This window comes from Amblyomma americanum, chromosome 7 (assembly GCF_052857255.1).
Source record: "Amblyomma americanum isolate KBUSLIRL-KWMA chromosome 7, ASM5285725v1, whole genome shotgun sequence".
Classification (NCBI taxonomy): domain Eukaryota; kingdom Metazoa; phylum Arthropoda; class Arachnida; order Ixodida; family Ixodidae; genus Amblyomma; species Amblyomma americanum.
Window position 1 is genome coordinate 146,627,776 of NC_135503.1, and position 498,590 is coordinate 147,126,365.

The 498,590-nt window shown below is 47.1% G+C and overlaps 5 protein-coding genes, 2 long non-coding RNA genes, 17 other non-coding genes and 3 pseudogenes across 26 annotated transcripts; 5 read left to right on the plus strand and 22 right to left on the minus strand.

Annotated features, from left to right (window-relative positions):
* Positions 1–47,591: 47,591 nt before the first annotated feature.
* On the minus strand, positions 47,592–66,616 carry LOC144097519 (thiol S-methyltransferase TMT1B-like). Its single transcript, XM_077630222.1, has 3 exons — positions 66,212–66,616; positions 52,721–52,870; positions 47,592–47,825 (listed from the first exon to the last, which is right to left on the minus strand). Exons 1-3 carry the CDS (start codon positions 66,605–66,607, stop codon positions 47,592–47,594), a joined length of 780 nt encoding a protein of 259 aa, XP_077486348.1. The 5' UTR covers positions 66,608–66,616.
* Positions 66,617–124,719: 58,103 nt separating this feature from the next.
* On the minus strand, positions 124,720–124,801 carry TRNAS-AGA (transfer RNA serine (anticodon AGA)). Its single transcript has one exon. It is a non-coding gene; the product is annotated as a tRNA-Ser (tRNA).
* A 2,361-nt stretch (positions 124,802–127,162) lies between these two features.
* TRNAS-AGA (transfer RNA serine (anticodon AGA)) lies at positions 127,163–127,244 on the minus strand. The gene has a single exon. It is a non-coding gene; the product is annotated as a tRNA-Ser (tRNA).
* Positions 127,245–132,154: 4,910 nt separating this feature from the next.
* Positions 132,155–132,236, minus strand: TRNAS-AGA (transfer RNA serine (anticodon AGA)). The gene has a single exon. It is a non-coding gene; the product is annotated as a tRNA-Ser (tRNA).
* Positions 132,237–132,325: 89 nt separating this feature from the next.
* Positions 132,326–132,407, minus strand: TRNAS-AGA (transfer RNA serine (anticodon AGA)). Its single transcript has one exon. It is a non-coding gene; the product is annotated as a tRNA-Ser (tRNA).
* Positions 132,408–144,925: 12,518 nt separating this feature from the next.
* On the minus strand, positions 144,926–145,007 carry TRNAS-AGA (transfer RNA serine (anticodon AGA)). The gene has a single exon. It is a non-coding gene; the product is annotated as a tRNA-Ser (tRNA).
* Positions 145,008–148,689: 3,682 nt separating this feature from the next.
* LOC144098156 (uncharacterized) lies at positions 148,690–149,880 on the minus strand. The gene has a single exon (XM_077630683.1). It carries the CDS (start codon positions 149,878–149,880, stop codon positions 148,690–148,692), a length of 1,191 nt encoding a protein of 396 aa, XP_077486809.1.
* A 142-nt stretch (positions 149,881–150,022) lies between these two features.
* TRNAT-UGU (transfer RNA threonine (anticodon UGU)) lies at positions 150,023–150,104 on the minus strand. The gene has a single exon. It is a non-coding gene; the product is annotated as a tRNA-Thr (tRNA).
* Positions 150,105–150,239: 135 nt separating this feature from the next.
* On the minus strand, positions 150,240–154,030 carry LOC144098158 (uncharacterized; annotated as a pseudogene).
* A 724-nt stretch (positions 154,031–154,754) lies between these two features.
* Positions 154,755–156,925, minus strand: LOC144098159 (uncharacterized; annotated as a pseudogene).
* TRNAS-AGA (transfer RNA serine (anticodon AGA)) lies at positions 155,443–155,524 on the minus strand. Its single transcript has one exon. It is a non-coding gene; the product is annotated as a tRNA-Ser (tRNA).
* Positions 156,926–161,348: 4,423 nt separating the features above from the next.
* Positions 161,349–161,430, minus strand: TRNAS-AGA (transfer RNA serine (anticodon AGA)). The gene has a single exon. It is a non-coding gene; the product is annotated as a tRNA-Ser (tRNA).
* Positions 161,431–170,524: 9,094 nt separating this feature from the next.
* TRNAS-AGA (transfer RNA serine (anticodon AGA)) lies at positions 170,525–170,606 on the minus strand. Its single transcript has one exon. It is a non-coding gene; the product is annotated as a tRNA-Ser (tRNA).
* Positions 170,607–170,692: 86 nt separating this feature from the next.
* On the minus strand, positions 170,693–170,774 carry TRNAS-AGA (transfer RNA serine (anticodon AGA)). The gene has a single exon. It is a non-coding gene; the product is annotated as a tRNA-Ser (tRNA).
* An 89-nt stretch (positions 170,775–170,863) lies between these two features.
* On the minus strand, positions 170,864–170,945 carry TRNAS-AGA (transfer RNA serine (anticodon AGA)). Its single transcript has one exon. It is a non-coding gene; the product is annotated as a tRNA-Ser (tRNA).
* Positions 170,946–173,653: 2,708 nt separating this feature from the next.
* On the minus strand, positions 173,654–173,735 carry TRNAS-AGA (transfer RNA serine (anticodon AGA)). Its single transcript has one exon. It is a non-coding gene; the product is annotated as a tRNA-Ser (tRNA).
* Positions 173,736–173,958: 223 nt separating this feature from the next.
* Positions 173,959–174,988, minus strand: LOC144097520 (uncharacterized; annotated as a pseudogene).
* A 5,677-nt stretch (positions 174,989–180,665) lies between these two features.
* Positions 180,666–180,751, minus strand: TRNAS-AGA (transfer RNA serine (anticodon AGA)). The gene has a single exon. It is a non-coding gene; the product is annotated as a tRNA-Ser (tRNA).
* An 89-nt stretch (positions 180,752–180,840) lies between these two features.
* Positions 180,841–180,922, minus strand: TRNAS-AGA (transfer RNA serine (anticodon AGA)). Its single transcript has one exon. It is a non-coding gene; the product is annotated as a tRNA-Ser (tRNA).
* An 88-nt stretch (positions 180,923–181,010) lies between these two features.
* Positions 181,011–181,092, minus strand: TRNAS-AGA (transfer RNA serine (anticodon AGA)). Its single transcript has one exon. It is a non-coding gene; the product is annotated as a tRNA-Ser (tRNA).
* Positions 181,093–205,940: 24,848 nt separating this feature from the next.
* Positions 205,941–290,801, minus strand: HDAC11 (Histone deacetylase 11). Of its 2 annotated transcripts, none has more exons than XM_077629495.1 (10): positions 290,670–290,801; positions 285,676–285,905; positions 280,654–280,754; positions 276,376–276,492; positions 271,198–271,377; positions 267,875–267,971; positions 262,577–262,646; positions 258,220–258,329; positions 208,132–208,316; positions 205,941–206,228 (listed from the first exon to the last, which is right to left on the minus strand). In XM_077629495.1, the coding sequence occupies exons 2-10, from the start codon at positions 285,863–285,865 to the stop codon at positions 206,199–206,201; spliced, it is 1,080 nt and encodes a 359-aa protein (XP_077485621.1). In that variant the 5' UTR covers positions 285,866–285,905; positions 290,670–290,801; the 3' UTR covers positions 205,941–206,198. The 2 variants fall into 2 exon arrangements, with proteins under 2 accessions (XP_077485621.1, XP_077485620.1); XM_077629494.1 differs by having other exon boundaries at positions 290,666–290,792.
* Positions 217,943–226,023, minus strand: LOC144096663 (uncharacterized). The gene is made up of 6 exons (XM_077629497.1): positions 225,852–226,023; positions 225,067–225,230; positions 224,209–224,338; positions 223,525–223,668; positions 221,320–221,754; positions 217,943–219,318 (listed from the first exon to the last, which is right to left on the minus strand). The coding sequence occupies exons 1-4, from the start codon at positions 226,011–226,013 to the stop codon at positions 223,615–223,617; spliced, it is 510 nt and encodes a 169-aa protein (XP_077485623.1). The 5' UTR covers positions 226,014–226,023; the 3' UTR covers positions 217,943–219,318; positions 221,320–221,754; positions 223,525–223,614.
* Positions 253,672–253,743, plus strand: TRNAW-CCA (transfer RNA tryptophan (anticodon CCA)). The gene has a single exon. It is a non-coding gene; the product is annotated as a tRNA-Trp (tRNA).
* On the plus strand, positions 254,106–254,177 carry TRNAW-CCA (transfer RNA tryptophan (anticodon CCA)). Its single transcript has one exon. It is a non-coding gene; the product is annotated as a tRNA-Trp (tRNA).
* Positions 290,802–291,013: 212 nt separating the features above from the next.
* On the plus strand, positions 291,014–456,178 carry LOC144096664 (uncharacterized). Of its 2 annotated transcripts, none has more exons than XM_077629498.1 (15): positions 291,014–291,189; positions 302,758–303,428; positions 313,332–313,381; positions 316,764–317,106; positions 331,681–331,858; positions 350,111–350,207; positions 352,385–352,482; positions 367,226–367,259; positions 370,840–370,976; positions 389,765–389,984; positions 400,406–400,528; positions 426,478–426,592; positions 435,415–435,487; positions 436,598–436,731; positions 456,004–456,178. In XM_077629498.1, exons 2-15 carry the CDS (start codon positions 302,772–302,774, stop codon positions 456,109–456,111), a joined length of 2,367 nt encoding a protein of 788 aa, XP_077485624.1. In that variant the 5' UTR covers positions 291,014–291,189; positions 302,758–302,771; the 3' UTR covers positions 456,112–456,178. The 2 variants fall into 2 exon arrangements, with proteins under 2 accessions (XP_077485624.1, XP_077485625.1); XM_077629499.1 differs by lacking the exon at positions 291,014–291,189 and adding an exon at positions 291,995–292,096.
* A 6,109-nt stretch (positions 456,179–462,287) lies between these two features.
* LOC144098160 (uncharacterized) lies at positions 462,288–470,090 on the plus strand. The gene is made up of 3 exons (XR_013307137.1): positions 462,288–462,871; positions 462,952–463,043; positions 470,084–470,090. It is a non-coding gene; the product is annotated as an uncharacterized LOC144098160 (long non-coding RNA).
* Positions 470,091–480,572: 10,482 nt separating this feature from the next.
* LOC144097521 (uncharacterized) lies at positions 480,573–481,768 on the plus strand. The gene is made up of 3 exons (XR_013307040.1): positions 480,573–481,191; positions 481,261–481,468; positions 481,594–481,768. It is a non-coding gene; the product is annotated as an uncharacterized LOC144097521 (long non-coding RNA).
* The last annotated feature ends 16,822 nt before the right edge of the window (positions 481,769–498,590 follow it).

Consider the following 498,590-nt stretch of genomic DNA (forward strand, 5'->3'; position numbering starts at 1 on the left):
GAGACTTGAAGCTCGGCTGGTTGTGATTACTGCTCTGGCATTTGATGTTAATTCTTTATTTCCGACGTGCAAAGCTCATAGTCGATAGTAAGATGAAAGAGTTTTCTGTATAGGAACGCACTGAACAAAGCACATAAAATCTTCGGTTCGCTAATGCATAATATGTAGGAAAAGTAGTATTGACTCTAAGGTAGGAAAGACAAAATGCAAAGGCTGCTTAAGCCCGCCACCAAAAACACCTTTCAGGCTACAAAATTTTATAAGTCATAAACCTTCGATGAAGCAGTGTATTTTGGGAATAGTGCACTGAAACTGCGTTGCGGGTTGCAAGAAAAAATAATTCAACTACCACTATACCTGTTTCTATGAAATTTAAGTCATATTTTCAGTATCTTATTATACGTATCGCTCATGAAACGAGGCGTCCGCCCTTTTAATAATAATAATAATAATTGGTTTTTTGGGGGAAAGGAAATGGAGCAGTATCTGTCTCATATATCGTTGGACACCTGAACCGCGCCGTATGGGAAGGGATAAGGGAGGGAGTGAAAGAAGAAAGGAAGAAATAGGTGCCGTAGTGGAGGGCTCCGGATTAATTTCGACCACCTGGGGATCTTTAACGTGCACTGAAATCGCACAGCACGCGGGCGCCTTAGCGTTTTTCTTCCATAAAAATGCAGCCGCCGCGGTCGGGTTCGAACCCGCATTTTTAAAGATGCAAAATGCAAAAACGCACGTCCTGCGCCTTGATGTCATTGTAAGTTAATGAACCCCAGGTGGTGGAAATTTATTCTTAACATTGAATATCGTCGAATCTTCCATAGTCAATGTAAAATAGATTTTGGATGTTAAAGCCCACTTAGCATAATATAACATTCGCTGCATATAAATGGGATGAGATAGAGCAATAAACAAGATGCATTTTTAAACACGTATGCATTCTTTAGCCAGAGCTGCGAATCTCATATCACGAACGTGTTACAACAGTTAGTTCGCGAAGTTTGGAGTTAACGTTAAAAATTTATTTCTTGCTCGTGTTCTTTCTTTTTGTGCGTATTTTTTCTTCCCTGGCCGACATGGATAATATGGTCATACCCTTTAAGAAACGCATCAGAAGCGGACGGGACAGATTACTGGTAGTGAAGCTCACTTATATAAATCGCACTAAGTCTACTGGCGACCCGTACCAGTACAACATTCTATTTTCCCGCATAGCTGCGTTACGTTACCCCACATGAGACATCCCTAAACGCCGTCAGCACTCGTTTTACAAAGCCTAGTACAATCAAAATCACGTGTCAAATGGAAGCCTTAAGCTTCGACATACTACGCCAACTAACAACATGACCGCCTATGGACGGCGCCGTAAATTTTCGGAACTCTTCATTGCCCGACAGTCACCGTGCAGAAAGGAAGCGAAGGCAGTCCAAAAAAAAAACGCAGCCGTCTTCGCGACTCCTGGACTTCAAGTCGAACTTGCGGACATCCATTTGTTCGTTTTGCTCTTTTTCTGTGTTGTTTCTCGCAGTTCAGCCCCCAAAAAGTGTCATGGGGAGAAAAGCGTCATCTTTTGAGCACTTAAACTCAAAAATCTCTCACCATTTACCAATGTAAGCTTCACATCTCTCGTCATTTACCAACGCGACAACGTGATATTTGTGACTTTAACCCTCTCCCCTTTCGTCAAGGAACCAATTTGACAAAATATTCGTGCTTCTTTCGCCGAATAAGCGTAGAAGGTGCATTCTTCAGAGAAGCCCTTTTAGCATCTCTCGAATGGATCAGGCGCATAAAAATAAGTAAATATTGATGCTTGGCTATTGCTTCTGTGCATGCTTTCTTCTTTCGCATAAATCGTTGTCACATTTTGCAGTGACAGTGAAAATACTGACCGAATTGCTTGCAGAAAAAAAATCGCTAAAAAACTCGACGAAGTTGAATTCAAGCTTAAAAGTGTTGAGGCAACAGCATTTGCAATTACAGAAGGTATAGAACTGTTCAAACTTGAAAGAACTGCTCGCTCTATGTATAGTGACCTAACTGAACTAGAAGCCCGATCCCGGCGAAGCATCATTGTGTTTTTTATGCTGGGAAACGAAGGAAAAACGGCACACAATTTGACCAAAAAGGGCGGTTCACAGCCTCTTTAGAAAAAGCCTTGGCGTAATTGTTTCTTCCGCTGAACCAATTCATAGATTCAGCCGCAAACAGCTCGGCAAAAAAAGATCTGAAATTTTAAAGCTGAGTGACCTCCGCAAAAATATGTCAATATTTGTGAACTGCCGCAGGCTAAATCAGAAAACGCTTTCGATTTCAGCCCCAAAAATATTAAAATGACACACGCTCTGGAAGAGCAGTCCGGAATGTAGAAACATTGGTGCTAAAGCCTCGTTGGTTTACGACAGAATAAAAATTCATGGCAAACTGTTTAAACGGGATGGTACGGGGAATAAAGCGGTACTCGCTAAATAGCCTGACGGTAGCCTGAAGCAGCTAATTGCAGCAGTTACTATACAAGCGCTGTGGGGCCTAAACCTTAATTTAAGTAGCGTTGTGAATAAATCTGCAAATTTGCAAAGCATGACTCTCAACAAGAAACCAAGATATTATTATTATTATTATTATTATTATTATTATTATTATTATTATTATTATTATTATTATTATTATTATTATTATTATTATTATTATTATTATTAACATGGCGCCCAGTAAGGACGCATGTGTGCTGTGCTCCCGCCCGTTTTTTGGTAAGCAGCAGTTTTTTCGTTGTGCCGACTGCAACAAACGTGTACACGCGAAGTGTGTCACTTGGAGTGACGACGAGCTGCAGCTTTTGAAGTCCGGCTCGCGACCATTCATGTGCAATCTGTGTTTGTCGTCTTGCGGCGGTGCTAAGCCTAGCGACGGTGGCGAGTCAGCGGCTGCATTCCTTTCTTCCACGGCCCACCAGCCCCATCACCCGACCGACCCGACCGGTTCCCTCACTTCCTCCCCGACGGGCGAACCTGGCGGTGCGCTTGCCCGACCCGACCGGTTCCCTCACTTCCTCCCCGACGGGCGAACCTGGCGGTGCGCTTGCCTCCCTTCGGGCTCTCCTCCTCGACGCACTTGAGGGAATCTCGTTTCTGAGCGACGAGGTCGCCCAGCAGCGGGAGGAGAACGAGCGCCTTCGTGGTGACAACTCGCGGGCGCTCGCTCTCCAGGCCGAGGTCGTTGCCTCTCTGCGGGCTGATGTTCGCAGCTTACGCGAGGAGCTTGCGAGGCGCCCTGCTTCATCGCAGCGTGATCCGCCTTTCGTCGAGCCCCTGTCCGCGAGCAGTCCTTCCCGTATGTTCCAGCCATCCAAGAGCTACTCTGCTGCCCTTCACAGTGGGATGGCACCCGTTGATTTGGCCACCTGCCCGACATCTGTATCTGTTCCCCCACTTATAGTTAATTCGCCTGAGGCGCAGAAGAAGCACCGAAGCCCAGCCATCACTGGCTCGTCGAGCTCATCCAGTCTGAACGTCGCCAGACCTCAAAAGCGCCCGAAGGCTATTTTCGTCTCCAAGCTGTGCCCTGAGACAACGTCGGCTGATCTGACGAACCATCTGAAGTGCGTGAACGTCACCCCCATTTCCTGCCGGCAGTTGAAAACGAAATATGAATCCTACTCGTCCTTCTACCTCACAGTCAGCGCGGAATTTTACGATCAGCTTGTTGACCCTTCGATGTGGCCTACGGGCTGCATCTTCAAGGCTTTTCGTGGAAAGCTCCTGGATTGTATGTTGCATCCTTCCGAGCTGACGGTTGATCGCAGTCAACCTTGACTTGGATATATATTACCAAAATGCCCGAGGTCTTCGGACTAAGGGACCTGTATTTTTTTCCAATGCATTAGCCTCTTGTTATTCGGCTGTTGTAATTACTGAGACCTGGCTGTCTAGCGAAGTTAACTCAGGTGACTTCTTTCCTAATAACTATTCTGTTTTTCGAAGTGACCGCCCTGAATCAGCTTCTAAACAAAAGGGAGGGGGAGTGCTCATTGCTATTGACAGTTCCGTGCAGTGCGTTCGGCGTTCCGACCTGGAAACCATCGAAGAATCTGTCTGGTTAGAGCTCACTTTAACTCGACATCAAAAACTCTTACTGGCAGCTTTCTATATTTCCCCTAATCTGCCTCCTCCTGCCTACAATGATGTACTACATTCTACTGAATATGTTATCACTTCTCATAGCAAGCACAAACTGCTCATTTTAGGGGATTTTAATACTCCAGGTATTAACTGGAATACCTTTACATATTCACACAACAATCATTATGTAGTTAGTAAGTGCAACCGGCTTTTAGATTTCATAGCTTTTAACACCTTGCAGCAACACAATTTAATTGAAAACTGTTGTGGTAATGTTCTTGACATTTGTTTATCTAATTTTGAAAATGTTCGAGTCTCGTCATCCGACACCTCACTTACTCGCTGTGACAAATTTCATCCTCCAATTCTAATAACGGCTTCGGTTTCGGTCCCACCTTCTGCTAATTCAAATCGTGCGGGGAACTTCCCCCGTTTCGCTTACGCACTTGGCGACTATGTTGGTCTCTTCGGTTTCTTCTCTTCTGTCGACTGGTCCGTTTTAAACGAAATCAGCGATGTTGACGAACAAGTCAGTCGCTTCACTGAAATAGTTCTCAATGGTATGCGCCAGTACATACCTGTGCACACTCCTACTCGCAGCAAGTTTCCGTTCTGGTTTTCCAAGGAACTTAGAACAGCGCTGAAACTTAAGAAGCGGGCCCACCATAAAGCGAAACGCCCTGGGCTGGATACATAGGCGGATGAATTTCGCCGCTTGCGTTCCCTTTGCAAACGCCTGTACAAGCGGGATCATGAGTCCTATCTTGAATATTTAGAGAATAGTGCCTCTAATCGTCCTACTGAATTCTGGCGATACGTTCGCAAGCGTTCGAATAAATCTGATAGTCATATTCACTTAGTTGACTCTCATGGGAATGAAATTCGGAATGTCGCTGACGGCATTGCTCAACACTTTTCCTCCGTGTACAAATCTCCACGTTGCGATTCCGTATGCCTTCCAGCTGGCGCACATAATTCCGTTCTTCTCGACGAGAAGTTAGTAAGTGAGAGTCTTAAGTGTTTGAAACCATCGTTGTCCCCTGGACCTGATGGCATTCCAGCCGCCATAATAAAAGCCTTCAATAGTACCTTCGTCCCTGTTTTAACCACGATATTTAATAACTGTTCGAAAAATTCTGCCTTTCCCCGCGTGTGGAAAACGGCGCGTGTTTTCCCTGTCTTCAAATCAGGAAACAAATCTGATGTTTCGAACTACCGCCCCATTTCTCTTCTTTGTGCAACCTCTAAGCTTTTTGAATTAGCTTTGCACAAAGTACTTTCCTTCCACCTCAAAAATGTAATCATTCATAATCAGCATGGTTTCATAAAAGGTCGTTCTACTACAACTAAGCTTGTGACTTTTATGACGTATACATCAGCTGAAGTCCTTCAGAGGAGTCAGGTAGACGCTGTGTACTGTGATTTGAGCAAAGCTTTCGACGTTGTTACTCACTCATTACTTCTTCAAAACCTTCTGCTGCTTGAGATCGACGTTTCAATTGTAGCCCTCCTACGCAACTATCTTCTTGATCGGTCCTGCTTTGTCAGTGTAAAAGGACAGACCTCATTTGTTTACACTCCAAACAGCGGAGTTCCTCAGGGCTCGGCATTAGGCCCGCTTCTGTTCTCTGTTTTTATCAATGACGTTTCCTCCGTGGTCAAAAACTCCTCATTTCTCCTTTATGCGGACGATATAAAAATGTTCAAGGCAATACATACCCTTCACGATTGCTTGTCATTGCAATCGGACATATCCGCCTTCTCTGATTGGTGCTTGAAGAATGGGCTCACTCTCAATTCATCTAAAACCAAGGTTGTCTCATTTACGCGTAAAACGCACAGTCTTCTCTACTCTTATTCTGTTAATGGTAGGCCGCTGCCCAGGGTTGATGAAATTAATGACCTCGGCGTACTTTTCGACCGTAGCCTCAGCTTCTCCTCTCATACAAAACGCATTGCTCTACGGGCTATGCGTACACTCGGCTTCATCTGCAGGCTTTCGAGAAAGTTTCGAGCCCCACTACCTTTCTTAAAGCTCTACCTCTCCATACGCTTGCCGCTTTTGGAATATGCGTCTGTTGTTTGGAACGGCACTTGCCAGTCGAACTGTGAAAAAATTGATAGAGTTCAGCAAACGTTTTTACGCATATTTCAACATCGGTTTTCTTGCAAAACTTCCAGCTCTCGTCCCAGACGGAGTAACTCACTGCAGCTTCCTTCTCTTAGCTGCCGTCGCGTGAGGGCAGATATAATTTTCCTGTATAAACTTCTTCATGGTCACATTCTATGCCCTCAGCTCCTAGCGCGTATCCTTTTGCGTGTACCGCGACAGAGCATAAGGGAATTCATACCATTCCAAGTTTCTGCGCTCCTGCTCTCCCTCTCCCCTCTGGACAGAATGCAAAAGCTGTTTAATTCTCTTTGTCCCCACCTTGATATATTCGAAAATTCTCTCCCTTCCTTTATATTGGATGTCCGTGACGTTCCACTTTGAGCATTCTTTTTCTCATACATAACTTCCCCTGTCATGCATTTCGTCTTTACTACACTTGTGCATATGCACCGGTATTATATTATTTTTTTTTCTCCTTAATTGTTCATCACGTGTACTTGTTTTCATTAATATTATTTCTTTAATACTGTGTACTCACGCCTGATTGTCTGTAACGCGTTCACTAATTACATTTCTTATTGTGTATGATTGTATTTATAGCTTGTATTTCAGAGGTTTCTTATTCATTCATATTAGTATTCGCTTTATTCTTGTTTGTATTTTGTTATATGCCGTACTTGGCTGTTATCGGTCGTTCCTGTATTCATTCTCTGTTTATTGTTTCATTAGTTATTTATATGTCTGTGGCCTGTTACAGCTGTTTTCATTTACCGCTGTTCTCGCTGTTTTCTTGTTTTCGCTTTTTTGTTTCATGCTTGCTGGCACGCCTAGTTTTTGTGTCTTTTTTTTTCTATCGCCTTGATTGCTGCATTACCCCCCCTGAGTGTCCTCCTTTGTGGTGAAATAAATTTACATTTTGTGCGTGTGAATGGTGTACCAGCACCAACACCTTTTGGTTGTTCCTGGGCACCGAAAAATAGATTGATTATTATTATTATTATTATTATCATTATTATTATTATTATTATTATTATTATTATTATTATTATTATTATTATTATTATTATTATTATTATTATTATTATTATTATTATTATTATTATTATTAATCACTCAATCAATCTTTATTTTTCGGTGCCCAGGAACAACCCAAAGGTCTTGGAGCTGGTACACCATTCACACGCACAAAATGTAAATTTATTTCACTACAAAGGAAGACACTCAGGGGGGTAATGCAGCAGTCAAGGCGATAGAAAAAAAGACATAATTTAGGCGTGACAGCAAGCATGAAGAAAAAAGCGAAAACAAGAAAACAGCGAGAACAGCGGTAAATGAAAACAGCTAGAACAGGCAACAGACATATAAATAACTAATGAAACAATAAACAAAGAGAATGAACACAAGAACCACCGATAACAGCCAAGTACAGCATATAGCAAACTACAAACAAGAATAAAGCCAATACTAATATGAACGAATAAGAAACCTCTCAAATACAAGCTAGAAATACAATCATACACAATAAGAAATGTAGTTAGTGAACGCATTACAGACAATCAGGCGTGAGTACACAGTATTAAAGAAATAATATTAGTGAAAACATGTAGACGTGATGAACAATAAGCAGAAAAAAAACAATATAATACCGGTGCAAACGCACAAGTGTAGTAAAGACGAAATGCATGAAAGGGGAAGTTATGTATGAGAAATTGAGTGCTCAAAGTGGAACGTCACGGACATCCAATATAAAGGAAGGGAGAGAATTTTCGAATATATCAATGTGAGTACATAGAGAATTAAACCACTTTTAATAATAATAATAATAATAATAATCAATCAATCAATCTTTATTTTTCGGTGCCCAGGAACAACCCAAAGGTCTTGGTGCTGGTACACAATTCACACGCACAAAATGTAAATTTATTTCACTACACAGGAAGACACTCAGGGGGGGTAATGCAGCAAACTGAACTAATCACGCGCACAACCTGGACACATTACTTATTGTGTAAATAGTTTGTACATATTACTTCTCCCCCTGTCCTCTATTCCTGTCCCCTCACCTCTTTCATTTCATTTCTTCATTCTGCCTGCTATCCTTTATTTCCGCTGCCCCAGCTCAGGTGCTTCAGTATCGATGGCAGATGCCGGGGCTAGCAAAAATCTTTTCCTTCCTTTTTACTATTATTTTTAATAAAACCACTACCACCACCACCAGTCAAGGCGATATAAAAAAAAAGACAAAAACTAGGCGTGACAGCAAGCATGAAGCAAAAAAGCGAAAACAAGAAAACAGCGAGAACAGCGGTAAATGAAAACAGCTAGAACAGGCAACAGACATATAAATAACTAATGAAACAATAAACAAAGAGAATGAACACAAGAACCATCGATAACAGCCAAGTACAGCATATAGCAAAATACAAACAAGAATAAAGCCAATACTAATATGAACGAATAAGAAACCTCTGAAATACAAGCTAGAAATACAATCATACACAATAAGAAATGTAGTTAGTGAACGCGTTACAGACAATCAGGCGTGAGTACACAGTAATAAAGAAATAATAAAAATGAAAACAAGTACACGTGATGAACAATTAAGGAGAAAAAAAACAATATAATACCGGTGCAAACGCACAAGTGTAGTAAAGACAAAATGCATGAAAGGGGAAGTTATGTATGAGAAAAAGATTGCTCAAAGTGGAACGTCACGGACATCCAATATAAAGGAAGGGAGAGAATTTTCGAATGTATCAATGTGAGTACATAGAGAATTGAACAACTTTTAATAATAATATTAATAATAATAATAATCAATCAATCAATCTTTATTTTTCGGTGCCCAGGAACAACCCAAAGGTCTTGGTGCTGGTACACCATTCACACGCACAAAATGTCAATTTATTTCACTACAAAGGAAGACACTCAGGGGGGTAATGCAGCAGTCAAGGCGATAGAAAAAAAAGACACAAAAACTAGGCGTGACAGCAAGCATGAAGCAAAAAAGCGAAAACAAGAAAACAGCGAGAACAGCGGTAAATGAAAACAGCTAGAACAGGCAACAGACATATAAATAACTAATGAAACAATAAACAAAGAGAATGAACACAAGAACCACCGATAAAAGCCAAGTACAGCATATAGCAAAATACAAACAAGAATAAAGCCAATACTAACATGAACGAATAAGAAACATCTGAAATACAAGCTAGAAATACAATCATACACAATAAGAAGTGTAGTTAGTGAACGCGTTACAGACAATCAGGCGTGAGTACACAGTATTAAAGAAATAATAAAAATGAAAACAAGTACACGTTATGAACAATTAAGGAGAAAAAAAAACAATATAATACCGGTGCAAACGCACAAGTGTAATAAAGACAAAATGCATGAAAGGGGAAGTTATGTATGAGAAAAAGATTGCTCAAAGTGGAACGTCACGGACATCCAATATAAAGGAAGGGAGAGAATTTTCGAATATATAGATGTGAGTACATAGAGAATTAAACAACTTTTAATAATAATAATAATAATAATAATAAAAATAATAATAATAAAAATAATAATAATAATAATAATAATAATAATAATAATAATAATAATAATAATAATAATAATAATAATAATAATAATAATAATAATAATAATAATAATCAATCTTTATTTTTCGGTGCCCAGGAACAACCCAAAGGTCTTGGTGCTGGTACACCATTCACACGCACAAAATGTAAATTTATTTCGCTACAAAGGAAGACACTCAGGGGGGGTAATGCAGCAATCAAGGCGATAGAAAAAAAAAGACACAAAAACTAGGCGTGCCAGCAAGCATGAAACAAAAAAGCGAAAACAAGAAAACAGCGAGAACAGCGGCAAATGAAAACAGCTAGAACAGGCAACAGACATATAAATAACTAATAAAACAATAAACAAAGAGAATGAACACAAGAACGTTACCACCTTAATTAAGGAACTACCATCTTCCTTTCTGGCAAAAATCTTGCCATTCTTTGCCCACACATATTTGTATTTCATTTCCTTCGCCTTGATGCGAGTCATCCAAAACAGCTCTTTGTTCGCCTGTGTCAAGTTCTCGTTCAGGTACAACACTGAGGGGATAATCTTTTCTTCTGCAAGTGTTCGAAGCTTGCTTCGGGCGAGAAGCCATGTGTCTCGAATGGAAGGGGATGTAAAACGAACAAGAACGGGTGGCGTCTTATCCTTTTTGGCGGATAGACGATGTACCGCAACTATGTTTCCTTCATTAAAATCGCTCAACTCCATTTTTGTAGCCAAGTCAGCCATTACAGCTTTCAAGTTCTCGCCATTGGTGACAGAAAGACCATGCAATTCTAAGTTTGAAAGCCTGCTGTATTGCTCTGCATTATTTAGCTCAGCCCGAAGCTGGCTAATCGCTTCAGACTGGTAAGACACCGTTGTAGTCAATGCGGCAATTTCCCCTTCAAGGCTCTTTTTTGCAGCATCCTGAGCTGTGTTCTGAGCGACCAGAGAATCATAAGCTGATGACATGAACTGTACTGAGTTCTGTAGGTCTGTAACTACTTGTTTCAAGTCCAGGACCTCATCGATCCTGTCTTTTAGAGCTAGAAGTGCGTCCACCTTTCCCTGTAAGGGTAAGAGGCCAAATATGGTATTGTTAATGCTTTCCAGCTGCCGTCGCAGCGCTGTTAGCTCTTGGGCTACAGAAGTGCTGTCGGTAGTATTATCAGACTGTGCGGGTACAACGGTGTTACCTTCTACTTGAGACGTTCTACAACCCTTGCACTTCCAAGAGTCTCTTTTTGTTTGGCCCATGGCTATAAATGTATTATCAGCAACGCCAGAGCATGTTTAGCCTAGGTGATAACCATTTCGGCATTCTGCGCAAGTCAGGCATTTGCCGTCTTTGGGGAGAACTTTTGAGCATACAGAACAGTTTTTCACGTCAGACATGACCGCAGGGAAACAGAAATAAAGAACAAAGAATGGGAAAACTACACAGCGCAAGTGTCTCGCTTCAGAAACATGCAGATCACAGGTGCAGTCGGAGGCAGAACAGGTAAAGTAAAATAAAGCAAATTTTGGTCTAGAAAATGCTCACCTGTCAAGCAAGAGCGTTTCCGATTATTCCACTGCGCATAACTGCCACCGACTGCAGAGCTGTGCTGTCTTGCCGAGACCTTTATAGGCCGCCGGATGATGGTGGCGTCCTCTTTCGATGCACCTTAGACTTGTTTCCTCGCGTGTCGAGGGAAGGTGATATAGCTGAACAGGCACGGATTCAGGCTTGTCGCTGCCAGCAGTCCTGGGACGGTGGGAGTATCCTGGGGTAGATCGGGTGTCTTGGTATCTGTCAAGCAAGAGCGTTTCCGATTATTCCACTGCGCAGAACTGCCACCGACTGCAGAGCTGTGCTGTCTTGCCGAGACCTTTATAGGCCGCCGGATGATGGCGGCGTCCTCTTTCGATGCACCTTAGACTTGTTTCCTCGCGTGTCGAGGGAAGGTGATATAGCTGAACAGGCACGGATTCAGGCTTGTCGCTGCCAGCAGTCCTGGGACGGTGGGAGTATCCTGGGGTAGATCGGGTGTCTTGGTATCTGTCAAGCAAGAGCGTTTCCGATTATTCCACTGCGCAGAACTGCCACCGACTGCCTAATAATAATAATAATAATAATAATAATAATAATAATAATAATAATAATAATAATAATAATAATAATAATAATAATAATAATAATAATAATAATAATAATAATAATAATAATCAATCAATCTTTATTTTTTCGGTGCCCAGGAACAACCCAAAGGTCTTGGTGCTGGTACACCATTCACACGCACAAAATGTACATTTATTTCACTACAAAAGAAGACACTCAGGGGAGGCAATGCAGCAGTCAAGGCGATAGAAAAAAAAGACATAAACTAGGCGCGACAGCAAGCATGAAACAAAAAAGCGAGAACAAGGAAACAGCGAGAACAGCGGTAAATGAAAACAGCTAGAACAGGCAACAGACATATAAATAACTAATAAAACAATAAACAAAAAGAATGAACACAAGAACGACCGATAACAGCCAAGTACAGCATATATCAAAATACAAACAAGAATAAAGCCAATACTAATATGAACGAATAAGAGATCTCTGAAATACAAGCTAGAAATACAATCATACACAATAAGAAATGTAATTAGTGAACGCGTTACAGACAAACAGGCGTGAGTACACAGTATTAAAGAAATAATATTAATGAAAACAAGTACACGTGATGTACAATTAAGGAGAGAAAAAACAATATAATACCGGTGCAAACGCACAAGTGTAGTAAAGACAAAATGCATGAAAGGGGAAGTTATGTATGAGAAAAAGAGTGCTCAAAGTGGAACGTCACGGACATTCAATATAAAGGAAGGGAGAGAATTTTCGAATATATCAAGGTGAGGACAAAGAGAATTAAACAACTTTTGCATTCTGTCCAGAGGGGAGAGGGAGTGCAGGAGCGCAGAAACTTGGAATGGTCTGAATTCCCTTATGCTCTTTCGCGGTACACGCAAAAGGATACGCGCTAGGATCTGAGGGCATCGAATGGGACCATGAAGAAGTTTATACAAGAAAATTATATCTGCCCACACGCAACGGCAGCTGAGAGAAGGAAGCTGCAGTGAGTTACTTCGTCTGGGACGAGAGCTGGAAGTTTTGCAAGAAAACCGATGTTGAAATATGCGTAAAAACTTTAGCTGAACTATGTCGATTTTTTCACAGTTCGACTGGCAAGTGCCGTTCCAAACAACAGACGCATATTCCAAAAGCGGCAAGCGTATGGAGAGGTAGAGCTATAAGAAAGGTAGTGGGGCTCGAAACTTTCTCGAAAGCCTGCAGATGAAGCCGAGTGTATGCATAGCCCGTAGAGCAATGCGTTTTGCATGAGAGGAGAAGCTGAGGCTACGGCCCAAAAGTACGCCGAGGTCATTAATTTCATCAACCCTGGGCAGCGGCCTACCATTCACAGAATAAGAGTAGAGAAGACTGTGCGTTTTACGCGTAAATGAGACAACCTTGGTTTTAGATGAATTGAGAGTGAGCCCATTCTTCAAGCACCAATCAGAGAAGGCGGATATGTCCGATTGCAATGACAAGCAATCAAAAGAGTATGTATTGCCTTGAACATTTTTATATCGTCCGCCTAAAGGAGAAACGAGGAGTTTTTGACCACGGAGGGAACGTCATTGATAAAAACAGAGAACAGAAGCGGGCCTAATACCGCGCCCTGAGGAACTCCGCTGTTTGGAGTGTAAACAAATGAGGTCTGTCCATTTACACTGACAAAGCAGGACCGATCAAGAAGATAGTTGCGTAGGAGGGCTACAATTGAAACGTCGATCTCAAGCAGCAGAAGCTTTTGAAGAAGTAATGAGTGAGTAACAACGTCGAAAGCTTTGCTCAAATCACAGTACACAGCGTCTACCTGACTCCTCTGAAGGACTTCAGCTGATGTATACGTCATAAAAGTCACAAGCTTAGTTGTAGTAGAACGACCTTTTATGAAACCATGCTGATTATGAATGATTACATTTTTGAGGTGGAAGGAAAGTACTTTGTGCAAAGCTAATTCAAAAAGCTTAGAGGTTGCACAAAGAAGAGAAATGGGGCGGTAGTTCGACACATCAGATTTGTTTCCTGATTTGAAGACAGGGAAAATACGCGCCGTTTTCACACGCGGGGAAACGCAGAATTTCTCAAACAGTTATTATATATCGTGGTTAAAACAGGAACGAAGGTACTACTGAAGGCTTTTATTATGTCCAGGGGACAAAGATGGTTTCAAACACTTAAGACTCTCACTTACTAACTTCTCGTCAAGAAGAACGGAATTATGTGCGCCAGCTGGAAGGCATACGGAATCGCAACGTGGAGATTTGTACACGGAGGAAAAGTGTTGAGCAAAGCCGTCAGCGACATTCCGAATTTCATTCCCATGAGAGTCAACTAAGTGAATATGACTATCAGATTTATTCGAACGTTTGCGAACGTATCTCCAGAATTCAGTAGGACGATTAGAGGTACTATTGTCTAAATATTTAAGATAGGACTCATGATCACGCTTGTACAGGCGTTTGTAAAGGGAACGCAAGCGGCGAAATTCATCTGCCCATGTATCCAGCCCATGGCGTTTCGGTTTATGGTGGGCCCGCTTCTTAAGTTTATAATAATAATAATAATAATAATAATAATAATAATAATAATAATAATAATAATAATAATAATAATAATAATAATAATAATAATAATAATAATAATAATAATAATAATAATAATAATAATAATAATAATAATAATAATAATAATAATAATAAATCTTTATTACTCCTCAAGGAATACATATATGTTGCCGGGCCTGCCGAAGCCTCTACATGGCTTGTATGGCAGTGCCCAGCAGCGGGGCAGCTCCAGCGTTCGGAGACAATGGTATGCACTTTTTCATTAAAATAAAAGCTTTTAAACATACTGTTAGAGAAAAACACTGAACCTCAAACTTGTATTTTGCAAGTATGTTAAACAAATGATATATGCATATTAATGCTTTTTTCAATGTTGTCAACATGAACAGGGAGGCAAAATAAAGAAATAAAAATATCAAACATCGAACAATGCCTTTGCGCACATACACAATGAAAGTAACTGTATCGGATGCTCCAAAACATCATAAAAAACACAGAATTAAAGCACTATGCACCAATTATTTTTGAAGTTCAATTAACGCTCTTTTTACTCCGGATCGTGTTGTTTGCTGTAATACTGTTTTAGGGAGGCGATTAAATGCGTGGGGAATGTAGTACTTTCTTATGCTTTTTCCGTAATGTGTTCTCATGGAAGGTATTTCAAAACCAGAGCTGGTACGTAATGTTCTCCCGGTGCTGCGTCGCTGTCTGAAGTCAGTGTTCCAAAAGTATTTGGGTACAGTGTAGGAGAGAAAAAGGGTGTCAAATTCCGGAAGTTTTAAATACTTAAACAATGTAAGCCCAGGCGCAGGGGGATTGGTTTTATAGGCAATACTTTTAAGAATGTTCTTGAGTAGACCATTAATTTTATCTTTCCAAAACAATGAACAGTTGAAAAAACAGGCTATACCATACCGTACAACCGAGTATGCTAAAGAATGCAGGATAGTTTTTTTTATTTGTAGTGGAACGATCGATCGTAAACGGTACATTAAGCAAGCAGTTTGACGAAGTCGTGTACATATAAAGGACATGTGTTTGTTCCACGCCAAGTCTGAATCGAAGTAGACTCCAAGATATTTTACTGAATCGGTGTACTCAACAGGAGGGCATGAGCAGGAGAAAGATTTGTGGGAATGAAGATAAACTGGTATTTTTGGTCCGATATTTCGCAGCGGATTATGAAAACATACCAGTTGTGTCTTGGATGGATTTACTTTTATCTGATTTATTTGGAACCATGTCATGGATTCTGTAATATCCACCTGCAGCAGGGATACAGCGTTTTCATAATTTACATGTCTAGCAATAATAAGTGTATCATCTGCATATTGATAAATATTACTGTAGCGAATAACCGAGCTGAAATCATTAACGTAGATGTTAAATAGTAATGGTGATAACACTGATCCTTGTGGTACTCCTGCTTGAGTGAACTTTACCTCACTTTTATCATCGCCTATACAGACTATCTGCGACCGCTGTGACAGATAATTATGCAAAAAATCATAAAAGTGACCGCGGAATCCATACCTATATAGTTTGCTGCATAGTATATCCCGACTAACGGAGTCAAAAGCCTTGGCTAAATCCAAGAAGAGACCACATGCGATCTGATTTTGATCAAATGTTTCATGCAGATAATCTGATAGGTTTTCAAAAAGCACGTGCGTACCGCTGCCTGCTATGAATCCATACTGAGATGGTGCGAGCAAGCTATGCTTTTCTACAAAACTGTACATAACATCGAGAACATGTTTTTCCAGTATTTGAGATAACATAGGCAGTACAGATATCGGACGATAATTTTCGGGCTTCGAAGGATCGCCGCTCTTAAATAGAGGGATGACGCGCGCTTGCTTCATTTCATCGGGTATCTGGCCTGAATATAAAATAGCGTTCAGAATAAAAAGAATCGGTTCTGCCACAATTTGCAGGTTACGCCAGATATCATCAGCAGTTATTCCGTCTACTCCCGCTGCTCGCCTTTTCCGGGAGTGCCGCATTATGTGCTCCAAGGTGTCCTTATCAAGTGGCGGTAAGTAGGCTGAGTCGGCTGTGACGTTCCCTGGCATCTGATGATGGGGCCGCTCATGACTGACAGTTTGATACACCGATGAGAAGAAGTCACTCAGCCTGTTCGCAACTGCGGGTGATATTTCGCCGAATCCTTTTTTAAGGCTATTTATGTAACTGCGTGACTGGCATCCACGGAGTTCGTTGACCAGCGTCCACATTTTCTTTGGGTTGGTACGAGAGGCTGAGAATTGAGTGTTATAATGTTGGCGTCTAGAAGCTCGCAACAACGCCGTGACTTTATTTCTCGCGGTTCGGTACAGATCTTTTAGTAGCTGGTTATTCGGGGATTGTCTGCATTTCTTCCAAAGCTCCTCTTTTTCTTTTATAGCTTTTAATACATTATGATTGATCCAGGGCACACTCGCTTGGCGCTTTTTGACAGAAACTGTCTTTTTACTCTTGTCACGAATATCTGAAAATATCTCAACGAACTTCTTATAGGCTGTACTCGGACACGTAATAGAGCCTAATGATTTCCAGTCATATTGCGAAACTAATCTGTCAAGCTTAGTTCTATCAGTTATTTCCAAATATTTATTGCATACCGGCTGCAAACATGGATCGCGAGCAGAATACATTTTACATCCCACAAAGTAGTGATCTGCCAGCTTTTCTGTGATTAACACGGAATTTACGCTCATACATCCTTCAGACCGGACTAGTACATGATCAATGCACGACACTACAGTTCTGTCACAAACAAGTTCTTCCCTGGTTGCTTCATGGACTATCGATTCCACCCCATATTGAGCTAATATGTTTAAATAATCGTTAGTCACAGCTTTGTTCAGTTTTAAAGTGTCGATATTAAAGTCCCCTATCAGACATAAATTGCTCGAAGATGGTAATAGCTTTAAATTTTGCCTTAATTCCTGTAAGAAGGATGGAGCATGCTCAGATGGGGGCCTGTAAACAGCAACTAGTGTTATGGTCATTCCGGATATTTCAAGATCAAGTGCAAGTGACTCAGCTGTCTTAAATGCTAGCTGAGAGGGTACAGATGACCATCTCGATTTGATAAAGACCGCTATGCCGCCGTCCCTTTTATTAGGCCTCGTAATGTAGTATTCTTGGTACCCTGGAAGACGAAACTGATTCGTTATGTTGTGGGGAATGTTTATTTCTGTCAGAACAAAAACTTCAACTAGGTGCATAATATCTCGTATACAGACTAAAAAGTGGTCCCAGTATTTCTTAATGCTGCGTATGTTAACATGAATAACAGAAAAAGACGTGAGGTTTTTTTCAAAAACCGTGCCAAGAGCGGTGCAGTTGGGAATAGAATGAAACCGTACAGCCATTTTAGATCAGTTTCTGGATATCCTCTTTAGTTACCACCTTAATTAAGGAACTACCATCTTCCTTTCTGGCAAAAATCTTGCCATTCTTTGCCCACACATATTTGTATTTCATTTCCTTCGCCTTGATGCGAGTCATCCAAAACAGCTCTTTGTTCGCCTGTGTCAAGTTCTCGTTCAGGTACAACACTGAGGGGATAATCTTTTCTTCTGCAAGTGTTCGAAGCTTGCTTCGGGCGAGAAGCCATGTGTCTCGAATGGAAGGGGATGTAAAACGAACAAGAACGGGTGGCGTCTTATCCTTTTTGGCGGATAGACGATGTACCGCAACTATGTTTCCTTCATTAAAATCGCTCAACTCCATTTTTGTAGCCAAGTCAGCCATTACAGCTTTCAAGTTCTCGCCATTGGTGACAGAAAGACCATGCAATTCTAAGTTTGAAAGCCTGCTGTATTGCTCTGCATTATTTAGCTCAGCCCGAAGCTGGCTAATCGCTTCAGACTGGTAAGACACCGTTGTAGTCAGTGCGGCAATTTCCCCTTCAAGGCTCTTTTTTGCAGCATCCTGAGCTGTGTTCTGAGCGACCAGAGAATCATAAGCTGATGACATGAACTGTACTAAGTTCTGTAGGTCTGTAACTACTTGTTTCAAGTCCAGGACCTCATCGATCCTGTCTTTTAGAGCTAGAAGTGCGTCCACCTTTCCCTGTAAGGGTAAGAGGCCAAATATGGTATTGTTAATGCTTTCCAGCTGCCGTCGCAGCGCTGTTAGCTCTTGGGCTACAGAAGTGCTGTCGGTAGTATTATCAGACTGTGCGGGTACAACGGTGTTACCTTCTACTGGAGACGTTCTACAACCCTTGCACTTCCAAGAGTCTCTTTTTGTTTGGCCCATGGCTATAAATGTATTATCAGCAACGCCAGAGCATGTTTAGCCTAGGTGATAACCATTTCGGCATTCTGCGCAAGTCAGGCATTTGCCGTCTTTGGGGAGAACTTTTGAGCATACAGAACAGTTTTTCACGTCAGACATGACCGCAGGGAAACAGAAATAAAGAACAAAGAATGGGAAAACTACACAGCGCAAGTGTCTCGCTTCAGAAACATGCAGATCACAGGTGCAGTCGGAGGCAGAACAGGTAAAGTAAAATAAAGCAAATTTTGGTCTAGAAAATGCTCACCTGTCAAGCAAGAGCGTTTCCGATTATTCCACTGCGCATAACTGCCACCGACTGCAGAGCTGTGCTGTCTTGCCGAGACCTTTATAGGCCGCCGGATGATGGTGGCGTCCTCTTTCGATGCACCTTAGACTTGTTTCCTCGCGTGTCGAGGGAAGGTGATATAGCTGAACAGGCACGGATTCAGGCTTGTCGCTGCCAGCAGTCCTGGGACGGTGGGAGTATCCTGGGGTAGATCGGGTGTCTTGGTATCTGTCAAGCAAGAGCGTTTCCGATTATTCCACTGCGCAGAACTGCCACCGACTGCAGAGCTGTGCTGTCTTGCCGAGACCTTTATAGGCCGCCGGATGATGGCGGCGTCCTCTTTCGATGCACCTTAGACTTGTTTCCTCGCGTGTCGAGGGAAGGTGATATAGCTGAACAGGCACGGATTCAGGCTTGTCGCTGCCAGCAGTCCTGGGACGGTGGGAGTATCCTGGGGTAGATCGGGTGTCTTGGTATCTGTCAAGCAAGAGCGTTTCCGATTATTCCACTGCGCAGAACTGCCACCGACTGCCTAATAATAATAATAATAATAATAATAATAATAATAATAATAATAATAATAATAATAATAATAATAATAATAATAATAATAATAATAATAATAATAATAATAATATTAATAATAATAATAATAATAATAATAATAATAATAATAATAATAATAATAATAATAATAATAATAATAATAATAATAATAATAATAATAATAATAATAGTAATAATCAATCAATCAATCAATCTTTATTTTTTCGGTGCCCAGGAACAACCCAAAGGTCTTGGTGCTGGTACACCATTCACACGCACAAAATGTACATTTATTTCACTACAAAAGAAGACACTCAGGGGAGGCAATGCAGCAGTCAAGGCGATAGAAAAAAAAGACATAAACTAGGCGCGACAGCAAGCATGAAACAAAAAAGCGAGAACAAGGAAACAGCGAGAACAGCGGTAAATGAAAACAGCTAGAACAGGCAACAGACATATAAATAACTAATAAAACAATAAACAAAGAGAATGAACACAAGAACGACCGATAACAGCCAAGTACAGCATATATCAAAATACAAACAAGAATAAAGCCAATACTAATATGAACGAATAAGAGATCTCTGAAATACAAGCTAGAAATACAATCATACACAATAAGAAATGTAATTAGTGAACGCGTTACAGACAATCAGGCGTGAGTACACAGTATTAAAGAAATAATATTAATGAAAACAAGTACACGTGATGTACAATTAAGGAGAGAAAAAAACAATATAATACCGGTGCAAACGCACAAGTGTAGTAAAGACAAAATGCATGAAAGGGGAAGTTATGTATGAGAAAAAGAGTGCTCAAAGTGGAACGTCACGGACATTCAATATAAAGGAAGGGAGAGAATTTTCGAATATATCAAGGTGAGGACACAGAGAATTAAACAACTTTTGCATTCTGTCCAGAGGGGAGAGGGAGTGCAGGAGCGCAGAAACTTGAAATGGTCTGAATTCCCTTATGCTCTTTCGCGGTACACGCAAAAGGATACGCGCTAGGAGCTGAGGGCATAGAATGTGACCATGAAGAAGTTTATACAAGAAAATTATATCTGCCCTCACGCGACGGCAGCTAAGAGAAGGAAGCTGCAGTGAGTTACTCCGTCTGGGATGAGAGCTAGAAGTTTTGCAAGAAAACCGATGTTGAAATATGCGTAAAAACTTTAGATGGACTCTGTCGATTTTTTCACAGTTCGACTGGCAAGTGCCGCTCCAAACAACAGACGCATATTCCAAAAGCGGCAAGCATATGGAGAGGTAGAGCTTGAAGAAAGGGAGTTGGGATCGAAACTCTCTCGAAAGCCTGCAGATGAAGCCGAGTGTACGCATAGCCCGTAGAGCAATGCGTTTTGTATGAGAGGAGAAGCTGAGGCTACGGTCGAAAAGTACGCCGAGGTCATTAATTTCATCAACCCTGGGCAGCGGCCTACCATTCACAGAATAAGAGTAGAGAAGACTGTGCGTTTTACGCGTAAATGAGACAACCTTGGTTTTAGATGAATTGAGAGTGAGCCCATTCTTCAAGCACCAATCAGAGAAGGCGGATATGTCCGATTGCAATGACAAGCAATCATGAAGACTATGTATTGCCTTGAACATTTTTATATCGTCCGCATAAAGGAGAAACGAGGAGTTTTTGACCACGGAGGAAACGTCATTGATAAAAACAGAGAACAGAAGCGGGCCTAATACCGAGCCCTGAGGAACTCCGCTGGTTGGAGTGTAAACAAATGAGGTCTGTCCATTTACACTGACAAAGCAGGACCGATCAAGAAGATAGTTGCGTAAGAGGGCTACAATTGAAACGTCGATCTCAAGCAGCAGAAGCTTTTGAAGAAGTAATGAGTGAGTAACAACGTCGAAAGCTTTGCTCAAATCACAGTACACAGCGTCTACATGACTCCTCTGAAGGACTTCAGCTGATGTATACGTCATAAAAGTCACAAGGTTAGTTGTAGTAGAACGACCTTTTATGAAACCATGCTGATTATGTATGATTACATGTTTGAGGTGGAAGGAAAGTACTTTGTGCAAAGCTAATTCAAAAAGCTTAGAGGTTGCACAAAGAAGAGAAATGGGGCGGTAGTTCGAAACATCAGATTTGTTTCCTGATTTGAAGACAGGGAAAACACGCGCCGTCTTCCACACGCGGGAAAAGGCAGAATAATAATAATAATAATAATAATAATAATAATAATAATAATAATAATAATAATAATAATAATAATAATAATAATAATAATAATAATAATAATAATATTATTAATAATAATAATAATAATAATAATAATAATAATAATAATAATAATAATAATAATAATAATAATAATAATAATAATAACTCAAAATCGGCTGCGCAATAAATTGACGACGACCAAGCAGCGCTACCAGGCTATAAATTCACAGCACGAATAGAAATTCCGTTGTGGCAGTTTCGCAGTTATCTTGCTAGAGTTGCTACACGCGGACAGGCTACATGGCCTACCTCGTATCGAATGCGTCATCGAAAAAGTTTTTCTTGATAACTGCTCCGTCTCGTTGCGGGAGTGTTTTGCCGGCTGCCTAACTCAGGTAAGTCATTTCTTGAAAAGCTCAAGGAAATCTGATGCGCCAGCCAATGTACTTCTTGGAATTTATCACTACTGACCGATTTTAGTCCGGTGTGCCATAAACTTAAGGAACGAATTCCGGACACCTTATGCAGCTCTGCTGAGCCTTTCCTTATTATTGTCCTTTTTTATCACCTAAGTCAATTAGTCCATTCGACCAATATTAAATACAAAGTGTGACCAGGTTTACTCCATATCTCTTTGTCAGCAATACGATCTTCCTTCGCGGTCCCAAATTCACGTTCTTGAAGGTACACGCGACCATAATATTGTAAGATTTAATGTAGGTATGAATTGCATTTAAAGAAGCAAAAAACGGGAATCTATGGTGCCGATCTATACGCGTACTGATGACGTTGCCATATTAGACAACCTTGATATCTCGTTTTCAAATGTCATTGTGCTATTTGAATCAAGGGTACCTTCTGTCGATGATGTTTGTCTTTTCTTTCAAATACGTCTCTTGAACTGCGCTCAATGTTTCTTAGCATTCCTAGCAAAGTGTCCGACGCATAAACCCATGGCTAATGAAAGATATTGTGCCCCAGGGGACGAGAGACCAAAGCGGTGCCGAAAGAAGCTTCACTGTACTCACTCGAGGATACTGTGCATAAACTTTCCAACGTGCGTGTGAAATTAAATCAGACCGTTAAAAATGTGAGGAATGCTATCACCGCGTAACTACGAAGTGATTTTTTCTTCTGTCTCCGGCCAAGTTTTAGCGTCATTTTAAGCAAAAAACGAGCCTAAAATCAAATCTCTCTGTTCATGGCAGCACCATTAGGGGGAAATCGGCAATCGTGACTTCTTTTATAGACGTTCTCTGCTTAGTGTTCACAAATTACGACGGTAATAACCACATTAAACATTATCTTGTGAGTTCTATGCAATTGGTGATGTATCAGTAACTGAGGAAGGTGTTTTTTTTTTACTTCCTTTGAACATAAATAGCCACATATCCCGTGGAATAGAAGGTATGCTAAACAATTTCTTCATTAGGCACACCGTATGGAGCTGGAGTTATTTAACATGGTTGTTTAGTGAATCTCTACGCCGAGCACGACTTCCCAATGTCTGGAAGTGCGGTGGAATTGCTCCCTATACCTAAATATGAAAACCCATTATATAAAGCGCTATACAGCTTCAGCCTATTTCTGTTTTAGTCGCATGTGTGAAGACACGTGATCTTGTATTACTCAACCATATATCATTTGTGGTATCTTGAAAATAACCTAACTTCTTTCAGCCAGCACGGTTTTCTTAAGAAGCTGTGAATGAAACGCAGTCCCTCGGACTTAATGAAGATTTTTTAGCAGCATTGCATAAACAGAACCAGGCAGACATATTTTGTCTACATTTCGAAAAGGCCTTTCAGCACTTGTTCTATCAGTGACTGCTTTTTTGAATTAAATCAGTATTTAGGAACGCTTCAATAAAAGCTTGGATAGAAGGATACCTTTCTTTGCGACAACCGTGTGTCTCCATCGATGGCATCGATTCCTACCCCGTTTCGCTTTTGTAAGGCATAACTTATAGATCCACCCTCGAACCAGTTTTCTTAACTGTTATTAATGACATCGCGTACCATATACCAGACAAATTAAACTGTTTGGTGACGATTGTATCTTATGTCACGTATTTAGCATTTCTAATCATCAGGATCTTCTAAATTCGTGCCAATCTAAAAATATATATATAAATGTTCTACGTGGCAGATGAAGGTAAATGAGAAGATAACTGCATCTCTTACAAGAAAACGGACTGCGTTTTCTTTTCTGCACTCCATAAATGGCGGCTGTCTTTCTTCAGTACAAATTTATAAATATTAGGGGGGGGGGGGGGGGGGGCATGATCGCCCCTCATCTCATGTTGGACGCACATACCGGCTGCATTCAAATTCAAACAAAGGCTAGGAGGAATCTCTGCTATCTTAAATTGTCCATGTGATGTCAAGAGAGAAAATAAAATTGCTAGCGTACATTAATTGCTGAGATCAATTCTCGAGTATGCTTCTGTCATATGGAAGCAATCTTATTGAAGTTAATATAAGTACACTTGAAAGTGTCTTAAGGAAACGAATAAACTTTGTCTTTAACGCGTATATTTGGCGCAGAATAAGGGTTAGAAAACTCGGTTTAGCTTCGTTTGCAACTACTTCAACGCACCTGCCAACTGGACAACTGATACTTAAAAGGGAATGCTTACTGCCCACGCACTTAAGCATTAAGGCTGAGGCAGTGGCAGTGGCCGAATTGTCTGTGCGAGCGGGATGCTAGTTGCTCTTTTTTCCGACGGCGGTGGTTCCAATCCTACTCCAGGATAAAGTTTTTATGCTCGGTACCGTTGTCATGACGACGATACGACGCTCTAGTTGGCTTCCATTCATCCGCTATGCGAGGAACTGGCACCATCATCATCAAAGGAAGCTTTATTTCATAATTCAAAAAAAAAATTGTACAAAATATTTGGACCGATAGCCTACATGGCTAGTGTCCGGTCCAATACAAATCAAGTCATTTAGGCATTTAGGCAACGACATAAATATGTAAAGTGAGAAAAAAAATGAGAACAGCGAATTAACACAGCAAAAGCATCCAGTGTCCGATCGCATGCAAAAACAAGGCATTTTGGCAAACGTACAAGGACGGTATACACCGGCATTTTAAGAAACACAGAAACACAAAAAGGAAATCACATGATTACTTGATTATGCAAGAAATATAATTTAGAAGATAGTTTAAAATTTCTGGCAAGCTTTATTTCCAATGGCAATGTATTCCAGACTTTCGTCCCAATGAACTCAATTAATCTCTCACCGTATGTGTTGTGATGGATCGGAAGATTAAAATTACCATTGGCAGCATGTCTTGTGATGCGAACAGGCAAAGTGAATAAGCTCATCGGGAGTGGAGAGTTAGTTGTTAACATGCAGTTTACTAGAAGGGAGATTTTGTAGTCCCGTAGGGCGGAAAATTTTAGTACTCGAACTTCTTCAAACAGATTGTTACTTGGATGATGCAATGGGGAATATGTTATAATCCTTAGTGCTCGCTTCTGTAACCGTTGCAGAGGTGTGAGATAAGTTGAGTATGTGTGGCCCCATGATTCGCAGCAATAACTCATATGACAATGAACGAATGAGAAGTACAAGCTTCGTAATATGTTGCGAGGAAAGTATTGTCTAGCCTTAATAAGGACGTAGCAACCAAACGCAGCTTTATTACAAACGCTGTTCACTTGATTCTTCCAGTTAAGGTTATTGTCAAAGATAACACCAAGATATTTAAATGAAGGAACTGATTCGATTATACAATTGTTCAAGGAAATCCTAATATGGTTAAAATCAACGTTTCTTCTTCTTGTATGGAAGACGACATATTTAGTTTTCGCAACGTTCAATGTTAATCTATTGTTACTGAACCAGTTGGAAACAGTCATTAAATCCTGCTTCATGTCGTCTTGCATCGCAGAAACTGATTTACCTGTGAATATGAGGGCCGTGTCGTCTGCATACATGAGAACCTGCGAAAGCGAGACTGAACCTGGACGATCATTTATATAAATGGAAAACAGTAGAGGCCCCAGGACAGATCCTTGGGGTACTCCGCATTTTATATAGCTATATGTAGATTCAAGGTTGTTAATTACCACTTTCTGTTGTCGACCAGATAAGTAACTGGTGAAAAAACGTCTGTGTTTGCTGGACAATGGTGTATATGAAATTTTCCTGCCCCTTGCAGAATTCCGACCCGGCCCAGACAAAAACTAACTATTCTTATTGTAGATATGACGTTATCGTGACAGGTTGAAATAGAATTAATATATCATCAAAATGTATGCATCAAAAAAGATTTGTAGTTCGAACAGGTAACTCGACTACCTTCGCACAAAATCACCCCAAAAAGTTAAATTCACCTGCAGCACTGGCTCCAACACAACTTGGTTTGCGCTGAACAGCAATCTCGTCCTGCCTAGAGTATGGACTATTTACGGGAAACAGTCAATTAATTCCTTATGAATTGTTGTCTGGAAAACCTTTCTGATTGAGCAAAAAATGTCAACTGTGTAACGTCGAAGCACACATTAAACAAATTACTCTTAGGGAAGAACCCTGCATCTCAGTCATTTATTTTTCATTTTCTTTTTTCCTCTTGTATTACATGCAGCTTCCTCTCATAGAAACAGTTTACTTATTTAATTATGGTATTATTTTTATTAATTTTGCGTAACAGTACATGATTTCCATTTTCCTTCTTTATAGCTTTTACTTTATGCTATGTTTGTGATTATATTCCATGCTCTGCATGTACTCAATTTTCATATACTAATTTCATTTAAGCTTCTGCAGATTTTACTTTATATATTTAGTTTCTAAGTCCCCATTGTAGTGTCTCACTTCGCTGGCTTCTTCTACGTGATATGGTGTACTCATTAGTTCCTTTCGTAATTAAAGGCTGATTCTGATTCAGTAATTCAATTTTCCGCAAACTATACGAGAATGGAACCAGCTGATTGCCTGCATTGCCCATAAACCAATTATGTCGTCATTCCTGTGTGTCATTTAATTCTAGCCGCATTTGGTCTTCGTCTTGTAATAACGCTCATGTTCATTTGGTTCACTTTCATTTTCATGTGCACTGCTTGTCCAGTAGTATTCTTAGGTACGCGCTTGGCGCTCTTCGAGGCGAAGAAGACACATTTACAATAGTTTTTAATCGAACGCTTTCGAACTTCTGTGCTTCGTGGCGTCAAGAAGAAGCTAACATTTCGCATCGTGCCCAATGTGCCGGTGTTGCATCAGTCTGTCTCACGCTCTAAATAATAATAATAATAATAATTGGTTTTTGGAGGAAAGGAAATGGCGCAGTATCTGTCTCATATATCTTTGGACACCTGAACCGCGCCGTAAGGGAAGGGATGAAGGAGGGAGTGAAAGGAGAAAGGAAGAAGGAGGTGCCGTAGTGGAGGGCTCCGGAATAATTTCGACCACCTGGGGATCTTTAACGTGCACTGACATCGCACAGCACACGGGCGCCTTAGCGTTTTTAAAGGGCGATTTGAAATTTCGGCGAACCATCAGAGCTACGTTCCCGCCAATCAACAGCAGGGCAGCATATCTTTCTCCACAAAAAGTACATTATCAGTGTTTTACGTGCCCAATGCCAGCTTACGTGATTCGTCATCGAGCACAATCTGCCACTGCGCGTGGGCGACCACGCTGGGCGTCTCCTGGCAATAGAGAGGACAGAGTAATGACGCCCATCTACAGGGGCGAAGGGTGAGAAGGAGGGGACACGAAAGAAAAGCGCGCGATAACGCAGCATGCGCCAGACCAGCGCACACAAAACAGCACAGTGACAAAACAGCACAAGGAAAAAGCGGCACAACGACAGAACGGCACAGGGAAATAACAGCTTGACGACAAAACAGCACGCCACACAAAACGGCACAGCGACAAAACAGCAAACTCAAAAAAGAGCCTGACGACAGAATAGCGCAGGGAAAACAGCACGAAGAACAAACAGCACGGTGCAGCTGCTGGATGGGTTAACTATCATAGCCATTACCGTGAACGGAAAGTCACAACACATGCGGCAGCGACCTTTGGAGTTAGCGAGTGCTCGTTTCGCTGGTTCGTTAAGAAGCAGGGCAGGCTCATTCATTAAGTAACAGCGTTACTTATTTATTTATTTATGACGCTAGCCTTGCCACACGGGACCACTTTGGGCACTGGTGGGTAACAGCTTTGCTTGAACGGTGCATTTGGCAGAAGTAGTGGTAAAGTATCCCTTGCTTGCTTGGCTTCAATGATCTAGTTTCTGTATTATATGTAAGAAGAAACTGGTAAACAGATAAAATGGGCCGGGAAACCGCTCTTCGGTCAAAAGCCCCGGGTAGTTTATCCGAGTGCACTTTCTGTTTCCGCCGGCTTTCATGACGCTGGCTGTATATTCCTTGCTAATAATCTGTTTAGAGAAGTTTGCACACATTCGTGAAAGAATATTGAACGTCCTAGCCATCATTAAAACACATAACGGCATTATAGCACGAAGTCGTTGCGTTTCTATAGTAGTTTTTACGATGATGTCAGTAACGCCTCAGGTCAGTATTTTAGTTCGGGCGGCTTTTTCTAATTGGTAGTTTTTAAATACCGCGAAAGGAAGCCCTGTGGTTGGCGACCCTTTTTACGAGTATCTACCAGAAATATGCTCAGCCTGTAACCTTGGTTGAATAAATGTCTTATACCCCTGTCACACGGGCACTTTCGATCCTCATTGAGTCAATGCTCATCGAACTCAATGCAGATCGACGGTTGTCACACGGCCACTTTCAAGCGCAATCGAGCTCGATCCTGCTTGACTCGATGCCGATTCCTCAAGAGTGCTTGAGGTTCCAAGCACAATCGAAAACACTCTCGCTCTCATGAAGCTATAAAAATAAACACAAGTTAACAAAACCAAACCACAATAGTTGTCGTTGTAATTGATTAAAATGTAATACAGAACATTTTTCTGGTACTATGCCTGCTTATATGCAAACATTTGAAAATAATCTCTACACCACGCTCCAAGCTTCGCCGTCAGTGTAAACAAAGATGGCGTCCTCCTGCTCGTCGGCGCGGAAACTGTGGAGCGAGCGCGAGGCAGCCGCTCTCATCGACTGCTGGCAGGACCGCCTAAATAATTTGCGGCGCCAGAAGAGAAACGCCGCAGTCTATGCAGAAATCGCGGAGGCGTTGCGGGCCCTCGGGTTGCATCGCACAGCAGCAGAGGTGCGCCACAAAAACCTGGCGTAGATACGCAATGTACCGATTTGGCTACGGATTTGGCTGCCGCTGCCCCCGACTGCACAGTGTTGCCGGACATCGCCATGTAATGGCTGTCGGCGGAACATTTGGCGCCACCTAACACACATGAGGGAAACTTCTCAATGAGCATTGAAAATGCCCGTGTAGCACCGTATGTTTCGAGCGTGCTCGAAAATCTCGATGCAGATCGAGCTCAATGAGGATCGAAAGTGCCCGTGTGACAGGGGTATTATAGTACTACTACTACTATCAGAGCTGGAGCCATCCCATTGGTATAATTAGGACCAGTTTTCCTCTCTGTCTATAATGAAGAAAACCATTGCATATTACCAATTTGTTATCCTTGTTATTTTTTCTGCTGGACGCTCCCAATCTTCAAGCGCAATTTGGCAATAACCATCCTGTGACACGAAATTCTCTGCGTTGATTCTACAACATTTCTTCAGTAGATTCTCACGTGTGTTTTTAAGTTAGGTGTACGTTAGTTATTTCTGGTGGTTCCTGAGTAAAAGCGTCAAATTTGGTCAAAATTGAAGTTTCAATAAGATTGGCTTCCAAGCGAAAAAAGTAGCTTTGATCAAATCTGGCAAAAATGTATGTATCAAAATAATTCTCTTCGAAGTGAAACAAAAACACCTCAATATAAAAACACGAAAAAATGCACGCTGATGCATTAGTTTTCTGTTCAGCAGTGTAGCCCATTTCGCAAAAGAAAGTAACCGCCGGTTAGCCTCGTACAAGCAGTGGGCAGCGCCCTGGTTAAACACCAAACAACATGAAAGTGTCGGCTCGCGAAATCCTCCTTTCTTTAAAAGTAAACATCGTATACTAGATCTTTCGAGTGTATGAAGGCCCTGTATCTCGCTCCAAACAAATTTGCTTAAGATTCAATGGACGACAAGGAAATTTTTAAAGAATGAGAAATTTTGACACACCCAGGGCCCTGCGTAAGGCATATTTTCCAGAATTCCGCACCAAGATGGTCCACCCGCTGAATCGATGCTTCCAGAACAACTTCTTCAGCGTTATTGATTCCATTACACGCCATAAAAAGGCAGTATTTGAGATCGCGATTATTAGCCTACCGTGTTCCTTGTTGATTCTGCGAAACGAGCACTCGCTAACTCCGGAGGCCGCTGCCGCATGTGTTGTGATCTACCCTTCGTCTTTACGGCTATGATAGTTCACCTCTCCAGCAGCGCTGCACGGTACTCCGACGTGCTGTATTGTCGTCGTGCTGTTTTTTCGCCATGCCCTTCTGCCCTTATGCTGTTTTTTCGCTGTGCTGTTTTGTCGCTGTGCCGTTTTGCCCAGTGTGCTATTTTGACGCGTGCTGTTTTTACGTGTGCTGTTCTGTCGCCATGCTGTTATTTTTCTGTACCGTTCTGTAGCTGTGCCGTTTTTTTCCCTGTGCTGTTTTGTCTCTGAACTGTTTTGTGTGCGCTGTTTTGACGCATGCTATTTTATCCTGTGCTGTCCTTCCATGGCGCCGAGAAGGCGTTGTCTAGAGTTTGTGTTGTGTTCTCTCCCTTGGCCCCTGTCGCTTAGCACTAGTACTATGTCTTCTGTATCAAAACACCAACTGGCCCAGATTTCTGCCTTAAATGTCTTCGGTGATAAATGTTCTCGAATTACGGCGAACCGAACCGCTACGGATGTAGACGCACAAAGGCAAGGGCAATCGTTCGCAAAATGACTGCAGGGGTCCTCAGATCTTTGTTAGAGACCATAAGGTATTGTGCTTTTGCTACTGCGTTTCACTGAAGCAACGACGCTGCTTCACAGCTAAACACTCCAGTGGTAACGCACTATCTGAAAGAGTGCTTGTGCGTGTGCGTTTGCTTTTTCTGTCTTCTTCCTCCTCATTTGAAGTTTACCGCCAGTTTAGCTTTTCTTATTGGCTGTTCTCTAATTCGTGCAGCTACGGATATGACTTGTTCGGAGTTGTTTGGCGAATAATAGCTCACAACAAGAGAAGGAAGTATTTTTCTCTTAGGCCTCGCTTCACCATGAAGCAAGGTTGCGGCGCACTTCGTGTGGGAGTGTGCTGTTAATGAAGACTAGAAGAGTTAGGAGTTCCCTCTCCATTTTTAATCTATTCCTGCTCTCTTTGATTATTTTTTTACCTAGCCAGTTTACGTGGTCGCAGAATTTTCTTAACCCACGCGTAGTTGTATTGCGAACTTCACCCATCCAGCCATCGGTGGGCTTCTTTATTTTACCCTGGACGAGGATCTGTACTTCCTGTTTCTTTGGCGATATGATTCCCTTTTTGGCCCATTTCCTCTGAGAAACCAACGCTTTCTTTGCCTTTTTGTGCTCTGTAGAAACCACCTGTCGTTATTGTTTTTCATGGGCTCCTAAATTTTCTTACTCCACCAGCTTCGTGGCTTCCTGCTTCCTTTTCAGCAATTTGCCCATTGTTTCATTTTCGTGATTATGAGTTGGTCTAAATAATTAAATCCCACTTTTCCATGGGGCCCTTCTTTATTGCTTCCTCAATGCCTGCTGCTATTAAGTCTGTTTGTTCATCGTTTGAATTTTTTCTTTTTTGTTCTCTACATTTTTCTTTTGATCCGAGCTGCCATCGACACATTACGGCGTTTATGATCACGTCACAGAGTGTACTCTCCTTCTCGTCTATTTCCATGTTTGCGAGCTTGCTAGATATACTCTTTGGCATCAGGCAGTAGTCGATGAAATCCCCACGTGATTCCTCCTTCACATTTAGCTTTTCTATTTACAATAACAGTTTGCGCTGCTCACACAGTTATAGCGTTAACAACCCGTGAAAATCTGCGAATCAATTCATACCCTCAACGTGGCCATTCATGTCCTCCAATAGAACAATTCCAGCACCGTCTCGAGCCTTTTTATTTAACCAGATCCTTGTTTTCTTGCCTGCATTTGTCCACTGTTTATAATCAGGCTACACCTAGCAATGTCCGTTAACCTGTAATTGCTCCTAATACCACGACATGTTCTTCTGAGGTTGGTTTTATTATTTGCTAATTTGTTCCTTGCAATTCCAGCATACCAACCCCTTCGCCTTCTCAGTGGTCGTTCTGTTGCATCTTCCTAGACAATGCTGTTGGTTAATGGTGGATCATCTGTATTTATATAATATTTATTTATTTACAGATACTGCCAGTCCAATCCGGGATTGCCTGAAATGCGCCTCGCACAAGGCGCATAGGCCTATTTTATCGTCGTTCAAGTGCTCTTTTGTAGCGGAAGCTACATTGAGCACGAACTCACAGTTTCGCGGTGCTCGCATTCTCACCGTGGCCGCACCGCACCATGTGACCAACCGCGTGACGAACCACTTGACAACAACTAGCCAGACAACCAGACTAACATGGACTTGCAATCAAGATTAACCAAGGCTAACCATGCTATGTCTTAGCTTTCGCTACGTTTATCCTGGCATAGCCGAGCTAAGGCACTGCCAATTTTTTTTTCTAATCATTTTGTCTCTTTTACCCCCTTGCATGTTTCTGTATCTTATTCGTCTGCTCAGCTTTCACACTTTTCTTGTTGAACCTTCTAGTGGCCATTTTGTTGTGCTCGGCATGCATGATCATGTTTTCCTCTTCGCTTCCACCTACCCCTAACGCCCGAAGTTTACGTTGACCCCTTCAAAAATCTTTGCCTGTGAGCATCGCCTAGCCGACACGGGCGAAAGCTAAAAATTGCCACGCGCATGTGCACGCCACCAACCGGTGTGTCCTTCCCATTGATCGGCTTCCTTGCATTCAGTCGCTGTCAGTGTGGCTCTAACAATTATTATGATCCGAAGGTCGCACCCTTTCTATAGAGCGGGCGTTTCGTAATGCGCAGACCGCTGTCTTGATAATGCAGAGTCCGCGGGGCTGGGCTAGCATGCATTATGAATCGTTGCATGTAAAGCGCCCCAGAGTTAGCGCTCGGTCCCCTTCGATTTGTTGTGTAAAATTTGTAGTTTTTTATTGAGCAGTAGATATAGTTACCCATAGTAAATTTGGGGAGAACACTTCCCTGTCATGTGACAGCTCTCCGAGATTTCTTCGGACGACAGCAAAAGTATGTCTCAATAAAAAATTTTGCTAAAGATAAAATATCTTACATTTGTGCACCAAACGTCTTACAGATAATGCATTTGTATCGTAAAGCAAGAAATACTCATTAAATTGTTTTTTGCGCTGCTTAAGTTTATTATTTTACCATAAAAAGCGTAATTTTCGCTATCGCTTAAAAAACCATGAAGCAACATTCATGAGCAATACAAAAATTATCGCCTCTCTATAGCATGTACTATCTCCTCAAAATTTAAACTAGAATACAACAGAATACATTTTTTCCAGAAAAAAACGGCGAACTGAAAAAAGAAGCGCGTTTTGCCGTGCTTTAGAGCATTAATTTTATAAGAACTGTTCCCAGCAAGAGCATCAAAATGTGGCCGGATTTATAGCCGGTTTCAGCATTAACTTGCTAAGCTACAACCTTTGTCCGTAAAGTTCAGACTGAGTCCATTAAAAAAAATGCGTTTACCATTGAAATGATTTGTGCAGCACCCCTTCCAAATAGTCTTCCTTGCAGTCTATACACAGCTTCCAACGCTTCTTGAGGTCTTGGAAACAGTTAGAAGACCATTCTTTTGGCAGGGCTCTCATCTCCTTTGCCGTGGCGTCTTGAATGGCCTCCACGTTCCCCATCCAGCGACCGTTTAGGGCTCTCTTCACACGAGGAAACCGGAAAAAAATCATTGGGGAGAGGTCAGGCGAGTATGGCGGATGGGGAAGTACAGTAATGCTGTGCTTGGCGCGAAATTTTGTCACGCTGAGAGCAGTGTGCGGCCTTGCATTATCGTGGAGAAGGCCCCATTGTCCAGATGCTCATAAGTCAGGGCGACGGCGTCGCAGTGCATCACGCATGTTTAGGAGCACGCGGATATAAAACTCCTGATTCCCCGTCTGCCTTTGTGAGACGAGCTCGTGGTGTACGACACCTGTGGAATCGAAAAAAGCTATCAGCATCGTCTTTGTTTTGGTCTTCAACCGCCGCAACTTTCTCGACGCCGGAGAACTTGTGCGCCCTGCCTCTTTCTTTCGGTGCCCTGCCTCTTTGTTTGAGGATCTCATTGAAAACACAACGTTTTGTCTTCAGCAATGATGCTGTCGACGAATGCAGCATCCTTCTCTTCCTCGAAGAGCAAATCAGCGCTCACTGATGCCCGCGTGTCCTTCTGGTCCTGTGTGAGGGAGAGTGGCACAAGTCAGGCAGTCAGCTTTCGTTTCCCAAAGTTCTCACGCAAAATTTGGTGGCATGTTGTCTTACTAATGTCGAGAGAATCCGACAGCATGCGGACTGTAATGGTGCGGTTTTGTACGATTTTCCAGATCCGAGAAATGTTGTTTTAATTCCGTAAGGTTGAAAGACGCCCCTGCCTTGTGTCGTCTTCGACCGACGTTGCCCCCGAGACGAACCTCTTGTGCCATTCGAAAACTGGCGTCGGCGATAATGTCTCGCTGCCGTCAGCGTCACGAAGGAGCTCACACGTCTGTGTGGCTGTCTTGCCAAGTTTCACACAGAATTTTATTTTTGCACGCTGTTCGAGGTGGACGTCCATCTCTCCACATTCACTCGCAGTAGAATGCGCAGACGACCAGCGACAACGTATTTTTCTACACGTAGTTCCATCTAGCAACTGCCACAGCAATTAACGTAAATAGCTCAGGTTAGCCCAATAAGATTGCGCAGCACATACGCACCAACGTTTGTTTTGGGGAATCATTTTTAGAGAAGAAAATAAATCAGCATCGAAACTTAACGGACAAAGCATGTAGTTTACCAGAGTATTTTGTTTTAGGCGATCAAAAAATGTTTGAAGAAGAAATTGTCATGCAGCTTCGATTGTACAAAAACTCTGTGCCGCTATCGAATCCTTTATTTATGCGCACGGGTAGAGATTCGAAAAAAGCATGCAGAAAGCCATATGTCTCCCGCAAGCAACCGTACTATTTCTCGGCGGCTGTACCGTGTTCACCGACAGTAACTGTACTAAGAGGAACCCCTCTGACCGCACCTCAGATGTTATCAGAACCGTCTTGGTGCACGCCACTCGAAACAGAACACAAATCGCGCCCTGCCCACTTTTGAAGGAACACTCGCGCTACTCCGGCCTTGTGAACGTGGCTAAAAACATACTTCAGCGACAGGTTGACGTCATGGAATAAGCCTAGACAACCGGGAAGCAAATCATGTTCTGGGGCCACTGCAAACCGCTGCCAAGCATGATGGTGGGATCCACGAGAGGGCCAAGACCATATTTCATGGGCGCCACCAACACGGGCACAGAGAAGCGCCTACTGCTGATGACTAATTCATGTAGTGAAGCTTTTACCTGCCAGGTAAGGAGAGTTAACCAAGGAGGCGTTAACTCTTAGAGTGTCTTTGTTACGCAGCTAACGTTCAAGGCAGCACCGCAAGCAAACTCGACCCATATATAATAAATTAATGACGCCATATGCCTCAAAAAAGGCGCATATGTTTTATCTCCCCTGCTCATAGTTGTGCCGCTCGTCTTTCTTCACCAGGGCGTTACGGTGGCCAGAACAATCTACAACTGCATTCGCAAAGTTACGGCTCCGAGAGGGAGTAAAACGTGCCTTCCTGAGCATGTTGCCAGTTGTTCATTGGCCAGTGCTTGTGCTGGCTTGCAAATTCAAGCTGATGGTGCCTAGGCCATGCCGTTATAGGCGGTGTTTGTGCAGCGACGCTGAAGTTAGGCCAGCGTTCAGGTTCTCCGCGTGATCCGCTGTATCAGGCGGAGGTCGAGTGCCGCAGTTTCCCTGCCGAAATAGATGGGCAACCTCGGTGGCCGCAACTGACAGCTTATCGACGCTTTCTACACTCAATCTGATCTGAGACACCCGGTACGAGGAGCGTCTTGAATCCTCCCCTCTTCGTCCACATATATATATATATATATATATATATATATATATATATATATATATATATATATATATATATATATATATATATATATATATATATATTGCCACACTGCGAGCGCCGCCATGCGGCCGAGCGGCATGACTGGGCTCGTGTGGGAGCGAAGAAGAGGACGTTCCCGTTCGAACGCGCGCTGCTGGGTTTCTGGCCTTCGGATTAACAAAAGCCCTTTTTTTCGTGCCGCCCTACGTTTGTCGGCGACATTTTGGTGGAGCCACTGGGTATCGTTCCATGAACGCTCACCCCGAGGGCAACTGTGACGCTGATCAGCGACGCTTGGACACAACACCCGTCCACAAAGCGAGCCGCCGCCTGCGAGGCCTACAACCCGAGTTCGGCCAACTGACAGCGCCGGTAAGGGCCATGACATCCACCGCGGCTAGCCAGACAAGTCAGCGCTCCGGGAGTGCCCCGCCATTTGTCCTTCACGCACCTCGATCGCCGCCACCGTTCCACGGGGACAGGTTCGAGGACGTCGAAGACTGGTTGGCCAGCTTTGACCGAGTGGCGAGTTTCAATGAGTGGGACGGCGAGCGCAAGCTGCGCAACGTCTACTTTGCGCTGCAGGACTCGGCCAAAACGTGGTTTGAGAACCACGAAGCTTCCTTTACCACCTGGGAGGCTTTTCGTCGAGAGCTGCTAGCGACATTTACCAGCAGCGAAAGAAAAGAGAAAGCGGAAATCGCCCTGCGCTCGAGATCGCAGCAGCCGAACGAGGGCGTCGCGATGTTCATCGAGGACATGACGCAACTGTTCAACCGGGCCGACCCTGCTATGCCCGAAGCCCAGAAGGTACGACACTTAATGCGTGGCGTAAAAGAGCAGCTGTTTGCCGGACTGGTCCGTGACCCGCCACGAACAGTGTCCGACTTCACCAAGGAGGCAATGGGTATCGAGCGCTCTTTACAGGAACGGGGCGCCCACTACGGACGTCAGGCTACTGTAGCAGCCTCTTCCCAGTCCCAGTACACGCCTACGTCGCTGCCCGCCGAGGACCTTCGGGAACTTGTAAGAAGCCTGGTGCGCGAGGAACTGGCGAAACTTCGCTTTGAAGCTCCACAGGTCAGCGTCGCTGCCATTACGGACGTGGTCCGCGAAGAAATCCGACGAGTTGTGCAGCCACCCCCAGCTCCACACCCGGCGCCCTCCGTTATGACGTACAGCGAGGCGCTACGAAGTCCCGGGCCAGCGATGCGAGCCTTTTCCCCCATCGCTCCTGTGCAATACCTGCAGGAGCCAATCGCAACAGCACCCTCCGTGCGGCAGGAGTTCAGGCCCCCCGTGAGCAAAGCGCACGTTTGGCGTACGCCAAACAATCGGCCGCTCTGTTACCACTGCGGAGAGCCTGGCCATATCCTCCGCCACTGCCCCTACCGCAGGATGGGTTTAAGGGGGTTTTCACCTGACTCACCTCGACCACGCTACGGTGAAAGACCACGGGATATCGAACAGTACTTGGCTGAAAACGTGCAATCTTCGACCTCGCAGCGACGCCAGTCCCGATCGCCATCCCCAAGGCGGTTCTCTTCGCCCGGCCGCCCGTCATCCTCTGGCCAGTTCAGAGGTACGTCCCCACGCCGGGAAAACTGAAGACGGCGTCCTCTGGGGGTAGGACCGCCGCTGCCGCAGACAGTGAACAGCCTCCATCCGACGATTTTATGCGACGACCCCACCCGCCGACCTTAAAGACGATCCCACCGCCGACCTCACCGACAACCTCAGCGACGACCCCATCGACGACGGCACCAAAAACCTCGCCGACAAATTGTCAAACAATTGTTTCCGCCGCCGAAATTCTTGTTGCCGCCGATGGCTATGACGTATCTGCACTCGTCGATACCGGAGCCGACTTTTCTGTCATGAGTAGTTACCTAGCCGCAACCCTCAGAAAGGTTCTAACACCTTGGCATGGGCCGCAGATACGCACAGCTGGTTGCCATGTGGTAACGCCGGTTGGCGTCTGCACCAGCCGTATAAAGATCCGCGGTGCAACTTTCACAGGCTCCTTCGCCGTGCTACGAGAGTGCTCTAAAGAACTGATTCTCGGCATGGACTTCCTTAAAGAGTATGGGGCGGTCATCAACCTGCATGAGGAATTGGTATCGTTTTCGACACAGCGAGCCGTTGATACCGACCCCGAGCCGCACAGAGCACCATTACGCATCTCTGATGACCACACAACGATACCGCCGAGAGCAAGCAAGTTTGTCACAGTCCAGTGTGATACCAGCTCCGGTACTCGGGGCTTTGCCGAAGCGAATATGCCGCTGCTACTGTCTCGGCAAGTTTGCGTTGCTCGCGCCCTTGTCGATCTTGTTCACGCGCGTACCACGCTCTTAGTGACAAACTTTAGTAGTGAACCCCAACATTTGACGAAAAACACGGTGATTGCCCATTTTGAAGAACTTGGCGAACATGCCGGCCAATGTGCCTTATCAACAACGGCTCCCGAAATAGCCGAACAGGACACTGCAACAGCCATTAGGACCGACGTGAACCCTGACCTTCTGACCAATCAGAAACGCCGCGTGGAAAGCCTTATTGACTCTTTCCGCGACTGTTTTGCATCAACATCCAAGGTTCGTCAGACGCCAATAACTAAGCACCGTATTATCGTCGACAGTGACCAGAGACCGCTATGTCAGCGTCCTTATCGTGTTTCGTCGAAGGAGCGCGATGCTATCCGCCGCCAAGTTGCCGAAATGCTCCACGACGACGTCATACAACCATCGACGAGCCCCTGGGTGTCACCTGTTGTCCTCGTCGCAAAGAAGGACGGCAGCCTACGGTTCTGTGTAGATTATAGACGCCTCAATAACGTTACCAAAAAAATGTCTATCCACTGCCGCGCATTGATGACTCATTAGACCGCCTCCGCCATGCTACCTACTTTTCGTCACTCGACCTTCGTAGCGGTTATTGGCAAATCGAGGTCGACGAACGTGACCGAGAAAAGACCGCCTTCGTTACTCCTGACGGACTGTACGAATTTAAGGTGCTTCCTTTCGGCTTGTGTTCAGCCCCTGCGACGTTCCAACGTATGATGGACACCGTACTAACTGACCTGAAGTGGCAGTCCTGCCTTGTTTATCTCGACGACGTCGTGATTTTCTCCGACACGTTCGAGGAGCACCTGAAACGTTTGCGTGCCGTCTTCGAAGCAATTCGTTCTGCGGGTCTGTCTCTCAAGCCTGAAAAGTGCCACTTCGCATTTCGGGAGCTCAAGTTTCTTGGCCACATTGTGAGCGCTCAGGGCGTTAGCCCCGACCCAGAAAAGACCACCGCCGTTGCTGCATTTCCCCAGCCAACAGATAAACGAAGCTTGCGGCGTTTCCTGGGGCTTTGCGCCTATTATCGGAGGTTCGTTCAAAACTTCTCCAAGCTCGCAGAGCCGCTGACTCGCCTGACAAAAGACTCTGAACCCTTTTTCTGGGGCCAAGATCAGGAAAAAGCTTTCATAGAGCTTAAGGCCCGCCTCCAATCTACGCCTATCCTTGCCCACTTCGACGAGCAGGCCGACACGGAACTGCACACAGATGCCAGCAATGTGGGCCTCGGTGCGGTGATTGTGCAGTGGCAAGACGGTGTGGAACGCGTGATCGCATACGCAAGTCGCACTTTGTCCCGTTCCGAAGTGAATTATTCCACAACGGAAAAGGAGTGTCTCGCTGTTGTGTAGGCAATCACAAAATTTCGCCCATACCTGTACGGCCGCCCGTTTCGAGTCGTCAGCGATCATCACTCCTTGTGCTGGCTTGCGAACCTCAAAGATCCATCGGGGCGACTTGCACGGTGGAGCCTTCGGTTGCAAGAGTTCGACGTCACCATCGTGTATAAGTCGGGTCGGCAACATAGCGATGCAGACTGTCTCTCCCGAGCTCCTCTTCCGTGCCCACCAGATGAGTCCGACGACGATTCTGCTTTCCTCGGCGCTGTCACCACATCCGACCTTGCCCACCACCAGAGGGCCGACTGCGAACTGCTGCCTCTAATCGAGTACCTCGAAGGAACCGCTCCGTCTCCGCCCAGACTCTTCTCGCGCGGACTTTCGTCGTTTTGCTTAATAGATGGAGTCCTCTACAAGAAAAATTACGGTCCGACCGACACTGCGTATCTCCTCGTTGTCCCAACCGTGCTTCGTAAAGAAGTTCTCGCTGCATGCCACGACGACCTTTCTTCTGGCCACCTCGGTTTTTCCAGAACATTGGGACGCCTCCGCCACAAGTACTACGGGCCACGGCTTGCTGCGGTCGTCCAACGCTACGTTCGAACCTGCCGTGAGTGTCAACGACGGAAGGTACCACCGACAAAACCGGCCGGCCTTCTGAAGCCAATTGATCCACCGCAAATCCCATTCCAACAAGTCGGCATGGACTTACTGGGCCCATTCCCGGTGTCCTCCATGGGAAACCGGTATATTGTTGTTGCCACGGACTACCTAAGCCGCTATTGTGAAACCAAGGCTCTTCCCCGTGGCACCGCGGCTGAAATTGCACAGTTCTTTGTTCACCACATCGTGCTTCGCCACGGCGCCCCCGTGGTTGTATTAACTGACCGGGGAACCGCGTTTACGTCGGCTCTTACACACGAGGTCCTCCGTCTTAGTGGCACCAGTCATAGAAAAACTACTGCTTACCATCCTCAAACGAATGGACTTACTGAGAGGCTGAACAAGACCATCACAGATATGATGTTTATGTATGTCGACGCTGACCATCGCAACTGGGACGAAATACTTCCCTACATCACGTTTGCGTACAACACCGCCCTCCAAGAAACGACGCGCTTCACCCCCTTCCGTTTGGTGTATGGCCGAGATGCCCTGACCATGCTTGACGCCATGCTGCTCCCGGATTGTACCCCCTCGTCTGCCCCAGGCGCTGACCAATTCGTTCGCGATGCAGAAGCCGCTCGCCACCTTGCTCGACAACGCATTCGCCACCAGCAGACAACTGACGCCCGGCGTTACAACCTCCGCCACAGGGAGGTGATTTACCAACCCGGCGAGCACGTCTGGGCATGGAGCCCTATACGTGTGCGCGGTCGCTCTGAAAAGCTTCTGCGGCGCTACTTCGGTCCCTACGAGGTGCTACGTCAACTCAGCGATGTGAACTATGAAGTGTACCCGCAAGGAGTTGTCCGGTCTTCTCGCCCGCCCAAGTCTGAAGTCGTCCACGTGTCCCGCATGAAACCGTATTACGCCCGTTAGCCCCTCCCGGAGTTCACATTCAGTGCTGCCGCCACACGCCATCGCACTTTCGGTGTCTCCACACTCTTTATCCCCCTTGCCGGAGGCATCGAGGCGATGCCTCTTGAAAGGAGGGGGCAATGCCACACTGCGAGCGCCGCCATGCGGCCGAGCGGCATGACTGGGCTCGTGTGGGAGCGAAGAAGAGGACGTTCCCGTTCGAACGCGCGCTGCTGGGTTTCTGGCCTTCGGATTAACAAAAGCCCTTTTTTTCGTGCCGCCCTACGTTTGTCGGCGACAATATATATATATATATATATATATATATATATATATATATATATATATATATATATATATATATATATATATATATATATGAAATGCGCATTATGAGCCGCTGGGCATGTGACCGTAACTTGTTCCAATCTAATAAAGCGGAAGTACCGCCAAGCGCGCGCCGAGAGAAAGAATATAGTGAGGCATTCATAAAACAACAAAAAAGAAAATGCCTTTATCCTCAGCACTTATGCATTGCAGGCTTAATAAAATTATAAAAGCTGAGACCCGAAGGCAAATAAAATTCCTCCAGCCGAGGGCAGAAAGAAACAAAAGGAGAAGCTACCTAAGCTAGGAGGAATCGGCGCATGCGGACGTGAGTGAGGTCAGCCAGGGAAGTGGCCGGCAGACGAGCTGAAGCAGGGGACTGACGCGTAGAGCGTGGTGAAGGCGGCACCGAAGACGTGCGGCCCAAGTCCACCCCCTGCCACTACACCGCATCAGCCCCGCAACGCGCATGCCCGGCCCGACGCTTCCTGTGACTGGACTTTGCCACTCCGCCGCTAAGCCACCGTTTCTAGTCACTCTCTTACACTCTGTGTTGTCGCTCGCTGTTCCTCTTCGTAATATTTTGTGCAGTAATTCTTTCTCGCGAACCATTGTGGCATACTTATTACGCTTGTGTTTCTTTCCTTATTTTAGCGCGTTTGTTTGCACATTATCTGTGTTCTTGTTGCTTGTCTCGCGCGTGGCCAACTGACGGTATTTTGTTAAGCTTGGTGTACTAATATTTCGTTGTTTATTTATCCAAGTAAAATTGTTGTTACGGAACTTGTCTACGCCTCATGCCTCCGGTAAGCGGCTAATCAGACGTGGCCCCTATCGCGGTACGCATTTGGTACGCACATTGATATATTATTTTGATTTGTTCGTGTGATTTTTGGGTACCTGTATTAACAGAGCAAAAGATCATCGGTCCGTTGCCACAGCAGTCGACTGCCCTTAAGGCATACAAGGCACTCTTTGCCTACATGAGAGCGACTGGATTGAGTGACAAATTGAGACAGCGTTGTGCGTGTGTGTGTTATGCCTTTTTCCCTTCTCTCTTCCTCCCTTTAGTCCCCTAATCCCTCTTCCCCAGTGCAGGGTAGCCAACCGGAACCCCTTTCTGGTTAACATCCCTGCCTTTCCCTCCTCCTCTTTATCTATCTATGTATATGCAGTTTCTTTTCAGCGCCTTTTCATCAGCTTTTTTCTTGTATTCCTTTCTGTATTTATCCAATGCGTGTTCCCGTGCCCCACAAGCACCTCAGTAATTATTTGGTGCAGTTGTTTACATAATATTTACCAATTTCTATACTGCCAGTGTTCTCGAAGGGTATAGAAAAATTAATGCATGGTAGGGTACTATCTTTCTTTGAAAAACATAGCGTGCTCCTTGACTTTCAGCACGGGTTTCGAAAGAATCGATCCACTGAAACAGCATTACTGACTCAAAAAGAAATCATTATAGATATGTTTCAAAAAAAGAAAATAGGTGCAGGCATATATATAGATTTTACTAAGGCCTTTGACTTGATAAACCACAGAATTTTACTACATAAACTGGCAAGCTATGGTGTCCAAGGAAAAGCTCACGATCTTATGAAATCGTATTTGTCGAACAGAACACAATATGTTGACTTTAGAAATTCGTTGTCCTCAATACAAAATATTTATGCAGGAGTCCCCCAAGGAAGTATACTAGGACCACTCTTATTTTTAATCTATATAAATGATATTGTGCAATGTGTAACTGATGGAAAGATTGTATCCTACGCTGATGACACTTCGGTGTTCATAACCGGGAGATCAGAAAGTGACATTGAAGAGAAAGCAACCAAAACACTGAGTGCATTAAATACATGGGCAAAATCAAATTGTTTGAAGATTAATTCTAAAAAGACAAAAATAATATTGTACTTTCCAAAAGAAAAGATAATTTCTAGGCCGTTGAACGTGTTCCTAAGCTCTGATATTGTTGAAATTGTAGATTCCGTTAAAATCCTTGGCGTTATATTCTCAAAGCATTTGACTTGGAATGATCATGTTGACTATATCAGATCAAAAGTGTCTTCAGCTGTCGGTGTCATGTTGCGACTGCGCGGTACTCTTCCTGTCAAAGTTAGGCTATTGCTATACAACTCATTAGTTCTTTCTCTTTTACAATATTGTTGTACCGTTTGGGGCACTACGGGTGTCACAAATTTATCCAAGCTTCACCTTCTTCAAAAAAGAGCTGTGAGATGCATTGCTGGTGTTCCTTATTGTTCCCCCACACATGACTTGTTTTTAAAATATGAAATCCGGCCAATCTATAGTTTAAACAATTACAGACTTTTAATGATATATAAACGCTCTTCACAAAGTGATAAACATTATATTAGTTATCTGGCAAAACTTGAGAAAAACACGTATATCCTGCAGACTAGACAAAGAAATTTGGTTAGTGCCGACGCCTAGGGCATTTTATACCGAGCAGTCTCTTTCTTATACTATTCCAGTATTATAAAATAAATTAAACAAAGAATTGTTTGACCCCTTTCAGCATTCAAGTGATGTTATTAAGCGATTTTTTATTAGCAAGATTACGTAATATTGCACTCAGTTTAAACCTATACCTCTTATTATTATTTTTCGTTTCCCCATGACCAGTTATTTGTCTTTCTAATACCTAGCTATGTTTGTGCTGCTATGCATAGCGCTGCTTTTTTGCAAAGTGTTTTGTTATTTTGTTTCAGTGTTTATTTGGAAAATTGAAAATCTCTGCCTGTGTACTGTACTGCCAAGTTGATAAAGGGGGCAGGACCTCTGTCAAGCTTACAAGCTTTTAGTCCTGTCTCCTTCTCTGTCCAAGAGAAAATAAAGACATAGTGAATGAATGAATGAATGAATGAATGAATGAATGAATGAATGTAACATTTATTTTAATGTCACATATGAGTGCAGGCCTAAGGGACTCTACATTTTATAATTTGAATGTCTGTATTAAATAATTAATGTTGTAGTAAATGAAAATCGAACTGCTTGATAATTTTTATACTACCCCACTTTCGACCACATCATACATAATTAGTTTTTGAAAAGTTTTGTTCTCTTTATCGTATCTAGCAACATGAAGCGATGCTATGCAGCCAAGCAGGCTGTTCCTGAGTGGTCATATGCCCTGTATTACGTTCCACAATGAAAAACTTTACTCGTCCGCACAACTAAATATTACTTGAAAAAAAAAAATTTCATCAGCTGACCATATAAAAGTAATAATTTTATTATAGCTCCTCTAACAGCCATCATCACACGCTTTCTCAACGTTTCGTTTCTTTTATTTGGGGGGGGGGGGGCGGGGGGAGGAGGAGGAGGAAGAAATAATACTCGTTATCTACGCTCGCCACACATTCCACCGATAGTTCATATCTGTTACAAAAAGACGCTGGCATTTACTGAGCGGAAAGAAAGACTTGGAGTCCATCTTTCCTGGCAGCTCCTCAGCAAAGCACGTTTTCTCCTAAAAGTACCCTTTTTTTATCGCATGCAAATGCATCAACTGCGTGCCTCACGACCGGTTCGCCGCTTTCTATCACCAGTGTGAATAAAATTTCAGTACAGTAGGCGGTACTGCACGCGGACGCACGCTTCTGCTTGCCGTGAACAAGGAAACTGCAGACAAAAGCAAAAGCCCAGAAGTAGTTCTTTTGCCCGATTTGGATTGCAGCTCGCTTAGAAGTTGCGCAAGGTGTCCGTTTATAGCCTGCCGCGCTATGCGTCGGTAGAAGAATGCGAATCAGTTACCCAATGCGCTTACGCAATTCTTTCCTCTGCACTTCGTGTACGCAGAAACCGGCGCCGAAAATATCGTCCGTGCGCTGAATGGCGGTAGTGTAGGAATTGGTGCAGTACACGTGTGTGTCTCGCGTGCCTTGAGCGCGGGCATTGAAATATCGCGAGTTTTGCCTTTTCACCCGCCCGCTCCAAGCATGTCGAATGCCAGCGGCGACGTCAGCTCAATATCCTGGCTTGTCTCATCAATTAATAATTTTCTCATAAGAGACATTGAAGTTCTTTTTCGATGTCATTTGATTGAAAAACATGTGAACGTAAGGTACTCAACTCTGACGTACCTCTGGGAACAAAAAATCGTTTTAAGTGTATCTCTTTTTTATAAAATTAGGGGCAGCGAATATTGCTGGATGTCTAGTTCTGCCGTATTTTGAGCGGTTGCTCATTTTTTCAAGTTTATTTTTTTTTCCAGAAAGACCGCCATTGAGAAAGATGAAGCCATTACTATGCTTCGAAATTCAAAAGTGTGCGTGTTACGTTACATAATTAGAAGAGACGTTAAATCTTTGCTCGCCATGAATAAACGGTGTTGTCGTTTTGAAAGCGTTCTAGATGAACGGTATTTTTTTTTTGTTGGACGGGTTTCATGCAAAGGGCACATTTCCAAACGTCGCCCTAACGCAGCTGGTATACGCTAGAAGCTTGGTAATCGCAGGCGGAGTTCATAGTTTCGTCTTCAGGCAGCCAGTTTCTGCAGCGCTGCGAAAAATTTAGTTTATATATGCTTCGTCCTGTTTAGTTTATCTGAGCAAGCTACTGACTTCAGAATGAAGCTCCGGGCAGCTGCTACTAACTTCGCTATAGATGCCTTTTTTAAAGGAAGTTTTCGTTTGTTTTGACTTTAGTTTCGGCTCCAGCTTCGCAGGAGTTTTTGGAAAACGTCCGACTGGAACTCATGACCAGGCGAGCTGCAATAATTTCATGCCTAAAATTATCATAGCATACAAGTTTCCTTTTACCAAGCAGCAGAAATCACTGATAGGTAGAGAACACAACTCAACTTGTTGTTAATTCCCTGTACAACAGTTGCCAAGGATTCGGAGCTGGCTAAAGAGCGAAATGCTTTGCGCAATATTTTTGTGGGCAAAATTTGGGCTAGGATTTCGGGGCTATAGTTTTGACGCTGAAAAGCGGAAACCCGTCAGAGCAGTCGGTGCATAAATGGAAACCACTGAATTCTCAAGTATTCTTAAAGAATACGTACTTGCGGCCTTAGTGCGCTGGGGAAACCCCATTATAGCCAATGTTTTTTCTCTGTGTTTTGGCGGGTTTTGCCCTGTAGATAACCCAATTAGAGATATTTGAGTCATTTTACATCTGGTGTTATCAAGAAGACTTTGTCAGGCAACAGCAGTTTATAATTTTGAAAATCGCTACGAATGATAAGGTCTGCAGGCACATCGGCCCGCTATCTCTTCACCAGTTTATGTATATTTTGCTTAAGAAGTTAAGTCTTCAGTTTTTGAATGAAACCGTGTTGACATCAGCCACTGCGATGTCATACCGCTATAACATCCGCCTCGCATGTAAGAGGATCAGAGTTCGAATCCCGGAGCCGTATTCACCGGCTTTCAAGAGAAAAAAGAACTCCGCGTGTAGATGGAATTGCATAGCCAGGCCTATGGTGCGGTCTGATACCGGTGACCAGAACGGAGAACGTTTTTGCTCACCAGAAGAGGATTCGGCCACCATAGTGTAGTACTTTGCCACAACCTTCTATGCACAAACCAATTGACCTTAGGATCTTATGCGGCTCCTTGTCATTTGTCGCGGAAGCAAGAGTTTACATAAAGCAAGGCTACGGAAGGATTTTTGAGCAAGCAAATCAAAACGGCGTTAGGTCGGGCTAGTTGTTTATGCATTATGTAAACAAATTAGCGCGAAAATCAAAGCACAAAAAAGTTTAATAACCTTATATGTCTCCGCTGTTGTATTTTGTGTTCGTTATTCGCGCTATTTTCATTTTTAAATTGGTTTTTAGGGAAAGGAAATGGCGCATTATCTGTCTCACATATCGGCGGACACCTGAACCGCGCCATGAGGGAAGGGATAAAGGAGGCAGTGAAAGCATGCAAGATGTGGTTAAAGTAAAAAGTGGCACACAAAAATAAAACCTGCTGGAGTGACATCTTCGACGTTTTGCAAGAGAAGTCAGTTTAACTCAGGCCCTCTGTTTAAGATTCATGTTTATTGATGATATTTGTTAACATATACAGATTGAGTGTGTCGCATTCTTTGGCTCGTGTTACGCCACCGCGTAGCCGTACATCTGGCGGGAAACGACGCAAGGGAGATCTACTTGCGCTTCCTTCATGTGGACCTTAGCGAATCCGGCGTTCTTGATGACTTCACCGGACGTCCTGTTTGGACAGCACCCGCAGAAGCTGTACCACCATATCGGTGCGATAAGGTCCTGCAGAAACCTTGCAACGGTTCCCTTGGGCTGTGCCACGTGCTCCATGAACAGCAGCCGGCCTCCCTGCACGGTGGTGGTGGAAAGTCATTACGTGCATCCCCTCTTCTACAGCTAAATTTAGCAATCTCGGCGCATGCAAATAAAGGGCGGTTTTGTAAAGGTTCGTTTCATTTTCAGTTGAATTTGCTTGTGACATTTGTCGTTACGGAATCAATACGGGATGGGAAAGAAAAGGATAAACCACGCGCACGCGTCATGCTCCAGTTTCTTTTTTAAACCAAAAATGCTTCGTCATGATCGCGCATTAAGCGGCTTCGGAGGCGGTCAGTTAACGCCTAGAAGAATGCTACTACCTCCGGTTCCCGTAGCCTTAGGTACGCCAAAGCTGTTATTCTTTTTTATATGAAATTACGCGCCGGCAGCACACTAAATGAATTGAAATTACTTGTTGGCAGCGTACCTTTTATGCGTAATAAAAAAGCGGCATGGACATGAGAGCGCATGTAGATGGTCGCATACTGATGCTTATTCAAACACTTTATAAAAGCCGCCGCGGTGGCTGAGTGGTTACGGCGCTCGGCTGCTGGTCCGTAAGACGCGGGTTCAATCCCGGCCGCGGCGGTCGAATTTCGATGGAGGCGAAATTCTAGAGGCCCGTGTACTGTGCGATGTCAGTGCACGTTAAAGAACCCCAGGTGGTCGAAATTTCCGGAGCCCTTCACTACGGCGTCTCTCATAGCCTGAGTCGCGTTGGGACGTTAAACCCCCATAAACCATAAACCAAACCATCAAACACTTTATAAAGTACCGACGGGTTATGACATTTTGTTTGAAGTTTGAAAAGTATTTATTTGAAGTGTGTTTCATACACTTCAGGAAGGAGGCCAAAAGGCGTGGTGCCTGACGAGGGCCTTCCTCCCTGGGGGTAAGCAAACTGCACTCGGCACATACACACACAAAATAAACAAATACAATAAATGTAGCGGTCGCCATTACACTTGCTGGCATTACACTTAGCGGCAGCATGGGCGTTTTTAGGAGGGTCACGTCATCCCCCACGATTTGTGCATCAGCAAGTTGCGATGAATCAAAAAAGACCTAAAGATTTGAAAACGAAATCGACCTTTACAAAAAATTTTTTAACTCCTATATTTCACTGGCTTTCAACAAAGTGGAGAGGGCGTGTTTTTTAAATGTCATCTGACCTGTGCTCGAACTGACAAGGCAAAAAAGATAGGCCTGAAGCACTTTGAGGCGACAGAAATTATAGCAATCAAAACTGTTTCTGCGTTTTCTTTGAATCATATGAATATATCTTGCCAATATTAGGTACGAAAAGATGTACCTTGTCTGTGCGAACAGCTCGTTGAAAATCATGTTTGCTATGTTTTCTATGTATGTTTCTAATGCACTTAAAGGTCTCGCCCCTTGAGGAATGAAATCAGTGTTGACATTGAAACTCTTCTTGAAAAGACTGACATATGTCATTGTCATATGTCAATATATCCTAAGTTTATCAATTCTCCCTTCATGCAACCACAAGATATTCGAAACACAACTCGGATAGCAAAATCTAAATTAATGAATAGCTTCGTCAAGGCTTTCTGACAAAGTAGTAATGTGAAAGAAGGTGGAACAACACATGTGCGGATACAAAGAACAAGAGCTACGACACATTTTACTCAAAGCATGCCACAAGCACGAAGTGGGTATTTTTGTATGCACGCCCCCTTTTTTTAAGGAAAACGTGACTTAAACCAGTCAAACAAGTGTTAAACTCTATGTTATTGCTTTCTTTTTGTGCATCCACGTCTTGATCGCCAAGCTCAATGAAATTCATAAATTCTGACAACGCACGCGGACATTCGTGTGCGGCAAACGGCGTCTGCAAGAAATACGTTTAACTGCTGCATAACAAGCTCCATCGCTGCATAAGCCTTTTTAAAGCTGTGTTTGACGTTGTATCATGACTGAACTTGAGCTAGTTGAGCTTAGTGCTTTGGCATAATGTGAGTCCAAAAGTTGCGGGAATCCACGTCATTAGAGGCGGTGTCATCGCTGAGCAGGCTGCTCAAACTCTGGCGAGCCACATCAGGTGCGAGACGCCATACTGAACGGGGTGTGTTTCGGGGCTAGTTGGTTTGACATTCTGAACACTGAAGCGCTGGCAGACGACGAACGAAGGGAGCACACTGTGTGCCTCGTCCTCCCTTCGTCAGTCGTCTGCCAGCGCTTCAGAGCTATACTGACGTCAACTTGGCGGATAGTCTCAGGAAAACCAACAAAAACTCGAAACCTTAACAGTTTGCCTTCCAAATGGGTAAGGCCATTACATTCTGCGGAATATTATCCAACACATTCGTTAAGAAATCGTGTAGGCTTAATGATCTCCTTAGTTTGCTTTCAAAACTTGCGCGAGCTGGAAAAGCTCAGCGTCAACAAAATAAAACGTCTGTAGATCTGTGTAATATCCGAAAAACGTTATAAACACCGCCTATACGCCACAGAAGCAGCACTGACCGGCGCGATCAACAGAGCGACGGAAGTCGCTCAGCTCACTGTTCTTGCAGCAATAGACATAGCGCATTTACCACAAGAAACCATTCAAATTAAAGTAGTAGATTTAAATACGTTTACGGCACAAAACCGAAGATATGCTGCCCAAATATACCTGCGGAACGAGTGCGGCCAAGAAGCACTGCAGTGAAATAACCTGATAATAAAATGGGCTGGGGCTTAGATAAGGTTAAGGTTCAGATAAGGCTAAGAAAAGGTTCGGTGATGCAATTCCCGAAATATCTCCATCTTGGCTACTCTCAGCTGGCATGGCCCAAAGTCGCTGTTCCTTTTCACGCCGTTTAGCGAGACGTGCCTGTCGTACTTCTGGCGTTTCAGACTCGGCTATGCTGCGTCGTTTAGCAAGACGTTCTCTTTGTTCCGGTGTCTCGGACGGTCGTTGAACTTTCAGCCTTTCATTTCTTTGCTCCTGTTCAGCCAACTCCCGTAGTAGCACTTCTGTATCGGTGGTATCACTCTCTTCTCCTTTCATGTTGAATGCGCACGCCTATTCTCTGGGAAGCGGCTATATAGTCGGCCTCCGCGATAAATACGCGCTTGCGGCGAACGTCACACGACGACTCATAGCGCGCAGCAGTGGCACTCTGTGCCGCGCGTGACGTCACGCGCGGCAGTGGCGAACGGTCAGGCGACGGAGTCGGCGGCGACCTCCTGCGCCGCGCGTGAAGTCACTCGTGCTCCGACATACGCCGGCTCGCGCGAAGCGCGGTGTTGACTTGCGTAGTGAAGCTTTTCGCATCAAAAACTGTGAGCTTTTAAGCGGCCGCCGTCATTATAAAGAGACAAACCTCAGTTGGGACCGAAATAATGAAACTGCAAAGTTAAAAAAATACGCAACACGCCATTGGACACAATGTTTTGATGGTGTGGCTTATTTCTGCGTGTATAATTCACGGGCATAGGCTGTGTGCAAGAGATCCCAGCTGCAGTTCGTAATCCACTGAGTGACGAAGTGACCGAGGAACGAAGGAAGGAACACAGCGCTAGCTCTTGTGTGTCCTCCTTCGTCCCAGTCTCAATTGGCGCGGTTTTTCCTCACTTCAGGCGCTCCCCCCACCAAAAAAAAAAATAATTAGCTTGTCACTTTTTTAACGAGTTACCATACTCTTTTTCCGGAACATGATCGGCTTTCTTTCTTGTGCTTCTCCGTTTGAAACCGCGTAAGCAAACTTAATTCTTTCTGCGGAGCTCATGATACACTGCAGTTTACTCTCGTAATGAGCGCACATTCTCTCTCTAAAAATGTCAAAACGGGCCGTGGTACTTACGCGGGTTAAAACATTAAGAAGACATTAGAAGTAGTAGAATGGCGAAAAAAGTAGGCTTGAGGAATAAATACTTCGTCCGCAGACAGTTCCTCTCCAGAATAAACCAAATTGCCATATCAGCTCCGATTGTGCGCTACAGAACATAGTCGACAACCTTTATATATAAATCGTTCCTAGAACTCTGGTCGCAGCCCATAATGGTGTCCAAGAAGTGAACTTGAGTAAACTCAAACACAGCTCTCAGCCTTCAGCGCGAAGTCGCACGGAAACTATTTTCCACAATACTTACTATGACAGCTTGGAGAAACACTTTGCCACTGGCCTGAGTTTCCTTGGATTTTCGGATTCCTTCATGAACATTTTTATTGGCTGTTCGTCCTTTAGGGTGACATAGAGGCTGGTAGTTCTGGCATTCGATATTACGCTCTTAATATTATTGCTAATTCTGTCGGTGCTCAAAAAAGGGCACACGCTATCAATCCCTCACATATGCAGGAAATTTCGAAAAAAATATATGTGGTGCGTTACTTCCGTGAAGGAAAAAATCGCACTTTGACGCAGCAAGCGTAGGGCGTGCGTTCATTACGCCAGTATACACTGCTTTAAAGGCAATTAACGCTGGCCAGAAGAGCCGCAGAAGAAGGTGCACTTGGCATGGTCTCTTTTCGGAAGCTCCCTTCTGTATCATAGTTCTCAGCTTCCACGGGTATCGCCATCTAGCGCCATCTGTTGGCCACCAGTAGTGGACGCTGCATAACTCTGTGGAGATGCTCTAAAATTGTTAACTGACAAAAGTAATCAGTTCCGAGAGATTGCGGGGGCAACGTGTTTCTCATGGCCGATTCTTCCTCCTTGCTGCAAAATTTGGCCTATAAAATAATTCTTTGCTCACTCCAACAATTTGCGACGGGTTTACCGCGGTGATTTTGGTTGTTCAGCCCCACTCGGCACGTTGTGGCCGGCGTGCAAACTAGAAACGCCTCTCCAAATATCCTGGGTTTGCGGAGCCGTGGCACTCCATAAAAATATATAAATTTCGCTTAATACTAGAAAGAAGATCTTCATTTAAAGAAAGTAAAGACTGCTAGGTGTCGGCGCGCATTTACTGCCCACCTTGACGAGAACTCGTTTGCACTCCTGCAGGACCTTCTCGGGACAGCTGACTGAACACAGGAGGTGGGATGTGAGAACGACGTCAAAGTGGCCATCGGGAATCTGGTGCATATCCTCGCCGTAGCCGACAATGTTCCGCTCCAACTGCACCTGTGTGTAAGGAGACATGGTAAATATGAAACAGACTGATGCACTCAGAAGCATGGATTGAAACCAAGGCCAACGTACTTTGTGACCGTTTGGGCAGTGCTTATGCCACTGCTAGGACATGACAACACAATATGCTATCCCTGGTGTGCTTTCGGAACTAGGCCGGTAGGCGAGGAAAAGAGCGGTTGCAGGGCTGCAGGTTGCATGCTATTTTTATGTTGGTTGTTGTTGCTACCTCGACAACTGCAATCTCAGATTTCGGGGTGTTTATAGCGCCACTAACGGCAACCTGAAATGTATGCCACCAAAAGGGCACCGCAGTAGCGTGTGGTCACGCTATTGCGTTGATGCACGACGGCCTCCACGTTCCGCAAGGAGCTCAGTAAGCAGTGCTTTTTTGGTGTAGAGGCTCTCTACACAACTTCGTCTAAGGCGAAACCTCGCTCATGTAAAATGAATAAACGACATCGCGCCGGATCCTGGTGTCATCAGGCTTCAGCTAGACACAACACGCACAAAATAATGAAATGTTGGTAGAAATGCGACAGCATTTGTGTTTCACTCGTCGCTTTATTCCATTTCCGATTCTATCCCAGGTATGGCCCTATTCTAATTCTGAGTCCATTGACTTTGACTCCCCAATCAACTCCAAATCTGGTTTCATTCCGATGTCCACAGCGCGACTACTCGAAATGTGTCACATTGTTAGACCGCGGCGATTCTTCACACCACTATCAGCGTAGTGGCGCAGCGGTTAAGCGATGCAACCCTGCGCTGGCAGGTGGCTCTCTCAAACACACCAACCGGCGCAGCTTGTGAGAGTCATATTGCTCTTCCCGAACACTGCGAGAAGGAATAGCTCCCGCAAGCCTCATTTTCTCACGCATAATCAGGAGGCTGTATATTTTGCTCGTACGCCTGATGGTGTCAGAGTCACTTTCGTTTTTGTAATTCTTTGCCCGGCTTCTCTCTTCTTACCTACCAGTGGAGAGAGGAGGGAAAGGGGTTGGGAAGTGATTTGGATGGTTTACAGGCGGCAGGCTGGTAGAAGCAAATTGCCATAAACACTACCTGCTAACTGGACGCCTCACACACACGCAAAGGGCCACATGTTCGGCTTCTACCGAACGAGGCGGATTTAGGGTCGCTTGACGGCGGAACTTGCCTCTGACCCGTCAAGACAACGGCTTGGTCGAAGACCCTTTTCCCAAGCACCTCACGCCTAGAAGTGTCCAGGAGCAGGCCGGGAAAATATTTTACCCATTAAAAACCAGTGGGTACCCGGTGGCGCTGGGGATCGAACCCAGCACCTCCCGAATGCGAGGCGGATGATCAACCACAAGGCCACGCTGTGTGCTATCGTGTGGGTTATGTTATCGCATTAAAACCCAAAGGCAACACTCAGTTTTTCCTGCGTCGCTTCGCATGGGCACGTGATCCGCAGTTTGAAGAGAAATGTGTTACGTAAGAACAAAGTCAAGAGGAAATCGGAACTTTGAACGCCTAACAATAGGAAATGACACTTAGCTAGCTTGAGGGTAGAATCTATTTCAACGTTCTAAAGAGAACGCGGGTGCCTTGGATCCCCTTCTGTCTTTGAGCTCGGCTTAGAGCATAGCTCTAATGTGCGTTCATTGAACTCCTCAGAAACAGAAAAAGCGTTCTTCTATTTTTAGTTACACCTCACAGAAATATTTAAAAGGAGATCAATGTCTCATAGACAAATCTCTATTTGTACTGAGTAAAAGGGGTTAGATACGCTTTGCACAAAGTATTGATCAGTACCTACCATCAGTAATGAGAAGGAAATCATTCTCTCCACTTCGCTAATTGCCAGCCGAGGCAGGTGTCAGGTGATGGTGCGGACTCTGACGACAACGGCGGCGCAAAACTGAGGAAAAAGCTAATAAGGGCTAATGCTCTAACACCTGTTTGTTCGAACTTTTGATACTCTCGTGGCTTTTTTAAAGGCTGACTTTTTATTTATTCATACTGTTAACCCTCTGCATGACGGTCATTACAGGCAGGGAAACATATACAGATACAAGTGCAATTCTCTTCGCTAAAAAAAAAAGAAACACTCAAATGCACAGAATTACAGATTTGCACAGCAATCTTCCAGGAACGCGTTCACACCTATCACAAATTTTTCTACACCTGTTTGGTCCACAACGTCACTTGGTAGTTGATTCCAAATTTCTACAGCATCGGGAACAAAGGAGTAGCGATAGACATCAGTACGTGTAATAATAGGTTGTAATACCTTACTGTGATTTTTCCGAGGGCAACGCTTCAGGGGAGGTGTAACATAGTGATGTTTATTAACTTTGACTTTATCATTCATTATCAGAAAAAAAAGTTTCAATTTCTGCTTTGTTCTTCTTACTTCTAGTGATTCTAACTGACACTCTTTTAGCATTGCTGTGACTGAATCAGTGCGGCGGTATTTAGAGCATATAAAACGTGCTGACATCCTTTGCAATCTTTCCAGTTGCCGTTTTAAACCCTTTTGATGAGGACTCCACACTGCACTTGCGTACTCTATGATTGGCCGCACGAACGTCTTGTACGCAATCAATTTAATTTCTCTAGTCGCATTCGGCAACTTCCTCCTCAGGAAACAGACCTTCTGGTAGGCTTTTAAATAGACATTTTCAATATGGGTGCGCCAGTCAAGATTATTTGTTAATGTCACTCCCAAGTACTTGAGACCCTTTACTTGATCTAAGGAGTTTTCACCGATATTGTATCGTAACATCATAACATTCTGCTTCCTTGTTATTTGCATGTAATTAGATTTTTGGTAGTTTATTTCCATACCCCATTTCAGGCACCACGAGTTTAACGACTGAAGACACCTATTTATGTTCATCTGATCTGCCGGGGAAGCCACAGGAGAGTAAATTAAACAATCATCGGCAAAAAGTTTCATTCTGACAGGCGATTCGACGATAGCAGAAATATCATTTATATACAATAAAAACAAAAGCGGACCTAAAACGGAGCCCTGTGGCACCCCCGACAGAACTTCACGCCTATCCGATACTGCACTTTTTATTTTGACGACTTGACAGCGGTTACTTAGATAGGCCTGAATCCATAGTACTATATTTTCAGCGATTCCTAATCTGCGTAGTTTAAAAAGAAGCTTATGATGCGGAACTTTATCGAAAGCCTTCGAGAAGTCTACACAGACCACATCTACCTGCTGACGTTCATCTATAGCCTTGCAAAAGTCGTTCACTGTTTCAATTGACTGCGTTACTGTCGAAAGGCCGGTCCGAAAACCATGCTGAAATGGACACAATAGGTATTATTCTCCAAAAAATGAAGGATGTGTTTAGCTATTATGTGTTCAAAAACCTTGCAACATACGGAAGTGAGTGAAACTGGCCTGTAGTTTTTTACAAGAAGTCGATTACCGCCTTTAAATACCGGAACTACTATTGCGCTGCGCCAGTCACGAGGTAAAGAATGATCCCGCAATGACTTTTCAAATAAAATTTGCAAATAATATAATAACCACTCAGCATACCGTTTAAGGAATTCCGTCGGTATTTCATCGGAACCGCTCGATTTCTTTTGTTCCAGAGACAGCAGCTGCTCACAGATGCCCTCCCTATTGATGCGAATCTCGTGCATTGAGTATGGCAACGGGTAAATTGTTGTATGATCACTCTCAATATCATTGTCATCCCTACTAAAGACCGACTGGAAGAAATCATTAAACAGATTTGCAATATCGTTTTTATCAGTCACCTCATCGTCCCCATCCATTACCTGTGTGATTGCGTTCTTTTTCGCTGAAAAATATCGCCAGAACTTTTGTGGTGAGCTTGTGAGAAAATTAGTCAGTGTTGTATTGAAGTAAGTTTTTTTCAAATCTAATAACACTGTTTTGAGCTTCTTTTTGATGTTTGAATGTTCTGTCGCTCTATTTTTTTGCTTTCGTAGCCTTTTTACCTTGCGCTTTAACTGAATGATCTCTCTAGTGATCCAAGGATTGAGCTGCTTCGATTTCTTTGAGCGAGTGGGAACAAACCTATCAATGCAATATTTTAGTGTGCCCTTAAAACGTTGCCACAATTCCTCGACACTTTCATGGTGTGATGCAGTTGCAAACTGATTCAAGTTTTCTTCTAAGACGTCTAAGATAGACGTATCGTCTGCCCGGCTGTAATCTTTGACCCGTATTAAAACTTGCGATTCTTTGCGAACTTGTGTGTTCAACCGCACATTCAAACAGATCATCTTGTGGTCAGATAATCCCGGCTTGACAGATATAGTGTGGTCTGCCACTTTAGGGGATAAGAAAACCAAGTCCAACAATGACTGGGACCCCGATGTAACCTTTGTAAAATCCTTTACTATTTGCTTAAGGTTATGAGTAAACATAATTTCCATTACTTTATTCGCACTGCTTATTTCTACATTACCTGTTGACAAAGTTTCTCAATTAATATGTGGCAAATTAAAGCCGCAAGCCATTATCAGTTTGGTGTTCTTATTTACATGAGAGTTAAGGAACAAAAGCAATTCATCCAAAAATTCAGGAGATGTAGAAGGCGGCCTGTACACAACACCTACTAAATGTACAAGGTTCCCACAAGAAACCTTGCACCACACCATTTCAGAAAGGCTGCAGTTAAGAGCGACTGCAGATACTGTGCTTTTCATAACAATAGCCACCCCCCCTTCATTAGAATTTCTATCCCATCTAAAAACATGGTAGCCTGGTGGGAAAATGCTATCGTTACTAATTCCCTCATGTAACCTGGTCTCGGTTATTAACAATAAGTCAGGGTTCTCGAAAATTAGCAAATGTTCTAAATCAGTTGTTTTGTTTGCTACACTGCGGGCGTTGAACAGAATAATTCTGAGCTATATTTGCGAGCAATCGCTATGATCATCAGAATCTGCAGTTGATTTGGTCGGGGATAGCGAACTATGACCAGCAGACTCATCGTTAACTTTGGGTCGTCCTATCTTATCTTGGTGGGTTCGGTACAGACAACGCTCTTGTCTTTCATGATCCCATGCGTAAATGGTGTTGTTAATCTTAAGTTTATCATGTATCAGTTTGACCTTTGTTCCGTTATCTCTTTCTGCTTTACTACTTTGCCACAGTTTTTTTCGTACTGCTACTGTTTCCTTCGCATAGTCTGGGCTTACACTTATCGGGCCGCCTTTCAACTTCCCGCAATTCTTAAATACCAACTCTCTTTCTCTAGAGTCGAAAAAGTGCATAATGACAGGTCTATGGCTACCAGTTTTTTTCTTGCCTATACGATGAATTCTGTCTATAGTTTTCGCCTGAACACCCAATTTTTCATTAAATATCTTCTGAACCACAGCTTCCCTCAGATCGGAATCTGATTCGTCTTTTGCTTCTTTGACACCAAAAACCAAAAGATTATTACTTCTGCTCCTGTTCTCGTATTCAGTCAACTTATCTGCCTGCTGACGAACAAGGGTCTCTAAAGTTTGCATTCGTTTGTTCATTTCTTCGATAATATCAAGAAATCCAGTCATCCTATCGCATTTTGCATTAAGTTCGGTCATTTCTGTTCTCAGTTTATCTATTTTAGCATCCGACGTGGCCTGGTTTTCTAGAATTAACCGCAACATTTCAGCAGTCTTTGGCCCCGGGTTTTCCTCAATATCACCAGAAACCAACAAAGAAAATAACATAGACCAAGTGTCACTCAAAACAGTCAAAGCAGTCAACAATCTTCCAGGGCACGGCAGAACTAACAGAAAGCGGTTGTCACTCCTAACACTTCCAATATTAGTCAAATAACGAACCTGTAATAGCAGGATCGGAGGCTTAGACTTGTTGCCGATTGTCCAGGTGCCGTGCCCTCTGAATGCTCCGGCGTCGCGCAGTTCCTTTTGTAGGCTAGCCACTGGTGACGTCACTGTCATCGACGGAAGACGCCCCTCCTTGAACAGGTTATCGCTGATATCGCTGTCGTGATGGGTCGCGTAGAAAAATGGTGTTTCATCCGTTCCACAGGTGGAAATGCTTGCGGCAACAATCCACGGCAGGACCTGTAATAGCAGGATCGGAGGCTTAGACTTGTTGCCGATTGTCCAGGTGCCGTGCCCTGTGAATGCTCCGGCGTCGCGCAGTTCCTTTTGTAGGCTAGCCACTGGTGACGTCACTGTCATCGACGGAAGACGCCCCTTGAACAGGTTATCGCTGATATCGCTGTCGTGATGGGTCGCGTAGAAAAATGGTGTTTCATCCGTTCCACAGGTGGAAATGCTTGCGGCAACAATCCACGGCAGGACCTGTAATAGCAGGATCGGAGGCTTAGACTTGTTGCCGATTGTCCAGGTGCCGTGCCCTCTGAATGCTCCCGCGTCGCGCAGTTCCTTTTGTAGGCTAGCCACTGGTGACGTCACTGTCATCGACGGAAGACGCCCCTTGAACAGGTTATCGCTGATATCGCTGTCGTGATGGGTCGCGTAGAAAAATGGTGTTTCATCCGTTCCACAGGTGGAAATGCTTGCGGCAACAATCCACGGCAGGACCTGTAATAGCAGGATCGGAGGCTTAGACTTGTTGCCGATTGTCCAGGTGCCGTGCCCTGTGAATGCTCCGGCGTCGCGCAGTTCCTTTTGTAGGCTAGCCACTGGTGACGTCACTGTCATCGACGGAAGACGCCCCTTGAACAGGTTATCGCTGATATCGCTGTCGTGATGGGTCGCGTAGAAAAATGGTGTTTCATCCGTTCCACAGGTGGAAATGCTTGCGGCAACAATCCACGGCAGGACCTGTAATAGCAGGATCGGAGGCTTAGACTTGTTGCCGATTGTCCAGGTGCCGTGCCCTCTGAATGCTCCCGCGTCGCGCAGTTCCTTTTGTAGGCTAGCCACTGGTGACGTCACTGTCATCGACGGAAGACGCCCCTTGAACAGGTTATCGCTGATATCGCTGTCGTGATGGGTCGCGTAGAAAAATGGTGTTTCATCCGTTCCACAGGTGGAAATGCTTGCGGCAACAATCCACGGCAGGACCTGTAATAGCAGGATCGGAGGCTTAGACTTGTTGCCGATTGTCCAGGTGCCGTGCCCTCTGAATGCTCCCGCGTCGCGCAGTTCCTTTTGTAGGCTAGCCACTGGTGACGTCACTGTCATCGACGGAAGACGCCCCTTGAACAGGTTATCGCTGATATCGCTGTCGTGATGGGTCGCGTAGAAAAATGGTGTTTCATCCGTTCCACAGGTGGAAATGCTTGCGGCAACAATCCACGGCAGGACCTGTAATAGCAGGATCGGAGGCTTAGACTTGTTGCCGATTGTCCAGGTGCCGTGCCCTGTGAATGCTCCGGCGTCGCGCAGTTCCTTTTGTAGGCTAGCCACTGGTGACGTCACTGTCATCGACGGAAGACGCCCCTTGAACAGGTTATCGCTGATATCGCTGTCGTGATGGGTCGCGTAGAAAAATGGTGTTTCATCCGTTCCACAGGTGGAAATGCTTGCGGCAACAATCCACGGCAGGACCTGTAATAGCAGGATCGGAGGCTTAGACTTGTTGCCGATTGTCCAGGTGCCGTGCCCTGTGAATGCTCCGGCGTCGCGCAGTTCCTTTTGTAGGCTAGCCACTGGTGACGTCACTGTCATCGACGGAAGACGCCCCTTGAACAGGTTATCGCTGATATCGCTGTCGTGATGGGTCGCGTAGAAAAATGGTGTTTCATCCGTTCCACAGGTGGAAATGCTTGCGGCAACAATCCACGGCAGGACCTGTAATAGCAGGATCGGAGGCTTAGACTTGTTGCCGATTGTCCAGGTGCCGTGCCCTCTGAATGCTCCCGCGTCGCGCAGTTCCTTTTGTAGGCTAGCCACTGGTGACGTCACTGTCATCGACGGAAGACGCCCCTTGAACAGGTTATCGCTGATATCGCTGTCGTGATGGGTCGCGTAGAAAAATGGTGTTTCATCCGTTCCACAGGTGGAAATGCTTGCGGCAACAATCCACGGCAGGACCTGTAATAGCAGGATCGGAGGCTTAGACTTGTTGCCGATTGTCCAGGTGCCGTGCCCTGTGAATGCTCCGGCGTCGCGCAGTTCCTTTTGTAGGCTAGCCACTGGTGACGTCACTGTCATCGACGGAAGACGCCCCTTGAACAGGTTATCGCTGATATCGCTGTCGTGATGGGTCGCGTAGAAAAATGGTGTTTCATCCGTTCCACAGGTGGAAATGCTTGCGGCAACAATCCACGGCAGGACCTGTAATAGCAGGATCGGAGGCTTAGACTTGTTGCCGATTGTCCAGGTGCCGTGCCCTCTGAATGCTCCCGCGTCGCGCAGTTCCTTTTGTAGGCTAGCCACTGGTGACGTCACTGTCATCGACGGAAGACGCCCCTTGAACAGGTTATCGCTGATATCGCTGTCGTGATGGGTCGCGTAGAAAAATGGTGTTTCATCCGTTCCACAGGTGGAAATGCTTGCGGCAACAATCCACGGCAGGACCTGTAATAGCAGGATCGGAGGCTTAGACTTGTTGCCGATTGTCCAGGTGCCGTGCCCTGTGAATGCTCCGGCGTCGCGCAGTTCCTTTTGTAGGCTAGCCACTGGTGACGTCACTGTCATCGACGGAAGACGCCCCTTGAACAGGTTATCGCTGATATCGCTGTCGTGATGGGTCGCGTAGAAAAATGGTGTTTCATCCGTTCCACAGGTGGAAATGCTTGCGGCAACAATCCACGGCAGGACCTGTAATAGCAGGATCGGAGGCTTAGACTTGTTGCCGATTGTCCAGGTGCCGTGCCCTGTGAATGCTCCGGCGTCGCGCAGTTCCTTTTGTAGGCTAGCCACTGGTGACGTCACTGTCATCGACGGAAGACGCCCCTTGAACAGGTTATCGCTGATATCGCTGTCGTGATGGGTCGCGTAGAAAAATGGTGTTTCATCCGTTCCACAGGTGGAAATGCTTGCGGCAACAATCCACGGCAGGACCTGTAATAGCAGGATCGGAGGCTTAGACTTGTTGCCGATTGTCCAGGTGCCGTGCCCTCTGAATGCTCCCGCGTCGCGCAGTTCCTTTTGTAGGCTAGCCACTGGTGACGTCACTGTCATCGACGGAAGACGCCCCTTGAACAGGTTATCGCTGATATCGCTGTCGTGATGGGTCGCGTAGAAAAATGGTGTTTCATCCGTTCCACAGGTGGAAATGCTTGCGGCAACAATCCACGGCAGGACCTGTAATAGCAGGATCGGAGGCTTAGACATGTTGCCGATTGTCCAGGTGCCATGCCCTCTTGATAGAATAGCCGCTGTTTTGTTTGTTGGCTGTGGTCTGGTGAGTGTTGCAGTTACTGTAATGGCGGGAAAGTTCCGTATTGGAGGCAGCAGCAGCAAAATGGTGGTTTGAGCTAGTTGGTACATATTCACAATTTCACCAGCGCTGCGACTAGGAACAAGAACAGAGAAGGAAGACAAGGACACGCGCTTCCTTGTCTTCCTTCTCTGTTCTTGTTCCTAGTCGCAGCGCTGGTGAAATTGTGTGTATTGGAGGCATTATGCCGTAAAATTTCACAAACACGATTAGTGGCCTGTAGCGTGAACTGAGGTGCATAATTTACATACAATTAAGAACCCAATGGTGTGCTAAGGTTACTGGACCGGTGATAAACTGGCTAAATGTCGCTCACTTCATTATGATTGGCCGGCAGTGTTTTAAGCAGGTGCCGCAAAGGCGCTTTCGGTTGCCAGTTACAGGGGAGTGTCACGAGATAATAGCGCTTGGGGTACTTAGTATTCCACGCACCAGTCACGGAAGGCGGAAGTTCGGGGCACTCTGCGGCACTGGCGCGCCTCGGTGGCTTTGTGGCTTTCACCTTTGGATGCTGAGGCCAAGGTCACGGGATCGCAATTAGATGGGGTGAAAGGCAAAACAGCCAACCCTGGTGGCCTAAACTAATCCATAGTCCTCCCCTTCGGGGTCCCCCCTACCTATTGTATCGCGTAGAGACGTTAAACGCCACATACCGCATATTCTGACACTGTAAACCACAGCAGGTGTTTGTAAAAACTACATGCAAAGATTTTTGAGCTAGACAATAGCGCGTTGCTCCGCGTTATTAGTAAAGTTAAATGCCTCCTCTTGCCTGCTCACTATACTGTTTCTATCTGCATAATTTCTTTTCATTCTGTTATATGCCAGCTTTTGTGGTTCTAGTATAAACATATTTCTGCTTTGTCGAAATCAAAAGGTCCCGTATCGCTTATTGTTTAAAAGCTCTAAGGACAGGTTCCGAAACTGTATACATTTTATAGCTGAGATTTTTGGTGAGAGCTGAGGATGCGAAATACCTTGGATTATTTCGTTTCGACAAAGATCACGCTTCGATTCCAGTCATTGTAGAGTGCTATCGAGTGTCTCTCTCCCGAAAGTCTGTCGAAGTGAGAGGGAAACTGCAGCTCTGTAGCTCAGTCTATCTCTCGTGCGCGTTAATGTTGGGTTACCGACGAGCATGAAGAAAAAATTTTTCGAATTTTTTCACATAACAGTGTACCTTGATTGAGTGGAAACAATATCCATTGCACGCTAAGAATATGAGCGCTTCTCCAAAACAAAATCTTAATAGCAAAAGAAGCACTACACTTTGACTGCCCAGAACTGCAATGACATAATGTCGTAATTCCGCCCACGTGCTGGACTATACAATGGTATACCCAGAGAGAACACTCACCTTACACTGTTTTAAAAAGAACATCGAAATGAGCTTGTACAAGAACTCAACAACTTTTCCTCATTTCTTAAACCGAAGTGTGACAAGAAAGACAATGCACTGTCGTCAATTCTTGGCGTCGTCTTCGGCACACTGTTTATGCAGGCAGGATCGACACCAGAGCGCTCAAATATCCGTCAGTGTTTAGCAACGGCCTGGGGAACGGTTATATTCGTTCTACTGAACGCGAATTATCGTACACTACATGATAAGGCCGGAGACCAAGTAAACCCGAGCACCGAATTCCAGTCAACAGCGACAACCATAAAAGCGAAGAAGCGGAAAAAAATATTTGCAATTTTAGTCTCAAGTTCTGAAAACTAGTGCTCTAAAAGCTAAGTGAGCGGTTGGTGTTGACGGTAAAAAGAGCTCTATCATCCTATATATATTAATTTAACGATCAGAAGCATTTCTAATCCCATTCGCAAAAAAATATTCATCCAACTAGATGACAGGTTCTTCCGTAACACTACTTAACATAGTGGTACCACAGATTCAAACACCGCCAAACTAAGTGAGCACAGCGAATGGCAGGGCACCGAAAGACGTCGCAAGCGCTGATGACGAGCGCAGTGAACGTAAGGTTGCTCTTCTTTTCACTGATTGAATAACAGTGTTGAGTATCTGACAGAGCATGCAAAATATGTAATGAATAAAGCTAGTAGGAATGCAGCTGTCATGAAAAATAGGGCACTGTGGAATTACAATAGGTATGAGGTGGTAAGAGGGATCTGGAAAGGGGTGATGGTCCCTAGCCTGACCTTCGGGAATGCGGTCCTGTGTATGAGGCCAGATGTTCAAGCAAGGCTGGAAATTAGGCAACGGGGAGTAGGGAGGTTAGCTTTGGGAGCACATGGCAATACACCAAATCAGGGAGTACAGGGTGATATGGGATGGGCGTCTTTCGAGAGCAGAGAGGCTAGCAGTAAGATAGCATTTGAGGAACGATTGAGAAGGATGGAGGAAAAGCGGTGGGCTAGGAAAGTTTTCAGATACCTGTATATAAAGAATGTTGACACGAAATGGAGAAAGCGAACTAGAAAATTGACAAGCAAATATCTGGACAGCAGTAAGGGGGCAAATCAGCAATTATCGGTTAAGAAAAAGGTTAAAGAAACAGAGAGAGCTTTGTGGAAAACAGGGATGCTGACGAAATCGGCACTAGAAACATACCGGACCTTTAAACAGGAAATTGTCAAAGAAAATATCTATGATAATTATAGGGGAAGTTCTTTGTTGTTTGAGGCCAGGACTGGAGTTTTGCGGACTAAGACGTATAGAGTCAGGTACCAGGAGATAGACACTTTGTGCATTGCGTGCGGAGAGGAGGAGGAAACGGCTGAACACTTGATACTTTTCTGTAAAGGGCTTCACCCTACAGTGGAAGGCAGCGGGGCTGACTTACCCAAGGCATTAGGGTTTAGGGATAGTGAAGGGAAAGTGGATTTTAAGAGGTTAGAAGTAACCAAGCGAAGGTTATCTGATTGGTGGCTAAAAGCAAGACAGGAGTAAAATTTCACAAGACATGGCTAGGTGGCTTGAGCCACCGCCCGATGTAAAGGGTTCAGCCGTATCCATCCATCCATCCATCCATCCATGATAAAACGGTAGTCTCAAAACTGCCTCGCAGTAAAGATACTCCAGCCAATCCTAGTCTCCTTCACACGGTAACGCTGTGGAACCCAGATGAACACTCTGAGGCTATATATGATCCCATCAGCCGGATTCGCACGTCTCGGGTCTGCTCATTGCACTGCATAGTTGTATCACGGTTACGTCTTCAGCTATCAGAGTGAGGCCCAAGCTCTACCAGCAGCACTTGCGCTTGATGGTTGCGTGAACTAAGCTCTTTTGCTTTCATTTATCACGCATTCTTTTATGTCTCTGCCATGGGAGACCACTCGAGCTCATTCGGTGCACTTTAATGGTGGCATCAGAGTCATTTGAAAACTCTTTTCTTTTTTTTCAGTTAAGAAAAAGCCTCTAAATTATAAAACATAAATATACCTTTCCTGATCAGCCCCACTATGTCAATGAGGGCATCAAGCCGCCGTCAGACCAGCTAGGTCTGCACAACTGCCCTAAATGTGGTGGGTGCATTAAAGAAATGTCAGCTTAATCAAGTCGAGGAAAAATTAGAGTTCAAATGCGTAGTGCTGTATTTTCATTTCTTTAACAAAAAAATGAGCCTGAAACACACGTACGTTTCAATATTTATAGGAGACCGTCATCGGGTTGGCCCCAGCGACGCACACCTTGGGCCATAGGCAGCACGTTTCTATGCCTCTACCCCTATGTGTCCTCATCTTGCCTTACCTGTACAACCGGATTCAGGAGTCTGCAGAGAGAAAGGCAGTTTTTGCCGCTTTTCTTCCCTTATGAATTTCCTTTGCTCCGCTTCCTTAGTGCCTTGAGTGCATAACAAATGGGAGGTGTCTCCAATATTGAAATTTTCTCCTAATTCACACGGCGCCTTAACTCTGCGCAGCACAAAGGAGATAACCGGACAGAGCTACTCCAATGCTTTCCGCAGGGCAGAAACTGAAAAAAAATGACCTCACTGCCTTCAGTAGAACTGGGAGTAAAAAAATGAGCCAACCTTTGGATTCCTCTTGATCGCCTCGAGTAGGCCACTGTGGAACTGCGCGTTGGGGTCGATGTTCCAATACTCGATCTTCCGTCGCACGAACGGGAAGTTCACTCCTAGTCCCGCGCCGATCTCTAGCACGCGAACGGCACCCTGGGAGCGCAGCTTGGTGTCGTGAGACTCGACATCGTCCAGCGCTGCCATCATGGCTCGACGGGTTTTGTCGAAGACGCACTGCCACGACCCCAACAATTCCGAGAGGGCTAGTATGCGCACGAAGAACCACTGGCGCGCGCGAACACTGACCCAAAGCGGTATGGGAAGCAACACGGTTACAATAAGAATTGCTGCGAGGACAAAATGTGTCCCAATGCGCCACATAACCACCAACGCTGCCGCTATATTCATTCTCAGATTGCTAACTTGTGAACTAAGGGAGGTCTTCTTCATGACGGCGCGCTGCTTCACCGATAGCACCGAGGCGGCGGCAGGGGGATCCTTTAATCTCAAGTCGGCAGCAGGAAAAAGTGAGGGCTAAAGGAAAATTGGCATCGCCGCTAGCTTTGACGCCTACTGCGTCCTTGCTTGAGATTCCCAGAGTTGTTTTCAGTTTCACTGAAATTCCAGGCCGCGCCGACATTGAAGACCAATCGGGAAAACACACTGCACGCAGGGTGGTGAAATGCACTTGCCTCCTCTTTCTTTCGGAACCACGCATGACGGGGGGAATGCACGGTTACCACAGAAAAAAAAGGCATTTTCCGCTCGAAACGGTTAATTAACGCTCGAGACGCACACGCTGTTGGAAGAAGAAAAAATACTGTATTTTCGGAAAAACATGATTCAGCGCTACCAGCTCCATATCAATGTATGTCACGGTCTTTTGTTGACAGACATTGCCTTGTTGGATGCAGGACACTGTGCGAACTTGTGAAACGTGCTTACAAGTTTTTAGGTTTTCGCTTGGTTGCAGCTGGTTTTGTTTTTTGCTTCCGAAATGTCTTATTTCACTTCGTCAGCCTGATAACCCTTCATGTGTTCCCCCCTGCTCTGGATTGTACAGTCCGCGTCACCCTTGTGTAGAGCGCTCGAGCAGTGCATACCTGGTAACAAAAACTGAAATTACAGAGCAGTCCTTGATTTATGGTGAAGGTACTCGTGTCTACAACGTTTGCGAGCCTATCTGTCACTACTTCCGCGCAAGTTTTGCCTTTGTATCATGGAGGCTGCGACAAGATCTAGATTTCTTTGAAGGGAAGTGCACCGCCCAAGCGCTCTACACAAGGGTGACGCAGACTGTGCCTTCATAAACCCTCTAAAGGCCAATAAATCTTTCAGTGGAAGTTAGCGCTTGTGTTCTGTCGTGCCCCTGCTATACGCGCTATGGGACCTCATGTGAATTACCCACTAGCCTGAACAATCACCCTCGTACTGAACCTGGCTTAGTCAATGTTAATTGGCAAAGTGGCTTTATCGAGTTGTTGTTTGCTTGATGAGTGAACGCGCAGAGATATTCCTCGGATAATTAAATGTAAAAGGACATAAAAATATTTGGTGTCACGTCTCTATGAATATCGGCATCAGCCCAGTAGCATTTCCTGGAGGAGAAAATCCTCTCTATTTGTTCTCCAATAAGCGCTCCACTGACACTTGTGGTCTGCTTGATGCCCAGAAACGTCACAATATTACCTGTTTAGCTGACCCCCGCGTCCTTCGTATAGCTTCCTCTAGTATCCACTCGGTTTACGTAGGGGACCGCCGGTTTGCCACATACACGTCAATTTCTCATCCTTGCTTTCAACTTGGATACCATTCCAGGGTGTTCTGTTCCTATATTTGCACGTGAGTTTAGGTCCCATCATTGTTCTACTCTCACCTCTGTGAGCAAAATAATTTTGCGCTTTTTTTTAAGGCGGGTCATGGGACGCAAGAGCACGGTCTCCTGCGCCACTGCTCCTTAGGTACCCTTCACCGGACACCACGCTCGCTGCAGCATATCTCGCCACTTTCTCACTCTTCTATCGAAACACTTTCCTCCACTCTCTACCCCTCAAATGAAAAGCACTTGCTTGCTCTCCTCTCGGTGTTCCTTCTCTCCTCAACAGTTCCTTCCTCTCTACTCTTTTCATTCTTCACGTGAACCTAATAGTACCCTGGTAGACCCCAAGCCTGGTGCAATACGGGCCGCCGCAGCCGTGTTTCGATGGACGTAAAAGGCAATGTTAGTGAACGTTAAATATTCCCAGATGGCGAAAATTGTTCCGGAGCCCTCCACTACGCCATCTCTTCATCTCTTTCTACTTTCACTGCTTTCTCATCCCTTCCCTCATGGAGCGGTTGACTTTTTTAATGAGTTGCAAAATAGTTATGGCGTCCTTTGCTTTCCTCGAAACCAGTTCTACGTAGCACAGATTTCAGAAGTTCAGGCACTGACAGCTGCTACCGTAAAAAGAAATTTCAGCAAGAAAAGGCTTCATGGCCCAAGAGCCTCGAGAGAATGGTCACGTGAAAACCATGCGCGACATGCGCACCGGTGCAGTTAGAGAACTGCCTAAAAATGTCCCAATAATTCTCCAAATGAAATTAATAGCTGGAATTTTTCTTCTATCCCGTAATTCAGTTATAGTTCACTTTGCCACTTGTGAAAGCTGTTTGATTCCCCTGTCACACGGGCAATCTCAAAGCACATTGACTCGATGGCTATAGAATGTTTTGAGGGCCGTCCAGATGCTCTGCTGCCACACGGCAAATTTCAATGACAATTGAGTGCGTGGTGAGCACGCCATACGACCGACAACGGTAGGGGCAGCAACGATGAAAAAAAAAAACGAAGTGAAGCTGAGTCAAACGAGCCGAAATTTGGAGTAAGTGTCATTTTAATCGAAACTTTGTTTTGGAAAAAGGTATTCGGATACTTCAGAGTTCGGCACGATCAAGAGACAGCGATGGCGGGGCGATGATCAGCAGCGATGCGCGCTTCGTTTCAGAAGCATTCACGTTTCGCCAGCGTAGCTGCCACAGTGGAGTGACCGTCTCTGTCGTGTTCATAGCTACTATCGTTGCAGCAATTGTGGGGGGATTCTTGGTCTTGGCTATCCTAAAGTACGCAAAAAGGCAAAAAGAAAATAGACACGAAACGGAACGCCGCCACTCCGCACAAAAAGAACAGCATCGGTTTGTTTACATCTGACCACTTATCTGCACTGTCAACCCCTAGTGGAGATCAGTGTATCTAACTACCGGACGTTCTGCGGAACTTTCATTTCGCTACCGAATAATTTTTGTTTATAAATAGCCTAATGTAGTCTTAAAGTATAGCATTAAACCAAAAAGTTCTTTTTTTATTTCGAGTTTTTATTTGTGGCTGTTTAAATGTATGTTGAGTGCGAGGTTGTTCTCAGTGGCCCTTGAGGTTCCACATAATCCAATGGCCATTCGCGAACTTCCATTGAGTCGATGTCTATTGAGTTCAACGGTCACTGGGAACAGCAGCGTAGCACTGGCCGATCCCCAATGAGTTCGATGTCCATTGGCTCAATGGGCATTGAAACTGCCCATGTGACAGTAGTGTAAGCGACTGTCAATGCCAGCAGCATTGAGATTGCTATATTTCTTCTAGACTCTGCGCGTTTGTAGTCACACCGAGTAATACCCACTCATCAGTTTGCATTCGTGCAAAGGCGCTGAGGCTTTTGCCGTGCGCAAGGAGCTCCGCACCTCCCTCTCCGGAGACTGAATTCAGGTCATCATTACGCTCCGAGCGAAGTGGCTCTTTCACACAGCTTACGGCAGCCATTGCGCTCAAGGATGATAAGATCATTGAAATTCGAGTGCACGATGCGTACACCAGGCGACTTGCAACGCACACCTTTCCATTAATTTTGTTACTAGGCGCGAAGGACAGTGTTACTTTAGGCTGCACAAAAACTCCGTGAGAAGGCAATTTGCTGTGACGCATCGCAGCATGCAAGGGCAATGTATTTTGGCCTCGAGGAGTGAAATAAAAATTCACTACACTCATATTTTTCTAAAGGGTGGCTCCTCTATGGAAAAAAATTGCGTGGCTAAACCCTGTACTCGAACATCTCGGCGAGGCCAAAGCAACCAGACATGGAATCATGCGGCAGCCCGGAGACATATGTTAGAGTATAGAACCCAATATGAAAACAATTTTTTACACTAATTTATATACTGTGCGTTAAACCAAACAACTACAAAAGTTGCCCGAATATCTGAAGTGCATTTTTCGACCCCGCAAGAATACTGAAGTTAAATAATTATAGAAGCAGAATAAAACAAAGCTGATACCTGCTGCAGGATAGACAGAGTGACAAAAATATTTGGAACGTTAGGTCACCATGAATGCCGCGACGTTAAGATGCCAAAAATATTTCTTCAATCTAGGCTTTGAACCAGATTCAACAAGTATCATCAGAAGAACCGAAAAAGTAATGATTCATTGAATGAAAGTTTTATTGAGCACACGATTATTACTTTAAATCTTTAAAACGCAAAAAATAATCGAGAACCCTACCGCTGGAACAGATAAGTAGGTCTCGGTATCTGCGTTCTTATATTTGTTTTTTTTTGTACATGCAGGACTGTGGTGTAATGATTGACCGCTCCAATCACTGCAGAAATAGGTAATAAACCATGCAGGTGCCATTCTTGCGTGTCTAAAATCGCACTAACTTTTATAACTGACATATACATCGAAGGAAGTTGGTAACATGAGAGCAAATTTGTATTCAAACAAGCGGATTAGACAAAGGATAGTGTAATGTTAATAAATTTTAAGTAAGAAATAAGCAATCCAGAAAAAATGTGACGGATAACATTTCCTTCATAAAATTAGGGGTCTAATCTGTACTACGCCTAGATTACTCCACTGCAGGAACGCACGCGTGCTGGTCATTATTTCCATCTCATACATACACAATGGACGACAAAAAGATGGCTGTAATTTAGTAAAACTTTATGCACTGGTTTTGTTACGTGACTTGTAAGCACCCAGCGATGACGTAGAGTGTACGAGTGCCTCCTTAGAATTATCGTACCTTATCGCCGTCTCACGGCAAGCATTTGTTCTTAATATTATTTACTTTACAATTCTGCCTTGCAACCCAGGTGAGGACAATGCGCGGATTCGAGGAATCAGGATACCACCTTTGGTACAAACATATTTGTAGACATTTTATGCACGCGACGAGCCAACCACACACAAAAGCCATCAGACTCGAATGGAGAAATGCGAACACTAGAACCACGTGCGAGCTTGGAGAAGAGCACATCCGAGGGAGGCTACGAACTTTTGCTCAGTGCGCTAAGCGGCGAAGTTTAGCTCCGCCAATTTTTCTCAGCATTTCTTGTCAGTGTTCTCTACTGAAAAAAACTTCCGCATTTCCGTGTAAACCTCTCTAGTCGCATCACACAGTATGAACGAGCAGTTCTGAAATTTCTTTCTGCTTGACTAATTTTTATAAATTTCTTTCTTTACTTATGACTTACGTAATCGTTCATCGATTTAGTTTTTTTTTCTAGCCTTGCGGAATACCTCTCCATCTCCTGGTGCTCACATACATCTCAGACTTCGCCAGGAACATACTTACCTGCGGTGGGCAGGTCTGAACGCCATAAAGAGCGAAGGGTCTACCTCAAAGCACTCCGCTCAGCCAGACGACAGCTCTCCAGGCCACAACGCTTTCTCCCTCGCAAACATGGAGCTCGGCTCAGACAAACGCAGAAACACTCGTTACCCACCTGACTTCACCTTGTACAAAGTGCAACCACAGGACCACAGTACACCCCAATGCCAAGTGTGTGGCTCCATACCCACGCTTGTCCATAATTACTGGAACGGCCCAAGAGGCAACACCACGAAACCTCGCTCACCCTCTCGCAACATACCCACGTGGGAGGCCTCATCCAAACGGCCTCTTAAGAGGGCGGTCTGCTGCAGCATCTGTAAACCGTTTTGGAGGAGGAACATTTACTCTCTCTCTCTCTCACAAGAACGCGAACCGTTACATGGGTCTTTTAAATAAACGTTTTTTGTCGCTTTTGCTCTATCGACGCATTTTAGAATGTAAACTAGAGCCAATGTTAAAAAAAATCAACGAGGGTGCGATGCCGAATATGGTGGGAAAATTAAGATCTCAGGCATGCTCTTCCGCTTGGTGAAATGGGAGTAAACCACAGGAGACGGCCTCCAAGTGTGAAAAGATAAAATGCGGCTCACCAGGCCCGCCAAGGCGATATGGCTTAAAGAGCAATTTTGAAGAGTTCAGGCAGAGGAACAAAGCATTCAAAAGGAGGGTTAAGACTTATGCGCCCATATAAGTCTCTGGTCGCCAAAAAAGCAGTGAAAGATCCCTGGCAGTGAATCTTACGACTTTCACCCAAAAGCGAAAAGTGATTTATCATGGCCAAGGATAGGTTGGGGTATGCCGAGAATGGGCGATCCCCTAGACTAAGGGGGTGGAAAATAAAAAAAGGTAAACACAGCAGGCGGGGGCACAGAGCGAGCGGAGCACGTAACATTGCGAAGTTTGTGGAATTAAGGCGCCGACGCCGGGCACAACGATTATGACAGCCAATGGGGATGGTTTTTTTCGAGGTGAAGGTAACTTGGCTGTTGTGAGAACGATATTTTATATGTTTTGACTGATTTATTGATACTCCTGCCACAAGAAGAGATATTAACGGGGTGGGCACACAGAATTCAAGATACAGGCACAATATTCAGGAAAGAAAACAAAGTCCTCAAGTGGCTAATAAAGGACTAAAAACATATCAACAAGAAACAAAAAATCTGTGAACGCAGCGCAATAAAAGAGCGGTCATGCCAAATTAACACGAGCGCGTCAAATCTTGAGTGAATAAACCAATTATAATCACAAAGAGCATCAAGGTGATAACGCTACTTAATTCAGAACAAGGGGGAAGTCAGGAACGCAGCACGAAAGAAGTCCTGCCTTCACTTGCCAAATAGCCTGCAAGCACTTGAGAAAGTCACTTCGCCTGAAAACATTGATTAGACCTGATTCCCTAATCATCTCTTTGCAAGATGCTTTCAAGAAATGGTATCGTATCTTCGATGCATTTTAATCTCGACGGAGCGTTGGAATTCGGCACCACCACAAGCCGCTCAGAACGCGTGTTTTTTTAGAAAAATGCCCTAAGTGCACAGTCACCTTCTAGCTTGCTAACATCTTGTGAATAACTTGTGAATGAAGAGTGATGCAGGCCAGCTATAGCTGCATAAGACGTAATAGCGGCTTCGCCTATTCCTTGGAGACGACCACGCGCCCCCACAAGCAGCACAAAAGTGATTGATAACAAATGCGTCTACAAAAATTAAGCTAATTCACGCTCAAAAAAATCGTTGACGCTCTCTTGCTGAACAACAAATAACATCACCGGAAGCTCCACTCTTTCGCCACTGTTTCCCCTGCTGTATAGATGCAATCTATGCACCAACCTGTGGAGCATTTTCTGGAATAAAATGCGTTCCTAAATGCATTGAAATTCATTCCGTGCACACGGATTATGAGGTAAGTTCTTGAGTTTCCATACATTAAGAAATTGTGTCTTTCGAATTCGCACGTGTGTTGCAATTAACCTGCAGCTATTGTGACGGTTATGTTACGGCAGCTCAATAAGACAAAGAAAAAAGGTAGATCAGATGCTTTACGAAAACGAAAGATTAGCTTTGTTTGGCGTGACAGAAGTGGATAACTGAAGTATATGTTAGTGCTTCTTTAAATAGGCTTATCAAGTAGAGTAAAACTCATTTTACTCCGAAAACTCTGATACCGAAAAGTGGTACTGCCCTGGATGCGTGTCTGAAAATTGACTTTGTCGCGCAGTCCAACCATACATCACAATATTAAGTCATAGTTTTCGGGGCTAATTCCACAGCAAATAAACAAATGTACACAGGTTGCTAAAGGAGTCGCCGTTGCGAGCGTAAGTGATCATATTTTCACGTTTTGCACTCAAATAGAACTCGAAGCGCTTCAAGATATGTCCTAAAGGAAAAACTATATTTTTTTATTTATCACGTGCGCATCGAATGCCAATTAAGCGTTTCCAAGGGGAACCGCATTTTCTTACTGCGGCATCCTTGAATCCGCCCCGACAGGCGTTGTTTACAGCAGAAGAAAAGATAGCTGCTGTTGACCATCCTGCCTGTAGCGTGTTTTCCCAATGGGTCATCAGTATCGAACATTTTCACGACCTCGAATGCCAGTGAAAGTAAAAACAGCGCCGCAATCTCAAGAAGAACACTGTGCCCACATGAGTATGCGAGTCCGCCAGTTTTCCTTTAGCTCTTACTTTTCCCCTTTGTCGACCTCATGTTAAAGCAATACTCTCTCGCCGCATTTCCGCCATCGGCAATGCAGCGCGCCTACATTCAGACCTTCCTGAGCGCAGAGAGAGAGAGAGAATGAAGGAAACGCAGGGAGGTTAACCAGATGTGAGTCTCCGGTTTGCTACCCTACACTGGGGATGGGGGATAGGGGTTAGAAATATGACAGAGAGGTAAACGCAAAAAAAGGGGAAAAAAAGGAACATGCACACATGGAGACACACACACACAAGGCGTTCCAGTTAGTCTTTCACACAGCCCGGTAGATTGTAAGAAGCGCAAAAGCGCTTGCACGGCCTTCTTCTGCGACGGTAGGTCCTTGCGATGTTGCAGAATTCTTTTTTCGGATAGCGGTTGGTCGTCCAGTTGGTCAAGTTCGTGGCTAAGGCATGCCCTCTGTGGACTGTACTGCGGGCAGGAGCACAATGTATGGCCAATTGATTCTTCATGGCCGCAGTGGTCACAGGTTGGGGTGTCGGTCATCCCTATGCGGAAGGCATAGGCTTTAGTAAAGGCAACACGCAACCAAAGTCGATATAAAAGCGTGGCGTCTCTACGGCGAAGCTGTGATGGCGCTCGAAGACTTAATGTTGGATCAAGTGAGTACAGTCGCGTATTTCTTAAATGTGGCTCATTCCATTGCGACTCGGTGCACTGCCGAGCAAGTAGGCGGAGCTTCCGTGCAACGTCAGTTCTAGAAAGAGGAATTGGGGCGTGGCGCTCCTCAGTATGGGCCGAGCGGGCAGCGTGATCCGCCCGTTCATTGCCGATAATCCCGCAGTGACTTGGAAGCCACTGGAACGTTATTTCATGGCCGGCATCACTCATATGGTGTAGCGTCTCTGCAATATGGAAGATTAGTTGTTCGTGCGGTCCGCGTCGTAGAGGTGACAGTAGAGACGGCAGTGCCGGCTTCGAGTCGCAGAATATTGTCCATTTGTGTGGCGGTTCATCACCAATGTGATGAAGGGCAGTTAAGAGCGCTGCGAGCTCTGCTGCCGTCGATGTTTTCGCGTGGGTCGTCTAAAATTTGATTGTTGTAGCTTTCGCTGGAATGACGATTGCCGCCGCGGAGCTGCTTGGAAGAACAGATCCATCAGTGTAAATATGCGTGGAGTCACGGTAGTTCTCGTACAAATGTAGTAGCGTGAGCTGTCCAAGGGCTGGTGATGACAGATCAGCTTTTTTCGAGATACCAGGTATTGCGAGGTTGATTTTTGGCTGAGCGAGGCACCATGAAAGGATCGAAGGTCTCGCAGCCGGAGTGAAACAAGCTGGCAATGATTCTTCATATGCAGTTATCGTTTGGCTGAAATATGTGTGTGGCCTGTCCACTGGTAGAGAGGCTAAATGGTGACGAGGATTCCTGGCTAGATGCCTTATATGGGTCCTGAGTACTTCAATTTCAATGTGGGTCTTGACAAGGTGGTCTCTAGCGATTGCTATCGTAGCCAATGAGCGCAGAAATTGGCAGGAAGAGAAGGGGCTATGCATTATAAGTGGTAATTCTTCGGCGTATTTGCTGTGGCGGTAATTCTCGGTATCACCCTTTCGCTTTCCATACAGGTTTGGGTGAGCGTTCGCGCGTGCCAGTTGCTCTCCGTGCGCCCTCTCGTAATCTATGTGGTGGTGGCCGGACGTCTTCGACGAAATCCAACGCGCCTACAATTTCAGCCCAAAGGCACCGTTCGAGTGAGTGCTAGACATAGATGCGGAACTCGGGCTAAACTGCCTGTTCGTTGGACGGAGGATCGAGTACTGCAACCTAGACCCCAGCCCGCACCCGCACTTCCGCAGTGGCTTACAGGAGACGATCCAGAGCCGATAGCATTAGTCGTCACACGTAAACTCCACCGACTTCTGTGATAAAATACGCTGATTGGAAGAGAAAGGTCATTGACCTTGTGGCGTCATCACAACCTGCCCTGATGGGCCTCCTTGATTGGGAGGAGATGTCAAGTGACCTTGTGACGTCTTCACTACCTGCTCATCGTGGCAGGTGGCAACCTGTCCACCGGATTGCAATGAACCTGCCCACCATGGCAGGTGGCAATTATACTATTGTTTGGTCGATAGAGGTCATGTGATCTTTTGATGTCATCAAAACCTGTCCACCCGGTTTTGAGCAACCTAGTTTTCGTACAGCAACCTAGATAGAGAATCAAAATTAAAAACAAAAATTGCGAACATGCAAATGTCAGCACCTTCACAGCATATCGCAAAGCTTGCTGTTGCACCAGTTTAAATATGGCGGTTGATGCGCCGAAAATTGCAAAGAAACTGCCGCCAACACGCGCAATCGTCATTTTCATCAATTAACCCTTAAAGGCTCCTGGGCGGGGTACTCCACAACAGCTGCAACAAAAACTGCGACGAATGTGAAATCTGATTCCATTTCACATAGGAGCATGAGGAAATTCCGCGGCTCATTGCGTCCGGTATGCGCCGGAGTATGTGCATGAGCAGGGGATGTAAAACGAAGGAGTGATGACTGCTATTCCCTTTGCGTAACGGAGTGCATTCCAAGCATTGGAGCATTGGAGTACGCGGCAGAGCGTCACGGGGAGACAGATGAAATAGGGAAGTGTGCGAAGAAAAGGCGGCCGCAGCTGGGCCAAGGCCAGGCTAATTGCAAGGATATGGGAGTGTCCTTTGTACTGCAGTGGATGTAGTGAAGCTCACGACAACGATGCTCTGGAGTTGCACGCTCCTGTCATCTTTTCTATGGCATGCACAGTGATCATGCCGCGAGAACCGGGGGCAGGTGACATCAACCATTTGTCAAAGTTGTCATATACACTCGGCACTGGGGAGGGCAGGAAGAAGAGGAGGTGATAAGGGGATTAAAGCTGTTGATAAATGGCCTTACCCAGGGGGGACACCTGAACTAAACCATGAAGGAATGCAAGAAGGGGTGAACAGTGGGACGTAAGTGCATTGCACTAATGGTGCCCGAAGTGCGCGAATGGGTCCGACTGGCCGTCTGATTAACGTCTTTCAACCCTGGTCGGGAAACAGAACTTTTCCCTTGGCATTTTTTTCCCGAAACAAATGAATATTCGTCACTGCATAATTACGCTGCACTGTTTCCTTAACTTCATAACACTATCTTGACTAATCCCGCTATGAAAATCTTAGAAAAAGTTTTGTTCAACACTCATTGAAGTACACTTTACTTTGCGAATGTTGAGAAATTGTGCTCAGATTTGTTCTAATACCATTATGAAAACTTTGTAACGGCATCGACATTTCCAGAAAACTGGGCCATGTTTTATATTTGAAACTACGTTCATTCTTCTGTAATTATTATTTTGTTGCTTTATAGTTTATACTTCTTGAGAATCCATAACATCCAACACTGAAATGACATTCAAACATTGTTAAGCAGCCGTTCTGCTGCTTAAATACCGAAATGCCTTTGAATATCTGTTGTGCTGAAACCATTTTTATTACTCGCATTGCAGTGAAATCAGCCGTCTTTATAATATTTCTTCCAATGCACAGACTTAAATCTCAAATCGTGAGGGCTGCCTGACGTTATTGTGGAAAATATGTTTTGATGAAAATCACAGTTAAGCTGAAAAATATATTCTCGTGAAGAAGAAAACGAAGACCGCCCCTTGTATCTCTTTCTAGTCTCTCCTCATTTAAGAAGCCAACAGTCCAGTCCCCGAGATGAAGGAAATCATAGGGTAATATCTTCGTCTAATTTGTGATGGTACTCAATAAAAAATTAATAATGTAAATAATTTATGCTGAAAGATACACATGAAAAAACAACAGCTAACATTTTCGTGCCACGAAAACGCTTCCATCAAATGAAAACGCAAGATAAACATTAAATAACACTTAAATGTCACTATGTCACAAAGTTCGTGCTTGCCGTGTCATTTCACTTTTGCGGCCGAGGTAGCCAAGGCGCCTCTCTTTATCGGAAACATGTCGCGCCTCGGCAGCGACGATTTTGACTTCACACGCGAACAGTTAGCCCCTCGCGACGCTGGAGGGTCATTCAAGGCCATTTCGCCCCCTGCTCGTATTGTCGCCTGGACACGAGCGCTTGAGCGTTGTAGGAAGGGGGAGCTGTGGGTTGAATGCCACGGCACCTTTCGGGACATTTGCATGCGATCCTCGTTAGCATCGGCGCTTTCTCTCGTGTTCCTTCATGATTTCGTCGTGTTTTTTCTCCCTTTCAATACTCCGTCTTGTCTGTTTTTGTTTTTTCGTTTCCCACGAGAACTTGGCGGCAGGAACATCTCGAGTCGAGCAGTTGGTCTGCAGAAATCGGTGCGTGAGTGAAGTCAGCCAGAGACGTGCGCGCTGAAGGCGGCTCCGAAGACGCGAGGCCCAAGTTCGCCCGTATCCGCAACACTCCATCTGCCCCGTGACGAGCATCCGCAGCCCCACGCTCCCTGCGACCGGACCTCTCCCTTCCGCAGCTAAGCAACCGTTTCTCCCCTCTCTCACGAACTCTTTTGTTTGTCTTGTCGCATGCTGTTTCTCGTCTTAATCTTTTGTGCAGTATTTCTCGCATAGCAGTGTTCCGTATGTATTGCCCTGATGTTTCCCTCTTCGTGTTAATAGCTTGTTTGAGTCCTTATTCTGTGTTTGTCTTTTGCGCTGCGCCTATGTACCGACGCTATTTTGGTAGAATTTGTTGTGTATAAAATGTTTTTGTTGGTGACCTTTCCCTAAGTAAAGTGCTTGTGACGAAAATTGTCTACGCCTCATCATCATCAGCCTTACTATCTCCACTGCAGGGCAAAGGCCTCTCCCATGTCTCTCCAATTAACCCTTACCTTTGCGAGCTGCGCCCACCGTATGCCCCAAAAATTCTTAATCTCATTCGCCCATCTACCGCCCCCTGCTACGTTTGTCTTCTCTTCGTTATCTTGCCTTCGCCTTCCATGCCCATTTCCTCCTCTTGATTTTGACTACGATGTCATTAACCCGCTTTTGTTCCCTCACGCACTCTGCCCGCTTCCGGTCTCTTAACCTTACACCTATTATTTTTCTTTCCACAGCTCGCTGCGGTGTCCTTAACTTAAGCTGATCCCTTTTCGATAGTTTCCACGTTTATGCCCCGTAGGTAAGCACCGGTAGGATACAGCTGCTGTACACTTTTCTCTTGGGGGATATTGGTAACCTGCTATTCATGATCTGAGAGAACCGGTCATATTCGCTTCACCCCATTCCTATTCTTCTGAATATTTCCCTCTCATGGCCCGGATGAGCCGTCACTGCCTGCCCTAATTAGACGCATTTCCTTACCACTTCCAGCCCATCGCTGCCAATTGTGAACTGTTGTTCCCTTGCTAGGCTGTTGAACATTACTTAGAATTTCTGCATGTCAATTTTTAGACTCACCGCTCGGCTCCGTTTGTCTAACTCATTTATCATGATTTGCAATTCATCTCCTTATTGACTACGCCTCATTGCTCCGGTAAACGGCTAATCAGGCATGGCCCCTATCTCCGGTCAGCTGGCCGCGCTCTTCTTTCGCTCGCGAGGTGGAGAAGTCGCTCCACCACCTCCAAACTAGTGGTGGGCACGCTGGCGCGATTAGTAACAATTTCGGCGCCGAGCTACCATCAAGCCACCGACAATAATCTGACACACAAGAAGGCATAATCGCTAGATATGTTTGTGGCGTAAACGGTTCTGTATCAAGTTGTTGGACACAAAGACATTAGGCAGCATTCACGCTTTAATGTGCAAGTCCTTAGATTGCTAGAGATAGAAAAAAAAAGATGCGAGATATTACTGCAATCCATGCAACAAAATTGCTTTTGGCACAACGGCAGATCAATATTTCACGCGCATAACAGTAGCTTATCGACATTTTAATGGTGTTTCAAATATGAATTCTAAACTAAATTAATGATTACAGTAGGCACAAAAATCCATGACGGGAAAAATTGCAGTTATTGCTTGGAAAATGAGCCCCCTTTCAAAATAAGATTTTTAAAAATTGGCGGTGGTTTAGCTCTGGGTATACCGGGAGTGCCGCGATAGCTACATCTGGTCGAGTGTAACTCGCACATTCGGATGGCTAAGTGTCTTTCGCCGCTCCGTTTCGCAGGGCGTTCCTTCCTCACCTTCGTCTCTGGACGTGTATTCACTCTCTGCCCCCTCGCCTCCTCTCCACTCCCTTCTGGCGCCGCCTGCAGCTGCTCCGTACCACGTGACCAACCACGTGACTAGCCACGGCGCCGCCACGGAGCTTAAGGGCGGCCACGCAGCTCAAGGGGTGCCACGCTGGAGGCTCGAAATGTTAGCATAACGTAGCTATCGCTACAAAAAAGGATGGGGCTCACTGCTATTGCGGCATTTCAATGCACAAGCACGCAGATCATACAGACACAAACCAAGATGAACACACCCACAGCACCAACGCTTAAAGCGAATTCAGTGTACACAACAGAGGGATATCATCGCACTGAGCAGCGCTTTAAATCCCTCGGAACGAAAGTGGCCAGGTTGCACAACATGCGACGAACGCTGGAGGCCGAGAAATTCCTTTACATGTGTGCTGAGAGAAGATAACCCAAACTGGAACCAATATAATTCTTATGCACGCTGAAATATGTAAAAGAGACGCCCCTACCCCTTTAAAATAAAAACAGCGCAGAACTTCTATTACTGGAACAAAAGAGTGCCGAAACGAACAAGGGTGGAAAAGATTACACATTCACCAGCTCACATCTGAATGCTTATTCTGCAGGTTGGTTTAGCTTTTATTTTCAGTTCGGGAAAGAAATATTCTGGTTAAATTTAGCTAGCGCCTGTGTTGTTCTTTCAGCCAGTTCGGTTTCGACAGTGTTTTTGTCGCATAAAGGGCATTTCTTTTTCAAAGCAATTATATTCCCGCACAAAGAAGTGCACGAGGCAAAAGATGGAAATGTGACATGCAAGTATTTTATACAAATAAAACTGAAAATATTTGGGTACTTTCCTGAAAACCATTATCGTATAAACCGTGGTGTCCTGCTAATACAACCCAAGCAACGAGCTTCTCGAATGATGGACAGCTTTCTCTGTGGAGCAGGATTCTTCAATGTATTCATTCCTCGTAAAAATAGGAATTCGTTTTTGGGACAATGAAGACGGCGGAAATGCCCTGAGCGCTTTCCAGCCCATGCAATTTTGTCCAGTATTTAATGTGGAAGCCACGCGAAGGAAACATTGACAACCGATACCAGACACTATGTGCTGACAGGAAGAACTTCTGAATGTGTTTATAACAAAAGCATATTGTTCCGCGCTCACTTTCAATTACGCTTAAATCCAGACTAGAACGCGCATCGCTCCGCTATTGGCACTTTTGCGCTCACGGACTGGCCTGCCAAGCCGGCGCTAAGCACGGACATCCCCTGCTGTTCGCAACCTTCCTCACTGCCCGCAGGCTTCTTTTTCTGGTGTCTGGATCGCCGCCAGCGATGCGCCTCCAAACGGCTCGGCTATTCGTGTTGTAAGCGCGTGGTCATACTACACGTAAGAAACGAAGCCGCTCAGAAATAAAAGAGCATAGCTGTGGGTTTATAGAATTAGCATTCTGAAAACAGCGTGTAGAACAAGAGAAGAAAAGGACAGCAGGTGCGTCTAGAACTACGCGCCGCTCCGGCTCGGTTGGCTTGCGCCAAGGCCGGGATTAAGTGCAAGAGCTTAACGCAAGCGAACAGCACGAGTTCTGTTAATGCAAGGAACAGCTGCTTCACGCCGCTGAAAGACCGCTGGTGCAGCACCAGCGCAGCGGCGAGGTTATTGCGAAAGCAAAGACAAATCCGAAACCTAACGTCACGTTTCTAGCGACGCAACCGTGTGAGGAGTTCTCTGGAGGCCGAAGCGCTACCACGTTATGCTCCAGGGGGTCGGAAGAGGCGCCTGAAATCAGCACGCACTTTTCCGAGAAAGGTGAAAAGTTAGTGATTTGCCTTCAGCTTGGCGTCTAACCTCGAGGTCCGCTGGTGCTCGGGATTACAGATTGAAAACAGCGAAGGCGCAACGCGATGTCAAATGGCAAACAGTTGAGAGCAAGCAAAATGGGAACGATAGAACGTGTCTCCTAGCAGTTACAATTGTACTTGAGCGTGTTTTGAGCTTAGTTTTACGCACTGCGAATGCAATAGCCATTTTCCCTCAAGTGCACCGAGCAAGCTGTAAGTATCACATTAATTTTTCGAACACATGCAGTGTCACACTGTAACATTTCAACACCCACCACGGAGAAAACATCTTTTTTGTTCTAACACCGAGAAACCACTCTTGCATTAACTAAACCGATGTTTAATAAAAAAAGAAGTGTTCTTGAACTTGCATGACACATACTTCTCGGTGGAATAAAGGTGCCTTGCTAAAATCACTTGAACGGCACGAGCACGCATGGTGAATTTATTTCACAAATGCTTTCGGCGTTCCACCCTCCGAACAGCAGCCTTTCTGGAAGCCAAGAACAGAGAAGTGCATGCGCAAGAAGCTACACCGGTTCACTCTGGCCGCGTAATTCATAGAGCGCGTAGATTAACACGTTGCCGCTCACAGCGCCATGCTGCTGAAAGCGGGAAAATAAAACCGGCCGCCGCCGGCTAACGGGCACGGCCAAGTGGGAGCGATAAAAGAACCGCAAGATGGCGCACGGCGCTGGTGACGCCACAACTATAACACCACAAAAAATAAACATCCACTGCGCAATGAGTATTTCATTCTGAAGTGCTCAACAGAAAATCTCGTGGATTCATTATTCAGTAAATTAAAGGAATTTAGACCCTTCATCAAAAATTCATTGCCAGAGCGAAGGCTCAACAAAAACACAAGGGCCGCACAAGGATCATTTCTGTAAGGGGCGCCACTTTGAAACTCCAGATATTTATGAAAACTTGGGGGTTCGCTCACTGCAGCAGGTAAAACATCAGTGAAATAGCTGGAAGTAGAAAACTGGACAGAAAGTAGGCTGCTAGGATATGTACTTCGGCGAAGTTGAATTTCCAAGTAAAATGAAGCACGCTCTTCAGCATATTTTTCGTGTTCAAGAGCATAGCCTAAAGCCTTATCTTAACGCCCCCCCCCCCCTCCTCCTCCCGCATAAGTTGCCTATTGGTGCGTAAGGCAGTCCAAAGTGAGTGCAATAGTGTGTTCACTGTAACATGCACCACTGCGTGCGAAGCCCAGCGTTAACATGGCAGATTCAACTGAAAAAAAACCCATTTTCACCAGGCATGCCTTCTACTTCTCGCCCAGGCGGTCCGTCATGTGTGGTCCTGACATTGCTCAGGTTGCACTTCATCGCTTTGCGTTGTCGTTTCCTCTTTTTAAAAAAAAAAAAAAATAGGCTTGTCAGCGCTCACTATAATCATCACAAGACTGTGCGCCAAAAGAAGGAGATGCTTTTTTTGCATGAGGGAAAAACATTCCGCTTTTGACAACCATAGGGGGAGGGATGCGTTCATTTTGCGAGCGCCCTCTTTATACGAATAATTGAGGCATAATTTACTGGCCTCCAGCAATAATATATTCTCTCCACAGGCAGCGCTTGCCTATAGAGCCAGCGAGAAGCGCGACGTTTTGGTATACCTCGGAATCAGAACTTGGAACCTCAAGAAGAAAAATTATACATCAGGCCTTGGGAAATATTTTTCAATCAGTTAAAGAAAATATATCCAAACACTGGCAGCACCCATAAAAAACAGAGCTCCAGCTGCGTTGGATATTTAGAAGGGCGCCCAAGAAATCAATACCTGAGAGGCGAATGAACGAACACATCATATTCAAGGGCTGCCATCCAAGATCGGGCCGTAGCCGGCTAGCTGGAGGCTCAAATGCCTCTCCGCTATTATAGAACAGTGAGTGACCCCCCCCCCCCCCCCCCGTTGCAACACCAGCTTGTGGGACACTAAAACATCAGAACGTCCCTCAGCGTTCGCAATAATCTCTTTGCGAAGATGGCAAAAAGTGGCTAGAGTGACTCACTTTGTGGGCCCCTTAAGACGTCTTTTTCACTGCGCTCCTGGTCACCGCCCGTAACAACTGCCCGAACTTTCGCCACGCTCGACGGAATAAGCCTGCTCTCAGGTAACTTCCAGGGAACCGCCTTCCACAGCAACGCTGAAGTGCCTCCAAGACATATTGATCAATTTTTGATCACGAACTGGCCAGAGAAGCACATGAGCTTTGGCATAAAGTGGTACACGGTACTCGAATACACATTGCACTCGACACCATCAGCTTAAAGTCAGCTTTCAGCGGATCTGCTGGCCAATACAAGTCACTAAAGTCGGAACAAGTGTCCTTAGGAAGCAATGATGGTCGGGAGCGATGACAATTATTTCTGCAGCTAGCCTCGTACCCTATACTATCATGTCGTGCGCTGCCATACGCATTCTGTACTAAAAATATAACCGTTCTGATGGCTGCGTTTTAGTGCCTCGTTTGTTGCGCAGCAGTGCGAAAAATGACAGAGAACTGTTGACGAGCGTTTCGCATAAGGATCATTCGAGCATACTCCTTTCAGCTTGCGTGAACAAAATGTTCTAGGTAGACACTAGTACATTGAAGACACCTGCCGCTAGTGTAAATACTACACAACTTAACTACTTCTGGAGGCCTTTTCAAGCGAATTGTAATTTCTTTGATAGCTGATTTTGGCGGAACGCTCTTTACTGAAGGCACCCAAAACATTGTGTAATATCTGAAAGCTTCTGGGCTTTTCTTTCTAAGTAACTCATCCTTAACAGAAGCACGCGAGAGAGATACGTAGCTGAATTTCCTCGCTCAGCTTCACGTTAAAAAAAGACGGGGGCACTCTACAGTAGTCAGCGACTGGCGTCGTCGTAAAACACTCGGCAAGGCTATGAAACTCAAGCCGTAACGGCTGCCTTTCTGCACTTACAGCTCCCGCCACAAACTTTAGCCATCAAATAAACACAATACTAAGCATAAGCTTATAACTTATACAGTAGGTTACAGCAAGATGGACCAAGATTTGCAGTGAACGTATGTTCTTCCGGTTTTGAACCAATTAAGTGCGTGTTGTCAGAAATTGCGCAGTACTCTGACCTTCATTTCTGAATTTTGGTTTGGTTTGATATGATTTAAGGCGGCTTAACGTCACAAACCGACTCAGGCTATGTGGGACGCCGTAGTGAGGGGCTCCGGAAATTTTGACCACATGGGGTCCTATAACGTGCACTACATCGCACAGTACATGGGCATCTAAAATTTCGCCTCTATCGAAATGCGACCACCGCGGCCGTGATCGAACCCGCGTCTTCCGGGTCAGCAGCCGAGCGCCATAACCACTCAGCCACCGCGGCTGCCCTGCATTTTTCCCATCTGCTTATTTAAAGAATTCAATGGCATTAAAGCTTGCGTTTTTAAATTTGGCTTAAAAATATCAGGCGTTAATTATAAGATTGTGTAGCTCTCCACGTTGTCCCTCCCCCAATTGGAGGAGTAGCATGCCAGGTCAACAATCAAGCAGACATCTCCTGTTTCATTAAAATCTCTCCTGACCCTCCTCACCCAATCGGAAGCGATCCCGTTCACGTCACACATTCGGCCCCCATAATTAAAGGCTGCATTGGAATAACGGTTGCATTCTTTATTGTGTTCACAAGATAAGAGCAGCTGCTATACGGACTACGGCCATTTTTTTTTTTGTTCACCTGATGACTTTTTTCTCGCTGTCGTTATCTCCCATAGCTGCTTGAAGTACTTATACTTCTCCCTTTATACTTTCACTAGCTCACTACGCATCGGAAAGTGATGTTTCCAAATCTTTTTGCATATAGTTTTCTGCTTCATATTAGTTTCTTTAAAAGACCATTGTAAATTGCAGTTCGACCTTGAGTCCCGTCTCTGGATGTTTGGGCTCAGTTTTCTAGCAGAACACAGTCATCAGAAAATAGGCAGTTACTTTGTGTCTTCCGATCCTGTTAGCTTCTTAATACATCCATCTGCTCTTGGTCATAATAACAGGTGAAAAATAGCAGGGATGTTGTTTGTGCCTGACTGACACGCTTTATGGTTCGTTAAATTACAATGTGAAATACTATTTCCCGCTGTGTAGTTACTTTGTATATTTTGTAGGGTACTTCCGCGCACTTCTTTGACAGTTTGATATGATATGCATGCATGAGGAATGTTGCTTCAGTTTCAGGTGAACCGAATATTTGGCTGTAATCTGTGAATCCTTGGAAAGCCTCTTTGTGAAGCTTTTGTAATAGGGAGCTTCTTGATTACGTACGCAAAGCTATGCGAACTTAACGCAGAGTTCAAACAGGCAACTGCACTTTTGATCTTTACGAGCGTTAGAAGTTAATTTGTGTAAAGCGCGCTCGAGGCTTGCAAGGAATGGACTCCAAAGAGTGAATGATAAACTTTTCGTGGAGAAAAGTGGATAGTTTATGCCGAAAATGAATGCTATACACCATTCCAGAAAATAAATAGCACCAGCGGCTTTTGAATGGACGAACAAATTAATTGTGTATATTTGACCATTATGTTGGTTACTTATGTGATCACTATGTATTTGTGACTATCGTGTAAATTAACGTGCTTTGAAATGGTTAAGAATGCTATACTAATATCAAGTAAAATAGTGTCCCTGTCATTCTCAGTACTTCTCAGTGATAGCGAACTCATCCCTCCCGGCTGGCAGAAAACAGGCATTTCCGTTTAGAAGTCAGGCAACTGAAAAAAAAAAAAAAAGCTCACTCAACTCTCATATCATTTGGCTCAGCAGTGTACCGTCCGAACACTTGGAAAACGTAGTCGCATAAAATTGAACTGCTTACCTTGGATCGCTAAACCACTTCAAACCGCTTCAGCATGCTTTCCGAAAACTACCACAATGCGAAATGCTGCTCACAGAATTCACCCACGACATCCTTCAGTATATGGAGAGTAACTTAAAACTGATGCCAAATTTCTCGATTTTCCTAAGGCCCTTGACCGTGTTCTGAAGAACTGTCTCGCAGTTAAAATTGCCATTGTGTCAATCACGCAAACATTACTCATCCGGCTAGGGAACTTTCTGAAAACTAGTGTGCAATTACGTCTGGCAACTGCAGCCTCGTTAGCATGAATGCGACAGCGTTCGTCTTGAGTGAATTTTTCGAGAGACAGAGCGGTTTTTGAGAAGGAAAGTTGCGACTCGTCCTATGCTCTATTCCTCAGTGCTTTGGCTGTTTTCTTCAAAAAGGGGACTCGAGTCGGCTTCTTTCGCATTCATGTAAATGTGGCTTGTTATATCCCATCGCATACTGACGTAACAGGAAGTGTCTCTCAGGATGCAGGATTATCACCGCTGTTATGCCTAATATACATGAACGACCCAACAACTACAAAAGAAAGAACTTCGACTTTTCGCGGACAACTGCGCCGTTTTTAGCGTCGTCTATGGCCTTGCAGACGCTACTGCGCCGGAAAAAGACACCGACACAATTGCATCATTGTGTGAAAAATGGCATACGCTACTGAACTTTAGGAAATACCACCGCATACATTTCTCTCATAAAGACACCTCTATTAAGAGCATATACCACCCCAATTCAACTTTCATTTTCCGAACTACACCTTGCAAACACTTTGGCGGCCAGTTTACATCATCCTTATCATGGGTCGCTCACACTGAATCAGTCTGCTTCCAGGCGAACTTTTCCACTAATTGTTATTTGCAACAAAACCTGAAATCAGCACCACCTAAAAAAGCTCGGTTACCGAACTTATCTAGGCCCGAAAGTGGAATACATTACATCCATCTGGCACCCTTCACAAACATGCATGGACAAAGGATGTAAGCCGCAAAACACTGTGCTGCGTGATTTATCATGTCACAACACTCACATGAAACTGCACGAACCTTCTCCCTCCAAACTCTTCAGTCCCGTCCCATTTTATCTCGTCTCTGGCTCCGTCATTCCTTTTTTCTGCCAACCTTATATCAGGCATCCAGTAAACAACCCACACCAGTAGCTTAAACCACTGTCATCCAATTGCCCTTACATTCGGCCGCAGTTCAGCGATGAATAATAATTTTTTTTCCCAGAGGCTGAGAATTTTGCCTCGTGTAGCGACCGAACAATGGGGTAGTCCATCCAAACCAATCTCTAACGCGTCGTTTCAAAGAAGAGAACACGCAAGAAAAAAATTTGGTGTATATAGTCTGGTGTGGCTTTGTATTCAAACCACTTGCAATTAACTCTCTGCTTTTGAGCTCAAAAATATTATTCGGTTTAGGTTTCTTATTTCTTGCCTAACATTGCTTGTCCCGTCTTCTTTCCTATGAATGTCCCTTTTGCGCAACCCATCTTCACGCTACAATGAACCAACTTGCCAAACAACTCTTCTTGCTAACTGGTATCTGAGTAACTCGAAAACACAAGGTCCTCAAAAACAGACATAACAGAACGTTCAAACTGGAAATATATTAAATCTTTCTCTATTGTCCCACCAAATGCCAACGATGGATGGATCATAAGTCAAGCCCATTGAGTGCACGTGCTAGAAAATTCGTGATGTGAAATTTGTTGCACGCATTTAGGCATTATTATGCAATTTGACTCTCCCGTGGCTAGTTCATGACATTGTTAACAAGCGTTTGGAGGTCAAGAATAGAAACTTCTTCAGTACAGGGCACTCGACTTAACCCCTTAACGCATCGCGTATCATATTTGATACAGTGCATTTCCCACGTTCTAAGTAATCGTGAACAGTCAGAAAAGAAGTCTTGCTTATTTATGATCACCACGTGAACTGTCTGGAAGCCATGGTTATAGTAACTCTACCTTCGTGAGGATTTCTTTCCTGTTTACTTATGCTTTCAAATCCATGTGGGGTGTTCTGTGTTTCTTGGGGAAATTCAATAGGTAGAGAGATTCCCTTCATTCTAACTGAAGTTAGCGTTTTGAAAAAATTTACTCTATAAATTATCTCTTTATCGATCTCTTACAGCATGGTCGGCGCGATAATTGTTAAGTCTGCGTTGTGTGTTCGATTGAACAGTTTCTCAGATGAACGGTTAAGGGAAGGATGTTCGAATTGTTGGTAAAATTCAACACGTCTAGTTTATCATATCCTCGGGGTACCGACTGTGAGGAATATTCAACGATTTCAGAAGCTTCTTTAGAAAAAATAAATGAAGAAAAACAATGAATGAGAATAAATACACATTAGCAAAGGCATCGCAAGTTACAGCTGCGTTGAAGGGCAAGATGTCTAGAAACGTCGGTTTTGACGCAGTCTTTCCATTTCGTCGATGTGTAAAAAAAGCGCAGCATATTTTTTAGTGAGACTATGTTGCACTACCAAATTCCAGGTACTAAGGAATTCTTAAAACCTCTAAAGTGTTTTTACCGTCACGGTGCGTTACGAGCTCTGATAAGGTGGCGTTATGTATTGAATACCAAGAACCACGACTCCACGGGTCCTTCATCCACCGTTCACGCGATAAGAAAAAAAAAACGCATGCTGGGAATTCTGTATTGGGATCGCTTCGAAAGCCGGTATAGTTTTTGCGTGTGTCTTACTTTTATTTGTATTCCCTCTGTCATCTTTGCCTTCAGCTGATTTTCCGCCTAATTGCAATCAAATCGAACAGCTGTCCATTGGAGAGCGATCATTCCTGTGCTTGGCTGCTTCAAAGTTCGTCTCACATGCACACGTCACAACTACGGATCCGGGACCTAAAAGGAAGCTGGTCTCACTCGGCAACTTGCTTCAATCACAGGAATGATTCCTTCCAGGAAATTACACCCATACTGTTGCATTTCTGTTTGTGTCTTTCTACGGGTAATCATTATGTTTCCGTTAAAGTGGCTTCATTTCATTTTATGGTTGGCTCGCATTTTTAGGTGAACATCTAGCCCCTCTCAAAAAAGCACGCCAACAGAGAAGTGGCGTGCACCTATCACCCGTCCATGTCAGGCCATTGCAAGATTCGCAAACTGGATTGAGTCGCAGTCGTACAGTTCACTTGAAGAACCAATCGCGCGTGGAACCGGAGACCTTTCTCGAGGAAGGATGAAATGAAGGTCACTAATAGCCCGCCATGTCGCCTCTTTAAAAAAATCTTGAAAAATATACACGCGTCCGCTGAAAACACCACGTAAAGGAAAGGTGTAATTTAATTCACTGTCAATTCACTTTAAAGGCCTATTAGTTATATCGGGAGGAGGCTTGAGAAGGAACCACTGAGCAACATGGCATAACCACTAGTGCTGTTTACACGTGGCAAAGCTCATTGCCGTACATGCCTTCCTTTCAGGAATACCCTTCTGCCCGCCAGCGCATTTGTGAAAAACAAAAAGCATGCCACAAATGCGCTGGCGGGTCATGCACACGACACTGGCCACCAGATTGACTGGGCAATGCCTCCTTAGATTGACTGGGGCAATGCCTCCATCTTATCTAAGGAAAGAAACCTGACGACGCGCCTTCTGCTGGAATCGCTATTCATCCAAACATCACAAGCAACATTAAACAAGAACGCTGGCCCCATGCCAGGCATCTACGCCCAATCTTTACGTCACATTCTCCGGATCTAAAATCGCCACCGCTCTTGTCCTGCTCAATGTGAACAAGAAACCCGTACGGGTTTCGAAACGTCTTTCTTTTTTCGACTATGGTCAGTGACTGCTACTTCACTTCATTGCATAAGGCTTTGGTGCGGCCTAAACTGAGTTTCAAACATCATGTGCAATGCTGCCAAAGCTAGCGTTCGTTTTTGCGCTGCCTGCATCCGCCGCACAAATAAGTGCGCTGCTTGTGGTGAGCGAAAAATAACAAATGCTTGGCCGGCAGGCTTCGTAAATAATACATTTTTCATGAGCGTGAAAAAAAAACGCTCTAATTGCGAGGGAATCGATCGAGATCTGTGATATTGCATTTTGCGTTTGTCTTTTTCCATTTCACGTTTTCGCTGTCCCCGCAACCCTGGCCGCCGTGTTTACTTTTCCGGCTCCCTTTCACTTTTGAGAAAATGACGTCCAGCACAGCGGCCGCGGCCACCTTTCCTGTACGCATTTTCTCGAAGGTTCGTGCATCCAAGCTTTCAAGGCACGCGAAGCAAGTAATTGCAAATGTGTACTCCCGTACCAGGACTCGTTTTCCGGAGAAATCTGTTCGGGATGCACTGAGAGCTGCGAGCGAGGATACCGGAGTATCTCCCCGTACCGTTGCCAAAATCAAGGCGGAGCGTCTGTGTGGGCCTTTGGCGTCTCCGAAGAAAAGACCTCGCGACGGGAAGATTTCAAGCTCGCGAACACTCAAGAATGACAGCTTCACAGTCCATGTCATCCGTCTGAAACTGCACACTATGTACGCGAAGAGGGAAGTCCCAGCACTGGACAGTGGGCTAAAGGCTGTCAATGAAGACGACGACCTGCCGATCAAACTTCAAGAAAAGGACGTTTAGGAGGATGATGAAAGACATCGGATTCAAGTTTGAAAAAAGAAAATGGAACCTTGCGCTGATCGAGCGAAGTGACATCATTGCCCGCAGGTACCTGCCGCGATCAAGGAATTCCGAAGACAGGGCAGGTACGAGTCGTTCCTTTCTTATTTTCTTATGCCGCACGTTCAGACTGGCTTCATATAGAGCTTGATGTTGGCGTTGCAACCTCGTAGTCTTAACAGTGAGTGTTCCTTCAGAATAACACATTTAAAAGAAAAACGTTGCTGCTGCCGACCTTTTCGTAGAGGTGACGTTTCACGGCCAGTTTTGCTCTACGTTTGGGTGGGGCATGTGTCTCTATGGGTCAGATTTAATCGCTAGATCCCAATTGGTGCGGCAGGCAAAAACAACAAAACTTTCAAAAATGTCGTAGCACTGCAATGGGTAGTGCCATCTCGTCGTCACCGTAGGAACGAATGAACACCCACTGTACGCTGCCCGTTTCTCCGGTGTGGCGAGTTACTGGCGCTACTGCTGCGAACGTTGGCAGTCGCCGCAAGTGAAGATTTCAAATGTTGCCCAATTAGTCAAGTACCCCATGCAAACATACAGTGAATATAAACTGGCTACCAAATGCCACCTGGGCGCGAAATATAAGCCCGAACAAGGCAGCAATAAAGCTGAGATAATTCTTTTCCTCGATTGTCTTTGAGCGGCTGTTTGTAAGATAGTGATCAGCAGTGTGTTTGTTTCAGTGCGTTGCCTACGTGCATGCTGCAGTGTGTTTGTTTACTTAGAAGCAGTAACTCGTGCGCTCGGTTGCTTCGCATTTACAGGTGCATCATCTACCTAGATGAAACCGGGGTCAACGCAGGGCACACAAAAGAATACGTCTGGCAGGACAAGACTGTGAAGTCATCTCAGGATGCCTTCCTGAAAGGTTTAACAACGGGATTGGCTGCGCCTTCGGGTAAAGGGGCCCGTTTGATCCTTGTACATGCTGGGAGCAGTGCAACAGGATTCGTGCAAGACGCTGCTGACTTCTTCAGAGCAAAAAAGGAATTGTTTGACTTCGAGTGGATGTGTAATACACATGCTACTGAGGACAGAGAGATGACTCAGCATGCTGTGATCACCTTTGCGCGTGTGTGGGTGGAAAGGACAAAATATGTGTGCATGTGGGTGTGTGTGTTGATCAGTCTACCGTGGAGAGAGGACTCATCGGCATGCTGTGATCACTCTTGTCTGTGCATGTGTGTAAAAGCACATGCTCATTAGCATGAGATTGTATCAGGCAGTAACTTGTAGTGTAGGTGTTGAGGTGGATGTGAAGGATGTGATGGTGGGGGCGGAGGAGGAAGTGGTGGTGCTGGTATTGGTGGTGGTGGTGGTTGTGTTGCGTGGTCGTGTTAACAGTGTCTGTATAGGAACAGAATTTGTAAGGTAGTACAAATAGTACTTTTTCCTATTAGAATATAAATAGTGTTACACGTCGTCAATGTGTGCAGTTTTGGGGAGAGATTCATTGCAGAAAAATACAGGGCAGCTTAATCAAGCGTTGTGTCAATTATTCGAAAAGTATCTGAAAATTTGAGAGCAAATTCGATTTATTTAAAATAATTTTGAACATGTACTGTTTGATTCATTCGACTAATTGCACAAGATATTCAATTCGCATTCCAAAAATTTCTAACATTTCGACACCCCTAGGAATGCGCCTCATTTTGTGTGTGAGGGTTGGGAATGGTATGTATGGGTGTCTGATCTTCATGTCCTGAAAAGGTATCCTGGTTTGGTGTTGTCTTGCATTACTGTAAATCTCTGGTCGTTTTTGCATGTTATGCAATGCTGCAGTGTCAGTGTTGAGGTAGCACTGTATGTTTTGTCCTTAATTTTTGGGGGTACGTGTGAATGATTTCAAGCTGGCTCTTGTTCGGTTCAATGTGAATTTGTTTCGAGTCATGTCTTTGTTACTATATGTCCCAGGAATTTGATTTTGTTGACTGAAAATGCACTTCTTTTCGAACCCTGTCCAGGAATTGCTGAGGTTCTCGTTATATGAAATAATGTTGTTCGATGGCCTGCACATTTTTATTTCAATTTTGGAGCACTTAACTGATTGTGTGTTGGTGTACCTCCACTGCACGTGTCTATTAATTTGTATGCTCTGTGATCCATGCCATTGGCTGTTTCCAGAATAAACCATTTCTCGCAAACACTGCGGGGTCAACATTCTTTATTGTCCTGTCTCAATCATTTTTTGCTGTTTCGAAATATTTCGTAAAACTTGTACTGCATTCTTACTTGGCGCTCCAACAGCTCGGAAATCTTTTTGACTGGCTGCATGAAAATCCTGTCTGAGTAGCTTCTGCTCTTCTAGGAGAGCAGGGAAATCGAGGCAAGCTGACTAGCATCTGTATTGCCTTCATATACATTTGTGCACGACAACAAATCTGTAACTCTTGAGGCAGTACTATTTTCTGTCACTGTGTGAATCAAGACTATGTTCGAAATTTAACACTTAACACGGGAAAGCAGGCAATATTGAGGTGGTGTGTGTATAAATAATTTGACCCATCAGTTTAAATATACTGCTCATCTGCCGCATATCACAGCCCAGTTATAGAACTCTCTTTTCAATGACAAAGGAAAACGCGGCTTGCTTAGGAACGAAAAATATCGAAACCAAAACAAAATAATTGCAGATATGCACAAGAATGTTGCATATATGCAGTCAGAAAATAGGCGATTAAGAAGTTTAGAAAATGTTTTCTGCGCTCAATTATGATAAACCAGCTTTCTAGATTAACAGACATCTTCTTACTGAACTTTACAATCAGTAAAAAATAATTGCTATCGCCAAGTCCTTTAGGTTACTCTGCAGCACAGTGTCAAAGTCGGTCCCAGACTCTTTTGGCGAAAACTGGATCCGCTGCTAACCGGTTGCACGAAACAATTCATAACATGCCAAGTACCTTAAGAGAGGCCCACAAATGAGCGGGTTCCTCGGCAATAATAATAATAATAATAATAATAATAATAATAATAATAATAATAATAATAATAATAATAATAATAATAATAATAATAATAATAATAACATCTAAAGACGCAGACGGCCCCTTGTTAATCGGGCACGGCGGAGCACTCACCACTGTGCTAATTAAACCCGACGAATGAACGTCATCTTTTCACACAAATCTCTCGCTTGCATCCAAATCACAATGCTGCAGAATCGGGAACAAAACCGCCACTGCTGACCAAAAGCCGGTGCGAGCTCACTGACAACGGATTTCGGACAGCTCACATTAACGCGGTATGCATCAATTGAATAGATGCATGCATTTCATTTCATAACGCGGCATTATATTCAAGCGATTCTGAACAAAACGAGATTTCTCAATCAAGTTACGCGAAATGCAACTTGCGATGAAAAAAAATAGTGCGAAAAAAAGTTCCGCCATACGGGATTTGAACCCACGCACCCCCTTTTGCATGTCGATTCTCCGGAGCGACGCGTTAGAGCACACGGCCACAAAACAGCGAGGAGTGATGCTCCTCTCTTTCATTTTTTTTTTGGACTACTTCCGTAGCCTTCACAGCGTTGCACTTACTGTTTGAAAAGGGGTATAGTCTAGAATATGCCGGTTGTTTATGGGACCCATTTACAGCCAAGAATATTTCCAAATTAGAGACAGTGCAAACGACCGCAGCCCATTTCATTTCCAGCAGATAGAAACGAACAGATAGTATAACAGCTATTGGCCTAGAATCTCTTCAGACAAGGCGCACTACCCGCCGCGGTGGCTGAGTGATTATGGCGCTCGGCTGCTGGCCCGAAATATGCGGGTTCGATCCTAGCCGCGACGGTCGAATTTCGATCGAGGCGAAATTCTAGACGCCCGTGTGCTGCGCGATGTCAGTGCATTTCAGAGAACCCCAGGTGGTCTAAATTTTCGGATCCCTTCACTACGGCGTCTCTCACAGCCTGACTTGCTTTGGGACGTTGAACCGCTGTAAACCAAACCAAACCAGACAACGCGCACTGAAGCAAGGTTGAAATTTCTGTACCTAATATATAATAATCTTAATAAAATAAGCACTCGTGATAATATTACTCCTGTATCGCGAGCAAGTACGCGTTATAACCATGGAAAAATGCTGCAAGAATTTCGTGCACACACTAATGCAGTTTAAAGCTCATTTTTTGTCAAATCGATTACAGAGTGGAATCAATTGCCAAAGTGTGTAGTGAATTGCCCGAATGTAGAAATTTTCATTGATAATTTGAGAGCTTTTGGTTTGTGAAATCCTTGTTTTTTGCTTCTTTTTTCGCATCATCTGTTTGCTTTTGCATGACTTTCGTCTATATCTCGTTTATTTGTTATTTGTATCTATGCTACCCATGCTTGGAGTCAAGCGACTCCGCAGTATTACATAAATAAATAATGTAAATAAATAAATACACACCTGCTGGGCTCGACCTAATTCATTCTACTTCGTCGGTAGCTCTCTGATATCCTCACTCACATTTTAATATAATGTTTTGCTCTAACGTTTTATTTTTTCCAGTAGGGTAAGGAAATACTGATCTTGAAAGACGATCACATACAAAGCTCAGATAAATACTGCTCAATAATTATGTCCTAATAATAATCCTTAATAAGAAGTCTAATCGGAAATCGTAAAGAACTACATCATTAAATTTATTTCGGCTTGAGCAGTAAAATTCTCTGGCATAGCAAGCTATTAAGAGATGATTTTTTTCTGGTGCTGTAATCGCAGGTTTTACTAAAGCATCTGACACCATTAGCCACGATATATTCATTCCTAAGCCAAAGTCCCTCAGCTTTTTTGGACTGCTTCTCGCCTTTTGGACAGCGGTCTTTAAGCGAATACAAGTTTTTTGACACCAAGACGCACTATCTCATCCTTCACCTTTAACCTAGAAGTGCCAGAAAGATGTACCCCAACCAACTCGCCCAGCAACAAACCTTGCTCTAGTCTAGGTCTGGTTCGCTTTATTATGTACATACATGACATACCCTCAAACCTCACCAAGACTAGTTGACTTCTTTAAATGATAGCTCACTATTATTCACGCGGGATAGTAATTTAACGACCTAAAGAGAAAATTAACATGGTCGTGAAGCATACTGTACCATGGTATGAAAATGACACGCTAGAACTTAACCCGTCAAAGCTAGTTTTCAAATTTACACTGGCATCAACAAGTTATTGCGTATTTTCCTGAAAAATAATGTCATTCCTCAATCCGAATCCGCTACATTTCTTTGGCGTTCTCCTTAACTCGTTTCTAAAATTTCATTTCAAAACGAACTCCATTAGGGCAGAAATTTTTCTTCGGTATAAGGGTACTTATAAAAACAATGCTTCAAACGACATGTTCTGTTATCCTTGCATTTCGCTGTCATTCACATTCGTCTAAGTTATCGTGGGGTAAACCTAAGCCTGTCATTTTCCATGCATTTCACACATTTAAAACTAAATGCTTCGTATTGTTTCCTTCAGCCCATGCACGCCTTATCCTCCGTCCATTTAATATGGCCTTAATCCATTGCCATTACAGTACTTACTAAACCAACTTTAGGCCTACGCAGTCAGCGGCCATAACAATAACAGAAAATTATTTGCTTCTCCTCGTCGTTCCTGAAATATAAGAATAAGACTAGATTTTCTAAAGATGTAACATGCTACTACCTAGATTTGCCTCTTTTTTCGCTAAAATGGTCAGGAACTAATTACCTCTAACAGTACAGCCAGCTGCCTTCACCGACAGAATCATCGTCATGAAGTTCATATATTTGCCTTTTAATTCATTTTCGTTTAGACACCTCTGCAGAAAACGTTCACAATTTCTGCTCTCATTTTGAAATATGCTTGAAGTGTTGTTTTCTTAATAATTGTTTCCATGTTTTGATTTCAACTGCTCTTTTCAACTTCAGTGCTACTTCTGTATTTGATTGTTTTTTTAACTTACTTGCCTTTATAACTCACACGTAACCGGCTTTTGCTTATGTATAAAAATTAAACCACTATTTACTTATGCATTACCTTAAGCAGTATCTAATTTTATTATATATTTATCTTGCTCATCTGCCAAATATATGCATTGTTTCTTCTATTTTTCAACAGCGCGTCACCGTGACAGCCTAATTTCTGGACCTCCTGTGTTATAATTTACGTTTTGTTGTATAATTTATTTGTGAACGCTTAAAGCATAAAAGTATGCTGAGGTTACTCAAGGACATCCTTCCTCTTACCATTTTGATTCAATTTTAATGACATATACACGCTGCGCGTATTTGATATAAGGTTAAAATATAGATACCACGCGCAAAAATTAACTCAATAAACTCAAAACTTCTGCTATTTTAATAACGAAAAATATCACAAGTGCAAGTCAATACACACATTAAATGTACGTTGTTCATTTATTGATCCAACAGTGCCGATTTACTATCGTCTATCTTGATCACAGCAATAACTTGAACACTTTGTGCGCGCCGAGAAAGCCAAAGTCCAGAAAGGTTAAATGCTGCACTTAAACACAGCGGTTAAAAAAATCCATCTCAAACATCCCTGGACTTAGTTGCATGTCGTTACGATCACAGAAATACCCAATTTTTCCTCCCCAGAAGTCAAACCTTATTACCGGGTAACTGAGCTGCTACATGGCCATTGCTTTCTGAAAATTCTTTTGTTCTCTAAGAGGTACATTACATTGATTATTTCGGTTCACAAGTAAGGTATTAACATCAGAGCAAGTTTGCGTTCATGTTAGGGTTTGATCCTTGATAACAATTCCCTTCGTAGATTTAATGTTGATACGCGTTCTGTTGTCGATACGCGTACATTCCTGGAGGGATCAATGCGATTGTACGACTCCATCATTGTCGCGATGGCGTAAGCAACCGAGCGATAGTATTTCGTTTCGCCGACTGCCGTGAAGCAAGCGACTCGGATGCTCTAAACCGCATTCCTTAAGCTTTTCTCAGTACAGCAAAAACACCGCTTTTATTCCTGGTAAATGTGCTAAGTTCTTCCCCTGCCTAACTGACGACCCGAGGAGAAGGTTCAAACGCAGCGTAACAGCAAGAATACAAGCGAGCTTTAATCCTCGTTCACTCTGCTGCCTAAGTTTTTAAACTGTCACAGAAGTCTTCATTCGGTATCTTAATAAGATCTCCAACATTTCATCCTTTGAGCTTTGCACAGCTCCCAGGTATAGTGTAATTCTTTCTTAACGACCTTTCTTTAGCATACTTTATGTTCTATGTGAAAATAACGCTTGTATTTGTAAAAACACTTAAAAATTGAGAAACGGCAAGCAATAAAAATGTTTCACTCATGTGAGTCATGTGGCAACCGAGACAATATATTTTTACGGAGTAATGCAGAAGTTAGATAACTAATAAAATTCATTAATTTTGGGGAAAAACATTAAATGCGCCTTGTTAACCGACAGCCAAGAGATTTGCATTTCATTTCATTCAACCCGTGTCCCCCTTGCAATCGATAGTCTCGGTCGCAAAATGTACCGACTGCCTACCAGTTGTCAGTGTACAGCAAAATCTGGGTAAGTAAAGCCCGAAGGGCAGAAAACATTTCTTCGAAATACGCTCACTTCTCATAAAGAGAGCCCGAGAGGAAAGGCAGGCTGGTGCAGTCCATTGCGCTGATAACCGCACTGAAACCGTGTTAACGCACTCTATGCTCTTAGCGTCTATGCAGCCAGTCAGACATAGAGCCATCAGTGGAGCGAAGCCGTGCTGTCTGTTTAGTGCCTTAGCATTAGAACCGCCATGTCGCCAAAAACCATTCGCCGGTCCCTGAAGCCTCCACGCGGAGAAGCAGCTGGCGTAGTATGGAGCGGAGGCGAGAACCTTCCAGGGGACCTTTGTTTGAGCTTGCTGGTAGCAGCGAAACAAACTGTTCGTAAACGCGAATTGGCGCCAGACCTGTATTGCACGTGTCGTACTAGCCATCCGCGATTCTTCGTGCCAGTTGCCTTTGACGCGCAATACGTGGAGAGAAGGACCGGCTGAACGGGGCCAGAGGAGAGAAAGCGGTGTGTCAGTGCCGGTTGCGCGGCCAAAGGGCCAGTGGAGAGCAAAGCAGAGGGTGAGGAAAAGGAGGAGCGCGCAGTCGTCACTATGCGGTCGTCGGTTTTCCTTCGTTGTTGGAAGCGGCCTCACGTCTGCGGAGTGGTCTCCTTCGTGTCGTTCCGTGGTTGCTGCAACGTGTTGTGCTAACACATACCGGCGCATTTTTTGTTCAGCTTGGAAGCGGGCTGCAATGCGGTGTTGTGAAAGGCGAAAATTGTAGACGCGATAAGATGGACGAGCTTGCCGGGATTGAATTTGGGCGTCCTGTGCAGTCAACGCAAATCGACCGTCCACATACACCGCCAATTAGAGATTGCTTCGCAGCCACGCGGAATGACTTCACTAACCTATGATGTAGTTGCTCTAACGCTAGTGAAACGTCTCAATCATCGGAATGAAGCCCATGAGCGGTGTATGAAAATAATGCCCCGAGAAGGGATGCGCTCTCTCCCATCTTCAAGACTGTGATCGTATGGGGCAGTCTCCATATTCCTGCTCTCAAGAATGAGCCATGCAATATGAGGACTAAGCAACACGGGCGCAACGAGTAATCAGCGATTCAGGTGAAATACATGCACGGTGCTCGCAGCGTCTTTGTGGTAGCCCCGACAAGAGCGCTTCCGCGTTACCTGAGAACGTGTAGCTCTTCGTAAAATTTGGGTTATAGAGCCTGCATACGGCAATGCAATGATTATGGAGCCGGCTAATGGCACCAATACCTCCGCGAAAGCTTTCTATGGATTCACCGTGCGCGTTAATAAAAGCAGGTTACTGGCGTTTCTTATCTCGCAACGTCAGCATTTTACTGAAATAGTTTTAAAAAAAATACAATGCTACCCTACACTCGCATGTAACGTGCGTGACTGTCGCAGTTTGTTGCTTTTTCAATTGCTCGCATGCACACTGCTGCGACTGTCCCTCATATAACTTAAAATCCCTCTAGGGCCATTTAACGCGATTGTGCTATTGGCCCCGTTCTCCGGAAAATACGGCGTCGGCGTTGTGAGCGAAAAATATCTGGCTTGGCGGTGGCAGGTGGTCCCATGAGAGCAACCTAGGAGACAGGTGGCCACCTAGGTCACGTGCCTGCCCCACAGTCTGCCCACTGGATACTGAGCAAACTGCCAGCGCTGCACAAGGCCCACCGCTGGGAGCACCTGCCATCGCAGAGCATTAGCGCATCGCTTGACCGCTGCACACTGCCCCAGGAAGAGTACGAGGACTTCCAGGGATCTGTGAATGTGAAGTAGAGAATGACGTTCTGCATATATGGGAATTAACCCATTCCGCCACCGCACCATACCTTTCGGGGGCATGTTAAGTGTCCCCGCCAAATTTATAAGATGGTGTGTATAGAAATAACTGCAGTAGTAAGAGAATTAAGTGTGTCAAGGCAGAATCTCGGGCAAGTTAGTACAAAATCCTAAAGAAAGGTAAGCCAGCGCAAAACAAGGGACGAAGGAAGCAAACAAAACACAACATCACAGACAACTAGATACAAGAGATTGAATCATTATCAAGTCAACACGAGAGATAGGTGATTTCTTTTTCGAGTTGTCCGTGATGTTGCGTTTTGTTATGTTATCTTTCTTTTTCTGGATATGTATTTCGCTCCTGGCGGATTAAACTTGACAGCGCATTCAGTGTGGTTTTCTTCCTTCATCCGGCGTTTTGCGCTCATTTAGCTCTCTTTAGAAGAGAATTCAATCAGACAAAGACACTTATCAGCGAAAATCTATCCGTGTGTTATTTGCTTCATGTGTATTTATAGCGTACCTGGGGAGGTACCACGGCAGGGGAATTTTTAACGCAGTAAAATTAACCTTGCCGTGGAAGAGTTCGACACAAACCGTAGAGCTTTACACTAAACAAATTCCAGTTTATTGGTAAGCACTGTGGAACCAGGGTCTCAGAAAAAAGGCCGTGATGCATGAAGGTGGAGCCTTCGCCGGTAAAATACAAGCTTTCCTTAACGCCATATGGCATTCGTGGCTCTTTACAAAAAAAAAAAAAATAAGTACGGAAGCAGCTTTGGTAGTAACATGCAATGTCAGATTTGAAGAAAAATATTGTCAAGGTAGTTCGATTCATTTTTTTATTTTACCAGTGACCTGGATGGATTTCTGGCCTAAAAGTTGTTAATCACAACTTGACATGGCCCAGAAAACCGCTACAAGGTAGTGTCTACATATTACATTGCAACAAAACAGTACCAATTAGGCGAATAACAAACGCTATAATGTAATAACTTTGTGTAGTGATTCAAAAAGATGTAGCCTTAGTTTTCATAATAACAGAAATATTACCGACAGTGCATTAGTTGTACATAATTAAAGAAAGTGCAGACTTATACTATCACAACAGAAGCACAAGCTTGCATAAATGTAATAACTTTGTGTAGTGATTCAAAAAGATGTAGCCTTACTTTTCATAATAACAGAAATATTAACGACAGTGTATTAGTCTTATATAATTAAAAAGTGCAGAGTTATACTAACAACACCACAGGCTTGCACAAAAAGCGGAGAAATATCGAAGCAATGAAGCTAACATGTATCAAAAACACTATCTTTTTACAAGTTTTATAAGTATTCTCTAAACTGCTTGAACATATATATTTCGGCATATTGAAACTGACAGAGCAAACTGGAAGGCTGTGCTTTAGTGATTGAAGTTTGTAGTTCATGCGGAAATTCGGAGTAGACAAAATGTCTGTACTGGGCAGGTCGGTATACGCGTTTTTTTTTTTCTCTAAGTCTTGTGATCTTTGTGCCCAGCAGTCGAGACGAATAACGACCGTAAAATACGGAGGTCCTATGTGTGATCACCTCTGCTTATTTTGTCTGCGTGAAAAAGGTTTCGGGTAGACAGCAAAAATGGAACATTTGTAATATTATGAATGTCTTTTTTTGTGCGAAAGGCATTTTATTCAGTCCCAGTTTTTCTTGTGGTAACCCAGATAAGACTACAATGAGTTAATTGAAATAAAAATGGTGCATGTTAAGATTGCAGCTTTACTTTCGTAGGGAGCAGAGCTCGACATCTGGAGAGTACTCCAGTCGTCGCTGAGAGTTTAGTTTCTCCAGAGAATGTGTACTTGCGAATCCCAACTAAGATGCCAGAAAATTCGAAGAGCCTTGTGCTCTCGCACGATATCAGTTTTTTTTTCCAGCATATTTAATAAAATAATTAAATCTGGATGATTTGTTCATTGCCCAAAAAGGCACTGCTTTGCCTTTTTTAATTTAATCCCTTTATTTGACACGAACAAGGCAAGAAGCATTCGATGTATTTCAGGTCGGCTGGTAAGCCCAAGATGCATCCCCTCAATCTAAGTATCCTCTACTACAAAATTTTGGAATGAATGATCCTACCTATAAAAATCATTGCCATCATTCGACACTTTTATGCGTAATCTGACTGTTTTCTCTGCTAAAGCATATTTTATTTCTCATGAACGTTTTTTTTTTGTAATTTCTTGTGTTAGGGTACGCTAGGTATATTCCTAATTATTTCCAGGCCGTCATATGATTTGGCCACTTTTCTTGAAGTGTAATCTTTTACGCATTATAATCTGTCATTCTTTTTCATATTCGTCTTTCCGAGTTCATTGAAGGCTTATTTCTTCTACTTTTCTTCCATGCACTAGATCGTTTGTTTATTGCAGTAGTTCAAATAGTACTTTTCCTACGTCACAACAAATGCGGAGTACCATTTATGTCTTCACATATCTTTAATGTCTGAATGATGAAATTTCATACTGTAATATGATAGACTAGTAGAATAAGATAATATTGGTGCGCTTTTATCCACATAGACCATGACTTTCATTTTAAAGCATTTTATTTTGTTTTTCATCTGTGGAACCATGAAGGGATGCGATTGGTATCTCAGTGCAGCCAAGTGGCTTTTTTCCTGGGTGATCTTATGCCCTATATCCTGAAATACAAAGAAACATTTTAACCGCAGGCAGGACCAACCATTGCTTTACCACTGAACCTTAGCGAGCTGATCACGCACATTAACAATAACTTGAAAAACAAGGGCCGACTAAATAATGTAGGCAGAACTATAGCCTGCATAGCGAGCTTCCTCAAAGTCCATTTCGCGTTTAAGCGCGCTCGTCGCATGCTCTTGCCACTACTCTGGCCTATTATGCATATTTGTTACACACACTAGCATTTACCTGTCAAAAAGAAAAAAATTGAACACCATTTTCGCAGTATGCTGCACCGCAAAAGACGTTTCCTTCCACTTTTACTTGGCACACAACGTAGGGCGCAAAAGCTCCAGCTTAAAAACCACTTTTCCGGCACATAGAGATTCGGCCACTCCGTGTATAACGACCTCATGGCCGGCTACTTTCAGCAGTGTAAATAAAAATTTGGCGCATTGCACCGTACCCTTGGATATGTGCATGCACCTGCTGGCCATGATCATCGCAAATGTTGACAAAAGCAGTAGCAGGGAAGTCGTTGCACCAGATTAGATTGCAGCTCGCTTAAAAGTTACACAAGGGGAAAGTTTATACGTATTCTGCGCTGTACACACTTGGCAGAATTCGAATCAGTTACTTGGTAGGCATATGCAATATCTTCCTCGACACTTTGTGAAGGCGGAAACCGGAGCGAAGACTTGTGCGTGTGCTGAATGGCGGCAGTCCACAGATACGGGTCGTGTCCTGAGGGCGAATAGCCGACATTGAGTGTTGTGTTTGTTTTTTTTTTGTATGTTGTGTTTTTTCTGGGTGTTTTTTGTGTGATGTGTGTTTTTCTTCTGTGCACGCCCGCTCCAAGCATGTAGAATGTCACCGGTGACGTCAGCTCAGTAGCCTGGTTTTTCTGGTCAATTTACAAGCCCCTTACCATAGGCCTTGACTGACTGTCGCTTCGTTACTGAGGGGGTTATGGCTATCTCTTCTGCTGTCCTATGCGGCGATCACTTCTCAGGACCAGGGCAATGGGTTGAGGGCGGGGGTGAGGGAGGGGGTCCGTGAAAGAAGGCACATCACACACCAGGCGGGCAGCACTGGAGCTTGGCTGGTGGGAGGTCTTGGGCGGAGAGAGCTAGGAGCAGGGTGTATTGCGGGGAAAGTTGGTTTGACAGTCTTAACATTTTAACGCTGGACGGCGACGGACGACGGAAAGGCGAGACACACAGTGCGCACAACACAACACAGTAGTATTGGCCCGAGTGGGTGCACCTCCGGAGCACTCGACAACAGGCAACGACCGTCCGACGTGCATGGGACGTTTAACCACACAAGGAGCACTGGACGGCCTTGCTTGAGGTGTGCGCCTCACGCCACGAATGCAACACTCTAAGCACGTCACACTTAGAGCACTACACTGCACTATAGCGTAAGCAGAGCACAGCAGAGAAGGTCGACTGCACTCCCCAGAAATATTTATGGACTTATTCATACTGCCCATTGTTCATGTGCTCATAATGACATTATGAACTGTCACACTGCACTATGCCGAAAAGGAATAAGTTGCGGATACGCACACACACGCTAGAGTGTTAGAATATAAGCAAAGTCACAGTTTAATGGCAAGAGCACGGTGAGGGATGGGATGGATTCACAATACGTACACATAGTGCCAATAGACTGTCACACTACGCAAAATGTCAGTGTGCACTGGCACAATAGGAAGTCACTATGCATTGTCCAACTGCACAGTGAGAGAAGAAATAGATATACAACACGCGCAATCACAGCCATTGCGCTGTGAGACTATAAAAAATGCCAATATTGATTTAACATTCTGAAAAAGTACGCACAAACACAGTCACTGTCCTGAGAGACTAAGAGACTATAAGGAATGACACGGTTCCGCTTGCAAGGCAGACGTTTGCAGACACATAGCAACAATCTGCAGTTCGTCATCAGCTTTGTATTTTACACCGCCTCCAACAAAGTGTTTAGCTACTAAGCGCTTGCCTTCAGTGAAAAAAAAAACGTGTCTTAATCGATCAATCAAGGAAACATGTTAATGCTCCCCGCCTGATTACAGCGGAACTCCTGGGGCTAGATTACACAACTGTGACAAATTCTCTCACAAGTTATTGACAGTGACGTCAAAATGACGTCACGATGAGACGTCACCACGTAACGCAACGAGGAATCAGCCATTTAATGCAAGGCAGCGCCCCGAGAGCATTCGAGGGGCCATCTGCTTAATTTTTTGTAAAAAGAAACAAGAAATAAGCAACGATGAAAATAACTAATATTTTATTTTGTCAAGACAATGTGTTTAAAGTTCGAGAATATTAAGGAAAACAAAGAGCGTTTGAAGTTGTGCCATTAAATTGACTGGTGGGTAACTTTCGGTGCCGCGGGGGTGTGCTGACGGCAGTAAAAAGGCCGCTTTGCACAGAAGCAGCTGTTTCACGCCGTGTTATTGTTTTTTTGTGCGGCGTCTGGAATCGAGCTACTGTGCGATTGACCTAAGTGCACAGAAAAATTTCAACGAATGCACTGAAGGCTACGTGACTACCGAGCGAACTTGCGAGAAGCACTTGGTACGAAATCGACGAAGACAACTTGTGGAAGTCTGTTCTTCGGCTCTTTCGATCGATGACAAAAATGCCAAAAGGTGAGGTGTTGCATTATGTGACGAGAGGTTGTTTATTTCTTTCCCCTTGGGAAACAGAAGACGACCACGAAACGCCATTTGCTGGGAAAAATAAAGTGCTTTGCCAGCATAAGCGTGTCTTATTTATATGTAGCTGTGTGTCAAAGAGGTGACGACGGAACTCACCCCTTCTGCGCACTAACTCTACAAATTGCCTCCAATACCTGCCACACGCATTTGCTCACCGTCGGTTGTGCGATGCCGACGTGCGCCTCGCTACCAACGGCAACCTGAAAGCCGCCCGTGGCGAAGAACCGCAGTGCGCACAGCACCTGCCGCCGCACCGACAGCGCACTCGCAGGCAAACCTTCTCAGTTCATCGGCGAGTTCGTCGCAGAGCCACTCCACAACTGCTTCTCCAGTCGAAAAAGGCGTCGAAACAGCTAGTCCGGCAAGTCAAACGCGTCTTCGTGCGCCCTCCTTCACCGTTGCTCGCCCTAGCGCAGCCGCCTCAGTCATATGGCTGCGTACACCGCCGCCATTTTCTGTCACAAACTCAACGGTCAAATTGAAAGCCTCAAAACTGTGACAAAAAACTGTCAGTAAGCGCCTGCATAATTAGGTGTGCAACGTCATCACTTCTGCCATATTCTTGACGTCATTAGCAGCCACCTATGACGCAAAAAAAGCAATATGGCCGCTGGACACAACCGACCAATAGGAGCGAGGGTTATTGACACCTTTGTGACGTTTTTGACAATTTTCCTAATTGACAGTTACGTAATCTAGCCCCTGTTTACGGTTACCATCTTGGCTCGACTGGGGAGCTGCCCCGGTGTAAGAATATATTTAGGTGCTGACACCGTGCCCGGCGGCGCGACCAAATCTTGTTCGCTGCTCCTTGCGCTTATCTAGAACGCGGACAGATGGCACCACACGATGGGGGCCGGTCTAGTCTCTGACCAGCGCTGGCCGTAATGCAAGTGTTGCGCTATCATTCGGTGCCGCAACGTGCACGTGCGCTTTGTTAAGCAGAAGGTTTGAAACTGCTTTCGACAGCAAATAATTTTGAGCGACTTCCTGTTTTACTTGCTGAAGTGAATGAATGGGTGTAACAGCAGCGATGACGCTGCTCTGCGATTTTCCGAGCTCGTTATTGAATTGCGTTCACCGCGAAGTTTTATTCTTTGATACAGACGAATGCTAAGACCATAGTTAACTATACCGACTCTTATATATAGAAGGTCGGCATGCAACGCGCATGCTCCCAGATTTGGGCGAAAGGGTCTCTGCGCGAGTTCAAACATTGCTTGCGCAGTGAAATGCCCCAACGCTGTGAGATGATGCCCGCAGCGTATCGGAAACTTGGCTAACTTCGGCCAACTGGAGCTTTTTACTGTGCAGAAAAACCTCAAAGGCGTCTCCGCATTTAATCTGCATCAAAAATATAGCCTCCGCAGTCAGGAATAGGACCAGCGCTCTTGTGCTGCGTTGCGGAACGCATCCAGCGCTATACGAACGAGCACAGGGACCAGAAGGAAACCAAATGTGCATTTCCCACGTTTTAATGGCTAGTGCAATGTACTTTCAGCTACGCGATGCAGAAATGGTTAATGGAAATCCCGCTGGCATTCCTCCTCCCAAGCTCATCTTTTAAACCGACACCGAAGATGCTGAGTTGTCTCCCTCAAGGAAAGACTGGCATCCACGCGCAGAGGCAAAATACATACGCGACCCCAAACTACGATTGGCGGATGTCAGTAGGGAACAATTACAGTTGCCATGGTAAAGCGACTTGCTGACGTCAATAATATTAGGCCAAGAAATTCTGCATAGAGCGTTCTAGGGCCCGCCAAATTATGGAGCGGCATATTTGTTATAAATCTTACCGGCATGCCTTCTGCCTTTCATACCATTATGTTTTGTTGCACTAAAATATACAGCGGGTGAAAACTGGCCACGAAATTTCCGACCGAAATTAATTGCTGCGCTGCCAAGGCTTCTACAGGCAACGCTGAGCACCTATATAATGTTAAGTACCCGGAGCAGTGATCAAGAGAGCAAACCTTAGCACCGCGAATGCCGATGAAGACGCAGCTTGCATTTAAGTGAGGAGGCGCCTCCAAGATTCATGGTCGAAGACGGGCGTGTTTCTTGATCATCTGACACGCATGATGAACTCCAGCCACCTGTGCGCAGTTTCTTTTGAGGGGTCCATGATGGATCGGCGTCTTTTTGTTTTTTATTGGCCGTCCCCGAGGGCAGTGCGGCAGCGGTGGGGGCGGACCGCTTCCTTCCCTGCTTAGCACACGTGGCTGCAGACTGCCGCTTTCTAGGAGGCTTTCTTCAACTTGCCTCTTTTGTCAGAGATTTGGGACACCCGATAAAATTACTGGGCACGGCATTAGAAGACAGCACCGGTTTCTTGGGATCATTTAAATGTGCCTTGCTTTTGAAGTCGGCGTAGTGCGATTTGATATTGTACGCTCGGGAAGGTGCTTCGCACAGATGTGGTCGCTTGGTTGCAATATTCTATCTGCTCCGCTGATTGACTGGCGCCATGTTCTAGGCGATCAGGTTGCGACGGAGCTTTAAAAAGAGACGCTTGGTGTCGATAACTCTGGTAGGTCGATCTGCGGTTTGTTGCGAAGCACTCGCGTCTAATCGGCGTATGGAACCGGCCGGATCCCTCAGGCATGTGTGCCACGGCAACATCCAAGACATTACAGCCACTATGTACATACATGGCCCACGACGACCAAGCATGGTCTGGGCTCGCGCCACCATGTGCGTTTGCGCAACGATCACTGCGGCTGGTCCCAAACCACGACACAAAAGACTGGTTCTAGCAAGCTTTGTTCGTGCACGGTGCCGAACACAACGTGGAAGCCGAGAACCTCACGTCCACACCTTGTGACGCACTGTGGCAGGGCAAAACACCAACAAACACAGCCCAAAACAGCACCGAATGCCGCGCAAACCGCGTAGCCGTGTCCGCCGCTCCGCAAGCGAATGGATGGATGGATGGAAAGTAGGAGCGTCCCCTTTGAAACGGGGCATTGGTAGTTGGCATCATGCTCAGCTTTTTTCCCCTTAACTTTTCTTTTAATGTGTTATAAATTATTAAAATTCGCTATTTTCTTTAAATACGCCTTCCTACTCTTTTAACCTAATTTCACCTCTCTGCCTTTCAGCCGCCAATTTTCCAATCGCTTTTTGCTAATATCCACAGCAGATTTATTTACATGGCCATGATTATCTCCAAACCCTAGAGACTGAGGAAGAGCTACAGTACCTGCATCGACATCGGGATGGATACCATCACATTTGAGTACGAGATGTTCTATTGTTTCTACAGCCACCGTGATGGCTAATCGCTATAGCGCTCGGCTGTTGGCCCGAAAGACGCGGGTTCGATCCCGGCTGCGGTGGTGGAATTTTGATGGAGGCGAAATTTAGAGGCCCGTGTACTGTGCGATGTCAGCGCATGTTAAAGAACCCCCGGTCGTCGAAATTTCCAGTGCCCTTGAGTACGGCGTCTCTCATACAACTGTTGTTTCGTGCCTTAAGTCACCTAAAGGCTAGCAACACGTCACAGTCATCCGAGGTTGATGATATCGAAACAGAGTCAAAAAGAAATTCAGTTATAAATTATTTAGCCGTGTGGTGATCGGTGTGTATTATTTTCTCACGCATCATTTTAAGTAAGAAATGTCTAAAAGCTAAAGATGGGTGTCTATACTCCATTAGGAGATTGAAACTTTCCCCAGACACCTATCGGCAATGAAGTGGCTTGATAGAAACATGTATGGCGGTTTACGCAGTTAATTCTGTTTTCATGTGACAAAAAGACGTTTGAATTTTTCCTGTCCTAAAGAGAGGCGTCCGCTTGTGAGGGGGCGGCGCTAAAGACGTCCAACTTTCATTCGTGTTATGTAAATAAATCGCTAGGTTTTCTCATCTTCGGCCCGTCTCTGCCTCTGCGACCAACTCCGGATCTGTACAGAGTTTCAACGGCCGTGAGTCAAGCGCGGTCCATCGCTGCCCTTGGGTCAACTCTCGCATTAGGCCTAAAGCAATATTTCTCATTTAATCGTTTAGCAAAATTACATCGTAAAAGGTCATCGTAGAGTCATAACCGCTGCGCTGGTGAAACTGGTGAAGGCGTAATCGAAGCGGCACTCTTGCCATGGTAAAAAACCGCTCTTCATGCAAACATGGACATCCTTCTCCTGAGCGCCTCCATTTCTTCAGCGGTGTACTGAGGCACTCTCTCCCGCCGTAACATGTGTAATGAAAAATAATTTGATCCGTCTTCTTGCTAGCGAAAAACTATCATTTGTATTCCACTTGGCGAGGTAAATTTGCGTCTGCATTGAGTAAGCTTCAAGAAAGAATTGCATTTCGTTAGGCCTGCACTGGTAGGGATCAATGACCGAAGGCAACCTCCGTTCACACAGACGACGGAACGCACCAGCAGAATGTCCTCACACAACCTTCCCTGCAAACGAGGCGACACAGGCAAGTACAGTTCTACTGATGCACCTGTTACGAGTAACAAAAAAAAACTTTTATTCCTTTCTAAATAACAGCCAATTTTGTTTGCTATACAATGAAGCCTGTGTGCGTTTCCATTTTGCAACGAAATCAATGCTGCACTGTTCCACACGGCCCGTTTGTAAAGGGACAAAATATGTTTCCGCAGCAAGCCAGCTATTTCTATAAAAGTGTTTGCCAATGCTCCATCCTTCAAATTGGACCAGGAAAGAGTGCTTGAAATGCACGTTTTCAAGCCCAGCCAGTTCCGTTTCTAGGGACTCTGGCAAGACGCCAAAGAATCGGTGAAAACGCATTTCAAGGAGGATTTGTTGCAAACGCTGTAAACTATTATAGGCTACTCCCCTATTATCTGATCACTACACTTAAACTCAACGAATACATCTGCACCTTGCACGACACAGTTGTGCCTCGGTAATATGGACACTTTGGTTCCCGAGCATAACGCGAGTTGTCTATAAAAACCAACCGCGAAAAAGAATTCAGATGACAAACTCTTGCAATTAAAGTTTTCTTCTGCGTATAATGCTGGGCAAACAAAATTTTTGGAGTTCGAAGTGCGTTATTCTGATCCCCATTATCTCTTCAGTAATGTGCTGCAGTTAGAAGCACCTATTGATTCTTCGAAAGTATCTTCACGTCCAATGACGTGACTGCGTGCCTCGCACTGCTTCTGTGCTAGTAACTGTTGTGAGTCCGCTGACACCTGTTGAATGCGGCTTCCAATAATGCACGTTATGCAGACAGTTTTCTTCACGTGAAACAAACAATATGGCAGTCGGTAAGGTCCATAGACTGGCCACCTTGGAGCTGTAAAGTATGGGCATCAAGAATTAAGCTATTGATCAAACATTTGCACTTTCACAATCTCATTCGCATGTGTCCTGCTTTCAGAATATAAGAAAATATGTATCCGATTGGACCGTCGAGATTTTGCTCTCATCACTCTCCATGATGAAATGTGAAATTTGCCGACCAACCACACCGGTGCCAAGCATTCGCTTTCAATGGCAGAATAGTGTTTTTCGCACTGACGAAGCTGTCTGCTGGCATACGATATGTAATGGAGGTGCGTAGTTCGACTAACTGCGCCTCCTTCAAACTATCGGCTCACTTGACGGCGCCAATACCAGGACCAGGGTTTGCACTGACGGCTGGCAGAAGGGGCTCTGACTCCACTTTCTCAACGACCGCGAACGATGACGCTTAGAGGGCATTCACCCGCTGGCGCTCATCGTAGCGTTTCAGTATATTAATGTGCAATAACTTCTTCCTGGAGCCTAAGTCAAGTCAGTAATCGGTGAATGGTCCTCGAACATGGCGACCGTATAGAAGCTGAAACAGGGAAAGCCCCAGGCTAGCTTGGGGTGCATCTCCGTAATCAGAATGCAGAGGAGAAAGGTATCGATCCCTTACCTTCTGGTGTTCTTGGCACAACTTCCGTAGCATACTCTTCAAGGTGCCATTAAACCGCTCTACCAGCCCGTTGCACATGGGTTGGTATGGTGTCGAACTCAAGTGTTTGATAGCTCGCCCATCGTTCACTTCCCTCATAAGTGTAGATATGAAGCACGAAGCCCGATCGCAAAGTACCTCCAGTGGGAACCCAATGCGGGAGAATGTTTCGAGAAGGCCTTCAGCCACAGTGGTTAAGTCGATGACAGGTAAGGCTATCACATCAGGAAACCTGGTAACGAAATCCGCCAACGTAAGAATATACCGATTTCCTCTAAATGAGGTGAGAGTTAAAGGCCCAATGATATATATTGCCAACCGCTTAAAAGGTGTGAAAGTAATAGGCACCCGTCCTAGTGGAGCGTTGTTCAACTTCCACTTCGGGAGAGTCCGCTGGCATGCATCGCATGATCTCACAAATCTCTTTATGTCGGCTGGTACCCCTGGCCAGTGAAATTCGCCTAGTAGCCTTGCAGTAGCTTCATCACATCATGATGGACAGAAAGCACGCTCATAGGCTGCACAAGGACCTAGGGGGTAAGTTACTTGGAACAACCTCTTGTTCAATCGTTTTGCCAGGGCACACTTGATGTGTCCGGAACAACACGCCGTCAACCAGACAGAAGGTGTGAGCCATCTGTATTTTCCCGGCAAAGGTTTTCTCCAGTTTTTTCCGGCACAAGTCTAATCTAGTGCCTCCTTGTTTCTTGCGGAATGCCGATCGAGACACGTGGAGCGCGCAACAGCTGTGAAAGAAACGTCCACCTTCTCAGCCGGAACAGAAGTGACACCCTTGATTCGCCAAGACTGTTGAATCAGCCGAGAATGGACAGCGTACACAACGGATGTTGCCAATTATACGCCATATAAAGGTGTCGGTAGGCATCTTGCAGAAGTCTTGCCTGCAATTACTGGAATTACTGTATTTACTGCAATGGTCTTGCTTTAAAGTAAGACGATGTGAGGATCACCTCAGCCTGAGGAGCTTCGATGGTGGAACCATCCGCCAAGAGTAAAGTTCTCTTTCGTCAGTGTACGCTGCTTTGGGCACGAGGGCCTGGCGTACCACGATGCTACTACTCTCAGTGTCCCCAACACCGAAACTCTTTATCCGAACACTTCTCCGTGCTCCACCAGCATACTGGCAAGCAACGGAGTTGGTCTTCAAGCGTTATCTCCCGCTCGGACATCTAAACACCTTCTTCCCGGCTATCGAGCAGGTGAAGAATCTCGAGGTGACACGAAACATGCGGATGTCTCACGGTCACTTGAAACTCTGCGCCGGCATGACTGTATGTCATGTCGAGATTTGCGGCAGAATGTGCAGTATAGGGGCTTCAGCTTCGTACAACAATCTGAAGACCGATGTCCATCTTTTTCGCAGATGAAGGAATGAATTTGCGACTTGGGATTAGGAGCCGGGTGGTTAGGATCCATTGCACTCTGCTTAGTTCGGTCTTTAAAAGCCGCTAGATTATTCTGTCGCTGAGTCTCAAGAAAATGATCGGCGGCCTCAGCAATCTTGTCGACCATTTTGCAGCTGCGTTCTCGCAAGAACAGTACAAAACGGTTGTCGCAGTTGTTCAGAAACTGCTCAGCTACTATATATCACGAACCACCTCAAAAGTGCGGCCTTGACCATGCATCTCAACTCAGCGGTCAAAAAAACTGCACAGCCTCGTGGCGTACTGGGAAGCTGTCTCGCAATCTTGAGACTTGCTTTACCGAAACTTCTGTCTGTAGCCCTCAGCTGTAAATCGTAATCTCCGGAGCAAAGCAACTTTTGTTTTCTCATAATCCAGAGAGTCCTCGGGAGACAGTCGTGCAAAGAACCTGGGAGCTTCCCCGCCGAGGCACAGGCTGAAGGCCATGGCCCACTTCTCCTTCGGCCAACCTTTCCCGGTGGCGACGTGATCAAAACGCTTCAAATACGCGTCCAAATCATCCCGTCCCTCATTAAACGTGGACATCAGGCCATGAGGGCTAATGGAAAAGCAGTTGCGGCACCTCGCTCTGCATTTTCAGTGTTATGATTAGGAGGAATACTTTACTCCGCTTTCTCTAAGTCTAACCCGCAACTGCAAGTTCTGGGCTTCGAGCTCCAAACGCCGCTCGGTGGCTTCACGCTTCGCAACTCTGTCTTCCCTTCCTTCGCGTAATTACTCCTCTACACACTCCCGCAAATCGCCTCCCTGCAAACCCCAGCGCTTGCCTACAGCCAGCAACTCTGCAGCACTCATTCCCTCGCACAAACACCGTGAAATGGTAAACGCTACTCAGCCTGGTCCTGTCGTAACGTATGTCACATTTGCAAGGGGGAAAAGTGCCCCAACACAGGTTCGAACGTCCACCGGAGTCGGTTCCCGGAGGAACAAGAAACCTGCACCAGACTGAGCATGTGCGCGAACAGAAGCAAAGCGGTTATAAAGAAAGATGCTAGTGATACACTGACACAAACCACAGTGAACGACAACGGTACACTACAAATGAGCTAAGAGGTAAAGGTCGCTAATCTGTAGCACTGGGGAGAAAGTAGCATATCTGTGGTGTGAGGGTAGCGTGGCAGGTGACCGATGTGCAGTCCCGGTGGTACTTGCAGCTGTCCGTTGCTGGAGACGCGGCGGGTGACCGTCAAGCAGCGCCGCAGGCCTGACCTTGGGACGGCAGGATACCGGCCGCGGAGCTCCCGAAGCAGGGGCTACGTTATTGCTCGAGCCTGGTCGTGCCAGAGGGGAGACGGCGGCCCAGGTCTTGTCCCTTGGGAACTGCAGGGGCGCCCCTTTGCCCTGCGGCAGCAGGCCCTGAACATGGGTCAGCAGGCACGAAGAGGCTGCAGCGCTGGCAGGATCCCCTGGCGGCCAGCAAATGGAGGTGCCCAACACGGCACCCACCGTCTCAAGCAGCAGGAGGCAGCAGGGGGACGACAGGCCCCCGGTTGTGCCAAACTGGGCGGAGACTGCTCCCCGAGTGTGGTCGCCCAGATTCTCGACAGCCGAACGTCCGCATCTCTCTCCGTTCTCCTCTCGTGTTTTTCTCATCGCGGCTTTGTTGTTTTTATTGTGCTCAAGAAGATAATGACGCATACCCACTGCGGAGGATTGGCCGAGACACAGGTGGCGATCGAAAGGTGCTCAATACGGTAAAATTATAACATTATTAAACTAAAATTAAAAATAAAAATGCAGATTTGTTGCTGTACATAAAAAAAGTAAAACACTGTCAGACTGCTGACTGAAAAAGAGCGGGGCTAGCCGCCCCACTCCGTGTTCGTTTCCTCCTTCTCGGTACTGTGCTCTAGAACCCGGGTTCCAAGGTTCCCGGGAACCAAGGTTCTAGAGCACTGTATCCTCGGTATTGCCGAGCGTAAGGCACGCTAGTATTGCAGGAGGTCCTAGTATCTTCACACCGGTACAGATCGGCTCATAGCACGGTCAGCGTTTTTCCATATTTGATGCACTAAGCTCATTAAGTATTACTATTCATAAACTTAGCCGTTTATATTAGCGGGGGTCAATTTAAATAAGCTGGCATTTGAGCGCCATACAAACTATACTTCGCTTTACAGCCCTATATATTTGTGGTCATCAAGCGCAACATGGTCGTCATATAGAAAAAGTGAAACAGTTCCCAGAGAGACGCGAAGAGCACGTCAACGCAGGCGATGCGCATGATGTTTAGCGAGTGTGCGAGCACGTGCATCCGCTTAGTGCGTTCGAGTTGCATGGCACACTTCCGTAGTCTCAACGATTTAGTACCCCAACTTTCGGTTTCCTTTGCTGGCTCGTCTCACAGTTTCTTAAACAGTGATTCTGGCTCGAAAGCACCATGGAATCTGACCTAAAACATATGCCGCAGTTCCAAAACCCAATGATAAATGATTTATGGGCCGTTAACCACAATTTAAAAAAAAAACGCGATTAAATTCATTTTGCGTATGAGAAATCTAACTCATTCTCAAGCATTAAAAAGTGCCCTGCTAATTCCATTGTGCCGTACAACTTTTTGCTTTTTTATTGCTGTGCCACAGAACCAATTTGGACGAGCACATTTGATTGCGTTCTTATCCGCTCTCATAAAAGTTTTGTATTTGCTTCTGGGTGGAGCTGGTTAACAGGAGACTGTGATTATATTTAAAGTGGTACAGATGCAAAATTTTGGGGTGCTTTTTTGCCTTTAAAGAAGCTGAATGGCACAGTAATGATAAAAATCAGCTCAAAATATGAGTGCGCTGCGTGAGTGATTAATTACGAACGATTTTGTAGCGGCAGTTTTGGTCTCTAACTGCGTCAGCTCACGCCGTGCACATTCACGTCACATTCGACTTGTTATCTTGGTTCACCACATTCTGATAACGTCCGCGTCGCATGCAATAACTGGTTGTTCATGTGAACAACCGCTGGCTTCGAGGACGTCATAATAATCGAGGCAAGACATAGCTCGATTTGGGTGGAAATGCTGAGCGGCTGCTCGGAGACCATTCAGAATAATATTTCAATACGTTCCATTCAAAGCCTGCGACTGAAACGTGCTACAAGGCAGCTCCTTACACACACAAAACAAATCGTGCAATTTGCTTGCATTCGAAAATTCGCGTCTGTAACCCCTTTGATACACTGAGTAATATTAATGGAGACGAAGGAGCGGATCTACGCTTTGCTTTTAGCGTCTGTAAGACATTTGTGATGATATTCAATGATACCGCTATTAAGGTACTTCCAAAAAAAGGTCGTCATATTCCTAGGGTGGCAGATTACAAATACCTTGGGATATCTGTACGCGATGGCGTAATATACGCGGAAAAGGAGGAACAGCAAATCACAAAGCGGAGTAGAAGGTGAAAAGATTCTGCGATAAGGAAACATCGGGAATTATGGGAATACAACAAGCATGGAGTTCTGAGGCATCTGAAAAGAAGTAAGGGTTCCGAGGCTTATTTTAGGAACGCAATTTTGTGCCTAATGGCAGATGATGCATTTCAGGATTAGGTGTGCGGAAAAACCATAACTGAGGCAGTACTGGGGGCATATATACAGGGCAACGTTTGAAGCTAGGCAAGGGCACAACAAAATTTGTGTGAAGAACGCCAGGGGAAACTGGGCGAAAACAGATGCGCAACAGAGGTATTTAAGAGCGTGTTTAAAACAAGCGTTCACTCACGGTAGCGGAAATGAAACTGAAAACTAACCGAATAGTATGCAAAATACCACAACTGGTGAGTAGAGGTTTAAACGTCATAACAGAAACGCAGATTTTGAGAACTGGGTTAATTCAATAGAAAAAAGCAGAGTGCAGGCATATATCGAAATTGTAAAAGTCAAGTCAGAAATGAATTGTATATAAGTATTCGAGAGGCGGCGCCCTGATGTTTGAAACAAGATCAGAGTGTGTTGGACGCGAAGTTTAAACAGAGAGATTTAACCAGCATGACACATCACCACTGCATAATAATATCGAGAGGCATTTGAGCATATTTTACAATAATCTGGCAGTTGTCATCGAAGTGTAAACACAAGCACAGTGACTGAGCCCAATGCCATGAGATTTAGAGATAACGTAAGGCGACTGGTTCTGCAGTACACGGTAGTTATAAAGCGGCTGAAGGATTGGAGGCTTCAAAGCAGGGCACTGCCTTAAAGATAAAAGTTCAGGATTGAGAAATGGCACAGCCTTGAAGTTAATAAAGCATGTATTTGTGTTTCAGTTTGAAAGAGTGGGCAAAGAAATATAAAAAAAGCATACCTATTATGGTCGCACCCGCCACCGCACCAACTTGAATAGGACGCTGCTTACATCCCTCGGACCTGAGAGTCTGTAGCGCTGCGAGAACTTAACCGGGACGTCATTCATTCGGTTGGTGCTTCGGATGAAAAAGGGGGCCCCCTGAGCCAGTATTTCGAATGGCTTCGCGAATGTGGCTGTGCACGCGAGCGCAAGTGGAGACATAAAGATGTGGAGTTGCGCGCCCGTGAAACAAGGGAAACCTGCGCCCAGAGGGGCCTGGACATCCGACGGCGTGATGATACGATGACGCAACCCTGCTTCGTTCACAGGCAAGCCGTTCTGCTTTGAGTGTTCCGTCTGCGACTGGCTCTCAAAGATAATTACTTCAGTGGCGGCAGATCACTAACCCAACTAATTTATCACATTAAGGCGAGATTAGGCCTCCAGCTACGGAAGAACTTCTCGTCATCTTTGTCCATCACCTTGCAATTTTTGTCCATGCAATCAGACCTTATTCCGTAGACTCTGCCTTAAGCTCGCGCAACTGTGGTATTCGTTATTTAAAAGTCATTCGAATGGTGAATCTACCTAGTGCTCTCATCAACCGCTGCTGTAATTCGAGAAATTATTTATCACTCCCTGCCTTTTTCTTTCACACTTCAGAATCGCAGCGACACACTAAAATACCTTTCTGGAAAGAACATAGGACACATATCATGATATGCGAGCAGAAGCCGTCAAGTGTATCCCAGAAACACGTGGCAGGAAGCAAAAGTTAAAGTTGACAAATATTTCCTATTTACATTCACGCACGAATCATCAATCATGATCACGACCACCCACACACGCGTTCAATCGGCGTATGATCACCGGCTAGGTCGAACGTACGGCCAATTCTCGCTAAAAGGGTTTCCATTTCCATTCACAAAACATGGAGTGCTGATCACGCTGAGGATTCAAAATATCTTCCGTTGAATGAACTGAGGCCAAAAGAGTCCAATTCGACAAAAAGGCACTGGCAGGTGCTAAACGTGGTATGCGACACAGCTAGGCTGGAAGATTTCTCTTCTGACCCGGCCGCTGTCTGAGTTCACTGCACATTAATACTCATGCTCGTGGTTAATCATCGTATGTTGTAATGTTCACCTCCGGAAAGTCCAAGGTGATTTGGGTGTAAGCCTCTGGCGGACCTCTTCGTGCAGCACGCGACGACGGCAAAGCCGTGGGTGGCTGCCCGACATCCACCCTGTGTGCCACGTGGCGCTCCGCGCTGGTAGTGTCGTTGTGCACCGCCTGTTCGCTGGCGGTGATTATCCAGACGAACACAAGGAGCGTGACCAAGAAGAGCGTGCACACGTAGACCGATACGAACGGCTGCAGCGAGGTGCGTCCGAAGTCCAGCTCGCTCGTCTTCTCACTCCAATAGAGCTGCGGGGAGGCCGGCTTTGGTGCAGGCGCTGCCTGAAGCGGCTGCAGTCGCTGGTGAGCCGCACTGACTCCGGCGGCAGCCGCCGGTGACTTGGATCCTGCCGAGGTCTTAACCAGGGATGCCCTCCTCGAGGAGCGCGCGGACTTGGCTCCTGAGGAAGCCTTCGGTACGGATGCCTTCCTGGACGGCCGCGCTGACTTCCCATCCTTGAATGGCAATTTAAACCAGGGCATTATTGTTGCTGTGATCCTCAGGTGGAAAGCTGTTACTACTAAAGTCTTCGTCTTCTTCCTCGGCACCTTATTCAAACGCGCTGCTCGTGTCGTAACGCTGCAGCTGACGGAGAAAAAAAACGACGCTCTTCTTTAGAATGGAGAAGGCGATGGTGGATGTTTATTTGAAAAACGGACCGAAGACTGACTAGGCCACATGCAGGTTATAAGCGAGGAAGAGATCCACGATATAGCTTGAACTGGAGTGTCCCGCCCAGTTATTAAGTTATATGGCCCATTAGTAACGAAACCATGCGCCGTTGTCGGCTTCCAGATGTGGTTCACAAAACCTGGCAATCACGACATCAGCAAAAAAAATTCTTTCGAATGTACGGGGAATTGAACCAACAACCTCCAGATGGCCTGGCGAGCACATAAACCATAGGCTACAAAACTGGTTCTTTTTTTGAGATTGTATAACACAGAAAATATGTTTTTTACATAACTACTTCCAAGGCTTTTAGGAAACGCCATGAAAGACATCTCAAAAATACAGAGAACCAGAGCACTAAAAGGGAAGAAAGGCTGAGTACATTACCAAGAGAGAGTGCCACTTCGATTTAATGTTGTCTGTTCACTTGGCGAATGAAGGGGAATGTGTATGCGTTGCCTTACGATTGTACGCTTATGAGTAGGTGTGGCATTAGAAATGAGAAGAAAAATATCAATAAAAAATTATTTCTTTCGTCTTCAATGCAAATAAGTAGTCTTACGGTTCCCTCCTCAAAATCTGAGAACACAGAATGAAGAGTCGGCGGAATGGCACTTCACACTGCCTGAGAAATCATGCTTTCCTTTCGCCTTCTGTTGACTTTCTGTTTCGAAGTGTATCACCTTCTTTGGCCCCTGTCTATCCATGCCTGATTGTTTCACTGCAGGTGACAAGTATCCAGCTGTGGAGGATGTTAACACGCTAAAGAATCTCACCAGTTCATATTATTTGGGAGCCCTCAGCTATGCCACCCCTGGTAACCCATGCGACTGCTTGAAGGATTTGCACCGCATGTCTCGTATCCCAGCAGCTTCACCGTATCGAAATAATTTGGGGAAAATCAGTCTTTTATTTGACGGCATCAATAGCATCCATGTACACAGCAAGGGAATACTTATAGCTAGGCGGCACAAACTATAACTGTGACAATCCCCAGAGAGAGGAAACCAAGGATGTAGTTTTCAAGCAAACATGACACCCAGGGTGAGGTCCGCCTTAGGACACAAGTCTCTTTGAGCTATATCATCGCATTCTTGCGCCATTCACAGCCCACTTGCCCATACCTGCTGTGTATCGTGCGTTAGGCGTTTAGTTTCATCACCGACATCACACCGCCTATCGCCACTCCAGCATCAGGCGCTACTCGCTAAACTAGCTAAGGATTCTGATAGCAGATGATACTATTTAAGAATTGTCCTAGAAATTTTGTGACAGCATTGTTGATGAAGCCTACTGACTGACAAAAAAATATGGTCAGTACATAAATGTGTCATCATCGCCGTTGTCAGTAGCTTGTTCGCTCGTTTTCTACCTCAACACTGTAATCGGCTGTAGAAATATGCCCATTAGAGGGAGTCAGGAAGCGCTAGGGTTAACCAGAGGTAAACCACAGCCATTTTTTTTCATCGCGACTGAACATGGGACGAGGCCTGCCGTAACCGCTAGCGAACGGAGACTCAAAGCAGCGACACAGATTAAATAGCGCTGTGGTGTCAATGAACACCAGAACCCTATTCAATCTTTATCGTTGTTAGAACACCAGACGCGTATTTCACCTTACAAAAATGAATTAAACGCCGCACCGCAGTCCTCCTTTGTACGGGACCGAGAGTGGCCCGTGAATTTAAGCCCGGCCCAGGCCCGGCGAAACAGCAGATTTTCGACCAGCAGGCAGGGCCGGGCCTCGGCTTTCGGGCCGGCCTAGGCCCGTGGAGCGTTTTAGGCGGAAAGTACTTGGGACACCTCCTGACTCACGAAAAACTGCAGCACCAGAGAAAACTGGTCTCTGTTGTCATGAATACCACCAATAAATTAAAATCCAAAAATATGGTCATGTTTGAAGATGAGCACCAAAATGGTGAAGACTTAACCAGCTTCCCAGTTGCATGCTATCAAGCTGGAAGCAAAGAAAATGTAAACTGATTGCTTGCGCGTTGTGGCATAGCTACACGTCAAAGCACAGCAGTGAGTGCGATTCCTGCACGCAGCTGGTCATACACTTCCTGTCTGTCAGGTAAAATCCAAAAGGTGATGTATCCTCCTCCTTGTTGGAGATGTTATTGCTCCTGCTATTATCACCCTCGCCGCTGGTGTCATGATACTGCAGCTACGTGTGGATGAATACGTTGTGTTGCAAAATGCAAGCTGTGCTGATTTTCGAAAAGATCTCTTGACCATGCCGTACAGCACTCGACACCTTTGCAGACACCTCATGTAATCGTTCAGGAGCCTGGTATGGCCACCCAGCTAGCTAAACAGTCTAACCGAGAGGTGAGCGAAGATTAATCTGGCATCAGGGCTCTCGAGCACATGACACCCGAAGGTGAGAGTGGCCCGCCACGTCTGCATAAGATACGCACCATCACCTGCAGGTTAATCCTGTACGCTGAAATGTTCGAACGGTCTAGACATAGGGTTTGCTAACACGTAAAATTGTCGAAGCTACAAGTTCAAGTACAATCTAGTTTTACGTACGAATGTAAAATATGCTCGCTTCAAAACCAATCATTATTACCAAAGCAAACTGTATCCATACTAGCTGCAGGTATTTGATGGCAGATTTCTCAAACTGTCGGACAGAAATAATTATTAGAATCTATTTATGCTCAAGTAGAGACTACCGCTACAAAATATATTGTAACGAAGAGCAAAAGTTTGCTTATTTATGACTACCACGAGAAAATGCATGTTTTTGCATTTTGCACCGATCAAAATGAGCCTGCCGTGACATTGTGGTCAGTAAGAGAAATCCAAAGCCACCGAACAACACTGCGTGTCACTCACACCTCTTTTTGCTGCCATCCGAAAACTACAGACATCATTAATTTACACTAGTTTGATACGCAGGTTCTATTTACACTGTCCTTCCATGCACAATAAACAATATATAAATGCAATCAGATATCACTAGCCGTATGCAATCTTACTCCAGGTAAACACGTTAACCCTTCATGCCTGCCACAACCCACTAAGCATGTGCTTACCTGATTGGCCATTTCCATGGCGGCAGTACACGAGAACTAAGAGATATCCCACACAATTGGGTCATGGATGGAACCCACACACCCAGGTGTTTTCGACGGCGGCTCATCGCTGTCATCGCCGGACTGCTGCTTCTGACCGACGTTCTCTTCACGTGGCCGTTTCCTAGCCATTGAGGCCGCAGTTTCCTGGCTGACGTCCATGGCGTCAGTATATGGAGACCCCACATCTTCATGTGTTTTGACGCAAACTTTCCTCGTTCCTGTCTGTGAGTCGTGGTCATCTTCGGAGGGAGCATCCACGACTTTTTCACCAGCCTTATCATCGCTAGCTGCCGTAACTTTCTGCTTCGTGAGAAGCGTCAAGGAAGGCCCATCTTGTTTCACCTTCAGACCTGTAGAACCAGCTGCTTCCTCCGCATCCGCCTCGTCCATTAGAAGCTCAGCTGTGTCCTCAATCGTCTCGAGTGCAGCAATGCCCGCGTAAGTGCGGGCACACTGGCCATCCTCGTGACCGAACCGACGACAGACTCCACAACATGGAACACGGCACTCTTTAGGGATGTGGCCGGTACGCCGAGTTTCACGCCGGCTTTCATCTTTAGGGTGACCAACCGTGTCGTTGAGCCCTTTTCTGTCATGTCATGCAGCCGCCACCGCTCCCGGGCAGTTTCCGAAACTTTTCCATACGGTGCGAAGGCTGCTCGCACCTCTTCGTCGGGCACGCTGTGTAGAAGCCAGCGCAGCTTCAGGCGCACGTCCTGATTCGCCGGGTCAATCACCAGGCAGCGGCGCTTTTTCACAAGTAGCTCGCTGATGCCTGTAATCTGCTTTACCGCCTCGGCATCCTTTTAAGTCATGGCCCAGACTTGACTCATGCGATGCGCCCCCGGGGCGATAACGTCCGGGAGCAGCGAATTTTCCGCCAAAGCGTCGCGGAAATCTTCCACACGGTACGGACGGGCCGCGATATCAGCATGCAAAAAAACTGTACTTAAAATTAAACGCCCTGTAGGCAAGCCTGGTAGAACGACGTAGCTGGTAGTCAGTTTCCTTTTCCGCAGTCCTGTTACCGCGGCCAGACATGGCCGCCGAAGCCGCTCCTACGGAATCCGTCATCATACGTCCGTTAACAACCATGGCCGGAAGCTGAATCTCCTCCGCCACGACTGCGGTTGTCCAGGCTAAAGTGCAATTGTTCTACTTCTCACGTATGACCTATATCTGAATAAAACGGAAGCGCTGCTCGTCCGGGCACGCAGTCGACAGGATTCGAACCTGCGCAGGGAGACCCCAGAGGATTTCTAGTCCATCGCCTTAACCGCTCGGCATGACTGCGGTTGTCCAGGCTATAGCGCAATTGTTCTACTTCTTCTCACGTATGAGCTATATCGGAATAAAAAATAGAGGCACCGCTCGTCCGGGCACGCAGTCGACAGGATTCGAACCTGTGCGGGGAGACCCCAATGGCTTTCTAGTCCATCGCCTTAGCCGCTCGGCCACGACCGCGGTTGTCCAGGCTATACACAAATGTTCTACTTCTCACGTATGTTCTACATCGGAATAAAAACCGGAAGCACCGCTCGTCCGGGCACACAGTCTACAGGATTCAAACCTGTGCGGAGAGTCTCCCCCATCTCCCCCCTCTCTATCCCTCTCCCCCTCTCTATCCCTCTCCCCCTCTCTATCCCTCTCCCCCCTCTCTATCCCTCTCCCCCTCTCTATCCCTCTCCCCCCTCTCTATCCCTCTCCCCCCTCTCTATCCCTCTCCCCCCTCTCTATCCCTCTCCCCCCTCTCTATCCCTCTCCCCCCTCTCTATCCCTCTCCCCCTCTCTATCCCTCTCCCCCTCTCTATCCCTCTCCCCCTCTCTATCCCTCTCCCCCTCTCTATCCCTCTCCCCTCTCCCCCTCTCTATCCCTCTCCCCCTCTCCCCCTCTCCCCCTCTCTCTCTCTCCTCTCCCCCTCTCTCTCCTCTCTCTCTCCTCTCTCTCTCCTTTCTCTCTCTCTCTCCTCTAGTCCATTGCCTTAACCATTCTAGACCATTGCCTAGTCCATTGCCTTAACCGCTCGGCCACGACTTTTTTTCTTTATTGCCGTCTTTGACATTCAAAGGAAGAAACTCAACAGATAAAACGCGTCAGCGAAGCTTCGACTGACACGACATGTTAAAATTTCTTCAACTGTGCCAACCCGTCAAGTACATCAATCCACTCTGGTGGTTCGCGCAGTGCCCGATACACTTCCCTGAAACGGACAACACCCTCTATGAAGTGATGACGCACGGGTCGGACTTCAATATCTGCATTGTTGAACTGCATCCTCGTTTTTCACAAGCCGTGGAGGCCCAGGAGCATTATCGAATCGAATGGAATTCTGTTGGTGTTATGAACCGGCAAAAATTTTATACCGTGTGAATTTATGGGTAAATCCTTTTTTAAACTTCTTCGAAGAACATCTCAGAAAAAAACTGGGTCCCAACAATCCAGAAACACGTGTTCTATTGTTTCAGGTTTCCTACATAGGTAACAATTAATTGTCCAAGGGACGAATAGACCTTTATTTTGCATCCATGTTTTGACTGATAATGTGTTAGTATGCAGTTTAAAGAAAAAGGATTTGACTGATGGTAGTACTGGCATCTTTTTAACTCTCTTGAGCACATCGCCTCCTGGGCATCCACGTTGTGGCGACCGGTAAATCGGTACAGGAAGCATTACGTCCACTAAATGCGAGTACAATTCTTTAAGCGTAACATTACTTAAGTATTCCGCAGAGAATCAAACATGGAGCATCCTACATGCGAGCACCACTTCACGCATGTACCCTTTAAGTGCACCACTCATAGTTTGACATGAGTATACAACAAATTCTGACAGGTGTCTACCTAGTCTAACTTGCACTACTGTGCGAAGGAACACATCATTTTATTCACGGAGAAACATAAACCGTGAAACAACTTGTCGCAAAAACAAACGTACAAGACTTAGCCCACTTTTTTTCAGAGACAGAAACAAGTTTGCTCGACTGGCTCTCTCCCAAGTCGAAGACGAAATAAATCAGACAAAAGCACGGTGAATTTTTTTGAATGGTAACTCGTGATGCACTAAGCACATTCATCACGTACCATATCATTGCAATGAGAAATGTATTGCAGACAGTGGCTCGCGAGAAAACAGACAATTGTCTCCCCTGCCACGCGTCAGCCTTTTCCTTCGCCCTTGAAGTTTTTTCTTCTCAGTGCGGATTAGGGTCCCGGTAAAATTCAAGAGGCACACGAAGGTACGTTGTCGGTGTCGTGGACCAGGGTATTCTACTGTAATGGTCTGGTGTGGCTTCCCAACTGCCATGCCAAAAATTATAGCTTTTTTTCCCAGTTTATCAGGGCCCCCGGGCACTGACAAAATTTATGGACAACATTTGTTACCTCACAAATGCTTTCTCTATCGGAACAGAAAATAGCAATGTCATCGGCGTCAGCCAGAATTTTCACATGCGCTGATTGCAGCCGAAATCCCATTATGCACTCGTTAGTTTGAATGGCTATGCAAAGCGGTTCGACGTAAGCAGCGAATAACAGGGGCGACAAAGGACAGCTCGGCCACGACTGCGGTTGTCCAGGCTATAGGCAAATTGTTCTACTTCTTTTGACGTATGACCTATATCTGAATAAAAAATGGAAACACCGCTCGTCCAGGTACGCAGTCGACAGGATTCGAGCCTGTGCGGGGAGACCGCAATGGATTTATCGTCTATCGCCTTAATCTCTAGGTCACGACTGCGGTTGTCCTGGCTATGGCGCCATTGTTCTACTTCTTCTGACGTATCACCTACATCTGAATAAAAAATGGAAGTACCGCTCGTCTGGGCACGCAGTCGACAGGATTCGAGCCTGTGCGGAGAAACCTCAATGGATTTCTAATCCATCGCCTTAACCGCTCGGCCACGACTGCTTTTTTTTTATTGCCGACTTTGACATTCAAAACACACAAGATGAACGATTAAAACGTGTCGGCAGACCTTTGCCTGACACGGCATGTTAAATTTTTTTCAGTCTTGCCAAATCATCAAGCACATCGATCCATTTTGGCTGTTCAGGGAGGGCCTTATACGCCTCCTTAAATCGCACAACATTTTGAATGAAATGTTCCCGTACAGGTTTCACTCGTTCATCTGCATTGTTAAACTCCATTCTGGTTTTCCACAAGCTGTGAAGTCCCAGGAGCATTACTGCATCAAATGGAAAATCATCTGTTTTGTGAAAAGGTAGAAATCTTATGCCATATGCATCTAATGGTAGGTCTTTCTTTAAAGTTCTCTGAAGGACATCCCAGAAAAAAATGGGATCCCAACAGTCCAAAAACACATGTTCAATGGTTTCCGGTTTGTGGCACAGGAAACAGTTTGTTGACCAAGGGACGAAAAGACCTTTATCGTGCATCCACGTTTTCACTGATAAGGTATTAGTGTGGAGTTTAAAGAAAAAGGATTTGATCGCTATCAATATTGGCATCTTCTTGACTCTTTTAAGTACATCCGCTCCTGGGCCTGCAATGTGTGGCAAACGATATATCGGCAGAGGAAGCATTGTGTCCACTAAGTCCACGTACAATTTTTTTTTTCTTGACATTACAAAAATACTCCATGTAAAACCGAACATGCAGCATTCTGTACGCGAGCACCACTTCTTTAAGGTACCCTCTTATCGCACCATTTACATGTACCGAACTTACAAGAAGGTCAGGAAGAAGTCGACAAAGCCGTACTTGCATTACGGTCCGGAGGAAGACATCATTTTCATCCCGTAGGTACATGAAACGCGAGACAACTTGTCTCAAAGATAAATGCGCCAGGCCAAGCCCACCTTTCTTCACAGCAAGAAACAAGTTTGTTCGACTCGTCCTTTCCCAGGTCGAAGCCCAAATAAAAACCGCAAATACACGATGAAGTTTTTGAATGCTTGCCCGGGAAGCACTGAGCACATTCATCACATACCACACTTTAGCAGTAAGGAACAGGTTGCAGATAATGGCACGCGAAAACATCGATAACTGTTTCCCTTGCCATGCATCACTTCTTTCCTTGGCCCTCGATGCTTGGTCCAGCCAGTACGGATCTGGGTCCCGGTAACTGTCAAGGGGTACTCCTAAATACAACGCTGGAGTGGTGGACCAGCGCATCCGAGAATAGTGTTCAGGCGTGACGTCCCAGCCACCGTGCCAGAACCCGTTGCTTTTTTCCCAGTTGATCTGGGGTCCAGTGCAGCTACAAAATTTGTGCACTACGTTCGTTACCTCAGAAATACTCTCTGTATTTGCACAAAATACAGCGATGTCATCAGCATAAGCCAAGATTTTTACGTGCGCTGATTGCAGCCTGAAACCCGTTATGCATTCATTATTCCGGATGGCCAAGCAAAGTGGCTCAAGGTACGCCGCGAAAAGCAATGGCGACAGGGAACAACCATGTCTTACAGAAGATCGCACTTGCAGGCTGCCAGTGAGTTCGCCGTTCACAACAATTTGAGTCGTACAGTTTGCGTAAGCCATTCTAACACCTTCTGTTATTATTCGGCCAACATTCGCATGCTCTAGTACGGCAAACAGGACGTCATGAGACACCCGGTCAAAGGCTTTTGCCAGATCTAGTTGTATCATCGCCACTCGGTCATCAAAAGAGTCACAGCATTCTAGTATGGACCGCGCCACGTGTATGTTCGTAGCGATACTTCGACCTTTTATGCCACACGTTTGGTGCGTGCCTACAATCGATGTTATAACACTCTGCAGTCTCTTCGCCAACACCTTCATGAAAATCTTGTAGTCGACGTTTGTGAGGCTTATCGGGCGATAAGACCCCACCATCAGGAGCTTTTCAGCATAATCGGTTTTAGGAATGAGAACTATGTGCGAAGTTGTGAAGGACAGCGGAATACGTTTTTTCTCATAACTTTCAACGACATTGACTTGCAGTATCTGGGCTATTGCAGTTTTGAAAGCTTTGTAGAAAGCTGCTCCCAGGCCGTCGGGGCCAGGAGCTTTACCGGTTGGCAATGCATCTATCGCGTCCTCTATTTCTTGCAAGTAAATCGTCTGTTCGAGCCGTATTTTGATTTCTTCGGCAAGTTTCGCAATGGAAGCCCCTTTCCGCTTTCCGCGAATGACCCAGCATATCTTTGAAGTGATCACAGATTGTTTCCTTGATTACGCCACTGTCTGCCGAAGCCCCTGCCACAGTGTTTATTTGTCGTATTTGCTTTCGACACGAGTATCGTTTTTCATCGGATATCGCTCATTTTGTTGGTGTTTCCCCTGCCCATAGCTGCTCAGTACGCGCCCGAATAACTGCCGCAGTATACTTATCGGCGTCCATTTTTTCCAGCTGGGCTTTGACATCCCCGATTTCATTAAAGCATGTGCCTGGTTGTGCACTTTATATACACGTGAGGTATTCAAGCTGTTCACGAAGCTCTGCTTCCTTTTGTTTCTCGGCATATTTCAACTGCGTACCTTTTTCAATCGCTCTTATTTTTACCCTTTGCTTAAACTCCTCCCACGCTGCAGCGAAGTTCGACGGTTGCTCTGTAATTAGCTTCTCTAGTTCTTGGTTTACTTCCTTAGCGAATCCTTCGTCCTCCAACAACTTAATATTTAATTTCCATAACTGCCAATTAAACCGCTTTTTGCTTTGCTGCCTGCCAAAGGTTGTAATCACTAGGGCGTGGTCACTGAAAGCCACAGGTCTGACATCATACAATGTGCATAGTGAAGAAAGTTCTGCCGACACATACACTCTGTCCAATCGGGCATGGCTATTGCCCTGAAAATGGGTATACCGTGTACAAGGGCCATTGGTGAAAATACTTCCAATATCTTCTAAATTATGGCCATGGACCAATTCGTTCAAGACATCAGCACTCCTATCTCTCACAAACGAACTTCTTGCACGATCGGTAGCCTGACAGACGCAGTTGAAATCGCCTAGTAGGATTAGTACTTTGTCACAGTTTAGGTATGTCTCAAAGCGGTCAAAAAACACTCTTCGCTCGGACTCCGCATTTGGTGCATACACACAAATAACTCGGAACTCAACGCCAGAGTACAAAAAATCAACGACAAGAAGACGGCCGCTATCACACGAGAAAAGTGACTGCACCGTAATACCGAGATTATTGCGAAGAAAAAGTACGCAGCCGCCAGAGACACCTACAGAATGACACACACATACTTCAAAGTGCGTACGGAAAACGGACACCATACGTTCTGTAGCTTCTTGGCTTTCAATTTTAGTTTCTTGTATTGCAACTACGTGCAGATCGTTGTCTAGAAGAAGGCGACTGAGCTGGCATTGTCGCCTTCTTGCTGCAAGGCCTCGCACGTTTAAAGTGGCTACACGCAGTGCTTCAGTTAAAAAGAGAGCCATATCGAGAGAAAAAAACGCCTTATTTTATGGTGTCTGCCTTCGCGCCACGCCTAAAAAAAAAAAAAATCCCAAGACCCCAGAACGGGCTCTAGGCATGAAACTACGGAGGCGGTTTCCCCGCCTGCCGTGTTTCGGACGAAGTGTTCGGCCGCGGCTTCAAGGTCGGCCGCCTCATACCTGCGGCTTTGGACGGCGGCTCGTCTCCGCCATTGCCATCCTGTTGAAGCGCCGTGCTCTCACCGTCGTCGTGCGGGCGCTTTCCCGCCGCTAGGTTAGCCGCCCCGGAAGACATGTCCATGCTCACAGGGTCAGGAGGAATGAAAGGAGACCCAGTAGCGACTGGGGATTTCACCTCGCCCTCCGACCTCGGCCCTGCGTCCTGGCGAGGCGCTGGTTCACGTATGGTTACGCCCTCCTCAGCAACAATTTTGTCCTGTTGCGATGTCTCCACGGCTTTCGTCTCGCCCGCCGCTGTCGCAGTCGTAGCGGCAGACGTCTCTTCCATATCCGCCGCGTCCATGAGCAAGGCTGAAGCGTCCTGAGTGTTAACGGACCCGAAGACTTTTGCGTAGGCACGCTCGCACTGGCTGTCCTCGTGGCCGAACCGTCGACAAGCACCGCACCGCGGTATGCGGCACTCCCGGCGTATGTGGCCCGTGCCACGGCAGCGAAGGCAGAGTGGAGCCCTGCCCGGCACGACCACGAGAGCCAGCTCACCGGCGACGCTCACCTGGTGCGGAATGTCGTCGAGCTTCACTCCCGGTTTCAGCTTCAGGGTGACGAGCCTTGTAGTGCAGCCTTTGTCTGCCATACCCTGCACTCACCACCGCTCGCGGGCAACGTCAGTCACCTTGCCAAATGCCGCGAAGGCGAGCTCCACGTCGTCGTCAGGAACACTGTGCAAAAGCCAGTGGACTTTCATGCGCACGTCTTGGTTAGCTGGGTCGATGACGAGACACCGGCACTTTTTCACAACCAGGTCACCAGCACTCACAATTTTTTTCACGGCGTCTTCATCCTTAAACGTAACCGCCCACACGTGGCTCATCCTGTAGGCTCCGATGGCGATTACTTCCGGCAGGAGCGATAACTCAGCCAGAACATCGCGGAAATCTTCCACCCGGTATGGGCGTGCCCTGATATCACAGTGCAAAAAAACTGTGTTGGCAACGAAACGCCCTGTAGGCAAACTCGGCAGAACTACCTGGTATTCAGCACCTGTCGAAGAAAAAGCACCAAAAGACCTGTTTCCGCGGCCCTGCTGGGCCGCTGACGCCGCTCCGACGGAGCTCATGATAACGCGTCCGTTCGCTAGCGCGGCCGGAAGCAGAATCCCGCTCGGCCACGACTGCGGTTGTCCATGCCATGGCGCAATTGTTCTACTTCTTCTGACGTATGACCAATATCTGAATAAAAAATGGAAGCACCGCTCGTCCAGGTACGCAGTCGACAGGATTCGAGCCTGTGCGGGGAGACCCCAATGGATTTCTAGTCCATCGCCTTAACCGCTCGGCCACTACTGCGGTTGTCCAGGCTATGGCGCCATCGTTCTACTTCTTCTGACGTATCACCTACATCTGAACAAAAAATGGAAGCACCGCTCGTCCGGGCACGCAGTCAACAGGATTCGAGCCTGTGCGGGGAAACCTCAATGGATTTCTAATCCATCGCCTTAACCGCTCGGCCACGACTGTGGTTGTCCAGGCTATGGCGCAATTGTTCTACTTCATCTGATGTATGACCTATATCTGAACAAAAAATGGAAGCACCGCTCGTCCACGTCTAGTCCATCGCCTTAACCACTCGGCCACGACTGCGGTCGTCCAGGCTATGGCGCAATTGTTCTACTTCTTCTGACGTATGACCTATATCTGAATGAAAAATGGAAGCACCGCTCATCCAAGTACGCAGTCGACAGGATTCGAGCCTGTGCGGGGAGACCCCAATGGTTTTCTAGTCCATCGCCTAAACCGCGCGGCTACGACTGCTTTTTTTTCTTTATTGCCGATTCTTACATGCGAAAACAAAAGTAGAAATGATAAAAACAGCAGCAGCCTACTTGGCTGACACGGGAGAGGTTAAAATCTTCTCAAGGCAACTAAGTCGTCCAGAACAGAGGTCCATTCGGGCCTCTGTTCTTGCGCACGATACACTTCATTTAGGCTCACAACACTTTCAATAAAGTTTTCTGGCACCGAACGGACATTAACATCGCCACGTCGCACTTGCATTCGTGTCCTCCAAAGGGTGTGGAGGCCCAAGAGCATGATTAAATCATATGGCACTCCTCCTTCGTTTGTGATCGGCAAAACCTGATGCCGTATGGATGCAGGGGAAATTCTTTTTTCGCGGTTCGTTGGAAGACATCCCAATGAAAAATTGGGTCCCAACATTCCAGAAACACGTGCTGCACCGTTTCAGGCTTTTTTCATAGTACACACTAAACACGAATGGCACGAGATGGGAGGTTTATCTGTGTTCGTCCGCTTTAAAACGCCTCATCGCCAGACGAGAACACCGGTCAAACGGTGCACATAATATCAAACACCGAAGCAACACCAGCTAGAACTGACGGTGTGATAACGAGGTCCGCAATCGTTCATAAGCCGTCTCTAACGGAGTGGTTGTCGCCATTCGGAACCTTCCGAACGGTGTAGAAAAAAAACACCGTACGGCAACTGAGACGGAGCGAGGTCAAATTCCTGCTGCTGTTCAAAAGAACGCGCCAGTGGAACTGTGTACTTTTATCTGTTTCGCTTAGTTCCGGAACGAGGCAGCAAGTTTTGGTTTCGGCCTAGATGCAATCGACAGCAGGCGGCGCAAAGGATCAGAAGACGGCGAGAGAGTCGTGACTCGTGAGTGCGGACGCTGCGACCGAAGCGGTGTAGGCGCTAGGCCTAGTAGCGCCAGCGGGGCCGTCTCGGATTGCGTCGCAGAAGCGAGCGCGGCGGGTTGTCTGGAGCCTCTCTTGGAACGGATATCGTGAGCGGCGACTGTGCGTTTGCCGCTGCTGCTTTTCGATGCGCGTCGGAGAAAGGGAAGATGGACGCTTAACCGAGTTCACCGAAGTGGATATCAAACGACGGCTGAGCTTGCCCCTCGCTCTGGTTTGCGAATGGCGGTATGGCGCCGTTGTGAGCGAATTGAGACAAGCGCTGGCTTTGCCACGCCCTTGGCCAGCGGGAGAGAAATTTCTACCTCGACACTGCTGCCCGGAAGGATATTTTTGAATCCCTGCCGTCTCACATCCCCCTCGCCGTCATGGTAAGTGATTTTGCGTCTTAAATATCGTTGTACGATAAAGACGTGAGCAGGCTTGTGTAGAGCGCTGAAGCACTGTGCTGCGGAATGGAGCAAAACATTAGCTCAGTTTTCTTAACGACGCGCTGCCAGTGTATGGGTTGTTTTATATGACTATGCGCCAGCGCTTGAGCACCTGCATTGTCAGTCAATCCCATTGCCTGCGTTATAAGTTCGCCTTCATTCCGCAAAGCACCGCACGAGTGCTCTGTAGTACAAGTCTGCTTGGGTCTGCACTGAAGTACACCTTGCAAGCGGCTGTATTTTTTCAGCATTGTTATTTTAGTGCCTTCCGAAGCATTTGTGTCATTTTAGTTTGGTTATGTGCAGCATTTTTGCCACTCTTAATTTCATGCATGTTCGCAGAACGAGGTATGCGGCATCGCTATTAACATAAAAAAAAATCAGGTCGCTTTTTCTAAAATGCCATGGTTATCCCCACAATAAACATAATTTTACTTATCGTGCGCGTCGCAGCAAGTTTATGAATGTGCTCAAAGCTTCTGAAGTGCACACTTGTATTCTGCCGTCATAGATTCGGTCGCCACATTTAGAATTCCAATCTGATTATTTGTTGCTTTCAGTCAGTGGCGCAGTCTCTTTGTCACTGGAACACGAGTGAAAGCGAGAAAGTAACGGCTGTCAATTCTTGCCTTATGTTCTGCGGTTCGTTGCGGCATAACTTCGATGGGTGCAGTATAAACGTGCTGTCACTATTTGTGAAAATATAACAGCTGCTTTAATTTCAAAGCATCACATACTTCATTGCCTTGCTCACCTATCATTATTGAAGTCAGTAATTCGAACGACATACATTTTATTCACAACGATTTGTTTGGTATCAAACCTGACTGGACATTGTTCTATACAGGTTCTAATCTATGAAGAACTCCAAGGTTGCATCAGTTTAATCTACAAGCAGTACCAAACAGTTCAGAGTTAAGTCGGAAAGAAAGATGCCCCCTGCAAAACTTGTATGTATTTTTGTGCAAAGTATTGGTGGACATAGGCAGGAACTGAAATTTGTTTACAAAAATAGCAGCTCAGTATTTATCTGACCATCTGATGACTAGAGTTAAGTCGGAAAGAAAGATGCCCCCTGCAACACTTGTATGTATTTTTGTGCAAAGTATTGGTGGACATAGGCAGGAACTGAAATTTGTTTACAAAAATAGCAGCTCAGTATTTATCTGACCATCTGATGACTACCTTTTAGGCACAGAATTTACTCAAATTTAGTCATTGATGTCACGACCCTTAGCAAAGCTTGGGTTTTGTGATTATTTATTTTAGAATGGGACTGGCACAAAGCCCTGGTGTTTCGTTATCTTGAAAAGAGGCGGGACGCAAACAGTGACAGTAAGGAGCTGCTGACCCCCAAGAAATTTTTGTTAAAATTCAGGCATAGTTACTTGTGCCATTAAAAAGAAGACAATAGTAGGAATAAGGAGCCAGTGTAACTGCTGCAACTATGGTCAGTACTGAAAATAGAGTAATTTCATGACTAAACCAGATACAGCGTACTGACACGCTGCTATTTTGGGATTTTCATTGCTACTGTCTCATTTTCACGCGTGTTTACTACCACTCTTTTCAACTAACCAATAATCCAATGTTGAGACGGTTGTGGTTTCTTTAGACTTGCACGAAATTATGGAGAGGCGATCACCATTATTCGGTTTTGCTACTGTGCTTTTTTTTTCATTTTATTGACAAATGGTAATGAGGTCCGGACACGGTGCAGCTATTTTTTATTTTCAGTTGGAAAAGAGTGTTTTGTGTTGTAGTCTTCGATGGCATCCAATCACTGTGGAGTGCTACTTCACAAGCGGTGTATATTGGCGATATACACTTTGAACAACATCATACCAGTTTTTTATGTTTAGGTCTTCATTATACACACGCAAATATGATTCGTGGGGAGTACTGATTGTTGCGTCCCGGGCTGTTATAGGTGCTCAAAATGTGATTCCCTAGAGAACATTTGCTTTTTCGATGCTTAGCAAGAATTCCTGTAGTCGCCATATGTATCAAATGTCACGTATGTATGAAATGCTTTAGCAAGAGTGGTAGATTTCGTGTGCAGTTGTACCTTTCGAATACGCACTTTGTATCACGCTCCCTTATGAGCAGTGGCTCACCATTGTTTCTTTAGCCTCTAGTTCGATTACAGTTAGGCTGTTGCTGCACTGGTTGCAATTAAATGAGATTGAGCAGCCCAGTTGTCTTATAGCTAGAATATGGTTTTCAAATCTCTGGCAGGGAGGCCATTGCAGCATTTTGTTTAACATTTGCATAGTTGTGGTGGCCCAATAAATGTGATCATGGCTCTAATGGACAAATCATATGTTCAGTTGCGCCTCTGTAATATGGACACTTTGGTTTCCGAGCAAAATTCTCGCAAAGTGATTCCTCCATACTAACGAATCATGAATGAAAAAGTTTTGATACAAAGCTTGTCACCGAGGTCTCCTGCACATAGTGGTGGGCAATGAAGTAGAAGCTAGACAGTGTTGATAGCTCCAAGTACATTAGCCTGGTTACCATTATCTTTAAAAATCGGTCAGTGACATGTTTGAACCTCGCATTTCTTTGACTTTATTCTTGAAAAAAATTGGGTTGAGCATGGTTTTTCTATGTAAAATTTCTCACTTTGAGGAGGAGAGACCACCCCCTCATGAATTCATCCCTAGGATAGTGTAGTCATAATGTGCATTATACTGAAATGCGACAGTATTATTTTGCACTTCTACAAGTGTTAGAAATGTCAGTGATATTTCGTTTTTAATTTTGCAGGACCAAGCACTCACAGCATGCCTCCTCACCTATCAAGGCGCAGTTTTCCTGTTCATTGGCCATCACCCTGTAGTGAAAACCTCATCGCTTCTGTGGGGATTCTGCTGTTTGCAACCTTCTGGGTGTTCCGTTTGGAAAATCTAAAGAAGGCACTCTGTTTGCTGACTTTTCTTGAGAGTGCATTTAGATATTTGGCTTAAAATAAACCACGCTTCGATGGTTTTGAGCTCATCAGTTTTTAAAAACCACTTTGTATTTCCTTCATAGAGGCCTCTTCTATCTGCCTGTACATGTTTTACATGTCTAGTTTTTTAGTACTGTTTGGAATACTGGTAGTGGAACACAAACTGTGCTGCTATAACCTAACAATGTTAACATGATACAGTTGGCCAGAGCGAAGAAAAAGGAAAGCAATATCAGCATGAATCTGTGAGAAAACTGATGTATAGCCTTTGTCAAGAAGTACAGAGCCAAAGGGTTTGGCTTCTAAGCCGTGTAATAAGCCCTCTGAGCATCCATGGATGTCCAACATTTACGGTAGTCAGGGCAACATTTTCTGTACCTTCAGAGATCTGGAATGCTAGCGATGCACAACAAGGCTCAGAAGCGAATTCCTTGTGCTCTAAACTTCGACAAATGCTGTACTCGCATTATGTGACAGCATGGAAAGACATGACAAACAGGAATAGCAACATTTCGTTGACCCTAAGATTCATATCCCCACTGGTTTCTTGTCCCTGCATGTGCTAGTCATGGTTTTTATCTTTTTGCATCTAGCTCGGACAGCTTCCTGGCAGCACTGTCAGCATTTTGTTTTTTTGTTTTTAATGGACTTCCCGTTCTGCCACATGACATATTTGATAGCATTTATACATGTCCTTTAATTAGAAAAAAATAATGGTGATAATGGATTTGGTGAACAATTAAGTTTTCAAGCAAATATGTGCTTAGACACAGGTTTTCAGAAATTCATTTACTTATTTAATCACAAAGTTACTAGTCCTTAGTCTGATCAGTTGCCATGGGAACTTTTCTAGAATTTTTCTTCACATCGTCCTAAAGTGAAGGTGATGAATACCTTTCTCGCGATCAATGAGAATGCCTGTGTCCTGAGCGCTTTGACCTTAGCCCATGTGTTTTTGCTTTGCTTGTAGTGCGCACAGTCAAGTAATACCAAGTTGACTAATTCCTTGTGTTTCAGCATTAGTCATTACTCGTTAGCTAGATTGAAAAGCATGTGTGCATGTGTTTCTGTATTCTAATTTTTTCCATATAAGTTATGAGTGCTGCATTTTATTTCCGGCAGGCTCCTTCAAATAGGTGGCTAACATATCTTTCGGGGCACATAAACATTCTCTAGAGTATAGGCCTCCATATATTGTGTAAAGTTTTGTGTTCTATTTATGTGATTGTGTGTTAAATTGAATGTATTGTATACGTTTCCTAAGGTTATGTTCATCCTATGTGTTTCTCAAGAACAAACACAAACATTAAAGGTTGGATACCTGTGATATTTTACTGTAGATTTAGTGGGCTGCTTTAGGAGGTCTGTTTAGTATTTCTTTTACTGTAGTTTGGAATCTGCATCTTGAAGTTAGCCACTTGGAATTAGCCACTGGTAATTGTCTGGTGCATAACATTTTTTAGCTAATCTTATCTGACAGCACCAGTTAGCCTGAAGTGTAGCGAAGTTCTTAAATCAACTCTGCATTGTTTTTCAAGATTTGCTATTGTATCGTTTTGATTACTTTTAGGTGCTGATTTCAAGTTAGTCCTTATCTCTAATACCTGTCCAAGAATGGTGGTTTCAAATGTTGTTTATTGTCCTCCATTTAAAAAAATAAAATTGTAATCTACAGGTCTTTGTGACCTTTACTTTGCGCAGGCTCTTCAATTTGTTTTCAATTGAGTAAGCTTGACATGTTAAGCAGCCTTTTAATGCTGCTGGTGTTAATATTTCAGATATGTGTTGGTTAGTAACTGACAATTGTGATAATCCAGTGCTATTTGTAGCGGTGGTCTGCGTAATTCAGAATTTTCGAATATCCAATGAAATGAATGTAAGTCGCATGCGCAAGTTAAATTGCGAACAGTGTTTTGAGGACGTGCTAGTAACAATGTTCTGTAAAGTGCTTAAAGCTGCAGTCTCGAAAAAAAAGTTTGTTAAACGTACACACCTACCTTGCACTATGAACGTAAAATCCAAGAACTATATTTTTGTTCCAAAATAAAACCACGGAGCACAAGCTATATGCAATGTTTTTGTGTAATCCTTACTGCGAATCCTGCTTTTATCGACTTTGAGGATTTATAGACTGGATAAAAATAGTGCTCGAAAAATATTTTCAATGTGCGAGTGGAGCACGGAATTCAAAATTCTTTAAAAAGGTCCATTATGGGCTGCAAAAATAAGTAACAGTAATGAACGGATTTTAAGGATACAATATACAAATGCATTCTATTTAAAAACTTCTAAAGGCAGAGAGATGGCAAACATTATTTGTCCAATGTGGTGCTGCCCGCAAGTGGCTTGTGCACCATTCAGGTTCTTTAACTTCAGGGATTCGGTTTTTATACCACAGTGAAGAGATGGTATACTTTTACGAGAATAAAAATGTGTTGCAGGAATTTGGCACGTAGGTAGGTCCGTTACCACGGTCTTGTTTTAAGTTTCATTGCCTGTCGTCTCCCCAACTCTGCTTTTCTTGCCCATTGCGAACCACCCCGTCAAGATACTTTCGGCTAGCGCCGGAGCCATTGTTTGTGTATTTTTTACAGAAGTGCCGTATATTCAGCGGATTCAGATTAAAGACGTTTCCTTGCCGCCACCGCTGGTCTCGTTTCCGCGATGTACGGCAGTACGCTGCGACGTGACTGGGACGTCGTGTGTATGCATGGCGCCAGATCGTGCAACGCAGGCATCCAGGAAGAGATGAAGACAGCGGTCCGACGCACTTTGTATCCAGCGTTCTTGCCCTGCTCCTTACAGTACTACTTCGTAACGGCATGGACGGAACGGGGCCCGTTGTTATATCTCAAAATTGAAGTTCGATTGGGCTTTGTTCATGACTACAAAGCGCATTCGAACCTGATTCTTGTGATTAACTAGCACCGTTCCTCCCGTATAGTTAGCAGTTCTAGTAGCCCTGTAAGAAAGAGCAAAAATGCAATATTAAAAACGGATCGCTGTCATCACCTTCTCCTAGATGCCGGCGTTGCAAAATCGGCGCCTGCATAAACACGACACCGCAGCCACCGCATCGCCGCGGTTGAAACCTCCCATTGCAAACCGGAAGTGCATCGTATTTTTTGGTGTAAACATCTACACCAAATATACTCCCATTGTCAACCGCAAGTGCTTCGTATTTTTTTGGTGTAAAAATTTACACCCAATCTGCTCCCTTCGCCAACCGTAAGTCCTCCCTACTTTTTGGTGCTGAAATCTACCCCAAGTCTAACGGTGTATATCGAACCTCGATATGGGAGGACGCTAGAGAACAAGCCAAAAACATCCATCTGGGTTGATTTGTGTTTAGTGTGTACGCAGTTTGTCGTCCATGGAACGAAAATCCCCTTTTCATGCAACCACGTCTTAACAGGAAGTGTATTAGAATGTAAACTAAGAAGAATGTTTTTACGGGTCGTTTAACCGGCATTCTTTAATTCGTTTTAAGACGTCTTGCCCTGGGCCTCCCCGGTGCGGTAAACAATAAATGGAAATCGGCAGCATTTCCACAAGATTCTAATACAACTCTTTTTTGGAAACGTTACACAAGTACTCAAGTGAAAAACGCGCGTACAGTAGTCGAAAAGAAAGTACAACTTCCCGCATGTACCCATTGACAGCACCGCACATACCTTCACAGCATGAGAACGATTTCTGGGAGGGGTCTCCGCAACCTTACCCTTTGATCTCGGAGAAAGATAAAACGCGACACAACTTGGCGCAAGAAAAAGTGCATGAGGCCGAGCCCTCCTCGTTTAACCGAAAGAAACAAATTAGTACGGCTAGTTCTCTCCCAGCTTGACGCCCAAATAAACATAGCAAACACGCGATGCATCTTTTGAATGCTGGCCCGACTCGCACACAGAACATTCATCATGTACCATATTTTCGATACAAGGAAAAGGTTGCAGATGGAGGCGCGTGAAAACATTGATAATTGCCTCCCTTGCCATGCATCTGCTTTCTCCCTCGCCCTTGAGCACTGCTCGTTCCAACTTTCATTTGGATCTCGATAACAGTTATGGGGGACGCCGAGATATTGCGTTGGCAGGCAAGACCATCGCAGCCGGGAGAAGTGATCAGGCCTCGTTTCCCAGTCACCGTGCCAAAATCCAGAGCTCTTGTCCCAGTTTATCATACACCCCGTTTGCTTGCAAAATTTATCTACGATACTGATCACTTCAGTAATACTGTCTCGATTGGAACAGAATACTGCGATATCGTCCGCATAAGTTAGGAGTTTGTCATGTGCCGACTGCAATCGAAAGCCTGAGATGCGGTCACTTTTGGCAATAGCTAAACAAAGTGGCTCTAGGTATGCCGCAAACAAAAGGGACGACAGCGGGCATCCCTGCCTTACTGACGAACGCACTGCCAGCCTATCTGTGAGGTCACCATTTAGAATAATGCGCGTGGTACAGTTTGCATATGCATTCTGACGCCTTCTATGATAATGCGGCCAACGTTCCCGCGCTCTAGTATGTGAAAAAGTACATCATGTGACACGTGATCAAAGGCTTTTGCCAAATCCAGCTGCATCATAGCAATGCGGTCCCCCATCGCATCACAGCATTCCAATACAGTACGTGCGACGTGTACATTCGTGGCAATGCTGCGTCCTTTAATTCCGCAAGTCTGGTGCGTTTCAACCAATTTTGTTATTACGCTCTGGAATCTCCTAGCTAGGACCTTCATGAATATTTTGTAGTCAAAGTTGGTGATGCTTATCGGGCGATAGGACCCCACCAACAAACGCTTCTCTGGGTCATCTGATTTTGGGATGAACACAATGTGCGATGTGGTGAATGACAGCGGTACTTGCTCACGTTCATACGCCTTATCCAGCGCTATTAACAGTAACTGAGCGACTATGGGCTTAAATGTTTTGTAAAACTCGGCGCCCAGCCCATCAGGTTCTGGAGCTTTACCGGTCTGTAAGTCGTCAAGTGCAGATTCTATTTCATTCTCAGTTATGGGTACCTCAAGGCTCTCCTTTATATCATCCTCAAGTCTTGACTTGAAAGACAAAAAATCTGAAGAGAAAGCATCGCCAATCTTTCTTACTTTGCCAAGAAGGTCGTTGAAGTACTCTTGAAATGACTGCTGGATTAGATTGGCATCACATGAAATTTCAGCACCATTTCTTTTCCGCCTGATTTCTTTCTGTCTAGCGTACCGCTTTTCATCTGTTAAGGCTCGCTTCGTCGGCGTTTCACCGGCCCACAGTTTTTGTGCCCTTGCGCGTATAACTGCTGCTTTGTACCTTTCACTGTCTAGTGTCTCAAGCTGGCTTTTCACATCCCTTATATCTTTTGCATATCTCCCAGGCTCGGAGCTTTCCATGCTTAATTAAAACTGCAGTTCGCGCGCTGCTTTTTCTTCTTGTTTTTCTTTGTGTCGGTTGGAGCAACACTTTTCTGTGGCTTTACTTTTTGGCCACTCTTTGAAGTCTTCCCACTGAACGACAAAAACACTGGGCCGCTCCTCGAGCAGCCTCTGCATTTCATTTACGATGTTTTTTAAAAATCCGTCGTCCTCCAAGAGTTTGGCATTGAATTTCCAGAGATTCCAGTTGAAGCGCGCACACCTTTCTTTCACCCCGAAACTTCCTATCACAAGACAATGATCACTAAACGCCACAGGTTCAACTTTGTAACCTGTGCAAAGGGGCACAAGTTCAACAGATGCATAAATTCTGCCCAATCTAGCATGGCTATCACGCTGAATGTGTGTGTATAGTGGTCTATTACCGCAGGTAAATATGCTGCCAATATCTTCAAGCCGTTGTCATTAACCAGAGCGTCTAATAATTGTGCACTCCTATCACGCACAGGCGGACACTTCACTCGATCGGCAGCGGCACACACACAGTTGAAATAGCCCAAGAGCACCAGCACTTTATCACAAACAATGTAAGACTCCAATCTGTTAAAAAAAATTCCTGTCTTTCAGAGTCAACGTTCGGTGAATACACTCATATAATGCCCAGTATAACTTCGAAAAGGAAAAGTCAACTACAAGAAGGCGTCCACTTCGACAAGAAAAAATTGACTCCACACTGATGCCTAAATTATTTCGCAGAAAAAGGGCGCACCCACCCGAGGTGCCAAAAGAATGGCAAACACAGACATTAAAAAACGCACTAAAGGTGGACACCATACGCTCAGTAAACTCCTCACTTTCAATCTTCGTCTCCTGTACAGCTACAATGTCCAGCGCATTGTCAGCAAGAAGACGATTAAGTTGGCATTGGCGCCTATGAGCACCAAAACCCCTCACATTCAATGTTGCTATGCGCAAAGCTGTGTCAAGCTTCATCGACATGCGTGAGGAATAGCTGACATATGATATACAGTGCCCACCATAACCGACGAAGCACTTCTACACTCACAGTGTGCACTGTGCGGCGTCGCCAATCCATTAGTCCGTTTGCAGGCGCCTGGAAAACCGCTAGGCAGTTCCCCGCCGGCCGTTGCAGACCTCGGCACTACCTCTGCCGGGTACTTCCAACCACAACCGCAGAAAACAGGAACACACTTAAACAAACACATTTCTGCGCTAGGGAGGCGGCTTCCCCGCTTGCCGTATCTCGCCCGCAAAGTTGGGCCGTGGTTTCAAAGACGAGCGCCGAATTCCCGGGGATTTCGACGGTGGCTCGTCAGTGCCAGCGCCTACGTGTGGCTTTTCACCGACGCTTTCCACGTGGGAGCGCTTCCCAACTATGAGGCCGGCAGCCTCCTGGTTGAAATCCATGGCTTCGCTGTTGTCCAGTCCCAAGTTATCGGGATTCTCAGCAACAGCTCCCGTCGCTTCCTTTTGCGTGCTCAGGGGTTCCGTTGGAAGGTCACGCTGCACTGGTACGTCCGCCGCGACTGCGGTGGACGTCTTCGCCCCCTTGCTTCGTCGGGCGCGTCAACGTAGGTCCATCCCCTGTCGCTGGCTGCCCAGTTTCACGGACCGCGTCCTCCGCGTCCGCCCCGTCTATTAGCAGCTCAGCCGTGTCTTCACTGGTCCCGGGGCCAGCAATGCTTGCATAAGTGCGGGCACATTGGCCTTCTTCGTGGCCGAACCTTTGGCAGGCTCCGCAACGTGGGACTCGACACTTTTCGGATGTGGCCCGTACTGCGACAGCGTAGGCATAACGGGAGCCGGCCTGGTACGACGACCACCGCCAACTCACCGCTAACGTTCAGCTGGTGCGGCATGTCGTCGAGCTTAACTCCGGCTTTCAACTTCAGTGTGACGAGCCTCGTTGTCGAGCCCTTTTCAAGCACACCCCGCACTCGCCAACGCTCTCGAGCGATTTGCGTGACTTTCCCGTACGGCGCAAAGGCAGCACGTACGTCTTCGTGCGGTAAGTTGTGCAGCAGCCAGTGTGACTTCAGTCGAACATTCTGATTTGTTGGGTCAATCACCAGGGAGCGGCTTTCTTTCACAAGCATTTCACCGACGCTCAAAAATCTTCGTTACGGCTTCGGAATCCTTGAGAGTGACTGCCCAGACGTGGCTCATCCGATACGCCCCCAGGGCGATAGCATCGGGGAGCAGCGCGTGCTGAGCTAGGGCATCCCGGAAATCCTCGCACCGGTACGGGCGGGCTTTGATGTCGGCATGCAAAAAAAACTATTTTCAACGAAACGCCCTGTAGGCAATCCTGGCAGAACAACCTAGTAAGCATTTTCCGCATCAGTAAACCTGTTACCGCGGCCAGACATGGCCGCTGAAACCGCTCCGACGGAGCCAGTCATTACACGTCCGTCACGCTCCTTGGTCGGAAGTTTAATCTCCCCTCGGCCACGACTGCGGTTGTCCAGGCTATAGCGCAATTGTTCTACTTCCTACGTATGACCCATATCTGAATAAAAAACTGAAGCACCGCTCGTCCGGGCACGCAGTCCACAGGATTAGAACCTGTGCGGGGAGACCCCAATCGATTTCTAGTCCATCACCTTAAACGCTCGGCCACGACTGCTTTTTTTTCTTTATTGCCTTGAAAAACACAAGTAACAACAGATAAAGCACCTCAGCCACACTTGAGGTGGTGCAGAGGAATTAAAATCTCAAACCAACCAAATGATCAAACACAGAAACCCACTCTGGTGGGTCAGGCTGCACCCTGAAGGCTTCGCGTAGATAAACAGCACTCTCAATGAAGTTTTCACGTGCAGACCGAATGTTGACATATGCGTGTCGCACCTGCATTCGCGTTTTTCACAGATCGTGGAGGCCGCGAAGCATAATCAAATCATAGGGCACTTCCTCATTTTCGACTGGGAGGGATCGGTTTCCATAAGGGTGTAAGGGAATATCTTTTTTAATCGTTCTTTGGAGGACATCGCAAAGAAAGATAGGCTCCCACCACTCTAAGAAAACGTGCTCGATCGTCCCAGGTTTTTTACACAAACAATTTGTTGTCCATGGCACGAAGACCCCTTTATCATTCAGTCATGTTTTGAAAAGGAGCGTATTAGTATGCAGTTCGAAAAAGAATGTTTTAACTCCTGACCTAACGGGCATCATCTTAACTCGCTTTCAAACATCTTGCCCAGAGCCTCCAGTTACCGGTACAAAGGTACCGGGAGCGTCACATCAACCAGGTCTTTGCACAATTTTTTCTCCGTGACACTGCATAAGTAATCTGGGGAGAAACGTACTTCCAACATCTTGCACGACAGAACAACCTCGCGCAAGTAGCCAGTCACAGCACCTTTCATGTTTTCGCATGACACTATTCTTCCAGGCAGCAGCCTCTGCAAGCGCACTTGCATAACCGTTCTTAGAAAGACATCACTTTATCACGGAGGAAAATAAATCGCCAAACAGCTTGACGCAAAAACAAGTGTGCCAGCCCAATTCCTCCCCATTTGACAGTACAAAACAAATTCGTTCGGCTGCTTTTCTCAAATGTCGATGCCCAAATAAAAACAGCAAAAACGCGCTGTATTTTTCGAATAGCTGTCCGCGAAGCACAGAATACATTCATAAGGTACCACAGCTTTTAAGTCAGAAAAACATTGCAAATAGAAGGCGGGGAAACATTGATAGTTGTCTTCCTTGCCACGCATCGGCTTTCTCTTTTGCTCTGGAAGTTTTTTCTATCCAGTGCAGACTGGGATCCCGATAGCAATCTAACGGCACGCCTAGGTACCGTGTTCGTAAGGTGGACCTTCGCAGCCTACAGAATAATTATGGTGCAGCGTCCCATTCACCGTGCCAAAACCCAGAGCTCTTATCCCAATTAATCTTACATCCTGTTTGATCACAAAATTTTTGCACGACACTCGTCACTTCACAGATGCTCTCTCTATTTGAGCAACACACTGCTATATCATCAGCATATGCCAGCATTTTAATATGTGCTGACTGCAGCTTGTAACCGGTGATGTGGTCGTTGTTTATGAATGATAAGAAAAGTGGCTCTAAATAAATTGGCAAAAGCTGGGGTGAAAGTGGGCAGCCCTGCCTAACCGATGAACGTACTGCGATGCTATCGGTGAGATCTCCATTAACTATAATTCTGGTCTTGCAGTTTGTGCAAGCCATTTTAACACCCTCCTCTATTACGCTGCCAAGGTTACAGTGACCCAGCAAAGCAAAAATAATCTTATGGGAAACCCGGTCAAAGGCCTTCGCCAAGTCTAACTGCATCGATCATAGCTATCTGAACATCAACCACGTCAACACATACTGATATGGTTCTTGCAACATGCGTATTTGTGGCAATGCTGCGACCTTTGATGCCACATGTCTGACGAGGCCCAACCAGTTTGGTGATTATGGTCTACATTCTTTTTGATAAAATGTTAATGTACACTACATAGTCCACGTTGGTGAGACTAATCGGTCGATATGAGCCAACCAGGGTTCGTTTCCCCGGGTCGTCACTCTTGGGGATTAAAACAATGTGGGAGGTAGAGAAGGACAACGGAACTTTTTTCGGTCATAGGCTTCCATAATAACACGAAGCAAAAACTGGACCACATGTTTCAAAGTTTGAAAGAAAACAGCATTTAGTCCGTCCGGCCGAGGAGCTTTCACAGATGGTAGGTCCTCAATTGCGTTTTCTGTCTCTTGTAAAGTAATAGGCAATTCTAGACGCTCTTTAGTTTCGTCATTTAGTCTTGGCACCAGACTTAAAAACTCCTGCTGAAAGCCGTCTACAGTATCAAGCTTATTGCTAAGCAGCTGTTCGAAGTGGTCTTCTACAGCGCGTTGAATTTTGTTGGCATCTTCCGCGATGCGGCCTTCATATCTGATGCTTCGAATTTCTTTCTGGCAAGCGTATATTTTTTTCGTCTGATAGCGCTCTTTGTTGACGCTTCGCCGGCCCACAATTTTTCAGACCTTGACCGTATAACCGCCGCTCTGTACCTGTCGGTATCTATTCCTTCGAGCTGACTTTTCAAGTCCGGTATTTCTGTAGCAATGTTTCCCGGCTCAATACTTTCCATGCTCAGTAAACACTCAAGTTGTGCATTCAGTTCTCTTTCTTTTTCTTTCTCTTTGTAACGAATCACAGTACTTTTTTCTATTGCTTTTATCTTTACCCACTCTTTGAAGCCATCCCATTCAGCTGCAAAACTCGTTGGGTGCGCAGCAAGCCGCTTTTTAATCTCGGTTGTAACTTCCGCAAGAAGCTCCTCATTGTCAAGAATTTTTGCGTTCAGTTTCCATAGATGTCAGCTGAAGCTTGATTTCTTTTCTTTATCCCAAAAGTCGCACTCACTAGGCAGTGGTCACTGAAAGACACAGGTTTCACAGTGTACGCAGAGCAGAGCGGCACAAGATCCACATCTACGTATATCCTGTCGAGTCTAGCGTGACTATCCCGCTGAAAGTGCGTGAATTCTGGCTGGTTTCCAGTGGAGAACACTCTGCCAACATCCTCAAGGCCGTAATCATGCACTAATGTCTTCAGGAGTTCGAATCTTTTGTTTATTCGCGATCTGCGTTTCACTCTGTCGGCAGCTGCGCACACACAGTTGTAGTCATCGAGTACAAGCAAAATCTTGTCGCTCTGCAACCATGGCTCAAGAGCCTCAAAAAACAATTGACGCTCGCTTTCTAAATTAGGAGCATAAAACACACAACACGCCAACACAAATTCGAGAAAGTGAAATCAGTTACCAAACGACGACCACTTTGACAGGCGAACACTGACTCGACGCTTATTCCTAACGAATTACGAATAAATAGCAAGCATCCGCCCGATGCACCAACGGAATGACATACACACATATCAAATTTTTTCTGAAAAGAAGACACCATGCGTTCAGAATGCTCTTGAGTCTCTATCTTTGACTCTTGCAAAGCTACTATATTGTTATCCAGAAGGAGCCGATTAAGCTGGCATTATCGCCTTCTAGCTCCTAGCCCTCTGACATTCAAAGTAGCTACGCGAAGTGGTGTCTAACTTATGCGCCATGCGTTAAAAGCGTCACCACTAGAAGTACTTGCCCACCTTCGCAGTCATGTAGCCTTCCACGTTTGAAGATCCAAAGCGCACACATCCTCCCAGCGAACCGCGGGGATACATTCGCAAGCATATCCATGCACTGCAACCCATTTCACGCACATTCCCAACTTGGTTGCTGAGGCCGCCTGACGTTAGTCAGCTGAAAACCGACACACAGATCTTCCAGAGCACCACACAACTACGGAGGCGGTTTCCCCGCCTGCCGTGTTTCAGCCGATAAATTCGGCCGCGGTTTTAACGTTGAACATCGCATCCCAGGTGTTTTCGGCGGCGGCTCATCGCTGCCATCGCCGTACTGCTCCTTCTTACCGACGCTCTCTTCCTGTGGGCGTTTCCCAGCCATTGAGGCCGCCATTTCCTGGGTGACGTGCATGGCATCAGTCCTCGAAGACTCCCCGCCTTCAGGTGCTTCGACGCAAACTTTCGTCATTTCTTTCTGTGAATCGTGGTCGTCTTCGGAGGGAGCATCCACGACTTTCTCACTAGCCTTATCATCGCTGGCTGCCGTAACTTTCTGCTTCGTTAGAAGCGACAAGGAAGGTGCATCCTGTTTCACTTTCAGCATTGTAGAACCAGTTGCTTCCTCCGCATCCGCCTCGTCTATTAGAAGCTCAGATGAGTCCTCACTTGTCCCGGGTCCAGCAATGCTCGCGTATGTGCGGGCACACTGGCCATCTTCGTGGCCTAACCGTCGACAGACTCCACATCGTGGAGCCCGGCACTCTTTACGGATGTGGCCGGTGCTCCGAATGCGGAGGCACAAGGGAGGCCTGCCAATAACGACGACAAGGGCCAACTCACCGCCGACGCTCAGCTGGTGTGGCAGGTCGTCGAATTTCACGCCGGCTTTCATCTTTAGGGTGACCAACCGTGTCGTTGAGCCCTTTTCTGTCATGCCATGCACCCGCCAGCGCTTCCGGACTGTTTCCGAAACTTTTCCATACGGTGCGAAGGCTGCTCGCACCTCTTCGCCGGGCACGCTGTGTAGAAGCCAGCGCAGCTTCAGGCGCACGCCCTGGTTCGCCGGGTCAATCACCAGGCAGCGACGCTTTTTCAAAAGTAGCTCGCCGATGCCTGTAATCCGCTTTACCGCCTCAGCATCCTTTAAAGTGATGGCCCAGACGTGACTCATGTGATACGCCCCCAGGGCGATAACGTCCGAGAGCAGCGACTGATCCGCCAACGCGTCGCGGAAATCTTCCACACGGTACGGACTTGCCGCGACATCAGCATGCAAAAAAACTGTATTTAAAACGAAACGCCCTGTAGGCAAGCCTGGTAGAACAACCTGGTATTCACTTTGCTTTTCCACAGTCCTGTTACCGCGGCCGGACATGGCCGCCGAAGCCGCTCCTATGGAGCCCGTCATCACACGTCCGTTCACAAGCGTGGCCGGAAGCTGAATCGCTCGCCCACGGCTGCGGTTGTCCAGGCTATAGCGCAATTGTTCCGCTTCTTGTGACGTATGACCTATATCTGAATAAAAAACGGAACCACCACTTGTCCGGGCACGCAGTCGACAGGATTCGAACCTGTGCGGGGAGACCCCAATGGATTACAAGTCCATCGCCATAACCGCTCGCCCACGACAGCCGTTGTCCGGACTACGGCACAATTGCTCCACTTCTTCTGACGTATGACCTACATCTGAATAAAAAACGGAACCACCGCTCGTCCGGGCACGCAGTCGACAGGATTCGAACCTGTGAGGGGAGCCCCCAATGGCTGTCAAGTCCATCGCCTTAACCGCTCGCTCACGATTGCTTTTTTTTTTCTAAAACAACGCGGCCTGTTTTGGCCGGTCACAATTAAAAATTTCTTGAGTTGCACCAATTCATCGAGCACACTCAACCATGCAGGCGGGTTTGCCTGTGCCCGGTACACATCTCGTATGTAACACACACCCTCCAGAAAGTTCTCTCTTACAGATTGAATAACAACATCAGCATTCCAGACAGCCATTCGAGTTTTCCATAAACTATGTAGGCCCAGAAGCATAATCATGTCGTAAGGGACGCCTGTGTCATCTATGTCTACCGGTAAGTAGCGAATGCCAATTGGTGTTATGGGTAATTCTTTTTTTAGTGTCCGTTGTAAGACGTCCCAATAAATAAACGGGTCCCAGCATTCAATGAACACGTGTTCTATAGTTTCAGGCTTTTTGTAAAGCAAGCATTTCGTTGTCCATGGTACAAATATACCTTTGTCTGCAAGCCACGTCTTAACCGGCAAAATGCTCGTGTGTAATTTGAAAAAGAATGTTTTTGTGCTTGCCTTGACTGGCATCTTTTTAATTCTTTTTAGAACATCTCGCCCGGCGCCTCCAGAATTTATTGTACGGTACAGAGGCACAGGCATTATGATGTCTATCAGATCCCTGTACAACTTTTTTTTCTTTACGGCGCTAAGGTACTCTAGTGAAAACCGAACCTTAAGGAATCGCACAGAGTCCACAACCTCTCTCAAGTAACCTCTATCACCATAAGTTGGCAGTCTCACAGTAGACACTATAAAATCTGGCAGAGCCCTGCTCAGACGAACCTGCATCATGGAACACAAAAAGAGGTCGTTCTGATCCCTCAAACATAAATCGCGACAAAAGCTGGCGAACAAACTAATGTGCGAGACCAACACCGCCACCTTGAACAGCTCAAAACAAATTGGTTCTCTTAACCCTCTCCCAACTTGAACTCCAGATAAATACAGCAAACACCCTATGCATTTTTTGGACATTTACACGCGACATAGCCAAAAACTGCAAAACATACCACACCTTCGCGATTAAAAACGTGTTGCAAACTGTTGCCCTCGCAAACATCGACAAGTTTCGTCCTTGCCATGCCCTTGCTTTTTCCTTTACTTTTGGCGTCACCTCATTCCAATAATCAGCGCTGTTGTCATAGTGCGCTAGAGGCACACCCAAGTAGCTTGCTGGCACGGTTGTCCACTGCAAATTCGCGAACGCCGGCGGTGTAATATCCCAGCTTCCATGACAAAAGCCGAAACTCTTCTCCCAATTAATCTCAGCACCTGTTAGCTGGCAAAATCGTTTGGCGACACCAACAGTTTCCTGAGCACTTTCGCGGTCACTGCAAAATACAGCTATGTCGTCTGCATACGCTAGAATTTTAACATTAGATGACTGAAACCCGACGCCATTCATTCGCTCGCTGTTAATAAGATTTAAACAGAAGGGCTCGAGATAAAGCGCAAACAGCAAGGGTGAAAGTGGGCATCCTTGCCTAACGGAGGAACGCAGAGGGACGGCTTCACTCAGGTTCTTATTGACAATGATGTGGACAGAACAGTTGCTGTAAACCATCTTAAGGCCATCTTGTATTACACTTCCCACATTCTCTTGTTGCAGGACCGAGAACAAGACATCGTGTGCCACGCGATCAAACGCCTTCGACAGGTCTAGCTGCATCATTGCGACCCGGCCCCCGAAGACATCACAGCATTCAAGAATACTCCGAGCAACGTGTACATTCGTGCAAATTGTACGGCCTTTCACTCCGCATTTTTGGTGCGGTCCAACGAGCTTCGTGATCACACTCTGCAGCCTTCGTCCTTGAATTTGCATATAGATCTTATTTGTGAGGGTTACCGGACGATAAGCCTCCACTGACTGCAATTTCTCTCTGTCATCTGTTTTAGGGATCAATACTATGTGAGCAGTGCGTAAGGAAGGTGGCATTTGATTCACTCTATATGCTTCTGAGATCATTTCATATAAAACCAAGCTGACTTCTTCTGTGAATGCTATACAAAAAGCAGCCCCTAGACCATCCGGCCCCGGTGTTTTCCCAAGTGGTAATTCATCTATGGCCTTCTGAATCTCCTCTAAACTAATAGGCCGTTCTAGGCGAGCCTGTGTCTCCTCGTCTAATCGAGGCATGAGCTGCAAAAAAATCGTCCCACTGCCTGCTCTTCACGCTTCTTTCATTCCCTATCAGCTCTTTGTAATGGTCGACAAACGTCTGCCGAGTTTCTCCTTTATCAGTCGTTATTCTGTTACGGTAACGGATCTGTCGGATTTCATTTTGTGCAGCATACCTTCTTTCATCGCACTACGCACGCTTATTGGGAGTTTCTCCCGCCCATAGCTTTTCAGCGCGCGTCCTTATCACAGCCGCCCGGTACTTATGTTTCCAGAGCTTCTAACTGGCTTTTAACTTCTCGGATTTCTTTTATGTGCAACCCAGGCGTCGCTGTTTTCATGCATGTCAAAAAGTTTAATTGGCACTGCAATTCTTTGATTCTTTTCTTTTGATCTTGATAAAGGATAGTTCCCCTTTCTATCGCTATCATCTTGACGATGATCTTAAAGTTTTCTCACTTATCTGCACAGCTTCCTGACTGGACGGACGACACTTTTAGTCACTTCTTTTTTAACTTGTTCAACGTAGGCTTCGTCTTCTAGCAAATTCACATTTAGTTTCCAAAGTTTCCAGTTGAAGCGGGTCTTAACGGCTCTGTTCCCAAAGGTTACCATCACAAGGCTGTGGTCGCTGAGTGAAACGTATTCAATTTCATACTGAAAACAAATGCGCTACAAGTGACACAAAGGACACATACACACGGCACAAGCGCTTGTGCCGTGTGTATGTGTCCTTTGTGTCGCTTGTAGCGCATTTGTTCCCAGTATGATCAACCAACTAGCCCCTGTAATAGCTTTGCTAGCTTCAACTTCATATTTGCTACACACGGGCACAAATCCTATGCTTACGTACACTCTTATCTAGCCTCGCATTGCTGCCGCGTTGGAAGTGCGTAAAGCATGGCTGCGAGTCATGGGACTACACCCAGTCAAGATCTTCCATGTCGTGTTCTTGAATTATTGCATCCAAGTGCTTTGCGCTCTGATCACGCACCGGGGATTTCGGCACTCGATCCTCTGGCATACAAACGCAGTTAAAGTCACCCATCAGCACGACACTTTTCTCACAGTTCAAATGCAGCTCAACATTTTCAAACTAATACGCTCCTAATGACACGAGCGTAGACACAAATCACTCTCCAAGCATATCCAGAAAAGCTAAAATCCACAACCAGTAACCGTCCTCCTTCGGACGCAACAACTGTTTTATTTGCAATGCCCACATTATTCCTCAGAAATAACGCACAACCCCCGGATTTTCCAACCGCGTGACATATACCGACACTGTATCGGGACCGAAAATTTTCATCCATGCGCTCTGTGTGTTCCTAGCTCTCAATCTTTGTTTCTTGCAATGCGACTACATCCAATTCATTTCCTAGGAAGAGGCGACTTACCTGGCACTGGCGTTTCCTCGCCGCCAGTCGCCGCACGTTCAGCGTGGCTACGCGCAGTGGCAGGTGAACTTTGCTTCATCATCATTTTCAAAAGCACCCACAGTTCGAGCGGTGCCCACCTCAGGACACCCCGACGCTGCAGAGGGTTCCGTACGCTGGGGCTTCGCGGGCCTTAAGCTGAGCCTGGCACTTTCACAGTCCACGGCCAAAGTTTGACGGTCACGCGCAGAGTTCCCTTCCATGGCTTATCTTCGGCACCGTTGCACGTTGATCCGAACCCGAAGGCAGCACGTTACCGCAGTTGCAGCGCTATTTAGGTGCCGCTTCCGCTGGTCTTCTATCTGGTGGAATAATTGACTTTGGTTTGAAGGGCGCCCATCGCGTCGGCGCCGCTTTGGTGGGCGGCTCCTCCGATGGTGCGCCGTCTGTTGGTTGGTCATCCTGCACTGTTTCAAGGTGAGCGCGCTTTGTAGCTAAAACCGCAGCGTTTACCATTGCGATATCATTATTCTCTTGTCCTATGTGCGACTCCTGCACTGGGGGCTCATAAGAGTTTTAACAGTAGGCCGCTTCTCTTCGCTTGCCGTCTCCTCAGGGTCGTTTTGTACCACTTCAGGAGGCTAGACCGAACTTCTCTCGCTATGCTCAACGCTTGAAGGTTGAGCGCTCTTCTCCTCGGCTGCTGCTCTCCCTCCAGCTGGCCCTGACACTTCCTCAGCCTCCAGCTCGTCCATGACATGTTCAACGACGTCAATATTCCTTGCAGGTCTTGTCACGCTCGCGTACGTCGGTACACATTGGCTTTCGTCATGACAAAGCCGGCGACATCGCAAGCACCGAGGTACTCGACAGTCGCGACGAATGTGGCCATTCCCTTGGCATCGAAGGCAGAGGGGGGGGGGGGGGGTCCCAGCGACTACCAAAAGCGCAGGTTCACCGGCAATATGCAGCTGGAGAGGTATGTCCTTAACGGTGATGCTCGACTTCAAATTCAGGCTTAGGACTCGGGTTGTTGACCCTTTTTCCCGTTACGCCGAGCACAGGCCAGCGCTCCTTTGAGAGCTCGGTCACCTCACCATACAGCAGGAAGGCCGCACGCACTTCTTCGTCAGTCACGTTGGGAAGAACCGAGTGCTTTTTAACACGAACCTTTTGCTTGTTGGGATCGATCACGAGACACCGGTGCTCCTTGACGCTAATGCTGCCGGCAGCGAGCATTTTCTTTACTGCATCAGAGTTCTTAAACGTGACCGCCCACACATGATTCATTTGAAACGCCCCCAAGGCCACGACCTCGGGAAGCAGTTCCAAACGGGCAAGGGCGTCCCTGTAGATTTCGACTCTAAACGGCCGCGCTCGAACATCACCGTGCAAATGTACAGTATTAAAAACAATACGACCTGTTGGGAGGTGGGGCAGCAAAACTTCGTAGCCTGCTTCGCTATCTTCAGTAGCAATCCTGTTTCCGCGGCTCGCCAGAGCCGCTAACACCGCTCCGACGGAGCTCATGATAACGCGTCCATTCGCCTCGGCGGCCGGAAGCAGAATGCTCGCCCACGACTGCGGTTGTCCAGGCTATGGCGCAATTGCTCCACTTCTTGTGACGTATGATCTATATCTGAATAAAAAAACGGAACCACCGCTCGTCCGGACACGCAGTCGACAGGATTCGTACCTGTGCGGGGAGACCCCAATGAATTTCTAGTCCATCGCCTTAACCGCTCGGCCACGACTGCGTTTTTTTCTTCATTGCCGTCTAGGCAGGAAAAACAAATACAAGACATTAAAAGGAGCTATCTCAACAAAGACAGCACTGGTCTGTTAAAACCCTTTCAGGGCAACAAGTTCATTCAATAGAATGTACCTTTCTGGTTTGTCAGCTTTTTCCTTATAGATATCTCTCAGTAATCAATGCTCTCAACAAAGTACTCTCTAGCAGGTCGTACATTTTCATCTGCATGATGGACACCCATTCGTGTCTACCATGCATCATGCAGTACCAACAGCATGAAAAAATCATACGGTGCACAGTCTTCGTTATCAACTGGCAAAAAACGGATGCCATGCGGCGGTATTGGAAGGTCTTTCTTTTGCGTCCTTTGCAGGATGTCCCAAAGAAAGACTGCATCCCAACAGTCCAAGAATAAATGGTCTACAGTTTCTGGCTTGCGGCACATTAAACAGTTTGTGCCCCATGGGACATATATCCCCTTCTCTTCCAACCATGGCTTCACGGGCAGTGTGCCACTATGTCAGTGGTAACAGAAAGTTTTCACCGATCATCTTCTTCACTCTTTTAAGAACATCCCCACCCTGACCATCACCATTCAGTATGCGATAAATGGGCACTGGCAACATCAAATCTGAAAGGTTCGTATAGAGCCGCCTACGTTTTGCGCCACTAAGATACTGCATCGGGAAACGCACTTTCAGTATTTGAAAAGCTCCAACCACTTCACGCAAATACCCCTGCACACCTCGACGATAAAACCCTTGCGTACAAACCAGAAATTCGGGTAAAAAGTTTTGCAGCCGCACTTGCATCACTGTCCTCAAAGAGGGATCCTTTTGGTCTCGCAGGAAAATGAATCTCGAGACAACTTGCCTTAAAAACAAAAGTGCAAGAGTGCAAGTGCACTGAGCGAAACAAGTTTGTCCGGCTCGTGCGCTCCCATGTTGATCGCCACACAAACACAGCTAACACTCTGTGCAGCTTCTGAACCCACATGCTTGTCATGAACATCGCTTGCAGCACGTACCATACTTTTGCGACAAGGAAAAGGTTACACACTGTTGCGCGAGCAAAAAATTGAAAAATCCCTGCCACCCCATTTAGTTGTTTTCGAACGCACATGCTCAGTTTCTTCTCGCCAATACTGTGTCGTGTCCTTGCAGTGCTGAATTGGTACGCCTAGATACTTTGTAGGCACGTCTGACCACTGAACATTTTGAAATAAGGAAGGAGAGTCTTCCCACTCCCCCTGCCAGAAACCCAGGCATTTGTTCCAGTTTATAACACTGCCGGTACATCTGCAGTATGCTGTGGCAACGTTCAGGGCCTCCTTGACACTTTCCTTGTCCTTGCAATTAATAGCAATATCATCAGCATACGAAAGCACCTTCACTTCTGTTGACATTAACTGGAAGCCTCTAACCTTTCCATTGTGCAGCACTTTCAAGCAAAATAGCTCCCGATAGATGGAAAATAGCAAGGGGGATAAGGGGCACCCTTGCCTGACAAAGGAATGGATTTCGAGTGAGTTCTTTGTTGACTACAATATTGACGAAACACCCCTTGTATGCCATTCTCACACCATCCGAAATCACTGAGCCAAAGTTTACATATTCAAATATGCTGAAAAGTGTTTCGTGATGGATGCGATCGAAAGCTTTTTCAAGGTAAACCTGTAACACAGCTGCTCGCCTTGAGAAAACGTCACAACACTCTAAAATGCTTCTCATAATGCGAATGTTAGTGATTATTGACCTTCGTTTGATGTCACAAGTCTGATGTGGCCCCACAACATCTTTGATGGCAGTTTGCAATCTACTTGCTAGCACCTTCATATAGATTTTATAATCCATAGTCGTTAACGTTATAGGCTTGAAAGACGAAACCAATTGCTGCTTCTCGCGATCATTACTGTTAGGAATTAGTACTATATGCGCTCGCCGGAAAGACGGTGGCAGCTCTTTCTTTTCGTACGCCTCCATTAAAACAGCGTGTAATGCCTCTGCCACTTCTTCTCGGAACGTCTTAGAGAAAGCCGCGCTCAAACCGTCTTGACCAGGCGTCTTGCCCGGACTAAGATCATCTATGGCTTTTTCAATTTCTTGGATTGTAACTGGAACTTCTAGAAATGATTTCCTTTCTTCGTTGAGTTTTGGCATGAGCAACAAAAACGTGCTTTCAAAACCCTCTGCAAGTTTGTTTCCGCACGCAAATAATTCGCTGTAGTGTTCGACAAAGGCTCTTTTAATCATTTCCTTGCCTCGGGTGACTGCATTTTCGAGCCTTATCTCTTGGATATCATTTTTCGCTTCGTAGCTCTTTTCATCCGCAAGTGCCCGCTTCGTTGACATTTCACTAACCCAAAGCTTTTCTGCCCGTGCCCTTATAACTGCTACCTTATACTTATCATCGTCCAGCACTTCCAGCTGCCTACGAACTTCTCTGATTTCTGTACTGCGCAGTCCCGGCTGCGCACATTCTTGACTGAGTAACAAATCCAGCTGGCATTGTAATTGCTTCTCTGCCTGTTTTCTCCTGTGTTGTTTCGCAGTACTGTGTTCGATTGCGCTTATCTTAACGTTTTCTTTGAAACACTACCACGCGCAAACAAAACTATTAGCTCCACTTGTCAGTATTTCCCGTATACTATCTTGCGCCTTTCTAACGAAGGTCTCGTCTTCGAGAAGTTTGTTATTCATCTTCCAAAGATGTCAGTTAAAGCGCGAATTCCTTTGTTTTGTACCTAATGTAAACATAGCCAGGCTATGGTCACTGAATGACACGTGTTTCATCATGTACTGGGTACACAGTGGCACGAGCGCGACGGATATGTAAGCCCTATCAAGACTAGCGTGAGAATCGCGCTGGAAATGAGTGTACTGTGGCAGACTAGAATTCGATAATAGCAAACATACATCTTATAGCAAGGCGGAAATTTGGGCGAGTTGGTAAGTGTTCATTTTCGCTCTGAGCGCTCCTGCTCCTGCGGTGCCATGTACAGTACTCACGGATTGAAATAGGACATTCGGAGCGCGTGGCCGTCGCTTCATGGAGCGCCGCCCGTAGACGCTCATGGAACCAAGGTGGTGCATTGTGGTATGGCGTGAGAGGGAGAACATCTACAAAGCAGAATTGTTCCTTTCAGTAGCCAATCAGCCGGCCTGTGGTTTACCACATGCCTGCGTGGCACTGCAAGGCTAGCGCTCCGAATGTCCTATTTCAATCCGTGAGTACTGTACATTGCCAGACTGGCAGGCGCGTTAACAAACGCTTGATGGAGCATGAAAACACCAGGAAAAATGACCCCCTGTCTCACACAGGCTACCACAGCAGGCAATGCCAATGCTGGCATGAAAAGGATCATGCAGAAAGGAGAGCAAAAGGGGACCCCCTTGCCCAGGCGTCTTTCCAGTGCAAAAAGTTCCAATGTGTTCCCGATTACAGGAACACGCGCATCCTGTTCCGACAAAACAATAAATTTACACGCGAAGTAATGGAAGCTTTTTATATTTACCACAACGGCGCAAAATGTATCAGCAGCCCTTCCATAACGTTATACGAGAGGGAATTGAGCTATCTGACCTCCCAAGTGCCTTCCAGATAACTTTTGTTGATTGATAAGTAGTTCACTTCTTGTATTTACACGCTTTTCGTTCTTCAATAAAAAACCCGTTGATAGTCAGCGCCTGTTTGTGCTAGTCCTTCGTCTTGTGTCCCGTTCGTGTTGCGCTGAGAGCGAAAATGAATACATCTTATAACCTTTGCTCTGTGGCCAACGTGTTCAAGTAAAGAGCGCTGCGTTAGCGCACAGGTTGCCTTCTTGCCCTATCTTCAGGCATACAAACACAGTCACCGAATAAAACAGAATTTCGCTCTGCACTGACATGGGGCTCAAGTTCCTCGAAGAAAACTCTGCGCTCTTGTTGCTTGTTCGGGGCATATATACCGATCACACGCCATTTCATCTGAGCAAAGAAAAAATTGCAAACAATAAGACAACGACTTGCGTCTACTTTTACACACTCTACAACAATACCAATTGAGTTTCGCATCAAAAGCAAAACACTCCCAGAAGTGCCAACGGCATGACTCACACAGATGTCATAGCGGGATCGAAAAGTTAACAACATGCGGTCAGTTTGCTCTTCAGTTTTGTCTCTTGTATAGCTTGTCTCTACTTTTGTCTCTTGTATAGCTGCAATGTCGATGTCATTTTCTAGTAGAAGGCGATTTACTTAATACTGCCGCCACTTTGCGGCTAGGCCTCTCACGTTAAGCGTTGCTATACGTAATGGTGCATCTTTTTTCCTCAACATTTTTTTCTTTTTAAAGCAAATTGTACCGCCTATTGTTTACTTTGTGAACAAGGAGGCTACGTGCAGAAACGTCGCTGAACTCACAACAGACTACGGTTGCGCCGACTAGGCAACTTGAAAGGCGGCGCTGCCTGTGGTCCGTCGATGCTCCCGCTGCACGCGAAGGCACCCAGGTGCACGCGGTCGACCGAACTTCGATGACGGCTTGGCCGCCTGCCGCGGGTCGGGTGGAACGGTAGGCCTCGGCTTGAAAGACGGACGCCTCACTCCAGGTGCTTTCGCCAGGGGTTCTTCAGCGCCGTCTTCAGGAGTATGCGGTGCATCGGAATTATTTTCTCGTGGTCGCTTTCCAGCCTGACTACTGCTTGCAACCAAGGAGACCACCATTTCCTTCTGCTGACTTTCAGCGTTCTCCGAAACCTCATTAGGACGGGCGGCGGCGTCTTCCAACACAGCAGCCTTCTCATCAGGCAAACTGGCTTGCGGGACACTGGATGCAGGCTCGATCCTTCCGCTCCCCTCTTCGACACTGGTTGCATGGGGCACCAGTGTCTCCAAAACGTTGTCTCCCCTTCCCGTCGCTGCTTCTTCGGCGTCAACCTCGTCCATCATCAGCTCGAACGCTGCTTCGTTGGGAGAGCGCCCGGTCACGCTAACATACGTTCGCGCACACTCACTCTCCTCATGCCCGACACGACGGCACGCACCACACCGCGGAATTTTGCATTCACGCCGATCATGACCCTTGCCACGGCGGCGAAAGCAGAGGGGAGCCCTGCCCGGTACCACAGCCAGGACCAATTCACCAGCAATGCTCACCTGATGCGGCAAATCATCCAGCTTGACTCCCGCTTTCAGCGAAAGAGACACCAGGCGCGTTGTCGACCCTTTATCGGTGACGCCTTGTACCCGCCAACGCTCAGCCTTGACCTCAGTTACTTTCCCGTACGGCACAAAGGCCGCTCGCACGTCTTCATCTGGCACTCCGGGAAGCAACCAGTGAATCTTTACTCGAACATCTTGGTTTGCTGGATCAATTATCAAACACCGACGTTCCTTGACTTGAATTTTACCAGCGTCGAGCATCTTCTTGACAGCATGAGCACTCTCGTAAGTCACCGCCCAGACGTGACTCATCCGATACGCCCCCAAGGCGGTTACGTCAGGGAGCAACTTGAGGTTAGCCAACACGTCACGGAAATCTTCGACGCGATACGGTCGTGCACGGACGTCAGCGTGAAGAAAAACTGTATTGAAAACTATACGACCTGTCGGCAAAATAAGCAGAATGACCTCGTACTCGATGTCAATTTCAAAAAACCTGTTTTCGCGGCCAGACATGGCCGCTGTAGCCGCTCCTACAGGGCCCGTCATCACACGTCCGTACGCTGCGGCGGCCGGAAGTGGAATCCGCCACGACTGCGGTTGTCCAGGCTACAGCGCAATTGGTCTACTCTTTCTTACGTATGACCTATATCTGAATAAAAAGCGGAACCACCGCTCGTCCAGGCACGCAGTCGACAGGATTCGAACCTGTGCGGGGAGACCCCAATGTATTTCTTGTCCGTCGCCTTAACCGCTCGGCCACGACTGCTTTTTTTTTCTTTATTGCCTGGCTTCGGCAAGAACCACAATACACAAATACACTTACAGGGCACAATGAACAATACTTAACACTATCCGCCTGGTGGGTTGTGGCTTCGTCATATTAAAACTCTAACTCTCTAAGCGCAACCAAAGGCTGTACTCTTTCGATCCACTCAGGAACTTCAGGAGCGAGTTTCTGAATTTCAGTATACTTATGCATACACTCCTGAAAATAGATCCGTGCTGGACGTGCATCTGGATCGCAGTGATATCCTGCCTTTCTGGAGCGCCAAATACAGTGGAGGCCCACTAGCATAATAAGGTCGAATGGTGTCCCATCCTCACTCTCTACAGGTAAGTACCGTATTCCATGAGAGTCTAGCGGAAATTTTGTTTAAAGTCCTCTGCAACATGTCCCAGAAGTATACCCCCTCCCGACAATGCAAAAAAACGGGGTCTATTGTCTCCGGGTTTTTACAAATTAAACAATGTTATCTCCAAGGTAGAAATAAATGCTTCCCCTCCAAAAATTTATTTACAGGTCGTGTTCCGGTATGTAACTTAAAGAAGAATGTTTTTGCACTTGGCGGCACCTGCATCGCCTTCACACGCTTAAGTACGTCGCGTCCCAGGCCTCCACTGTATACGGCCCTGTACATAGGTTGGGGAAGAACTACATCGCACAAATCCCTATACAACTTCTTCCTGCTAACAGAAGACAAATACTCATACGAAAACCGAACAGATAGGAATCGAACACTCGCGACAACCTCTCTAAAGTAACCAAAAATACGTCCCGATAAACATTCGGTTGAGAAAACAAAATCCGGCAGTGCATTTCCAAGCCTTAACTGGCACACAGTGCGCAAAAACGTATCACTTACATCACGCACAAAAAAAAACTCTGCTTACGATCTGCCGCAGAAATAAATGCCCCAGACTGAGGCCACCGTCCTTGACCCGCATAAACAAATTCGTCCCGCTGCATCGTTCCACACAAAAGCCCACACAAAAACGTCAAAGATCCGGTGCAGTCTCTGTACGTTCATCCTTGCTCAATGCAACACTTGCATAACGTACCACAACCTAGACATAAAAAAAAAGATCACACACTGTGTCTCTTGCGAAAATTGACAGGTGTTGCTCTTTCCACCTCTCCATTTTTTCACGCATGGCTTGCGTCTGTTCTCTCCAGAACGGTTCGCTACCGCGATAACCGTCCAGTGGGACTTCCAAGTACTTTACTGGGGTCGTTACCCAGGGACTTTAACCAATTCACTTTACTGCCTGTGACTTTGTTGAATTTTTTTACAAATGCAAAGGCCTCGGTTACACCTTCCCGGTTCACTGTGAACACCGCGACATCATTCACATAGGCCAGCAGCTTAACTTCTGCCGCTTGGAGCTGGAAGCCACAATTTTTTTCATTTTCCATGATATTCAAACACAACGCTTCGATGTAAATGTAGAATAGAAGGGGGCTAAGGGGACAACCTTGGCGCACCGAACGCTGCAGGACGATGGGGGCCCCCAAACTCTTATTTACAATTAATCTTGTGCAGCTCCGGTACGCAAAGGCCACCCCCTCGCGAATAATGAACTCTGCATTTACATGGTCGAGTATGCAGAACAGGATTCGTGTGATACACAAACAAATGCTTTCTCAAGATCTAGCTGAAGTATGGCTACACCGCTATTTGTATGATCACAACATTCAAGCACACACCTCGCTCTATGAATATTGGTAACAATGGAGCATCCCTTGATCCCACACGTCTGGTGAGGACCGACTATATCTTGAATAACTGACTGTAGTCTACGGGCTAAAATCTTCATGAAAACTTTATAATCTACGTTTGTGAGTGCAATAGGACGATATGCTGTGGCCTGTTGTAACTTTTCTGCTTCATCATATTGAGGAATTAACACTGTATGGGATTTACCGTATGACGGAGGCAATTCATTTACTTTGTAGGCTTCATTATACACTGCTGTCAGCACTGGCATTATTTCGTGTTTATATGCTTTGTAAAAAGCCGCACATAATCCATCAGGCCCCAGGGATTTTCCAATGTTCAAATTTTCTATCGCATGCTCGACCTCTGACGCAGTTATCGACAGCACCAACCTTTCTTTCTGTTCGTCATCTAATCGCGGTAAAGCGCCAAGAAACTTTTCCTTGAATGCGCTCACATCTACTTCTTGCTTTATTTTATTTTATTTGAAATTCCTTACAGGCCCATTGGGCATTGTGTAAGGGGGGCGAAAAAAAGATATAATACAGTGCATTAATAACCAAGGGAAACAAAAGGAAACGTACGCGACGCAAAATAATTCACTACAATACAGGATAATGTGCTCACCGAACGTGGAAACAAAGCGCGATTAAGGCAAACACGGAAACATGGCAAGCAAACATAAGTAAGAAAACATCCGAATGGCACGAGTGTAGCAGCAAAGCAAAGAACAATAATAGACTTGAACGTAGGTGTGCTAAATGACGGTTTCAGTGAAATATGTGATGAGTTTAGAATGGAAAGATTCTAGATTAGACGCGGAAGCGATGTTGTCTGGCAGATCATTCCATAATCTGATGGCTCGTGGTAATGCAGATGAGTTAAAAGCCAAAGTGTCACCATATATTCTTGCGAAACTAAACTGATTATATAATCTTTTCGACGTGCGGGATGAGACATCGAGTTGAAATGAGGTAGTTCTATTGAAGTGCGCATATTTGTGAAATAGTGTGAGGAGAGCGATGTCACGGCGCGTGCTTAATGATTGTAGAGAAAGATTTGTTTTAATCTGAGTGACGCTTGAGCGGCAGTTAAAGTTTCGTGAAATGAATCGTGCTGCCCTGTTTTGGATAGATTCTAACGCGATGATCATGTTCTTATGATAGGGAGACCAAATGGGAGAAGCAAATTCAAGTTGTGGACGAACAAAAGTGAGGTATGCTAGTTTTCGAATATTAGATGGTGAATTTCGGAGATTACGGCGTAGGTATCCTAATGACTTTGAGGCAACGGCACATATGGATGAGATATGGTATGACCACGAAAGATCTGAAGAAAAGTTAACGCCGAGGTATTTGTAATGTGATACGTGAGAGAGTAGATCATTTTGAATACGGTATGTATAGCTAGATTTGTTATTTTTACGGGTGAAAGAGATGACTTTGCACTTGGATACATTAAGAGTCATTAACCATGAGTTGCACCAGTCGTTAATAGTAAGGAGGTCTGATTGGAGCGCCAGGTGGTCATTAGTAGATCTAATAGGGTGGTATATAATGCAATCATCCGCGAAAATTCGCATACTAGAAGTTATATTATTAGGTAAATCATTGATATAAATAAGGAATAATAAGGGACCAAGCACACTGCCCTGCGGTACACCGGAGTTAACTGGGGAAAGGTTAGAGGACAGATAATTAACAAATACGAACTGTTGGCGATGCGAGAGGAAGTTACGAAGCCATGTTAAAGTTAGCGAGTCTAGACGGAGTGATGATAATTTCGAAATCAAGCGGCAGTGAGCAACGCGGTCGAACGCTTTGGCAAAATCAAGGAATATACAGTCAGTTTGAAGGTTATTGTTCATATTAAAATGCAAATCAGTAGTTAGTTCGAATAACTGTGTTTCGCAGGAGTGACCCTTTCTAAACACGTGTTGATTAGTGTAAAAAAAGTTATTCTGCTCAAGATGACTAAAGACATGCGATGAAATTATATGTTCAAGCATTTTGCAGCAGATGCACGTGAGAGATATAGGACGGTAATTTTCAGCGGAGTTTTTGTTTCCAGATTTAAAAATTGGCACTATTTTAGCGATCTTCCAGTCTGAGGGTAGTATTCCTGTAGTTAATGATTGCTGAAAAATATGAAATAAAATTTTGCTTGCCACTGGAACTGCATTTTTTTTAATTTTTGATTTAATGCCATCAACACCAGCCGAAGTAGATACCTTAAGGGAATTTATGAGACACGTGATGCCTTCTTCAGTTATCTGAATAGGTGTCATGTAGCGGTAATTAAGATCCGGAACTTCCGGAAGGGTGGAATGATCTTCAGAAGAGAACACAGATGAAAAGAAGGAGTTAAATATTGAGGGGCACTCGTTGTCTGGGATGGGGGTGTTGTTACTTTGTAGAGAGATGGAACTATCATCACGCTCAGGGCATACTTGTTTCCAAAACTTTTTGGGGTTAGTTTTCAAAGGGCTGGAAGATCATGTGAAAAATATTTGTCTTTTGCAGCAGATAAGGCGGAGCAATAGAGTTTTAGTGCATCGCTGTACTTGTTCCACGCAGAAATGGTACAAGCACGCTTAGCAGTCCGGTATAGCCGCTTTTTCTTGTTCCTTAGTTGTTTAAGCCTTCTAGTAAACCAGGGATTAGATTTATCTTTAGTTATTTTGATCACAGGGACAAACCGGTTGATCAAATATGAAATCTTATCTCTAAAAAGTATCCAGTTTTCCTCAACGCATCGGTTGTTAATTGAAGGTAGAAATGTGTGATAAAAGAAGGTTTCTAGTTCTGTGTTGATAGCTGTGAAATTAGCCTTATTATAATCGTGAATCTTTTTTGTTACATAGCCCATAAACTGAACCGGGATGTCAATACTTAGCTGAAGTAAATGATGATCGCTGAATCCCTTTAAATGAGTTACTGATCCTATCGTTTCCGGTGCTGTAGTCAGTATCAGATCTAGTATGTTAGTGTCGCGTGTAGGTTGGTTTACAACCTGGAATAGGTTGAAATCGAGCGTCAGGTTACAAAATTCTGTGGAAATATGACAAGGTGATGATAGTTGAGCCCAGTTGATTAAAGGAAAATTAAAATCTCCGATGAGATAGATGCTATGAGCAGGACATAACTCTGTTGCTTTAGTAATACTGATACGCAATTCATTAACGAAAGAATGACTAGAATCTGGCGGGCGGTAACAAGCGCCTATCAGAATCCTAGTGCAAGATAGTAGGCAGGCGGCCCAGACAATTTCCAGATTTGAATCGGTGTTAATTACGTATGATGTTATTGTTTTCTTTATGCCTAAAAGGACGCCACCGCCTCTCTTTCCAATGCGATCATGCTTGTATATGTTGTATGAATGTGCACCGCGAATGATTTCGTTGTTTGTAATGTTAGGATTCAACCAAGTTTCTGTAAGAATGATGATGTGCGATTCACTATCGTCTAGGAAAAAAGAAAGCAGATCGCGTTTTGGCACTAGGCTTCGGATGTTGGCATATGACAAAGATAGTGATTGAATGTTACGTGCACTCGACTCATGGGTATCATTCGGGCATTTACTATTGTTTAGCTATCTGTTGGACGGCACAACACTGTCTGTAGTGGTGTTATATATGTACGTCTTGGGTCCCATGTGCAGTTTGTCAAAAGATAGTTTGAAAGGCTTGTTCAACGCCTTGGCAAATTTATAAAGCTTCTTCCTTGCCTGTCTCGTTGTGAGCGAGAAATCTTCGCCGATGGAAAACGAAGTTCCCTTCAGTTTACATGCACATGAAAGAATGTGCACTTTATCCTTGAAAAACATCATTTTTGCTATAATTGGCCTCCGCTTATCATCGTTATGTTTGCCTAGTCTGTGAACGCGTTCGAACTGTGTACCGGTTGTTTCGATTCCTAGTTTATCTGAACAAAACTGAATTATTTTTTGTTCAGAAGCAGCCCAATCCTCTTCAGGATCGTCTTCCAATCCAAAGAAAAGGAGGTTGCATCGTCGCAAATGATTTTCTGCATCATCGCACCTAGACGTAATGAGCGACAATTGTTGCGAGACGCAGCTATCCGCCTGTTCAGATGTGCTGGCTACACCTGAACGTTGGTTGGCCAAAGATGTTTCCAGCGTCGCGACTCGCTCATTCAAACGGGTGACTTCACTTTGTGCGGCCGCCTCCTTCACTGTCGCAATTTGTGCCCCACTTTCCTCAGTGTCGCGCGCTTCAAGCACAGCCACTCTTTCACTCAAGTGCCTAATTGCGTTCTCTGCGGCTTCCTCCCTCTCTTTGGAACATTTCAATTCTTCTAGCAATGAAGCTCGACCTTCTTCCAGCTTTCGGGTTGTTTCGAGTAAGGACGCATATCCTTCATCCAGTTTTTGTACCCTTTCTAAGACGAGGGCAAATGCCTCAGATTCCGCCTTCGTCATGGGACCGGGATTAGACTCGACGTCACCCGAAAGCATCAGAAGTACCTCAGATAATGACATCCACAAACAACTTGGCAGACCACATAGTCGCTTTGACACATCAAGAAGCTCTGTTGGGCAAGACACCGCTAATAGGCAGTAATTGCTGCTTCTAATACAAGACGCAGACTTCAGGTAACTAACCTGGAAAACGAGCGGTGATGAGTGCATCGTCGCTTGCGCGGTGTCATGCCCGAAGGGTGAGGCCTCCGATGCGCGCTTATATGCCGTGCTGATTGCTTCGGTTGTTGTAGACGAAGGTTGCCAGATAGATGAGCCAACTGACACCAGATGTAGCGGTATAGAATCCAGGGTAGGACATGGCAGGAACGGAACGTCCGAGCTGAGCTGGCAGGAACCGAGAATCCCGGCGCATACGGCCCATGTGGCAACAGCCTGGAAAACGAGCGGTGGTGAGTGCATCGTCGCTTGCGCGGTGTCATGCCCCTCATAATATTTAACAGCACCTCATAATATTTAAGAAACGCCTGCTGGATATGACCGCTTTCTCCAGATAACGCCCCATCTCAATCAATCTTTTCAATGTGGTTTCGCGGAGCATGCGTTTTTTCAATTCCTGGCGCTCGTTTTGGCGGTGTCTCCCCAGGAGCTGCATCTTGCGCCCTAGTCCGCACAAGCGCGCCACAATAGCGTTCTCCTTCGAAGAGTTCAGTCTTGTGTTTCATTTTTCTAATGTCGTCCATCCATTTTCCAGGCTGTTCGCTTTCTTTTTCGAGAAGTCTAGCCAGTAAAGATCTTAAATTTTCTTCCTCACGCGTCTCCTCTTGTCGTATACAACTTGACCTTTCGATCGCTGCTATCTTTATTTGTTGTTTGCAAAGTTCCCACTGCTGCCATACTTTCAGTTCCCCACTCGTCTCTAATTTGCAGATTTCTTCATTTTCTTTCCTGCTAAAGATGCCGTCTGTAATGAGCTTATTATTTAATTTCCACATCTCACAAGAAAACTGATTTCCTCTTTTCTTTGTCCCTATCCCACACTCCACTAAACAATGATCAGAATATGATACCGGTACTACACTGTAGCTACTGCATTTTGAAATAACGTCCGGCGACACATAAACGCGCTCTAGCCGTGCATGGCTTGACCGCTGAAAATGTGTTGACCTCACACAACGCTCGCCTTCTAAACATTCCGCCACATCATCGAGGTTGCACGTCGCTATAACTTCTGACGGTGCTTCAGTGCTTCTGTCCCTAATCGCCCGTGCACAGGTTTTATCACAACCTCTCAGGACGCAATTGAAGTCACCCATGACTATCAGGGATTTCTCACAAATTAAGTACTTTTGTAGGTTTTGAAAAAAACTGTCCTTTCATCCGCCGCATTTGGAGCGTGCACACAAATGAAACGCAAATATGTTTTGTTGTACACGAAGTCAACCAAAACACACCTACTCGATGGACACGCCACGTATATTCCAGAACCTCAAGTCCCGGCAAATTCTTTACAAAAATGACACAGCCCGCCGACGTGCCTATAGCGCGGGACACTACTGCAAAAACCTAGACGTGAAACGTCGCACCATGTTCCCGGTCTCATCTTCCCCATCAATTTTCGTTTCCTGCACAGCCAGTACGTCAATGTCTTGCTCAGTGAAAATGCGGTATACCTGGCCCTGCTTCTTCTTGCTTGCCAGTCCCCTGACGTTAAGTGTACGGACTTTTATGGGGGACGCAGGAGCCATTTTTAAAGGCCGAGAACATGGTGCTTGCCCTTCTCGTGTAGCGCGTGGCTAGACAACGTCTTTGACACCGGAGCCATCCGGTGCTGGTTCCAGGCCTGGCTGCGGGGGCGATTTGTCGAGGGTTCTCCTCTCCGTCGACACATTAGGTCGTGGTCGGATGGATGGCCGCCGTCCTTGGGTTGTTTTTGCCAGCAGCTCTTCGACACTGGGGGCTGCCGCCTTGTCTCCATCGGCTCCGGTCTGGGCGTGTGGTCGCTTCGCTGGGGCAGGACCACTAGTAGTACGGGCGCCCCTCTTGTCATGGTTCTCGTTCGGAGTCGCTGGGTCGGTTTCTTGGAGCGCCTGTGCGCTTATTTCATCACTCGACGCCTCCATCAAATTTGACGAAGATTCTGCCCCTTCAGGCTTCCGCCCACCATCGCTGCTGGAGGGTCCCGAAGAGTCCGTCGCGCCTGCGTGCTTTTCGGGCTCCCCTATGCCTTTTGCAGATTCCTCGGCCTCGGCTACGTCCATCAGGAGTTCAGCAGAGACGTCTTTCGACACAACGCCCGTAGGCATCGCATAAGTGCGGACACAGTCGGTGTCCGCGTGACCGTACAGCCGACATTTCGTACAGCGGGGAACTTTACATTCACGCCGCACGTGGCCCGTACCGTAGCAGCGCAGGCACTGCATTGGACGTCCAGGCGCCACGACAAGAACCAACTCTCCGGCGACGCGTACCTCGTGTGGTAGGTCATCCACTTTCAGACCGGGGTCCAGCTTAAGTAGGACAGTTCCTGTCGTTGAGCTCTTGTCATTGACGCCTTGGATACGCCACCGCTCACAGGTAACGTCGGTCACTTTGCCAAATGCCGCTAATTCCGTCCGGATGTCGTCGTCGGCCACACCATGACGCATCCAGTGTAGCCGCAGCTTAACCTGCTGGTCTTCTGGGTCGATAATGAGGCAGCGGCGCCTCTTAACTTGCAGCTCATTGAAGGCGAGCAACTTCTTTGCTGTCTCCGTGCTCCGCAGGGTGAGCGTCCACACATGGTTGATTTGGTACGCCCCCAACGCGACCACGTCGGGGAGCGTGCCACGACTGCGGTTGTCCAGGCTATGGCGCAATTGTTCTACTTCCTCTCACGTATAAGCTATATCGGAATAAAAAAAGAAAGCAACGCTCGTCTGGGCACGCAGTCGACAGAATTCGAACCAGTGCGGGGAGACCCCAATGGATTTCTAGTCCATCGCCTTAGCCGCTCGGCTACGACTGCGGTTGTCCAGGCTATGGAGCAATTGTTCTACTTCTCACGTATGAGCTACATCGGAATAAAACACGAAGGCACCGCTCGTCCGGGCACGCAATCGACAGGATTCGAACCTGTGCGAGGATACCCCAATGGATCTCTAGTCCATCGCCTTAACTGCTCGGCCACGACTGCGGTTGTCCAGGTTATGGCGCAATTGTTCTACTCCCTCTCACGTATTAGCTATATCGGAATAAAATACGAAAGCAACGCTCGTCCGGGCACACAGTCGACAGGATTCGAACCTGTGCGGGGATACCCCAATGGATTTCTAGTCCATCGCCTTAACCGCTCGGCCACGACTGCATTTTTTTTCTTTATTGCCTGACTTCGGCAAGAACCACAATACACAAATACACTTACAGGGCACAATGAACAATACTTAACACTATCCGCCTGGTGGGTTGTGGCTTCGTCATATTAAAACTCAAAACTCTCTAAGCGCCACCAATGGCTCTACTCTTTCGAGCCGATCGGGAGCTTCAGGAGCGATTTTCTGAATTTCAGTATACTTATGCATACACTCCTGAAAATAGATGCGTGCTGGCCGTGCGTCAGGATCGCAATGATATCCTGCCATTCTGGAGCGCCAAATACAGTGGAGTCCCATTAGCATAATAAGGTCGAATGGTGTCCCATCCTCACTCTCTACAGGCAAGTACCGTATTCCATGAGAGTCTAGCGGAAATTTTGTTTAAAGTCCTCTGCAACATGTCCCAGAAGTATACCCCCTCCCGACAATGCAAAAAAACGTGGTCTATTGTCTCCGGGTTTTTACAGATTAAACAATGTGATCCCCAAGGTAGAAATAAATGCTTCCCCTCAAAAAATTTCTTTACTGGTAGTGTTCCGATATGTAACTTAAAGAAGAATGTTTTTGCACTTGGCGGCACCTGCATCGCCTTCACACGCTTAAGTACGTCGCGTCCCATGCCTCCACTGTATATGGCCGTGTACATAGGTTGTGGAAGAACTACATCGCACAAATCCCTATACAACTTCTTCCTGCTAACCGAAGACAAATACTCATACGAAAACCGAACAGATAGGAATCGAACACTCACGACAACCTACTAAAGTAACCAAAAATACGTCCCGATAAATTTTCGGTTGAGACAACAAAATCCGGCAGTGCATTTCCAAGCCTTAATTGGCACACAGTCAGCAAGAACGGATACCTTACATCATGCACCAAAAAAATCTGCTTACGACCTGCCGCATAAATAAGTGCCCCAGACTGAGGCCACCGTCCTTGACCCGCATAAACAAATTCGTCCGGCTGCATCGTTCCCAGCCTGCAGCTCACACAAAAACGGCAAAGATCCGGTGCAGTCTCTGTACGTTCATCCTTGCACAATGCAACACTTGCATCACGTGCCACAACCTAGACATAAAAAACATATTACACACTGTGGTCCTTGCGAAAATTGACAGATGTTGCCCTTTCCACCTCTCAACCTTTTCCCGCATGGATTGCGTCTGTTCTCTCCAGTACGGTTCGCTATCACAACCGTCTAGTGGGACGCCCAAGTACTTTACTGTTATCGTCACCCAGGACATGTTCACAAAATTGTCGGGCTTCGTTGGCCATTCTCCGTGCCAAAACCCCAGGGACTTTGACCAATTCAATTTACTGCCTGTGACTTTGGTGAATTCTTTTACACATGCCACGGCCTCGGTTACACCTTCTCGATTCACTGTGAACACTGCCACATCATCCGCATAGGCCTGCAGCTTAACTTCGGCCGCCTGAAGCTGGAAGCCAAGAATTTTTTTTATTTTTCATGATATTCAAACACAACGCTTCGATGTAAATGCAGAATAGAAGGGGGCTAAGGGGACAACCCTGGCACACCGAACGCTGCAGGACGATGAGGGCCCCCAAACACTTATTTACAATTAGTCTTGTCGTGCAGCTCCGGTACGCCAAGGCCACTCCCTCATGAATAATGGACCCTTCATTTACATGGTCGAGTATGCAGAACAGGATTTCGTGCGGAACAAAATGAAATGCTTTCTCAAGATCAAGCTGAAGTATTGCTACACCGCTATTTGTATGATCGCAACATTCAAGCACACACCTCGCTCTATGAATATTGGCAACAATGGAGCGTCCCTTGATCCCACACGTCTGGTGAGGACCGACTGTATCTTGAATAACTGACTGTAGTCTACGGGCTAAAATCTTCATGAAAACTTCATAATCTACGTTTGTGAGTGCGATAGGATGATATGCTGTGACCTGTGGTAACTTTTCTACTTCATAATATTTAGGAATTAATACTGTGTGGGATGTACCGTAAGACGGAGGCAATTCATTTACTTTGTAGGCTTCATTATACACTGCTGTCAGTACTGGCACTATTTCGTGTTTATATGCTTTGAAAAAAGCCGCACTTATCCATCAGGTCCAGGTGATTTTCCAAGGTTCAAATTTTCTATCGCATGCTCGACCTCTGACGCAGTTATCGACAGCTCCAACCTTTCTTTCTGTTCGTCATCTAATCGCGGTAAAGCGCGAAGAAACTTTTCCTTGAATGCGCTCACATCCACTTCTTGCTTTGCAAACAGCACCTGATAAAATTAAAGAAATGCCTGCTGGATATGACCGCTTCCTCCAGATAACGCCCCACCCCAATCAATCTTTTCAATGTGGTTTCGCTGAGCATGCGCTTTTTCAATTCCTAGCGCTCGTTTTTACGGTGTCTGCCCAGCTGCTACATCTTGCGCCCTAGCACGCACAAGCGCGCCACGATAGCGTTCTTCTTCGAAGAGTTCTATTTTGTGTTCTTTTTCTAATGTCGTCGATCCATTTTCCAGGCTCTTCGCTTTCTTTTTCGACAAGTTTAGCAAGGAAAGATCTTAAATTTTCTTCCTCACGCTTCTCCTCTTGTCGTATACAGCTTGACGCTCAGCCACGACTGCAGTTGTCCAGGCTATGGCGCAATTGTTCTACTTCATCTCACGCATGAGCTATATCGGAATAAAACACGAAGGCACCGCTCGTCCGGGCACGCAGTCGATAGGACTCGAACCTGTGCGGGGAGACCCCAATGGATTTCTAGTCCATCGCCTTAACCGCTCGGCCACGACTGCGGTTGTCCAGGCTATGGCGCAATTGTTCTACTTCTTCTCACGCATGAGCTATATCGGAATAAAACACGAAGGCACCGCTCGTCCGGGCACGCAGTCGACAGGATTCGAACCTGTGCGGGGAGACCCCAATGGATTTCTAGTCCATCGCCTTAACCGCTCGGCTTTTTTTTTCTTTATCACCGGTATGATCACATTCAATGTACAGACAAAACACACCAGCCAGTCTCCGGTTGGAGGAGTAGGGTTAAAATATCTTCAGGCACACCAAATCATCAAATACATTAATCCACTCAGGGGGGTCAGGTAACGCCTGATAGACTTCTCTCATGTAGATCATATGCTGGATGAAGTTTTCGCGTACAGAGTGAACAGTAACATCAGCATGGCGGACTGCCATTCGGGTTTGCCACAGACTGTGGAGGCCCAGTAGCATCAACATATCAAAGGGAATGCCTTCATCACATTTAACTGGGAGAAACCGGATCCCGTATGGCGTTATTGGCAGTTGTTTCTTAAGGGTTCGCTGCAGAATGTCCCAGAGGAATATAGGGTCCCAAAAGTCAATAAATACGTGTTCAATAGTTTCTGGTTTTTTGCAGAGTAAGCAGTTGATTGTCCAGGGTACAAATATCCCTTTCTGATCTAGCCACGCTTTTACAGGTAATGTGTTCGTGTGCAGCTTAAAGAAAAATGATTTGACAGAAGGTCTTATCGGCATTTTTCTAACCCGTTTTAAAACGTCCTTTCCTGGGCCACCACAGTAAACAGACCTGTACAATGGTGTCGGCAGTAGATCTGCAATTAAGTCCGCGTACAGTGTCTTCTTCGTGACAGAACATAGGTAATCCATTGAAAACCTTGCAAGCAACATGCGGAAAGAAACAACAACTTCATGAAAGTAACCAGTCACACGGCGACATCTTATATCACTTGCAGCCACAATAAATTCAGGGAGCGCTTTCGCAAGTCGTACTTGTATGACTGTGCGCAAAAAACTGTCGCTTTGGTCCCGCAGAAAAAAAAAAAACGCGACACAATCTGTCTGATAAACAAATGAGAAAGACCTAGGCCTCCATCGCGGACTTTGCGAAAAAGGTTGGCACGACTCACCCTCTCCCATGTTGAGTCCCATATAAACACAGCAAAAACCCGATGCATTTTCTGCACATTTGTGCGGGACACAAACAGCACTTGCAACACATACCAAACTTTAGCGATTAAAACAAATTGCAAGCAGAGGCACGCGCAAACATTGAAAGGCCGCGACCCTGCCAGTTTCCTGTCCTCTCCTTCATTTTTTCCGTTGCGTCGCTCCAGTACCTTGCGGGATCCTGGTAGTGCTCGAAAGGCACACCGAGGTATGTACGTCGTAGGTGTGCCTGTCCATGTCGTACAAGCAAACCTTTCTGGCTTGATGTCCCAGTTACCGTGCCATATACCAACACTCTTTTCCCAGTTTATCTCTGAGCCCGTTAGCTTACAGAAAGCCTTAGCAAGGTTGACCACTTCTAACACACTCTCGCGATCTTGACAAAATACGGCTATGTCATCAGCATACGCGAACAGTTACTATCAGCCTAGGAGGGAAGGAAGAGAAAGGCATAAGGCTGGGCAACAAAGGTACTCCCCAAGGCTCGGTCCTATCACCGACACTCTTCAATATTGCAATGATTGGCTTACCACAGAAATTGACGCGTATAGAAGGGCTCAACCACACAATATACGCGGACGACCTCACCCTCTGGGTTACCAGAGGCAGTGACGCGCACATCGAAGGTACCCTCCAAAGAACGATCGAGGAAATTGAGTCGTACCTAAAACAAGTAGGACTCAAATGTTCAGCCGAGAAATCTGAAGCGCTCTTCCTCGGCCCACAAAAGAGACAAACAAAGCCCCATGAACATGGGATAACGCTAACGGTAAACGGGGACAAAATACCATCAGTGGAGATGATTAGAGTACTGGGTCTTAGGATACAGACAAACGGTAAGAACACCGAAACGATACGAAAACTCGAATCGAGTGTAAGCCAGACGTGTAGGCTACTCAAAAGAATAGCAAATAAACACGCGGGAATGAAGGAGACGAACCTCTTAAGACTAGTTCAGTCATTTGTAATCAGCAGAATCACATACGTGGCACCATACCTACGGCTAGCCAAAGCAGAAAAAAACAAGATTGAAATCCTAATTAGGAAGGGCGTCAAAACCGCTCTGGGCCTCCCCCCGTACACATCCACCCAGAAAATTCTGAACATGGGGATTTCAAACACCCTAGACGAGCTCATTGAGGCTACCAGAGTAGCGCAACAACAACGACTTCTACGCAGCCATTCGGGGCTAAAAATACTAGAAAAGCTAGGCTTCGAACCTCGAGCGCGGCTCAAACACACGGAGAATATCCCAACAGACATAAGGAACAAAATCAGAATCCCACCACTCCCAAGGAATATGCATCCGGTACACCATGAGGGTAGGCGAAAGGACAGAGCGACAGCTCTGCAGAAAAAATTAGCCAATAGACAGGACGTGGTTTACACGGACGCGGCGGAATATGAAGGCAGAACGGGTTTCGTAGCCCTGGCGACCAGGGAGGGCGGAGACCGAGTCTCGTGCTGCAGCACCCAACAGAGTGATGCAACAGCGGCTGAGGAGGTAGCCATTGCGCTGGCTTTAACTCAACGGAATGTTAGGGTGATTATAACAGATTCCAAATCGGCTATCCGCAACTACAACGCAGGCAGGGTATCTGTCGAAGCAGTCAAAATTCTCACAGCCGGCCCGACACCGGCAGAACTAATTACCTTGTTTGGACTCCGGCCCACGAGGGCCTCCGGGGAAACGAGACAGCGCACGCATTGGCCCGAGGACTCACACACCGGGACCCCAATGCGGTCTCGTTGAGTAGAGAGTCCCTTCAGACGAGCGAGGAGCTGAACACGTACCAAGATATTCTTAACCATTACAGATTAGGAAGACAGACATTACCTGGAGCATGCAAGGGCCTCAGCAAAAAGGAAGAGGTCATATGGAGAAAGTTACAGGCGGGAGTTTTTCCGAACCCACTCGCACTAAGCAGATGGCATCCGGCGATCCAAGACCCCAGGTGTAAGCAGTGTAATGAAATAGCAGACATGATCCACATGGTGTGGACATGCCCTAGCCACAACGAACCAGACAGGAATATAGAGTCCTGGGAGGCTTTAATGGCCAGCCAGAAAGAAGAAGAACAAAAAGAAGTCATCCGTCTGGCCCTGGACACCGCTGAATCCCAAGGGATCCCAGCCTGCTGAAAGGGGAGGAAGATGACGGCGGTCAAGACTCGTCTTTTTCGCCCTCTGATTCCTTGACGGGTGCAAATAAAGTTATTTCATCATCGACATATATTGCAAATAAGAGGGGAGACAGTGGGCATCCTTGCCTTACTGAAGATTGCACTGGGACTCTTGCTGTTAATGACTTATTTATTATGAGCTGGGTACAACAATCTCGATAGGCCATCATTACACCGTCTAAAATTGTGCTGCCTACATTTGCATGCTTCAATGCGCAGAAGAGGACCTCGTGTGACACCCTGTCGAAAGCTTTCGCCAAATCTAGTTGCAACATGGCAACTTGGCCGTCCATGTCGTCGCAGCATTCTAACACATTTCTTGCTACGTGAGTGTTCGTGAAAATCGTTCGCCCTTTGATGCCACATGTTTGATGCGGCCCAACTAAGTGCTTGATGACCCTTTGCAGCCGCTTCGCGAGCACTTTCATAAACACTTTGTAATCGGTGTTCGTAAGGCTGATAGGCCTGTATGAACCTACTGACAGCAGCTTGTCACGGTCGTCCGTCTTAGGGATCAAAACGACATGAGCAGCTCTGAAGGACGGTGGCACTTGCCTTGTTTTATACGCCGCATTGATAACGCGGTGTAACACACATGCCAGTTGATGGGCGAAAACCTTGTAAAATGTGGCTCCCAAGCCGTCTGGTCCCGGAGACTTTCCTGCCGGCAATTCGCCGATAGCGGCCTCGATTTCGCGAACACTTATCTCTTCCTCAAGGCTGTCTCTGACATCGTGTGCTATCTTTGGCAGATAAGTCATGAATTCAGTAATGAAAGTGTCACTTACACGAGTAACGTTGCTAAACAACTCGCGATAATATTCCACGAACGCCTGCTCTATCTTTTTCTGCTCGCCCGTCACCTCGTTCTTATAGCGGATCTGTTTGATTTCATTTTTTGATGCATACCTTTTCTCATCACTAAGAGAGCGTTTATTCGGTGCTTCCCAAAGCCATAATCGTTCGCCCCGGGCACGAATCATAGCTGCCTTATATCTTTCATTGTCTATCAACTCATGTTCACTTTTGGTTTTTTTTATTTCGTCTGCCACTTTTTTAGGCTCCAAAATCACTGCGTTTAGTAAGTATTCTAGTTGGCGCTGAAGATCTTTTTCATTCTTCATCTCATTTCGACGCTTGATGCTTGCTCTTTCAATCGCTGCCATTTTAACTTCATTTTTGAATTTTTCCCAGGCAGTCGAATAGTTTTCTGGCTGATAATTCACTAGCCGCCCTAGTTTTTCCTCAACTGCTTCAACAAAAGGTTCATCATTGAGCAATTTAGCGTTCAACTTCCACAGGTGCCAGTTAAATCGTGGCTGCTTTTGCTTATTGCCAATGTTGAAACTCACACGGCTGTGATCAGAGAATGAAACAGGTATAACGTTGTAACTATTGCAAAGTGGAATTAGAGCGAGGGACACGTAAACTCTGTCAAGCCTTGCTTGACTACCTTGTTGGGTGCGAGTGAACTGCGGCCGCCCGCCGCTTGTTATTGTGTGACCCACATCCTCCAAGTTATAGTCCACCACCAAGGAGCTAAGTAACTCGGCGTTCCTATCATGTACGTATGCTACTCTAGATCTATCCTCAGAAAAGCAAACGCAATTAAAGTCTCCCAGCAGAATAAGATGTCTTTCACAAGGCGGATACTGATTAAGGTGTTCAAAGAAAATACATCTCTCACTGACATTGTTCGGGGCATAGACACACACCAGACGCCACTTTTCTCCCGACAACGAAAAATCCAAGACGATGAGGCGACCATTTTCAGACACAGTAATCATTTCCTCAATAATCCCCATACTTTTGCGTATCAATACAGCACAGCCAGCAGATTTTCCAACGGTATGGCATACACAGACATTATAAATCGTTGTGAAAGGTGACACCATATGATCAGTCTGCTCTTGTTTTTCCACCTTTGTTTCTTGTACTGCAATTAGATCTAGCTCATTCTCCATGCAAAGGCGACTAAGCTGGTATTGCCGTCGCCTTGCAGCCAAGCCCCTAACATTGATTGTCGCTATGCGTAGCGAAGAATTTAAATTATTTGCCATTTTGAATCAAGCAGCATGATACCAATGATGTCATTACAAACATGACTGACACTTTTCTATCGCTTCTAAGGTGAAAAATAACAACATGACATACCAAAAAGCAGTCCAGTAACGTCTTCAGCCGTACGTCGAATGTGTCGCTCGTATCTTCAGTGATTCCGTCCATTTCGGTTCCGTAGTAGCCCGGCACCTTCGACGACACCAAGTTTGTGTGCTAAGTGGGCGTGACCGCCGAACGCCTATCCGGCGGGATTTTCGGTTGCGGGCGCAGCGTCGGTCGACGCACACCCGGCGTCTTTGGCGAGGGTTCATCGTTGTTCGGCTCGCTCGGTTGTCCATCCTGGGTAGCTAACTCGTCATGAGTTCTCCTCACCACCGCACCACTTGTGCCTGTCTCGCTGGCGTCCATTGCCTCAGCTTTATCCGTAGCAATTCTTCCGTCGTGCGAGCTTAGAGAGATTGCACCCGTAGTCGTGTTCGTCGCAGTGAGCTCCGGTTCAGAAGCGGTGAGAGACGGAGAATCACTGGCCTTGGCCTTGGGGTCGCCTCCGGACTTCTTTTCTGGAGACTTTGCGTCCTCGCCGATCTTCTCCTCTGCTCCTTTCGAAGCTTCCTCAACTTCGGCTTCATCCTGCAGCAGGTCGTTGACGTCTAGAACCCTCGCAGCTTTCTGCGTGACAGAAGCATACGTCTTCACGCACTGCTCTCCTCCGTGGCCGTATCGGTGGCATAGTGCGCAGCGTGGCACAGGGCAGTCGCGTCGAATGTGGCCGGTATTGAGACAGCGCAAGCATAGCGGGGCCCTACCGGGCACCACAACAAGCGCCAGTTCACCTGCAACACGGATCGGATGGGGCAGGTCATCCACTGTCACGCCCGTCTTCAAATTTAAGGCCACCAAGCGTGTTGAGGACGCTTTGTCTTGCACACCTTGAGCACGCCAACGTTCACGTGAAACGTCCGTCACTCTGCCGTACGGCAAAAGCGCCGCCCGTATGTCATCGTCCAGTACGTTGTGAAGCATCCAGTGAAGCTTGATACGCAAAGCTTGGTTGTTAGGATCTATCACAACGTACCGCCTTTCCTTCACGGTCAATTCCTTCAAAGCCAAAAGCTTATGCACGCCGTCTCCGTTTTTGAAGGTTACCGCCCATACATGACTCATCTGATACCCCCCAGGGCGATAACTTCAGACAGTAGGCCTAGGCTAGCCAGTGTGTCACGGAAGACTTCCACATGGTATGGCCTTTCACGCACATCGGCATGCAAAAAAAGAGTTCAAAACAACTCGCCCTGTAGGTAGCTGAGGCAAAAGCACTTGATAATCCGGGTCATCACAGCCAGAAATCCTGCTACCGCGGCCCTGCTGGGCCGCTGAAGCCGCTCCTACGGAGCCCATGACACACACGTCCGTTCGCCTCGGCGTCCGGAAATGGCGCCACGACTGCGGTTGTCCACGCTATGGCGCAATTGCTCTACTTCTTCTCACGCATGAGCTATATCGGAATAAAACACGAAGGCACCGCTCGTCCGGGCACGCAGTCGACAGGATTCGAGCCTGTGCGCGGAGACCCCAATGGATTTCTAGTCCATCGCCTTAACCGGTTACTCGGCCACGACTGCGGTTGTCCAGGCTATGGCGCAATTGTTCCACTTCCTGTCACGTATGAGCTATATCGGAATAAAAAACGGAAGTACTGCTCGTCCGGGCACGCAGTCGACAGGATTCGAGCCTGTGCGCGGAGACCCCAATGGATTTCTAGTCCATCGCCTTAACCACTCGGCCAGGACTGCGGTTGTCCAGGCTATGGCGCAATTGTTCTACTTCCTCTCACGTATGAGCTATATCGGAATAAAGGCGGAAGTACCGCTCGTCCAGGCACGCAGTCGACAGGATTCGAACCTGTGCGGGGAGACCCCAATGGATTTCTAGTCCATCACCTTAACCACTCGGCCACGACTGCGATTGCATCCGTCCGTCCGTATCGAAGACGACCTCCTCAACCTCTAAAAGAGTTAGATATTGGGCTAGTTGGATTTGTGACAAATTACACATATTTTTTAGCACAACCACGACAGGGACACAGAGAACAGAGACAAACACGAGCGCTAACTATGAACTTTTATTTTGAAAGGTGAGGGGGACCTTTGTTTAAGAAGTGCCCTATCAGGCCACATGACCACGAAAAAGCAAATAAAAACAAAACGACACAAGACAAAATTTTCAGGTACAAAGAAGCGAGGGCAAGACCTCACGTGACTCATAAGGAAAATACAGGATCAGAACAAGGCCACCCAATATATCTTACTACAAAGGAAACCAGCTCAGGTGAAAAATTTTTGCGCAGCTGAAACTTATACAAGGCCAACCAAGAAAAAAAAATCAAACCTAAAGCCACCTGAAGGGAAAACAAATCGCTAAAACTCGACCTTACGCATGAACAAAAACTTGCTGAACAATGATAGCCAACACCAACAAGGCGAAAAACATGAAAATAAGAGAGGGGAAGTAAAAGCGCTAAAAACACCGGAAAAGCCAACAATTCACACAGCTAGGAAAAAAAGTAAAAAACGCTAAAATCATGACGATGAACATGAAGAAGCCAACAAAAAACACGGCAAAACATGAAAAACACCAAGGAAGTTAAAACTGTGATGCGAAGAAGAATGAAACCGAGGAACTTAAAGAGAATTGTTAGCATTTAAAAAGGCTCTCTCTTTTTTCAACAAAGAAACTGAAGGTTTGCTCACGCACTGATCATTAGAACGGATTATGTTGGCAGCTTCGATTATCTCACGTGTCACCGTATTGCAGTGTTTCCCTATCACTGTGGTCTTTTTGAAGTCAGCCAGGCAACCCGATTTCAAAACTCTACAGTCGTGGCAGTGAATGCCAAGACGTCGGAACTTTTGCTTTGCATTGTTGTCATGTTCTTTCGGCATCTGATTTAAACGTCGAGCCGTCTGACCAACATATGTTTTGCCACATGACACAGGAATCGAGTAGACAACCGACTCTAAACACTGAACAAACGCCTGTTGGTGGCGAGTGGTGCAAGTACACTTCTCTTGTCTCTTTTCGTTCACATGGTTGCACAGATAACAGCTCAGGAGCACTGAAAACAACCTCGACGCCTAGTTTTTTTACCAATTTTTCTTAGGTAATGGGAAATGCTATGCTAGTGAGGCATAACCACCAATTTCTTTCTATTCTTATGACTTTCCTTTTCGGGTCGTTTCGACTTCTTCAACATAGTTTCGGCGATCGAAGCCAGAAGTTTAGGAGGGCAGCCTGCCTTCTCTAATCTGTTTGTCTGCAAAAAGAAAACTGGTTTCTGATCTGTGATTACAGGATTCCTCAAGAGCCTTTTTAAACACTGCTTGAAATATGTTTATTTTTTTCCAGCTTAGAATGGCTAGAGTAAACGGAAAAGTCGCCTTGTTGCCTCTAGGTTTTTATGTCCAGCAAATATGACCTCGAATTCAAGACTGAGCTCGAGGAATTGTAGGAGGCCTTCTTCTGGCAATTCATGAGTTAAGCACAGAGGTGTCAGGCACTGTTAAAAAACTGCTAAACAATGTGAGACTTCCAAATCAGAACTATCCTGATTACAATTTAAAAGCACAATAAAATCAGCAACAAATCTGATTACTTTTACCACCTGCGGTCCTTCCAGGTGGCTATTCACAATGTTGTCCAGTTTAGCTAGATACAGCTTGGTTAACAAATTATACATATTTTTAGCGCAACCACGACAGGGACACAGAGAACAGAGACAAACTCGAGCGCTCACTTGCAACTGATTTATTGAGGGAACCACAACGGCATATATATAACCACAGGCCTGCGCAGGCGCAGCCTAACAAGACACTTGGAAACTGCCAGGGAAAAAGTCATCGCACTAGACGAGATAGGAAATTGACTTCAGCGTTATACAAAGCAACTGAAGTGTCACTCACGCAATCTGATCCAGATTTCCTTATAAAAAATGCCTCCAAGGTTTCAAGAGAGGTTTTTTGCTTACTTCTGTCTCGGACTGACACGCAACGGAAAGGTGGTTCACAAGCTCTGCAAGCAATGCAGTGGTCAACAAGATTCGTGCGCTCCCTATTAGCCAGCTCTCTTTTATGCTCCCTGAGTCGGTCGTTAACGCATCGCCCCGTCTGGCCGATGTACACTTTGCCACAAGACAGGGGAATCTTATAAACAACGTTCATGGCGCACTTAACAAAACGACTTTCGTGGTTCTTTTGACAGCCCCCTTTTTTGTCTTCGTATATGATGCGGCCGCAAAGTTGAGCGAGTTTCCTGGGTGCTGCAAAAACCACCGGCACGTCAAATCGATTTTCCACTTTTTTTAAGTTGTGGGTGATCTTGTGGATGTAGGTAACCACTTCCGGCTCCTGTCGACTGTTCGGGGGCTTCGTGCGCGTTCCGGGCTTCATTTTCTTCAGCAGCGTTTCCGCCACCGACACCACGACCGACCCAGGGTTGCCAGCTGAAAAGAGCCTACCCAATTGATGATCGAAACTTGCTTGCATCTCATAAAAACACGATCTCCGCAGCGCGGATTCCAGGCAGAGTGTTACAATGCCTCTCTTAACTAATTTAGAATAGGCAGAACTGTATGGCAAGAGCTCTTTTTGTGCCCGAGGGTAATACGCCCAGCAAACATCAACCTCGGGTGTTTCCTCCAGCTCACCTACGCTTTTGGCTTCCTGGTGACTGGAGCATGCTTTTAAATGTTCCATCTCCTCCTGCTTTCTCTCGGTATCGGTGCTCTCAGGAGGCAGTTCAGTGCAGCCTTTGGCACGCTGTCGTTGCAACCTGAAGCTTCATTAGCGTCGGCCTCGTCCATGAGCAGTTCGGAAACGTCCTCTTTCCCTCTTAGTCCAATGACACTGGCGTACGTTCTGACACACTCTGACTCGTCGTGCCCGTAGCGCCGGCAAAGCGCACAACGCGGAACACGATATTCCCGCCGTGCATGGCACTGTGTTACGGCACCGGAGGCAGAGCAGAGCCCTCCCCGGGACGACAACGAGTGCCTGCTCCCCAGCAATGCGTACTTGATGGGGCAAATCGTCGACCGACAGGCCCGTTTTGAGCCTAAGAGTCACGAGTCGCGTCGACGACCCTTTGTCCTGGACACCTTGAACTCGCCACCGTTTCCTTGTGACTTCAGTGAACTTTCCATATGATGAAAAGGCATGGCGTATGTCTTCATCTGGCACGTTAGCAGCATCCAGTGCAGCTTCAAATGAATGTCTTGATTGGTAGGGTCGATGACCACACAACGTCGCTCTTTCACTTTGGTGTTGCCCTCGCCGAGTATCTGGGTCACACCATCATCGCTTTCAAATGTCACTGCCCACACATGGCTCATTTGATACGCCCCCAGGGCGACTACCTCGGACAGCAGCGATAAACCAGCCAGCGCATCTCTGAAACGCTCCGCTCGATACGGTCGAGACCGCACATCTGCATGCAGAAAACGGCCTTGAAACAACCCGACCTGTTGGTAGCTGAGGAAGAAGCAATTGACATTCCTGGTCGTCGTTGGCAACACCCCTAGTAGCGCGGCCCGGCTGGGCAGCTGAAACCACTCCTCATTCCGTGACTGTCCTGCTCGAAAGCCGGGAATGCAATTCCCGCGCCACCCTGCTGGACAACTTTGAGAGGATATAGTACATGTATTTGAACGTCGCGTGCAACAGAAGAGAAGAGAGGCAAAATGTGAATAGCAGAGCGTGGTTTCGATCCACGGGTCTCTGGGTTATGGGCCCAGCACGCTTCCACTGCGCTACCCTGTTTTTTTTTCTTTGTTTCCTGTTTAGACAGCTTAACTAACAAACCGCTAAAACACGTTAACCGGCCTTCGCTCAACGAGGTTGTTTAAAACTTCTTGAGGGCTGCAGGTTCATCCAACATGCCAAGCCATTCGGGTGGCTACGGTTGGGCTCGGTAGCATTCCCGCACATACACAACACTTTCAATGAAATTTTCTCTTACAGGCCGAATGTTCGCATTTGCATTTCTCACTGACATCCTGGTTTTCCAAAACCTCTGGAGGCCCAGTAGTATATTGAGATCGTAAGGGACATCTTCGTCATCTTCTACCGCTAAGAACCGGATTCCATGCGGCATGATTGCCAGGTGTTTATTGTTCTTTGTAGCATGTCCTGATGGAATACCGGTTCCCAACTTCGATCAACAAGTGCTCGATTGTCTCAGGCTTTTTGCAGAGAATACAGTAAAGCGTCCATGGCACAAAAATACCCTTTTGATCCTGTCAGGTTTTAACTGGCAGAGTAATATGGAGTATGAAGAAAAAACTACACGCGTTAGAATTTAATGGAATACAGTTCCGCCTTTTCAGAACATCCTGCTCTGGGCCTCCGCAGCTTAGCTGTGGGTACAATGGTATTGGTAGCCTGACATCCAACAAATATTTATGCAGTTTCTTCGCACAGAAATTACATAATCTCAAGAAAAAACGCACTTTCAGCACGTTTAAAGCCTCGACAACTTCGCGCCAAAATCTTTTTACAATGTCATTCTTTTATCAGAACAGGATACAAAATACTAAGGCAAAGCATTGTGGAAGCGCACTTGCACAAAAAAGTACGCAAAAAGGGATAATTCTGGTCTCGCAGAAAAATAAAACGCGACAGAATCTGTCAGATAAAAAGAAACGCACAAGACACACCGGCCCTTTTCGAACCAAAAGAACAGATTTGTCCAGCTCGGACGCTCGCAAGTGTTTCCCCACACGAAAACAGCAAAGAATCTGTGTTTTTTGCATGATTTCGTGCGACATGAACAAGGCCTGCAAGACATACCAAATTTTCGCAACTAGGAAAAGGTTACAAGCAGTTGCTCGTGTGAACAAGGATAGGTCCCGGCCGTTTCATGCTTGCGTTTTCCGTCTGACATTCTCTATTCCCGTATTCCAATATTGCGCACTGCCATTAAAGTGGTCAAGTGGTGCAACGAACTACATTGAGGGCAGCGCTGTCCATCACACAATGACAAACACTTCAGGTTTTTTTATTCCAGCAAGCGGAGAAAGAGAGGCTGTTCCCGTCACACTATATATACCGTCGGAGCAAACGCGCTTGGGTGAGGGCACCACTTTGCGCACTTTAGCGTGCACTCCCAGACACCCTTAGAGCGTGTGGGGGTAGCGGTCTCGGTCACAGAGGAGATGCCCTCGACTCAGCGTGGCAAGCTCAGCCGGAGACCAGCTACCCAGTGACAAGGGGGGTGGTCGTTTGGTGCCCAGCTTTCGCCGGTCGCAAGCCAGAAGATGGGTCGGAGCCAAATGTTCACAAAACAAAACAAAGTTTATACAGCGAAGAGACGATACAAAGGATTTCGCTATCACTCGTACGAGCAGATAAAAGGTGATTTACAAATACAATGCACTTGCGCAAAGTAACATTAGAGAGAGATAACTATTCAACAAAATCTTTGCACCTAAAGTGAACAAATACATAGAGAGACAAACAAACAAAACACGATTTGTTCACCGGGCACTGCGACAGTCCGACGACCTGAGGAGCTCGACGGGGCCGTCCCGCAGGTTGGCGCACGTTGCCTCGCTGGTCCGGCTGGGCGAGTGTTCTCCCGGGAGTCGAGCGGGCGCGCTTCTTGGAAGCTTAAACGGCGGCTCGGGCTAACAGACAGCGGTTGAAGCCCCTCATTTATAGGCGCAGTCCGCGTCTGTTCTTCGCGCCAAAGCAGGCGCGCACATACACGCAGCTTCAACTGCACAAACTCCTCCTTCTTGCGCCGGGCGCGCGACCCCATTGGTCGAGCGCGGAAACCACCTTCTAGAACAATCCAGGTCATTCGCGGCACGCTGAGTCATCGGCGCAGGAGCGAAGTGGAGAGGGTATCACTTTGGCGCGGACAAGGTTACCCCTTTCCGTCGACAACGAGCAAAAACTTCTCCGACATTCGAGAAAAATCGACGCCGCGCGTGTCTATGTTTACTTTGGCGCCCCGCCGGCGAGCTGAGTGAAAAGCCCACGCAAGGTTTGAGCGCTCTGCGGGGGTCCTTCCACGCCGTTTTTGTTTTATTTTACCGCGCGCAGGCGCAATTGCTTAGGCGCAGCGCCGTTTTTTTTTTCGGAAATGCGCCGAATTTTGTGACACTGCCCCTTCCTTTAAGAATATTGTGCCACAATATTCACAAAACACAAAATCCGTGCGCACATGCTTGCGCTCACAATCTATATGGCGAATGGCAGAATACACACATCAATACAATCATGTCTGCACGCACACAACACTTGACAACCGACAAGATTCACTTCAATACATGCCGCAACTCGGCAACACATTAGCATAACATTACCATGGGAACACACAAGTATGATACATACTTTATCCGATACTTCCTCCTATATTTCCTACTTGCGCTTCCATAATGTGCGCGTGAGGACCTTCACAGTTGCCTTTTGTCGCAACAAGAGTCTCTTCGACTCGCGGGTCTTTTCTCGGTCAACATGGGCGTCTTTTTCGCCCCACCTGAATCCTCCAGATAAATTTCCCGACTCGGAAAAGAATTGTGCGCTAAGGTATGCACACACAAACAAGGCAATCGATGGATTCCAGGGCACCTGCGTCAAAGCACACAGGCTCACAATATTTACCAGTGTGAATACCCTCTTGGTCACCTTCCAGAATTTTCCTGTTTGATCGAAAGGCAGCTGAAGTAATGTGCACAACAGCACGATGAACATTTCCACAAGCTGCGCTAAGCTGAGCCTAGCCAGAGTTTCAGACACCTTGTCCTCTTGAGCTGTCTTTCTTTTGCGTTTTGCTGTTTCCTTGTGACCGTCTGTGGCCTTTCTTTCGGCTTCGCACAGCTTTCTGCTGCAGGGCCCGTCCCTTCCTGCGGAAGCGTTTTTTCTTCCTCCGGATGTTCCTCCGCGGGACCCTTCCGTTCTTCGTGCTTGACTGTCTGCTTCACTGCTCCTTTGCTTGAGCTGGCACGCTCGCGCTTCATTCGCCACTTTTTAGCTTGGCAATCACTGCGCCGTTCCGAAGAGCAGGATTCGGACTTCTCTGTCTCGTGTCTACTTTCTGGGCCCTTTGGAAATTTTGCCCCCTTTATGTTGCCCAATATGAGGTAGTATATGGGGCGCTCCATGCACAGTGCAGTTAGTTTTTCGCTGTAGTAGGGTGTCTGCACATGTACTTCAGCTTCCGGCAAGCGCTGAAACGACCCGTCCACTAGCCGCACAAGGCTCAATGTTCCAGTGAGACCCTTATCTCTCACTAATCTTCGTTTTATTATTACAGCGCTGCTTCCCGTGTCTCGCAACACTGTAATTGTTTTTTTTTCTATCTTCCCTTTCAGGACAGGCACTCTGTTCATTAAGGCTCCGGGCAGCGCGTTCACTACGGCATTCACGACTTGTACCTTCTTGCCGTTCTTTAGTTCCACAAACCCATTTTCATCTTCTTCCTCCAGGTGGTCATCCGAGGGGACCCGTACGCACGATACCTGGGCGATGGGCTTGCTTGGGTTAGGACAAACCGCTGCTCTGTGCCCCCTCTGGCTGCACTTAAAACAAGCTGTTAAGCTACTGTTCACAGCGCTGTTGCAGCAGTTAGATGCGTAATGGCCTAACTTGTTGCACAGGCAGCACTTTGGTGGAGCCTTTTGGCTAAATCGGGCATCGCGGCTGTCGGTTTCTTCCGTGCTCTCCGAATTCGTACTCTTAATCTTGGCCAAATTCGCTCCTCCTTGGCCTTCTAGAAATTGATCGGCAAGATCTACCATTTCGAAGATTCGAAGAGTCTTGGCTCTTCGCACAGCGACAAGCTCTGGTGAAAGATACTCAGGAATTGCTCCTTGGTGAGAAGCTCGCGAAGTTCACTATATTCCTGTGCAATTTCTGAAAGTTCCATCCACCGATAAAAGTAGTGGCTTAATTTTGCCGCATACTGGGTTGCTGTTTCGCCATCTGTGGGCTTCCCTGTTCTGAATTTATCTCGGAATCCCTCGGTGGTGAGACGCAATCGCTTAAGCAAGGCGGCTTTTACCTTGCTGTAGCTTGCAGCATCTTCCGGAGAAAGTCGCCCGAATACGCTCAGAGCTTCCCCGCTGAGACATGTGCTAAGAACGGTAGCACATTCATTGTCTGACCAATACTGACTTCCCGCGATCCCTTCGAATCGCCTGAGGAACGCGTCGAGATCGTCCCTTTTTTCATCAAATCTGGGAAGTAACCTGTTGGCATCTATCCGCAGGCAGCTGCCTTCTTCTCTGGTGCTATGAACTTCCGCTGAGTGCTTCACAGCACATTGGAGCTCAAGCTTCATGGCAAGCAGTTGTATTTCGCGTCCGAATTCTCTCTTTCTAAGCTTCTTCTCGAGCCTTCTGTCTCTCCTTTGCAGCCTTCTCTCTCTCCTGGCTCACCCATTTCCGTAGTTCAGCCCCGGACATCCCCATATGGGTGCCAACCTCAACTAGTTCCTTCAAGCTCATATTTGGAGAACAAACTCCTCAAGACCAAGGCTACTTCTATACGGTGAGCCTCAATAACCGCTTCCGCGCGGAACCTCAAAATATCGCTCTGCTGCTAAACACTCGTTTACGACCTCTTCGTAAACTCCTTCCGACTCTTTCTCCGTTCTCAGAGCTCACAAAGCACCACACATCCTGTCACGGACGCCAGAATATGTCACCACTTCGCGTACTTTTGCGTACGCTCCCAGACACCCTTAGAGCGTGTGGGGGTAGCGGTCTCGGTCACAAGGGAGATGCCCTCGACTCAGCGTGGCAAGCTCAGCCGGAGACCGGCTACCAAGTGACAAGGGGGTTGGTCGCTTAGTGCCCAGCTTTCGCCAGTCGCAAGCCAGAAAATGGGTCGGAGCCAAAGGTTCACAAAACAAAACAAAGTTTATACAGCGAAGAGACGATACAAAGGATATCACTATCACTCGTGCGAGCACATACAAGGCGATTCACAAATATCATGCAACGCGTGCAAAGTAACATTAGAGAGAGATAACCATTCAACAAAATCTTTGCACCTAAAGTGAACAAATACAGAGAGAGACAAACAAACAAAACACGATTTGTTCACCGGGCACTGCGACAGTCCGACGACCTGAGGAGCTCGACGGGGCCGGCCCGCAGGTTGGCGCACGTTGCCTCGCTGGTCCGGGCTGGGCGAGTGGTGTTCTCCCGGGAGTCGAGCGGGCGCGCTTCCCGGAAGCTTAAACGGCGGCTCGGGCTAACAGACAGCGGTTGAAGCCCCTCATTTATAGGCGCAGTCCGCGTCTGTTCTTCGCGCCAAAGCAGGCGCGCACATACACGCAGCTTCAACTGCACAAACTCCTCCTTCTTGCGCCGGGCGCGTGACCCCATTGGTCGAGCGCGGAAACCACCTTCTAGAACAATCTAGGTCATTCGCGGCACGCTGAGTCATCGGTGCAGGAGCGAAGGGGAGAGGGTATCACTTTGGCACGGTCAAGGTTACTTAGCCCCTTTCCGTCGACAACGAGAAAAATTTCTCCGACATTCGAGAAAAATCGACACCGCGCGTGTCTATGTTTACTTTGGCGCCCCGCCGGCGAGCTGAGTGAAAAGCCCACGCAAGGTTTGAGCGCTCTCCGGGGGTCCTTCCACGCTGTTTTTGTTTTATTTTACCGCGCGCGGGCGCAATTGCTTAGGCGTAGCGCCGATCTTTTTTTCGAAAATGCGGCGAATTTTGTGACAGGTTACAAGAGCGCCGCCAGTCGGGTCTGTAGCTGCTACACAGCCCTTCACTGTCGGCTATAAACTTTTGGCAGGGACAGTACATTAATTAATCAAGAAAATAAAAAATATAACACATTTAGGCTCTTTCCACCTTTCGTGGAATCGGCCAGCATGTATTACCAATAGGCTACGAAAAGTACTTTCTTTTTCGTTACATTACGGAGTCCACAAAATGAAGCCTTTCGGCAGGATGTTCACGCAGCGAATAATGCATAGACTGCACACCATGGCGAAGTACTGAGTCCTTCCAATCACCGCGCCTCTTCGGCGGGCACCCGCATAAACGCCATGCGTCGTCCTGAAAAGGTAGCCTCAATGTGGAACGCAAGCACATTATCCGCATTTAGCCTATGATCACTTCATATGTTAACCATTGCAAAGTGCCCTTTCTTGCTTTGTTCTAAACAGTTTACCTCTCGGTGAATAGTGCCTGTCTCTAATGTCAGCACTGGTGCGTCTCAGCCTCGGTTACGCAGGGCTCAGCGACGAAACGGATAGGCGACGGTGAGTCAACGAAACGTTCATGCACAGTACTAGCAAGGGCGTTGCATTAACGGCACCAAGGGACATGGCGATGCGCCGGGAGAACGTCTACCTCGCTGGATGCTTCCATCTGCTCGCCTCGTCTGCTGCTCCTATCCGGCGGGGCTCGACTTTTTATAGCCTCCGGTGGCCGTTGCCTTAGGCAGCCGTTAAAACCCTCCAATGAGGTCACGGCACTGGTCACAGTTCGAATTTGACGAACGGACGAGAGGAGATCGGCTGTTTGCAGCCGGGAAAGAGCTGCCAGCGAAGCGTCAGTTCCGGTTCGCGAGGGGGGGGAAGAATCCGCCTGGAGTGTCTGGATTATACCCTTCAAGAACACTATACCTGGATGAATCACGCTGCTAGACGCGCCAAGTCCGTGAGTCCGGGCTTGCGTTGCGCAATGGCGGACGCCCGGCGCTGGCTTTCACGGAGGCCAGCGCAATGCGTGCTCGCGCATAAAAGCCTGTAAGACATGTTCAATTCGATGTACAGAAATAGCAACAAAACTTGTTCGTGTGAGCAAACTTAGTGTTCCCTTTAACTTTATTTAACAACTTTATTTAAAGCGAGAGCTTTACTGACCCAGCAGGAGTGAGCAAACCCGGCTCCGAGAAACGTTACGTCACAACCACGTGACAACACGTCACGTGGCGCCGCTTCCATTGCAACGCATCACGTGACTTCGCCACGCCGCCGAGCCGAGCCTTCTCCGTCACTGCGGCAGCTCCACAGCCGCGGAGCGGCCGCTGCCTGAACACGTGATCTAGCCGAGAAGACGCGGATTGGCGTCTGTAACGCTGAGTGCGCTCCGCACACTGGATAGGCAGCGCGCCCACCCTGCCACACTGGCAAGTGACAGTTAAATTAATGGTTGATCGGATCGCCAGAGGTTGCACACCCAATGTACGTTGCGGCAGTTGCTGCAGTGCCGCCTGTCTCCCACAACGTTGTCAGCGCTAATGCATGCAGCCCACATCTCTCTCTCCCTCACCACCGCCACGTACCTCAAAGCGCGATTGAGGCGTCCACTAACCCAGGGAGCAAGTTATGCGCCTCCCTTTCCTCAAATCATCGGTGTCTAGAACGTTGTCAACGCCAACGCCATTGAACACAATGAACGTCCACGGCTTTCGCTTTGTACATCCTAGATTAGCTGACGCCACGGCGGTCTCCGCAGCACAACGCAGGAGGTTAACCTCGAGCCAAGTCTGGAATATTCGTACGTGGTGGTCTCTGTCCTCCCTCTACGGCGAACAGATAGCCCTGCACACATCCTTAATATTTACTGCCCCCCGAAACTAAAAAAACATCAGTTTTTTTAGCATCTTTAGCGCAGCGCTAATGATCGCGGGTCGCGACCCCCCCATGATAGTGGCGATTTTAATGCCCCCTGTCCCATGTGGGGCTATCGCAAGGAAGAGCCGCGTGGTCGCAAGATGGCGGAACTTATATCCACGCTGGGCATCTCTCTTCAAACCGACCCGGTCCACCCAACACGTCTAAGGAATTCCGTCACTCGGGACACCTGCCCCAACCTTACCCTCACGAGACACATCCGAAACGCAGAGTGGATCAACACTGAGGACACCCATACTGAACACTATCATTTACACTCGACCTTTACATCGTCCCCTTGCACAAGCCGCACTTCATGACTGGAATGCTTTCCGCCAGGCCCTCCCAGTAACTTCTTTCTTGGAGCAGGACTACTCCCCTTGGGCACACGGACTCATGCAAGCACTCCGTTCACACGAAAGCAGATCCAGCTTACGGAGCGTGCATCAGACGTGGATAACCACCTCATGCACCACTAGGAAGCTCGCCGCAGCCTCACTAAACGATGGCGGCGGCAGAAACACAATCTTAAAAGAAAAACTGGTAATGGCGCAAGAAATGTTTTTCTTTCAACATGAACCCACTCGCCCAAACTAGAGTTTTACTTGACAATCTTAAACTCCGCGCTTACATCTCGACCTCACCCAGCAAGCTGCCGAGTACGCTCCCCAACTCGCTGACAATAACTGGGTAGATAGATGCAACAGCGCCGCAAGACAGATGTCGAGCTGCAACTATGGGCGGCTCTTTAGGAGTCTCATATACCCTGCACAAACACGCTCGGAAACCCAGAAACACCTCACTCGCGCGATACACAACTAGCTGCTAGTTTGCCCCGCATCTTTCTGGGAACCGCAAATTTGGGATTTGGAGATACGCATTTAAAAGCTTGTTCAGCTGGCTTTCTCGCATTACCTATTTATTAAATGGCGTCGCTGCGCGTGGTATCGTCGTCAAATCCAAGCTGACTTCTTCTACATCATTAAATACACCAACTGAGCCTGTATTTCATGCATAAAACATTGCAGAGACGCTATTTTATAAATTTAAAATGCGCGAAAGCCAACTCAACGAGCTTTCAAATCCTTATTTTTGAAGTTCGATATTTCGAACCACATTGCCGATTAAGAAAATTTAAAAACAGGGCTCACCTCAGATGTTGACAGCTATCAATTTCGTAATATAACCTCTACCCCTAAAATCATTAAAGAAAAATTTAGCAGTTAACTTAAGCTAATTATTCATCTAATTATTGATCTAAATAAGGTAAATACATGGTGTCCACCTTGCTGTACAATCCAGCTCAACAGATTGCACTAACGTATATCTCACAGTTTCAAAAATAATAATGTGTAAAGGTTAAAAAATCACCAAATATACGTATATATTTAAAGGTCGGGCAGGATAGTTGGGAAGAGTATCTTCGACACCGATACCCGATACCATCAAAAATTGTATTTCTGATACAAAACACAACATAGACTGATTCCTGATACAGATACTGTAGAAAGTATCGTCGGTACTTCGATACATCAGATATCCAGTACTAACAAAGCTGGTTATTTATTTATTTATTTATTTACTTGTATTTATTATTTATTACTATTTTAATTATTTAATTATTTATTTATTTATTTATTTACACATACTGCCAATACCATCCGGGATTATTCCAGGAAGGGCACATATAAGATTTTCAAATACATATAACACATTGCAATCAGCCAGGTTTGGCAACATGTTAGCGTTAACAGCAACTTCTAGCGGGTTGAATAGCGGGACACTAAAGCTCGAAAAGGAAGAATGGGTTTACAAATACACATGTTCATAGTAATTATGCATTTTGAAAAAGAAAGACAATTAGATCACACAAAACTCCAAGAAAATAAAAATAACGATGGCATGGTTTTTGTAATGATGTTTGTAATGATGTAATGTTGATTCATAAGCAATAGCAATAAAACAAAGCTATCAGCTAATGAACTGTTAAGAATTGATGGATCTAGACTATTCCATTCACTTATGACTCATGGAAAATATGAAAATTTGAAGCAGTCAGTACGAAATGGTTATTCTTTGAGTGTTTGTGAATGCTTATGCCTTGTGGTCCTTGTTGTATCCATAGAGTTTCTCACTATTAACTAGAGAGAAAGCTGGCGGCGCTAAACCTGTACCTCCATGGGCGCGCAAAGCATCATGGGACGATGAGCTACTTGGTGCGGGACAGTAGGCTTTTGTTAGGAACACAGAGTGGCGATACTAAGTTTCCCATTCCGTGTCCAAGGCGCGCTCCGCGCGCAGACGACTCCGGCGTAAAAATAGTGTGCAAAAGCCATAGTAGCGAAAACGCAACAGCACACGACGCCAATAAAAGGTTTTTGTTTTCCGAAATGATGTGGAAAACCCTCTTAAAATGTTGAATCGACAAAAAATTTTTTCAAAAACTTATTTCTTTTTAAAAATGCGCATGTTAAGCCCGAAATATTGGCTTTAGTGGTCTGCAATGCTTGGCCAATAGGAGAGAAAGCCATCGCTTATTTTGAGCAAACTTTGCATTTACATGCTTTTCTGCTTGCTAGTCACGATTTATAGACCGCATATTGAATGTTAGGACATTCTTGATTATCGAACAACGTTCGCTTTTTTCATGAATTTTTGGCCAAAAGTTGTGGTTCCGCAGTCGGTAGCTCTCCGCCCCATGATGCTAAGAGCGCCCATGGTGGTACAAGTGGTCTCGAGGAAGCTCCATGCAAACTCCCATAGGCGGGGCGCCAGCTTTCCCTCTAGTTAATAGTAAGAAACTCTATGGTTGTATCATAACTAATGTACCTCGAAGTATCAATGTTTATCTGATTGTGAATTAGCTGATACATGAACTTTGAACGCGCTAATTTGGCTCTGCTTTCGAGAGTTAGAATGTTGGCGTTCTTAAGTAGCTCAGTAGGGGAATCCGTCATTTTGAATTCATTAAATATGAATCTCACTGCCTTCCTTTGAACCCGCTCTAGTTAGTCTATGTGTTCTTTAGTAAACGGAAACCAAGTTATGTTAGCGCACTCTAGGATGAATCTGATGAAAGTGTTGTAGGCTAGTAATTTGGTATCAGCCGGTGCTTGTTGAAGGCGTCTCCTATGGAATAATAGTTTTAGGGCGCTAGATGTGATGCTATTTACATAAGAGTCCTACCTCAAGTCTTCTGTCAACATCACACGTGTTCTTATCTTTATCGGGCGACCACGTTTCGCCCGATAAAGATAAGTACACGTGTCAATATTCATATTCGTGAAATGCAGCCAGTGGGGTGTTATTGATACTATATTGGGAATCTGAACGTTTTGTTTTCTTCGTTATTCTTAATACTGCTGATTTTTTGCGTTAAGTAACAATTTCCAGTCAGTGCACCATTTTGACACAGTCTGCAAGGAGCTATTCAGTGTTAAATGGTATTCAGATGAGTGAATTTGGCGTTATAATACGCAGTAATCGGCAAAAGGCCTGATGCCTACACCGATGCAGGGAGCCGGCTCATTCATGAAGGTTAGAAATAGCATAGGAGCCGGAACAGACCCCTGGTTCAGAACGCCGGACGTCACAGGTACTTGAGCAGAAACCTCGGTGTTAATAGCTACTAACTGTGATGGGTTAGTCAGGAAGTCTTTTATCCAATTAACAATTACGTTATTACGTAATGTATACCCTAGCTTGTGAATACATTTTTTGTGCGAAACCCTGTCGAAAGCTTACGAAAAATAGAAATATGAAGTCAACTTGTTTCTGGTTATCTATGCAGAAGAATATGTCATGTATTAGTTGAAGTAGCTGAGTGACTGTTGAGAGTCCTTTTAGAAATCCATGCTGGAAGGTTTGGTTTGGTTTATGAGGGTTTAACGTCCCAAAGCGACTCAGGCTATGAGAGACGCCTTAGTGAAGGGCTCAGGAAATTTCGATCACCTGGGGCTCTTTAACGTGCACTGACGTCGCACAGTACACGGGCCTCTAGAATTTGGCCTCCATCGAAATTCTACCGCCGCGGCCGGGATCGAACACGCGTCTTTCGGACCAGCAGCCGAGCGCCATAACCACTCAGTCACCGCGGCGGCGCCATGCTGGAAGGGTGGCAAACAAAATGTGCTTGCATTGAAGGAACGTTGTTATGTGCTTGAGGATTTTACACAAAGAGAAATTTATTACTCTCAAACATATATTGAAACAGCACTTTCAACCAGAACAAAATTCCAAGAGTGCACTTAAATACAATTTGACACTGACAGGCCAATTTGGCTCTCCATTACAAAAAGTCATGAAAAAAGGAGAGAGCCCTCACAGCTACAAATCCAGGGGCACAACAAATTACAATGATGTCACATGATCAACAGACTCGATATAGAAACAAAGGGGGGGGGGGGGGGGGGGGGGCAGGCTAGTAAAGTCCTCATCTCTAGCCTGCCGTTGGTGATTACAAAGTACCGTGTGTACCAGCGCCGCAGAAACAGCGCCTCGCCATCCGTTGCTAACCGGTCAGGCAAGTATGTCCAGATGACGAGGCGCCGGCTCTACAGCGCTGGGTACATAGACCGAGCAGGCGTTCGGCGAGCCTCCGCGAGGCAACGCGGACGCCACAAAACAAACATAGTGGCAGCGACCACTAAGCGAGCAAAGAGGCCACGTTGACGCCTGACCCTTCTACCGACGCGAACTTGGAACATCCGTTCAACTAGGCGCCACATCGATCGAGCGACCGCGCACTGATGAAATACATGCTCCGGCGTTTCCTGGGAGCCGCAGTTGGCGCACTGCTCGTTGGGGACGATGCTCCACGTGGCCAGGCGCTGGCGCGTTGGAAGGACGCCCCAACGCCTGTGCCACACAAAATCTCGCACCTCATCTGGCAGCTTGGCGACTTCCCAGGCTCTCCATTTGGACACTGAGGCCTTTGAGTGATCATCCTGAGTGAGGCAGCTGCAACAGACCCCCTCGCTCGCCCGAGAGCCAGGGGTCTCCAAAATATCAATGTCTAGGGCGTCAGACTCCGAAGCGGACTTCAACCCCTCCACAGCTCCGTAATAGGGAGACGGCCTCTCGGCTTGCGGGCCCGAGTACCGGAGGGGCGAAAAGGCGCGGCGGGGCACGGGGCCCATCCAATACAGCATGAGACCGCGGCCCGGGTAGCACTCCGAGTCCAAAAGACTGGATACAAGTCTAGCTCCCAGCAACCGAGCAACTGTGGGGACGGGTGGGAGCCCCAGGCCTCCCCTACCGACAGGCCGTTCTAGGAAGTGGCGAGCGACAAGTGCTGGGCCACCGTCCCTAACAACGGTCACAATAAGGGACGCGAGCCGTGCCGCAGTACGGCGCGGCATTGTTGGGACCCGCGCGACGTAAAAAGCAAAGGCGCAAATTCGCGTCTTGACAGCCGTCGCCTTTGAGTTCAAGGAGAGGCGGTAGGGCGCGGCTTCCGCGAGAGCCCGCGTCGCACGCGACAGTACCTCCTCCCAGGTGCGGGGCGAGATTCCACCCGGCTCGAACAAGACCCCCAAAACTCGCACGGCGTCCACGAAGGGCACCGCCGCGGGCAGGGGACCCCGAAAGGAGCCAAAGGTGAGAGCGCTGCACTTGGACGGGTTAAGCTCGGCACCTGAGAGGGAAGCGTACTCTTCAAAGATCCGCAGGAAATCCGGGAAGCTGTCGGCGTCCCTGCCAAAGTCTGAAATGTCGCCTGCGTAGGCGGAGACAACGACAGACTCCTGACCGGCCATGGGGAAGCCGGGAATGCGCTTATCTATCACTGCCCTCCGTAAAAGCGGGTCGAGTGACAGCACAAGGAGGGCCGGCGAAAGCCGGCACCCCTGCCGCACTCCCCGCGTCACAGCGAACTCACCGGCAACAGTGCCGTTCATAAAAAGCTGGCTTGTCAGTCCGCTGTATAGCAGCTCAACGACCTGGACGAAATCCGCCGGCAGGCCAAAGCAGCGGAGCTCTGCAAAAAGGTAGGCGTGCTCCATGCTGTCAAACGCTTTGGCCTGGTCGAGCGACACGAAGACTCCGCTGACTCGTTTCGCGCAGGCGTAAGCAAATACGTCCCGCATTAATGTGAGCGAGACGACGACAGATAGCCCCGGAACGGCGCACGATTGGAAGGGGCTCACCAGACTGCCTAAAAAGGTCCGCAACCGCCTGACCAGTAGCGTGGCAACCAGCTTGTAATCGCTGTTTAGGAGAGTAATGGCCTCCAGGATCCGGGCTGCAATGGTGGCATGCCTTCCTTCAACAGCAACACAATCCGGCCTATACTGAAAAAAGGCTGGCTTCTGCCGCGACACCAAAAGGCTGTTCACCAGCCGGAGCAGCAAACTCCCGAGGATGTCAAAAAAGGCAGAGTAAAAGCATGACACTAAGCCGTCTGGTCCGGGAACGGTGGACTGGTTCATCGCCCGCAAGGCTTCGAAAATTTCCTCTGTCGTGGCCGGGGAGCAAAGTGCGCCGCAGGCCTCGTCTGGAAGCTGGGAAAGCGAACCGCAGAAAGCCGCGACCGCTCCTTCAAAGTCCTGCTGAGCTGACAGACCGCTCGTCGAAAAGAGCGCCGCAAAGTGCGACGCGACAACACGCTGAATCTCGGAAGGCGCCGACGAAGTCGCTCCGACTTCGGGAGACACCCCCTAGATGCGCGGCGGTCGCGCGTTCCTCTAAGGGAGCGTGCGTAACTTAGGTCGGCAACGTCATCTAGCGGCAGTTGACAGCCGCCCGCCAACCGCGACGCACGCGCGCTTTCCTCCAAGACGTGGTGATAGCGCACGCGCAAAGTGATATGGCAAAAGTCAGTTCCCCGCCCGCTTTTACGACGCGCATACGGCGCATGATGTCGTTGAGCGCACCGGTCAGACGTACACGGCGGGCTTTCCCCGCACGTATCAGCACATCCCTCCACGAAACTCTCAAAGCGTCCCATGCACACTTGTGGAGAAAAGTCTGAAGCCGCGTCAACTGAAGCCGCCAACTCGGCGCGAAGCACATGGCATCGTGTAAAACGGAAACACCCATGCGCCACGTGAGGGCGCCGGTGGTGCGACCGGGTGTAGCCCGCAAAGAGGCGCAGACCGGGAAGTGGTCGCTTAGTTTATGCGCCAGAGCGGAGGGAAGGTAGACGCGGTCTGTATCCTACTCGCGCTCTGGCCCCGGACACGCGTGGCGGCAGAAACATCGCCATACAGAGCGACCCACGCGTCCTGGAGACTGAGCTCCTTCGCATGGTAGTTCGAGGCACCGTGGCCCGGCCCCCTTACATCACGCAACGTGTCGAGGACGCGGTTGCAATCCGCCAGCAAGTCATCGAGAAAGTACGATGCGATCGACCGGAACAAATTGTTTGCCATGCTACGCGTAAACGGTAACAAAACGAATTCTCCGGCCGTCCAAAAACACATCTACTGTGATGACGCGACCATCAATGCCAAAAGTGCAACGTGCACTAGACCTATACGCCGGTGAGAGGAAGATCACGCCACAACACCGCGAATCCGTTAACGAAAAGAGGGCATCGACATTAAAACGGGAACGAAAATTCAAAACGTCGGCAGGAGTACGAAAGTTGCATTCCTGCAAAAACAAAACATCTACCCGATGCGCAAGGTGGAGCACCTCCGCTGCTTGTCGGGATGGCGAAAGCCTTGGCGTGTTAAAGGAAGCAGAACGAAAAGATGCATCATAAAGACAAAAGAAAATTACGGAACTGAAAACAAACGAAAACACGAGTATTTACAGCGTGTTAAAAATTAGACTTTACTGATTTTTAAAGCAATGCGAACGCCGTCCGTTAATGCCGTTTTTGCACGTTGGTAATGCGAGCAGGCGGACCCAAATTGGGGCAGTAACTGTCCCCAGTAAATTAAGTAATTAACTGCCATTTATTGATTAACTTTTTATCGGCTTAAGTTAGCGTGCATATTTATATTGAGAACTTGCAAGCAGTTGTTTTTTATTGCCGTTACATTTGTACCATTTTAGTAACGCGCCTGTGTCCTGAGATGAGCACGTCTAAAATTTCGTCCCAGTTCGTCTAATTACGCATGCGAGACAGCGGCTCTCGGCTTGAACCACCTTCCTCGAGTGATGCAGCTGCTGCGTATGGCACTCCGACTTGCAAGAGTGGGCAGCGAGCGACGACGCGGATGACATTCTGCTCTGGGCCAGTGTTTCTTTCTTGGCGATGAATCACTGTTCGGTCGGCGAGGAGGAAGAGCTATTATTTAATCGATTGCTTGGAGAGCCATTACTTTCAGCGATTGTTTCTACAGCCGTAGAAAGACGCGATGCCGCTCGCTGCACACTCCTGCAAGGCGGTGTGCCGTACGCAACAGCTGCGTCACAGGAGGGAGGTGCTTCACGCTCAGAGCCGCTGTCTCGTATGCGTAATTAGTAGTGGTAGTAGTATTCGTGGTTTTTTTTATTAAAGTAATAGTAAAAATGAAGGGAAAGATTTTTGCTAGCCCCAAGCATCTGCTATCGATACTGAAGCACCTGAGCTGGGGCAGAGGAAATAAAGGACAGCAGGCAGAATGGAGAAATGAATAAAAAAGGTGAGGGGACAGGAAGAGAGGATAGGGAAGAAGTAATATATATAAACTATTTACACAATAATAAATGTGTAACTGGAACGAACTGGAACGAAATTTTAGACGTGCGCATCTCCGGACACAGCGAGTTGCTAAAATTGTACAAAATGGAATAGCCCTCAAAAGCAAGTAGCAACTGCCTGCAAGTTCTCAATAGAAATATCCACGCTAACTTAAGGCAATAAAAGGTAATTCATGAATTTCAGTTACTTGCCTAATTTACGGGGACAATTATTACCCAATGTTTGTGTACGCCAGACCGCATTACCAACGTGCAAAAACGGCATTATCTCGGGCGTTTCGCATTAGAAAAAAAATCAGCAAAGTCTAGTTTTGAACACGCTGTATGTTCTAGAAGTTTACAGGCTGTACAGGTTAGCGAGATGGGACAGATGTTGGAAGCCTGTTTTAGTGCCTTATTTGTGCACGGGAATTGCTTCAGCTGTTTCTCTGTTCGTTAGGTATGGTGGCAGTTAATAGTGATTTGTTAAAATAACGTACAAGTATTTTGCTACCAGTTCGGCATACTTCTTAAGTAAGATATTGGGTATGCCGTCAGGACCTATGCCTTTCTTAATGTCTAGAGCTAGCAAGACGTTTGATTCCAGTAACGGTGATAGTGAGGTTTGCCAATTTTCCATCATACTGATCTAATCGGCGAGAGGTTGCCATCATCGACTGTGAAAATTGACTGGAAGTAGTCATTTAGGGTGGTCGAGAATTCAAGGTTTTGTTCTTGGGAAGCTTGGTTATCTTCGCGTGGCTTAGAGTTTATATATTCCCAGACCTTTCTGGGAGAATGTTTTAAGAAGCCAGGAAAAGTGTTAGCGAAGTAATTATTCTTGGCCAAATATATTTTTGCCTTCATTTCCTTGATGGCGGTAGAAAGAATGATTTTACTTCTGGGTTAATGTTTTACTATTTCCTTAGGCGCTTTACTCGTCGTTTTTCATTAATTATATCATGCGTTATGCAAGGGCTCCTCTGTTTCAATGTCTGAAGCTGTATCATTTGATAGGTCCTGAAAAGAAGAATTTCTAAATAAGGTAGTTTAGTATGCTAGCATCGTCGGCGTTACTGGAATCATGATAGGTAGCCGCGGTGGCTCAGTGGTTAGGGCGCTCGGCTACTGATCCGGAGTTGTCGAGTTCGAACCCGACCGCGGCGGCTGCGTTTTTATGGGGGAAAAACGCTAAGGTGCCCGTGTGCTGTGCGATGTCAGTGCACGTTAAAGATCCCCAGGTGGTCGAAATTATTCTGGAGCCTTCCACTACGGCATCTCGTTCTCTCTTTCTTTCACTCGCCTCCTTTATCATTTCCCTTACGGCGCGGTGCAGGTGTCCAACGATATATGAGACAGATACTGCGTCATTTACTTTCCCCCCAAAAAACAATTATTATTACTATTATTAGTTTTTCAAGGATATATAATGCGGTCACCTGAGCTAGAAACGTACAAAGTGTTAGTTTGTGGTCTGATATGCGACCCATGATTAAGAAAGAGGTTGCTAAGAAATATCGTCTAGTATGTTTGACGAAGTTTCCTGAAGACGTGTAGGTTCAGAAACAACCTGATAAGGTCAAAATTGCGCGTTATATCGCAGTACAGTACCTCTGCGCATGCCAAAGAAAATACCATGGCCGGCCAATCAATTTGAGGTAGATTAGGTCTCCTAGTAATATCAGTCGTGACGCGTGCCGGCGCTGCATGTAACTAAGGGGGTTGTGCAAGACGTCGCCATCTGCTGCAGGACTACGATGACCAGGGTGGAAGGTGGGCTAGTCGGTATCGATCCATGGAAAAAGGAGCGCGAAAACAATACGACGGACGAAGACAGAACACTCGCGGTGTGTGTTTTGTCTTCATCCGTCGCCTTGTTTTCGCGCTCCTTTTCTCATGGATCGAGGACTACGATAAATGCACCCTATAATGAAGGTGAGTGACCCGTGAGTTTGCAAAAGAATGCCTCGGCACCTTCAAACTGGTGGCATATTCACGAAATGAATACCCTTTTTGATAAGGATGACCACTCCTCCGCCTCGCGTTGGTCTGTCTTTCCGAATGATTATGTAATTAGGTGGGATTATTTCGGCATAAGATATGTCACCTGTTAGCTATGTTTCTGTTATTCCCACGAAATCTGGTTCGAGACCGAAAAGCAGTGATTCCAGAGAATCCGTCTTGTTGACGATGCTGCGGGCATTTGTATTTATAAAAGTTACTTCTGGCATTGTTTGGTTTGATTTATGGAGGTTTAACGTCCCAAAGCGTCTCAGGCTATGAGGGGACGCCTGTAGTGAAGGGGCTCCGGAAATTTCGACCACCTGGGGCTCTTTGTTTATAACGCGTACTGACAACGCACGGTACACGGGTCGCCTCCATCTAATTCGATCGCCGGGATCGAACCCGCGTCTTTCGGGTCAGCAGCCGAGCGCCGTGACCACTGAGCCACTGCGGCGGCTTATTGCTGGCATTGTGCGCCGCGTCGAGGGCGTAATGTATGTGTATGGCTTTGTTGGTATTATATGGGTCCATTGGGGTGCTGATCCACAGGGACTTACTTCACAGTTTGCTTCTCGATCCCAGCGGCATAATGTTCCATTTAGGCGTAGCTTATCGTAGTCTAAGTGTTTACCATGTCACCAGGTTCTTGGTTTGGTTTGGCAGAATCCCACAGTTTTTTCTAACTATCGTCAACGAGCTGAGAAGTCACTGACTGCGTAGTCGGAATTTTTAAGCTTGTGACAGTTTTTAAAGGAGTATAGACACCTAAATTTTGGGTGTGTTTTTCTTGTTTGTAATGATGCGCGTAAGGCATTATTATAAATAGATTACCACCTGGTAGTCTTCTAGGACCGCTAAATAATTGATAATCGCATTTCTTTCTCGAGCTCTTTCGGTTTCGGTTCCAACAGACGAATAAGGACTGTAACGTCAACCTGTACTTACAGATCACGTGAGACATGAAAAAAACTGCAATATAATCGCTGCTTCCTCATTCATTCTCATTCAGATCTTGGCGAAGGCTGCCTTCAGCACTGCAGTAAATTAAATAGATGAAGCAGCGATTATATGGACACTTTTCCATGCCTCACATGACACAGTTCTCTTTGACGTAACAGCCATCGTTTGCCTGTTGAAACCGACACCGAAAGAGCACGGAAGAAAAATTCGATTATGAATTATTTAGCGGCCGTAGGCGAATATCACATGGTGATTCATGCGTAGTAGTGTCTTCCGCATCATTATAGAGAAGTATACATGCCAACAAAATTAGTCTATACTCCTTCAAGTACTCTTGCCTTGTCTCGTAAATCAAGGAGCTTCATAATTACTGTCCTAGTTTTTTCTTCTGCCGGCTTTATAACTGTGATCCGTTCGATCGCCACGCATTCAGTCTTTAGAACGCCCCTTGACAATTTTTCTTTTACTATTGCCTCGTGTGAGTCATCGTTTTCTGTGGGGTCCTCTGTGATCCCATAAATTATTAAGTTCGACCTACAAGAATGGTTTCATGATCTGCTTCTTGCTAGAAGAGCGCATAAAGCTTTCTCAGATTTGTAATTTTGTCTATACAGGATGCTATTTTATTTTCAATGATGACAAGATTGTTTAGCTTTGTATCAATAGAAACTAGGCGTTCCTCCTTGATTTCCTTGAGATCTCTCGCAATGGCTTCCAATAATATTTGAAACCTGGTCCAAGTCTGGACAAGGATTGGTTTCAACGTCTCCAGCTTGTAAAAGTGCATTCACGGCGAAGCATGCAAAGTCGTACAGCTCTGGACAGAGCAGCCTTGGGCACCACTAAGCAAACCGCGTTCGAACGCAAGCATTTCGTGTGCCGCTTGCTTACCTGCACGAAGAAAGTGAACGGGTTACTGACCCGCCTGCTTGTGCTGACGCCGTGCCAATGGTCTCCTGGACTTCGTCCGTGCTTTTATAGCTCGCGGTGTCCACCTCTGCCGGCAGGGTGGCGCTGAATCCTGCGCCAACTTGGTGTGCAGTCCATTCCAGTGTTCCACGTTGATTGACGCCGTAGCTGTTTATCTCCGCAGTAGGTGACTAGACAAGTGAAGTTTTCACTGACATTTCAGGAGCGCGTTGAAATGCAGGTCGAAACCGTGCGACGGGGCGTGCCTACTTCAGGCCAGCCAGCCCATTCTCTCCAACGTAAGGAAAACGCAGCGAGCGACCGAAGGGAAAATGGCAGAGTGGGTGAAGGAACAAACGTGTTTTATGACACCAATAGTCGAAATCAAGAGGAAGAAATGGGCTTGGGCAAGGAATGTAATGCAAAAGGCAAGATAACCGCTGGTCCTTAATGGTAACGGAGTGAATTCCACGAGAATGCAAGCGTGGCAGAGGGGGGCAGAAAGTTAGTTGGCGGGTGAGATTAAGAAGTTTGCGGGCGTACGGTGGGCGCAGTTGGCAAAGGACCGGGTTAATTGGAGAGACATGGGAGAGGCCTTTGCCCTGCAGTGGGTGTAGTTAGGCTGATGATGATGAACCCATTCCCGCAGGCTAGCGCCTCTTCGCGAGAAAGAACACTCACTCTGGCTAACGAGATAAACTTTATTACCGGCATTTGTAATACGCTATATGTACAGGTGGATATATATATATGCGTAGCGGCCAACAAAATATTATAACGTTTGCAATACTTATATCCATTTTTTAAAAAGAAGAAAGTGGGGCGTAGTAAACAGCAAAACAAGAGAGGCAGCGTCGAGAGAGACCGACGCGGGCTTATTTGTCTAAATGCAGGAAGTTTAGCTGCCGACTCAAAGGTCTTTACTTGTGAGAGGTTCAGCTTCATTTTTCAGTTGAAGACGATGATATATCCTGAAAAGCAAGAAGAAGAAGGCGGTTAATCCCTGTGATTGAAAAGGAGCGAACACAAGAATCAGTGCTCACTCACAAATGTTAATTGTTTGTACTTAGGCGACATACCAATTTCACCACATTTTATTCACGCTAACAGAATTTTTATATTAGCATAATGTGAAGGTAATTATTTTTTTGTGCCCTTCATAACTTCGTCAAAAAAGGTTAAAGCCGCTCTGTCGCCTCGTAGTACCTGTCGGTTTTTTGTCCGTAATGAGAAAATTCGTGGACTATATTTCGAACCGCCAGATGTGCATCAAAATTCGCGATTAACGGTCTTCAAAGAATCATAAAAATTTTTAACGGCGTCACTTCTGTAACAGGATCGTTAAACATGCAGAGACAAAAACGTTGCTATAACGCTGACTAAACTGAAGATACCTGCCACATAAGCTGCCCCCGCAAATAGAAATGTACGCTCAATAGTTGCCATGACACACTCGGTATACTAATCGTTTACATGTACTCGGCAATGTCGCATTGAGTCGGCATGAAGGGCTCATGTACACTCTAGCGGGTCGGGCTAAAGGACCGTCAGGTAGGCCGAGCCAACACGGAATGCAAGGGGGTAGGCTGACTTAGCAAGGTGCACAAGCTGTCGGGCCAAAGAGGTGGCTTAACTTGGTCGTAAAAATGTGCATTTGCCAGCTCACACTTCGCTGTCGCATTCCCACTGCATGCATTTGCTGCCACGCTTTTCTCGTTCATTTCACGCCAGCTGTACGGTGACCCGCCTAGAGTGACAGGCTGTCGGCATCGTCTGTTACGCTACTGTACTGTTTTCTCGTGGCTTGCGCGTGGTGGCGCACACTCACACGCACTTGTTTTGCGCTAATGGAACTGTCGGCTAGGATACAAGAACTACATAGAGTGTCTCAATTTACCTAGAGATTCTGAAAGCTGGCGCCGCCGTCTATGCGAGTTTCTCAAAGAGCACTTGATCCACCGCGGAAATGTTTGCAAGACGAGGTTTCTCTGGCTTCGCTAGTGTGGGGCCGAAAACGTTGTATTTTACCTCGGGACCGGCAGCTGCGCCCCGAGGCTCTCGTCTGGGCGCAGATGCGATTATATTAACAGTGACTTGTGTAATAAATGTAACACAACCGTTAGGATGGGTATGGAAGATTCCACAGCATTTCTTCCATGTTTTCCGCGAGAAGAGTCGTACTGTTACGGCGGCTTAATCTAAGCTTTATGCTCAACAACACCCAAGCCAAAAAAATTGGCGGTGATTTAGCTTTGGTTAAACCTGGAGTGACGCGATAGCCACAGCTGGCCGAGTGGAACTTGGTCACGTGGCCAACCGCGTGATGAACCACGGGATCAGCCGCGCCGCCGGCAGCTGCTCCGCACCACGTGACCAACCACGTGGCAGCGTGGCGGCGCAGCCACGCTGAAGGCTCGAAATGCTACTGTAATGCAGTACAAAAATTGGAGCTGACACTTAAGCTCCGCCTTGAAGGGTATGACGCGATAGCGTGACGAGTTAATCCCCATATGTGAGGACGGTCATTCCCTACTCATAGATCCCTAAGAGTTCCTAATACCCATCCTGCGGCGCAGTAAAGAAGCTGTTGAGCGATCCGCCGCTGCCCCGCGATGGCTCCCAGCGGTGGTCCTTGCGCGACCCAGGTTGATATTCCCGAGCGGCCAAAGATTAATGCAAATGCCACCTGCAACGGTGGTCAGTTAGCCCACTGTCAGGTGGGCAGGTTGTGCTGACGTCGCAAGGCCACACGAGTACCTAGGTTGCCGGATTTTCTGGGTAACGGGGCCTTTACCTAACAAGAGACCGCTTCTTCCGTATGAAGGACGAACCGTTCTAAAAGAGAGAAATCATCGAAGGCGGATTGGTGCTCACCTGCTGCCCCTGCGCTGTGCGTGGGCTGCCCCCTGGCGAGCAGCCCCTGTCGGCACAGGTTGAGCACGGATCGGGGCGATGACGCGCGCCGACTGGCGCTGGTAGCCGCCGCTGGTGAGCATGACCACGGGCTGGCTCCGCTGCCGCACCCGGCGGAAACACAAGCGCGTCTCGCTGCACCACGCCCCTGCACGAGAGGGGCACGAACGAGGCGAAAAGCTGGGACACAAGACATGCGGCAGTGAGAACCAGACCATTTTTCAGACCCGGCAATTTCGACCTAGCCGCACGAAAAAAAAAAGCCGATTGAGTCGTGTTCACTCTTGTCGCGTCTTCTCGCATTTACACATCTTGTAGATTTTTTATATGTCGCCAAGATCTGAATCTAGAACACGTGCGAAAATCTAACATTTTTGCGGCTACCAGGAAAAAATGTTAAACACCATACATCGAAAAAAGCGTATTTCACCGAATGCAAAACGATCGCAACTAAAGACCGGCTGTAATACCCTAAATACCATAATGTTTCGCAAAATTTATAAAGAATTGGACAAAGAGCAGGATTTGTAAGTTTTTCTGCCCCTAACCCGCCTTTCCAGGCTTTGTAAAACAGAGTAACAGTCAAGGGCGAGCGAATTCAAGAATGCCCCAATTAGGCATAGAGATGCCCTTGTTACAAGCCAAGCACCACGGGCGTAGTATATTCCAACCCTCTGTCATGCGACTAGGAATTCGTCGAGCAGCCAAGTAGATGCATCAACAAAAAGACTGCAGGAGCATACCCAAAAGTACAGCAACTCAGCTGTCAACTGCCGTTATTGCTCCCCCTGCAGGAAACCGAACTCCGAACTTCGCGGGCACAAGAATAATGGCAAGAAGCCAGAGACAGCTCTCTGGTGAAAATAATTAAGGCTTCATTTATTGACAACCTAAAAGACCGGCTGCGTTAGCACGCCCTCAACAGCCCTTTTGAAGAAAGAAATTTCATACGTCTCTGGATCAATAAAACTTTTTACCCTCTGACCATGTCCAGGGTTTTTTAATTTTTGCAAGAGAGGGAGTCCATGAGAACGCTTTCCCGCCTCCTCAGCTCGCACCCCATATCCCCCCCCCCCCCCATATGTTGGAGCTGATCTGGGTGCCTGCGCACTCTGGGAACCGCGCCAACGAAGCCGGCAATGACTACGACCCGCGGTCTTATCAACCGGGCGGCGGCGACGGAGGAGCTCTTCCCGGGAGTACATGCACTCCTTCAGCGAGCTGGCCCAGTCGCACCGCGCCGAGCGCTAGCTATACCCCCACCCCACCAATGCCTTGACAATTACCGCCAAGTATAATATGGCGCCGCCTTCATACCTGCACCCTTCCCTCTCCTTATTTGCTTTAGCGCATACACCCGGAGCATAACATCCCCTCCTGTACACAGTGCACCCGCCCCACGCTAATCTTACCCCATATTCTCCTTGAATGCCCTGAAGACCCTCCCCCGCGGGGGCCGGGTGCTCCTGACCACTTGGGAGGAATGGGAGATCGCCCCTGCGCTCGACGGACCCCGACCAGGCAGGAGATCCCTATTGACCAGCCCGCCTACATCATGGAACTCCATGAACTCTAGAAACGCATAGGCTGTAGCGGTTCTCCCCCCGTCGTTTTAATAGTAATAATTGGTTTTGGGGCGAAAGGAAATGGCGCAGTATCTGTCTCATATATCGTTGGACACCTGAACCGCGCCGTAAGGCAAGGGAGAAAGGAGGGAGTGAAAGAAGAAAGGAAGAAAGAGGTGCCGTAGTCGAGGACCGACCCAGGTGGTCGAAATTATTCCGGAGCACTCCACTACCGCACATCTTTCTTCCTTTATTCTTTCACTCCCTCCTTTATCCCTTCTTTACGGGCGCGGTTCAGGCATCCACCGAACCGCGCGAATTTTCATTTTTTTCTATGGAAGGTGCAGTAGCAAATATAATAATAATAATTAGTTTTTGGGGAAAGGAAATGGCGCAGTATCTGTCTCACATATCGTTGGACACATGAACTGCGCCGTAAGGGAAGGGATAAAGGAGGGAGTGAAAGAAGAAACGAAGACAAAGGTGCCGCACTGGAGGGCTCCGGAATAATTTCGACCAGCTGGAGATCTTTAACGTGCACTGACATCGCACAGCACACGGGCGCCTTAAGGGCCGTTTGTACGATCGTTTCGGAGGCGCCTTCCGCCTCGTCCGCTTCGCGAGCGGGCCTGGCGGATCCGCCTCGTTCGGCGAACGGATGGAAAGTTGGTCAACTTCAACTTTCTGGCGGACGAGCGCATCCGGCCCGGGGGACCGGATTGCAGCTATTGGCTGCTTTTTCCCGTGACGTCAGTGACGTCTCGAGCCCCTCCGCCCTCCTCCTCGGTTCTGCCCTGCCGGGGCAAGATGGCCATCCGTCGACTGAACTGGGGAGCGCGGCCTGGGCAGTGGCAGCGATGTCGCGAAGCATATTATATTGGACACATCTTGATATTACCAGTGTTCAGAGCGACTGCAAACTTCGCCGCGTTCAGCAGTGGCGAGCGATAGTTCCACTAGTTGAATTCTGTAATCATCTACGCTGACGGAGTTGACAGAGCGCCTCTTCAAAACCGATGCAAGACCTGTGCAGTGGCGGTGTCCACGAAGTGTTTATTTCGAGTGGTCTTTGCAAGCGTTTGTAATTCCTGCTGCGGCTCTGCAAAACCGACGCAAGACCTGTGCAATGCAATGGCGGTGTCACGAAGTGTTTATTTCGAGCTTGAACACGCACACCATGGCGATGCCGAAGCGCAGCCTACTAGGCCTAGGTGCAGGTCGCCGAGGAATGGAAAAAAGTACCACGTGACCACGAAAAGAGGTTATTATTTTGGGGGGGGGGGGGGGCGCTCGTACGGGAAGTAGGTAGGGAAGGGGGGGGGAAGCGCAGTGTGCAGGGATATCGGAGTTTGGAGAGGGGGGGCAGGAAAGGAGGCAAGGGAGAAGGTAGTCGGGCGCATACCGATCTGTCCCTTGGGATGCGGGAGCCCGTTTCGGCGCGTGGAGCGATGCTGGCGGTGCGCTCACGCCGGCTAGGTTGCCATCAGCCGGAGAAGGCTATTGGACAGACGGATATACCGGGCGCGCCAATCGGCATGCTGGGACCATACGCCTCACTCGCAAGCGCCAAAGTGATCGTACAACACCTTTCCGCCTCACGTCCGCCTGGCGGCCGAAAACTGGCGGACCGCTCGCGAAGCGGACGTGGCGGAAGGGCGTCGGCGCTCAGCGTCGGCGCTCTTGGCGTACGCCGGAACCGGTCTGCGCATGCGCACTGCAGCAGACGCCAACGAAACCTTTAGAGGTCTCCTCGATTTGGCTGCACTTTCCGCACTAGTTCCACAAAAGTGCCGTGTCAGTGTAGTGCCGGTGCGGCGCGAATGTAGCCCGACACTAGTGCTGTCGGTGCAGAGGCCAAATCGAGTGCAAAAGTGCAGAAACTTTCGTCTGCTGCGGCCATGTACGTGTTGGTGTTTGTCGCGTGTTTTCACATATGCGCGAGATTGTGCTAGCTGCATTGCACGCAGTGTATTTGCTCCAAGTGGCACATCTCGTGGAGCGGCTATGAACTTTGTTAATTCCAAAAGTGGTGAAGAATTTGACACCGTTCATTCCGTTGCGTTGTTTAAAGGGGCGCAGGACGGTCGACCGTCACTGATTCAACGGTTACTTCGAAGAGGCAACAATTAACTAGACAGGTTATTCAGACTACCGCTCGAGACGATCTTTTACAGTCCATACGCGTGATTAAGGCTGCTTCCGTCCTATCGAAAAATGACTACGGTTGTCCGCCAAGAGTTGCCTGATCTATATTTGAACTCAATCGCGTTCACTTTCGGCGGACGGTGACGTGACTGTCAGAGGCTAAGTGGCAGGCGAAGGTGTGGGCTGACGGCGACCTCAAGCCCAGTCACTGTCGTAAGCGGAGGTACTGATGTCGCAGCGAGCCACAAACGTTGCGATCGCCCACGTATTACAAAACATCTCACAATCTGCCTCTTATGGAAGCACTCCATCGTGCTGCGTCTATAATAATAATTGCACACAAAAGAGAAATGGTGTAAACAACGTGCGAGGCTGGACAGAAAGATGCGAACCCATACGCAGTACGTACTTCCTTCCGTACGTGCGCCATGCCAGCCAGTCGCTTACGCGCATACACACACGTATATGCGCACTGTTATTTCAGCTGCTTGGTGAGGGCCCGGCGCAGATGCCGCGTCTTTCACGGGTACGCGGCCGTCTCAAACATGGTCTCAACGCCGCTCACAAAACAAACGGCCGCGGAGCCGTCTGCTACGGAGCGCGCCAAGCACCTTGCACTACTTGCACGAGAAGAGAACTCGCCGGGAGGCTAGTGCAGCAGTGCAGAAGAACTCGTGCAGCACGAGGCCAAATCGCAGGGGGGTAAAGCGCGGAGAGGAGGTTGTCATACACTCGGGCAGCGCCATCTTGCTACTCCCATAGTTGCCTGTACTTATTAGTTGTTTGCGCTACTGAAAATTAAGCGAATATTTTCAATATAGCTACATTAAATATAGACTTCTAAAACTTTAAACATCCAAGAAGATGTTTGAGGATTACACCAAACTCTTTTTGTTGTTTCAAAATTTGAAATATGCAAACGTGTACAAGAAAACTTGGGAAAGTTTCGTTTTCGTTTCGTCTGCTGTAGCAGCTGTAGGTTACCTACGTATGCTAGTTTACTTACGGCGTAGACTGCAGGACAGAATTAAGATACGGCAGTTTCATACGCCCAATACGCGCTGCATTACACACCTCTCCACCCCATGTGTCTGCTCAAGGCACTCCCTTGCATAGTCCACTGAGAGCGGTTTCCCTCTTTTTCGACCGCGCGTTCTAGCCACTCTTCGCACTTTGGACTCATTCACTCCCGCCGCTCGGTTCGCAGTCTTTCGCACGAACGTTGCTTTCACTGCTGGTGTTGGTTTTGGATGTCTGATTCTGTGCCAGGAAAGCGCTGCACACGCAAGTCGTTTCCCGTGCGCACGTTGGCCAATCGTATCTCTTGCGCGCACGGCGGTCGATCGATCGCACACAAGAATCTGGACTCTGCACCCGTCGGCAGCGTTCAGAGCGACACCCGAAATTACCATAGAAGTCGGCCGGGCGAGTAAGTCCGCCTTCGCTCAAAAGCATAAGAACACAGATAACAAATAAGATAATACAGAGAACAAAACCGTCCGCTTATACACGCTCGCCTGTCAGTTGCTCAGTAGATGCCGTAAGCACGCAGCGCGCTATGGCTCCGCGTCTCGCGGTCTACCGCTTTGTCTCGCTCGTGCACAGAGTTTCCTCAGAATGCCGCCATCGTGCTTTATGTGTGAGTACTGTTCTTCTCTGAAAAAATTCATAACGGCACTGTCGCGTATTTTTTTTTAAAGATTTTCCGCTGCAGTGATGAGCAAGGGCACAAAAACGTTGACCGCTTGGCCGTACAGTCCTTCCAGCAGTTCTGCCAACGACATGAGCAGAGCTTGAAGGAAGTAGAACATTACAAACAGAGCCCAGCACATGTAACTGGAGTGATCAAGTTCGTTTTTAAAGAAATATGTGACACTCAGACTGAGAGAGGAGGCTAGAAGGATAACAGAGAAGGCAAGAGGGGCATATGTTAGAGCACTGCTTACAAAGCAAATCTTGTTTCAGCATCAATAACAACCATTTCCAATTGCACTAATCAACTTAGCGACATATACATGAAGGAGTCCAAAGTTAATGAACTGTCAGTGTATATGTCATAATGAGCCCCTCGATTATCTCCCTTTGTCTGCACCGCAACTTAATGACAATTATTTAGTGCAAAGCAAGGAGTGAAGGAAACACGAATAAACTAATAATGATAAATTTTTACAAGCCAAAGTCGCACTTGGGTTATGCAGCACGCTGCAGAAGAGGATTCTTCAATAATTTTGATACCTGGGGGTCTTACACACGCCGAAAATTTATTACAAAATACAGAGTACCAGCTGTTCCAACTAGCCGCATTGCATATTCTCTTAAATACTCCTGATTTTACATTATCACAAGTTGGCGTTCAACAACTGTTGATACAGCGACAGTAGTGGGGTAGCTTCACCAGTGCATTGTAGGAATGAACCTGGCCAATGTACATGTATATAGAGTAGTATCGCAGTGTAAAATTCAGGACTGCGTTCCATTACCTTGCAAAGATCTCTTGTCGCGCCTTATGTCAGATAAATGGCAATGATGCATGACACGCAAGGTAAATATGTTTGTTGATTGTAGTAGAAGAAATAAGAATCCTTTTGTTGAAGTTCCTTAAAACACACCTTATATGTGTAATGCAACAACTCTTCACCAGTGCAATGTTCAGTGCAGAAAATGTTTCCGAAGCTAAGATCACTGAAGTGCTCAGCAGGTACTCAAACATTTATTCGCGTTAAAGAAATCTAAATGCAAAGCAGTTGCACATTTCAGCTTTTACACAGATGCTCATGTGCATTTCTGAAGGTTCTATTTTTTTGGTTTTGTGGGGTTTAACATCCCAGAGTGGCACAGGCTATGAGGGATGCTATTTCTGAAGAGATCTGCACCAGATGCACAGTCCTGCTATAGATAACAAGTATGATGAAGAGTGACATCGAACATTTATTCGAACATTGTTCATGCAAAATCACTGTATTGATACTATGTTGAACATGTGTTTTTTTTCAAGTTTCCCTCAGTACTGCATCAAGGCTGCCCTATTAGGTGTTCAACAGATGAGAGCAGAGGTCTTGGTACTGTTTCTATTTTTTTTCATGTGCATTCTTTGAGTGTGTGAAAAGATGTGCAAAGTATTGAATGCTATATTGTGTATGACTGAGATATTATTTACAAGCTATGATACTTTTGTCTAGTGTGTACAACAGTAACATCAGTGAATTTATGGCAGAAATAAAAAGCAGGCATTCACAAACATAACTGCTGAAGTTAAATGACTGTCAACTATGAAACCAGCTGTAACTTTGCAGTGGCAGGTTGCTTAATAACCTCACATGCTTGTAATTGTGCAGATACACTGATTGTCAATTTTTTTTTTACAGAATATGGCCTGAATTTTTAATATTTCCAAAGCTGTACGCAAGCAAACCGCATTCCAACGTTTCTCTTTACTATCATCACCTTGCACAATGCTCTGTTAGTGCTCTCCGAGTGCGACTTATCCCACATGTCTCTTGCATAAAGCTCTTCCATGTGTGTACGCTTTGGTGCTTCGTTGCAAGCAGATTAAACCTTTCGGAACGGAGTCTGTTACAGATCTTCCGTTGTGTTCAAACAGAATTCGCATCTTAACAGGCAGCGGTACAGAAGGCATGCGCTGCACTCCGCGCGAGTGTCGTCTCCCTTCTGCCTCGTCTCCTGTATGGAACACCAACGAGATCTGACCGCCGGAGAAGACAGGAGGTGGTGATGGTGCACACTTTACTAAAGAGACTCCAGGTTACGCAAAAGGCATGGGGCATTCATTTTTTATAATACCCCGTACATCAAAACAAACCTTGCTGAACCTCGTCAACCATCCTCGTTGATCTCGGCTCACACAAACACAAATCATACGTAATGAGCGGCACAAGATTCACCGCCACCTGGAAGTATCTTCGTGCGCGCACCATCGCGAACATTTTGCGCATGAACTAGAAAGGAATTCAACACAGTACGTAAGCAAGCCGCAGCACCATTCCTCGTACAACTTTTTGACGCGCACTACGAAGCGTGCGGCCATACTGGGGGAAGTTGTGAGGTTGCCAGATTAGTACGCTGCAAACTGCCGTTAAACCTGGTCTAGGTCAGCTGGACCATGCATGGAACCATAAGCGGAGTAACAAGGTGGCTGTCGTCCACGGTTATAAAAAAAAGTGGAGAGGGTTTACATGGGAGTGCTGCTGCCGCTTTCGCTCTAGTGTTGGTAGTACTAGCTCTATGCCAAATCGAGTGCCGAAGTGCAGGTGGCACTAGCTGCACTGTCAAATCGAGTGCGAGAGTGCCGCACTTCCTGAACTGCTGCAGAAAGTGCAGCCAAATCGAGGAGACCTCTAGGCGAGGCGCCGAGATCTGTCACTGCTCCAGCGTCCGCGCTAGCGCCGGAAGCTGCTCATCGTCACGTCTCTCATTGGCGTACTTCAGGCAGACATACACCAATGAGAGGACGCGGTTCTCGGGACATCCGGTGCTGCTTTTCGCGCGCTTTTCACTTGCTGTTTACATTTTTATGTGGTACCGAGGCTGTTTGCGCCATGTCGCAAAACAAAATAATGAACGAATATTTGATCGCCGCAGTGGAAAGGCGGCCGTCGCTCTGGCAGGCGAGCCATAAAAGTCATAAAAATAAGCTTTTAAAGGCAGCTTTGAGGCTGGAAGTGGCAGCGGAGGTTCTGCCAAGCCTACCAAGCAAAGGTAAGCCGATCTTGCTTATGACGAGAACTGATTAAAGCGAAATGTGCTCGAAAACGCTTGTTTCAATCGTGCAGAGAGTTCCGATCTCGCTAAAAAGCGGTGGAATTCGCTGCGGGACAAATTTGGTCGCATATGCCAAGCGGCGACGGACTCGAAGAAAAGTGGCGCCGGGGCAGAAGAAAAGGCTGACAACGAAGTGGCGTGGCAATATTTTGAATCGCTACACTTCCTGAAGGACACCGTGCACGGCAGACCGTAAGTTCACTGATAATTTTGGTTCCCATAACGAGCTGTTCTAGAAAGCGATGCATATATTGTGTAGTGTAGTGTTGTGCCATTACGACGATATTGAAACTTGCATGAAGTGAGCACTGTCCAACGAGAGGCACTTGCATGCAATTTGTGCAAAAACGTCTGCAGGCATCTCAGAACGCTCGAGCTGTTGTCTGCGGCGTAAAATATTGAAGCGAAGTCAGGAAAGGTCGACCTCTCAGTAGGCGGCGCGGAAAAAAAGCGGTACGGAGTCATTACGAGAGAACGCAGTGCGAATTGAGCAGAGTAGAGAAAGGAAAGAGGACGACCGGGTACAGCGGCGATGACCACGGCCGCTGAGGCTGGCTAGCCGGTCGAAGGCTATCTTGCGGCTGATATCACGCGCATTTACCAAGTTTTGCCGCTCAAATGATATCGACCTTTAGCCATTGCTTCGGCATTTTTTCACGCCGCATCGCTTTTCTTCCGAGCCCTTGACGCCTCGGCTTATATAACTGACTTGAATAAACTTTGATCGCGTTATAACCGCGAATTTTTTAAATTCTCGCGAGTTCTAAAACTACACTCCCCGTGATATTCTTGGCGACATTGTACTCGTATAAATACTGTACTTCTATCGCAACACTCTTTTTTTTTCGTTTGTGCTTGGAAAACATTTTGGCGCCCTGAGCAACTTCGATGTATATTCTATGGAAGTGCTGATAATGGCTACAAACAAAAATGTGGTCAACACTGATATGAAAAGTACAAAGCTTTGCTTCTCACGAAATCAGGAGTTCGGTGTGAAGGATTTCCTTGAAGTGTATACACTGTGCGCAGCAATTCCCGTGTCTAGTCAGTGCCAGTAGTGGATGTTGGGTAAAACTGCTATCCTGCAGAGAGCCGAGCGAATTTGAGGACACTGCAGTGAGCTTTGTAAATAAAAATGATAGAGGAGTGCATGCTATTTTCGCACAGATGAAAATCAAGAGTATTCAGTGACTCTCAAGGCCTCTTCGATATTTTTGCAAGGACTCGTGAACTCAGTGGCCCAACAAAGCAGCATTTCCTACACATCAAAAATATACCTTTTATTGCAGAAGAAACTACTACCTCTCAAAAAGGTTTAAGCAAGGTTGTTTTTGGTCTAGGCTTCCTTTCTAGCTCATCTCTGATGCTGACGAAAGTCTTGGGCCTTTTCTTAGCAATCATGCTCACACTTCTGGACATTATTGCCCCATGTCAGGCCATGACTAACTACTGTTTTAGTGCCTGCTGAAGGATTACACTCAGTAAAGCTGCTCTAAGCTTTTATTTTCCTCCCATTATGTTCAGTACCTTCACTGAGAAATGCTTGTAACACATCTGCTGCACTGCACTTCCACAGCAACTTTCCAATTCACACTGAATCCCTGCTTCACGCTTTCTGTTCATGGCTGAAACCTGTGACATTAAGAGATTGGAAGAGAGCACAGTGGGCCAGGGAACAAACGTGAGTTCTTTATTTACAATACCTGCAGTGCCCGAAAGCATTACGGCAGGGTGGAAACAATACATATTGCTTGTTTAGGCGTACATAACAACAGGAAGGCAAGAGTAAATGCAACGGCATAACAATGAAAACAAAAAAGCAAACTAATGAGCAGCAACAACAGAAATGGCACTGCACAAGCTGCTACACATCCGACAACAGAGCCTGAAGCAGCAGTTCACCCTAGGATTCAGTAATTTTCTGTGATAACAATATTAACCCTCTGACACACTATGTACACAATTGTGTACAAAGCAAATACGCAGCTTTTCTTGAGAGTGATTGCACTTACCAGTGATTTCTTGCTTTCAGATGAATTTTGCATCTTTCATGTGGTAAATAGGTTGGTTTTTTATGCTATAATAGAGAATGCAGTAAATAAAATTTCGCGGAACAGTGAGCATGGTAGCACATCATCTGCCATTTTTGTGAAGACATTTTGCCACCAATGGCATCATTTTTTTTTCACAATTTCAAGTATAATGTGCACATTTCAAATAGAAATTATTGGCACAATCCTTCAGGTGTTTACTTGATAGGTCACAGCATTTCGATGCCACTATTTTCATCAATTGTGACACTTTGTATGAAATTTTGCACATCCTACTAGTATTTACTACTAGTATTTAGAGCTGGAAAAACCACAAATGGTTTTATTTAATGCCTCAATATACTATTTAAGCAGGAAAATGTTTGTTTTCAACGAAACAAACAATGGCGTTTCAGAGGGTTAAAAGTTATTGATGATGAGAGCAATATTGGATAGTCCATGACGAAGTTGAGCAGTCCAGTCACGGTCGGACCATGGCTATCTTCACTAAAGAAGATAGGGCTGACCAGGCATGGGTGAGATGATCCTTATTTCCATTGCCCTGGAATCCACAATGCATCCGGGACCACGAAAGGGGGACCTGTAGCAGCAGTGGAAGCGGTGAAAACCTGTGCAAAAAGCAGAATTCCATTTAGCATGGTTGCAGCGTTGCTGTCACTTTGCCCACCCTTGCAGCACAGAACTTTATGTGCTATGTACCGTATTTACACTCAGAACGTTGACTTCTTTTTTAAAATGAGCGGAAAAGATTTGAGGGGTGTGCTCATTATGGTACATGGTTTCTGTTCTAATACATGCAGGACTTCAGGCAACTATAAGTCCCCAAAAACCAGCCAGCTAGCCTCAAGTTGTGTGCTGGGGTCCAGCGGTGCATCTCGTCTGGTCACAGTGCTTCAGGACAGTGCAATGTCTGAGACCAGCGGCGCGTCTCGGACCAACACAGTTTTGGAGCCAAGCGCGGTGTTCCAGGCCAACGGAGTGTCTGAACACTGTGAAGTGCTTGAGCTCAGCACTCAAACTACTGACAACAACGAACTCTCACAGTTCGAAGAATGGGCGCTAGACGAGCCATGCTCACAGGAATCAGTGGCTTATACATCTGCTGCACATGAAGACTTGCCGGCAGCCGAGGCTTCACTGCCACGAACAGCGCTTGCGCAGGGCAAACGGCATAAAAGAAAGGCCGACCGGGTCGATGAGGTAATAGCAACTCACATGGGCAAGCTTACCGACGCCCTTAATACAAGTGAAAAGCTTGGCTATTGCGAACATTTTGGATTAGCTTTAGGCAAAATGATGGAAACAGTACCGGTGGATGCTCGACCTGGGCTGCAGATAAAGCTGCTCCACGCATTCCAAGAATACACCGCTAAATAAAGCTGTGTAGCACTTTTTTTTCCCCAACATGAGTAATTTTTTTTTATCATTTCCATGGCTATGTGCCTGACACACACAATATGACACTCAAAACTATAGGTAACTTCTTCACCCCTGGGAAAGGTCAGTTATCTTTACTGCACGTAGCACAAAAAAACAGTGATCATCCTGAGTCGAGAACATTATGAATGAAGAGGCGTGAACCTGTTCGATGATCCCCACACTATCTTACAGGAACTCCATGTTGGCACAGAGCAGCTGCCCGTGTGAGCAATGTGATAAAGATGCACACAGACATTCAAGGCAGTAAAGATCACTGCTGTCCTTAATTGGTCACCTAACCCATGCCTTTTTGCATATACTAATTTCCTCCTTTTCCTTAACAGATTCTGCATATGCACAAAGGTTAGTTTCCACAAGAGGAACCATGTTGGTTAGTAGTCACCTTCCCCATCTGTTTTGTATGGAGCATTTGTTTCTCCTCTTTAACCAAGCATACAATCAAACTTGAGCAGTTTTGAGCTTTTCTGCCCTCCTCACAAAATTGGTGCAATGTTGATGTCTTCGTCCTGCTTCATTTCAGGCCACTTTAGTACAGTAGAGCCCACAAAATATTACAGTGCCAACATAATGTCGCTGCTATAACCAGTAATTGTTATAAATGGGTTTTAAAAATAAGAGAAAAATGAAGGTTCAAACATTTCAATCTCGCAGGAAGTTCCCTACTTGCAGGAAAAGCCACATGCTGGCAGCTTCGCTTGCTGTATATAAAGCAGACAGACATCTTTTTCAAAAGTATCTTGTTCCTCTGTGTTCAAGTGGAAAGGGTGAGGAATATGAGGGCTCGTTTTCACTTTGCATCATTAGGTGCGGCAACTCAATTCAAAGGGTGGAGGGGCCCCACACGAAGTGAAACGTGCCAACGTGCGGTCTGCCGTGGATACTTGTGGTTGTCAGAATCTAGCACTTCTTTTTATCCTGGCTCACAGTAGTAAATTGTTATAACCATTAGCAAGGCATGCAACCTTTGTAGTAAATGGGTATTTTTGTATAGAACACAGTTCCAGGGCTGTTCACTCTTATAGCCGATGTACTGTTTAGTAGGCTCGAGCGTACTAGCATAAAGTAGTTCCGGAATATCAAAGTCAGCTGCACAGGTTCAAGCAGCTCGGCTGGTACTAATGCAGTAAAAAGTCTGTGCACATTTTTTCATTTATGCAAAAGCACCCTACCTTTAGTAGCATGGATGGTGCTACTGGCATGCCTCTCGTCTCAGGGCTGCCTCCCTAGAAATTCCTGGTTGTTGCCACTGCCAGGGGACTTTGCCAGCTGCGCTGCTGAAGTAAGCAGAAAACAAGTCTCTGGCTGCAGCAGCATCAGCATGGTGGTTTCTGCAATGGGTGGGAGCAAGTGGGAAATACCGAGGCTCTGAACTGTCCCCCGACGCCCTTTGGATACCTTGCCGCCAATGTCCTGCCACAACATTCCCAAACACGTCCTCTCTGTCAGCGTAAGTCTGCGCAAGAGGATTCCTGACTGTCAGGAAATTGTGCAAGACACAGGCGGCCTTGACAACATAGTCAACATTCTCAGGGCGTAGGGGGATAGCTAGCAACAGTACTCGCCACCTAGCTGCAGTAATGCCGAAGGCATTTTCAGCACACCGCCTGAAAAAGGAATGCAAAAAAACATTTCAGACAATAAGGATCTCAAAACAGACTTATAGCATGTTCAACAAATACATTCTGAAATACATGCCGGTGGGGAGATGCAGACATAGCAACAGAAATGTTATGATTTGATAGCAACATGTTTATTATATATGTCTTTGAGTTTCCTATTCTGTTTTGTACCAATGCTTTGGTCCAGTGAATATGAATGCTACTAGAGAAGCTTAAATTAAAACTCTAGGTAAAGCTATCAAAGTTACAAAATAGGGATTTTTCTACCACCTTCTTTAAGTAACACATAATATAAAATCAATTTACACCTTGCTCTGCTCAGTCTGTAGTTGAAGACCCTCTTCTTGTCATCGAGATGCCTCAATGGGTACGGACGCATGAAGTCGGTCCTCAGCTGGAAGGCTTCATCGCCCACAAAAGCATATGGCGCTATAGCTGCTGACCTATGAAGCCTCCCAAGTTTGGGAATCTCGAGGCTTCCGCTGCTGAGGTCACGGCCAAAGTCACAATTTTTGAATGTTCAACCATCACCGAACCGACCTTCACCGCCTACATTTATTAAAACATATTTGCAGTGGCTGTCCACAACAGCCATCAGCACTACTGAGTATGTGCCCTGACATGAAAAATATAGCACACACTGAATTAACAGTGTGGCACATAAGACTACATAAATTTCAAAAAGCTCTGCTGCAACGGCTAATGTGCGACTCCATGCTATACAACATGGCAGCTTCATTTACGCACTTAAACCTTAGAGCAATAGAAGAAGCTTCTGTTCCCAGAAATCTAGTGGGAGACAGTGGTCGGTACACTGCAGCAAGGCCCTGTGCCTTTTACAGCTGCAAGTGAGATGTTCTTTGAATCTGGAAACTGCTCATACAAAGACAATGCCAACAAGCACCAGGTGTTATGATCAACAAATGAAATACGAACATGACATGTGAAACTGTAACAGCAAAACCAGGAAGTGTTATTACTTGCTCAATTATCAGTTCCATAAGGTGACAGCTGTCACATCACGTGTTATTGCACCTTGGCAAGAATCTTCCCCAGCAGTTAATGTCTTTGCGTTGTGTTCACTTCACAGTTACCCAACCCTGTTCCAATTTTATTTGCTGCTGGTACGTTACATACACTGTAGCAATGCTAAATGTGCACCATAATACGCTTCTCTTGGTTAAACCGCTCCCTTATTCGCGCTGGAATTTGATGAAGAGATGGCACACGACAGTCTTACTTTTTCAATACCATGTTTGGATCACAAACTTTCCGTATTTGATCAGAATTACAAATGCGCATCGTCTGCAGCATTGGCGTCCCATATCAAGCAGCTTTCGTACAGTGCACATTTATCATTGCGACAGTCTATACGGTCATTTAAATTTACATTGTGTACGGGCTGGCAGGCTAGGAAATCTTGAACAGTACTTGCTTCCAAAGCTGCATATGATAAGTTATATACTCAATGTAGGCAAGAAAGCACGCGCAGTGACATATTTTACCTGTGTATACTGAACGTCTGCAAGAAAGCATGCACAATGACTTGTATTTTGCCTTTATAGGGCAATCATGCGAAATGCACTGCCAAAGCAACTTAAGCTTTGAAGTGCAATGCAGCTCGCAGTGGAGTGCAAGCTACCTTGATAAACACCAGCAGCAATATTTTGTTTGTGGAGTGATGACAGAAATAGGCTTGCTGTGCTCCTGTGCGAACAATTATCATGGCATTAATCTATTCCAAGAGTGGATTACCTTGTAATTGCAGTATCTGCTCCCAGAATTCGGAGGGCAGACAATAGCCACATGTTTGCCATCAACTGCTCCCAAGCAGTTCAGGAACTGTCATCGGTCGGTAAAATCATCGGCAATTCGGCGCCCCTCCGCCTCTGTCAGTGTCTGGAAGAAGGCAACAAGCTCTGTTTTAAGGTGGACAGTAACAAACTTGCAAGACAAGTGTCATAACAGAAAGCCAATACCCAATGATATGTGGAATGCAATTTCTTTTCATTCCCTTGGTGGGGCCCATTACATCTGCCTGTTCCTTGTTCATAAACTGCCAAAATGTTGTAACGGCAAGAGTTAAAACTGTTGTATACTTAATCTGCATACTAGCAATAAAGCCAACAATAAAATGTTAGCAATGTAATGCTAAACCAGGGCACAGATACAATTTTGTACTTGCTGGCTGTAAGCTAGTAAAAAATGGACTGAGAACTATTAACGAGCATATGAGTATCAGCCGCTGTTGCAAAGCCTATGCGATGAAGCTTGCAACAGAGCCACCACACAGAGGTACACATCTCTGACAGACTACCAATGCTAATTTTCATAGCAGAGTGACGCACATAAATAACATCATGAGGCATTTGTCTTGTCATAAAGCACTTTAAATGAAATGCAATGGGTGATAAATTTTGCAGCCAAGGTTCAGCTCACCTGCATGAAGTGATCTTTTAGTTGTTCCCAAATGGCCCGACATGCTGCATGTATGCACCGCCTCGCAGTTTCTATGCCTACGCGGTAGACAAGGGCCACATTGGATATGTCCTGCCCTGAAGCCAGATAGCTACAAGACAGAAAAACAGATTCAATTCATGAAGAAACTTCAACTTGCAACTGAGATTTTTGTGTCTGAGTATTATGTTAGTGCCGTAGTTTCATGAGCAGGTTTTGCGCAGACGTAGCAAGCCAAGAATTTTCACAATATGAAACTGCAAGGTTATCGTACTGCAAAGTTACAGGTGCAACACACTGATGCACTAAAGCATTTCGACCACCATCTGATCATGTAAACCTATTCAATAAATCTGCCCAAAATTAACCTCCAATGTGACTAGTACGCTACATAGGTCACTTAAATTGCTATAAAAGAACAATACTTTAACAAAACAAGCACAGCACCAGCAGTCAAAAGTTCATCTGCATTCTTGAACCTGTTTTGTATAGCTATAACTTTTACCACAAAGAAGTATGTGCACGCACTGCCTACTAGCGACTGCACTTGCACTCCAGCGATGCCTTTGTGCTTCTCAATAACAAACCACGGGGAAATGCAACGAGAGTATATATGCAAATTGATTGCACTACTTTTATACACTCGGTGGCACATACTCGGCTTCCTATTTACAATTTTTAAGAATTTTTTTAGATGATTATTAAAAAGAATAGAAAAAGGTTATTCATACTCTCCACGTTGTTGCCAGTACACTACTAAATGTAACAACTGACCTTTCTGCATAGTAGAACATTGTTGCTTATTGACGTGTTCACAGACTGAAATCAAGTTCTACAAACCTCAAGGCTATTGCCAGTCTCTCCCCTGGCTCCAAGGGCTCCCTCACGACATGCTGACGTGAGATGTCTGTGGCCACGAAGCTCAACAGTTCATCAAAAAGCTTCGGGGTCATCCGGTAAAACTTGAAAAAGAGGTCATGATCTCCTTCACGCATTCGACGCATCTGTTGAGGAAAAGATAATGCAGTCAGGTCAAGAAAAAAAATGCACATCATGACTGCAATTCTCTGTAATGTGTTATTGCAGGCCAAATGTTGTAGGTGATTTCTGTGCTTGATTTATTTATTTTTACATACTTTTTGTGATAACTGAAGTACTAAGTGCTTATCATAGCAGGACCTTGTTGAGGTGAGCGCTGCGCTTCTGCTGTGGAATCTTAAATATTTCATCGCTGGATCTAGGTAGCACAGATATGGCCCTGAATGCAGTGCCCGTTCGTTCTATTTACTTTCCCTACTCTGCTGAACACCCAACTTTTTGAGAAGTTCCCTTCTTCTAGCAGCTGGAAAGTGTGATGGTGAAGCTCGCTTAAACTTAAAGGAAAAAAAAAAAACAGTTGCGTGATATTCGCACACTCCTTCCGAATAAAACGCTAAGTGCGTCCTGAAATAGATGAAGAAAAAAAACTGCGTTATAGTCGTGTATATATGATCACTACGAGGTCCGTCTGGGCGGCTCAACTAATCTAATCAAACAGTCACGAAAACACTAATGTACAATTGTTCACCTGAATTTCTAATTTATTTACACGAAGGAGTAACACTGAAAGAAACGGAGGTACTTACAGCTGTGTGGTAGAGGCCTTCTTGCTTTCGCGCCATAAACACGGGCCGAACCCACCACCGTGGCTTCTTCCGTTGACGCCTCTCCTGTCTCCTCAGTATGACAAGAGCCACTGCTCTTGTCATGAGCCGCAAAACTCTCGTTCTTCTGCATACAGCTGGCATGATTGCACAGATGCACAAAGATGAGCTAACTAGCAATGGCAAATTAACTCATCCACGAACGGCATGCAGGAAAGAAACTGCATGGTATTGTGTTGTGTCGATGGTTGCAGATGGTGTCGACGTTGTGTCGATGGTGCTGCAGATTGTAGTGTAGAGCTGAGAAAACTGCGGCGGTTGCAGGCATACTAAAAAAAAAAAACTAACTAGTAAACGTCAATTCAGCTCACTGCCTAAAGTACATGTTGTAACGCTTTCAAAAGCTAAAAGCTTTGAGTGGCAGTCACACTGTTTTGGCCAGCATCTGCCTGTACGGTCTGGCAACAACAGAGCAGCGTGGGCACAAACGCCAGCAACGTGCGCCAGCGCCTAGTGCCATGGAGATGGGTACTGATTTGGACGCCCGTCCTTGCGCGGCGCCAAGAGCGCCGACGCCCAGGAAGGGCCCTTGGAGTTGGCCCTTTAGCGTTTTGCCTCCATAAAAACACAGCCGCCGCGGTCGGGTTCGAACCCGGAAAATCCGGATCAGTAGCTGAGCGCGCTAACCACTGAGCCACCGTGGCGGGTAGTAGCGAATTGGAAGATTGGTTTATGGGGAAGCAAAATGGCGCAGTATCTGTTTCATATATCGGCAGACGCCTGAACCGCGCCGTAAGGGAAGGAATAGAGGAGGGAGTAGAAGAAGAAAGGAAGAAAGAGGTGCCGTAGTGGAGATCTCCAGAAATAATTTAGACCACCTGGGGATCTTTAACGTGCACTGACATCGCACAGCACACGGGCGCCTTAGCGTTTGGCCTCCATCGAAACGCAGCCGCCGCGGTCGGATTCGAACCCGGGAACTCCGAGGCGCAGTAGCTGTCTCAATTACTGGTGGACATTTCAACTGCGTCGTGAGGGCAAGGAAAACAAAAATTGGTTTTGAGAAAATCAAAGGTGCAGTAAGTGTCTCAATTCTTGTCGGAAACGTAAAGGAAGGGATAAAGGAGAAGGTGACAGAAGGAAAAGGAGCCGTAGTGGAGGGCGCCGGAATTATTTCGACCACATGGGGACCTTTAATGTATACTGACCCCACAATACACGGGCGCCTCTCCTTTTTACTTTTTTAAGACTAGGCTTCAAGGTTATCGTCGTACACACCCTCCTGGGTTTTTTTTTCGCCAAAAAGATGCAGAGAGCCTATACGTTCTCAACCTAAACAGAAAAGGGGTTTAGCCTGCTCAAGTGAAAAATCGGAAATCCTTAGGATAGGAAAGAAGCCGACGGATGCAAGACTAGAGATAAAGCTCGAGGGCAAAATCATCCCGGAAAGGGAGATCATTCGAGTTTTAGGCATGTGGCTACAGAGCAACGGCAAATGCAACCACACGATTGGCCTCCTTAAAAAGTCAACGGAACAAGTTTGCCGTGTGATAACCAGAGTATCATCCAGAAGATACGGCAGGAAGGAAGGCGACACGCTAAAGCTGGTGAACAGCCTAGTCATCAGCAAAATAACTTACTTTCATATCACAGCATGCTGAAAAGTGAAGAAAATCAGGCAGAGGTCCTAATCAAAGGAGCCTACAAGACAGCTTTGGGCTTACCCAGAAACACGTCGAATGACAAGCTGGCAGAACTGGGGCTGCACAACATGTTCGACGAGTTAAGCAGGGCACAAGTCATGTCACAGATGCTCGGCAACAGGGAGGGCCCTCCTAAGGAGGCTGAACTATAAGGGGGTTCTGGACATAGAGGATAGATCGGCAAACATCCCAGACGAAATGCGTCGAACCTACCAGGTTAGCCCTATACCCAGGAATATGGATCCAAATCTACATGCAGCCAGAAGATAGGCAAGGACTGAATATGTAGAGGCGAAGATAGCCACACAAGATCAGGTAGTCTACACTGACGCCACTCTGTACCCGTGGACTCGTAGCCAAAGAATCAAGAAAACGGTATCGGTTGTCACAGCAAAGAAAGGTAGCCTCATCAGCGGCGCATCCACAAGAGATGGGACGATAACTGAGGTAGAGGAGATCATCGTAGCTCTAGCGGCAGCCGAGGGTTATCGCACCAACAAATCTCACAATCATAACAGATTCCCAAGAAGCGTGCAGACGCTATATGGTAGGAAGAATCAACAAGAAAGCACTAAGGATTCTCTTGAAAACGCAGCGAACCAACGAAAAGATCCAACATGGGATCTACTGGGTACCGGGACACGCCGGAGTCGAAGGCAATCTGAAGGCGGACAAGCTAGCTCGTGAGCTTACTATCCGAGCTGGTGCGTCAAACGCCTCGGACGGCCCGGAGATAACGGTAGAGCTCACGTACGCAGCTATCCTCAACCTCATCAAAGGCAGAAGACGCAAATATTCCCAGCCACATCCTCTGATAACACAATATGAAGCAACATGTTGGAGAAGACTCCAAACAGGAGCCTTCCACAACCTTCACATTCTACATAAGATGTATCCGGAGCAGTATAGGGATACATGTCCGTGGTGCGGGGCAACCCCACGCTGTATCATATCACATGGGAATGCATACACAATGTAGCTTTCCGAGGTGACAAAGAGCCAAATGCGGAGCAGTGGAAGGACCGGCTAACCAGCAGCCAGCTTAGGGTCCAAAGAGACCTAGTGAGCCACGCATGCCGGATAGCCAGGGACAGTCGTGCCTTGGACTAGGGGCGCCAACCACACTCAGCCTGGAAGACATCGGTAATCTTCGGGCAAGCAGCAAGACTCCTTCATTAGAGCAATAAAGTTTATTCACTCACTCACCCCACAAGATCAGCCCAGAGAAGTCCCGGCATTGCTAGAGTCGATCACGCAACCAGCAAAGAAGGAAGAACTAGTAATTACGTACGGGCGACTTCAACGCGACACATTTCTAGTGGGGATACAAGTCGTGCAAGAAAGATAACATCCTCTGGAACAAATCCTAGAATTAGGAATCTCAACATTAAACGATCATAACACAGAGACCAGAACTAGCAATAGCGTTAGCAGGGACACCACCCCGGACCTCACGCTAGACAAGAATGTCATAGACACAGCCTGGCGCGCCACCGGCGCCTGTCTAAACAGCGACTATTGCATCGTGGCCACTACGTACCCTTCGCACCGAGATTGAAAAGAACGGATGGAAACCAAAGAAATTGACAGATTGGGGCAAATTCAAGAAGGAATCAAACGGCCCCGACTGCAGTCGAAGGTATGCAAAATTGGGTCCAATTCACAGTGACAATATAGAATCGCACACAAGCGAAATACCAACAGACGCCCAACATGCTAACCTCGATTCCAAATTGGCACACTTGTGGGAGGTGAGGAACGGTCTCACTAACTAGTGGAAGAAACAGACTAAAGAAAAAAAAAGGCTTCGAAGTCGAATCGCCAAATTCGAAAGAGAAATCGAACATGCGTGAGAACTCACACGGTAACAGAAACCTGCGACAGCCTGAACGGACAACTGCCCCGCCGCCTTCTTGACCCCAAGCAGTCCAAGTCCATGGGCTGCGCAAGGACAGCTCGGTCCAATTATCTATCAACACCCCGGGGACGAACAAGACTTCTTGGACCATCTACGGGATAAATACCTAAACACTGCATCCGAGGGAGAAACTAGCCCACAATATTCGCTACAACCAAACCCGCAGCTGGACGAGCCGTTCAGTGACTCAGAAGTCTGGACCGCGCTGGGCCAGCTTAGGACAACCTCAGCGGCAGGACCATACCTAATTACAAATAAGGCACTGCACAACCTAGCCCTGAAATCTCTCACGGCACTCATCGATTATATTAACATATGCTGGGAGACAGGAATCACCCCCGGCAGCTGGAAACCATGTCAAAGTGACATTTATCCCAAAACCTAACAAGGAACTCAAAGCGGACAACCTAAGACCCATTTCCCTCACATCCTGTCTCAGGAAGCTCATGGAGCACGTGGTATTGAATAGACTACGGGACTACACCGTAGACCACAACCTAATGACACACTCCATGGAGGGCTTCAGAAAAGGACTCAGCACCCAAGAACCCATGTTCCAGATATCACGTGACATACCCACCCCCTACAATAAAACCACAAAAGCAATATTAGGACTCAATCCCAAAAAGGCGTTCGACAACATATCACACATTACCACCCTGAAACGCCAGGCCAACCCCAAACCAGGCGAACGAGAGTACGATTACGTTAAAGCCTTCCTAGAAAACCGAGCGGTAGAGATGATTATCACACCGCTCAGGCCCGACAATAGAGGGACATCACAAAGGACCATCATGTCGCCCTTCCTCCTAAACCTAGCTTCAATCAAGCTTCCTGACAAGCTCAAAGCCACTGAAAACATCTTCATACTCGGTATGCAGATGGCATTATCAACTGGACGAACCGCGGCTCGGAACGACTAATAGAAGAAGCTCTCCAAGCAACGGCTAACACGACGGAGCAGGAAGCAACACGAGCCGGCCTAGAGTGTTTACGACCCGAATTCAAAAACCGCTAGTCGTTCGACGGAGCAAAAATCCCCGAAGACAGGATTCAAATCGACATTAAGATTCAAGGCAAAAAATTGGACCGGAGACTTAAGCTCCGCCTTAAAGGCATGAAGCTATAGCGTAATGGGTTAATTTCCATATAGTATGCCGAAGGTCATTCTATATTTTACACTCATAGATCTCTGGGAATCCTAATAATTCTCCTGACGCAATGGTGCAGCGGTAAGCGATGCGCCTCAGCCCTGCGATGGCACGTGCTCCAAGCGGTGGGCCTCGTGTGGTACAGGCTGCTCTTCCCGAACGAACAAACATTAATTTAACTGCCACCTACCACGGTGGGCAGTCTGCTCCCTTTCCGGTAGGCAGGTTGTGATGATGCCACAAGGTCACGTGACCTAGGTAGCCCACCTGCTTCCTAGATTGCTCTATGGGGACCACCTGCCTGCCAGAGCCATGCCCGTGATTTTTCGCTCACAACGCCGACACCAGACTTTCTGGTGAACGGGGCCTTTAACGCTATGCGTTAAGACACCGAAGAAGTGGAGAACATACGGGTCTTAAGACTCTACATCTCCAACACATCTAGCAATATTGTAGCCCTGGGGAGGCTCGAAAGCTCAGAACATCAGGAGGCGCGCATGGCAGGCGCATCGCAAACAAGAGAAGAGGCACGACGCAGCACGACCTACATAAAACTCCATCCAGCCTTCGTCATGAGCAAAATTAAATACGGGTTCCCGTACCTCCACCAAAAGAAGGCAGAAAAACATAAGATTGATACTCTAACCCGGCACACATATAAAACGGCGTTGGGCCTACTTAAATTCACAGCCAACGAGAAACTCGTCACCCTGCGGGTACACAATGTATTTTCTGAACTTGAAGCCCCTCTAACCGCACAGACGGCTCAACTCTCTAGCACCCAAGCGGGGAGAATCATCCTGGAGAGAGTGGGCGTATAAGGGGAACCTATGGTGTACCACCTAGGCGCCGCTCCTAGCCGTATCCGAGAAAATATTCAAATAAAACCTCTACCTAAGAACACGTACCTACAAACCTAACAGGGTAGGCGGGAGGCAAGAGCCAGAAATATACAGCGACACTTGCAGACTCATGGATGTCATCTACGTCGATGCCGCCAACTACCAAGACAGCCCCCCCCCTCCCCCCCCCCCCCCCCCAGATTCACCATCTGCGAGGTATCCCATCCTCGAGATCTGGCCAGGCCACCCCACTCGTGGCCGCCACGGTATTCACCAAAAACGTGAAAACCATGAAAAAAGCCGCTATTGCAGGTGCCATTGCCTTTACGGGCGCTACATCGACCGATATCGATTCCAAATACGCCATCACCAACTTTGCCAAAGATCGCATCTCACTCACGGCCAGAAATATCCAGGAAAATGTTAACGACACATCCCCCCCCCCCCCCCGGAAATATTGACCTGGTATGTGTTCCGGCTAACGCCGGAAGCCCCGGAATTGAGGCCGCCCACGCAAAAGTTCGGGTTAGAGCCGGCCGGGCAGAGGACGGTCCGAACCCGGAGGCTACCGGCGAAGCCCTATAGCCCATTTCAAACTCGGACGAAGACAATTCCCACCGCCGCACCGCTCCCTCTGGAGGGAGCAGCAGGTTGCGTGAAGACTTCAGAATGGCTCCTCTCCCAACACAAATGAGTACTCGCATATATTTTTACTCAGATCTCTAGCCGAAATGCCGCTTTTGCGGCGAAAACTCTACTTTGGGACACAGTCTGGGACTGTGAAGCGCATCCACCACCCCAGAACTAATGACTGCTCCCTCACTTGACGCATGGCTTTCAGTGAAGGCCAGCGACGACCGAGACACTCAAGTCAAGGCTTCGAATGGGCCTATACTGCCCGAGACCTGCATGGTCTGGATAATTCAGTCTAGTCTGGACATCACCTACTGAAAGCCACTCTACTATTTCGTTCATTAAAGTTTTTACTCACTCACTCCTCCATACCGTGAATGCTCGCCGGTGCTTGGAGAAAGTCAAGCTCTACAGGGGCCAGCACCGCGCTGTCTCTTCTTTCACACCAGCTGGCTTTGATGCATTTAAAATGTGTGATACCCCATAACAAGCGCCGGCGCAAACCACGAGGAATGCAGAGTAGAGCCAGTGGTTGTACTTCTTTGTACTTGTGGAAATGTGGATGCACAAACACAAGCTGCCAACACAGAGTAACGATAAGCGTCGTGAAAAACAAGAAATGCTCTGTAGTGCCGGCAATTCAATTGCAACATCTTGTGTCTGTTGGCGAAATGCGTGCCCCTCCTGCGTCAGGAGTAGCGACAGAGACCGCATGTCTGTGCAGAAGTTATAAGCAGTTATAGGAAAGGCACGGTAGCAGCATTTGTCATCATCATGATCATTAGTCTGCGCCCAATGCAGAAAAATTTAGGCCTCCCATCTCTAATTTCACCAGTCTTGTGCCAGCTGCGGCCATCCAACCCCGCAGCAGCCTTATACAGTAGGTGCCAACGTGGACAGCACCGCGAAGGAAAGGATTAAACGGCCCATGAAACGGTCTGCAGCCAGGATAAGAACTGCGAAACACTGATATCGGAGAGTTTTAGCATACACGTAGTTTACAAATGTGACGTTACGAGCGCCATATTTGGGTACTGAGGCCAGCTACCATAGCGTAGCCGGGAACCGGATGGTGGTGAAAACATTTATTGGCTATACAAGGGAAAAAATTTAGTGAGATCATAAAAAGAACGAAAAATAAAGGGAGGTATACTTGGACCAGCCCATAAAGGACCGGTCTTTATAAACACTATAGGTGGAGGTCCCTAGTTTGGGACCCCAGTGGCGATGGCCGCCGCCCGGGCGCGCCGACTAATACCCCTGTCACACGGGCACACTAAAGGCACTTTGAACTAATGCTCCTTTACGCCCCCAACGGAGCACTACTTCAAGGGAGTTCGTCTGTGCTACACGGTCGCGGAACGACCTTCGCAAGAAGTTTTTAGCGCCCTCATCGGCGAAACGCGTTATTAAAATTGCAAATCTCACTGCACATGTAAATATAGAAATGTCACATTTTTTTAGTAAATTAGTTTTATAACCGTATTATGTTAAAGCAAAGCAATTTCAACTGCAATAATGACATGATTTTCTAAGTACAGAGCATAACATCACAGTGCTGGCCATACTGAGCCGTGGCTACCGTGACGCGAGTAGGGCGTGGTGAGACTGCCACAAAACAAATGATCTTATATTTTAAAGCACCACTAATCTTATGAAGCGAATATATAAAATGAAAATTGAACGTTTCATTTCTCAATTTATTTATGCTGCTAACTCGCTGGGAGAGAGAGTACTCCCTTGAAGCTTAAAAGGACGAACTCGAGCTGCCTTGTTTCGAAGCTCCTTAGAGCTAGGTGTCCTTTGGCGCATCCGTGTGGCAGCGCGCGTTCGTCCTTAGAGTAATGGAGCATTAGTTCAAAGTACCTTTGCAGTGTCCGTGTGACAGGGGTATAAGGCTTGTTGGGCCTCAGGGTCGCTCCCAGTCCTCCCGGGTTGAGTTGAGGATTGGGGGACTAGCCGAGTTGGAGCGGCGGTGATGGGTGTCCGAAGACACCGCTCTACGAGTGCGGGCAGCTGCCGCTAATGAAGGGGTCAGAATGTTTGAGGGCTGCCGGGCACAGCAACGTATTGGTGAGAAGGCGGAGAAGGAGCCACTCATACGCCTTCTTGAGGCCTTTACATGGGCGGGGCGGTGACTACCTTTATAGCACGTTGTAATATCCTTGAGGGTATAGGCCGGATTAAAACCGGGTTCCTGATCGGGTGGGGACGAGAAAACAGCCTGGTGAGAGAGCGCGCGGGCGGGTGCGTCTGCTGCCTCGTTTCCAGCCAACACCTGATGAGCCCATATAAGGTAACGGTGTGCGGGGTCCGTATCACGTATACAATTTAGGTAGGTTGCATTGGCTAAGAATGGAGTCCAGCCTTGTTCGACGTTCCGACAGGCCCCTCGCGAGTTGCTTATGTATTTTGAATCGCAATGTGAGGCTGCGAGAGCAATCGCGACCTCTTCTGCGAGTGTTGCACTGCGGGCTCTGAAAGTGAGGTCGTTAACTGTGTTGCTGTTGTGAACTACCGCAGCCGTATACCATCCCCCGTGGTGAGGGCCGGAGGCGTCCACGCAGTATGCAGCTGTTTTGTTGCCATAATGTCGGGCTAGGGCTTCCGATCATACCAGGCGCCGACCATTATGATCTTCGTGTGACTTGTTGGCTGGAAAGGTCGCACATAGAGGACGCGTCTTCATAATTCTGGGATGCGATACCTGCCTTCTATGAGGGTGGTGTGTTGGATATGGAGCCGAGCAAGAAGGCGGCGACCCGACTCAGTTTGCGACAGGCGCGTGTACTGGCTTGTAAGGTGAGCCTCCCACAGCTCCCGGAAAGTATTCACCACCCAAGGGCTATAATACGGCTGTTTGAAGCAGTAATGGGGAGGTCCAGGGCTCGCTTGATAATTTTGCGAAGGATGACCTCAACGGCGTCCTCCTCTTGTTTCCGTAGGCGGAGATAAGGAGTCGAATAGAGAATTCGTCTCGTCACGAAAGCGTGTGCCAGCCGCAAGGCATCCTTACTTTGTAGCCACTCGCGTTTGTTGGAAACCCGGCGGACCATGCGGCCCACCTGGCCCCCATCTTACGGAGTTTAGCCAATGTAGTGCCTGGCCCTCTGTGTTTGCGGATGTAGAGCCCAAGTACCCGTATCATGTCATTTTCGCGTATGAGACCACTTTCAAGAGAAAGAGAAATTTGAGCTGTGCACTTTGGCGAGGAGCGGAGTAATAATAATAATTGGTTTTGGGGGAAAGGAAATGGCGCAGTATCTGTCTCATATATCTTTGGACACCTGAACCGCGCCGTAAGGGAAGGGATAAAGGAGGGAGTGAAAGAAGAAAGGAAGAATAGGTGCCGTAGTGGAGGGCTCCGGAATAATTTCGACCACCTGGGGATCTTTAACGTGCACTGACATCGCACAGCACACGGGCGCCTTAGCGTTATTCGGCCGCATTAGGAGCGGAGGTGCACAAACTCCGATTTTGGGGGGGAACATTGAAGACCGCAGCGACGGGCGTAGCGGTCTACTATCGTCACCCGTTGTTTGCAGGCTGGTTTTAATGTCCCATATGCTGCCCTGCGTCGCCCACAGGGGGGATGTCATCGGCGTACAGGGCGTGCCGCACGCCAGCAACACCACCCAGCTCGGCCGGCAGGTGCGTCAAAGCCAGATTGAAGAGCAGCGGTGAATGTACCGCGTCTTGGGGGCTCCCCCGCATGCCGAGTAGGAAAGGACCTTGCGGTTATAGGATTGAAGATCCGTTAGAAACTGGTGTACAATCAGAATGTGTTGAAGCCATAGTCGGTTTAGCTTAGGTTAGTGAGTATGATCTTTTGTGTTACATTGTGTGGCCGGAATCCCAACTTGCTGCTCGCAAAAACATATTTGTTCAAGATATGCAGATAACCCGTCCCGCACCATCGTCTCCATTAGTTTGCCCACACTGGAGGTGAGAGAGTTGGGGCGGAGGTTATCTGTGTCAATTGGATTGCCTGCTTTAGGAATAAAAGTTACCAGAGCCGTTTTCCAGTCGACTGACAGGGGGGGTCTCCGCACCAAATCGAATCGATGTAGTCGAGGAGGGACTGGCATGCCGAGTCGGGTAGGTTCGTCAAAAGCTTGACGGTGACTTTATCCCATCCCAGCGCGGTGCCCCGTTTCATTTTGGCGAGAGCCGCCCGCAGATCATGGAGCTGGAAAGGTTGATCCAGCTCCATGCTCTCTCTGCCCGCATAAGAGTATGCAGATCCACGGGGGCCTTGGACTGTACAGATACTCGTCCCGAAGCTTCTGTGCCAGTTGAGAAGTGTTGCCAGGGAAAGCGTGCATGGCTCGCTGCAAATGTTTGTGTTTCGGTTCGTCTTTTGGTTGAGTGAATTAGGGCTCAAAAGAGGCGCCACGTGTTGCGGCTGGACATTTGTCGCGCGGCCGTGTTCATCTGTCCACCAATATGGAGTAGGCGAGTTGGGCCGCGTACTCGGCCGCTTTCTGGGTGAGTTCGGCAATTCGAGCTTTAAGCCTTCCATTATGTTTCTGACTTCGCCAACGGCGGACGAGGCTTCGACGGGCTTCCCAGAGGTGCAGGAGGTAGTTATCCACACCCGCCGCGGTGGCTCAGTGGTTATGGCGCTTGTCTACTGAGCCAGAGTACCCGGGTTCGTACCCGACCGTGGAGGCCGCGTTTCGATGGAGGCGTAACGCAAAAGCGCCCGTGTGCTGTGCGATGTCAAAGCACGTTAAAGATCCCCAGGAGGTCGAAATTCTTCCGGAGCCCTCCACAACGGCACCTCCTTCCTTTCTTCTTTCAACAGCTGCCTCCTTTTTATCCCTTACAGCCAGGTGTCCGCCCAGATGTGACACAGATACTGCGCCATTATCCCTTTCCCCAAAAACGTATTTTCAATTTTCATTTGAAAATTCTTTTTTTGGGGGAAAGGAATACTAGTTGCAAAACAGGTATTGCTTGGACCGGGCCCGAAGGGCCCCCGGCCCTCACAATCACTAGGAGGGATCCCTAGTCCGGGACCCCTGTGGCCTCCGCGGCGGCCCGGGCTCTTGTCACCAGGGCTCGTTGGTCCTGGGGCAGGGCAACCTCCCAGTCCTCTCTGGTGGGGTGAGGGGGGGGGGAGCAGGATTGGCAGGACATGCCCACAGCACGTGGTACGTGTCCGCGAACACTTCCCCACAGTGTGGACACTCGCCCGAAAATGCCGAATTAAAATGTTTTAAGCACTGCCGGGCACAGTACCGTGTTGGTGTAAAGGCGAAGAAGCCAGTGCTCCTCCGCCTTCTGGAGGCCTTTACAGGGGGGTGGGTATCGGCCGTGAGCGGTTTGATACAGCATATCTCCCTAAAGTAATAGCCGGATTGAAATCAGGGGCCGGATCTGGCAGCGGGAGAGGCATGCCCAGTGGTTAAGCGCACGGGCGGTAGCGTCCACTACCTTATTTCCCTCTATCCCAGCATGTGCTGGGGCCCAAATGATGGTGCGCTGGGCGGAAAAGCCCCAAAACTACATCTATGTAAAATTTGGAAATAATAATAATAATAATTGGTTTTTTGGGGAAAGGAAATGGCGCAGTATCTGTCTCACATATCGGCGAATGTGAGACAGATACTGCGCGTTTCCTTTCCCCAAAGACCAATCCCCAAGGAAATAATAATAATTGGTTTTCGGGGAAATGAAATGAAATGGCGCAGTATCTGTCTCACATATCGGCGAATGTGAGACAGATACTGCGCGTTTCCTTTCCCCAAAGACCAATCCCCAAGAAAATAATAATAATTGGTTTTCGGGGAAATGAAATGGCGCAGTATCTGTCTCATATATCGGCGGAACCGCGCCGTAAGAGATGAGATAAAGGAGAGAGTGAAAGAAGAAAGGAAGAAAGAGGTGCCGTAGTGGAGGGCTCCGGAATAATTTCGATCACCTGGGGATCTTTAACGTGCACTGACATCGCACAGCACACGGGCGCCTTAGCGTTTTTCCTCCATAAAAACGCAGCCGCCGGGGTCGGGTTCGAACCCGGGAACTCCGGATCAGCAGCCGAGCGCCCTAACCACTCAGCCACCGCGGCGGGTCCAGTGAAATTGAAAATTGGTTTTTGGGGAAAGGAAATGGCGCAGTATCTGTCTCACATATCGGCGGACACCTGAACTGCGCCGTCAGGGAAGGCATAAAGGAGGGGCTGAAAGAAGACAAAAAGAAAGAGGTGCCGAAGTGGAGGGCTCCGGTATAATTTCGACGACATGGGGATCTTTAATGTGCACTCCGGGTCAGTAGCCGAGCGCTCTAATCACTGAGCTAGATTTAGTGAGTCTACACTGAGCCACCGCGGCGGGTACCAATGCTCTCCCCAAAAGTCTGAATTTGTGCACATACGTCACTAACCAAAGTGCGCCGCGAAAATTGCATTGTCTCTTGAGACAAGTCCAATCCGTGAACATATCGATGTCCGTGTACTGAGGCTCTTTATACATCAACACAGACGGTCACAAACTACACTGGACAAACCCCGTAAGGTGGGGGACCAGGTGGGCCGCATGGTTCGCCGCGTTTCTAACAAGAGCGGGGGGTTGCGATGCAAGGACGCCTTGCGGCTGGCGGATGCGTTTGTAAGCAGTCAGTCGAATTTTATATTCGACTCCGTACATCCACCTGCGGAAGCAACACGAAGATGCACTCGAAATCATACTCCGCAAAAATATTAAGCGGGATCTGGACCTCCCTGCGATGGATGGATGGATGGATGGATACGGCTGAACTCTTTAAATCGGGCGGTGGCTCAAGCCACCTAGCCATGTCATGTGAAATTTTACTTTTGTCTTCATTTTAGCCGCCAATCAGATAACCTTCGCTTGGTTACTTCTGCCCGCTTAAAATCTACTTTCCCTTCACTGTTATTAAACCCCAAAGCCTTGGATAAATCAGCCCCGCTGCTTTCCACTGCAGGGTGAAGCCCTTTGCAGAAAAGTATCAAGTGTTCAGCCGTTTCCTCCTCTTCTCCGCACGCAACGCACAACGTATCTATCTCGTGGTCCCGGACTCTGTATGTCATAGTCCGCAAAACTCCCGTCCTGGCCTCAAACAACAAAGAGCTTCCCCTACAATTATCATAGATATTTTCTTTGGCAATTTCCTGCTTAAAAATCCTGTATGTTCCCAGTGCTGATTTCGTCAGCATGCCTGTTTTTCACAGAGCTTTCTCTCTGTTTTCTAACCTTTTTCTCAACCGATAATTGCTGATTTGCCCCCCTACTGCTGTCCAGATATTTGCTTGTCAATTTTCTAGTTCGTTTTCTCCATTTCGTTTCAACATTCCTTATATACAGGTATCTGAAAACTTTCCTAGACCACTGCTTTTCCCCTATTTTTCTCAGTCGCTCCTCAAATGCTATTCTACTGCTAGCTTCTCTGCTCTCGAACGACGCCCATCCCATACCACCCTGTACCCCCTGATTTGATGTATTTCTATGTGCTCCCAAAGCTAGCCTCCCTACACCACGTTGTTTAATTTCTAACCTTGCTTGAATATCTGGTCTCATGCACAGGACCGCATTACCGAAAGTCAGGCTAGGAACCATCACCCCTTTCCAGATGCCTCTTACCACTTCCTACCTATTGTAATTCCACAGTGCCCTATTTTTCATGACAGCTGCATTCATACTAGCCTTATTCATTACATATTTTTCATGCTCTGTGAGATATTCAGCACCGTTATTTATCCACACCGCAACATACTTGTACTCATCCACTACTTCTAGCGTGAACACCTGTATTCTATGCTCACCGATCACATCATTAAATATCATGACTGCAGATTTTTCCTTACTAAACTTGAAACCTAATCTATCTCCCTCTGTACCACATATGTCTATCAACTTCTGTAAATCTTCTTTGTTGTCAGCCATTAGCACTATATCATTGGCATATATTAGTCCCCGTAATGACTGTTTAATCCATTCTCCTTGCTTGAAACAAGAAAGGTTGAAGCCTAGTCCGCTCCTCTCTAGCTTGGTCTCCAACCCTTGCAGGTGCAACATGAATAACAAAGGAGACAGAGGACATCCTTGCCTAAGCCCCCGCTGTATCTCTACAGTCTCTGATACATTTTTCCCCATTTCTTTTTCCCGCGAACACCTCCATCCAGCGCCTCCTGGGGTTTGACATGGTGAACACATTTCGGGAGCTCCGGGAAGCCCATTCGACCAACCAATTTACACGTCTCTCGCAGATATCGTCGGGCTGCTGCCCCCTTGCCCGACTACACATCCAACACACCACTCATGGAAGAGCGCGTGCGTATTCTATCCCAGTTGAGATGCGCCTTCCCTCGCGCCCTGTTCCGACGAACATGAACTATGAGAACCACAATGGCCGGCGCCTATATGCGGGCGGAAGACATGGCCTGCCACTATGAATCGAAACCCGGTGTATTCTACGTGGATGCCTCTGGCCCCCGCCATGGGGGATGGTACACGGCCGCAGTCGTTCACCAATCCAGACAGTTAACGCCCTTACTTTCCGAGCTCGTGACGTAACACATGGAGAGGAGGTCGCCATTGCATTGGATGGAACTCTTCCCACTTCCAAAACTATTATTTTCGACTCGCGAGGGGCCTGTCGGAACGTACAGCAGGGCTGCGTACCGTACCTAGCCTAACGCCTTCTGCAGAATAGCGTATACACCGGGGACCCCACTCACTGGAATATCGTTTGGGCACCTGTTCCCATGGGCTTTGAGGGAAATGAGGCAGCTGACGCCTCCGCCCGCGTGCTCTGTCACCGGGCATTCCCCTCTGGCCCCGACGGTCAGAAACTCGAATTCACCCCGGCTTACTCCTTTAAAGACATTGCTTTAGTCTATCTATCTGGCCACGGCCTAATCCCCGCCCGTGTAAAGGTCTTTCAAAGGCGGAGGAGTGGCTTCTGCTCCGCCTGTATACTAATACTTTGCTGTGCCCGGCAGCTCTCAAACACTTAGACCCTTCTTTCTCGGGCAGCTGTCCGCACTGTGCGGAGAAGTCTTAGGGCATCTACCACGTGGTGTGGGCCTGCCCCTCCAACCCTGCTATCCCCCTCACCCCAACCCTACCCGGGATGACTGGGAGGTGACCCTGCTCGGCTCTGACCTACAGGCCCAAAAGGCCCTGGTTGAGCGCGCCCGGGCAGCGGCCGACGCCACTGGGGTCCCATACTAGGGACCGCATCTAGTGTTTGTGAAGGCCGGCTGTTAAGAGTCGGTCCAATCATACCTCCCTGCGCCTTTTGAAGCGAAAAACTTCACTATGCCAGCTTTTCGACGAATGTAGCTAGAGGTCAAACCATGAGCATAACTGGTGATAGTCATGTTCGACACATGCCGTCAGCTACAGCAGTGACACCAGCGGCTGTTACACCGACTATCTCGACCTTTGACCTCGATCTTCGGTCCAGCGGGAAAGCGTCTGCCGGCATCGCATGCGCAGGTCATGAAAGGGGGTCCTGCATAAATCGCCGAATCCGACCGCGGCGGCTGCGTTTTTATGGCGGCGAAACGCTAAAGCGCCAACTGCAAGGGCCCTTCCTGGGCGTACGTGCCCAGCGTCGGCGCTCTTGGCGTACGCCCGAACGGGCGTCGAAAAGGGGCATGCATCTCCATGGTGTTGGTGCTGGCTCCCTTCCCCTCCCGAGCCGACGGACAGAATTTCAAGCCCTGAAGAGAAGGGGTTGGGGGCGATGAAAGGACAACTTAAACCGCGAAAAAAGTTCAGGGAACCTGAAAGAGCTTCAAGCCATGCAGAAAAGAGTCATCGCTAGCCCGGCGATCCTCCCATTGTTATAAACCGGACCCTTCTTCCGACTCGTACACGAGCGCCCGTGCGCTGACGACGTTATCTAGCACAGACAGATATTTGGGGGCCTCACCGAGGCTCGCTAGCGTCTTCTGCAGTGCGCATGCGCAGACCGGTTTTCGCGTAAGCCAAGAGCGCCGACGCTGAGCGCGTACGCCCAGGAAGAGCCCTTGGAGTTGGCGCTTCAGGCGCCCGTGTGCTGTGCGACGTCAGTGCACGTTAAAGATCCCCGGGTAGTTGAAATTATACCGGAGCCTTCCACTAGGGCACCTTTCTTAGTCCCTCTTTTAACCCTTCCCTTACGGCTCTGTTCAGGTGTCCGCCGATATGTGAGACAGATACTGCACCATTTCCTTTCCCAACAAACCAATTTTCATAAATCGCCGGTACACTTTGATGCGTTCAGCGGAACGCTAGGTGCAATGATGTGGCACCTGCCGTGGAGACCGGGAGATTTGCGCTCCGTCGCCGCGTTGCGGAGATGAGGAAAGGAGGCATCCCAGCTGTGCTGTCTACTCCCTCCGTGACGTCGCACACCTTAACCGAGCGGAGCTGGAAAGCGTCTGCTGGAATCGCATGCGTAGGCATCAAAGTCCGGTGCACTTTGAGGCGTTCAGCCTAATGCTAGGTGTGTTCGATGCGACGCCTACCGTGGAGACCGCCAGTCGCTCGACCGCAAACGTAGCCAGGGAGCTGCAGTTTTAACGCGACAGCGTTAAGGAGCTCGCGTCGCAGAAAAGCTGGTGTCGGCGTCTTTCGCCGTGAGCGAAAAATGGCGCATCTCGGTGGACACTTGAACCGCGCCTTAAGGGAAGGGATGTTTAATAGAGAGATTTAGTTTCACGTACGCAGAGGCTACACGTACGTAGAGCTCTTACGGGTGACCAGTGCGCATGCGCAGAACGCAAAGGGTATGCGCGAGTCTCACGTACGTACGTGGGGTTCGGATTTTTACGTTGCGGTCTTTGCGTCGCTTGCGTACGTAGCGTTGACAAACATGGCGGCGCCCTGCCCGCCGTTTCACAGCGATAACAGCTTTGTCGCTAATCCCTCGACGCGATATCGTGTTCTGAAGTGTTGTATTCGCCTTCGATTTGCTCATTCTTACCCTAGCATAAGGTTTCAAGCGACAAATAGCTTTTGTTTTTCGGACAGAGGGACGATTTTTCAGCTGTTAACCCTGACGAAGTATCGTTGGTCGTCGTCATAGCAACGGTCTCGCTATGAATGGCTTGGCTTACAGACTTGTCTTGGATGATTTAGGCTACAACCAGTGTCTGTATTTCTTAGTAGATGACGCTAGGCGTAACGCGCGGCGTGCGTCGCGTACGTGTAACTATAAGGGTTTCAAACGACCTGCGTGCAGGCTATGTAGACTTCTCACGTTTGCGTACGTGAACCCTCTACGTACGTGAAACTAAAACTATAATACCTTACGGCGCGGTACGGGTGTCTAGCGAGATTTGTGAGACGGGCGTCATTTCCTTTCATTAAGAATTTTTATTTTCATTTTCCTTGCCTTACGGCGCAGTTCGGGTGTCCACCAAGATATGCTTCATTTCCTTAAACTGTCCGGGAAACGGGTAGCACCGAAAGGCGATGGCATTCTGTGGTTTCCTTGGCAATCCTGCAACACGCTGTCGCGTCCTGCTCTTAAAGGCGAAGCTTAGCGCCTTCCAATTTTTCGTTTTCGACCATGGTTAACCAGATCTAAACCGCCGGCAATTTTTTTTTTGGAGGCAATAAAAACCTTTCCCCACCACCACCTGACGAAGACTCCGGCGCCAACGCAGCGGCATGCAATCTTGGGCACCCCAGCCTCTGCATCATGTACTCGTCGACGGTGTGTAATCCTTGCGGTTAAGCAAAACACGGGGGGTCGCAGCCTTCTGACCCGCCTCCGCATCAATTACACAACCCAACAAGAGAAGCGGGTATCCCTGCCCGAGGCCTGGCGCTTCGCCCTGCAGGTTCGCCCCTCCCTAATAACATAACAAAAGATGCCCAGGATGGCCGCCGCTTTGCGCGAGTGGAGGCCATTTCCGAGCAGTATGGTGCTCGACCAGGGGTATTTCCATCGGCGGCCATCGTCCACCAAAACACCCCAGTTCAGGGCCTCACCTTCCGTGCCTCAACGTTAGATTCGCGGAGCAAGTTGCTATCTCACTTGCAGCCGCGGATCCAGCGTCCCGAGTCATTATCACTGACTCAAGAGGATCTTGGCGCAATTTTGAGCAGGAGTACATGATGCAGAGGCTGGGGTGCCCAAGATTGCATGCTGCTGCGTTGGCGCCGGAGTCTTCGTCAGGTGGTGGTGGTGAAAGGCTTTTATTGCCTCCAAAAAAAAATTTGCCGGTGGTTTAGATTTGGTTAACCATGGTCGAAAACGAAAAATTGGAGGGCGCTTAAGCTTCGCCTTTAAGAGCAGGACGCGACAGCGTGTTGCAGGATTGCCAAGGAAACCACAGAACGCCATCGTCTTTCGGTGCTACCCGTTTCCCGGACAGTTTAAGGAAATGAAGCATATCTTGGTGGACACCCGAACTGCGCCGTAAGGCAAGGAAAATGAAAATAAAAATTCTTAAGGAAAGGAGAAGACGCCTGTTCACATATCTCGGTGGACACCCGAACCGGTCCGTAAGGGAAGGAAATTGAAATGAAAATTGGTTTTAATGAAAGGAAATGACGCCTGTCTCACAAATCTCGCTAGACACCCGTACCGCGCCGTAAGGTATTCCTTCCCTTACGGCGCGGTTCAAGTGTCCACCGAGATGCGCCATTTTTCGCTCACGGCGAAAGACGCCGACACCAGCTTTTCTGCGACGCGAGCTCCTTAACGCTGTCGCGTTAAAACTGCAGCTCCCTGGCTACGTTTGCGGTCGAGCGACTGGCGGTCTCCACGGTAGGCGTCGCATCGAACACACCTAGCATTAGGCGGAACGCCTCAAAGTGTACCGGACTTTGATGCCTACGCATGCGATTCCAGCAGATGCTTTCCAGCTCCGCTCGGTTAAGGTGTGCGACGTCACGGAGGGAGTAGGCAGCACACCTGGGATGCCTCCTTTCCTCCTCTCCGCAACGCGGTGACGGAGCGCAAATCTCCCGGTCTCCACGGCAGGTGCCACATCATTGCACCTAGCGTTCCGCTGAACGCATCAAAGTGTACCGGCGATTTATGAAAATTGGTTTGTTGGGAAAGGAAATGGTGCAGTATCTGTCTCACATATCGGCGGACACCTGAACAGAGCCGTAAGGGAAGGGTTAAAAGAGGGACTAAGAAAGGTGCCCTAGTGGAAGGCTCCGGTATAATTTCGACTACCCGGGGATCTTTAACGTGCACTGACGTCGCACAGCACACGGGCGCCTGAAGCGCCAACTCCAAGGGCTTTTCCTGGGCGTACGCGCTCAGCGTCGGCGCTCTTGGCTTACGCGAAAACCGGTCTGCGCATGCGCACTGCAGAAGACGCTAGCGAGCCTCGGTGAGGCCCCCAAATATCTGTCTGTGCTAGATAACGGCGTCAGCGCACGGGCGCTCGTGTACGAGTCGGAAGAAGGGTCCGGTTTATAACAATGGGAGGATCGCCGGGCTAGCGATGACTCTTTTCTGCATGGCTTGAAGCTCTTTCAGGTTCCCTGAACTTTTTTCGCGGTTTAAGTTGTCCTTTCATCGCCCCCAACCCCTTCTCTTCAGGACTTGAAATTCTGTCCGTCGGCTCGGGAGGGGAAGGGAGCCAGCACCAGCACCATGGAGATGCATGCCCCTTTTCGACGCCCGTTCGGGCGTACGCCAAGAGCGCCGACGCTGGGCACGTACGCCCAGGAAGGGCCCTTGCAGTTGGCGCTTTAGCGTTTCGCCGCCATAAAAACGCAGCCGCCGCGGTCGGATTCGGCGATTTATGCAGGACCCCCTTTCATGACCTGCGCATGCGATGCCGGCAGACGCTTTCCCGCTGGACCGAAGATCAAGGTCAAAGGTCGAGATAGTCGGTGTAACAGCCGCTGGTGTCACTGCTGTAGCTGACGGCATGTGTCGAACATGACTATCACCAGTTATGCTCATGGTTTGACCTCTAGTTACATTCGTCGAAAAGCTGGCATAGTGAAGTTTTTCGCTTCAAAAGGCGCAGGGAGGTATGATTGGACCGACTCTTAACAGCCGGCCTTCACAAACACTAGATGCGGTCCCTAGTATGAGACCCCAGTGGCGTCGGCCGCTGCCCGGGCGCGCTCAACCAGGGCCTTTTGGGCCTGTAGGTCAGAGCCGAGCAGGGTCACCTCCCAGTCATCCCGGGTAGGGTTGGGGTGAGGGGGATAGCAGGGTTGGAGGGGCAGGCCCACACCACGTGGTAGATGCCCTAAGACTTCTCCGCACAGTGCGGACAGCTGCCCGAGAAAGAAGGGTCTAAGTGTTTGAGAGCTGCCGGGCACAGCAAAGTATTAGTATACAGGCGGAGCAGAAGCCACTCCTCCGCCTTTGAAAGACCTTTACACGGGCGGGGATTAGGCCGTGGCCAGATAGATAGACTAAAGCAATGTCTTTAAAGGAGTAAGCCGGGGTGAATTCGAGTTTCTGACCGTCGGGGCCAGAGGGGAATGCCCGGTGACAGAGCACGCGGGCGGAGGCGTCAGCTGCCTCATTTCCCTCAAAGCCCATGTGAACAGGTGCCCAAACGATATTCCAGTGAGTGGGGTCCCCGGTGTATACGCTATTCTGCAGAAGGCGTTAGGCTAGGTACGGTACGCAGCCCTGCTGGACGTTCCGACAGGCCCCTCGCGAGTCGAAAATAATAGTTTTGGAAGTGGGAAGAGTTTCAGCCAATGCAATGGCGACCTCCTCTCCATGTGTTACGTCACGAGCTCGGAAAGTAAGGGCGTTAACTGGCTGGATTGGTGAACGACTGCGGCCGTGTACCATCCCCCATGGCGGGGGCCAGAGGCATCCACGTAGAATACACCGGGTTTCGATTCATAGTGGCAGGCCATGTCTTCCGCCCACATATAGGCGCCGGCCATTGTGCTTCTCATAGTTCATGTTCGTCGGAACAGGGCGCGCGTGGAAGGCGCATCTCAACTGGGATAGAATACGCACGCGCTCTTCCATGAGTGGTGTGTTCGATGTGTAGTCGGGCAAGGAGGCAGCAGCCCGACGATGTCTGCGAGAGACGTGTAAATTGGTTGGTCGAATAGGCTTTCCGGAGCTCCCGAAATGTGTTCACCATGTCAAACCCCAGGAGGCGCTGGATGGAGTGTTCGCGGGAAAAAGAAATGGGGAAAAATTTATCAGAGACTGTAGAGATACAGCGGGGGCTTAGGCAAGGATGTCCTCTGTCTCCTTTGTTATTCATGTTGCACCTGCAAGGGTTGGAGACCAAGCTAGAGAGGAGCGGACTAGGCTTCAACCTTTCTTGTTTCAAGCAAGGAGAATGGATTAAACAGTCATTACGGGGACTAATATACGCCAATGATATAGTGCTAATGGCTGACAACAAAGAAGATTTACAGAAGTTGATAGACATACGTGGTACAGAGGGAGATAGATTAGGTTTCAAGTTTAGTAAGGAAAAATCTGCAGTCATGATATTTAATGATGAGATCGGCGAGCATAGAATACAGGTGTTCACGCTAGAAGTAGTGGATGAGTACAAGTATCTTGGGGTGTGCATAAATAACGGTGCTGAATATCTCACAGAGTATGAAAAATATGTAATGAATAAGGCTAGTATGAATGCAGCTGTCATGAAAAATAGGGCACTGTGGAATTACAATAGGTAGGAAGTGGTAAGAGGCATCTGGAAAGGGGTGATGGTTCCTAGCCTGACTTTCGGTAATGCGGTCCTGTGCATGAGACCAGATATTCAAGCAAGGTTAGAAATTAAACAACGTGGTGTAGGGAGGCTAGCTTTGGGAGCACATAGAAATACATCAAATCAGGGGGTACAGGGTGGTATGGGATGGGCGTCGTTCGAGAGCAGAGAAGCTAGCAGTAGAATAGCATTTGAGGAGCGACTGAGAAAAATAGGGGAAAAGCAGTGGTCTAGGAAAGTTTTCAGATACCTGTATATAAGGAATGTTGAAACGAAATGGAGAAAACGAACTAGAAAATTGACAAGCAAATATCTGGACAGCAGTAGGGGGGCAAATCAGCAATTATCGGTTGAGAAAAAGGTTAGAAAACAGAGAGAAAGCTCTGTGAAAAACAGGCATGCTGACGAAATCAGCACTGGGAACATACAGGATTTTTAAGCAGGAAATTGCCAAAGAAAATATCTATGATAATTGTAGGGGAAGCTCTTTGTTGTTTGAGGCCAGGACGGGAGTTTTGCGGACTATGACATACAGAGTCCGGTACCACGAGATAGATACGTTGTGCGTTGCGTGCGGAGAAGAGGAGGAAACGGCTGAACACTTGATACTTTTCTGTAAAGGGCTTCACCCTGCAGTGGAAAGCAGCGGGGCTGATTTATCCAAGGCTTTGGGGTTTAATAACAGTGAAGGGAAAGTAGATTTTAAGCGGGCAGAAGTAACCAAGCGAAGGTTATCTGATTGGCGGCTAAAATGAAGACAAAAGTAAATTTTCACAAGACATGGCTAGGTGGCTTGAGCCACCGCCCGATTTAAAGAGTTCAGCCGTATCCATCCATCCATCCATCCATCCATCGCAGGGAGGTCCAGATCCCGCTTAATATTTTTGCGGAGGATGATTTCGAGTGCATCTTCGTGTTGCTTCCGCAGGTTGATGTACGGAGTCGAATATAAAATTCGACTGACTGCTTACAAACGCATCCGCCAGCCGCAAGGCGTCCTTGCATCGCAACCCCCCGCTCTTGTTAGAAATGCGGCGAACCATGCGGCCCACCTGGTCCCCCATCTTACGGGGTTTGTCCAGTGTAGTTTGTGACCGTCTGTGTTGATGTATAAAGAGCCTCAGTACACGGACATCGATATGTTCACGGATTGGACTTGTCTCAAGAGACAATGCAATTTTCGCTGCGCACTTTGGTTAGTGACGTATGTGCACAAATTCAGACTTTTGGGGAGAGCATTGGTACCCGCCGCGGTGGCTCAGTGTAGAGTCACTAAATCTAGCTCAGTGATTAGAGCGCTCGGCTACTGACCCGGAGTGCACATTAAAGATCTCCATGTCGTCGAAATTATACCGGAGCCCTCCACTTCGGCACCTTTCTTTTTGTCTTCTTTCAGCCCCTCCTTTATGCCTTCCCTGACGGCGCAGTTCAGGTGTCCGCCGATATGTGAGACAGATACTGCGCCATTTCCTTTCCCCAAAAACCAATTTTCAATTTCACTGGACCCGCCGCGGTGGCTGAGTGGTTAGGGCGCTCGGCTGCTGATCCGGAGTTCCCGGGTTCGAACGCTACCACGGAGGCTGCATTTTTAAGGAGGAAAAACGCTAAGGCGCCCGTGTGCTGTGCGATGCAGTGCACGTTAAAGATCCCCAGGTGATCGAAATTATTCCGGAGCCCTTACTACGGCACCTCTTTCTTCCTTTCTTCTTTCACTCCCTCCTTTAGCTCATCTCTTACGGCGCGGTTCCGCCGATATATGAGACAGATACTGCGCCATTTCATTTCATTTCCCCGAAAACCAATTATTATTATTTTCTTGGGGATTGGTCTTTGGGGAAAGGAAGCGCGCAGTATCTGTCTCACATCCGACGATATGTGAGACCGATACTGCGCCATTTCCTTTCCCCCAAAACAAATTTTCAATTTCATTGGTGTCCCGAGTTCGAACCCGACCGCGGCGGATGCTTTTTATGTAGGCAAAACGCTAAGGCGCCCGTGTGCTGTGCGGTGTCAGTGCACGTTAAAGATCCCCAGGTGGTAGAAATTATTCTGGAGCCCTCCACTACGGTACCTCTTTCTTCCTTCATTTGCTCCTTTATCCTTTCGCTTACAGCGCGGTTCAGGTGTCTAAAGATATATGAGACAGACACTGCGCCATTTCTTTTCCCCAAAACCAAATAGTATTGCTAATTTCATTGGAGACCGCAGCGGCGAGCATAACGGTCCATTATGTTTGCCGCCTCCAGCAGGTTGGCCTCAATGTCTCCGAGGGAGCCCTGCGTGGCCCACAGGGCGATGTCATCGGCGTACAGCGCATGCTGCACACTGGCGACAGCGCCCACCTGGGCCGTTAGGTGCATCATAGCCAGATTGAATAACCGGTGAGAGAGAACCGCGCCCTGCGGTGTACACACGGTTCCTAAATGAAAAGGACCATGTTCCTTAACCTGGATTCGAATGCAAGGCTGTCTGTCGGTCAAAAATTGCCGAATGCATTGAAAGGCGTTTGTGCCGCAGTTAGTTTGAGAAAGGTGAGTGAGAATGATCTCGTGGGTAACGTCGTCGAATGCTCCCTTCAAATCCAAGGCGCACACGACCTTGTCATTGTGGGGGCATGCGACGTTGTCAAGGACGGCCCGGTTCAGTTGTCAGGAGAAACGGAGGGACTGCGGAATGGGCCTCGTTTCTTTCGCTGAGGATCAGTTTCTCCCCCGATGGCTTGAGAGCTTGAAGCGCCGAAGGACCGACTGCCAGCGGTGGGTGTCGTCTCGGGCTTTCCTCGTCACCCCACTGATTGACTTTTTTCTGCTTCCTTTTCCCCTCACTTCGGGGGATCCTTTTTTCCAGGCTGCAGCGACACCCTGTGGAGAGGTTCCCTCGCCCTCCTGTCAGGGCCGGCGCCCCTTCCAGTGAGAAAAAAAATTATTGGAACCTATTCTGTTTCCAACACGCTTCCAAATGATTCCAATTGGACCACTTCAGTTTCCAATTGGAATGGTGTTCTAATTGGATAGTCCAAATGGACTAACCAATTGTACCAACTTGGATTCAAATTGGTGAGCCCAATTGGTCTGCCAGGCTGCACCCAGTGTATCCATATGAATGTTTGCAATTTGAGAAACAAGGCATGCTGCAGAACTAATCTGGTTCTTATAATAACAGCTATCAGCAGCTTAACCTACTGAAGCGTTTTCACCATCTCCATCATCACTGCGGTGAAAATTAAGTTAAATAGGCAAGCGCCACTGGCCCCAGCATGAGAGCCTCATAAATGGGATATATAAGTTGGAGCAGATTAAGTGCGTTCTCTGTATGTACACATTGAGCTAATATATGTAATAGCGTCTAAATTAGTAGTGTTTCTCGTGTGCGATGTATACGTGTCTGTTGGCCCTGATTTCCATGAAAGTATGCTCATTTCAATTCCGCAGTAAAAATGTTGATTTGGCACCAGGCACAGCGTCTGCCTGCAGTCCTCACAAATCAGTTTTCCTTTTGCACATTAATAATATGTTAAATGGTAGAAATTGCTCGCTCTGCGTATTTTGCGAACCTTAATTGCATTATATTTTGTGAATACTTGCTGGGTGCAGTAACTGCCTGTCGGGTCAAATGGTTGGTCGAGTTGGGCCCAATATTGGTCGGGTGGCTAAAACACAACTGGAAATAATTGGTTCCAATTAGACCCAATTGGAACCTCCAATTGTTGCCAATGCCCAATTGGTCTGCCAGGCTGCACCCAGTGTATCCATATGAATGTTTGCAATTTGAGAAACAAGGCATGCTGCAGAACTAATCTGGTTCTTATAATAACAGCTATCAGCAGCTTAACCTACTGAAGCGTTTTCACCATCTCCATCATCACTGCGGTGAAAATTAAGTTAAATAGGCAAGCGCCACTGGCCCCAGCATGAGAGCCTCATAAATGGGATATATAAGTTGGAGCAGATTAAGTGCGTTCTCTGTATGTACACATTGAGCTAATATATGTAATAGCGTCTAAATTAGTAGTGTTTCTCGTGTGCGATGTATACGTGTCTGTTGGCCCTGATTTCCATGAAAGTATGCTCATTTCAATTCCGCAGTAAAAATGTTGATTTGGCACCAGGCACAGCGTCTGCCTGCAGTCCTCACAAATCAGTTTTCCTTTTGCACATTAATAATATGTTAAATGGTAGAAATTGCTCGCTCTGCGTATTTTGCGAACCTTAATTTCATTATATTTTGTGAATACTTGCTGGGTGCAGTAACTGCCTGTCGGGTCAAATGGTTGGTCGAGTTGGGCCCAATATTGGTCGGGTGGCTAAAACACAACTGGAAATAATTGGTTCCAATTAGACCCAATTGGAACCTCCAATTGTTGCCAATGCTTTTTTTTTTTTTACTGGGAGCTGTCAATCTTGCGTGGAATGCCAACACTCGCTCGGGCGCTCCCGGGAGGCTGCCACCGCCACTGCAGGGGTCCCTAACTACGGACATCCACCTAGTAGTGCTTGTAAGGCCCGGTCCCTTACGGCCTGATCCAAGCATATCCTGTCCCCTGTATATCCAATAAATGTTTCCACCACCACCACCCTCTGTTGGTGTGCTTGACCATGCTTGTCGGCGTGGGAATAAGGCTGATCGACTGCCAGGCTGTCGGCCTTCAGAGCCCTAATGAGCCTTGGCCCCGGCCGTCACCCGACGATTAATCCTGGCGCCATACAGTCTCTTGGAGGTCCCACAAAGGAAAGATGTCGCCGGAGATAGCGGAGCCCTTCGGAGACACGCAGCGCACTGCCACATACTGCATTAAACAGGGGTGAATTTAACAGAACGCCGATCGCGCCCCCAAACGAGATTTCTGACGTGGGGAAACCATATACGCTGACCCCCATTTTCTCGATGGAAAAAACAATACCTATATGGCTGAAATGGGACCGCCCACTCCAACCGCCCCCTTCAAGAGCGGCTTCAAGAGTGGTCGTCGAAAAGTCGGTTTGTTTTTGGAAGCTGCGCGCTATATCGAAACCACGAGACGCGTAGAAGACCAACCTTTAAAATAGATAAGAACGCATTTTTGTGCTCAGACAGATTGCAAAAATTCGCGAAAAGCATGACATCCTCTATGCCTTCGCTATAATTTCCGGTACGCCCAAATTTCCTTTTCTTTCACCAGCATCGATTCACGTGAGCTTAATTACTTCAGCAGAAACTAGGGTCCCGTTTCATCTGTGCTCGAGTGAACCGGAAAAACAGTTGTTCTGGACGAAGCAGCAGCGAATTTGATCAGACCGCCAAGCAGCTACCTCCGTTCACCACAAAGGCCGCTGAGAAACTGCGCGTCTGTCAAACGGTAAACACCGCGGCGTTCCAAACCAAACACACACGTCAACAGAGAACACGGCTCAAGCAGTTGCGATCCTGTTTTCGTTGATAATAATAATAATAATAATATTAATAATAATAATAATAATAATAATAATAATAATAATAATAATAATAATAATAATAATAATAATAATTGGTTTCCGGGGGAAAGGAAATGACGCAGTATCTGTCTCTCATACCGTCCGACACCTCAACCGCGATACAGGAGGGAGTGAAAGAAGAAAGGAAGAAATAGGTGCCGTATTAGAGGGCTCCGGAAATAATTTAGGCTACCTGGGGATCTTTAACGTAAGTACACTGACATCGCACAGCACACGGGCGCCTTTTTAGCGTTTCGGCTCCATCGAAACGCAGCTCAAGCGTCCTAACCTCTGAGCCACCGCGGCGGGTGTTGACTGTGTCTCTGGCATGAATTTCTGGCATCGGTGCAATGAACCCGAACTGTGAGGTGTGTTTTCCGCAAGTGCAAAACAAATCCACAGAACATGCCTTCAAAACCAACAGCTGTGCCCACCGACCTAGTTTTCTTCTAGGGCTTAGGCAAGACAGTTGACTCGGTGGCGCAACGGTAGCGCGTCTGACTCCAGATCAGAAGGTTGCGTGTTCGAATCACGTCCGGGTCATATTTTTTTCCTTTCCATTTTTTCTTTTTTTTTGTTTTCTGCCCGAACCCTGCCTCACGCTGCACAACTACCAGCTTCAAAGTTAGGACACCGACCGGAACTCGTGAAGCTGCACCCTTTACGGTGTTGCCTGTTCCTTGTCTGTTCTATGCGTCCGAGGGCAAACTTCCTCGATGACCGTCGCCGCAGTCAACGCCGAAATAATCTGTAAGCGCACGCACGCACACACATTCAGACGCATTCGCGCGCGCACACACACGGACGGACGGGGAAGAAATGCCACGTCGGACGCTACTTGCGTTCCGTGCGACAAGCCTTGCAGGCTACGCCGAGGACGCGTGGAAAGGACTGTTCTTAACGTTGACTCGGTGGCGCAACGGTAGCGCGTCTGACTCCAGATCAGAAGGTTGCGTGTTCGAATCACGTCCGGGTCAAGTTTTTGTTCCATTCATCGGTAACAGGTCATTTACCATATAAAAAAAAAAAATCATGACCCCGCCCGCATTCTCTGAGACACATGTGGGCTGGATGAAACCAGCCCATGTACAAGAAAAGGGCACTACCTTTTAATAGCATTCATTCTAAACTGGTGTGTCACCTAAGTCTTTGTACAATTTTTAAAAATAGGGTTTTTGAGTTAGAAGAGTGCCTTTTTTTTTTTTTTTTGGCACAGCATTGTCAGCTGTGCAGTGCACCAGAATACAGCTAAGACGTGCTAAATATAGCAAGCCGGTTAACTATATGAATAGTTAACTTTTTAACTATTACCATTAGGCTCCTTAATTATTGCGAAGCATGTAGCCCACCGTAGGTAATATCCATATCAGTTTTTAGAATTTTGAAAACGTGGTTAGCCTCGGCGCTGTGACTACAACGTTTGGCTACATCGCAGCAAAATACATGTGCTTTCAAGAAGCTGGCCGTCAAAGCAACCTCTGCAAGGGCACGTTACTAAGCTCCTCAAAATAGCCTAGGTAGCCTGGTTAGAGAGCGAAAGCTGTGGTGTATCGGGCAACTAGACGCAGCTTGGCATCTACAACGTTGAGTACATTCTGCACACTGGATATGCAGCACACCCACCTTGCCACCCTGGCAGGTGGCAATTGAATCAATGGTTGACTGCGAGAGGTTGGTCACCTAATGAACGTTGCGGCCTATTCTACCGTCCTCTACTGGCAAATCAAAAGGTCAAAGGTCAAGTGGTGTGACACCATGGTGGACCACATATGATAAGGCCTATATATAGCCAAGCTTGACTTCTGGCTCACTTGAAGGTCAACCGGCAACACACGGCGAAACCAGCTTTACCTAGCGTAGTGAATTAAGCTTTCGCTTCAACAATCCTGGCCATTAATTAGGCTGGTTATGGAACAACTCCCAGATGATTCGATCCAGACAGTATCAATTGGTTTCAGTTGGAATTGCAAGTGAAAAATATTCCGTAAACCAGTATAAACAGAACTATAACCAGTTCAGAATTTTCACTGAAATTATGCTCACCTTGTTCAGAGTGCATTTGAGCTGCCTGTCAGAGATCACTGAATAGCACCACAAGCGCTGCCCGTCCACCAGAACTGACGATGTTGCACTAGCTGCTAAGACGTTGCATAAGGTCGCACGCGAGACATGCCAACGCAGACACCAAGGTGCAGGTGGCAGATTAACACCTACACCGTCATTTCCCATTCGTGGGCATACCCGAGAGGTCTAGCCATTCATCACCACGAGTAATGCCTGCTCTGTTTTAAAGCGATAATGTTAGTGGTCCTGCTCAGTGGAAAAGCCGGTGTTGTCAGCGATGTCGGTGGTGGCTTGAGCGAAAAATTCCCTGAGTAAAGCAACATAGGTGGCAGGTGGGCCACCTAGGTCACGAGACCTCGTGGTGTCTTCACAACCTGCCCACCAGATTGTGAGCAAACTGCCCATTGTGGCAGGTGAATTGACGACTGGTCATGAGAGGTTGCTCTGGAAGACCAACCAGCAGAGCAAGAGCAGCAGACCAGAAGAGCAAGAGCAGTACCTGCCATCGCAGGGCAGTGGCACATCACTTAATCGCTGCACCACTGCACCGGGAGTGTTGTGGTGACTTTCAGCTAGTGATCTATGAATGTAAAGACGAGAATGACCAATTCCACATATCTGGGCATTAACTCATTAATGCTACCGCCTCAAACACTTAAAGGCAGTGCTTAAGTGTGCCCTCCAGTTTTTGTTACTGGCCATTGTCCATCTGCATATTGTCATTTTTTTGTTTCATAACACAAGGCGAGCTGTGCAGTGCCTATTTTCGAGGCGCTCTCACTCGGCGACAGTGTTTCTTGGTAACGAAGGGAAGGCTACGGGGCAGAACACAGTCATTCAGCAAAATACTTCAGCTGCACGAGAGTGCAGCAGGCCACCTGGCATGCTGCTTTCTCCGTCGTAGCTTCACTCCATCACTAGTGAAGCTGGCACCATTTATGGAAGCTTTGTGTAACTATAGGCATGCCGAACAAATTTGTTGCAATCAAGAAATCTATTTTGCCTTAAATTTCTAACATTGAAAGCTAGCAGTCATTTTCGTTAGGAATGTGCCTTAAATATTGAATATTGCGATTGTTTCAACAGAAATTTAATAACTGCAAGTGAAGATTACATTCCAATGCATAGGAATTTATTAGAGAAGGCATGTTTCAGTTCCGTAGCTTCTGCTCCATTGCGAGAAAAAGTTGTTGTGGAGAATAGTCTGTCCCTCAACAATACTTATCACGCGCACATAGCTATGAACAACAATGTTCACAGTGATGCAAGTTGTGCTTAAACTCAGCTGAGCCAAGCTAGACCATTCTGATTCCGGACTGACCAGTCTGAACAGTGCTTATCACTACTGCTTCCGTATGTTTCTTTCTTTCCTCCTTTTTTTTTGTTTGCATCACTATTCCCCTGAAGTGCTATAATCACTTTTCTCTTCAAGTTCTTGCAAGCTTGCCTGTAGCCACTGCAGTAAGCAGGAGAAGTGAACGGACCACAGAGGCGAATTAAGAATTTTATTTCTTCACACTTGTCTTAGCAGTAACGATATACCTGGTCAGTAGAAGTTAAGCATGGTAGACTGCACTAGTCATATGCAAGTCATTTTGTGACCGGAAATAAAACTTTATAAACTTGGTCTCATGGTCCATTTACTCCAGGTGGCGAGAGCGTGAAGTGTTTCCTTGTATGTATGCATGGGGCACTACACCCAAGAACCAAGGATTAAAAAAAAAAAAAGAAAGCTGGCACATGTTGCAGAAATGAAACTGTTCTTGGTGATCACCCAGTGCAAGCAGGAGTAGTTCCTGCTTCACAATAACCAAAGCCGCCCAATAATTAAATAGTTCACACCAGCCAATTGCCTTTTGAACAGTTACTGAGAAAGTTTGTAAAACATTAAACATACACAAAATGCCAATCACTGAAAAGCACAGCCTCGGTTATACAACCACAGCTGACATAAATTTCACAGATATAAATTCATAAAATTTCCCTGTCCATATACATTGCGTACAGTGTGTAAAATCTCGGGTGTTCCGAACATTTTCCCATGCCTCTAAGGATGATGTTAACCCCAGGAAGTGTGATCACATTCACAAGTAGCACGAAGTGCTACCCTCACCTCATTAATTCCTTGATTTCCAGTCATGCCGTATGCACAAGCAGTGAGCTCTGGTGTGTGACCATAAATAAATCCCATCAGCTGTAAATAGATCTGAGTGAACATAATTTACATGCTCCAGCTTGTGGATTTTAAGAAGGCGATAGACGAGCTAGCTGAATTTGAGCTAACTGAAACTCCCGGGCGAGATTTTCAACCAGCCCGGCCCATGCAACAGCCTCCTAAACACGTTTAGCAGCAACAGAAGGGGGTACTATACCAGCATCATGGTACAAAATAAGCATCAGCACAAATGCAGGCGCAGGAGAGGAAACACCTTTCATTTAATTAATTCATTTTAATGCGGTTTCGTTCTAGCCAACTATTTCAATACCCTATTTCGTGCATTCTGGCAGATGCTGCATGGTGCCAGGCTGCTTATATCTGCTCCCCAGACTTACATGTGCTAGCACAGGAAAGGAAGCACGAAGAATAGACGAAAATGACTGAACAGCGCTAACAGACAGGACAGAAGAGAAGAACACGAACATATATGCTGTTGTTCTCTTTCGTTTTTCTCTTCTGTACTTCTTGTTTTCCGTCCTGTCTGTTAGTGCTGCAGGGTATGTTGCTGGGCTAGTTGTTAGTTGTCGAACAGCATGGAATCGCAGTGCTGGCAGACAAGGACACAGAGAGATCACACGTACACAGCGCAAATGTGTGTGTGTGTTCTCTCTGTGTCCCTGTCTGCCAGCACTGCGATTCCATGCTGTTAGTGCTGTTCAGTCATTTCCAACAACACGCACCAAGCAGCCTGACTAAGCCCTCTTCTTGGATGGAGAACAGATGCCTACACACACTCACCTTCTCGGAGATGTTGAGGTGTCCCAGCATGTCACCACTGAGGACATCTGTGCCAGCATTGTAGACGACCAGGTCGGCACTGAACTCAGTCAGGGCAAGCTGCAGGTGGCTGCAAGAGACACAGACCACATCGCACTCTGTCCACGATTGTTTGTGGAGGCAGAAGACAACTATGACCAGTCCATTTTAACTTAAAACCTGGAGTATGAGGATATAGGTGGCACACACATGACATAGGCACAGCTTTTGTATGTGCTCAATATATCAGGTGTTTCAGGGAAGCCGATCACTAATTTTTAAAAATAAGGTGTTTAAGGCAAAGAGAAGCTTTTCGCAACATAGTAATACCAGTGTTGGCAGACCTCAAAAAACAGACCATGTTCACTAGTAAAGTGATTAACTAAATTATAATAGTTCACTTCTTAACTATTATCGATTGGCCATTAGTAATTAACAACCATATCAGTTTTTAGAATTTTGAAAAATTAATGTAATTGCCCTCAGCACTGTGGCTCATATTTCTATTAGATACGTGCACTGGAGGGGTTGTTTGCCTGCATGCGTTTCAATAGCACATGTATTTCTAACACAATGTAGCAAAAATTAGTTGAACCATAGCAGTGAGGCCAATCACATTTTCTAAATTTGAAAAACTGATATGTCTATTCTAATGTCCGGCTAAACATCTCTACTTGCAATCAGGTGCCTATCGGTAATATTTAAATAGTTAACTATTAGAATTTAGTTAATCACTTTACTAGCTAGCATGATTCACCTGTTTTTTGACGCCCACCAACACTGGTATTACTATGCCACAAAAAGCTTCTCCTTACCTCAAAAATCCTATTTTAAAATTAGTGACTGGCTTCCCTGAAACATAATACTGCATGTTCATGCCACTGCCTCAGCAAATGAATGTTTCGACTCCCTGAATAATGTTGGGTAGCAGTGGGCCATAATTTGAAAGCTTGGAACATATATTACTGCAAGCGACCTCATTTTCACAAAGACTAAATTTTAACAGTCCTGAGAACAATTTGGGCAAAATGTCAACCCATAATTGTGCAAAACAAAAAACAATGCTCTACATATATGCATCCTTTTCCTCCTCCATGAAATCTCTGGAAGCCAGCAACGACCAGAAGTCAACAGAGCTTTTGGCAGATGTTTTGGCAGTCGAATTGAACAAGGTCAGTCTTCCTGGATGAGTCCAGGGAACTCATGAACCCCAATAGCGACTGTAGCCCGGTAGTAACTTAGAGACCAGCTAACGATGTCCCAGTTAGGATCTCTTTGTTCGCAGCCGTGAAAGCGATTAAAGCCGCTTAGATGGCAATGGGAGTGCATTACGAATTGCTTGAGTGGGGTAGGATTTATGCACCCAGGAAGACAGAGGACGCAGTCGGACACCCACGAGTTCCGATGCAATTGGACTTGAGGCAGTGTGTCATTGAAAGCTGGCCGGGTACAAATTTTTATAGTGTGACTTGCGCCGGTGATGACACTGACATAGCAGAGCCATACACCGACGCGGCTAAAGTATGCGAGCATAAGCACTCCCAAACTACCAGGAAAAAGAATATTACGGAGAAGATGCTGAGAAGGCCGACCTAGCACCTGCTGCCGTCAACGATTCCACCACGATTAATTGCATTGCATCCCCATAGCAGCTAGCTTGTTAGCATGAAGTGTATCGGCGAGGAGCACCTGACTTCCCTGGCAAGCTTGGGAAGCGCCACGATATGATAGGGTTTACCTTTAAGAAAGAGAGGCATATAAGGAGCTTGTTAAAAATAAATGGCGCTTGTGTCTGGGTTTGTACTTTGGCTGTAATATGGGCTGTCCACTTATTACGAACCTTGGATACAACAAACGCAATCTGAGTGACCATCAGGTTCGTTATAAGTGGGCTCGACTGTATTGCGGTAACTTTTGTATGGCAGCAAGTTTGACAACTTGCCTGGTTCAGCCGCACGTGACATAAACTCATAGTCACCTGCACCGAGATCAACGAACTGAATGCCGCCTTGTGCCAGGTTGAGGGTAGCAGTGGCATCATAAAAGGCCCACACACCTTTTGCACCACGTCATGGTGCTTTCCTCTGCAGACAACAAATGGCCTTTTGGCGAAAACCAGGCGTTTCAGTTCCTCAACCTTGTCACAGACGATGAAGGGTTTGCACAATGCGCAGCTGAACCAGGTAAGTACCGTTGTCAAACTTATCATGAGACATGTGCAGCAGAGAATGTCTCAATATTACCTAGAGGGAAAGCTGGTGCCATCGTCTAAGTGAGTGTCTTAAAGAGCACTTCATCCACAGTCGGAAGGTCGATCGGGAACACAGCATAGCGGACTTGGCTTGGCCCTATAATAAAACTACGACTGCAGAATTACAAATTTTCGCAAATTATATATGTAGCTAGGAAGCGTTGTTTTACAATAAATATGTGCTCTAATAGAATAAGTTTACTGTACGTTGCAATAAATGAGCAGAAAAAAAAAACATAGGCGTAAACAAGCACCGAATTTGCTCATGGCAAGAGAGGGCTTTCTGTTCATACTGCCAAATATAGCTTAGCCTCTTTGAAAATAATTTTTTTGCTTTTAACAGATGCACTTTTCACAACAAATATTCTTTCAAAAAACTGTCAGCATTTAAAGTACTACACTTTAGAAGCTTTCATTTTTACATTGTGAAAAACAGGAATGTTTCACTGGTATAGTCTGCTCATTGCGTGGGGCGTGCCCTTGGTCCATGCATAGGCTATGTGCGTGCCGTGAGAAACTTGCCCGAGCCACCCGCTTTTCTATAAGAAACTAGTCTGCCGCACACTAAGTACTAGCTCTCAGCATGTCCTGGTGTTGCACTTAGATTTTGCCAAGAAAAACGTGAATTAGCAAGCACAAACCTCTCCTACCACAAGTAAGTGACGGCCGTGTTCATGCTGACAAGTGCAACATGCAGGTATTTGAGTGAAGTAAGTCATGAAGTGGAAGTCGTTCCTGCATGCAATGCACAGCCACTGCTGGTCTTTGAAATGAATTAAACGCAATCCTTGGCAAGTATAAGTTGCACCTGTCGAAGCACTTTGCGCTTTTAAAAGACGTGTCTCCAAGACTCCTACGAGAAATGTGCAGAGTGGTCATGGCAGCAAACTGCCGCATTCTCAGTTCACAAGAAATCTTGTTCCCTTCTTCCACATTTTAGTGCACAGGTAGCACAGGTTCCCGGTGAGCAAAACCCAGCATGCTGCGTAAGTGGCTCCCAGTGATGGGGCAAACGGACTTTAGGCCTAGCAGGCACCTGACACTGCTCAGCTCACTTCGAGTCAAGTGCCTTCGGATGCTTCGGATCTCAAATGAACTGTGTGCATAGCTGCACTACACAACCACAAAGCACACAAAACATCAGTTAAAACGGCAATCGTGAAAACGAAGCTGATCAACCTAAAAAATCAATCCGTAGCACAATCAACAAGCCGCTAGATGTCAATACAATGTGCTGTCTTCCCGGCATGCTAGTGTACAGTAGGAAACTCCATGATGCACAGTTCCGCTGCAATCGAACAAGGAGTTCAGGCAAAGAAATTTGTGAGAGTTTTCATCATAAAGATGCACAATACTGTATAGCAGCCACTAGCTGACAGGCCCGACAGATCGTCCTTATGGCATGTAGGATATACCGTCCCAGAGCTGCACCTGGGCTATGAGAGAACGCTTAACAGATGGCTCCAGAATAATTTCCACCACCTGGTACCTTCTTTGTTGCCCATGTGTGTCTAAATGTGACTGCCAAAGCTGGGATTCAATCCCATGACCTTGAGCTCAGAAAGCAAATGGCATGGCCACCGCACTGGGTCCTACTCCAGCATTTAGTACCGTGCTTCACACTGCAATATTGCACTGATGTTTGTTCAGCTCAATTTGGCATTACACCCGAAAGACCCAGCACCAGTTTTAACCTACCATGAACACCTTTCCCTAGAGGACAACAACAGATATAACTTTATGCAACAGGTTTGACCTGGTTAAGTTACCTAAGGGTAGAGTTGATGGTAGTGAAGGAGTGTTTACATCTCATTCAGTGCCAATACAATTGGAGATATTTTTTTAATCATGCACAACACCGTTTAGGATGGTCATAAGCGAACGCAGAATAAGAACCCTTCAAGTCAGCTGATTTAGTTGAAGAAGCTGAACAACCTGCAATCAACAGACTGTTGTTAATAAAGAACTCATGTTTGTTCAAAGTTTAAGGTGAAACATATCCTGCAGCTAGCTATACAGGCATATCGGCTAGCAAGATCTTCTTCAGCTAAACCTGGCACACACAGCAAGCACTTTTCTCCACTCACTCGTCCACCAGTTTGAGATAGGCTTCGTCCGAGGTGCCAGGCCGCAGCTCTACTCTGCGTCGAATGGCCCCTGCACAGAACACGCCCAAAGTGCCCCAGCATGCCAGTCATCAGATGTAGGGAAAAGGGGCACATAAAACTCTGATTACCACTGATTATGAATCACAGCACAATCTCCACACAGCTGCTCAACGATCTTAAATACTGTACGAATCGTTAATTTCATTTCATTTCATTTTATTACCTTAAAGACCCCTCGCGGGGTATTACATAAGGGGTGGGATTAGCAGGAAAAGGCACAAAACAATGCCATTAGTGATCATGAACAAAAAATGTTGTTTAGATTGTTTGCAAATGATGAAGGACAGGTGATGTCGACGATGTGCTGGGGAAGGCCGTTCCAATCCTTAGCTGCACGTGGGAAGAAGGAGGCTGAAAAAGTAACAGTTCGGGCACGTGGGCGAAAAACTTGAAGCGTGTGGCTAGTGCGATGAGAAATGTATGATGCTGGCGTGATGTAAGGGGCACGGTTAAGTGATGAGTAAAAGAACTTGTGGTACAGTGATAGCGTGGCTATGCGACGACGAACGGAAAGAGGCGATAGTGCTGATTTGGTTTTTAAGGCTGAAACACTGACGTCGTAGGAGTAAGAAGAATGAATGAACCTTGTAGCGCGGTTTTGAACGGCTTCTAGATCGTTTACGAGGTTAATATGATGCGGGTCCCATATGGCGGATGCATATTCAAGTTTAGGTCTAATGAGTGACTTGTAGGCGAGCAATTTCATGTGATGTGAGGTGAGGCGAAGGTGACGTTTAAGAAATCCCAGAGTTTTGTTAGCCGATGATATCACGTTAGTAACATGTGCATTCCATGTTAGGTCATTAGATAATGTGACGCCTAAGTATTTGAAAGATGATACAGATTCTACGAACTCGTTAGCGATTTTGTATTGGAAGGCATGAGTCTTTTTGCGACGGGTGATGGAAAGAAGCTTGCATTTGCTAGGGTTGAGGGTCATAAGCCAATCTGCGCACCACTGTTCAATTTGGTTAAGGTCCTGCTGGAGGGCTTCATGATCAGTTATGTTTGTTACTTGGCGGTAAATTACGCAGTCGTCAGCGAACATTCGAATTTGGCAGGATACGTATTGAGGGAGATCATTAATATATATTAAAAACAATAGGGGTGCAAGAACAGAGCCTTGTGGGACGCCGGATGTTACAGGGAGAGGGTTGGAAGACTGGTTATTTACAATGACTGACTGAAAGCGATTTCTTAAGAAGGCCTTGATCCAGTTTAGTACGTTAGGATGAATGTTTAGAATAGAAAGTTTTTGTATTAAACGTTGATGTGGAACTTTATCAAATGCTTTAGCGTAATCCAGAAAGATGGCGTCAACTTGAAGGTTAGCGTCCAGGTTAGTATGTAAGTCGTTGAGGAACATGGCTAGTTGTGTTTCGCATGAATACCCCTTGCGGAAACCGTGCTGGGATGGATGGAAGAAATTGTTAGCGTCTAAGAAGTCCATTACCTGAGAGTATATGACATGTTCCATGATCTTGCAGGGGACGCTAGTTAAAGAAATAGGACGGTAGTTCAGAGGGGAATTTTTGTCACCTGATTTGTAGAGTGGAACGACCTTCCCAACTTTCCAGTTTTCCGGAATGAGACCTGTAGAGAGTGATTGCGAAAACAATAATTCAAGATACACTGCACTGATACATTTTGTGTTTTTTAGTAGTTTAGTGTTTATCTCGTCGATGCCGGCTGACGAGGAAAGTTTCATTTTCTCGATTAAAGACGAGATGCCAGTTGAAGAAAAAGTTATTGCGTCCATCGGTGAGGTGGCATTAGTAGGAGGTATTCTTGGAGGCGGGTTGCGCTCCTGGGTGAAAATTGACGAGAACGCCGTATTGAAGATGTTAGCGCATTCTATGTCGGAGGCTTGAATACCGGATGCATGAGTGAGAGTTACTGAGTGTGATGGTGCGGGATTGATAACGCGCCAAAATTTTTTGGGGTTATCGCATAGCATGCGCGGTAGGTCGCTGTTAAAAAATGAGTGTTTAGCGTTGGTGACGGAAGTCAAGTATTCTTTTTCGGCTGAAAAGTATTTCTCCCACGCTTCGGAATTGCTTTTAAATTTGGCAGCGCGAAAAAGCCGCTTCTTTTTATTCTCCAGTCTTTTTAGTGTCTTAGAAAACCAGGGTTTAGAGCGATTTTCACGAAAAGTTATTCTAGGGATAAATTTTTGCGTTAGTTCATGAAGTTTATTTTTAAATATTAGCCAATTCTCGTTAACAGATCTCTGGTTATAACCGGCTTCGAAGAGTGGGAAAAAAATGCTCAGTTCATGATTAATGGCATTGTAGTTGCCCTTGTCATACAGGGTGATTGTTTTCTTTTGTGTTTCATGGCGCTCGGTGCGGAAGGAAAAATCGGCTTGAATGACTTTATGGTCGCTAATGGGCTCTAAGTATGTAATGGATGACAAACTGTCAGGATGAGAGCTTAGTATTAAGTCTAAAATGTTGCTCGAATCGCCTGCGGTGCGTGTTGGGCTGGTTACTAGTTGGTAAAGATTAAAGTTCAAACAAACATCTAGAAAATCCCTTGATTCTGCACTGATTGGCTGTGAATGAGAACGGTTGAGCCAGTTTATTCCTGGATAATTAAAATCACCAAACAGAAGAATATGCGCGTTCGGGTAAGATATCATGAGCTGGTTTAGCATATTGTTAAGTTCACGAGAAAAGTTTGGGCTAGAATGCGGAGGCCTATAACACACGCCGATTATGACTGAATGCGGTGAAGTACGGCACAAAAGCCACAGTATCTCTAAGTTAGATGGGAGACGGACGGGTGAACAAGATAATTCTGGTCCAGCAGCGATCAGCACGCCACCCCCTCGAGAATCTGTGCGGTCCTTCCGATAAACAGAAAAATTCGGCAAATCGGCAATAACTTCAGCATCAGTGATATCATTAGTAAGCCAGGTTTCAGTTAGTAACAGCATACTGCTGTTAGATGATATGACTAAGCTAGACACGCGTTCTCGTTTCGGCATAAGACTGCGAATATTAGTGTAGGTTACAGAGAACGAAAGATGATTGCTTGGTAAAGTGCGGGGACGGGTATTGATTACATTTGGGGGAGGTAACCGCTATGGTATCTCTTTAACCATCTGTGATGAGATATCGTACATGTAACGCTTAGCTCCAATGTGCAATGTCTTGTAGCGAAGTGAAAATTTAGCTTTTTTGGCTTTGGCGAATACTACAAGGTGGCTACGCGCGGTTTGGACGGAACGAGAGAAGTCTTCGCCGATGCTATAGGATGTGTTCTTTAGTTTCCGGGCATTTGAGAGAATATTGTCTTTAGTTTTGTAGGACGTGAATTTGGTTATTATTGGGCGGCAGCGGTCGTCAGAGTGGCGTCCAAGGCGATGTGCGCGTTCTATTTCTTTAGGGTCGATTGATATGTTAAGGCGATCCTGGCAGTGACGAATGATGATTTCTTCAGCCTCAGCATATGTTTCGGCCGCATTAGTGTCTTCAAGGCCATAAAATATTAGATTATTCCGCCGCGATCGATTTTCGGCGTCGTCTAGGCGTGTTTCTAGTGCAGAGACTAAGCTGGCTGTCTGGGCGGCGTTAGTTCGGACAGTATCAAGGTCTGTTTGTAAGGTTTTTAGGGTTTGGTAGTGGTTCTCGAGATCAGTCATTCTTTCGTTCAGATTGGAGATGGTTTGGTTTGTCGTTAGTAGTTGGGTTTTTAGTTCACCCACATCAGCGATGAGTTGAGATTGACTGGCTGAAATTTTTTGCAGCTCGGCAAGAATGGCGACAGAATCAGGACCGGGGTTAGTTTCAATATCACCGGATAACAACAACAGAAGAGAACGGGCAAAATCGGCAGCGATAGCACTCAGACACTGTGGGCTTGGTAGCTGCACTAAGAAGTAGTTACTAGTTTTCTTAGCGAACAGGCTGTATTGTTCACCAACCTGCATTGTCAGGAAGAGCGGATTAGTGGTCTTTGCCATGGCACAGCCACCAAGCCCACGAAGTGTCGTTGACGGATGCAGCGGTTTTATAGCTGAAGATGATGATGTTGACTGTGATGGGGCGATCCAGGAGGCAGCGAGGGTTGGGCAGATCCGTGGCGGCGTGTCGACGGCAGCGGTGACGTTGACGCAGCCAGCCCCAAATCCGCCGCAGCCAAGATAAATCGGTAGGGATGACGAACCCGACTAATTGTGTGTGACTAATTGGTGTCTCGGTGCTATCCGACTGAGAGCAGTGAACGGAACCACAATATATCCAAGAGCCGATACTTAATGACCCCTGCATGTTTTTGCACTGTGTAGGTGTACTAGAGTGGCTTGCAGTGGTCCCACAGACTGACAGTGGTCACACAGTCCCCACAGTTACTATCATGTTCTGCAGCAATTTACGCAATCTTCAAGACATGTTACTCAGTGGAGCAGTCGGATACCATTAATACTCTAGTATATGCAGCCCTACGTGCAAAACTGTACATATCAAAGCCTACAGACCATACATAGTCGGATGTGCAGCGTTTCCTGTGAGCACCTGACATATACTACACATATTATCACCCCCACATGCATTATGTTTGGTGCACAGCTCACAGCAGTTGGAACAGAAAAACGTTCCATGAAAGCCCAATACTGAAACACTGGAAGCATTTGTCTGAAATAGTATGCACCATGACATAGGCAAGACAAAGTCTGTGTTAGTTCAGTGCATCCAGTTTGTGAATAAACCATTAAATTTAGCCAACTGTATGAACAATTTATCATATCTACTCATTAAAAAATTATAAAAATCCACACGGTAATATATATGTACTAATTAGTAAACATTTATATTCTGACATTAAATGTGGATTTGTTCATTATGCAAATAGATATGCCACAGTCAGGGAATCAGATTTTTCTTTTTTTGAAATTATATAAGAACTCATTTTGCTGGTTAATTGTAATAAGAATTCCAAATGCATGTTTCAATTTACTTGAGAACCTTATCATCATATAAGTGCATTTAACAACAACAAGCAAGGACAGATGAAAACAATGCACTCAAGAACATAATGCCTTAAGTGATCGACCGTACTCATGTGGTATGGCTACGCAATAAAATAGGATCACAAAATTAATACTCAGCTAGTGAAAATTTTGCCTCGTGTTTCCCAGTGTAGCTTAGCAGTACAGCACACTATACACGCTCATCTTCCAATGACAACTGCCAGCCTGTCCCATAAATCACGCACCTTTGGCATACTCGTCGCCCGGGTAGATGGCCCGGTTGTACACGTCCATTATGTACACGTCCATGTCACCCAGGAAGTCCCGTGCATAGCCATTACCCTGCGACACATAATAAATTACCAGAATTGGGTCCTTGTTGTCTGTTCATGAGCAATCAAAACTGACAAGATTTACAGGGCCACTCATTTGACGCATCAGAAGAACAGCAAGTTTGAGGCACACATATGGAAGCTGAAGCTTGAGAGCCAGCGATCAGCAACAGATATCCATATAGCTCATGTCCTCTTAGGAGCACGCCAGTCTGTATGAGACACACATCCTGTAGAAGGTCATTGTGTTGTCCTTAAACGGGACACTGAGGACAACGCCATCGAATTTTCTTTCTTGATAAGAAACACTTTTGTGGCTTTTCCTGGCTGTCCTAATGCTTGTCCAGGAGGAAAAGAAGCATTTATTGGCACGTAAATTGGAGTGAAAGATATTCCCTCCACCAAATACAAAATTACCTGGTATCAAGCCTAAAAATACTCTAAGACCACCAGTTGGGAGTGAATGACAGAAATATTGCGGTTGGTGACACCTGTATTTCATTTTAATATTTTTTCTACCTTATAAAAAGTCTGTTTTCAATGAAAGTGGCATCTCTGTTATTAGCACATGGTAATCCACCGATACAATGAAGCCAACTTCTTTCCCCAGCGTCCCTTCAATGCGGCTGAGGTCCACAATGCTGACAAAAGTTTGAAGGCTTGATGTCCATGATGATGATTGGCAGTGACATATCAACTTCATCGTCCTTTGTGGAGCAATGTATTTCATAATATGAGTAAGCGGTGTCATCATGCACCAGAACTATGAGTTTTCCCACTCATTTTAATACCAGTACCAGCTAAATAAAACAATATTAGTAGCAACCAACTTAATCTATGTGCCCCATTGTTTAGTTCAAGTGCCAACCTATTTAATCCAAGAACGAGCAAAATTAATCCTGGTGGCACCATTTCTAATCTAGGTGCAACCAATTTTGATGTAACTCCAGTCAACAGAGCAGAAAATGTCAAGAATTAAGCAAGGCTCATCTGATATATACAGCCAAAGCCCGCGACTTGCTTCTTAAAGCCCGGTCGGTATTTCACACATTGGTAATGTGGCAGCGAAAAAAGCATGCAGTTTTTACTGGTTAAGTGGCCAGTCACAAGTGTCAGCATTCCAGTGTTAGAGTATGCATACCAAAGTAGGCTAACTTATCTTCTCTCTAACAATTAAGGCCCTTGTGCCAACTTCAGTTTTTACATTGTATTCCACGAGATATCAAGTCTAGCTGTTCTGAGCCACACTGAGATGTCACACCATAATTTCACCTTGCCAGGCACTGTCATATATGGGTACAATGACAACACCCGTATAATAAATGACACTTGCATGAAAACTATGACCTAGGTTGCCTTTCTCTTGTGCATGTGTGTACAGTGCACATATCACATTTATCTGCATAACAATGCACTTTTTTTTTCCAAAGTTCCCTGAAAATTTGGCGGTGTGTTCATTATGAGGAGTAAAATATTTATAAAGAAAATGAATCAATAAAAACAGGACAAGAAGACGCCTCCAGAATGGCTCACGTTCTAAGTAAAATAAAGTGTACCCTTCCGCACACTTTCCTCAACAAGTGAATAGTCAACGTTTATCTTAGACCAACATATATATACAGCTCGTGCTGCGGTCCATACTGCTGTCCAAAGAGTGCACAACTAGAATTCACTCTAGCATATCACTCGCCGCATTCACTGCAGAGTCCAATGGCAACAAGTTGCAGCAATTCTTAATAATTGGCAGATCAAATAGCAAAACTTTTTTGACAATTAAGGCGCTGTTGCTACTGGTTCTGTTTCCCCCTCGAGCGTTCTTACTGTCCCCTAGGGTGATGCGCAGTACTCTTGATGTTTGACCTAATGTGCTTTATGGTCTGCATATAGTTGTTTCGACCCTGAAAAATCCAGGCAGTGCTAAGCTTTGCTGCTTAGCGCACAAACTTTCCACAAAAGCCACATTACTGCCTGTAGACTGTGCTGTGCTGCTTTTAGGTGGTCAGACAAATGTCAGTCTGATTCCAGTGCCGATTGACTTCAAGGTCAGCAGTGTGTACGGCAAGGTGTTCTCTAGCTGCGGCAATGATGACTTTCTCGCTGTTGAGTATGGCGGCGGGTGAGAGCTTCTTTAATGGCTCCACGCCGTTATTTTATATATGACTGCAATGTCATGCTACGCGCAGCGCAACCATGCAATCACCTGCTCCTCTTAGCTTTAACTTCAGCTGCGTGACAGCTCTCTCATTATTTGCTTCTCTTCAGCTCTCTCTCAGGCCATCACTGTGCAGTGCTAGGCTCCTCTCACCCAGTTGACAGTCAAGCTCAGCACATGGGAGTGGCTCCATAAAACAGTTTTTGCTGTAAAAAGGATGCCAGCTAGCATTCACTGCCATCAGCAGACTGCACGCCAAAAGAAAGGGGTGCGTTCATTGTGTAAGGAAAAATGTTTCGCCTTCTGCTAGCAAAGGAGGGGTGCATTCAATATGTGAACGCGTTCATTACGTGAGTAAATATGGCACTGGACACCATGAATTCTCATTCATAAGCAGGGCCACCTGGCAGGCTGGCTTCCGTGTGGAGCCAATACACAACGTGCCAATAAACAGGGCATGGTTCACATGTGACTCAGCCCGTCTTTACATTTCAGTGACATGCACTGAAGCAAACATGCACACACAAACAAAATTCGCATGAATAGTAAGTCTAGAATTCCCAAACAAAGGTATATAGACTTGAGCATGACTGTGGATGTAAGCAAGGGCCGTTGTGTTATAGCTGTTGCTCCCTTGGCATACTACAAAACTAGAGAAGGGCTGGGGAGATGAGGCCCAGAAAAAAACATGATATGCATGGTTGTTTGGTTGTTAATAAATCATGCTAATTGGTTCTAGTATGCCTGAAATGACTGGCATAAAAGATGCATTGATTAGGCATAGAAACTACAGCCATAAAAAAAAAGTTACTTTTGAACCCTTTTATGCTTCATGACGTGTATGTTTTTGTAGCAATAGCTACATTAGAGTAGCTTTCCGAGCCTTCAGCATGGCGGCGCTGCCACGCTGTCACATGGTTGGTCACGTGATGCGGAGCAGCTGCTGGTGTCGCGGCACCGTGGCTGGTCACATGGTTGGTCACGTGACCAAGTTTCACTGAGCCAGCTGTAGCTATCACATCACTCCAGGTTTAACCAGTGCTAAACCATTACCAAATTTTTTTAGCGGGCCACTAACACATACCTGGTGTGCATCCAGGTCGACAACCATGACTCGCCGTATGTGTCCTTGCCGTTGCAGCTCACGTACAGCAAGTGTGATGTCAGCATAGCAGCAGAATCCACCTCCGCGGTGTGAACTCGCGTGGTGGAAGCCACCCCCGAGGTGGACCGCCCACCCATGTTCCAGGGCCAGCCGTGCAGCCTGCATGCCACTCGTTTGTCTAGGCTCACCCGTCCAAATTTTTGCCTCCCGTTGTATATGCAATCATGCTCTACATAAGCTGCAACACAATAGCAGCTGCTGGAGAATGCATTCTGGATTGCAGCTCTAAAATGCATGATAACGGGCTATATGTTCCAGGTGCACTAAAAAGTGCACTTTTACTCAGAGTGAATGAGCATTTTTAACTTCTACCAGACACACATTGCTCTCTAAAGCACCGAGCAGACTTCATGCACAACACATCCTGCATCTTGCATACAACTGTGAGGTGGCAGAAAATATCTGAGGGTGAAATTTCCGATACATATCACAGTGAAACTGATATTTACTACAGCAAGTATACACTCTTGCTGCAAGCAAAGAAATTTACTTTATAGTGCAACGTGACTTGTTCTTTCCTCATCCAAACAATATGGTGTTGGAATGGTCTTGTGCCCAACATATTGTTTACAGTTTTTTTTAATTACACCTTTTTGCATTGCATGCCAGATGTAAACAAACAACCCAGAAGGAAGCCTTCTGGTTTTATGCTGGGGTCTACTGGTCCCAGAAGGAAGCCTTCTGGTTTGCTACTGGTATTGAAATAGTCCCTGTAGGGATCCTCTTCTGTGTCTGAAGTGGGATCTACTGGTTCCTACAGAGAGTTTTGTTGTACGATTGAAAACTTTTTTTCTGTTATGTTGTAATGGTAATATTCCTCAATTAAAAAAATTTTTCACCTATATCTCTTCGAGTTTTTCTGCTAAAAATTGCAGAAATAGTGCTGAAATTTAATGAGAAAACTATGTTTATGAACTGTTCCCCACTAACACCTGTGGGATGCCCTTAATGAGGGAGTATATAAGCATGAGCTCATAGTAACAGTTTGTATCAACATGCGTGTATGTGTATGCGTGTATGTAATGCAGTGCTTTGTTGTCGGGCTTGTTGGCACTTGCTACTATTAAAGCTGTGTGTTCTCACTATAGCCAGATCTGCGTGGTTCTGCAGGGTGGCACATTTTAGTGTAGGTTGCTTCTATTTTCCTGAATTTTTGGAGTGTGCTTATTATATCATTAAGCAACTCTTCAAAACGTTTTGTAACTTGTCACAAAGGTTAGAAATCGATAATGACATATTACACGGATGTTTTAAATAAATGTTCCTGTTATCAGCATGCAGTTACTGGTTCCAGTGGCTACTGGTCCAGCGGCTGCTGGTCCCACTAGCTAATGGTCCCAGTAGCTAATGGTCCCAGCTGCTACAGGGAATGGGCCAATAAACGATTTGAACTAGGACCATAAAGAATTCCATTTGGATTGGACATTTTCACCTGGGAATCTATGCATTACTGATGGAGAAGTGATCCCCGCTGTAATGCCTGACAAGGCTATGCAGGTAACTAATAAACAAACAAATATCCAGTCCAGCTATAATATGACTGCAAGTCATATTGAGCAGGCACATACTATATGTATGACTGGCAATACGTATATATGAAATACCACAGTTCACGAGGTGTGGACCCACAAATGTGTGGGAAAGCATACATTTCACTGCAAAGAATAGAGGAAGGCATTTCTAGACTCGAGTGCAGTAACAGCCAAATCACTCGGGAATAAAATTCTTGGGACAATCTTTGCACCCCCAGAGTACCTGAACGTAGCAGAATAGTACATGTTGTGAAGCACCTTCATTTCAGTCTACTTGTATACATGACACCCACTAGAATTCCAACACTCATTTTGCACTCTCTAGATGATAATGACAATGCACTGTCTTGTATTTGCAAATAAAATGTTTGGCATATGCTTTCACTATGGCTGACTGTCAAGGTGAAAACCAGTTATTCACCTCAAAGGCAGCTGGAAATTCCTAACTGGTCAAACTAGCTTATAGAAATATTCCCGGCAGATCACAGCTGAAACCAGTACAAGATGGAATCAGCCAGGAATTGTTCCATACAATAGTTTCACTAGCTATGATTTTATCAGCTGGGAACTCTAACAAGCTGGAAAAAAAAAAAATCATCGGGTACAAAAGAAGTCAAATGAACCAATATTGGAAGACTTTCTGAAATGGGGACCTTGGTTAAGTTAGGTGAGGCCAGGCCAGCCTTGCAGTCATGTGTGCAGTTCAGTGGCTGTCCTCACCTGTGGGCCTCATCACATCAACTGTGCATACACTGTATACTTTGCACATGCTGTAATAAAGTACTTCACAAATAACCTTGTTCACTCGATGCCTGCCACCTTCTCTGTGCTGCATGATGAGTTGAGAAGCCTGCTATGGTGTTTCTTGTGTGTTGCAGAGTTTGGAGCTATGAATTGCGCACATTTAGGCCCACTGAGGTCCTAGTCTACCCTAGCTTTGAGGGTGCACGTCCACAAAGCCCTAACCCACAAAATCATGCAATACAAAAAATGACGCAGAATTTAGCATGGTTGGACCAAATGCAGATTAGGTGCACTAGCACTTTGGTTTCCATTTCTGTTCCAATCTTGGCTTTCACAATTCTCTACTTTAGATTCATAGATCCGTGGGAGTCCTTACAACACTCCTGGTGCATTGGTGGAGTGGTTAAACAATGCGCCCCATGCCTGCGGTGGCACGTGCTGCCACCGGTGGGGCTTGTGCAACCCAGGGTTACTCTTCCTGAGCAAGCTCTCGTGACCATGCAATCATTAATTGAACTGCCACCCAGCACGGTGGTCAGTTTGCTCACACTCCCGTGAGCAGGTTGTGATGACAAGGTCACATGACCTAGGTGGCCTACCTGGCACCTAGAGGGGCCACCTAGGTTGCTTCGTAGTATTTATTTATTTATATATTCAAATACCCTAAAGCCCCAACGGGCATTACATAGGGGGGAACAACAGTAAAAACAACGCAACAGAAATTTGCAATAAGTACAAAATTCTTTGGCTGGGAACATGTTGAAAAGCATCAAACACTCAAAGTATAAAGGCATATGGCAACAAACATTCAAGTTTTCTTAGAAAGCAGTGCTTCAACAGAAATGCAAAAAAAGAAGAATGGAAGGATGAAGGTTACAGCTCGAGGTGGCGTTTTAGGGTGGTTACATAGTCATTGGCAGCTGCAATGGTGCCAGGGAGAAGATTCCATTGACGGATGGCGAGGAGGAGAGGCGAATGAAAGAGGAGATTAGTTCTTGCAAATAATGGTTCGACTTTTAGTTGGTGATCAATGCGTGGGAATGTCCGATGAGCTGGCTTGATGTGGCACAATGCAAAGGATGAATGACTGTGATATAATTTGTAGAAAAATGACAGCATGCAAAGCATTCTCCGCTTTTCGAGAAGAGGTAAATTCAGAGCTTTGTTTATTTCAGTTACACTCGCTGATCGCGAGTAATTCTTAGATATGAACCGGGCGGCTTTATTTTGCAGAGCCTCCAATTTTGTTACCAGGTATTCTTGATGGGGGTTCTAAATCAAAGAGGCGTAATCCAATTTCGAGCATACTAATGTAGAGTATGCTAATAGCTTTGTGTCTGGATTAGCTAAACGTAGGTTACGTCTGAGGAAGCCGAGTGTTTTGGAAGCTTTGTTAATAATTGTATCGATGTTACTGTTCCATGAGAGGTCTGCTGCTAAATGCAACCCTAGATATTTTATGATCGGTGCCGATTCTACGGGCACATTGTTCAAAGTGTATTGACAAGGTTCGGCGCTAGATGATGTGGTAAATCTAACAACTTTTGTTTTTGAGGTGTTAATTTCCATTTGCCATTGTGTGCACCAATCATTAAACTTGTTAAGGTTTGATTGTAGACGAGTAGAGTCGGAAGGATCAGCAATCTGTCTGTATATCACGCAATCATCTGCAAATAATCTGACCGTGGAACTAAAGCAGAGTGGAGTAAAGCAGACTTCAGATAAAGATCACTAAAATCGCTGAGTGCAGGAGTCAGTGCAAATGCACCTTGCATAGTTGGCCATCAAGCCTGCCAGAAGGTTGCTCACAACCCAGTATGCAGGTTGCCACCTGCCCAGGTAGGTCACTTCCTTGAAAATGATCAGACAGTTTTAGTGCATTGGTGCCACCTGCCAGAGGCTTCAGACAGGCAATCGCAAAACCATTGAGTGTTAGCTTAGGTGCTAACACACAAAAACTGCCCCATTTTCAAGAAAGTGAAAACTGTGCTGTGGATCTCGCTGTTCCTACTGCTGCATTTAATATAGCTTATTAAACTGTTACATTATAAGCATGAGTCACGATGAACTCAGCTCAGCCACCATATCTGACCTAACCGCACATTCTGCCACATCTCTTAATGAAATCAACAGCGGAAGTACCAACTTCATAGCAGTACTACATTTGTAAATGGCAGATATTGCTGGACCCTTGCAGCATCCAGCAAATATGGGCCTCCATTCCAAGGAGCAGCAATCAGCTACCTGATGTGATAAGGGAAGTGGATGCTGATATGATAAGGACCAGTTGGGTCATGCATGGCTGCAAAAGGACAAATGGCACTGCAGGTGCTTTCCTTTCACCTACTGTCCTGTTTTTCACATTTTCATAATATGCTTTCTTACCTTCCCTTTCTGACTTTGCATGGAAAATGCTAGTCACCACATATGCTTGTATTTGTTCTTTCATAAAGTTCTTTCATGGGCTGAATCACTCGACCGCGGCGCAGCAACGAGCGTGCTCAACGGTCATCGAACAGAATGCGCGCCGCTCCTGGCCGTGCTCAATTTAAAGCCGATAGCGAGCTTTCTCAAGGTAAAGCATGCAAAGTTACAAGAACATTTTCGAACGAGGTAGAATCAGCTCCGCCTGGACGTGATCAATTAAGATAAATCTGGTCGCGTCTTGCATCCACAAAGTGATAAAGCGACGTGGCGGCAGCTTTGAAGAAACACTAAAGAGGTTCGCGGCAATATATCCATCTTTTACAACATAGTCACCACACCGCCAAAAGACAAATTTGGTGAAAGCACGGTTCAATCCCGCAATCAGGGCACTAACCAGGACAGTGCCGGCCGTCTGGTAGCGGAAGGGGCGCAGCACCCGCCTCTGCACCATGCAGTTGGGCAGCACAGCCATGAAGGGAACCTCGGTCACCGTGGCAACGTAGGCACTCCACTGCAAACCAACAGGGGAGGAGGAAAAAAATGAGGGAATGCGTAGAGATACGAGTTCTACAGCTGGGTCTTCAGTGGCTAAGGCATAGCTACATGTGCTGAGGAAAAGTGGGGAGGGTCACTTAGAGGGTCCTTGAAAAAGGTGTGTGAGGTTGGATATACTACACTTACATTATGTAGAGTACAGGCCACCGAGCATTCACGCCACACGCAAGAGCAAGCCGATCATTTACAATACATTTTTAAAAATTCACGCTTCTGCATCTCGTGGTGACCAGCGATATTGGGCTTTTACAAAAATCCACACGCAACGCTTCATGCAGCGCTCATTACGTCAGCAACAGAGGGCTATCTATCATTAGTTCTCCGTGCCAAATCTTTCTGACGTCACTCAGCTACCATGGACACGGCTGTAAGCTCCACCCCACAGGGAACTCCCGAGCACATCGGCAGCCGGTGGCGGGCCCAAGTTGCTGGGGCTGGTGGAAGAGTGCCGATATTTCAGTGCACAAAAGTGACAAGAGAAGAGGGAAAACCGCGAAGATGGGGAAATTTAAATTTTAAGTACAGATAACTCAGGCTCCACGAACTGCAGTAAAAAAAATTCTTGCTGGAGGATATTTGTGAAGTGGCATCCTATAACATCCTAGGTAAACCGCAACTTTATTCAGAGCCCCTTTAAGCTCTGCCTTTAAAGGATCCTCTTGCCCACTCAGACACGGACACTGTTTCCATATGTGAAAGACCACACAACATGCATATAAATCCCCGCTTTAACCCAGCCGTACGAATGCATGCGTGGCCTAGCGTTAGCATCTCTGACATGCAAACTGAGGGTCAGGGGTTCAGTTCCTGTGTAGGCTACACATGTACTGTTACTAGGAATACAGCGATGTATCTGCTGCACAGCAGCTTGAGAGGTGACGCTTGTAGCGTGAGTGGTCATCTGCTCTGTGTTTATATGAGAGTGAGGAGGAAGATAGTGGTGGATGGCCCATGCGCTTGGCACATTGTTTGCCGTTGCGCTGATCCCTGAAAATCTGACGCGCCACTGGTGTGGCTGGTGCCACCTATGGGAGCGTGTTGTAATAACCACAGTTTCAACCAATCTGGATTTTTCTGTCCCGCCGACATCAACGCCGACACTGTGACACGCCTTTACACTTTCGCATAAAAAGAGCACATATATATGAGCAATGGCAGTAGTGTTCAGACAGACACCAAGCTCATGGAATACCCATTAAAAGTAGCACAACTGTGGCAGCTCATACGGAGACATGTATAATTGATTGCATAATCGTTGGTGCCAAATGAAATTATGCTAATAATTCATGGAATAAGAACTGCTTCATGATTATGGTATGCACTGAAGACCCATGATGCACAGGTGGATCATGTCCTTGTCATGTTTGTGGCAGTGGCCTGCACTGCTAGGGCAGGACTTGTGGGGTAAACAGTGTGGTGACCAAGAAATGAATATTCCGGCAGGGGGAATTTAGTGAGTCTGTCCCATATGTAGCCCCTGGTGGCTGGAAAACCATCAACCGCTTAATGTCAGAGTGCCTAGCAGTGCGCTGTCCTTTCATGAAAGTGCCACCCACTCTAGACATGGTGTTTTGTTTCCCAGCCCCTATGCGTCTAGCAGAGACCAAGCAGCAGCAAGGCTACATATTTCCATCAATGGCACTCGATAGCCGTTGGCAGGACTGCTCTGTCTGCAGAGGAGTACTCACTGCATCTTCTTCATGTTAATTTACATATGGTTCAATAGTTTATCTCTTCTATTTTTTATTTTTTTCCCTCAGTGTTTCTTCTGAACGTAGCTCCCTATAGTACATCCTCCCTCGTGGCTTGTCTGTTTGGGTGGCAACTGCCAGCCAATTCCCTTTCTCCCTCAGGAGTGGCCACTTTGAGGAATCCCCCCATCAAGCAGTGGCCGTTCTATATGTGACATTAACATGAGCGAGTTGACATGGAGCTCAGTATTCGATATATGTGATCTACGCAAGTCTATTCCCACAGTTGATCATAGTACTACAGGCAACTATGTGCCCAGTTAGAAGTGCGCCAAATAGGATGCGACCTTGCACTTTGCCAATACCACAGAATGGCATGCATACTAGCTGTGCTCCAAAAACTTGTGTCAAGTACAAATTTAAGCTTAATTAGCAAATTAGACTGAGGCACACAACAACTTCACCTGAAAGCTTTGATATGCAAATGCAAGGTTGCCAAGAGAAGTTCAAATATTGCTCTTGCAGTTCATAAGCTGCCTCATTAAAGACCACAACGACGTCAAAAGTAAAACCATAGTAAAGATGAAACAATGCATTTTTAATATTGGTTGCTTAAACTAAAGGAACTACAAATTTTCCATTGATTACAACTAAAGCTGTAATATGCTAGTCTGAAAAAAAAAATCAAGGGACAGCAGAGACTCTTTGAAACATCCTCGAGTGAAATGACCATGCAGCTGAGCGCATTTTTGTCTGCAACGAAATGCAAGTGTATTACCGGTGAAGAGAGTAGCACCGGGTGCTTCAAATGGTTATATATGCATTAAAGTGATAGCCATAACAGTCAAGGCAGCTAATAACCAGGGTGACGATTCCCTGCTACAATTTCCAGAGAAAGAAAACTCTCTGCTGGAGCAAATAACGGAAAGCCTTAATTCCTGCCCCAGATGTGTTCCCACTTCCGCACCTATTTTGCTGGCTCCCCCTGCTCACAACTTCTGACTGGCCGCTTCTGATCTCTCCAAGACTACAAATCTCTTAATTCACCTCTTCCCTTTTCCAATGCTGTTGCTTAGCCAAAAAGTGCCCATATAGTTCACTAATGTATAAGTTCTCTTTATCTGTAGTAGTCCGATTTAATCAAGGGTTTTCCACACCACCTGATGGTTACAGTTCTGACTAAAACATAAGTTCTTTTGGACAGTGTACCCGCATAGCCTAAATTTAAGCATGCACCACCAGGCAGTGTTGTCGGTAACGCGTTACTTTTTCCGGTAACTTAGTAACGTACTCGTTACCAATTCGGAACTGTAACGGGTAACGTACTTACGTTAACATTTTTCGGTAACATGAGATGTCACGTTACTAGTTAGTTTTTGTTCCAGTTCTGACCCACTCCGCCCCCTTTTTTAGAAAAAAAAAGCGCAGAGCACCTAAAGTGACGTAAATAAACAAAATGTACAGCTGTTCCCGACAACCCTTGTTGGGGCTCGCATGCATGCCAGAAAACAGCTGCCCTTGGCAACGCAAACAACTAAAAAAAAGACAATAGCCATTAAGCACGAAACACCTGCACGAACATGCATTCACACACTTGCCTTCACCTACCTCCCCTTCTCAAACCACTCACACACACAAGTCTACAGAGTGGAAGCATGCCGAGCATTTTGGAACATCACATTTTTCAGAATTACTCTAAATTTGTTGCGAGTTCACCGATGTTTTTTTTTGTGAAGATAGAATTGCTGATGGAGTGTCGTTTTGTGTTTAATGCCACATTCAGAAGATGGCTTCTTCATGTGCAACAGACTTAGAATCCATCACATGTAACTCTACAGGCAACTTTACGCCACTATAACATTGCTAAGCTCCTGCACATTTGTGCAAAATATTCTCATTAAATCAGCATATCGTGTAAAATCGTTCATTGGGCTAGATGTTATATGTGAAATGTGAGCTTTATAAAATTGTTATCGTAAGTTCTTAAGGCGACGAAAACTTAAAATTTATATCCATGAAGTAACGGCAAAGTAACGTGCGGAACTTTTTTCGGTAACGGTAACGATAACACGTTACCTTTTTTTGTAGGTAACGTAGGCCGGTAACGCATTCCTTTTTTATTAACATCACGAGTAACGTATTTAGTTACTTTTTTTCGGTAACGCCTGCAACACTGCCACAGGGTAGCATTCTTGCCAGAAAAAAATCTGTAAATTTGACAAAGTTGTCTTCGCAAGCCACTCCCATTTTGAAGAAATGGCCACCCCATATGCACTGAAACACATAAAGGTTGTGTCGTGTAAACGTTTCGATAAATTCCAGTTATCTTATTTAAAAAAGCAACACAATTACGATAGGTATATCATGCTGTCAGGGCCACAAGATGAAGCACAGCAACTACATGCTAACAGTGTAATACTGCACACCTTGAGCTTGTTGATGTAGGAAGGTGTGTGCACAACCAGCAGCTCCTCATTGGTCGCCTCGTGGGGCTTGTGGAAGTTGTTGTCCGTAAGAAGGCCAGCTCCTGCAGCAAGAGCCATGTGTTAATGTGTCTGTGAATTCCCGCCCTTCATAGATGCATTCAGCTTACTCAGAATTCAGCTCCTCTTTTAGAAATGTTTACTGCGTTTAAGTCATGCATCCTTTCGCAATTCAAAGGAATAGTATAGAGAGCAAATTTTCATTGCTTGTTTTCTTCTTTGTAATGATGCACAAGACATTAGTATACATAAAGTACTACGCCGTTTCTTCTGCAGCCAGTAAATAATTTATACTGAATTTCTCCTCTCCTTCACGTCTGCTTCTGGTTTGAACAGCCAAACGATGGACATGATGTGGATGTTCTGTAGAGGTCATGTGAGATATGCTCAGTGAAGTATGCTGCTTCAGCGTTTTATTTTACTACAACACATAAAGTCTGCCTGCCTGTCCTAAGGGGCAACAAGGGTCTTGAAATCACAAAACTGACAAAAAAGTCGATTTTAAAAGTCATTCATGATTTTGAATTCTTTATTTGTCTGAAGTATGACTCCAAAAATAATGCTCAATTCCTAAGCATTAAAAAACAATAATCTATAAGAGTCGGAGGGCCCGAATTGGCAGTGTCCGTAAAACTTAGCGATTTTTGAGCTCTTGTTATTTTTGTTCAGTGCCTTTGCCCTATGGAAGTATTAATGTTTGCATCAACGGATGTCAGCAAACTATGGTTTTCTGCAGCAATACTTGAGCTACATCTTAAAGCTTCCCTTTTCTTTCCATTAAACTTGAAAGATGACCAGTGAAGGAAAATTTCGGCTGACCACTGGAAAATTATGTTTTTTTACAACTTTTTTATTTTTTCATAGTCAATAAAAAGTCATTATAGGCATTTTCTTACGTTTGGAATGTGTGGTACGTGGACTTTCGGAAATGCATTCATGTTCTTATAATAACTTTTTAAAGGAGAAATTACCATTAATGTGCTGTAAAAAATATAGCCTAAGTAGGATATGTTATTTTACAGTACCTTCCATTCCAGAGCAAACAACTGGAATTAAAATGTGTGCTTGAAATCAGCATTCAATACTTGCATGCTTTTCAGTAAGATAGCTTGAGAAATAAAAAGACAGTTTGAAGTGCATATCACAGTTTTTTCATGCATCTGAATATCCTATATACTGAAATTTGCTACCAAAGCCATCAGTGCACTACTGGAACAGAAACCTAAACAGCATATGAAAAGGAATTCAATTATAAGTTACAAGTCATGGGAGAACAGCAAGTGGTAATCCTTATTTATACTAAGGTCTGACGCAGCGTTTCAAAGAAGAATAAACACAACCAAAATTTGGTGCCTCTGTTCCTTTAATATTACAGTGCTACATTGGGGAGTGTAGTTGGAAGCAGCAAAGTTACATTGGTCTGAAATTTGCACGTGGTTGTATGTGGCTGACATAGGATATGAGTAACTAACAAACATAATATTGGAAGAGAATTTTGCCCTGCAGTTATGTTTCTGGTTGGTTACAATTTAGTTATGAAAACAACAGTGCCAAACAAGTTTAATTCACATAATTCTGCAGAAAACAAAAATTTAGATAAAAAGGAAGCAATTGGTTTCTGCTTCAAGACTTAATGAGTGCAAATGTATGTCAGATCAGGGCTGCACAGACCAAGTCAGAAGAGGTTAGGACTAATCTGTTATGTTTTGCAGTACTGAAGCACAAGGTTTATCAGAGCATACGCAGATGCTTTGTAGCGACAGCTACACTACACCAGCCACTTCACGAGGTCAGCGTGGCTGCGTGCTGAGCCGTGGCACCACCGCTCCACCAGCTGTGCGCATGCGCGGAGTGACGTCATAGCCTGCAGCTGGTGTGCGCGCTGCGCGCCTCGCCGCTGCGCCGACGGCAGAGCAGACGTACGCCGCCCGCCTCGTGGGTTGCGCGCATGCACGGAGTGACGTGAGAGCACGCAGCTGGTGTGCGCCCCGCATGCCTACATTATGCTAGCATTTCGAGCCTTCAGCGTGGTGGCGCCGTGGCCACCGTGGCAGCTGCCGGCGGCGCGGTGCGCCGGCAAAACCAAGTGGTGGAGGAGTGGAGAGGGTGAGAGGGACATAGAGTGAATCCACGTCCAGGGACGAATATGAAGAATGAACGCCCAGCGAAACGCAGTGGCGAAAGACTGACTTTGCAATTCGACTAAGCGAGTTCCACTTGGCCAGCTGTCGCTATCGCGTCACTCCAGGTTTAAACAGCTAAACCACAGCCATTTTTTTTGCTGTTACTCTGGCATATAACAGCCCTGGTGGGAAGCTAAAGGGCAACTCTAGCATTTTTTTTACCTCCACGGATTTTATTAAGAATAAATTCAAGGCACGTTTTGTGTAGTTTTCAGGTCTTTGTGCAAAATTTTCCAGCCAAGTGGTGTTTTATTGCAGGACAAATGAGCTTCAATATTTCCCATTTCGTGGCCTAAATTGTGGTGAATTCTAGGGGCAGCGTTGTGCATCTGACATCACATTTTTTAAGCTCATCGACGTTCACTCTGCATTTGTTGAAGGACAGAATTTCGTGCTTGTTCTTGGTCACTTCAGACAACTATGACCCAAGCTGTCACTTACAGTCACCAGACTTTAGCAAATCAATGCGCACATGATAGGTTTTGAGACAGTATCCGTGACACCATGCATGCACAGGTTGGTCTGTCAGGACATCATAGTTTGGGCCGTAACTCAGTTTCGCCTTCGGTTTCCTGGTTTTTGGATATTTTGAAATGCTTCCACTCGGTATTCTGGAAAACAGCTTTTTTCTTACAGAAGGGACTCGATCTAAGGAATGCGACGTGATTATCGACTCGAAATGTTCAGAAAGCCTGCAGCTGCCTTTAATTTAAGGAAGCTATGACCATAAGCAGTTGGCTGTCTGAAGGAGTTGATCATCATCTGACAAACATGTACATACTGAGAATTTTCTGCACTGTAATATTTCTTCCCAAAACAAGGTAACATTTGAAAACTTCCAAGCATCGACACTAACCCTTGATATATTTTTCTTTCCTCTGTTTGTCTGGAAACAGCAGCCCGCAGCTTTTTAACATAGCACTTGCAACAAGAAATGGCCAGGGAAGTTAGGCCACATTTGTGGGGCTTAAAGATCCCAAGGTGGTAAAAATAAATCTGGAGTTCTCCACTATGACGTCGGCCTTTACAGCCAATAGCCAGCTTTGTGACTTTAACACGGTCACTGCACATCGTGGGTCACCGGTGACTCACATCATGTATTCCTGCTGTGCAGCACCAATACTGTGTGGCGTAATTTAGGCTTCGGGACACGCGGATTTTTCAAACAGCCTGCAAAAAACACAAATACCAGGTAGCTGTTTCCATCTATTTTTGGCTCCAATAAGTTGGTTTCGGTGGAGGCTCACTGGTGGGTCAGGATGCGTTCAAGAATATCTATAGGCTGCTCACTGGTGGGCCACAACGCATGGAGACTAGGGCCCCGAAAATCACTGCTGCAATGAACGTGAACAGTGAACAAATGTAAAGTATAGTACAGACACGAAATTTTTAGTTGCATTTTCTGCTTTTGGTATGGATGTGTGTTAGTATACATGAGGCACCACGTGGTAGTCACCTATGGTGGCTAACTAATTTATAATGAAATTTATTCTTTAATGTTGTTCTGTTTTTGGTTCACTAGCCAAATGATAGCCGTGTCAAAGTTTAATAGGTCACGTGAGGCATGAAAAAACTGCAAAATAATTGCTGCTTGCTATATTAATTTCCTTCGTCTTCTTTCTCTTGGTGTCCCCTGTAGCAGTGCTTTCGAAAGTTTTAAAATGATGTACCAACTCGCTCAACTGTCCGTGTTACTCCAATTAATTTCCTGCAACCATTAAGCAATCCTGCTTCAAGAGCTGGAACAAGAGTGAATGATGAAGCAGCGGTTACATCACATTTTTCTTGTGCCTCGATAACTAAGAAAGAATTTTGATATCATGGCCTATATTCGATCAGTGAAACTGAGAGAGCATGAAAGAATAAATTCATATATAAACTATTTAGCTGTTGCAGGTGAATATCATGCTGTGATCAGTGTACAGGGTGTTTCACCTCAGACTTTACGCAATTTTTAAAAATAGGCTCTTAGAGTTAGAAGAGGGCTTTTTTCGGCATATCATTGTTGGTGGTGTAGTACATCAGAATACATGCAAGACATGCTGACTAGCAAAGCTGGTTAAGAAATATATAATGGTTAACTTTAAACTTTAAACCTCAGGCTCCTTGATTATTGAGAGGCAGTCCACCATAAGTAATATCCATATCAGTTTTTAGAATTTCGAAAATTCGGCTCCCTTCAGCGGTATGGCCCAACAAATTTTGGATATTTCAACGAGTTACGTGCACTGCAGAGGTTGCTTTGACTGCCAGCTTCTTGAAAGCACATGTATTTTGGCTCGATGTAGCCAAAACTTGTTGGGCCACAATGCTGAGGGTAACCGCTCGCATCTTTGAAATTCTAAAAACTGATATGGATATTACTTGCGGTTGGCTGCACGCCTCTCAGGAATTAAGGATCTTAACAGTAGTTGTTAAAAAGTTAACAATTGTTCGATATTAGTTAGCCAGCCTGCTAGCTATCAAGTCTCACCTGTCTGTATTCTGATGTACTACACTGCTGATAATGCTATGCCGAAAAAAGCGGTCCTATAACTCAAAAAGCCTGTTTTTAAAAATTGTGTAAAGTCTTAGGTGAAACACCCTGTATACTGATATCTTATAAAAAGGGAGTAATTACTCATTGGCATCCACCCAAGCGCAGCCATATGGCTTACGCATATCATTGCCAACAACAAAAGACGCAACCAAAATTCAGCGTCTACTTCTTTAGGTTCAATGATTCCAGCAAGGATCATCTCTAGTCGACGAACGTGGCACCATTCAAGGCACACCAACTCACTCCTGAGCGCTGCGAACACCTTGCCCCACTTCCCCGCATCGAAGGGGTGCACTTTCTCCAGGCCATAGAAGGAGATGTTGTAGGCATCGCTGTACACGATGGGCAGCTTGTCCTTGTCTGCATAGCCCTCAGGGTGGCACTCTGCACCACCCACACTGCGCTCTGACGAACTGTGACCCGAACCGCGCATGTCTACTTGGCTGGGATCGAGATCCAACTGCCGCAGTTTCCTGTAATGGGCACCATAAGAAAACATAATGCGGTTAAGTGGCGCAGTTCCCAGGTAGGTGTCTGAGATGAAGAACACCTCACCCCACCAGTTTCATACAGTGTTGTGACTCTCACGTAACTGATTGACTCGAAAACATATTAAAGCTTGCAATCATGTATTGCACAGGTGACAAGATACAAAGGTGTTTTCTTGCCTACAACCCAAAAAAATGTTAATTTTGCTCCGAATCAACTCCCGCCATTTGCTAAAACTTTTGTTCAGAATTAGCCACTCCCAATGGCTGGTTTTGAAATAAAACACAAAGAGGGTCATCACTCGGGGATACATGCACTTTCACACTGACATTCATTGGTCCATCACTTAAAATACAGGTAAGGAAACAATCTTGGTGGGGGAGTTGAGATTTTGTTCTCATCGCCAGCTGTCTGTATCAGCGACCCTGTCTATAGTCCAGACAGTGAGTTTCCACCTTAATGTGGCAAATATACATTGAAAAAGTTTGGTCCCCAGAATAACTATCCACAATTAGAGTCGTCCATACTAATGGCCATTGTATTAACAGAAAACGAGTGTACCACAAAAATTTTTCTGTGATGATCTAGTCTCCGAGTTATCAGCAGTTAAATATTGTCCCCATATCCGGATAAAAATGGATACAAAATTTCAGATGGAAAAGCACATTTCCAGCTTCATTTCCTGCTGAATTTGTAGCAGAAAATGGTGTCTTCCAGCTTGAACTTTAGAAGAGATTCCAGCTGGACCTAAATGAGAGTGGAAATTTTCTAGCTGGACACACTTTCCAGCTCAACAATCCAGCTGAAAACAGATGTCACTCCAGCTGGGATTGCATATGGTTTCCAGCTGGCAGGGCATGATCTACAGTTCAGTAATCCAGCTGGAAATGGAAACTTCTTTCATGTTAGTTGGCACTGCCAAGGCTTCCCTTCTTCCTCCATCCTTCCTGCAGCTAGGCTGAGCTACCAGTCATCATTATTAGCAATGTAATATGCTCATGATGCTCCGCAGAGCTTTATTTTATGAAGCTAAAAGTTGCAGTCTCTCTGCTGTGATATGCGATACTAGTGGCAATAAAATGATAGCAATTAAGACAAGGGAAAAAAGGGTGGGTTTGAAATAGCACAGGAAACGAAAAACAACAACTCTTTCTTCTGTAAATGATAGAGCTGCTGCAACTTCTTCATGTATAGTGATCTATAACTGATCTTTCCTCCTCTTGGTATGGAAATCATAGCTTCTTTTTATTCTATATTTAATTATACGCGACTCACTCACTCTATTTGATGCATGCATGCCCAGTCAGAAATAACAACTTGGTTTCCAACTGATTCTTCCAATATGAGTTGAATTCGAATACAATTGGCTCCATTTGAGATTGTGGTTCAAACTGGATAGCACAAATGGACTTTCTTATTGAGCAGGTGGGTTTCGAATGGTTGTCTAAGGGACTCAAATGGAATGCGACTGGTTCTAATTTTACAGTCCAAATGAACTCCCAACTGGAAACAGGTGGTATTTCTTCACGTGCATTATGCATGCCAGAAAAACAATTTCAAACCACTTCCAAGTGATTTCAACGAATGCTTGAATTGCCGCGAATTCACTTCATTGCAAACTGGGCTGAGCGCCTAGCTCGCAGTCCCCAAGTCACTGTACTTCCCTTTGCTTTACCTGACTGTTACAAAAGATGTCATCATCATCATCATCATCAGTAGCAGCCCACACTCCAAACATGAATATGCCTATATATGGGAGAGTAAAAATGGGAGCAAGCTATCATCTAGAACGCTCCCTTTTACCAGAGAGTGTGCTTGAGGACTCTATTTTTACTCACTCTGTTTAGAGTTCAACTATGCCCACTCTATGACAATTAAAGGCTATACGTTGAATTAATCTTGTTCTATGCCAGCTGCGGCTACTCATTATCTCTGCAAACTTGCTAATCTCTCCTGCCCATCTGACTTTTTGCCGCCCCAAAAAGGATTTAAGCCTGTACAAATATTTCGCAGTGTATTTTGCACAACATATATGGGAGGTATGCAGACTTTGTAAATATCACCCGGATGCTCTCTGCTTGACTACAGAACCTCATTGTTTTTCAGATAGTTATTTCCACATGGCCACATCCCAGATGGTCCAATCAGCTCACTTCATGAGAAACACAACTATAAAATTCAGATGGTACCAATGGAAGTGTTTTTAGGGAATCCCAGGCAGAGTCAATTTGTAATAAGCAATACTCATTAGCATCCACCAAAGCGTATAGCCATACAGCTATAAAGAAAAGCTATACAGCTTTAACAGAAACTCACAGTTGATGAAAAATTCAACCTGGTCCAGGGTTCGAATCCGGGACCATTTGCCTATCCAGGGCAGTTGTTCTACCATATGAGCTAGCTAGCTGACGACGACGATTAGCAGAAGCAAGGCAAGGCTAAATTGATTAACAACCCGAAGTGTGAACGGTGTTAATCAGATATGTGTTTTAGGGGAATCCCCCAAGGTGAAATAATTAAATTTGTAATAAGAGAGTGAGTGCTCATTAGCACCAAGCCAAGCTTAATTGCCCCTGACAAAGACGAAATTTTTTTTCAAATGCTCTTTGTAGCTGTATCTTTGCACTTTGCTAGATGCTAATGAGTATACTCACTTTCTTATTGCAAATTTACTCCACCTTGGAGGCAACTTTAGGATTCTATTAAAACACAACAGATGACCTCTGTTCCCGCTTCGAGTTGTTGAAAAATTCGGCCTTGCCCTGCCATCTGCTAGCCTTCTAATAGAATTATCTCGGTACAGCTGCCCCAGACATGCAATGCATGGTCCCAGGTTCGAACCCTAGACCAGGACTAATTTTTCTTCAACTGTGAGGTTCCCATGAAAGCTCCTTTGTAGCCATATATGGCTGCACTTCGGTGGATGCTAATGCAATGGAAATTTCCAAGCTGGAAAGAAGTGCTTCTTTTTCTACTGAGGTGGACCCTAGAACTGTGTTCTGCATATTTTCGTGCGTATAAATAGATATCCTTAAAATTGAATGTTTAACTTCAAAATATGTCAACCATATATGAATACCCGGCTAGTTAATTTCTCTTATGGCGACGAGGCCATAATCCTGATTAGGCGCAATTAATATATACATGCCTGGTGCAGAACATGTTTCATTTAATTAAAGAATTATGGAATTACATATATACTTCTCCCCCTAATATACAGTATTGTGCGTTTTTATCGCTGACACTTTCAAAAATTTCCCCGCCTCAACCGCTGGCTCGTTTGCGGTGAAACTGCACACAGAGCTTGCGTATTATAGTAACTTTTATATCGTAGTAAGTTTGACAACGGTACTTACTTAGTTGAGCCGTGCATGATGCGAAAACATAATCGTCTACGTAGAGATCGGCAACCAAAACCCGCAGACGACGCTTTCTCGCTAAATGGCGGCGGTGGCGCCATCTGTTTGCGGTAGCGCAAAGCGTCACGACAAGGCCGTCGAGGAGAGCGTTGCTAGGAGCGCGGGCCGTCTGAATATGCCGTTCCTGTCGTTTCGTCTGCCTCTATTGAAGCGCTTACAACATTTCCGACTAATTAAGCGGAAAAATATCAGAACAAATGATTTAACGAGGCTTTACCTTTTAAAGAATATTGTTTGCAATGCTCGCCTCGGCGGCCTTGTCAGGCCTTGTCGTGACGGTTTCCACTGCCCAAAACAGATGACGCCACTGCCGCCATTCAGCGAAAAAGCGTCGTCTGCGGGTTTTGGCTCGCCGATCTCTCGTAGACGCTTACGTTTTCGCATCATGTGCGCCTGAACTAAGTAAGTAAGTACCATTGTCAAACTTGCTACGATACAAAAGTTACCATAATACGCAAGCCCTGTGTGCAGTTTCACCGCAACCGAGCCAGCGGTTGAGGCGGGGAAATTTTTGAAAGTGTCAGCGATAAAAACGCACAATACTGTATATGAAGGGACCACGCTGGCAGAAGACCTCCTGAATACAATAGCTAAAATGTTGCACTATGACGTACGTCACATTAATCATACACAAACGCACTGTATAAATATGCAGATTGTAAATTATACAACAATTCTATCGATCGAGCATATAAGCGCGCTAAGGAATTAACAAAATGAGTAAAGGTACGTGCCAGCAGGCTCTACAATAAGAGCTGTAAATAGACCAAGCATGGCACCAAAACTTTGTGGGCGCGTGTTGGTATAAATAAATTATTTTGAGCCCCCTCGCTGACTCGGAAGTTGCGCGCGCTACTGCGCATCGCTTCGCAAGGTCTGAATCGATACCTTTTTTGGATGGGTACTAATCACGCAGCTCTAAGGACTCTAATTAGAGGCGAGTAAAACTGAGTCTAGCTGACAGACCTGATAAGTCTCGTTAGTAAGCACACGCATATTTGTACACACAGCGCGCGGCTCCCCGCATAAACTGCCAGAGCGCGGGACCTTAAAAAACGCCTCGGCAGGTGACGATCCATCGCTGCATCAGTCAGCAGGCAAGCTATGTTGGACTTGGAAAACTGGTTGTCTCAAATATGAGCACACCAGTCTGTTGACAACAAACAGCGTTTCAGGAGAACGCACACGCAGTATCAAAGACCGACCGCGCGAGCTGGCGCCAAAACCGAAACCACTTGCGCGGCGCACATTGCAAAAGCGTTGACGCAAAGTGCACACGTTCGCGCGCTTCTCTGGTGTCAAGTAGGGCGTTGGAACAAACTCACGAACTTAGGTGCGTCGCAGGACCTCCACACATGGCTCCGACATGACTGTGGAACCAGGAAAGCAGGCAATCGCGCTCGATGAAGCCCACGGACATGGGCGCAAGCAGCGACGTTCGTCTTCTGCTGCTGTTTGTTTTCTTGCGTCAGTGTTGCCACTTGCCATGGTAAACATGCGTCAAGCCTTTGCAACAAGGACTGTATGATATGGTAACAATTATTTGTGTGCTATCTTTGTGAGCTCTAAGCAAAAAAAAATGAATGTATAAATGTTGTAATAGGCTTAGAACATCGGCATTATAAAAGTGAAGATTACGCCACCACGCTGAGATCGGCACCGTCACTGCCACTGTCATCACGCGTGGCGCATGGCGGTCTGGATGGCACAGGAGTATGGTGGCTAGTAACCGGAGTAACCGGAGTGTGCGAAATTTAGCTTTGTGAGAAGCGTGTGAGCTGTAGCAGCTTTGTCTGAGCTTAGGGTGCGTTGCGGTTCCTCGGAGCCTAGCAGACAACGTAGTTTTCAGGTAAGCGGGTAGTTTTACGCCGGTAGCTTTCCTGTGTTACCGTAAAAAGAGAAAAATGCTGGGGCCACTCATCGCCACTTTCAACAAAAACGGTCGGCATGGTAGCGTGCTGCAAACTGATGGGCGCTAGGGGCAACGTGACCGCGTCGACGTCGCATGGCTTATCTCTGTTAAGTGATGAGGCACTACGCGCGGAAGCTGCGTAAACGCGCAGGCCTTTAGGACTTTCTGGCATCGGCGCGCTTGTCCTGTCACGATCGTTTCTTGCACCGCTTGTTCTAAGGGAGGATTAAAATAAGGAAGTTCTAAGGGAGGATTAAAATAAGGAAGTAATTACTCATTGGCATCCACCCAGGCGCAGCCAACGGCTACAATGCAAAGCTATACAGCTTTCTCGGAAACTTCGTAGTTAAAAAAAAATTCGTCCTGGTCTGGGGTTCGAACCCGGGACCACCGCTTCACCGGAGCAGTCGCTTTACGAGCTTTGTTAACCAGGACATCAAGCTTATGGTAGGGCGAGATCATCAATAACTCTAAGTGGGAGTGGTGTTGGTCAAATGTTTAGGGGAATTCCCCAAGGTGGAGTAAATTTGTAATAAGGGAGTAATTGCTCATTGACATCCACCCGAACGCAGCCATACGGCTTCAAAGGAAAGCTATGCAGCTTTCTCTGAAACTTCGCAGTTAAAGAAAAATTCGTCTTAGTCGGGGCTCAAACCTGGAACCACCGCTTCACCGGAACAGTCGCTCTACCAACTGAGCTAACCCTGGCGGTAAGCTTATGGTTGGGCGAGCGCGAATTGATCAATAACTCCACCTTGGGGGATTCCCCTAAAGATTTGACCAACTAAGGGAGGATTGTTTTGTACTAGCGTCCACTCGCTTCGTCTTCGTTTGTGCTAATAAGGTGAGTAGGCGCAAGCACCGGTATTTCACCGCCATTTCAAAGAAGGAATTGGCTCCTGCAACCTCTTAGACGCATTATTATATCAGGCACAAAATTCCGACGTGCTGAGCGAAATTTCAGTTTGGCTGATTTCCTGTCAGTTTTAGGCTGCATGAATTTGTGCCGAAGTTTTCCGTGTCTCACCTTGAAACGAAATTTTGCAGGTTTTTTGAAGCGAAAAGCGTCACTACGCTTGGTAAAGCAGTCGTCGCGTAGGCTGGAGAATGACCTAGAACGATCTTCAGCCCAACCACGTTAGCCGTGTATGACCATATGTGGTGTACAGTTGTGGTGTCGAACCCTTGACCCCGCACCTTGACTCATGACCTTTAGTTGACCTTTGACATTGGATGACCTTTGACCTTAAGAATATTCGATGGGGTGATGTGAAGCCATGTGATGACATCCGATGGGGGTGTTGTAAGACTATGTGATACCACGTCATAGTCACAGTGTGGGTATGTATAGAACGACTAGTGTGTAGCGGAGCTGCCATGGACAAGCCTCAGACGCTTAGCAAGCGAGCTTGCTTTCCGCTGAATTCCAGGGTTAGCCAAGTTAAGCCACTGCCAATTTTTGGTGGTTTGCAATGCTGCTGTATTAATGTATGCACACATGAAGAGTAAAAAAAAGAAATGTTAAAGAAAAACTGGCAGCCAATGTCTTTACTGCACTGCAGAAATGCAATTTCCTGCTACAAAGGTAGGAGAATTGCCTGTTCGAAAAATTGCTATATTTGATGTTGGAAATTATTTTTACAAAGAAAATTTTGGGAAAGAGCTGGTCTCACTTTTCCTCCGCATGCAATGCCATTGAAAATGTGATAGCCTTTGCACATGAAAGATGCATTTGCTTTGCTGCTGCAGTATGATGCGAATTGCTCCCACTGTGGTGGTGTAGTACCTTTGATGTTCAGCGCATGGTCGCAGGATCGAATCCTGGCCACAGCGTTTGCATTTTGGTGGTGACAAAGTACAAAGGTGGCCACGTGCATATTAGAACCCCAGGTTGTTGCAAAAAAAGATTCATAGTCCTCCGCTACAACCCCCTTTTTAGCCCCAAGTTGCTTCTTAATGTTAAATCACACTAGTAGTAGTTATACATTTTATTCATTTCAGTCAGAAATTATATATGTAGGCTTGCCTAAGCCATTTGTTGGCTTGTGTGCAACCCCTCACCTGTCGTGAGGTAAATTACCTTGTCATGCAGTTACTTTTTTTGGCAACAGCACTTCCTTGAGAAGGCTGTACTTAAAAAAAGCTTGGAACATTTGCCCTCCAAAGTGCATGTGTTGCATATCCACGGTGGTGCTCTTCATGATACTGCCTGCTTGCCAGGGTGTGTGCTGCAACTACTACGTGTTCCATATTTCTTTGTCTCGGTTGTAGAAAATTCTGCAAAAGCTAGTTACTCAGTGCTTAACCAGCGACCACAAAGTTGCTTATGATAGCCTGTGTTTTTTGATAAATAATTTAACATCGGAACTTGCCTCGATTGTTCGGAATTTGCGAAAAACTGCTATCAGCTACAGCAAAGTTTTCGTTGCACCGAGCAGAGCAGTCGATTTGACAGGCTGTGCCTTTCGGCTCAACAAAAGTTCTGCTGCTACCGACTGCAGTTCTTCGCAGACAAGTTCCAGTGTTAAATTATTGAAAAGCAAAGAATATCATAAGCTGCCTTGTGGTCGGTGTTTGAGCCCAAATAGGCCGGCAGTTTGCGCACAGAAATTTTTACAATTCAGACAAATAAATATGGAGCACACAGTACTTTAAGCAGTGATATGCACATCAAATGCAACCTTTTGCATTTTCAAAGCAGCAGTGAATTTTTTTCTTCTTTTTTGAAGGATGTTGAATAAGTCACAAATGTTGATGGAATAGGAAGTGTATTTATTTATTTATTTACAATACCCCTAAGGGCCCTCGTGCGAGGGTATTACATAGGGGGGGGCGATACAAGCATAAAAATATGGCACAGGCATTAGAAACAAAATACACGTAATAATTAATTAAAAACTAGTAATGTACTCAAATAACAACAACAAACAACGCAGAAGAAAATACTCAGTAAATGCACATGATACAACAAAAATACCAAATCTGTTAGTCCATGGTTTGTTTTAACGAATGCTGAAACGATTGTGGGTTAACCTCAGTAGCTCTGTGTGATGGCAAGTTATTCCAATCTATTATAGTGCGAGGAATGAATGATTTCGAGTAGAGCAATGAACGGCATGTGACGCGTTTTATTTTGTTAACGTGGTCGCGGCGAGGAAAGACTGCAGGGTGTGGCAAAAAGAAGTCGTCGTGGAGGGTGGGATGGTGATACAGTTTGTGAAGCAAGGTTAGGCGAGCGAAATGGCGTCGACATGATAGCGGTTCCAACTCGGCACGTTGTTTTAATGCTGTGACACTGGTGAAGCGTGAATAATCTGAAAAGATGAAGCGAACAGCACGGTTTTGCAGGGATTCAAGGTTGTTTATGATGTAAGCTTGATGAGGGTCCCATATGGCAGACGCATACTCAACTTTCGGGCGGATTAGCGTGATGTAAGCAAGTTTTTTTAAGTGTGAAGGCGCGTGTTTGAGATTACGCCTAAGAAGGCCGAGTGCGCGATTTGCTGATGCTAAGATTGTGTTAATATGGTAATGCCAAGTTAGGTCAGACTGAAAGTGAACTCCTAGGTACTTGTAAGTTGTTGTAAGTTCAACTTTATCGTTATTGAGGAAGTATGTTGTAGCAATTCGAGTGGAACGGTTAGTAAACGACATTAACTTTGTTTTAGATGCATTTAGAGACATTAGCCAGGAAGAACACCAAGCCGTTACAGCGTCAAGATCAGTTTGAAGTGATTGGCGGTCGGTTTCATTAGTAATATTACGATATATTACACAATCATCCGCGAATAACCTAATTTGAGACGATACACACTTGGGTAGATCGTTAATAAAAATTAAAAAGAGCAGAGGGCCAAGTACACTTCCCTGGGGGACTCCAGATGTTACGGGGACAGAAGACGAGTTAAAGCCGTTGACAGAGGTGAATTGTTTTCTGTTATCGAGGAATTGTTTTATCCATGAAATAACGCTGGGATGGAGATTTAAGTTTGTCAATTTGGTTAGGAGCCTGTGATGGGGAACGCGATCAAAAGCTTTAGAATAGTCTAAAAATACTGCGTCAACCTGTAAGCCAGCGTCTACTGCGGAAAATATGTCGTTAGTAAATCCAGTGAGTTGTGTGTCGCATGAATAACCCCTGCGAAAACCGTGCTGGTATTTGAAAATGATATCGTGCTCCTCTAGATAATTAATTACTTGAGTATGAATTATGTGTTCCAGGAGTTTACAGATGTTGCTGGTTAATGAGATAGGGCGATAGTTAAGTGGAATGGTGCGGTCTCCGGATTTGAAAATGGGTATTACTTTCGCTGTACGCCAGTCGTCAGGAATTGTACCAGATGATAATGATTGTGAAAAAAGTGATGTCAATACTTGATAGAGGTTTAGAGAGGCATTCTTTAGTATTTTGTTATTAAATCCAAGGTGATCAGAGCTAGTAGTAACTTTGAGGTTATTCAAAAGGGCTAGAATTCCTGATTCGTTAATGATAATTTCTGGCATGGAAGTGACGGAAGATGACTGTAACATGGGCGAGGAAGTGGTATCTTCATGGGTGAACACTGAGACGAATGCGTCGTTAAGAAGCTGTGCACACTCAGTTTCAGTTACAGGATCACCGTCAGGATTAGTTAATACGATTTCGGGGTGGGAAATCGGATTGATGACGCGCCAAAATCTATGACAGTTATTGGTTAACATGGTGGACAGGTCGTGACTGAAGAAATGATGACGAGTTGTATTAAGCAGTGACTGATATTCATGATCGCAATGCCTGTACTTTGTCCATGATGATGGAAGACCTGTTTTGACTGCTTGGCGGTACAAGCGTTTTTTCTTATTATTAAGACGACGAAGGCGATTTGTGAACCATGGTGCATTTTTATGATATCTGATGGTGATGACCGGCACAAACTTGTCAACAAGATTAGTTAATGTGTCTTTAAGTGATTTCCAATTTGTTTCGACAGAGCGAGATGAACAGTGAGCTAGGAAGTCCTCCGAAAATGATTGCAGTGCAGAGTTAATCCCATCGAAATTAGCGCGGTTGTAGCAATGAATTCGCTTAGTGGATGTTTTCTTTCTACCAAATGGACGAGTGATGTACCCGGTGATGATTTCATGATCGGATAGGCCTTGTAAATGCAAGATATAGAAACAAACCTCAGGGTTATTTGTTAGGACGAGATCAAGAATATTTGCCGTTGTGGCGGAGCGGCGGGTAGGATCAGTGATAAGTTGAACAAGCGAAAAATCTAAGCAAGTATGAAGGAACATGTGGGCTTCCTGGTCACTGGGGTTAACCGTAAGATTAGGCCAATCAATGTTTGGGAAGTTAAAATCACCAAATACAAGGAAAATGGAGTTAGGAAAACGCACGTATAAGTCACTCAATATTCTATGAAATTCACCTGAAAATGTGGCAGTCATATCTGGCGGTCGGTAGAAGGCAGCAATAACAACATCAGCAATACCAATTTTGCATCGTATCCAAACACATTCAAGAAAAGTAGTGACAGTGATCGGGACAGCAGATATTTGTTTCTTTGTAGCAATAAGGACGCCACCCCCTTTTCTATTTTTTCTATCACAACGAAAAAAGCAAAATTCGGATTCACTGAGAAGAATGTTAGCATCCGGAATAGTATCGTCCAACCAAGTTTCAGTTAATATCAGAAGTGAAGCGCACGTTGAATCGACGAGGGAAGAAAGGGCAACAGATTTTGAAAGTACACTTCGGATATTAGTGAAAAGGAAACTACTGCTATTCTCTGAATTAAGACGAGTGTTCAACGAGCATGAAGACGCTGGAAAAGATGAGGTGGCCGTTGGAACCGGTCAGTCGGTCGTGGAAAGACTAACTGGCACCGCTCGGCCACTGGCGACATCCCACAGATACGTGTCCTTATTGATATGCAATTTATCGAAAGCCAAACGCACGCGGTCACCATCTTTTTTAATCGTTTTCGAGAACTGCAGCAGCTGTCGACGTTTGTTACGGACAGCAAGCGAATAATCACGTCCGATGCTAAAATTTGTTTCCTTTAGCTTGCGGCCGTTACTTAGAATGGCTTCAATTTCTTTATCGTTGATAAACTTCGCTATAATTGGCCGTGCCTTCTCGGTCGAGAAACGGCCCACACGATGCGCCCTAGCAACGGAAGTAACAGTGACTCCAAGCTTATCGAGGCAGAAGTCGTTGACAAGTTGCTCTGACGTCTCCCAACTTTCAGACGAGTCACTATCGGCGATACCATAAAACAGAACATTTGAACGGCGCGACCGGTTTTCTAAGTCATCAATTTTATTGACGATGTTAGATAACCCACTTTCGTGATTTGCAGAAGTACTAACAGATGAAGCCAATTCAAGTTTTGTTTCAAGTTCTTGAACACGTTTGGTTAGATTTTCAAGGTCTGTTTTCAGTGTCGCATGAATGTTTAGCACTTTTGTTACCGCTTCAATAAGAGTGGCGTTGCTCGCTTCAAGTCGTAATACGGTTTCTGCCACGGTGTCTAATTTCTCTTCCTGCGCCTTTGTCATGGGCCCTGGGTTTACTTCTACGTCCCCACTGAGAAGCAACAAGCGCAGAACACAAACAATAGCAGAGCAAGCACGCTTGAAAGGGCTGGGCGGCCACGACACTGCCAAAAGGCAAACATCATTGCATCGGTAACACCGAGTTTGGAGATAACTAACCTGTAGAAATACAGATGATGAGCGACGAGACATTGTGGCAGCGTCGTGGCCCAGAGCGTCGTCCAAGCGTGCGCGCTTTTCAAGGGGCGGAGTAGGTAGCATCGTCCCACGTTGCCCGACGAGCAAAGTGAACGTGTCCAGAAACGGCGGCGGTCGGAGCAGCAGACTCGAAGATAAGTCGCAGCAGATTGGCGGTTCATCCAGGCCACGGAATTTGCGCACGCACGGTTCTTCGTCACGGGTATCAGCTAGCTGTACTGCGGGCAGCGACAACAGCTGTCCCAGGAGTGGCAGCAGCAAAACCTGTAGAAATACAGATGATGAGCGACGAGACATTGTGGCAGCGTCGTGGCCCAGAGCGTCGTCCAAGCGTGCGCGCTTTTCAAGGGGCGGAGTAGGTAGCATCGTCCCACGTTGCCCGACGAGCAAAGTGAACGTGTCCAGAAACGGCGGCGGTCGGAGCAGCAGACTCGAAGATAAGTCGCAGCAGATTTGCGGTTCATCCAGGCCACGGAATTTGCGCACGCACGGTTCTTCGTCACGGGTATCAGCTAGCTGTACTGCGGGCAGCGACAACAGCTGTCCCAGGAGTGGCAGCAGCAAAACCTGTAGAAATACAGATGATGAGCGACGAGACATTGTGGCAGCGTCGTGGCCACAATGGTACAAACTACGCTATGTTAATTTTCATGTTAGAAGAAAAATTTGGACTTACTGCATTAAGCTTTACTGTGTATCTGTGAATATTTAATGCCAGCCTTTGGATACGAATTTTGTTGAAGCGAGCGAATCTGTATATGTGCAGGCCAGTGTCATTTTGGCCAGCAGATTGAAGCATAAATACCGGAAAAAAAAGACGTATGTTTTGATCTTAGCCAAAGGCCGAGAAGCACCCCAGGTGATCAAAATAAATATGGACCCCCTCCAGTATGAGGTCTGTCATTGCCAGTGTTCATGGTCCATACTCATGTCACTGTCTGGCACAGCCAGTGTCAATTCGAAGGTGATCACTTTAGGGCAAGCCTACTTGGAGGAAGTGCTCTGCTGTTTATGTTTGCTAGAAGCACAAGCTGAATGCATTACATCAGTTGTAGCCTTTTAACTTTGCCACTTTTTTGGAAAAATGAGGGAGGGCCTCATCAGAAGAAAAAAATGAAAATAAAATAATTGTATTCGTGACCTACGAGCACCTTCAGATTGCCACTGACTATGATTGGGAGCCCATTTTCAACTTCAGAAGCAAAGAATATTTTGTGAAAAAGGAATTGAATTTGATACATCTGTTATTTCTCAGGACAGCACAATTTAGCAGTAATAATTTTATTTAAAAAATAAGCTGTCAACTGCAGTGTCTTATGTCCCTTTATAGTATTATTTGTAGCCTTGAGGTTACACATGTTTGAAGTGAACTAATTTCTGCTGAGAGTGGCTGCAGCACTGGCTATGTTGATGAGCTCAGCCTCAAGCTGCTGCAACTAGGAAACTGTTTTTTGTAATGATCGTTCTAACAGCATATGTTAATATGATCGCACCATCCTATGTGGCATGAATAGAGTGGTTCTTTGACCAACTGTCAGGAAATACAACTGGAACAGTCTTTCTCTCTGCAGAGGCAAGGATCACTCACAGTGGGAATCGCAGAAAATATGTAGTTTGCTTGAAGTAGACTAGAAAACTTTGGGTTGGCCGCACTTCACTGTGGATGGTACAGCACAAAAACATGACGAACAACATAAGAAGACACAGACAAGCATTGACTCGCAACAAATTTTTTAATGAGGAAACGAATTGATACATGCCTGGCATTCATTTGATCTTACAAAGCCTAAGGCACGCGTACAGAGCACTTTAAAGGGACACTTCTTAAGCGATCTCATCAGCTTCAAAACAGGCCCTGCACCCTTCCCCCTCCATCTGAGAATCAAGAATTGACCATTTGCGGAGAAGTTTCTGCGCATGCGTGGTGAAGGCGCAGGCAGCGCCCTCTCTGGGCGGTTTGGTTTTTGGTTGGAAAACATGAGCCAGCCGTGCATTCCTGCGCTGTAGTGCGACGACTGATGTGAGCTGTAACTTCCACGTAACTGACATGTAACTGCAACGCGATTTATCTAAGCTAACCACGTGTTTTGCAACAGCGAGACTTGTACGTAATAAAGGCCGCGACGACATACAAGGCGCAAAAGACGAACCCGTTGATGGGGCCAGTAATGCGCACATCCAGCACGTTTCGAAACGGGTGTTGCTGCTTTATTTCGCGCTTACTGCCGAGTACACACTGCTCGGTTGTTCTAGAAGAGTTTTGCCACCGACGCAGGAAAACCGAATGATATATACTAGTATGAACACTCACCATTAATGCTACAATGTGCTTCCTGAACAGCGGGAGCACGGCCGAGCGCAGCCTCGCGTATATCCGCGCATTCTAACGCTCCCGCGGCCCGTTAGCACGCAAAGCAACGCTCTGCCGTATCAGCACGAGCCGGGATTGAGATAGTACAACGGGTCCTTTAATAATCAGCTAAGTGTGCCCTGAGGCAAAAGGTGTTGTGTTAAGTTAGCAGAAACTCCGGCCCTATCAAGGAAGCGCAAACGTAAACGTCTGTGTGCATTAGGAAAGTGCATCCCATTATACTGTCACACTCGCCCACGCTAGGCGCACATTCACGCACATTTTCATTTGGTTATTCGGCGCTCCGTTGAGGTATAGCAGAGTGCAGGTATTACCACACATGGTCGTTTTTCAGGCTACAACGCGAAAATAATTCGCTACACCCTGTTTCTAAAAACGGAAATTGGAAGTTCTCCTCTTCCATCATACTCTTTCGTTAGCTGACACACGTTTCCGGCCAAAAAACAACACTAAAACAACAAAACAAGCGCACGTGAGCTGCTGAACGCTGCCTTGCGCATGCTTGCTCGAGAGCCCCTTTCCAACCAAAGGTACCGGCGGAGCTTCTCTGTTTGCACGACAGGCGGCGCTCGCTTTTCCGCAAATGGTCAATTGTCAAGAAACATCTCTTTATGCACTGCATATGGCTAGCACATCCATGTTACGGACATTAGCTTGCCATTGTCACACAGAGGCCCAGTATGCCCCAGGAGGTATAGACTGTCTGTAAGTTGGTTGCAGCGCTATGGAGGCTGCGGGGATCTGAGCCAATCAGAATGGCATGTGCTTTAAAATGTGTTCCTCCATGCCCCTCACCCCACGACTGGTGGTTCCAACCCCTGGGAAGGAAAGAGCACCACTGTACAGCTGCTGCACGCAGGAGACTCAGCCGACTCAGCAGACACCGTGTTTAATAATGGCAATGCACAACTTTGTAGCAAAGCCTCCGCAGTGCTGCATTCTTGCGGACTTTCTTTGCTAATTTAACTAGTGAATGAAATGCTCGCCGTATTCTTAAGACATGATTCTGAACTACGTATACATTTTCAATTACTGCAATAATTCTTGGAAATATAGTCGCAACACGGCTTCATTAGTTCAGAGATTATTTGTTGTCTTCCTTAGCCCTGATTGGATGAGAAAGCTCTACCTTTCATAGTACTGCGAACAACTTGTGAGATAAAGTATAAGTATATAACAACTTTATATTTCCGGTACTCACCTATGGGGTAGACATATGAAGGCTAACAAAAAGGCTTGAAATTAAATAGAAGTGTAGTGGACTATGGAAACTAAACAAAGTGTACCTTTAAGTGATGGGAAGGAAGCAGTATAGGAAGTGCTAGGTAATGATGTCCTAGGGCCAGTTCAGAGGAAAAAATTGGTAGGGGTTTAACATAGTTAAGCCGTTAAACCAATTAGATGTGCGGATACAGATGCTCATTCTTCATTTGGAGAGGACACTTAAGCTCCGCTTTAATGGTATGACAGATATTTTTAGTGGGCTAATGCCCATATATGCAGAGTTGGTCATTCTATTCTTAACATTCATAACAGCAGCGAGTCTTCATACCACTACCAGCACAATGGCGTAGCAGTTAAACGATGCGCCACTGGACTGGCAGGTGGCTGTTTCTGTTGGAGCCACCGGTAGGGATTGTGCGACGCATGTTGCTATCCCCGAGCAACCTATTGTGCAGCTGGCACGCTCCTCCGAACCTACCCGAGCTTACCAGAGTAACTCGGATAAGCTCAGGTACTAACTCGGGTTGCTAGGCAACGGCACAAGATCATAAGAATGTGTGTACGTACGATGACAAGATTCTCGGTCGCTGTTGGTGAGCGTATGAGTGCTTTCACACTAAAATTGGATTTGGGCACAACATGTAATGTGAAGAACAGACGACCGATAGTTAGGGCAGCAGGGCTTCCAAGGGACAGAAAAATTTAGCCAGGGGCCAGCTGAAATTGAAGTGGAAAAGTGAGATTAGAATTTGGCCATGTTAGAATGGCTGTGTCTGGCACTGGACAGGGGTAGTTGGAAATTATTAGGAAGGACCTTTGGTTTGCAACGTACGCAATCCAGCTGACTATGGTGATGATGATAAAGTGACAGAGCATCATTCCTGGCAGTGAACATGCGAGGCGAATTCTGCTCTGTGTAATGTTGGTGTGAAAATGTAATGTATTTGAGAAATTTCGCTAGAAAGTTTCATCCTTACTGCTAGCTATTGGGAGAGACTCCATGTTACCATCCATTCATGATCTTGGATGTTCCAAGAAAAGCAAATTATTTTTGAAGAATGGCCAGTCATGTTCCTACTGCTTGTGCTCAGAGTGTTGCACTCTTATGCTGGCAACATCTATTGCTCAAGTACCCTGCGAGTAATATGCTCCAAAATGTTCTCTTCTGCTAGTCGCAGGTGGGCCAATGCGGGTGAAAACAGAGAAGAAGATCTCGCAGCTGCGGCGGCGAAGGAGAATGCTTGGGCGGAAACTGCTGCCAAAGCTGAAGAGAGTTCTGCAATCTGGTCGCGTAGCCAAGCCGATCCACACCTCACGCGAGTGGACTGTGACTCCATTCAGCCAGGTCGATGAATCTCTAGTTAGGACCGTACCCAGCGCCACCAGTGCTGTTTCAACAAATGCCGCCAGACATCGTACTGCAGCTGTGGATATTGTGAAGCGTGGGGTGCAAAACATTTGTAGGGGCTTTGAAGACTCTTGCCACGATTTCTCAGAGCTCAGTCAGGAGCGCCAATACAAAGACTCGGCGAGGCGCAGAAGGCAGCGGAAAAAGCGGCGCATGGCAGCTCCACCAGTTCAACCTGCATCTGAAGAGGATGAACCAGCCGATAAGCACAGCAGTGGCAGTGCTGGTTGTAGTGATGATGATGATGAAGACGACCATGAAGATGCGGTTGCTGCCTCGGATTCGTCATCTGGAGATGAAAATGTTTCCGACGAAGACAGCAGCAGTGTGTCAAGTGAGAGTGACAACGCGGGCACACCTGATATGCTGAACAAACCACAGGCCTGGCATGAGGGCCACAAAGCCAGGAATTCTGTTGGGAGTGATGATGAGCAGGTAGGTTCAGGGGCACATCCCCCGGCGTGTACTTTGTCATTTCACTCAAGGTATACTGTGCCTTTTTTTTTTTAATCGGCATTTGATATAAAATTTTATTTTGGGTTCTTTTTTAGGGCAAAAGCTCCTCTGGTTCTATAAACAAAAACGAAACAAAACCAAAAGTAAAATAACAGTTAAAATAAAAAAAAACAGCATGCATAAAAGTAAAGAATTGCAAAAAAGCAGCTTTCACTACGCATTAAGGTTCAAAAGAATTGAGGCTAACCTGCGTCAATTTTTTTTTTTAGGCCCTGTGTATTTATATTGATCTGTTTAAGCCTGTGATAGTTATCCAGGGGCTGGCATTCCCTCACCTTTATTTTTTCGTTTGGCTTTTACCTGTCAGAGGAGCTTGAAAATGAGGAGATAGATGGAGACAGGCAGATCTGTGCAAGACAGTGCTCTCTAAGAACCATCAGAAACAAGGAGCCGTGGAGGAGGAACGATTGAAGCGAGGAGGTCACTGCACTGATGGCGAGGGGTGAGGGCAATGAAGAGGGAAATAGTGCAGCATGCACCAGCAGCGCCAATAGCGAGCAGTAAAGCTGCTCTCTTTGCTTGCCATGACAAGAGGCGACAGGGTCATCCTGAAGCATGCAATGTCAGTAACTGAATAGGAACTACTTGCCATGAAAAGGAAATTAAATGGTGCAACTCTTAAGCAAAGGGGTTTGGCAAAAGGAAAAGTCAGTTTCCTCTAAAGCGCTTTCTACTTACGCAGTTCATTGTGCCAGATCATCTGACTGTCTGTACATTTTTGGATGGCTGGCGGGCACTTCCTTAGGAAAAGCAGGCAGTAGGTTCCCAATTCATTTGTTCTAACTATAGAAGGACAGACTTAGTTAGACGTGTTATATGCCTCGAACCAATAGTTTGTCAACTCAAAGGCCATTTGAGTGCTTCTACACAGGCCCTGCTACACAAGGCAATAATATTGTTGCGGGAAAGAATATATTTACAGTTATTTACAAAAACGAATGAACAGCTATGGGCGGCACTCAGAACACAGCCAGAGATGAGTTCTCGACTTCTTCCTCGTCCACTCGTTCACTCGCTCAATGTCGTCGTCGTCTACCCGCTGCAGGACCCCCGGCTGATGAAACGCCGTCTCGGCGTTAGAGTGGTGGCGTAGGAGCGTCGTGATAAGGTTTGAGGCGGCATACATGGACGACATCGGTAGAGGGGCCAGAGGACGATGGCGAGGACGCAAGGGGAGCAATTTCATAGTTCACGTCGGTGATTCGGCGCACCACACGGTAAGGGCCACGGTAGTGAGAAAGGAGCTTCTCGGAGAGACCGACGCTGCGCGACGGCGTCCTGAGAAGGACGAGTGATCCGGGGTGATATTCGACGGCCCGGTGCCGGCGGTCGTAGGCGGACTTTTGGGAAGCTTGAGAGGCACGGAGCCGACTACGGGCTATTTGGCGAGCCAGCGTGGCCTGGGCGATGGCGTCCTGAGCGTAAGCAGTGGTGGGGACTGAAGAAGGCGGCATGAGTGTGTCCAAAGGCAATAGGGGTGCCTACCAAACAAAAGGTAGAAAGGGGAATAGCCTGTTGTGTCATGCCGTGAAGAGTTGTACGCAAGTGTCACATAAGGCAAGGCTGCGTCCCAATCGCGGTGGTCCGGTGAGACGTACATTGCTAACATATCGGTGAGCGTGCGGTTGAACCGTTCCGTAAGCCCGTTGGTTTGTGGATGGTAAGCTGTCGCGAGCTGGTGCTGCGTGGCACACGAACGAAGAATGTCATCAATCACTCTGGACAGAAAATAACGACTGCGGTCAATGAGCAGTTGACGAGGGGCGCCATGGTGAAGAATTACGTCTTGGAGAAGAAAATCGGCGACATCGGTAGCGCAGCTGGTGGGCAAAGCACGTGTGATGGCGTACCGAGTCGTATAATCAGTTGCTACAGCAATCCACTTGTTACCGGAGAGGGACGTGGGAAAAGGGCCAAGAAGGTCGAGGCCAACACGGTGAAAAGGTTCCGGAGGTACGTCGATGGGTTGTAGAAGACCGGCAGGCAAAGTGGAGGGCCTTTTCCGGCGTTGACACAGGTCGCAAGCGGCAACGTAACGCTTGACGGAACGATACAGACCGGGCCAAAAGAAGCGGTGCCGCACTCGAGCGTACGTGCGGGACACGCCAAGGTGGCCGGCTGTCGGCAGATCGTGCAATTCCTCAAGGACAGAAGAACGTAGATGTTGGGGTATGACGAGGAGCAGCGGAGGACCGTCGGAGCGTAGGTTGCGGCGATACAAAATGCCATTCTGGAGCACATAAAGTTGCAGAGACGGAGATCGGTTTGCAGAGCGGAGGCCATCAAAGATAGGTTGTAAAGATGAGTTGTTGCGCTGTTCGTTGACGATATCGGTGAGAGCAGTGATAGCTAAGAGGCAGGGTAGGGTCTCAGCGTCTTCGAGGTCAGGTGGCTCCACAGGGTATCGGGATAAACAGCATCCTGGTGGTGACGACCGGACTTGTACACGACAGAGTATGAATACTCTTGAAGGCGCAAAGCCCAGCGACCAAGGCGACCGGTGGGTTCTTTTAGTGAAGACAGCCAACAGAGAGCGTGGTGATCAGTGACGACAGTGAATGAGCGGCCGAACAGGTATACGGGCGGAATTTAGCGACAGCCCAGACAAGGGCGAGACACTCGCGCTCAGTAATGGAGTAAATTTGCTCTGCGGCGGAGAGTAGGCGGCTGGCATAAGCGATTACGCGATCTTGGCCCTGTTGACGTTGGGCTAGCACGGCACCGATCCCATATCCGGAGGCGTCGGTGCGAATCTCTATGGGAGACGACGGGTCAAAATGGGCTAAGATGGGCGAAGAGGTTAGCGATTGAACGAGGGAGGAAAATGAGTTTTCTTGAGCAGGGCCCCAGATAAAGGGGGTGTCGTTCTTAAGAAGGTCGGTGAGGGGGCGAGCGATGCCGGTGAAATCTTTGATAAAACGTCGAAAATACGAGCACAAGCCGACAAAGCTGCGCTCATCTTTCGACGACCTAGGAAGAGGAAACTCCTTCACGGCTTGAATTTTGACTGGATCTGGGCGTACACCAGAAGCATCAACCAGGTGTCCGAGAATAGTGAGTTGGCGGCGACCGAATTTGCATTTCGATGAGTTCAGCTGGAGTCCGGCGTTACGAAACACTGTCAAAATACTGGAGAGGCGTTCGAGGTGCGTGACAAAAGTAGGCGAGGAAACCACAACATCGTCTAGGTAGCAGAGGCAGGTAGACCACTTAAAGCCGTGAAGAAGGGAGTCCATCATTCGTTCAAAGGTAGCCGGCGCGTCACAGAGTCCGAATGGCATGACTTTAAATTGGTATAAGCCATCAGGCGTCACGAAGGCGGTCTTTTCACGGTCCTTTTCATCTACGGCAATTTGCCAGTACCTCGATCGAAGATCAATTGAAGAGAAATATTTGGCGCCGTGGAGGCAATCTAATGCATCATCGATCCTCGGGAGAGGATATACGTCTTTTTTTGTGATGCGGTTTAGGTGCCGGTAATCAACGCAGAAGCGCCAGCTGCCGTCCTTCTTTTTTTACCAGGACAACTGGAGAAGCCCAAGGGCTTGACGAGGGCTCGATGATGTCTTTTGTGAGCATCTTATCGACCTCTTGATTTATGACGGTGCGTTCAGCGCTGGACACGCGGTACGGACGTCTGTGGAGAGGAGCGGCATCACCGGTGTCTATCCGATGCGTCACCACAGAGGTACGAGTCAAAACACGGGCATCAAAGTCGAAGATGTCGCGAAAAGATAAGAGGCACCTAAGATCGTGAGCTTGCATCGCTGGTAGGTCAGAACAGATCATGTCGGCGTAGTCATCCGTTGGTTTCTCTGGTGATGTTGCCGCAGGCAACAGGCATTGATGAGTGGAAGGTAAGCAGCTGTCCACCACTGATATGACATATTCGGTAGCAGGGCACAGCGTGGCGAGTGAGATGCCTTGCGGGAGCGGTTGGATAGACGAGCCAAAGTTCAGAACCGGAAGGTACGCACGGTTTGCCGACATTGTAAAGACTGTGCGCAAGCGCAATACTTCGCGTGAGGGCAACGTCAAGGTCCGGAGTGACTACGTAGGGGCCATCAGGGACAGGGGGAACAGATGAGAAAGAAATGTAAGTTGCGGCTTGAGGCGGTAGACGGACAAAGTCGACAGCACAAAGACGAGGTACAACTGGGGACGGCGACTCAGCAGAAAGAGGAAGGTCAAGCTGGACAACACTGGTGGCGCAGTTGATGAGGGCTGAATGCTCAGACAGGAAGTCGAGGCCAAGAATGACGTCATGAGGGCACTGGTCCAGAACAGAGAATAGAACGGATGTATGGCGGCCGGATATGGTCATACGGGCTATGCATAGTCCAACCACAGGAGGCGTTCCGCCGTCGGCAACGCGGAGAACGGCTGTGGGTGCAGTGGTCAGTACCTTTCTGAGGCGGCGTCGTAGGGTGAAACTCATGACGGACACGTGCGCGCCCGTGTCGATCAGGGCTCTCACAGGGACTCCATCGACATGAATAGCGAGCAAATTTTGGTGTGCGCGAAGGGCTAAGCGAGGATTTTGGGACTGGGGCTGTACTGCAGCATCACCTCCAGACACTGCAGCGTCTAGTTTTCCGCTTGCGAGCGTCCGTAGGGGCCAGGAGAGGAGCGACGGCGTACGGGCGAACGAGACTGCCGACGCAGGGGGGACGGGGAGCGGCTGGAGCGGGAAATCTGGCCGTCAACGGTAGCACTCTGCTGGGCTGGAGGGTGCGTGAAGTGGCGGGGCTGGTCATCGTTGCGGTGAGAGCTTAGATGACTGTATGTGCTACGACGAGACCAATAATTGCGACAGTGACGGGAGATGTGGCCAATGCGGTGGCAGAGGAAACAAATGGGTCTGTCGTCGGGTGTCCGCCAGTCGTTAGGGTTACGGCGACGTGGAGCGAAGTAGGAAGGTCGTTCAGGAGCAATCGCAGTGATGTCGGGTGGTGATGAAGGACGCACAGGGCTGACGGGCTGGAGACCAAGGTTTGCAAGCTCTTGACGGACGACGGCTTGTACCATCGAGATGGTGGGCAAGTGGTTGTCGCCATCACGTAGAGGCAGGGAGGCAGGGGACATAGCTTCGAGTTCGCGTCGAATGATGCGGGTCACATTTTCTGGAGGCGCAGGAGTTTGCCGGTGCAGCAGGTCTTCACATGAGGAAGTCGCAGCCTTGTTGGGGAGGCGTGTGTACGGCTGACTAATACGTCTGCTTTTAGCTTCCTCAAAGCGGCGACATTCCTTAATAATGCCGTCGACTGTAGTGCAGTTCTTGCAGACGAGCAGGTTGAAGGCGTCGTCGGCGATCCCCTTCAACACGTGACCCACTTTGTCAGATTCGGGCATGTTATTGTCAACTTTGTGGCAGAGGGCCAACACGTCCTGAATGTAGGAAACATAGGATTCCGTAGACGTTTGAGCTCTGGACGCAAGCTCCCTCTTAGCGGCAAGTGTTCGGCCGAGCGGCCGTCCAAACAGCTCGCGCAGTTTCTGCTTGCAGACGTCCCAGCTGGTCAAATCATCTTCGTGAGTCTCGTACCAGACGCGGGCAGTGTCTTTTAGATAGAAGATGACATTCGCGAGCATAAGAGTCTGATCCCAGCGGTTGTACATACTCACGCGTTCATACATGTTGATCCAGTCGTCCACGTCAACGTTGTCGGTGCCAGAAAATGTCCCAGGGTCACGAGGGGAAGAAAGAACGAGCGATGGCATTGCCGATTGTGATGTTTGCTGGGAGGCGTCTTGGGTCATGGTGAGCGAAGTCAGCTGGCGGCCGCTGCGGAGCTCCGTCTTCGGTAGGCATAGAGGAAAGCCGCACCTGCACCAAATATGTTGCGGGAAAGAATATATTTAGTTATTTACAAAAACGAATGAACAGCTACGGGCGGCGCTCAGAACACAGCCAGAGATGAGTTCTCGACTGCTTCCTCGTCCACTCGTTCACTCGCTCAATGTCGTCGTCGTCTACCCGCTGCAATATGAAAGCAACGGAGTTATGCGGAACTTTATCACGATTTCAAGGGCCTTCGAGCGGCGGCTGCATGCACTCTCCAATGCGAAACACTCACAGCAACGCTCAAGGTAATGAAATGGGAGCAGTGTCATCTGTGAAAAATATGGGAACTTCAATAGTATACAACTTATTTTGCAAAAAAAAGTATAGCCCTTGCTACAAAACTCCGCAGCAAGCATAATACTGTCGTTGCCAGATGTACAGAATCAGCCAAAACCAGCTCCCTCCAAAGTGCATGAATGTTACTACAGTCTGTCGAAGGCAGCAAAGTTCATTTCAAAAGTGATTAATGTTAGTGTAACGAATAGATATTGGGTTTAGCCTTTTCAGATTAAACTTGTTGGTTGATTGCTAGCACGCCTGCAAAATTAGTGACGGCTGGTTCACCACTGCCGTTGTCGCTACCACTAATTTGATATAGCGTGAGATGATGGAATTTTGATGTGAGATGATAAATCTTTGTGTGCGATGATGGAATCTTGGTATGAGATGATGGAACCTCTCAATGGCGATCGATTGCCATGTACTAACAGCAGCACAACTCCTTTGAGTTCAATAGCGATTGAGAATCTCGAAGGCTCTCGGGCACTTTGAAAGCGCCTGTGTGACAGGCGTGTTACACTCCCGTGATCAGGAGTTATTAGACGTATGGCAGGAAAAGGGTGTTTAAAATATTATTTACAATAAATTGTGGGTGAAATTAAGGATAATAAGGTTAAGTATTTACAACCTCTGGGTAGATTGAACACCTTTAGTCACCGTGAATGGGTTCAACCCTGCATGTCCTGAACTAATATATTTGGTTGTTCATTCTGCCTGGAAGCAATAGAAGTGTGTAACAAAATACTCACTCAAATCGTTAGTACTTATGTGTAACAATATTTGTGAATTTGCTTGACCATGTCTAGAAAACAGATCCTTATTGGAGCGTGTGTTGTGTGGTGGAAACTCCGCATTATTTTTGATAGCAGGTGCCTCTATATTGGTGTACATTGCCTAATATTCTATGCATGTCTTGTCTGCCATTTACGGCACACCAGTCACATGCTCTCTCAATCCAATTTCTATGGTCACAAACTTGCTTTTTTCTCCATGATGATCATTACGGCTGTGTTTCATACTTTACTGGCCTTGAAGGCACCAATAAGCATAATCCCGCTTGTAAGAATCTTAGGGACATGCCAAGGTTTAAGATAAGCTTGTGGGTGGCATAGTTTATAGAGCAAATTACTGACGTGTTGAACAATTTTGTGATCCCCTTTGCATTTTGTGCATTTAGAATTGCCTTTGTCCTAAAGCTTTGGTTTTTACTAGGCTTGGGGGAGCAGCTCAGGTATATGTTTGAATCATTACATGGCTGGCAGTGTCGCTTTATGGTCTGCAGTTACTGTGGGTATTGTGTTGAACAAAAGCTCTTGCCGTCTTTGTTCTTGAAATAGCAGCCGAGAAAATGTGCGTGTTCATCTGATTTGGAAACTTTGGTTCCCTGGCTTGTGAAGCCAGAGTCGATGGACCACTCATCTCACGATTTTCGCAGTATGAAATAGTGTTTTTGAAAGAAAATTCCTGTTTAACATCTTTTGTAACCATAAAGGTGGAGCACCTGCAAAGTTCGCTATATTTTTGCAAAATATTGCTCCTGTTTTTATGCCTTTATTAGTTTGCCATGACTGCCTCAGATATAAATTGTCGGCAGTTGTTGCACAGGCTGATGATGTAAGTTGAAATTCTTGCATAATTGAGAAACACACAAGACTGCAGTCTCGTGCATTTTGAGGCATTGCTTGTGTCCGCTGCAGAATGTGCTACGAGACCTGTTTAGCACTGCACATTGATATCCTAAGGGAGAGCCTCCTTGGGGCAGCACATTGAGCAGGGCAACGGTTTGCTAAGTAGACCTTGCACTCCATGCCGAGGATTCGTCCATGCCGCTGCTTGCTTGGCTTCACATTGGTGTCAGTACTGTTGGATTTGCGCTAAGGGGTTTGTCTGTGGCTGGCAGTGTCGCTTTGTCACAGGCATTGTGTAAGGAAGCATTGCAGTTCACTTGCAGTGCTGAGATGTCGAGGATGGGACACACGTTTTTCTTGTGTGTGACTATGCCCTCTGCAGAGCAGTGCTACGTCATGAGCTCTCAAGCTGCGACTGTTGGTGCAGTGAGACTTCACAAAGGATTCTGGCAGTGATTTTGGCATGCTTTTGGTAACCGCCACTTTGCAGTAGTCGTGCTCTCAAGTGAAATGCGAGCTGAACTGCTGGCATGCTCTCATGTTTATAAATAGTAAGTTTTGATGGGTGTTGACCACATACAGCTGGTACAAGCCACAGAAAAGTCTTTTTGCAGACCTTTAGGGGTTGCACCAAGCTATCGTTATAATTTGGCCATTTCGTCATGTGGTGTTGCAAAAAAGGAACTACACTGACGGTAACTTAAAGCTAGCTTTGCTCATGTTAGTAGGATATGAAACTAGCTTTGGTAAAACCTGAAAGCCAGTTCTCAACTGAAATGTCAGTGTGAGGCGCGGGGTAAGTTACAAGTTTTCACACATCTGGAGGATGCTGTTGGTGAAGGCAGGACGTAAACCTTGCCTGAATTGGCTTTTATGCTGCCCCAGGCCGTTATACTCTAAGGATCTGTTGAGGGTGCACAGGGCCTTCTTTCACTAAACTCGGCATCAGCTTTTCCTGGCAGTGAAGGGAAGGCTACGGGGGCCAAGCGTCCGTAACCGTTTTATTCCACCAAGTAGTTTGGCTGCATGCCGGTGCACCTGGCGCCTTGCTCTCTAAGGGGGTTTTCTGGTGGGCTATCTGATGCATGAAATTAAGTAAAGGGAACAGCGCAAAAGACAGATGTGGCACAACTACACAGGTGCTGAACTAACAACTTGTGTTTATAGTCAGACAAAGGGGGAATTTATAGGTCACGCAAAACAAACAAAAGTCCACCAGTCGAGCTATTATCAGCTACTATCAGGTATGAAAGGCAACTGCCCTTTCTCTGCTGCGTTAAAGTGGCCCTTTATGTCTTTTATTGGCTGATAATAGCCCATAAATTTTGGAAGCGCTCGGAAAGACAAGGACAAAAGAACTGGACGGGACAAACCGTTTGTCCTGTTCAGTTCTCTTTGCCTTGTTTTTCAGAGTGCTTTCAAAATTTGATAATAGACTTTGATAATAGTAAAGCTTTTATATTAGCTCAACTAGTGCGCTTTTGTTTTCTGTTTTGCGTGACCTATAATTTCCCTGTTTGTCTGACAGTGAACCTCAGTTGTCAGTTCAGTGCCTGTGAGGTTGCGTCACATTGCTGTCTTTTGCACTTTTTCTTTCACATAGGGTCACTGTCTCCGTGGCACCTTCACTCAGACTGGTGTCGCTGGTGTCATCTATGAAATCTTGTAACTAGATGTTTCTAGCAAATTTGTTGTAATCAAGAAAGCTTTTTCCCGTGACTTTCAACATTGGAAGTTGGTAGTTGTGTTAGAAATGTGTTTTAAATAATGAATATGTTTTAAGAGGAAACTAATAACCGCAAGAGGGTAGGGGGTGTAGGTGTTGAAAAATGTAGTCCGTCTCACAGAGCCATTCATAGACCACATTTTGATGCTTCTCGTTTGCACCACTGAGTTTTCATAGTAAAAAGAATCGTAGCCTTATTTCAAGACCAATGTAAAACCCCACTAGACACATCAGAAATCAAAAAAAGAATGATCATTCTAATTTTGGGGCAGAAGGTATTGCAAGTGAACTGTCTCAGAGTGGGACATCTGTAATCACTGAGAACGTTGTGGAATCTCTTTCAGGGGATGGATGAAGAAGAGGGAGCTCAAGCCAGTGGGAGCGACTTGGGCAGGTATGTCTGCACAATGTGTGGGCGAGCTCCGCTTTTTTTTAAAAAATAATTTCTATTGGTGAATATTAGTTTATGGTAAACATTGGTTTAGTAGATTATTGAGGCATTTGTAGAGCAGCAGTACCTCTGTTGATGATTGTGCCCTGCGATTGTGAAATGTGCTGAGAGGGCTTTCTTTTCTTATTGTCAATAATTTTTTTTAGCTTCGCATCGGTTTCAAGCCCTTTTTAGCATTTATGGGCCTGCCCACAAGTCAACAGAACTTTTGCTGTTGCTAAAGGAGGCCCACATTTACCTGCGTACTGTGGTGGTTGCATGTTTGAGTCACTATGTAATGAAGTTAAGGCTAGAGAGAGGCCGTGACAGAACATTGCAAGTTGGTAAAAGCATGCCACTAAACAAAAGAACAAGTGGATGTGTCTGCAATACATCTGCTGCACCCCTCGGGTCAGAAATTACGTTTCTGGGGAATTTAATTTTGCTGTGTGTTAAGTGTGGCCATTCGTTGTGCATGTGCTCGGATTTTCCCCCATTTGCGGGGCTGTTTCAGTAAACAAGCGAGGTGGAAGCTCTTTTCTGTGGTCATCTGTCAGTTGGGCTTTACCACTTTCAAGTTGTGAATCCTCTGGTCACCATCAAGGGTGGTGCTGTAGTGCTGCAGACAGGTGGTATCTTCACACACGGCAGAACATTCAGGCTAGCAAAGGAAGACTCTGACTGATTTTATTCTTGAATTTCTTGCTAGATGCAGCATGCAGGAATGAATACAAGGATGGGTTTCGTTTTCATCATCGGCCTAAATACGTCCTCTGTGGGACAAAGGGATTTTCATTTACTTCTGATTAACTCTATCATGTGCCAGCTGTGGCTCCCTTATCCCTGCAAACTGATCTCTTCCACTCACCCAACTTTTTGCCACACCATGCTATGCTTGCCTTCCCTCGGAATGCACTGCATGACTGTGAGACCATTGGTCATCCTTCCTTCACATTAAATTACCTGCCTGTACCCATTTCTTCTTCCCGATTTCGACTGGGATGTCATTAACTCTACCTTAGACCGAGACCCACTGTGCTCCCTTTGTTTCATATTGTGGAGGTCGCCCAGAAAGGCGACCGCGGCCGCATTTGTTGGAGGGCTGCCAGAGAAAAGACAGCAGCGGAGCGGTGGTGGCAGCGTCCGGCCCTGGCCAAGGTCCCGAGCGTTCTCCCCAGTGCATGCTGGGAAACACTTCGTCCTTTTCGGTATCAGGCTATCTGCCAGCTGCACAGGTCGCTACCGGGCTCCGCCCCCCAGGCGATCAGTCGGTGTATGTCAAAAGATACGGGCAGGGCATCCGGGGTCCAAAGGCAAGGCTCAGGTGGGTGACCCTAGCTGTGGCGTTGTGGCCGAGCTTTCGTGGGCCGTCGAGGGATGCTTAGGGGCAGGTGCAGAAGGTGAGACAACCTACTGAGGAGACCCAGCGCTGGCGGTTCTGGTGCAGTAGCGGCCGGCCGGCTTATGATGTGCAGCGCAGCAGAGATAGCCAGATGCGCCGGGGGTCCCAAGAGTCATGCAGCTGTCGTCGGTCCAAGCTGCCCTGTGACCAGACGGGCAGCTACAGGAGGCGCAGCGAGGTGTAAGGCGGGGGAATGGCTGTAGTGGATGACGATGACATGTGGCTTCTGGGAGACGTGCACAGCCAGCCATGGACTGACTGGCTTGAGCGTGACGCGCGGCCACATGAGGAGTGCCCTTGCTACTAGCGCCGAGCCGTCCACGGAGGAGGACGTGGGCAAGGTAGCGGCAATTTGAGGCGGCCTCGGTAGCGTGGCAGCAACGGGGGCACGTCTGCGGCCCGGGCCATTATAGTTATCTTGCTAGACAGTGGCTGATGAAGTTACAGCGTGTTTGGAACCTTATTCTGTTATGGGGGAGAGGTTGTGTGCAGTAGTCTCCCACTGAACCAGCGTTTGGCAGCGGCCGGGCCACTGGTATCAGGCTTGTTGTTAGATTCGAACACCGGTGGGGAGCAATAAGGGCCCATAGCGGTGGCCTGATTTGGCTTGAGGACAGGCATTGGCACTGGTTCAGGGTCCTTCGCAAGCGAAGTAGAGTGAGTGGCAGTCGCCATGCTTGGCACTGCTATCAGCGGTTGGGCCTCCTTAACCGGCGTCGGGGGACTTTTATTGAGTTGCGGACCTTTGGGGGGGCTGGGGGTGTAGCTGTCAGGCTTTGGCTTAGCCAAGAGCGTGCTAGGAACAGCTGGCTGCGGCTGTGACAGCACTGCAGAGGCCTGTTGAGCTGTTGGCTGGTGTGGCGAGGCAGACGGAGTCGCGATGGCACAGGCAAGGGTAGTGGCGTCCGATGTACAGCCAGTGGAGTGGCGCAATTGAAGTAGGTTTTCCGGGGCAACTGGGCAGCAGTGAGTGTGTGTGTGGCTGACTGCAGGAGCCTGGGTGGGCCACGCTGGAGGCAAGGACGGAGGTGCCGATGAACGGTGCGTGGAATGCGATGGGGATTTGCAGTCCGAAAAACCAGCCACAGAGATGGGGCGCTCGGGGAGTGGTACCTCAACCAGTAATAGCGGGAGGACGCACGGGTGTGGGCGAGGAGGGTTGTGCTGGAGCCGCTTTCGGAGAGGTACTTGCAACCGTGCTTGCGTCCTTTTGCCAAACTATGTGGAGCAGTGCTTGGCAGCAGGATTGGGGGAGTGGACCGCCGTAAAAGCGGAAAAATGCTTCCTTCAATCCATCGAACAGGCGGGCTTCCAGAGGCGGGAGGTCGAGCTGGTCGAAGATGTTGGCGGGCAGCTTCCACTCGACGAGGACGTACCGCCAAAGCTGGGATGACACGCCGTTGACGTATAGCTGGGCCTCCACTTGCGCGAACCATGCAGTGTGGCTGTGCGGGCGGAATGGCCGCAGCTGTACTCGGGACGGGTCCGGAGGTGGGATCAGGCGCCGCTTATCTTGCGGTAGGTCCATGGCAAGGCAGCAACTCAAAGGTACAGCTGCGGGGCGCCCGGTGCGGGGTGTTCGGGCTGTCCGAGGTCACCACAATGTGTAGGTCTCCCAGGAAGGCGACCGCGGCCACATTTATTGGAGGGCTGCCAGAGAAGAGACAGCAGCGGAGCGGTGGCAGCAGCGTCCGGCCCTGGCCAAGGTTCCTAGCATTCTCCCCAATGCGTGGGGAGCACTTTGTCCTTTACAGTATCAGGCGCACTGCCAGCCGGACGGGGCACTACCATATAATGTTACCCGTCGTTTTCCTTTCCTTAGCTCGCTGATTACGCTTTCAAAATGACAGCATTTCTCTTGATTGATTGAAGGTCCAGTGGTAAAATATGGCAAAATAATTCAAAAATACTATGAAATGATAATTTCTGTTGCATGACTTGCAGCATCTTCGTGGCACCCCACGACCAAGTGCTGGTGGTGGTGCAGCCTCCAGCAGTGTTGCAGCTGGTAGGGCGTGCGCAACTGTGCGTCCTGCACGGCATGGTCGACGTAGAGGGGTCCCTGCTGATGTGCGCCGAGCACATGCGGGAAGGGCGTCGCAGCTGCACGGTCGTCCAGTCAGGCTTCCCTATGGGCATCGTATATGTGAAGCCCCTTCCCTGTGGGCGTCCGTCAAGAACGACGGTGCCGTTGCGCCGGACACTCGCCAAACTGGGACTGGCTGAAACATGGCCACGGCTGCGGCCATGCTTGGCACACCGGTCAGCGGTGATCCTGCTCGCAAAGGTGAGAGAGACGGGGAGCACCTTTAAAATTGTAATACTTGGCACATCACCTGTGAATATGCTCACGAATTTGACAGAGAAGGAAACATCCTGTAACATCCGACATGTCACACGTGAAACTAAGCTTAAAGGTGTGAATTTTAGTGCAATAGCACTTATAATGGCCATTCCCTGCATTTACCATTGTGCATTTGTTTGTCTGTATGTTCGTATGAAGCTTGTTATGTGGCAGTCTGCTCGCCTGCCCATCTTGTCAGGTTGCAGCTCAATTAATCACGAGAGGCTGCTCGGGAAAAGCAACCTGGGTTGCAGCTCAACCAAAGTCCCAGCAATGGCAGCACCTTCCATAGATGGGTAATGGCACATCACTTGAGTGTCGCAGCAATGCACCAAAAGGGGTGTGAAGACTCCCAGGAATCTGTAGAATGACCAATTCTGCATATATGGACATAAACTCATTATTGCTATCCAGACAACTGCCATCTGTGAACACTGGATCTGAACACTGGAAGCAAAGTGAAAATCAAACTGCTAGTGGACTTCATTTGCATTTGGCCTAACTACGCAAATTGGCTACCATTTTTTTTTTATTCTCTGTGAGCTACACGAATTGGTAACACCCTTAAAGAAATGATCTCTTCCGTCATAATTATCAAAGCAAGGTCAAAGAGTTAGCTTCCAGAGAGGCATGTGGAACGATGTAAATTCATGCAGAAGCTGATGCTGACGGCAAAACAGGCAAAAATTTATGCGGATGCAGTAAGGGATGGAGCATTTCCAGAATTTGCTCTCGATTTAATGCATGCCTTGTGCATATTTTTTGCGCAGTTATATCGTCTTCAGACATTAGGAACTTGGCCAGATTAGGCAAGTTTAATTTGCTCTTATCATAGTTTTCTTATTAAATCTCTCTCTGTTTACATTTTTGCAATGAAAGGGTCATTCCTGATGAAATTCTGATCACTCATAACTTTTATCCTGCATTTTCATTGGCTTGCGCATTACAGCAGAATCTTGATGATACGAATATTCATATCGTCCAAAATTCTTATCATATTTATGTATGTCATCATATGCAGAAGCACGGGAAACGCATTCACACAGATCTGTTTATGGCTGACAGGATTTATTTATGGCCACACAGGCCACTGCTCGAGGTACCGTATTTCCGCGCATAATTTTTGCTCTTTTGATCAAGAATTTAGGGCTCCAAGAAGGGGGTGCACAAATTACGCGGGGATTTCGCGAGCGCGACTTAAAAAAGCTCCACAAAGGTCATAACGCGCAATATAGGTATAGTAGTGTATGCTGCTGCGTATACGTCAGCACCCGGACCCGCACCCCACGCTGGCCGCCCCCCGAAAAAAAGTTCACTTTAAATGAAAGGCTGTCCCCCCACCCCCTCTGCGAGATGGCATGAAGGTGCATGCACGAAGTTGAATAAGACACTAAAACAGCGTCATCGCTTGCGGCCCAGCTAATTGCTTTTGCAGCTTCGTCCGGGAAAGCAACCACGAATCAATAAATCAATTATCACACCTCACAATTCTTTAACAGTACCGCGCGAGCGTTGACCAAACTGCTTGGCGGCGCCTTATCACGGCGCAGAGTGGCGAAGCTAGCGAGAATAGCCACGTGCGCACAAGTTTGCCGATGCGACGATTGTCGTCTATGGGCAAACTTGTGCGCACGTGGTTATTCTCACTGGCTTCGCCACTCCGCGCCGTGATAAGGCACTGACAAGCACTTTGAAACTTGCCGTATAGTTGTGATATCCCATCGCAAGATACGACCGAACAACCGAACACAAGCCATCAGAGCCACCAAGAAAAGCGTAGCCGGCAGTCGAGTCACATGCATCAGCCAAAAAACAGCGGTGTTGGCACTTCTATAAGCTGCCGATCCTCCCCGGAAGCGCTGCTGGCTGTTCCGAGGGGCGATGCCGCTGGTGCCGCCGCGATTGTAACAGCGGCCCCTGACACCACCATGAACGCCCAGTGCACAAAAGATTCAAAAATCCTTCCGAACAAACACGCGGAATAGCCGAATGCTACTGGGTAGAGCCATAGGGTAGAGCCCGCGTGCATGATGGTGATCTAGCTCAGCGCGGTGCGTAAAATATGCGAGTAAAAAATTTTTGTAAACCTGGGTGATAACCTAAGGGTGCGCAAATTATGCGAGGGCGCAAATTATGCACGTAAATACGGTAATTACTTTAAAATGGTGACCACGGCATTGCGACATGTGAGTAGAACGAGGGTATGGTCATGGCTTGTACAGTCGTGTCGTCTGTACTTGTTCAGGAGAGTGTTTGGAACATCCAAAATTTTGGATATTGTTTGGAATGCACTGCAGCCAGGAAATTCTACATATTTGTATCAGCCTTGATTGTGTCACCAAGATTGTGCTGTACAAGTTTCGTATAGTAGGGTTGGTGGCCATGCACGTCTTAGCAATGACTGCTGCACTTTGAGGGAAGAACACAGCTGCAGGCACACTTGAGGTAAACTCGCAGCTTGGTTTTTCGTTTTAGAGATCACTGAAATGAAATTTTCATCTTTATTTATTTATGTTGCCTCACAAGCTCCAAGGATTAGAGCTTTGTGTGAGGGGGTGGCGGATGACATATATAGGGCCAATGTCAGAGGAGCATGAGTAAAGACTGTACAAGGCTTATTTATTGTTATTATCGATCACTCAAAAGTAAGAACATCATTATGCAGTAGTTAATGACACATTAGCAACTAGACACATTGACTGTTATTCAGCTCTAAGCATAACTAGATCACAGATGTTAGCAATGTGTTTCGGAAGACCATTGGCAAGATGGTTGATTGAAATGCAGTGGTTCGACCTGAAAGGCATTGGAAACTTTGAAGGTTGTTTAAACAATGTCAAGTGCGGTAAGGCTGGGCAAGAGGCAGAGTTGAATGAGCTTCACTGTAGACTATCTTTTGAAATAAGCAGAATTAGGGCGATTAACTCTCTTGTTACTATGCCACTATGCATTGATTACCTGTGATCGACAGATTCGACACATGACTTCAGTGCAACAGGAGCGGCCAAGGGCTTGTTGCACCATCCAGTGGGTTGTTTATGCACTCTACTTTTTGTGCCTTGCATAGTTTTGATTTTTCCCACAGGGCGGCAATTTTTGAAACAACTTTGAAGTTGTGGTTCCGGTGTAGTAAGCTCGCGAAACGGTGTGCGCACGGGAAATACCCACTTCGTGCGATTCTGCTCCATATGCAGAATATATTTCAATGCACCAAGAAGCTGTTACGATGCAATATCATTGTCAGATTTTGATTCCGACGACGAAACAATTAAATTTTGTTTTTTCAGCTTTTTTTGGTAAAATTTTATATTATGAATTTCAGCTACATCGAACTATTTTATGTTTTACCATATGCTATAACGAGGAATTACTGTTTTACCATTTTTATTTTCGTTTCAGTTTATCATCACAAATGGTGTGGCGGATATACGTATTGTGCTTCTGCAAATTTTTTCAGCTTCTTCAAAAATTGTCTTAGCTTGAGGGGGGAAGCTGGCCTTAGAAAAAAGTTTTTTATTAATGAAGTCACAATTATAAAATCTCCAGGGAACATGTATTTTTGCGTGCTGATTCCAAATATGGAATTCAATTTAATGTACAACTAGTCCTTGTGCACTTAATGCAATATGTTGTCTAACTTATTGTGGAGAGCTTTAACGAAATTCTGCTGTAGGGAACTTGCTAGAATGTATGCCGCCTGCTTGTCTTGATAACAAGCTATGCAGTAAGGTAAAATTGTTATCGTGCTTATCATAGAAGTTGAGTTACAGGGTTTTGAACTTGGTACTTCACAAATGGGAAGAAATATTTGTATTCCTGTTTCTTAAGTGACAACATCACAATCCTATAACTCAACTTCTATGGCAGGCAGGATGATCATTTTACCTTTATTGCATAGCTTAAAATGTCAAGAAAAACCAATGCCATGCATTCTAGCAAGTTTCCTGCAGCAGAATTTTTTGAAAGCTCTCCACAAAAATTTACATAACATATTGCATAAGTGCTCAAGGAATTGTTGCACATGAAATTAACTGACATATTTGGAATCAGCATGCAAAAATTCATAGTTGCGACTTCATTAACAAAAATTTTTTTCTAAGACCCTCTTCCCCCCTTAAACTAATGTCAAAAAGTAAATTTATCAAGCTATATTTTGCTACATTACATTTTAATTTGAAAACTTTTTTGCTCTGAGTGGAAAATTTATATCAAGGACACTGTGAAAGTGGCCTTGTTATATGTAGGAACAGAAAAAAAAAAATAGCTCCAAACGTTTTTGAATTATGATCTCAAACCTTTAGCGGCTTATTTATAAACAAAGTCTTCGGGTTTTGCAAGGCAGCTCGGAAAGGATGGTATGTACTGCTTGCGTTGGAGCTCAGGTCGCGGCTCTTGCATTTGTTTTGCAAGCCATCCTGTTGTTTTACTATACAGTGAAACATCAATAATTTGAACTCGGTTGATTCGAAATCCCGGATAATTAGATGTATTTCTGCGGTTCCGTAATTTTTCGTGTAAATTTTACCGGATAATTCGAAGCAGCGGCATGCACCAGCCCGGTTAATTCAAGATCTGAGATGCCTTGCGAGGATGTCCGATCCCAATTTCACTGCTAATCGATGTGGTGACGGCCCCTCGGAGCTGCAAGACGATGCTGCAGCGCAGTGCCAATTAGTAATGCCGATGCGTGATATGCGAAGTGCCCCAGCCCCAGTACTCTCAGTACAAAAACCAATCTTGTAGTCTATGTACCACTGAAGCATGTGCCTGCAGAGAAGACGCTCTTCACTGCGTCACAGGTGTGGATACCAGTTTCCAAGTGTTGTGCTCTCGGCGCTTCGTCGAGGCACGGCCGGACTGAAGGCACTGTTGCGCACGCTCTTCGCTTGTCTCAGCCTGGCCGTGGTCAAGGCAGTGTCTGGCAGCGTCTATCAAGGCGCTGGTATCGAAGCAACTCCTAGCTCTATCAGGGTCAGTGCGTGCCTTGCAATGGGTTGACTGCGCACAATGTCGGCCTGCGTCATTTCTTTGAGTAGTATGCTGCGACAAGAGGGTTAGGTTGACCTTTATTCAAAAAACAGTCATTCTGAAATTCGGGGCAGACCTATACGCAGCATCAACCTATTTAAAACCAATTGCTAGGCTAGTTGGTACATGCTGAATGAAGGAAAAGTTCCTGTCCTGTCCTGTCCTGCTGTCTGTGTGCTCGTATTTCTTAGCGCTGTGGAACTTTTCCTTTATTCACTAACCTATTTGCGGGGTGAGGTAGTTTCGGATGAGCTCCAGGTAGTATGCGCTCCGTACCAGTGCCTGTTTCTGGCTAGATTCGTGGGGCTCCTTGCATCAAAAAAATTGGTCAATTCATGTGCTAATAAGTTCCGGTGAAGAAAATTCAAATTGCGCGCTGTTTTCCCAGCTTGTTCGCTCTGGTGGTCACATCCTAGCTCGAGGGCGAACTTTCGATTCCATTAATATCCAGGGCATGCGTCGCGTCAGAGTCCGAAACCACAGGACTGTTATAGTTCAGTTTTCTGCTTGTGGTTCGGGCAGCTTGCGAGTGTGGAGACAGGGTGGAATGTCAGTTTTTCGCTTTTTCCATTGGTGTAAGACTGCTGTCCTTGTGACTGCATCGTTACGCGTTTCTTGCTTTGAGTTGCACGCGCACCGCGATGCCATCCCGCGAGAAGCTACAAAACAAAATGCGTCAGTGGTGGGAAGATGTACGCGGGGCAACGATGCGCATCAACTTTTTTTTTTTTTTTGTCAGCAAGGGCTACAAGCTGGACTTTCAACTTTTACGGGGCACCCCTGGTGCGAAGAAAACCTTCCGTCAGTCTAATCAACGAACCGTTTCTGACGGGGAACCCCTGGTGCCAGGAAGATAAACAACGCCAGCAGACCTGCAAATTTAATGGCGCAGTGCTATTGGAAGACAGCACAGGAGGAAGATTGAAGGCAAGGAAGGGGCGACGGGGCCGGAACAGCCAGTCATCGGCAGTTCGGGAAGGCCAGGTGCAGGAGGGAGCAGCAGCGTTCAAGAAAGGACCCGTGGAGAGGCGGTGGCAAGGACCACGGTAGTGGATCAGCGACGCGAGACTGCATCCTGTCAGGGAAAACAGCACGTTGAGGCGGAAAGTTGACGGTCACCGGCGGGCCGAACCAAGGTGACGGCAACGGGTAGAGAGCCAGCGGCGTGCGACAGCTCATTGCAGCGTGCGGTGAAAGTGGCGGTGGACGCCAGCACCAAGGAGCTGACAGTGCCGACTGATTCACGCCCCTGTTCATGTGTTCAAGCCAATAGGACAGTTGAGAGGTACAGAAGACAGAATGGAAAGCTAACTATGCTGACCTACACTCGATGTAGAGTGCAAATTGAAATTGGAGAAGGCACGCTTAGCGGATCTTCAGGCTCAGCTAGCAAAGCTGAATGGTGGAAAGCCGTTGCTGTGCGAGGAAGAATCTCAGGATTTTAAGTGCGCCACAAGGGTGGTAGTAGCAAAACGCCAGCAGCTAGAGCTCGAGCTGGCTAAACCCAAGGAGTTTAGAAGAGCCAGTGAACAGGCGAGGGTGAAATGCTCTGAGTCCAGAGAGGAGCAGAGGCCACCTGTGCCGGAGGGCAAAAGCTTGCAGCTGTAACTAACCAGCCAGTATGGACGAACTCCTCTTCGTTAGAAAGGGCTGCGGAAAGCACAGGAAGTGAAAACAAGGCTCCTAAAGGGCGCCAAAATATCGCAATGTATCCATCACCGCGGGAGGCCAGCAATGAAAACGACAGCTCAATTCTGATGACCGCGGGGCAATCGAGACCAAATTGCCCGATAACAAACAGTACAGCGTCCACATTCCTGCAGGCTCGATGACTGAGTTGGGCGTCTCCGATATGTCCAAAGAGCAGAAGAAAAACAGCCAAGCAGTACAGTCGAACCCGACTATATCGAACTCGTTTATATCGAATTACCCCGTATATCGAACAATTTCTGAACACCGTAATGTTAAAATGAGAACATATAGGAAAAAGTACAGTTAAATCGAACAAAAATAGCAGCCGCACGCGATATATCGAACTTCAACACCACAAAATTTCCCCAGAAGTTGGCTTTCCCACGCGGCAGCCGGGCCAGCTGTTGACACCCCCCTCCCAAAGTGGTTTAGCCCAACTGCGTGTGTTTGGCGCGGCTCTCCCTTCCTCAGATAGCCACCCCCTAGAAAAAGTGGTTCGACCCATCTCTCGCTCTGTCACAGCCACGTGGCACGTGCGCCTGCACACAGTTCAGTTGCAAGTCGCGTCCTCGGAACGTAGTGCTCGTCCGCTCTGTTTAACGAGATGGCTGCCGTGAAACAGCAGAACTTGACAATATCCGCAAAGATAGAGATTATCAAAAGAGTTGAACATGGAGAAAAGAAGTCCGATGTTGCCGCAGCATACAGCATCCCAAGAAGCACGCCGAGTGCAGTCTTGAAAAATAAGGCCGACATTAGGGCTAAGGCGGACAAGAGGCCTGGTGCTACCGGCGCCCACCGTGCACGCACGGCTGCATATGAAGACGTGGAGGCAGCAGTGTACAAGTGGTTCCTTGATTTCAGGTCACGGAACATCCCTGTTTCTGGCCCCATAATTGTGCAGAAAACGAAGGATCTCGCTTTCATGCTGAACAGACCAGACTTCAAAGGCGGTTCAGGTTGGCTCCAGCGCTTCAAAGAATGCCACAGCATTGTCGGCCGGGCTGTCACCGGTGAAAGCTGCGCGGTGGACGTCAGCAGCGTGCAGTAATGGATTGACGGAAATTGGAGCGACATCACGGCAAGATATCATCCCCGCGATATATTTAATGCCGATGAGACAGCCTTGTTCTGGCAAATGCTGCCCAACAAAATGCTGGCGTGTCATGATGATAAGTCCCATGGCGGGAAAGTTAACAAAGCCCGAATATCGGTGTTGCTCGTCACTAACGTCGATGGATCGAGCAAGCTTCGACCACTTGTGATTGGCAAGAGCAAATCGCCGCGGTGCCTGAAGAATGCACTCTCTCTTCCGGTGACCTACGTGTCCAACGGAAAAGCTTGGATGACAAGCGAAGTTTTTGGCGAGTGGCTGAAGTCCTGGGACGACAACCTGGTAAGCAAAGGCAGAAAGGTCTGCTTACTCGTTGATAATTGTTCTGCTCACCATTGTAAGGTGAGCGTCAGCAGGTGCTGCAGCCTTTGGATCAAGGTGTCATTCGTGCACTGAAGGCAGGCTACAGAAAGCGCCTTCTGCAACAATTATTGCTAAATCTCTGCACTGGCCGGGAGTTGAAAATTGACCTCCTCGGCGCAATAACGATGTTGAATGCATCGTGGAACAACGTCAAAAAAGAAACAATTTGAAATTGTTTCCGTCACTGTGGACTCTCTGCTTCCGGCGAGGCTGGTGCCAGCTCAACTGAAAGTTGCGATGAACCCCTCGACATCGATGAACCACTCGAGGAACTTGACGATTTGTTAACACAGCTGTCAGAGTTCCCACGTGCCGTTTGTGATGGGGCTGCAGCTACAGACTTTGTCTCCATTGATGACGATGTTGCGACTACCGGAGAGCTCGCTGACGAAGATATTGTTGCCGATCTGGCTAGGGATCTCGCCGGCGACGGTAACTGCGAGCACTCGAGTTCCAACCCGCCCACGTGTTCTGAAGCGCTTCATGCGCTGAGCATTGTTCGTCGCCACTGCACGTCCATAAAAGGCTGTGGACTGTGCTGTTCCCAGTCACTCGACAACATTGAAAACTGCATGCAAACAATTCTTTGAAAGTGAAAAAGCAGAAGACGATTGGCTACCATTTCTCGTGCTAATATGCGCGCCGTACATTTCTTTAGGAAGTAAAGAACTCTTCTTGATGAGGTTCGTTTTGTACATTGTCAATTTCTTTAAACGTTCTATATCGAATTACACGATATATCGAACTAATTCCATTTTTTTGCGAGTTCGACATATGCGGGTTTGACTGTAGTAAAAAATTAATGTGGATTAGCTCAGGTAATTCAGGATATACAATGCGAAAGATGTCTGCATTCGCTGTGTTCATTGGCGTTGGCGTTGACAATGTTCTAGACGGCGATGGCTTTGAGGAAAGGAAGAGCGCATAACTGGCTCCCTGGATATGCGGACGCCTCATTCTTGCTTTAATACATGTGGCAGTGGTGAGAGAGAGATGTGTCCTGAATGCATTAGCGCTGACAGCGTTGCAGCTGACATGCGGCACTGCAGCAATAGCTAGGCCACAGCGTTCATTTGGTGATCAATGTCTCGTGACCAACCATTCACTGCATGCCACCTCCCAGGGTGGCAGGCAGGGCGTGCTGCCTATCCAGTGTGCGGAACACAATCAAACCAGGCTTTTGCACTTGGACGCCAACGCCACGTACATGAAAGCAAGATTGAGGTCTCCACTGACCCACAGATCCGTTTGTGCGCCTTTTCTTTCGTGAAAATGAACTGCCTTTGCAAAGTAGTCAATGCCACTGAACTCTATGAACGCTGTCGGCTCACTTGTTTTGTTTGATTCTTGAGGAAAGGAAATGGCACAGTAACCATCTCACATATCTCGGTGAACACCGGAACCGAACAGCACTGTAAAGGAAGGGATAAAGGAGGGAGGGAAAGAAGAAAGAGAAAACTGAAAATTGAAAGTTGGGTTTTGAGGAAAGGTGCAGCGCTGCACAGAGGGGTAACACCTGTTGGGCAGTAGTGACTAGGGAGCAAGCGGCAAGGCGTGCCTTGTAAAATCGTGTGCCTCCTTGGAGCAACGGCATGGAGAAATTGCAAGTTTGCGGCCAGTAAAGCTTTCACTTTAAAAGTGAGCCAGGTGTCCGCAAAACTGGAATCTCATCTGAAGAAAGTATGTGGGCGGAACACGGCTCCGCGGTATTAGAGGCAGTGATTGTGCACTCCGACGATCCAGCCGCTCAGGTTCATTGTACCCCAGTTGGGACCAGGTATGAGGGCACGAATCCAGAAATATTGGAAGTTAGTTCAACCTTTCCAAAAGTGAGGCCTCAAGCTAGCAATGAAAAAGGAAACTTCGTTCAGCATGAAACTGTCAGTGACGACTGATGTCAGATTGGCGAGCTAGTGGCAGAAAGAAATCTAATGTTGCCACACCGGCACACTGTGTTGGGCATATGGCATGAAGTGCCCTGTAGCTTTACTGAAGGCAGAAACATTCCATCCGGGGCACAGAACAGAGGTAGGCCAGTTGCTCCGACCGGAGAGGCTACGCCCTCAAGGGTGTTGCATGGTCAGGTGTTTCGACTTATCGAGGACCCGGACATTTTTGATCCTGCAGGCCACTAGCTGTTGAGTTGAGGGCACCGAGGTATGGGCCTCAGGGAGGCTGATTGCACGTGCTGGCACAATTGCGTGTTTGTCTTTTTTTCCTGCGGGAGAGAGTGTGTTTTGGTAATGCTGAACAAGCTGTCGGGCGGGGCACGCAACCCAGTGGACCAATGGCTTTGTGGCACCCTTCTGAAAAAATGGGTTTTTTTCGTTTTGAAGTGAACTTGATGTTCATTCTTGTCTTGTGTACTTTAAGGAGAGGGTTATGTACCTTACGGAAATTAGAGGGCTGGCCATACACTTGATTAGCCGATCATGTTAATAGTTTGACATGATTGGATGCTACCAAATGTTGGCTGGGCCTTTAAGTCCTTAAGACCGGTCCCCGGAGCCTGGAAAAAGGGTTCTGGGCTACAGTCAGATGTAATGCATCTTCGGCTATGCCGAGTAGGGGCCTCCCCTAGTGTTAGCCAGTTCCACCTTTTGTTGTTTAACCTTTTTGCCACTTAAATTGCCTCTTGTGCATCAACCTGTATTTAGCGTAAATTTTTGTATATGAAACTTCAAGACTACTCCTTTAATCTCTGCATCTTAATCCGTCGCAAGGCCATCTCTGACGAGGCACCCCTGGTGTGAAGAAAACCTTCAGTCAGTCAGAACAACCGACCATTTCTGACGGGTCACCCCTGGTGCAAGGAAGATACAGAGGAACAGGAGACCTACAACTTTACTGCAGTTTTCTGCTTGGGCACATTTTTTTTTGCTGTGGTTGGTCAATTCAAAAGCCTGGTTAATTCGAATATTTTTCGTGGTCCCAACGACTTCGAATTAATGAGGTTTTACTGTACCAGTGTTTGTTTGATGTGATAACGTAACTGCATTGCTGAGAAAATTATAAATGGTTTCCACTTTCATTTTATATATGCCCATGCAACACAGGTGTTGTTGCATCGTTTTTAAGGCAAAAGCATTATATGGCTCATGGGCAACAAAACCCAGCGGCGTTGACCAGTACGTGTGGTCCGAAAACACCCCAGTGATGTCACCACGATATCGCATGACATCAGCAGTCGACCATAAGGTAGTGACGGCTACAGCAAAGAGAAATGAAATTTCTTGCAAAGGCGCGGGAAGTGAACCAAGAACCTTCAGATCGCGAAGCAAGCATGCAATCAATAGGCCACAAAACCACATTGCTTCTTGGCAAATAAAGATGAACATAGTATACACGTTGCCTTACAACAGTATGCTAATGAGTAGGTGTGTCATAAAAAAAGAAAAGAATCTTTAATGAACCTCGCAACAGAGCTCACAATGAGACAATACTTTGGCATTCAAAGCGTACAAGTAGTCTTTAAGTGCCATGCATAATCTTTCAAGCTTTTGATGAATGAGATGAAAAAATGGGAGAACGAAACTGCATGGCCCACCAATAATACAACCCTTTTTTGCAATGTTTATCAACAGATGGCGGCACCATTCTCATGATACAGCAAATTACTGCTGTGTTTGTCAACATCTGAGTTGGCTTCACAAGGGCTCATGCACAGTGTTGCATCATCATTGCGGCTGAAGGAAGTGTTGTTGGCAGAACCACACAGTGTGCCATCATGGCTGGCATTCTTGTAGCCACACAGGTGCCTACATATGACACCGTTGAGATTATCATATCGTCATCACTTTGTTCAGTGCTTCTTGGTAACATGGCCTCGGTATAAGCGAATACACAACATCAGCATTCAGTCTACTGAGAGCAGGCTCAACTTATTATGACTTTCAAATCAAGTGTCTCCTCTGTGTTTAGCTGTAATAGAACCTTGACTTTACGACTTTCAGGGGACCGCATGAAGAATGGTGAGTCGGACGAGTTGGATGTAGCTCATTTTGGTGGAAAATTCCTCCAAAAATCCCGTGCCGTTTATCTGTGTGTACATATCTTGTTCCTTCACAGTAAAATTTATTTGCAAGACAGCGCTTGTTTTGTCCCCCTTCCAGTGTCTCTCCGCACTGAATTTTCCGCCAAAATGAACTGCACGAAGCCGTTTTAATCTGGGCATCATATAATCGAAAATCTCAGCCAGTGATGCATTCGCGTAATACCCGTGTCCGCTACTCTGGGTTTCAAAACTTAACGAAAGTGTAACAGGGATTTACAGGGATAACAGCCTAAGGACAGCTAGCCAAAATGGTGGTCCTCTCTCCGGTCATCAACACAACGATCTTGCAGCGTGTGCTGGTGGTGCGGCTGCTGCCGCTGCCCATCTTCCTCTTTACAAAAGCTCTTTTCCGTGCGCTTTATAAAAGCACCCGTGTGAGATTAGATCAGAGTCCATGCACAGCCAGGCTTTTTGGTGTCGAAGAGGCGGCTTAGACGAGGTGCGCATGTGCTTCCGCCCGTGCGCTTTAAGTTTAAGTAGACATTACAAGAGCCTTGTAAATGATGGTTTGGATGACGAGCCAGAAATATGGCTACTGTGACACTTCGAAGAAATCTTGTGACACGCAGCACGACCATGCCAGCAACATGTCTTTCTGTTCAGACTTCCTCTAGAACTGCTTCACTCCACGGCAGCAGTTTCAAGGAATTCGCATTATGAAGGAAAATAGAAAACACGGTATTCGCCTGCAACGCGAATGTGCCGCTGGCACACTTCCTGCAGTCATGTGCAGCTTGCCCGGAGACACTGCGCCGCTCACTCCTGGCTCGGTCGGCGTCGCATACTTTGCACTGAAGCCGCAGCAGAAAGTGCTCTTGAACTAGCCGCCAATGATCATAGAAATGTATTACCTCGTTACCTCCTCTACAGTAACTTCATGCTGGTGTGAACGAACAGTTGGCTTTCCTAGTGCCTTCATGGAAAAGCAGGCCAGGCGAGCCACCTCGCACCCACGGCCACGGGTCGCACACATGGAGGCAGAGTCCGAGCTGTTGGTAAAACCGTCATTACGGGCTGTCATGCGCTCAATCGCATCATTGTGCGCATGTCTTCGTCTTGATGCCAGTCTGGAGCCAACGTGGTCAAAGTCATGTCTTTCAATAAAGTTGTCCTGGCAGACAACAAGCGGGCAGAGCGGGTGAGGGAACAAACGTGTGTTAATGACATCCTAGTCGAAATCAAGAGAAAGAAATGGGCTTGGGCAGGGCAGGTAATGCGAAGGCAAGATAGCAGCTGGTCCTCAAGGGTAACGGAGTGGATTCCAAGGGAAGGCAAGCGTAGCAGGGGGCAGCTGAAGGTTGGGTGGGCGGATGAGATTTAGAAGTTCGCAGGCATAGGGTGGGCGCAGTTGGGAAAGGACCGGGTTAATTGGAGAGACATGGGAGAGGCCTTTGCCCTGCAGTGGGTGTAGTCAGGCTGATGATGATGATCTCTCATTCCAGACAGTTCCCACTGGCCATCGTATGAAGCGGCACGTGCATTTTGGTCCGTCAATAATCGAGGCTTTTAATGCATTATCCCCATGGGAAATTCAGCGGGTTTGCGCCAATTCATCGTAAAATGCTTGTCATCGCATGAATGGGGGAAGCATAATCGGGCTTCCACTGTATTTCTTTTATTTCTGCGTTTGTAGATATTGACTGCTTAGTTTTATTAACTGCATAGCTTTTCTTAATCTATGCGAATTTAACGGGCATTGGCTTTGAAATCATGGGGTGTAAAATTAAAAAGTCGTGCAGATTGGGGTGTAAAATTGAAAGTTCTGCAGATGCAGAATAAAGAATGCGTGAAATTACACAGATGCGGAATTAAGAATCTGCAAAATTTTGCGGAAACCATAAGAAACATGCAAGAAACATGCAATTTTAATATTCGAGCGCATGCCTTGCATGCTACAGGGGTCCACCTCTTAAAATTGAAGGTGGCTGTTGTAACTGCTGTGCACCAGGCATTGTTTGTGCTATCTTCACTCAAAGGATGGCAGCCGTTTGTATCAAGATCCCCATAATGACTGATGTCGACACAAGTGATTGGGATGGACAAACATTTGAGAGCAATAAAAATGCATGTTGGGGTCACTCTTTGCATTCCAGCCCAGAAAGACCAGTTACCGAAGTCTACACTTGGTTCATCTTATTTTGAAAAAAATGATGTGCGGTCTATGTCACTGGATTTCTGTTCTCGAGCTGCTGTTTTCTTTCATGACGGACTTGTGGCACCAGACATGAGAGCATAACCCTGTCATGTGTGGACCACCGCTGCGCAGGTCCCAGGAGGCGAGTGGCCCATCGATCTGAAAAGCACCGCCCGTCTTCGAGGTGCCTTCCGGACCTTGGGGTTCCGGATGCACTTGGACGAGACATCATCCATATCGCCATGCCATCCGTGGCGTGCAGAAGCTGCCTCACTCGCCAAGCACCTCCTGAGCAAATTAGATTCACCCGGTAAGGAACAAGACAGCAGATGCTATTGCTGATTTCAATTTCATCATCATCCACTGGATAGGTTTGTCCACTGCAGGACCAAAACCTTTCCTGTCTCCCTCCAATTAACCCTCTGTGCCAGCTGCGGCCACCCTATCCCTTCAAACTTCTTTATCTCATCCGCCCACCCAACTTTCTGCCGCCCCCTGCTACGCTTATGTTCTCTTGGAATTTGGAATCCATTCCGTTACCTTTAATGACCATCGGTTGCCTTGTGTTCACATTAAATGCCCCGACCATGCCCATTTCTTCTTCTTCACTGACTACGATGTCCTTAACTTGTACTTGTTTTCTGACCACCTTTGCTCTCTTCTTGTCTCTCAGGATTATGCCTATCGTATACCGTATTTACTCGAATCTAGGCTGACCCCGATTCTAAGCCGACCCCCCTAATGTCCGAAGGCAACAAAAAAAATTACCGTATTTACTCGCATAATGCTCGCACCCCCCACATTGGCTATCAAAAATTGGGAAATTTTTTTTTCCCCGCATAATCATCGCACCCCCAAAATTACTGCCGCGAGCCGTCTGCTTGTCATAGCGATCGCCATCTATTGACTGCGGTCACAACTAACTGCCATGGTTGGGCGCGCGTGCTACTAGGCGGCGGTACTGTGCTATCATCCGCTGCCACCACCGCTACCGCTCATCCACTCACCACCGCTACGCCATTTTGCGAAGGTGTCTCCAGCTCTCCGGTGTCTCGTAGGCCTCGTTTGCCTTGTTTGCGTGTTGCACCGTGCTCTTTGTGCCGCTTCGCCATGGGACGCTACGCAAGCTACACAGCTGCTTTTAAGCTAAAAGCTATTGAGTATGCGTTGGAACATGGCAACCGCGCCGCCAGCGGACACTTTGGCGTCAACGAGTTTTGCGTCCGGTATTGGAGACGGCAGCACGACGAACTCAAGACGACTGGTAAGACGCGCCGGGCCTTCCGCGGACCGAATACTTGGAAATTTCCTGCCGTCGAATCCTCTTTACTGGAATATATCAAGGCTCGACGAGCGGATGGGTGTGCTGTGTCGATTGATTTGATACGGAACCAGGCGCTCGTAATCGCAAGAAAGGAGGGCATCCCGGTGCAAGACTTCCGCGCTAGTAACGGGTGGGCCACATGATTTATGCGGCGCAATGGACTCTCGCTCAGGAGGCGAACGACGCTTTGCCAGCGCCTGCCCGCAGCCTATGAAGAGAAAATAGTGGACTTCCATCGATTCGTTATCAGGATCCGGCAGGAGAAAAACTTCTTGCTCTCCCAGATAGGGAACGCGGACCAAACTGCGCTGAATTTCGATATGCCCAGCAGCAGGACAGTCAAACAGACAGGTGCTCGGACTGTGCATGTCAGGACTACAGGTGCCGAAAAACAGAGGTGCACGGTCATGCTAGGCGTGACGGCGGACGGGTGGAAGCTCCCACCGTACGTCATTTTCAAGCGGAAGACCCTCCCGAAAGGAAAGCTCCCCCTGGTATACACGTGCGCGTCCAAGAAAAGGGGTGGATGACCGCGGACCTTATGGTGGACTGGGTGAGGACTGTGTGGGGGCGGCGACCGGGAGCGCTTCTTTTTCCGTCGCTCCTCGTGCTTGATAGCTTTCGGGGCCATCTTCAAGAGTCGGTTCGGGCGAAGTTCAAGGAACTGTGCACGGACCTGGCTGTTATACCCGGCGGCCTCATATCAATGCTACAGCCTCTTGACGTATCTTTGAACAAGCCATTTAAAGATAACGTCCGGAGGCTGTACGCAGAATGGATGGCCGAAGGTGAACATGCTCTGACGCCGGGCGGCAAGATCAAAAGACCATCCGTGGAGCTGCTGTGCAGCTGGGTATCAGAGGCATGGGGGGTGATTGATGTAAACATGGTGGCGAGAAGCTTCAAGAAAACAGGAATTTCGAACGCCCTGGATGCGACCGAGGACCACCTGGTGTGGGACGACGAAGAAGCATTGGAAGATGAAGAAACCATGGATTCCAGTGTCGACACGGACTCTGATGAAGAGTAGAATTGCCTGCAGGACGTACGCAACGCGAGTAGTGACGGGAGGTTGCGCGCGGCAAATAAAGTGCTTTAGCAGCTTGAGCTTACGTTCACCCTGTACTTTCATAACGAAGGTAAGTTACGCTTGAAAGTAATGTTTTCGTTATATTTACAATTGCGGACCTGACAATCCTGATCTTGCACACATTCATCTTTGCATTTAACACTCCGAAACATTTGCTTGAAAATTTTCCCCGCATAATTATCGCACCACCAAACTTCGCGTTGATTTTGGGAAAAAATAGTGCGAGGATTACGTGAGTAAATACGGTATTACCTCGAATGTAGGCTGAACAAAAAAGTGAGGACAGCTTTCACAAAATGCAAACAGCATTTACTGAATCTGAACGTGCAGAGCTCATCCATCGTCATCGTTGCTGCTGGACTCGTCGCTGTGTTCCTTGTCACTGTCGCCTTCAAACAGTGCATTATCTTCGGTACCGCCAAGCGCATTAGATATGCTGCACTTTTTAAGGCACTCATAATCAAAGTACCTGGGATGTCATCCCACGCTGCAGCTAACCAGCCCGCCAGCTGCGATAGCGATGCACGTTTGATGCGGCCCATTGCCGTTAGCATGTGGTCTTCGTCAGACAACCAGTCCGTGTAGTATTTCCGCATACGATCCTTGAAAGGTTTGTTGATGCAGACATCAAGTGGCTGCAACTGGCCGTTCATGCCGCCCAGTATGACAGCGAGATCCGTGTTCGCTTGGGCGAGCGCAGCCTTCACGTTGTCGGTCAAGTGCCCACGGTAAGAGTCGACGACAAGGAGCGAGTTCTTTGTCAAAAGGGCTCCTGGACGCCGTCGCCACACAATCTTAATTCACTCTTCCACCATCGCACTCGTCATCCACCTCTTCTGATTTGCCCGCACAATGGCATTTCTTGGGAAAGTTTCTCGAGCAGGCGGTGTCTTCCTTTTAAATATTATATAAGGAGGGAGTTTGTCCATCAGCTGTGCAGCACAGCATCACAGTTGTGCGCTGCTTCTCGTAGCCCGCAGAGTGCACCTTCACCTCCTTGGCACCCTTTTCAATCACTGGCATATCAAAATACACAGCAGTCTGGTTGGCGTTGCCGATTTGCCCAAGGTTGTAGCCTGCCGCTTCTCTGTTTTGCAGCACGTAGTGCTGAAAAGCTATCAACTTTTCTTCGAAATCGCTTGGCAGCTTCTGAGTGATTGAAGTGCGACGTTGGAGGCTGGAGCCGGAGTGCTTCACGAATTTCTGAAGCCAGCCCCGACTGGCTTTGAAATTCTTTGGCGTTAGGCCTCGCTCCCTCGAAAGTTCCCTAGCTTTCGCTTGGAGCACTTCTGTTGTCACTGGAAGGGCAGCTGCTCTCTGCGTCCGAAGAAAGTCGGCCAAAACTGTCTTCACGTCGTCGTGACGGCCTTTCTTTGGTCTGCTAAGTGCCATCTTCGTTGCGGCGCACGCAAAAAGCTGCTGTTGTTGTCCCCTCCAATGACTGACGTTTTTCTCGTCGACGCTGAAGTCCCGCCCGGCTTGAAAGTTCGACAATGCGTCTGTGGCTATCTCAACTTTTCGCTTGAAAGCTGCACTGTAGTGGCATCTCCTGCTTGGTGCGATCGCGATAACACCATGCCGCACACCGATACGGCCGACACAGGTCAAAATGGCGACCTCGCTTGTGTACGGTTGGCTACTGGCACGGCTAGTAGCGGCTGCGATACTGACTTTTCTAGATGGCGCTAGCTATTCACCATATTTAGCAGTTTCAATGAAAAACTGGCGTGTTTTTTAAAGTCCTCGAATCTAAGCCGACCCTAGAGTTTGGAATATGATTTTTTGAAAATAAGCTATCGGCCTAGATTTGAATAAATACGGTATATCTTTTCCACGGACAAGAATTGTGTAGAATTTAAGCGGTCGCCACGAACAGCGCAGAAGTGCACGCGTATCGCAACTTAGCCAGCTCTGCGCACACTCTGTGCAGCTGTGTGCATCGCAGGGCATTGAGGGTGTTCTGAGCATGCAGAACAATTGCAAGAGTGACAAACTTGCGAATTCCTTCGAAGGATGTTGTGTTTGCAAGAAATTAAAATTAAAAAGTGCAACTGACAAGAATATGCAGTTTTTTTAACATGCTTCTTTCGCTTACTACATTTCCCGGCTAGTGTGTTCTTATTCCATCCACGGTCCTTTAAAAGCGTTCTACTGTTTATTTCTTGGTACAAATGCTGTTGTTGGCGTCGATTCTGACAGTGACGCAGTTAACCTTGCATGTTTAGTAGTCGCTGCTCAAGCAGTGTCATACTGCGACCAGTAATTGCACAGGAATTTTGTGTACACGGTGTGGGGACCTGCCCTGCAGCCCCCTGAGTTTGCTTTCCCGCGAGGCACCGTGCAGCAGCAGCCTCACCCCGAGGATGAGCGCGTTCCCTTGCCAGTCACATTAACTGGCAAGAGAGGGCGCCAGCGTCGCTGCGCGGGAGACTGCTGAAGCCCGCCCGCGGGAGATGGGCTCTCTTCGGCCGGGATAATGAGCCTGAGCGGACGCGTCGCTCGGGGCTCCGCTCTTCGCCGACGGGGCGAAGAAGCGACGGGGAGACAGGCTCCCGTACTCGTCCCGTCCGGCCTGCGGAGTTTATATCCCTTGCCCTAGCGCGGGCGAACATTCGCTCGGAACCTTGCTGGTGAGTCGGACGCCCTCGATTCATTAGCGTACCTTGTTGCTAGCTGGCGTTATTGTTTCTGTAGCAATAAATGCCTGTTTGTGTCAGCCAATGTGTCGTTCCTTTGTTCCCCCAGAGCAAGGCCCGCCGTGGTCGGCGAGCGCTCGGTAGCGTACGCGATCACGGGGTGGGGTCCGGGCGGCTTTGAACCGTGTCAGCCGCGATTGAGTGGGGAGAAAGTACTTATCTCCCCAAGTCAACCCCACATCTGGCGCCCAACGTGGGGCCTGCTCTTGGAACATTGGACGACTGTCGGTTCGGTTCGAGGAACGCTCTTTGTCCGGACTTGACAAGTGCTAGGCCTAGAGTGAATTTTGATCGCTAGGACCTGCGGCATGCTTTCTTGAGTGCGAGGTGTATTGCGCTGCAGCATGTTTGAACTTTTCGACATGCTCAGCACATTTTTTTCCCTGGAGTTTCTTCGTGAGAATGACTTGGTCCGCATCGAGGGAGTTCGAGGCCTAGCGCCCGCGGAGTCGCCGAGCCCGAAGCGAGTGAGTACGGAAGCCGCGTGGGTGGTCCGAGTTTCGGTATATATTTTCTCTACTATCTCTTTTTCGACTCTGGGAGTCGCGGCTCCGGGAGCCGGGTGGCCTGGGGCCACGGGTGCCGCTACGAGCTCGCTGGTATTGCAGCTCGGCACCGGGCGCTCCGACACCGTCCGATACGGTGGGCGCCGACCGCTCAGAAGCTGCTTTGTGCAGTGAGCGGGGTAGGACCACCCCACAAAGCTGATGTCTCCTCGCGGCTGCGCGCACAAAACCCGTTTTGGGTCTTTGTTGTGGTCACGGTCGTTGTCGGAGTGGTCGTTAGGCCTGAGGCTTTTCGGAGCTGCCTGCACCACATTAAAAGAGACATGACCACCGGACCGTGACGTTGAGAGGGGGCGCGCTTTGCTGCCCGTCCGTTTTTTTTGTAACCTCGCACGAACTGAGCAGTCTCGTTCAACTCAAGAAAGGGCTTTGTTCACTCGAACTTTGCGTTTGCACAGCCGCCGACACGTTTTGCTAGCGAGTTAGGCATTGTGCCACGAGGCCCTTGCGGATGCCGTTTCCCCTCCCGTGACCTACGTTAAAGGCACGCCGAGAGCGTTTCGACAATTTTGCAGATCCGGTGGAGCCACCCAGGCTTGCTGACCGGTGCACATCGTCTCGCTGCCACCTGCTGCGACGGAGCGGCCTGTATCCTGTTCGCCGCATCCATCCGGGGCAGCTGTGGCGAGACCAGTCAGCAGTCACCTCCGGCTGCTGCTGCCCTGGCGACTACTGCAGGATCCTGGCCTGCAGTTTTCCCACCGGCCTTCGATTCGCGGGCCTGCGGACACGTTAGTCCGCGGGCCATACGAGTCATCCCAGCGGAGACCTTCACGCCGCCTTCGGAATACCGCGGAAGTCTGCGTGGACGCTGTCGGCGTGACCTCAGCTGCAAGACGTGCCTCAAGGACATGAAGACCAGGAGACTCCTCCATAGCATGTACTTTCAGGCGCGTGGGTCTATTTAAGGTTGGGGGGATGTGGGGACCTGCCCTGCAGCCCCCTGAGTTTGCTTTCCCGCGAGGCACCGTGCAGCAGCAGCCTCACCCCGAGGATGAGCGCGTTCCCTTGCCAGTTACATTAACTGGCAAGAGAGGGCGCCAGCGTCGCTGCGCGGGAGACTGCTGAAGCCCGCCCGCGGGAGATGGGCTCTCTTCGGCCGGGATAATGAGCCTGAGCGGACGCGTCGCTCGGGGCTCCGCTCTTCGCCGACGGGGCGAAGAAGCGACGGGGAGACAGGCTCCCGTACTCGTCCCGTCCGGCCTGCGGAGTTTATATCCCTTGCCCTAGCGCGGGCGAACATTCGCTCGGAGCCTTGCTGGTGAGTCGGACGCCCTCGATTCATTAGCGTACCTTGTTGCTAGCTGGCGTTATTGTTTCTGTAGCAATAAATGCCTGTTTGTGTCAGCCAATGTGTCGTTCCTTTGTTCCCCCAGAGCAAGGCCCGCCGTGGTCGGCGAGCGCTCGGTAGCGTACGCGATCACGGGGTGGGGTCCGGGCGGCTTTGAACCGTGTCAGCCGCGATTGAGTGGGGAGAAAGTACTTATCTCCCCAAGTCAACCCCACAACGGAGGGCACCATTTTAGTCAGTATTTTTCAAGTGTTTGCTCTTATTTGTTCGTTCTTCAGTGTCGTGCTGACGTCTGCATCCATAAAGCTCCTCAGTGTAGCAAAAGTAATGAAAAGCTTTGAACTTTCCGGCTTCTCTCCTCTCTTAGCGCGCTGCCAGATAATCGAGCTTCCCATTGGCCAAGGCACCATGGTCACGTGTTAGTGTGCGCTTTCTGGCTCCGCAGCAGAGGCCGGCGCCATTGTTGGTGGTAGAATTCTCACTTCGTTTTCTTTTTGTGTGACTGAGTTTTGGTGGGAAGCGTTTCTCTAGCTTTGACGGTGTCTATGCGCTGCAGTGGCGCCGAGCTTCTGTTGCGCTTACAGGTATAGCAACCAAGGAGGCAGCGGGAAAAGGTTTTTCGTCATTTCGTCCGGAAAAAACAATGCAGCGCACTGAGAGGTTTGGCAGCGTAAGATCAGCCGGGAAAACTGTGATAATGTGCTGGATCTGCATCTTTGCGATGTGAGTGGCCAATCTTCATTTGCCAGTTGCATTTATTTTTTTATTTTTTTTCTTCGGAGGATTTGATGTGAAGCGCGACCGACTGCAGTCCTTCTTCGCAGTTAATGCCGTTCAGCATGGTTGTAGATGGATTCGTTTGCTCGCGGGCTACGAAAGCCGTGCTTCTCGTCGTCTTTGCCCCGCCGGTCACGCTGCTGGCTGTGCTAATCCCTGCAGATGTAGCTTTGATGTCGCGCATTACGTGTCGTATTTGTTTGGTTGTGGTCAGACTCGTTCACGGGCTCGACTCGAAACTTGCGCTCCATGTTGCTTGACCTCCACCATTTACACTGCTCAGTGTGCCGGTCTAGCTTTCATGTTGCGCGCATCGCTGGATGTATTTGTTTTGTTGCAATTGGACTCCTTCGCTCGCTACTCGATACTAAACAGGCGGTTCTCGCTGTTGAAGGCACCGCTGTTCATGCTGCTTGTGGTGCAGGTCTGGCATTCATGTTGCATGCATTGCTGACCGTATTTGTTCTGGCAGGGTTCGTACCAAAATCACTCGTTACTGGGCCTAGGCGCAGTAACTGCAGCTATCGCTTGAATAGTTCATATCTGCATAGGTAAGTACTTGAGAATGCAAGCAAGGACCTCCGTTTGATATAGTTGCCGATATTTTTCTCCTTGCGTTTTCAGTTTTCGCGTCAAGCAACTTCCTAAACGATAAACATGTTTGCTTCAAACAGGATTGAGTAAATTCAGGTTTTGGTTCTTCAGAGGTTGGTTTTTTTTTTATACTGCTTCGACCAAAAGTGATTCATTAACTTCGGCAGTCTAAACTGCTGCGCATTCTGCATGGCAATTGCACGAAGGAAGACAGTGTACAATAAAAGCTCGTTAAAGTCCGTTAATTCGAACTGACGCCCCGAGTCCCGGCATAGCCTGTGTGCTTCAATGGGAGAAAACTACCGACAATTCGAACAAGTCGGCATCCGCTATGGTTAATTCGAACTAGGAGACCCTGGCCAACACCACTCCTCATAGATAGAAGTTGACCCTTAGCAAGTACAACACGCTGCAAGTTTACTAGCGATGTAAAACAATGGAAAAGAAAAAAAGCCAAGCGCGCGAGGCTGCCAGAGCCCGTGCTCTGGTGCATGCTGAAGCAGGTTTTCGCTGCCCGCGCCGTCGATGCTTCAGCGCAGGCCGTTCCAGGTTTTCGTTATGCAGTGACGTACACAACGCAGTATGGTGGTTCAGGTGCCGGCGTCATGCTTTTTGTTGCTGCGAGTTACGTGGACAGCAATGTGGAGAAGTTGGAGCCCTCGAGTGACGCCGATATAATTGAGATAGCATGCTGTCAGCAGACGCCACAGGGCTCATGGGCGGTGAATACAGTCGACAGTGATGAGTCTGTCTGCGGCGACGATCCTATGCCACCGCCAAGTGCATATGAAGTGGCGTCGGTGCTCAATGTTCCAGCACGTTACTTCTCTGCCAACTAGAATTTGAACGTTGTGCTGGAGCTCTTGGGCAAGCTGCAGATGATGCTGATGGAGTCTTGGCAGAAGAAACTCAAGCTAGTGCACACCACTGATTACTTTTAATTTCGGTAACCCTTCCCTGTAAATAAACAGGTTTGGAACATAAATAGCGTCTTATATTCCAGCACTAAAGCACGCTGCTCACGCGAATGCATTCCAGTACTTGTTTTCTGGTGCATGACCGGCCGATCGATTATTTCATTTGTCATTAGGACCGCATGAGTTTAATTTTCAGAATCGCCCGCCATAAATGTGTAGCTTGCGATAACGCCTAGCTCGCTATAACGAGTCTAGATGTGACTGCTTAGGATTCTGTCCTGTGATGAGACGCAATGACCGCTTATTCTAGCGCCCATTCGATAATTCAAACTTCGCTTAATTCGAACAATTTTCCAGTCCTCTTCGAGTTCGAATTAACGAGCTTTTACTGTATTCTTATAAGCCATTATTGCAGATGCTGACCCAAGATGACAATCACCTAAATAAAACAATATTGTAGTGAGTCATGCAGCACTATAGCTACGCGCAAAGCAGAGTTTAAAAGCCTTTTTCAGATTGCTGTTAGTCGACCCACGCTATTAACCCTACATCAAAATTCTTCTGGTCACAGCCGTGTTACAGTGCGCAACTTGGGCATTCTGTTCGCCTATTTATTAACGAACATTAAAGGACTACCATCAGTCGGATCCTTTTAACATTAGCCTGCGAGGTGTCGGAGGTATAGCTACTCGTAAATAATCGCTAAGCTTTCCTGCACTAAAGAAAAATAAAATTGAGATGAGTAGGTGCCTGCGCACAGCCGATTGCACGACCAGACGCACCTTTGAGAGAAGAATATATTATGGCAGCATTAAACCACCATCCGTTCATATAAAGCCTAGGCCACACATCTAGTCGTATGTCGTCCAACTTCCTCTTGGAGGAGTTAAATTTTGAATAGGACTGGGAAAACGCTGGTCGAAAAGCAACGTTCCGAGGATGCGCACCACTGCGCCGTGAGTTTGCTTGCGCACGACGCTTCCACCGTGTGCACTACAGTCAAGGCGATCGCTGTACAAAAAGTTCTGATAAAGCAGTGCAGCATGGGTCGGCCAGTTGTTTGGGTAACTATAATTTTGAATCTCCCATGCCATGATCTCCCTGCGGCTGAATCGAAGGCAGAAAGTGCAACAAACAAATGTTTCGGGCACACAGTCCACTGTGTGTCAAAGCGCGAGCGTTGGGAGCATCTGCTAGCTCCTCCCTGCCTAGGTGCCGCCACCGTCAGCACCCGGGAGGAGCAGAGAGAAGGAGTGCCAGCATAGGAGGAGGAGGAGGGAGATGTCATTACTTATAGTTAACTGAGGGGCTTTAGGCGTCCACAGCACCACCTGCCACCTAGGGGCCACAGGTGGCTGAGTGGCTTGGGCGTCAGTCATGGCTGTGGGAGGTGGTTTGGTCAAAACCCACCAAAACCCAGTGCGGAGTATCACTGCCTGCCGTCTTCGGCAAGTCTGCATTCACTTCCGGCTGTCTGACTTCTTGCTATAAAAAAAAAGAAGGGACCTGTTTGTAAAAAATACTTTGTTCTCGCACCATAGCTAACACTGAAACATTCGTGTTGCTCTTAACCGCCCTGTCATCTTTTGCTCGGGCATCTCTCCTTGTCTCAGGTTGACATGGAGTGAGTGTAGTTCAAACACACATGTGATGCCAAGCACTGTTTCGCAGTCAAATGAGTAATTGCCAATAGAAAAATGGTATTCAGAAAAAAAGCCATGCAAGCCTGAGTGCAGGGTCCAAAAACATCGAACTGAGAAAAACGCGTTTGAGGTTTAGACAATTGTAACATTTGCGAGAATGCAGCTATAGCAATATAAGTGACATCACTGTGTAGATCTCTTCCTCAAGATAAAGTCCTTACTAAATATCTGACAGTACATTTGTTAGAATGCAGTTATAGCAAGGTAAGGGACGTCACTGCATAGATTTCTGCCTCAAGAAAAGAAATACTCAATATTTGACAGTACATTTGCTAGACTGCTGCTATAGCAATGTAAGTGACATCACTGCGTAGTTCTCTTCCTCAAGGGAAAGTCCATACTAAATATTTGACAGTACATTTGCTAGAATGCCGCTATAGCAATGTGACACCACTGCGTAGATCTCTTCCGCAAGAGAAAGTCCATACTAAATATTTTGACAGTACATTTGCTAGAATGCCGCTATAGCAATGTAAGTGACATCACTGCGTACATCTCTTCCTCAAGAGAAAGTCCATACTAAATACAGTCGTCGACCGATTTTTCGGACACGAAGGGACCCGAAAAATGGTCCGAATTATCGAACAGCCCGAAAAATCCGTGAAGTACAGAAAAGTCACTTTATTGAGATGAAATCAGCTTAAAAATGTCACTGATTTTACCTTGCAGCATATTTCTCTTGCTGGCTACGATTTGCGCCAAAGTTGTACTTTCACTGTACACGCTAGACAGCAAGATCACGGCATTTAGTTGAATACTTCCCGCGCTTTTTTGACGGACCCGGCGGCGCCATGTTGTCCACAACCCGGGTATGCACCACACCGCTCGTCAAACACACGCAAAGACAAGGTACTTTTCGTTCAAAGCGGTGGAACCGTCACGCAATCACAAAACGGTGAACGGATGTAACTTCGTGAATACGGAGCATCACTCGGTCGACGCGGTCGGATTAACCCAAGTGATGAAACGGCGAATGGCGAACGTATGAGACCCGCCGCAGTGGCTCAGTGGTTAGGGCAATCGGCTACTTATCCGGAGTACCCGTGTCCGAACCCGACCGCGGCGGCCGCATTCCGATGGAGGCGAAACACAAAGGCGCCCGTGTGCTGCGTGGTGTAAGTGCACGTTAAAGATCCCCTGGTGGTCTAAATTATTCCGGTGCCCTCCACTGCGGCACCTCTTTCTTCCCTTCTCTCAGCCCCTCCTTTATCCCTTCCCTTAATGCACGGTTCAGGTGTCTGCTGAGATGTGAGACAGATACTGTGCAATTTCCTTTCCCCAACAACCAATTTTCAATTTTCAACGTATGAGACAAGCGGTAACTGCCCGCGACAACGTCGGCGACAAAAGGAAGCTGACGGCGATGACAATCCCACTGCAACCTCGAAGTCTCAAAGATCACAGGGACCTCTACTGGCAAAATTGAGGTACCGAAAGTATGTCAAGCCAATCGAACTGCAGAGTAAATCGTCCTCAATCCAAGATGGCACCTTTTGCGCCGGCGAAAAGCCGTGAAGATGGTCGATATTGGCCTGCAGGCAACTGAAATTACTCAGAAAAACGAATTTTCGAACTTTTGAAGTTAGAAATATCAATTGCGAATATGTATGCGCATCTCTGGGGTGACTGACGGTGCCTCATCGAGGTCGGAAATATCCTACAAGTCCGAATTATTGGAGTCCGAATTACCTGTTGGCTACTGTATCTGACTCTGCATTTGCTAGAATGCAGCTACAGAAATGTAAGCGAAATCACTGCGTAGATCTCTTCTTCAAGAGAAAGTCCATACTAAATATTTGACAGTACATTTGCTAGAATGCAGCTATAGCAATGTAGGTGACATCACTGCGTAGTTCTTTTCCTCAAGAGAAAGTCCATACTAAATATTTGACAGTACGTTTGCTACACTGCAGCTATAGCAATGTGACATCACTGCGTAGTTCTTTTCCTCAAGAGAAAGTCCATACTAAGTATTTGACAGTACGTTTGCTAGACTGCAGCTATAGCAATGTAAGTGACATCACTGCGTAGTTCTTTTCCTCAAGAGAAAGTCCATACTAAATATTTGACAGTACATTTGCTAGAATGCAGCTATAGTGACGTAAGTGACATCACTGCGTAGTTCTTTTCCTCACGAGAAAGTCCATACTAAATATTTGGCAGTACGTGTGCTACACTGCAGCTATAGCAATGTAAGCGACATCACTGCGTAGTTCTTTTCCTCAAGAGAAAGTCCATACTAAATATCTGACAGTACGTTTGCTAGACTGCAGCTATAGCGATGTAAGTGACATTACTGCGTAGATCTCTTCCTCAAGAGAAAGTCCATTCCGTATTTACGTATTTACATGCATAATTTGCACACTTTTTTTATTCAGAATTTAGGGCTCCAAGAAGGGGGTGCACAAATTACGCGGCGATTTCGCGAGCTCGACTTGAAAAAACTCCAGAGAGGTCATAAAGCGCAATATAGGTATAGTGTATATTACTGTGTATATGTCAGCACCCGGACCCGCACCTCACGCTGGCTGCCCCCCGAAAAAAAGTTCACTCTAAATGAAAGGCCGCGCACCCACCCCCCTCCTCCCTTTGCACGATGGCATGAAGGTGCATGCACGAAGCTCAATAAGACACTAAAATAGCATCATTGCTTGCGGCCCAGCCAATTGTTCGGTTGTTCTGGATTCCACAAGTTTGCTTTCGTAACTTCGTCCGGGAAAGCAACCGCAAATCAATAAATCAATTATCACACCACACACAAAACGTACACCTGGCCAATTCTTTAACAGTACCGCACGAGCGTCGACCAAACTGCTTGTCATCGCCTTATCACGGCGCAGAGCGGCGAAGCTAGCGAAAATAGCCACGTGCGCACAAGTTTTCCGACGCAACGATTGTCGTCTATGGGCAAACTTGTGCGCACGTGGTTATTCTCACTGTCTTCGCCGCTCCGCGCCATGATAAGGCACTGACAAGCACTTTGAAACTTGCCGTATAGTTGTGATGTCCCATCGCAAGACACAACCAGGCAACCAAACACAAGCCCTCAGAGTCACCAAGAAAAGCGTAGCCGGCAGTCGAGTCACATGCACCAGCTAAACAAACAGCGGTGTCGGCTCTTCTACCAGCTGCCGATCCTCCCCGGAAGCGCTACCGGCCGTTCAAAGTGGTGATGCCGCTGGTGCCGCCGTGATTGTAACAGCAGCCCTCGACATGACCATGAATGCCCAGTGTGCAAGATTCAAAGGCCTTCCGAACAAACACGCAGAATAGCCGAATGCTATTGGGTAGGGCCATTGGGTAGACCCCGCGTCCATGATGGCGGTCTAGCGCAGCACGGTGCATAAAATATGAGTAAAAAAATTTTTTTATAAACCTGAGTGATAAGTTAAGGGCCCGCAAATTATGTGCGTAAATACGGTAAATATTTGACAGTACATTTGCTAGAATGCAGCTATTACAATGTAAGTGACATCACTGGGTAGTTCTCTTCGTCAAGAGGAAGTCTAGAATAAATATTTGACAGTACACTTGCTAGAATGCAGCTATAGCAATGTAAGTGACATCACTGGGTAGTTCTCTTCCTCAAGAGAAAGTCCATAATGAATATTTGACAGTACATTTGCTAGAATGCAGCTATTGCAATGTAAGTGACATCACTGGGTAGTTCTCTTTCTCAAGAGAATGTCCATAATAAATATTCGATAGTACACTTGCTAGAATGCAGCTATAGCAATGTAAGTGACATCACTGGGTAGTTCTCTTTCTCAAGAGAATGTCCATAATAAATATTCGATAGTACACTTGCTAGAATGCAGCTATAGCAATGTAAGTGACATCACTGGCTAGTTCTCTTCCTCAAGAGAAAGTCCATAATGAATATTTGACAGTACACTTGCTAGAATGCAGCTATAGCAATGTAAGTGACATCACTGGGTAGTTCTCTTCCTCAAGAGAAAGTCCATAATGAATATTTGACAGTACATTTGCTAGAATGCAGCTATTGCAATGTAAGTGACATCACTGGGTAGTTCTCTTCCTCAAGAGAAAGTCCATAATGAATATTTGACAGTACATTTGCTAGAATGCAGCTATTGCAATGTAAGTGGCATCACTGGGTAGTTCTCTTCCTGAAGAGAAAGTCCATAATAAATATTTGACAGTACACTTGCTAGAATGCAGCTATAGCAATGTAAGTGACATCACTGGATAGTTCTCTTTCTCAAGAGAATGTCGATAATAAATATTTGACAGTACATTTGCTAGAATACAGATATAGCAATGTAAGCGACATCACTGCGTAAATATCTTCAAGAGGATGTCCATATTAAATATTTGACAGTACAGTTGCTAGACCCGAGCTATAGCAATCTAACTGACATCACTGTGTTGTTCTCTTCCTCAAGAGAATGTCCATACTAAATATTTGACTACGTTAGCGAGACTGCAGCTAAGCAATGTAAGTGACATCACTGCGTAGGTCTCTTCCTTGGGAGAAAGACCATACTAAATATTTGACAGTACGTTTGCTGGAATGCAGGTACAGTTAAACCTGGATGTAAGGAATCTCCATATAGCAAATTCCTCAACGTAACAAAATTTTTTAATCTCCCACCCGTCCCCATTGAAGCACGTGTACTTGAGACCTGCATGTAACAAACGTGTAGCAGCAGTTGACCTTGATATAACGAACTCACTAAGCCGACTGTCTGTTAGCTTGTGCTTAGTTACGAAATTTGCAGAGAAGTTTCACGATGATAAAACACGAACTGACATGACAGGAATGTCGACGATCCCAATGAGCGACCACAGTTGAGACGTGTCGGGCTCCAGCACCGCCGGCGCATCTTCATTGCTTTCGCTTTTGGAACGCGATACCACATGGCACTACAACAGGTCATGCTCAAAACCAATGAAAGCCTACAGGGCATAGCAAAAATAAAACGGCACGAGCTGTGCGCGCCCATCGCTGTTGTGTGGTTGCTCGCGTGACCTGTGCCAATAGCTCTCACGTATCAGGACTGTGGGGCAGGGGCGGCGGTGAGCACCAGCAAGGCGGACAGTCCATTGGGGTGACAGCGGCGGGCAGACCGAGAGAGGGAATACAGTCGAACCCCGCTACAACGAAATTACAGGGTGCGTGAAAAATTTCGTTCATGCGGAAATTTCGTTGTGGCGAAATCAGTCCAAAAATTCCCCTAAAGAACCACGCTTCCACTGATGGGCATTTTCTTAGCACGCATGTCCAGGAACCACGTGAACAATGCATTTTTAAGATCCTCGTGTGCCGCTTGGGTCAACTTGCATTTGCCGGACGTCCCCAAGAAAGAGCTGCGGTGATGGAGTCTTTTGCCTTAAATGGTTGAAAGCGTGCTATTGGAGATGCCGAAATCCGCAGCGATGTCAGGTTTCTTACTCCTACTTGAGACCTCTCGGATTATGCGTGCTTTATCTTACAAAGAAAGGAACTTGCGCTTTATGCATTGCGTCGCCATGCTGGCGTCGAGTCTAGCACACTAACACAAATGAAACACCAGACAATCGCACTGTGTCGGGCCAGCTCCGCTGCGCTCCTCTGTCAATATGACGGGTGATATCGCACGATATGACGGACTATGGACGATATGACGGACGACATCGAATGGCGCCACCCATTCACACTTGACGTGCTATGGGGCACACATCGATTCCAGCAAGCGTTTTCGGTGAAATTAAACGCCATGAACGTATAGACGGGTAACACTGTGCTTGTTTTGTCGTAAAATAGATGTTAAGCCCACCTCCACTCAACAAAAATTTCGTTCAAGCGGAAACACACCTGAAGAGATAATTCGTTGTGGCAAGAACTAGCATGCATTGTTTTCTATGGCTAGCTGACGGGGAGTATGAAATATTTCGTTGAAGTGAAAATTTCGTTGAAGCGGCGTTCGTTGTAGCGGGGTTCGACTTTATGCGGGAAAACGAATGTGCCTCCCCATGTGGTCATGTGGGAGCATAAAACCTCGCTTTCTTTTGGAGTTCTAGATGGAGTTAGACTTCGATATTTCTAACAGAGAAATTTGAATGTATAAACATGCCGACAATGAGATACTATTCATAAAACCGACTTACTCGCTATTTTTTCGCAATATAAGGACATGAGTTCGATACCGGTTGTGGCAGTTGCTTTTTGATGGAGGCGAAACACTAGGGACTCTTGTAATGTGTGCTGTCATTACATGTTAGAGATCCGAACGCCAAATCTTCAAAATTATTTGGAAATTACCTCCCCTACAGCGTGTGTCATAGCTTGAGTCGCTATTGGACGTTAAACCCCTTTAAGCCAAAAGCCAACCCGGTAACTTCCTTTACTTTAGCACAGCAAGCACAAATATTTTCAACTCTTTTGGCATGTAAAAAAATAGTTGAATGGTGCAGTTAGGTGTTTTCAAAACCACTTATTCCTTCAACACGCAAGGCCACTACATGCAAAAAGAAAGAGTGCACTGAAGTTTTTATCTACGCAGCTTCAAGACTTTCAGGCAGGTCACCTCAAGTCGAGCATAACCCTTGAAGACATGCATTCCAAAAATGTTGTTCACTCTTGTCAAGTACTTTGAGGTTTTTCAAGCATTTCGATCAAATCAAATATTGAATGTTGTGACATCTGGAATACAGACTGTTGTAACACTAAACACACGCCGTAAAATGCTTCTCTCAGTTAAGCCGCTCGCTTATCCATGCTGGAATTTGACGCAGAGGTGACATAGGACAGTCATGCTTTTTCAATACCAAATTTGGGTGACATACTTTTTCCTAATTTGATCAGACTAGTGTGCGTTTAGCATTGCAACAGTCTGTACTTGACTATGAACCATTCTCATGATCCTAAATTTGGCTGCCAAGACTAGCATGGTGGCTTGCAGACTGGTCACACACAATAGAATCTCAGTGTTACAGATCTCACAGGTTGCAGAAAGTGTTTGTATTGAAAGAGGGTGGTGTGGCTGAGCTGGATGTAGGTTACTTTCAATGTCCAACAATGGTCTGGGCCAAGTGTTCGGTCTGTAAACGAGCCTCATGCTTAGGGGTCTTCTTCACAACATCGACTGAGTGTGGCTGCTGTGCTACAGTATCATCAAAAGGGGGAGCAAAATTCATATGCTCCAGCGCAGTAATTGCATTCTTGGAAATTTGTTTCACTCCCTCCTTTATCCCTTCCCTTAAGGCGCGGTTCAGGTGTCCAGCGATATATGAGACAGATACTACGCCATTTCCTTTCCACCAAAAACCAATTAATAAAATTTGTTTACTGCTTGTGGAATTTTCACCACTTGCTGTGTGTACTGCACAAGTGTATCACAGCGTCGTCGACATGAGGGCAGTAATACTTAGCATTTTTAGGTGCATTTGGAGCTCCCAGGTTTGTATCATCTGCAGTGATGTGGGAGAGTGTTCGAAAATACCTGAAATTTTCTATATTGTAGATGATGCCTTTTAGCCGTAGAATTTTTAGTTTCATGCTGAAATTCTGCCGTGCCTGTGTGACCGAGATTTTACTGTAGCTGCCAGAGCGGGTGCTCAGTTGGCCGGAATGCAAGGTGCTCTTGTCTGCATTGGTGCAGAGGGCCGAGTGGCGACGCCATGCATCCTGGTATGTGGCCGTCAGAACTCGGGCAAGTCGTCCGTTCTTCGGCTCTGTGTCAACTCCTTTCTGAACCTGTGAGTGGTGGCTGCTCGGCGTTTCTTTTCTTTCTTTTTTTTTTTACAAGTTTGTTTCGTAATAAAAAGCGTCGTAATCTGCCGCAGCGGCCGCACCTGATTGGTCAAAACGGCGGAAGCGGATGTCTGTTGGGTTGCAACTGTGAGCGGCGGCAGGATATCAATACGTTGCGGTTGCCGAACGTCCAGCGGCGCTTTTGTGCTTTGCCGACAAATGGAACGCGGCCAATGCGAGAGAAGAAACATTCAGCCACGAGTTTAGTTGCTCATCGGATTCCACTGTAAAGGGGTAATATGAAAGCCCGATGGACTTCGACAAACAGAAACAATAGTTCAGATACTCTTTTCTGCACTGTAAAGGCCAGAGGTGTATTTGAAGGAGAAAATATTGTACGCAATACGCATGCCTTTTCAGTGACAGAAGGCAGCCGTTACAGACATCCATCGCCTGTGCTAAACAAAAGGAAGCTAGCTTGTCCACACAACACGTGGTTTTACATTAAATTGAGGGTAAATGGGAACGAAAAGGAAAATTTGTGTCACGCACTCACTCGCTGCACAATGTGCACTCTGCGCCGTGCTAAACCAAGATGCCGTGACGAATTGCCATCTGCAACATCACTGAATGCAAGTTGGCACTGTTATTGGACGGTTACGCAGACGCTAGTTTACGTTTTTCATTCCTTTTATGCAGACCCTGCAAGAACCACGAGGTGCCACTTTTAGGTTTTTAATATTTCTGCAGCAAATATATGAAAGGGATGAGCTAAAAAAATCTTGCTTTGTTTCTCTTTATAGATGCGTTGGGAGACTTCACAGACGAAATTTTATAGGTTCGCCATGGTATGAAGCTCACTCATACCCACACTGAAGCCTGAAAACTAACTTGCATGCTAACTCACGAGCTCAAGGCAGAGCCACACCACTGCGGCTATCGAGAACCCGACGCCGCAAAACCACGTCTTGCATGTCAAACGCATCGGCGTAGCAGCGCGTCTCTGGTGACTGACCATCCGTGCACATGACCGGTTTCATGCTGCAGACCTTGCACACGATCATGGTGCAGGACGCTTCAAAAGCTAATAGAGAATTCTATAATAGGAAATGCACGTCTTCGCGCAGTAAGAGCAAGTATTTTGCAGGTCATTATACTTTATGTTACATCATTCAACATACACAGTAAAGATAACTCCGGTGATTGTAGCGCCATCCGGTTTGAATGAAGAGAACAATTTCTACAACAAACTCGTGCTCGTTAGGCCTAGAAGCTACTGAATCGTCCAGCGAACTAAAAAACAGGCCAAATTTATCGTCCACCCAATTTGTTATAGGCAAGATAAGACGAAGCGAAAGTCCCGTACCATGTTTATAGCCAGTTCACGTGCCGAAAAACACAGTAACACCGACGAGTTCACTTCGAAGCGAGAGGCTCCTCTTCAGAGCGCGCCACCATGTTGGCTGTCCTTGAGCATCTGCTGCTACAGGAGTGTACGCTGTGTCTGACGTCACCGTCCGGCTTCTTCGACCCTTTTCATTGCATTCGAACCACCACATCCGCTTCTAGCGTTTCGACCAGTCAGGCGTAGCCGCTGCGGCAGATTATGGCGCTTTTTATTATGACACAAACTGGAAATACGCACCTAGATCCAAGGAATAAACCACGTAACAGCCCCATACATTGGTAACCTACCTCAGCCAGCTTCTTATAAATAACACAACCTCGAATCATCTGCTGGAAGCTGCTGTCGTACTAGTTTGACGGGATGTTTCAGGCTGGAAGAAAAGTGCCGTAAACCACTAAAACTCACTCGCACACCAAGTCTTCACGTTTACTTCACATTGCCTTCACGTTGGACACACACGGCTTACACATGGCTTTATTCTCCCAAGAGAAACATGCTTGTGAATTGTGCGGAAAAGTAGACATCGTAAACCACATTTTATCGTCATGCTTGGAACTTGAGAAACTAAGAGCCCTTGCCTGCTTCTAGGAGAAAGTGCACTCATTGACTCTTCCTGTGTTTTTATTCTTGAAAGAAGCAGAGCTCCAAACTGAGCAGCAAACATTTAACCTTGAGTCTGATGCATTCTGCAGTCACGCTTATTACTGCTCTCAGTGAGGACATAGAATGGAAGCATGTAGAGAAAGCTGACGATCCCTTGTCTCCCCGGAACAGGTGCCGGGAGGTGCTGTACTTGGACTGCGATCCAGGCCAGTGTGAATTCACCCCACCAGCCACTGTCTCACTCACTCGAGTCACCAGGCCACTTATGGGTGAGTCGGCGACAAATTACGGTTGCCTGCAGATGGTGGCATGCTTGGGACTGGCGTGACTGGCGAGAATTCTAGTCGCAGACACCAAGCAGTCTGACTGCTCCGTGATGGAGCTCCTGAAATCGGCAGAGAGTATTTGCCCCAAACCTGCATTTGGAACACTTGTGCTCCAGCTGTAGCAAGCCAGAGGCACAGTGCGCCACTGACGGGGGAAGCACACGGCATTCTTTGTGCTCTCGCGTGTGTGTTGTCTGCTGTGTTCCTGTGGAATGGGAGAGCTTGCGGAGATGGCAAGGCACCAGGAAAGAGTGTGCCACTAAAGGAAATACCGTATTACTCTCGTAATTTGCACCCTCCTGTAATTTGCACAACCCTAATTTATTACCTGGTTTTTTTGAAAAAAGAAAACTATTACTGTATTTACATGATTGTGAGTCGATCTATATTTTTTAATTTGAAAATCCGAAGCGGGGGGGGGGGGGGTCAACTTATAATCAAAACAAAGACATCGCGCTATAAGTAAAGGCGAGACAAACGAGATATCAGGCATGCTACAGCGCGGTTGCATGCTGCGTGGTTGCATTTTTGCTGCGTGGCTTCGTCGCATCGCTCTTGGTACTGGCCTTGAGCAGCTGCTATGTCAACGCGCAGAACTGGCATCCCCTCCCCGCGCGCACGGGCGGCGGCCGATGGCGGCTATTGATAAACAGCAAACTGGCACCCCCACACGTGGCTGCTGACTGCGGTTGCTGATAAGCGGCGTCGGCCCGATAACACAATCGCGTTCTACGGGAAGCTCAAGTGGCCAACAAGTTTTCTTTTTACTTTCAAATGCACGCTCGGCACTCAGGGGAGCGTTGGTAGTTGATGGAAGGGCCGCTGTTCCAGTCAAGGCGGCACCCCCACTCGGAATGGCAGTGGCACTGGGGGGTGTCAAAAGATTGCGGAAGAGTCGACGCCATTCACGCGTAGTTTCTCTTTGGCTCTGACGCATCTGACTACTGCCGGCCGCGGTTCACAAGTTTTTTAATGTAGTGCTTCGTCAGTCATCATTTGTGCTCCAGTTACGGCAAGCGACCGGCGCTTGTTCATGGCTACCTTCAAGATGGCTGCCATGTTTTAAGCCGAAGAAACGAACAGCCACGCACCAGGCCGCAAGTTTGACGTTCGAAACGGGTGATACAAACATGGCAGTGGCAGCGAGGAAAATTTTCAGCTGTTCCACGTGATGTCGCGATGTGGCTGTTTGCGAAGCGTGGGATTTCGCTGGGTGACGACGTTACAGCGTGCTGTGGGACCGCGGCAGCGATCACGGCGGCAGCGCTAGTGAGGACGACGGCGCAGGCGGGGACGAGTAGTCCAGGGACTAATACATTTTTGTTTTGGAATATGCCCACGGGCATGCCCGCGCGTGGCAGCTGATAGCGGCTGGCGATAAACAGTAGCCGCTGGATAGTGCTATCACGTTCAACTATTCAAGGCCAAGCTTAAACAACCTTGGAAGTTTTTTTTTATTTTTTGGAAATGTGAATGGGGGGGGGGGGGTCGACTTACAATCTTGTAAATACAGTATTCACATATTTCATGCTCCCTGCTTAGCCAGACCACCAGCGTGGACACGGATGTGCTCAAGGCAGGATTGGCAAGGTCAGTGCGGCTTGAAAAGTGAGAGTGGCGAGGTGATGGATGAACTGTGCACTGTTTACCCGGGTCGCTCGTGCTGCCGGTCGCTTTCCTGGATGAACAGTTGTGCGTGCGGCGGAATCTGCAACTACCGAACGTTTGCTGTCAGGTTTGCTGCTATCATCAGCCAGGCCACATGCGAGGGTGCCGTTTTAGCGGCTGCTATCTCCATTTACCTCTGGGTGCTGGCTTCATGATTTTATCATTGCACTTTTATTGCTTTGAGCTGCGCATGCACCATCATACCATCCCGTGAAGAACTTCATAACGTGGGGCGGGGCGGGAGGAGGTATATGTTCTACGTTTGGAGTCGGCCTTTTTTTTTTTGGCTTAGTGAGGAGTGAGAGTTGGGGGGTCGACAAGCAGGCGGCAATATGCAGTATATATGCGCGACCTCTGTATTTTTTAGTACGCATTCGTGGAATCTCGGCGTAATTTGCATGCCCTCTTTTGGAAGCCTTAATTTAAAAAAACAAAGTACGCAAATTACGCAAGTAATTGTGGTATGTCATTTAGAATCCCAGTTCAGTCCACTGATAATGGCAAACCAGTCTGGACTGCTCCATGGAACGGCCTTGGCTCAGCTACTGCTCTCTACAAGTGCCATCGGAACTTGAAACCCACACTCTGCTGTTGAAATAGCATTGCTTCAGAAAGAGCAGGAAATATGGCCCGGAAGTGCTCCGAATCTCCGATTTGAATTGACCATGGGGCTGCCAGCTGCGCCTGAATTTGTTGAAAAGCCTTGGCTAAACCAAACAGCCATTTTCAGTTGTGTAGTCTGTGCTAGGACTTCAAGTAGCAAACTGCATTTCGAACTTAGGCTGAAGATTTCTGTCTTGAATGTCATCAGCAGAACAGGTACAACTAGTGGTAGAACTTGTAAGCTGCCTGTCAGCAGTTTTTTTTTTTTCATCTTCCATTGCTTGACATTTTTCAAAATAACAAGCTTTTTGTTCCATTTGGAACCTAGTTAGCTGTAAGAATATTAGACACAGTCTGCTTGAAGTAAAAGGTGAATCTGCTGATACAGTAAAAGCTCGTCAATCCGGATCTCAAGGGACCAGCAAAAATGTCCGAGTTAACCGAATTCCGGACTATCGAATGGACCATGATAACAACAAGAAAAATGCATTTGGCATAAACATACTTTTATTGCTTGCATGAAAAACTGCATTATTTTTGTTTGCCTCGTCGCCGGAATTTGCGCCATAAAGATCTTCAAACCCATCAGATGCTGGTGCGCATGCTCACTTTCGCAAGACTCACACAATTCCTCTAGTACAGTGAGGGCTTCGGCGGCCTCTTGCACAGTGCGATGTCAAGATGGCTGGATTATCGTCATCGGAACAATGACTTCCGTCCCCGTCGAGCATTTCTGATAACATGTCGTCATCAGTCAGCAGGCCAGCAACGGCAACATCATCATTTATAGCAACGTAGTTGGCAAGCTGGACACCACTAGGCAGGAGAAACTCAAAGTGCCTGTCATCCACTTCTTCGTCGTTCATTTTTTGAGTGTTGTCTGGAGTGGCCTCGGGAGGAACATCACAGTCATCAGGGAGGACAAATCCGCTGTGCCGGAATGAGTTTGCTCTGACCTTGGCCGGCATGTCGTTCCGGACGTGCGGTAAGATGTGAATTGCGCTGAGGAGGCTGAGGTCATATTTCTGCCCTGCCTCCTTGCACAGCAGCATCCATTCCAGCACATGCTTCCTGTACCTGCATTTGACATGCTGAATAATTCCCTGATCTGGCGGTTGCAGAGCAGCCGTCGTGTTTGGAAGCAGGAATACAGGCTCGATGCACTCCAGCCCCGTTACACTGGTGCGCGCGCTGCAGTTGTCCAGTACAAGTAAAATCCTGCGCTTTTTAGCTGAGAAGTAGCGGTCAAGCTGCTGCAGCCAGGCCTGAAAAATATCAGAGGTAATCCAGGCCTTTCTGTTGGCTCGATACTCAACAGGCAAATGGTGAATGTTCTTGAAACACGGGTGATTTGCCTTCCCGATAACCAGTAGTGGCAGTCGCTCTGTGCCCAACATATTTGAAGCGAGAAGCATAGTGGCCCTTTCGTTTCATCTCTTCCCCCCAACGCACGGGTCGTCCTCAAACGCGATTGTTTTGTACCGTAAGGCTTTGAAAAAAAGTGCCGTTTCGTTGGCATTGGACATGTTGGCAGGTTCGTAGCGAGCTGTGTACTGGGGAAGCTCAGTCGTCTTCCAGTCAGCCATGCGATGTTCATCCACCGTTGCCTTCTCCCCACACACGTTCTGAAAAACCAATCTGGGCCTTTCTTTAATTTAATGCAAGCAAACCATCCTCGCTGAAAGATTTAGTGTTCATTTTCGGTGCGTACCTTTCAGCTTGCCAACAGATCAGCGGACTGCTCAAAGGAAGCTGTCCGTTATGCATATCGGTTATCCATCACAGCAGTGCGACTTCCAGTTTCGGGTGTGCTGCCGTCCTCAGCATTTTTCTTTGCCCGGTGAATCTGCCACTCTCAAACGCTTCAAAAATTTTTTCTTGGTTTTGACGTAGTTGCTTAACGTGCTGCTCCTCACAACATACCTTTTCATTATCTCTTGCCAAGAAGCGCCTTCAATCAGCTCCTTCAATATCTTCACCTTTTCTTTCCAAGTTATCTGCGGGCTGCTGGGGTCGCTTCAGTGAGGTGGCGGTTGCGATAATGGGGGACCACAGTGGCAAAGGCAACATGCACAGGAGCAGTCAAAGAACCCAACGTGCACGTGTTGGCACACTACACATGCTGTCAACAAAAAGAAAGCAGCAGCCGCAGCGTAGGCGTAGCAGTGGTGGCAGCGCAAAAAAACAACTGTCCCGTCATCCTTGCAGCTTTCAGTAGACGCTGGATGCTCCGGAGGCCAAAACCCTTGCATCGCGTGATGGCTGGTGCCACCTAGCCAGTGCTCCTTCAGTCACTATTATCACCACATTCTCGCACCCCCTGATGCAGCTTTTTGTTTGGTTTCGGTTTCTCCAACCTTACGGCCTTGCTATCAGTTACGGCAAGGGGTGGTGCACCTCCGAGCCACCGAGTATAGCGCTGTTCAGTGCTGGGAGTTGAGATAGCCCTCTCCGGGATTGTCCAAGTTAACTGGTGCGCTACTAAATGCCTCCAAGCTAACAAGCATCTAGCACCATTTAATTATACACAGTTCTGCCGGGACTGCGCCGCAAGTCCAAGTTAACCAAATTTCCGAGTTAACGAGATCTGGATAAACGAGATTTTACTGTTGTAAGGCGGGGGTTTATTTAAAAGAGCTGGGAGGAAGGGAGCAGCGGCGAGAACAATCCGAGGGCAACCAGGTCGGGCACAGACACACGGGGCGATGGCAATACGGCTGACGCGCAGGGCCATCTTCTTCGTTTTCACGAGTCATCTGCTTTGTCTGGGTCATCATCTTCTTCACAATCACCCCCGGGGCGAAGAGGAGCCATCCTGGCGACTTACGGCGACTGCAATATGGAGGGGTTGTAGTAAGGCTTGAGACGCTGGATGTGAACTGTCTCGGGGCCGCGGCGGCGGAGATTGGGAGATGGCGTGAGGGGTTCGACGGAGTATTTAACGGGAGATGTGCGCTCCAGGACACGGCAGGGGCCGTGATACTTGGCGAGGAATTTCGAGGAGAGTCCAGGAGTACTTGATGGTATCCAGAGCCACACAAGCGCACCAGGAGAGAAGTGCGATGTGGTGTGAGCGTTGTCGTGGCGGAATTTCTGGCGATACTGGGCGTCAGTTGTGAGTGACCGGGCGATTTGGCGACAATCTTCTGCGTGTTGCGCGGCTTCGGAAACGGGTATATTCGGAGGCGTCAGGTTGGTAAGGCAGAATGGTGCCTATGGTAGCAGATGGATGACGGCCGTAAAGAAGAAAGAAGGGAGAGAAGCCAGTATTGGACTGCTGGGCGGTGTTGTAGGCGAAAGTCACATAAGGGAGGATGAAATCCCAATTCGAGTGGTTGGATGCGACGTACATAGAGAGCATGTCCCCGTGGGTGCGGTTAAATCGCTCGGTGAGGCCGTTGGTCTGCGGATGATAGGCGGAGGTGGTACGATGGATTATGTTGCACTGGCGGAGCAGGGCGGTGATGACATAGGACAAAAAGGCGCGTCCGCGTTCGCTAAGCAGTTCACGAGGTGCACCGTGACGAAGGACGAAATGTTGCAAAAGGAAGGAGGCAACGTCTGTCGCTGTGGCAGATGGAAGTGCGGCGGTTTCGGCATATCTCGTGAGATGATCAACCGCAACGATAGCCCAACGGTTGCCGGCCGCAGTGTACGGAATCGGGCCGTAGAAATCAATTCCGATACGGTCGAAAGGGCGTGGTGGGCAAGGGAGTGGCTGCAACTCTCCAGCAGAATGATGAGGAGATGGCTTGCGACGTTGACAGGCGAGACAGGCGCGTACGTATTTAAGTACGAAGGTGTACATGCCGCGCCAGTAATAGCGCAGCCGGATGCGGTTGTATGTCTTGAAAACTCCCGGGTGACCGGATTGTGGGTCAGCGTGGAAATAGTCGCATATGTTCGTGCGCAGGTGGCGAGGAATAACGAGTAACCACTTGCGGCCGTCGGTGCTGTAGTTCCGGCGATAGAGGAGGTTATTGCGAATCACGAAGTGGGAAGCATGGCAGCGGAGAGCACGGGATGGAGAAGCAGCCGTGGGGTGCGAGAAAGTCGAGAAGAGAAGCGATCCAGGGGTCAGTACGTTGCGCTGAGGGCATGTTGCTAATGTGAAGGGACGACGGAGAGACGTCAGAGGTGGAAAGGCTGGCGATCTCGGCTGAAAGTGGGCAGCGGGACAGGGCATCAGCGTCTTGATGCTTGCGGCCGGAACGATAGACCACGCGGATGTCATATTCTTGCAGACGAAGAGCCCACCTGGCAAGGCGGCCGGATGGGTCTTTCAAGGAAGAAAGCCAACAAAGCGCATGATGGTCCGTTACAACATCAAAAAAGCGGCCCTAGAGGTACGGGCGGAATTTGGCAAGGGCCCATACGATGGCCAAACACTTATTTCGCTTACGGAGTAATTAGTTTCAGCCTTCGTAAGTGTGCGGCTTGCGTAGGCAACAACGTATTCATCAAAACCACAGATGCGCTGGGCGAGTACGGTGCCGAGGCCGACACCACTGGCGTCCGTGTGGACCTCGGTAGGAGCGGTCGAGTCGAAATGGCGCAGTATGGGCGGCGCTGTGAGGAGGCGGCGCAAGGTGTTATACGCATCGTCGCACGCCGGAGACCACATCGATAAGTCGGAACTGCCGGAAAGTTGTGTTAAAGGCGCAGCAATCGAAGCAAAGTTGCGAATAAACCTCCGAAAGTAAGAGTACAGACCTAAGAAGCTGTGCAACTTTTTGATGGAACTGGGTTTGGGAAAGTCTGCGACAGCGCGAAGTTTAGCTGGGTCGGGACGAACGCCTTGCTTAGAGACAACGTGTCCTAAAATTGTCAGCTGACGCGCAGCAAAACGGCATTTCTTCAAGTTGAGCTGCAGGCCAGCGTCAGAAAGGCAGGTCAGAACGTGCTTCAGGCGGGTTAGATGAGATTCAAAGTCGGGGGGGGGAAAAGACGACAATGTCGTCGAGATAGCATAGACACATTTTCCACTTGAGTCCACGCAAAATGGTGTCCATCATCCGTTCGAAGGTTGCAGGGGCATTACAAAGGCCGAATGGCATCACAGTAAGTTCATACAATTGGGTGTCACAAATTGGGTGTCACATACCGTTGGGTGTCACAAAAGCAGTTTTGGGACGATCGGCCGCTTCCATGGGTACCTGCCAGTACCCAGAACGTAAATTGAGGGAGGAAAAGAGCTCCGCCCCTTGCAAACAGTCCAAAGCGTCATCTATGCGGGGGAGCGGATACACATCCTTGCGCGTTATCTTATTAAGGCGGCGGTAATAGACACAGAAGCGTATGGAGCCTTCTTTCTTTTTCACAAGGACGACAGGCGATGCCCAAGGGCTACTTGAGGGCTTAATGACGCCGTTTTGAAGCATTTGGTCGACTTGCTCTGTAATAGTCTGGCACTGGGTTGGAGACACACGATAGGGGCGCTGCCGCAGCGGTGCGTGGGCACCAGTGTCGATGCGATTGGTGACGGTGGAAGTTCGGCCCAAGGAAGTCTGGTGAGCGTCGAAGGAGGAGCGAAATTGATGAAGGAGGTCGAGAAGCGGTGTTCTGTGCGGCGGGGGAAGATCGGCGTCGATGGAGCGCAAGAACAATTCGGTAGAAGAGCGATCTGGCGTAGAGGCAGGAGGGCTGAGCGCGTTCATGGCGAGGAGCGGTGTATCGTCGGTCTCCTCGCGGATGAGCAGAGATGCGATGGGCTGCACACTGCCGAGTCATTCACCAAGGCGCAGAGCGGTAGGGCAGGAAAACGGGTTAGAAACCAAAAGTATTGAAAGGCCAGCGGACACAGTCAGTACGGCGTATGGCAGAGGGAGACACTTGTAGTGCAGAAAAGTATGGCCTGGAGTAAAGAGGACAGTGTCGTCACCGATAGAGTCGCAATACAAGTGTACAAGAACGGAAGAGCACGGGGGAATGTCGATGTCTTCGGCGGCGAGGGCTTTAACACAGACAACAGGAGGAGTAGCGTCCAGAAAAGGATTGGGCAGAGAAGAGAACCCGACTTCCGCTCGAGCACAGTCGACGATAGCTTCATGGACGGAAAGGAAATCCCAGCCCAGAATAACAGGATGGGAACAGGAAGGCCGCACGACGAATTCTATTGTGTAGAGGGAGTCCTGAATCACAACTCGAGCGGTACACGCTGCGGACGGCTTGATGTGCTCAGCTCTGGCCGTACGCAGCGACAGTCCAGCAATCGGCATCTTTACCTTCTTCAACGAACTACAAAACTTTTCGTCCATAACAGAAATCACAGCACCGGTGTCCACAAGGGCCAAGACAGTAATGCCCTCGACAGAAATTTCGCTCAGATTAGCAGGGGATATGTGAGGCCTTGGAAAGTTCGACAGGGACGCAGTTCTCGCCTCAGGAACTGCGGCACCTAGTTTTCCTCGTGAGGGAGATTGGGGCGACGTCGCATAGGAGAAATGGAGTGGTGCCTCGGTGAAGGTGAACGGCGTCTAGAAAGGGCTGAACGGTCAGGAGAAAAAGGACGACTAGACGGCGGCTCAGCAGATCCGGAGTACTGACTCGTGGAAGGCCAGTACGCGGGAGCTGGAGGAGGTGGCGCGTAGACTGGGAGACGGCGGCGGCAAAGCCGGGCCACATGACCAGGCAAGCCGCAGTTGTAGCAGATAGGCCGGTTGTCGATGGTGCGCCAGGGATTGCTGAGTCGCGGAGCCGGCCAAAGAGAAGGAGCCACCGCTCGCGCAGGTGTTGGAGGCAGAGCATAGGTAGGCGGTCGAGGTCTGGCGACGACGTCCGTGTATGTCAGCGGAGCGGCCATAGGGGACGGCGTCTGTGTGACAACGTCCGCGTATGTCAGCGGAGCGGCGAGAGGTGATGGCGGATGGGCGGGCGGAAGAGCCTCGGCAACCTGCTCTTGGATGGCGTGTCGAAGGGCCGGAGCCAAATCTGGAGCTTGCCCTGTCGGGTTCGGCAGAAGAGAAAGCTGACGCGCCACTTCTTCCCGAACAAAGTCTTTGACTTGTTGCAGGAGCAATGAGGTGTCAAGTGCTGGTGTCAGTCCAGCAAGCGGCTCAACCTGTTGAGGGTGCTGTCGAGTCAGGAGCCTCTGCTTCCGCAGCTCCTCGAAGCTTTGGCAGAGGGTGACGACTTCAGCAACAGTTCGCAAGTCGCATCTGAAAGGCGTCGTCGTCAACACCCTTCAAAATGTGTTTAATTTTGTCAGCTTCCGACATGTTGAGGTTGACACACTTGTATAGGTCAATGACGTCTTCGATGTAACTGGTAAAGCTTTCGCCGACCTGCTGAGACGGTTCACGCAAGCGTTGTTCGGCGCGGAGTTTCCGAACAGCAGGACGACCAAACACTTCGGAGAAAGTTGTCTTGAAAGCAGACCAGGTGCGGATGTGCACCTCATGGTTCCGATACCACAGGTTAGCCACGCCGGTGAGATAAAAAATTACGTTATGTAGTTTGGTGGCATCGTCCCATTTGTTGTAAAGGCTCACCCTCTCGTAAGACGTGAGCCAATCTTCGACATCCTGCTCATCGGTCCCACTCAAGATGGCCGGGTCCCGTTGGCGAAGGGAGCCGGCGCAGGTAACAGCTGGGCCCACTTGCACGGCTTGATGTTGAACGTCGTGAGGCATCGCAGGTGGCGGGAGAGTACGGTTGCACAATTCCAGGGCTGTTACCCCGCACTTCCACCAAATGTAAGGCGGGGGTTTACTGTATAAACGTGTGTAAGGGCCGCACTTTTTTTCCCAGATTTGGGGGGCAAATTTTGGGGTGCGGCCAATACACGCGATTTTCAAAAAAAAAAAGTGAAAGCAAACCAGTCTGGAATGCGCGGCATTTATTTACCGTTAAGGCATCACTCACGGAGTCTTCAGACTCCGAGCTGGTGCTGTGTTCAGGTAAATGTTCAGCCCACAGAAAGTCGTCTTCGGTCCCGTCTAAACTTTTTGAAATTCCGGTCACTTTGAAACTCCGGGTTACAATGTCGGTCAACACGGAATTCCACGCGGACAAAATCCATCCAAGCACAGTCGCGAGCGGTGCCCTCTTAAGTCGCCCTGTCGGCGTCTCGTCGTGATTGCCATTGGCCATCTATTCCGAATACTGCCTTCGAAATTCAACCTTAAAAGGCCGATTGACGCTTACATCCAGGGGTTGCAGCATGCCGGTGAGGCCGCCCGGTATCACGGCCATGTCTGTGCGGATACCGCGCAGGCGTTCCTTAACCCTACCCGTCAAGTGACCGCGGAAGCTGTCCAAGACGAGGAGCAATCGTCAGGCCAGCATGGCGCCTGGGCGCTTCTCCCAAACGCTTTTTACCCAGTCGAGCACAAGCTCATCGTCCATCCAGCCCTTTTCTTGGGCACGAACTACAATTCCCTTGGGGAAAACGCCTTTAGGAATCGTTTTCCTTTTCAGGATGACATAGGGGGGAAGCTTCCGCCCGTCCGCTGTGACGCACAGCATAACGGTACACCGTTAGCGCTCTGCGCCGGTTGTCCGCACGAAAACACTCTTCTTTCCTTTCAGTTCAACTGTGCAGCTCTCGGGACAGTCGAACCACACGGGGGTCTGGTCGGCGTTCGCTATCTGCGAAAATATATAGTTGTGCTCACGACGCAGACCGATGACATACTTCTGAAAGCTGAGCACCTTGTCGGTGTAGTCGGGGGGCAGCCGCTGGCACAGCGTGGTCCTTCGCCGAAATGGTAGGCCCTTCCTCTTCAGAAATCTTCGTACCTAGCCGGCACTAGCCTTGAAGTCATCGTGCGGTATGCTTTTAGCACGCGCCAAGGCTTGTGCCCTCACGCGCAGCATGTCTGTTGTCAACGCGTAGCCGTTGTTCCGCACTTCCATTGAATAGCATAGGAGCTCTTCTTCTAGCTCAGGAAATTTGCATGGCTTGCCTCGGAAAGCGCGCTTTTTGGAGCTGGTATTCTTCAACGCATCCCTTTGTCCGCACCACCGTCGGACACACTTCTCGTCCTCGTCAAATTTTCTGCCCACGGCACACTTGCCGTGTTCGAGAGCGAACTCCACTACTTTCAGTTTAAAGCCCGCTGTGTAGCTGTTGAGGTGCTTGCCCATCGTGCAACAGTGACAATGCTCGGAGGCAGTTCATGAAAAAGTGAAGAACGACAGCGCACGAGAGCAACAACTATGCCGAGCGACCATGCTAACACAACCTCCAAAAAACGCATGTTTTGACAGCCAGAACAGAACAAAGTTAGACCTGGCGATACCGATGCCGATACGGGAAGCGGAAGTACAGTAGCAGAAGCTCGCGGCAGAAGAAAAGATGATGATGATGACCCGCGGCCCCGGGCGCCATCCATGGGCGGCACCTCGAAGCTCCTGTGTGCATGTATTTCGAAGGCTATTCTTGCGTGTTTCCTGGAAAGTTTGGGTGCGGCCCTTACACGGATTTTTTTTTTTTTCAAATATTTCCTTTGGGAATACGGGGTGCGGCCCTTACGCGGGTGCGGCCCTTTCACGCGTTTATACGATATTTAAAAGAGCTGGGAGGAAGGGAGCAGCGGCGAGAGCAATCCGAGGGCAACCAGGTCGGGCACAGACACACGGGGCGATAGCAATGCGGCTGACGCGCAGGGCCATCTTCTTCGTTTTTACGAGTCATCTGCTTTGTCTGGGTCATCATCTTCTTCACACTGTATAAAGATACCAGCAGTCAAGTGTAATTGCAGAACCAACAATGAAAATTGCTCTGCAGGCATGTACTGCTCATAAGAGATATAGCAGCCAGTGCTGTAATGTCTCATGAACCGGTTAGTTGAGCTTTATGAAGTGCTTTATGTCTTCATGCCCGACTGTCGCATGCTGCACAAAAGAAGGTAACCGAATGGCACTCTACTTCTGCTGGTTAGTGTGTTAGCCAAGCGCCAAAAATTGTTTGTCATGTTGTTATGATAAAAATGGATTATAGCAGGATCACGGAAAAGCAATAGCAGATCACAAGTGCTAAAAAAAACGAAGAATGTTTATTTTTGGACATATTTCCTGTCCACATCCTTGAGCAGTGGCACTCAGTATTTCAATTCTCGTGGAAAGGCGCTTTCCCCCTTTTGTCTTGCAAGTGACTGTTCACGCAGGCATTTGTGGCACCACTTAAAAGGGTCCCTGAAAAGGGTGTTTGAGGTCGTCTATAAAATGCTCGCATTATGTAGAGTACAAGCCAACGAGCATTCATGCCGCATACGAGACCTCAAAAGCGAGCTGATAATTTACAATACAATTTTTAAAACTCATGCCTAGCGGCAAGCTCCTAGCATTGGTTCGCGCGCGGCGGCAGCCGGCGGAAGAGTGCTGACATTTCAGCATACAAAAAGTGACGAGAGGAGAGGTAAAGGCGCGAAGACGCGGAAATTCAAATTTTGACCACAGATAACTCAGCTTCCACGAAGCGCATATAACATATTTTTGCGGGAGGATATTTGTGAAGCGGCATCCTTTAGCATCCTAGGCACATCACAGCTTTGTTGAGACCCCTTTTCACAGGCCCTTTAAGGCTCTCATTCAGCGGAAAAGGCTGCGTTGGCGTTGTGGCCAGAAACCTGTGTCACTCGTTGATGTCTGGAATTAAAATAATGAAAAACAGGCTGGTAATTGTCTCAGACGACTTAACATTGTAAAGTAAGAAAACATTCTTTGTAAATTTCAGTTGTGATTCAAACCCAGGACCTTTGGGTAGGCTGGCAGGCACGCTACTGATTAGGGCGTGGGCATGCAGGCGTGCTTGTACAGTTTAGGTACAAGCGGGGTATGCAGTGTGGTCTTTCACATAAAGTGGTATCTTACGAGTGTATGCTAATGAGTATTGTGTAATTACGGTCCTAATTACAGAAGTAGTAATTAAGTGAATAGCAAAGTGCATGCTGGTGTTCCATATCATCTTTGCTTGAAGTGGTATATTGGCACCGGCATGTGGCGGCCACCGAAAATCCCTACAATCTGAACTATGCCACTGCCCCAGCAGATAGCAAGTTAGCAGTATGAAGTTTCCTCAGTACAGAACCTATGACCGGACGGAACGATCCCTTGTGGGCATGTGATTGTGTGTGTAGTGCAGTGAGTGCTAATCAGTGTGTCTGTATATACTATGTTTACACGATTGTAAGTCAACTCGAATGTAACTCGACCCCCTCCCCGCATATCGCACCGCAGGAAAAAAAAGAAGGGTGTGCCCGTGGGTGCGTTCCAAAATAAAAATATATTAGTCACTGAACTACTCGTCCACACTTGCACCATTGTCCTCTCTAGTGCTGCCGTCGTCATTGCTGCTGCTGTCCCACAGCACATCATTCTAACGCTGTCATCCAGCGAAATCCCACACTTCGCAAACAACCGCATCACGCACCGCGTGGAACAGCTAAAAATTTTACCTCACTGCAGTCGCAACACCTGTATCACCTGTTTGAAACGTTGAACTTTCTGCCCGGTGCACAGTTGTTCGTTTATTCAGTGTAAAGAATGACGGCCATCTTGAATGCAACTGTGAATGAGCACTGAAAGCTTGCCGGCCCCGGAACACAGATGATGATTGAGGAAACGCTACATTAAAAACTGATAAAACATTACTGGTAGTTAAGCCAATAGTGTCAAGCAGAGGCAAAGAGAAACTATGCATGAGCAGTATCGGCTCTTCCATCAGCTACTGACACTCCCTGGAAGCATTGCTGTTCCAAGTGGCAGTGCTGCCATGATTGGAACAGCAGCCCTTGCATTAACTATCGACACACCCATGAGTGCAGAACACGCAGTTCAAAGTGAAAACGAAAAATCCTTCCAAACAAGTGCCAAATGCAACCGGCTAGAGCGATAGAGCAAACAAAATTTCAACTGTCCTGTAGCATTCCTGATGTCTCGTTTGTCTCTGCTTTATTTATGATGCTGTGCTTTCATTTTGATTGCATGTTGACTCCCTCTACTTTGGATTTTCAAATTTTAAAAAATTGGTCGACTTACAATTGTTTAAATATGGTAGAAGCAACATTATGGGCGTAAATTACATTGGGGAATAGTTCAAAGACAAGAATGTGAAAGCTGTGTTGTGATAACAGTTCGAATGTGGACAAAGAACAGTGACTGTGTGTGAAGACAAACCGCTGAAGGGAGCCATTAATGCTATCCCTTCATACACTTGAAAGTGGAGCCTAAGTGTCACCTTTGTTTTTTTTCTCTAGTTGCCAGGTTTCAGAGGATAACATCTGCCTTGTGGCAGTTGTTCTGAATAAAAATGTGCTTCACTTTTGAATTGTGCATTTGGTGAGTTGCGAGTTCTCACGTCTACCATTTAGAAGAGGCCAGGGCTTAATGGGAGGGGTCTGTTCTTATTCATGCCAGGGATTGTGCTGTGAGTGGTCTAACATGGACCTTCGGTTCACTTGCATCGTTTCAGGTCCACCGTTCACACACATCCGGACTCCCGAGAAGTAAGTGTGGCCACACCTCTTCTACTTTTATGGCTTTGCTGCCGCATGGCTGCCACTGAAGACTTCTAGGAGGAATATGCTGTCTACTGAATGCAGTCACATCTCGTGATGAATTTCTGTGGACTACCAAAAATTGCTCTCTATTTTGGAACCTGTGTTGTAATTAAAGGCCAAAGAAATTTATCAGCAACACAGTAGACTTTCGTTATTCACACTCGCGCCAAAAAGTTTCTTCGGCGTGATTCTTTGGCACTGTGGAGCTACGAACAAAAGCAGAGATATGCCAGTAAAGTAGAACACATGACCCAGTGCACTCTGCCCTGTGCTCATAGCCACACGATGGAATGCTAGTGATAGAACAAAGTTCAGTGTCGAAAGCAGTGATGCCAAGGCAGGGATTGTAGGGCACACTCCGCTGTGCTGAAGGTGTGACACCGAGGGAGAAGGATTTTAAAAGAGCAAAGCAAAACTGTAGGTTACTCAGGATGCCTGCAGTTAGTTCTCCACTCTTTTTGCCCTTTTTAGACATTAGTCTGCTGGACTCTGCAGAGCTGAGTGCCGTTAGGGCAGGGATATTTGGAGAGCATTGGGAGAGAGAGAGGCCCTGTGCTACACTGAATGGAACCCAACTGACGATGACATTGAGAGTGCATTAGTTTTAAAATTTATTTGCTCAGAAAACATGTGAAGAAGCAAAGTGTTGCCATGGTTATCATCATAATGAAGTCATGATTACAATGCCACTTCTTTGCAAGTCCACGGTCGTTACTTCAATAGCCACTGCGTTTTCAATGGGCAACCATTATTGGCTCCATTAGGTAAAATTCCATCAGCGACCGGCGTTGTTCTTGTTGAGGCTGAGAGATGTGTTCAAAAAGATGACGTCCTCATGCCATTTCTGAACGAGGCGCACGCATTGTGCCGATAGACGGCACATGCATAGAGTGTGACGTCACAGCTCCGATTCTTGGGAGAGCCTGGCAGGTCAGGTACAAAAGCGGCGCGCATGTAGTGACATCGTCTGACGGATCCCCCAGAGTCGCATGGTACTCTCTCACCATGGCCTCTCATCTATGCTATGCGCTGCAGCATGCTTGGCCTTGAACTTACTGCGGCTCTCCCCAGATGCGAAACCTGTAGCACACTTGGCCTTGATGAGAGTCGCTATGTGCAGCTCGAATTTCCGAAAGGATGTCGGTCTTTCTGCACAACAAACCATGCAGGCGAGCCACCTCGGAGAAAGAACTTTAAGGGGAGACATGAGTCTTGAAATGAACATTTTTAACATTAGAGATATTGTAATGAAATTAGGTGTGTGTATGTGCTTCTTCTTCCTGTTTTTCAAAAATATAATTCAGTTTATCTCATTTATTTCCCATATTATAGGAAAATTGCTGAAGCCTAATTAGTTCAATATTACAGCTCGTTAAGGCACTTCCTTTCTAAATTATTTAGTTTTGATTGAAATGTGGCTGTATCCAAAAACCTGCCATCTGGAGCTATGCTAATTATATTGTTGTTGAAGAACCTCATGATATCAAAATGTTATAATTTTTCCAAGCCGCATATTTATCAAGTATAGTTAGGTGACATTATGGTTCACAAAATTTGAAATGTTTGACTCAGCCAAACAAAAACAGCGTACCGTATTTACACGATTGTAAGTAGACTCGAATGTAAGTCGACCCCCCCCCCCCCCCACCCCCCCACCCCAAAATCACATTTCCGAAAAGAAATTAAAAAAAACTTCCGAGGTTGTTTACTTGGCCTTGAATAGTTGAACGCGATAGCATTATCCAGCGTCCGCCGTTTATCGCCAGCTGCTGTCGGCTGCCGCGCGTGGGCATGCCCGTGGGCACATTCCAAAATGTAAATGTATTAGTCACTGGACTACTCTTCCACACTTGCACCATCGTCTTCACTAGCGCTGCCGTCGTCATCGCTGCTGCGGTCCCATAGCACAGTCGTTGTAACGTCATCGCCCAGCGAAATCGCACACTTCGCAAACAACCGCATCGCGTGGAACAGCTGAAAATTTTCCTCGCTGCCGCTGCCACGCCTGTATCACCCGTTGCGAACGTCGAACTTGCAGCCTGGTGCGATGGCGAGAAGTCCTGCCGCATTTCGCTCCAAGATCGCCATTTCTGGGCTTTGTAGGCGCAAAATATATAGATATCTTAGTAGTTGGAGGTCAAATTTAGACCTCGGAACTTTTTAGGCAGGAACATAGGAGTATATTGATCCCGAATATGCCATTTTCGCAAAATCAAAATTTTCGCATTTTTGATCATTTCAAGACCCGCGTCTCAATTCTCAATTTCGAAGTATTCGTCCCAAGCAAATTAAGTTTGTGGAACTCTTGCTTCATACTCCGAGGTCGCAACGCAGCACACGTGCAACCAAAGCCCCCACTGTGTGCCGCATGCCTGCGCTCATGCGCGTATGCTGAAGCCGGTCTGCATATGATCGTGGCAACAGACGCCAGCAGGCAGAAGCACGACATCGAGATCTCTACCTGCCAGGTGCCTGTGCCGCGCTACCGCAGTGCGCATGCACGATAACTGACACGGCGACGTGCAATAAAGAGAGATTTAGCACAGTGTGATCCGTTCCCGCACGCCGCTAGTGCACACACGCTGATTGGTCCCGAAGGGCCAGCCGGCACCTGGCACCTCGTGGCATTCTCAGGACAATCTGTGCATGCAGAAAGGCTCCCCGCTGAAGCGGACCACCATAGCAGCCCCGGATTGCACTATGCTAAAGTTCTCTAATTGGAGGGCTCGCACTTCTTTCAATTTCTGTGGAGCGAGTTTGAGCCGACTGCAGGGGCCGCAGCCGCTCTTCTTTGCGTGAAATTCATGAATCAAGCACAATGGCACCAGCACGAGAGGAAGCTAGCGTGGGGCACATTACGACAGGTGCCCCTTTTCGGCGCCTGATGCGGGGAAGCGCAGGGGGCGTGGTGCATACACCTGACAAGTGTTCATAGAGTCATCGCTTAAAACCACAAGCTGCGCAGTGACACAACTGCGATTAAGGCGAGCTCTGGGGGAGAGTCTCATAGATAAGTTTCACACCCCACAAATACATCCACTCTGCATATAGGCCGACCACCCCATTTTCCAATGCCCACATTTGCAGGACGTTGACACAGCTTCAATGAGTGCGATAAAGTTTAATGCATTTTTTTTTTTTCATGCAGTGGCCTTGTGTGTTCGAAAAATACTTGATTTTGAAAATGCTTATTGTGCCATTCAGGCTTTTTTTGTTTGTTAAAAGTATTCAAAATATTCGCTTCGAACCAAGAGCCACCATTCGCACATGCCCAATGGTATCCCTAACATGCCCCCCTACTTTCTCCTCACATATTTTGAGCAGAACAAGTGATCAGTCAGTGCCATGATTCCTAACCGCCAGACTAAACTGCAAGAATTCAGACCAAAGGAAGCCACTTTAAATGACTGTGGTGACTTTCTCCATGGGCCGGCAGAGTGGCTTTAGTGCTTGTGCATTGTCTCATGCTTGTATATTTGTGCCGCAAGCGCAACCCAGGTCCTCAGTGCATTGTGTGTGTGTGCAGGGCCTACTTCCTGGGCCATGTGAGCCCCGCCAGCCAGCCCGATGCCTACTGCGAGGCTGTGCGTGCCCTCATTGAGCACGCTCGCAAGGTGTCACCACAGACACCCCTCTTCGTCAACACCATGGGATGGATCAGTGGCAAGTGTCCTCTTCTCCGTGCTGTCTACTTTCTCATTCAGCTCAGAGGGTGTCATCTGTATTATTATTATACAGTCGAGCCCATGCATAGCGAATCTAACAGTCACGAGGATTCCATTCGTATATCCGATGTTCGTAGAAAGTGGACTTTCTGTGTAACAGCCAAGAATACTAAGGCCACCAAAAGTGGCATTTATTTCTTGTAAAACTGCATTATGCGCACCTAATTGTGCAAAGCAGAGCCTGCCGCGGCTCTTTCCAGGCTATATGTAGGGTGGTCATTTAATCCACGTCGAGACCCTTGCTGCCAACTATCAAGTGTAGAACGAAATATAACTAATTGTAGTTGAAGCGACTACAGCAGCTGATGGCAGGTTGGCCACATAAATAAGACTCCTGGCAGTAGGGAACTGCTCGTACTTGGGGTTCAATCTCTTCGCCAGAGCACGCGCCCCTGCGGTTTTGTGGTCCGCAGGAACGTACCCATCCGAGGAAACATCTGGCCAGCTATGCATCAACGAAGCACTGCCATAAGTCTACATGTGTTCCTGGGCTCGTGCAGAGACGAAAGTAGTGCAGTGCTCGTGGCATCAGCTGCGCTGTCCGCTGTATGACGCTGCCTGCACATGGTAGCAGTGCAAAAGATGGAGCTGACAGGGCAGGCGATGCATACCACGTGACCAACATGGCAGCAAGGCTTCCAAAATTCTCAAATCGCTGCTGTTAGTTGATCCGTGACCATGTCAGTAGCTTCGGTTTTGACGATGCCCTTGTTTCACGCGCACTTCACTTATTCCACTTAAGATGTTATGCCCATCCGGCGAACACATGGACAATGATTGCCCTTGTAAGCCATCAGCGCGGGCTTGGCCGTTGGTTACTTACTGTTTCAAAGCCGCCTTTTTATTGCATTTCTGCTTCGACATGTTCTTTCTGGTGTGGTGTCGTGAAGGTTGAGAGGCACTGTTTGATCTCCGCACTTGCTGGAAGCACAACCTCTTCAACTTTGAGGAGAGTTTACGGAGCCTCCTCGTTCGCTATAACCAAGTGGTGCGGCCAAAGTTGTTCACTGTATCTGCGAAGAATTGCCATTGCCCTGATGCATATTTTGACGGTAGCACTGCACCCGTTGGTATTAAGCGAGCATTCGTCATATTTGCGGCCGTTATAAGTGGGCTTGGCTGTATACCGTATAAATGCGCGTAAGGGTCACACTGCTTTTTCCAGATTTGAGGGCGAATTTTCGGGGTGCAGCCCATACACGCGAATTGCGAAAAAAAAAAATTTTTTAAGTAGGAACACACCAATCAGGAAGCCAGCGGCATTTATTCTACGTTCAATCGCCACTCACAGTGTATTCTGACTCCGAGCTGGTGCTGTGCTCCGGTGCACGCTCATCCCACAAGAATTTGCACAGCACGTTGCCGTTTGTTCCGCGCTTCCATCACTTAGCAGGGGAGCTGTTCTTCCAATTCGGGAAACTTGCACGGCTTGCCTCAGAAAGCACGCTCTTTACTGCTTGTTTTCCTCTATGCATCCTTTTGGTTGCACCGTCGTCGGACGCACTCGCCGGCCATGTCGAATTTCCTACCCGCCGCACACTTGTCGTGTTCGACAGCAAACTCCCCGCCTTGTAGCTATTAAGGTGCTTGCCCATCATGCTAAAACTGCTAAAACTACAATGCTCAGCGGCAGCACGCGAAAGCCGCAACTACGGTGAACCACAACTCTCGTGCGCATTTGACAGCCACGAAACGCTGGAGCTGATGATACTGATGCCGATATGGATAGCGGGAGCTCGCGGCGGAGGAAACAGTTGACGATGATGATCATGAGCCGTGGCCTCTGGTGCCATCCATGGGCGGCACCTTGAAGCTCCTGTGCACATGCGTTGCCTCCGCGATGAAGCACGCCGTTTCTGGCAACTGGAGCTGATCACGGAGGCTACGGCGCGGGCATTTTGAAGGCTATTCCTGCGTGGGTCGTGTGGAAAGTTTGAGTGCGTCCCTTACACGGATATTATTTTTTGCGAATATTTCCTTCAGGAAAACGGTGCAGCCCATACACGGGTGCGGCCTTTACACGTGTTTATACAGTATTGTTATTACATACACTAAAAACACTACTAAGAGATCTTATCTTGGGTGCAATAACTACAACACACTATTACATATTGGCATATGATATGTGCAAATCTCAGCAGCTTTCCTTTTTGTATTTTTTGATTAACTTCATCAACATTTATTTGCTTTAGGTTCTTTAGGTTGCTTCAGTTCTTTAGAGATGTAGCACGAGATGGGCCACTGACTACTGGTACTACACTTGCTGGCTTGTGTCACTGCTGTGTGCATCAATTTTTAGACTCTCATACTTCACAATTTTTTCAAGCTGTCTAATAAAGTAGGCACAAAGTAGTCCAGTCCATTTATAACAATGTTAAAAAAAACAGGAAATCATATTGCTATAAACAATTATCGTTATATCTGGACCAGCAAGCAAAAGGCAAAAAGAACACACCCATGTATTCCCAGTATTCACCTATGCACATAGCCATTGCCACTGGTGCTCTTTTCAAGGGTGCGCTCTGTCTTGGCGCTCTGCCAAGTTTACCCCGCAGCTCCCATCAAAAATAAACACGCCGTGTTGTTATCAGTGCACATCATCTTGGCGCACTACCAAGGTCTGCGCTGCACACAGGGTGAAACGAGGAACGCACTAAGGAAAGGTAACGCTTTTAAAAACAGTTAATTCTCAACAACAAAAGTGGGGGGGGTTGGACATTTTTACCCAGTTCACAAATGTACAAACCCCTTGAGACTACTATATATAGTGGAAACTACTATATAAATGGCTGTAAGGGCTGCGCCTGTGCAGGGGCCCTACCCTGTTTTCCTGAAGGAAATATTAAAAAAAAGGTCCATGTAAGGGCCGAACCCGAACTTTCCATGACCCATGTGGAAATAGCCTTCAAAATGCACGCGCCGTGGTCTTCGCGATCGGCTCTGGCTGCAAGCAATTGTGCGCTTATCGTGGAGGCCGCGCACGCGCACAGGAGCCCCCAGGTGCCACCCACGGATGGCGCCTGTGGCCGCGGCTCATCATCATCGTCAACTTTTTCCTCCACCACGATCTCCCGTTATCCATATTGGCATCACCAGCTTCGGCTTTTTGTGGGTGTCAAAGGCACGGGAGTTGTAAAATGTTAGTTCATCGTAGGTGTGGCTTCCATGTGTTGCCACCAAGTGTTGCAATTTTAGCACGATTGGCAAGCACCTTAATAGCTACATGGCTGGGAGTTTACTCTCAAACATGGCAAGCGTGCGGCAGGCAGGAAATTTGAAGTGGCCGAGAAGTGTATCTGACGATGGTGCAACTAAAAGGATGCATTGAGGAACACTAGCTGCAAAAAGCGTGCTTTCTGAGGCAAGCCATGCAAGTTTCCCGAACTAGAAGAAGAGCTGCTCTGCTATGTAATGGACGTGCGGAACAACCGCGATATCCAGTGGCGCCGGCAAATCACGACGAGATAAAGCGAACATTCTGAGCGTCACCCCTCGAGTTCAGGTGTGCATTGTTTATGCAAGGTTGAAAAAAACACGCAGGACGGTGAGGCAGTTTCGCTCCCGATCTCGAGCTCCCCCGAAATGTGTTTCTGATTTGAACAGCTACGCTCCTCTCCAATGCTAGAGCACTTGCTGGCTCTCTAAGCCTGGCACGCAGCACTTCTGTCAAAGGTGCACAACGTCCTGGCAAGTTCTCCGAGCAGTCTCCCCCCCCCCGATAGGAGCTCCCGTCAAAAGATAAACAAACTTGCCGTGATGGTATGGGCGCAGCATCTTGTCGCTCTGCCAAAGCCTGCACTGCAGTCGGCGTGAAAACTTAGGAACGCAGTACCAAAAGCTAATAGCTTAAAAAGAAAAATTTTCACGGACAAAAGTGTGGGGGGGGGGTGAGTTCATTATGCGAGTGGGTTCATTGCACAAGTATATAGGGTATATAGCATCCCTAAACCAGCCTATTCGTAGCAAGGATATCGGCGAGTAGCGTGTGGCTTGGAAAGGGCTGTAATAAGGTGTTGTTTGAATAAGCAGACATGTATAAAGGATTGACACTGTCCGACTTCCTATTTTTGGCTGTAACATGGGAAGTCTATTTATTTACTATGAACCTCAGATACAATGAACACAATCCGCGTGACCGTCAGGTTCGTTATAAGTGGGCTCGACTGTAGATATTTTGTTTGAATAATTTTAAATCGAAGTGAATATTGCTTGCGATCAGAGAAGTAGTAATAGAAAAAGGGGTAGTGCGTTAAAGTTCAGCAGTGTATTCAAAAACTCGTGCTTTGCAGAATTCACTAAATCCACATAAAAAAATGAGGTAGTGCTTCACAACTTTCGTTCGGCAGTGTTCTATCTGCAGCTAGCCGATGTGCACGAAACCTCAAGCCGGTTATCATACGATTTGCATGCCACTCATTTTTAATATACAGTAGAATCTCGGTGATACGAATTCCAAGGGAGCATGCAAAATATTCGTATCATCCCGAATTCGTATGATCCAAAACAAGCCAACTTTCACATGGGAATGAACCGAAAAATGAACCAAACTTTATTACGGCGAACTACTTGCGGCTGAAAAAGTCCGTAATGCTTGCCTGCACTTTTTTGCCGTTGATGTCGCGGACAAGCCCCGTCTGAAAGGCATAAAACCGTGCAGCGGTTTCGTCGCTCACGCTGCCGGCACTTACGGTGCGGCGCAGAACGTCCAGAGCGTGAAGAGTATCTGCCGTTGACGGCGGTTGATCACACCCGTCGTCAGCGTCACCATCGCTGTCAGGCTCATGTCCGCAATTATCTGCTTCGCTGACCAAGTCTTCAATAGACGTCAGCCCACAGGTCGCGACGTTGTTGTCCGCGGTAACGAAGTCTTGAGCCGAAGCTTCAGTTTCCAGATTGTCCCAGCCATCAATCGTGAAGTCTTCACCTGGCTCTTGACAATCTCCCGCCGAAGCCGCATCAAGTCTGATGGCAAATCCGCACTTTCTAAAACAGTTCGAGATTGTGTCTGAAGTTACATTATCCCACGACATGGCTAGAAAGTGCAAAGCGTCCAAGAGACTGATCCGCAAGTTTGCTTCTTTACGGTCAATTTTCGCCAGCAGACGCCTCACTAGAAGTCATTTGAAATGATGTTTAACATTTCTAATTATCCCAGCATCCAGCGGCTGAAGATGGCTGGTAGTGTTCGCCGGCAGGAACCTGACTGTCACGTTGTTGAACGTAATTTCCTTTGGGTGGGCAGAGCACTGGTCCACGAAAAGCAAAATTTTCCGGTTTCTTGACGCCATTTTTCGATCAAGGCTTGTCAAGAATTCGCAGAAAAAATCTCCAGTCATCCACGCCTTTCGGTTACCTTTGTAAAAGACAGGCAAACGCTCCGCCGATCGGAAACACCTCGGTTTCTTCGACTTACCGATGACGGTAAGCTGGAGTTTCTCGGATCCATCCGAGTTGCAGCAAAAGAGTACTGTTACTCTCTCCTTGCTTTTCTGGCCGCCCTGGCATGCCTAGCCTTTTACGCACAAACTCCTTTCCGGCTGAAGATTGAAAAAGAGGCCCGCCTCGTCGGCATTAAATATGTCGCGTGGCGCGTAATCCGAAATCAGCGCCGGCAGCGTGTTCAGCCACTCGTCCACAGCTGACTGGTCCACTTTCTTGCCTTCACCTGAGACGACCCGGTAGACAAGTCCGTGCCGCTCTTTAAACCGGTGCAGCCATCCCCCAGACGCTTGGAAATTTTCAATTCCAAGCGAAAGCGCAATGGTGTCGGCTTTTTCACGCAGCACCTTGCCGTCCACGTTGACGCCGGCCGCTGTCACTTCGCGGAACCAAGTCAGCAGGACCTCTTCCAGCTTGACATGGGTCGCTGTTTTCGCCTGCTTCACGTTCACACCGAAGTGCTGCACATTCTTTAAGATAACATCTCGCTGCCCAACAATGGTGCAGAGCGTCGACGGTGCCAAACCTAGCTCTTTTGCTAAGTCGACACGCTTCTTCTTAGGGTTTTCGTCAACCTTCTTCAGCACATCGAGCTTCTCCTTAAAAGAAAGGGCTTTACGCTTCCGCGACATGTCGGCAGCAGCGAACGCTTGCGTCCTTGTCACGTTTGGGCAGTTCACGTCACAGCGAAGCACAGAAAGAAGCGGCAAACGGAGAACTGCGGTCCCTGCGGCGGCGGCACTCCCGGGAACAGCCGGCGAGACAACTTTTCGATAGACCAATGAGCTGCCAGCAAATGGGTGACGTACACGACTGGGCACGTGCCTCGCTTTGGCCGTCCTTGGTTCATGCTGGTCGAGTTGCTACGAAAGGGAGGTGGGGGTAGGGTGGCTAGTGGGGGGGAGGGGGAAAGAATAGGCAGCGGCCGCGGGCCGCGGTGGGTACCCTCTCCCCCTGTGAGCGCCAGTGTTGCGCTGAGCCGCTCGGTGGCTCGGTTTGCGTGTTCGTACAACGTTCGTCGCGGCGGGGGGCGGGGGGTGGAGAGGACTCGCGGCGGCTATGTTCCCCCCTTGAGCCCAGCCGCGCCGGCCCGCTCGCATGCGCCACTGGTTTGCACGTTCGTATCAACCGCGGTGGGTTCAGAAACCGTTCGTATCACCCCGAATCTTAACGTATTCTATACAATGTAGTCTGTTCAAAGCATTCTTTAAATTCGTATCATCCCGAAATTCGTATCAGCCGTAATCGTATCATCGAGATTCTACTGTATAATTTGCTGACAGATTTTCCAGACTTTGATCGGCACCATGTCATGCATCCCACAGGGTTAACAAATAACCATGACTGAAATCTCAGGCGCTTCACAACTGAAGCTAAATTTCTCCGACCTAATTCATATAGCATAACGTCACCTGGCTGTATCTTGCGTATATGATCGCACGTTCGTACCATTGTCTTATGCTGCATGAGAGAGTTCGATAGGTTGAAAAATGTCAGCAAAGGAGACAAGTTGGCAGTGGCACGTTGGCGTGAACCAATCAGACAGTGCAGTACCCGTAACTCCTGGTACAGCTTGATGACTCTTTGCATAGACTGGCCTCGCAGTTTAACATGTTGCCGTGCTCCGTACAAAAGCATGTCTTAGGCACGTGCTCCTCCCACAAAGGTGTTGCTCAGATGTGCTGCTGCATGAAGGCACGGAGTGCACTTGTCCATAGCGTACGCCTGCTGAGCCAAGTCATTTCTTTGTAACACATGAAAAGGTAGCAGCAAAGCACATGGGAGGCGTGTCCTACATACCCACACGGGGGCCATGAACACAAGAAAATAGCAATGCTCTTCGAAATTAAGACCCCGCAACCAAAAACTCTTCGCCCCAGTCTTCTGCGGCGATACCTGCAATAAGTGTCATTTCACATCTCGTATAATTATATGTGTTGAGGAGTGTCAACAATAACCTATTGCTGGCTTCGAAACCAACGCCAGCAGGGCACTTGCTCTGAGCGTGTTTGTACCTCTGAGCTATCTTTTTCTTCATCTTCCATTAGCAGGTGCAGTGCATCTATCAAAGTCAGATAGTTTGTGGACTTGGCCACTGTGCTACTGTCTGTGATCGCATGGAATTCCGAGATTTTCCAGAAAGTTTACTGCTTCGTCCTGCAGCATTTGGAATTAAGGTGCCTTTTTCGGCTTAATTTTATTTATCGAGTATTTGAGTGACCCTCGTAGAGTCCCAATATTTGGTCACTAATTGTATTTCATGGTTGTTAACCTAATTACAAGCATACTAAGGATAATAAGGATACACTCTCTTTAGCTTCAAAACAATAATCAGTGTTCTGCCTTCAGTATCATCTGCTCTTTGGAGATGCCATTTCCAATGCATAACTGGGAATGCCGCTAGGCTTGCTTGTAATTTTGCTGCAATACAGTACAGCGTCAAACCATTTGCCACATTTACTCATGTAATGAACCCACTCACATAATGAAACCACCTCCCACTTTTGTTGTTGAGAATTTATTTTTTTGTTTTAAGCATTTTAGCAAACGTCCCTCAGTTTAACACCGTCCACAGTGCAGACCTTGGCAATGCGCCAAGATGTGGCACCAGCAACATCACAGCGTGTTAATATTCTGACAAAGAATCCTGCAGGGGTGGCACACTTGGCAAGCTTGGCAGCATGCCAAGAAGCTGTGTGCCTTTGACAGGAGTGCCGGCAGTTGTGGCTTGCGCCGCACCCTGCTGCACCACTGTATGCTTAGGAAGCTGGCCAACACTCGATATCGGAGAGGAGCATATTCGTTTAAACCAGAACGCTGTAAAACATCCTCTGCACAGAAATGCCGGCCTTCAGTGCTTCAGCAGACCTTCAAACCACCAAGCAATTGGCAACCTCGAGATTGGGACCGAAAATACCGTATTTACTGGCCTAATGAACCCACTCACATAATATACCATTTTTGTCAGCCAGATTTTACTTTTTTTTTTTCAGCCTAGCGAGTTCCGAGTTCCTTAGTTTTCACTGCCCTCCACAGGGCAGACCTTGGCACCGTGCCAAGACGGCCGCGGACATCACCACTTGTTTGTCTTTTGAGGATAGCTCCAGCCTGAGGGCAGAGGGGTAGGGTGAAGTGAGGAGGGGGGAGGGGGCACGAGGGGGCTCAGCGCAGATAACATCACTTGATTTTTATATTTTGAGAGCTACTACCAGAGGGCCGAAGGAGGGGGGAGGGGGGGGGGGGCAGTGCACTAGGCGAACTTGGCAGAGGGCCAAGACATTGTTTCGTTCTAGCTAAAGCTTGAAGGGACAGTGTTAGCAAAATCTGATAGTTCAGGGTTTCATGGCTTTGTTGCCACTTGTATGGGAGCAAAAGATGCATTTATTTCAAAGAAATTTTTATTCCAAGTTGAAAAAGTTTTTCCCGCCCTCTGATCAACCTCAGCGCACTCTTAAGATGTCACGGCAACCTCTTATGACGTCACAAGACGGAGTGACCTGAAACCTGGCGTAAACGCAGACTCCGTGATTTCTGGGCGATAGCGGTACAGTCTAGCAGCAACCGAAATGAAAGCTGTCGCCGCCGTACGTTGAAGGCATCTGTAGGAGGTCGCTGCCGTCGCTTCGTTTACGTTTGCACCGGCGTCTTGCCAGCGTTAGGATAGATCCCATTCCCGAACCCGCCAAAGAAGTTCTTGCAAAAACTCCGGCCTGCTTTTCAGTGACCTCAGCCCCACAAAGCGTGCAATGCTTTTGAGGGAGCACAGTTAGATTAGGCGACGGCGGGTCGTTTCCCCTTTCCTCAGTGAGCAGCCATTGCTAATTAAATATCTTAGCCGCAGTACGGGGAGTCGCGAGGGGCGGCACGTCGCGCCCATCGGAGGCTGGCCGAGTCTTTGGGGCCAATGGATTGTGATTCCTTGAAAGGCGCTGTTGCACTGTGCAGCAGGCGGAGTCGAGGAGGTTTCTCACAATTGCAAGGGCCAGGTTATTTTTTTTTTTTTTGCCACAAAAAACGGATGGGTGCTTAAGGGCGCTTGAAAGTAAAGCCGACGCACGAAACTTCAACGGGTTCCGCACATTTCCGGAGGTACAGGTTCCACTAGATCAGGTTCTCTCGCCCACTTGCATGTGCCTTCAGATGTGTACTGTGAATGGATTAAATTAGCTGAGAGCTCGACGAGAACAGCTCCACCCAACTGCTGAAGCTATTGAATGGAGCCACAAACAAACCAGTTGGAGGAGAGTGGAGTCACGTTCTCTGCAGGTTCCAAATTTCTGTTAAAGTGAATGCTTTACTGGCCACGAACTTGCGACTTCGCCATGGCAGTGCTCCGAGGAGGCACACGATGTCACAACACGCGCCTCGCCGCGGAGCCGAACCGGTCTGGCTGGGCCGGCGGCTGGCACCCTCGGCGCGAAATAGAGACATGCTCCAAGTCTCCGCCAGTGCGGTCAGAGTGCCCCGAAGCCGCCGAACGTGTCGGCAGTCCAGCGCAGTTGGAGTATCGAGGGTCTTGCTTTGGCTGACGTGAAGTCACGCCGGAGTATAAATGCGCCTTAACAGAGCCTGCGCTGAACCGCTAACCAACAGATTCGGTGGCGGCATCTATGGGAGCCACTGAAACCGCCCACACACACACACACTTACTGAACAAAAAAAAAAGAAACCTGTGCCGAGGCTCGGAATCGAACCAAGGCCATTGGCGTTTGAGGCGAAGACGCTACCACTTCGCCACGGTGGCGCAAGGTCTAACTATGAATAAAGGCACATCTGGTGAATGCAATCTTCCGATGCAGAAGTCTACGTGCTTTCGCTATGTATGTCCTGGCCTAACAGAGCTAGGCCATCAGCAATTTTTTCTTAACTGCCTTGTGTCTCCCGTCCCTAATAAACGACTTTTGTTAAGTAGTTCGAAGTTGACTGGCACAGCTGGGAATCGTTTTGCTGGGCAAGCGTACGAAGACGCAAGTGCTCTTTATACTCCTACTGCCTTGTACGATCACCGACCATCGTGCCATCATACTTCTTTCATCGACCGTGGCGATCATCTGACAAGCCTTAACAGGCTCCTTCAAAGGTTAACTAGCACTTTAAGCGTCACTTGCAGTTCCTCTGCTGTTCAGCACTTGTAAATCGAGGTGCGTCAAAAGCAAAACCACGGGGCACGCTAAGCTCATAGACTCGAAGCGCCATAACAAACCGAAACTCTCCTGGCCACCTGTGGCGCCACCAAGCATCTGTTTTCTTTGCTTCCAACATTCAGGTTGTCTTTTGTCTGTCTTCCTTGTGCGATTAAAGTGCACTATCAGTTTCAAAAGAAAACTTACTTCAGTACCGAACTGCGCAACCTTCCTTTGTCAGCGTCAGAGATTCGTGGCTCCGTGGAATAAGGAAAATTCCTCCAAGGCGGCGTTTCTTGTCCTATGATGTCATCATTCTTGTATTTGCGAGATTGGCCTGTGGCGGCGATACCTGTATTTTGGTCCTTACTATTCTCTACCTTACAAGAGCTTTGTTTTCAATAAGAGTGGCGTTTTTGTGATCAGAAGCTGGTATTGTAACGATACAAGCCAACTTCAATTTCTCCTCATTGTCCCTTTAAACATTCACATTGCACACTCGTCACTGCCCTGTTTTTAACCTCGCGTAAAAAAAAGCGCCTGACCTTCAGGGCGGGTGTTCAGCACGTTCATGTTATCTCGCCGCTTTTGGCCGGTGCCCCCGGCTGCCACAATATTGGCGGATCGGATCGCGTCAAAGTGAACGATGCTGAACACTAGCGGCACAAACGCATCTGACCGCGTGCGTTTGTTGATGACTGAGGGAGATATACGAAATCTCGACCCTTCCAAAAAAATCTGCTGGAAACTTTTTTTCCCGCGTAATAAACCCTCCCCCCAAACTGATGTCAACTTTTCTGGAAAAAGGTGGGTTCATTACTCGAGTAAATACGCTACCTAACCTGTCTCGCACCACAGCTAAGGCTTAAACATTCACATTACACACTTACAACCGTCCTTTCGAGTTTTTTAGCCTCGCATAAAAAAATGCACACCTGATCTTCAGGGCCGATGCGCAGCATTTTCACTTTATCTGGCCGCAATTGGCCGGTGTCATCGGCTCTTACAAAATCAGTGGATCGCACTGTGATACAGCGAAAACCTTTCAAAGTGAACAACGCTAAACACCAGCGACACGAACGCGACTGACCATGCAGTTTTGTTGACGATGGACGGATGGATAGGCAGATGTATGATACAAAATTCTACTTTTGCAAAAAAAGTGTTCTGAAATGTTTTTTTCCCATGTAATAAACCCTCTCCGCAAATTGATCTCAACTTTTCTGGGAAACGTCATCATCATCATCATCATCATCAGCCTTACTACACCCACTGCAGGGCAAAGTCCTCTCCCATGTCTCTCCAATTCACCCTATCCTTTGCCAGCTGCGTCCACCCTATGCCTGCGAACTTCTTAATCTTATCCGCCCACCTAATCTTCTGCCGCCCTTGCTACGCTTACTTTCTCTTGGAATCCACTCCGTTACCCTTAACGACCAGCGGTTATCTTGCCTTCGCATTACATGCCCTGCCGAATTCTTTTCTTTCTCTTGATTTTGACTAGGATGTCATTAACCCACGTTTGTTCCCTCACCCACTCTGCCCGCTTCTGGTCTCTTAACGTTACACCTATCATTTTTCTTTCTATGGCTCGCTGCGTTGTCCTTAACTTAAGCTGAACCCTTTTCGTTAGCCTCCACGTTTCTGCCCCGTAGGTGAGTACCAGTAAGATACAGCTGTTGTACACTTTTCTCTTGAGGGAAATTGGTAAACGGCCACTCATGATCTGAGAGAACCTGCCATATGCGCTCCAACCCACTCTTATCCTTCTAGTTATTTCCCTCTCATGATCCTGATCAGCTGTCACTACCTGTCCTAAGTAGACGTAATCCTTCACAACTTCCAGGCTCTCGCTGCCAATTGTGAACTGCTGTTTCCTTGCTAGACTGTTGAACATTACCTTGGTTTTCTGCATGTTAATGTTTAGACCCATCGATCTGCTCTGCCTGCCTAACTCATTGATCATGATTTGCAGTTCACCTCTTAAGTGACTCAGCAAGGCAATGTCATCAGCGCATCGCAGATTATTTAGGTATTCTCCATTTACTCTTATTCCCAACTGTTCCCAATTCATGCCTCGGAATACCTCCTGTAAACAGGCAGTGAATAGCAGTGGCGAGATCGTGTCTCCTTGCCTGACGCCCTTCCTTATTGGAATTTTATTGCTTACTTTATGGAGGACTATAGTAGCTGTGCAGTTGCTCTATATATTTTCCAGTATTCTGACATAAGGCTCTTCTACACCCTGATTACGCAATGCCTCTATGACTGCTGAGGTTTCTACTGAGTCGAATGCTTTCTCGTAATCAATGAAAGCTATATATAGAGGTTGGTTATATTCTGCGCATTTCTCTGTCACCTGATTGATAGTGTGAATATGATCTGTTGTGGAATATCCTTTACGAAAGCCTGCCTGATCATTTGTTTGATTAAAGTCTAAGGTTGCCCTGACTCTATTATCGATTACCTTAGTAAATACTTTGTAGGCAACGGATAGTAAGCTGATCGGTCTGCAATTTTTCAAGTCCTTGGCGTCTCCCTTCTTATGAATTAAGATAATGTTTGCATTCTTCCAAGCTTCTGGTATGGTCGAGGTCATAAGGCATTGCGTATACAGGGTGGCTAGTTTTTCTAGCACAATCTCCCCTCCATTCTTCAAAAGATCTGCTGTTACCTGATCCTCCCCAGCTGCTTTTCTCCTTTTCATTGCTCCTAAGGCTTTCTTTACTTCATCTTTCGTTACTGGCGGGATGACACATTGCTGTGCACTACTGTCTTTCTCATTAACACTCTGATTACATTGGCTACTGTACAGGTCTGTGTAGAACTCTTCGGCTATGTTAACTGTCTTATCCATATTGCTAATGACATTGCCCTGCTTGTCTCTTAACGCATACATCTGGTTTTTTCCTATGCCTAGTTTCCTCTTCACCGCTTTTAGGCTACCTCCATTCTTTAGAGCATGCTCGATTCTCTCCATGTTAAACTTCCTTATGTCGGCTACTTTGTGCTTATTTATTAACTTCGATAGCTCTGTCAGTTCTATTCTGTTGGTAGGGTTAGACGCTCTCATGCTTTGGCGTTTCTTAATCAGATCTTTCGTCACCTGAGATAGCTTTCCGGTATCCTGTCAAACTCTCCTACCGCCTACTTCTACTACGCACTCCGTAATCATGGCTGTGAGATTATCATTCATTGTATGAACATCGAGATCGTCTTCCTCAGTTAAAGCCGAATATCGGTTTTACAGCGCTATCCTAAATTCCTGTACTTTCCCTCTTACGGCTAACTCATTAATGGACTTTCTCTTCACTAGCTTTTTCTGTTCACTCTTCAAGTCTTATCTAATTCGAGACCTTACCATCCTGTGGTTGCTACAACGCACCTTTCCGAGGACGGCCGCTACAACTGGGTTCTTTATGCAAGTATCGTCTAAACTCATGTAAGGGTCTCACTTTTTTTTAAAGTTTAATTGTGAGTTTTGAAGATGCAGCTCAAACACAAATTTAAGAAACAAATTACTTTTTTTCCTCACTTCTCTAGTCCAATACAGGAGGCATGGCCGATGCATGGGTGCAGCCATTACATGAGATTTTACGGTAAATATCTTCTTCAGGCGCCAATTAAATCTGCTGAAAGGATAAAAATCTTGTTTTGCATTAATCACAATCAGTAGACCAAGCAGAAGTGATGTGCAAAAAATTATGCGAAGGTTTTTATATTTGAGCATATTTTATTCGCGTCCACATACGCGGGCATCGTGTTTTGTAGCCTTGGAGCTCAGCGGCCAGCTCTAAACTGACTCGTGGTGTGATGGTAGCGGTTTCCTTTTTCATGCGCCCCTTGTGTAGTGCTCCTCACATTATATTTTTCTCCTTCTCGGGTTTTATACAAAATGTTAGTGGTCCTTGCTAAAAACCACTACGAAACTTTCAGAAACGATAGAGGAGAAATATTCAGACCACCACTGACAAGAAGCATAAAAAATGGTTTCCCGCTTCGGATTCATGCAGTCTGCATTCTAGCATTGGGGGTCTCGGATCGCCTTTCAATATTGGTGGGGCCTAAGACTGTCCGAGACCCCCCTGACATTAAGCAGTGTTCATAGCGCGCTGTGTTTGTCTGCAGCAGCTCAGCCTAGTGGTGGTGCTTTGCAACCATCTGCGGAACCGCGTCTGTGGCCTTGTGGTTTGGTCGTTCGTCTCAGCTGCAGGAGGTGGCAGGTTCGAAACCCACCATCGGGTACCCACTACATGGGTACAGGCGCTCCCCAACCTGGCGACCTGTTTGTTCATAGGGTACTGTTCTGGGGGAGGCTCTGTAGATCCCGCTGTGTCGTCCGGGGATGTACCCTGTTTCGAACAGCAGCTTGTAAAGTTCAGTACATGTTTCTCTGCTGTCTGCATGGTTGTCTCAGTGCCGTTTAAGCGTTGTCTTCATTGCTCGGTTGGCTGCGCTTCTCCATCAACTATTTTCATGAAAAACGCTTCAGCGCTTGAGTCGTCCAATGTTCTCCTTATAGAAGCATAGTTTTCAACACCTATAAGCAGTAAGCTTATTTTGTGCAACACTTTCTCCAAAGAAAATGGCACATAGTGGGCAGAAAATGCCAGTTTGATATTTTCGGCATTAAAGCGCCATGTTCACGTTTGTGGGCGCGCCACTCTAAATGTCCACTACAGCATTTTTCTTTGTCTGTGACAATGAAAATTGGTGTGCCATTTCTACATTAACCTATTGACACATTCCGAACGGTAAATTACATCCTTTGCGACCTTTTGAAAAAGTAGCATGCAAAAATAAAAACTATTTACTCGTCCCGCCAAAAAACCTTGTGATGCGCAACTTTTCTTGTTCTTTACTAACACATTTCACTGTATTCACTATAGTTGCAAGAGGTGTCGACACAAACTTGATACTGCGGGTGAAAATGATAAGGGCATGGAATTCAAAGATCGAAATTCGCTTTGTACTATACGAAAATACGAGCAGGGTTAGGTCGCGGTCACATGTGTGGACACATGGCCTGAAGGGGATATGGTTATACATGGCCATGACTGCGTTACACATGGATGCCCTGCTATGACCACCCCCCTTAAACAACATTACCTCGTAAAGAGCTGTCACATCACGGGAACACCTACTCAACTTTGGAACACTGCAGTGGTGAAAATGATTATAAAAGGGATAAAAAGTGCTTCAGTCAGGTAAAGGAAGATGCCGATTACTATAGTTAATTCCTTGGTATAAAAGCACGAAAGTTTCGAATAAAACACCAGTTGGCTGTGCAGCATCACCTCCATGTTTGTCCATTCTTTGTGGTCCTTTTCTCTGCTGTGCAGTATACCGAAGAATGCACCAATTAAATCAGCTGGCCACCCTACTGACCCCATCAACATTGTTTTCGACCAATTAGATCAGCTGTCCATCCTACTGAACCCGTGAACTTTCTTTTTTTAATTAAAAGCGGATGCGGGGCTAAAATCCTGATTTTTGGAAAAAAATGCAGTTTTAAGTTTGAGTTGTATTGGATTCCTTGTTTAATGAAGAATATTCTCACCAAGTTTGGTTGTTATCTGAACAGTAGAAAAGAAGAAAATTGATTCTTTTCATGAGGCTTTGGTAGGCTGTTGAAGGTGTCTATGAACGCTCTCCTCAAGATGCAGTGGCAGTGCGGGCGAAAAAACCAACGAGAAGTGAATGCTTACGTTAGAAAGTTTGCTTTTCACGCATCCACTCTGCGTAGCACTGCTTGACTGCGTCCTTGAAGGGCTTGTTTACGCAAACATCAAGGGGCTGTAGTTGTGACGTCATCCCACCCAGAATCGCAACGAGTTTAGTGCCGCAGTCGCATAGCAGCCTCTTCGCCGAGTCTGCCAAATGGCAACGAAACGCATCCAGCACAAGGATGGATGGCAGAGACAACAGTGCACTAGGTCGCTACACCACACGAACTTTAGCCAGTTCAAGACTAGATCACCTTTCATCCACCCTATCTCTTGACATCTCACAATGACATTTTTCGGCAGCTCCTCACTTTTCGGCATTGTTTTCCTCTTGAAGATAACTTAAGTGGTGCTTGCAACCATCTGCCGTGCATGATAACATGACTGTAACTCGCGTCTTCTCGTTGCCAGTGAACCAGACATTAACTTGTTTAGACCCCTTCTCGTGCACGGTGAGGGGCGATGGCATCTCCAGGTAAACCGGCGTTTGATTGGCATTGCCTATTTGGTCCATCAGAATGCTCTTTGACTTGCGCAAAGAAATAACATGGCGCTGAAAACTCACAAGCAGCTCTTCGAACGCTTCAGGCAGCTTCTGTGAAATCGAGGTCTGCCGGCGTAGTGAAAAACCAGCACGGCACATGTAGCGATGGATTCGGTGATTGCTCGCTTTGAAGGCAGAGCGCGGTATCCCTTTTTCTTTTGCATTGCAAGCTCTCTAGCTTTTGCCTGCATAAGCTCCACGCTCACAGCCAGATGCGCAGCGCGCTGGTCCGTACAAACTCCATCAGGCCAAGTTTAATTTCTGGGAATGCTCCATTCTTCGGGCCGCGAAAGCTTCGTCATGTTCCGCTGCACGCAAAAAGGGCTTCTTTCTGTCATCGCCATCCACGAATGCTTCCCTCGACGACACCAAACTGCCTCCCAGCCGCACTGTTGCAGACGTTCTCTGCAGCTAAAATCACTTTTCGCTTGAAAGCAGCCGAGTACTGTTTTCGGGACCCTGACATCTTGCTCCCAAAAAAACATCCACCTCATAGGCACACTGCACATCACGACCCCCCGGCACACCCAACAGATCAACAACAAAGAAATGACATCATGATGCCGTTTGTCGAGAGTAACGAAACCAAGCCGTAGCCACGCCGCAATAACGAAACCAAAACTTCGAGCAACTTCGAAAATTTTTGTTCGGGTCCTTAAATAGTGCAAAACGGAAATTTAGGACGCTAATTATGGGAAAAATACCTCATATTATATGCGGGTTTTTACTGTAATGACAAGAAAAAACTTGAAATTTGTTTTTAGAGTTGTGACATTTTTACAGATATGGCACAAAAAACTTGTGAATGGCCTTATCCTGCACTATAAACCATCTAAAAGATATCTGATCACAGACTATTAGTATATATCTATTATTTTTGAAAAGATAGTTTTCCTAAGCTGACACACCTGATTGCTCAATATGACAGCTATAATTTTTTTTCTGTTTGAGCTAGGAAGCAGATATTTTTATTATAGTCGAATGAGAATAAGATACACTATCCCTGAAAATTTTATCACAATTGGTGCAGTAGTTCAAAAGTTGACTCTTCAGCCTAGCAAAGGCTCCTGTAACTTTTGAAAAGCGCACTTCAGCCGCCTCTGCTTTTTATGCTTTTGCGGTAACACTGAACACACTCTGGTATAACAGTTGGCAGGGTGTCACTAAAGAAAAAAGATCATCTCTGGGCTATGTTTGAAAAGGCCACTGATCTCATGGAATGAGTGCCAGCAACTTTCTTACGTGTCCATACACTGTACAAAATGTTTCAATGAAGGCTGTCAGTAATTTTTACACATGGGCTTTTTGAACTACGTTGTGAGGGCTACTGCGGCATAGTAATACCAGTGGTGGCAGACAGAAAACAGGTGAATGACATTAATTACAAAGTCAATTGACTAAATTCTAATAGCTAAATCTTAAGCTGTTACACGTAGGCACCGGGTTTCTGTTGGAGGTTGTTAGCTGACCCGTTAGTAATAACCATGTCAATTTCTAGGAGTTTGAAAACATGATCACACTCGGCACTGTAGGGTAACGAATGCCGGCCATCCCGCGCGGCTTTTGAAAACCACAAGACTTTTCCCTTGCAAACGTACCAAGAGGTGGCAGTAACTATAGGTTGAAGGCAATAGGTTGAAGCTAGCACCGATCAGGGTTAACTGGGGTTTGACAGGGGAGGTCTTTGCATTGCAGTGGACATAGTTGTGCTGATGATGATGATGGCAGCAGTAGCCGCTGGGGACAAGAGTAATGCTCTCCCACCTTGGGAGAGCCGCAGCTTGTTGTGCTGTTCTCCGTGGTGCGGCCGCTCTGTTTACGCAGAGAGACAGAGACCTTTGGCAGGGAGACAGTGGCCATTGTACAGAACGCAGAACTGGGCACAATCACGCAGGGTTGGGTCTCTCCCTGCTGGTGGACGTGATCCGGTGGGCACGGCCAACAGACGTGATACAGCTTCTCGCTGATGAAGGCACCACCGACCTGCCACCCTTGGACAACGACATGCTCCAATCGGCCTGCGGATGGATGACGTCGCAGGATGGCACCGACCAGCAGCCACCTCTGGCGGGCGTCACATACCACCCGCTGCCCGGCTCCACTTTCCGCGGAAGGTGTGTTGGAAGGAGAATGCTGTCACCTTCTTTGTGTGAAGTGCTTTGAATGTGTTTTGGGCGAAGGGTATTGCCTAGAGTTGTGCGACTATTTAAATGCTTTGAATGTCGAAGCAGATACAGCAAAGCCTCGTTAATGCGACCCCAATTAGTTCGGAAATCCATATAATTCGAACTGCCTGCTTGGTCCCTGCCAACACCTACCTAAGTCCACGGCATCGGACGCTCGCTAATTTGAACACTACAAGCCTCACGCTGGTTAATTGGAATTGGCTCCCGAAGGAAGTCTGTGTCTAGGAATGGCCTATGCAGCAGGAGATTGTTGAAATAGCCCTACTCAAAACCTGAATTCCATGTTTTGTGCTGCATAGTTGCTTGCACACCTCTTATGTGTGCATGACGGCAGGCGTGACTACCAACAGGTGGCCCTGTACCCGAAAAACACTCCAAACACTTAATTTTGGTTTCGCCTTTCTGGGCTTTGTGCAAACCCACAGAGACGTTGGCTCAACCAGCCAGCCAACATAACCCAGCTGAACACCATTTCAGATGCTGACTGATGCATTGCTGGTGTTTTCTTTCACCCTTTTTTTCCCCGGCTTCAGTGCCATTTCTTTCGCTTGCATCCACGTGGTTCCATTCTTCTGCCAGTGTGCCGAACCTGCACGCTCATCATGTGCTATTTGCTGTTTGTGCGGAGAAGCCTGCTCACATGCCACTTATGATGGGTGTGACGCAGTGGCGGTGCAGCCCCACCGCATTGCGCCATGAAGGATGTGGGAGGCCCTTAGGATTCTGGAGCAGTTCACCTCCAACGCTGCCGACAGTACGCACGCAATAAAGCATGAGTGGAAACGTGAAAAACAGCCATTGCCTCCCTTTTCTCATCTCAGAATCAGGTACCCATTGTCCAGGTTTTCACCTCATAAATTTACCGTGATGCATGCAGTTCTTGACAGTTTTTTCCTAGGCTATTGATAATTCGAATGCTACATTTTGCACTATTCAAATCAAATAAAATCAAATTTATTTTCAACATGGGTGTGCGAATATTCTAAATTTCGAATGCGAATTGAATATGTTTGATATTCAATTCGTATTTGTACTCGAAAATTGATTTTCGTGAATTTCCGAATATTCGAAAATTTCCGAATACTCGCCAGCGATCGTATACTGTGCATACTTTCATAAATCCGGCCGTGGCAAAACCACAGTATCTGGGCAAATTAGCCGATAATCGAGTTAAAAATTCCAGGAAAACAATACAGAGGTCCTATCCTCTTTCTTCTCCGCCGTTTATTACACGGACCGACCGCATTCCGACGCCGCAAGGCTTCACCTCGTGAGAATTTCCCCAAGTGGGCTTTCCCACATATCACCCGTGCTGCGAACAAGATGGCCGACGGCCCGCTTCGAGCAATCGCAACGCGAAATCGCGCCTTTTTTTTAATTTTTCGGTAATACGTTACATATTTAATGCCCACATCTGAAGAATGCGTCCTGTCGCCTTCATAACTGTCCAAGTGTGACTTCTGCCATCCCGTTTTGTAAACTACGCTCTGCGGGAAAGCCGACTTGCGGAATGCCGCGGGAGCCTCCTGAAGGGGCGCGTCGAGTAGTCACAATAGGGCAAGCGATCCTGTTAAAATCTCGCCTATTGCATGGTGCATTGCAACCTGCACACCTCTTTCGCAGGCGTAACGGCAGGCACGGCAACAATCGGAAGGCCTCTCTAGCTAGGGCAAGAAAATAGCCTGGCTGCGTAGTTTCGCTTTCTGAGCTTCACCGCTGCCCCGCGGCAACTTCAAATGTCGGCCCGCGCTTTCGCCGATAGTCCTATCCCAGCTCCGTGCGGCTTATTTCTTTTTTTTTTATAAACCGCCTCGCTGCTCCGACGCCAATGTGTGTTCCCCGGCCCCTTGCTTTCAATTGTGTTGTTCTTCCAGCACTCCAAAATGGGTGGCTCGTTACTGGCTTACAGGTGTTAGCACGATGGAGCCGCCTCATAAGGCCTTACTGCGTCTTCACCATTTTTGGCAGCATTTTTTTTTTTTTTTTCGGGGGGTGCGCGGGCAATTTTATTAACAGAGGCCTTCGGATGAACCGGGCATTTCTTCCGGTCCCTTGAACTCCAAATGAATGTGGTTTAATAGTCATCATGTTATTTTTTTGTTGCCAGTCTTGTCATTTTATGGATTTTGTTTTGCATGACCTCATTATAGTTTGCATACTTAGGCTGTCTAATCAAGTAGTATACATTTCTGTGCACATCATGTTTTTTATATGGTACTGAGGCAGTCTAGTTTTGTTTATTTTAGTTGCAAAGACCATACACTATTTTGAAAAAAAAAAAAAATAGGGGCAACAACGTTTGCTTGCTCATCGTTTTCTGTAATTTTTTTGTACTGAACAGATATTCGAAGCCATTTTTTCTTTATACTTGTATTCGATTCGTATTCGAAAATTTCAATATTCGCACACCCCTAATTTTCAACATTGGTACAATGTTGGTGGCTTCCCGACAAAAAGCTGTGAACACAGCCTGACTAGGTCAGGGAGCCGTTTTGGCAGCAGCGACTTCATATACACACTACAATGGTCAAATACAAGTTAAAGCTGCAATAGAATACATACGGTAACCTTACTTACTCAGTACAATAGTTAAAATGCAAGTGAATATTACAATAGAATGCGTGCGCTCAATTCAACAACATAATTTAGCTACAAAAGAGAAAACAATCTGCACAACAATATAACTGCGCTACAAACAAATGGAATTAGTACTATGAAGCGTTTTACATGTCAGATCCTGATGAGAAGACAAACACCACACTCACTCAGTATGCCCTCTCACACAATTTCCACCACAAAATAAGAACTGAGTACTAAGAAAATTGCCCAGAAACAAATATTTTGTGCAATGATGTACGAGTTAGGTCAATGGAACCAGAAAAATGTTTTCAGCTTGTTTCATAGAAATGGTACATTGTACGTTAATGCTTGCAGAAGATAATTTGTGCGCGGCCGCGGCACAAACCATTCCTCGGATGACCTTGTTCGATATGTGTGAGTTTGCAATGTAAGAGTACACAATTTCTTAAGGAACTGGTGGTAAGATATTGTTGAAAAGTGCAGGAGGTATAGTAGACGGTAATTGTAAATTTGTTGAACTGAGGAAAACAGGTCATGAGTGTGGTGACAGTATGAAACATTAGCCATGCAGCAGACAGCTTTCTTTTTGAGCCTATGTAGTATAGTTATGTTTTTTTAGTAGTCTTGGCCCAAATTAAAATGCAATAATTAATGTGGGACGGAAAGACTGAGTGAAAAGCTTGGAAGTTTGTTGTTAGTTGGAAAAATGTCTCGCAATCGGTGTAGTAAGCCAGCAGCGGAAGAAAGCTTTTTCGCCAGTTGCTGTATATGCGCATCCCAAGTCATGTAGTGCGACAGTACTACTACTAAAACTTCGTGCTCTTCTACTATATCATATTCACTTTACAACCGAAAATTGGATACTTGCACACATCTAATTATAATATATCTAGGTGCATCACATGCCAACGCCCATGCTGATGAACTTTCATCCGGAGCAGCTCAGCAGACAATGGTGAAGTTGGTCTATGCAAGGACTCGTCCCAGAAGTCACAGGCACCGCATGTCGCTTCTGGCGTGTGCGCAGTACCTTCACTAACATCTTTTTTACTTTGCTTTCGACCAGTGCAGTCGATTGTGCTTGTGACTCACGTAGCAGATGATGTCTGACATTGGCATGAATGCGTGATCATGCATGCTCAGTGCGGTCACGCGGTGAAAGCTTGAGTCTATAGTAAAAGCTGATTAATTCAAACTTCAAGGGGCCAAAAAGAATTATAAAAGTTCGAGTTGTCAAGTGACCCGGAAAAGAAGCTCTCAAGAACTGTTTTCATCACGATAAATTTATTTGGTGAAAGACTGGACAATGTGTGCCTGCCTTTGAGATAAGAATGGCGCGGCAATGACTATTTCTCATGGTTTCATCGATGCTTTATTGCTGTCGTACTATTTGGAGTGTCGAAGCAGAACTCCTCCAAAATCATAAGGGCGTTCCGCATCTTTCGCAGTGTGACGCGGTGAAGCTCCACAGCTATTGCTTCACACTCATCATAAGCGGCACTGTTGCATGTGAAGAGGCTTCATTGTGTAAACAGCAAATGGTAAGACGGGAGCGAAGGGAACTCTTAGCGGCGCTGAAGCGCGAAGAACCGACGCCCCGATCAGCATCCAGAACGTCAATTGGCTGACCGATGCTAGCTGCTCGAGCCGTCATTGCTGCAGGCTGGCACGAAGCTCAGAAAAGTGAAACCGAAACTAAGCGGTCAGAGCATTCTTGCAGACGGGGCTGTTCATTTGCGCTGGCTGCTAGAAACTGTGCAGCATGGAATTCAACTTCTGAGTAGGGCTGCACTTAAAGCTCGATCTAACGAAGCTCGATTTTACAAAGTCCCTGACTGAACGAACAAATTTTGATTCGCCGTCAAGTACCCATAGGGTTCAATGTCCTCATGAACCTGAAATAATGAAACAGGTGACCACTAAACCCCATTTAACGAAGTTTTTCCTGGAATGTTCAAGTGAAAAGAGAGGTGATTGCTCACTTATTTCGCCCACAATGTCTCACAGCTTGTTGGCAGCATGCCAGTAGAGACATCTAGGTGTCCAAGTCATGGTGCAAGTTACCGGCAATTTTAATCCCGCTGTAGCTTTTAAATGTTGCTACGCTACGATTTTAGATTTTGAATGGCTGAAAAATTCCTTCCTCAATTTTGCAAACTCCCAATTTAGCGAAATAATTTGTGGCTGCTCTTCAGTTCGTTAAATCAAGTTTTAACTACATTTTGACGGCCTCTTGTCACGCCGGGCATACCTGGACGCGGCCTCTATTCGGGAGCCAGTGTGAATTAACTGGTGCGAGACCTGTAATTTTTTCGCTTTATTTTCGGACTTAATGAATACTGCGAGCCACATCTTTTTGGCATATGCCATGGAGCTTTAATGAACTGACTTTTTTCCACTACTACATTTTCACTTGTCAGCTGTTTGCTTTGATTTAAAAAAACATTTCCTTTGCGCAATACAGGGGCACATGCCCGTGGTGCGGGGCCACACCCACACTATTTCACATAACATGGGAATGCGAACGAAACAACGCATTCCGAGAACACAAACGCCCGAGTGCGGAGCACTGGGAGAGCCGGCTCGTCAGCTGCGAGCTCGCCGTCCAAAAGAGGATGGTAGAGCACGCAAGGGATGCAGCCAAACTCAGTGGAGCCCTGGACTGAGGGAACACCCTTTGCTGAAGAAGCCTTCCCTGCAGCGCAGCGTGAAGACAGCGACACGCGAAGCAAGCAAGAAGACTTCTGATCGCCTAAATACTTATGATTCAATAAAAGTTTTTCTATCCTATCCTATCCTTTGCTCAAAATGATTCCAACAAAATCACTATTCACTTCTGATTTGCTTCAGGCTTAAAATCCACTAGTGTTGCCACCTTGTTTGTAACGGCATTGATATCATTGCAACTTCCTGGTGAAAATGTCTGGTGGCTGTGATACTGATATTTCATTTGGCCTTCTCTGGCCCACAAAACCTCTGTTTTCAGTGCCAGTAGTGCCCTTGTTATTAAAGTGCAGTAATTTAATTATACAGGCCAGCTTCAGATTGTTCTCGGCATCACTTTATAAATTTGGATAGAAAAGAGAGCTGTGGTTCATCATTGTCTCATCATTCTGTCGGGGTGCTGTTCAGGTTTTGTTGAGCACTGTGCCCTTGGTGCATTATATTAGTCTGCACAGTGCTTTGCGAACCATGGTGAGACAGTTGTATTCTTTTCAGGTGAAGGCTGGTAATGCCCAGGGTAGTTGCTGGTAGTTACTTTGGCAGGCAGAGTCGGGCTTTTGGGGGTTCAGAGCATGGAAGTGCAATGGGCACCTTAGGGGCAGCCTTCTGGGTTAAGTGTTTCAGGTTACCGTATTTACTCGAATGTAACGCGTCCACGATTGTAACGCGAGGGTCGACTTTTCGGGTGTGAAAAGGGGAAAAAAAAAAGTCTGATTGTATCGCGAGGGTAGACTTCGGGCGTGCGACAGAAAAACCGAAAGAACCCGAATGTGACGCAAGGAACCGACATCGCACAGTTCTGAGGGTCAAAGACAACTTTATTGAAATACAAGCCAAACAGGCATTCCTATACATCCTCATCCTCACGGCAGTTGTTGCCGTCACTGTCATCATGACAGCTTGACTCTTCTTTGTCACTAGCTGCCTCCCACAGCAGGTCGTCCTCGCTTCCGTCTAGAGCATTTGAAATTGAGCATTTCTTAAATGCGCGGTAGCCCAAATCACGAGGCAGCCCGTACCAGGCTGCTGAAACCCAGTGGGCAACGGTAGATGCGCTTGGGCATTTCAGCCTACCTGCAGGTGTTGTTGATCCGCTTTCAGTCCACTCCCAGTATAATTGTCACAAGCGATCCTTAAAGGACTTGTTCATGCAAACGTCCAGAAGCTGGAGAATGGAGGTCATGCCACCCGGTATAACAACGAGATGCGTTCGGTCACGCTGTAGCTTTTGTTTGTCGCCGGGTGTCAGGTGACCTCGGAAAGAGCCCAGACCCAATATTGCTTCCAGATGCAGCAATGCACCTGGCCTTCGGTCCCACACGCTTTGAATCCAATCTATGACAAGATTCGAGTCCATCCAACCTTTTTTGTGACAGCGCACGATAACGTCTTTCGGGAAAGTTTCCTTCGGGATCGTCTTCCGGCGAAAAATCATGAATGGAGGGAGCTTGCGGCCGTCAGCCAAACATGCCAGCGTAACGGTAATCCGATTTTTTTCGTTGCCTGTGCTTCTAAGGCGAACTTCATGCTCACCAGACTTGTGCACTGTTCTGGACATAGGCATGTCCAGATACAAGGGGGTCTGGTCGGCATTGCCGATATGTCCAAGTGGCATGTTGGTAGAGCGACGAAGATCGATGACGTCGCGCTGGAACACTCAAAGTTTTGATTCGAAGTCCTCGGGCAGCTTCTGGCAAATAGAAGTCGTGTGTCGAAGGGAGAACCCTGCCCTTCACGTAAACTTCTGCACCCAGCCTCGTGATGCCTTAAGGGGGGACGTGCGTCTTTGGGACCAAAAAATCGCGAAAAAATCGACTTTTAAATTTGGTTATAGTTGGATAAGACTCATCATTTTCCATCTTAATTTCAAGTTTCATGGCTCAATACCGCGTAGTTTACGAGAAATCGACATGCAAAGATGCAATTTTGACAAGAGAGCTCATGAAAATAGGTTAGAAAATGCCCATTTTGCGTCGCGTGTCTCGTCAAAAGTGGCCGGCGCAGCTAAGCGACTTTGGACTCGTTTGAAAGAGCAACGCAGCAGCTTTCTTTCCTGCCAGAACGAAAGGTCTACTGTAATTGGCCGCCGAGAAAAAGACAAAACAAAATATAAAATGCGGCAATGCTATTGGCTCTTGGACACCACATGGCGAAATTTAAGCGCCTCATTGGCCGGCGCCATTTTTTTTAACGCTCCGCGCTCATCCTGCGACACCATTTTGAAAAAGACCACCGTGGCTTGAAACCTTATCGGAAGCTCGCAGCGCGCATAAGTTTGGGAAAAAACGTAAAAAATGCCGCAGAAAGCAAGCAGAAGACAACTTCGTCGGCAGTGATGTCAACCAGCAGCAGCGGAGCGCCTAAGCATGAACCGGTAGATGACTCGACCTTGGCAGCCGTTCCGGCGTTCCTTCCGAGCGCAGTGCATATCGCGGCTGCAGAGGATGACGGAGAGCCGGAGGATGGTTTTACTTAAAAGTGATCGGAGGGGGGATAAGGGAATAACAAGGCACAGGAGTGCAATTCTGCGGTCGTGATAAGCGCTTGTTTACCAGCTTCGGCGTCCGCCTTCGACACGGAGCAAATTGCGGGCTCGGGCGAGATTGGCAGCAGCGGGTCAGATTATACACATTTCTGCCCAGCGCTGACCAGGAGGATTGCGAAGCACGTCGATGATAAAATCGCCAGTTTGGCAGCATTTTCTGCAACCTAGCGCAAGATGTGGACGCCAGCGAATGAGCACGTAGACGCCAACCCTCCATTGCCTGCGGAGCTACCGATGTGGTCGTAGATTTGGTGGCGATGATCGACAGACTGCTTCGCAACACGGTGTGCACCCTCGAAATCATTTTTGCAGCTTGCTATGCGGCGCCAATGGCAAAAATGTGATTCAGACTATTCACTATGCGCCTTCTAAACTGTTTGTTTTGGAAAATTGAGCACTGTAATGTGCTTACCCAGCTTCAAAATGTTTGATTTCGTTTTTTACGTTCTTCTCAGTTCCATTTTTCTGCAGCCCTCTACACACTGCTGACAAGCTTTTCCTGGTATTGGTTCGCGCGATTTTCACTATTCTTGTTTTATTTGAAAGCTGAATGATTGGACCCTGCAATAAAACCATTAACAGCACTCTTAATAAAATGTGAAAATAATAAACGGCATAAATAAAAATCACCTTTTCCTCGCCACTTTTATGTGAACTTCAAAACATCGTAACTTTGGTTACGGAAGGGCTAGAACACCGAAAGTACCCTTATTGCAAGCATTATTAATAGTAGAATCCACTGCGATAAAATTATTTCAATCTGAGTAGCGAATTTTTTCAAAAAGTTGTCAGAACAATTTTACCGAAATTCTTGAATTAATAACAAATGACATATAATACACAAAAATGGACACCATATTTGAAATCAGCACACTAAAATACATAATAGCTGAAGTTTTCATTATGCTAAGTCCAATATTAAAAATTTTGTCTAAGACCCTTTTCCCCCCATAAACTGGTTTTGGGTCAAACCCGTGTCCCGCGCAAGCTCCTGTGCTTTGCGCTGAAGCATTTCAATGCTTACTCCAAGTAGTCGGGAACGTTGCTCGCTAATTAACTCTGCAAGGCGATGCTCCAACTCCGGGAAGCGGCCTTTCTTGGGCCCCTGAAAGCCTTTTTGCAGGCTGTTGCAGTTAAGCAATTCCTTACAATGTTTCTTCCATCCCCTGATTGTCGATTTGTTGACATCCAGACGTCTTGCAGCTGCTGAATTTCCCACTTTCTCAGCAAGCAGATTAGCGTTGCGCTTGAAGCCAGCTGTATACTGAGCGCGTGAGCATGGCATTCCGCATGAAGACAACTCGACCGTTTGATAGGCATAGACCTAAGACTCGAAGCACGGAACGCACAACTACACGCACTGGCACCAAACACGAGAAAGAGTGAACAAAGCGCTCTGCTCCACGCCCTGCTGCCTGTTAGCCACATGGCCACGTTTTTGCATCAGTTGCAAGGATTAACAGACAGATGGGGGTGGGATCGCTCGCTCCTTTGCTGGCGTCTTGGCGGTGATTGCGAGCGCTCGATGCCTCCGAGATGGCTGTTTCATTTTGCGGTCACGGAGGCCACACAACCTCGCTACAGGTTGCGAACATTCGTCAATAGGTGGCACCCTCTCATCGCACCAGTGACTCTAGCTGTCGTCGACTCTTGTTGGCTTGTTCTCACTGGCGTTGCTTTTTTTTTTGCGTTTGCGATTAGGTTGCCGCTTTGTCCCAGTAGTTTTGACCTGTGGTTCGCGTACTGGTTGACCGGCGAGTTGGAGTGCGTGATTTGAATGACCAGTACGATCAACGCACACGTTTGACACATGAAATGATTTTAATAGTGTGTTTGGTGCTCTTCATAGCGCTTTAAACCTAGTATTCGATTGTAACGCGGGGGGGGTGAGACATTTCCTTTCTACTTTCGGTAAAAAAAACTCTCGTTACATTTGAGTAAATACGGTAAAGTAGCCAGTTTCTCGTGAGGATGCTATAATCAATTAGTACAGGCCAACTTCAAAAAAAAAATGAAATCGGCTGTCTCATTATCGGAACAGCACAAAGACATGGTGCCTCAGTCGTTAGGGCGCTCTGCTACTGATCCGGAGTTTCCTGGTGTTAACCTGACCGCCGCGGCTGTGTTTCGACGTGTGCTGTGCGATGTCAGTGCACGTTAAAGATCCCCAGGTGGTCGAAATTATTCCGGAGCAGCCTCCACTACGGCACCTATTCTTCCTTTCTTCTTTCACTCCCTCCTTTATCCCTTCCCTTAGGGGTTCAGGTGTCAATATATGAGACATACTGTGCCATTCCCTTTCCCCAAAAACCAAATTTCACAAAGACATGGGTGTGAAGAGATGGGGACACAGAGGGCACTGTCTGTGTCTTCTTTTCATGTCCACGTCTTTGCACTGTTCTGATTATGTCAAAACAACTTGCCCCAGCTTCCACTTTGACTGTCTCAGCAGTGAAAGCATCGTTTGGCCTTTGTGTGGTTTCCATTTGCATGGACCCAGGTCGTTGGCACGGATCATGAGAGAGGCCATGGTCCTAGGCTACCTGGGACAGCGTGTGGGCACCGGCCTTAGCCAACCCCTGCCAGAAGCCTACCACTGGCTGTGGAACACCGTGCCCATGAGGTACGTCAAGTCTCGTCTGGCGCTCTGGAAAAAGTACAAACATCAAAATTTTAATTGGGTGGTTTTCAGTTTGTAATACTGCATGAAACACCAGTAGGTATAAACCACCATGTGAAACTAACCTCGTCGCAAGTGTACGAAAGGGCCATTTCTCGTATACTTGTATTTCTCCGCGAGTGTGGTTCCGTGCAGCGAGCGTTCTTTTGTGTCCACACGTGTGCTTTCGGTGCGAGGGTGGGCATCCTTGGCGCCACCCTTCGTTCTGTGAAAAGACTGATAAGTGGTGCTTCGTTATCTTACTGGTGTCCTCGTTAGGGTGGCGGGCAATGCCCCGGTACCCGAAATACGAACTGGAGAGCCGTGCGGCCTCTCCTTTCAAGTGGGCCCGTGCACGTGTGCATTTGTGTGTGTGTGTGTGTGTGTGTGTGTGTGTGTGTGTGTGTGTGTGTGTGTGTGTGTGTGTGTGTGTGTGTGTGTGTGTGTGTGTGTGTGTGTGTGTGTGTGTGTGTGTGTGTGTGTGTGTGTGTGTGTGTGTGTGTGTGTGTGTGTGTGTGTGTGTGTGTGTGTGTGTGTGTGTGTGTGTGTGTGTGTGTGTGTGTGTGTGTGTGTGTGTGTGTGTGTGTGTGTGTGTGTGTGTGTGTGTGTGTGTGTGTGTGTGTGTGTGTGTGTGTGTGTGTGTGTGTGTGTGTGTGTGTGTGTGTGTGTGTGTGTGTGTGTGTGTGTGTGTGTGTGTGTGTGTGTGTGTGTGTGTGTGTGTGTGTGTGTGTGTGTGTGTGTGTGTGTGTGTGTGTGTGTGTGTGTGTGTGTGTGTGTGTGTGCGCGCGCGCGCGCGCGCGCGCGCTCGGAGGCGACTCAGCGAAGTGACGGCACTCGGAGGCGACTCAGCGAAGTGACGGACGAGAAGGAACCAGTGTGTGTGCGATGCTCGACGGTGCAAGTGTGCAAGTGGTGTGCGAACTTGCGCGTAGGTATCTTGGCGTGTAAATAAGTTTTTGTAAATACCGTAGTTACAGGATTGTAAGTCGACCCCCCCAAATCGCATAGCCGAAAAAAAAAAAAAGTTGATGCGAATATAAGCCGACCCCCCCAATCACATGTCCGAAAAAAAAACACCGGTGGAGCGCTTCAAAAACGAAAATTTATTGCACAGATGGGCTATTCATCCTCACTTGAGTCATCTTCAGTGGTACTGCTGTCGTCGTCGTCATCGTCGCTGCTGCGATCCCACAGCACATCGTCCTCCATGGAAAGCCCGCACTTCCTAAATGACCGCACCACGACATCGCGTGGAACGGCCGCCCAAGCGGAAATCACACAGCCGCCAGGGAGGCTCTCTTCGCGCGCCCCGTTAGCGTAAGTTCCCGCCCTTCTGCCGCCAGCCACTCGTTGTACTCACGCCGGAGCAAGTCCTTGAATGGCTTGTTAATGCCAACGTCTAGCGGCTGCAGCTGCCCCGTCAGACCGCAGGGAATCACCAGCATATCTGTACCGGTATCTTCTTTTCGGAGCTCTCTGCCTTCACTTTCGCGATAAGGTGGCCGCGAAATGAGTCCAGCACGAGGAGGTTCGGATTGCGACTTTTGAGGGATGCCTTTGGCCTCAAAAGCCACACCCGACGGTACCAATCAATAACTAAGTCGTCCGTCATAAAGCCTTTTTCGTTCACTCGCACCACACCTTTCGGGAACATTTCCTTTGGCATAGTTTTTCTTTTGAAGACGTTGTACGGTCGGAGCTTTGTGCCATCTGCCAAGCATGATAGCATAACAGTGAACCGAAATTTCTCGTTTCCTGTCGTGAGAAGCTTAACCTCGCGAGCTCCCCTCACGCTCACTGTTGTGTTGCTCGTCATGTCGAAGTAGACGGGAGTCTGGTCCGCATTGCCAATTTGGCCGAGCAGGTATCGCCGCGAGTCGCGGAGCTTGAGCTAGTGCCTATGGAAGGTGAGAACTTTCTCCTCGTAAGCAGCAGGCAGCTTCTGGCATACACTAGTACGCCGACAAAAAGAGGAGCCAGCCCTCTTCATAAATTTCGAAGCCCAAGCCCTGCTGGCTTTGAAGTCTGTTCGGAGTATTCCAGCTTCCGCAGCAAAGACCCGGGCTTGTTGCGTGATCATTTCGCATGTCACTGGAAGGGACCGATCACGTATTTCGGTGACATACGCTGCAAGCTTGACCTCCAGCTCCAGAAAGCGTCCAGACTTCGGCCCACGGAAGCCTCTTCGCTTGGAGTCGCAATGGAAATTTTTGTCTCGCTGCTTCCGCCACTCCCGCACCAACCGTTCAGAAACGTCGAACTTGCGGCCCGCCGTGCAGTTGTTGGCTTCTTCGGCGTAAATGATGGCCTCCCTCTTGAATGCTGCAGTGAATGAGCGCCGAATGCTTTTCGAACCTGGAGAGCTGATGGCGAAGCACGCGGCCGGCAGTCGGGTCAAAAGCACCAACCCCAAGCACCACCAAACAAAGAGTGATCGGTGTCGGGGCGTCGGCTCTTCCAGCAAACATCGGCATTCCCCAGAAGCGCCGCTGTTACGTATTGCGCAACCAACTGAAATAGTGGCTCTTCCATCAGCTAGCGACACTCCCGGGCGCTGGCGCAGACTCCGCGATTGGTACAGCGGGACTGCGGCCCTTCCCGTGAGTGAAATGAAATTGGTTTTTGGGGAAAGGAAGTGGCGCAGTATTTGTCTCAAATATCCGCGGAAACCCAGTGGTAAGGGAAGAGATAAAGGAGGGAGTGAAAGAAGAAAGGAAGAACAAGGTGCCGTAGTGAAGGGTTCCCGAATATTTTCGACCACCTGGGGATCTTTAACCTGCTGTACTGACATCGCACAGCACATGGGCGCCTTTGCGTTTCGCTTCCATCGAAACGCTGCCGCCGCGGTCGGGTTCTAACCCGGGTATCCTGTTCAGTAGCCCTGAACCATTCCGGTGGGTAACGGTGTGTGCAGTAAAAATAAAAAATGAAAAATCCTGGTCAAAAAGCTCGCGGAATACCTGAATGCTACACTTGGAGCCGTAGAGCAAACAAAATCTTCTAACATCGCAGTAGCGTCCCTGATAGATTGTTTTCCTTGCTTTTATTGGCAGTTCAATGTTTCGTTTCGATTGTAAGTCGACCCCCCCCCCCCCCCACTTTGGAATTTTGGTCGACTTACAATCGTGTAAATACGGTATATCTTTTTGTATTTCCTTCACATGAGTGTTTAATCGTTTCATTTCTTCAGCCCGTATTTGTAACATTAATTTAATCTTAAGCGTCGTTACTAACATTAATCAGAAGTGGGATTGTAACTGCAGAAACCGGGCTGAAGACTGCGAATTCCATAGAGTGAACTGTAGTAGACCACGATTATGAGCAAAACACCATCAGGAGCGACAGCGGGCACCATCGATGGTCAAGATGGTGGAAAAGTAAGCGGCAACATTTCAGTGAGCAACTGCCTGAGCGCAATGCGGGAAAAAGCCAGTCTGTTGACCAGTCTGCTGGAACGGCTCCCTTTACCATCATCATCAGGAGCGCCAGGCGCGGCAGCGGCACCAACCTATCAGGTGATGCCTGGACTCAGCAAGAACATTTCCGACTTCGATGGCAGCGGCGATGCGGCATCGGCGAAAGAGTGGCTGGAAAACCTGCAGACCACCGCTATACAGCACCGATGACCTGAACCATTCAAATTGGAGACTGCTAAATGCCACCTTGTGGGACCTGCCAAGGACTGGCTGCGTTTGCGCAAAGAAGTGGGTACGTCGTGGGAAAATTTTGACTACCACTTCCGCCGCACCCTCTGCGGCCAGACCCAAGCAGCAGAATGATGGAGGAAGATGCAGGAGCGAGTGCAGCAGCACAAAGAAAGCACAACAGCCTACTTCCATTCAAAAGTTAGTCTTCGCCAATAGGCCAATCTCAATTTTCGTGACATTCGGGAGCAGGTGCTGACCGGTCTCCACTCAAGGCAGCTCTGCACTCTGCTACTTGGACGCACCCACGAGGACGACGACGATCTCCTCCACGATATTATGGAATTTGAGCGTATCAACCGAGAGCAGGAGCAAAGGTTTGGCGGCAGGCATGAGAAGAGGCAATTCACGGCGGCCACCGAAAGGGTTCCAGAAAAACCATCTGCGCACGGAAGACTATGTACGAGCGATCTGGCAAGGACAGGAGACCACCTCTGACCAACGATAGAGGCCAGTCCAAATGCTACAGCTGTGGGTGATTCAGACACATCTTCCGCGATTGTCCAGAAGAAAGGCATGAAATGAAATGCTTACGCTGTAGGAAGAGCGGCCACACGCAGCGTCGTTGTTTGATAAGCCAAAGCAACGAGACCAACACAGTGACCAACACCGAAGAGAAAATCACCCCTGGAGCACTACTGAAGCATGTCATACTGAACGGGATGGCGACCCTCGTCGGCATGATCGACAACGGCAGGTCTGGATGCCTCCTGCACGTGTCTGCAGCTGCTTGTTGCGGTGCAAAGCTGACGAAGGATGCCACGGCCCTCTACGGTTTTGGAAGCCAAGCAAGGCACTCCGTCAGCCAGGGCGATCGGCAAGTGCTACACAGACCTCGAGATCGACGATGTCTAAGACGAGAACGTTCCTTTTCTTGTAGTGTCAGATGATACTTTGACGGTTGACTTGCTTGTCAGGACAATGTACACAGAGCTGCATTACGTGGCTTATGCTAGGCTGGATGGTTGTTTGCACTTCTGGCGCAAAAGTGTCTGTCTGTTCTCTCACCTGGAGCTGTTGAATGAGTCCAGAATGCATGTGAAAGCGACTAAAGAGACCGTCATTCACTCCAACTCCATTAATTGGATGGCCTTATCATCAGATTCTGATTTGTTAGGCCCTGTTTTGTTCAGTACCCTTGGAAGTGAAATTCTTGTCGACATGAGAGAAGTGGAGATTAGTGTGCCGATTTTTACGCCGATTTTCACAAGCGGAGATAAAGACGTGCTTGTGAAAAGGGGACAGCGACTCGGGCGCGTCAAGGAGGGTGACGTTTTGGAGATACCTGGCGGCCAAAATCAACCTGCCCGTGTGAGCAAGAGCGATACAATTGAGCCCAAGGTTTTCTGTTGCGACAGAGCGCATACCATTCGAGGATCAGCAGCTTGAAGTAGTGCCGTCAGTAACGAAGCAGCAAAAGGCTGAGCTTCTTGGCCTTCTAAATGAATATCGCGACTGCTTTGCCAACAACATTAGCGAGCTCGGATGCACTCCTGTGCCTAAGATGAACATCGCAGAGACACCTGGAAGTCCGCCTGTTGCGGTTAGGCCTTACCGAACAAATGCCGTGGAGTGAAAGAGAATTCGTCAGATTGTTGGAGAGTGGAAACGAGAGGGTATCGTAAGCGAGACCTTGTCACCTTACGCGAGCCCAGCGATCCTAGTGCAAAAAAAAAAAAGAAGGCAAGAGCAAAGGGTTACAACGTGAGGGAGGGAAGACTCGTGCAAGAGTTAGAAGACGGAAATGTGAAGTTCAAATTCGTACTGCCAAAATGCATGCGAAAGGCAGTTGTGTTACAGTCGCATGATTTGATGGGACATTTCGCAATGGAAAAGAAATCTTCCAAAATTCAAGAGAGTTTTTGGTTCCCACGAATGAAGAACTGCATCCGGAAACACATTTCGCAGTGTTTCGAATGCATTTACAACAAAGTACCTGCTGGCAGACGAGAAGGCCTTTTACACACAATTCCACCGGGCAAACGACCGTTCAAGGTTATACAGTAAAACCTCGTTAATTCGAACTCGAGGGGACCGGAAAATTGTTCGAATTAAGCGGAGTTTGAATTAACGAGCGGGCGCTAAAAAAAGCGGCCATCACTTCCGCAGCACGGGCCGAAGCTAAAACAGGCATATCTGAGATCGTTATCTCTTACTACGCGCTACTACACATTTGCGGCGGGCGATTGCGCGAATTAAAATCATAGAGCCCGAATGTCGAAGGAAATAAAGTTAATTTGTTTATGCGGTTGGAGCTAACATCAAAATGCATTCGCGTAAGCAGCAAGCTTAATGATTAAATATGACACCATGCTTCAAAAACATGTTTATTAACAGCAGATTGGCAAAGCATATCAAAGAGAAAAATAATCGGTGATGCGCATTTGTTTTCGTTTCCTTTGCCGTGACTCGACAAGCATCGTCTGCAACTTGCCCAACAGCTCCAACGCAAGCGTCCGAATTATCATCGGCGGAGAAGTAGCGCGCAGCCAGATCGAGTGCTGACGCTGTTTCACATGCACTCGGGGGTGGCAATGGATCGTCGCCTCCGTCGGACTCGTCGTCGCTGTCAGCTGTGTCTCGCCGCGCCCGAGTTGTGCGGCATCTGGTCACCGCAGGCCGCTTCAATAATCTCGGCATCGCTTAACTTCGCTGCTTTGCCAAAAGCAAGCGGCACCGTTCCGTGCCAGTCGCGTTTGCGCATACCAACACCGTCACTCTTCCCTTGCTTCTCTTCCCGCCTGAACACGTGTCGCCTTTGTAACTGACAGTCTTGTTCGGCAGCAACTTAAAATAAAGCGCGGTTTCATCTGCATTGAACACATCGCTGAGTGAGTAATCGGCAAGGTAGTCCTTTAGTTGACCTGCTGCAACGGCTTGCGCCGGAGCCACCGTGGCCGGAGCATAGGCGGCGCCCGCGGTAGGGTGGCTACCCGCGTGACCGCGCGTCAGCCAAAAATAGACAAGCCAATGCTTCGACGCTCCGGCAGCGAAAACCTGCTACGGCATGCACCGGAGGGTTGGTTCGGGCAACGAAATTCACGTCTCACCTCGTGCGTGCTGGTATGCGCGCTGGCTTATTTTTTTTCTCATCATTCTGCATTTTTTTTTAATTTTCAGCGCATTGTATTTGCTACGAGGTGACTTCTATATGCGAGGAGTAATGCCAGCCATCGGCGCCTAGTTCGAATTAACCGACGTGGATACCGGCATATTCGAATTATCGGGAGTTTTGACCCATTGAAATACACAGGGCTTTGCCGGGACCCGGCGTCAGTTCGAATTAACCGGCAGTTCGAATTAAGCGATTTCGAATTAACGAGGTTTTACTGTACATATGGACCACATGGGGCCATTCGTCCCAAGCAAGAAGCACAACCAGTATCTTCTTGTGTTCATCGACAACCTCACCAGGTCGAGACTGGTTGCGACACGCGACACCATTCCACTAATCATGTGCTCGTGCACTAGAGGAGTTCGTTCTCGAGAGAGGCCTGCTGAAGACCGTTATTAGCAATAGACGCAGTTGCTTCACGTCGCACGCCTTTGGGGAATTTTGCACTGCATGATGCATACGTCATAGCTGCTCAACTCGACACGCCACCCACAAGCCAAGCAAACGGCCTTGTGGAGAGAGTAAACCGGACAGTTCTGCCCATCATCACAACTTCAATGAGCGACCCAAACCAGCGCGATTGGAACGAAAAACTTGCAAACACAGAACGTGACATCAACAATGCCGTAAACAAGGCATCAGGCAAGACACCTTTCGAAATGCTGTACAGTGGACTCCTTTTAAAACGGAACTTGAAGGGGATTCAAAAAGTGTTCCATTTATCAGAAGTTTCATTTAAGCAAAGCACACATATTTCATGTAGAAATATTTATTTACACTGCACCAGCCCTTACTGATGTGGGTGTGAAGAAAAAAAGGTATCAATTGTGGTCTGTTTTGCATTCTTCAGTTGCTTTTTCACAAAGTAACTGTGCATATTTGAAAGGCTTTGCAAAAATTCTGTGTACCCTTCGCGTTCAAAGTACTGTTGCAAAAGTGCAACTGCATCCCTAGCTGCGCTGTCTGGCACCGCACTGGGCACAGGGTCCTCGCACCTCATCACTGGAGGAAGAGTGGTCCTCGGCTTGCACTTCTGCAATAATTTCCTCGAGCCTTTCCTCGCAACAGGTGCGTACACTTGCATCCATGTCCTCATAGTCCTGTCATAAAAAAGGGGCAGAGGGCACTATTTGATTAAATATAGTGTCTGCTTCTTCATCAGCACTACCTGCCTCTTCATGGGTATTGGATCATGTGCTTCGAAGTCTGCATGGTGGAAGCACCTCTTCACTGTTGTTGCCTGAACTTGTTCCCAGGCGTGGGCCAATTTGTGGATAGCAGACAGCAAGTCAATGACATAATCCTTTCCACTGTCAGCACAAAGCAGCATGCTGTGAAGCAGTTGGCAGTGGTAGTGGACCTTGACATTCTGGATGACTCTTTGGTCCATTGGTTGGATGACAGCAGTTGCATTGGCAGGAGGAATCCAAGGCTGATGGACTCCAGCCCTTCCACCCTGGCCATGGGCAGGGCAATTATCTACGATGAAGACAACTTTCCTGCCCTGCCTCGTAAACCTTGCGTCCTCCTCCCGCAGCCAATTTTCGAAAATTGCTGTTGTCATCCACGCTCTCCCATTCGCAGTGTACGCCACAGGTAGATTTCGAATGCCCTTGAAGCAACGTGGGTGTCTCGATTTTCCTACCACCAGCAGCTTTAACTTTTCATCGCCTGCCATGTTAGCGCCCACCGGCACGATAATGTGCTCTTTGCTGCGCTTCGCACCTGTACAAGCTTCGCCTTGTAGAAGAGGCCCATCTTGTCGACGTTGAATACGTCTCGTGGCTCATAGCTGTTTAAAATCTCCTGCAGCCGTCCGCGTTGCCAGTCAGCGCAGACTTCTCTATTCACTGCAGCACTTTCACCCGAGATGGTTTTGAAGACTAGGCTATGGCGCTTTTTAAATCTGCTAAGCCATCCGTAGCTGACGCTGAAATTCTCAACCCCCATTTGCAGGGCTACCTCCCACGCCCTTCTGCTCCAAAATGGGTCCTCTTATGGAAAACTGGCACTTCGCGCACGCTTAAACCACAGAAAAAGAGCCTTTTCAAGTTCGTCATACGGCATTGTCCTCATACGCATCCAGTTGGGAAGCGAATGTCCCAGACTTGGTGTCTTTGTTTTGTTTTTTCATGATTCGCGAAAGCGTTGACTTCGGGATGTCAAACTTCTTCGCGACTTCTGTTTTTGAAAGGGAACTTTGCTCAAGCTCCTGCAGAATTTTTAACTTCTTTTCAAGCGAGAGCGCTTTGTGCGGCTGTTTCTTAACGCTCTCCATCACGTCGACACACCGACAATACCGATTGCACGTAGGCCTAACGCAGAACGACAACAATAACAAAATTGATCAAACGACTTACTGGATTGGCTTTTCCCGGCTGTAGCGTTGGCTGCGAAGAATTTGTTCATGGCTGCGAGACTGCCGCTAACATATGCGAGCACAAATATGCTCGGGAGGATTCCAAATTTTACCTTTTGTGCCGTTTAGCCGAGGGTAACACGTTAGTGGTGTTCCAATTAACCGAAGAACTTAACTGCGGCAGGTATACGAAACCAAGTAACCCTGCTTAATTTTGTTTATCCGTAAGTTTCATTTAACCGAGTTTCGTTTATTGCGCGTCCACTGTACGGGTACCAGCCGGAGTTCTACAGCACCACCTTGAAAAGAATTATCGGCAGCGACGAAGCCCAATGGGAAAACCCCCCGAGGAATTGTGAACACGTGTTCGACAGCTCATCATCGCCGAGCAAGAGAAAAGCAAGGCAGCTTTTGATCAAAAACACTTCCCAGCATGTCTCTGCGACGTCGGCGACATCGTGTTCATGACTAAGGCTCCTGAGCAGACCGGGACACCCACGAAAGCCCAGCCTAAGTACGGAGGACCGTTGGTAGTAACCTAGGTTCTACCCTCTGATACATATCGAGTGACGGAGCTCGACCGGTGCAAGAACACTCGTTTTGCGACTACGTCTCACGTGTCACAGATTAACGGGTGGATGTCAACGCACCTGCAAGACCACATAGAAGACGACGAGTCATCTACTGAAGAGGAAGAGACTGCGAGAGAAGAAGAGTGTGTCCCGCAGCCTCTCAGGCATTCGGAACGCACACGCGCTGTGCCGAGCTGAACTATTTTTCATGGCACATTCAAGGGTGCATGCAACTAATTCTACCCACTTGTATACTGCCCGCATTCATTCCATTCTAGTTGTATTCTTATGTCTGTATGTTTCTTGACTGTTTGCGAAGTGTTTGTGTGTTGTACAGTTTTGTTCACTCCTATTAACGAGGATGTTAAATTTTGTCAGAATGCCCGAGTGTAAGAAAGGGCCATTTCTCATATACTTGTTTTTCTCCACGAGTGTGGTTCCATGCAGCGAGCGTTCTTTTGTGTCCGCACGTGTGCTTTCGGTGCGAGGGTGGGCATCCTTGGCGCCACCCTCCATTCTGCAAAAAGACTGATAAGTGCCCGCTTCGTTATCTTATTGGTGTCCTCATTAGGGTGGTGGGCAATGCCCCGCTACCCGAAGTACGAACTGGAGAGCCGTGCGGCCTCTCCTTTCAAGTGGGTTCGTGCACGTGCGCATTTATGTGTGTGTGTGTGTGCGCTTCTGGTGCACTGCAGGTACACAGCAGCCTGTGGCACTCGGAGGCGACTCAGCAAAGTGACGGACGAGAAGGAACCATTGTGTGTGCGATGCACGACGGTGTGTGTGCGCGAGTGATGTGGGTGCGTGTGCGCGAGCGATGTGCGAATTTGCGAGTATGTATTTTGGCGTGTAAATAAGTTTTTGTAAATATATCCTTTTGTATTTCCTTCACATGAGTGTTTAATCGTTTCTTGTCTTCAGCATGTATTTGTAACATTAATTTAATCTTAAGCATCGTTACTAACACAAGAAGATATTCACATTTAAATTTCTGTCATGCTGTTCTACGTCACAGAAGCGGGGACGGCGGTGGCCAAAAGTTTTGTCTCTGCTAGCCCTACCTCTGCTTAGTCATGTCGTGTCTATCTTCAACAAGTCTCGCTTTGGTGTGTGCCATCGCTGTGTGCTTTTTGCAGCTGCAATCATGGTTACTTAACCGTAAGTCACCTTTCTAGGTTATTGCAGATTTTTTCCAGCATGTTTACTGTGCTGCTTTTTAGTGTGTAGCGTGCTGTGCCTGCGCGTCTTGCCACTGCATCACATGCTGCTGCAAAGGTGACACTGGCAAAACGGCCAAAGTACTAGGGGAAAGATTTAGGCACGAAAGTGGAAATATTAGGGGGGTGCGAATATTGAAATTTTCAAATACGAATATGAAGCTGAAATGGCTTCGAATATCGAGTCTAATATCTGTTCAGTGCAAAAAAAAAGTTCAGAAAATGATAAACAAGCAAATGTTGTTGCCCTTATTTTTGTCAAAATAGTGTATGGCCTTTGCAACTAAAATTATCAAAACTATACTGCTTCGGTACTGTATAAAAAAACGTGATGTGCACAGAAATGTGTACTACTTGATTAAACAGCATAACAGTATCCAAACTGTAATGAGGTCATGTAAAAGAAAATTCATAAAATGAATAAAATGACAAGACTGGCAACAAAAATAACATGATGACTAGTAAAACCTCATCCATTGGGAGTTTGAGGGACCAGAAGAAATGCCCTGTTCATCCGAAGGCATTGGTTTATAAAATTCCATGCCCCACCCCCGAAAAAAAGTACCTGCCAAAAATGCAAAGATGCAGAAGTAAGGCCTTATGAGGGGGCTTCATCGCGCTAACACCTGTAAGCCTGTGACGAGACACCTGCTTTGGAGTGCTGGAAGAACAACACAAATGCAAACAAGGGGCCGGGGAACACACACTGCCGTCCGAATGGCAAGATGGTTTCGAAAAGGGGAAAAAAAATAGCCTGCGACGGGCCAGTTGGCATCCAAAAGCGGCGTGGAGCTGGGATTCGACTACTGGCGCGTGCACGAGCTGACAGTTGCAGTTGCCGTGGGGCAGCGGCGAAGCTCAAAAACCGAAACTACGCAGCAGGCTATTTTATGACCCAGCGACAGGAGCCTTCCAATCGTTGTCACGCCTGCCGTTACGTGCACTAAGGAGGTGCGCGGGTTACAATGCACTATGCAATAGGCGGGATTTTTACAGGATCGCTTGCCCTACTATGACAACTCAATGCGCCCCTTCAGGAGGCTCCTGCGAAGTTGTGCAAGTAGGCTTCCCGCATAGCGTAGTTTACAAAACAAAATGGCGGAGGTCACGCTCGGAGAGATATGAATGTGACAGGACGCATTTTCGGATGTGGGCATTAAATATGTAATTTATCACGGAAGATTTAAAAAAAGCACGATTTTGCGTTGCGATTGTTCATTGCGGGCTGTCGGCCATCTTGTTCACAGCACGTGTGATATAAGCGATATATTCCGCATCTTGTGGAATTTTGCACAAGGTCAAGCCTAGTGGCGTCGGAATACGATCGGTCCTCGTGATAAACGATGGAGAAGGAAAGGAATATCTCTGTATAGTTTTCCTTGAATTTTTAACTTGATCATCGGCTAATTTGCCCAGATTTTGCTACGGCCGAATTTAGGAAAGCCTGCGCAGTATACGATCGCAGACGAGTATTTGTGAATTTGCGAATATTCGGAAATTCTCGAATATCAATTTCTCAATCACAAATCGAATATCAAACATATTAAATTCATATTCGAAGACACTTTTTTCTTAATATTGAACCTATGATTATGAAACTTGGGTAATTGATAAGGTTTTTAATGCAGATTCCAAATATGGTCTTAGTTTTTATGTAGCTTGCATAGTTCTTGTGTAAAAGGGTCCACAAAAGCACAATATAGGGCCTTTTGTGCACACTTTTTTGATAATGAAATGAACTTTTAGGACAGCTTGCAATAGCTCATTGTGTTGCATTGGTAATGTAGTATGTTGAAATCTACTTCAGATTTATTTATTTTATCCCATGGTTGTAAAAAAATTCAGGAACACGAAAGTATATTTTGGGCACCATTGTCAACATTCTGAATTTTTTTCAAAAATTGTTGAAGAGATATTTTATAATCAGATAGACAACATTCTACAGACTTTGAAGAGGCTGTGTGCAAAATTTCATCCAAATCTGACTACTGCAAGTACTTGAAATTTGTTGCACAAAACGTAAAAAATGCTGAAAACTACAATTGGAGAAAAACGCATTTGAAAATTTGAGACATCTGTATTCTTGAAAAATATGGGGCAAGCACATAAATTTTCTTGACAAAATACAAAAATGAGTCTTAAACACAGCCATGTTTATTAGAATTCTCCTGCCTCATACATTGGGCACTCACGATCTTCGCAAATGGAGTCTGTCAGGCGAGCTCTCTGTGCCATGTTACGGCGATGTGCTTGAGCTTCGGCTGTTTGGCGGACCCCTGACATCATCTTCGTTCTCTGGTCACGGGAGGTTCCCAGCACAGCAAGCTCTTCTGGTGGCAGCACACAAAGCTCCTCGAGAACTTGTTGAAAGTTACTGTGTCCCATATTATACCATCGCGCGCGCGCCACGGCCACCTTGATGTCCACGGCGAAGCTGTCTCGGGAGCTCCCACTCTGAAAGCTCCGGCTTCCACTGGCGCCATCCGCGAATCCACTAGGCACAGCACGGCTCAGTGTGTGTGTAGAAGAAAGCTGCGATGCAGGGCACTCACTATTTCCTCAGTGGAGTTCAAGAAATGCCGAAATACTTGCGTTTTTCGGCCGGTTCTCGTACCGCAAAGTTACAAGTACGGCACATTGGGCAAGCAGCCCCGCTTACCTGTAACGTTAGCGCGCTGATGTCGTATATCGCGGCACTTGTGGAATGACGACTGTTCACAGCTGTGTCACTCTCAAGCAGTCCAATCTTCACCTCCGAGGCACTCCCGAAGTTCACCGCAGCGTCAGTTTCGCCCAAGTGGCCGTTGCCCTGGTTAGGGCTGGCTGACGTCAGGCGGCTGCCTTCCGCTGTCGTTTTCTGTCAAGGCTTGCGACGGCGTCCTTGATACGCTTTCTTCATGTGAGATTTCTGAGCTAGGAAATCGAAATATCAAATGAACAACAAAAAACGTGAAATTTGCCCTAGCATGACATACCTTTATTTGGCAAAGAAGCTTGTTATTGTCGACTGCTTTTTCGGGCGAGTTTGAGCGGCCACAATAGCTCTAACAGCTGCCAGATGCTCTGCGGCACATGAACCATCAGGAATTTGTTCACAGAAGTCCCCCAGCATGGACAAGGCTTCTACGGCTTCTTTCACTGTGCGCTTCGGCGTTTGGGGCAGGTGCTCACAATTGTAATCTTTCGACGAATCGTCATCCTTGGTCAGCTGACCGGCAATAGCGACACCATCATCGATGGACACGTGATCGGTGAGCCGCACAGCAGAAGTCAAGACGCTGTCGAAACAGCTGTCGTCTTCTGTGGTGGCGGTTACGTCAGCTGCTTCGGTCGGTAGTTCCCCTATACAGCAGTTCGATTGCACAAAACAGCTGTGCCGAAAGCAGTTGGCAATAACTGCTGTAGGTGTGTTGGCCCATTCGTGCGCCAGAATGTTCAAAGCACTATGGAGCGTAAGATCATTTTTCTTTCCAGCTTCCATACACAGAAGCATGCGCTGCAATACATGCTTTCTGTACTTGCATTTTATACGTTGGATTTTTTAATTCTAGAGGCCCGTGTACTGTGCGATGTCAGTGCATGTTAAAGAACCCCAGGTGGTCGAAATTTCCGGAGCCCTTCACTACGGCGCCCCTCATAGCCTCCATCGCTTTGGGACGTTAAACCCTTATAAACCAAACCATACGTTGGATTTTGTGCTGGTTCATGGGCTGAAGGGCTGCGGTTGTATTCGCCGGGAGGAGCAGAAGCTTAATCCATTTCAGGCCCGTCACCTTGCATTGAGCACTGCATTTGTCCACAACCATGAGGACCTTCCATTTCTTGGCTCCAAAACGCTGGTCCATTTGATGAAGCCAGAATTGAAATATGCTGGGCGTCATCCAAGCCTTCTTGTTGGCGTCCATTTGATAAAGCCAGGATTTAAATATGCTGGACGTCATCCAAGCCTTCCTGTTGGCTTGATATTCAACCGGAAAGTGCCGCGCGTTCTTGAAGCACCTTGGCTTCTGAGCCTTTCCGATGGCTAGGAGAGGCAGACGCTCTGTTCACGTCATGTAGGCGGCAAGTAGCACAGTGACCCACTCTTTGCTTCTTTTACCTGCTGTGCAGGGGTCATCTTTAAAGGTGATCATCTTATCCAGGAGTGCGTTGAAGAAAAGCGCTGTTTCGTCAGCGTTAAATCTATTCCGAGCATCGTACGCAGCTAGGTGTTCACGAAGCCCAGTGATCCGCCACTTCTCGATCCCATCTTCATCTGTGGAAGCTATTTTGCCACACGCACTCTTAAAAGTTAGATTGTGAAGGCTTCTGAAATGAGCAAGCCAACCTTCAGAAGCTTTGAACTCTTCAATGTTCATTTTCGTGGAAAACCTTTCAGCCTGGGCACAAATTAGTGTCCCACTCACAGGCAGGTAGGCCTCGCGTGCGTTTCTCATCCATCACATTACGGCTTCCTCAAGTTCCAGGTGGGCCGCCGTCCGCAGTCGTTTTCTTTTGGCAGTGTAGGCTTCATTGTCAAATGCCTCCATAATGCTGTTTTCATTCTTCATGTACTGGGCCAAGGTTGTTTTTTTTTAACATCATACTTGTCCATCGTCCAACATCATCCTTCAGCGTCTTCAATATTTCCACTTTCGTGGCTAGGTCCTTTGCTTTGCCGGTGTCGCCATCGGAGCAGGACGCGATGGCGAGGCACGCAGGCACAGCGCGCTACGCACTCGAAAGCAGCGTAGTAAACATGCTGGCAAAGCGCACATTAACCAGAAAAGGCGCCTTAGGGTTAAATAACCGCAATCGTAGCAGCAAGAAACACGTGGCAACGACGACATACTCCAAAACGAGACTTGCTGAAGATAGGGTTAACACGACTGAAACACGACTGCAAAAGGCAACAAAGCACAAAGACACCGGGCGCTTCAGCCGCTGCTAACCTTGCTTCCCTCGCTCTCTCTCGCACTGCTGATGATGATGACCTTATGGATGGCCTAAGCTGCATTCTTTTTTTTTTTCAGCTTTACAGTATCGCTGCTCTTGGTGGGCCGTTGAACTAGGGCGAATTAACCGATGCGCGGTAAAATTTGTCCAAATTAACGAGAGTTTTGCCCCATAGACTCCTATATACAATTGTAGGGAGCACGCATGACGTCGAATTATCCGATTTTCCGAATTAACGGGGGTCGAATCAACGAGCTTTCACTGCAATTGAATACAGCTTAGACCGCTTATAACGCATACCACGGGAGTTGGGAAAATCTGCAATATAGGCGGTACTGCACTGTAACCAAAACTTAGTTTTTCCATGCATTCGCGTTTTCAGAATGGCCAGCCTACCTTTCTATGTTCATGCCTGACAATGCATCAGACGGACAACAATGCAATCACAGGAAACAAAAAAGTTTATTTGGTCTTTTTGTCGAAGCGTCGTAATGAATGAAAGAACGGCGTTATTTTAGTCTGGCGTTGCTAATGATGTCAGCTTCAAAAACGGTGAAGCACTTGAGCGCTTGCTCGCGGAGGTTTTTCTTAGCGCAGTGGAGGCGCAGTTTGTTGCAACAGTCGAGCGCGTCTTTGCACGACAGTTCTGCTGCACTTTCACTCACTTCGTCAGGCTCATTCTCGGATAGAGGCTCACGGCGACCGCGCACGGATGTATTCATCTACTTCACACACAACACCATCGGGGTCGGCGACAACGACAAGGAGCTTATCTCGTGCCGGTCCTTGAAACGCTGAATACAACCGTTCAATGGGGTAAAACCGTCATGCCCCAAAATGTTCGCAAGGTACCTGGCCTTGGCTTGCAATATTGAACCGCTCACAGGAACGCTGTGGGCCGGGACCTCATGAAACCGTTCAAACAAAGCGGCGACATCATTTTAGTTTGACGCACGAATCCGCTTCCTTGCAAGCGACGCGGAGTCTTTCTGCTGCTGTTGTCGCACCTTGTCGCTGTTCTTCCAAATGGCAGACACAGTAATGTCGACGACACCGTATTTTGCCACCGTAGCCTTTTTCAAACTGCTCTCGTCGTCCCTCACAATGTTCTGCTTGGTTTTGAGAGCTTGCCGTTTCCTGGCTTTCGGAGGAGCAGGCACCAAAGAAACTGAAGACAGTTGAGGCTGGTAGATGTGCTCACATCAGCTGATTTGCCTATGTTGTCAACTTTTCGTTACACGCAACGATACAGATCTCGCTCATGGGCTCAGGCGTGACAAGATGCTGACGCACGTGCTCCTGGTACGAGCAGCGCTTGCAATGTCATAGCGTCATGCCATGCGCTCGCCACCGCTGCGGCTGCTGCTCCAGCATGCTCCAGTCAGGCCGTGCCATCACGTGCTTTCAAGTTTTTTCCAGAAACGCCTGCTTTGGGACTTTTATTTTTTTTCTATTGTCTCCTGCCTTCTGCCTTGCCTTGAATCATGCTGACAACGCTCCTCCGCCCCGCCTCTTGCCCCCTTCTTGCGCAATCTGGGAAGCACGCTCCTCGCGCCCGCCCTTACCCACGGGCCCGCGTTGTTATGCGGGCCACCAGGCTTTTCAGAACCCGCACTATATGCGGTCTTCGGTTACGTGCTGCCGCGTATTAAGCGGTGCGTCAATACAATGAACTCTTAAGTGTCACAAAAAGCCTCATACAATGCGGTCCCGCATTATATATAAGTGGCTACGTTAAAGATGGTCTGAGCTGCACATCAAATGTAAATACTGAAAGCACATGCTACAGCACATGCTTTTATGTATGGAAGCTGGAAAGAAGCATGACCTGACGCTCCTTAGCGCTTTGAATGTTTTAGCACATGAATAGGCCAACACGCTTGCAGCAATGATAGCAAACTGCTTCCGGCACAGAAGTTTTGTGCTACCGGACTGCTGGGCAGAGGAAATTCCATCTGAAACACGACGCAACCACAACCACAGAAGATGGCAGCTGTTTCGACCATGTCTTACCTTCTTCCATGCGGCTCTCTGATTAAGGCGCGCTCACATTAGCGGGAAAACGTGCAACGCAGGACGTTTTCCGCGTGCCGCTTCCCGCACAAGCCGGTTTTTCTCCCGCAGACAGCCTGCTGTGCTGTCCCGCAGAGCGATGGGTCCGGTACCTATTTTTCCCGTGCCGCTGACGAGAACAGCCAATGGGCGCCGACCGTGAACCGTGACGTCGGTCCCAGTTCAGTGACCTCGTCGGCGGAGGCGGAGGCTGCGCGCGTCCGGCCGGCCGGCCCGCCAGCCGGGCACTCGGCGGCTGCTTTGCCAGCATGAACATGCGTCTTGAGACGGTGCAGAAGCAGCGAACAAACAAGTAATAAGTACGTTTACCGTAGCCAACAGCTCATCGCTCGAACCAGTCATCCTCGAGACAAAAAGGGCGACGGGAGGGGAGTTAGCAGACGATCAAGACGACGACGCGAGAAAAGGGTGCGCTTTCCAGTCTTCTCTAGTGTCACGTGACTATCCCCTTCTCTTTCTGCTCGTTCGGGTCCTCCCTCTGCGCCTCCTCTCTCCACATTCCAAGACCACCGCAGCGAGAAAACGCGCGCAGTGTGAGCGTCATTCCGAGGAGCTGCGAGGCAGCGTCGACGTTGACGCTGTGCCGCTGCGGGAAGCTTCCCGCTAGTGTGAGCGCGCCTTTACTTGACCATCGGTCATGGTGTCGCAGTTGCCAGGCAGCTGTCTGAGGACAAAGTAATTTAGGCGATCACAGGTGCCGGCAGCGATGGTTTATCAGAACGTGACAACTGTGAACAGCTACCCCAAGAGCCAAAGCGCACGGTAAAAGAAACCAGAGAAGCCTGTCCATGCTGGAGGACTTCTGTGAACAGATTCTTAATGGTGCGCGTGCCACGGAGCATCTGGCAGCAATTAGCGTTATTGTCGCCGCTCAAATTCACCCAAAAAACTGATGATGACTACAAACTTCTTTGACAATTTCTTTGACAATTAAAGGAACGTCATGCTGAGGCATATTTCTTTGTCTTTTTGTTAATTCGATATTTCTGACATTCGAATTATTAGACAATTTTTCGCAGTCCTATCAGTGTCGAATTAACAAGCTTTTACTGTATTTCCCAACCTTTATAACTAACTGTGTGGTGCCAAATCCTCGCTGTCTGTAGGCTTGATCTAGTAATGATCAACAATGTGGGGAGCTTTGGCATCTCCTCTCCTAGTGTTGGAGGGCAGGAAATTCAAAAAATGCAATGAAATCAACCGAGAATTGGCACAGTGTCTTTGCAACCTTGGTGTATGCTTGCGTAGTAGTGAGTGTAACAGCGCCGAAAAGGTGAAGCACATGAGAGAAAATTTCATGGCTATTTCATGGCTGATGGAACAGGTGGATGTAGCATCAGCTGCATGGGAGCACGACGCCCACTATTTTCAAAATGATGGCCATTCATGCATTCATGCAAATCATCTTATAGTGCACCATTTTCTACCCATGGTGTCAGTGCTTATTTATAATAAACTGCACATCTCCAACCAAAAATGTTAACTTTAACCCAACATTTCGAAGGCGACTCGGCTCCTTCATCAGGGGTGACTGAGGGCAGTAGCAAGCGTCTTTTAAGTATGGAGGGGAGGGGGGGGGGGTGAAAAGAAGGGGGAGGGGGGTTTAGGCTGTTAGTCACTCTGGCGCACTGCAGGGAGGTGCTGAATGGCTGAATGACTTTTTTTCGTTGCGTTGAAGAGGAAAGTCCCTGGGCATATACTGGGGGCAGGTTTCCTTTTGTGCGGTTGTTTCCCGGTGGTTTGGATATGCCAGGATTCTAGAAGGAGCCCCATGTGGTAATTTGTTTCGGTTCCAAGGATCCGCTCTGGTTCATGGCACCAGAGTGACTTCTGCTGGATCGCCATTCAGCACCTCCCTGCAGTGTGCCAGCGTGACTAACAGCCTAAACCCCCCTCCCCCGCGCCTTTCGAATCACAGCTTTCGTTCCTTGGACCTCCTCCTCCCCTCCATACTTAAAAGACGCTTTCTACTGCCCTCAGTCACCCCTGATGAAGGAACGTTGGGCTAAAGTTAACATTTTTGGTTGGAGATGTGCAGTTTATTATAAGTCTTCAAACCCAACCAGACAGGTAAATCTGTCAGAATGTTTAGTTTTCAGTGCTTATTTGTTCAAATTCACTTAAATTGGTTGCGCCGTTAATTTAATGGCCAACCCATACTGTTACTGGTTCTTTTAATACTCGCTTCTCAAAGCTTTGGTTTTCACTTCTAATTAATTAATGCAGACCTTATAATTGAGTTTCATGTCGCTCCTGCCTGGTCTTAGAAATGACTGCAATAAGGTATTTGTCTGGGCTAGTCGCTACAAGGTTCAAACTGAAGGCAAAGCGCACGAAGGACGGGACTAACAAAGAGACAAACACAGCGCTGACTTACGACTGAAGGCCTCATTGCTCGCACGCAATAAATAGGCGAAAAGGAGCACAATCAAATAGAACAGAATTAAGGGGTAATTGTCAAAAAAAAACACACAACAGCAAAAGCACACAATTGCAACCTACACATAGCGAACTTAACTGCTAAGGTAGTCAATTTCTTTTTGTGTTAGCGCGACTGAAGGTTTGCTGACGCAGTTGTCAAGTTCCCAGTGAATTAAAAGAGCTTCCACGATTTCCCGCGTACGTTGGTCCTTATGTTTATACAGTATTGTAGTACGGCTGAAAAAAGGAGTGCATTTACAGGAAAGCCAATGAATAACCAAATTGCTTTTGGGGGGTGGTTTTAGGGAGCGTTTATGCTGACTTAGGCGATCATTGAGGCAACGCCCTGTTTGACCATTATAACAACGCCCACAGGATAGCTCTATCTTATAAACAACATTTTTACAGCACTGCACTTAGGTTGATTCATGATTTTTCCCCCATTCTGCAGGTGGAAGTCCTTCGCGGTTGACAGTTTTACACAAGTGGTGCAGTTTTTTTGGGGCATAAAAGATGGCTCTGACCCCGGCTTTTCCTGCAATTCTTTTCAGGGAGTGCGATAACTTGTGCAGATAAGGTATCACCGCGAAGTTCGGTTTTCTGCAGCAAGGGAACTCGTTGTCTTTGTCCTGAATTTGGCAAGAATCTTCCCTGCTACAGCGCGCAGGATGTGGTCTGGAAAGCCGGCCTTTTTCAGCCTCATGATCTGGCTTCTGAAGCTAGATTGCATTTGATGGGAACATCACCTGGAAATGGAATTTTTTAGGGCGGCTGTCACGATGCCTCGTTTTACTATTTTTGAATGAGAGGATGAGTATGATAGAAGCCCTTTTTGAGCTCGGGGTGCATAGCGCCAGCGTACCCCTTCGTCACACATCATTATCTGTAGGTCCAGAAAGCGAATGCTTTCATCGTTAGTTGAAATGGTTTTAGATTAGACCTGAACAATGTGAGGATATCACTGGCTTGATATGCAACACTGTGGCCACTTAATCTAAAAATCACCAGAAAGTCGTCACCGTACCGGAACACACGTACCACTGAAGATCCAAGTAAGGCTTTTTGCAAATTTTGATCCAAGGAAGCTAGTCGACAGTCACTGAGGAACGGAGCGAGGCCCGAGCCTATACAGACGCCCCCCGTCTGGATAAAGTAGCTGCCGTTGAAAGACACGACCGTCGAGCTCAGATATAGATCTAGTAGATCAAGGAGGCTGGCAGTGTCGATTCCACACTGGTTTTGGAATTTGGTGGCACCGTACAAGTCAATCGCTCGACTCACGGCAATGCTGTTCTATTGATTGTGCTCCTTTTAGCCTATTTAACGCGTGCACGCAATTTATTTTATTTTTTTGTTTATTCAATACTGCCAGCCTCCATTTGGTGGCCAAGGCAGGAGCGGTACAAGGATACATCGTACATCGCGACAAAACAAAGCAAGTAAAAATGCGGATAAAGAAGCAAAAGCTAACACACAGGGTTTTATAGAAAGCCTTTTAGTCGCAAGTCAGCGCTCTGTTTGTCTCTTTCTTAGTCCCGTCCTTCGTGCGCTGTGCCTCCTTAGAAATAACTGTTTTTTAAAATTTCAGTTTAAAGGTAACATAACCACAAGCCAAATAAATGCTATTTTAGAATTATGAATGCTAATTTTGATGCGGTTAACAACACATGCAACGAAGTTTCTCTTTTAATAGAGCATTAATTTTTGGCTTGGACGTACTACATTCTCAGACGGGACATATTCACTAGTAAAATAACAGCTATTATGTTCACATGATACATATATGCAGAAAACTGCCCCATTTCCACTTTGTACTGGAGCTCAAGCGATGAAGAGTGATTTAAATGGACCCTGGCGGACGCCCTAATGGTGTCACTGCAAGGACTGCGGCTGCCTGCCAATCTTTGAGAGCTGCTCAGTGATCACGAATAGTGGCTGCCTTGCCAAAGAAATAACTGAAACCGTTCACATTACTTCTGCCGCATCAGTGAGCCCTCTCTCGTTCTCACAGAAAGGAAGTTTCTGCCCACTTCGGCGGACATAGGTCTGTAATCTGTCTTTTCCCATAGTTTTATTTATTGCCTTGTTCTTCCTGCTTAATGAGCACTTGCTTTATTGTATTTTTTTTGCGCTTCCTTTTTCTTTCGCCGCCGGGATGGCTGATCAGTGGTTGTAGTGCACGCTCTGTTGCTGACCTGAAAAATTGGGGTTGTATCCCAGCCATAGCGGCCACATTTAGATGGAGGCGAAGTGCTATAAAGGCACGCGTGTACTGTGCAATGTCAGTGCACATTAAAGAACGTGCCCCAGGGGTTCGAAATTATCTAAAATGGCTTTTTATGGCGTCCTTCGTACCCTGATTGAGTCACTAGTCCCAAAGCAACTCAGGTTACGAGGTTAAACCCCAGGTTGAATCCAATAAAACCGATGCAAACCTTTCACTTTATCTTTTCCAACACCTCCATTGATTCCTCTTACTATTCGTCCACACCCTTTCATTCTTGCTTTACCGTCGTTTTGTGCTTTTGCCGAGTGGTTTCACCTTAATTTCATTTAGCCAATCTTCTTTCACCTCCTCCTCGAGCTTTATTGTTCATCGCTTGTAATTGATTGTAAACTTTGCCCGCGTTCGCTGGCTGCCTACTTACTCCCTGCCCCCGATGGTTTTTTGCTCTTGTTTCAATAACGATCAGGTTTCAACAATGGTCTTCAAGACTCCTAGCAAAACATCTGTGAAAGCTTCTATTCATTTCGCGAGTGTCTGCGGTGCTTCGACGCGCCTGGTTCGCTGTGGCTTGGCACTGGGGCTGCCAACCATTGATTGACTACAAAAGCTAACACAGCAGCTACTGGAGTCTTCGAAATAATTGTTGACAAGCAGCCATAAGGAACTGTAAGCATAGTCAGTCGTGAGACCTGAAGGTCATGCACCAACCTCACCCCCACCTCCTCTGTCCTCATACGCTGCTTTTTTCTTCTTTCATCCGCTTAGGGTAGGTGCGCAGCCTCACGGGTGTATTCTGCTCACTTGACCGTGGGCCATCTTCCTGGTCCATTCTGGCACAGCGGTGCAAAGTTTGAATAATCGGTGATGAAATCCATTCACTTTTGAATTAATGAGTGACTTTACACCTGGACTTCAATGAAGCATGAATGGAGCAAGTCAGAGTTGGAATTGTCCAGAAATTCGAATTATTGAAGTTGAAATTAACCACATTTTATTGCCTTTTGCTCACTGAGAGCTGGGCATGAAAGGAAGGCTGTTGGGATACGAGAAGCAACAAAATGGAAAGAAGCTTGAGTGGAGATATGACGCTTCAGGCCTGAGAAGGCCAGTTTTCCTTTTTTGGGGCTCAAGAGCCGCCGCGGTGGCTGAGTGGTTATGGCACTCGGCTGCCGGCCCGAAAGACGCGGGCTCGATCCCGGTCGCGGCGGCCGAATTTCGATGGAGGCGAAATTCTAGAGGCCCGTGTACTGTGCGATGTCAGTGCACGTTAAAGAACCCCAGGTGGTCGAAATTTCCAGAGCCCTTCACTACGGCGTCTCTCATAGCCTGAGTTGCTTTGGGACGTTAAACCCCTATAAACCAAACCTTTTTTGGGGCTCAACAAAAACAATGAGTCACTTGTGCATATGTTTTTGTTCTCTTTGATGAGCCTCAAGCGAAAAATGCGCACAGAATGTGTCAGTCTCCATGTCACTGAGTCCTTTGGCTTGTACTGAAGAATTGAAGCCTTGGGAAAATAAAAATAAGCTTTCTCTCTTTTCTGCTGCTGGTTGTAAATATATATAGCGTACTGTTTGCTCCTTTCCCTTGCGTTGGGTTTGAGGTACTAGGTATTTTTCCCATCATGATAAGTCATTGCGTGTCAGTTACACTTGCTTTCACCCCCTGCTCTCGGTATAGTTGCCTGCCATGCCTGCTTTTTGTACTCGTTCATTTTTTTATTATTATTTATGACACTGCTCTTCCCGTTCTGCTCTTTGTGACTCCCCACAAGCCATTTTGAATACTTTCTAATCATTTTACTGTCTGCCCCCCATGAAATCTTTCAGTTGATAGTTGGCGTCTGTGTTCATACGAGAGTCAAGTCTCCTTTCTGTTTTAACGGGACGGTGTTAAAGGCCTTGTTAACGAGAAAATCTGGTGGCAGCATTGTCGGCATTGTGAGTGAAAAATCACAGGCATTGATGGCTCTGGCAGGTGGTGCCCAGAGGGCAACCCGCGAGGTAGGTGGGCCACCTAGGTCACTTGGCCTTGTGGCATCATCACAACCTGTCCACCAGGTAGTGAGCAAATTGCCCACCATGGCAGGTGGCAGTTATGTTAATGATTGGTCACTTGGGAAAAGCAACATGGGCCACACAAGGCCCGTCTTTGGGAGCACCTGCTGTCGCAGGTCAGTGGCACATCGCTTAACTGCTGCATCACTGCGCCAGGAGAGTTAAGAGGACTCCCAGAGATGTAAAGTAGAGAATGACCGTCTGCATATGTGGGAATTAACCCATTACGCTATTGCATCATACCCTTAAGGCAGACCTTAAATGTTCGCTCCAGTTTTTTTCTCAACAGTTTCAGATCCTTCTTATTTTTCCTTTTGAGGGCTTTGCTGCCTGCTTGTGAGTCCCTTGTTTTGTTTCTTTAGCACTGTCACATATAACAAGGAGTCTAAAATAAAATTATGAAGGAAAGCGATGGTAAGAAGACGGAAGAGGTTGGTGATAAGGATGACGTGGATTAACTGGAAACTAAAGAAGATGAAGAAGAAGCATTCGGTGAGGTGGAAAGAGATGATTGGTAGAGAAGAGAAGAAGGAGAAGACGACGACAAGGCTTATGTGGACTAACGCCAAGGCTATAAAAGGGCGAGGAAGAGCGAGGCACAAGGGGGGGGGGGGGGGGGGGTAGAGGGTAGAACAGAGAAGCGGAGGCTCCGGCGGGTCAGGGACGCTTCGCTGGACAAGAGCGACGCCGGCTACTGCTCCGGTGAGCTCGCGTTCTACGGCTTTGCATCGTGAACTTCCTGCCGTTCCTGAGCCTGTTCCGGGGAGTCAACGGAGGATGCTACCACATGCTACGGCCAGGGGTGTCTCCAGCGCTGTTGCCAACGCCAACAACACCGACATCACCTCCACGGGTGCTTGGACCGGGAGCTTGTACAACGCAGCCAGCAACGCCGCCAGCTACGCCAGACGCAGCACGTCGAACGCCATCTCGACGTGGGCTACTGGACCCATGCAATGCCGCAGCCGCACCGAACCAACCGTGAGCACGAACGCCGACCGCTAACTGTAGAACGCTAGTAGTTGACGCTGGTAGCAGTGTGCCCGGGTCGTGTGTATTTATGGTATTTGTGTTTTGTGTTAGTTTTGTGTTCTAGTGTGCGTGTCACACAGGGTGTATTAAATGTGCGTTTGTGTGGGTACACCCATTGCCTAGTTCATTCTTTCGGTTCGAGTGTTCTCCGGGGAGATCCGTGACAACCACCCATAACTCACGTGATCTGTGCTGGTGCAGGGTCCCCTGGTCAGCAGTGGCAGTGCATGACTGTGACAGTGCTGTCCCGAAAGAGGAGCTGCTCCACTCTCTCTGTGGCAGTGTCGTGGCTTTGTGTGTCGTGCCCAACAGCAAGGTGAGGGGCCATCATTTGTCCCACTCTTTACCCAGTGCCTTTCAGATCAAGCACTCCCCCCTCCCAACTTTTTTCAGCAGAAATACCTGCAGGGCATATCGAGCAGTTTATAGCGGAGACAGAGCCCTGAAATTTTGCCCTCATTTTTTCTTAATTTTTGCTGTTTTTATTTTGTGACATCAATACACGCAACCTGATTGTACCCATGGTGCATTTGGCTAGTTGAGGGTCCAGATACATGATACAGACAAACCCACTTATAACAGTACTGAAGTGCCACAGAAATATCATTATTATATCCGGGTTATGCTGAGAAAAAAAACAAAGAAAACATGAAAACTTAAGAGCATTTAATCAGGGCAAAGTAGCTTGCACTTCACACTTCTTTGCAGAAACAAACCCTTAATCGGTGAGCTGCTTCGTGGCAATCTTGCTGACGTCTTTCTGCAGGGCATCCAACTGCTGAACATACCCAAGTGAAAGGTTTTTTTGCAACGATGAAGTCCCGCAGGGACTTTATCATTCTTAAGGCCTTCTGATGAGACACAACTTGCACTGGTTCCGGTTCACCTTCGTCATCACTGCTGTCATTGTCTTCCGCATTGGTGACTGCTGCAACGATCGCCTCGTCAGTCAATTTTTCATTTTTCGCGACTGCATTGTCGGTGTGCAAGAATTCTTCAAGCCCCTCCGCGTCGCTGTCATCACCGTACACTGTAGACCAAAGTTCTGTAATCACTGCATCGGCAGGAGCTTCACGATCCTTCATGTCACTGGTACTCCTGGCAAAGCCTGCTTTTTGGAACCAATTTATGACTGTGGCGGAGCCGACTTCCATCTACGGCCTAAAAATTAATTGGGCAGCCATCAGGAGCGAATAGGAGTCTGGTGCGGGCCGACATTCTCGCACAGCAGTGTCCAGGTTAAGAGCAAGCCTGCTCAACACACGGCGGCGGTAGAGAGTGCCTTGAAGCATACAACCATCCCTGCATCCATGGACTGCAAGCCTGCAGTCGTGTTCGGCAAGAGGAAAAAAACTTAAATGTGCAACAGCTTCTGGGCTGTTTGGTGTGCAGTACAGTTGTCGAGGACCAACGCCACCTTCCTGCCTTCACACTGTATCTGCTGATCGAACTCAACCAGCCACTCGTGGAAAAGTTCACTCATCATCCTCGCTTTCTTGTTATGATGTTAGCGAACCAGAATCCTCGTGGCACCACGGAAACAGCTGGGATTCTCAGATTCTGCAGTGATGAAGGCGGGGTCTTTGTTGCTGCTGTCCATATTCGCACAGAGGGAAACGGCCACCCGCAGTTTGCTCTGTTTGCGGCCCTCACAGGGATCCTCTTTGAGTGCATGCGTCTTCGATGGAAGCATTTGGAAGAATACGCCGGTCTCGTCACCATAGTGCAAGTCCCTTTCCGCGTATGTTTCACGGATGCGTGGCAGTGTTTCTTCCAACCACTTCCGTCTAGCGTTGACATTGAGCGACCCTGCTTCGCCCACGACTGCCTTGTAGATGATTCAATGTTTCTTCTTGAACTGCTAAATCCAGCTACAACCAGGCATGAAATGGTGTTGTGAAGGAGGTGCGCGAAGTGCTTCACCTTCTCCGCTATAATCGGGCCACTGATCAGCAAGTTCATTGCACGTGCACTAAGGAACCATTGCTGCAGTGCCTATTCCATGTCTTTGTAGGCAACATGCCGAATCCTTTTCCAGCTGTCGTCCATAGCATGACCAGCACTAGCATGGCTTTCGTTTTCAGTCGGCTTGAGCGCGTTGCAGATAATGGTTGAAACTGTCAGATGTGACAGGCTGTACTTGCATACCATGTTGCACACTTTTTTGCTGTCCTTGTGCTCTCTCCCAGTGCTGTGCTTCACTTCCAACGGCATTGCGTTCGCTTCCTCTGCTGCAGCAGTTGTGCTGCGCTTCTTGAAGGAGGATCCTCCATCGTTGTACTCAGTGGGGAAATCCGATGCCCTTGCAGGACCAGCGGGATCGAGGCCGGTAATGGCAGACGATAAAAATCAACAACACACGCGCTTTGACGCTGTACGCTGCCCTATAGACACGTGCACCTTGCGAAGAGTGAACGAAATGAGTGAAGGATGGGGAATATGGAACAGCCCACACTCAAATGCCTTGATGCGTTCTCTATTCCAGCCACAAGGTCATCAGCGAGGTCAGCTGCAGCCTAAACTTCGCTGCCAGCATTGATGAAGTCCTCAACTGTAAGTTCCGACGGAAACCAGGAAAATGGGACAAGTCGCGAAACATGTCCTCCAAGCATTCATTGTCGTCATCCAAAGCTTCAGGACATTCATCTCCAGCCACTTCAAGGCCTGCCTTGCTGAAACAGTTGGCTGCCGTGGGCTGCTTTACATCGCTCCAAGTGCTGGTACCGGTAATCGTCTGGATGGCCACGAGCATTTCAGTCTTGAGATCAGTTCCCCAGCAGAGGTTTATAAGGAGCCGCTGAACAAGTCGCCTTCTGTAGCCTACCGTGAAAGCCTGTACGATACCCTGGTCCATGGGCTGCAGTCTCGCTGTGGTGTTCGGCGGCAGAAACTTGAGTTCAGTGTTCTGCAACTTGCAAGCCGTTTTATGGGCCGAGCAGTTGTCTAACAGATGGCAGACTCGGTGGCCCAACCTGCCAAACTTGGCGTCCCAAACCTGCAGCCATACCACAAAAAGTTGGCATGTCATCCAGGCCTTCCTGTTACAGCCGTATCGGGTGGGAACCTGCTTGCAATTCTTGAACTAGCGCGGTGACGTGCTCTTTCCGATAGCAAACAGACGCTGCTTGTACGAGCCATTCATGTTTGCGGCAAGCAGAACCGTAACACGCACTTAGCTCATTTTCGCGCCCTGACATGAGCTCCCACGGATATCAAGTGTCTTACTTGGCAGCGTTTGCCAAAAGAGACCAGTCTCGTCTGCTCTGAAGACTTCAGCAGGCGAAAACTTTGCAACGATCTTCGGCCACTCCTCTGAAAGCCACTGCTGCATCGCCTGGCTTCTGACAGAGCCCGACTTTCGCTTGAAATGGCTTTTCCCACAATGCCGTGGCAGTTTTTAAAAAATTGCAGCCACCGAGTGCCACCGCAAAAGTTCTCTTCGCCAAGAGCCGTGGCAAACCATTTGGCCTTCTCCATTAACATGGGGCCACCCACAGGGATGTTTTTCACTCGGACTTCGAGAAACCATGCATACAGCGCCTTCTCAACTTTGTCGAAAGCAGCAGGGAACACGCGACATGCTCCTGAGCGACTTTGCTCACCTGCTTTGAGCATGATGTCCTGCTTGTTTTTTAACAGCGTACTTAGAGCGCTCCGTGAAATGTCGAATTCTTGTGCCACGGAGGATTTCTTTTCGCCAGTCTTGACTTGCCGGATCACCTCAAGCTTTGTTGTGAAGTCCAGATTCTTTCTCTTTTTTACGTCCGTAGATGCCTTCACTCACTAGATGACAGCAGTCACGCACACTACCATCGGCGCGTTGGAACAAATACACACACAAGAAAAATTCGACAGGCCCTGCACTGGCCGATGGAGTTGACTGTCCTCAATTGAGGCACAAAGGGAAACGAGGAGAGAGAGAGAGAGAGAGAAAACTCAGCAAAAATGCGCCGTTGGTGCTAGATGTGCCAGTCGTGGAGCACTGCAGGCGCAACCACCGCCTGGCTCGTGGCCTATGCGATCGGCTCCGCCGGCGCGCGTTGTTGTGCCCGGACAACCAGCCTGGATTCCAAATCTACAAGATGCAAAATTTCTCCTGCGAACACCCTTGGATAAGCCTGGTGCTGCGCCGCAAGGCAACAGCGCCTTAACGCTCCCTTGACAAGCTAAGATGCTACATCGCCAGACAGCGGCACCCTATGGAGAAGCATCGGCGAGCGACATGTCCAAATGTGCAGCAAATTGCTAGACAGCCAGGCGCCAGTTCCCCTTTCCCCCAGGGAGTCACCGCACGCGGCAAACTTGAAGCGGGTGGCCAGCGTGGTCGCTGGTTGGACCTCTCGGACGGCCTTCAAGTGCTGGCTTTGTATTGGACCGTTTGAGTGACAACCGTTTCTCGGGGCTTTATAAGCCCCAACGCTGCCGCCTGGAGAGCACCTCCGAACTACCGAGCCCGACCTTCAGAGACCTACCTACTATGAGCAGAGTGCCGCTCACGAGGGGAGTGAGATGTGTGACGGGTGGGAGCCTCGCCGAACGTCGCCGTGCGAGAGCTGTCGCGTTTGCTGTTAGCTCTCAGCCCCCGAGCCGATCTTGTCCTGTATAGGACCTGTACATAGTGTATAAAATCTCTTTTGTTATTCTCACCGACGCCTGACTCGGAGTCTTCGCTACCGACAAGAGAGCTGGCAATACTCTGTCACAAAACGGGTGACAAGCGTTATGGGACCACCTCAATGTCGCAACAGCGTGCACACACTATTGCGGAGGCCACGCCTAGCTCTGTCCAGTCCTCTCATCTCTCTAATCAATGAGGAGGCACTGTGCTTGTGTTCATCGCTCGCCTCTGTGCCGCGCTTTGTGCGACCGGAAATGTGATTCTCTTTGAGGAAAGCGCACTTCCCATGGCGGAGCTTGCGGCGGAGGAAACAGTGGACGATAATGATGATGACCCGCGACCTCGGGTGGCATCCGTGGGCAGCACCTGGAAGCTCCTGTGCACGTGAGCGGCCTCCACAATAAGCGCATCGTTGCTTGCCGCTGGAGCTGATCGCGGAGGCCACAGTTATTCCTGCGTGGGTCATGGAAAGTTTGGGTTACAACCCTTACAGCCCTTACAGGCGTTTATGCAGTATTCACTCCCACAGTTCCAGGCAGTCAGAAAAAGTATGTTTCAATAAGGCTGAAAAATTGTGTTTGACGATGACACAGATTGTCTCAGGGCATTGAATGCAGGGGCACCGCAAGTACTTATGTCCAGAGGAGTGTACAGCTTGTGTGTTCTTGCACTCTTTTTGTTTGTTTTCCAGCATCATCATAGAGCTTGCAGTTTGACATTGTCTTTCAGATTTGCTATCAAGACACTTGAGTGTCTTTACGTTGTGAGGACATCGAGCGTCTAGACCTTCATTTAGTGGAGGCAAAAAAAGAAAGATGTCTAAGGCACATTTGCATAATAGCTGTATCCAGGGTACTGTTGAGAGCGTGCCCTGAAGGGGCGTATGATTTCAATTCAATTCGTTGCATTTTACCAGAAGAGTTGAAGGATATCTGGGCTAAAAGCTGTGAAATCACAGCTTGACATCGCCCAGACAACTTCTACAAGATAGTGGCGACATAGTTATTAACAGTAGTTAAGAGAAAGAATGGAAAGATCTAGAATAGCAGATACTATACAATATTAACTTTTGAGTAGTATTCAAAACACAAACAAGCTTAGTTTCTAAATATTATCAGAAATAACCCAAGAATACATCATACATACATATTTGAATAAAACTGTAGATTTGTACAATCATAACTGAAATCAAGATAGCATACAGGTACGAGAAATAATAGGTCAGTGAAGCAAACATATATCAGAAACGCAACTACTTAAAGTTTGGAAAAGGATTCTTGAAGCTGTTTAATTGAAATTATCTTGGCATATTGATGCTGATTTAGTATTTGTGGGAGGTTGTGCTGCAATGACTGAAATTTGTAGATTGTGCGGAAATGCGGAATATGCCATAATTCAGTACTACGAGTAGGTATAACTGTTTTTTTGGGTGTAAGACTTGCAGTTTGTACCAAAAAATTCTTCTGCTCAGTAGTGGAGAAGAAGAGAGAACGCAAAATACGGAAATCGTATATGTTAATAGCTCTGACGATTTTGTATGAGGGAAATAGCATTTGGGTCGAGTGTAGGAACGAAACATTGGCAATATAGCGAATGGCCTTTTTTTGTAGTGTAAGTATTTTTTTAATGTTTGTTTTTGTAGTGGTAAGCCAAATAAGGCTACAGTAAATTAAATGAGATGAAATTGAGCGTAATATATTTGCAGCTTTATCTTCGTAGGGAGAAGTGTTCGGCAACGAGAGAGTACTCCAGCTAATGCAGAGAGTTTTCTACAGAGGCTATGGACTTGCGAATCCCAGCTAAGATGAGATGAAAAAATAACTCCTAGGATCTTATGTTCATGTAAAATATCAATTTGTTTTCCAGCATATTTAACAATATGATTAAATTTAAATGGCTTGTTTCTTGCCTTGAAAATAACTGCTTCAGTTTTTTTTGCGTTAACTTTTAGTTTATTCGACTGTGACCAAATATGGAGTTGTTTAAGTATTTCATTGGTATTGTTAATCAATTCATCTTCAATGTGACTAGAGATTAGAATGCTGCAGTCATCCGCATAAATGACAAATTTCGTTGGTTTGATTAATTATAACAATATTATTTATGTGCGCATTAAAAAGAAGAGGTCCCAAAACACTGCCTTGTGGGACACCGCATGTAATAAGTAGAAAGGATGACCGTGTAGCGCCTATGCATACACATTGGCTTCTTCCAGTTAAATATGATGCTATCAGTTCTAACGGCTTCCCGCGTATACCATAGGACGATAGTTTGGATTATAATATCTTGTGATCTAAGGAATCAAAAGCCTTCGTGAAATCAATAAAGAGTGGTAACGTGTAAATATTATTTTCAATGTTTTCCACAATTGTCTTTTTTATTGTCAATAATGCTGTTTCTGATGATTTGATTTCCTGAATCCAAACTGGGCTTCAGCCAAAATGTTGTGTTTGTCTAAAAACCGCGTGATGAGACAGGAGATAAGCTTTTCTAGTCCCTAGCGCCGAACACTCGGTCGCTCGTGCATGCTCTGGACTGAACGCGGTCTCTGATCTGTGCCTGGACGGTTCCGCTGGTTGTTCGTGACGCTGTGCTTATTACTGTGCTGTGCTGTGCTGTGCGTGCTGTATTAGTAGTGTGCTGTGTTCTTTTTACAAGTGGTGGAGGTGCGGGGTATTCTGTCAACGATTCTGTCACCGAGAAGGAGTGTTTAGCCATCCTTTGGGCGATCGTCAAATTTCGCCCCTACCTGTACGGGTGCCCTTTTGACGTCACCGATCACCACGCCCTCTGCTGGCGGTCCTCTTTGAAAGATCCCTCTGGTTGACTGGCGCGATGGGCTCTGCTACTCCAAGAGTACGACATTCGCGTTATCTATCGTTCCGGCCGCAAACATGCCGATGCTGACGCCCTCTCACGTTCCCCTGTACATCTGAAGCAGCACCTTGTGTATCTGCCCTGCCTTCTTTAAAGTTTGAGTTCGCTGATATGGTTTCCGAGCAACGCAAAGACGCGTGGATCACTTGCCTTTTTGATCTCCTATCTGGCCAATCGTCTCGACCTCCTTCCCGTGCTCTCATTCGTCAGTCCCACCATTTCGCCATCTGAGACGAGCTCCTTTACCGCCGTAACCATCTCCCGGATGGTCGCAAGTAGGTTCTCGTCATTCCGACACATCTGCGCTCCTTCATTTGCTTTTCCTACCATGATGATCCCCAGTGTGCCCCTGCCGGATTCTTGAAGACTTTCACCCGTCTACGACAGCGGTACTACTGGCTTGGGATGGCCCGTTACGTCCGCCAGTTCGTTCAGTCCTGCACCACATACCAGCGACGAAGACATCCACCTCGCCGACCCGCCGCTCCTATGCAGCCGCTGCCTTGCCCAGTACAGCCCTTCGAGCGTGTTGGTATCGACCTCTACGGCCCTCTTCCCAGCACATCAACCGGGAACCACTGGATCATTGTTGCCATCGACCACCTTACACGTTACGCTGAAACATCGCCTTTACCATCCGCTACAGCCCACGACATTGCATCCTTCATTCTCCATCGCATCATTCTTCACCATGGTGCGCCCAAAGAGCTGCTCAGTGATGGAGGTCCGGCCTTCCTCTCAGAAGTTGTAGAAGCTCTCCTTCAAGAATGCCATGTTGTTCACCGCACCAGCTCCGCCTACCATCCCCAGACAAATGGCATGGTTGAGCGTTTTAATCGCGCCCTCGGCGACATGCTGGCCATGTATGTTGCCTCCGACTATTGGTACTAACACAATCACTACAGTCGCTTTTGATATAGAAAGCCTCCAACAGTTCACGGGCTGTCTGGTCCTTACTTCTGTTTAAAACTTTCGTTTCCCATCTGTTGCCATTTATAAGAATAAAACTGCTTTTTAAATACATGGATGTTAGACACCTGTGTGGCTCACTTAACTTTTCTTTTCATTTTTTTTTTGTACAACCCTCGCACGCATGTGTGGTTCTTGCTACCCCTCTCGATTGTTGTCCTTATATTCATTCGCATTCGCGGTGAATAAACAGTTGGAAGTTGCGCCTGTCCTGTCTTGCTTGCTATGTGTTGTCCTTTTTGGCACTACAACCCTTTTCTGGAAACATGCACCAACTAGCCCCCAAAAAGTATTACTCAAGTTGTTAAACCCCACCATTCAGTCATGTTTGAATAAATATGGCCTTATTGCTACGCCATCATCCTCTTCTCAGTGCACCACGTGTGGTGCTTTGCAAGCTCATGACTGTGGAGTTTCACACAGTGTGTTGTGATAGAGTGCACGATTAGTTGTGATGAGTCAGATATTGCTTCTCGTGGTTTTAACGTGTTTGCCTGGTTTCATGGTCGAGTCAGCGGTGTCAGCTTCTCTTGTTAGCACGAGAGAAGCTCACCACTGCTGTCGCCATAGCCTAAGATTTCTGGCAAGGAATGTGCGTGGAGAAATAGTGGTGGAACTGATTCATGTTGTTACAACTAAAATTTCTTTTTCTATTCCTTTGTATGCTGCGGCAGCTTCTAGAGACGGAGGATTCATCCTACCCAAAGTTCGTCGATGACTGTGGCCCTTATGAGTGCCTGGGATATGGTGAGCCAGCCAACCATGCTCTTGGCAGTATACGTATATGCACCAATAGTATTAGCCGGTGCAGCCTATTTCTGCAGTGTAGTTATAAGGCTCTATCGCTGGTCCTGAGAACCGACTCCAGCACCACTTGATGTGAAGTGTTTGTTATTACTAATCCTTATTTTTGTTGCTCAAAAAAAAAATAACAAGGCGAAAGTGGATACATATGAAAGTGGATAATGAAATGCTCATCTTGGCAGCTTTTGTCTAAAGATGGTACAGCTGGTGCATGCTGTTTACCATGACAGAATCAGTTTGCCACTATGTTGGAGAATTGCAAGTTGGGGCCTGTTGCCATTAGTATCACAAAATGGTGTCTTGGTGTTTCTTCCGCATCAATATCACCTACTGCAGTCGTAGGCCTTGCGAGCCACTGAAGTTTTCCAGGCTCTGGCCTGGCCTTTAGCCAACATGGAAGCATCAGTCGCGAAAACACACTGAGTTCATTACGATGCCGGGTTGAAAAAAAATAAGGTTAGTGCGAAGGCAAGTGGTAGTCGGGCCACCTGACGTGCATTTAGTGTTCATGAAACTTGTGTGCATGATTGCATGAAATTTGTGTGCATGATTGCATGAAATGAGTGCATGAAATTTAGACAGGATTTTCACCAGCAAGCCAACTTTGGAAGCTTTAATTGTGCCAGAGGAGGGCCAGTTTCCGGAAATGGAAAAAGAGCTTGCCGACTTCGTGCAATAGCAGCGGGCAGACCACAGGCCTGTGACTATGGGAGTCTTGAAAGTTAGGACAGTGCAGCTGGCAAGACAGGAAAGCCTAACATAGACTGAATTTAAAGCCAGCAGGTGCGGGATTATGAATTTTATGAAAAGGTTCTGGATTTTTGCTTCGACGGTGCAAGAATCTCAGTGATTTGTGGACTTCTTGTTGCACCATGTCATGTTGGACTGCTGCAGCACTGAGTGCAAGAGCAGGGCTGCATCCTCCATGCACTGGTGCAGGAAGTGCAGAGCAGTATTGACAGTACCAAACAACTGGCTTATGTCATCTAGATTTTCCTGCAAATGTGCCTGCGCCCCCTGCCATTGTCACATTCATCGTGTGTCTTTGCACAGGGCTGGTGCGAGCTATCGACCCTTCGGAGCGCCTCTTCTACATTATCAGCCCCGAGCCACAGGAGCGGCTGACCAAGGTCAACGCCCTCATTCGTGGCGACCTCCATTTGCCCGAAACTTTGCTCACTTCCCAGGTATGCTACAGGTGAAAAAAGAATCTGTCGTAGGTTGTAGAGCTTCCCTGAGCTGGAATGTATGCCGTCGACGTAACAGTGGCAGTGCATGGCAGCGGGGACGCCAAAAACACCCCTGGCTGACTTTAACTCCACTTTTAGCAGCAGGGATGTGAGTGTCAAAGAAGGCATGGGCCACTGCATGTACTGTACTCAAGGAATGAAATGTGAACAAGAAAACTGTCAGTTCATGGCTTACTCAAGTTGCGACTAGCATTTTTGTGGTAGATCTTATACTGACTCAAGTATAATCAGCCACGCACCTATGCGGCAATTAAGAGGCCCACAATCGTTGCGCAAGGAATTGGCTCACTTGAGTAAGGCAGTAGATAGTTTTTCACAAACCCTGCAATTTGTGTTCGGTGACCGCACTGTTGCGCCAAACTGTGTCAGACGACGCAGACTGGATAAGCTGTGCCATCCTGATAAAAATTGTGAAAATGGTGCAAAACTGCTCCAAACTTGCTGCTTTCTAATTGGATGGCACCTTGCGCTGACTATCCAGGCAGACAGAACCTTAGATATTTCCGCTGTTCCAACAGGTTAAGGTCCATTGAAGCCCACTTATAACGAACATGTCATGAGGCATTCTTTAATATGTTGTGAAATTTTGCAGTAAATGGTCAGAAACGAACGTCGCAAAGCGGACTTCTCTGGTGATCTATGCCATATGAATGCGCGAGCTAGCAGTCTTCGGACCGGCGAAGTTTTGGCATGTGTTTTCGAGCCGCTGCGTTTTATCTCTGTACAGAACACGAGCAGCACAGCCATTGAGGAGGAGGCCGATCGGTGTCCACGGGCTTGCATATGCCTTTCATCAGCATGATTTCGACCGGCCGGCCGTTAGGCCTAGTGTGAGCCAAACGAGGAAGATTGGAATGATATAGAAAGACATGAAGCGTTGACAGCACAGTAATGAAAACTCGTTAATTCGACCTCGTTAATTCGGCATTGGATGTTTGCTCATTCAGACGCTACAGGTGGTATTGCCCCCAATAATTTGAAAGGAGGCCGTGTCTAGGTGTCACTGGCATTACAAGCGATAGACAAAATATCCCTACTAAAACCTAAATTGCATACTGCAGTGTTTCACGCTCCTTTGATGTGTACACAGCGCTAGGCAGGATGAAACACCAATTGCCCCATTTCCAAGGATTGTCTAACCACTTGATTTCTATATACGGCACAGTATTTACTCGATTCTAGGCCGACCCTCGTAATTCATAAAGTCAGAAGATAGACAAAAATTTACTCGAATAAATGTAAGCCGAATGAAAAAAGGCATTGACTAGGACTAGAGCATGCGTTTAATTAAGCCTGTGACGCTTGTCGTAGCACGTCGAATGCTCACTCATCGTCTTCGTCAACATCGCTCACATCGCTGTCCTCTTTGTCGCTGGCTTCTTTGTTGCTGGCTTCCTCCCACAGCGCATTGTCCTCGCTTCCGTCTAGCGTGTTCGAGACGCTGCACTTGTGGACAATCAGTTCAGCCGGAATTTCTTCCCATGCTGCATTAACCTACTTCTCCACTTGGCTAAGCGAAGCACGCTTGATGTGCCCAGTCGGTGTCAGCTGGTGGTCCTGAAGCGTCAGCCAATCGTTGTAGTGCTTCCGCAGCCTATCCTTAAAGGGCTTGTTGAGTGCTACTTCAAGAGGTTGTAGCTGGCTCGTCATTCCTGCGGATTTCACCGCAATGTCCGTACCGCCTTTCCAAAGCACTGATTTTACGGCATCTGTCAACTGGCAACGGTAGGAGTTGAGAACTGTGACTATTGCACCAAGAGGGCCCCGGCACGACGTTGCCAAACGGTGTTCACCCAATCTTCGACTAGGGCACCACTCATCCATCCATTCTCTTGTGCGTGCACAGTAACGTTTTTAGGGAAAACCTCTCTGGATGGAAGCGTTTTCCGCTTAAGAATGAGGTAAGGCGGCAGTTTTCGCCCATCGGCCAGGCAACATAACATCACGGCAAGACGTTGCTTCTCATACCCACCAGTTCTTACTTTCACCTGTCTTCTGCAGTTCTTATTGACTGTGTACGCCACAGGTACGTCGAAATACACTGGGGTTTGATCGGCGTTATCGATTTGGCCCAGACTGTATCGCTTCTCCAGCCGCTTGATCACAAAGTGCTGAAATGCCACCAGCTTATCGTCAAAAATTCAGGTGGTAGATTTTGGCATACGGAAGTCCACCATCACAGTCTGAACCTGAAACGCTTTATGGAACGCGTGACCCAGCCCATGCTGGCTTTAAGTTGTGTCCGTGGGACGCCTCTAACATTAGCGAACCCCCCCGCTTTTGCTTCTATTATCTGTGTCGTCCCGGGCATCACACCTTCCCTTTGCTTCCTGATAAAGTTGGCGACATCCTTTCCCACCTCATGGTGTCGCCCGCTCCAGGGTCCAGTGAAGGCCATTCGCTTTGCAGCGCAGTTGAAGAGCTCATTCCGCTGCTTTTGCCACTGGCGCATGTTCTTCTCATTCACGCCGAAGTCGTGCTGGGCTTGTAGGTTTGAATGCTTTCCGCCGCCAAAACTACTTTTCGCTTGAAAGCCGCGGTGTAACAGCATCGCTTGGTCGACCGCATTGCACCGCAAACGCAGGCATTTCTCGAAGTCACGTGGCGACTAACAAAAGCAAGTACGGGACGGCGAGACCTTTGTTTACAACGTTCAAACAAGCCAGTGCCAACAAGCAAAATGGAGCCTGCAAACCTGCAAGCTGCAAGCTGTGGCTGCGAGATGGCGTTACGTGTCTAGCGGCTGCGGGCAAACCACATCCTCGCATCTAAGCCGACCGGTGACTTTCGTAGAGAATTTTTTAAAAAAAGTACCGGCCTAGATTCAAGTAAATATGGTACCATAGTTTCGGTTTCACTTTTCTGAGCTTCGTGCTAGCCCGTAGCGACGGCGGCGGCTTTCAGTCGCACATCAGAGCCAAGAGAGAACAGCTGCACGCAGTTTTGAATGCTGATTGTCGACACTGCGCATTCTTCTTGCTCCCATTGACATGGTTCTTCCATTTTAGTGAAGGCCCCAAAACTCCGCGCCGCCTTACGCGTGATGCTGCCGCTACCGTTACTGCGTTGCACCGTCAAAGGTGCCGCGGGAACTTCATCGTTTTGGAGCTGTTCTCATCTCGCGCTACCGGCAGTGGGCACGCAAGAAAGCATTGATGCAAATGTGAAAAATATTCACTGCCACGGTGTGCCCTTTCAACTGCAGACGACAATTGTGCATTCTTTAAAGAAAAAAAAAGTTACCGCAATGAAAGCAGTTCTTGTCGGTTTTGTCGGGGCCATTCGATAATTCGAACTTCAGATTATTTGAAATTTTATTCTGGATCCTGGAAGTATGAATTAACAGTCTGCTACTATAGTGTCGATCTGCTGTGCATCCATCCCACAATATTGACACTTTACTCGGGTAGCCTTGCAGTGAGCTCGAAGTTCCTGTGAGACAGTGCAGTGCTGGGCTTGAGGGGAGGTTTTTTCCTGATTTCTGTTTATATGTGTTATACCTGTCGTTCTGACGTTGTTCGCTAAATATTTTGATGTTCATATTTGCGATGAAGATCACGGCCACATGGAAGATTCCCACACGTGGACTTCTGTTGCTTGCGTCTTCGTTGCAGGCGAGCACCATGTTCGGACTTTCGACCTATCCGATTCAATGCCATAGCCAGAATGCACATTGTAACTGCAGTGTAGATCCCGTTCATGCTAGGTCAGTGTTCGTTGTAAATGGGCACAGCGGCATGGTGTTGCTGCGTTTGTGTCTAGACATTAGTTTCTGTTGTGCAACATGGTGACCCTGGCGCTCTGCCATTTGTTTAAAAAATAGAGCTCTATATGTCGAGCAGGGTTAGCGCGGGCTCTGTGTGCACTACAGGCAAAGAGGTCAGCAATGCTTCAGCCAGCATAGGGGCTGATCAAAACTGGCCTTGCTCACAAGGATAAGGAGGTGACTTAGTCTAATTAATTGCTTTTGAGTGAGGCAAGCACAAGTGTGCAAGAAAGCGCGACCGAACTGGATGACATAAATGTAAAACCAAGAGGTTTCGATGTGGAGGAAAAATAATATGAAAAGCCACATGTCAGCACATTTGAGCTACTGTGCTCGAAAGTATGTGCAGTATCTGTGTAGGCTATTCAACTAAACAGTGTCTGACATATTTAGCAAAGGCGTCTCCTCCCTAATTGTACAGCACAAAACATAGAATTGAAGGTCCCTTAGGTGAGACTATATGCCATTAATTACAATCTTGATGATGTAGTGCACCTTTACATTGCGCTCCAATTTTTCTAGCATTGTTTGCCAGCCTGGGAGATCAGAAACTAACAGCTATATCCTCCAGAGTGCTTCTAAACCATTGTTTTATGCTCCAAAGTGGCTCAGATTCGAAATTTTAGTGCTGTAAAACTTGGTGCTCCTAAATTGACGTTCCCCTGCTCTAGAGTGCTCCAAATTGGAAATTTTAATGTTTCGAAAATTGCTCCAAATTGCATTTTACTAGTAGCATCGCTGAGGGTTGCCTTGTTCAGGTATCTGCCTGTTGCTGCATCAACCACAGTTGCTTTTGCGCTGGCGATCGCAGTGCGCATTGTAAGAATGACAGCAGTCTAAATGCATTAAGAAACTCATTATGCAACGACCGGTGCAAATTTAGCGGGACCCCTCTCGCCTGCCTTCGCCGTACCCTCAGCCTACACTTTCTACCTTATGCCTATGCCCCTCTCTCTTGCACCACTACCTCCTCCTTTCCATTCTCGCCCTCCCTTTGTTATCGCCTTACTTTCATCCATCACCATGCTGTTCATTTTGCGATAGCTCTGCTGGTTACATTGGAAACGGCGACGACCGCAAACCTGGGACGGGTGTGTAAGAGCTGCACTCTTAAGACACAGAGGTTAGCTATAGGAAACGAATTGAAAAGAAGGTTGATTAACACTTCTGAAGGAAAATCTTCGTGCCTAGTAGAGAAATTGCCCGGCTAAAATCTTATTTTGTTGTTTGCATTTCAATTGTCTTCTTCGCTTTTCATTTGTTGGGTATAGTACAGTGTGTGTCAAACTTAGAGGAAGCACGAGAAACTGCTCAATGCAAGAAAAATAGGTTTCACTGCAAAGTGAAAATAGGCAGAAAGCAGAAGTGGAGGAGCCTGAAGGTGTGCACCTGCTTCGCGGTGAAACCTAGCTATTTTTTTCCGCATTTAACAGCTGGTGTAACTGTTTCTCGTGTTCACTCTAAGCATGACACATCCTTATTTCCTGTGTGCAAAGAGAATCAGTAAATTTGCACAGGGGCAGCTCTTTAGTCCTGCATTTCCATGCTGCTGCCAAGCATTTGTTGATGTTTAACTGAGATACAGCATTTAATAAATTTTACAAGAAGACCGTAATTCTCTCAGAACCGAGCCAGATGTTTTCCTGAAGTCACTAAATTCTTAATGTAGGAATCGCCTGCAGCTTTAAAGTTTATGATAGGTTACTTGTTACTACAGCAGTCTGTTCTCTGTTCTCATTTGCTTTCTATGGCTGCCTTCTTTGGCGAGAGTCAGTGAACCTTCATATTTATCATATTGTTACAAGTGGACGAATCATGAACGAAGAAGTGGCGGTGCGCTGAACAATGACGACGTTGACAGTTGGTAGCTGGGCGCTCGGTTCTGGGCTGAGTGCTGGCCATCTCGGAGCAGCCGCCAATATAGACTTACCGCCGTAACATCCCCGTAACATCTTTTGGTGGAGGTCGCGGGTTCGAGCCGACATGCCGACGACCCGACGAGACGACGGGCCGAACCGGCGAGATGACTACCGACCCGGCCCCTCCGTCTGCGCCTGCCACGCCAACTGTCGTCGTAGCCCACCCCCGCGACCCGGGCACATTCTGCGGTACAGATGGCGTGGACGTCGAGGACTGGCTCTCGCTTTATGAGCGTGTTAGCCAGCACAACAGGTGGGACGCCACGCTGATGCTGGCCAATGTAATATTTTATCTCGCCGGCACCGCACGCGTCTGGTTCGAAACCCACGAAGAAGAGATTGCCACGTGGGATGCCTGCAAGCAAAAGCTCCGCGACCTGTTTGGGAAACCAGTTGGCCGTCAGCTTGCTGCCAAAAAAGAACTTGCAGCTCGCGCCCAAACGGCCACTGAATCATATATTACATACATTCAAGACGTCTTGGCACTGTGCCGAAAGGTCGATCCCAACATGACCGAAGACGATAAGGTAAGCCACATTCTTAAAGGCATTGCCGATGATGCCTTCCACCTTCTTCTATGCCGGGACTGCTCTACGGTTGACTCCGTTCTGCAGGTGTGTCGACGCTTCGAGCAGGCCAAGCACCGGCGTATTGCACACCGCTTCGACCGCCTGCCTAACACAGCTGCCAGTTCCACGTGCGAGGATCTGCCGACACTAAGGCAGCCTTCCAACCCCGACAACGTGACTCGCATCGTGCGCCGTGAACTGGAGGCGCTGGCTCCTGTTACGCCCAACGCGCCCTTGTCGGACAACACCCTGGCCACAATATCCCTTATTCAAGCTGTCGTCCGCCAGGAGGTCGCCAACTTGGGCATGCCCTCCAGCCATCGTCCCGTCGAACCTCGGAGTGCGAGCCCCATCTCTCCCGTGGTTGCTACTGCTACGGCCCGCAACACCTTCGTCCCAAGTTACACAAGGTATCGCAATCCGGATGAGTGGCGTACCCCTGACGACCGGCCGATCTGCTTTACGTGCTCGCACGTAGGCCACATCTCCCGCCACTGCCGCAGCCGTTGGTCCGCACCTCCCCAACCTTTGCCCTACGTCGACCGCCGTTATGACTATGGACCCCGTCGCTTCACGCCTCGGAATGACCCACCCAGCGCCGAGTCCACACCGCCTCCTCGTAGAACCAGCCGCTCTCCCTCCCCGACAGCCCACCGTTCTCGCTCACCTCTTCCGCACCGCAGTTACTCACCGTCCTCTGCAGGCCGCTTCGCGGGAAACTAGCCAGTGCAGCTCCCGGAGGTGATGCTGCATTGGTGCCCCGACCTGAAAATCCTCTACTGACCCAGCCTTCGCCCTGTAATCTGCTCGACGTTTTTGTGGGCGGTGTTCCTGTTTCTGCCCTCATTGACACTGGTGCCCAAGTCTCGGTTCTTAGCTCATCCTTTTGCCGTCGCCTCAAAAAAGTTCAGACCCCTGCCGCTTCGCCCACCGTTCGCGTTGCCGATGGCAGCACTGCTGCCGTCACTGGCCTGTGCACTGCCCGCGTCACTCTTGCCGATCGTCACATCCCAGTTTTGTTCACCGTCCTCGAACACTGCCCTCACAATGTGATCCTTGGTCTAGACTTTCTAACCGCTCACTCTGCCCTTATCGACTGCGCCAGCGGCCTTCTACGATTGGACCTGCCTCTCAGCTCAGCCGACACACCCTCAAGCTCCACGCCCCGCCTTCGCTCCACCGAGTACGCTCGCCTGCCCCCCGACTCTGGCGTTTATCTGCCTATGTCCCCATTTCCTGCGGTTCCTGATGGGGATTATCTTGCCTGTCCACTCGCCGATGTCGTTCTCTCCCGCAATGTTGTTCTTCCGCACCTCATCATGACCGTCACCAAGAATAGCACCTCCCTTCCTGTCCTCAACTTCAGCTTGTCACCACAAGTTCTTCCTGCAGGCATATCGCTTGCTACTTTGTCTTCTCTCACCGACTGTACCGTCACTGCTCTCTCACCTGGACCGCCTTCTACTGTCTCTCAAGCGGCCGACATCCCGGCCAACGTTCCGCAATCCATTTCTGCGATGATTGCTTCTGACCTGAGCCTCGAGCATGCACAGGATCTTCACAACCTTTTGGTGTCCTACTCCGACATTTTTGACTTCGCTTCTGCTCCTCTGGGTCAAACATCGGTAGTGACTCACCGCATTGACACCGGCGATGCCAGACCTATACACCGGAGGCCTTATCGTGTGTCGCTACCAGAGCGCCAGATCATCCAGCGGGAAGTGGACAAGATGTTGGCCAACGATATCATCGAGCCTTCAAACAGCCCTTGGGCATCTCCTGTCGTGCTCATGAAAAAGAAAGACCAAACTTGGCGGTTTTGCGTCGACTATCGTCATCTCAACAAGGTCACGAAGAAAGACGTCTATCCCCTTCCGCGCATAGATGATGCCCTGGACTGTTTACATGGCGCCCGCTACTTTTCTTCCATCGACCTTCGTAGCGGGTATTGGCAAATCTCTGTTGACGCAAGAGACCGCGAGAAAACAGCTTTCGTCACCCCTGATGGCCTTTACCATTTTAAGGTCATGCCCTTCGGCCTTTGTAACGCCCCTGCCACATTTGAACGGATGATGGACTCGTTACTCCGGGGCTTCAAGTGGACGACCTGCCTTTGTTACTTAGATGATGTAATTGTAGATGATGTAATTGTTTTCTCGCCCTCTTTTGAAACCCACCTGCTTCGCCTTTCGTCCATCTTGGCACTTTTCCGCCGCGCAGGTCTTCAACTCAACTCAAAAAAATGTACTTTCGGGCGCCGCGAACTCAAAGTCCTCGGCCATTTGGTGAATGCGAGTGGCATACAACCTGACCCTGATAAAGTTCGTGCCGTCAGTGCTTCTCCCTGTCCCCGCTCGCCCAGTGATGTCCGCAGCTTCATCGGTCTCTGTTCCTACTTTCGCCAGTTCGTCCCGAACTTCGCAGCCGTCGCTCGCTATCTCACCAATCTGTTGCAGAAAGGCGTTCCTTTTTCCTGGGGCCCAGAGCAGGCTACTGCATTCTCCAGCCTTATCGCCGTCCTCACCAACCCTCCTGTATTGGCCCATTTCAACCCGTCTGCCCCGACTGAACTTCGCACCGATGCCAGTGGTCACGGAATTGGCGCCATCCTTGCTCAGCGACAACGCGGCCAGCACTGCGTGATTGCGTACGCCAGCCGTCTTCTTTCTTCCGCCGAGAAGAATTACTCCATCACAGAACGCGAGTGCCTGGCTCTTGTTTGGGCCATTGGAAAATTCCGCACATACTTGTTCGGCCGCCCATTCACTGTTATAACCGACCACCACGCCCTGTGTTGGCTCTCATCCCTCAAGGACCCTACTGGCCATCTTGGCCGGTGGGCATTGCGATTGCAAGAATACAGTTAAACCTGGATATAACGAAGTTGAAAAAAGCTCCCGATTTTTCGTTACATGCAGGTTTTCGTTACATGCAGGTTTCGCGTGAAGGCTCGTCAATTGTTTTTATGACGTGACACGACTGTTCTTACGTCGCCGCGCACGTGGAAGTGCGTGGCGCGAAACGACTGCACCATGTGTCTGCGCATAGGCGACTTGGTGTAGAGAGAGGAACTCGAGCGAGAGACAGCGGGAATCATCGTGCCTGCGTGCTCTGCCGAAGCGCGATTGGTGGCCCCGAGAGGGACCGTTGAAAAAAAAAGCTTCCAAAGGAGCTTTGAGAGAAGAGGAGAGGCGGCGTTATTTTACACTGAAAAATTGCGTAATTGCTGCCTGCTTCTTCGGCACAAGTGCAGGCAGGACACGCCGCTCCAAAGAAGCTAAATCATGTAGAGCTCCTTCATCGTCGCGCGAGCCGACGAAACGGCGCATAACGTCCGTTGCGTTCATCACCTCCTTTGCAGTAGGCACGTCACACGGATCTGCATCGCAAGCACCATCATCACGATCATCTTGCACGCTTTCAGCCAGTGCTGCATCAGTCATTTCCTCTGTAGCCACGGCGGCGTTGTCGGCAAACAAAAAGTCATCCAGTTCAACGTCGTCGGGTACACCACCGTTAGTGCGTAGCTCGTTCCACGCTTCGGCCACATCGGACGGAGTAGAAACGTCTTCCTCGTCATCGGCACCAGCCTGTGCGTTTCTTGCTACTATTCCGGCCTTTAAAAAGCAATTCCTAATAACTTCTGCCCTGACCTCTTGCCAGGAGGCAGCAAGCATCTCGACTGCTTGATAAATATCAATCTTCATCTCCCGTTCCAGCCGGATGTCGAGAAGAATCTTCTGGATTAGTCGGCGTCGGTAACAGCATTTAAAACTGTTAATGACCCCTTTGTCAAGGGGTTGTATTAGGGACGTGCAGTTGGCCGGGAAGTAGTGCAGTTCGATGTTCGAGAGCTGCAGGCCTTCGACGTGGTGCGCCGAGCAATTATCCAGCAGTAGGCAAACTTGACGGCCTTGCCGCTTGACGTCCTGGTTAAATTCCGTTAACCATTCTGAAAATATTGGCCGAGTCATCCACGCCTTGGAGTTCGCCACATACTTGACGGGCATACGCTTCGTTCCCTTAAAACACCTGGGACGGGCACTTTTGCCGACAACCAGCGGGACTCGCTTGTCTGTGCCGTCGAGGTTGGCGCACAGCAGAATCGTTATGCGGAGCTTGCTCTGCTTTCCGCCGCGGCAGTCATCGCCTTTTAGTGCTAGCGTGCGGCCCGGAAGCATTTGATAAAATAGAGCTGTCTCGTCGGCATTGTAGACATCGGCCGCCTCGAAGCGACTCAGTATTCCAGGCAGCTTGTCAGCCACCCATGAAGCAGCAGCATCGCTGTCTGCGGAGGCAGATTCGCCGCTGATTACTCTCCCGACGACACCGTGTCGGCTCTTGAATCCCTGCAGCCACCCGTTGCTTGCCTTGAAATCGTCATGGCCCAAGATACACGCAAAGTCCTTTGCCTTCTGTTGCAAAATCGCGCCACTAATGGGCACATTTCTGGCTCGCATGTCCAAAAACCACGTGAACACTGCCTTGTCCACATCAGCATATGTCGACGTCTTCAGGCTTTTTTTCTTCGAGCTTGTTCCCGACTCCACTGCGTTTCTGATGTTGTGTTCCGCACTCAAAATAGTTGATAGGGTGCTCGCTGGAATGCTGAAACGGGCGGCAATGTCCTTCTTCTTCTCGCCCGCGGCGACTGCATTTAAAATTGCAAGTTTGTCTTCGAAAGACAAAACTTTTCGTTTTCTGGCAGTAGAACTAGCAGAACTCATCATGACCAACCGACGACGCAGTTACAAGCGGAGACGCACGACTACACGCCGACGGCAGGCCTAGCACCTCCAAAACAAGTCAAACGAACCAGCACGAGAGCACAGCTGACACGCACAGACGCAGGACAAACGCAAAATGGCGAATGCAACGCGTCGTCCCGTCGGTCTCGTCCTCCTTTCCCCCCTCTCCTTCCTTCGCCCTGGTAATGAAAGAACCGGCCATCAGCGTTGCTTTTAAAGTGAATTCTTGCACATAACTGTGTCTAAGCCATTGAAACATATGGAAATCACAAAATAAAAATGCTTTTTTTCAAATCCATACATAAAAAATGCAACAAAAGAAATCAACCGCCGCTACAAACGCCACCTGGTGCCACGCTACACAAGCAAAGCCTGAACAGGCTGCTACGTTGGGCACGGGGCGGCGCTAGCCGCGCGCTAACCGTCGCTATCATCATCATCGCTTGGTCGCGGTGATCCCAGGCGTTCGTATAGCTGTTGGCTCCGTACAATACTAATATTCACTAATATAGTGCATTTATTTGGTCGAATTTTCCTTAAAAGTGCAAAAAGTAATGACTGATCAGCTTTGCGAGTTCGTTACATCAAGGTTAACTGCCGCAACGTTTTCGTTACATCGAGGTCGAAAATACATGGGCTTCAATGGGGGCGGCGTTAGGGAATTCAAAAATTTCGTTAAATCCAGGAATTCGTTACATAGAGGTTCGTTACATCCAGGTTTAACTGTACACCTTTTCCGTGGTTCACAAGTCCGGTCGCCTCCATCAAGATGCAGACTGCCTGTCCCGCTATCCCGTCGATCCTCCTTCTACAGACTGTGAGTCGGATGCCTGTGTCCTCTCCATCTCCGACCTCTCCCACATTGCCGACGAACAGCGCTTGGATCCCACCCTCACCTCTCTCATCGACCGCCTCAGCACCGACCGCCGCGACACTTCTCTGGCCCGGTTTTTGCTGGACGGGAACACGCTGTACCGCCGCAACATGCGACCTGATGGCGCTGAGCACTTGCTCGTTGTTCCCCGTCACCTACGGTCCACTATCCTCGAACAACTGCATGACGCACCTACGGCTGGTCATCTTGGTGTCTCCCGTACGTACGACCGCGTGCACCGGCGTTTCTTCTGGCCTGGTCTGTACCGCTCCGTCCAACGCTACGTCGCCGCTTGCGACGTCTGTCAGCGCCGAAAGAAGCCCGCTGTCCTGCCGTCTGGACACCTGCAGCCGATCCCCATCCCGACCGTCCCGTTTTCTCGTGTTGGGCTAGATTTACTTGGGCCCTTCCCGGAGTCCTCCATGGGGAACAAGTGGATTGCCGTCGCCACCGATTATGCCACACGGTACGTGATCACTCGCGCCATTCCAACCAGCTGCGCCACTGACGTTGCTGACTTCCTTCTGCACGACGTCATATTACACCATGGCGCTCCCCGTCAACTCCTTACCGACCGTGGCCGCTGCTTCCTTTCCCGAGTTGTTGACGAAATCCTTCGTTCGTGCTCCGTTCGTCACAAGTTCACCACTGCTTATCATCCTCAGACGAACGGCCTTACGGAGCGTCTCAACTGCACGCTGACAGACATGCTCGCCATGTACGTATCCGACGACCACCGGGACTGGGACATAAGCTTGCCTTTTGTCACCTTCGCCTACAACTCTTCGCGCCATGATACCGCTGGTTACTCGCCCTTCTATCTTATCTTTGGGCGAGACCCCTTACTGCCCTTCGACACTCTGCTGCCCACAGCTGGCCCTGTCACTACATATGCGCGTGACGCTATCGCCCGAGCAGACGCCGCCCGCCAGGTTGCTCGACACAAGCTCTCCGCCTCCCAAGAGGCTCAAAAACACCGCTACGATGGCCTGCACCGTGATGTGCGATACCCTGCCGGATCTCTCGTCTTGCTGTGGCTCCCATCCCGTCGTGTGGGGTTATGTGAAAAAACTTCTGCCGCGCTACACAGGTCCTTATCGTGTATTACGGGCAGTGACCGACGTAACGTATGAAATCACGCCGCTGCACCCAAAGTCGACGTCCGCTCCACTGAAGTCCGAAGTCGTTCATGTAGCTCGCCTCAAGCCCTATCACCCACCATCGACATCGCACGCCTAACACGCACCGGGACGTTGCCTTCAGCCGAGGGGGATAGTGTTACAAGTGGACGAATCATGAACGAAGAAGTGGCGGTGCGCTGAACGACGACGACGTTGACAGTTGGTAGCTGGGCGCTCGGTTCTGAGCTGAGTGCTGGCCATCTCGGAGCAGCCGCCAATATAGACTTACCGCCGTAACATCCCCGTAACAATATCCTACCTGTCATAATACCTTCTCTACAGCCTTTAATTTTTGTGACCTATTTTGTTTTGCTCTGACTCATTGAAATAAGCCGCTGACATGTACCTATCAAGTGAGCGCAAATATACATAAGGACATTCTAGCCGGAAGAGCACAAGAAAGATAAAATTGTGGAACCCTGAAGTGAAAACCTGAAGGTAATGTTACACAGCTGCTGGTTTACAGATGTTTACAGCTCTCACAAGCGGTGTAACCTGGCAAGAATACAGCGCTCACAAATGCGAGTGCAATAACAGAGCCATTCGATCTCGAGTGGCCAGATTGCAATAAACAGCGCGGCCAGCCTGGCAGAGTATCAACGTGTACATAGTGAAGTGTGTCCATCGATAATTTTAAAGCAACAGGCTGCATTTAGATGAAACTTGCATGTTGAGCAACAATCAATGCCATGATAGACGCGGGTATGTGGTCTTGTGTGGTGCATTCTTTTCAGCTGTCCTCTGCTTCTCAATATAGCCAGCTCATTGTTAGAAGCATGAAGAAACAGTAAGCCACCCACAAATTGGCTCTGGCCACCGCTTTGGCTCAATGGTTACGGCACTCGGCTGTCAACCCGAAAGACACGGGTTTGATCCTGGCCGCGGCGGAAACCATTTCAATGGAGGCGAAATTCCAGAGGCCCTTGTGCTGTGCAATGTCAGTGCACGTTAAAGGACCCCAGGAGGTGAAAATTTCCACAGCCATTCACTACAGCATCTCTCATAGCCTGAGTTGCTTTGGGACGTTAAACCCTCATAAACCATAAACCAAACAACTTGGTTCTTTCTCTTTTTTTTTTTCTTTAAAAGCGCACTTACATCATAAGGCGGGGGCGACCTGTCACATTTGCAAACAGCACGGCTGTTTTGCACCTTGCGAGCCATAACAATGCGACTATGCGTGAAAATGGTCGCTAAATATGGGGGAGACAGAAATACAAGAAAGGCAATAAACGCTCTAGCGTGCAAATTGAACAGGATGTAAACTTTTATTTTTCTCTTTGAACAGCCACTATCTGCCGTTGGAGAGGACACAAGGGCATGTTCATAGAGAGTTATAAAAGTTTTCGAGCAGCCAGATGCGCAGAAGTATGTTCCTTTAATTAAGTCACTGAAGACTTACATGAAAATAGTTTCGCGACTGAGAAAAACTCGACACAATGTAAGCTATGGAAACACAAGCGCACTGCGAAAGCGCGGTGCAACGAACAGGGAGAGCTGCACACGCGGCCTGCTCACGCTTCGCGGGCTTGCCGACAGGCACCGCAGTGATCGTCTTGCTTATGGCGTATATCGCTGATAATTTCATGGTTATATGTGGTTTATTTTTACATAGGGGCAATGGGAGAACTCATAAATCTAGGGAATTTGATCGTCATAAGCGATATATGGTTATACAGTTGAACCTCTATATAACGAAGTCCTACTAGCTGCCGAAAATTTTGTTGCATCGAGGTTCCCATGTTTCAGCTGTCCAAATAAAGTATAAATGGTTCGTGGAACAGTGCTAGTTGATGGGAACTTGTAAATCACATATTGATGAAATCGGAAACAAAATCTAGTAACAGTAGCGCTAACAAGGTCACCGGATGTTTTTTTTCTATATCAGGAGCATAATGAGTATAATGAGGAAATAAGCAAGAAAATCTAATAGCAGCGCTAACAAGGGAACCGGATTTTTTTTTTCTATATCAGGAGCATAATGAGTAATGGCAAACGGATGTGACGGCATCATTTTTCTCCGTGTGCGCATAGCAAAGAACGAATGCAGCGCCTAGTACTCAAAGCCGCCACAAGACTTCGCCACTGGCATCATCATTTTATTCGCTGTAGGCGACCGGGCACGTTTTTTTTTTATTTCGCCCCTCACTCGCCCCTCAAGGGACAGCCACACTAGCTCCATCAAAGTTTGTCAACACTGGCCACCTTGTTTTCTACGAGGACAAGTCCCTGCGAAAGTCCATACCTTTCGGCAACAGTCTTCGTCTTTTCGCCGTTCATTACTGCAGTGATGATCTTGACTTTCATGTCCGTAGACAAAACTTATCTCTTGCGAGGGGCGCTCATTTTGGAACAGAAAATGCATTGCACGATGAACGGAGCCAAGTCGAAGAAACGCTGCTGCTGTTCGTAGGCCTCAGTAAAGCGAGCTCGCTCAACAACGTGACTCACTTTGATAGCCTCCTCAGGCCTCACGCACGCGTATTTCCGGTTTGCGCTTTCATGTTCCGAGCGTTTCGAGTTTCCGACTGGCTAATGGCATCATGGCGCAACGCGTCCTGAAACTTCCCTGCCGCGGGTTTTGTATGCGCACGACAGATAGCCTGGCGGTACGGTCCTATCATCATCATTTTGTTTCGCTCCCAGATTCCCAGGCTGCCGGCAAAATTGGCGCGTAAAAGGGAAAATACATAATGCGTTTTGTCTCGGCTAAAGTTTTAGCTCTCATCTGATTGTCAAAATCACTCCTGGCACATGCATGCGATGTGCAAGGACTTCGTTACATCGAAAGTGCGACACAAAATGACTTTGTTAAATTGCAAAAAAAAAATTCATGGTTTTCAATGGGGAAGTGATTGGGAAATGAAAAAAATGCGTTACATCACGAATTTCATTACATCGTGATTCAACCGTATCTGGTATCGTTATAAGTGGATTACACTGTCAGGTGTAAAGATAGATGCATCTTTTAGGCATCCATCTCCTTGCGTGATAAATACCTTATATACTCGTGTAAGGGCCGCAGTTTTTTCCAAGATTATGACGGGGTGCGGCTCTTACACGAGTCAGGCCTATATCAGCAGAAACGTTGCACTGTCGCTGTGACTGTTCAAAACAATATTGTAACCACTGCTAAATGACCACACATACCTTATTTAAGGAAATTCCTTGTTGCTTTCACTCTGGCAGCTACTCGAGCCTTCCCAGAGGTAATCATCGTCAGTGCCGTCCATCTGGTTCAATATTCCAGTCACCTTGGTTCGAATTTCAGTCTGCGCCAAATGGAGAGCACGTTCCAGTTCATAAAGCATTGAAGCCATCCCTACTTGCTTTAAAATTCGCAAGCGGACCGCCCATGTGGCGAGTGATGGCAGCGGCTTTCACGCGTATCATCTGTGTCGACACTGCATAGTCGTTTTTTCTTGTCGTCTTGACGTACTCAACAAGTTCCTTTTCAAGCTCTGGAAACTTGCACTGCTTCCCGCGTTATGCTTTCCGGTTTCGGTTCGTACCAGCCAGCTGTTCTTTCTGGTTGCACCATCAACATACACACTTCTCGTTGACGCCGAACTTGCATCAAGCCGACCGCTTGCCATGTTCTTTGGCGTAAGCGAAAACCTTCAGCTTGGAAGGCCGCAGTGTATGAAATAAAATCTCTACCCATCGTCGCCAAGTGGTAAACATAGGCCACGATCCACTGAGCAACGCTGAACACAGTAATCACAACTGCACCATGGCCCACGTTAAATCCGCCTCATGCGGTAGAAGCCCATTTGTGGCCTTTTTTGACTTCTCAAGGTGGGGTCAAAGACCCATTTTCCAAGCACTTCACCCTAAATAAGCCGAGCACCAGACCAGGGGAAAGCTTGTACCCATTGTATCACCGGTGGGTACCCAGCGGCACTGGGGATCGAACCCCGCTCCTCCCGCATACGAGGCGGATACCACAGCACCACACAAATACCACAGTACCAATACCACAGCGCCACACAAAGCAAAAATGGCACCAGGAGCGAAACTGTTGCAAAAACAAGACTGCGTCCCCACATGATCTCAAAGCACTGATGATGATAGGGGGTTGAAAGCAACTAGTGCTATCTAGTAGTGACATGTGAAATTTAACTTTTGCTTTTGCACGAATTTTCATGCTTGGCTTAGAAAATATATATATTTTTTTAATTTTGCCTCCAGAGTACGGGGTGCGGCCCTTACACAAGTATATACAGTAGTGCTGTTTCTTGAGCACATGACTTACAGTACCGGAATTGCTTACTTGTGCCATGCACGAAGTGTTGTGTTTTTCTGTAAAAATGTAGTTGCGAGTCACCTTATCTTTTGTCTTGTATCTTTTCAGCACTATTCCGCCGTTGAATGTTCAAGCGCCAACATGCTGATCCAAGTGCTGTCAGACTTCACTGTAACGAAATGGTTTATAATGAGATATTGAGTACAACAAAGGAATTGGCTTTTCTTTCGGAAGCTCCCATACAAGAACATGAATCGAATATTTTGTTTTGACACAGTAAAATTTTCTTGTGGTCGGATATAATGTGTACCCCCAAGAAACCTTTACTGGCTATCTCGCACTGAATACATCAATTTGTAACAGTGCAAAACAGCCCTGCAGCCTTTCAACGTGGCTAATTGAAATCGTCCACACATAACCGGCTCTGTCGGGCACCGCACGAAACACACACAAAACTCTTCCTACCTCGAGTGGTGATCACATGGAGCATCTCTTTGGATGATTGGTCACCTTCGGTGCAACAAAATTTTGATACCGGCACACCCACTGTCATACAAAACTCAACTGCACAGCCCACTGAACAATGTCATGGCACCCAGTTTACACGTCCGACTGAGCCTCAGCAGAGCAGCCAGAGCCATTGGAGCCCCCCCCCCCCCCCCCCCCATTCTCTAACTTCCTCGCTGTGCACGAACGGCTGTGAGCATGCTGTACTCCTCGGGTGTCATGTGGAGTTTATTTTCAGTTCTCACAGCGTAGTTGCACAGTTAGGCCATTGGACAGTATTGTTTGGTGTGGCCGATGTGCCGCTAAACCAAGTTTGACAAGGTCAAACGTAGTGACGGTGTTGGAAAACAAAAGTGAAGGCCATTTCTATGCATAAGAACGCAGCAGTAATTAAAGCTTCTACGTCGCGTCTGAAAGAGAGTTCAATATTGAAGAACTTTGACGTAGCTCCAAGAATGCTGTCTATAATCTGAGAAGCTGAGATCATTTCCTTTCATAGCAGTTGAGGGAGCGTTTATGAAATTTTTAAATGATTCTTTAAAAGCCTTCAGTCTGGTGTACTCATTCTCCATTAGAGAGTGCCATGATATGGTGAAGCCAGCATGCTTGTGTAATGCGGGGATGCAAACCAAACGGGCACTCACAACGGAAATGCCTCCATGCCCTCATTTACTGCGGCCTGCATGCATTTAGCGCCGAGAAAACTAGGCTCAATATTCTAAATAGGCCTTACGCTGTTCTCTGCGACATTATTTCAACGCATCATGGAAAAAAAAACATGCATGCATTGGCAAATCTGAAATTTTCGGTTGGTGTACTGCTCTGGGGATGCTCAATGTGTGTAAAAGGCTCCCACAGGACAGGCTGGCAGCACCAGCTATGTTTCATTCACTGTGCATGGTGACAAGGAGTCTGCTGACATATGCAGCCAATGTGACCTATGGCTGTACCGATACAGCGGGCCCGCTTTCACTTCATTGCAGCGAAGTTCGACTGTAAATCAATCCTAATGTTTACTGAAGTTGTCGCCGGAAGCAGCTCAATTCACATAGAAGAAGCCCAACTAGAAGCACCGCTGGTGCGTTTCCAATGACCCCCGCTGTTTTCCTTTCCTGTTATGTTTCCATTGACATGCTAACCCACCGCATTGACTCAGTGATTCCTTCCCAGCCTTATTCCCGGCCGTGGGGGCCACCTTTCGGTAGAGGCGAAGCACATAAGGTGCCCGTATGCGGTGCGATGTTAGCGCATGTCAAGCAACTCTGCGTGGTCGTCTAAATTAAGCCCTCCACAACAGCCTCTTTCATAGCCTATGTGTCGCTTTGGGCCATTAAACCCCACATTTTACAGTCCACCATGTTTTTTACATGTAGCGTCAGCTGTGACTCACCCTTTGCAGGCGCAGTTACTCCAGTGCAGTTGGGCACCATACGTGACCAGGGCATCATGTGATCCGGACAACCGCGGCAGCCCCAGCGAGGCAGAAGATACAGCCTCCTGCTGCTGAAGAGCCCCCCTCTCCAGAGCACCACTGATATAATGGACCATTAAAGGACATTGATTTTTCATATCAAGCCCCGCGGTTTTTATCACGGCATGTCTTGATTCCTTGGTTTGTGGCGTCCAACTTGAGTACATACCTACAGTTTCAACATTGGTCACTCCAGTGCGGAAAGTGATGCTGGTTGCACTGTGGTGCTCTGTGCATGGTTGCTGCTACTACTTTCACAAGGCTGACGGCTGGGCACATTGATATAGTCGTGAGTAAAAAAAAATTTGCACTAGTGACATACCATCGGAGCAGCAGAAAGCAACACTCGGCACTGTGGTTACGAACATGGCGATAACAAAAATGCCAGGTGTGTTGACAAAGCACGGCGCCCTGTCATCTGTAGGGTGCGATTTTCGCTGCTCCGGTGGCACCATTGTTCTAATCTTTTTTACTCGCGACTTTGCTGGGTAGTACCCACAGCAGAACAGCATGAAAGGAACAAAGACATGAGACAGGAAGCAGCAAGACGATGCAATGTCATGCTTCTTGTCTTTTATCCTCATACCTTTTTGCCTTTTCCTCTAGTTACTGATGCTTAGGTCCATTAAAATGGGTCAGGTTTTTGAGGGCCTTACCACACTCTGATCCACATGCTGGTTTTAGTCATGCATTGTTAAAGGGATGATAAGGAAAAGCTCACAAAAACCAGGGCTTTCCTAAGCTTGGAAAGGTTAAGAATAAAATGTAGGTGTCGCTGCAATCAGCAGTTTTCTCACACAAACTGCGGTGTAGGCATTTAGTACTACATGAATTTGACAAAATGGATTGAGTCGACTATTCAAGAGAAAGAGTGGGTTTTGAGAAGGAAATGTTCAACTTGTCCGGTTCCTCTGTGTTTTTACATTGTCTCAAAAAAGCGGATTCAACTCTACTTTTGTCAAGTTCAGCACATGAACTCCCGGATTAAAGTTAGCACCACATGACAATCTGTGGTGTGTTTTTTGGTCCAGGGCAGGGTATCTCCTCTTATGTGGTACTATACATTAGTGTGCCTAGATAAGGAAAAGGGAAGGGCTTCACACCGTTTTGGCTGGTGAAGGCCTGCCATGTGACCCCAGGTAGCACCGAGAATTAATATCATGTCATAAAATGATTAGTGGTGTTCTAGTAAGATTGCTTGTTTCATTAGAGCATTGTGCTAATGTTATAAATTAATAAATGTTTTATTATAGTGTTAAGTGTTCAATATAAACATTGTTAGTGGTTTTTATTATGTGCAATATGAAATGTTAATATCACAAATAAAAATATTAAACAATCTACAGTTGTATTCAAAATATAATAGTAAGGGAAGAATATCAATATATCTTGAGCATTGTGTCTCGGAAGTTTTTGCACTTCATACATTAGCAATATTTGTTAACTCTCAACACATTGCAGTTACATGTCTGCGATAGAGCAAGCCATATAGTGTGTGCACAGCCCCAGAATTCAATTAGAAAAGTTTCCATATATTACCTATTCGCCAGTGAACCATGTGGGGTGCCCTTCTCGAATGCCTATATTATATTGAAGCAATGGTATTCGCTAGAAGGCGAGTGCTGTATAAGTTGCATACCAGGTAGAACCTAGCATTATAATAATGTCATACAATATTATGTAAGTTGGAGTAACGTTATATGTTGTGTTGAAATGCTACAATGAGGTTAAAAATTTACAACTATATATGTTATGTTTTACCTAAAAAATTAGCTTAACATTGAAAGTAAAAATTATGCTGACTCGTAAATGTTGGGATGTTAAAAATTAAAAATAGCTGAACATTGACTGGCTCAATTCCTAAATGTTGCGATGTTAAAAATTAACAAATAATGCTGTGTCATAAAGATTTTAAGTTGTTCCAATAATTTATTTAATATGTTTAAATATATTCTTATAAATGCTATGTTTCAGTCTTAGCAGAAAACATTACAAATATATATCAAGCACTACCTTCCAGAATATTTTCCACTGTTTTTACACTACACATATTTTAGTACTTTGCAACTGAATCTCTTGCAATGTTCCTGCCATAGATTACACAGCTCCACTGTTTTATTCGTTATTAACGTGTAGCATTAGAGCGCTTGTGTGAGCAAAAACCAGCCGGTGTTTGCGTTTGTCACATGGAGCATGAAGAGGATAACATTGGCGGGAAAGGATGGAAGGGCACATGTGACCGCACAGAGCACAGGTGGATTGCACGTGGCACTCGGTTGAGCTGAGGCGTGAGGGCGTAGCCTCTCCTGTGTGAAGAGCATTCCACAGCCAGTGCTCGCAGATGACCCTGTCTACGGGGCCTCTGTACCAGCTCCCTTTCCAGGGTGGAGACGACCAATGTCCAATTGAGAGACTCCATTTTTGAATCACAAAGGTTGCACCGACCCCTGCAATGGAGAGGAAGGTTCTAAAAGTTATTATGAAACAAGACTTCGATGCATGGAAACAGTATCGAGCACTTGCATGTGATAGATAGCCAAATCCTGAGTTCAGAATAAATATTAAGCTGCGTCGAAACGCCCTACCCGTGTCTCTACCAGGAGGAAACTCCAAACTTGTTTCAGTTTGAAATGGGTCATTCCATGCCAAACGTCCCAGACGCTGTGCTCGACCATTTCTAATTTGTTCAAAAAAATTCATGGAAATTTATCCTAATGTGCGTAATCAAAGCGTGAAATATTTTTGCCAAAAAAATTTATTCGTGAGGTGAGGGCAATTTGAATATTTAAAAATCATTTTCGTGGCAATTGGACAGTGTTCGTAATACATGTATTTTCATCAGTGAATGGCTCTACGGCTTCTGCATCATCACCGGCAACATCAGGTCGGTCTAGTTGCGCATCGACGGCACAATATATATATATGCATCCGATAATGTGGGTGTTCGAAAACATCCTCTATCGTTAATAGGATTATAAAATGTCTTATAGCAGCAATTCTTGGTCACTGCAGTCATTTCCATCCGCACGAATTTATTCCACAGCGTGGAACACAGTTACCCGAACTGGGACGTGGGCACCTGGTCAGTCAGTTGCTGTCGGGCAGTGGAGATGCGGCCCCGACAGAACACCTCGAGCACATGAATTTTGCAATGTGATTTGGAAGGTCTGCAGCTTATCGCGTTCGGTAGGAGAAGAGTGTGGTCACTGCAGTTGGAGAGGGTCGCATGCGGTGCTCGGCATGGTTGTCGAGCACAGACAGGATGTTCCTGCTCTTTTTTTTTTTCAAGCCACTCAGTGAGTAAGTCGCCTGATAACATCAAAGTTATCAGCTTGATTGGGCAGTTGCGTACCTTGAAACTGTTTTCACTTTCTCATGTGAGCGAAATGCATGTCCCCCCCTGATATATCCCGATTAGAAAAAAACATTGGAACCAATTGGACATTTCAATTGAAACCACTTGGTTCCAGTTGTGTTTTTAGGCACCCGACCAATTGGATCCAACTGGACCAGCCAATTTAGCCCATTAGGCGAGGCAGTTACTGCACCCAGGAAATATTCACAAAATATAACTCCCAATTAAAGGGCTACTGAAAGGGGTGTTTGAGCTTGGCTTTAAAATGCTTGCACTATGTAGAGTACAGGCCACCGAGCGACCATTCCGCATATAAGACCTCATAAGCGGGTGGGAAATTTGCAATACAGATATAAAAATTCCCGCTTTTGCACCTCACGGCGACGCGCGGTGCCGGGCTTTCCTGCGAAAACCTGACATTCGATGTCATGTTGAGCACGTGACGTCAATAGCCAGGGGTTACTAGTTCACAGCGCCAAATTCTTCAGACGTGACGCGCTGCCACAGGCGCGGCTACTCGGCGCGCGCCGCAGCCAGCGGAGATAGAAGAGGGGCCGAGTAGATTGGGCCGGCGAAGGAGCGCCGCCGTATTGGCGTGCGAGAGGAGAGGGAAAGGCACGAAGATGCGGAATTTAAAATTTTGTCTGCGTATAGCTCAGCTTCCACAAAATGTGTTAACATCATTCTTGCTGGAGGATAATTATGAAGCGGCGTCTTATAAAGGGGCTCTGAAATGGACTGCACTAAAGTTGCGGTATGCCTGGGATGCAAATACCATTTGCTGTCCCGTCTATCGCGCTGTTATGAATTATCCTGGGATGCTAAAGCATGCCGCTTCACGCATATCTTCCAGTAAGAATTTTTTTAATGTGCTTTTTTGGAGCTGAGTTATCTATAGTCAAAATTTGAATTTCAGCGTCTTTGTGCTTTTTCTCTCTTGTCATTTTTTCCAAGCTGGAAGGTCGGTGCTCCTCCGCCGGCCCCACCTCCGGCAGTGGAGCTTCCTATGCGGCTTATTGGCCGCGGCCGTGGTAGCTGCCTGACGTCTGAAAGAATGTAACCGACAGCCACCTCTCAACTTGTATACGCTGGTGCGAGCGACAGAGGAGGGTGCGAGCATGAAAAAGTTGCCGGGACGTGCTCGCCAACCATCACGCGTGATTGTGGGTCTTCTGCTGTGTGGATAAGTGTATTATTTGGCTCAGGTCTTCATGACAACACAATGTAGTGATTGTAGTTGATGTACGTGCTCTCCTCGGAAGGTGTTTCAGAGCCCCTTTAACATCCCAGACATATCGCAACTTTATTGAGAGCCCCTTTCTGGGTCCCTTTAAGTTTCGCAGAATACGCAGTGTGAAGAATATTTCTACAACGTAACATATTATTGATGTGCAAAAAGGAAAACTGATTGGAGAGGACTGCAGGGAAACACTGCCTGCTGCCAGTCAACATTTTTACTGCGGAATTGAAATTAGCATACTTTTATGAAAGTGAAGGCCAGCAGACGCGCATACATCACACACGAGAAGTACTACAAATTTAGATTCTAGTAGCATATATTTGCTCAATATGTACGTCCAGAGAACACTTCTGCTCCAGCTAATATACCCTCCAGCTAATATACCCACTGAGCGCAGTTATTTAATTTAATTTTGAGCGCAGTGGTGGTGGAGATGATGAATAGAGTTTAGTAGGTTAAGCTACTGATAGCTCTTATTATAAGAACCAGATTAGCTCTGCCTTGTTTATCAAGTATGCAAACATTCATATGGATGTAGTGGGTGCAGCTGGGCAATACAATTGGATGCAATGGATAAGACCAATTGGGCTCACCAATTGGAATCCTCGTTGGATTAATTGGTTAGTTCATTTGGACTATATATATATGTCCAATTGGAAACAACTGGTCCAATTGGAACCAGTTGGAAATCCAATTGGTTCAAATGGCTTTTTTTTTTACTGTGTTGAGAGTGCAGTCCAGAACATAATCTGTTTTTGGCTAGCTATTGTAAGCTGTCGAAACTATTGTCGAAGCTATTCTAAGCTGTCGAGGCAATAAAGAAAAATGTTGCTCTGTGGCTGAGCGTTCTAAAGATACTGCTTCCGAACTACACGGACGTACATGTGATTGAATCTGAACTGTTTCCACAGATTATTTTCTTTCGCATGATATCAGGATGCTTTATAATGTTACAGCATGCACCATTTGGTTGCAGCCAAGGGGGCTTAAAGTGCTTACCAGCTGTGCCTGCTAATGAAGCAATAAAGCTCCGCCTCGTGACTGCCACACAGAATTCCTCCACGACAAGAAAGTCTGTTGTTTTTCTCGTGACTTGAACGAAAAGCATTTCACAAAACGAGTTATAAGCCCAATTTTTAAACCTCTGGCTCATTTCATATAGACTAACATTAAATAAGTTGATTTCATTTGCTGTCGTGGTTGGTAAGCGGAGTAATACAGGACCCGGCAGGCCATGACCCATTGTTCAAGTTTTTATCCGAATATACAAAAGAAAACTTCAATCAAAGCCACAGACTGGTAGCTTACGTAGCCCCATTTTCTGTTACCGAAGCTATACAAGATGCTTCCCTTGGGACCAGTTGCTTGTTGGTTTGAGAAGAACCGATGTCCTTTCCAATAAAGGTTTGCACTTATGCCTGGGGCAATGTGCTCAGAAGTAGAAACAGTACTTGTGTGACAAGGGTTCATTCCTTCACGGTTGGGGCCTTCTTGCTTGGCTTTTTTGCTGGTTTATTTTTTGTGGCCCTTGTGTTTCTGTTTTCCATGATAAGGTGCGTATAAAAATGCCTAGGGAATCGCTAGGGCCGGCTGGCCGGCCGCCGCGCAGCATGGCATTCGGTTCGTGGGGCTCGGCAGCAGCGCTTGTTTCGGGAGCTGTCCAGCTATGGCTTTTTTGCGTGGTGTGCTCGTCGGCGACAGCCAGCTGAAATTTTTGTGCAGTTCTCGCTTGCGGCTTTCGCCGGTAGTGAGAACATGCACTTTCAGCTTTAGCGGCCACGACGCAATCAGCCTAGCTGAAATAATTCGCGAGACATGCTTTCGGCGCGCCGATTTTGTGGTCCTATATGTTGGCGGCAACGATCTCGACAGAGGAGATGACCCGCGAGAAATCGCCATCCACATAAAGGTACGCATTTTATCTCAAATTTCGCTTCCAGCCACATAAAGGTAGGCATTTTATCTCAAATTTCGCTTCATGAAGTGTTGTACCGCTTACCTACATGTCTTGCGCATTCCAGGACCTCGTTTTGCTGCTGCAGGAGAACGTGGCCAGTGTCGCGCAGGTCTTCAAAGTCTTGCCACGCCATTTCGATGAGCCACGTAAGGCGCAATTTGAGGACCGCCGGCGTCGCCAGCTGAACCGCCGTCTGTCAGCCACGCTGAAGCGCTTGTCGGGCGTGCACATTCTCAACCCCGAGGTAAGGGTTGAACATTTTCGCAAGTTTTCTCGAGCAGAACTCACCAAATTGCGGCGCTTGTAACGTAACTTTTTTTGCAGCATCGTTTCCTGGATGCTTCTGGCAAGCCGATGCTGTCCTTGTTTGCCGCAGACCGATATCACGTGGCGAGAGACCGGGGCATCGACCAGATGTCAAGAGAGAGAGAGAAAACTTTTATTTCTTTCCAAGAGGTTCGCGGGGATGAAGACTTCCTGGTCGTCTTGCTTGGGTGCTGGCGACTTGAGTCTTCAAGCAAGAGTGGGCCCTCAGTCCAGGGCTCCACTGAGTTGTGCCGCTTCAGTTGCGTGCTTTACCAAGGCCCTCTGGACCTCAAGCTCGCTGCTGAAGAGACAGCTCTCCCATTGCTCCGCACTCGGTGTTTGTTGATTGTGGAATGCTATGTTTCTCTTGCATTCCCAGGTGATGTGATAGAGTGTGGGCGTACTGCCGCACCAGGGGCAGTCTGGTCTGAATTGCGTTGGTGATATCTTGTTGTATGTGTGTAGGTTAGGGAAGGTGTTCGTCTGTAGCCTACGCCATCCTACAGCCTCTTCCCTATTTAGTGCTTTGTGTGGTGATGGATATCTCTTTCTGATTCCCCTATATAGTTGTAGGGTCTCTGTGTAGCCCCCCTCGCATATGAGTAGCCGTGACTCCGAGACGATCGATAAGCCTGCTCGGTAAGTGAGCCCTCGAGCTAGACTGTCCGCCCTTTCGTTTCCTGCTACGCCTGCGTGGGCTGGCACCCAGATTATATGTTGTATGGGTATTCTTTCAGCTGAGGCTGCCGCCTCGCTGATTATTCTGAGGGCAGTGCCGCTGATATTGCCCTTCGTATAGTTTCTGCATGTTTCTTTCGAGTCCGTTAGGATATTTAGGGAGCGACCTTTTCTGTAGCCTTCGGCTATCGCTAGCGCGACGGCAATTTCTTCGGCCTCTGCTATCCCTGACACCCCTACTGAAGCGCAGGTGATAGTTTCCCCTGTACCGTTGACCACCGCTACCGCGGCTGTGCGTTTCTCTGCTCTTGCGTACATAGAAGCGTCGGTGTATAGTGTGCTTTCGGATTGGCCTAGCCTTCTGTTTATCTGTTCGGCCCTGGCTCTCCGCCTTTCTTCGTGTAGGTTGGGATCCATATTTTTAGGTAAGGGTCCCACGTTGAAAGTTCTTCTGAGGTCGTCTGGAACTTCTGTGTATCTGTCAGCCAGACCACTTGCGTTCCGACCTAGCCTTTTTAGGAGCGCCCTTCCTGTGGGGGAGCCCCTGAGCCTCGTCAATTGCGCACCCATTTGAGCCTCTGCTAGCTCGTCAAAGGTGTTGCTGACTCCGAGCTGGAGTAATTTTTCATTTGACGTGTTCCTGGGTAGGTGCAGAGCGATCTTGTAGGCCTTCCTTAGTATACAGTCGGCTTGCTCTCTTTCCGCTTTTGTTGTTGCGTGGTAGGGCAGCGAGTATGTGACCCTGCTGACGATTAGGCTGTTTACGAGTCTTAGGGTGTCGTCTTCCTTCATTCCGTATCTTCTTTGGGATACTCGGCTGATCATTCTTCCTACTTGTTCCGTGGCTTTCCTGAGCAGGGTGATGGTGTGGCTGCATTTGCGGCTACTCTGTAGCCACATGCCCAGAATGCGGATTATGTTTTTCTCCGGGATCGGTTGTCCCTCGAGGACGACGTCCAGCGGGGCTTGGGTAGGGTGTCTCCCTATTCTGATGAGCTCCGATTTTTCGGTCGAGCATTTCAGGCCCCTCTCCTTCACGTAGTCTTCTACGCAGGTGGCGGCTTCCTGTAGTCGGTCTTGTTTTTCTCCTAGCGATCCTTGGGTGATCCACACGGTTATGTCGTCGGCGTACATGGCGTGTTTGATACCCGGGATCTCTTTGAGCTTTCTTGCCAGTCTTAGCATTGACATGTTGAAGAGCACCGGCGATATGACTGAGCCTTGGGGTGTTCCTTTGCAGGGTGTGGCGAAGACGTCACTTCGCAGCTCGGCTAGCCCTACAGTCGCTGTTCGGTTGCTTAGGAAGGCCCTGATGTAGTTATGGGCTCTCCTTCCGCAGTTCGTGTCGTTTATGCCTTCCATGATGGCGGCGTGGCTTACGTTGTCAAAGGCTCCTTTGATGTCGAGGGCCATGACAACGTTTTCTCCGCTTCTCGGCATTTTTTCAAGTACTTCCTCCTTTAGCTGGAGGAGTACGTCTTGCGTGGACAGGTGGGCTCGAAACCCGTACATGCTATCAGGGTAGAGTTGGTTTCTCTCCAGGTGTGACTGAATTCTCTTCGTTACTATTCGTTCGTACATCTTGCCTAGGCACGATGTGAGGGATATCGGCCTGAGGTTTTCCACTTGTAGTTTTTTACCGGGCTTCGGAATCATCACCACGACCGCGTGTTTCCATTCGGCGGGTACTGTTCCTTCCTGCCATAGTTTATTGAGGTACGCGGTGAGCTGGTCAATAGCTCCGTCGCTTAAGTTTCTGATCAGTGAATTGCGGATTCTGTCTGCTCCTGCTGCCGTGTTTCTTGTTGCCGACCTGATCGCATCGACCACCTCTTCCCTGGTTATGGGCCTGTCCATGACGGGGTTCTCTTCGCCTTGATATTCCTCTTTGTAACACTCGACCTGGTCGTTGCCGTAGCATTTGACCCGGACCTCCTCCAGTAGTTGTTTATCTGTACCGGTGTATTGGTGCACCAGCCTTCGTATTGCTTTGCCGCTCTCCGACTTGTTTTTGCTTGGGTCCATGAGGGACTTGAGGATCTGCCACGTTCTGGCCGTGCTCAGGGTGCCGTTCAGCGCGTTGCTAAACTGCTGCCATCCTTGTCTGGCCAGCTGCGTCGCGTACTCCTCCGCCTGCTTGGTGATTTCAGCTATCTTGGTCTTGAGCTTCCTGTTCAGCTTTTGTCTTTTCCACCGTGCGGTGAGTCCGCGTCTCGCCTCCCATAGCTTGAGGAGTCGCTTATCCACCTCCGGGGCGTGTTCGGTTCGGTCCACTTCTTTGGTGTAGAGTTCCTGGACCTCCTTGAGCTGTTGGCTCCACTCCCCCACAGATACAATGTCGCCTCCTTGCATCTGTCTACAGTGGTCGCGGCCCTCGTCAAGATCTACGGACCAGGGATAGCGTCGGCTTCAAGGGCAAGACCAGGAGAGGTGTACGTCGTGCACCGGTGTTGTCGGTGCGGAGCCAAAGGGCACAAGACGGACCACTGCTGGGCCTACTGCTCACCGCGCCGCCACGCCGCTGCAGGTCGCGGTTGAAGTGCTCCTGCAAACGGCCCTTTTTAGGGCCACCTCATTGTTTCCTGGCAGATCGCGAGTGTCCCGTTTCGTGCCCGTATTCCCTCTCTGTCGAAATCGACGCCAGACATCAAAATCGCGCGGTGTGAGCTAGTAAATCGCTGGTAGAGACAAAAACTCGTGCTTGTATACAGACTTACCCATCTCCAGTGCGCCTTTGTTTATTTCCGTAGGCACTACTCGGGCTTTGTAGAAATCGACGCCAGCCGCGAAATTTTACATGTTAGACCTCGCTACAGCATTAGCGCAGCGTGCCTTCGTCTCTTTACGTTCTAACTTTTATGCAGCGCACCTTTGTTTGCTCGTTACTTTTGTTCTTTTCAGTCGTTTCCTGAATCCGTCCAAAGAGCCGGGCTGAATGGATGATTATGGAACCACATGGCGATTGCACTGCATACAGCACGACTTTGGTCCCTGTGTTTTTAAATAAAAACATCAGATGTTGAAGGTCATGGTCGTGTCCGAGGATGGCTTCCACAGCTGGGGCCTAACCATAGGGACCGCACACGCTGTGTCGTCGTTGCCAAGTGAAGAGGCCCAAGATGCCTGTCATCCTTAATAAAGATCCCTTCTCGGGGCCGCTTTAGTGTTTCCTGGCAGATCACGCGCTTTCCACCCTGTGCACATGTTCTCATTTCCAATTAAAAAGGTCCTTCAAACCCTGCAGAAGGCTTGAATTAGCAACTGCTAATAACAAGATGTTGCATGGTACTTGAGAAACAATAGCGGCTACAATGACCAAGGTGAAGAAGGGCTGCGAGTTACACGGAAATAAAAAATGGTTGGGGGTGCCCACATAACAAGCTGGAATGGTTGGACAGGACTCCTAGTTCATTGCATTTGGAAGAGAAAGACAAGGTTTAATTTTGCAGTGTAAGCTTGCTTCTCTATAATGAACAGAGAACGTTGCCTCGCACTGCTTGGGCCACCTTCCTTGACCCCATGAAAAAAAAAGGATGCCTCTGGGAAACTATTTGCGGAATTTCCGCCCCCCCCGCCCCCGGATTCAGAAGGGGAAGGGGGGGGGGGGGGTGACGGCCTTTTCTTTGTCGGGCTCGGCGCGACGCACGATGGACAAGACGGCGAAAGGAAGGGGGCTGTCAGTGACGCATGTTCTGCGCTGTCATTAGGACGAGCTGCCCGGCCTCTCCGCGGCAGCTCCCCTTTGAACCCCCCGCCTGTTCAATCGGAGGCGGGCGACGGCGGGGTGGTGCTGAAAAGGAACGCCCTTGGGGTCAAGTGCCCCCCCCCCCCCATAGAGACAGAGACGGCCGAGCGCTTTGAATCTCGCGTATTGTTCGCGCCCGAACCGAACAAGACGCGGCGCGCGGCTGAGACCAATTTGAGTCAAACCAGGCCCAGATGTGGCGGTGGCCAGCCGGTTTACCGGCTTCGGGCTAAGCCGCGCGCGAGCAACGCGCAATTCCCCTGGAAGGTCAAGACAAGCGGTCATGCGGGCACAGCGAAAGCGCCTCGCGACAGACGATCTGGCGACACAGCTAATTGAATACAGCGGGAGCGGCCGATCGTCAGCGAAAATCAGTCGCACGTGTGCGCGCGCGAAGCGTTGGTGCTTTCGTCTCCCGAGAAAGACGAAACCAACCGCACTTGTGTTTGCTTTCCTTCCGAGAGGAGAGCTAACCGAGTGCACATGCGGACACGACGCCGGGTGGTATTTGCTTGCCTTCTCCTGAGGGACCCAGGTAGCACCGAAACGTTGCAATAATGTTACATGTTTGTTGAAGACTGTATTAAAACGTTTCTTTAGAGCGTTAAAATAGAGTTTTCTGCATAACACACGTTACATGTTAATTTTTAACGTATTACAATGAAACATGTAACGTTACTGCAACTTGGATAACATTTTTATAACACTATTCTAATGTTCGGTACTACCTGGGGAGAGAGTCCCGCAATGCTGTGGATGTAGGGGGCACGGCATGCAAACCTGGTGGGCCAATGATTCCGAGGGTCCATTCTCGGAATTCAATTGCTCATAGTAGTTTTGATGTTTTTTCATGCTATGTATTTTTGAGAGCAGATTTGGAAATTTGCTGAAACTTGAAGGCGTGCCACGCGGCTCATGAACCAATCATGTGGTATATTGTGATTGGGTGATGTAAGGGATGGGCCGGGCCTTTAGGTCTTTAATTAAGGGCCCGGAGCCATGGAAAAGGGTTCTGGGCTACGGTCTGATGTGATGCATCTTCGGCTATGCCGAGTAGGGGCCTCCCCTAGTGGTAGCCAGTTCCACTTTTCTGCTGTTTAACCTTTCTAACCTTTTTGCCACTTTTAACTTGTCTTTCATGTGTATCAATCTGCTTGCAATGTAAATATTTGTGTAAATACAGTCAAGTTATACTCCCTTGAAATACCTGCATTCTGCAAAGTCGCAATATCGTCTCTGACGGAGCACCTTTGGTGCCAAGAAGCCTTTGGTCATCCAACCAAGTAACCGTCTCGGGCGGTGAGCATTTCTGGTGCGAAGTGAAGGAACTTAGTAAGGTCTTGAAGGAAAGACCTTACGCAACTTTACTGGGGCATAGCCGCCTTTCCGAAATTAACCGTGACAAGTGCCTAGCTGTCTTTGGATTCCAGCGAAGTTGCAGCTGTACCTCCGAATCCTCCTCGCCCGTTCCCGCGCGGCTTCGCATGCCATGTCGCCATGTGCGGTAAAAAGAACAGTTTGCAGAGTTTAAATGGTTCAAGTATGAAGCTATGCAATGAAGCCAATTACAGACTTCTGTACAACAGCTAGAGGAATTTCAAGAGCATGCTGTGTGATGCTAGTCAAAACTAATGCAGTCAACTATTATTTCGTATTTTTTTGACCAAACAGACATGAAATGTCTGAAGATGAATGTGTACCAAACACATCGGTGCATCAGTTAATTGTGATGCGTGAAAAAAATTGTACTAACATATAAATGCCCATATGTCGTCATAATCAGGAATACTGAAGAATTAAGGAAAATAAAAAGATTTTTTTTTGTTCAGGCTCACACACCTGCTACAAACATCTTTATACGCGTACGTAACAATTTATGACTCTGTAAGAAGCATTTTGGGTAAAAAGTACAGTATGGCAGAAAGGAGTCTTTAGGAAATGCACTGTGTAGAAATAGCCATACCAATTTCATGTGATCGTTCGATAAATGTAACAAATACCGTACAAAAAGCTCGCTGCATAGTATAGTTTTTTTGCAAGTTACTGGTTGCAGACCGCTCTGCAGTCACTGGACTGTGATTGTGTAAGTACTGCATGACAGTGCATGGATTGCACAGCAGTTGCTTGTTCATTTCGTTTACCACCATCATTTGTAAGAAGGGGCCATTTCTCATATACATGTGTTTCTCTGCGAGTGTCGTTCTGCGCAGCGAGCGTTCTTTTGTGCCCGCATGTGTGCTTTCGGTGCGGGAGGGCGTCCTTGGCGGCACCCTCCGTTCTGCGAACGGACCGATGGGCGCCCGCTTCATTAGCTTATTGGTGTGGTCGTTAGGGCCGCGGGAAATGCCGCCGCTGCCCGAAGTACGAACCGTAGAGCCGTGCGGCGTCTCCTTTCAAGCGGACCCATGCACGTGTGCGCGTGAGAGTGTGTGTGTTTGTGTGTGTGTGTGTGCGCTTCCGGTGCACTGCAGGTGCGCGGTAGCCTGCAGCGCTTGGAGGCGACTCAGTCAAGTGACAGACGACAAGGAACCCGTGAGAGTGTGTGTGCGATGCTATTTTAGCTTGTAAATAAGTTTTCGTAAATATACCCTTTTGTATTTCCTTCACATGAGAGTTTAATCGTTTCATTTCTTCAGCGCGTATTTGTAACATTAATTTAATCTTAAGCCTCATTTCAAACACAATGAAACAGGACGTGTAACTTTTTGACATGTTCCTTTTTGGCAGCCTCTAAAAATATTTCTGCATGAATGGAATAGCTTAATTGTTTTGCAGCAATATAACCACGGGACTGCTGTAACTTGCAACATTTTCAAATTGTGTGAGTATCACTGCATGTGAGGGGTCACAACCATATCCTAGCCGTTTCTTGAAGGTCTCGTTGCTTTGATGGCAATGCTTGGACAACCATGACCATCTTCCGCATTCATGCGTACAGGGTATGCCCATTACGTGAATGCCTTTCTACCTATTATTGCCTTACAATGCAAACAGACAACAAATAAAAGGAAGAGCACAAGTACAGACAGTGTTTGTAGCCCACACTCTTCTTCTTCACGTCAGTAAATATATATGGCACATACCCACGCGGGGGGATTTGCCAAGGATTTGCGCATGCAGTGTGTGAAAGCGCGGCGCATCAGGTGCGCATTTTGAACCCGCGCGCGCTGTCAAAAACGCGGGGAATTCCGAGAAAAATCTAGAGAAAATATCTCTTCCCAACCGGACATGACGTCATTAAAAGTCACGTGACCATAACGTCACGTGACGTTTTAGGCGTGACGTCACATTTTGTTTGACCAATCAGCGTTTCCAGTCCACCTGCCCGCAAACGCTTGTGCATTCGGCAGGCACAGAAAAAAACGCGTTTGCGGGCAGGTGGGCTGGAAACGCTGATTGGTCAAACAAAATGTGACGTCACGTTTAAAACGTCACGTGACGTCATGGTCACGTGACTTTTAATGACGTCATGTTTGGTTGGGAAGAGACATATTTTCCCTAGATTTTTCTCGGATTTCCCCACGTTTTTGACAGCGCGCGCGGGTTCAAAAAGCGCACCTGATGCGCCGCGCTTGCACACACTGCATGCGCAAATCCTTGGCAAATCCCCCCGCGTGGGTATGTGCCATATATATTTACTGACGTGAAGAAGAAGAGTGTGGGCTACAAACACTGTCTGTACTTGTGCTCTTCCTTTTATTTGTTGTCTGTTTGCATTGTAAGGCATTAATAGGTAGAAAGGCATTCACGTAATGGGCATACCCTGTACGCATGAATGCGGAAGATGGTCATGGTTGTCCAAGCATTGCCATCAAAGCAACGGGACCTTCAAGAAACAGCTAGGATATGGTTGTGACCCCTCACATGCAGTGATACTCACACAATTTGAAAATGTTGCTAGTTACAGCAGTCCCGTGGTTATATTGCTGCAAAACAATTAAGCTAGCCCATTCATGCGGAAATATTTTTAGAGGCTGCCAAAAAGGAACATGTCAAAAAGTTACACGTCCTGTTTCATTGTGTTTGAAATGAGGCTTAAGATTAAATTAATGTTACAAATACGCGCTGAAGAAATGAAACGATTAAACTCTCATGTGAAGGAAATACAAAAGAGTATATTTACGAAAACTTATTTACAAGCTAAAATAGCATCTCACACACACTCTCGCGGGTTCCTTGTCGTCTGTCACTTGACTGAGTCGCCTCCAAGCGCTGCAGGCTACCGCGCACCTGCAGTGCACCGGAAGCGCACACACACACAAACACACACACTCTCACGCGCACACGTGCATGGGTCCGCTTGAAAGGAGACGCCGCACGGCTCTCCGGTTCGTACTTCGGGCAGCGGTGGCATTTCCCGCGGCCCTAACGACCACACCAATAAGCTAACGAAGCGCGCCCATCGGTCCGTTCGCAGAACGGAGGGTGCCGCCAAGGACGCCCTCCCGCACCGAAAGCACACATGCGGGCACAAAAGAACGCTCGCTGCGCAGAACGACACTCGCAGAGAAACACATGTATATGAGAAATGGCCCCTTCTTACAAATGATGGTGGTAAACGAAATGAACAAGCAACTGCTGTGCAATCCATGCACTGTCATGCAGTACTTACACAATTACAGTCCAGTGACTGCAGAGCGGTCTGCAACCAGTAACTTGCAAAAAAACTATACTATGCAGCGAGCTTTTTGTACGGTATTTGTTACATTTATCGAACGATCACATGAAATTGGTATGGCTATTTCTACACAGTGCATTTCCTAAAGACTCCTTTCTGCCATACTGTACTTTTTACCCAAAATGCTTCTTACAGAGTCATAAATTGTTACGTACGCGTATAAAGATGTTTGTAGCAGGTGTGTGAGCCTGAACAAAAAAAAATCTTTTTATTTTCCTTAAATCTTCAGTATTCCTGATTATGACGACATATGGGCATTTATATGTTAGTACAATTTTTTTCACGCATCACAATTAACTGATGCACCGATGTGTTTGGTACACATTCATCTTCAGACATTTCATGTCTGTTTGGTCAAAAAAATACGAAATAATAGTTGACTGCATTAGTTTTGACTAGCATCACACAGCATGCTCTTGAAATTCCTCTAGCTGTTGTACAGAAGTCTGTAATTGGCTTCATTGCATAGCTTCATACTTGAACCATTTAAACTCTGCAAACTGTTCTTTTTACCGCACATGGCGACATGGCATGCGAAGCCGCGCGGGAACGGGCGAGGAGGATTCGGAGGTACAGCTGCAACTTCGCTGGAATCCAAAGACAGCTAGGCACTTGTCACGGTTAATTTCGGAAAGGCGGCTATGCCCCAGTAAAGTTGCGTAAGGTCTTTCCTTCAAGACCTTACTAAGTTCCTTCACTTCGCACCAGAAATGCTCACCGCCCGAGACGGTTACTTGGTTGGATGACCAAAGGCTTCTTGGCACCAAAGGTGCTCCGTCAGAGACGATATTGAGACTTTGCAGAATGCAGGTATTTCAAGGGAGTATAACTTGACTGTATTTACACAAATATTTACATTGCAAGCAGATTGATACACATGAAAGACAAGTTAAAAGTGGCAAAAAGGTTAGAAAGGTTAAACAGCAGAAAAGTGGAACTGGCTACCACTAGGGGAGGCCCCTACTCGGCATAGCCGAAGATGCATCACATCAGACCGTAGCCCAGAACCCTTTTCCATGGCTCCGGGCCCTTAATTAAAGACCTAAAGGCCCGGCCCATCCCTTACATCACCCAATCACAATATACCACATGATTGGTTCATGAGCCGCGTGGCACGCCTTCAAGTTTCAGCAAATTTCCAAATCTGCTCTCAAAAATACATAGCATGAAAAAACATCAAAACTACTATGAGCAATTGAATTCCGAGAATGGACCCTCGGAATCATTGGCCCACCAGGTTTGCATGCCGTGCCCCCTACATCCACAGCATTGCGGGACTCTCTCCCCAGGTAGTACCGAACATTAGAATAGTGTTATAAAAATGTTATCCAAGTTGCAGTAACGTTACATGTTTCATTGTAATACGTTAAAAATTAACATGTAACGTGTGTTATGCAGAAAACTCTATTTTAACGCTCTAAAGAAACGTTTTAATACAGTCTTCAACAAACATGTAACATTATTGCAACGTTTCGGTGCTACCTGGGTCCCTCAGGAGAAGGCAAGCAAATACCACCCGGCGTCGTGTCCGCATGTGCACTCGGTTAGCTCTCCTCTCGGAAGGAAAGCAAACACAAGTGCGGTTGGTTTCGTCTTTCTCGGGAGACGAAAGCACCAACGCTTCGCGCGCGCACACGTGCGACTGATTTTCGCTGACGATCGGCCGCTCCCGCTGTATTCAATTAGCTGTGTCGCCAGATCGTCTGTCGCGAGGCGCTTTCGCTGTGCCCGCATGACCGCTTGTCTTGACCTTCCAGGGGAATTGCGCGTTGCTCGCGCGCGGCTTAGCCCGAAGCCGGTAAACCGGCTGGCCACCGCCACATCTGGGCCTGGTTTGACTCAAATTGGTCTCAGCCGCGCGCCGCGTCTTGTTCGGTTCGGGCGCGAACAATACGCGAGATTCAAAGCGCTCGGCCGTCTCTGTCTCTATGGGGGGGGGGGGGCACTTGACCCCAAGGGCGCTCCTTTTCAGCACCACCCCGCCGTCGCCCGCCTCCGATTGAACAGGCGGGGGGTTCAAAGGGGAGCTGCCGCGGAGAGGCCGGGCAGCTCGTCCTAATGACAGCGCAGAACATGCGTCACTGACAGCCCCCTTCCTTTCGCCGTCTTGTCCATCGTGCGTCGCGCCGAGCCCGACAAAGAAAATGCCGTCACCCCCCCCCCCCTTCCTCTACTGAATCGGGGGGCGGGGGGGGGGGGGCGGAAATTCCGCAAATAGTTTCCCAGAGGCATCCTTTTTTTTCATGGGGTCAAGGAAGGTGGCCCAAGCAGTGCGAGGCAACGTTCTCTGTTCATTCTAGAGAAGCAAGCTTACACTGCAAAATTAAACCTTGTCTTTCTCTTCCAAATGCAATTAACTAGGAGTCCTGTCCAACCATTCCAGCTTGTTATGTGGGCACCCCCAACCATTTTTTATTTCCGTGTAACTCGCAGCCCTTCTTCACCTTGGTCATTGTAGCCGCTATTGTTTCTCAAGTACCATGCAACATCTTGTTATTAGCAGTTGCAAATTCAAGCCTTCTGCAGGGTTTGAAGGACCTTTTTAATTGGAAATGAGAACATGTGCACAGGGTGGAAAGCGCGTGATCTGCCAGGAAACACTAAAGCGGCCCCGAGAATGGATCTTTATTAAGGATGACAGCCATCTTGGGCCTCTTCACTTGGCAACGACGACACAGCGTGTGCGGTCCCTATGGTTAGGCCCCAGCTGTGGAAGCCATCCTCGGACACGACCATGACCTTCGACATCTGATGTTTTTATTTAAAAACACAGGGACCAAAGTCGTGCTGTATGCAGTGCGATCGCCATGTGGTTCCATAATCATCCACCTAGCCCGGCTCTTTGGACGGATTCAGGAGACGACTGAAAAGAACAAAACTAACGAGCAAACAAAGGTGCGCTGCATAAAAGTTAGAACGCAAAAAAACGAAGGCGCGCTGCGCTGGGATAATGCTGTAGCGAGGTCTAATGTGTAAATTTTCATGGCTGGCGTGGATTTCCACAAAGCGCAAGTAGTCACTACGGAGATAAACAAAGGCGCACTGGAGCTGGGTATGTATCATGTTTAACTGCGCAAAGAAACGAAGACAGAGAACAAGAAGGCACGACACGAGCGCAGACTATCAACCGATTTTTTATTCAAGGAAAAAAGGCCTATATATGCATCTTCATCCCGCGAAAAAGATGCTAAAAAACCCGAAAGCGCAAACCCTATCACACACCATCTTGGCACATGTAACGTGATGCCACTGATCACAACCTAAAAGCAATCTCCGCATCGTCAGAGACAAGATACAAAACAAACAAACAGCGAACTCACAGGCACACTCCTGTTAAGCTAGCGCTCCACACCGCCTGCTTGCGCTAAAGAAACTGCGCAAAAAAGGTATCTCCCCATCAATGAGGCCTACAGATGGTGATGCTACACAGTCATCTGATTCCTTCTTGATCTGGTACGCTTCCACCAACTCCCTGCAAACCTGATCCCTGTGTTTAAACAAGACGCTGGTCTTGTTCAATCGTGGGAAGCAATCTTTGCACTCTTTGCAGTGCAAGGCGAGATTAGAGGAAGGTGCGCCCTTCAACGACCTGCGATGCTCTGCTAACATCTCGTTAATACATCGACCCGTCTGGCCGATGTACTTCTTCCCACACGAGAGGGGGACTTCGTATACGACTCCAGTCTTACACTCTGTGAGCCTGGTTTTCTGTCTGTGCGCGATCGAGCACTCAGCTCCAGCACGATTGCTCTCAGGCTCGAGCTTCTTTCGCACAGCACTGCAAATCCTTGAAAGCTTATTCTTTGCCATGAAAATCACGTCCGCCCCGTATCTCGCCCCAACTTTTTTGAGCCGGTGTGAAATTCCATTCCCTGAACGTTCAGGACAATCATATCCGAGCGCAACACTTGGCAGCATGTTGTGTCGGGATTTCTACAGCGACATTTGAGCTCACTCAAGCTTTCGGATCCTTTCTTGGTGAACAATTCCGCAAGTGTGGTTAAGTACCTGTCTGGGCTGGATAAGAAAAAGTACTCTACCTTCAGCATCGATGCGAAGGACTTATTTTATTCGCTACCCCATGCTCAGCTCATGAAGAGAGTGAAATAGTGCATTGTAAAAGGCAGTGACGAGTTGGTGTTCGTGGCGGGGTGCGGGGGTTTCCATAGAAAGTTTCCTGGAGCTGCTATCATTTTACGTAGAGTCAACCGTTGTTGGGCGGGGCGAAAAGGTGTACGTCCAAAAATCGGGTGTGTGCATCGGCTCCCGTGTGGCACCCGTTTTGAGCGATATTTACTTGAGCAGGATGGATCAAGAACTGGCACAAAATCTTGCTGACCTCGCGCTAAAAGTGTTCCGTTACGTCGATGATTTTTTTATCATTCTTAAGTCGAACTCTCCCAGGGCAGTTCCGGACGTCGTCAAAATCTTCAAAGATACAGGTAGTGGCCTGAGATTCACCTTCGAACTACCCAGCTCAGCTACCCTACAGTTTTTAGACCGACCGCAGCGGTGGCGAAGTGGTTGAGCATCCGCCTCGCATGCGGGAGGTGCGGGGTTCGATCCCCAGTGCCGCCGGGTACCCACCGGGGATACAATGGGTACAAGCTTTTCCCTGGTCTGGTGCTCGGCTTATTTAGGGTGAAATGCTTAAGAAATGGGTCTTTGACCCCACCTTGAGAAAAAGAAAATACCTTGTGTCAAGGCGTATTTGGACATAGATGCCCTTGCGCCATAAAAAAAAAGTTTTTATACCTCAGGATCCATTATCTAGAGAGCAGGGTCTGTTGGGAATATCACCCTAGGACAAAAAAAAACCTCTCTTGAACGTCAGTTAGGGGCATTCCACACTCGTCAAGGCGGGTATAGCGACTTCATGCTTAAAAGAGCTCTTGGGAAATCCTGTACACAGAGCGGAGGCTAGCTTCCTGGGGCAGGTAGAGAGGCTGAAAGAAGCCGGGTATCCTGATCTGAGTTGGCTCAGATCTCCCAAAGGATCCTGTTCAAAGGAGGGAGGCCCATGCTAGTAAAAAAGAGGACGGTGGACGTAGACAAGTGGTGGGCATTCCATACATCCATTGAATTTCACACCGGCTCAAAAAAATTGGGGCGAGATACGGGGCGGACGTGATTTTCACGGCAATGAATAAGCTTGCAAGGAATGTTATCGGCGGTCGCACGTGCATGACAATCCTTTCGACATGCGTGACGATGCCCACCGAAGGCATTTCAGGCTGTCGAAGGGACTTGTACGGTGGCTAAGCGAAGAGCGCGGAACATGCGTCACTGACAGCCCCCTTCCTTTCGCCGTCTTGTCCATCGTGCGTCGCGCCGAGCCCGACAAAGAGGAGGCCGTCACCCCCCCCCCCCCCACCCACCCTTCCCTCCTGAATGGGGGGGGGGCGGAGATTCCCCAAATAGTTTCCCAGAGGCATCCTGTTTTTTTTTTCATGGGGTCAAGGAAGGTGGCCCAAGCAGTGTGAGGCAACGTTCTCTGTTCATTCTAGAGAAGCAAGCTTACACTGCAAAATTAAACCTTGTCTTTCTCTTCCAAATGCAATTAACTAGGAGTCCTGTCCAAAACCATTTCAGGTTGTTATGTGGGCACCCCCAACCTTTTTTATTTCCGTGTAACTCCAGCACTTCTTCACCTTTGTCATTGTAGCCGCTATTGTTCAAGTACCATGCAACGTCTTGTTATTAGCACTTGCTAATTCATGCCTTCTGCAGGGTTTAAAGGACCTTTTTAATTGGAAATGAGAGCATGTGCACAGGGTGGAAAGCACGTGATCTGCCAGGAAACACTAAAGCGGCCCCGAGAAGGGATCTTTATTAAGGATGCCAGCCATCTTGGGCCTCTCCACTTGGCAACGACGACAGAGCGTGTGCGGTCCCTATGGTTATGCCCCAGCTGTGGAAGCCATCCTCGGACACGACCATGACCTTCGACATCTGATGTTTTTTATTTAAAAACACAGGGACCAAAGTCGTGCTTTATGCAGTGCAATCGCCATGTGGTTCCATAATCATCCATTTAGCCCGGCTCTTTGGACGGATTCAGGAAACGACTGAAAAGAACAAAAGTAACGAGCAAACAAAGGTGCGCTGCATAAAAGTTAGAACGTAAAGAGACGAAGGCACGCTGCGCTAATGCTGTAGCGAGGTCTAACATGTAAAATTTCGCGGCTGGCGTCGATTTCTACAAAGCCCGAGTAGTGCCTACGGAAATAAACAAAGGCGCACTGTAGATGGGTAAGTCTGTATACAAGCACGAGTTTTTGTCTCTACCAGCGATTTACTAGCTCACACCGCGCGATTTTGATGTCTGGCGTCGATTTCGACAGAGAGGGAATACGGGCACGAAACGGGACGCTCGCGATCTGCCAGGAAACAATGAGGTGGCCCTAAAAAGGGCCGTTTGCAGGAGCACTTCAACCGCGACCTGCAGCGGCGTGGCGGCGCGGTGAGCAGTAGGCCCAGCAGTGGTCCGTCTTGTGCCCTTTGGCTCCGCACCGACGACACCGGTGCACGACGTACACCTCTCCTGGTCTTGCCCTTGAAGCCGACGCTATCCCTGGTGCGTAGATCTTGACGAGGGCCGCGACGATAATCTTTGACATCTGGTCGATGCCCCGGTCTCTCACCACGTGGTATCGGTCTGCGGCAAACAAGGACAGCATCGGCTTGCCAGAAGCATCCAGGAAACGATGCTGCAAAAAAAGTTACGTTACAAGCGCCGCAATTTGGTGAGTTCTGCTCGAGAAAACTTGCGAAAATGTTGTTCAACCCTTACCTCGGGGTTGAGAATGTGCACGCCCGACAAGCGCTTCAGCGTGGCTGACAGACGGCGGTTCAGCTGGCGACGCCGGCGGTCCTCAAATTGCGCCTTACGTGGCTCATCGAAATGGCGTGGCAAGACTTTGAAGACCTGCACGACACTGGCCACGTTCTCCTGCAGCAGCAAAACGAGGTCCTGGAATGCGCAAGACATGTAGGTAAGCGGTACAACACTTCATGAAGCGAAATTTGAGATAAAATGCCTACCTTTATGTGGCTGGAAGCGAAATTTGAGATAAAATGCGTACCTTTATGTGGATGGCGATTTCTCGCGGGTCATCTCCTCTGTCGAGATCGTTGCCGCCAACATATAGGACCACAAAATCGACGCGCCGAAAGCATGTCTCGGGAATTATTTCAGCTAGGCTGATTGCGTCGTGGCCGCTAAAGCTGAAAGTGCATGTTCTCACTACCGGCGAAAGCCGCAAGCGAGAACTCCACAAAAATTTCAGCTGGCTGTCGCCGACGAGCACACCACGCAAAAAAGCCATAGCTGGACAGCTCCCGAAACAAGCGAGCTGCCGAGCCCCACGAACCGAATGCCATGCTGCGCATCGGCCGGCCAGCCGGCCCTAGCGATTCCCTAGGCACTCTAGGGACAGGCCGAGAGAGGCGCGGCGACCCCACATCCGGTTGAGAATGAGGGTGAAGCGAAAAAACGTCACGCAGACACGCATCCCACCGACCAATCGGCGTTTCCAGCCCACCTGCACCCAAACGCTTCTCAGAAAAAATAGAGGAGGCTATGGCCGAAGTCCACATCGATGCAGGCTAACTTGCTGTCTAAAGATGGCGGAGCTGATGTACGCGGATGAGCGAGTCGTGCTCTTGCGGGCGTCGGACTGTACACGGAGTATAGGAAAGGAAAAATGTGAGTCATCCCATTATGCTATTTGGTACGCAAACTAGTGGCTAATTATTCTTCGTGGACGTGCGATTCCTAGCAGTGAATCACGCAGGAGAAAATCGTGCAGTTGAGAGCTTTGCTAAAGCAGCGGACGCTGTAGGTCTGTTTACGTGATCCGGCATCTGACGATGCCGGATCTTAATTAGCACTTTGATTTTAGAGAATACTCGTCGCTGTCGTTGGTTTCCTCGACGGGCGTTAAGACGGCTGGCGTGACGGTTAACAAATGTGTTCTGTTGCTGTATTAGTTGCACCAACTCATTCGCCTGCATTCTTTTTTATCTTTACACTCTCAGAACAAATACACCGGCATGTTGCGAATTGATTTTAGTCTTTGCAGGATTAAAGATCGCTGCTGTATTTAGGTCTCTCGCTGTCTCCGAGTGCCACGTACGGCAGACAGCAGGTTTAATGTCACGTATGTGTTTTCCTGTTGCAGTGTATATTAGCCGTATCGCATTTTGCGCATATTGATTACAGTCTCGTATTCTTTCTTATGTTTACAGGACCGTCTGGACGAGCACGTTCGAGGAGCATGTACAGTTTAGCATCAATAATAAAAGAATAATCGCATATTACTTTAGCGTCGTTTTCGGAGAGCGGCCCCGTCTGCTACAAGTAGACTGACCAATAGGCACATCCACCAGTCCGGTTTACGCGCAAAGTCATTGCAGAAGAAATGTGTAAACTTGTTGAAAACACGTTTTTAATTATTGTTATTGCTCAGTTTGTGAAAAATAGTAGTACAACTGTTTATAAGCTTCAGTTACATTATTGTGCCGCGAGGCGGCGTGAGCAGTAGACAAGTTCCAATACATGGACATGTAGACTGCTTCCTAGACGTCACACTAGACGTCTTGTTAGACGTCTAGAGTATTGGAACGCAGCCGTCGTGAATGCCGCCCGTGAGTTTTTTTAAAACGTTGGTTTTTCGTGAGCTTCGTGCTCTGACACTGTCTCTGGCACCGTCTGCCGCGTCTCCACTATGCCCAAGAGCATTCTTCAAGACCCACTTCTGCTTTCTCAGCTGAAGTGGTCCGAGATTGAAGACTTGTTATGCTTAGAAGTACTCGGAGAAAACCGCCGCGACCCTCTCTCCGGGCACGGCCTACTGAATATTGACGCTATGGACAGTGGCGTATCCGGACTTGCTTCCAATTAAAAAAAAAAGCGATATAAACAGGCTGCAAAGAGCGTTGCTCATTCCCGAGGCCCTTTGTATCACTCTACGTCGCCTGGCAATACCCCAACCGGCTCCTCGACCTAGAGAACGTTTTCTGGTGGCACAGCTCCACAATTTAATCGGTGACAAGTGCCGTTCTGCAACACATCGATGAAAGGTTCTTTCATCTGTTGGACGACGTGAACAACCACGCGTGGCTTGATCTTAACACTTTGGAGAAGTTCTCGCAAGTAAGTAAAGAAATTAAGGGATTCTTGTGGTCCTGCAAATTTCTTACATACTCGCCCTTTCGTTTTCAGGCTATCCACGCAAAAGGAGCCCCACTTAGGAACTGCTGGGGGTTTATTGACGGCACGGCGCGTGCTATATGCCGGCCGTCCAGAGACCAGAAGTTGTATTTCAGTGGCCACAAACGCTTTCATGCCCTGAAGTACCAGGCCATTATGTGCCCAAATGGCATAGTCTGCCAGTTGGGTGGCTCTTATCCCGGCAGCAAACATGACGCTGGTAAGTGTGCAATTAGCAGAAGTAAAACACTAGCTGGCTCAACAAGCTGGTTTAACTGTACCTGCAGTTTAAAGCTAGGTGTCAACTAAGCTTGTCTGAATGTAGCATTTTTTATGCCCTTGCAGGTAACTTCTGGAGGAGCAATGTGTATGCCAAGCTACAAAAACTTGTGCAAGGACGTAGCTATTGCATATATGGAGACCCGGCATATCCACTGCGACCCCTCCTGCTGAAGCCATAGTGTGGTGCCCACTTAACAGCACAGCAGTATGATTTTAATGAGTTAATGAGCGCTGTGAGACAGGCTGTAGAATGGGGCTTCGGAAAAATAGTTGCAGTGTTTGCTTTCGTGGATTTTTAAAAAAATCAGAAGCTCTTTCTCCAAAATGTGCCATGCATATTTAAGGCAAGTGCTTTGCTGGCTAACTGCCACACATGCCTATACAGTGCCCAAGTGTCGCAATATTTTGGCCTGGAACCAGCGTCACTTGGAGTGTACTTGACACCCCGCTAGTGCTCCACACGAGCGTGTATTGTGAGTGGCTTCTTCATTGCAAGCTTTGTTTTTGCAATTTCCACTGCAGCAGGTCCTTTGTGGCTCTTAAGCAAACACTACAGTACGTATCATTATTTGAGTATGTGATACTTGTCTGTGTGTATGCCACCAGTCAGCAGTCAATCAACGCTCCTGAAAATTTCCTTCGAGTAGTGTCTTACGCACGTTGTTTCCTAACTGCAGGTGGGTGATAAGGACACGCAGGCAAGAATTACACACTCAAATGATGTGGTACCTACTGTCGTGTTTGCACAATAAACACAAAAGGCCTGGTGCAGTGTACGCTTGAAAAACAAAGCATGAAATAGAAAACTACTTATGAGAGCTACATGGCGAAACGTGCACCGTGTCAAATCAACACAATTTTATTTTTCATATTTAAAAATCGGGCTCCTCAGCATTTACAAAACAATTTCGGTCTTTTAAGCTGGCCAAGCAGGTGACTGTGCTGGTCTTTTCGGCTTTGCATGCTGCACTTCGGCACGTCACTTGGGTGGCAATGACAAGGCCGTCTATTTGACTTGTTTCTCACTGTGCTATGCCCTTTGTAATCATATAACCTCAACTTCTTTCAGCTTAGTTCTTCTGCAGTTTTGTTTCATTTGCTTTTCCGTTGCATAAGAGCCCAAAAATGTATATGGGAATTTCTGTTATTGAGCAGTTTATTGTATATATATTCTTGCTATTTTTCATGATGTTTATCTCTTGTATTTTTTTATATTAATTAATTTTCTGGACATATGTGTGTTATCTGTTCCTGTTGGGTTATGCTTCTAATGTGTTTAAAGTATTTCATGACGTGTGCAAATATTTCTGCCAGTGTGTGTGAAGTCATGCCTAGTAACGGTTGCTTGGGCCATGTCAAGCTCAGGCAGCCGACCAGAATCTTCTGGAAAATAAAGTTGAATTGAAACTCAGAATGTAAATACAGTGCTGAAGGCATTGCATTGCTTTAAGTAGTGTACATATACAACGTGTCTGCACATCATTGCCACTTACAAGGACTAAATGAGCCTTCCTTCAAGATTTACTCTGAGTGATGGCTTCCACACATCGCTGCTGCTCTTGACAGCTATGTGAAAATGAAGCATGACAACCCATTCATTTTTGATATTCATTGCTCAAGCACCCTAGGTGTTCTTTTTCTCGAGAAGTCTCTCAAGCCTGTCCAGGCGGGCAAGCACATGATCGTGTTGTTCTGCATGGCGTTGCACTTCAAGGCGGTGTCGTTCTTCCTCGAGAGCTAGTTTCCTCTCTTCGAGGGCCAGCCGCTGTCGTCCTAGTGCTAGTTCTTCCTGCCTCAGCCGAAATTCATAATCCTCACGGCGAGCCAGGAGCTCCAAGCCCATTGCCTGAAGACTTCGCACTCCTGTTGGGACAACAAAAGGAAAATTTGAGCAATGTCGCCTGAAAGAACACTAGCATGAGGACAGGCAGTTACATTATATATTGCTGCAACGCAACATAAATCAGTAATCAAAAGCCTCTTAACCTGTAATGCACTTGCCTTCTCCAATTGAAGGATAAATGTATAGCAAGCAACTGTTGACACGTTAAAAAAAGCTGCGGAAACGCATAGTGGCTTTTCACCATCACCTTAGATAACTCGCCCAGCACCGAGTGTTCTCAGGCAAGTTTGTCGCTATTTAATTTCCCCCCCTGCCCAAAAGCCGTTATGACTTATTGCCACCTAATTGCCAGTAAGCAGATTAGAAGAGCACAAGTATATGGCTAGAAGTTCACTTTCGATCTACAGTGGAATACAGCCATAACTAATGCATGCACCCACGCATGCTGTGAAAGACTAAGCTAGAATCTCCACAGTGCAGCTCCAGATACAGTAATCCTCACTCAATTTAACCTCGTAATACCAATCATATGGCAGGCACAAATCAGGCGAGATCCTTGCAAAATACCTAGGAAAAAATCATTGAATACTTTTAGATAGTCACTTCCTACTGTATTTCCCATAAATAATTCCGCACATATTCTGTAGTGAATTATGCAAACTGGCAAAGTACAAAACTTTAACCTAGAACAAAGGTTTAAAGGATCATGCTTCCTTTCCTGATGAAACGTGGTACCTTCAAAATTAATGTCACAGTAGCTTATTATTCGTCGCGATGTCCACCGGTACATCGCGTTAGATTGTGTAGCGCTCATTCTATGTATACAGCCAAAGGAGTTTGCTTCTAAGCTGTTTAGTATGGCTCCCTAGCACATCTAGCAGTGTAAGGCTTGGGATGATTGGAGACGCAAAACCATTCCTGTTTTCGAGAGGTTTCTGTCGCTGAGGATGCATAATTAAGCATGCTGTAGGCCTCACAAGCAAACCCCTTCAACTGTATACTTTTGACTGAGCGGAGGGGCAGAGTACAGTCTTTGTCAAGGGGATTTGCACATGCTCAAATCATTTTGAAATGCCTAAAATCATTTTTAATTAAACATATAGTAAACGTAAACATTACTGAAAACAATGCTTCAACTTATGTGCCTTGTATTTTTGCTGTGTTTTTAATGTGCTAGAACAATGGCTTCTACTCAGCTTAAAAGCAGTTTTTTGTTTTTCTGTATGGTAGCTGGTCTAGCCCATGGCAGACTAGTGAAGAAGAATGAGAAGACGCCAACAGATTGCAGAAGACAAGAATGACCCTCGGAACCAACTGTCAGAGACGGAACGCCAGGCTTGGCAGAATGAACAGCAACTGCAATGTCAGTGTTCCTGCATTTTCATACAGAAGGCGTAACTGCCCTTAGTACAAAAATTTCGAGCTTCATTTACTTATGTCCGCACCTGTACATATTGAATTGTTTTCCTTGTTGAAATTTTGAGAAATAAAATTAAAAATGAATGACCAGTTGTGCATTAAAGTTTTGCTTGATTAAATCTGTGGCAGCTATTTTATGTGCACTCCTAGATTTTTCTGATTGCATTATGTCTACATGGAAGAGTACTTATACAGGCAAGAACCACTTCCAAATGTTTCAGGTGCAAGACTCGGGTGTGACCTGTGCCCCACTCTCTAGGTGCACGTTCCAAATATACAACATACAGCTTTCGTACAGTCAAAAGCGCTCCCTGCAAGGGATAATATATGCAGGTTTGCTTGACGCTACTGTCTGAACATAATGGTTACAAGCTGCTTTAGGGCACCACTCGGAGCACTCTCTTACCTGTTGTAACATTCCTTCTGCACGGCCGCTTTCGTTGGGGCTCTTGCTCGTCTACCTGTGCACTAGGCACAATACTGCTTTTGAATGTGGACTGCGGCAGTATTTTCTGCAGTGGCATCCTGCTCGCTTTGCAGTGACTGCGGGCTGTCTGGGGAACATGGCTGCCGGCACTCGGGCTCGCACAAGGTCACCAGCAGCTGTCGGGCTGCTGACTCATTGTCTGCAAGAGAAAGGCAATGCAGAAAGTAATAATACGTGAGTCAATGAAATAACAAAACTGCAAACATAATAAACTGGGACAGTCAAGGAATCAAAAGCTTTCACAACTTTTGGTAAATGCACAGATTTGATGTACGTTTTATGCGTATACACCATCAAGCAGACCATTTAACCCAAACCAAAATTTGTCGAATTTTATATGCCCTTACTAATCATTGCAGTCATGCAAACACCGATGCCAGACATCTCAACAAGGAGAACGAAGTGCAAACGAGGGTTACCGCAGAAATACTCGTGAACAAGACCAAAACACTTACCGCTCATTTGGCTGTCTTCATCCAGGCTCGCCTGCACATTAGATGTTCCCGCCAAAGCAGCGTCCCTTCGTTGTTGGGCCATACGCATTTCTGCAGCGGCCGATGTCTTTGCTGGCAGCGTTTGTCGCTTCGCTGGCGCCGATCCATTCCTCTTTCTAGGAACAGTTCTGAGTATATGCGCAAACTCCCGCGCTATGTCGGAAGCCTCCTGCAGCAACTGCTCTAGCTCATTATAATCCTCTTCTGTGCCGGATCTGAGAAGGAAATCCGAGAAGCTCAGGCTTGGTTATGTAAGTGATCACGAATGCCAATTAGTGGTAGTAAAAGCAGCAAGAGGAAAGATAACGAACCTGTCGAGTACAAACAACAGGGCCGCTATAAATGCTGCATGCGAATAGAAGGGAATAAAGAGGAAAAACAGATTCAAGGAAGGGCGGAAATACACGAGCGTCGCAGCCACCTCGTGAACCGAAGTGACAGGGACGGCTGCGGAAACGCTGGACAACTAACACAGTACAGGATTCCCCCCACACAACACAAAGCTAAAAGCGCAAACACACCAAGATAAAAAGCACACAATCACTTACTTTCGCAGATTAGCTCGGTCCTGTTGCCGGAAATAACCAATCAACAGGTCCACCCTGTCACGTACGGCATGAAGAGTGAGCTTGCGCTGGATGGCAGCCGCAACATTTTTTAAAACATGGCATCACCTGAGCGCGTCTTCAAAGGGATTCACCGACACCACCTCGCGCAAGAGACACAGATCCTCGCTGATACGAAACCTCCTTCGAGGCGTTCGAATCGAAGCGGGGTCTGTGCATTCTGCGGAGGTGGCAGAAGAAGCGCTGACGGCAGCCATGTTGAATGTGTTCGTTTGGTTCGGCTAGCGCGAGCCCAGAAGGCTTTGAGCGAGGCCCGCTCTCCACGCCGCTCCGGGCTCCGCTTAGCTCGCGCGGGAGCGGGGGCGAGTAACCGTTCCGCTCGCGCGCTCCCGCCCGTGCGCTCCCGTTTTGCGCATGCGCAGTAGCGCTCCCGCTAGCTTACTGAGCGGAGCGGGCGCACAAACCCGCTCAGCTAAAACTCTAATGGCTCGATCGGATCGATTCCGTAAAGCCGCCCACAGATACATAGAGAGTAGCCATGTGTTGAGTGCTGGGGCGCAGGATGTTTACAGAGGCGCAAAGTCCTTCAACGCAAAAAGTAGCCAGAGCCTCTGGTGGTGTATTTTTGTTTTACTTGCTTTACAGTGCTTTTATCTAGGGCAAACAAGTTGGTTTTGTTAATGTAATATAAAACACAAAAACTTGGCAAAACACATCATTAGTTATTAACACAATTTGCAGAATATTTGATCTTTCTCCAATCATCATGCTCTAAGTGTCATATCCGCTGCTAAAAACCGCCACTGTATGGTGACAACCTCAGTGCCACGTATTTCTTTTTGCGAGCAAATGAAAATATTAAAAACCGCAGTATACACGGTGCGACCGATGCTTCTAGCATCACTATAACTCACTCTATGCAACCAACAGGCAAAACAATGCACTGAAAATGTGATTCGGGGCCCCTTTAAAGAAGGCAGTGCGTGAGCATTTAGGTTGTCGGTTTGGCCGTTTATGTTGTAATTCCTGTCTTTTCTGCAATTAAAATTTGAACGCTTCGCCATCACAAGAGGAACCACTTTAGAGACAACGGACATGCAGCCTCCCATCCGTGAATTACTGGCAGATGGAAGTTTGACGCTCCACTGCCGTCCATATACCATTGCTTCCCGCCAAGAACCTCTTGAAATTAGATTCCATGCCCTTTTCACATCACGCAACCTTTTTATGCGAAAACTGCAAATCCCCCCACTAAGCCAACTTAACCTATGCCAGGTGGGCGTACTGCCAAATTCTGATGGGTGATCAGATTATCCTGGATATTGATCCAAATGCGAGGTCGAATTTCGGGATAGGCCAAATTTGGAGGGACCATTGTATTGCCCATAGCAAAATCAGCCTGGACATTGATTTCGGCCCAAATCGATTAATAACATTTTGGGGGGTGTGGTGGGCAGAAATTGGAGGTACCATTTTATTTGTTATAATCAAATTAGCCCGGATAACGATTTTGGGACAAATCGACGAAGGTTTAATTTCGTGAGTGGGGGTGGACCTATGTTTGTAATGACCAGGGCAAAGTTTGGGGAGACCATTACATTGGCCATAGTCTAAGTATGCTTCGGCATCTTATTGAAGGCTCTTGCTAGGAAATCAAGTCTGAAGGTCATTTCAATGTCAGATGAACTAACGAACTGAAACTATAGATTCACGCAGTTAACAGCTTTGCTCTAAAATGCCGAATACTACGACTCACGCCAATCTATAAGCATATACAATCTGCGGTGCCACAGCGAAGATAGCTGTTAAATTTTTGCAGATCGCTCGTAACCTAAAACGGTGATGAAGGTTATCTTTGTAGGCACAGCCCTAACCATCAGTCTCAGTAATCCCACAAGTAACTCCAGCTTTATCTTGTGATGTGGTCTAGTTTTCGTCAGGGTGACCTGCAAGAAAATGCATTCTGACTCCGCGTTTGAAATCGGAAGTGATATAATTGAAGGCGCCGTTCGTGAGTTACGGAAATTGGCACGCACCATAAGCAGCTGTTCAATGCCAGGAGCTTAAGCAGGTTAATTGTGCGCTTCAGGGAGTTTTTATCCATTTGCAGTTGCCGGACTTTACTCTCCAGTATGATCGAAGAACATCCCAGAAATGGTGCGGAAGTTGTGGCAACTCTTCCCGGCTCTAAAAGGTTCCTGTCGTTTTTGAATATATATATATATATATATATATATATATATATATATATATATATATATATATATATATATATATATATATATATATATCGTTCAACCGTGGCGAGGAGCTGATGAAGCGTTAGGCTGGCCCATTTGCAGTTCAATTGGAGTTTTGCCTAGACAGAACCTTCGCGAATGGAGCCTTGATCTTCATGCAGGTTGACCTTTGGTTAAGCTCTGTTTGAGCTTTTCTCAGCGGCCTGCCGCCTCGGGGCTGAGGTGAAAAGGCTATTAATTTGTTGGCTACGTACGTGTATCGACAGGATGCTAGCAGGTGTGCTAGGCCAGAAAACTGACGGCTTAAGAATTCTGCTCAAGATTTTCATGCATATATTGTTCACACTTCTTGGAAAAAAATAAAGGAAACTCTGTATCGCACATATTTGCGAAACATTCGTGGAAATATGGGGAGCAGTCTTTAAGCAGGCATTAATCATGCAACTAGGACTAAACGCTAAGGCGCCCGTGTGCTGTGTGATGTCAGTGCACGTTAAAGATCCCCAGGTGGTCGAAATTATTCCGGAGCCCTCCACTATGGCACCTCTCTCTTCCTTTCTTCTTTCACTCCCTCCTTTATCCCTTCCCTTATGGGGCAGTTCAGGGTGTCCAACGATATATGAGACAGATACTGTGCCATTTCCTTTCCTCAAAAAACCAATTATTATTGTCATCCACGGCGACTGCCACACTCACAGTGTGGAGCTGCAAATTCCTTTGTGGTTTTCGCAGGAGCACTTCCCGTTTCTTTGTAGTTGTTATCATGGGAGTGCGTATTACACGTGGCTACGCGCGTCTGTTTTCATCGAGTAGCACTTATTCTCAGACCGTATTACATCATCTTATTGCAGTCGAAATATGGAACATGAGCCGATTCTCTTGAGGCGATTAAAACGCGCTAAGGCTCCACAACCTCTGTGCAGCGTGCAATCAGATAGATTGACCATAAAATACAATTTTAAGTGTCGATCAATTTTGAACTTTAGTGCCGGCTCCTGTCGGATGCAAATGCCAAAGTAGCTGCCCCGACTTACAACAGTCGAGATCGTTTCGTTTTGTCACCGTTAATGACTACAAAGATCTGTATAGATGCAAAAGCTTTGCGCATTATTATAAGAGGCGAAAAAAAGCCATTGATTAAGGAACCAAATAATAGTCTAAAGATGGCCAAAAGTTGCCAAGGCGCCTAAGCAGATTTTTAGTCACCCCAGCGCCCTCGAAAGTCGTCAATTTGGCGCGAAATTTCCCCCAGCACCTGCAACAGAAGGCAGCCTTCCTCTTCAAAGACTGAAATAAAGTTTATTCTCTCTCTCTCTCGGTCCCCTTTTCAGGAGTGACAAAAGTGGGCCAGCAGCAGCTAGCGAAGGCAGCAACCCGCTGCTGCTGCTGGCACATTTTAGTCACCCCTGAAGAAGGGACCGAGTTGGTCCCGAAACGTTGGGTAAAGTTAAAAATATTGGTTGGCGTCAGTTTTCTCACTACTATCTCAAGAACCCAAAAAGACGGACTTCCGTAATAAATACACATTATATAAGATGATGGACAATGATGAATGAGTTTCCTCGATGGCGGTCATGAATATGTGAAGGCTGGTGAGGGTGGCCACTTCAGTCGGGAGGTCATTCCAGTCGCGGCAGTCTTGAGAATGAATGATTGCTTGAATATGCTGTGGTGCGGGCATGTTCAGGGTATACAATTTTCGGAACTTCGGGTGATTGTGGCGGGAAATGTGATGCGAGCGTAGGATGATTTGATTGGGTTACGGAATACTGTGAATAATAATTAATAATAATTGGTTCTTTGAGGGAAAGGAAATGGCGCAGTATCTGTCTCATATATCGTTGGACACCTGAACCGCGCCGTAAGGGAAGGGTTAAGGAGGGAGTGAAAGAAGAAATGAAGAGATAGGTGCCGTAGTGGAGGGCTCCGGAATACTTTCGACCACCTGGGGATCTTTAACGTGCACTGACATCACACAGCACACGGGCGCCTTAGCGTTTTGCCTCCATAAAAACGCAGCCGCCGAGAATTTATGAAATAAACATAGGCGCGCTGCTTTACGACGGATGACCAGCAGTGCGTATATCGCTAAGGTGTCCCTTCTGAGTGGCGAATATTTACTGTTATGTGTGCAGTGCGGTGTATTGTTTTTTTTTTCGTTTAACTTGTAAGCTGTGAGTTTAGTTTTCACAGTGAGTATATGCTTCGTATACCGGCTGCATCTGTGTAACTGGCATTGGTAGTAAAGAAGGTGCATACAATGGCGCGCTGAAATGAAGCTCTGTTTCTGGTTTCCTTCCTGTACCATTTTAAGTTTAATGAAGCCAGATTAAACAACTCGGCTACGATTATGTGTGAAATAGAATAGGAAGGTCTCTATTTTGTAGTTGACGTTTTCTTTTTTAAATTTTCAATTAGTTTTTGGGGAAAGGAAATGGTGCAGTAGCTGTCTCATATATCGATGGACACCTGTGCCCCGCCGCGGTGGCTCAGTAGATAAGGCGCTCGACTACTGATCCGGAGTTCCCGGGTTCGAACCCGACCGCACCGGCTGCGTTTTTATGGAGGAAAAACGCTAAGGCGCCCGTGTGCTGTGCGATGTCAGTGCACGTTAAAGATCCCCAGGTGGTCGAAATTATTCCGGAGCACTCCACTACGGACCTCTTTGTTCCTCTCTTCTTTCACTCCCTCCTTTATCCCTTCCCTTAAGGCGCGGTTCAGGTGTCCAACGATATATGAGACAGATACTGCGCCATTTCCTTTCCACCAAAAACCAATTATTATTATTATTATGAACAGCGCAGTGAGGGGAGGAATAAGGGAGGGAGTGAAAGAAAAAAAGGAAGGAGGTGCCGTAGTGGAGGGCTCCGGAATAATTTCGACCACCTGGGGATCTTTAACGTGCACTGACATCGCACAGCACACGGGTTGACGTTTTCGCATGCGAAAAAAAATACTTGACGTTTTCGCATTTACTTTTTTCATCTCACTCTATATGCGACCATGTTGTATTAAACGGTTGCCGAGTAGGAAAATTTGTTTGTGTGCGTCATTATAGTGAGGGCCGTACCTCACACGTGCACCAGACAAACTTTATTTTATTCACGCCTGCATTAGCAAAAATCCTCCTCACTCACAGTATTAAAAAAGAAAATTTTGTTCGGTTGCCACCTCCCCCCCCCCCCCCCCCCCTTCCACGAAAACAAATCCTGGCTACGTGCCTGAATGTAATCGCAATGACTTTACCAATAAAAATGAGATGTCTTTTTTTTTCGCGCTGTTTAAACCTCGGTCCGACAAACTCGGCATCCTATCCACAAATGTGCACTAAGGAGAATCTGAAGTTCGCATCCCCAGATAGATTACCGCGTTGTAATCACGACGAGGATAAATAAACGGATATCACCGACACCGGCAATCTTCGGGAGCGAAATGCGGTGGCGTAAAAACCGTTCTTGGGCGCGAAGCACTGAGGCTACGCTGCACCGCCATTAACTTCTTAAAAGGTGAAACGAAGTCCTTTTCAGGTCTTAACATCGTGAGTGACATTGAATTAGGCGGCGAAAAAAAGATGTTCCATTTGTAAATACAGTTTTCTCATCAATGAATGCGTCTTTAGCTGCCGAAAAATACCAACATATTCCTAAAGACCCATACTATCAACATTTAGTATAGAAGGATACAACTCCATGATCGGGATCAGTTCGTAACAATATGCGATGGCAGGAGTCAGCTTTTTAATCCCCGACTATTTAAAACAAGCCAGAGGCATCAATATTCTTGAGCTTTTTATTTCGTCTAGCCATATGCTTCTCGTTTAGGTCATAACAAAAACTTTCTTGTCGCGGAAAAATTCTGTATGGCGGTCATGAATGTCGGTAAGCTGCATTAAAGCATTACGTCGTATCCGACTATAACAACATAAACCGGGCCATGCTGTAAGGAATATTCCTTCAGGTATAGAAATGTAGGAATTTTACGACCTTAAAGTTCAGCCTAATGGTTTTATGGCATGTACACTTTATCTCTAGAGCCCGATAGCAGTCCAAGTAACTGTTAATTTCACACTGGCCTCAAATGATCATTCCCATTGTTTCAACCTAACTGCTGAATATTCGGCGGAATCAACAAGTACTGGCAGCATCTTTCGCGCACGCCCCGCTAAATAACTTTCCAAGGTGCCAATTTGCTCTCTGCAAAAGAAAGAAAAAGAAAAACAGCGGGACGGGAATGGTGCGAGGGGACACAATTTCGGAGGCTGCATGGCTAACCACCCTTGATATTCAAGATAGAAGACACACACGAGATCTGACATTGAATATGCTTCTTACCTGACGAATTTGCGATGTAACAGGGAGGAAGAAATGTGCAAGTGAACGCCGATGCGTTCGTGCGTCTGTTCGCCTCTGCAGCGCCATGTGCACGCAGGCACAGCGTGCAGCCGTACTGAACGTTTATAAATGTTGGGCGTACACACTTGTGCAAAATTGGCCACGACAAAAGCGGCTTTTCGCTGACATCGCTTCCAAAGGCAGTAGATTTCTGCGCTAGTAATGTTCCCTGTTAAAATCGGGACAGCGAAATTTATATGTTTTGAAAAGCGCGGCGACCGCTCTTAGAGTGACGTTCTTATTCTTATGAGACCACAGTTGCGAACATGGTGGAAGGAAAATTGTTGAGATTGTTAGCTTCAAAACGCGGCTTAACCGTTTGCCTCTTTACGAATATGCGGCAGTTAACAGATGGTTGCGCCTTCTATGAGCTGGGCTGTCATTCATCAGTGGCCTGACACTGCTAACCTCAAAGCACCTCAGAGCACCGTGCCTCAGCGTCATGAAGCTCAGAGTCTGCTATTTCAACTGATCATTGTGAAAAGTTTTGCAGCTAACATAATTAAATAGTTTTGTCGGGAGGTAACCTGAACTGCTACATTTAATGGTAGTTTTAAATGAAAACTTTAAAGTCAGTATGAAACTTTGCGTGCGCCATCTCCACTTAATTTTGCGTACTAAAAAAATCCAGCACTTTACACACAAGGTAGCGCCACACGACGGCATGCCGACGAAGGCAATCACCAGACGGCTAGAAGCAGTCGATATGACGCTGCAATACAGGTTGTTAAGGGGTATGTTAAGCGGACGTGGACATGGACGCGGTCGGCGAGTGGCCTCGACGAATAACGCACCAGTTATAATGATGCCGGAGCAGAGTTTAGGCAATAGCAGCAGCAGCAGCAGCAGCTCCAGCGATGCTGGATCGTACAAGACGGTGAGTAGTCTCTTTCCTTGCACCACGCCGTTCTGTTCATTGTCCATTTGACCAGTGTGAAAAAACGTGAAACGTAAACGAAACGCGCCGCTCTCGAGTCAATGTTAGCATGCGCATTTTTAGACGATCACAAGTGCTGATGCCGACACTACGGAAATTCGAAGGCCAAAATGGCTGATGGGCACATGTACGTATGCTCACGTGCATGGCCACAGAGTTTTCAGGGGGGTGCTACTGTGTTGCGGTTAGCGGAGAGAACTTTGCAAAGAAAAATGAAGATGCGGCGAGAGAGAGCGAAACAGCTTTATTGCCGTAGAATGCCGGGGTTTAAGACAGGTGGGCTTGAAGATGCGGCGATTGCCTCGCTTTGAAGCGCTCAACGGCGTCCCGATGAAGAGGATGAAAGGATAGACGGCGTTGTTACCACAGCAACCGCTTGGCCCTCGCCACCATCCTAGCGGAGTTCGCACGACCGGTGCTGTTAGGCCTCCCGAACTTTCCGTTTCTGGAGTTTTCTATTGTACTTTCAAAAGAACAGGCGCAGTGTGTGTCTGTGTAGCGTTCTGCACATGACGCGTCGGCGTGCTGCGTCTTGTGCGTGCTTTGCAGCGACAGCCGTCGGTGGCAGCCTTCACGCGTGTGTGTCCGAGGCGGACGCACCTCTTTCTCATTGGAACAGGAGAACGAACGCTCAGTTCGGAGCTCGTTCACGACGGGCGGCTGTGGCTAATCTCGAACAAAACGGTGCTGTTTGCGTTAGATGGAATCTACCATGCATGCTCACTGGGCACTACTTCTGGGGTGGAAATGGTGCCTGTTTTCAACGGTTCACAGCTGCGTTTAAACCTGCGGTCACGTCGAGACCACTGCTGGGTCTAGCCGCATTGTGCTTTGTAGTGGAATATTTTTTTTTGTAGTGAAAGCTTCACTACGCTGCCTCGTAACGATTTCGCGGTGCTTGCGGTTTTGACCTTCAAGTGAGCCAGAAGACGAACCCCTTACGGCGCGGTTCCGGTGGCCCTAGATATATGTGAAACAGTTACTACGATATTTCCTTTCTTGAAAACCCGTTGGGGTGTCCACCGATGTATATGAGACAATTACTACGCCATTTCCTTTCTTCAAAAGCAATTTTAAAAACAAATCTTCAGCTGCACTTGGCGTTCATAACGTTGTAGCAGAAACGCGGCACTGAAGCTATAGACCGCCGGCGTTCTTTGCTTTCATTGGCGTTAGTGTTGACACCGCTTCAGACTCCGATGATTTTGAGGAAAGGAAGGCGCATGACTGGCTACTTGGTGCAGTGGACGCCTCAATCGTGCTTTGAGGTACGTGGCGGTGGTGAGAGCCAGTGATCTGGGCTGTATGCACTAGCGCTGACAACGTTGTGGCAGACACGCAGCACTGCAGCACTAAACCGCAGCGTTCATTGGGTGACCAGCCTCTAGAGATCCACCATTAATTTAACCGCCACCTGCCAGGGTGGGCGCGCTGCGTATCTAGTGTCCGGAAGGCACTCAACGAACGTTGCATACGCCAAGCTGCGTCTCCTTGCCCGATACACCACAGCTTTCGCTCTCTAACCAGGTTCAGCAGTAGTTGAACGGCAGCTAATTTTTTTTTGTAGCGGGAGCTATACACTGGGCTACCAGTCAAGCATTTCGCGGTGCATGGGAGAGGAAAGTTGTGCGCATGCGCCGTTACCATGGCAACAGGTGGCAGGAAGGTGCGGCGTGCGCTTCGCCGTAGCCGCGCGCCCGCTCCACCGTCGACGCTGAGCGTGACGTCACGCGGATGAGCAGTTGTGCGCATGCGCCGACACCATGGTAACCAGACAGACCGCAAAGCTGCGCCGCGTTCTTCGTCGCCGCCTCGCCGCGCGTCGCATGCGGAGCATTGTGCGAATATGTAATGGGCGTCTGTAATCTGCTGCGGGTCCTAGGACCAAAGATATTAAACTTATTTTTGGAATATGGCGGAGTGCTTGGCTTGAAGCACTCTGGCACGGGTGGGCCCGGTATGCACTGCCTCCGGAATAGGCCCTGGGCATATTAGCGCGGCGCGTCTTTTCTTTCACTCTTTGCTCTCCTATCCTTTATCCCTCCTACTTTCTGCACGCGGCAGCGAGCGTGGCTCGGCTTGAGTCAGCAGGCAGGCCCGTGCACTTTCCTTTTCCTTCTTCCTCTCAGCAACATAGTCAGCCAGTCGTCTGTATCACAACGTCTGACAAGCATGCAGAGGAGAGCCCGCCGCTGCTAAACGGCGGCACAGACAAGAGAAGATTAACTCTTCCGATCCTGAGGTTGTCGCCTGGCAGTTGGCTATTCAACAAAGAGAGAATGAGCGTCAGAAGGCGAACAGAGCAGCGGAGACGCCCGAACAGAGAAAGGAACGCCTTGCCAGACCTTCCGAGCGTAATAGATGGCGCATAGCCACTGTAATGGAGGCTATGGAAGGCGTCGATCAACGGGAACCAACAAAAGAGGTTGTGAAGACCCGCCGTGTTTCTGATCACACCTTTAGAATTTCCAAAAAACAAGCACAGCCAAGGAAAGGTACCTCTCGCTACGTGTATGCTAGCATAGCCGAGCCAAGCCACTGGCAATTTTTGTGTGTGTCTGCGTTGTGCAGAGTGCACTTTGTGTCTGAAAGTTTTGGAAGGTGGCTCATTAATAGAAGCAATAAGCATTAAAAGCATTTTTTTTTGCCGTAATGAAACGAGATCAGCGCATAAGGCGCCCTTGTGCTGTGCGATGTTAGTGTATGTTAAATATCCCCATGTGGTCGAAATTATTCCGGTGGCCTCCACTATGGTGCCTGTTTCGTCTTTCACTCCCTCCTTTACCCTTCCCTTAAGGCGCGGTAAGGGTGTCCACAGAGTTATGCGCGACAGTTACTGCGCCATTTTCTTTCCTAAGAACAAAAAATTCAACTCGTCGAACACCTCCTTTGTTTGAAATTGAGAATTTCCGTGCGAGTATATTAAAACTGAATTTAAAGTGATTGAGTACCTTCTCGGTGGACACCTAAACCTCGTCTCTTTAGTGGAGCAGGTAGTGAAGGGAAGACAGGAAAAGGCGTCGTTGTGGAGAGTGGTGGTGGTAATCATTTGTACGGATATTTAGATGACTATGTGTGAGTAGATGTGGGATCACCTGGGATTATTTATCTTGCACTCACATGGCGCAGATCAAGGCCGAGCTTATGAGTCGGGCACCGCAACCCCACTGTGAAAGAAAAAAAATATCCCGCCACCGTCTGGAAGACGTTGAAGTAACGAGTGTTAGCTGTCTCGTAGCGCAATCTATCGTCCATGCGATGTATTACCACGGGATCAGGCTACTTTTCCATACCTCACGGCGAGCGGGCGCCTACCGCCTCGAGGTCGGATATTTTTTACCAATTTTGGCCGAAAAAGTTTTTTGGCTCTTTGGAGGGCCATTTGGGCTTACCTCAAGGCGGTAGGTGCTCGGTCGCCGTGAGATATGAAATTGTGAGCTGCCGAATGTTGACGTCACGGCCACCATATTAAGCCTAACCATAACTAAATATTTACCTAACTAGGCGATATTGGTATCTAACATGTTCTACTCATCGAGCCCGTTACGAATATGCCGTTAGCTGGATAATGACATCATAGGTTAATTATAAGCAATTAAATTTAAGCCTGATCATAACTGAATATTTACTTCTTTGTTACTATTGGTGTCTAACCTGTTCTACTCATCTAGAGGATTCCAAGTACCTGATTCGTTATTCGTTTTGTAGCGATAGCTACATTACGGTAGCATTTCGAGCCTTCAGCGTGGCGGCGCCGCTACGCTGTCACGTGGTTGGTCACGTGGCGCGGAGCAGCTGCCGGCGGCGCGGTGCCGTGGCTGATCACGTGGTTGGTCACGTGACCAAGTTCTACTCGGCCATCTGTAGCTATCGCGTCACTCCAGGTTTAACCAAAGCTAAACCACCGCCAATTTTATGATGACCTCATTAATTAGTGAGTTATAAGGGATTAAACTTAGTTATAAGCGATTAAACACAGTCACGTGATTAGTTAAACATGACGTCACAAAATCAGTCACTCACCAATCAATCACCAATTCGATATACTGATGACGTCACCAATCAATCACTAGCTGGCTTGCTATATCGATTTACTATGGGCCGCCATCTTGAATTCCTCGGACAAAATTTCACGCCGAAGGGAGGTGGTAGCATACCCCAAGAAATCGAGAAACGTGATGAAAAAATTGGCGGTGGTTTATCTCAAGTTAAACGTGGAGTGACGCGATCGCTACAGCTGTCCTAGTGGAACTCGGTCACGTGACCAACCTCGTCACGAACCGCGTGATCAGACCCGGCGCCGCACCGCCGGCAGTTGCTCCGCACCACGTGACCAACCACGTGACAGCGTGGCGGCGCAGCCACATGGTTGCGCACCGCCCTCGTTTACTACAAGCACATTTGGGCAATTCAAAGTGATGTTGGCAAACACTGTGGCCATTCCACTGGGGCGCCATGTACAACATGGTATATGCAGTGGGCTGACCCCAAGGCTTTCGCCAAGCACTCTTTAGAATTTCCAAAGTGTCTTCGGTAATTCTTTCGTTAACACAAATAATTTGTTAAAGTTTGTTTTTGATGTTGTTCCGAAAACCAGGTGGCACCAGTTTAATTAGTAATTTAAGTTGTAATTAAGTAGGAATGCACTCCTAGAAGTTAACTTAAAGTAGAGTGAAATAAACA

What these genes read in the sequence shown, in the direction of transcription:
- LOC144096663 (XM_077629497.1), bottom strand. Translation starts at nt 226,013, where the DNA reads ATGCCAGCTGTATGCAGAAGAACGAGAGTTTTGCGGCTCATGACAAGA. An exon ending in AAGGCCTCTACCACACAGCT is followed by an intron (nt 225,231 to 225,851) that starts GTAAGTACCTCC and finishes TTTCCTCAACAG; the next exon opens with ATGCGTCGAATGCGTGAAGG. An exon ending in TAAAAGATCACTTCATGCAG is followed by an intron (nt 223,669 to 224,208) that starts GTGAGCTGAACC and finishes GCCTTCTTCCAG; the next exon opens with ACACTGACAGAGGCGGAGGG.
- LOC144097519 (XM_077630222.1), bottom strand. Translation starts at nt 66,607, where the DNA reads ATGAATATAGCGGCAGCGTTGGTGGTTATGTGGCGCATTGGGACACAT. An exon ending in CGATCAAGAGGAATCCAAAG is followed by an intron (nt 52,871 to 66,211) that starts GTTGGCTCATTT and finishes CCTTACACACAG; the next exon opens with GTGCAGTTGGAGCGGAACAT. An exon ending in GCAAACGAGTTCTCGTCAAG is followed by an intron (nt 47,826 to 52,720) that starts GTGGGCAGTAAA and finishes ACCACCGTGCAG; the next exon opens with GGAGGCCGGCTGCTGTTCAT.
- LOC144096664 (XM_077629498.1), top strand. Translation starts at nt 302,772, where the DNA reads ATGCGGGTGAAAACAGAGAAGAAGATCTCGCAGCTGCGGCGGCGAAGG. An exon ending in GTCAACTCCTTTCTGAACCT is followed by an intron (nt 350,208 to 352,384) that starts GTGAGTGGTGGC and finishes TCCCCGGAACAG; the next exon opens with GTGCCGGGAGGTGCTGTACT. An exon ending in CACATCCGGACTCCCGAGAA is followed by an intron (nt 367,260 to 370,839) that starts GTAAGTGTGGCC and finishes GTGTGTGTGCAG; the next exon opens with GGCCTACTTCCTGGGCCATG.
- LOC144098156 (XM_077630683.1), bottom strand. Translation starts at nt 149,880, where the DNA reads ATGACGGGCTCCATAGGAGCGGCTTCGGCGGCCATGTCCGGCCGCGGT.
- HDAC11 (XM_077629494.1), bottom strand. Translation starts at nt 290,760, where the DNA reads ATGTCCGTGGGCTTCATCGAGCGCGATTGCCTGCTTTCCTGGTTCCAC. An exon ending in TCGACCTGGATGCACACCAG is followed by an intron (nt 267,972 to 271,197) that starts GTATGTGTTAGT and finishes TATGTGTCGCAG; the next exon opens with GGTAATGGCTATGCACGGGA. An exon ending in TATCTCAAACTGGTGGACGA is followed by an intron (nt 258,330 to 262,576) that starts GTGAGTGGAGAA and finishes TGTCTCTTGCAG; the next exon opens with CCACCTGCAGCTTGCCCTGA.